Source organism: Rutidosis leptorrhynchoides, chromosome 4 (genome assembly GCF_046630445.1).
Source record: "Rutidosis leptorrhynchoides isolate AG116_Rl617_1_P2 chromosome 4, CSIRO_AGI_Rlap_v1, whole genome shotgun sequence".
Classification (NCBI taxonomy): Eukaryota; Viridiplantae; Streptophyta; class Magnoliopsida; order Asterales; family Asteraceae; genus Rutidosis; species Rutidosis leptorrhynchoides.
Window position 1 is genome coordinate 564,339,228 of NC_092336.1, and position 576,716 is coordinate 564,915,943.

The 576,716-nt window shown below is 33.4% G+C and overlaps 2 protein-coding genes and 1 non-coding gene across 3 annotated transcripts; all 3 read right to left on the reverse strand.

Moving 5' to 3' along the window:
* Positions 1-174,330: 174,330 nt before the first annotated feature.
* LOC139842747 (uncharacterized) lies at positions 174,331-175,256 on the reverse strand. Its single transcript, XM_071832855.1, has 2 exons — positions 174,818-175,256; positions 174,331-174,728 (listed from the first exon to the last, which is right to left on the reverse strand). Exons 1-2 carry the CDS (start codon positions 175,254-175,256, stop codon positions 174,331-174,333), a joined length of 837 nt encoding a protein of 278 aa, XP_071688956.1.
* A 106,189-nt stretch (positions 175,257-281,445) lies between these two features.
* LOC139842748 (uncharacterized) lies at positions 281,446-282,216 on the reverse strand. Its single transcript, XM_071832856.1, has 2 exons — positions 281,753-282,216; positions 281,446-281,659 (listed from the first exon to the last, which is right to left on the reverse strand). Exons 1-2 carry the CDS (start codon positions 282,214-282,216, stop codon positions 281,446-281,448), a joined length of 678 nt encoding a protein of 225 aa, XP_071688957.1.
* Positions 282,217-308,006: 25,790 nt separating this feature from the next.
* LOC139845738 (small nucleolar RNA R71) lies at positions 308,007-308,113 on the reverse strand. Its single transcript, XR_011758498.1, has one exon. It is a non-coding gene; the product is annotated as a small nucleolar RNA R71 (small nucleolar RNA).
* Positions 308,114-576,716: the final 268,603 nt, after the last annotated feature.

Genomic DNA, 576,716 nt, shown 5'->3' on the forward strand with positions numbered 1-576,716 from the left:
TATTATCATGATATTATCATGTATGAATATCTCTTAATATGATACATATACATTAAATGTCTTTACAACGATAATCGTTACATATATGTCTCGTTTAAAAATCATTAAGTTAGTAGTCTTGTTTTTACATATGTAGTTCATTGTTAATATACTTAATGATATGTTTACTTATCATAGTATCATGTTAACTATATATATATATATCCATATATATGTCATCATATAGTTTTTACAAGTTTTAACGTTCGTGAATCACCGGTCAACTTGAGTGGTCAATTGTCTATATGAAACATATTTCAATTAATCAAGTCTTAACAAGTTTGATTGCTTAACATGTTGGAAACATTTAATCATGTAAATATCAATCTCAATTAATATATATAAACATGGAAAAGTTCGGGTCACTACACTTTATGTTTAGATAATTTTTGTAGATGCGTGTTTCATTTGTTTGCTAGACAGTACTTGAGAAAACCAACTGTAACGACCCGACTTTTTCGACTTGCTTTTATGCCTTGTATTTTAGCGAAACTGCGTATTTGTGCGTACTGTGTTACTTTATTACTCCGGAACCTTGGCACACGTGTTTTATATTCATATTTACTTTAAAACGTGCCTTGGTGTATGTAGAATGCTTAACTTGTCCATTGGATGCTTTATAACCGTTAGTGTTATTTACCGTTACGATTAAAACGCGGACTGCGCGCACGTTTGAATTTGTCGGAACCGGAACTTTTGGACTGCGAAATATTAATTATTATTTTCTAATAATAATTACCTGGGCCTTTGGATGCTTAATTTTATTTATTTAATTGCTAAAGCCCAATAGTTAGCCTTTTTGGACTTTTTACCTTGTTGGGCTCAAGCCCACCCTACTCTAGCTAGTGACCCAATTAATTAGCCCAAGTATTATTACTAGTGGCCCATAATAATAAATAAATAATAAATAAATTAATTAATGAGTCATACTAGCATAATGGATAAGGATTATCAACTTTGTTACATAAGATTCTAGCAAAAGGACATACTTTAGACACCATTAGCCAAAAAGCAAGATTTTGTCCCCCTTCCCCCTCTAAAATTCGTCCACCCCATCACCACCACCACCCTTGCCATGTCATCAATCTATGTGCTCACTCTTTGCCTATAAATACTAGCCTTAAGTCCCTCGTTACAACACTTGATCATTTTAGCATTTCACACACTTCTCCTTTCTTTCTTTCTTCTACTTGTAAGTTTTCTTTTCCCTTTCCTTTTCCTTTCAAAATCGTGGTCATCATCATCATTTATGGAGATCAAGTTTCCTTTTAGCTTTGATCTTACTTATATCTTGTTGATTCAAGCATGAATCTTTCAAGAACATGGAAGATTCAAGCTTTCTAGCTTGAATCTTCATATCTTTTGTAGATCTACTTCTTTTATACTTTAATCTTTCTATTTTATGATAAAGATTCAAACTTTTGTTTGTAATCTTCATGCATCTTCAAGATCCAAGCTTTATGCTTCAAGATCTTCAAGAACAATCAAGATGCAAGCTTTCTAGCTTGAATCTTCATATATTGTTGTTAGATTCAAGTTCTTTTTACTTTGATCTTGTTATTTTGTTAAAAAGATTCAAACTTTTGTTTGTAATCTTCATGTATCTTCAAGATCCAAGCTTTATGCTTCAAGATTTTCAAGAACACTTAAAGGTTCAAGCTTTCTAGCTTTGTAACCTTGTGACTTGTGTGAAATGGATCCAAGCTCTCTAGCTTAGGGTTCCATCACCTCTTTTGACTTAGATTGTGTTCATACTTGTTAAATTGATGTAAAGTTTGCAACTTTAGTTGTTATTGTGACTTGTATTAGTGTTAAGACTATGGATATGATGTAACCTTGGTTCATCATCCATCTAAGACTCATGAATGAGTTGTATTCTTACTTGGTCTTAACATATTGTGTATTGATGGTGAATCTTGGTCAAAAGTGATGCTAAACCATCAACGAGTTGTACACTTGAAGCTACAAGCATCAAGGATGAGAACCGTGATGAGCATCGAGCACCAAGAACCCCACTGGAGCACATGTCCACTGATTTTCGTATCTGATCCGACCACCTGGACTACTGGAAAGATTATTTTCAGTTAGTTCGGTTCGAGTAGATGATTTTCCGTTTAGGCCTCGCCTTAATCCGAGTTACGGTTTAGGATTTATGGCCCTCCGAGAGTCACTACACCCTATTAACGTTGTGCTGAAATTTCTGACCTACTCGCACTTAAACCGTCGCCACGGTCAAACGAAGACGAGTTAGGTTCTGAAAATTGGTCAGCTGTTAGGGGACTCATGTACGAAGCCATAGCCACTGACCATGCATCTTTTCGATTTACGTAGAGGTCGTAGCTGCTGACCGAAATCAGCCTATTGTTTCGATCTCTATTCTTGTCAAACTCACTTAGCTTTTACGATGATGAATGATGATGAATGATGATGACACTTAAACTTATTTTATGCACTATTAGAACTTATTAAGACAACCTACTGACCTAGTAACCTTTGATTTAGGTTGACGACCTTTCGGACCGACTTACTACTTGCGTACTTTCATTACCGACTTTACCGCTTTTATCACTGTGAGTTATAGCATCCCTTTTTACTACTTTTACTATTTTTGGGACTGAGAATACATGCGCTTTTTACGTTTTACATACTAGGCACGAGTACTTAAACTTTGTATGTATGTGGGTTATATAACGGCATAAACATTCCCTTTAGCACGGTAACGTTTAGTCATTGGTTTTTGAACCGGTGAACGCGAATCTTAGATATGGATCCATAGGGTTTGACATCCCCACTCGGGCTAGTCGCGCTAGCATTTAACGGGTGTTTAATACTTCGTGAACATACGCACTCGCCAAGTGTACTTTCAGGGGGTTATAAACGTTAAGTTTAGTTACCGGGTGCCCACGGTTATGCATATACTTTTCATACTGTTTTGATACGCTGTTGCAGCACTGAAATCTCGTGGCCTATCTTACGTTACTATTACAACTTAAACTATAGCTCACAAACATTCGTGTTGACTTTTTAAACGTGTATTTCTCAGGTGCCTAGAGGTTTATTGCTTCCGCTGTTACACTTGCTGTCATGCTATTATTGAATTGCTGTTAAGGACCTGCTGTGTTAGATATCCGCTGCATAACTTAGAGATGTCTCAATCATGAAACTTATGTTTTGCATTCGTAAACTTATGTTATTTTGGAACAATGGTTTGTAATAAGTCTTATGACATGTTATCCTTGTAAAACGTTATCTTTTTAATGAATGCAAATCAGTTTTCAAACAGCATATAGTGTTTGACCTTGTGATGATCCTGTTGTTGATGATCCGTACACGATGGTTTTGTACGGGGCGTTACACCAACAGCCGAAGATATTGCTCGGCTTTATAGTTTTCATGCCCACAAACATGGTTTACCGGGTATGCTTGGTAGTATTGATTGTATGCATTGGGAGTGGAAGAATTGTCCAATTGCGTGGCAAGGTCAATATACTAGAGGTGATAAATGTGATGACCCGGGAATTTTCGACCAAAATTAAACTTAATCTTTATATGATTTTGATACGATAAGCAAAAGTCTATAAGGTTGAGTCTTAAAACTTTAGAACTGGTACATGAATCCATTTGACCTTTGACTGCATCCAACGATTCACGAATAATTGTTGTTAAATAAATATGTATATATATAATACTTTGAAATTATAAAATATAATTTAAAATATTAAAAATTAAATATATAAAATAAGATATAAAATAAATACCTATATTTATATATAAATATATATGTGATTCTATACAAATTAAGATTTGTATATATATATACTATAAAAATGTATAAACATTAAATGGCATATGAAATATTAATAAATTAAATAGAAATTACAAAGTTTAGGTATTATGATATATGAATACATACATGATTTCTATTTAATACATATATAAATACTAACTATTCTGTAAATGTCAACAGACAATATAACATTACATAAATGAATGGTGTTATATTAAGTTACAAATTTGAATCTAACTGATATATCAATATTATTTTTCATTACTATTATTATTATTATTATTGTTGTTGTTGTTAATATTTGAATTAGTAATATTACTACTTTCTATGTATATATTTATAAAATTGATATGTTTAAATTATTACTATTATTAATGTTATTATTAATGTTAACAATATTAATATAATTAGTATTATTATTAATATTATGAATAATATTATTATTACTATATATATATATATATATATATATATATATATATATATATATATATATATATATATATTTAATCATTATCTATTACTATTATTATAATTATTATCAATATAATAATTATTAGTATTATTATTATTAATATATTTGATATTTCTATACTTGTAGTTATTAATATTAATATTAATTAGATAAGTTATAAAAGTCAAGAGATTTGTACGAGTGAGTTGGTATATGTAACAATCATACTGTTTTAGCTTTTGGACTCTGCCTCCAATCTGATTTACATCACAGGAACTGATTCACAATCAAACAATTTCGATTATAATCAATATCAGTTATATTTTCTTATTTTATTTATTTATTTACTTCTCTCTGTTCTCTGTTCCAGATCGAACGAATCAATTATTCATAATATTATACTAAAACCATTCCAATGTTCAACTTCATTATCAATTATCACATACAACCAATTCTGTTAAAAGATTAAACAGAAATACCATTAAAATGGCTCGTCATCTCTGTAAGTGCACTTTTTACTCATAATTCGATTTCAAACGATTTTTCAAATTGTAATAATGCATTCTTGTTTATTTCCCTTTACTAAAAGTAACTGCAAATTTATAAATTCCAATTCTTCTTATTCATCACAAATTTCGGAAGTCAAAGTTCGGTTCTTGAAAGTCAAACGAGACGTTCATAGTGAAATTCAAAAGTATTTTAATGTTTTGAATTAAATTAATTACTCAGATAGTTTATAAAGAGGAATTGCAACCTTTTTCATTCAGAAACCTCGATCTAAAACGTTCTAAATTTTAAGTTCAATTATTGAGTTCATCGTGTGACAATTGAACTGCAGTCACATTTTTTTTAAAATTAAAACACCGTATGTGAATGAATTAAACACATAACCAAGTATTTTGATTCGTATAATCGTTTTAACACAAACAAGATTTGGTATGGTAATTATATTGATCGATTTGATTTCAAGTTGAAGATGAAGAAGAAGAAACAGAAGCTAATACGGGTTATCTATTTTTTATTTCATTATATATTAGAATGAAAACAGATAGTCGAGTGGTTCATGTGTGTTGGTGATGTTCAAGAGGTCTCGGGTTCGAGTCCCGTACACGGCAGTTTTATTTTTTTAAGGCGTCTTTTTGAGGTAGTTATCTTATTTTTTTAGTATTAATATTTCCTTATTATTATTATTATTATTATTATTATTATTATTATTATTATTATTATTATTATTATTATTATTATTATTATTATTATTATTATTATTATTATTATTATTATTATTATTTTTAGTATTATTATTTTTATTATTATTATATTATCATTAGTTATGGTTATCATGTTGATTATTATTATGGATATTATGATTTATATTAATATAGTTTACATTATTATCAATTATATAGGTAGTATAATTATTATTATTATTATCATTAATCTGATTAATAATATTATCATTAGTGTGGTTACTAATATTATCATTAAGTATTGTGGTTATTATTATTTTTACTATAAAAGGTATTAGTTATCAATTATTATCATTATCATGTGTACAATTACAGTTATGATTATTATTTTTAATATTGTTATTACTAATATTATTATCAAAACTACACCAGCAATAAAATTATTATTTTGGTTATTATTATTATCAGTAGTATTATTATTAGTGTTATCATTAAAGTTAATATTTGTAGCACCAATATGAATAAAACCATTGTTTAAGTATTATTGTTATTATCAAAGTTAGCATTTTTTTTCTAAAAACTATTGTTATTATTATCATTGTTAATAATAATACAAATAAATATTTTTACATGAAAATACATTACAAAAATATTAATATTACATATCATCATATTGTTAATGTTAAAATGAGATTAACTAAGCTATATATCAAATATAACAACTAATATAAAGATATATCTTATCATATATAAACTTTAATATAAATTATTATTATTAATGTGTATAATGAATGATAAATATTAGTTATATAAATATATATAAATTAAGATATATTAAATTTATCTATATATATATATATATATATATATATATATATATATATATATATATATATATATATATATATATATATATATATATATATATATATATATATATATATATAACATATAAAATAACAAGCATACTACTAATAATAATATATATAAACTTGTTCAATTACAACTATACGTTTTAATATATATACAAATGATATAGGTTCGTGAATCCGAGGCCAACCCTGCATTTGTTCAAATGTCGTCATATGTATTTTTACTACAAAATATAGTACAGTGAGTTTCATTATTCCCTTTTTATATATATTTTTGGGCTGAGAATACATGTAATGTTTTAATAACTATTTTACAATATTTATAAGAGTGAGTTTCATTTACCTTTTTACCCTTTATATTTTTGGGCTGAGAATACATGCGCAATTTTTATAAATGTTTTGAGAAAATAGACACAAGTAATCAAAACTACATTATATGGTTGAATGATCGAAATCGAATATGCCCCTTTTTATTAAGTCTGGTAATCTAAGAATTAGGGAACAGACACCCTAATTGACGCGAACTCTAAAGATAGATCTATCGGGCCCAACAAGCCCCATCCAAAGTACCGGATGCTTTAGTACTTCGAAATTTATATCATGTCCGAAGGAGGATCCCGGAATGATGGGGATATTCTTATATGCATATTGTGAATGTCGGTTACCAGGTGTTCAATCCATATGAATGATATTTTTGTCTCTATGCATGGGACGTATGTTTATGAGAAATGGAAATATGAAATCTTGTGGTCTATTAAAATTATGAAATGATTATTTATGTTAAACTAATGAACTCACCAACCTTTTGGTTGACACTTGAAAGCATGTTTATTCTCAGGTACGAAAGAAATCTTTCGCTGTGCATTTGTTCATATTAGAGACATTACTTGGAGTCATTCATGACATATTTCAAAAGACGTTGCATTCGAGTCGTCGAGTTCATCAAGATTATTATTAAGTCAATTATAGTTGGATATATTATGAAATGGTATGCATGTCGTCAACATTCGATGTAAATGAATGGTTGTCATTTAAAAACGAATGCAATGTTTGTAAAATGTATCATATAGAGGTCAAGTACCTCGCAATGTAACCAACTATTGTGAATCATTTGTAATCGATATGGACATTGTCCGGATGGATTAGGACGGGTCATGAAAGTTGGTATCTGAGCGGTGGTCTTAGCGAACCAGGTCTTGCATTAGTGAGTCTAACTGATAGTCGTTAGGATGCATTAGTGAGTCTGGACTTTGACCGTGTCTGCATGACAAAAGTTTTGCTTATCGTTTTTGTCAGAAATCATCTACTTATCATCCTTAGGAAATTACCTGCTCATTATTCTTAGTCTTGACACGTTTTACTGCATTGACTGCATGAATAGTGTATAGATAAAACTCATATCTAAGAGTATCTGTTACTGTAGACTTTATCTGACACGTTTCCTTAATTTCCTCCGTAATCTACGGGATCTTCTGTACTATATTAAATATTCTATATAATTAGAATATTATCTGATAACCGAAAATCATTTCATATCAAAACCCTTTAACTGATCGTGAGAGATGGATCCTACACCTAGCTTGGATTCCATTAGTTCCGGAAGCGATTTTGAGATGTATATTGAAGGAGACTCCGAAGTCAATGAACCAGAAGTGCCTCAACCATTTAGTTATTTTTCTTTCTGGAGGAGATGGGGGTGGGTCCGAGACTTACTCACTCGATGGAGAAATGAAGAAGGCGAGCCCTACCGCGAACCAAACTTACCTCCTAACATCGGAGAAAATGATGTACTCACTGGTGAACCCATGCGCAACACTGTATTCACCCTTCTTGCTAAAGTTTTCCACCGCGAAGGTCGCGTTACTGCAATCTCAGAAAATATTCAACCTCTACTTCCGAATACCAATCGAAGGGAAATATTAGAAGAAGTTAGGGAACTTCGAATTGATAATCAAGATCTATCGAATCAGATGAGTGGATGGATAGAAATGATAGAGAGTAGGATAGAAACCCTGACAAGAATGGTGCGTGAATTACAAGCTATACTTACTACACCAACATCATCATCAACCTCAGCACCAACAACACTTGTAGCACTGACAGCAACAGTACACCCATCAGCAGCACCAGCAACATAACCAGTACCAACAACAACAACATCATCACACGTCTCAATCTCGCAATCTATACCTCAAGCATCATCATCGTTCTACGAATCGTTCTATATAAACTATCTTCGTCCTTCATGGCAATTATGTAATCTCTAATGTTTTAGAGATTATGTACTCTAGTTCTAACCGTAAATCTGATGAGTTTAATATAACATTGACTCATTAAATCCATGATTACGTCTGAAGAAAATATATATGTATATATGTTTTCATAAAGATTGTAATTAAACTTTTTATTGTACAAACTGTTAATGGTGAAAATATTTTAACGGGTAGGTAATACCCGAGGAATATTTAGATTTCGCATTAATAAGTTACACTGTACATTCTTCAAATCTGATTCAACAGTCATTTACTATCCTACTTATATCCACAGATATAAGTAACCGTTCACCACAGAATAATCATTTTTCATTCAATTTCATATTTGGATTTTGATTTATCAGAATTCAACAAGTGGCATAATGAAGAAAACATATGACAAAATAAAATTTGTTAGAAACAGACAAATTAACTATGAGAAATTTTGTTAAGAATCCACGCTAACTGTTCCTAGCTAATTGGTCCTAGTTAACTGATTACATTTTATTTATCACAATTTAATTATCGCAATTTTAATTCTCACAATTTTATTTATCGTCATTTAATTTCTGTTATTTATTTTACGCACTTTAAATATCGGGACACGTATACAAGGTTTTGACATATCATATCGACGCATCTATATATATTATTTGGAATAACCATAGACACTCTATATGCAGTAATGATCGAGTTCTCTATACAGGGTTGAGGTTTATTCTATAATAATATATATACTTTGAGTTGTGATCGAGTCTGAGACATGTACACGGGTCACGATACGTATTAATTAATTCGAATATTATATATTAAACTATATATGAATTATTGGACTGTTACTGTGGACTATCGACTGTGGACTAATAGCATTGGACAATTAAAATGAATTAAAACATTGATTATAACATATGAAACTAAACATTTCTTCAAGTTTGCCACTTGATTTCATCTTAAACCTCATTTGTATTTTGACGATTACAATCTGCGTTTAAACATTTCATAATTCTTGAAAACACTTCAATCGAGAGGATGAACCAACTGCCTCTCATCTATGAAAGAAAAGATTGATGCATATAGTTATGCACCTGAAAAACACTCGGAACCTGAGTAAAACGTTTAACCCGTATTTGTGTTAGCTCCTTTAGCATTATTATTACCCAAAATAACTTGATAATCCCTTTCAAAGTAGCAAATTTTATCACAGCTCCAGCAAGTCAACTTCGACTTTTCGTTCAAAACAACCTTATTATAACTTTGATATATATATGTACTCTTTTATTGTTACCGAGGAACCTTTTATATTCCACGACATTATCAGAAGATGTACCAACTACTCCGTTGATCTTTGATTTTCCGAAAATCATTATATTAATTGAAACTCTATCATATACTCATACGCATCTTGTAACAAGAATTTCCATACCAATTACCGAAAATCAACAAATCTGTATTGTGAGTCTCGCAACGTTTCCAAAACAACAGTTATATGTATCTTTATAATATTTATCTTTTAGAATTATGGCCTTTCATTCTGAAACTCTGAACAGCACTCAGTCTACAAATTAATACTCTGAATGTTGAAAAAGCTGAATGAAGCAGCAGAAACTGTAGACAACCGTAAACGACCTTAATCGTCGAAAGTTTAATGATAAAAAATAGTAGGTTGGAAAAGCTCAGAAAAAAAAAAATTTGAAACTGGAAAACGGATTGAGCTAACCACGAAGGAGACCAAGGACAAATACAAGGATCATACTCTATATTCAAAGAATCCAGTTAATTCTGGATCCGTTGAAATCTTTAAAGAATATCTTGATCCGAAGTCATGTTAAAATCTTGCGAAAAATCTTTCTCCATCAACCATCGAACTTAGAAATTCTAAAATATCATCATCAATATCTTCGATATTTCTGAGGATATTTTCATAAATATTCTCCTCCGAAAATTATATACCTCCTCGTGCTTCCTGTGTATCATTATATTGGAAACATTCAATAGAAAATTTAGTACCGAAAAGCAGATTATGCGAAACTAGGAAGAAAGTCGTGGACAAATCATAAAGAGTAAGTTTGACTTCAAAGAATCCAAATGATTCAATGTCTGCCAAAGTCTATAGTTAATATCTTGCTCCTTACTCTAAACCCTTGCAGACAATAGTTTCTATCATCCTCTGATCTTAGATATTCCGAGATATTATCATATCTTTCATTATAAATATCCTCCATATTTCTGGAGATATTTTTATAACTATTCTTATATGAAATCATTAATCTCTTCAAGCTATCAGTATCACATCATATAGAAACTGTTAGTTTCTATATTCTGTAAACTTTCGAGCTTAAAATATGAATGTTATTGAAGTAATGTTGAGAACTGATGCATGAGTTAGTATAATATAATGACACTTGATCAACGTGATTATATTACAGTAAGTCATGCTGAGTTCCTAATGGGACATGATGATTCACAGATCCTAACGTCATCACGTGCCATGTTACATAACTCTTGCATTCTGATGAACTTCTAAATATATCAAGAAAATATATTCTTGATAGTTCTATTCTCAGTGATTCTGGTAATTTGACAAATCAAATCGTGCTAATACGTTCTTTCTTATTTAGAACTTTAAGCTCATTCGAAACTCCACACCAATGAATTCTGGATCGCTACTTGTGAAAAGAAAACCAAAGCATGAAGCTCAGAAATAGAAAATTGGAATATAAATCGCAGCAAAATAGGAGAGAGCATTAACTGTGGATGACAATGATTATAGAAAACGGAAGCAAGGATTTCGAAGTAAAAGGGAAGATATAAAGCCCGATAACAACACGGAAATTACAAACTGTGTATATCAATGTTTATCGCAACATAAAGACACGGGAGAATTAAAAACATTATAATCCCAAGGGTGAAGTAGAAGAAAGCAGATTCCTCTGGTGAAAGTTGGAAAAGGAGAATGATTGTTGCGATAGTAAGGATGAGGACAAGGATCAGAACTGGATTAAGCATTTTCAGAATATTTTGGATGTATGAAACAAGAATGAAAGTATAGGAATGATGAGAATAATGGAACAAAAGAGTTTAATTTATAATGGAAATATCAGACAGAGTAATCGAAGCTGATCACCTTATTAATTGTAGAGATCCTCATTTCCTTATTTGCTGAAGAAATCAAATCATTTAGATTTCGAAGATTTTCTTTATATCCCTTGAATTCCAGAATTCAACCAAAGCAACGTCAAAAGTTAAAACGAAACTTCATTTATTCATTTCACTCTTTTGTGATAGCTTCATTCGTGCTCTTCGAATAATCGAAGTATTTTATCTGTATTATTCAATAATGATAAAGCTCTATTTATCAGCTCATGTTCGTCAGGAAAACATATTTATTGTTAGCCATGACGACCTCACTCAAATTTCGGGACGAAATTTCTTTAACGGGTAGGTACTGTGATGACCCGGGAATTTCTGACCAAAATTAAACTTAATCTTTATATGATTTCGATACGATAAGCAAAAGTCTATAAGGTTGAGTCTTAAAACTTTAGAACTGGTACATGAAACCATTTGACCTTTGACTGCATCCTACGATTCACGAATAATTGTTGTTAAATAAATATGTATATATATAATACTTTGAAATTATAAAATATAATTTAAAATATTAAAAATTAAATATATAAAATAAGATATAAAAATAAATACCTATATTTATATATAAATATATATGTGATTCTATACAAATTAAGATTTGTATATATATATATATATACTATAAAAATGTATAAACATTAAATGGCATATGAAATATTAATAAATTAAATAGAAATTACAAAGTTTAGGTATTATGATATATGAATACATACATGATTTCTATTTAATACATATATAAATACTAACTATTCTGTAAATGTCAACAGACAATATAACATTACATAAATGAATGGTGTTATATTAAGTTACAAATTTGAATCTAACTGATATATCAATATTATTTTTCATTACTATTATTATTATTATTATTATTATTGTTGTTAATATTTGAATTAGTAATATTACTACTTTCTATGTATATATTTATAAAATTGATATGTTTAAATTATTACTATTATTAATGTTATTATTAATGTTAACAATATTAATATAATTAGTATTATTATTAATATTATGAATAATATTATTATTACTATATAAATATATATATATATATATATATATATATATATATATATATATATATATATATATATATATATATATATATATTTATCATTATCTATTACTATTATTATAATTATTATCAATATCAATATAATAATTATTAGTATTATTATTATTAATATATTTGATATTTCTATACTTGTAGTTATTAATATTAATTAGATAAGTTATAAAAGTCAAGAGATTTGTACGAGTGAGTTGGTATATGTAACAATCATACTGTTTTAGCTTTTGGACTCTGCCTCCAATCTGATTTACATCACAGGAACTGATTCACAATCAAACTATTTCGATTATAATCAATATCAGTTATATTTTCTTATTTTTTATTTATTTATTTACTTCTCTCTGTTCTCTATTCCAGATCGAACGAATCAATTACTCATAATATTATACTAAAACCATTCCAATGTTCAACTTCATTATCAATTATCACATACAACCAATTCTGTTAAAAGATTAAACAGAAATACCATTAAAATGGCTCGACATCTTTGTAAGTGCACTTTTTACACATAATTCGATTTCAAACGATTTTTCAAATTATAATAATGCAATCTTGTTTATTTCCCTTTACTAAAAGTAACTACAAATTTACAAATTCCAATTCTTCTTATTCATCACAAATTTCGGAAGTCAAAGTTCGGTTCTTGAAAGTCAAACGAGACGTTCATAGTGAAATTCAAAAGTATTTTAATGTTTTGAATTAAATTAATTACTCAGATAGTTTATAAAGAGGAATTGCAACCTTTTTCATTCAGAAACCTCGATCTAAAACGTTCTAAATTTTAAGTTCAATTATTGAGTTCATCGTGTGACAATTGAACTGCAGTCACATTTTTTTTAAAAAAATTAAAACACCGTATGTGAATGAATTAAACACATAACCAAGTATTTTGATTCGTATAATCATTTTAACACAAACAAGATTTGGTATGGTAATTATATTGATCGATTTGATTTCAAGTTGAAGATGAAGAAGAAGAAACAGAAGCTAATACGGGTTATCTATTTTTTATTTCATTATATATCAGAATGAAAACAGATAGTCGAGTGGTTCATGTGTGTTGGTGATGTTTAAGAGGTCTCAGGTTCGAGTCCCGTACACGGCAGTTTTATTTTTTTAAGGCGTCTTTTTGAGGTAGTTATCTTATTTTTTTAGTATTAATATTTCCTTATTATTATTATTATTATTATTATTATTATTATTATTATTATTATTATTATTATTATTATTATTATTATTATTATTATTATTTTTAGTATTATTATTTTTATTATTATTATATTATCATTAGTTATGGTTATCATGTTGATTATTATTATGGATATTATGATTTATATTAATATAGTTTACATTATTATCAATTATATAGGTAGTATAATTATTATTATTATTATCATTAATCTGATTAATAATATTATCATTAGTGTGGTTACTAATATTATCATTAAGTATTGTGGTTATTATTATTTTTACTATAAAAGGTATTAGTTATCAATTATTATCATTATCATGTGTACAATTACAGTTATGATTAGTATTTTTAATATTTTTATTACTAATATTATTATCAAAACTACACCAGCAATAAAATTATTATTTTGGTTATTATTATTATCAGTAGTATTATTATTAGTGTTATCATTAAAGTTAATATTTGTAGCACCAATATGAATAAAACCATTGTTTAAGTATTATTGTTATTATCAAAGTTAGCATTTTTTTCTAAAAACTATTGTTATTATTATCATTGTTAATAATAATACAAAAAAATATTTTTACATGAAAATACATTACAAAAATATTAATATTACATATCATCATATTGTTAATGTTAAAATGAGATTAACTAAGCTATATATCAAATATAACAACTAATATAAAGATATATCTTATCATATATAAACTTTAATATAAATTATTATTATTAATGTGTATAATGAATGATAAATATTAGTTATATAAATATATATAAATTAAGATATATTAAATTTATCTATATATATATATATATATATATATATATATATATATATATATATATAACATATAAAATAACAAGCATACTACTAATAATAATATATATAAACTTGTTCAATTACAACTATACGTTTTAATATATATACAAATGATATAGGTTCGTGAATCCGAGGCCAACCCTGCATTTGTTCAAATGTCATCATATGTATTTTTACTACAAAATACAGTACAGTGAGTTTCATTATTCCCTTTTTATATATATTTTTGGGCTGAGAATACATGCAATGTTTTAATAACTATTTTACAATATTTATAAGCGTGAGTTTCATTTACCTTTTTACCCTTTATATTTTTGGGCTGAGAATACATGCGCAATTTTTATAAATGTTTTTACAAAATAGATACAAGTAATCAAAACTACATTATATGGTTGAATGATCGAAATCGAATATGCCCCTTTTTATTAAGTCTGGTAATCTAAGAATTAGGGAACAGGCACCCTAATTGACGCGAACTCTAAAGATAGATCTATCGGGCCCAACAACCCCATCCAAAGTACCGGATGCTTTAGTACTTCGAAATTTATATCATGTCCGAAGGAGGATCCCGGAATGATGGGGATATTCTTATATGCATATTGTGAATGTCGGTTACCAGGTGTTCAATCCATATGAAAGATATTTTTGTCTCTATGCATGGGACGTATGTTTATGAGAAATGGAAATATGAAATCTTGTGGTCTATTAAAATTATGAAATGATTATTTATGTTAAACTAATGAACTCACCAACCTTTTGGTTGACACTTGAAAGCATGTTTATTCTCAGGTACGAAAGAAATCTTCCGCTGTGCATTTGTTCATATTAGAGACATTACTTGGAGTCATTCATGACATATTTCAAAAGACGTTGCACTCGAGTCGTCGAGTTCATCAAGATTATTATTAAGTCAATTATAGTTGGATATATTATGAAATGGTATGCATGTCGTCAACATTCGATGTAAATGAAAGGTTGTCATTTAAAAACGAATGCAATGTTTGTAAAATGTATCATATAGAGGTCAAGTACCTCGCGATGTAACCAACTATTGTGAATCATTTGTAATCGATATGGACATTGTCCGGATGGATTAGGACGGGTCATGAAAGTAAAAAAGGCCCGTCCATTATGCTAGAAGCAGTCGCCTCGCAAGATTTGTGGATATGGAATGCATTCTTTGGTATGGCAGGTGCGAACAACGACATTAACGTTTTAAATTATTCACCATTGTTCAACACTATTAAAAAAGGAACTGCTCCACCTTCACCATTCGATGTTAACGGGCATCACTACGAAAGAGGTTATTACCTAGGTGATGGTATATACCCCGATTGGGCAATGTTGGTCAAAGCTCCCCATTCTCCAACTGATGAACCGCGGAAAAATTTTAAAAGGTTTCAAGAAAGTGCAAGAAAAGATATTGAGCGTGCATTTAGAGTATTACAGGGTTGATTTCAAATGTTAAAAACTCCGGCGAGATCTTTGGACTTCAACAAAATAAGAAGACATATGTATGCGTGTATCGTATTACATAACATGATTCAAGAAAATAACGGGTTTGTTATTGCGAAGAAAGAAGAAAGAATGATACAACGGAACCCACCACGACGGTTACACAGGGATTTGAGGGATCGAGATGCAATGGTGAAGGAAATAAGAGATAAGCAAGTTCACAAACAGTTAGAGGCAGATTTAACCGAGCACGTTTGAAACTTATCACCTTACTTTCGTACCGCTAATATTATTGAGTAATTTGTTATGTATTTCTAGTTTCGGTTAAGATTTTTAAATTATGTAATTTTTAATTTCGGTAATTTAAATTAATGTTCTTCGTGTTTACTTATTGAGTAATGTAATATTATTTTTAAACATCACTTTTATTCAACACACAAACAGTTACATTTTTTAAACAAGAACTACATTAAACTGAAATACAACATAAGATCTTAAAACACAACACAAACATCGATGAATTCAGTAGAGTTCATCAAAAAAATGACCATCTGTGTCGTACTCTGGAGCCACCGGTTCTTCTTTTTCTTCTTCGGCCGCTTCATCGATGTAACGCCAACCCAACGTTTCTTCATCTTCAAGAACCACATACAGAGTAATGCGCTTACCACGATCTTCAATGGTATCTTTTATCCCGTACCATTGATCATAGGTACGGAGATAGCTTGCCTCCATCTCATCATCATAATCGTCTTCAAAAAACAACACATCCGTGTATTCACACGGTACATTTGCCTTCAGAAAGGCTAGCAGATCGTCTAAACCAATGTCACGGATATCGATTCCTTCGAATGAATTTTTTTTGCCAGACTTGTAGACCTTCATATGATTACGGAAATCACCCCCGTAATTAACATCGTATGCAACAATCATTGGGGGAATTGTTTTCATTTTCACTGATTGAAAGTGTTTTGATTTTGAGTTGAGAAGTGAAGTGTGTGAAATGAATTGGGTTAGTGGGTGTATTTATAGGTGAAAAAGTATCCGTTTTTGAAAAAAAAGAAAAAAGTATCCGTTTATTTTTGAATTTTAAAAATTAAATTTGAAAATATTAATAATAAATTCAATAAAGCAATAAATAAAACAGAAAAATTAAAAATAAAATGCCACATCAGCTTTCCACTAACCCACACCACTAACCCACACCACCACTACTTCACTCAAACCACCCACACGTCCTAGTCATCAAAAAGCAACCCACGCCCCCAACTCACGCCCCCTACCGTTACGAATGGTCTTAAGGATATCGTTTCCTAATATATATATTCATATCACTAAGATAAATCTTTGTAGGATATATCTCTTAACATATACCTGGCTAGTTTATTTATAAATCGTAATTGATAATGTAGCCCTACTCCCAACTTGGTGACATCCCAAGTTTAAGAAAGATGGCATTTGAATACAATAAGCAAGAATACGGTGATTACATATCCTTATAAACAAAAGATCATTGGTAAAATCATCGGGAATAGGATCCATAAATTCATGAGGCACTATTGCCCTTTCCTTATCACAAACATAAGGAATTTTAAAGGATGAAAGAAAGATTTTTTTCATGAAAACAAAGGTGGATTTTCAATTACGAACATCTGAGTTGTAGGGCGAAAAGCAAACAGGAGGATTTTGAGAAACCTCATTTCTTTTCTTGCGCTTAGCCACAGTAACCCACTCAACGGCATCACTGGTTTGAAAGAAACAACAGAACAAGTCGACAGAAGGTTCACCACCATAGGCCTGACACATCACCTCAAAAGACACAATCTTTTATCTGGCCAAATGATGTAACAGAGTAACATGAACGGAGAAGTAATCTAAAACGCTCTAATTTGATAAATAGGAACCCTAACATTACACTCAGAGAAAATCTAAGTATAAACGTCGACACGGTCGTCGGGAAATTGCAAAATAGTTTGGTCTTTAAAAGGAATTATCGTATCCCCCTCAGATAAACTTAGGGTTTTAGAAAGTTCGGACAATAGTGGGGATAACGCTACTAGTACAGACGTTAATGCCATATTTTAGACCCATAATTACAAGAAAAATTAAGAGAGGAAAGGAAGTGAGAATACCTTGAAACAACAATGGTGGAAGACGGTAATCGGAATAAAAGGAAGAAATGGTGATAAATCGAGAATAAAAACCACTTATTACCCAGCCGAACTGCCGTCAAATCAACACAGAAACTCCTCAGTAACCGCAAAAGCAAAACAAAAGGATGATCGTACCCCTGAAAAATAAGAAGGAAACGAGACAACTAAAAGGGGCAAATACGGTAACTCAAAAGAAAAGAAAGTTGTTTCAGATGTCAAATCATCACCTAGTATTACCAGAATTAAATTTCACGAAGCTTCAAGTGATGCTTCGTAAACTTAAACTGGGGGGCTTGATAGTGTACCCCATCTCTCATAAAGTAAAGATATATACAAAGAAAGGAACGAAGAGAACATGCGAAGCCAATTCATGACGAAGCGGTGGCATCGAGTACCACGCACCGAACCTTGGTTGGATAAAAGTCAACTACAATACCCTCATAGTAGCCTGGCAGGTCAACTAAGCAAAGATAGAAAGAAGACAACGTGACTTTCCCTTTGTAAGAAGCCAAAAGGGAAAATTCAACTAATCCTTCCAAATTGTATGGGGAATTAGCAACCTGAAAGGAATAGAAAACTCTCCTACAAATAAGAGAATTAAATGAGACATACTTACACAATCAATAACCCGGATGTCATATCCATATACTCTCAACTCTCTTTCGGTGGCGTAAAGCAGTTACTACACTTGCAACCTTCGAGGAATAGCCAACGAAGGGAAATTCACCCACATTTTATCTTCTTCGTGACCAGGTGTTGGCATACTTATCTCTTCGATAAAATCTGCCAAAAATTGTACAAACAGTAATCTTATCTTAATAATGAGTGAGATTAAAGTTCATCAATTAACCTTTTCATGGGATTTGATCTAAGTTTCTAAACTCTACAATCGTCGCTACCTAATAAAAAGATTTTGGTTGCACATCACCATCATATATCACCTTCATCATGTCATCTCATACTATACTGAAAGGACCCGTTCATATACATTATAAACGATTCACAATAGTTGATTACATCGCGAGGTATTTGACCTCTATATGATACATTTTACAAACATTGCATTCGTTTTTAAAAGACAAACTTTCTTTACAACGAAAGTTGACGGCATGCACACCATTTCATAATACATCCAACTATAATTGACATAATAATAATCTTGATGAACTCAATGACTCGAATGCAACATCTTTCAAAATATGCCATGAATGACTCCAAGTAATATCCTTAAAATGAGCTAATGCACAGCGGAAGATTTCTTTAATACCTGAGAATAAACATGCTTTAAAGTGTCAACCAAAATGTTGGTGAGTTCATAAGTTTATCATAACAATCATTTCAATATATTAATAGACCACAAGATTTTCGTTTATAAATATATGTACACTCGCAAGTGTATAAAAGTATTCTATAAGTTGTAGGTACCCGGTAACAAGCCTTAACGTTCATGTTTTACCCTCTGAAGTACACCAGATCAGGTGTGTTTAAAATAACCTCGAAGTAATAAAGCATCCCATAGTCAGGATGAGGTTTGTCAGGCCCAATAGATCTATCTTTAGGATTCGCGCCTACCGTACATAGACAAGTAGTTTAATGTTACCAAGCTAAGGGTATATTTCTGGTTTAAACCCACGTAGAATTAGTTTTAGTACTTGTGCCTATTCCGTAAAACATTTATAAAAACAGCGCATGTATTCTCAGTCCCAAAAATATATATAAAAGGGAGCAAATGAAACTCACCATAATGTATTTCGTAGTAAAAATACATATAACGTCATTTAACAAGTGCAAGGTTGGCCTCGGATTCACGAACCTATATTAATTATATATATATTTATATGTTGGTCAATATTTGTCTAACAATTTTTGGTCAAGTCATAGTGTACCACAATCCTAATGCTCGAGACTAATATGCAAAAGTCAACAAAAGTCAACTTGACCCAAAATGACTTCTAAAATTTATACGTGTTTATTATATAACTTAACTATAGTCGTTTTATATATTTAAATGTATTTATTAGATTTTATAATAATAAAAGTCATTTATTAATAAAAATTTATATTAACGTTTATATATGATAAAATATACTTTTATATATCTTAAGTAGTAAAATTTATAAAGTTCACTTAATATCGTAAAACAATAGTGGTAAGTATTATTAATGTAATTATATTACGCGTGGTGAAAAATATCTTTGTATCCCCTATTTATTTGATAAAATAATATTGATCATAATAATAATAAGTAAAAGTTGTATTATTTTGTAATAATAATTATTATTATTCTATAAAAAAATAACAATATTTATATTTACTAAAAATGGTATTATGATAAAATGATAATACTAACATAATAGTAATAATGATATTTTATAATAACAATGATATTTCTATTAAAATAATAACGACGATAGTAATAATAATCATTTTAACAATAATACTAAAATTCAGTTGACTATAACTTCTAATCCGTTCATCGAAACCATTCGATATCTAAATGAAAAGTTCTTAATTTTTCGCTAGCTTTCCAATGACATGCATATCATATACCCTATCTCAGTAGCATATGTATCTAATTCAGGATTCAACAAACCTATCTACGGACAATATCGAATGTACAAGCATGCATAATCCTATATACTCGAGCACTAGTCAGGGATACACTATTGATATATAAAAGTTAAGTTATGAGTGCTCACGTATCAATATTGAGATTCAATATTGCAGGAAAGTACGTAAACGCAACGGAGATGATAAACACTAGATTGACCTCATGAGCATACCCATGAACCATACCCATCACCTCCATAGCTATAACCCATAATTTCCTTAGTTTCGACTTATTCAAAAAAACTATTTTGAAATCACTCGGACATCACTCCGTCGTAATATTTTATGTATACTAATAATATCTTGAAATAATACAGAGCAAAAAAAAAAAATATATATATATATATATATATATATATATATATATATATATATATATATATATATATATATATATATATATATATATATATATATATATATATATATATATATATATGTAAATCGATTGAGAGAGTTTAGAGAAATATATTTTCAAGTTTCTATGAAATAATGAAACCTATTGAATTCTATTTATAATAGATTTTTAAATTATTAAAGTGAATTATTAAAGTATGAATTATTAAAGTGAATTATTAAAGTATGAATTATTAAAGTGAATTATTAAAGTATGAATTATTAAAGTGAATTATTAAAGTATGAATTATTAAAGTTAAAGTAAAGTAAAAGTAAAGTAAAGGTAAAGTTAAAGTATAGTAAAAGTATAAAAACTATGTATGTATAATACGCGTATAAATATATATAATATTAATTTAAATCATTATATATATTTAGTGAAATAAAATATAAATATCGTTATATTTATTATACTGGTTAAGTAATGAGTTGTCAAAAGTGATTCTAGATATTTATAAAAGTTATATACGTTTTAATAATAAAGTTCTTTTTAAACTGAAAATGTTTTTGTACGTTTGAAAATAGATTAATAGAATATTATGGAAACCAATTCTCCACTAGCTTTTGTCTAACTTTCGTAAATGACACTTTTTATTTTTATTTATAAATAGTTTTACAAATTATTCCGAATATCGTTAAGAGGAATAGATTTTCTCAAATCATAGTGGACCTCTCAACAGAGACTTGTAATCATAATTCAATGTTTCTGATAATTCAATCATTTAATATATATATTTTTTAATTTCGTCGATAATCATATTGAAACAAATACGTTCATATAAAGCATTATACGTTTAAATACTTTGTTGACATTTTCAATTTATAACATATACACATATACATACATATTCATATATGTTCATTTAATGGTTCGTGAATCATTGGAATTTGGTCGAGGTTTAAATGAATGTATAAACATAGTTTAAAATCCTTGAGATTTAACTTAACAAACATTGCTTATCGTGTCAGAATAATATAAAGATAAAGTTTAAATTTAGTCATAAATTTCCGGGTCGTCACATATACCGAAGGATGTTTATCTCAAAAACCCTACCATCATCGTTAACATTCCAAACATCATCAAACTCACAGCGGTTAACTATACCTCGTGGAAACTTCAGTCCAAGCAACTCTTGATGGCTATGGATGGATCCCTTTCTGGACGCCACCAACAACCACCATCACCGACAACATGTCATCACCGAATCCTCTTTATCTCACTTGGGTTAGACAGGATCACTTACTATTTAGTTCTCTCACATGCACCCTTTATCAACAAATATTACCATTGGTTTCTCTTATGTAACGACTCGACAAAATTGTCATTGATGGCGCCGTTAACTTAGGTCCCGTTACGTGGTCATAGTCCCTAAATGAGACGCGTTTGACCAAAATTATTTCGCATTCATTTGAAACGTATAAGACTTACAAAGTTTTAAGTTACCAAATGGTTCGACCATAAGTTTAAGTTTACAAAAGTTATAAAGTATAATTGAAATGACTTGCGACATAATATAAGTTGAAAATCACGGTTGCTATAAATAGCGTAAGTAGGTATGCTTAAAGTTTAAATCCAAATGTGCTATCCCTACCGTATGCATGCATGGTTGACTCCAAGCAAGTAATCAAAGTGTGCGGAAGCATGTATCTAGTAGCCATGTATGAACCTGAGAAACATATAGAAAACTGTCAACGAAAAATGTTTTAGGAAATCATAGGTGTATTTGTAAACGTTGTCTTTGAACTACAAGATTTATAACGTTGAAGTAATAGTAAAATCATTCTAAAAATTGTTATCACGAGCACCCAATTATCAAGGCTTAACAAACGTTACCCCATCACATAGTGTTAGAACATACACTTATTCTCGAAAATATATTTCATCCGCATAACGGTAGCGAACCGTCCGAATGAGGGTTTGTCAAACCCATATGGCCATACAACATAAGTTCTCGCTTACACCCGGCAAGTGTAACTAATGATAATCGAATTGAGAATTTGTGTTCTAACTCGTACGTGGAATGTTTGTTTTCGTACTTGTGTTCAAAGTATAAAAGTATAAACCGTATATGTTTCTCATCCCATGATTTAAAGTATAAAAGTTGTTGAAAAGATGGAACTATGATCTCACCGTAGTTGCATGCCAAAGTACTTGAAATTAAATGTTGTGCAAATGAAAGTTGCTTAGTCTTGACCTAAACAAATAAGTTGTATCAATTAACGGTTACGACGCAAGGTCGGGCGAAATGTGTTCAATCAGTCCTATGGCTCGTTACGACTCGATTAATATAGTATGTGAATCACGTTGTCAAGTTTCATGCAAGAATCAAGTATAAAAGAAGATTAGAATGATTGCATAAGTATTTGGTTATGATTGACTAAAATTCAAACTTGGTCAAAGTCAAAGTCAAAGTCAACGGGGTCGGGTCGGGTATCCGACAATTTTTCTATGAAAGATAAGCATATATAAGTATGTTGGCCAAGTTTCATGTTAATCGGACATGTATAGCATAGCGGGAATTAAACGAAAATGTAAATTTTTAGACAGCCGAGGCCCGGAGCGCCGCTCAAGGCCCCCCGAGCGCCGCTCAGTGTATCTGTTTAGCAAATCTGGGCAGTTTTGATTTATGCACGAATCCAACTTCAAACAACCATAACTAATGAACCGTAAACATTCAAAACACGTATCTTATATTGTTGGAAAGGTATTTTGATGAGGAATTCAACTAAACACATTTCATTTACCAAAAACACTATTTACAAAAATCAAAATGCTCGTCGAATGATAGTTAAAAGTCCATTATCAAAGTTTCAAGTTCGTAAAACGCATTCCATGATTCGGGAGCTTACTACACACATATAATATTCCGCTTCGTAGGTAATTACGCATACAATACAACTAAACACTTACCAACCACATTGAAAAACATTTGATGCATCAAAAGTTCGTTTTAAAATCTATCAAACCCTAACCAAGAATCATGAAATCAACAATCCTGTTAATGAGGTCTTACCAAGCCAACCAACATATCAAATTGAAGCTAATGATGCTAGTAACACATTTAACACAATAGATTTAACATCTAACAACATTTAATCAATCAAAATCAAAGATTAAACTAATCCATTTCAAGTGTTCATGCTAGTTACACCAAATAACAATATCGAGCATACAAATTACATATACGACATCACAATGAGCCATAGACACTAATTAACACAATTTCAAGTTTAAAGGTCTAATTTATGAAAATTAGAGATTTTGAAAAGCTTACCCCAAGCTATGAAATTGGTACCAAATTGAAGAGGATGATGCAAGGATCACAAATATGTAGTCGGATTTGTTGTGAGCTTCCTAGATGTGAAATGGATGATGAATCTTTGTTTGGAGAAATGAGAGAAAAAGTGGAAGTAAGAAAGAAGAGATAAGAGTGAAATGAGAGGTGGTAGGTGAGTGGTGGTTGACTAGTCAACCACTAGTTACATTTTTGGTCAATTGGCAAAGTTAGTCCCTCGAGTTTAAAAGCGGGTGCGTGAATTAACCGAACGAATTATTTTAAAAACGCTAGAGTAAACGAGAGGTGTTATAATTAAATAACGAAGTTATTGAAACGCTAGTTAATGGAAGGTACGAATCTAGATAACGAAAGATATTATCAAAAAAAAAAAAAGACGGTGTTAACATAAATTTAACGAAAAAAGGCGGGATGTTATATCTTACAACCATGATGGGAACAGCTTTGAGACACCCTAACTAACACCTATTATAATTCAACTCGTGTCTATATTAAACAACTAAAGCTATAACTCGAAAACATCGTTAAAGGTCATCAATTGATTAGTGAATACATGCATGCTAAAAAAACATGTATCGATCACCTATCTCTTCTTAGTGCTACTGTTACTAAAGAAGACATCACAGACTATGTGTTATAAGGGTTTGATGATTCCTACCAAGGACTCATAGATGCGTTTAATGCAAGGGACACGTCGATATCCTCCATAGAACTTCATGAGAAGTTAATTGATTGTCAACTAACAATCTAAATCCACCTTATATTAAGCACTTTACCTACTACTGTACTTTCCACTGTTACTTGGTAATATCAATCATCATCAAACCGCAACACGCAAACATTCTATTAAACATGGCTCGTTTACAACACTCACTAAAATAGGCTGCCAACCCCAACTTTACAGGTTCTAGACCTTTTCTTAGGAAATGTCGGCGGTGTAACACTAAAGGATGTTCACTTTAGAAGTGCCCAGTGTTTGCTGAAAGTCACCCTCACATTACTCTACCATCCTATCGAGCTACAAGTCTTCAATCTAATGTTGCTATTGCCGTTGCCTCTTCTCAACCCAATGAGTGGTTACTTGACTCGGGTACTTCTCACCATGTTACTCAAGATTTTGCAAATCTTCACTGCATAACCCTTATGATGGACCATATGAAATCGTGATTGGGAATGGTAAGGGGCTTCCAATTGTCCGCATTGGATCTACCTTGCTTCCTTCTACTTCCAAACGCTTATCAATTTCTAAAGTTCTTTAGTACCTAATATGCATTGTGATATTCTTTTTCTGGTGAATCAATTATGCAATGATAATTATTTACTAATTAGTTTTACTTCAGATTTTTGTGTTGTGAATGATCGACTCACTTGAACCACACTAGTCATAAGACTCCCTAAGTGTGGGACCTGTCCAATCTCCTCGGTTGCCACCTTCATATGTGCATACTCTTCTATTAAAGCTACCACGAAAGAATGACATGATCGTTTACAGTCATCCATCAACTGATGTTTTCAAGTTCATAGTTGTGTCACTGAATATTAGTCTTTCAAATAATTTTTCTTTCAATTATATTTCGTGTCAATGCAAATATGCAACAGAAGTCATAAGCTACCATTCTCTACTAATACTTTGTATGCGCATTTACCTCTTGATATTATGCATTCTTATTTGTGGACTTCACATATTTATTCCTTTGATGGCTATAAATATCGTGACGACCCAGAAATTTTTGACCAAATTTAAATTTAATCTTTATATGATTCTGACACGATAAGCAAAGTATGTAATGTTGAGTCTCGAAAATTTTGGAACTATGTTCATATATTCAATTACCCTTTTTACTATGCTCGACGATTCACGAACATTTATGTGTATATAGATATGTATATACAATATATAGTTATAGTAATTGAAAAAATTAACAAAGTATTAGATGTATAATACTTTACATGAACGTTTTTGTTTCAATATATGTTTAACATATTTATCGAAAGAATTAAAAGATAATATCAAATGATTGAATTATCAGATACATTATGATATTGTTACGGGTCTCTATGACGAGGTTCAAATTGATTTGAGAAATCGTTCCTTTTTAACGGTATTCGGAATAATTGGTAAAGTAATCTACCATTGAGAACAAAGTGTCAAATAACGAAAATTAGACAAAAGTTAGTGGAGAATTGAATTTCATAATATTCAATTAATCTATTTTCAAACGTGCGAAAACGTTTTTCGATTCAATTGAATTTGATTATTAAAACAATTTTGTTTAAATAACATAATTTGAATATATACAAAATGATATTTAATATTATAATTAAATATATAAATAACTCACAACGTGTATTTAAAATGTGTCTATGAATATTGAATATATACGTATTAATAACGAGATGATGATTTAATGAAGCAAATGATCAAAACACTCAAATTTATAAATTACATTCCTTGTAATATAAATTATTAGCGAATAAGTTTAATTATTAATAAAGGTACCTGTCGTGAGACGTAAAGGACAAGTTTTCTTAGCATGCGAAAGGATGTTCGAAAAACCGGAACCGGGACATAAGTCGAGCGTCAACGTACAAGTTATCGAACCTAAAATTACAAGTCAACTATGCACATGAATATAGTATCATATATATATAATTAATATAAATTATATATATATATATATATTATATATATAATAATATGTCGACAAGCAAGAAAACAAATGAAAGTGAGCTGTCCAGGCAGGTCATGCGATCGCATGACATTTGCACTGGAAGCCCATACGATCGCATGGGCATCAGATTCAGGAAAGTTGTATAAATGCAAATCGAATTCTGGTTCTCTGGCTCACTTATTTCTCTCGATCTCAATCTCTATCAAGGTATATTATTATTATTATTATTATTATTATTATTATTATTATTATTATTATTATTATTATTATTATTATTATTATTATTATTATTATTATTATTATTATTATTATTAAGATTAATATTATTATTATTTTTATAGTTAGGAGTATTATTATTAGTATTATTATACATAAAATATTACGATGAGGTTATGCCCAAACGATTTCAAAAAAAACTTTTCGAGCGGGATAGAGCTAAGGAAACTATGGGTTATAGCTATGGAGGTTATGGGTAATGTTCATGGGTATTGTTCGCAAGTCAAACCTAGCGTTTATCATCTCCGTTGTGTCTACGTACTTTCCTACAATATTGAATCACAATATTGATACGTGAGCATTCATATCTTATCTTTTATATATTAATAGTGTATCCATGTCTAGTCCTCGAGTATATATGTTTATGCATGCTTGCATGCTTTAATTTTGTCGTTAGATAGTTTATGATGAATCACGAATTGGATACAAATGTTATTGATAAAAGGTATATGATATGCATGTCGTTGGAAAGCTGTCGAAAAATTAATAACTTTTCATTTAGAAATCGTGTGTTTTCGAGGAACGGATTAAAAATTATGGTCAACTGAATTATAATTAACATTAATTGAAATTGCTTTTGAATCTGCAATTGATATTTAAACAACTTGTTTATAAGATTGATAAATTGGATTTTCAAATATTACTAATCGAGTAAATGAATTTCTATATAAGGCACGTCTCGTCTTGTTGAGCAATTGTCAAAGTTGACTGTCTTATCATGTTTTAAAGCTTTATAAACACTATGTGAAATAATAAAACATGTTCGATTGCCATGATAACTCAAATATAATATAGCTCCTGAAATAAATAATATTTTGAGTTTGATAAACTATAAATTCGTTCAATTATCAAGACTTATATTATGTTAATATAATAAACATGTATAGATTTAAAGATCATATTGGGTCAGGTTAACTTTTGAGATAACTTTTGTTAACTTCTGCATGTCGGTCTCAAGCATTAGGATTGTGATACACTATGACCCGACCTAGCTTGTTAGACATGTATTAACCAACATATGTTCTCTAGGTTGAGATCTACGGTTATTTTGCATTCTGAGTTTCGGTCACATTTCGGTGAATGACCTTATGTGCTGCTAAGGTGAGTTTCATTTGATCCCTTTTTAATGGCTTTTGCAATCTATATTTTTGGGCTGAGAATACATGCACTTTATTTTAAAAATAATGGACACAAGTACATACTTAATTCTACACTGAGTTTGAATCGAAAATTCCTTAGCTTTGGTAACTAGTAACTGCCGGTTATAAGAACTGGTGGGCGCGAGTAGTTGTATATGGGTCCATAGGGATTGACATCCCCGTTCGTTCCAGGTATAGAGACCCTAGCCTGAACTGTAAAGCGGACGTATGCTATTTGAGTTTAGTACATTTTGGTTTGCGTGTATTGTACATGTTGGTTGCATGTATGTTAAAACTGGGGTACTTATTATATATACGTTAAAGTTTAATTACCAGGGTGCTCAATTTCGTAGAATATTTTGATAAACGTTTCTGGATGAAACAACTGAAATCTTGTGATCCACCTTTATATACAGATTATGCGCAACATTAAAACTATGAACTCACCAACCTTTGTGTTGACACTTTTAAGCATGTTTATTCTCAGGTTCCTAGAAGTCTTCTGCTGTTTGCTTATACGTTATACAAGCTATGTGCATGGAGTCATACATGCTTTATTCGAAAAAACTTTGCATTCACAAAATCATCACCATGTATCTTATTTTGACTGCATTGTCAAAGGATGTATTATGGTAAACTATTATTTACGGTGATTGTCTTTATGTAGAAATCATCAGATGTCGAAAATTTATGTAGAAATCATCAGATGTCGAAAACCTTGGAATTTGATATTCATTAATGGTGTGCCTTTTCAAAAGAATGCAATGTTTACAAAACGTATCATGTAGAGGTCAGTACCTCACTATGAAATCAATGAATGATGTATTCGTCTAAGTGGATTTGGACGGGTCATCACAGTTGGTATCAGAGCTTGAGGTCATAGGGAACTAGAATTTGCATTAGTGTGTTTAACTGGTAATTGTTAGAATGCATTAGTGAGTCTGGACTATAACCGTATCTGTTTTTACCAAGTTTTGCATATCATTTCTTGTCAGAAATTACTTACTTATCGTTCCTAAGTCTAGACGCGTTTTCTTACATTTATTACATAGATAGTGTACAGACAAATTCATATCTTGGCATATCTGTTACTGTAAACTTTACCTGACATCTTCCGAAGATTCCTCCGTAATTTATGGGATCTTGGTATTATATATACATATGTAAATTATGTATTGAAGAATACCAATCTAAAACCCATAATCTATCTCATATCAAAAATCATCTCCCTAATTGTAACGATCGCTCCAAATCCACTTGGATGAACACGTCATTCATCGATTTCATTGCGAGGTATTTGACCTCTATATGATACGTTTTGTAAACATTGCATTCTTTTGAAAAGGCACGCCATAAATGAATATTTAAATCAAAGGTTTTCGACATCTGATGATTTCTACATATAGACAATCACCATAATATAATAGTTTACAATAATACTTCTGTTGACAATGCAGTCAAAATAAGATAGATGGTGATGATTTGTGAATGAAACGTTTTCTCGAATAAAGCATGTATGACTCCATGCACATATCTTGTATAACATATAAGCAAACAGCGTAAGACTTCTAGGGAACCTGAGAATAAACATGCTAACAAGTGTCAACACAAAGGTTGGTGAGTTCATAGTTTTAATGTTTCGTATAATCTGTATATAAAGGTGGATCACAAGATTTCAGTTGTTTCATCCAGAAACGTTTATCAAAATATTCTACAAGATTGAGCACCCTGGTAACTAAACTTTAACGTCTATATAATAAGTACCCCTGTTTTAACATACTTGCAATCAACATGTACAATACACGCAAACCAACGTGTACTAAACTCAAATAGCATGCGTCTGTTTTATAGTTCAGACTAGGGTTTCTATACTTGGAACAGACGGGGATGTCAAGCCCTATGGATCCATATACAACTACTCGCGCCCACCAGTTCTTATAACTGACAGTTACTAGTTACCAAAGCTAAGGGATTTTCGGTTCAAACTCGGTGTAGAATTTAGTATGTACTTGAGTCCATTGCGTTTAAAATAAAGTGCATGTATTCTCAGCCCAAAAATATAGATTGCAAAAGCAATTAAAAAGGGAGCAAATGAAACTCACCTTAGCAGCACATAAATTCGTTCACCAAAATGTGACCGAAACTCGGAATACCAAATAACCGTAGATCTCAACCTAGAGAACATATATTGGTCAATAAATGTCTATCAAGCTAGGTCAGGTCATAGTGTATCATAATCCTAATGCTCGAGACTGACATACAAAAGTTATCAAAAGTCGTTTCAAAAAGTCAATCTGACTCGATACTATAGTTGAATGATCATGGCAATCGAAACATTCTAACATTTCACATAGTTTCCCAATTCTTGTAAAATTAAACTATAGTTTTTATAAGGCTTTAAAATATGATAAACAATCAATTTTGACAATTGCTCAACAAGACGAGACGTGCCTTATATAGAAATTCATTTACTCGATTAGTAATATTTGAAAATCTAATTTTTCAATCTTATAAACAAGTTATTTAAATATCAATTGTAGATTCAAAAGCAATTCAATTAATGTCAATCATAATTTAGTTGACCATATCTTTAAATTCGTTCATCGAAATTACGCGATTTCTAAATGAAAAGTTATTGATTTTTCGCCAGCTTTCCAAAAACATGCATATCATATACCTTTTATCAGTAATTTATGTATTTAATTCGTGATTCATCATAAACCGTTTAACGACGAAATTTAGCATACAAGCATGCATAAACATATATACTCGAGCACTAGACATGGATACACTTTTAATATATAAAAGATAAGATATGAATGCTCACGTATCAATATTGTGATTCAATATTGCCGGAAAGTACGTAGACACAACGAAAATGATAAACACTAGGTTTGACTTGCGAACAATACCCACGAACATTACCCATAACCTCCATAGTTATAACCCATAGTTTCTTTAGCTCTATCTTGCTCGAAAACCATTTTGAAATCATTTGGACATAACCTCGTCGTAGTATTTTATGTATAATACTAATAATTATTATACTACTAAAAATAATAATAAGATTAATAATAATATTAATCTTAATAATAATAATAATAATAATAATAATAATAATAATAATAATAATAATAATAAAATAAATAAATATACGGAGTAATATTAGAGAAAGAGGGATAGATAGATTCAGCTGGAATCAGATCGAGCTTTTATAGTACCTGACTTGAAACAGTACCCCATGCGATCGCATGGGGTTTAGCCTCCTTGGCCATGCGATCGCATGGCTATGGGATCCAGCTCACAATCGTTTTGTACACTAGCTTGTCGATATATTATTATAATATAAATATAATATATTTAATTTATATAATTAATTATATATTATATTATATTCACGTGCATAGTTGACTTTTAAATTTTGGTCCGTTGACTCGTACGTTGTTACTCTACTTATGTCCCGGTTTCGGTTTCTCGAATGCATTTTCGTACGCTTAGAAAACTAGTACTTTTCGTTACGCGACGTGTACCTTTATCAAAAATTAAACTTAATCATTGATAAACTATGTCACTCGAAGTGTAGCTTTACTCAATTAAGTGTTTTGGTTATTTGCTTCTATAAATCATCGTCTTGTAGTATATACATATACATATATACATTTTCATTTTCAAATAGTGGTTACTGTAGCAAATAGTGATTTTCGAAAACACTGTAGCTTTTCGGGTACTGTAGCAATTCGAAGATACTATAGCAAATTAGTGTTTTACTAGTTCATCTTAAACGTTTTAGTTAACTTATATAAATATCAATCGAATCAATAATCGAATGTTACTATTGTTTACTAAATAACTTGAAATCATATATATATATATATATATATATATATATATATATATATATATATATATATATATATATATATATATATATATATATATATATATATATATATATATATATATATTGTTCGTGAATCTTCGAGAACAGTCAAAGAATAAATGATTACATGAATATAGTTCCAAAAATTTCGTGACTCAACATTACAGACTTTGCTTATCGTGTCGAAAACATTAAATCATTTAAAGATAAAGTTTAAATTTGGTCAAAAATTTTTGGGTTGTCACAGTACCTACCCGTTAAAGAAATTTCGTCCCGAAATTTGGTTGGGATGGTCATGGATGACAATAAGTATGTTTTCATGACTCATACGAGTTGAAAATTAGAGTTTTATCATCATTGAGTAATATGGATAAAACAATTTGTTTATATGAAGTGTACGAGTGAAGTTATCATAAAAGAGTGAAATGAGAAAAAGTAAGTTTCGTCATATCTTTTGACGTAGATGGGTTGATTTCCGGAGTTCAAGAGATTTGGAGAAAATCTTCGTAATAAGATTTGATCCTTCAGTAATTAAGTAAATTATGATTCTTTTCGATTTAATGCGATGATCTGTCTCGATTTTCCTGTCTGATATTATACTATAAATCTACCCCCTTCGTTTCCTTATTTTCCACAGCTCATACCTTTTATTATTTCTCCCTCAATTCTTATTTTAAAGCATTCGTCAATATGCTCCATCCAGTTCTGATTCTTGATATACTTCTAACCTTCATATCCGTCATTCTTCTTTTCCATCTGCCGCCAGAAGAATCTATTCACTTCTACTATACTCTTGGTTTTATAGTGTTTTTAGTCCTCCCTTGTCTTTATATTGCTATATTCATCGATATATACGGTTTATAATTTCTAGGTGGTTGTTGAGTTTTATTTCTTCCCTTATATTTCGATGTCTCTGCTTCTGTCTTTCCATAATCATTGACATCCATAGTTAATACTCTCTCTAATTTACTGTGATTTATATATACTCCCATTGATATTTTGAAGCTTCATGCTTTTGTTTTATCTTCCCGACTTTAAATCAAGCGAATATTGGTCCAGAATTCGTAGGTATGAATTTCGGAATGAACATAATTAATGTTCTAAGAAAGAAACGATAATAGCACAATCTGACTTGTCAAATTACCAGAATACCTCGAAAAAAGACCGAATCATTAAGAAAATATTTTCTTGATAGTTTAGAGGTTAAATAGATTGAAAGAGTTATGTAACATGGTTCATGATGAGGGTATGATCTATGAACCTTTATCACGTTCCATTAGAAACTCAGCATGACTTACTGTAATATAATCACGTTGATCAAGTGTCATTATATTATACTAACTCATGCTTCAGTTCTCAACACTACTTCAAAAACATCCATTTTTCAAGATTTTCAGAATTTTGAAACTAAAATAGTTTCTTTTATGATGTAACACAGATAGCACGAAGAGATAAATAATTTCGGATAATAATAGTTATGAAGATATCTTCAGAAATATCGAAGATATTTATAATGAAAGATATAATGATATCTTAGAATTTCTAATATCGAAGGAGGATGAAGAAGATTTGTTAGTAACGGTTTTGAGTCAGGAGCATGGTATTCGTTAATGACTTCAGCAGATACTGAATCATTTGTATTCTTTGAAGGCATGTTTAGTCTTTGTGATTTGTCCACAGCCTCCTTCATGATTTGTTTAATTCGTTTTTCAGTACCAAACTTTCTCTTTTTCTGTGCTTTTCCAACACACTACTCTTTATCATCAAACTTTCGACTGTTAAAGTCGTTTACAGTTTTTGCTGCTTCATCAGCATTTTTCCAAAATTCGGAGAACTAGTTTCGCAGTTTGGGTGTTTTTCGGAAACTTCACATTCGAAGTAAATAAGTCTAGGAGATAGACATTATATGTATATATATAACTGTTGGCATAGAATTGCTACGAAATTCGAAATACTGATTGCTAATTCCCGGTAGTTGGTATGGTAATTACCGTTACAAGATGTGGATGAGTACATGATAGGGTTTCAATGAACAATTATAATGGTTTTTCGGAGAGACTTTAAGTCACAGATTAATGAATTTGCTGGTACATTTACTGTTAATGTGGTGGAACATGAAAGGTTCCCCAGTAACAAAAACGTATATGCCAAAGTTACAAGTCTGAAAGGTCGTCGTTGACTGGTTGAACGGTTGATAATACTGGATACTTTGAAAAGGAATTGCAAGGTTATTTTTGGTAAAAACAATGCTAAAGGATCTTGCACAGATTTAAAGTCAAAGTATAGCTTTGAAAGATGTAGAGATCTAAGAATGATGTCACCGGTTCAGAGTTATGACTTGGATTCTGATCCGTCAATATCAGAATATGTAATTGAATTTGTATGAAAACGATTGTATATCGTTGTGAGCATTATTAATAATTTTTGAATCAAAGTTGAAGAATGTACAGTGTAACATATTAATTGCGAACTTATATATTTCCCGGGTATTACCTACCCGTTAAAGATTTCACAATTAATACTTTGTACAAAAGAATTTTTATTACCGTCTTTATGAAAATATATGTATGTATATTTTCTTCAAATGTAACACAGATTTAATGAGTTAATATCATATTAAGCTCATTTGATTTTCGGCTTGACTTAGAAATGATTAATCTCTAAAAGATTAAAGATTACATAATCTTTGTGAAGTATTTCGCTAATGTAATCGATACTTCATTATTTATTCTTATTCCTCGGTGAAGGATGTTGATGCTCGTGGAATTTTTGTGAACCTTACAAGGCACAGATGATGTTTTCTGGAAAGTTTCGAGTACATCGAAAATGAAAATGTAAAATCAATTATGTAATTGAATAATACACTTGGTTTATTATGAAATGGAATTCATTAAGTTGAAACAGAGATTGTAGTTAACAATGGTTAAGTTGTTAAGGAAGGATGTACATCATTGCATATTAGTAATATGAACTAACCGAGTAGTACCTACCAGTTAAGATTCACACGTAATAGCTTAGTACGAAAAGATTTATTTTGATTTCAAAATTCATATATATTAAATATACATAAAATTTCTTCAGGGGAAATGAGTTAATACTTCATCGGTTATTGTTGCTGGTATTTTTTGGTAACTATGGTGCGTATGACGTTGATGCTCGTGGAACAGATTGTGAAGTTGAGGTTTGCGATGCGGTTGTTGTTGGTGGTGGAAATGGTACTGTGATAATGCTAAAAGCGAACATATATTTCATAGCATTATTCCTCAAGAAAGACAAGCTTTTAGTTGCAATTGTTCTATTTACAAGTGATATTCGTTTAAATAATAAAAGGTAAAGACAAAAGACAGATTCGATGAATTGAAGACGCAAAGGTCCAAAAAGCTCAAAAGTACAAAATACAATCAAAGAGGTTCCAATTATTGATAAGAAACGTCTCGAAATCACAAGAGTACAAGATTCAAAACGCAAAGTACAAGATATTAAATTGTACGCAAGGACGTTCGAAAATCCGGAACTGGGACCAGAGTCAACTCTCAACGCTCGACGCAACGGACTAAAAATTACAAGTCAACTATGCATATGAATATAATATAATATATAATTAATTCTTAAAATTAATATATATATTATATTATATTTATAAAACGTCGGCACAAGGAAACAAGCAACATGTGAGCTCTCCCAGCTGGCCATGCGATCGCATGGCCAGGAAGAAGAAAGTCCATGCGATCGCATGGCATGAAAAGTCAGGCCACATCCCCTATAAATTCGCAGTTTGGTGAACGCAAAAAAATATATCTTTTCTCTTCTCCATTCATACGTAATATTTATATTTATAATTATATTTTAATTTTAATTTTAATTATAATTCTAATAATAAGGGTATGTTAGCGAATGTTGTAAGGGTGTAAGTCCCAATTCTGTCCGTGTAACGCTACGCTATTTTTAATCATTGTAAGTTATGTTCAACCTTTTTACATTAATGTCTCGTAGCTAAGTTATTATTATGCTTATTTAATCCGAAGTAATCATGATGTTGGGCTAAAAATATTAAAATTGGGTAATTAGGTTTTGTACCAAAATTGGAGTTTGGACAAAAGAACGACACTTGTGGAAATTAGACTATGGGCTATTAATGGGCTTATTATTTGTTTAACTAAATGATAGTTTGTTAATGTTAATATAAAGATTTACAATTGGGCGTCCCTATAAATTATCATATACACTCGATCGGACACGATGGGCGGGGTATTTATATGTACGAATAATCGTTCATTTAACCGGACACGGGAATGGATTAACAGTCACTAGAATTATTAAAACAGGGGTGAAATTATGTACAAGGACACTTGACATAATTGTTAACAAAGTATTAAAACCTTGGGTTACACTCAGTCGACATCCTGGTGTAATTATTAAATAAAGTATTAAAATCTTGTTACAGTTTAAGTCCCCAATTAGTTGGAATATTTAACTTCAGGTATAAGAATAATTTGACGAGGACACTCGCACTTTATATTTATGACTGATGGACTGTTATGGACAAAAACCAGACGGACATATTAAATAATCCAGGACAAAGGACAATTAACCCATGGGCATAAAACTAAAATCATAACATCAAACATTATGATTACGGAAGTTTAAATAAGCATAATTATTTTATTTCCTATTTTATTTCCTTTATTTTATATTTAATTGCACTTCTAATTATCGCATTCTATTTATTGTTATTGTATTTAATTACACTTTAATTTTTGTACTTTTTAATTATCGCAAGTTTATTTTATCGCACTTTTATTTATCGAAATTTCATTATCGTTATTTACTTTACGCTTTAATTTAAGTCTTGTATTTATTTTTAATATTTTACATTTGGTTTTAACTGCGACTAAAGTTTTAAGATCGACAAACCGGTCATTAAACGGTAAAAACCCCCATTTATAATAATAATATTACTTATATATATATTTGTATTTTTATAAAAGTAAACTAATATAGCGTTAAGCTTTGTTTAAAGATTTTCCCTGTGGAACGAACCGGACTTACTAAAAACTACACTACTGTACGATTAGGTACACTGCCTATAAGTATTGTAGCAAGGTTTAAGTATATCCATTCTATAAATAAATAAATATCTTGTGTAAAATTGTATCGTATTTAATAGTATTTCCTTGTAAAATTTAATAGTATTTTATACCCCTTAGCTTTAACATCATACTGTTGGTGTTGTTGTCGGTGGTACTGTTGATGCCGGTGATGCTGCTGGTGCTTGTAACCTTTGCATCATATTCTCCAAAGCCACAACCCGAGCGCGAAGCTCGTTGACTTCTTCTATTACACCGGGATGATTGTTGGTTCGGATGAGCGGATGAATAAGATTCAGAATTTGAGATAGTATATTATCATGACGAGATACTCTGGAAATGAGAGAGAAAATGGTGTCTCGAACAGGTTCACCGGTAAGTGCTTCAGGTTCTTCGCCAAGAGGGAAATGCGGTGGATGGAAGAGATCACCTTCTTCTTGTCTCCAATGACTAAGCAGGCTACGAACCCATCCCCAATTCATCCAGAATAGGTGATGGCTGATTGGTTGATCCATTCCGGTTACACTATCTTCGGAGTTCAGGTGAATATCCATATCGGAATAGCTGTCGGAGTTTAAGGAATTTAAACTAGATACGGGATCCATATTGTATAATTAGAGAGATGATTTTTGATATGAAATAGATTTAGATTTTTGATATAAATAAAGTATAGTAAAAATAAATATTAAATGATTGTAATACTCGTTTGATGTTCCAATTGATATTAAGCAAACTAAATTCAAACTTATATGATTTTAAAATAAACGGTGATTCGAAAACGAGTTCTATAAATTATAGACTTATTAAAAATGTATTTAGGAGCTGTTTGTTAAATTTTAGAATTTTTTATATTTTACCCATAAATGAGAGGGACAGTTGATGTAATTTTCATTTATTAAATTAATGACTGAATTTTATACCATATTGACCAAAATAAATAAATATAGTTAATTTAAAAATGTGGAATTTTTCCGAATACTTTTTGTCCGACACTGATTATCAATGGAGCACGATTTCCAGTCCGTATTATAATGAATCCAAAAGTGTCGGCAACCTTAAGATATTATATTTTTGCATTCCTTTTCTTGAATTAAGTTATTGTTCTCTTCTTTCATTTTCTTCTATAATACCCCACTCCTTGTACCATAAATCCACCCAACGTAGTGTTTTATTCCTTTCAATCAATATGTAACTACAATTAGATATAAGAGATACCAGTGTTTTATTCCTTTCAATCAATATGTAACTACATTTAGATATAAGAGATACCAACCACACCATCAACAAAAAAAAAAACAACCAACTTGATAAATTTTACTACCCATCGATCCCCTTCCTTGATTTTTGTTTTGAACTACTACACACCATCACCATTACAACTACAACAATCATGGAAGACACCTTGAACCACCATCACTTTTATCGGCCATCTTAACCCACCACAATCACCATGCATCCTTTCTTTAAACTGCAAATTATTTATGCTATTACTGCAGCTAGTCTTCTCCTAAATCGAATATTTTACAGTTTGAACTCCATCTTAAAACATCATCAAACCATTAACAATTACTAGCTTCTCATGCTCGATAACCACCGCTGTAACCGTCTTTCAATCAACCACCACTTCCACCGTTACTACTTTAACACCATGACACCATAAACAAACACGATAACCGCCAACCACCATAACCCATTTTATTTTTTTTCTATTGTGAACAAGTCACCACTAAACTCACCACCAATTGCCACTACACATTCAATTTCTGTTTATTTTCCCTGCTTAACACACCAAGCAAAACACTACAAGCCACCTCCATCGTCTCCCTCTCTCTCTATCATTTATCTCCCTCTCTCACTATTTCTCTCTCTCTACCTCTCAACTGCATGAAACCCAGAATCATGGCTGCTGATGATTCTTGTTTCTCTCCTTTTCTGTTCGTGGGTGCACAGACCCAAACAACTTCGAAGATTATTGCCGTCGTTGTGTATTAAAATACCTCAAACTGCGATTAAAATTTCTGTTTTCTGTCAACTTCGAAAAACAATCACCCATATTTATCATCGTGGTTATATATATATATATATATATATATATATATATATATATATATATATATATATATATATATATCACAGACTCAGACGCAACTAACAACTATTACGCGTGTTAAAATATTTTTCTTGTGGCAGACAAGGTATTAAACAAATGACCTACTTGACTTATTATATTCGAGTATGGTCAATGGCTGTTTACTTTATGTAATTTTTTTTCAAAAACCATAACTAGACCCTCATCGTGTAATTTATAACGGGTTAGATAGTTGGACCGATATCTCCTCCTCTAGTGGGACGTTAAGTTGTTGGGCCATAAAAACTTAATGAACTTGGGCTGATTATTTTCGTTCTTTTGTAAGTGAGATGAGTAAAACGAACAACGATAATACTCCGTATGATTATGAAGATAATAAGCTTATGATGATGGTGATACGATATAGATAAGGATGATATGTGATGTTCATGAATGAGGGTATTGAAGATGACAGAAAAATCGAGTTAAATACAATCGGGATATAAATATAAACAGAAAGACAGATTTGAGGTAATGGTTAGAGTGTGGTTGTGTGAGCGGGAGGTCGCGGGTTCGAGTCCGAGTGCAATGGCATTTTTTTTAAAAAAAGCTTTGAGGTAGCCATTATTATTATTATTATTATTATTATTATTATTATTATTATTATTATTATTATTATTATTATTATTATTGTTACTAGTATTGTTATTATTATTAACATTATCATTATTATTTTAATTATCATTTTTTATTATTATTTTTATAACAAATAAATATTATACTTATATTGCACATAATTATATACTAAACATATTAACATTATTTTTATAAATATTACAAATAACAAATTATTGATAAAATACTAATATACATATTAAGATATCTACATGTATAAATATTAATCATTTTAAATATATACAAATTAAATACATATAACATATAAACTAAGATATAATATATATAAATTTGTTCGATTACAAATATATGTGTTAATATACATTAATGATATAGGTTCGTGAATCCGTGGTCAACCCTACACTTGTTAAATGTCGTCATATGTATTTTTACTACAAAATACATTAGGTGAGATTCATTTGCTCCCTTTTTAATTGCTTTTGCAATATATATTTTTGGGCTAAGAATACATGCGCTACTTTTATAAATGCTTTACGAAATAGAGACAAGTGATTAAAAATGATATTCTGCGGATTGATGTGCTAGGTAATTTAGTTACATGTTATAAGAGCATGTAAGCGCGAATCCTAAAGATAGATCTATCGGGCTTAACACCCCCATCCTGTAGGCTGCACTAGACATAAGAGCTAGTGGGCGGATGTTTAGTACTTCGAGGATTATTTATACACTTGCGAGTGTACATATCCATCTTTGCGAAGATGACTTGTTATATTGTAACGACCCGTCAAAATCGCTATTGACGCGGCACGTTAATCATTGATTCCACAGTGAGGTTTTGACCTCTATATGATACGTTTTGATAAAATATTGCATTCATTAAAATAAGTGACTTTCTAAACATAGAAAGTTATAAACATGTGGGCGAGTACTTAGGTATAAGCAAAACCCCGAAATACATAAGTCTTTAATTTACAGGTTGACATCATAGTCCAATTATTTATTACACAACGCAATTTTATTTTGAATGCAATAAACTTTGTACAAAGCATGAGAGACTCCATGCAGGCAACAAGCACATCACAGCGGAAGCATTCTAAGGACCTGAGAATAAAACATTCTAAAAAGTCAACACGAATGTTGGTGAGTTATAGGTTTAATTGCTCGAGTCATAAACATGTATAAAGATAGACCACAAGTTTTCATCAAAAGTTTATCAATAGATTCTACGTAACAGAGCACCTTGGTAACTAAACTTAACGCTATAGTGATAATTACCCCATTCGTTTTAATACACGCAAACCAACGTGTCTTAAACTCAAATAACATACGTCCGTTAAAAGGCTAGCGCTCTAGCTCGGACGGGGATGTCAAGCCCTATGGATCCATATACAATTATTCGTGCCAACCAGTCCATATCCTATGTACTGGCAGCTACTAGTTACCAAAGCTAAGGAATTTCAGGTTTAACTCAGTGTAGAATTTAGTATGTACTTGTGTCTTATCGCGTTTAAAATAAATTGCATGTATTCTCAGCCCAAAAATATTTAAAGTATTTAAAAAGGGATCTATAACTCACAGTTCAATATTGAGACTCAATATTGTTGGCAAATTGCGTAGACGTAATGATGGTAGACGACTGTATGGTTGGCCTTGGATTCAAGAACAATACCCAATATTTCCTTAGCTTAAAGCGGTTTGAAACCCGAATTAAAACACCCTCGAATACACTTTATTATTATTAAACTTAAATTATAATTATAATTATAAATTAAAATTTAAGTTACAGAAATAATTATGAAAAATTTCGTCGAGCAAAACTGACCTTTTATAGTACTTTTCGATTTACTGTAGCTCATGCGATCGCATGAGTTTTCAGTGTTTTTGCCATGCGATCGCATGGCCGCCCTTTCTGTTTTTGTTTGCTAGTTCGTCGACATCAAATAGTGTTACTGTAGCAAATAGTGTTTACTGTAGCAAATAGTGTTTACTGTAGTAAAGTAATTTTTACTGTAGCAAATAGTGTTTACTGTAGCAAATAGTGTTTTTACTGTAGCAAATCAATGTAGCAATAGTGTTTTCACTGTAGCACTGTAGCAAAATACGGTTTCACTGTAGCAAATAGTGTTTACTGTAGCAAATTGTGTTTTACTGTAGCAAAGTATTTTTTACTGTAGCAAATAGTGTTTTACTGTAGCAAATAGTGTTTTACTGTAGCAAATCACTGTAGCACGGTAGCAAAATACGGTTTCACTGTAGCAAATAGTGTTTTACTGTAGCAAATTGTGTTTTACTGTAGCAAAGTAATTTTTACTGTAGCAAATAGGGTTTTACTGTAGGAAAGTCGTTTTACTTGTACATATATATATATACATACATATAATTGTTCATGAATCGTCGAGAGTAATCAAAGGTAATTATATATATATGAAACAGTTCTAAAATTTTGAGACTCAATCTAACAGACTTTGTTTAGCGTGTTAAAATAATAAATCGTATAGAGAATTGGTTTAAATAAGTCAAAAATATTCGGGTCATCACAGTACCTCCCCCTTAAAGAAAATTTCGTCCCGAAATTTTGAGTAGTACCTGTTTCATGAGCGATATCAGTGAACAAATTTTTATCCTTTTGCTTCATCTGATCTTCACGTTCCCAAGTAAACTCGGGTCCTCGTCTTGCGTTCCAACGAACCCTAACTATCGGTATTTTGCTTTGTTTTAATTGTTTGACCTCACGGTCCATGATTTCAACAGGTTCTTCGATAAAATGGAGTTTATCATTGATTCGTATTTCGTTAAGAGGAATTACGACATCCTCTTCAGCTAAACATTTCTTCAAATTTGACACGTGAAATGTGTTGTGAACACTACTAAGTTCTTGCGGTAGCTTTAATCGATAAGCAACTGTTCCAATTCTTTCGGTGATTTCAAAGGGTCCTACGTACCTAGGACTTAGCTTTCCTCATTTACCGAATCGTACAACGCCTTTCCAGGGTGACACTTTCAACATGACTTTGTCGCCCACTTGAAATTCTAGCGGTTTTCTTCTTACATCAGCATAACTCTTTTGGCGACTCATGGCCATTTTCAATCGCTGTTGTATTTGAATGATCTTTTCGGTGGTTTCGTGAATAATTTCTGGTCCAGTAAGTTGTCTTTCTCCTACTTCACTCCAACATATAGGAGATCTGCACTTTCTACCGTAAAGTGCTTCAAATGGCGCTGCGTTGATGCTCGTATGATAGCTGTTATTGTATGAAAATTCTGCCAACGGTAAGTGTCGATCCCAACTAGTTCCAAAGTCAATCATGCATGCCCGTAACATGTCTTCCAATGTTTGTATTGTTCTTTCACTTTGACCATCTGTCTGTGGGTGATAAGCGGTGCTCATATCTAATCGAGTTCCCAATGCTTTTTGTAATGACTGCCAGAAACGTGATGTGAATTGGGTGTCGCGATCAGATATGATAGAGATGGGTACACCATGCTTGGAAACTACTTCCTTCAAATATAGGCGTGCTAATTTCTCCATACTGTCTGTCTCCTTTATTGGTAGAAAGTGAGCTGATTTAGTTAGACGATCAACTATCACCCAAATAGTATCATGACTACTTGCAGTCCTTGGCAATTTCGTAATGAAATCCATAGTTATTCTTTCCCATTTCCACTGCGGAATTTCTGGTTGTTGCAGTAATCCTGATGGCTTTTGGTGCTCAGCTTTGACCTTTGCACACGTCAAACATTTGCTTACATAAGTAGCAATTTCTGTCTTCATATTAGGCCACCAATAAAACTTCTTGAGATCGTGATACATTTTCCCGTTTCCTGGGTGAATTGAGTACCTCGTTTTGTGTACTTCATCTAGTACTAGTTGCCTTAGATTACCATGTTTTGGTACCCATATCCTATCAGCAAAATACAGGGTTCCATCGGCTTTTACTTCAAGCTGTTTTTCTAACCCTCTGCTCATTTCGCCTTTTTCATTTTCTTCTTTTAAAGCCTCTAACTGTGCTGCTTGAATTTGCTTTGTGAGATCAGTACGAATTGTAATATTCAAAGCTCGGACCCTAAGAGGTTTTACTCTTTCTTTTCGACTTAGGGCATCAGCTACAACATTAGCCTTTTCGGGGTGGTAACGGATTTCACAATCGTAATCGTTTAACAACTCTACCCAGCCACGTTGCCTCATATTGAGTTGTTTTTGATCAAAAATATGCTGAAGACTCTTATGGTCGGTGTACACTGTACACTTGGTGCCATATAGATAGTGTCTCCATATTTTGAGTGCAAAAACTACTGCTCCAAGTTCCAAATCGTGCGTCGTATAGTTCTTTTCATGAATTTTTAGTTGTCGTGAGGCGTATGCGATGACTTTTGTGTGTTGCATTAATACACATCCTAAACCTTGGCTTGAAGCATCACAATAGATCACGAAATCATCATTTCCTTCCGGTAATGACAAAATGGGTGCAGACGTTAACTTCTTCTTTAATAACTGGAATGAGGATTCCTGTTCTGTGGACCAATCATACTTCTTTCCCTTTTGAGTCAATGCAGTTAAGGGTTTGGCGATTCTAGAGAAATCTTGAATGAATCTTCGATAGTAACCAGCAAGACCTAAGAATTGGCGGATTTGTGTTGGAGTCTTCGGTGTTTCCCATTTACTAATGGCTTCGATCTTGGCGGGGTCAACTTTAATTCCATGTTTACTGACAACATGGCCCAAAAATTGTACTTCTTGTAACCAGAAATTACACTTCGAAAATTTTGCGTACAATTCTTCTTTCTTGAGTATCTCCAGTACCAGTCTTAAGTGTTGCTCATGTTCTTCCTTGTTCTTCGAGTAAATCAATATGTCGTCGATAAAAACAATGACAAATTTGTCTAAATACGGTCTACAGATGCGATTCATTAGATCCATGAATACTGCTGGAGCATTAGTTAATCCAAAAGGCATGACTAGAAACTCATAGTGACCGTAACGGGTTCTGAACGCGGTTTTAGGAACATCTTCTTCCTTCACTCTCAGTTGATGATATCCGGAGCGTTGATCAATCTTAGAATAAACACTTGATCCTTGCAATTGATCAAACAAATCATCAATCCTCGGTAATGGGTACCGATTCTTGATCGTTAATTTGTTTAATTCTCGGTAATCTATGCACATTCTCATAGATCCATCCTTCTTCTTGACGAACAGAATAGGAGCACCCCTGAAATGTCCCGTTCTTATTAATTAAAAATGTTCCATATTAATTGATTTCGTTGCGAGGTTTTGACCTCTATATGAGACGTTTTTCAAAGACTGCATTCATTTTAAAACAAACCATAACCTTTATTTCATCAATAAAGGTTTAAAAAGCTTTACGTAGATTATCAAATAATGATAATCTAAAATATCCTGTTTACACACGACCATTACATAATGGTTTACAATACAAATATGTTACAACAAAATAAGTTTCTTGAATGCAGTTTTTACACAATATCATATAAGCATGGACTCCAAATCTCGTCCTTATTTAAGTATGCGACAGCGAAAGCTCTTAATAATCACCTGAGAATAAACATGCTTAAAACGTCAACAAAAATGTTGGTGAGTTATAGGTTTAACCTATATATATCAAATCATAATAATAGACCACAAGATTTCATATTTCAATACACATCCCATACATAGAGATAAAAATCATTCATATGGTGAACACCTGGTAACCGACATTAACAAGATGCATATATAAGAATATCCCCATCATTCCGGGACACCCTTCGGATATGATATAAATTTCGAAGTACTAAAGTATCCGGTACTTTGGATGGGGTTTGTTAGGCCCAATAGATCTATCTTTAGGATTCGCGTCAATTAGGGTGTCTGTTCCCTAATTCTTAGATTACCAGACTTAATAAAAAGGGGCATATTCGATTTCGATAATTCAACCATAGAATGTAGTTTCACGTACTTGTGTCTATTTTGTAAATCATTTATAAAACCTGCATGTATTCTCATCCCAAAAATATTAGATTTTAAAAGTGGGACTATAACTCACTTTCACATATTTTTACTTCGCCGAGAAGTAAGACTTGGCCACTGGTTGATTCACGAACCTATAACAATATACACATATATATCAAAGTATGTTCAAAATATATTTACAACACTTTTAATATATTTTGATGTTTTAAGTTTATTAAGTCAGCTGTCCTCGTTAGTAACCTACAACTAGTTGTCCACAGTTAGATGTACAGAAATAAATCGATAAATATTATCTTGAATCAATCCATGACCCAGTGTATACGTATCTCAGTATTGATCACAACTCAAACTATATATATTTTGGAATCAACCTCAACCCTGTATAGCTAACTCCAACATTCACATATAGAGTGTCTATGGTTGTTCCGAAATATATATAGATGTGTCGACATGATAGGTCGAAACATTGTATACGTGTCTATGGTATCTCAAGATTACATAATATACAATACAAGTTGATTAAGTTATGGTTGGAATAGATTTGTTACCAATTTTCACGTAGCTAAAATGAGAAAAATTATCCAATCTTGTTTTACCCATAACTTCTTCATTTTAAATCCGTTTTGAGTGAATCAAATTGCTATGGTTTCATATTGAACTCTATTTTGGAATTTAAACAGAAAAATTATAGGTTTATTATCGAAAAAATAAGTTACAAGTCGTTTTTGTAAAGGTAGTCATTTCAGTCGAAAGAACGACGTCTAGATGACCATTTTAGAAAACATACTTCCACTTTGATTTTAACCATAATTTTTGGATATAGTTTCATGTTCATAATAAAAATCATTTTCTCAGAATAACAACTTTTAAATCAAAGTTTATCATAGTTTTTAATTAACTAACCCAAAACAGCTCGCGGTGTTACTACGACGGCGTAAATCCGGTTTTACGGTGTTTTTCGTGTTTCCAGGTTTTAAATCATTAAGTTAGCATATCATATAGATATATAACATGTGTTTAGTTGATTTTAAAAGTCAAGTTAGAAGGATTAACTTTTGTTTGCGAACAAGTTTAGAATTAACTAAACTATGTTCTAGTGATTACAAGTTTAAACCTTCGAATAAGATAGTTTTATATGTATGAATCGAATGATGTTATGAACATCATTACTACCTTAAGTTCCTTGGATAAACCTACTGGAAAAGAGAAAAATGGATCTAGCTTCAACGGATCCTTGGATGGCTCGAAGTTCTTGAAGCAGAATCATGACACGAAAACAAGTTCAAGTAAGATCATCACTTGAAATAAGATTGTTATAGTTATAGAAATTGAACCAAAGTTTGAATATGATTATTACCTTGTATTAGAATGATAACCTACTGTAAGAAACAAATATTTCTTGAGGTTGGATGATCACCTTACAAGATGGGAAGTGAGCTAGCAAACTTGAAAGTATTCTTGATTTTATGTAACTAGAACTTGTAGAATATATGAAGAACACTTAGAACTTGAAGATAGAACTTGAGAGAGATCAATTAGATGAAGAAAATTGAAGAATGAAAGTGTTTGTAGGTGTTTTTGGTCGTTGGTGTATGGATTAGATATAAAGGATATGTAATTTTGTTTTCATGTAAATAAGTCATGAATGATTACTCATATTTTTGTAATTTTATGAGATATTTCATGCTAGTTGCCAAATGATAGTTCCCACATGTGTTATATGACTCACATGGGCTGCTAAGAGCTGATCATTGGAGTGTATATACCAATAGTACATACATCTAAAAGCTGTGTATTGTACGAGTACGAATACGGGTGCATACGAGTAGAATTGTTGATGAAACTGAACGAGGATGTAATTGTAAGCATTTTTGTTAAGTAGAAGTATTTTGATAATTGTATTGAAGTCTTTCAAAAGTGTATAAATACATATTAAAACACTACATGTATATACATTTTAACTGAGTCGTTAAGTCATCGTTAGTCGTTACATGTAAGTGTTGTTTTGAAACCTTTAGGTTAACGATCTTGTTAAATGTTGTTAACCCAATGTTTATAATATCAAATGAGATTTTAAATTATTATATTATCATGATATTATCATGTATGAATATCTCTTAATATGATATATATACATTAAATGTCTTTACAACGATAATCGTTACATATATGTCTCGTTTAAAAATCATTAAGTTAGTAGTCTTGTTTTTACATATGTAGTTCATTGTTAATATACTTAATGATATGTTTACTTATCATAGTATCATGTTAACTATATATATATATATCCATATATATGTCATCATATAGTTTTTACAAGTTTTAACGTTCGTGAATCACCGGTCAACTTGGGTGGTCAATTGTCTATATGAAACATATTTCAATTAATCAAGTCTTAACAAGTTTGATTGCTTAACATGTTGGAAACATTTAATCATGTAAACATCAAACTCAATTAATATATATATACATGGAAAAGTTCGGGTCACTACAGTACCTACCCGTTAAATAAATTTCGTCCCGAAATTTTAAGCTGTTGAAGGTGTTGACGAATCTTCTGGAAATAGATGCGGGTATTTCTTCTTCATCTGATCTTCACTCTCCCAGGTGAACTCGGGTCCTCTACGAGCATTCCATCGAACCTTAACAATTGGTATCTTGGTTTGCTTAAGTCTTTTAACCTCACGATCCATTATTTCGACGGGTTCTTTGATGAATTGAAGTTTTTCGTTGATTTGGATTTCATCTAACAGAATAGTGAGATCTTCTTTAGCAAAACATTTCTTCAAATTCGAGACGTGGAAAGTGTTATGTACAGCCGCGAGTTGTTGAGGTAACTCAAGTCGGTAAGCTACTGGTCCGACACGATCAATAATCTTGAATGGTCCAATATACCTTGGATTTAATTTCCCTCGTTTACCAAATCGAACAACGCCTTTCCAAGGTGCAACTTTAAGCATGACCATCTCTCCAATTTCAAATTCTATATCTTTTCTTTTAATGTCAGCGTAGCTCTTTTGTCGACTTTGGGCGGTTTTCAACCGTTGTTGAATTTGGATGATCTTCTTGGTAGTTTCTTGTATAATCTCCGGACCCGTAATCTGTCTATCCCCCACTTCATTCCAACAAATCGGAGACCTGCACTTTCTACCATAAAGTGCTTCAAATGGCGCCATCTCAATGCTTGAATGGTAGCTGTTGTTGTAGAAAAATTCTGCTAACGGTAGATGTCGATCCCAACTGTTTCCGAAATCAATAACACATGCTCGTAGCATGTCTTCAAGTGTTTGCATCGTCCTTTCGCTCTGCCCATCAGTTTGTGGATGATAGGCAGTACTCATGTCTAGACGAGTTCCTAATGCTTGCTGTAATGTCTGCCAGAATCTTGAAATAAATCTGCCATCCCTATCAGAGATAATAGAGATTGGTATTCCATGTCTGGAGACGACTTCCTTCAAATACAGTCGTGCTAACTTCTCCATCTTGTCATCTTCTCTTATTGGCAGGAAGTGTGCTGATTTGGTGAGACGATCAACTATTACCCAAATAGTATCAAAACCACTTGCAGTCCTTGGCAATTTAGTGATGAAATCCATGGTAATGTTTTCCCATTTCCATTTCGGGATTTCGGGTTGTTGAAGTAGACCTGATAGTTTCTGATGCTCAGCTATGACCTTAGAACACGTCAAACATTCTCCTACATATTTAGCAACATCGGCTTTCATACCCGGCCACCAAAAATGTTTCTTGAGATCCTTGTACATCTTCCCCGTTCCAGGATGTATTGAGTATCTGGTTTTATGAGCTTCTCTAAGTACCATTTCTCTCATATCTCCAAATTTTGGTACCCAAATTCTTTCAGCCCTATACCGGGTTCCGTCTTCCCGAATATTAAGATGCTTCTCCGATCCTTTGGGTATTTCATCCTTTAAATTTCCCTCTTTTAAAACTCCTTGTTGCGCCTCCTTTATTTGAGTAGTAAGGTTATTATGAATCATTATATTCATAGATTTTACTCGAATGGGTTCTCTATCCTTCCTGCTCAAGGCATCGGCTACCACATTTGCCTTCCCCGGGTGGTAACGAATCTCAAAGTCGTAATCATTCAACAATTCAATCCACCTACGCTGCCTCATATTCAGTTGTTTCTGATTAAATATGTGTTGAAGACTTTTGTGGTCGGTATATATAATACTTTTGACCCCATATAAGTAGTGCCTCCAAGTCTTTAATGCAAAAACAACCGCGCCTAATTCCAAATCATGCGTCGTATAATTTTGTTCGTGAATCTTCAATTGTCTAGACGCATAAGCAATCACCTTCGTTCGTTGCATTAATACACAACCGAGACCTTGCTTTGATGCGTCACAATAAATCACAAAATCATCATTCCCTTCAGGCAATGACAATATAGGTGCCGTAGTTAGCTTTTTCTTCAATAACTGAAAAGCTTTCTCTTGTTCATCATTCCATTCAAATTTCTTCCCTTTATGCGTTAATGCAGTCAAGGGTTTTGCTATTCTGGAAAAGTCTTGGATGAACCTTCTGTAGTAACCAGCTAGTTCTAAAAACTGGCGTATGTGTTTAAGAGTTTTCGGGGTTTCCCACTTTTCAACAGTTTCTATCTTTGCCGGATCCACCTTAATACCTTCTTTGTTCACTATGTGACCGAGGAATTGAACTTCTTCCAACCAAAATGCACACTTTGAAAACTTAGCGTACAATTCTTCCTTCCTTAATACTTCTAACACCTTTCTCAAATGTTCACCGTGTTCTTGGTCATTCTTTGAGTAAATAAGTATGTCATCAATGAAAACAATGACAAACTTGTCAAGGTATAATCCACACACTCGGTTCATAAGGTCCATGAACACAGCTGGTGCATTAGTTAAACCAAACGGCATGACCATAAACTCGTAATGACCGTAACGTGTTCTGAAAGCAGTCTTTGGAATATCATCTTCTTTCACCCGCATTTGATGATACCCGGAACGTAAGTCAATCTTTGAATAAACAGACGAGCCTTGTAGTTGATCAAATAAGTCGTCGATTCTCGGTAGTGGGTAGCGGTTCTTGATGGTAAGTTTGTTCAACTCTCGGTAGTCGATACACAACCTGAATGTACCATCTTTCTTCTTGACAAACAAAACAGGAGCTCCCCACGGTGATGTGCTTGGTCGAATGAAACCACGCTCTAAAAGTTCTTGTAATTGGCTTTGCAGTTCTTTCATCTCGCTGGGTGCGAGTCTGTAAGGAGCACGAGCTATTGGTGCAGCTCCTGGTACAAGATCTATTTGAAATTCAACGGATCGATGTGGGGGTAATCCCGGTAATTCTTTCGGAAATACATCGGGAAATTCTTTTGCAATGGGAACATCATTGATGCTCTTTTCTTCAGTTTGTACTTTCTCGATGTGTGCTAGAACAGCATAGCAACCTTTTCTTATTAGTTTTTGTGCCTTTAAATTACTAATAAGATGTAGCTTCGTGTTGCCCTTTTCTCCGTACACCATTAAGGGTTTTCCTTTTTCTCGTATAATACGAATTGCATTTTTGTAACAAACGATCTCTGCTTTCACTTCTTTCAACCAGTCCATACCGATTATCACATCAAAACTCCCTAACTCTACTGGTATCAAATCAATCTTAAATGTTTCGCTAACCAGTTTAATTTCTCGATTCCGACATATATTATCTGCTGAAATTAATTTACCATTTGCTAATTCGAGTAAAAATTTACTATCCAAAGGCGTCAATGGACAACTTAATTTAGCATAAAAATCTCTACTCATATAGCTTCTATCCGCACCCGAATCAAATAAAACGTAAGCAGATTTATTGTCAATAAGAAACGTACCCGTAACAAGCTCCGGGTCTTCCTGTGCCTCTGCTGCATTAATATTGAAAACTCTTCCGCGGCCTTGTCCATTCGTGTTCTCCTGGTTCGGGCAATTTCTAATAATGTGGCCCAGTTTTCCACATTTATAACAAACTACATTGGCATAACTTGCTCCGACACTACTTGCTCCGCCATTACTCGTTCCGACACCATTTGTTCCTTTCGTTCTATTAACCCCTGGTCCGTAGACCTCACACTTCACCGCGCTATGACCATTTCTTTTACACTTGTTGCAAAATTTGGTGCAGAACCCCGAGTGATACTTTTCACACCTTTGGCATAGCTGCTTCTGATTGTTGTTGTTGTTGTTGTTATGGTTATTATTGTTGTTGGGATGATTGTTGTAGTTGCTGTTGTTGTTGTTGTTGTTGTTGTTGTTGTTGTTGTTGTTGGGCCGTTTGTTGTAGTTGCGATTGATGTTGCGATTGTTGGGATAATTGTTGCGATTATTGTTGTAATTGCCGTTGTTGTATTGGTGATTCTTATCACCGTTTTCCTCCCACTTTCTTTTGACTTGCTTCACATTGGCCTCTTCAGCAGTCTGTTCTTTAATTCTTTCTTCAATCTGGTTCACTAGTTTGTGAGCCATTCTACATGCCTGTTGTATGGAGGCGGGCTCGTGTGAACTTATATCTTTTTGGATTCTTTCCGGTAATCCTTTCACAAACGCGTCGATCTTCTCTTCCTCATCTTCGAATGCTCCCGGACACAATAGGCACAATTCTGTGAATCGTCTTTCGTACGTGGTAATATCAAATCCTTGGGTTCGTAACCCTCTAAGTTCTGTCTTGAGCTTATTGACCTCGGTTCTGGGACGGTACTTCTCGTTCATCAAGTGCTTGAATGCTGACCACGGTAGTGCGTATGTATCGTCTTGTCCCAGTTGCTCTAGATAGGTATTCCACCATGTTAACGCAGAACCTGTGAAGGTATGCGTAGCGTACTTCACTTTGTCCTCTTCAGTACACTTACTTATGGCAAACACCGATTCGACCTTCTCGGTCCACCGTTTCAATCCGATCGATCCTTCGGTTCCATCAAATTCCAAAGGTTTGCAGGCAGTGAATTCTTTGTAGGTGCATCCTACACGATTTCCTGTACTGCTAGATCCAAGGTTATTGTTGGTATGTAGCGCAGCCTGTACTGCGGCTATGTTTGAAGCTAGAAAAGTACGGAATTCCTCTTCATTCATATTCACGGTGTGTCGAGTAGTCGGTGCCATTTCCTTCAAAATAGTCAAATGAAACGAGTTAATCATATAGAATATCAAGAGTAGTCAATAGTATTTCGTAGCGTAATATGAACTTATTTATAAAAGCTCTTTCTTCATATTAGCGTTTTATACTCTTTAATTCGGGTAGTACCTACCCGTTAAGTTCATACTTAGTAGCTAATATACCATTTCAACTACTACAATTCTATATGAAAAACTAATCACAAAAAAAAATATATATCATATTCAAACCTTTATACAATAACTTGCAAACTTACAATACCGCTATTTTACATATAGCATGAAATATAGCACATAAAACTTTGATACAAAGTAGTTGCGAAGATAATTCTAGTTAATAAATAAGGCGTTCAGCAAAGGCAACAAAGACACGTAATTCATACGTCCAGAAACAAGTCATGCATTCTGGTTTTACTAGGATTACTTCCCATCCTTGGTCTTGTGGAACATAACCGTTATGGCCGTTGATAAGACATCGTGTTGTAACGTCGTCAAAGGGACGAGGGTTACGTAATGTCCAACAGTCCCGTAACAATCTAAAAACCTCATTTCTTACCCCAATTACCGACTCCGTCACTTGTGGGAACGTTTTGTTTAATAGTTGTAGCCCGATGTTCTTGTTCTTACTTTGGTGAGAAGCGAACATTACTAATCCGTAAGCATAACATGCTTCTTTATGTTGCATGTTAGCCGCTTTTTCTAAATCACGAAGTCCAATATTCAGATATATTGAGTCAAAATAATTTCTTAACCCATTGCGTAAAATAGCATTTGGGTTCCCCGCAATATATGCGTCAAAGTAAACACATCGTAACTTATGGATTTCCCAATGTGATATCCCCCATCTTTCGAACGAAAGCCTTTTATAAACCAAGGCATTCTTGGAACGTTCTTTGAATGTCTTACAAACTGATCTCGCCTTAAATAGTTGTGCTGAAGAATTCTGACCGACTCTAGACAAGATTTCATCAATCATGTCTCCGGGTAGGTCTCTTAAAATATTGGGTTGTCTATCCATTTTGTGTTTTTATACTGTAAAATAGACAAGAGTTAGATTCATAAAAAAAAATACTTATTGATACAAGCAATTTTTACATATATCATAAAGCATAAGCACACTATATTACTACACCACACGAATACAACTATCTTATTCCGACTCGCTCGTTTCTTCTTCTTCGGTTTTGGTTCGTTTTGCTAAGTTTTTAGGGATATATGATGTTCCCCTAATACGAGCCGTTGTTTTCCACATTGGTCTAGAAAACCCTGGTGGTTTAGAGGTTCCTGGGTCATTGTTACAACTTAAGGAATACGGGTGTTGACGATACATATAAAGTTCATCGGGGTTGGAATCAGATTTCTCTATTTTTATGCCCTTTCCCTTATTGTTCTCTTTTGCCTTTTTAAATTCAGTTGGGGTAATTTCTATAACATCATCGGAATCCTCGTTTGGGATCCGATTCATCGGAGAATTGGTAATCCTCCCAATATTTTGCTTCCTTGGCGGAAACACCGTTGACCATAATTAACCTTGGTCGGTTGGTTGAGGATTTTTTTTTTCTTAACCGTTTTATTATTTCCCCCACCGGTTCTATTTCTTCTTCCGGTTCCTCCTCCTCCGGTTCCAATTCTTCTTCCGGTTCCGATTCTTCTTCCGGTTCCTCTTCGGGAACTTGTGAATCAGTCCACGAATCATTCCAATTTACATTTGACTCTTCATTATTATTAGGTGAGTCAATGGGACTTGTTCTAGAGGTAGACATCTATCACATAATATCAAACGCGTTAAGAGATTAATATATCACATAATATTCACATGTTAAAAATATATAGTTTCCAACAAAATTTGTTAAGCAATCATTTTTCAAATAAACACGGTCGAAGTCCAGACTCACTAATGCATCCTAACAAACTCGATAAGACACACTAATGCAAAATTCTGGTTCTCTAAGACCAACGCTCGGATACCAACTGAAATGTCCCGTTCTTATTAATTAAAAACGTTCCATATTAATTGATTTCGTTGCGAGGTTTTGACCTCTATATGAGACGTTTTTCAAAGACTGCATTCATTTTAAAACAAACCATAACCTTTATTTCATCAATAAAGGTTTAAAAAGCTTTACGTAGATTATCAAATAATGATAATCTAAAATATCCTGTTTACACACGACCATTACATAATGGTTTACAATACAAATATGTTACAACAAAATAAGTTTCTTGAATGCAGTTTTTACACAATATCATATAAGCATGGACTCCAAATCTCGTCCTTATTTAAGTATGCGACAGCGAAAGCTCTTAATAATCACCTGAGAATAAACATGCTTAAAACGTCAACAAAAATGTTGGTGAGTTATAGGTTTAACCTATATATATCAAATCATAATAATAGACCACAAGATTTCATATTTCAATACACATCCCATACATAGAGATAAAAATCATTCATATGGTGAACACCTGGTAACCGACATTAACAAGATGCATATATAAGAATATCCCCATCATTCCGGGACACCCTTCGGATATGATATAAATTTCGAAGTACTAAAGCATCCGGTACTTTGGATGGGGTTTGTTAGGCTCAATAGATCTATCTTTAGGATTCACGTCAATTAGGGTGTCTGTTCCCTAATTCTTAGATTACCAGACTTAATAAAAAGGGGCATATTCGATTTCGATAATTCAACCATAGAATGTAGTTTCACGTACTTGTGTCTATTTTGTAAATCATTTATAAAACCTGCATGTATTCTCATCCCAAAAATATTAGATTTTAAAAGTGGGACTATAACTCACTTTCACATATTTTTACTTCGTTGAGAAGTAAGACTTGGCCACTGGTTGATTCACGAACCTATAACAATATATACATATATATCAAAGTATGTTCAAAATATATTTACAAAACTTTTAATATATTTTGATGTTTTAAGTTTATTAAGTCAGCTGTCCTCGTTAGTAACCTACAACTAGTTGTCCACAGTTAGATGTACAGAAATAAATCGATAAATATTATCTTAAATCAATCCACGACCCAGTGTATACGTATCTCAGAATAACCATAATTTTTGGATATAGTTTCATGTTCATAATAAAAATCATTTTCTCAGAATAACAACTTTTAAATCAAAGTTTATCATAGTTTTTAATTAACTAACCCAAAACAGCCCGCGGTGTTACTACGACGGCGTAAATCCGGTTTTACGGTGTTTTTCGTGTTTCCAGGTTTTAAATCATTAAGTTAGCATATCATATAGATATATAACATGTGTTTAGTTTATTTTAAAAGTCAAGTTAGAAGGATTAACTTTTGTTTGCGAACAAGTTTAGAATTAACTAAACTATGTTCTAGTGATTACAAGTTTAAACCTTCGAATAAGATAGTTTTATATGTATGAATCGAATGATGTTATGAACATCATTACTACCTTAAGTTCCTTGGATAAACCTACTAGAAAAGTGAAAAATGGATCTAGCTTCAACGGATCCTTGGATGGCTCGAAGTTCTTGAAGCAGAATCATGACACGAAAACAAGTTCAAGTAAGATCATCACTTGAAATAAGATTGTTATAGTTATAGAAATTGAACCAAAGTTTGAATATCATTATTACCTTGTATTAGAATGATAACCTACTGTAAGAAACAAATATTTCTTGAGGTTGGATGATCACCTTACAAGATGGGAAGTGAGCTAGCAAACTTGAAAGTATTCTTGATTTTATGTAACTAGAACTTGTAGAATATATGAAGAACACTTAGAACTTGAAGATAGAACTTGAGAGAGATCAATTAGATGAATAAAATTGAAGAATGAAAGTGTTTGTAGGTGTTTTTGGTCGTTGGTGTATGGATTAGATATAAAGGATATGTAATTTTGTTTTCATGTAAATAAGTCATGAATGATTACTCATATTTTTGTAATTTTATGAGATATTTCATGCTAGTTGCCAAATGATGGTTCCCATATGTGTTAGATGACTCACATGGGCTGCTAAGAGCTGATCATTGGAGTGTATATACCAATAGTACATATATATAAAAGCTGTGTATTGTACGAGTACGAATACGGGTGCATACGAGTAGAATTGTTGATGAAACTGAACGAGGATGTAATTGTAAGCATTTTTGTTAAGTAGAAGTATTTTGATAATTGTATTGAAGTCTTTCAAAAGTATATAAATACATATTAAAACACTACATGTATATACATTTTAACTGAGTCGTTAAGTCATCGTTAGTCGTTACATGTAAGTGTTGTTTTGAAAATTTTAGGTTAACGATCTTGTTAAATGTTGTTAACCCAATGTTTATAATATCAAATGAGATTTTAAATTATTATATTATCATGATATTATCATGTATGAATATCTCTTAATATGATATATATACATTAAATGTCTTTACAACGATAATCGTTACATATATGTCTCTTTTAAAAATCATTAAGTTAGTAGTCTTGTTTTTACATATGTAGTTCATTGTTAATATACTTAATGATATGTTTACTTATCATAGTATCATGTTAACTATATATATATCCATATATATGTCATCATATAGTTTTTACAAGTTTTAACGTTCGTGAATCACCGGTCAACTTGGGTGGTCAATTGTCTATATGAAACATATTTCAATTAATCAAGTCTTAACAAGTTTGATTGCTTAACATGTTGGAAACATTTAATCATGTAAACATCAATCTCAATTAATATATATATACATGGAAAAGTTCGGGTCACTACAACCCCAAGGTGAAAAACTAGGACGAATAAATTCACGGTCCGATAATTCTTGCAACTGGTCTTGTAATTCTTGCATTTCTGAAGGTGCAAGTCTATATGGAGATCGGGCTACAGGTGCAGCTCCTGGTATGAGATCAATCTGGAATTCTACACATCTGTGTGGAGGTAGCCCCGGTAATTCTTCTGGAAATACTCCGAGATATTCTCTTACAACCAGCATGTCATTAATGCTTCTTTCTTCAGTATCGATCTTCTTTACATGTGCCAGAATAGCATAACAACCTTTTCTTATAAGTTTCTGGGCCTTCATACAGCTGATAAAGTTCAGCTTTGAGTTGCTCTTCTCCCCATAAATCATTAATGACGTTTCATCCTTACGAGGGATGCGAATTGCTTTCTCAGCGCAAACAACTTCCGCTCTTGTTTTGGACATCCAGTCCATGCCAACGATTACGTCAAAACTTCCTAATTCTACGGGTATCAAATCGATTTTGAAGGTTTCACCAGCGAGATTCATTTCGCAACCATGGCAAATTTTATCGGCTTTTATCAGTTTACCATTAGCTAATTCAATAGTATATTTATAGTCTAGAGGTAATGATGCACATTTTAGTTTAAAACTAAAGTCTTTACACATATAACTTCTATCAGCACCCGTATCAAACATAATAGAAGCTAGTTGATTATTAACGGTAAACGTACCCGTGACAAGATTAGGATCCTCACGTGCTTTACTGGCACTAACATTAAATGCCCTCCCACGTGCGGGTTCTTTGTTCTTCTCCTTATTAGGGCATTGATTTATAAAGTGACCAGACTTTCCGCATCCAAAACATTTCTTGACATCGGTCAGTTTTGTCTTTACTTCAGAAATGGTGGCATAACAATCTTTCGCCACATGTCCTTTCTTGTTGCACTTATCACAGACCACTTGAAAATAACCTGCATGATGTGTGTAACATCTTTTGCAGAACGGATGGGGTCCCTTATAGTTTGGACTTGCAGTTGCCCCATCTTGTTTACCTTTAAAAGTTTCTTGTTTCTTCAGGTGAGTACTTTTGCCCTTATAGTCTTCCCATTTCCTCTTTTCTTCAGTTGTCTTGACTTCGGTAATTGGTGCCTTAATCAAACTCTCTGTGATCTGGTCCATGAGTTGGTGTGCCATTGTCATGACTTCCTGCATCGTATTCGGTTTGGACGATGTAACATTTCCTTTGATATTGATCGATAAACCGTCAATATACATTTCTATCTTTCGTTTCTCGTTTGGCACCAATTCGGGACACAACAAGGCTAGTTCCATGAAACGCTTTTCATAGTTATTGAGATTCGCGCCGATAAACTTCAGATTACGTAACTCAGATTCCATTTTTCTGATCTCGATTCGAGGACAGTACTCCTCGATTAGCATCTTTTTCAGTTCTTCCCAAGAGATATCATATGCCGTATCTATTCCTTCTGCTTTAGCATAATTGTTCCACCAAGTAAGTGCACCATCTTGCAATATGCACGAAGCATACTTTGACTTGTCTCCGTTCGCACAATTACTGATTTTGAAAACGGACTCCATCTTTTCAAACCATCGGGTTAGACCGACTGGTCCCTCGGTTCCACTAAACGTCTGTGGTTTGCATCCTTGAAAAGTTTTGTATGAGCATCCGTTTCGTGAGTTTGTGTTTACGGTTGCTGCTTTGGCTGCTGCTTCGGCTGTTGCTTTTGCTACTTCGGTTGCAGCAATTCTTTCATTCACACGTTTCTCGACTAGTTGCTCAAACTCAGCATCCGACATTTGAGACATGTTTCTTCAATAAACACAACAGATATAATTTAATCATATAGAATATTATAGGTAAAATGAGTTGTCAATAGTTAATCGTAGCATATTAATAATATGAACCAATTATTATAAAAGCCTTTTCTTCTTATTAGCATTTTATAATTATTTCTAGGGTATTACCTACCCGTTAAGTTCATACATAATAGCTAGTACAAGGAATTAACTACTAAAATCCTAATAATATTCCACTATGAAAAATTATAGCGAGTTACTACATTATTATGTAATAATAATAATAAGAAGTAGTAATAATACAAATAATCATTCCATGCATTTATTATTAATAAACTAAAATAATACAATACCATACAATACTGATATTTTACATATTTATTTTACATAACAAGATAGAGTAGCACACATTAGCAATAAAATAGCGCATGGAAGATTTATGGTTGCGAGGTCATTTATTCAGAACTATCAGAAACTTCTTCCCATTTGGTTCTCTCTGCCAATTGTTTATGTGCACATGGTCCGACAGACATTCTGGCAGTGTATTTTATTTTTAGTTGGGGTTTTGAGGTACCCGTTGCCTCAGTGGGTTTAATACAATAAGGGTGGTTACGGATCGAATGGTCCTGTTCTTTTTTAATAATTAAGGACATTTTATTATTGTGGTTGTTTTTATTATCTATAGCAAGTTGGAATTTCTCCTTAGTGATCTCTTTTATTTCATTAGCGAAATCCTCCTCCTTACTGATCTCGTCTGATGACGAACTGTCTGAGTCATGTGTAGGAGAATATGATGACGAACTGCAAGAATATGTACCGGTGGTCATGAACCGAAATCTGCCAGGCGTAATCGGCACAACCCGCCCGTCGGCGGTATATCTGGACCAATGTCCATATTTGTTTAGAAATGGACGATCCTCGTTTACTCCAGGGATCATGGGTCCATGCCAACGATACTGTGGCTCCGGAAAACTAAAGCTGGGTGGAGCTGGAACCTCCTCTGGGTTTACCGGGAGTTGAGATTCCCCGGCTAACACAATTTCTTCTTTAATAGGTTTTGGAACGCCCTTTTCAGTTGTGGATAGAATAGATTCAGTGTCCGATTTCGAGTCGTACAAAATGATAGGATTAGAGGAAGTCATCTATCACATAATTGAAACAACAATTACGTTAGCATATAAATATATCACATATAATGTTTTTGACCAAATAATAAGCAAAAATCAGTAAAAACAGATATGGTCATAGTCCAGACTCACTAATGCATCATAACAATTACCAGTTAAACACACTAATGTAATTTCGGGTTCCCTATGACCTCAAGCTCGGATACCAACTGTAACGACCCGTCAAAATCGCTATTGACGCGGCACGTTAATCATTGATTCGACAGTGAGGTTTTGACCTCTATATGATACGTTTTGATAAAATATTGCATTCATTAAAATAAGTGACTTTCTAAACATAGAAAGTTATAAACATGTGGGCGAGTGCTTAGGTATAAGCAAAACCCCGAAATACATAAGTCTTTAATTTACAGGTTGACATCACAGTCCAATTATTTATTACACAACGCAGTTTTATTTTGAATGCAATAAACTTTGTACAAAGCATGAGAGACTCCATGCAGGCAACAAGCACATCATAGCGGAAGCATTCTAAGGACCTGAGAATAAAACATGCTAAAAAGTCAACACGAATGTTGGTGAGTTATAGGTTTAATTGCTCGAGTCATAAACATGTATAAAGATAGACCGCAAGTTTTCATCAGAAGTTTATCAATAGATTCTACGTAACAGAGCACCCTGGTAACTAAACTTAACGCTATAGTGATAATTACCCCATTCGTTTTAATACACGCAAACCAACGTGTCTTAAACTCAAATAACATACGTCCGTTAAAAGGCTAGCGCTCTAGCTCGGACGGGGATGTCAAGCCCTATGGATCCATATACAATTATTCGCGCCCACCTGTGCATATCCTATGTACTGGCAGCTACTAGTTACCAAAGCTAAGGGATTTCCGGTTTAACTCAGTGTAGAATTTAGTATGTACTTGTGTCTTATCGCGTTTAAAATAAATTGCATGTATTCTCAGTCCAAAAATATTTAAAGTATTTAAAAAGGGATCTATAACTCACAGTTCAATATTGAGACTCAATATTGTTGGCAAATTGCGTAGACGTAATGATGGTAGACGACTGTATGGTTGGCCTTGGATTCAAGAACAATACCCCGAACAATACCCAATATTTCCTTAGCTTAGAGCGGTTTGAAACCCGAATTAAAACACCCTCGAATATACTTTATTATTATTAAACTTAAATTATAACTATAAATTAAAATTTAAGTTACAGAAATAATTATGAAAAATTTCGTCGAGCAAAACTGACCTTTTATAGTACTTTTCGATTTACTGTAGCTCATGCGATCGCATGAGTTTTCAGTGTTTTTGCCATGCGATCGCATGGCCGCCTTTTCTGTTTTTGTTTGCTAGTTCGTCGACATCAAATAGTATTTACTGTAGCAAATAGTGTTCACTGTAGTAAATAGTGTTTTACCGTAGCAAATAGCGTTTTACTGCAGCAAATCACTGTAGTACTGTAGCAAAATACGGTTTCACTGTAGCAAAATAGTGTTTACTGTAGCAAATAGTGTTTACTGTAGCACTGTAGCAAAATACGGTTCCATTGTAGCAAATAGTGTTTTACTGTAGCAAATTGTGTTTTACTGTAGCAAAGTAATTTTTACTGTAGCAAATCACTGTAGCGCTGTAGCAAAATACGGTTTCACTGTAGCAAATAGTGTTTTACTGTAGCAAATTGTGTTTTACTGTAGCAAAGTAATTTTACTGTAGCAAATAGGGTTTTACTGTAGGAAAGTCGTTTTACTTGTACATATATATATATACATACATATAATTGTTCATGAATCGTCGAGAGTAATCAAATGTAATTATATATATGAAACAGTTCTAAAATTTTGAGACTCAATCTAACAGACTTTGTTTAGCGTGTTAAAATAATAAATCGTATAGAGAAGTGGTTTAAATAAGTCAAAAATTTTCGGGTCATCACAGTACCTCCCCCTTAAAGAAAATTTCGTCCCGAAATTTTGAGTAGTACCTGTTTCATGAGCGATATCAGTGAACAAATTTTTATCTGTATTATCTAATGATGATAAAACTCTAAATTCTAGCTCGTATGCGTCATAAAAACATATTTATTGTCAACCATGACGACCTTACTCAAATTTCGGGACGAAATTTCTTTAACGGGTAGGTACTGTGATGACCCGAAAATTTCCGACCAAATTTAAACTTAATCTTTATATGGTTTTGACACGATAAGCAAAATCTGTAAAATTGAGTCTAAAAATTTTGAACTGTTTATATGGAATTAGTTGACCACTGATTATTCCCGACGATTCACGAACCACTATTTGTAAATAGTTATGAGTGAATATATATATATATATATATATATATATATATATATATATATATATATATATATATATATATATATATATATATATATATATAAATTGGAAATATAATTCGAAACATTATATGTGGTTGATATTAAAACGAATTATGTAAAATAAAATTTAAAAAAAAATAGAATATTATAATAATAATTATTTACAACATATATATATATATATATATATATATATATATATATATATAAAGTATAGTAAAAATAAATATTAAATGATTGTAATACTCGTTTGATGTTCCAATTGATATTAAGCAAACTAAATTCAAACTTATATGATTTTAAAATAAACGGTGATTCGAAAACGAGTTCTATAAATTATAGACTTATTAAAAATGTATTTAGGAGCTGTTTGTTAAATTTTAGAATTTTTTATATTTTACCCATAAATGAGAGGGACAGTTGATGTAATTTTCATTTATTAAATTAATGACTGAATTTTATACCATAATGACAAAATAAATAAATATAGTTAATTTAAAAATGTGGGATTTTTCCGAATAATTTTTGTCCGACACTGATTATCAACGGGGCACGAGATCCAGTCCGTATTATAATGAATCCAAAAGTGTCGGCAACCTTAAGATATTATATTTTTGCATTCCTTTTCTTGAATTAAGTTATTGTTCTCTTCTTTCATTTTCTTCTATAATACCCCACTCCTTGTACCATAAATCTACCCAACGTAGTGTTTTATTCCTTTCAATCAATATGTAACTACATTTAGATATATGAGATACCAACCACACCATCTCACAAAAAAAAAACAACCAACTTGATAAATTTTACTACCCATCGATCCCCTTCCTTGATTTCTGTTTTGAACTACTACACACCATCACCATTACAACTACAACAATCATGGAAGACACCTTGAACCACCATCACTTTAATCGGCCATCTTAACCCACCACAATCACCATGCATCCTTTCTCTAAACTGCAAATTATTTATGCTATTACTGCAGCTAGTCTTCTCCTAAATCGAATATTTTACAGTTTGAACTCCATCTTAAAACATCATCAAACCATTAATAATTACTAGCTTCTCATGCTCGATAACCACCGCTGTAACCGTCTTTCAATCAACCACCACTTCCACCATTACTACTTTAACACCATGACACCATAAACAAACACGATAACCGTAAACCACCCTAACCCGTTTTATTTTTTTCTGTTTTTCTATTGTGAACAAGTCACCACTAAACTCACCACCAATCGCCACTACACATTCGATTTCTGTTTATTTTCCCTGCCTAACACACCAAGCAAAACACCACAAGCCACCTCCATCGTCTCCCCCTCTCTCTATCATTTATCTCTCTCACTATTTTCTCTCTCTCTCTACCTCTCAACTGCGTGAAACCCAGAATCATGGCTGCTGATGATTCTTGTTTCTCTCCTTTTCTGTTCGTGGGTGCACAGACCCAAACAACTTCGAAGATTATTGCCGTTGTGTATTAAAATACCTCAAACTGCGTTTAAAATTTCTGTTTTCTGTCAACTTCGAAAAACAATCACCCATCTTTATCATCGTGGTTATATATATATATATATATATATATATATATATATATATATATATATATATATATATATATATATATATATATATTTTGAAAAACAATCACCCATCTTTATCATCGTGGTTATATATATATATATATATATATATATATATATATATATATATATATATATATATATATATATATATATATATATATATATATATATATATATATATATATATATATATATCACAGACTCAGACGCAACTAACAACTATTACGCGTGTTAAAATCTTTTTCTTGTGGCAGACAAGGTATTAAACAAATGACCTACTTGACTTATTATATTCGAGTATGGTCAATGGCTGTTTACTTTATGTAATTTGTTTTCAAAAACCACAACTGGACCCTCATCGTGTAATTTATAACGGGTTAGATAGTTGGGCCGATATCTCCTCCTCTAGTGGGACGTTAAGTTGTTGGGCCATAAAAACTTAATGAACTTGGGCTGATTATTTTGGTTCTTTTGTAAGTGAGATGAGTAAAACGAACAATGATAATACTCCGTATGATTATGAAGAGCTGGTTTTTGGCTCACAAAGCGCCAAGCTCACAAGGAGCAGTTGCTAGATCTCACAGAGCTAGTCTTTGGCTCACATAGTGTCGTGCTCACATAGAGCAATTTTGAGCTCATTGAGAATAGTCTCTCTCTTTTTCGAACGAATATACCCACAAGATCACGAAGATAACAAGTAGACCTGGCAAACAAGATCCAAAGCCTCAAAAGTGGGTCCATTGTGTTTACTTGAAGACCCAAATGGTTCTAAGCTTATAATAGAGAAAATAAAAGAATGGGTCCATTGTAAAAACTCATCAATGCCCAAGTTCATTTAAAAGATTAATGGGTCGCGCTTTTTGTACGCGTTTTCGGGGAGCGATTTAAAGATGAATGTCGTAAGGAACATAGAATGTGTTGAAGGTGTACTTTTTGAACCTAAGGAACCTGAGAAGAAGCGTTTTAAAGTTGTTGAGCCACCTACAAACGCGTTAATTTCTGTTGGTAAACATGACAATCGTCCTTCAGATCAGGAGCCATAACATGTGCAACTGAAAGGAGATCCACAGAGATTTGGATGAGGCTAACATCAGATGTTCATATCTTTATCACAAAAGGAATTATTTTTCAGGTAATCGTCGATCACATGTGTCTGAGGACTCGAACATGTTCTGGCCAAATTTGTAACATCAGCATGGTGGAGCTAATATGAATTTTGTATTGTACTAACCAATTGTTATAGGTGCAATGAGCGATATATTTCAGATCGTAAGGGTAACTGTACTAGTCATAGCTGGAATTGTATGGAAGGAAAAGAAGCAAGCAATGTGAAGAGAATGCACGAACACCAAAACTATGTGGAACAAAGCCTTACCAAGTGTTGCTAATCGCCATTCTTTTCAAAGAGATTCTTAAGGACAAGAATCATTTCAAGAAAAGTGGTTTGTAATGGGTATCAAACGGAACATGTGTGTAGCACATGACTCTAACTGAAATAACATAATGGTCCAGTAGTATTAATAGTAGTTCTTACCATTTGTAATAGGAAGTTTATGAATTTAGTGTGTGTGTGTGTGCGCAAACACTCATCTCCTTCCTTTTTCTGTAAATCTCAGATTGTAATAGCAATTTCATATTAATTGTAATTTCAATCTTGTAAATAAATTTTGAAGCCGATTCTTCCTTCGAAGCTTCCAGGTTGTTTACTAGATCTTCTTCGATTCCTTCGAATTCTAGAAGATCATATCAGTCCAAGATTAGATTTTTACCGCCGTTCAGAGCATTAAGGATATTTTTCCTAATGTATAGGATTGTGACATTTCCTATTACTAAGAAATCATTGTTATAGATATCTCCTAACATATAGCTAGTTAGTTATTCTGTGTTCTATATAAATTATGATCTTATTCAATGGATGATATTAGTAAGGTTTATCTATTAACCTCTTCAAACTATTCTACTAGCTAGAGTTCTGGCAGCATCTTGAAGTCGGGCCGAAAATCGTAAGTAAATAAAGCTTCTATAATCGTTCAAATTAAATAACCTAGCTACCGATTTTGGCAACTCCAATCTTATGCCAAAATGAGGTTTTTGATTGATCTTCGGTTATAATGGAGGTAAATAAGTAGATGATAACAACGTCTAGATAATTAGATGTGCAGATTAGAGTGCTCACAATCATGGCAGCACTTCCTCCTTAGGACTAGGCGCCACATCAACGCCACATCAGCACTTCCTTCTCAGGACTAACCCATGACTAAACACTATCAACAATGACATACTTCCTCATAAATATTGGGATCCACTATATTGATTAATTAATTAAATGTACAAGTTTAAAAGCAAAAAATACCACAAAAAACAACACTCCTTCCGTCCACAAACATTTCACAAAGAGACGAGCCAAGAGACGAGGAAGAGGGCGGCTAGTTGGGTGGCCGCATGGGCGCACCGCTGCCATCGGCACCCTCCTAGACGATGGGGTGGACGGGAGTGGAGACAATACCGTTGGGAGCAGCTAACTTGCCTAACATTTTATCTACTTAGTTTTGTCAACTAGATATTAATTGCTGGCTGTTACATTAATTTAAAGATTTGCTCAAACAGAGCTGTCTATATATGCCATTTGGAATTGCTTTAGATTGATCAAACGAACTTCAACGGTGTACGAAAACCAAATTACTCGTATAGTCGTATTTATTTAGAAGTAATTTAATGCATTAATTATAAATAATACAATATATAACTTAAAAGATAAATTACTCGGTGAATTTTAAAAAGTTTGCAAACACTTAACGCAGATCTAGTTTAGTATGTGTGTGGAAGATTCACGTGGAGAGTTCCATGATACTTCATTTAATTTGTAGAAACAATTGACTCCCCTTCAAGGAAAACTGTAGCCCTAATGTATTTTTAATTAGTTATATTATATTTTCCTTTTAAAGTATTGAAAAAATAATAAATTTAAATATGATTTATAATTACTAGTAATTATTATATTATATTATTTATATTTATACTAGGTATTAAAACAACGATAATAAAATCAAATATTTTAATATAACAGAAAATCAACACAAAATAATCCGCTGATGCAAATTCGCCGTTAAAAAAAAACTGTCTAAAGTCAGATAAACTACAAAAATAACATATATTTTAAGAATTACAATAAGCTCAAAATTTAATTAATTTAGTTAAAGACAGAAAACCAACAAAATAATGTGAACTAATACTCAAGATTTATAATCATGTGCTTTGGGAATGGTATAGCAATATGTATCTATAGTTTCTATTAAAATTCTATAATAATAATGTCATTTTTTTTTTTTTTTTTGAAAGACAAACCTACAAACTACACATGAAACCACAAATATTTATATCTCACTACCTCAAGTGAGGCTTGAACCCACAACCTCTTGGTTGAAGAGTTCATCTCATACCGCCAGGCCAATGGCCCTTTGGTATGATGATGTCATTATTAGACTAATTCATTTGTTAAAAAAAATCAAAAAGAAAAAAGAAAAAATCTTGATCACTTAAATGATGTCATTAATCTTAAATATTTTATTATTAAAAAAATTGTACTTATAGTAACTAATTATTTGATGGGAGGTGATACTCACACACTAGTTTTTGATCCATACACACCTAATTTATTAATATGTCCTTAATTACAATAATAGTGGTTCAACTCCCTAGATAAATTTAAGGATATAATTGTAAGTTTTATTGTAAAAGTGTGTAAGGATCAAATACTAGTGTGTGAGTATCACTTCCCTTATTTGATAACTTAAATAATGATGTCATTGTTATTTTATATATTAATTGCTTAAATAAACATTAGAAAAAAATAACATAAAAAGAAATAATATTTTAAAACATGATCTTTCTGTTGAAGTATTTTTGATCGAGATATTAAGGTTATGTTTTTATTCTAATTCATCTTTAATTCTTTCCTAATTAAAGATATGTAATATATTATACGGAGTGTATATATATTAGATATAAATAATAAATAATTAAACCCCAAGAATTTTCTTGGTGTGTGAGGTGTAAAAGATGAGTAGAAACAAAAGGTCAAATTTTAGTATTTTTTTCATTCGATAAAGATAAGATATACGGAGTATTTGTTTTTGTACAAAAAAAGGTAATGTAGTAATTTTTACTACATTTTCAAAGTTACAAACAATATTGGATATTGTTTTCGGCTTATATACGGGTTAGCATTCGATTGGTGTTGTAGTTCATTTATTCTGACCAAGTTAAGTAAAACAATATGTTTGTAAAAACAACGACAAGTTTCTTAGTTGTAATCCGTGGTTCTACGGGTCATTAAACTAAATGACTTTAACATTTACATTACATTGAACAGTTTCGTTTAAAAAGTCCATGATACCATGAGTCATTTCCACTAGTTTTGAATTAAATATGTTGAAGTCTTGATACTTATTTGTTCTGTCAATAAAATTAGGAGATTAGGAAATTAGGAAATTATGATAACTATATTAATTAACTTGTGTAAGCATAGATATAAGAGTCCATTAAAATAAAAATGGAGTATAAATTAAGCCAACAAACTCTCAAGTGTCGGTAAATGTAGTTACGAATTATCAAAAGTAGAGGAATAGTTAGTTTCTTTACTATAATATTTTTAACTGAAATTCGGGCATAACAAGCCAGATTGGTCCAAAACTAACAGCTAGCTGTCACGGACTTATCTCGATAAGCTCACGTGCGGCACTTAGTCTCTACTAAGTCAGCCTTACTCGGACCTTATAACGATTCAAGTAACCAAAAGAGAAAATATTATAGAACAAGTGGAATTGAAGAAAATACTTATATTGCTTGAGAATGCTTTACAAGAGAGAATGTTTGAGATTTGAGGTGTGGTGTGCCAAATGAGGCCACCCCTATTTATACTACTCATATCACAAAATGGATGGCTAGGATTAAATACAATGGATGGCTAAGATCTAAGAACTAGAAGCTTCATGTATCTAGATATTTCCATGGACATTCTATACCATTCCATGGAAGAACTCATGGGAAAGTTCTAGTGAACTTCCATGAGGTTCTTGGGCCTTCTTTGATTTTCACATATTGGGCCATAAACTTAGTGGGTTGGGCCATAAAATTGTTGGATTGTGACATTCTCCCCCACCTAAGCTCACGACGTCCTCGTCGTGTGATCCTCGTGATACTTCTTGATTTTGTCTGTGAACTGCCACAATAGGTCTTCGGCCTCCCAGCTTGCTTCACTATCGGGTAAGTTACGCCACTTAACTAGGTATTCTCTATAGCTCGGCACACCTCGTCTTCGTACCGTTCGATGTAACAAGATATCTTCCACCTCACGATCAAACGAAGTCGCAACTGCCATTGGTGCTCGTTTGGAAACTCCTCGTTCTGGTTCTTCCTCGTCCCCATGATAAGGTTTTAGAAAACTTACGTGGAAGACTGGATGAATCTTTAACTTGGGCGGTAGTTGGACTCGATAGGATACGTTCCCAACACGTCCAATTACTGGGAATGGGCCTTCATATCTCCGGATCAATCCTTTGTGCACCTTCCTAAATGTTTTGAATTGTTGAGGTAAAAGCTTCACCATCACTTGGTCCCCAACTTTGAACTCAACATGTCGCCTTTTCTCATCTGCCCATTTCTTCATTTTTTTGGCCGCCTTATCTAGTGATGCTCGGGCCAAGTCGGCTTGTTCGTGCCACTCCTTCATCGTTCTATAAGCGGCTGGGCTGCTTCCATCATATGAAGCGGCCAAAGCATTTGGGGTCAAAGGTTGGCGTCCTGTCACCAACTCAAAAGGACTCTTCCCCGTGGACTCACTCCTTTGCATGTTATAAGAGAACTGAGCAATATCAAGGAGCTTAGCCCAATCATGTTGATTTGCACTTACATAGTGTCGAAGATAGAGCTCCAATAGTGCATTCACCCTTTCTGTTTGTCCGTCCGTTTGGGGATGAAAACTCGTGGAGAAATTCAAGTCCGTCCCCATGATCTTGAACAACTCTGTCCAAAAACGCCCTGTGAACCTCGGATCTCGATCACTTACTATCACATGTGGTATCCCCCAATACTTCACCACATTCTTGAAAAATAGTTTTGCGGTTTCATCCGCGGTAACTTCGGATGATGCGGCTATGAAGGTACCATACTTAGAAAACCGGTCTACCACGACTATAATACTCCCACACCCTTCCGACTTGGGTAAGCAAGTAATGAAGTCCATGGAAACACTCTCCCATGGTCCTTTCGGTGTAGGTAGCGGCTGTAATAGTCCTCCTGGTTGGCGTTGCTCTATCTTGTCTTGTTGGCATATTAGGCATGTCCGCACGTACGTCTCTACGTCGTCTTCCATCCCTGGCCAATAATAAGTGCCTTCTACTAATGCCAGTGTCCTCTTGATACCTGGATGACCAGCCCACTTTGAATCATGACACTCCTTCAAGATTGTCCGTCTAAGATCACCCCACCTAGGCACATATAACCGGTCTCCTTTGGTGAATAATAGATCACCCTTGAGCCAAAACCTTCGCGTTTTCCCATCTCGAGCCAATCCAACAAGGTTTTTGGCTATAGAATCATGCTCTAATCCCTCCTTTATACGATCTTGAAGGAAGAATTGTGGTTTTGTGATCGCTGCAAACTCCGCCTTACGACTTAGGGCATCAGCTACCACATTGGCTTTCCCAGGCTTATACTCCAACACATAGTCAAATTCGGCTAGGAAGTCTTGCCAACGAGCTTGTTTAGGACTCAACTTCTTTTGGGTTTGAAAATAACTCGTTGCCACATTATCCGTCTTAATCACGAACCTTGATCCCAAAAGATAATGCCTCCATGTCCTCAAACAATGAACCACTGCCGTCATCTCCTTCTCCTGCACAGTGTACTTCCTTTCCGCCTCGTTAAGTTTTCGGCTTTCGAACGAGATTGGGTGACCCTCTTGCATTAGAACTCCTCCAATAGCAAAGTCCGATGCGTCTGTGTGTAACTCGAACGGAATGGTCACATCCGGAAGTCTCAACACCGGTTCTTCCATGACCGCTCCTTTCAACTCTTCGAATGCTGCTTGACATTTCTCATCCCACAACCAAGCTTTGTTCTTCTTTAACAATTCTGCCAATGGAGCCGCTTTCGCCGAGTATCCCTTGATAAAACGACGATAGTAGTTTACTAAACCAAGAAAAAAATCGTAAATCAGTCACCTTCATTGGTGCCTCCCACTCTTGAATTGCCTTGACCTTAGCCCCATCCATGAGTAACTTCCCATTTTTAATTCTATGTCCAAGAAAATCCACCTCCTCTAATCCGAATGAACATTTCTCTAGCTTCACATACAACTCGTTGTCCCTTAGTACTTGAAATACTTTCTTCAAGTGCCTCACATGATCTTCCATGGTGTCGCTATACACGACTATGTCATCCAAGTACACCACGACAAACTTGTCGAGGAACGGGTGGAATAATTTGTTCATCAAAGTACAAAATGTGGCAGGGGCATTGGTTAAACCAAAGGGCATGACTAGAAATTCATAAGCGCCATACCTCGTCACGCATGTGGTCTTAGCCTCATCTCCTTCGGCAATTCGGACTTGATAATATCCCGATCTCAAGTCTAACTTGGAGAAGTATCTCGCCTTCCCAAGTTGATCGAACAAATCAGCAATAAGTGGGATTGGGTATTTGTTCTTGATAGTTACCTTGTTGAGTGCCCGGTAATCTATACACATCCGCAAGGACCCATCCTTCTTTCTTTGAAATAGCACCGGAGCACCATACGGGGATTTTGACGGTCGGATGTATCCCGCATCCAGCAACTCCTTGAGTTGTCTTCGCAACTCCTCTAACTCGGGTGGTGGCATTCGGTATGGGGCTTTGGAAGGTGGTTTTGATCCCGGCTCCAACTCAATCGCATGGTCAACCTCCCTTCTAGGTGGTAACTTCTTTGGTAACTCCTTGGGCATGACATCCTTGAACTCATCAAGGACCTTCTCAATTTCCTTGGGTACCTCTAGTTTTCCCTTATCTTCAACCGTCTCTTGCTTTGCTACCGCTAAATAGCATGTCTCATTCTTGTTGTACCCCTTCTTGAATTGCATGGCCGAAAGTGACTTGGATGCACTCTTGCTTCCACGTTCGGTTGACACCATACAAGTCTTCTCACCATCCAAGATACACAGTGAATTAGCAAACGGCATAGGAAAACCGCGTACCTTATCTAGGAACTCCATCCCAAGTACCAACTTGAAGTCGTCCATAGGCACGACTGAGAGATCAATCATTCCTTCCCATTCTCCAATCTTCACATATACGTCTTTAGCCACCCCACTAATCGGCCTGGCACTCGTGTTCACCGTCTTCATCATGCCACTCTCTTTTGTTTCCTTAAGTCCTAGCCTTTTGGCTTCATCGGTGGAGATAAAGTTATGAGTTGCTCCCGTATCCACCAAAGCTCGTACCCGATCTCCACAAATGTTAATATCTACGAATTGGAGTCCTTTAGCCACTACCTTGGGTATCTTCGTCTTGGCCTTGATTGCGTTGAGGATATGCATTGATCCTATGCACCGCTCCTCATCCTGACAACCCGCCTTTTGAGCTTCCATAGCATGAAGGCTAGCTTTCTTCGGACAATCTCGGGCTCTATGCGGTCCATCACATATGAAACATCCATCATTCTTGTAAGAAGTTTTTATGCTCTTGTTATTCCCGGTTGGTGACTTACGTGTATTATCATTCCTTGATTGGGCGGGCTTATCTCCCCCACCTTTCTCATGGCTCACCTTCTTATCTTTTGACTTGAACGAATATTTCCTATTAGCATGGTCGACTAGTGCCTCCGCTTGAGCAATTGCGGTGGCAAGGTCTTGGACTCCTCGTCTCTCCAACTCCGTTTTAGCCCAAGGTTGCAAACCATCGAGAAAATAGAAGAGAAGAATATCATCGGGAATATCTGGGACCTCCAGGCTAAGGTTCGTGAATTCTTTAATATACTCCCGAATCGTCCTGGAATGATGTAATTTACGTAGACGACTCATCGCATCCTTTTGAGCATTCTTGGGGTAGAATTGATTCTTAAGTTCAGTAAGGAAATCATCCCAAGTATCAATAGTAACCGTACCTTTCTCGATATCTCCATATCGACGACGCCACCATAATGCTGCGGTATCCTTCAGGTAACGAGTTGCCGTCTTGATCTTCATTGCATCATCCACTATGTTGACTCCCTCCAAGTATTGTTCCATCTCCCATATAAAATCATCAACCGCTCGGGCTTCCCGCTTCCCCACGAACGGTGACGGCTTGGGAATGTCCACCTTCAGAGCATTGCATCCAGTGTTGCCACCCCCACTAGCCATGAATCTCAAACAAGAGTTCATGTTGGTTTGTAAATCCACGAGGCGTTGGTGAATAGTGGAAACCTCCCCCTCCATTTCTCCTCGCAACTTCGTAATCTCATCCATGAGCATACCCCTTAAGTCATGGATCTCACGTCGCATGTCAACGTCTAGCACGTTGATTGCACTCTTGCAATCATCTTTCAATTCGTCAAAGTCCCCGTCCAAACCATCCAAACGTTGGTGGACGTCTTCGACCTTTGCTTTCACGTCGTCCATGGATGTCTCTACATCCATGACCCTCTTGTCCAAGTTTGCTACAAAGTCTTTAGACGTACCTCGGTTCTTCTTGGCTCCTTGGCGAGTCTCTACCCGACCACGAGTCTCATCACCCATCACACCACTTGTTGCGCTCACATTCTTCTCGGTCTCGGTTGCCATCTCCTTGAATCGACCTTGCTCTTGATACCAAATGTCACGGACTTATCTCGATAAGCTCACGTGCGGCACTTAGTCTCTACTAAGTCAGCCTTACTCGGACCTTATAACGATTCAAGTAACCAAAAGAGAAAATATTATAGAACAAGTGGAATTGAAGAAAATACTTATATTGCTTGAGAATGCTTTACAAGAGAGAATGTTTGAGATTTGAGGTGTGGTGTGCCAAATGAGGCCACCCCTATTTATACTACTCATATCACAAAATGGATGGCTAGGATTAAATACAATGGATGGCTAAGATCTAAGAACTAGAAGCTTCATGTATCTAGATATTTCCATGGACATTCTATACCATTCCATGGAAGAACTCATGGGAAAGTTCTAGTGAACTTCCATGAGGTTCTTGGGCCTTCTTTGATTTTCACATATTGGGCCATAAACTTAGTGGGTTGGGCCATAAAATTGTTGGATTGTGACATAGCGCAGCCTTGTCAAACTTCAGAAATACAAAATACATAAAGAGAGCTACCTTAGATTCTAACTAACAACTGCTTTAGAAAAAACTTAAAATTAAAATAATAAACTACTTTAAAAACTAAGGAGTATATTTGATACCCGTCAAAGTCTACAATTTTTTTAACGTCAGTATCGACATCACTCAGAGGAACTTAACCACCTTCGCGATTATATGTCACCCACACACACGTTAGGAGGAAACTTCTCACACACACACACCATCGCGCAATGCGTAACCGGTGTGCTTTGGAATAAACCGAGTGGCTTACAGCATGCACCTTGTCACCACAACAGAATCCCGGAGAAAACCTCTTCCCTGGGATTCAAACCCGCACCAATTATATCTCGGACATGAACCTGTCTCAACACAAGGCTTCCATACCATTCGAGAAATGCCTAATGGATGTAAACTAACAGAGTATATATTTATATACTACTTTTTTTTAGGTAAAGGGTGATTCACGCGATAAATATATATTTATATATTACTTACGTAGCGTGCGCGCACACACATATATTATGTTGATGGTCCTTGTTGTTATATAGGTTTAGTCTTCAATACTTTTTATTTATGTTGGTAGTCATTTATTTTAAAAGTGTAATCTTGATTAGTCATTCAATTAATAATCGCTCACTTTCAATTTCATTATATATTGTTTATTACTTTGTTAGTCTTTCAATATATAATTTTAGTTAATTGTTAGTGTTGTTACTACTTTAGTTCAATTAGAGTAATATATATGGCTAAAGATCTTATTCCTATATACGTAATATATTTACTTTATTATCATATACGTGTGTATTATTTTATCTAATATTATGCATTTTTTTTTTGAAAGGCAACCAAAAACTTTATAGAACCATGAAAAAAAGAAGAGTACACAGACCTAATTGCTAGATGAAAGCTGCAGTCGAAGGAAGGACTTACCATTACACGACTAATGCCTATATACAAGCTATGCTCTTGTGACTACTTATTAAACACAATTCAAAGTATGCTGAGATAGCACAGAAAGAAAACAAACTCGACAGTAGACTGTCTTGGAGACACGATAGTTCACGATAGCGTCAAGTAGACCTGTGGATTCAATAGCCAAACGTGCCAATCGAGCTGCTTCCCTTTTACTCGTCTAGAAATCCATTCGAAGCTGATTACTTGTATCTCACTTAGGGCGAACGGTCCACACCAGCTTTTATTTTTGAATACCTTATTGTTGCGATTTTTTCATATCATGTATCCGATTGTCCATTCAACCGCCTGCCAAATTTTTGACCCGAGCTCAGAAGTTGATGCGTTTGTAGAACCTAGGAAAGTCTCGGATGTACTGAGATTCGAATAATTACCCAATCCCCACCATTTATAAACCCGGGACCAAACCTCTAAAGCATGTTTGCAAAAAACCAAAGAGTGATCAATCGTTTCTATGTCTTCGTCACAAGTAGGACATCGAACCGAGTGGAGATCGACACCTCGTTTATCTAGTTCGGTAAGGACCGGGATCCTTTTATGAAGAACCCGCCAAATGAAAATTTCCACTTTTTTAGGAACCAAGTAATTACGCAAAGTTTCTCGATTTCCTCTTCCACCCGTAAGCCATTTTTCCTCGATCAGACCTTGAAGTTTCTTTGATGTGAATTTGTCGTTCGATGATAGCACGCATTTCCAGGAATCTGTTTCCCCACCCGTATGATTAGAGGATGAGATCAAATTGATGAGTACCTGAAGATCACCGTTTGCACATCCCATAATGTTTCTGCACCAATTCCATGTGAAAACACAGCTTCCATTACCCCAACAAACACGATCCGAAACTTTTGCCTCTTTATTTGACTCCAATCGATATACTCTGCTGAATTTATGCTCCAGTTTTTCTTCACCAATCCATAAATCCTTCCAATATGCTGTTGATGACCCGTTTCCAATTGTCCGCTGAAAAGAACTAGAGAAAGGAACACAAAAATTTGAAGTGATTTTTCCTGCATTTAAAATGTTAGTCCAAGTGCCCACAAGCCGAGAACTAGCGATTGGGCTGCGAAAATCAGGCCCACCCGAAGGCCCATATATGCTCTTAATAATTTTGGTCCATAACGAGGAAGCTCGGTATGAAACCGCCACCACCATTTGCATAATAGGGCCAAATTTTTACACTTTAGAGAGCCTATATTTAGGCCCCCGTCCGCATAAGGTAAAAGAATTTTTTCCCACTTTATCCAAGAATTTTTTTTCCCCGACCCGGTAACCCCCCAAAAAAACTCTCTTCTTACTCTCTCAAGCTCATGTATCACACTAGGCGGGGCAAGGAAGATCGAAAAGAAATACAAAGGAAGACTCGAAAGAACCGACTTGATAAGAGTAACACGACTCCCGAAAGAAATCGAACGTGCTTTCCAATCCGATAATTTACTTTTCACTTTGTCAATCACCGTTTTCCAATCACCTAGTTTCCTTATCTTTGTGCCTATAGGTATACCAAGATATGAAAAAGGTAGACTACTATCTTTACATCCAAATTCGTTTGCTACACAAGTAACCTCTAATGTATCCACCCTGATTCCATATACACAACTCTTACCCATATTTACCTTTAATCCCGAGGTGAGTTCGAAACATTTGAGTAGGTTCATGAGGTTCCTCAAATTTTCCCGACTCCAATCGCCAAAGAAGATAGTGTCGTCCGCGTATTGAAGGTGAGAGACGATTATTTTGTCATTACCCACTTCAACCCCTTTAAAGAGATTTCTTTCTACCACCGCTTTCCACGTATGTTAAGTCCTTCAACGGCTAGAATGAAAAGAAAAAGGGAGAGCGGGTCTCCTTGGCGAACTCCCCTCCCCATTGAGAATTCTTTTGTGGGTGAGCCGTTGACTAGTATTGAAATCGATACCGAATTGAGACACGCTAGGATCCATTTACACCATCTATCACCAAACCCCATGCTTCTCATTACTTCCATCAGAAAGTCCCAATCAAGAGAGTCAAAAGCCTTTTCAAAGTCGACCTTAAATATTAGACCTTTTTTCGAGATCTTTTTATGAAATCTACGGTTTCGTTTGCGATAAGGACGCCATTGAGGATAATTCTATCTTTTAAGCATGCACTTTGCTCAACCCCGATCACATTTGGAATAACCTTACGAAGTCTAAGTGATAGAGCTTTCGATAGAATTTTGTAGAAGCTTCCAATCAAACTAATCTGTCGGTAATCATTTAACCCAAGTGGATCTTTTATTTTTGGGACTAAGGTTATGAATGACGCGTTACATCCTTTCGAGAGCTCACCTTTTTCCCAGAACCAGTGGATCGCATTTAATAGATCGGCCTTAATGGTATCCCAGAAACTCTTAAAAAACGAATGTTAAAACCATCCGGGCTCGGAGCCTTGTCGTTCGCGCAATCACTCAAAGCATCCCATATTTCTTTTTCGGTGAAAGGGCATTCCAGGTTTGCGGCCTGATTTGATGTGATGGATGGATAGTGCAAATTACTCATCGATGGACGGTTTCTTGGTCTGACGTTGTAGAGGTAACTAAAATGGCTGTGAATTGCATCTTTTATGTCCTCTACACTTTCGTTCCATAAACCATTTATCACGAGTCCACGAATGTTATTCTTGTTGTACCTATGCCGAATAATTGAGTGGAAATATCTAGAGTTTTCATCCCCCTCAAGTATCCACTATATACGCATTTTTTGCTTAAGCATATTTGCCTTTGCCCTTTCTTTGTCTAACCAGCTTTTTCTCGACTCCATCCATGATAACCTTTCTTCTTCATTCAGGGGTCTTCTTTCGGCTAAAATTTCCCATTCATCCACCTTTGATTTTAGCTTTTCAATGTCTCGATTAAGGTTGTTCGTTGACTTGTTCCACGATTTAAGTTCCGACTTGACTGTTTTGAGTTTATTCCGAAAAACGCAATCCTTTCGATACCCATTTACCTCCATATTCCATGCATCCTTAATTAGAGAAATTGATTCTTCCATGTGTAACCATTCGTCGAAAAATCTGAAAGGTTTCAGCCCGAAATCAACAACCTTGTCCTTAAGAACGATAGGACAGTGGTCCGAAAATTTTCTATCTAGCACAATAGCCGATAGATCATCCCATTGATTGAGAAAATTTTCAGACGCCAAAAATCGATCTAGCTTGCTCAATTTCAAACCGTTGTCGCATACCCGGGTAAATCTTCTGCCACCTAAGGGGATTTCAACCAGGCCATTATTTTTTATGAAGAAATTAAATCTATTCGCACGACTAGGGATGAAAACACTGTTGAATCTCTCGTTTTCGTCTCTCACCTCGTTAAAATCTCCACATAAAAGTCACCTAGTATCTATGTTGCTCATCATACTGTCTAGTGTTTCCCACATTCTAGTTTTTTCGACATCTTCGTGAGGGCCATACACATTTACGATTATCGAATCACTTTGAAGATGATTCCATTTTCCTTTTATGGCAACAAAAAATTCACTAATCATTAAACTCTCAGTTGTGAAGGAGTTCCTATCCCAGACTAACATTATTCCCCCTGCAGACCCAATCGCTTCTTTTTGCTCATACCCAAAATCACTCGACCACCAAAGATTTGACACCTAAAAATCGCTTACCTCTCTACACTTAGTCTCCTGTAATGCTAGGATAACCAGTTTTTCGATTCTACAAAGATTTTTAACCCATCCAAAAGCACCTTTTTTCGCGAAACCCCTAATGTTTAAAGATATTACCTTCATTGAAAACAGATAACATCGATATAAGAAGGGAGAATACATACAATTGTGATCCGCCAGACTGTTTTTCCTCCAGCCACTTTAGGCCCAACATCTTCCCATATTCATAAACCTCCTTACTGCTTCTGGATCATGCCTTACCCATTCACCTGCTTCGATTGTTGTGTCTGGAGGTGTTTTCCGAGCACGGCTTGTTGGGTCTTGATTGGGCATAATTGCAATCAGGTTTGTTCATCCTGTGTGTTGGATCATGGCCATTGGTAGGTTGCTTATTGACTCACTTGACGTATTCTTTCTTTGACACTTATGACAACCAACCTTCTTCTTCTTATTACTACCTAGTCTGGCCAAAGACTTCATCCTTAAGAATCTTGAAGAGGTTTTCCAGTCACCCGGAGTTTGTCTAGCACATGAACATCTGATACAGGTAGTGGAAGTGGAACGTATGCCTTGTGAGACGGTATCCTGCACAATTTTTTCTTATTGTCTTTTGGTTTTGATTTTACACGTCTCGGGGACTTTCGAATTGATCGAATTGGGGGTATCTGCAATTGGAGCTTCATCAATTAGATTCAGTCTTGAGATTGGACTAAAGTTTTGCATCTCGTCAGGTGTAGCGATCGGTTTAGGGTTAGAAATTGAGGGATTTCTTTGTTTGCAATTTGAGGGGGTTAAGGTGGAGGGTGTATTAATCGCATTTCGGGATTTCTTTGTTTGCAATTTGAGGGGGTTAAGGTGGAGGGTGTATTAATCGCGTTTTCTGCTGGAGAAGCGAGGTTGTTTTCAGGCATGTTAGTGGGTTTCTCAAGAATGGGAGTTGGGTTTGGGTTTGAAGATACGTTGCTTGGTGTCTCATGAGGTGGAGTGGGCTTGTTATGGTGAGGTTGCATTTTTGGGCACACTGAATTGGGCTTGTCGGATAGAGGGTAGAGGATAGTTTATTTGTTGGGGCTTGATTGGAAGTGGGCTTGTCAGGTTGGGGTTGTTGTTTTGGGCTTAGTGAGATGGGCTTGACTGAGGTGGTGGGGATTCTTGGGCTAGAAGAGTTTGATTTAAGGACATTGTTGGGCTTAAGAGTTGGGCTGGCTAACAGTGTTTTAGGGTTAGAATTACGTTTACTTTTCATTTGAGTTTCCAAGACAAACTCTACATCTTCTACGTCATCTACAGCTGTCACTTCACGTTTTTTTTGCGCCGACTTTTGGGGGGTTTCATCGACAGATTCATTGTCCTCGGGCCCCACACCATAATTATGGTTGCAGTTGATTTTGTTTTCAATTCCCATGCACGACTCCTGATCTTCTACTTTGCCTTCATCGTATTTTTTGGTACTGCCGGATTTTTTGCCGGAAAGTGTATCATCCTCAAAACGTTCATTCATATCTTTTAAGGGGCATTAATCGTCTGTGCTAAAAGTATCATCATCCTCATCTGAATCATAGTCTACACCTTCGTTTGTAGGTTTTAAACCTTCTTTTGTCTTGAGGCCATCGTTAAAATTCAAAGGTGCAGGACTGTCTGACTCCCCCATCTCCCAAGCAGATCTGGAATCTGTAACACCCCGTTTTCCCCGTATATGATTTACAGGTGTATCGCGTATGTACGATAGTTGTATGAAGGAATTAAGACATGTTCGTGCGCTAAAGTTCTTGTATGCGAAAAGTGATCAGACCAAGTTAAAGGTCGCGACGCGAAGGAGTGGGTCGCGGCGCGACATTACAAACAAATCAGAATCAGAAGGCATGGTAAGGAAGGCACCAGACCACGCCTTGGGTCGCGGCGCGACTGAAAGGGCCGCGGCGCGGCATTTAGCTGATTTCAATTCCAGGAGGCATGTTAAGGCAACCACCAGAATACGTTATTGGTCGCGGCGCGACGATTAAGGCTGCGGCGCGGCATTCTGGGCGAGCTGGTACCAGATTTGCAATTTTAAAGGATGTTCGAGGGCATTTTGGTCATTTCACGTATGTGCCAGATTTGGGATCTTAAATCCCATCCACTCATCTCATTTTCTTTTATCTTTTTCCTTTTCTTCTTCATTTTCTCTCAAAAACTCAAACACCCCAATTGATTCAAAGGGATTTTTGGAAAGGAAGAAGCGGGTTTTGATCGAAAGCGTAAGAGACAAGTTTTTTCTCCTCGTTCTTAGCTACAAGTTGATACTAGCGGTAAGCTCTAACTCCGAATTTCATTTTCGTGTTCATCATTCAAATTGGGGCTTTTGGCTTGTATGTTCATAGATGGAACCCATTTAGTTGTTAATTGAAGATTAACACCAAGGTTCGGGTTTATTGTTGTTATTGGCGGGTTTTGGGTTTGGTGAACAAGTGTAAGTTGGTAAGACTTGCAAATGGGTGTAATCACTAGTATTTAGTGATTATTGAGGTGTTGGAAGCCTTTAGGGTTCATGTGGTTGACTAATTTTGATTAGAGTCAAAATTAGGGTTTGGTGATGATTATGACTCAATTGTCGATTTAATAAGGTTTATAAACTTAAAATGGATTAAGTTGAAGTATAAACCAGAGTTAAATATGTTTTGGTGTCAAAACTTGTTCGTGGCGAAATGTTGACTTCTTATGGGTCAAATTAGGGTTTATGGGCGATTTTGAGAATGATAAGTGTTTAACACTTATGTTTGGGTTTAATTGGCGTATTAGGACCATTGTCACTAGTGTTAGTGATTATTGGTTAGTTTGGGCGCGGTTTGTACTCGGAGGTGCATTGGGTCAAAATTGCGCTAGTTGTCGATTTGGGTTGGTTTGTAAATCCGCCCTAATTGTGTTATTTGTCATGTGATAATGGAATAGGTACGTTCCATTAGCATTTGTGGATTTTGGTTGGCATCCATCAAGACTTCAAGGTGAGTGTAAATTTACTATACACATGTGTATGTGTAAAATGGGTGCGTGTGTGTAGGGTGACCCTTGTTCAGCTTTACTCTATGTTCGTGTGGGAGGATGGACCTTGTGCTTCGGGTCCATGTGATACGCTTACGCGTTGTGGGTTTTTACCCTTGGTTTTGTGAATTGGATAGCGTTTTGGATAACCCTTTTGGCGATGGGTTGCTAGCATTTGTTGTTGAGGAAATGAATCTCGGTTAGTGCGGATTCATGATGACTCGGGTTGTTTCGGTCATCTTGGTGATGAGGTGGTGAATTTCGGGTTGTGCGAATTCACTAGGGCTCGGGTAGTTCGGCCAACTTCTGTTGTAGAAGTGGTGAAGGAAGTGAATCTCAGGTAGTGCGAATTCACTAAGGCTCGGGTAGTTCGGCCGACCTTCATGTGGTTTGGAGGGGTTAACCTTATCGTTATCGCTGATTATAGTTGTTATATACGCGTATATACTTATTGTTGTGTTGTAGCTAATCTTATGACGTTAGCTTGGCGTTTACGTAGCGTGTAGCTACTTTGTGTATTGTGCTCTTTTGTAGTTTGTTTACCATGCGGAGACGTGAAACAACCCAACCCGTATTCCATACTATAATTTTTTTTTTATACAATACACATTTACGCGCCAATTAAATATGTAAACCATTCCACAAGTTCCATTTAAACGTACAACCATTTAAATGTTTACAAAGGCTCGAAGGCCATTAATTAAGTTTAATACAAGTTTGACCCACTACAATGATAGTTTATAATCCAAACGACACTCGAGCATAGTTTGGGGCTAAACTACCCAAAACGTTAGGCCACTTCAAAAGCTATCCCAAAAGCACCCCCTGTCAACATAACCGGGAGACAACTAATCCAACCGTATGCCCTTACCCTTGTCCAAGCCGGAACCTATAAAAATGGTAAACAATGAGAGGGCAAGCAATGCTTAGTGAATGCAATAGTTATATATACATATATATAACCCATCTATTTGCAATCACAAATACCAAATACCTCGCACGAACATGTAACTCACATAGCAAGTCAATCATACCCGAAATACCAACAAGTCGTACATTGACACAAAATCTCATTAGCATATACTCAACACCATATATATATATATATATATATATATATATATATATATATATATATATATATATATATATATATATATATATATATATATATATATATATATATATATATAATGCTAAACGATCACAACACAATATGGTTAACCATAACGCTATGGTGCTACCGGCACGTGGTTCACACCATACGCATTTGAGTCTCACTCTTTTATAGTGCTACCGGCACATGGTTTACACTTTGACGCTACTGGTACGTGGTTCACGCCTCATTTTATAGTGCTACCGGCACGTGGTTCACACTCGATGCTACCGGCACGTGGTTCACATCCTATACCGTCACATACATGTTATGGCACTACCGGCACATGGTTCATACCATAACATTCACAAATAAACACGCCATATACATGAACGTATAATTATTCCACTCACCTTATCACAAGGATGATGATTTAGCACTTCCGAGCTTCAACGCAATGTACCTAAATCATTAAGTGCACATTCAATTTCACAACTAGTGGGATTAACCACAATACTCCCACTTGAGCATTTAATGACCCAATTTGCATTAAATGACTCAACTACTCACAACCGCCCATAAATGGCCAAGACTCGACTTTAATCACTAAGACTAGTGAATTAAAGTCTATTAACTTCAATTAACACAAAACTTAGGGCAATCTATACCCATTTCATCTAATTAGGTCAACTAGTACATTTTGACCCATTTTATATTTCTTAGATTCACAATCAAGTCAAACTTACCCATTTACACTTCTTTCATTAAACTTAAAGTGCATTAGTGACTAACAACACCATTTGGCACTTACAACTCCAAATCACAAGGCCAAAACCCTAGATTGTGGCTATTAGGGTTTCATTACAACAACATAACCCAAACTCACCCATTTTACCCTCAAATGGGTCATACAAATCTCTAGTAACCCAAACCCTAGCCTTTAACCAATTAAAACTTAAAACATAAAGTTAGAACTTACCAAGACTATCTTCTCGTAGCTAGTAACAAGGAGAACAACTTTAAATCTCGCTCCTAGGTTTGATTCACAAATCTCCAACTCCAAATCTCAAGATTAAACTAAGTGGGTTTTGTGTTTTGGGAGAGAAATTGGAAAGAAAATGGAAAAGAAAATGAAATAAATGAATATGTGGTGGAGAGTTAATGCTCCCATCAGATCCACATGTCAATTTACCATTTTGCCCCTTAAAACCCCTTAAAATGAGCTAAGTCCGACACCAGTCCAGCAGAACTATCGCGGCGTGGACTCAATCGTCGCGGCGTGACACATAAAGGGAAAATAGACCCTTCTTAATCCATTCCCTGATCCAGGTTTGCTTTATATGCCGCGGCGCGGACCCATTTGCCGCGGCGCGGCTTAAGGATGCATCTGAACTGCTTGACCATCTTAAACAATTTTTGATGTTATTTAATTTGTACAATCCAAACCCGCTTCCTATATTCACCTAGCCTTCCACAATAGTCTCACAAGACTTAATGCTAACAAAACCCATGTTTAAACTTATATATATATATATGCACACATTATCAAGTATATATATATATATATATATATATATATATATATATATATATATATATATATTCATACATTTACGCATAAGCTAACGAGTTATGGACGTACAATTGATTAAGTAAGTACCTTTCGATACGTACGGGTAAACGGGGTGTTACAAGACGGTATGTGTTATTTTGATGCTTGGTGATGCGTAGCCATTTTATGCATATGTATGTGTATAATATCTTTACATTCACTAAGCATTAGCTTACCCGCTCGTTGTTCACATTTTTATAGATTTGCATGGAGGCGGTGGCACGGGTAAGCGTGTGAACTAGTGGACTCGCGTAGGTTACTTTAGAAGACGTGCTTTTGTATTGATTAGGATTGGGTAGTGTATCCCCAATCACCATGCTTGGTTTTGTTGGAATTTAAAATAGTCGGGTCGTGTTTGCCTGTTCGGATATTTAAACTATGTATTAAATGTTTTAAAGCTTATTGAACTTATTATTGTGTTAAAGATGTTTTTGGAAACATAAATGAGACCTAAGTATTAATGTATTAAAGAAAAAAATTTATGGACCGGTTTAAATACTGGTTGGGCTGTTTCAGAATCCTTTTGAAAACTTACCTCCACTATATCTTCTGGATTTTTAGTGACATTGACATGTACCACGCTTTTCTTATGCTTAAGCATGACTACTTCATTAATGGCTTTTGGTTCTCTAGATTCTCACAATTTTTCATATCCATGACACTACCCCACCAATGCGCGATTGATTTAAACGTGTATGGATTCCAACATGATACCGGGACTCCCCTGATAGTTAACCACACCAGCCTTCCCGGGTTCCAGCAATTTTCTTCCCAAAACCTGATATTTTTAAACCAATTTTGAATTGGATGACTTGGGTTTGAGAGGATATTCCTGGCCATCACTGGAGAGTCGAGGATGACCATAAGCTGTAAACCACCAAGATATTTTAGATTGAAATTGGTTAGTCCCTCTAGTTTGCACAGCTTTTCTGCCTTTTCTAGTAACTCATATTGTGCAACATCCCCTATAATGGCAGCTTGCAGAAGCGAATCATTTGACTTTTCATCTTCAATTTCTACAAGCATTGGACCTCCCCAAGCTTTCTGGTTGTTTTTTGGAATATGGCTGCTCGTATCTTGTTCTCTCATTCGATTTAAATGACTTCTTAGATCTCCCTCGTTATTCTTCTTCCTGAATAATTTCTGTCTTAAGTCGTCCACCATTGCATCCTTAAAACTCCGCCCATCTCTTTCGTTTCCAGCATTGTTGGGATTGAAATTGAAATTGAATTTTTTTTTTGCCTGCCTTCAAAAAACTTCTCTTGCTTCTCGTATTTTGCTTCATGTGTTGGTTCGATGCTTCTTTCATATGCTTTAAAAATTTTGATCAGCCTATCATCAAAAAACTTGATATTTTCGAGTGATTTCAGCAGCCTAGTGTCGTCATCCACATCTCCGAAACGCACGAAGGCGAACTTCAAGCCATTTTAAGCCTGTTTCTGGCCAAATACACATCTCGAACGGATCCATATTTCTTGAATAGCTTCCAGAAGTCAGTGACAACCCAATTATCCGGAAAGTTGAAAAACATGTACGAAGTTAGTCGAGTGCCGTAGAATCTCCTATAGTCGTTCCTAGAGTCGCCGTTGTAGTTCCATCGAGTTCTTCCTATGCCCGCCGCTCTTTCTCTCAAATTCTCTCTCTCTTAGAATTTTCTCTCTCCTGTTCTCTCTCTCATCTCTCCTCTATCTAATATTCTGCATGTATTGTATATTTTTGTCAAAATCTTTTTTCATTATATATCTTATCTAATTATATATATTATTTATTATTTTATCGTTATCATTATTATTAATTACAACTTGTATACATTTTTAATTAATCAATCAGAATTTATTACTTTATAATTTTTAATTAAATATATATTTGTAACATTAAATTTATATCAATATATTTTTAACTTAAATAATGCTATTAGATACTCCATATATGTTTAAGGAATGATGGACTACTTTTATTAAATTTTAAGTTGTATAGAAATTGAATTTGACAGGAACTAATAAGTTTGAATTGAAATAAATTTATATTATATATAAATAAAAGTTGTTAATTAACATTAACATTATGCTCAAAATAAAACTTGTAGGTTAATTCTGAAAGTTCATAAAATACACCATTATATCTTAATCACTTTTAAAGTTATTTATATTGATTTCTTTGGTAATTGTTTGAATTACTTATATTAAAAAAATTAAAAATACTAGTTTTTAATTAAAGATTTCTGGGTATATGCGAGTTCAAAGTTAAGAATAATTTATGATTCAACTAATTATTAACTATGACAATATATCACATATGACTTTATTTATAATGCCCATGTGTTTACACAGATATAAAACTAGTATATATATATATATATATATATATATATATATATATATATATATATATATATATATATATATATATATGTATGTAACTAATATAAGCATTTAAATAAGAATGTTCTCATTTTAAATTTAGTGAAAAGAGTTATGAACCATTTATGTCATGAGAGCACATATTAGCATCTTTCATAACTAAATGTCAATATCTTATAATTTATTTAATCAAAACCCATTGGGTAACCATAGTTATTATAATGTCTTTTTTTTTACATTAAATTTCATTAAACTCAAACCTCCCTAACGAACAGCCAAATAACGATTACAAAGAATTCAAGAGCATTCGTTCCATTTTACATTAATTTGTACTTGATGTCACAAATTTATCAAAATTTTTATTTAATACACGTATAAACATAGTAATCATTAGATTGAATTAATAAGTAACGAATGAAAATCTAATTTTAAAAAAAAATTCGAGATTATTAATTGCGCCTTAATGTTTTATCTCAAAGTCATACGTCACTAAAATTCAATTTATTCTATAATTAATATTAAAATACTATAATGATGATATCATAAATAGTCATTTTTCTTCGTTGAAAAAAATTAAAAAAAAAATAAAAAAAATCTAACCCACTTGGATGACATCATAAATCAATTTTATTTACAATTAAAATTTAATCTTTACAATTAATTATGATTAAGATATAAATTAACAAAAGATGTGTCCTTTATTCCATTTGTAATTTACGGAGTATTTGTTTTTTATATGGTAAATAAAATTATCCCCGTGCTCCGCAATATACTCGCTAAATCAAAAAACATATACGGATACAAATCGCAGTTCAAAATATCTCCCTTTTCCCAAATCAAATTAAAACCCTAGAAAACTCAAACGAATTGCACGCCTTTACTTCATATTTACAATATTTTAAGCATTATGTACAACCCATGATAAAACACCCACATGATCATATGTACAAACTTTAAAATAAATTGTACAATCTTCTACAAAACGCTCAATCAACAAATGTACAAATTTTACAGCATATTGTACAATCTTCATATAATAATTGTATTTTAATTTTAAAAAAATTTAAAATGCATTTGTTATTAGTAATAATTATTATTAAAAATATAAATACTTAATTTTTAAGCAAACTTTATTATTATTATTATTATTATTATTATTATTATTATTATTATTATTATTATTATTATTATTATTATTATTATTATTATTATTATTATTATTATTATTATTATTATTATCATCATTATTATCATTATTATAGTATTAATATTCAAATATGGATTCTCTTTACGGATTAATTACATTAGATATGTATGTGAAAATACATGTCTCTATATGTTTGTAAAAATACCGACAAGTTTCTTAGTCAGAATCTGTGGTTTTACATCATATGTACAAACTTTAAAACAAATTGTACAATCTTCTACAAAACGCTCAATGAACAAATGTATAAATTTTAAAACATATTGTAAAACCTTCATATAATAATTGTATTTTAATTTAAAAAAAAAATTCAAAAGTCATTTGTTATTAGTAATAATTATTATTAAAAATATAAATACTAAATTTTAAAGCAAACTTTATTATTATTATTATTATTATTATTATTATTATTATTAATTATTATTATTATTATAATTATAATTATAATAATAATTATTATTATAATATTAATATTCAAATATAGATTCTCTTTACGGGATTAATTACGTTACATATGTATGTGAAAGGACATGTCTCTATATGTTCGTAAAAACAACGACAAGTTTCTTAGTCAGAATCCGTGATTTTACGGGTCATTAAACTAAACGACTTTAGCATTTACATTCACTTAATTCCTAAAACATATCATTAAACTGTTTCATTTAACCAAACCCGTAGTTCCACGAGTCATTTCACTAGTAGTTCTATTAAATCTCTAAAATGATGATTTAATCATTTCACAATGTAACTCTTTATTTTGCTTAAACTTGTCATTTATACAAATATTGATGATGTCATTAATTAATCTTAGTTAATTTAGAATTAAAATATAATTATTTACTAATAATCTATCTATATCTAATAAATCTCTATAATAATGATGTCATAAATAAAGATTATTCAAGCTTAAACAAAATTAAAAATAAAGAGAAAATTTCTAAGACTCACATGATGATATCATTAAAATAATTAATTGTATTTAACAAAAATATTAACATGTCAATTCTATAATATATGAATTATTATGTACAACCTTATGATAAAACACATTCATAACCATATTTACAATATTTGAAACATTATGTACACTCTTATGGTAAAACACATCATGACCATATTTACATTATTTGAAGCATTATGTACAACTTATGATCATATGTACAAACTTTAAAAGAAATTGTACAATCTTTTACAAAACACCTTATGAACATATGTACAAACTTTGAAGCATATTGTACAACCTTTATATAATAATTGTATTTTAATTTTTTAAATAAATTTCAAGAGGTATTTGTTATTATTATTAATTATTATTAAAAATATAAATACTTCATTTTTAAGCAACCTTTATTATTATAGTTATAACTATAATTATTATATTATTATTATTATTCAAATACATGTTCTCTTTATGGGATTAATTATGTTACATATTTATGCGAAATACATGTCTCAATAAAATGTTGTAATGTAAGCTTTTATGACAAGAAAAATAATAATTGTAATGAAAATTGGAAGAGAGTGATGTGAGAATAAATGTAAATAACTTTAACATCTACATTCACTTAATACCTAAAACATATCATTAAACCGTTTCGTTTAAATAACTCCGTGATTTCACGGGTCATTTTACTAGATAGAAATTATAAATTAATTGAGTTTTAAATTAATTAAATCTCAAAGTGTGTATTGGAATAACAAGACAAAATTTCATTCATCGTCCATGAACTTTACATCAAATTTGGCTCCTCGTCCTTTTTTTTTTGTGTGCATCCCTCGTCCATAATGTATCACAATTCTACATCCCTCGTCCTTTTTAGGGACGGGGGATGTAGAATTGACAGAAAGAAAAAGGACGAGGAGTTAAGAAAAAGGACGAGGGATGTAGAATTGTGATACATTAGGGACGAGGGATGCACAAAAAAGAAAAAGAATGAGGAGTTAAATTTGATGTAAAATTCAAGGACGAGGAATGAAGTTTTTTCTTATAACAATGCATGATAAGTTAGTTTGTACTTGTCTAATTGATGTTAGAAGTGGAAATATGTTATGTTGATTCCAAATTTGACAACTTCAGTCCAGCTTAGATTTATGTAATGTTCACAAAATCCAAAATTCTGTGGTTTAATTGTTAAATTCTTAAATTGAGCTTAACCTCAACATTACCGAGTTTTTAATCGGTAGCACCCCACCTATTCAGCCTATTAATGATATAAATTCCTTACTTCTACTATACTCGTATAAATTATAAAGATCATAGACTTTCTTCTTTTTTTTTTTTTTTTTTTTTTTTTTTTTTTTTTTTTAAATCATGAAGTATTTTAATAGCAATTCAACATTAATATGTTTTTTTGCCACTTGCATGTTTGATTTATGATCACTTGACTGCAAAACCTATTAGTAGTTACTAAATTTGTTTGAGATAGAGGTCGACTATAATTGAGTTAGAATACCCTATGAAGGGAGTTAGGCTACAATTAGGTGACTCGATCAAGACCGTGACTGAAACGACCATGAACCATTTCCTGAAAAACGACATATATATATATATATATATATATATATATATATATATATATATATATATATATATATATATATATATACACACACACAATTTTTTACTGTACTGCGCGGCGCGTCAAAAGGTTGTAATTATTCTTAATCCAACACAAACAAATTTAAACACTTCCAAACCTGTAAATATTTCCAGAATTCATTTACAAGCATCCTTACACATAAAAGATCGGTTCTAAAAACATTTGGTACACTTGACCCATATTCACAACAAAATAGTTATTTCGATCCATTGTATACAAAAAAACTACTACATTGACTAGTATAAGAGCGAGAGTTCCGGAATCATCTACCCATATACAATCACAACCCAAAAAGGCAAGCAAAAAAGTGTTCACATAACGTCATAGCAAAGCCAAATGTACAACAAGCATCTAGTCAAGTCCTTAAGCATTTCAAACATCCACACTCAATCTATCGTCTCCACTTGCTTACCCTTAGCGTGACTTGATCCTACAAAATGTTAAATCACAACGGAGTTAGCGAAACGCTTAATGAATACAATATACGTATATAAAGGATAAACTTCAAGTACAATCATCTTCCAACATAAAGTACATCTCCCCGATGTAAAAGTAAACATCTCCCCGATATCAAGTACATCTCCCCGATGTCATGTAGGGTTTCAGCCCCCAACAACAATATTGCATAATCGACATACAACAATCAAATTTGCCAAATTATATATGCATATTATACTCACCTTAATTCGAAGCAAAATGGTTAACACACTTCCAAGCAAGACAAGTCACAAGCTTCTAGTACAATCACCTAAACAATAATTTCATACACATACATCACAATCTATTCATACTTGGTCATTAAGACCCAAATCACTAGAGTTTTCCTCATAGACCCATAATGCCCATTTTGACACCATTTAAACCAAAAACACAAGACTTACTACTTGTAAGTCTTTTTACTTCACTATCAACTTCATTATATATATAATTTACTCACTAATTACTTAAGTCAACCCGAGTCAAAGTCAGTTTTGACTCACACCATCAAGTCACAATTACTAGTTTTCATTTGATTACTTCACCATTTATAAAATTCCCAAATTCATAAACCATAACCCTAATTTTTGAATTAGGGTTTCAATGAAACTAAAAGTTTAATTTCTAACAATAATAGAGTCATCTATCAACAAAAATTCCGATTTAAGGATATAAAAAGCTCATACCTCAAATTAGGTTATAAAACCCCCAATTTCTATGGAGATGATGAGAAGTTAAGAAAATCACAAGCTTCAATGGTGTTAGTAATTGATAACAATGTTGATTACACCCTTTAATTTAGTTGCATGAAGAAAATCTAGGGTTCTTGTTCTTGATCCCCAAAATCGTCACTCACAAGTACTGCCTCACTTATTCTTTATTTTTTTTAAATTTATGGAACAATGAAGTGTTTTTCCGATTTTTAAGAGGTAAATTTTAGGGAGATGATACTCACACACCAAAAATTGATCCATATACACTAACTTACTATTATACCCTTAATTTTCAGTTATGAAGGTCCAACTCCCTAGATATATTTAGGGTTATAACTGTCAATTTTGTACTAAAAAGTGTGGATGGATCAATTTTGGGTGTGTGAGTATCACCTCCCTAAATTTTAACATATTTATAATTTTGACCCTCCTTCACTTAATGTCTTACAAGGTTGGTCGTTTTTTTAACCAAAACTAAATTAACTAACACTATTAATTAATATTAATAAAATATACATTTAACAATTGGGTCTTACAGTGACGCTTAATTAACTTTAATTCTTACGAGCCATTCACTAATTCATTAATTAATGGCCTGACAATTCATTATTCTTTATGGTAATAGAACATTTAAATAATTTATTACAACAACAACTAACAAGTGAATTTTTTTCGTTATTTTTTTAATTATTTTTTCGGACATTAAGATCACATAAAAATATGTATATTTAAAAAAAAAACACTTTGTGATGAATGTACATTATTATTTTAGCGGAACAACGCTCGAAGAAATAAATGATAACATTTATTGCAATGAATGTTTTGCTTTTGATTTTTTTTTTTTGTTTAAAAATTAAGATTTAGAAATTACGGTTTAGAAATTAGGGGTTAGAAATTAGGGGTTAGAAATAAGAGTTTAGATTGAATTTTAACACGAACGGTTTAGAGTTTAGGGTTTAGTGCTTAGGGTTTTGGGACTAAACCTAAAATCCAAAACCCTAAGCCTAAACCATAAACTCTAAATCGGGCTAAATCTTAAAAAAAACTTCACATATGATGAAAAAAAAGCTCGAAAAATAACATTACGCATGGTGCATGTTATCAGTGCTTCATGTTGATTGTGACTATATACATACATGTAATATAAAATAATGAGTAATAAATATTTGAAAAATAGTTTTACGTGAAACATGCAATTAGCACAAGTAAGATTCTCCTTTCTAGTCTAGTCTAATTAATAAATTATTTAAGATTCTGATTGAATTTGTTAATCAACCGCCACAATAATGTAGCCGGCGAGAAATTTATATTTAATTAACTGCATGCCCTTAATTTTATAGTACTCCTAACATTTATTATTCTAATGGAATTTTCTAGTTGTATTTGTGACATGTAAACTATATTCATAAATTAGTCGAGATAAGAAGTTACGGCTGTTACGTGGATCATGCATGCATGTGTACTTAAATTTCTTTGTTACTGGTTAAACCATTCTAATAAAGTAACCGTCATGTCCATACTATTAGTCTACTGTATTACACTTTATTTTCAAAGTTTTATTTTGGACATAAAAATTAAATGACAAAAAAGTTAAAATAAATAAGTATTCTTAAAACATTTTTAAGTATTCTTAAAACCTTGGAGCCGAGATTGCGCAGGTGAGTCGCTATACGATCCAGTTTTCGAAGGTACTCCTCGATTGATTGACTGCCGATATCAAGGTTACGTAATTCGGCATTTAACTCCATTGTTTTTGCAAGCTTGTTATCTATGAACAAGTTTTCCAAAAAAGTCCACGCAGCATGGGATGAGGCAGGCTCCGAGTTGAGTAAACGTTCGAGAAGCGGTTCAGAGATTGTATTGTATATCCACGTGGAAACAACTGCATCGGCCTTGAGCCATTCGGATGTTGCTTGTTCCTCAGCAGTTGAAGTGCCAAGGATAAATTTTGAGACTTCAAAGCCAGCACAATGTGTAGTAAACAGGCGTTTCCAGTGAGAATAATTAAGCTTCGATAGATCTAGTTTGACAGGTATGATATGAGAGATCGATGTAACTGTGTATATTTTGTCATATGTATTGGTCATGATGATGATGAGAATCGAGTGATCTGAAGGTGTAGAAGAAGATTAGGGATTTACAAAGTGACGATGGGAATTAGGGTTGAGAAAAAGAAGGCTCGTGATACCATGTTATTTAATGAATATCGTCTATTATTCTGTTGTGTCTACTGCATACATCCAATCTCAATATAAAGGCTAATAAACCCTAGAAAGGCTAGAGGGCCAAGCCCATACAATGCAAGTAATATAGACTAAGTATAAAGATGGGCTAACAAAAGACAAATTGTGGAAAACTAATTTTATGTAGGTAAAATATATACGAAACTGAAAAATTATACATATTATCATAAACATAACAATGAGAAAGAAATATGTATAATAAATAATCATTAATAAGAACAAAAGGATAGAATGATCTAACCGAAAATAGGAGGTTGAACCGAGCTTGTGTTTGACACAATTCCATTAAACAGATTCTTCGTCTGTTTCCAGGGTACACCGGTCCGAAGCAGCGTACTTCCGGACTTGAACACTTGCCTGAAAGGTAACCGGAACCGGGTGACCTTGTTGTGGCTGAGAGGAAAAACTAATTGTGTTTGTGCTCTCTAGTATTTGGTGTGTCTTTCAACAAAACCTAAAGGCTTTATTTATAGTGGAGATCAAGGCCTTAAGATTGTTCGCACTTTCGATGTGGGACAACTTCCACTTTACTTATTCTTCAAGTCAATTTGGCACCAAAGAAACTTTGAGACTCGATATCTCATTCACCTTTAATCCGTTTTGGACACATTTTAGGTCGTTGTAACGCCCTCGCCAGGGACTACAAAACCCTCTAAATAGTTACAAATATATGTTACTCAAACATATAACTATTTGTGAACAAAGTTTGGTGAAAGCGCACTTTTCAACACAATTTTTGTAGCATCCTCTACTGGGCCTAGCTGTAAGATTACTAAATTGCCCGTAAGTTTGTGTTGTGTTATTATATGCTTTTATATTTATTTAATATTTACTATTAAATAATATTGTAGTTAGGACCAGTTGGTGACAAGGGTCACAGAACATGTTTGTTTATTTAATTTGGACTTCGTTTGGGTTACCAAATGATATACGAAAGATATCAGATAACTGATAAATACCTGTGTGTTGCATAGTGTGGGAATTAAACCCAATTAAATGACTAAAGTGCTGCTTCTCTCCTCATTTTCCAAACTCTTCCACACACTAACACACCTCGTACCTTCATCCTCACCCATAACAAAAACCCTAAGTCTTAATCCTTGTTCTAGAGGTCAAATTGTTCATATCTTTGTGTTCTTTGCGATTTACTGATTCTTTTAAGGTAAGATTTGTAACATTTCGTGCTTTAATATTCAAGAAAATTGGGTTTTTGTGTTAGTTTTTACAAAGTGTGTATTTTGGGTGAAAATGGTTAAATTGGATGTTGTTTGAGTCCAAATCTTGTGGGTTTATGTTTCTACATGCTTAGTGTCTTCGATTTGGTCAGTTTTGAGGTCATAATCGAGCTCTAGAGCAAGAATTGGTGAGTTTGGTGTGAAACCCGTCACTTGGTAGATGTTGCTGCAGAAGAACTACCCTCGGCCGATGGTCCATGACCATCGACCGATGGTGTATGGCGATTGGCCGATGGACTAGATCGTCGACCGATGGTGTGAATCCTTCGACCAATGGTTGTAATTTTACCGATCGACCGATAGTGAAGTCCATCGACCGATGGTGTAGTGACGATCGGCCGACCGTCTCTGTCGATCGACCGATGGTCTTTGGCAGTAAAATATTTTACTAAGTGTTGATTTTTAGCCGTTATGCTGCCCGTTTGTATTTTGATGATCATGATGTAAATTTTGAAAATGCACAAGTGTTAAGCAAAAAATTTTAGCGGACGCTTTTTGATACAAAAATTTACGTACTGTGTTATTTGGTGTTAACGGACAGTAACTAACTTGATTTGCCTTATGTTAAGGTGATAAGGAAAAGGAAGCCGCTTAGTAGTAGATTATCTGAGCTGGTTGCTGGTAATTGATGAGTGGGACTAACTGGAGAATATAGTATAGAGTAGCATGTTATATTATGATTGTCATGATTGTTAGATATACTTACTGTTGTGGTTAGTTAGTACGTTGTGATGACTGCATGTTAGTTGATGCTTGTCTGCTGGAGCCCAGTGCGTCCCTATTGTGTGGTAGCCTCGGTAGGAGAGATCAACCTGTGGGTTGGGTTCCTCATGTGGTAGCCTAGACAATCGAGGTGTATATATATGTGAATGATGCGTTCGTCACGTGTGGATTATATATATACATACGATGGTGGAGGAACTTCTGGTAAGCCCCAGTCCGATCAGCTGGTGGTTAATGGTTTGGCCGAGCCGTCAGAGACTCTGTAGACGGCACTTGGGTGATGTTTGTGTGTTAGACTTTGTGACATGATTAGTATAACGGTTCCTATATACTATTGCCTATAGTTAGTTGTAATCACTTAGCTTCGTGCTAAATCCCCTCCATCCTCTCCCTGCAGGTTGTTAGCTTTTGTAAGTGATGCTTTTTGGGGAGAAGACGAGCATGGTGATGTTATGTTTGACTACGAAGAAACTCTGATGTGTCTTTTTCTTTAAAACTGATTTTGGTTGTAATATCACGTGACACTAGAATCATTGTTTAATGTTAGCCATCAAATGATTTGGATTTGTAATTAAATATGTTTATGTTATTGTAATGGTTAATTAATACTAATGCTTCCGCCACGTCAAAAAAAAAAAAATTTAGCAGTGTCACAATTTTTCTAACAATCCCCCACATGAATGGAGATCGATCTCAGAAACAACAATATTCCAATTAAGTTTCAGCGGTTGAATCTTGCATATGATAAGTAGGTGCTACCCTTTGAAACTTCCGCTTGTGAAAACTCACTTAGTCTACTGGCTCTGAGTAGACGACGATGTCTTTAAACTCATCTGCCGTTTGTGTAGGCGACAATACGCTTCACACAAGACTCTCCCTTGCAACGTCAAGTCCTCATAGTTATGTTTGTTATGGTCATGAACATTAGCCTGGTTCCACGAGAGCTTATCAAGTATTGTGTCCCAACAATACCCTTCGAAGCGACACCACTTCTCTCTCACATAGGTGATTCACCACCGAATGTGTGACACCCCGTACAAAACCATCATGTACGAATCGTCAACAACGGGTCCATTACACGGTATATAATACTACATGTTGTTTTAAAACAAGTTTTGCATTCATGAAAAAATAACGTTTTACAAAAGATAACGTGACACAAAGGTCATTACAAAGCCATTATTCAAAATAACATAAGTTGCGAATGTAAAATAAAAGTTCCATGATTGAGATATCTCTAAGTAATGCAGCGGAAGTCTAACACATCGAGTCTGTAATAGCAAGTCTATAACACCAAGACAGCAAGTCTAACATCGGAAGCAACAACGTCTAAGCACCTGAGAAATACACGCTTAAAAGGTCAACACGAATGTTGGTGAGCTATAATTTGTTTGTAATCAGTAATGTAATGTAGACCACGGGATTTCGTATTCAAAACAGTATGAAAAGTATATGCTTAACCGTGGGCACCCGGTAACTAACTTAACGTAATATTACCCCCTAAAAGTACACTTGGTGAGTGCGTCTGTTTACGAAGTATTAAACACCCGTTGAATGCTTGCGCGACTACCCCGAGTGGGGATAAACACAATAAAGCTTCAACCTTTGTCCTTTTGACAAAAGTTTATGCATCTTCATCATATGAGATGATGAAGAATTGATTTTTATCACCATGAAAATTATAAAAAGGTTCCCAGTAAGTGAGATCTACAATAATAACTTAGATCTCAAGTATTAAGAAACCCTAAGCTAGAAAGCTTAGATCTTTACATGATTAATGAGACCATAAGCTAGAAAGCTAAGATCTAGTAAGAGTAATGAGACCATAAGCTAAAAAGCTAAGATCTTTAACAAAATAATAAAACCCTAAGCTAGAAAGCTTGGATCTTTAATGTTCTTGAAGATCCTTAAAGCAAAAGGCTAGATCTACAAGTTACATGAAGATCATAAACACAAGTTTTGATCTTTTAACAAAAATAAAGTGATCTTAAGCTATAGAGCTTAGATCCATCAAAATAATGAAGATTCAAAGCTAGAAAGCTTGAATATTTCATGTTCATGAAGGATTTAAATCAAAGTTTGAATCTTCAAGATATAACAAGATCAAGAAGCTAAAAAGCTTGATCCTTTAGTGATGATGATGATGTCAAAAATAAGAAGAAAAGAAGAAGAAGAAAATTTGAAACTTACACTTTTTAGAGTGAGAAAGATTAGAGAGAAAATAAGAGAGCAAGTGTGTGTAAAATGAGAATGAGATCAAGTGTAAAATGGAAGGAAATAGCTTGGTATTTATAGTGAAAATGGTGGTGGTTGGCCGTGGGGTTTTGAAACGACACGTCCATATTACTATAAACGCAGTACGTTATTCATTGGTCCCATAGCGAGGTATTTGACCTCTATATGATACGTTTTAGAAAAATATTGCATTCGTTTCATAAAAAGCACACCATTATTATACATAATGCATGTTTTAAACAAGTGGGCGATTATTTAAGAAATAATCCCCATGATACATCGGTTTCCAAATACTACACACGTGACATAACAGTCGAATATAATACATGACAAAGGTTTTATTGAATGCAACACTTCATTTAAACAAAAGCATGAGACTCCATGCACAGCTTGCTCAGATAATGCAACAGCAGAAGACTTTCTTAAGGACATGAGAATAAACATGCTTAAACAGTCAACACAAAGGTTGGTGAGATATATAGGTTTAAAGCTAGCATCGATAGAAATATAGACCACAAGATTTCATAGTTACAAACATTTCAATAAAAATATTCTATAAGTTGTTGAGCGCTTCGGTAACCATACTTAACCATTAATGTGTGATAATGCTAAAAACGAACATATATTTCATAGCATTATTCCTCAAGAAAGACAAGCTTTTAGTTGCAATTGTTCTATTTACAAGAGATATTCGTTTAAATAATAAAAGGTGAAGACAAAAGACAGATTCGACGAATTGAAGACGCAAACGACCAAAAAGCTCAAAAGTACAAAAGACAATCAAAAAGGTTCCAATTATTGATAAGAAACGTCTCGAAATTACAAGAGTACAAGATTCAAAACGCAAAGTACAAAATATAAAATTGTACGCAAGGACGTTCGAAAATCCGGAATCGGGACTAGAGTCAACTCTTAACGCTCGATGCAACGGACTAAAAATTACAAGTCTACTATGCACAAGAATATAATATAATATATAAATAATTATATTAATTATTTATATTTTATATTTATATATAAAATCCGTCGGCAGAGAAAGACTCCAAGATATGAGCTGGAATTTCAAACTCCGCGACTTGCGGAGTTTGAAGGCAAAATTCACCGCGAGTCGCGGAGCATCAAAAATCAAAAATCCCTATAAAGCAAACCGAATTCTGATCAAAAATCATAATCTAAATCTCTCTTCTCTCATATATACGTAAAATATATATATATAATTTATATTTTAATTTTAATTTTAATTATAATTCTAATAATAAGGGTATGTTAGCGAATGTTGTAAGGGTGTAAGTCGAAATTCTGTCCGTGTAACGCTACGCTATTTTTAATCATTGTAAGTTATGTTCAACCTTTTTATATTAATGTCTCGTAGCTAAGTTATTATTATGCTTATTTAAAACGAAGTAATCATGATGTTGGGCTAATTACTAAAATTGAGTAATTGGGCTTTGTACCATAATTGGGGTTTGGACAAAAGAACGACACTTGTGGAAATTAGACTATGGGCTATTAATGGGCTTTATATTTGTTTAACTAAATGAAAGTTTGTTAATGTTAATATAAATATTTACAATTGGGCGTCCCTATAAATTACCATATACACTCGATCGGACACGATGGGCGGGGTATTTATATGTACGAATAATCGTTCATTTAACCGGACACGGGAATGGATTAATAGCCACTAGAATAATTAAAACAGGGGTGAAATTACATTCAAGGGTAATTGGTGTAATTGTTAACAAAGTAGTAAAACCTTGGTTTACACGCAGTTGATAACCTGGTGTATTCATTAAACAAAGTATTAAAACCTTGTTACAATTCGAATCCCCAATTAGTTGGAATATTTAACTTCGGGTATAATAATAATTTGACAAGGACACTTGCACTTTATATTTATGACTGATGGACTGTTATGGACAAAAACCAGACGGACATATTAAATAATCCAGGACAAAGGACAATTAACCCATGAGCATAAAACTAAAATCAACACGTCAAACATCATGATTACGGAAGTTTAAATAAGCATAATTCTTTTATTTCATATTTAATTTCATTTATTTTATATTTAATTGCACTTCTAATTATCGCACTTTTATTTATTGTTATTTAATCGCACTTTTAATTATCGTACTTTTTAATTATCGCAATTTTATTTTATCGCACTTTTATTATTCGCAATTTCATTATCGTTATTTACTTTACGCTTTAATTTAAGTCTTGTATTTATTTTATATTTTACATTAGGTTTTAACTGCGACTAAAGTCTTAAAATCGACAAACCGGTCATTAAACGGTAAAAACCCCCCTTTATAATAATAATATTACTTATATATATATTTGTATTTTTATAAAAGTAAACTAATATAGCGTTGAGCTTTGTTTAAAGATTTCCCTGTGGAACTAACCGGACTTACTAAAAACTACACTACTGTACGATTAGGTACACTGCCTATAAGTGTTGTAGCAAGGTTTAAGTATATCCATTCTAATAATAAATAAATATCTTGTGTAAAATTGTATCGTATTTAATAGTGTTTTCTGCAAAAAAAATTAATAGTATTTTATACCCCTCTGCTTTGACATCAATGTGGCATATTCCCTTTATTATGAAATCTCCCTACACTGTACCAAGTGTAGTAAAAACGAAGTACTATGCAACCGTTTACGATACTAGAGCGACTAGCCCGGTTGGGGTTGTCAAACCCGATAGATCTATCAATAGAATTCGCGCTTACATGTTCTTACAACATGTAAATATTAGTTACCAAGCTATTAGGGAAGATATGCAATGTGGTACAACTCAACGTAGAATATATTTTAAGTACTTGTGTCTATTGCGTAAAACATAAAATGCATGTATTCTCATCCCAAAATATTTGTAGAGTTTAAAAATGGGACTATATACTCACGGTAGTAAAAGTATATTAATAATAAGTTTTCAACTTATTAAAAATATGGTCGTCGTCCTTGGATTCACGAACCTATAATAATAATAATGATTCAGATAATAATACGACATGTGAATAAAATAAAACAAGTTCATAGAATTAATTTTTAACATTTTTATGTTAGTAGTCCTTTGTTAAGTCCAAAATAGTCCGAAATGTCCAACAGTCCAATAATCGGTATATATATAATCTTAGAATTACCCCACGACGTATTGTATACGTATTGTCTTTGCATCAACTAGAGACGTATTGTATACGTATTGTCTTAGAATTAACTAAGACATATTGTGTATGTATTGTCTTAGGATTTATCAAAACGTATTGTATACTTATTGTCATGGAATGTACCAAGATTATTATATATATATACAATCTCGAAATTAATTAAGATTATAATATTTTGTTATACTAATGATAACATGTCCAAATATATATAGAAAAAGTTAGCAAGGATATGGTTAATATAGTTTTTACAATATAAATTTCGTCCATACAACGTTAATTTTAGCAGATTTTGTTTTGCTTGCCAAATATTCATTACAACTCCGTTTAAAGTGAATAAAATTGCTATGGTTTCATAATGAACTGTAGTATTTAGAACTAAACTTAAAAAGTAGTGGTTTATAGTTGGAGTTGCAGGTTACAAGTCATATTTGAAAGAGGTAGTCATTTCCGTCGAAAAACGACATCTTGATGACCATTTTGAAAAACATACTTCCACTTTGAGTTTAACCATGATTTTTGGATATAGTTTCATGTTTATAAGAAATATCATTTTCTCAGAAGAACAACTTTTAAATCAAAGTTTATCATAGTTTTTAATTATCCAACCCAAAACAGCCCCCGATTTTACTACGACGGCGTATGTCCGATTTTACGGTTTTCTTCGTGTTTACAGGTTTTAAATCATTTAGTTAGCATATCATATAGATATAGAATATGTGTTTTGTTGATTTTAAAAGTTAAGTTAGAAGGATTAACTTTGTTTGCGAAAAAGTTTAGAATTAACTAAACTATGTTCTAGTGATTACAAGTTTAAATCTTCGAATAAGATAGTTATATATATATGAATCGAATGATGTTATGAAAATTATTACTACCTCAAGTATAGTAGGTAAACCTACTGGAAATTATGAGAAAATAACATGAGCTTCAAAGGATCTTTGATGGCTTGGAAGTTCTTGAAGCAGAATCATGACACCAAAACAAGTTCAAGTAAGATCACTACTTGATTTAAGATAGTTATGTTTATAGGAATTAAACTAAAGCTTGGATATGATTATTACCTTGATTAAGAATGAAAAGTTACTGAGATTAGATGGAAGTTCTTGATCTTTGATGAGTTGTTGGATTGGATTAAAAAGATTGGAAGTAATCTTGCAACATCTTGATTCTAGGTTGTTTTTATGATGATTAAAGCTTGTAATTGAAGCTAAATGATGGGAAAAATGCTTGGAGATGATCAAGTATGAAGTTAGGAGTATTTTTAGAGAGAATTGGGAGTGTAAGTATGGGAAAATGGAATGAAGAAATGGTGTGCATGCATAAAAACGTTTTTAGTTTATAAAGAAAGAAAAGATTCCTAATTTTGTTTTCTTGCTAAATAATTCATGTTAATTGACAAATGGTTGGTTCTACATGTTCCTTAATCATTTAAGGCTGCTAAGGAGCAGATTTTTATTGGTATATACCAATAGTAAATACATCTAGAAGCTGGGTATAATACGAGTGCAAATACCGAGCGAATACGAGTAGAATTGTTGATGAAAATGAATGAGAATGGAATTGTAACCATTTTTGTTAACTATGAGTGTTTTGATATATGTCTTGAACTCCTTCAAATGTGTATTAATATATCTTAATACACTATATATATATATATATATATATATATATATATATATATATATATATATATATATATATATATATATATATACACACATACACACACACACACATATTTTAACTGAGTCATTAAATCATCGTTAGTTGTTACATCTAAGTGTTGTTTCGAAACCTTTAAGTTAACGACTGATAATGCTAAAAACGAACATATATTTCATAGCATTATTCCTCAAGAAAGACAAGCTTTTAGTTGCAATTGTTCTATTTACAAGTGATATTCGTTTAAATAAAAAAAGGTGAAGACAAAAGACAGATTCGACTAATTGAAGACGCAAACGACTAAAAAGCTCAAAAGTACAAAATTCAATCCAAGAGGTTCTAATTATTGATAAGAAACGTCTCGAAATTACAAGAGTACAAGATTCAAAACGCAAAGTACAAGATATTAAATTGAACGCAAGGACGTTCGAAAATCCAGAACCGGGACCAGAGTCAACTCTCAACGCTCGACGCAACGGACTAAAAATTACAAGTCAACTATGCACATAAATATAATATAATATTTAAATAATTCTTATAATTATTTAATATATTATATTATTTATAAAACCGTCGGCATAAGAAAACAACCAAATATGAGCCTCCCCAGCTGGCCATGCGATCGCATGGCCTGGAAGGCATAAATCCATGCGATCACATGAGCCCCAGTTCCAGCCCATATGCCTATAAAAATCGAGCTTTGGTTCACCAAAAATATCAATCTATCTTTCTTTTTTCTCCATTCATACGATATATTTATATTTATAATTTATATTTTAATTTTAATTTTAATTATAATTCTAATAATAAGGGTATGTTAGCGAATATTGTAAGGGTGTAAGTCGAAATTCTGTCCGTGTAACGCTACGCTATTTTTAATCATTGTAAGTTATGTTCAACCTTTTTACATTAATGTCTCGTAGCTAAGTTATTATTATGCTTATTTAATCCGAAGTAATCATGATGTTGGGCTAATTACTAAAATTGGGTAATTGGGCGTTGTACCATAATTGGGGTTTGGACAAAAGAACGACACTTGTAGAAATTAGACTATGGGCTATTAATGGGCTTTATATTTGTTTAACTAAATGATAGTTTATTAATGTTAATATAAAGATTTACAATTGGGCGTCCCTATAAATTACCATATAATCGTTCATTTAACCGGACACGGGAATGGATTAATAGCCACTAGAATAATTAAAACAGGGGTGAAATTATGTAAAAGGACACTTGGCATAATTGATTACAAAATATTAAAACCTTGGATTACACTCAGTCGACATCCTGGTGTAATTATTAAACAAAATATTAAAATCTTGTTACAATTTAAGTCCCCAATTAGTTGGAATATTTAACTTCGGGTATAAGAATAATTTGACGAGGACACTCGCACTTTATATTTATGACTGATGGACTGTTATGGACAAAAACTAGACGGACATATTAAATAATCCAGGACAAAGGACAATTAACCCATGGGCATAAAACTAAAATCAACACGTCAAACATCATGATTACGGAAGTTTAAATAAGCATAATTCTTTTATTTCATATTTAATTTCCTTTATTTTATATTTAATTGCACTTCTAATTATCGCATTTTTATTTATTGTTATTTTATTTAATTGCACTTTTAATTATCGTACTTTTTAATTATCGCAAGTTTATTTTATCGCACTTTTATTATTCGCAATTTCATTATAGTTATTTACTTTACGCTTTAATTTAAGTCTTGTATTTATTTTTAATATTTTACATTTGGTTTTAACTGCGACTAAAGTTTTAAAATCGACAAACCGGTCATTAAACGGTAAAAACCCCCTTTATAATAATAATATTACTTATATATATATATTTGTATTCTTATAAAAGTAAACTAATATAGCGTTAAGCTTTGTTTAAAAAGATTCCCTGTGGAACGATTAGGTACACTGCTTATAAGTGTTGTAGCAAGGTTTAAGTATATCCATTCTCTAAATAAATAAATATCTTGTGTAAAATTGTATCGTATTTAATAGTATTTCCTGCTAAAATTTAATAGTATTTTATATACACCTCGCGAAACATCAAGTATATTTTTGGCGCCGCTGCCGGGGAGTCAATCTAGCTTAAAAGCCGGAAGCGCAACGCTAATATAAAAAAAAAGATTTTTATTTTTAGTACGCTTTTGTAAAAATACGTTTTAAATATTCAAAAATATTAAAAGAAAAACAAAAATATAAATATTTTTTTTAAGAGTTTGGTAAATATTTAAGTTTTATAAAGTTTCTTTATTTCTATTTTTTTTAGTTTGTAAAAATTTAAGTTTTATTTAATTTATAAATATATTTTATATTTTACAGCAAAAACAGAAAAAAAAAAAATTTATTAATTCGGCCTGTACTGTAGCAGCCCACTCTGTGGCCCGAAACTCTAGCCCATACGATCGCATGGCTGGGCAACTGAGGACTCATGCGATCGCATGAGCCCATCTGACACGCCAGACTGCAGCCAGCAATCATTACGGAGTATAATAATTAATTATAATTATTATTAATTAACCCTAATTAGGGTATTGTTATTTTATTATTTATTTTATTTTGTATTTTTTTTTAGTTTTAATTAGTTTTATTTTGTTTTAATAAATTATAAAATTGATACCTTTAAAAATAAATAATATAAAAGTAATATTTTTATAAAATTGTACTTTTTACAAGTTTTTGTATATTTTTATATTTTGTCCATTTTTAATCGTTTTAGCGTAATATTTGTATTTTTAGCTCATATTTAGTTTTAAACTTAGTTTTTGCCATAGTTATTTTTATTTCTAGATTTTTAGGCTTTGCCGTAAAATCCCTTAAGTGCTTTTTCTTTAGACAAAGATTTAGGTACTCTAGAATTTTGCGCCGCCTTTTTAAGTTTTAGTTTCTTTTTAAGTTATTTCCATTTGGGATTTAGTTTTTCCTGTAAGCTTTAATATTTTTAGACACCTTTTACCTATGTATCAATTATCATTCCAATTAGTAATCTCAATTTTCGATTATAATTTTAAGTTAGTTGTAGTAATAAGGTTAGGTTAGTCAAGTGTTTTTAAGTTTTATAAGTTTCTTTTATTTTTCCGTCACTTTTTATTTTTCAACCATTTTTCTTTTTCGATCTTTTTCGACGAACTCTTTTTCTTTCTTATTTCTCGCTATTCTAGTTTTAGGACATAGATTTTTATTCTACTTCTTATCTAAATTTCTTAAAATTACGAAAATTTATTTTAAGTGGTTAAATTGATAGACATCAAAATTTTCTGGTTCGTAGTAATAGTTGGATTTGTACGTGGACCGGGTTATTGGAGCCAAACAGTCCTCAATTATATTGAGACCAAACGAATCCTGCCCCTCTGCTGCATCTTTTGGCTATTCGAAACGTGGGCAAAATCAGAAAAGTCTATTGATTGGATAACTTATTATAATTTTTCTTTCCTTTTAAAAACTAATAGGATATTCAGTGAATGCACCGATCAAGACGATCACCACCTTTTGTACGTTCACCACCTGTAACTAGATCAAGACATTTAGCAAATATAACCTCCGTTGATTTTTCTTTAGAATTGTCATCCAGTCGACCAAGTACTTCAGTTCAAATTTCCGATAATCCATTTTTTGAACCCGACCTCACAATTGAGAATCCGGAGAATATTCAGGAACGGTTCGTAGATCCTGAACCATTAAACTTTCCTCCGGAACCACTAATCATTCAAACAGAGATTGTTGAGGAACGAACCATTAAATCAGAATCCTCTAGTGATTCCGATTCAACAAATTCAATTATGGAGAATCTGGAACCTTTAAGTATGGAAGACCGAATGAGAGCTAAACGCACTGGCCAAGGTCACGCAATTACTCATCTAGACATTAATGCGCCAGATTATGAAATCAAAGGACAAATTCTACACATGGTGACTAATCAATGCCAATTTAGCGGTGCGCCGAAGGAAGATCCAAATGAACATCTACGTACCTTTAATAGGATCTGCACACTATTTAAAATCCGAGAAGTGGAGGATGAACAGATATATCTCATGTTATTTCCCTGGACTTTAAAGGGAGAAGCCAAAGATTGGTTGGAATCGTTACCTGATGGGGCGATCGATACATGGGACATTTTAGTTGAAAAATTTCTTAAACAATTCTTTCCTGCATCTAAAGCCGTAAGACTTCAAGCAGAAATTGTTACGTTTACACAGAAACCGAATGAAACTCTATATGAGGCATGGACTAGATATGGAAAGTTGTTAAGAGGATGTCCACAACATGGTTTAGACACCTGTCAAATAGTACAAATATTCTACCAAGAATGCGACATCACTACAAGGAAAGACATAGATATAGCAGCTGGTGGTTCTATTATGAAGAAAACCGAAACTGATGCTTACAAAATTATTGATAACACTGCTTCCCACTCACATGAGTGGCACCAAGAAAAAGATATCGTTAGATCATCTAAAGCAGCTAGAGCCGATTCTAGCCATGACTTAGATTCCATTTCCGCAAAGATAGATGCTGTGGAGAGACGAATGGAAAAGATGACTAAAGATATTCACTCAATACGAATTAGTTGTGAGCAGTGTGGAGGACCACATTTGACAAAAGATTGTCTCAGTATTGAATTAACAATGGAAAAAAGAGAGAATATTTCATACATAAACCAAAGGCCTGGAAATAATTATCAGAATAATTATCAACCGCCATGACCAATTTACAATCAAAACCAGAATTATAACAGAAATATTCCATACAACAACCAACAAGGTCCTAGCAATCAACAAGTATCCAATAATACTTACAATCAGCAAAGACCTAATTTTCAAAATAAACCACCACAACAAACCGATGATAAAAAGCCGAATTTAGAAGATATGATGACGAAGCTAGTTGAAACTCAAACGCAGTTTTTCACATCTCAAAAACAAACCAATGAACAAAATGCTCAAGCATTTAGAAATCAACAAGCTTCTATTCAAAATCTGGAACAAGAATTAAGTAACCTAGCAAGGTTAATAGGTGAAAGAAAACCGGGAAGTCTACCTAGTGATACAAATGCTAACCCCCGGAATGAAACAGCTAAAGCCATTACCACAAGAAGTGGTACAACACTTAAACCACCTAAAATACCTGTAATTTCTGATGAAGCTATTTGATGATGTAGCGGGGGTGTACGAAATAGTATTAATTTTTACTACAAAATGCGACGAAATATTACACAAGTTTTATTTATTTATTTATCGAGTGGATATACCTAAACCTTGCTACAACACTTATAGGCAGTGTACCTAATCGTAGAGTAGTGTAGTTTTTAGTAAGTCCGGTTCGTTCCACATGGAGCTGGTGAAGTTAACGCTATATTATTAAGTTTATTTGTAAAAATATATATATAAATAAGTAGTAGTATTATTATAAAATGGGGGTTTTACCGTTTAATGACCGGTTTGTCGATTTTAAGCGTAAAAATAAATGACAAAAATTAAAGTGCGTAAAATAAATTGCGATAAATAAAATGACAGAAAATAAAATGACAGAAAATAAAAGTGCGATGAAAAATACAATAAAACAATTATGCTTATTTAAACTTCCGTAACCATGATGTTTGACTTTTTGATTTTAATTTATTACCATGGGTTAATTGTCCTTTGTCCTGGTTTATTTGATACGTCTATCTGGTTTTTGTCCATAATAGTCCATCGGTCATAAATATAAAGTGCGAGTATCCTCGTCAAATTACCCTTATACCCGAAGTCAAATATTCCAACTGATTAAGGATTTAAACTGTGACGCAGTTATCACTTCTGTCAACAATTACACCAGTTATCACTGTATGTAATCCACCCCTGTTTTAATTAGTTTATGAATATTAATTCATCCACTTGATCAGAATGAATAATCAATTACCCAACCCAATTGATTAATTAAATGATTATAACAGATTCCATATGAACGTCACTAAATAGGACAACCATAATCATTATTAATTATTAGGTTAATTAATTTGAAGATAGGTTCGACAGACTCCAATGAGTTGTCACTCAATTAGACAATACCCCCCATCTATTAATAGTCAATAGTTCAATTTCCACAAGTGTCGGTCTTTTGCCCAAACCCCAATTATGGTACAAAGCCCAATAACCCCTTCTTAATATTTTAGCCAAACATCACGATTACTTCGGCTCAAATAAGCATAATAATAACTTAGTTACGAGACATTAATGTAAAAAAGGTTGAACATAACTTACAATGATTAAAAATAGCGTAGCGTTACACGGACAGAATTTCGACTTACACACTCAAACGATCTCTATCATAAATCTTATTATTATCATAATTTAAAATTAAAATTAAGATTATTGTTATATCTTATTACATTAACATTATGATAGAGAATTATAAATATAGATATTGATATTTGATATAGAAAAGTAAGAAAAAGATAGAAAAATTGATCGAAAAAAGAAGTCTCACATTTTGATCGTAAATCATCGCTTTTATAGCGAAATTAGAATTGAAATTTTCATTTACGACCCCTGAACTATGCTCAATTAACAACTTTTTATTATTTAATATTATTCTTATTATGAATTATTTAAATATTATATTTTATTCTTGTGCATAGTTGACTCGTAATTTTTACACCGTTGCGTCGAGCGCTGAAAGTTGGTTCATGCCTCGGTTCCGGATTTTCGAACGCCCTTTCGTACAATTTTATATCGTGTACTTTGCGTTTTGTAACTTGTACTCTTGTCATTTTTAGACGTTCTTCATCAATAATTTGAACCTTTTTGATTGTATCTTGTACTTTTGAGCTTTTTGGACCTTTGCGTCTTCAAATCTTCGTTTTCGCCTTTTGTCTTCGCACTTATTTAAAATAAACGAATATTACTCGAAAATGGAACAATTGTAACTAAAATCTTGTCTTTCTTGGGGGATTTTGCTATGAAATATATGTTCCTTTTTAGCCTTATCAATATCCCCACACTTGAGCGTTGCTTGTCCTCAAGCAATACAGTCTTGAAATAATATAATACATCACACGAATCACTTCTTTATTCTTCACACTTTGTACATCAGTGATTTTGATAGAGCGGTATAAACAATGATAGTAACGATATGGTTAAAGGTGGGTGTGTCATCCACAGTTGCCTTGGGTTTAGGACAACGACACTTGCAATCAAATAGCCGATTTACTTTCGGTTTCCAAAGCAAAGTGCACATTTGAAAGGTGGTTTACAGTCCCACATGACTATAAAAATTTAGATCCTTTAGGAAATAGGATCTTTATGAAAACATTTGATCTTTTGAAAATTCAATCTAGCTTTTACCCTAGATAAGTTTTCTGATTTGATCCACCATTGGTGTTGCAAAATATATTTGTGGATCAATATTTTGGCTAAAAACATTTAGGTTCGTGTAATCCACTGCTATCCCGGTATCGGAAAGCACACATCCAGTTTACTTGTTCCGTATATTACCTTTCGGCAAACTACCGTCCGGTTGTAAAGGAAAGCGATGAACAAGAAACTGTTAAGGCAATGTCCCGTGACATGCATTTGATTATGGTCTTTTAACGTGTCGGATGCTAGTACTATCCTTGGTAGGAGCAATAGTAAAGATCATCCTATGATTTTTCGGTCTGGCATAAGGTCCTGTCTCCGACCATGCTATGCAACCACCGTTCTTACGGTTGACACCCGATTTGGTTCAGGTGACCTAATGAATTCTGATGAATTCTCAGGATTTTACGTTCAATGGTAATGAACGCATTGAAAATGGGTTTTCAGAAAACAAATCGGTTTTAATTTTGATCAAAATATTTTCTCGTTCAAGCTCGAGTTTAGATATCATTGAATTCCATGAGTTTGAATTCTCAATCTTTAAGGTCAATCTCTAGGATTGAGTAATATCAGTCTTAAAAGCTGATTTTTAATCTTTAAGGACATTATCCTTTTCTGGGGATCTGATTCATTAGTCTTATCAAGCTAATTTGCACGGTGCCCCCCATTGTACGAGATAAATCCTTCTCATGGTTAGGATAAATCTGACCACTTGGCGACCCTGTTTGATGCTGAGGTCCGTGGATTTCCTGCTGATTTTAGAGATGACTTTTCTAGATTTTTCGTCAACCTACAGCTGGTCTGGACGACAACTTCTTGACCTAAATCAAGAAGCGCGTGTCTTTTTCGGAAGACTTTACTTCCTTTTAATGATGGAATTGATTCATCGTGTAGATCCATCTTTCTTTCAAATATATTACAGTAAACCGGGTAAAACTGATTAGTATCATCCAAAACAAAAGTACCTGCAATAATCTTGTACAAAGATATGTGATAGATAGTTTTTAATTAAATAACTTGGTACATTCTCCCCACACTTAGTTTCTTTCTTTGCCTTTTTATTCTCCTTTATTCCATTTTAAATGAATTCAAGCATTTTAGGTTGTTTCACAATTTATGTCCTTTCCGATGTAACGATAATTTCGGTATTATCATCTAGTTTTCACCGTTCATAAATATGTATAAACATGATTTTGACTTCATTTAATTGAAAATTTTTCAAATTTTCACAAAATTTGGCAAATAAACCAAGTATAAACCTGAGAGAATTTATAACCCTTCCCCACACTTAAGATCATGCAATGCCCTCATTTGCATGAAATCAGACTATAATTTAAATTCATGAGGGTGATTAGCGTAGAAAAGTGATTAAAAATACCGAGTTTGTAATTACAAAGCTCGTCGAATGATAGATGGCGCCTCATCGTTCATTCCTTCATTTGTTATATCATATTTGTTGTTTTGCGTCTTGTCGTCAAAATTAGTACCTTTTGCTGAACTTTAATGACAGTCTTTGAAAGTGCGTTGTTTTACCCTGTTTTGTACATAAGATAAAATACAAACATATATATATATATATATTTTTGAAGTTTGGTTTATAACCCCACTTTTCAAAAATTTATAAAGTATAATATTTTTGGCATACTTTAAATCAATAAAATTAAAAATAATGATAACAAAATTTGTCGCCCCGCCCTCGGGTAAAGTAATTTCGGCTTAATGACCTAGTCTTCAACTCACGACGAATTTTAGAAATCATTTTTTCAACTTAATGAATTAAAGTAAATTTTGTTTTTAAAAACTTAAATTAAAATGCATATTAATTTCATAAAAAACCTACAAAACAAAAATTCAGAATGGAGGGAGAAAACTAGTTCTTTAGTGTCTGCTAGTGGAAAAGACCACTCGGATTCCATTCTCAGAACTACACGAGAACAGAACAACTAACTCTAGATAGCATTTTCTTTTTAGAACACTTGAATCTCCCCACACTTAGGTAGCTGTGGTGTCAAAATTGTGATTAACTTCATCGTCAATTTCTCTTGGTCCATAATCAACTTGCATATCCGTGACTTTTTCTTTAAGCCAGTGCCCGGCTTCTTCCGTAATATCCCATAATTCAACTAGCTTCGCCCTTTCTTTAGGCGACAGATTGGATACTAACCGGTTACATAACTTAAAGTTCCCCTTACTTCTAGCATCAATAGCCCGTTTAAAAAGTTTCTTCATTGAACTGTTAATAATGGGGTCATTTAATTTCGTATCAATAACGGGGTTCTTTGTTATCATGTCATCATTAGGTGTTACTTCATTTTCCCCACACTTAGGCGTTTTATTATTATTAAGCACTACCGTTGGAGTTGGTAAAACAACATGGTTCTTACCAATTATTTTTTCTGGTTCAACGGTTTTGGTTGGTGGAGATTTATACTTTCGAATCATAGAGGTGATCGATTAGTCACCACTACTAAGTGTCATTCTACCGTTTCTTACATCAAAGAACGCCCCGGTGGACGCTAAGAATGGTCGACCTAAAATTAGAGGAATGTTTGGGTCCTCTTCTATGTCAATGACAATGAATTCGACTAGAAAGGTTAAATTACCTACTTGAATGGGTAGGTTGTCAGCAATTCCAACTGGGTGCTTAATGGTTTGATCAAAGAGTCGAACACTCATATCCGTTGGACTTAACTCACCTACTCCTAATCTCTTATATAATGAAAGAGACATAACACTCACACTTGCACCTAAATCTGCTAGTGCATTATACATGACACAATCACTAAGTAGACAAGGAACAATAAATTCACCCGGATCACCTACCCTAGGTGGAGGTTTTGGTGGAACTGTATTCACCGGGTTTACTTCTACGGCTTTTGTTTCTTGTACTTTCTTATTCTTTTTCTTCTTCTTCTTTCCAGAAGTATCACAATCTTTATTACTTATTACTTGCTCATACTCAACTCCTTTTCTTGGAAACGGGATGGGTGGTTTGTATGGTGCCACCATTGGCTTTACATACTCGGGTGGTGGTGGTGTAACTTCTTCATTGTTACTCACATCTAAAATCTTCCCATCTTCTGGTGCTGGTTTTTCAGAATTTGTTGACACCATATTAACATTCTCATTCCGAGGATTTACTTCAGTATTACTCGGTAGCTTTCCTTGTTCCCTCTCACTCATCATGCTAGCAAGAGTACCTACGTATTTTTCTAGATTCAAAATGGAAGCTTTTTGAGTTCTTAATGACTGATCAAACCTCTCATTCGTTTGAGTTTGAGATGTAATAAATTGTGTTTGAGATTCAACTAGCTTTGCCATCATTTCTTCTAGATTTGGCTTTTTCTCTTCGGTTTGTTGTGGTGGTTTATACAAGCTAGGTCTTTGTTGATTGAAAGTGTTGTTTTGAGTTGGTTGGTTATTCGGACCTTGTTGGTTGTACCAGTTATTTTCGGGTCCTTTTGGATTGTAAAGAATGTTTTGATTTCGATTGAAGTTTAGCTTTGGCGGTTGATAATTATTTTGATAATTATTTCCAGGCCTTTGGTTCATATAGGAAACATTCTCTCGTTGTTCCAATGTTGGTTCAATGTGACAATCTTTCAATAAGTGTAGTCCACCGCATAGCTCACAACTGATTCGTATTGCGTGAATATCTTTATTCATCTTTTCCATTCGTCTTTCGAAAGCATCTATTTTTGCAGAAACGGAATCAAAGTCATAGCTAGAATCGGCTCTAGCCACTTTAGATGAACGATAAATATCTTTTTCTTGGTGCCACTCATGTGAGTGGGATGCTGTGTTATCAATAATTTTGTAAGCTTCAGTTGCGGTTTTCTTCATAATGGAATCACCAGCTGTTATGTCGATGTCTTTTCTTGTAGCGATGTCTACGCCTTTATAGAAGATTTGCACTATTTGAAAAGTATCTAATCCGTGTTGAGGACATCCTCTCAACATCCTTCCGAATCTTGTCCACGCCTCATATAATGTTTCATTTGGCTTTTGCGCGAACGTAACAATTTCTCCTTGAAGTCTCACGGCTTTAGATGCCGGAAAGAATTGTTTAAGAAATTTTTCAACTAAAACATCCCATGTATCAATCGCCCCTTCAGGTAACGATTCTAACCAATCTTTGGCTTCTCCCTTTAAAGTCCAGGGAAATAACATGAGATAAATTTGTTCGTCTTCCACTTCTCGGATTTTGAATAGTGTACAGATCCTATTAAACGTACGAAGATGTTCGTTTGGGTCTTCATTCGGCGTACCACTATATTGGCACTGATTAGTTACCATGTGTAGAATTTGTCCTTTAATTTCATAATCTGGAGCATTAACTTCTGGTTTAATAATGGCATGACCTTGGCCCGTGCGTGTAGCTCTCATTCGGTCTTCCATACTTAGAGGTTCTAGATTTTCCATGATTGAAAGTGTTGTATCTGAATCACTAGAGGTTTCTGATTTAATGGTTTCTTCCTCAACAATCTCTGTTTGAATGATTGGTGGTTCCGGAGGAATAATTAATGGATCAGGGTCCCGGAATTGTCCCTGAGTATTCTCCGGATTCTCAATTGTGATATTGGTTTCAAAAACTGGATTATCGGAAATTTGAGTTGAAGTACTCGGTCGACTTGATGACGAGTCTAAAGAAAAATCAACGGCAGCTATATTTGTTAAACGATGTCTTGATCGAGTTACAGGTGGTGAACGTATGACCGACGGCGAACGTCTTGCTCGGTGCATTCACAGAATTATCCTATTAGTTATAAAAAAGAAAGAAAAATTATAATAAGTTATCCAATTAATAGACTTTTCTGATTTTGCCCACGTTTCGAATAGCCAAAAGATGCAGCAGAGGGGCAGGATTCGTTTGGTCTCAATATAATTGAGGACTGTTTGGCTCCAATAACCCGGTCCACGTACAAATCCAACTATTACTACGAACCAGAAAATTTTGATGTCTATCAATTTAACCACTTAAAATAAATTTTCGTAATTTTAAGAAATTTAGAGAAGAAGTAGAAAAAATTCTAAGTCCTAAAAACTAGAATGGCGAGAAATAAGAGAGAAAAAGATTGCGCGTCGAAAAGTGTCGAAAAATGAAAAAGACGAAGAGTGGTTTGTAAACACGCGGTTAATCCAACCTTATAACTATCACTATCTTAAAATTAAAGCTACAAATGGAGATCACTAATTGGAATTGTAATTGATACATAGGTAAACGGCGTCGAAAGATAAATAAAAATAAGAAAGTAGCACGAAAAATAGCGTCGCAAAATTTTAAGGCACCTAAATCTTAGTCTAAAGAAAAAGCACTTAAGGGATTTTATGGCAAAACTAAAAATTCTAGAAGTAAAAATAACTATGGCAAACTAAACTTAATACTAAAAGTTGCGAATATAGTCTAAAAATCTAAAGGTAATAAAACTAAAAAAACATTTTTTTTTTATAGACAAAATCTTAAAAAAAATATATTTTTTTTAATAATTTTTTTTTTTACGTTTTTTTTTTTTACGTTTTTGTTTTTTTTTTTACGTTTTTGTTTTTGTTTTTTTTTACGTTTTTTTTTTTTTTTTTTTACGTTTTTTTTTATTTTTTTTTATTTTTGCAAATATAAATTAAAAATATAGCGTTTTAGTGCTCCCCGGCAGCGGCGCCAAAAACTTGATGATGTAGCGGGGGTGTACGAAATAGTATTAATTTTTACTACAAAATGCGACGAAATATTACACAAGTTTTATTTATTTATTTATCGAGTGGATATACCTAAACCTTGCTACAACACTTATAGGCAGTGTACCTAATCGTAGAGTAGTGTAGTTTTTAGTAAGTCCGGTTCGTTCCACAGGGAGCTGGTGAAGTTAACGCTATATTATTAAGTTTATTTGTAAAAATATATATATAAATAAGTAGTAGTATTATTATAAAATGGGGGTTTTACCGTTTAATGACCGGTTTGTCGATTTTAAGCGTAAAAATAAATGACAAAAATTAAAGTGCGTAAAATAAATTGCGATAAATAAAATGACAGAAAATAAAATGACAGAAAATAAAAGTGCGATGAAAAATACAATAAAACAATTATGCTTATTTAAACTTCCGTAACCATGATGTTTGACTTTTTGATTTTAATTTATTACCATGGGTTAATTGTCCTTTGTCCTGGTTTATTTGATACGTCTATCTGGTTTTTGTCCATAATAGTCCATCGGTCATAAATATAAAGTGCGAGTATCCTCGTCAAATTACCCTTATACCCGAAGTCAAATATTCCAACTGATTAAGGATTTAAACTGTGACGCAGTTATCACTTCTGTCAACAATTACACCAGTTATCACTGTATGTAATCCACCCCCGTTTTAATTAGTTTATGAATATTAATTCATCCACTTGATCAGAATGAATAATCAATTACCCAACCCAATTGATTAATTAAATGATTATAACAGATTCCATATGAACGTCACTAAATAGGACAACCATAATCATTATTAATTATTAGGTTAATTAATTTGAAGATAGGTTCGACAGACTCCAATGAGTTGTCACTCAATTAGACAATACCCCCCATCTATTAATAGTCAATAGTTCAATTTCCACAAGTGTCGGTCTTTTGCCCAAACCCCAATTATGGTACAAAGCCCAATAACCCCTTCTTAATATTTTAGCCAAACATCACGATTACTTCGGCTCAAATAAGCATAATAATAACTTAGTTACGAGACATTAATGTAAAAAAGGTTGAACATAACTTACAATGATTAAAAATAGCGTAGCGTTACACGGACAGAATTTCGACTTACACACTCAAACGATCTCTATCATAAATCTTATTATTATCATAATTTAAAATTAAAATTAAGATTATTGTTATATCTTATTACATTAACATTATGATAGAGAATTATAAATATAGATATTGATATTTGATATAGAAAAGTAAGAAAAAGATAGAAAAATTGATCGAAAAAAGAAGTCTCCCATTTTGATAGTAAATCATCGCTTTTATAGCGAAATTAGAATTGAAATTTTCATTTACGACCCCTGAACTATGCTCAATTAACAACTTTTTATTATTTAATATTATTCTTATTATGAATTATTTAAATATTATATTTTATTCTTGTGCATAGTTGACTCGTAATTTTTACACCGTTGCGTCGAGCGCTGAAAGTTGGTTCATGCCTCGGTTCCGGATTTTCGAACGCCCTTTCGTACAATTTTATATCGTGTACTTTGCGTTTTGTAACTTGTACTCTTGTCATTTTTAGACGTTCTTCATCAATAATTTGAACCTTTTTGATTGTATCTTGTACTTTTGAGCTTTTTGGACCTTTGCGTCTTCAAATCTTCGTTTTCGCCTTTTGTCTTCGCACTTATTTAAAATAAACGAATATTACTCGAAAATGGAACAATTGCAACTAAAATCTTGTCTTTCTTGGGGGATTTTGCTATGAAATATATGTTCCTTTTTAGCCTTATCACTATTCCTACTCCACAAGAACCACAACCTGATCAAGATAAGGAAAAAGAACCGGTAGTTGAAAAGGTTAATGAAGATAACACAGTTAAGGCTAAACCTTATGTTAAACCATACCAACCACCACTTCCTTACCCGAGTAAAATGAAGAAAGAGAAACTTGAAGCCGAGCAATCCAAATTTTTGGATATGTTTAAACAGATAAATGTAAATCTTCCTTTCATTGATGTGATTTCAGGAATGCCTAGATATGCTAAATTCTTGAAAGATCTAATCTCAAATAGAAAGAAAATGAAAGAACTCTCGGCTGTTACTATGAATGCTAATTGTTCAGCAGTGCTGTTGAATAAGATACCAGAAAAATTATCTGATCCAGGAAGTTTCACAATTCCATATTTTCTGGGTAGTCTTAGTTCAATAGAAGCATTGGCAGACTTAGGTGCTAGTATAAATCTAATGCCGTATTCACTATACGCTAAACTAGACCTTGGAAAATTGAAACCAACCAGAATAAGCATACAACTAGCCGATAGATCAATAAAATATCCTAGAGGGATAATGGAGAACATGCTAGTTAAAGTTGGTACTTTAGTATTTCCAGTAGATTTTGTTGTTTTGGACATGGAAGAAGATTCTCAAGTTCCTCTCATATTAGGAAGACCATTCTTAAACACGGCTAAAGCAATGATAGACGTGTTCGGTAAGAAACTGACCCTAAGTATAGAGGACGAGAGTGTTACCTTTTCAGTTGATAGAGCAATGCAACAACCACAATCTGCAGATGATACATGTTATTATATTCAAACTATAGATGCACATGCAGAATTATTAGAAGAATTTCCAGAATTACAAGGAACAGGAGAATGTTCTTTAGGAGAAGGTAATGAACCAATTGATGAAGCTGAAATGTTAGCTACACTTATAGCTAATGGATATGAACCAACAACAGAAGAAATTCGAATGCTAAAAGAAGAAGACAGATATCGATACAAATCATCGATAGAAGAACCTCCGAAATTAGAATTAAAGCCACTTCCAAACCATTTGGAATACGCTTATTTACATGGTGAATCTGAATTACCTGTAATAATATCGTCTTCTCTTACTGAAAATGAGAAATCACAACTCATTTCTGTGTTGAAAGCTCATAAACCAGCCATTGCATGGAAGATTCATGATATTAAAGGAATAAGTCCTTCATATTGCACACATAAAATCCTTATGGAAGAAGGTCATAAAACGTATGTGCAACGCCAACGAAGACTAAATCCTAATATGCAAGATGTAGTTAAGAAAGAGATTATTAAACTGCTAGATGCAGGTTTAATTTATCCAATCTCTGATAGTCCATGGGTAAGCCCAGTTCAATGCGTGCCTAAGAAAGGTGGCATGACTGTCATTACAAATGAGAAAAATGAGCTTATTCCTACTAGGACTGTAACAGGATGGCGTGTGTGTATTGATTATAGAAAATTAAATGACGCCACCAGAAAAGATCACTTTCCCTTACCTTTCATAGATCAAATGTTGGAAAGATTAGCCGGAAATAGTTACTATTGTTTTCTAGATGGATTTTCCGGATATTTTCAAATTCCAATAGCACCCGAGGACCAAGAGAAAACCACATTCACGTGCCCTTATGGTACTTTTGCTTACAAACGCATGCCATTTGGACTTTGCAACGCCCCTGCAACCTTTCAAAGGTGTATGATGGCGATTTTTCACGACATGATAGAAGAATGCATGGAAGTTTTCATGGATGACTTTTTAGTCTTCGGTGATACATTTGAATCATGTCTAGTTAATCTGGAACGAATGCTTATTAGATGCGAACAATCAAATCTAGTACTTAATTGGGAGAAATGCCATTTCAAGGTTAAAGAAGGCATCATTCTTGGACATAAAATTACAAAAGAAGGAATTGAAGTGGATAGAGCTAAAGTAGATGTAATTGCTAAACTTCCACATCCCACCAATGTTAGAGGAGTTAGGAGTTTTCTAGGGCATGTCGGTTTTTACCGACGTTTCATAAAAGATTTTTCTAAAATTGCCACTCCTATGAATAAACTCCTAGAAAAGGATACTCCATTCATCTTTTCAGATGAGTGTATCAAATCTTTTAATATTCTTAAAGAGAAACTCACTAATGCGCCGATCATGATAACACCAAATTGGAATCTACCATTTGAACTAATGTGCGATGCAAGTGATTTTGCAATGGGAGCCGTTTTAGGACAAAGGATTGAAAAACGATTTCAACCTATATATTATGCTAGTAAGACGTTACAAGGAGCACAAACGAACTATACAACTACTGAAAAAGAACTCCTTGCTATTGTCTATGCTTTTGACAAATTTCGATCATATCTCGTTCTAGCAAAAACGGTGGTCTATACCGACCATTCTGCTCTTAGATACCTATTTTCAAAACAAGATGCTAAACCAAGATTAATCCGTTGGATCTTACTCTTACAAGAGTTTGATATTGAAATCCGAGATAAAAGAGGAGCAGAAAATCTCGCCGCTGATCATCTTTCTCGTCTTGAAAATCCCGAATTAGAAGTTCTAAATGAATCGGCCATACAAGACAACTTTCCTGATGAATATCTATTGAAGATAGATTATAAAGAAATTCCATGGTTTGCAGACTATGCAAACTACTTAGTTTGTGGATTCCTTGAAAAAGAATTATCGTACCAAAAACGAAAGAAATTCTTCAGTGATATAAAACACTATTTTTGGGAAGATCCACATTTGTTTAAAAGTTGTCTCGATGGAATAATACGCCGATGTGTATTTGGAGATGAAGCTAGTAAAATTTTAAACCATTGTCACACAGGACCAACAGGAGGGCATTATGGGCCTCAACTAACAGCAAGAAAAGTTTATGATGCTGGATTCTATTGGCCTACAATTTACAAAGACGCACACCTTCTTTGCAAATCCTGTGATGCTTGTCAAAGGACCGGAAAAATAAGTCAACGTGATGAAATGCCACAAAATGTCATCCAAGTATGTGAAGTATTTGACATTTGGGGTATTGACTTTATGGGTCCATTTCCAAAATCTCATAATAATCTATATATACTCGTAGCCATTGATTATGTATCTAAATGGGCGGAAGCACAAGCTCTCCCAACTAACGATGCACGAGTTGTAGTCAACTTTTTAAAATATCTTTTTGCAAGGTTTGGAACACCGAAAGCTTTAATAAGTGATCGGGGTACTCATTTCTGTAATAATCAACTTGAGAAAGTTCTTAAAAGATATGGAGTAACTCATAAAATCTCCACCGCATATCATCCACAAACAAGTGGACAAGTTGAAAATACCAACCGAGCTTTAAAACGTATTCTAGAGAAAACCGTAGGATCAAATCCGAAGGAATGGTCCATTAAATTGGAGGATGCACTCTGGGCTTTTAGAACAGCCTACAAAACTCCAATTGGAACCACACCTTTTAGACTTGTTTATGGAAAAGCATGTCATCTTCCAGTAGAAATTGAACACAAAGCATTTTGGGCTTTGAAGACATGTAATCTTGATTTACATGAAGCTGGACGTCTACGGTTAAGTCAACTAAACGAATTAGAAGAATTAAGACATGAAGCATAAGATAATTCGTTAATCTATAAAGAAAGAACGAAGAAATGACATGATAAAAGAATCAGAAGTTCAAAAGAATTTAAAGAAGGAGACAGAGTTCTTCTTTTCAATTCACGACTCAAGCTATTTCCTGGAAAATTGAAATCAAGATGGTCTGGACCATTCATAGTCAAAAGAGTTTTCCCATACGAAACGATAGAATTGATAAATTCAAATGGGATTGAATTTAAAGTTAATGGTCACAGAGTTAAACATTACATACATGGTCCGATAGAAGTCGACAACGAAGTTAATCACAATTTCGACACCACAGCTAACTAAGTGTGGGGAGAATCAAGTCTTTAAAGGATAATATGTAATTCTGTTAGAGTTAGATTGTCTGTTTTCGTGTAGTTCTCGAAAATGGAACCCTAATGGTCTTTCCCTAGCAGACCCTAAAGAACTAGTCTTCTCCCCCCATTCTGAATTTTTATTTTTTTTAGGTTTTTACAAAATGAAGACTGCCTGTGAACTAAACCATGGTCTAATGCTACACGCTTTGATCACTAAACGTCATAATGACATACTACCGAGTGAAATAGTATCAGTAATCAGAGAAAGAATGGACGGAGTTAGAAAAGAATCCAGATGCGAAGATAATAAGTTACAATTTGGTAAAGGAAAATCAAAATCCGCAGCGAAAAGAAGAGCACAACACCTAGAACGATGTCACAAATGCGGAAAATGGTCGCATGGAGGTAAATGTTCAAATAATCAAACCAATTCAAATACCGAATTTGTTACTTTATGCAGAGACGGACCGTTCATATGTTTAGAAGAAAAGACACTGAATGCTAGAGGTTACGCCTATGTAGCTATGGAAAACCAATTAAACCGACTATCTTATGAATGGGATAGATAATATAACTAAGAAATCTATTTCACAGGTATGTTTGTACAGTTTTTATTTTTTTTATTTTTAACCTTTTGATAATAAACGCTAATTTGTTCGCTATAAAGTATTAAATTGGTATTGAATAAAATTAGGTTTGGCGACCGAAATTATTGATATCATTCAAAAATTTATTACATCACTGCGAAATTTAACGTTTATTCTTAAGGTATAAATATCTTTAATCAATCAACCCAAAATATTTCAAAAATTCGTCATGAGTTAAATTAGGTCTTGGAACAGAAATTACTTTACCGAAAAGAGGGGCGCATATTTTTGATAATATTTGATTGATTAAAGTGGGATAAAAAGCCAAAAAGATTTTTAATTTTATTTTTACCATGTTTTTAAAATTAATATTTAAATCTTAAATTAATATTGTAAACTTTTTAAAAACAATATATTTAAAATTGTAAATATTTGAAAAATTAATATAAGTTTGGTGTGAATTTATAATATGAATTTTTAAATTAAGTTTGGTGTGAATTTTTAATTTTTAAAATATGAATTTTTAATTTTATGCATTTCAAATTTTAAGTTTGGTGTGAATTTTTAATATTAATTTTGAATTTTATATTTAAGTTGTGTGAATTTAAAAACAAAAATTTACTTTATCTCATTAAGTTAAAAATATGATTTTTAAAATTCGTCGTAAGTTGAAGACTAGGTCTTTGAACCGAAATTGCTTTACCCGAGGGAGGGACGAGAACTTTTATTATCATTATTTTTAATCTTATTGAATTAAAGTATGCCAAAAACATTAAAAAACCCAAAAATCTTTACTTTTAAAAAACCGCGCTTTGATTTGACAAATTTTAAAATTTTGTCGAGGGACAGACTAGGACAACGATCCGAAACGCCCTCGCTCCTAAAGGAAAACAAAATTGTTAAAATTTAATTAATTATAAGTTTTATAAAGTATAAGGTTTTATATAAAAAAAAAAAGTCAGAAATCAGTGTAGCCGGCACCCCATGCGATCGCATGGGGTTTGCACTTGGAACCCATGCGATCGCATGGGGAACAAATGCAGGTCAGAAACAAATACAGCAGCGGGTCTGTTCTTCACACAAAACACACACATACACCCGAAAAAACTCTCAAATCTTCACCAAATTTCGCCAAAATTCACCGTAATTCGTCATTTTTCTTGCTCTAATCATGCCTAGATTCTCATTCTTCAGCAAATTGGTAAATATTATACCCCTAAACTCTATAAATTCCTAGTTTTTGTGATAATTACCAATTTTTTACCTAATGCAATTTTGTTAATTTCTAGTGTAGTTAGTGTTAAATTGTTAGTATTTTATGCATGTATAACCTAGATTGATGCTATTTAACATGATTTGAAGCCAAAAACTTCAAAATTTTTAGAAATCTAGTGTTTGTGTTCTTGAGCAATTTGGAGCTTTTTGATATAAACAGGTTATGGCCGATTTTTGTCATGAATTATTGCTAAATTGAGTAGTGTAACATGTTTAGATAGTTAAATGATCCTAAACATGATTTTTGGAGATTAAAGTGGACTTTTTAAGTCCAAAATTCTTGAACTTGATTAATTTGATATATTTGCCATTTGAGACTTGTTTAATTATTAGTAATGAATATTTTGACATGTTATTTGAGTTAAATGCTTATGAATTTTGTATACATTTTCATATGTGCTTATTTGAAAAGTGTAGAATTGTGAAAAATTGTGAAAATGTGTATAAGTTTAATTTTGATTTAACATGTTATAGTGATTGTTTTAAGTTGTTATTTTGCTAACACTAATGCATATTTGGATGCACAATTTTTGTGTTTAATGTGTTTTACAGAGAGCCGATACTGGAGGTTCAGGAGCATCATCATCTAGACGACCAGCACCAGCACCAGAACCAGAACCAGAAATGCAACACGAACAAGAACCACAACAGGAACAACAACAGCCTGATCAGCACATACCTTATTATGATCCGGTACAGTTTATTGATGAATTCATAGTATTCCCAATGAGGCCGCCAGTAGAATTTCCTACGATTCCTGAGCACACTCTACATCCTAATCTGAGATTTGATAGAAGATGGAGAGATTACGAGACATATCAAAGGAACAAATTCAAATTGGTAACAAAAAATGTAGAGGTGCCAAGGGTAATTGATTGGGCCCCTTTGGAAATGGTCCATCTAGCTGACCGTGTTAGACAGCTTTTAGTTCAAAGGTATGGCAGTTCTTCTTTTACAGATTGGGAATGTCTTTTCACCATTCGTAGACCTGTATATAAGGAATGGTGCGTTGAGTTGATGAGTACTGTATCACTTGATACAAATATAGTTAGGATAGATGATAGAAGATTTCTTAGGTTTATCCTTGGCGGTAGGATGTACAGAATGTCCATGCTGGACATGGCCAGGGCCTTACAGATATATACTCCTGGTGAGTTGCTATTACCCGATTGTACAAACTTGATTCATTATGGTGAACGGGTAGATAGTAACTTTGATGCTGACGCCATTTGGAGGCGTATGTCACATTTTGATGTTTTTACACGAGCAGGAGGACACTCCTATACACATATTGACAGAGCCTAGCTTCGTATTATTCATAGATTTTTGGCTAACTCGATTACACAAAGAGGTCATAATAAAGAAAAAATTACCTTATATGATTTATTCTACCTAAAGTGTATTCGGGATCCTAGAAGCTTTGTCAATATCCCTTACTGTGTTGCTTTTTATTTATCTAAAATGGTAGAGGGAATGCAGGACAGGAGTATAATAGGAGGAGGTATTTTTGTTACTCTCATTGGAGAGTATTTAGGTATTGATAGGAACCAAGGGGGTCCATTACAGATTTGTAGAGAACAGGTTGAGCCCTTAGGATTGAAAGTTTATGTGGGTGCTAAGGTATTGAAAAGTAGACGTAACCAGGCGGTACCCTATGAGGGATCTCATCCTCAGGTAGAGAGAGGCTCAGACGAGGAAATGGAGGAGGCGGAAGACATTAGGGATGTCTTTCGAGATGCTATTCTTGACGTCCACGTTCGTATAGATGAGGAAGCAATGACGAACGCGGCCAGACATAGTATGTATGAGCAGTGGAACTCCGAGCGAGTATACGAGGATTATAGGCGACGCCAACACGATAGCTGGTTAGTTCATCAGCACCAAATCATGAGCCAGCTATCATATCAGGTACCAAATAATTATGTACCTACTCGACCTGCTCATTTTCCGCCACATAGCCCCGATATCCGACCACCCTTTAACCGGTATGACTATAACCAAGCCTATCAGAACACCTATAACCAACAATGGAACTCACCCGATGAGATGAACTGGAACCCCTATCCAGACTGATTTAGTTCCATTTGGTTATTTTTATGATTATTATGTTTTTATCTTTTGACTTTTTCATGTTTAAACTTATGTTATTGGATATATTTGTGTAATTTTTATTATTTTATTATTATTGTGTACTAATATTTCATATTTAGAATTTGAAAGTGGGATATTAAGTCCCATTTCAAATTGCCATGCATGATTATACTTGTATGTATGTATATTGTCGATTGTTCAAAACAGGGTAAAACAGCGCATTTTCAAAGACTGGCATTAAGTTCAGCAAAAGCTACTAATTTTGACGACAAGATGACAAATAAATGTGATGTAACAACAGACGAAATGAACAAATGCTATGCACCATTTATCATTCAGCAAACAAACGCCAATATATTTGGAAACTTTGGTAAAATTTAATCATTTCTACGCTAATCACCCTCAATAATTTAAATTGTACTAATTTCTTGCAAATGAGGGCATTGCAAGATCTTAAGTGTGGGAAGGGGTTAAATTCTTGCGGATTTTTAAAATTTTTATCTTTATACACTTGATTACCATTAAAAATACTAGTAAAGCAGTAGTTGTATTAGAATCTAGTGCTCTCTGATAATAAAGAACAGCCCTAGTCTTATATACTGACTACCCAATTCTAGTAAAAAATTTCAAAATTTTCAATTAAATGAACTTAAAATCATGTTTATACATATTTATGAACGATAAAACTAGGTTTTAACACCAAAATTATTGTTACCTCGGAAAGGACATAAATTGAGAAACAAACCAAAATGTTAAAATTCATTTAAAATGGAATAGAGGACGATAAAAAGGAAAATAAAAGCCAAGTGTGGGAAAATTCTCCAAGTTATTCAAAACATATATCACATATTTTTGTACAAATAACTGAAAATACTTTTGCTTTGGACTAAACTAAACTGTTTTACCTGATGAAAGAAAAGAAGAGATGGATCTACACGATGAATCAATTCCATCATTAAAAAGAAGTAAAGTCTTCCGAAAAAGACACGCGCTTCTTGATTTAGGTCAAGAAGTTGTCGTCCAGACCAACTGTAGGTTGACGAAAAATCTAGAAAAGTCATCACTAAAATCAGCAGGAAATCCACGGACCTCAGCATTAAACAGGGTCGCCAAGTGGTCAGATTTATCCTAACCATGAGAAGGATTTATCTCGTACAATGGGGGGGCACCATGCAAATTAGCTGGATAAGACTAATGAATCAGATCCCCAGAAAGGATAATCTCCTTAAAGATTAAAAATCAGCTTTTAAGACTGATATTACTCAATCCTAGAGATTGACCTTAAAGATTGAGAATTACAAACTCATGGAATTCGATGATATCTAAACTCGAGCTTGAACGAGAAAATATTTTGATCAAATTAAAACCGATTTGTTTTTCTGAAAACCCATTTTCGATGCGTTCATTACCATTGAACGTAAAATCCTAGGAATTCACCTGGAATTCATTAGGTCACCTGAACCAAATCGGGTGTCAACCGTAAGAACGGTGGTTGCATAGTGGTCAAAGACAGGACCTTGTGCCAGACCGAAAAATCATAAGGGTGAGCTTTACTATTGCTCCTACCAAGGATAGTAATTGCGTCCGACACGTTATAGACCATAATTAAAAGCATGTCAGGGGACATTGCCTTAACAGTTGCTTGTTCAACGCTTTCCTTTACAACCGGACGGTAGTTTATCGAAAGGTAATATACGGGACAAGTAAACTGGACGTGTTGCTTTCCAAATACAAGGTTAGCAAGTGGGTGACACAAAACCGCAAGTTTTGAGCTAAAATTTTTAAATCTGAAACCCACCAAACCCACAAAAATATTTTGCAAACACCGGTGAAGGGTTATTCCGGAAAACTTATCTAGGGTAAAAGCTAGATTGAATTTTCAAAAGATCAAATATTTTCATAAAGATCCAATTTCCTTAAGGATCTACATTTTCATAGTCATGTGGGACTGTAAACCGCCTTTCAAATGTGCACTTTGCTTTGGAAACCGAAAGTAAATTGGCTATTTGATTGCAAGTGTCGTTGACCTAAACCCGAGGCAACTGTGGATGACACACCCACCTTTAACCATGGTTCTATCATTACTATCATTGTTTATACCGCCGTATAGAAATCACTGATGTACAAAGTGTGAAGAATAAAGAAGTGATTCTAGTATTTCAAGACGATATTACTTGAGGACAAGCAACGCTCAAGTGTGGGAATATTTGATAATGCTAAAAACGAACATATATTTCATAGCATTATTCCTCAAGAAAGACAAGCTTTTAGTTGCAATTGTTCTATTTACAAGTGATATTCGTTTAAATAAAAAAAGGTGAAGACAAAAGACAGATTCGACGAATTGAAGACGCAAACGACCAAAAAGCTCAAAAGTACAAAATTCAATCCAAGAGGTTCTAATTATTGATAAGAAACGTCTCGAAATTACAAGAGTACAAGATTCAAAACGCAAAGTACAAGATATTAAATTGTACGCAAGGACGTTCGAAAATCCGGAACCGGGACCAGAGTCAACTCTCAACGCTCGACGCAACGGACTAAAAATTACAAGTCAACTATGCACATAAATATAATATAATATTTAAATAATTCTTATAATTATTTAATATATTATATTATTTATAAAACCTTCGGCAGAAGAAAACAACCAAATATGAGCCTCTCCAGCTGGCCATGCGATCGCATGGCCTGGAAGGCATAAATCCATGCGATCGCATGAGCCCCAGTTCCAGCCCACATGCCTATAAAAATCGAGCTTTGGTGCACCAAAAATATCAATCTATCTTTCTCTTTTCTCCATTCATACGATATATTTATATTTATAATTTATATTTTAATTTTAATTTTAATTATAATTCTAATATTAAGGGTATGTTAGCGAATATTGTAAGGGTGTAAGTCGAAATTATGTCCGTGTAACGCTACGCTATTTTTAATCATTGTAAGTTATGTTCAACCTTTTTACATTAATGTCTCGTAGCTAAGTTATTATTATGCTTATTTAATCCGAAGTAATCATGATGTTGGGCTAATTACTAAAATTGGGTAATTGGGCGTTGTACCATAATTGGGGTTTGGACAAAAGAACGACACTTGTAGAAATTAGACTATGGGCTATTAATGGGCTTTATATTTGTTTAACTAAATGATAGTTTGTTAATGTTAATATAAAGATTTACAATTGGGCGTCCCTATAAATTACCATATACACTCGATCGGACACGATGGGCGGGGTATTTATATGTACGAATAATCGTTCATTTAATCGGACACGGGAATGGATTAATAGCCACTAGAATAATTAAAACAGGGGTGAAATTATGTAAAAGGACACTTGGCATAATTGATTACAAAATATTAAAACCTTGGGTTACACTCAGTCGACATCCTGGTGTAATTATTAAACAAAGTATTAAAATCTTGTTACAGTTTAAGTCCCCAATTAGTTGGAATATTTAACTTCGGGTATAAGAATAATTTGACGAGGACACTCGCACTTTATATTTATGACTGATGGACTGTTATGGACAAAAACCAGACGGACATATTAAATAATCCAGGACAAAGGACAATTAACCTATGGGCATAAAACTAAAATCAACACGTCAAACATCATGATTACGGAAGTTTAAATAAGCATAATTCTTTTATTTCATATTTAATTTCCTTTATTTTATATTTAATTGCACTTCTAATTATCGCATTTTTATTTATTGTTATTTTATTTAATTGCACTTTTAATTATCGTACTTTTTAATTATCGCAAGTTTATTTTATCGCACTTTTATTATTCGCAATTTCATTATCGTTATTTACTTTACGCTTTAATTTAAGTCTTGTATTTATTTTTAATATTTTACATTTGGTTTTAACTGCGACTAAAGTTTTAAAATCGACAAACCGGTCATTAAACGGTAAAAACCCCCCTTTATAATAATAATATTACTTATATATATATATTTGTATTTTTATAAAAGTAAACTAATATAGCGTTAAGCTTTGTTTAAAAAGATTCCCTGTGGAACGAACCGGACTTACTAAAAACTACACTACTGTACGATTAGGTACACTGCCTATAAGTGTTGTAGCAAGGTTTAAGTATATCCATTCTCTAAATAAATAAATATCTTGTGTAAAATTGTATCGTATTTAATAGTATTTCCTGCTAAAATTTAATAGTATTTTATATACACCTCGCGAAACATCAACGACCTTGTTAAATGTAATTAATCCCATTGTTATTGTATCTAATGAGATGTTAAATTGTTATAATATCATGATAACATAGTGTGTTAATATATCTTAATACGATATATAAATATTAAGACGTTATTACAACGATAATCGTTACGTATATATATCGTTTCAAAATCATTAAGTTAGTAGTCTCATTTTATGTATATAGTTCATGGTTAATATACTTAATGAGATACTTAATTATCATTTCATCATGTTAAATATATATATAAGTTCATATATATATTGTCATGTCATTTACAAGTTATAACGTTCGTGAATCATCGGACAAATTGGGTTGTCACACGTCTACATAAAATTCGTTCCAATTAATCAAGTCTTAACAAGTTTGATTTCTTAACATGTTGAAAACATTTAATCATATAAATATTAATATCTTTGAATATATAACCATGGAAAAATCCGGGTCATGACAGGTTTGGGGGGGGGACAAGAGGGACACCTTTTTGCTTTTTGGTTAGTGGTGGTCTAAAGGTGGTGCTTATTGTTAGGATCCCATGAAACATTTGTGATAATGGTGAACAAAAATGCTAGTACGTTGGCTCTTATAAATGGGTGTGTGTCTTACATTTATATGGGTCATAAACCATTTAATATTGGGCTAATTAAATAGTCCATTAGCTAGAGTAGGGTGGGCTTGAGTCCAACAAGGTAGAAAGTCCAACAAGACTAACTAGTGAGCATAAGTAAATTATTAAGCGTAATTAAGCAACCAATAACCCAATTAATTGTTATTAGGAAATAACAATTAGTATTACGTAGTCGTAACATTCCAATTACGACCAAAGTTAAACATGTACCAAAACATATAGCTCGTTCTAAACGTAAAGTGACACTAACGGTCATAAAAGCATTCGGGGATCAAGTTAAGTAACTAAGTACTTAATGGCACGTTGTATGGTATTAACGAAAGTAATTAATCATGAAATGAGATCCCAGAATATAAACCAACATAGTACGCACAAATATGCAGTTTTGCAGAAAGTAAAAAGCACAAAAGTAAGTCGAAAAAGTCGGGTCATTACATTACCCACCCGTTAATGAAAATTTCGTCCCAAAATTTTAAGCTGAGGTAGATGGTAGAGTTGTGAAGAGGTGAGGATACTTCTGCATCATCTGATTCTCTCGTTCCCAAATACACTCGGGTCCTCGTTTAGCATTCCAACAGACTCGGACAATTGGAATGTTGTTGCGTTTCAAGGTTTTGACCTCATGGTCCATAATTTCAACAGGTTCTTCCACGAAGTGGAGTTTGTCATCAATCGTAAGTTATTCAAGAGGTATGAAAAGTTCTGGTTCAGCAAGACATTTCTTCAGATTCGACACGTGGAAAGTGGGATGAACTGCACTCAACTGAGTCAGAAGATCCAAACGGTAAGCAACGGGTCCAACACGCTCCAAGACTTCAAAAGGACCAATATATGGCAGATTTAGCTTTCCACGCTTTCCGAAATGGATTACACCTTTCCAAGGTGCGACTTTCAACATCACTCGGTCACCTACTTGGAATTCGCGATCTTTACGTTTAAGATCGGCATAGCTCCTTTGACGATCACGAGCTGTCTTGAGCCTCGCTTGAATTTGGACAATCTTCTCGGTTGTTTCATGGACGAGTTCGGGTCCGGTGATTTTATTTTCACCTACTTCAGCTCAACAAATAGGAGAACGACATATGTGGCCATACAAGGCTTCGAAAGGTGCAGCCTTAATGCTTGCATGATACCTATTGTTGTAAGAGAATTCGGCCAGCGGCAAATGCTTTTCCCAAGCCTTTCCGAAATCAATTACACAAGCACGCAACATGTCCTCCAGAGTTTGAATCGTGCGTTCGCTCTGTCCGTCGGTTTGCGGGTGATACGCAGTACTCATATCTAAACGTGTTTCCAAAGCTTCTTGTAAAGAACTCCAAAATCTAGAAGCAAAACGGGCTTCTCAGTCTAAAATAATCGATAAGCGTACGCCGTGACAAGATACAATCTCCTTTATGTATAGTTGCGCGAGTTTCTCCATCGTATCAGTTTCCTTCATGGCTAGGAAGTGTGCAGATTTGGTAAGACGGTCAATGATAACCCAGATGGTATCATAACCGCCTACCGTCTTCGGTAGCTTTGTGATGAAGTCCATCATTATTCCTTCCCACTTCCATTGCGGGATCTCGGGTTGCTGAAGTAACCCGGATGGCCTTTGATGTTCGGCCTTGATCTTAGAACAAGTCAAACACTTTCCAACATACGTAGCAACATCCCTTTTGAGGTTTGGCCACCAATATTGAACCTAGAGGTCGTGGTACATCTTACCAGCTCCTGGATGAATCGAATACCTTGACTTGTGAGCTTCATATAGAATAAGGCTTCGTAAATCTCCATAACTGGGCACCCAGATTCTTCCGACAAAATATTGGATTCCAGTTTCCTTAACCTCGAATCGAGAGACGAGAATGTTCAAGTGCTCTTGAGCAATATTCTCCTCCTTGAGAGCTTCCTCTTGGGCTACACGGATTTGGCTATTGAGATTCGTGTGAATGGTGACGTTCAAGGCGCGGACACGAAGGGGTACCATTCTTTCCTTTTGGCTCAAGGCATTGGCTACAACATTTGCCTTGCCAGGATGGTAACGAAGTTCACAATCATAGTCGTTCAATGTCTCGATCCATCGACGCTGTCTCATATTCAGTTGCTTCGGATCAAAGATGTGTTGGAGGCTTTTGTGATAGGTGAAGATGGTACTCTTGGTGCCATAAAGATAGTGTCTCCACAGTTTGAGCGCAAAGACGACGGTTCCAAGCTCGAGATCGTGAGTAGTGTAGTTTCGCTCGTGAATCTTCAGTTGTCAGGAGGCGTAAGCAATAACCTTCTTCCGTTGCATCAATACGCACCCAAAACCTTGTCGGGAGGCATTGCAATACACAACGAAGTCATCACTACCTTCGAGAAGGGACATAATAGGAGCGGTGGTTAACTTCTGCTTCAGGGTTTGGAATGCCGACTCTTGCTCGGTTTCCCAAACAAACTTCTTCCCTTTATGAGTTAACCCGTCAAAGGACGCGCAATCAAAGAGAAACCTTCGATGAATCTACGATAGTAACCGGCGAGGCCTAAAAATTGACGGATATGAGCAGGAGTAGTGGGGGTTTTCCTCTTGCTGATGGCTTCGATCTTTGCGGGATCGACTTTGATACCCTGATCGCTCACAATATGACCAAGAAATTGGACTTCCTTCAACCAAAATTCACACTTGGAGAATTTGGCATAGAGTTTCTCTTGTCTCAAGAGTTCTAGCATGAGTCGAAGATGTTGCTCATGTTCTTCTTCGCTTTTGGAATAGATTAGGATATCGTCTATGAATACGGTAACGAATTTGTCCTGGTACGGCTTGCATACGCAATTCATAAGATCCATAAACATGGCTGGTGCGTTGGTTAAACCGAATGGCATCACCAGAAACTCATAATGACCATAACGAGTTCGGAACGCAATCTTCAGTACATCACTCTCCTTCACCCTCAACTGGTGATAACCTGATTGTAAATCGATCTTGGAGTAAACGCTGGATCCTTGCAGCTGATCGAAAAGATCGTCAATCCTGGGAAAGGGATACCGATTCTTGATCGTCAACTTGTTCAGTTCACGATAATCGATACACATGCGGAAAGATCTGTCCTTCTTCTTCACGAACAAAACAGGTGCGCCCCAAGGCGATGAACTCGGTCGGATAAATCCACGATCTAGCAGTTCCTACAGTTGACTCTGCAACTCTTACAGTTCGGAAGGTGCAAGTCGATAAGGTGCGCGAGCTACAGGTGCAGCTCCTGGCACTAGATCAATATGAAACTCCACTGATCTCGGCAGCGGTAATCTTGGTAATTCTTCTGAAAAGATGTCAGAATATTCGTTCACGATTCGTACATCATCCACGCTTTTCTCCTCAGTTTCTAACTTCTTCACGTGCGCCAAAAAAGCAAAACGCCCCTTATTCATAACCTTTTATGCCTTCATGCGACTAATAAGGTTCAACTTCGGGCTACATCTCTCTCCGTAAATAATTAGTGGCTCACCATCTTCGCAAGGTATGCGAAGAATCTTCTCTCCACAAATAACTTCTGCTTTCACCTTAGACAACCAGTCCATACCGACTATCACATCAAAGCTCCTCAACTTAATGGGTATCAAATCAATCTCAAAATCCACACCAGCTAAGTTTATAATACCTCCTCGGCCAATTTGGTCAACCTTCTCTTGTTTCCTATTGGCTACCTCAACAAGTATACTCTCATCCAAAGGCACTAACAACCAATCTATCTTAGAGCAAAAGTGTCTACATATATAACTCCTATCGGCACCGGTATCAAACAGGTCAGAAGCTAATAGTTGATTAATAGTGAATGTACCTTTAACCAATTCAGGATACTCGCGGGCATCTCTGGCATTCATGTTGAAGACTCTTCCATGTGCTGGCCTGCCATCCTTCTTCTTGTTGGGACATTCATTCCTGAAGTGGCCCTGCTGACCGCACTTATAGTACTTCCTTGGTCCACTTGGGTTTGTCCTCACAGCTGGGGTGGTGTTCTTACAATCTCAGCCGACGTGTCCAATCCTTTTACACTTCTCACACACTACGTTGCAGTGTCCAATGTAATGCTTGTAGCATCTCTTACACTGAGGAAGGGTACCTTTGTAGTTACGGTTAGAGCTAGGGTTCGGGTTAGGGTTCCTCCAGTTGTTGTTTCCCATAAAATTGTCATACCTTTTAGCTGGGTTTTTATCAAAACCTTTTCCCTTGTTTCCGTCCTACTTACGTTTGCCATTACTAGCACCCGATTCTGATTTCGCCTTCTCTGGCTCTTGGCGGGTAATTTGATTCATCAGGGTGTGCACCATTCGCATAGCTTCCGGGACATTTGCTGGTTTCGAAGAAGTGACATTTCCCTGAATATCCTTAGGGAGTCCCCACAGATACCTCTCCATCCGTTTGTACTCCGGAGTAATCATTGTGGGGCACATCAATGCCAACTCCAAGTACCTTCGGTTGTAGCCATCAAGGTCAGTTCCTACAACTTTCAGTTCCCAAAATTCCGCTTCCATTTTTTGAATTTCGGTTCTGGGGCAGTATTCCTCAATCATAGCCCTCTTAAACTCCTCCCATGGTGTAGCATAAGCTTCGCCAATTCCCTGAGCCTGGGCTAACGTATTCCACCAAGTCAAAGTACCATCTGACAGCGTGCACGACGTGAACTTGGTATTATTCACTTCGGAGCAGTTACTCACACAAAATACAGATTCCAACTTCTCAAACCATCTCGTCAGCCCAACTGGCCCTTCTGTTCCACAGAAATTGTGGGGCTTACAACTCTGAAATTCCTTGAAAGTGCACCCATTCTGGATGTTCTGGTTAGCCGGTAGAGCTTGGGGGTTGGCATTAGCCATAGCTATGGCTACTCGAGCGGCTATCATCTCCTCAATCTGTGCTGCTGTGGGCATTTCCCTTGGACCTCTTCCGTTAGCCATCGATCTTCCAAACAAAGATTTCGACTTAAGTCAAAATCCATTAACCAATAACGTCACAGCATAAGGTAAACAACATGGAAGCAACACAATACACGTTAACTAAGCATGGAAGCAACACAATACACGTTAACTAAGCATGGCAAACAAGCAGTAGATAGCACAAAAGCCAACATGTAATAAAACGCCGTAAAATAAATCAACAACAGTAATTCCATTCATAGTAAGAAAATTGCATACAATAGCATGAGGTTCGTACAATACATAAATGAAAAATAGGAAACTACTAACGGGATACATAAAGAAATCTAATACAACAGTCCTAGGGTGAGGGTGGGTAAATGATTTCCATCAGGTGGGTCATCTGGTCCTCGAGCTTAGTTACCCAAGAACGGTGGGCATGCACTTCCCTCGTCAGTTCCTCCACGGTGGGAGATGCTGGTGATGCAGGTGGTGCCGGTGGTGCAGATGGTCCAGATACAGCACTAGAAGTAGACGGCACTAAGCGGGCGACCTTACGCATAAATGGATCGGCAGGATACGGTACAAACCGCTTACGGGTTGTGACCCTAACCAACTGTCCATGTGCGTTCACGAACGGCTTACCTCCATTAACCCCTGGAATAACAGTACCATCGAAGCGGTACTGCTTCTTCGGCGGGGTAGAGGGTGGCTGCACGGGCTCCTCCTCGGGGTCCTCCTCAGAATCCTCCTCGGGATCCTCCTCGCTGGTGTCGTAGGATGATGAACCGTCTGAATCATCTGAAGGTAGTGCAGGTACATCACGGGCGAGAGAAAGCATCTGGCCGGTGGTCATAAGTCGATATCTGCCAGGTGTAATCGGTACAACACGTCAGTCAGTGGTGCGTCTAACCCAATGTCCACGCTCGTTACGGAAGGGACCGTCCTCGTCTCCCCCAAGAATCACAGTACCACCAGAATGGTGATGTGGCCCCAGGAGTCTAGGGCTGAGTGGAGCTGGAATCTCTTCGGGATCCTTGTCTCTGTCTGAGATGTCCATCAGGTTAAGCGCGTGTATACTATCTCCAGAAGATGAATCGCCAGAGTCGCCGGAGGGTAGCGGTGACTCAGCAACAATAGTAGGCGAGATAGCAGACGTATCTGAGTCACTCTCGAAGTCAAAGGTCGTGGGCTGCATGTTTGACATCTGAACAAGGAAAAATAACTTTTTCCATGTCAGTAAGACATATAGCAAGCATGTAATCAGGCACTACAGCATCCTAGGAGTACATAGCATGGCAATCGTAACAGTATCAAATAAAAGTAACATGCAATCAAAGGCAGATAGTAGCATGAAGTAGCGAGAAAATAGCAATAGCATACAACAAGTTCGCATAGCAGTAAAGGTAAGCAGTAGCATGCACTAGTATAATACAGTAGCATGCAGCAGTTCGGCAGAAACAAGTAAACGAGCAAGTTGTAGATTAGTCCTATTAGCAAATCCTACTCGGCTCGGTCAAGACTCACTAATGCAACCTAATTCCCTACCACCAATGCTCTGATACCAAATGTGATGCTCCGTATAAAACCATCATGTACGAATCGTCAACAACAGGTCCATTACACGGTATAATACTACATGCTGTTTTAAAACAAGTTTTGCATTCATGAAAAGATAACATTTTACAAAAGATAACGTGACACAAAGGTCGTTACAAAGCCATTATTCAAAATAACATAAGTTGCGAATGCAAAATAAAAGTTCCATGATTGAGACATCTCTAAGTAATGCAGCGGAAGTCTAACACGGCGAGTCTGTAACAGCAAGTCTATAACACCAAGACAGTAAGTCTAACAGCGAAAGCAACAACATCTAAGCACCTGAGAAATACACGCTTAAAAGGTCAACATGAATGTTGGTGAGCTATAGTTTGTTTGTAATCAGTAATGTAATGTAGACCACGAGATTTCGTATTCAAAACAGTATGAAAAGTATATGCTTAACCGTGGGCACCGGTAACTAACTTAACGTAATATTACCCCCTAAAAGTACACTTAGTGAGTGCATCTATTTACGAAGTATTAAACACCCGTTGAATGCTAGCGCGACTAGCCCGAGTGGGGATGTCTGTAACAACCCTGCTTTTTTCGTTACTTCAGTTAACCTTTCGTTAGTTTGTTTAACGACGATTACTTGACGTTTATGTGTTTATATGTAATAAATGCATACCTGATCCTTGGTGGATTACAATAATTAATATGGGTTGATATTAATTCAAATATATATTTCAGATAAAGAAATACGATAAAAACGATACGGTTTTGATAACGGATTTTTGAGCAACGAAACGCTCGGGTTTATTTTAATAATTAAATTAATAATTATTAACTTCTTAAAAATATTTAATTTATTGGGTTTTTAATAAGTTAACGTTTGGTTGCGTTTAACGATCGGTTTAGCGTTCCGGGCCTTCAGTACGACTAAACGACACTTGAAACGAACCACGAATACGCGCTTTTGCAAAATGAGAGCCCAGAATACCCATAGTGGGCCTTATTTGGCCGAATGGCCCACCCTCCCCCTTTAATTATCTTGTTTGGGCTTGTAATTGTCACTAGTGTGTAGTATTAAGCCCTAATCTAATTACTAGAGAAATAAAACACTGCAACTAAAACCCCTAGACCTAATTAGTCGACTTTTTTCCCTCCTCCTGCCTCCCTTCTTCGTCGATCATCATCTCCCACACAACACCCATCAAAATTAATTTTTAGCTTAAGCCTTGAACACGAAAAGTGCAATTCCCATCGTCCTCTACGTATTGGTGTAATCTATTTGGTGACCTAAGGTATAAACACATGAACCCTAATCTTAAAAATCTGATTTTTATCGAAGTTTAATAGTTATGTTGTCAATTGCTCAAGTCTATACGCGTACATGTTAATTGTTATCGTTAATTTGATTGTTTGATGCGTTAGGGTTTAAAACCGAATTTTTTTATGCATGATCAGTAAATTTAAGTTTTTCAAAGGTTAATTATTATATTATATTCATATTCCTTGCGAAAAACTATTGAGTTTAGGCTTTGGATTCACTTGATTTCGTGTCCGGATGATCAAGTTATGACTAATTGAAATTAACGTTGTGTTTTTGTGTATAATCATAATCTGGGTTTGATAGACCACGAATTGGCATGTGAAACTTATACCACTGGAAATATAATTTAAAAACACACAAATTAGACTAGGATATCATGTCGTTTGCTTATGTATAACCCGAGATATGCTTGATTTAGTGTAAAAGTGGATTTATACAGTACTTGCATGAAAACAGCCTTGTATGATAAAATGTGTTAACTTCTGTGATTAAAGCTTTGCATATTTGAAAAGTACACAAAAAAGTACTTCACCTTTCATTAGATATCATAGGCTGATTGCATCTAGATCTTTGGATAATCGCGTGCGAATGTGACTAGCCAAACTAGAATCGAATCTGTAAATTGCTCTCTGTTTTATACTCTGTGGATTGTGTTTATTGAATGAGAATATAAGCTTATAGAATATGAATTTTGACATGATATGTGACTTATGGTTAGTTTATTGTAAACTCCAAAACTTTATGCATTGGGCACACTAGTGTCATACTTTGTGTGACTTCTGAATTGAGCTGAAAAACTGAACATTCAACTTGCATGAATAAACTGTACAAATTGGCTAAATAAAAATTGCTAGATTTTTGATATGTGTTAGTTTACTTGTCCTTGAACTATGGCCACTGGTATTGTATCAATTTCATATTCCTAGCTCCGGTTATAGCCAAAACAAAATCAGTGCGCGGTCAGAAACTGACTTGGCAAACCCCAAATGTACCCCTTCTGATTTCTGAATTTTAATTATCGTAAGAGACCCTGGATGGACTTTTTGGAATCTATTTTTAGTATACTTATGATCTGGAGGTTTCCATGTTTGCATGAATTTTGTACTATGAGATAATATGCTAAGTATGCTACGTGTTCATGAACTTTGTGCACAACGATAAACTGAAATTGTGAAAATGACCATTCATGATCTAAAACGTGTTGTTTGACTTAGGATTGACATGTTGACCAAGATTTGACATGAACCTACTGATATTGAATTTATTTGACCACATTGACCAAGTTTGACTTTCAGTTTGACTTTGGTTGACTTTGTTTGACTTACATGATATAGTTAACTTTTACTTTGAAACGCGTCGAGTCGAGCAATACCAAAACTTATACTATGAAACCACCCTTATTTAAGATACATATGTTGACCAACCTAAATAAGTATACTTAGGTTGCATTATTCAGCTGTAAACCGTACAAGTTTTGTCTTTCAATCCGAGCTTTATCCAAAGGTGAGTCTACAGTCCCGCTTTTTACATGTTTTCAGGGATGAGAATATACGCTGTTATACTTACATTATCAAATTCTTTTGTATTGACATGAGTACTATATATATGCGTACTGAGTTTGTTCACAAAGCCTCTAGCTTGAATACTTTTAAAACCATCGGTGTAAGCACAATTTAGATGGACGGATCCGTTAGGTTGACAACCTAACCCTACATTATTAGCTGTGGTGCATTTACTTTGAATATTAGATACACTCGAACAAGTGTATAACATTTTACGAGGTAAGGGCGGGTATAGTAGTTTCTATACTCGGGTCATTGCTAGTATTCAGGTGCTCAGATTATGCAACGTTTTTGCAACTTGGTGTTGTATTTGTAAAATCTCGTGGTCAAGGAAATTTAAACTATTTTTCTGATAACTGTTTTTCAGATACTGTTATATAACTTTAAACCTGTAGATTCACCAACATTATTGTTGATCCATTTTGCGTGTTTTATTCTCAGGTATTAATTGCTTCCGCTGTAGAATATTGCTGTTACGTAGAAGTCAAGCCAAGCACTGGGACCAGAGTTAACATTCTGTTAAAAGGATTTTTGACGGGGTGTTAAAGATGGTATCAGAGCTGTGGCTATAGGGAACTAGGATACATTAGTGTGTCTAACCATAGGGCGCATTAGTGAAGTCTAGTCTATAGCCATGTGTCTTGGATGACTTTTATACACCATACCTGCACTATTTGCTTCACAATGCTACATGTAGGGCTACACATTACACGACATACATATACGCCTTATACCATACAATATGGACTTGGACTAAATATACTATATCACGAAACACATACGTACACACGAAGCCAGATTTAACTAAATTAAGTTGACTACGCCATCTTGAACTTATGGAGTGATGTCGAATGGAAATGTGAGATAGCGTAATGTAATGACCGGGATTACATTACGGTAACTCATATAGAAGTTCCGACATCGCAAAATAAGGAATTGGGGCCGAGTCAAGTAGGTTACTTGGGTAAACAACGTTTAGAAAACAAACCGTGTAATCTTAAATGTGAGTAGAAACTTACACTGTGCAACTTAATTGTATTATAAATTGTAATCTTGACACAACTCATCACTGCTCGACACTGCCTGCCGCCACCGATCACTACTTGTCACTACAAGGACAATACTTGAGCACACTCGTCATTTCATACCACTATTCAGTACTGTTTATCGCTGTTAACTACTACTCAACATCGCCTCTCACTGCTAGTCACGACTGAACACTACTTCTCACTACTTGTCATTACTAAATACTACTTACTACTAACCCTTGGTACTTGCTACTACCCAATACTACTCATTACTGCTTACCACTACTAAGTAATACTTGATACTACCAACTCCTCCGCGTTTTACTACTTGCTAATGTGCATCACAACTTATTTCTGATACGTCTTTAAAGGAGGAATTCCTGATAACCGCCCGCACAATACGTAGTAGATATTGTCTACCCGACTTCCAACTTACCAATCATTCAGCTACCCACCGTTCATGATTTTGTTTCCCAATACGAGTCTACCGACTGATAACTATTATGCCTTATTGGGTACAATTGGTATACATGTGTATATATACTTATGATGCGAGCATGCGATCTAACAACTTATACGTCACTACTATCATCACTGCTTGTCACAACCCATCGCTACTTATCGCTAACGTCATCACTCATTTCTACTAGTAATACTACTTTTTACCGTATCCCTTCTCATTCTTTTCCAACGTACTTTTCTTAAGCGGCAATGATTTTAATTATACCCACAAACATTACCAACCAACTTTGAACACATCGACGCGAACAACACTTCATCTATTTTCCGCGAGGCACATACATCTGGAAGTTTGTACAAACCCTTTTCGATTAAATACCAAATTTTGTTTGAGTCACCATTACACCTTGTTCATTTTTGTTTTCCATGAAATTCGTCACGTTCTCACTCATCAACCATAGTGTTTATATATGCTGTCAACACCGGTGCTGAGAGAAGCATTACGCTAGAGAAGTTTGGTCGCAACGTTTATAACCACGTACCTTCCTTAGACAACATGTACTCTATAGAACTATTAAACTGGGAAGTTTTAACCATGTGGTAGAAACAAACTGGTCATCTGACGATACAATCGAGGCAGCTACGACCTGAAGGCTATTCGAATTCCTTTCACCGACGGTAATGGTGTACGGAGAAGAGATAAGTACACCGTCTTGTTACACTAATTTCTTGAAGGTCCAGAAATACATGAGATGAGAATGTCTCACAATTCTGGCACATGTGAGTGAAGATGGATCGACGTTTAAGAGACCCGAATATGTCCCGACTATTAGAGATTGTTTCGGGTTTACACGTCCACCCCACCGTGAAGTCAAATTTCGAATTGATTTGGTGCCAGCAGCTGGACCCGTTACGCGTACAATATACGCATTTGCACCTTTAGAACTACAAGAGCTTCCCATAGTGAAGAACATTAGGGTTGTAATGCCCTAATTTGTGACATGTACTAGAAGGTGTGTCACATAACCATGAATTCCCGAGTTGGAACTCCAGTCTTGTTTGTTAAGAAGAAGGATGGGTCGATGAGATTGTGTATCGACTACAGAGAATTGAACAAGTTGACAATCAAGAATCAGTATCCGCTACCGAGGATTGATGACTTATTTGATCAACTACAGGGATCTAGTTGTTATTCGAAGATTGATTTGAGATCCGGGTATCACCAATTGAGAGTCAAAGAAGCTGATGTCCCGAAGACGGCGTTTAGAATATGTTATGGATATTATGAGTTTACAGTGATGCCGTTTGGTTTAATGAACGCACCAGCAGTGTTCATGGACCTCATGAACCGTGTGTGTAAGCCATACCTAGATAAATTTATCATTTTGTTTATTGATGATATATTGGTGTACTCTAAGAACAAGGAAGAGCACGAACAACATCTACGTTCGATATTGACTATGCTTAGAAAAGAGCAGTTGCATGCAAAATTCTCTAAGTGTGACTTTTGATTACCAGAGGTAAAATTTCTTGGCCATGTTGTAGGGGCCAATGGAATACAGGTCGATCCAGCAAAGATTGAGTCGGTTAAGAATTGGGAAACTTCAAAGACGCAAACTCAGATTCGGCAATTTTTGGGTCTAGCTGGTTACTACAGGAGATTCATTAAGGGATTCTCTAAGATTGCCCGACCATTAACTGCGTTGACTCATAAGGGCAAGAAGTATGAGTGGTCAGAACTACAAGAAACTGCATTTCAGTTATTGAAAGAGAAGTTAACAACCGCACCAGTATTGTCTCTATCTAAGGGAAGTGAAGATTTTGTTGTTTATTGTGATGCCTCACGACAAGGAATGGGTTGCGTGCTTATGCAATGAAATAAAGTTATTGCTTATGGATCGCGTCAGTTAAAGATTCACGAGCAGAACTACACTACGCACGACCTTGAACTAGGAGCTGTTGTCTTTGCACTTAAAATGTGGAGACACTACCTGTATGGGACCAAGTTTGCTATCTTCACTGACCATAAGAGTTTACAGCACATATTCGATCATAAACAGCTCAACATGAGACAACGACGTTGGATGGAATTACTTAACGATTATAACTGCGAACTTCAATACCATCCGGGCAAGGCGAATGTTGTGGAGGATATTCTGAGCAGAAAAGAGCGAGAGAACCCCCTTAGGGTTAAAGCGCTTAACATACTTATCCGTATGAATCTCACATCACATATCCGTGAAGCACAGCAAGAAGCAGTGAAGCAAGAAAATGTCGATGTTGAATTTCTCAGAGGAATGGATAAGAAATTTGTCATCAAGGAGGACGGAACACGGTACTTTGCTAATCAAATTTGGGTACCAAAGTTTGGTGGATTGAGAGAACTAGTGTTGGAGGAAGCATACAAGTCAAGGTACTCAATTCATCCGGAATCAGATAAAATGTACCAAGATTTGAAGGCGTTTCATTGGTGGCCAAATTTGAAAGATGATATTGCTACCTATGTCGGGAAGTGTTTGACTTGTGCTAAAGTCAAGGCTGAGCATCAGAAGCCATCAGGGTTATTGACTCAACCAGAGATTCCCCAGTGGAAGTGGGAAGGTATTACAATGGACTTCATCACGAAACTGCCGAGAACAGTGGGAGGTTACGATACTATTTGGGCTATCGTGGATCATCTCACTAAGTCTGTACACTTCTTACCGATAAAAGAAACTGATAAAATAAAGAAATTGGCTCAGATCTACATTAAGGAAGTAGTTTCTAGGCATGGAGTGCCTATATCTATTATATCCGATCGCGACAGTAGATTCACTTCCAGGTTTTGGCAGTCGTTACAGAAAGCAATGGGGACCCGTTTAGATATGAGTACAACATATCATCCCCAGACAGATGGCCAGAGCGAACGAACTATTCAGACTTTTGAGGACATGTTGCGAGCATGTGTCATTGATTTCGGAAATAGATGGGATAAGTACTTACCACTGGCTGAGTTCTCATACAATAATAGCTACCATGCGAGCATTAAAGCTGCACCTTTCGAGGCGTTGTACAGAAGGAAGTATAGATCTCCCGTTTTTTGGAGCGAATTGGGAGATAGTCAGTTGACAGGCCCTGAGATTTTTCAGGAGACAACTGAGAAAATCCTACAGATTCAGGAACGATTGAGAACGGCTCAGAGTCGTCAAAAAAGTTACGTTGAGGTTAGACGGAAGGACATAGAATTCCAAGTTGGTGACAAAGTTATGCTTAAAGTATCACCTTGGAAGGGTGTTGTACGATTTGGGAAAAGAGGTAAATTGAGTCCTAGATATGTTGGACCGTTCGAGATAACTGAAAGGGTTGGATCGGTAGCTTACAGGTTAGAGTTGCCACAAGCACACAGTGGTATACACGAAGTTTTTCATGTATCCAACCTAAAGAAGTGCCTAGCCAATGAGAATTTGATTATTCCATTAGAGGAACTGCGTATCAGTGACAAACTTCATTTCATTGAGGAACCTGTTGAAATCTTGGGCCGTGAGGTCAAACAGTTGAAACAAAGCAGAATTCCTATCGTTAAATTTGGTGGAACGCGAGAAGAGGACCAGAGTTCACGTGGGAGCATGAAGACCAGATGAGACTGAAATACCCGCAACTGTTTCCCGAGGAAACTACTTCAACGGACGATCACTAAAATTTCGGGACGAAATTTTTAATAACAGGTGGGTAATGTAACAACCCTGCTTTTTCCGTTACTTCCGTTAACCTTCCGTTAGTTTGTTTAATGACGATTACTTGACGTTTATGTGTTTATATGTAATAAATGTGTACCTGATCCTTGGTGGGTTACAATAATTAATATGGGTTGATATTAATTCAAATATATATTTCAGATAAAGAAATACGATAAAAACGATACGGTTTTGATAACGGCTTTTTGAGCAACGAAACGTTCGGGTTTATTTTAATAATTAAATTATTAATTATTAACTTCTTAAAAATATTTAATTTATTGGGTTTTAATAAATTAACGTTTGGTTGCGTTTAACGATCGGTTTAGCGTTTCGGGCCTTCGGTACGACTAAACGACACTTGAAACGGACCACAAATACGCACTTTTGAAAAACAAGAGCCCGGGATACCCATAGTGGCCCCCATTCGGCCGAATGGCCCACCTCCCCCTTTAATTATCTTTTTTGGGCTTGTAATTGTCACTAGTGTGTAGTATTAAGCCCTAATCTAATTACTAGAGAAATAAAACACTGCAACTAAAACCCCTAGACCTAATTAGTCGACTTTGTTTCTCTCCTCCTGCCTCCCTTCTTCATCGATCATCATCTCCCACACAACACCCATCAAAATTAATTTTTAGCTTAAGCCTTGAACACGAAAAGTGCAATTCCCATCGTCCTCTACGTATTGGTGTAATCTATTTGGTGATCTAAGGTATAAACACATGAACCCTAATCTTAAAAATCTGATTTTTATCAAATTTTCATAGTTATGTTGTCAATTGCTCAAGTCTATACGTGTACATGTTAATTGTTATCGTTAATTTGATTGTTTGATGCGTTAGGGTTTAAAACCGAATTTTTTTATGCATGATCAGTAAATTTAAGTTTTTCAAAGGTTAATTATTATGTTATATTCAGATTCCTTGCGAAAAACTATTGAGTTTAGGCTTTGGATTCAATTGATTTCGTGTCCGGATGATCAAGTTATGACTAATTGAAATTAACGTTGTGTTTTTGTGTGTAATCAGAAATCTGGGTTTGATAGACCACGAATTGGCATGTGAAACTTATACCACTGGAAATATAATTTAAAAGCACACAAATTAGACTAGGATATCATGTCGTTTGCTTATGTATAACCCGAGATATGCTTGATTTAGCGTAAAAGTGGATTTATACAGCACTTGCATGAAAACAGCCTTGTATGATAAAAATGTGTTAACTTCTGTGATTAAAGCTTTACATATTTGAAAAGTACACAGAAAATTACTTCACCTTTCATGTAGATATCATAGGCTGATTGTATCTAGATCTTCGGATAATCGCGTGCGAATGTGACTAGCCAAACTAGAATCGAATCTGTAAATTGCTCTCTGTTTTATACTCTGTGGTTTGTGTTTATTGAATGAGCATGTAAGTTTCTGGATTATGAATTTTGACATGATATGTGACTTATGGTTAGTTTATTGCAAACTCCAAAACTTTATGCATTGGGCACACTAGTGTCATACTTTGTGTGACTTCTGAATTGAGCTGAAAAACTGAACATTCAACTTGCATGAATAAACTGTACAAATTGGCTAAACAAAAATTGCTAGATTTTTGATATGTGTTAGTTTGACTTGTCCTTGAACTATGGCCACTAGTATTGTATCAATTTCATATTCCTAGCTCCAGTTATAGCCAAAACGATATCAGTGCGCGGTCAGAAACTGACTTGGCAAACCCCAAATGTACCCCTTCTGATTTCTGACTTTTAATTATTTTATGAGACCCTGGCCAGACTTTTTGTGAATTTATTTTTAGTATACTTATGATCTGGAGGTTTCCATGTTTGCATGAATTTTGTATTATGAGATAATATGCTAAGTATGCTACGTGTTCATGAACTTTGTGCACAACGATAAACTGAAATTGTGAAAATGACCATTCATGATCTAAAACATGTTGTTTGACTTAGGATTGACATGTTGACCAAAATTTGACATGAACCTTCTGATATTGACTTTAGTTGACCACATTGACCAAGTTTGACTTTCGGTTTGACTTCGGTTGACTTTGTTTGACTTGCATGATATAGTTGACTTTTACTTTGAAACGCGTCGAGTCGAGCAATAAGAGAACTTATACTATGAAACCACCCTTATTTAAGATACATATATTGACCAACCTAAATACGTATACTTAGGTTGCATTATTCAGCTGTAAACCGTACAAGTTTTGTCTTTCAATCCGAGCTTTATCCAAATGTGAGTCTACAGTCCCGCTTTTTACATGTTTTCAGGGATGAGAATACACGCTGTTATACTTACATTATCAAATGCTTTTGTATTGACACGAGTATTATATATATGCGTACTGAGTTTGTTCACAAAGCCTCTAGCTTGAATACTTTTAATACCATCGGTGTAAGCACAATTTAGATGAACGGATCCGTTAGGTTGACAACCTCACCCTACATTATTAGCTGTGGTACATTTACTTTGAACATTAGATACACTCGAACAAGTGTATAACTTTTTACGAGGTAAGGGCAGGTATAGTGGTTTCTATACTCGGGTCATTGCTAGTATTCAGGTGCTCAGATTATGCAACGTTTTTGCAACTTGGTGTTGTACTTGTAAAATCTCGTGGTCAAGGAAATTTAAACTATTTTTCTGATAACTATTTTTCAGATACTATTATATAACTTTAAACCTGTAGATTCACCAACATTATTGTTGATCCGTTTTGCGTGTTTAATTCTCAGGTATTAATTGCTTCCGCTGTAGAATATTGCTGTTACGTAGAAGTCAAGCCAAGCACTGGGACCAGAGTTAACATTCCGTTAAAAGGATTTTTGACGGGGTGTTAAAATGTCAAACCCTATGGATCCATATCTAAGATTCGCGTCTACCGGTTCATAAACCAATAGTTAAACGTTACCGAGCTAAGGGGAATCTTTGTGCCGTTATGTCACCCACACATATGTAAAGTTTAAGTACACATGTCTAGTATGTAAAACATAAAAAGCGCTTGTATTCTCAGTCCCAAAATAGCTAAAGTAAAAAGGGAAGCTATAACTCACAGTGAATAAGCAGTAAAAGTCGATATGAAAAGTATTCAGGTAGTAAGTTGGTCCGAAAGGTCATCAACCTAAGTCAAAGGTCACTAAGTCAGTATATTGTCCCCAAAAGTTTAAAAGTGAATAAATTAAATCTTAAGTATCATCATCATCATTCGTAAAAGATAAAGTAAGTTTTCAACAAGAATAGAGATCAAAACAAAAGGCTGACTTCGGACAGCTGCTACGACCTCTATACAAAACGAAAAGATGTGTGGTCAGTGTCTAAGGCTCCGTATGTGAGTCCTCTAACCGCTATCCAAATTTCAGATCCTAACTACATGTCGTTTGACCCTGGTGACGGTTCAAGCGTGAGTAGGTCAGAATTTTCAGCACGTCGTTACAAGGGCGTAGTGATTTTCGGAAGGCTATAAATCCTAAATCGTATATCGGATTTAGGCGAGTCCTAAATGAAAAGTCATCTACTCGAAACGAACTATCTGAAAATAAATTTTACAGAAGTCCTAGGAGTCTTATCAGACCCCGAAAAACAGCAAACATGTGCTCTGGTGGGTTTCTTGGTGCTTGATGCTCATCACGGTTCTAATCCTTGATGCGTGTAAGCTTCAAGTGTACAACTCTTTGATATTTTAGCATCACTTTGACCAATTTTCAACCATAAACACACAACTAAGAGTAAAAGCTAACATTCTACAAGTTTTGAACATCAAGGTTGTCTCTTTATTACATAAACACAATAAAGCTTTAACCTTTGTCCTTTTGACACTAGTTTATGCATCTTCATCATATGAGATGATGAAGACTTGATTTTTATCACCATAAAAATCATAAAAAGGTTCCAAGTAAGTGAGATCTACAATAATAACTTAGATCTCAAGTATTAAGAAACCCTAAGCTAGAAAGCTTGGATCTTTACAAGATTAATGAGACCATAAACTAGAAAGCTAAGATCTAGTAAAAGTAATGAGACCATAAGCTAAAAAGCTAAGATCTTTAAAAAATAATGAAACCCTAAACTAGAAAGCTTGGATCTTTAATGTTCTTGAACATCCTTAAAGCAAAAGGCTAGATCTACAAGTTACATGAAGAACATAAACATAAGTTTTGATATTTTAACAAAAATAAAGTGATCTTAAGCTATAGAGCTTAGATCCATCAAAATAATGAAGATTCAAAGCTAGAAAGCTTGATTCATTCATGTTCTTGAAGGATTCAAATCAAAGTTTGAATCTTCAAGATATAACAAGATCAAGAAGCTAAAAAGCTTGATCCTTTAGTGATGATGATGATGTCGAAAATAAGAAGAAAAAAATTTGAAACTTACACTTTTTAGAGTGAGAAAGACTAGAGAGAAAATAAGAGAGTAAGTGTGCGTAAAATGAGAATGAGATCAAGTGTAAAATGGAAGGAAATAGCTTGGTATTTATAGTGAAAATGGTCGTGGTTGGCCGTGGGGTTTGGGGGGGGACAAGGGGGACACCTTTTTACTTTTTGGTTAGTGGTGGTCTAAAGGTGGTGCTTATTGTTAGGATCCCATGCAACATTTGTGATAATGGTGAACAAAAATGCTAGTATGTTGGCTCTTATAAATGGGTTTTTGTCTTACATTTATATGGGTCATAAACCATTTAATATTGGGCTAATTAAATAGTCTATTAGCTAGAGTATGGTGGGCTTGAGTCCAACAAGGTAGAAAGTCCAACAAGACTAACTAGTGAGCATAAGTAAATTACTAAGCGTAATTAAGCAACCAATAACCCAAGTAATTGTTATTAGGAAATAAAAATTAGTATTACGTAATCGTAATATTCCAATTACAACCAAAGTTAAACGTGTACCAAAACATATAGCTCGTTCTAAACGTAAAGTGACACTAACGGTCATAAAAGCATTCAAGGATCAGGTTAAGTAACTAAGTACTTAATGGCACGTTGTATGGTATTAACGAAAGTAATTAATCATGAAATGAGATCCCAGAATATAAACCAACATAGTACGCACAAATACACAGTTTCGCAGAAAGTAACAAGCACAAAAGTAAGTCGAAAAAGTCGGGTCGTTACAGAATGGCTACTGATTAACCAAGCATGGTTATTTCAGTTGAATCATTAAAAGCCATAGGCTTATCCTATTACTTATCACTTTTAGGAATGAACTAGGAAGTCTACTCTCAATTAGTAAACTCCCTTCAAAAGGTGTAGGGGTTGCTAGTTTAGTAATTAACTCCCCCACAGTGACTTCGCCAGTTCATACAAGTAGGTTATCCTATTGAACTCAGATTTTGGGATCTCCAGTCAACTGAGTTAGGTTTTCCTTCATATAAACTTAGCTTTTCAAGGGCTCTAGTCCTATTCCCATGCACGACTCATACACTAACTCTCTACTTAAGCCTTTTGTTAGCGGATCTGCAACATTATCCTTTGACTTCACATAGTCAATAGTGATATTCCTCTAGAGATTAGTTGTCGTACTTTATTATATCTACGTATCATATTTTATTCATAACATTACACATTGTAATATGAGCTCTACCAATCGCCAATTGACTATCACAATGTATACGTATAGCCGACACCGGCTTAGGCCATCTGGTATACCTTTAACGAATTGACATAGCCATTCTACCTCTTCACCAGCTTTATCTAAAGCGACGAATTCTGATTCCATCGTGGATCTAGTAATAACCACTTGTTTAAACGATTTCCAAGATATAGTTGCACCTCCAAGTGTGAATACATACCCACTTGTTGCTTCTGGAATCATTCGTATCAGATATCTAGTTTCCAGCACAATGTCCCTTGATCACTGCAGGATATCTGTTACTGACTTAACTCTAATGCGATGTACTTGGATTACTCTTGTATCTACTTGGCTTGCTTACAGCATGCTAAGTCGGATCTAGTACAACTCATTAGATACATTAGAACGTGTTATCATGTATCTTGTTCTTAATATCAAATACAAGACACCCCCACATTTTAAAGTTATTGTGTTCATTTTACACAACTAACAAGGGTTACTGCTCATCCTTTTAGAACTTCCCCCCACATGTCTTGCAACTTGATATCATAATCATATATATCTAATATGATTCCAATCAATGAAGCGTTCAAATGACCACACATAAGATTTACATCTTTTGTGATCTATATTTTAACACACTTGAGCAATTATTAGTCGTATTCTAGGTTTGACCTAGAGACGTCCAATTTAGAAAACTTAACAAAGTTCTCGCACTCAAATTATATTTCCACATCTGAATTCTGATTAGGTAATTCAAATCTTAAAATAATAATATAATAAAGGTTGTCATCTTTATATTTATAATTATCTTCAATATCATATTCCAAATAAAATGGAATAATTCACATCATCAATGATGTTTACAAATCTGCTTTCACAATATATCAAATGCTTCTATTAGTGAATGAAAGTGATTTTTCCTTTAAATTAATTCAACACGGTGAAATATTAGTTGTTAATTGATCTCTGCAGATGATCATTATTAACAAGTCTAAGTCTAGTATTTTATAGACTTCAAGTCCAAAACATGAGAATAGAAAATGCATCATTCATATTCTTCATAGCTTTTCTCACAAGGAATGTTATACGATATCACTTATATCGAGACAAAATCGACTTCAAATATTTAAACACTGCCTTAAATATACCATTTAAGATGGTTTTAAGTATCACGTATATCTTTGTATACATTCAGTATTAGTTCCTCTATAAGCATAACACTTATTTAAACATTGCCTTATGTTTGTTCCCACTTCCAATGTGGGACAACTTCCACTTCACTTATTCTTCAAGTCAATTTGGCACCAAACTAGCAACTTTGAGGCTCGATATCTCAATCACCTTTAATCCTTTTTGAACACATTTTAGGTCGTTGTAAAGCCCTCTAATAATGCTAAAAACGAACATATATTTCATAGCATTATTCTTCAAGAAAGACAAGCTTTTAGTTGCAATTGTTCTATTTACAAGTAATATTCGTTTAAATAATAAAAGGTGAAGACAAAAGACATATTCGACGAATTGAAGACGCAAATGACCAAAACGCTAAAAAGTACAAAGTACAATCCAAGAGGTTTAAATTATTGATGAGAACCGTCTAAAAGTTACAAGAGTACGAGCCACGAAATGCAAAGTACAAGATATTAAATCGTACGAAAGGACATTCGAAAATCCAGAACCGGGACATGAACCAACTATCAACGCGCAACTCAATGGAACTAAAATTACAAGTCAACGATGCACAAGAATATAATATAATATATAATTAATTATATAAAATTATATATATTATATTATATATTAAATAAATACGAGCAGCCCACGTTTAAAATGCAATGTGAGCTGGTACAACTGGCCATGCGATCGCATGGCCAGGTAGTGTTAAAGTCATGCGATCGCATGAGATGCTGTAGCTGGCCAAGTCCTATAAATTGCAATGTTTTCGGCCGAATTAATTACACGATATAATTCAATCTCTCTTACTCTCTTAAATATATATTATATTTATATTTTAATTATAATTTTAATATTAAAGTTTAATAATAATAAGGTTATGGTAGCGAATGTTGTAAGTTTGTAAGTCGAAATTCTGTCCGTGTAACACTACGCGATTAATACTTATTGTAAGTTATGTTCAACCTTTTTAAATTAATGTCTCGTAGCTAAATTATTATTATACTTTTTTAAGACAAAGTAATCGTGATGTTGGGCTAAATATTAAAACAAGATTATTGGGCTTTGTACCATAATTGGGGTTTGGACAAAAGATCGACACTTGTGAAAATTAGACTATGGGCTATTAATGGGCTTTATATTAACTAAACGATACCTTGTTAATTTAATATAAAGGTTACAATTTGACGTATCTATATATAACCACATACGCTTAATCGGGTACGGTGGGCGGGATATCTATAAATACAAATAATTGTTCATTTTACCGAACAAGGGGATGGATTAATAGTTAATGGACTCATTAAAACAGGGGTGGATTACATTCAAGGTTAATTGGTGTAATTGTTAATAAAGTATTAAAACCTTGGACTACACGCAGTCGATAACTTGGTGTATTCATTAAACAAAGTATTAAGACCTTGTTACAGTTCGAATCCCCAATTAGTTGGAATATTTGACTTCGGGTATAAGGATAATTTGAAGAAGACTCTCGCACTTTATAATTATGACTGATGGACTATTATGGACAAAACCGTATGGACATATCGAATAATCCAGGACAAAGGACAATTAACCCATGGTAATAAATTAAAATCAACACGTCGAACATCATGATTACGGAAGTTTAAATAAGCATAATTCCTTTATTTTATATCTCATCGCACTTTTATTTACTGTCATTTTATTTATCGCACTTTTAATTATCGTACTTTTTAATTATCGTAATTTTATTTATCGTCATTTTATTTATCGCACTTTTAATTATCGCAATTTTATTATCGTCATTTACTTTACGCTTTAAATTAAGTCATTTGTATATTTAATATTTTACATTAGGTTTTAATTGCGACTTAAGACATAAATTAAGTCGTTTAATACAAATATAGTTTTTAAAAATATAGCGTTAAACTTGACTAGCTCCCTGCGGAACTAACCGGACTTACTAAAAACTACACTACTTTACGATTAGGCACACTGCCTATAAGTGTTGTAGCAAGGTTTAGGTATATCCACTCTATAAATAAATAAATAACTTGTGTAAAATTGTATCGTATTTAATAGTATTTCGCAATAAAAATATAACTATTTCGTATACACCTCGCATAACATCAATTAGTTTTGGCGCCACTGTCGGGGAACATCTTAAACGCCGAAGCGAAACGCTATAAAAAAATCTTATTATGTTTTAATTTATTTTTGTAAAAATACGTTTTAAATTTAAAAAATAAATTCAAAAAAAAAAAATATATATATATATATATATATATATATATATATATATATATATATATATATATATATATATGTATATATATATATATATATATTTTAAGAGTTGTTCAAAATATATAAAATTATAAAGTATTTCTATTTCTATTTTTAAAATATAAGTTTTTATTCATTTTATATACATACTTTATATAATATAAATCAGAAAAAAAATATATAAAACTATAAACGGGCCGTACTGTAGCAGCCCAAGATCTGAGCTGGATCCAGAAGCCATGCGATCGCATGGCCCGTATGCATAAAACTCATGCGACCGCATGAGGGTTGCTGACAGGACTGATACCTGGTACGTACGGATTAGGGTTAATTATTATTATTATTAATTAATTACCTAATTAGGGTTTTATATTATAATAATTACTTTTAGTTTTATTTAATTTGTTTTATTAAGTTTAATTATTATTATTAAATATATAAATTAATACTTTTATTAAATAAGTAATATATAAATTGTATTTTTATAACTTTAAGTTTTATTTTTATATATTTATATCTTTTTATTAGTAATTTGTATTTTTATCATTCGTAATTAGTTTTAAGATTAGTGTTTGCCGTAGTTTATTTTATATTTCTAGATTTTTAAACTTTGCCGTAAAATCCCTTAAGTGCTTTTTATTTAGATTAAGATTTAGATGCTTTAGAATTTTGCGACGCCATTTTAAGATTTTAGTACTTTTTAAGTTATTGCCGTTTTGGATATAGAATTCCTTTAAGTTTTAATTCCTTTAATTCTTAGTTTTTAGGCTTTTAAGTTTCGACGCTTTACTTTCTTATTTTTATTTTTCGACCTTTTATTTTTCGACGTTTTTCGACGCACTCTTTTTCTTTCTTATTTCTCGACGCTCTAGTTTTTAGGACATAGAGTTTTCTTTAATTTCTTTAAATTTCAACGAAAAAATTATTTTAAGTGGTTAATTTGATAGACATCCAAAATTTTCTGGTTCGTAGTAATAGTTGGATTTGTTAGTGGCGAGTTGTGGGCTTCCGATTTAAAGGGTCCTGGCTACCTGCTGCATCTATTGGCTATTCGAAACGTGGGCAAAATCAGAAAAGTCTATTAATTTGATAACTTATATAATTTTTATCTTTTATAACTAATAGGATATTCTGTGAATGCACCGAGCAAAACGTTCCCCACCTTTCATACGTTCACCACCTGTAACTCGATCAAGACATCTAGCAAATATTATCACCGTTGATTTTTCTTTAGCATCTTCATTTAGTCGACCAAGTACTCCAATTCAAATTTTTGATAATCCATTTTTTGAACCCGACCTCACAATTGAGAATCCGGAGGATATTCGGGGACAATTCAGAGATCCTGAACAACTAATTATTCCTCCTGAACCACAAATCACTCTTCCAGAGATTGTCGAGGAAGAAACCATTAATTCAGAATCCTCTAGTGATTCAGATTCAACAAATTCAATCATGGAAAATCTGGAACCTCTAAGTATGGAAGACCGAATGATAGCTAAACGCATTGGCCAAGGTCATGCAATTACTCAACCAGACATTAATGCGCCAGATTATGAAATTAAAGGACAAATCCTACACATGGTAACTAATCAATGCCAATATAGTGGTGCGCCGAAGGAAGATCCAAACGAACATCTTCGAACATTTAATAGGATTTGTACTTTATTCAAGATCAGAGAAGTTGAGGATGAACAGATCTATCTCATGTTATTTCCCTGGACTTTAAAGAGAGAAGCCAAAGATTGGTTAGAATCGTTACCTGAAGGGGCGATTGATACATGGGATGTTTTAGTTGAAAAATTTCTTAAACAATTCTTTCCGGCATCTAAAGCCGTGAGACTTCAAGGAAAAATTGTTACGTTTACTCAAAAGCCAAATGAAACTCTATATGAGGCGTGGACAAGATTTGGAAGGTTGTTAAGAGGATGTCCGCAACATGGTTTAGACACTTATCAAATAGTACAAATATTCTACCAAGGATGCGACATTACTACACGAAAAGACATCGACATAGCAGCTGGTGGTTCCATTATGAAGAAAATCGCAACTGAAGCTTACAAAATTATTGATAACACTGCTTCCCACTCACATGAGTGGCACAAAGAAAAAGATATCGTTAGATCATCTAAAGCGGCTAGAGCCGATTCTAGCCATGACTTTGATTCCATGTCCGCAAAGATAGATGCTTTCGAGAGACGAATGGAAAAAATGACTAAAGAAATTCACGCAATACGAATTAGTTGTGAGCAGTGTGGAGGACCATATTTGACAAAAGATTGTCTCAGTATTGAACAAACAATGGAACAAAGAGAGAATGTTTCATACATGAACCAAAGGCCTGGAAATAATTACCAAGGTAATTATCAACCGCCAAGACCAATCTACAATCAAAATCAGAATTATAACCGAAATGTTCCATACAACAACCAACAAGGTCCTAGCAATCAACAAGTATCTAATAATACTTACAATCAGTAAAGACCTATTTTTCCAACTAAACCACCACAAACCGATGATAAAAAGCCAAATTTAGAAGATATGATGTCGAAGCTAGTTGAATCTCAAACGCAGTTTTTCACATCTCAGAAACAAATGAATGAACAAAATGCTCAAGCATTTAGAAATCAACAAGCTTCAATCCAAAATTTGGAACAAGAAGTAAGCAACCTAGCAAGGTTGATAGGTGAAAGAAAACCGAGAAGTCTACCTAGCGATACAAATGCTAACCCCCGGAATGAAACAGCTAAAGCCATTACCACGAGAAGTGGTATTACTTAAACCACCTGAAATGCCAGTAATTTCTGATGACTCTATTCCTACTAGACAAGAACCACAATCTGAGAAAGATAAGGAAACAGAACCGGTAGTTGAAAAGGTTAATGAAGATAACACAGTTAAGGCTAAACCTTATGTTAAACCATACCAACCACCACTTCCTTACCCAAGTAAAATGAGAAAAGAAAGACTTGAAGCCGAGAAATCCAAATTCTTGGATATGTTTAAACAAATAAATGTCAATCTTCCTTTCATTGATGTGATTTCAGGAATGCCTAGATATGCCAAATTCCTGAAAGATCTAATCACAAATAGAAAGAAAATGGAAGAACTCTCAGCTGTTACTATGAATACTAATTGTTCTGCAGCACTGTTGAATAAGATACCAGAAAAACTCTCTGATCCAGGAAGTTTCACAATTTCATGTTTTCTGGGAAGTCTTAGTTCAATAGAAGCATTGGCAGACTTAGGTACTAGTATAAATTTAATGCCGTATTCACTATACGCTAAACTAGACCTTGGAGAATTGAAACCAACACGAATAAGCATACAACTAGCCGATCGATCAGTAAAATATCCTAGAGGGATAATGGAAAACATGATAGTTAAAGTTGGTACTTTAGTATTTCCAGTATATTTTGTTATTCTGGACATGGAAGAAGATTCTCGAGTTCCTCTCATATTAGGAAGACCATTCTTAAACACGGCTAAAGCAATAATAGACATGTTCGGTAAGAAACTGACCCTAAGTATAGAGGACGAGAGTGTTACCTTTTCTGTTGATAGAGCCATGCAACAACCGCAATCTGTAAATGATACATGTTATTATATTCAAACTATAGATTCACATGCAGAATTGTTAGAAGAATTTTCAGAATTACAAGGAACAGGAGAATGTTCTTTAGGAAAAGGAACTGAACCAATTGATGAAGCTGAAATGTTAGCCGCACTCATGGCTAATGAATACGAACCAAAAATAGAAGAACTTCAAATGCTAAAAGAGGAAGACAGATATCGATACAAATCATCGATAGAAGAACCACCGACATTAGAGTTAAAGCCACTTCCAAACCATTTGGAATACGCTTATTTACATGGTGAATCTGAATTACCTGTAATAATATCGTCTTCTCTTACTGAAAATAAAAAATCTCAACTCATTTCTGTGCTAAAAGCTCATAAACCAGCTATTGCTTGGAAGATTCATGACATTAAAGGTATAATTCCTTCGTATTGCACACATAAAATCCTTATGGAAGAAGGTCATAAAACCTATGTGCAACGCCAACGAAGACTAAATCTTAATATGCAAGATGTTATTAAGAAAGAAATTTTTAAACTACTAGATGCAGGTTTAATTTATCCAATCTCTGATAGTCCATGGGTAAGCACAGTTCAATGCGTACCTAAGAAGGGTGGCATGGTTGTCATCACAAATGAAAAAAATGAGCTTATTCCTACTAGGACTGTAACAGGATGGCGTGTTTGTATTGATTATAGAAAATTAAATGACGCCACCAGAAAAGATCACTTTCCCTTACCTTTCATTGATCAAATGTTAGAAAGATTAGCCGAAAACAGTTACTATTGTTTTCTTGACGGTTTCTCCAGATACTTTCAAATTCCAATAGCACCCGAGGACCAAGAGAAAACCACCTTCACGTGCCCTTATGGTACTTTTGCTTACAAACGCATGCCATTTGGACTTTGCAACGCCCCTGCAACCTTTCAAAGGTGCATGATGGCGATTTTTCACGACATGATAGAAGAATGCATGGAAGTTTTCATGGATGACTTTTCAGTCTTCGGTGATACTTTTGAAACATGTCTAGTTAATCTTGAACGAATGCTTATTAGGTGCGAACAATCAAACCTAGTTCTTAATTGGGAGAAATGCCATTTCATGGTTAAAGAAGGCATCGTTCTTGGTCATAAGATTTCAAAAGAAGGAATTGAAGTAGATAGAGCTAAAGTAGACGTAATTGCTAAACTTCCACATCCCACCAATGTTAGAGGAGTTAGGAGTTTTCTAGGGCATGCCGTTTTTTACCGACATTTCATAAAAGATTTTTCTAAAATTGCCACTCCTATGAATAAACTCCTAGAAAAGGATGCTCCATTCATCTTTTCAGATGAATGCATCAAATCTTTTAATATTCTTAAAGAAAAACTCACTAATGCACCGATCATGATAACTCCAAATTGGAATCTACCATTTGAACTTATGTGCAATGCAAGTGATTTTGCAATGGGAGCCGTTTTAGGACAAAGGATTGAAAAATGATTTCAACCTATTTATTACGCTAGTAAGACGTTACAAGGAGCACAAACGAATTACACAACTACTGAAAAAGAACTCCTTGCTATTTTTTTTGCTTTTGACAAATTTCGTTCATATCTCGTTCTAGCAAAAACGGTGGTCTATACCGACTATTCTGCTCTTAGATACCTATTTTCAAAACAAGATGCTAAACCACGATTAATCCGTTGGATCTTACTCTTATAAGAATTCGATATTGAAATCCGAGACAAAAAGGCAGCAGAAAATCTCGCAGCCGATCATCTTTCTCGTCTTGAAAATCCTGAATTAGAAGTTCTAAATGAATCGGCCATACAAGACAACTTTCTTGATGAATATCTTTTGAAGATAGATTATAATGAAATTCCATGGTTTGCAGATTATGCAAACTACTTAGTATGTGGATTCCTTGAAAAAGGGTTGTCGTACCAAAAATGAAAGAAATTCTTTAGTGATATAAAACACTATTTTTGGGAAGATCCACATTTGTTTAAAAGTTGTCCCGATGGAATAATACGCCGATGCGTATTCAGGGATGAAGCTAGTCAAATCTTAAACCATTGTCACACAGGACCAACAGGAGGACATTATGGGCCTCAACTCACAGCAAGAAAAGTTTACGACGCTGGATTCTATTGGCCTACAATTTTCAAAGACGCACACCTTCTTTGTAAATCCTGTGATGCTTGTCAAAGGGCCTGAAAAATAAGTCAACGCGGTAAAATGCCACAAAATGTCATTCAAGTATGTGAAGTATTTGACATTTGGGGTATTGACTTTATGGGTCCATTTCCAAAATCTCATTGTAATCTCTACATTCTCGTTGCCATTGATTATGTATCTAAATGGGCAGAAGCACAAGCTCTCCCAACTAACGATGCACGAGTTGTAGTCAATTTTTTAAAACGTCTTTTTGCTAGGTTCGGAACACCGAAAGCTTTAATAAGTGATCGGGGTACTCATTTTTGTAATAATCAACTTGAGAAAGTTCTCAAAAGATATGGAGTAACTCATAAAATCTCAACCGCTTATCATCCACAAACAAGTGGACAAGTTGAAAATACCAACCGAGCTTTAAAACATATTCTAGAGAAAATCGTAGGATCAAATCCGAAGGAATGGTCCATAAAATTGGAGGATCACTCTGGGCTTTTAGAATAGCCTACAAAACTCCAATTGGAACCATACCTTTTAAACTCGTTTACGAAAAAGCATGTCACCTTCCAGTAGAAATTGAGCACAAAGCATTTTGGGCTTTGAAGACAAGTAATCTTGATTTACATGAAGCCGGACGTCTACGGTTAAGTCAATTAAACGAATTAGAAGAATTGAGACATGAAGCATACGAAAATTCGTTAGTCTATAAGGAAAGAACGAAGAAATGGCATGATAAAAGAATCAGAAGTTCAAAAGAATTTAAGGAAGGAGACAGAGTTCTTCTTTTCAATTCATGGTTCAAGCTATTTCCTGGAAAATTGAAATCAAGATGGTCTGGACCATTCATAGTCAAAAGAGTTTTCCCATATGGAATAATAGAGTTGATAAATTCAAATGAGATTGAATTTAAAGTTAATGGTCACAGAGTTAAACATTACATACATGGTCCAATGGAAATTGAAAACGAAGTTAATCACAATTTCAACGCCACAGCTAACTAAGTGTGGGGAGAATCAAGTCTTTTTAAGGATAATATATATTTCTGTTAGAGTTAGATTTTCTATTTTCGTGTAGTTTTCGAAAATAGAATCCGCATGGTCTTTCCCTAGCAGACCCTAAAGAACTAGTCTTCTCCCTCCATTCTGAATTTTTATTTCTTTTAAGTTTTACGAGATGAAGAATTCCTTTGATCTGAACCATGGTCTACTACTACACGCTTTGATTACTAAACGTAATAATAACATCTTCCCGAGTGAACTGGTATCATTCATAAGAGGCAAAATGGACGAAGTGAGGAAAGAACTCAGGAAAAATCATCATAAGATTTTGGTAAAGGAAAATCAAAATCCGCAACAAAAAGAAGAGCACGACGCCTTAAAAGATGTCATAAATGCGGAAAATGGTCACACGAAGGTAAATGTTCGAACAATCAAACATATTCAAATACCGAATTTGTTACTCTATGTAGAGAAGGACCGTTCATATGTTTAGAAGAAAAGTTATTGAAGAATCGAGGTTACGCTTATGTAGCTATGGAAAACCAAATCACACGACTCTCCTATGAGTCGGCTAAAGCAGGTCTCTGAGAATTCTATCTCACAGGTAAGTATATACAGTTTTTATTCTATTTTATTGCTTTTAACCTTTTGATAATAAACGCTGAATCGTTTACTATAAAGTATTAAAATGATATTCAATAAAATTAGGTATGCGAAACCGAAATTATTAATATCATACAAAAATTTATTACATCACTGCGAAATTTACCGTTTATTCTTAAGGTATAAATATCTTTAATCAATCAATCCAAAATATTTCAGAAATTCGTCAGGAGTAAAACTAGGTAAAATAGCCGAAATTACTTTACCCAAAAGAGGGGCGTATATTTTTGATAATATTTGATTGATTAAAGTGGGATAAAAGACCAAAAAGATTTTTAATTTTAATTTTTACCTTGTTTTTAAATTAATATTAAATTATTATTGTAAATTTCTAAAACCAATATATTTAAGTTTTTAAATATTTTAACAATTAATATTTTCAATATAAGTTTATAAAATTAATGTATAAAAATATTAATGATAATAATATGAATTTTTAATTTTATGCATATTAAATTTAAGTTTGGTGTGAATTTAAAAATAAAAATGTACTTTATTTCATTAAGTTAAAAATGTGATTTCTAAAAATTCGTCATGAGTTGAAGACTAGGTCGTTGAAAAGAAATTGCTTTACCCGAGGGCGGGACGAGAAATTTTGTTATCATTATTTTTAATCTTATTAAATTAAAGTATGCCAAAAACATTAAAAAAAACCCAAAAATCTTTGCTTTTAAAATAACGCTTTAAAATGACAAATTTTAAAATTTTGTCGAGAGACGAACTAGGACGACATACCGAAACGCCCTCATTCTTAAAAGAAACAAAATTTTAATTAATTTAATTTTTGTTTTATTAGTCAAAGGTTTTATTAAAAAAAAAAAACATTAGACCCTATGCGATCGCATGTGGTTTGTGCTGAAAAGCCATGTGGTCGCATGGCACTAAAATGCTGGACAGGATCAAAAGCCATCTAGCTGTTCTGTCTTCACAATAACACACACACAAAAACACACGAAAACTCTCCCAAAAATTCACCTAAAATCACCAATTTTCAACCAAAATTCACGAAATTCGTCACAATAATCCGCTATAATCATATCTTTTCTCAGATGGGGAAGCAGGAAGGTAAAGATTTCACCCCTAAAACTCTTTAAATTCGAATTTTAGTGTTCTTGAGCTAATTTTTACCTAATTTAATTTTGTTAATTTCTAGTGTAATTAGAGTTAAATTGTTAGTATATTATGCATGTATAACCTAGATTAATGCTATTTGTCATGATTTGAAGCCTTAAACGTCAAAATTTTTAGAAATCTAGGGTTTGTGTTCTTGAGCAATTTGAGACTTTTTGATATAAACAGGTTATGGCCGATTTTTGTCATGAATTATTGCTAAATTAAGTAGTGTCACATGTTTAGGTAGCTAAATGATCCAAACTTTGATCCTAAACATGATTTTTGAGAATTAAAGTGGACTTTATAAGTCTAAAATTCATGAACTTGATTAATTTGATATAAATGCCATTTGAAACTTGTTTAATTGTTAGTAGTGATTATTTTGACATGTTATTTGAGTTGAATGCTTATGAACTTTGTAAACATTTTCAAATATGCTTATTTGAAAAAGTATAGAATTGATAAAAATATGAAAATGAGTATAAGTTTAATATGGATTAAACATGTTATTGTAATTGTTTTAATTTGTTATTTTGCTAACACTAATGCATATTTGGATGCACAAATTTTGTGTTTAATGTGTTTTGTAGAGAAATACAGATACGAACGGTGCATCATCGTCTAGGCAACCTGATCCGGAACTACATCCAGAGATGCAATATCACGAGCCGGAGCAACAACATGAACAACAACAACATTATGATCAACACGTACCATACTATGAACCAGACCCACAATTTTTTATTGCCTACGCTGTATTTCATGTTCACCATATAATAGAACACCCAACAATTCATGAAGAACAGTTGCATCCCAATTTAAGGATTGATAGAAGTTGGAGAGATTACCCGACGTACGAAAGTAACAAATTTAAGCTTTGGACCAAAAATGTAGAAGTATCAAGGGTAATAGATTGGGAGCCTTTGGAAAGGGTCCACCTAGCTAACCCAGTTAGGAAGCATCTAATCCAAAGGTATGGCAGCTCTTCTTTTACTGATGGGAACGTTTATTTACCACTCGTAGGCCTGTATATAAAGAGTGGTGTATTGAGCTAATGAGTACTATAGCTTTGAATAAAGATGTAGATAGGTTAGATGATAAGAGTTTTCTTAGATTTTTACTTGGCCGTAGGATGTACAGGATGTCCATGCTGGACATGGCCATGGCTTTACAGATTTACACTCCCGCTGAATTACTATCACCTGATTGTACAAATTTGATTTATCATGGTGAGAGTGTAGATAGAAATTTTGACGCCAACGCCATCTGGAGGCGTATGTCAAATTTTAATGTGTTTATGCGGGGAGGAAGACACTCCTATTTAGATATTAATAAAGCCGAGCTTCGTATAATACATAGATTATTAGCAAACTCGATTACACAAAGAGGTAACAATAAGGAGAAAATGACCTTACACGATTTATTTTACCTTAAGTGCATTCGAAACACTAGAAGCTTTGTTAATATCCCCTACTGTGTTGGTTTTTATCTGTCCAAAATGGTGGAAGGAATACAGGAAGAGGGAATAATAGGAAGAGGTATTTTTGTTACTCTCATTGGAGAGTATTTAGGTGTAGATAGGGATCAAGGGGGTCCGATGATGGTATGTAGGGAACAGGACGAGACTTCAGGTTTGCAAGTCTATCAAGGTGCAAAGGTATTGACTAGGAGACGCAATCAGGCAGTACAATATGAGGGCCGCCATCCACAGGTAGAGAGGGGTTCGGATGATGAGATGGAGGAAGCGGATGACATTAGGGATGTCATTAGGGATAGTGCTACTGACATTTTCTAGCGTATAGATGAGGTAGAAATGACTAACGAGGATAGGCATCGTCGATATGAGCAGTGGCAAGCCGCGAATGAGTATGAGACTTTCAGGCAACGCCAACACGATAGCTGGCAAGTTCATCAGCACCAAATCATGAGCCAGCTATCATATCAGGTACCAAATAACTACATCCCGACTCGACCTGCTTACTATCCACCTCATCAGCCCGACATGCGACTACCCTATGACTTGTACGACCCCAATCAAGCATACCAGAACACATATCACCAACCATGGAACCCAAACGATGATATGAACTGGAACCCCTATCTAAATCAATAGTGTTCCATTGGTGATGTCTTCTCTTTTATTAATTTTATTTATGCTAAACATTTAACATTTTGATACTTTAATGTAATGTTTAATATTTTTATTATTTTGTATTAATATTTTATTTTTGTAATTTGAAAGTGGGATATTAAGTCCTATTTCAAATTACCATGCATGTTTATATTTATATTGTATGTATTTTATCTCATGTACACAACAGGGTAAAACAGCGCATTTTCAAAGACTGGCACTAAGTTCAGCAAAAGCTATTAATTTTGACGACAAAACGAAAAACAAGTGTGATGTAACAACAGACGGAATGAACAAATGATGTGCACCATTTATCATTCAACACAAACAACAATATGTTTGGAAACTTTGGTAAAATTTAATCATTTTTTACGCTAATCACCCTCAATAATTTAAATTGCTACTGATTTCTTGCAAATGAGGGCATTGCAAGATCTTAAGTGTGGGAAGGGGTTAAATTCTTTCGGATTTTTAAAATTTTAATTTAAACACTTGTTTACCATTAAAAATACTAGTAACGCAGTAGTTGTATTAGAATCTAGTGCCCTCTGATAATAAAGAACAGCCCTAGTCTTATGTACTGACTACCCAATTCTAGTAAAATTTTTAAAAATTTTCAAATAAATGAATTCAAAATCATGTTTATACATATTTATAAACGATAAAACTAGGTGTTAACACCGAAATTATTGTTACCTCGGAAAGGACATAAAATAAGAAACAACCCAAAATGTTTGAATTCATTTAAAATGGAATAGAGGAGAATAAAAAGGCAAAGAAAGAAAAATAAAAGCCAAGTGTGGGAAAAATTTACCAAGTTATTTAGAACATATATCACATATTTTTGTACAAATAATTGAAGATACTTTTGTTTTGGACGATATTAATCAGTTTTACCCAGTTTATTGTAATATAAATGGAATTTAAAAGGAAGTAAAGTCTTCCGAGAAAAAGACACGCACTTCTTGATTTAGGTCAGGAAGTTGTCGTCCAGACCAGTTGTAGAGTCTACGAAAAACCTTGAAAAGTTTTCTCGAAAATCAGCTGAAAATCCACGGACCTCAGCATCAAACAGGGTCGCCAAGTGGTCAGACTTATCCTAACTATGAGAGGATCTGTCTCGTACAATGGGGGCACCATGCAAATTAGCTTATAAGACTAATGAATCAGATCCCCAGAAAGGATAATCTCCTTAAAGATCAAAAATCAATTTTTAAGACTGATATTACTCAATCCTTGGGATTGACCTTAAAGATTGAGAATTACAAACTCATGGAATTTGATGATATCTAAACTCGAGCTTGAACGAGAAAATATTTTGATCAAATTACAAACCGATTTATTTTCTGAAAACCCTATTTTCAATGCGTTCATTACCATTGAACGTAAAATCCTAAGAATTCACCGGAATTCATTAGGTCACCTGAACCAAATCGGGTGTCCACCGTAAGAACGGTGGTTGCATAGCATGGTCAAAGACAGGACCTTGTGCCAGACCGAAAAACTATAGGGTGATCTTTACTATTGCTCCTACAAAGGATAGTAATTGCATCCGACACGATATAGACCATAATTAAAAGCATGTCACGGGACATTGCCATAACAGTTGCTTGTTCAACGCTTTCCTTTACAACCGGACGGTAGTTTACCAGAAGGTAATATACGGAGCAAGTATACTGGACGTGTTGCTTTCCCAATACAAGGATAGCAAGTGGGTGACACAAAACCATAAGTTTTGAGCTAAAATTTTCAAATCTGAAACCCACAAAAACAATTTGCAAACACCGGTGAAGGGTTATTCCGGAAAACTTATCTAGGGTAAAAGCTAGATGGAATTTTCAAAAGATCAAATGTTTTCATAAAGATCCAATTTTCTAAAGGATCTAAATTTTTATAGTCATGTGGGACTGTAAACCACATCGTTACTATCATTGTTCATACCGCCGTATAGAAATCACTGATGTACAAAGTGTGAAGAATAAAGAAGTGATTCAAGTATGTTTATATTCAAGTTCTATATTGCTTGAGGAGAAGCAACGCTTAAGTGTGGGAATATTTGATAATGCTAAAAACGAACATATATTTCATAGCATTATCCTTCAAGAAAGACAAGCTTTTAGTTGCAATTGTTCTATTTACAAGTGATATTCGTTTAAATAATAAAAGGTGAAGACAAAAGACAGATTCGACGAATTGAAGACGCAAATGATCAAAATGCTAAAAAGTATAAAGTACAATCTAAGAGGTTCAAATTATTGATGAGAAACGTCTAAAAGTTACAAGAGTACGAGCCGCGAAACGCAAAGTACAAGATATTAAATCGTACGAAAGGACGTTCGAAAATCCAGAACCAGGACATGAACCAACTATCAACGGGCAACTCAACGGAGCTAAAATTACAAGTCAACGATGCACAAAAATATAATATAATATATAATTAATTATATAAAATTATATATATTATATTATATATTAAATAAATACGAGCAGCCCACGTTTAAAATGCAATGTGAGCTGGTACAGCTGGCCATGCGATCGCATGGCCAGGTAGTGTTAAAGTCATGCGATCGCATGAGATGCTGTAGCTGGCCAAGTCCTATAAATTGCAACGTTTTCGGCCGAATTAATTACACAATATAATTCAATCTCTCTTACTCTCTTAATCGGGTACAGTGAGCGGGATATCTATAAATACAAATAATTGTTCATTTTACCGGACACGGGGATGGATTAATAGTTAATGGACTCATTAAAACAGGGGTGGATTACATTCAAGGGTAATTGGTGTAATTATTAACAAAGTATTAAAACCTTGGACTACACACAGTCGATAACCTAGTGTATTCATTAAACAAAGTATTAAGACCTTGTTACAGTTCGAATCCCCAATTAGTTGGAATAGTTGACTTCGGGTATAAGGATAATTTGACGAAGACTCTCGCACTTTATAATTATGACCGATGGACTATTATGGACAAAACCGTATGGACATATCGAATAATCCAGGATAAAGGACAATTAACCCATGGTAATAAATTAAAATCAACACGTCGAACATCATGATTACGGAAGTTTAAATAAGCATAATTCCTTTATTTTATATCTCATCGCACTTTTATTTACTGTCATTTTATTTATCGAACTTTTAATTATCGTACTTTTTAATTATCGCAATTTTATTTATCGTCATTTTATTTATCGCACTTTTAATTATCGCAATTTTATTATCGTTATTTACTTTACGCTTTAAATTAAGTCATTTGTATATTTAATATTTTACATTAGGTTTTAATTGCGACTTAAGACATAAAATCGACAAACCGGTCATTAAACGGTAAAAACCCCCTTTTTATAATAATACTACTATATATATATATATATATATATATATATATATATATATATATATATATATATATATATAGTTTTTAAAAAATATAGCGTTAAACTTGGCTAGCTCCCTGCAGAACGAACCGGACTTACTAAAAACTACACTACTTTACGATTAGGTACACTGCCTATAAGTGTTGTAGCAAGGTTTAGGTATATCCACTCTATAAATAAATAAATAACTTGTGTAAAATTGTATCGTATTTAATAGTATTTCGCAATAAAAATATAACTATTTCGTATACACCTCGCATAACATCACCCTCATCAGGGACTACAAAACCCTCTAAAAAGTTACAAATGTATGTTACTCGAACATATAACTATTTGTGTCCAAACTCCAAAGTTTGATGAAAACAAACTTTTCAACAATATTTTTCTAAGATTTTCATGGATTAATTACTCAAAGGCGTTATCAAAAATCTGTTCGCCGTCTAATGTTGGAGGGGGTTTGGATCACTGATCCACTTATCATCAAACAAGCATTCTTTTATTTCTATAAGACAAAGTTTAAAAAGGATTCTACTTGTTGCTTTTATTAATGATATCGAGTCTCGGGCGGAATTGAATGAATCAGATAGAATGTGAGATCACGGAAGTGGAGATTTGAAATGTCGTGTGAGCTTATGGTAGTGGTAAGGAACCTGAACCGGACGGTTTTACATTTTTGTTTTTATAAAGGTTTTGGGACAATTTTAAAGATGATGATATTCATTTGACTTAGAGAACTTTTAACTTTGGCCTCTTGCCTAACAATTCTAGTATGCTTGTATCACCTTGATTCTAAAGGTAAACAATCCTACATTGATCAAGGCTTATTTTTTTATTTGGCTTATTTTGTTATTTTTTTAAGGGCGATTTTTTTTCCATAAGTAGATCATTTATTTCAACGACCCTCATCATTTGCACGTATCACACACGTTCGGGCGGAAAACCGAACCCGATCGACGGTACTAGGGAACACATCCATTCTAACAATGTTCCTGGGTAGAGGTCCGTGAACGAAACCGGTAAAACCTCCCTATAGGGTCAATATATACCATTGTTATTGGTGTTCAATTGTTTTAGATAAAATCATGTCATCCCTAAGGATCGAACCCATGACCTCTCCCTATCCCATGACATAAAGTACATGGGGGGAACCTTTGGGCTATGCCCGCAAGTTCAGGCATATTTCGTTAATTGGTGTCTTGTATAAAATCATTGCAAAAATTCTTACTCTTCGGTTGGCATCGGTTATTGACAAGGTTATTAGTTTTGAACAAATTGCGTTCATATCACATCGTCAAATATTAGACGGGCTTTTAATTTTGAGGGAGGTGATGGATTGGTACAAAGCAAAATCAAAAAAGTTGATGATGTTGAAAGTTGATTTGAAAAAGCTTATGATTCGATTAGTTGAAAATATCTCGATCATATTCTTTCAAAATTAGGCTTTGGTGATAAATAGAGATCATGGATGGATGAATATGTGCTTAAACTACTTGAACATCTATTTTAGTCAATGGTAGTCCTACTAAAGAATTTGGCATTGAAAGTGGCCTTCTTTGGGGTGACCCTTTAGGTGCGTACATTTTTTACTATTATGGAAGAACTCCATCTCGATTTAAAAGCAGCTGGAGATACGTGTGTTATAAAAGGAGCAAGCATTGGATTTTTAAGCAAAAAACTTTCTCATTTATTCTATGTAGATGATACTATGATAATTACGGAATGGAATCATGAATAAAATAGTGTAAGTTGTATTCTCAACCTTTTTTTTTATATAAGATGCGGTCTTAAAATAAATGTTGAGAAATCAAATATGTTCGGTTTAGGTGTTTTGAATTAAGAGATGGAAGATATGGTTAATTATTCGGGATGTGCGCAAGGTCAATATCCTTTTACATATTTTTGTCTTCCTACGGAATCCAAAATGAATTAGATTCGAGTTGAAAACTTATAGTTGAACAGCTTAAGAATAAGTTATCTTCATGCAAAGTTCGCTTGTTTTATATAGGAGATCGTTTCGCTCTCCTTAGATTGGTTCTAGAAAGTTCAGGTATTTTTTTATTTTCAATATTTAAATGTCCTAAAAAATTTCTACATGATTTGAAAATGTTGAGATGTAAGTTTTTTTTTTTTTTTGCGGTGATCAAGAATATAAAAAATGGTTTTGGGTTAAATGAGAGTTGATTTTATCTTTTTTTAAAAAGGGTGATTTAAATTTTTTTTTTTTTTTTTTTTTTAAAGCAACTGAATATTATATTAAAAGAAGATGTTACAAAGGCTGCTAGATACAAGCATATAGCAGCATAACAAAACCAGAACTAACAAGTTCAAAACTTAAAAAACCATACTATATGCTGAGATAGCAAATAAACATACACAAACTACGTGATCGCTAAGTAATCTTGCGGATTCGATAGCCACCTACACCAATTTAACTTTGGACATTTTAATCTTCTAGAAATCCAATCAAAGCTCATGATTTGTATCTCATTAACTAGTGAAGGGACGCACACACTTTTGTTTTTGAAGATTTTTAAGTTCCGAGTTTTCCACAATATATATCCACACGACCACTCCACCGCTTGCCAAATTTTTGCTCCAAGTTCCGAAGAGTGTCTATTCAAGGATCCCGCAAAAGTCTCAATAATACTTAATCTCGAGTACGTACCTAATCCCCACCAATTATAAATTCTTGTCCACACGTCATAAGCAAATTTACAAAAGATTAAAGCATATTCTATTGATTCGACATCATCATTACACATGGAACATCTTACCGAGTGAAGATCCACGCCTCTCTTATCAAGCTTGATTAATGTTGGCAATCGCTTTTTAAAAGATCTCCATATAAAAACTTCGACTTTCTTAGGTACCAAGGTATTCTTCATTGTTTCCGGTTGACTCCTCTCATTTGCTAACACTTTCTCCATGACCAAATAATTCAGTTTTTTCGTAGTGAAAACCCCATTCGACGCCATCAACCATCTGCATACACCTGCTGTACCTGTGACTGTCGGTCCTGTATTGAGATTATAGGACCGGATTTGCATAATTAACTCTTCCAACATGTCTTTTGTTCTCCCGCTTAAATCACGACTCCATTGCCAACTGAAGTTGCATCCACTGTCTTGCCACCTAACTCGATCCGCCACTTTTTCCTCTTTGTTTTGATCTAACTGATATAACCTGTTGAACTTGGATCAAAGAACTTCTCCCCCTAGCCAATTGTCTGACCAGAAGGCTGTGGAAGAACCATCACCAATTAGATGCTGAAAAGAAGTGGTGAAAGGTAACCGAAGTGAGGATTCTTTCCACCATTTGGCCCATAAATGCTCGCGATGACTTTGGCCCATAAAGAGTTTGAATCGGTATGGAACCGCCACCACCACTTGCATAATAAGGCTAAATTTTTGCACAACAACGAGCCCACATTAAGCCCGCCATCCGAATATGGAAGCATTATTTTCTCCCATTTTACCCACGCAATTTTTTTCCCCTCCCCGGAATTTCCCCAAAAGAAATCTCTCCTCACTCTCTCAAGTTCTTTTAACACACAAGGCGGGGCACGATATAACAAAAAGTAATACAACGGAAGACTCGAAAGAACCGATTTAACAAGTGTAACCCTACCACCAAAAGAAATCGAACGTGTTCTCCAATCCTAAAGTTTACTCTTGAATTTCTCGACTACTACTTTCCAATCACTTAGTTTTTTCATTCTTGCTCCAATCAGAAACCCTAGATAGGTGAACGGAAAGTTCCCGAATTTACAACCAAAAAGATTTGCAATAGATGAAGATTCATTATCATCCACCCCAACCCCATAAATACAACTATTGCCAAAGTTTATCTTGAGACCCGATGTGAGTTCGAAACATTTAAGTAGATTCATAAGGCTCCTCAAATTATCATAATTCCATTCTCCGAAAAATATAGTATCATCTGCGTATTGGAGATGTGAAACTATAATTTTATTCCTACCTATGCCACACCCTTATAAAGTTTTCGGTCAACCGCTGATTTCGCAAGAATATTTAGACCTTCAACCGCCACTATAAAAAGAAAAGGAGAGAGTGGGTCTCCTTGCCTCACTCCCTGACCCATAGAGAACTCGTTAGTGGGAGAACCATTAACTAATATGGAAATGGAAGCCGAATATAAACATGACATAATCCATTTGCACCACCTATCCCCAAAACCCATGCTTACCATTACTTGCTTTAAATAATCCCAATCAAGGCTATCAAACGCCTTCTCGAAATCCACCTTAAATATCAATCCCTTATTATGGGTTCTTCTAATGTAATAGATGGTCTCGTTTGCGATTAGAACCCCATCTAGGATAAATCTTCCCTTCAAGAAAGCACTTTGTTCAATACCAATCACACTTGGGATAACTTGCCGGATTCTATTAGACAGTATCTTTGACACTATCTTATAGAAACTACCAATGAAGCTTATGGGTCGATAATCGTTTAAGCCTAATGGATCCTTTATCTTCGGGATTAATGAGATGAACGAAGCATTGCAACCTTTTGAAATTTCCCCCTTCTCCCAAAACCACTGAATTGTGTTCATTAAATCGATTTTTATAACATCCCAATACTTTTTGAAAAATCCCATATTGAAACTGTCGGGTCCCGAGGCCTTGTTACTATCACAATCCTTTAAAGCTTGCAACACTTCTTCTTCTGTGAAAGGTAGCTATAAGCTTACGGCCTGCTCTTCACTCAAAACCGGGTATCTTAAATCGGACATGGTGGGCCTGTTGTTACACTTTTTCTTAAATTGAAGTTCAAAATGTGAGTGAATGGCATTCATGATATCACACGCATTTTCATTCCAATTGCCATTAATGACCAAACCCTGAATGTTATTGCTATTGTACTTCCTTCGAATAATTCCATGAAAGTAGCTCGAATTTTCGTCACCTTCTAGTATCCACTTGATTCTTGATTTTTGTCTAAGCATATTTACCTTTGATCTTTCTTTGCTCAACCACTGCTTTCGACACTCCATTCTTTCATGCTCCAAAAGGATTTCGTTTTCTGCTAACAATTCCCACTTATCCACCCTTTTTTTGGTCTCTTTGATCTCTTGATCTAAATTAGAAAAGTTTGAGGTCTTCCACGTTTTTAAGGCATTTTTACATTCTTCAATTTATTTCGAAAGATACAATCCATTCTATTACCCTTTACCTCAATGTTCCATGCCTCTTTGATCACCTTGTCTACTCCATCAACATTTAACCATTCATTAAAAAACTTAAATGGTTTAGGCCCGAAATCAACAATCTTATCTCTTAATAAAATCGGACAATAGTCCGAGAATTTCCTATCCATAACAATAGCTGATAAATCCTCCCATAAATTAATGAATTTTTCACATACAAGGAACCTATCAAGCTTACTCATCTTAATACCATTATCACAAACCCGTGTGAATTTTCTACCGCCAAGAGGGGCTTCAATTAGCTCATTATTTGAGATGAAATTGTTAAATATCATTGCACGACTTGGGATGTATACACTATTAAACCTTTCATCCTCATTCCTCACTTCATTGAAGTCCCCGCACAATAACCAACTCGTGTCAACTTTTTTCAGTAAAGATTCCAAGGATTCGCACATTCTTTTTTTCCCCGCATCATCGTGTGGCCCATAGACATTCACAACAATAGACTATTTCTTCGATATAGCCCATCTTCCTTTGATTGCCACAAAGAATTCACCCTTCACAATAACTTCTACACTAAAAGAATTGCTATCGCACAGTAGCATCAAACCTCCAGAGCTACCTACTGCATTTTTTTGAGCTAACCCTACACTATTGTTCCACCACAAATTAGAGGCCCGAACATCACTAACACCACTACTCTTTGTTTCTTGAATAGCCAAAATATCCGGTTTTTCATCTCTACATAAATTCTTAACCCAACCAAATGCTCCTTCTTTCGCAAAACCTCTAATATTTATTGAAATAACCTTCATTTTGAACTATAAACTGTGAGACATAAACAACTACATATCTACCGCTTACGAGAATTTACCTCTGGCCATTTAAGGCCCAATCTTTTCCCGTATTCCATCACTTCATCACTGCTCCCTGACTATGACACCCCACTAGGGCTAACTCTGTTCACACTTACATTTGAGGAAGTTTTTCGAACATTCCTACTGGCCTCACTCTTTCTACTCTGATGATTTAATCTATCCCTGTGTGAGGTACTTGTTTCTTTTGCGCTAGGTTTACACTTGGAGCAATACTCTTGTTTCTTCATGTTACTACCCAATCTCGCCACTGATTTCATACGCATAAGACGTGATGATGACTTCTAGTTCCCAGGGGTGCAACGAACACAATTAATGCAAAGAGTTGAGTTAGATCGGTTACCGTTTGAGGTTGATTTGGGATGTTGAGAGCTGGTTGCTAAAATAGACTTGGTTTTGGTTCTATGTTTTGGTGCTTTAGGAATATCACGGTCGGCATCGAGGGCGAATTTGGAAATAGGGCTGGTGTTTGGTGTAGGAGAAGTTTCCTGGTTGGGTTGTCGATCATCAGCATGGGTAAATTTGATAGGATTGGAAGAGGATCGTAGGGATGGGGATGGGCTAAAGCATTGGTTGTGGGATATCTGGTGCTCGATTGAGTTAGTTGGGTTTGAGGTGTTGGTGTCATGATTAATGGGCTCACGCTCGATATTGGGCTTATCAGATTTATTCCAATCCTTGGGCTCGTTTGGAGATATATGGATGGGTTGTGATTGGGTATCCGAAATCGTGTTGGCTTGGTATGAAAAAGGCAACTTTGAGTTATTTGGTTTAATGGGCTCGCTATTGGTTTCTTTTTGGGTTAAGGGGGCATTGGGCTTAGATCTGTAAATGGGCTCACTTTTGGGGTAATTTTGGGAATAATATGGCGTGTGGATAGGGCTGGTGATATGGTTGAATTGTTTTAGGTGTTGGGATATTAAAGTTACAAGGCTTGGTTTGTTTTGGGGAAGAGAAAGGAGGCGGTACTTGTGTATCCAAGACAAAATCTTCATCATTATTACCTATAGGACTCACGCTGGCAGTCTTCTCAAAACCTACATCATGATCATAATTGCAGTTTAATGTTTCACCAAACTCCATGCAAGACCCTTGGGCTTCCATCTTTGCTTCTCCACCATTGTTTCCGACCCCTTCACCGGCTTCCTTAGCATCTTCGTCACCGGAATAATAACCTTTAAACTCACCCTGCCTTTCATATGTATCTTCAATTTGAAAATCATCCTCATCTTCTGTTTTGAAAGATTCGTTATCCTCATTAGAATTATCTTCATCGTTTTCTTCATTATTGCCATTCTTTGTATCATCACCATTATTAGGATTTTGAACAGCATCCACATCATCCACGCTTGGATTAAATAGAATCTCAATCTCCTTATGAGTTTCTTCAAAAACATTAATATGAACTACCTTAGACTTATGTTTAAGCATCATGCGCTCATTGATTCCCCTGGATGTGTGACACTTGACTAAGACTTTACCCACCACTAAATTTTGATGTTCTTTATCGACTATCTCACAGTTCTCCATCTCAAGGACTGTTCCCCACCAAATTGCAGTGGCCTTAAATGTGTTTTTATTCCAACATGACACTGGTACACCCCTTATGGATAACCATGCTAACCTTCCTGTATAGGATACATCGTCCCAGCAACGAATATTTTTTAAGCCATTCGCAGATTGAGTGATTTGGATTTGATAAAATGTTGTTAGCAGTAGTAGGAGAATCCAAGATTATCATTAGTTATAATCCCCCACGATATTTGATCGCGTAGTCAACTAATCCCTCCATCCTGCACAACTTGTCTACACCCCCAAGAACTTCAATGGATGAAACATTGCCAATGATAGCCGATTGCAGTTTTGAATCATTACAATCCTCTTCTCCAATCTCTACGATTTTGGATGCGTTAAATTGTTTTTGAGGGGTATTTGGACCGGTAGGGTTACCTTGTCCTCCTTTTTTGTTTTGATTGATTCTATCCCTAAGATCCCCCTTACGATACATAGACTCCAGATTTGGGAAATCCTCTACCCTTCTTCTATTATTAATATTATCAAGCATCTCCCTAAGATTACCTTTTCTGTAAGCATCATTTTTTAAAGACCATATGTTCCTAACCTGGCCTCCATTATTCATCGATCTGTAACCGCCTTTATCCCTGGTGTCGGAACAAGGTTCAAAACCAGTCTGCCATGTTGGATCTTTCTTCTTATATGTTGCTTTAAAAACCCTAATCTTCTTATCTCCAAAAAATATTTCTTCCAATGATCTGAGTAATCTATCTTCGTTCACCAAATCTCCAAATCGAACAAAAGAAAACTTGCAACCATTCCTTAATCGATTCCTGGCCATGTATACGTCTCTAACTGATCCGTACTTTTTGAAAACCCTCCAAAGATCTGTGACTGTCCATCCATCCGGGAAATTGTAGAACATGAACGATGTCAATTTCGTGCCGAAGATCCACCTGTAATCGTTCCTAGAGTCACCATTGTATTTCCATTGATTATCACTCGTGCCCGCCAATTTGAATCTGAATCTCTCCCTTACCTCTTGTGTTTGGAAGCACTCCCTCTCTCTCTCTCTCTCTCTCTCTCTCTCTCTCATCTCTCTCATTTTTGGAAGCTTGGAAACTTTTAACATGGTATTGTTATTCAAATTGATATGGCAACTTCATGATTGATCAAGTAGTTTATGGATAGAGATCGTTATTTCGATGTATGGATCACAATCAGGTTTGAAAGTTAATAGTAATCGCAACACTAACATATGGTTCAAAATCTTGAGATTCTTTTTAAAAGCACAATACTCTAATATAATTCCATGTAATCTTATTAAGCACATGGTGAGAAATGGAATTAACTTCAATTTTGGTTGGATAATTAGTTAGGTAGTGGATGTAATCGATTTAACTGGATTTTCATTTGGCTTCCGATCAAGATGCGAGTATCGAATATAAGTTTTTAAATGCAATTTGGATTTGGAGATGGTGTAGAGATAATATTGGTGGTAGAAATGAACAAGTTTTTGGGAGCTATGTAATATTATACAGAATGTTTCGTTATTTAAATGCAGTTTAGAAATAATGGAGATATGTTGTCCGATTTATTCCTTCGGTATAGAATCAACATACCACATAATGTTCTTTTGTCACATTGCTTTAGATTTGTGGCACAAAGTCAGATTATGAGTGGGTGTGAAATTTCAGTGATTTAGTTTTTGGGCCGATTGGAATAATTGGTTTGATTCTTAGACTGCTTAGACTTATACAAAACCTCGCGTTTACACCCTATGTTGAAGACTTTTTTTTGGATAATTTAGCGACATCGGAATGGAGTTATTTTTTTTTCAGATTCAAGGTTGAAAAGAGGAGATTTATATGATATTATTCGTTCCACTTCGTATTCATGGACGTATCATAGCGATAGAGATAATATTGTTGGAAAATTACGGTCTCACTAATTCCCACCACCCAGTCCAACAATAATAGTAAAGAAATAAGAACAATACACAACACAAGATTTAACGTGAAAAATTCAAAACAAGAGAAAAACCACCGGCCCCCAAAGAAAGAAAATACACTATATCATAAATTGTTACAATGATATAGACGACTCTCTTAAGCCAAATACACTCTCCAAAATATTTAACTAATACAACTCTCAAACAAGGGTAAGAAAGAAAGAAATAATCAAATACTTAAAGTGTATTGATTAGTGCAATTTGGAAATGAGGCTTAACACTCCTTTTATAACTAAGTCACCCCCCTTCCACTTCTTCCTCCCACCTATGTGGGATAACATCCATTCACAAATACAAAGCAACCATATCCAATTCTTCTAACCAAAACTATATCCAACAAATCTCCACCTTTTGGATAGAAGAAGATAACCATGCTTCCATATTGCAAGGATAACCAATGTAGATGCTTCCTCGACGACAACTTCAAGATCCTCATCTTCATGCCGTTGACATTATCTCCCAAGAGACAAAACTTGCATCTTCATCGAACATTGTCAAGACCTGACAATCATTGTCATAATAGACAATCATAACTCTAAACAGAATTATCATACCCCACCATAAAGAGTATCACACATAGAACATCACATTTCAAGCATTTCACCTCGGCACATGTTGTATAACTAGCTGAACAGTTATGGTGCAACTTCCTATTTAGCTTTCCCTGGCAGTTTCATCAGCTACAACATCAGTTTCCACCACACAACCTGCACCAATGTCAAACCAGTGCCCATGTGCAATTGTGGAATCGCTAACGAACATTCCTTTCCATGGTGGCACGAACTGTCAATCCCCGTCCTAATCCATCTGGACGAAGTCACCAACATCTGGTCCCATTATGATGGTCGACTCCAAATAATGTCTCTAAAATGAGCAAATGCACAGCGGAAGATTTTTTTCATACCTGATAATAAACATGCTTTCAAGTGTCAACCAAAAGGTTGGTGAGTTCATAGGTTTATCTTAAAACAATAAAATTCATCATTTTGATAGACCACAAGATTTAAATACAGTACACCTGTGATGACCCAGAAATTTCCGATCAAATTTAAACTTTAATCTTTATATGTTTCCGACACGATAAGCAAAGTTTGTTAAGTTAAATCTCAAAAAGTTTAAAACTGTGTTCATACCTTCAATTGACCTTCGACCATTCCCGACGATTCACGAACAACTATTTATAAATAGATATATGTGTATATATATACATGGTAATTGGAATTATAATTTGAAATATAATATGTTGTTGTTACTAAAATTAATTATATAAAATAAAAATAGTATATTATAATAATTATTATTTAAAATATACCTCTATATATAAATAATGTATATTAAAAATAAATACTAAATGATTGTAATACTCGTTTAATGTTCCAATTGATATTAAGCAAGATAAATTCAAACTTATGTAATTTTAAAATAAAAGGTGATCTGAAAATGGTTCTATAAATTCTAGGCTTATTAAAAATATATTTAGAAGCTAATTATTTAATTTTTAACACTTTTTTATAATTTACCCATAAATGAGAGGGAGAGTTGATGTAATTTTTATTTAATATTTAATGACCGAATTTTATATCATAATGACTAAAATAATTAAAGAAATTTAAAATAAAAAATTTGGAATTTTTCTGAAGACTTTTTTATTCGCCACTGAGTGAACAATGGGGCACGATTTAATAGTCCGTATAAGTGTCGGTAGAATAATTAGGCGGCTTACTATTCCCTCACGTTTCTTTTTCTAGTGCATATTGATTGATAATATTTTATTATTTTTAGATGTCATTGTAATTATATGTATATGTATTTATGTGATATGCATAAGAGAAATATATAGATATATATCCCTGCACCATATTGCTCTATCATTCAACCTTCACCCTTACGAGCCACCATCCCGGCAATCACCACGAGCCACCATACGCCATCCAACACCTACAACCACCACTAATCATCACCTTCATCAAACTTTTTATCGCCATCGAACCCCATCATCTTCGAGTGTGTTTCTACTTACAGTTTTCATGATCAACATCCTCACCATGTTCAAACCAAAACCCGTTTAACATCACCATGATTATCACCTCCACCATTTCAAACCACCGTAACTCTCTCTATTTCTCTACCTCTCATCTCTCTCCTCTCTCTCACAAATTTTTGGTTTCATTTAGCTACACTACAATCTCACCATCAAGAACCATCTGTAAACCGATGTTCATGCTTCTATTTTTTTTTTCTGCTACAATGACGTGCTAAACGATTAAGACATTAAACGAGTTAATTGACAACGATGATGAAGGACAGCACGCTGTTTACTGTTTTCTGCTTCAATCGATCTCCTACTTTAACGAGTCGAGATGATCACCCTAGTTTCTATCTCGGTTGTTAACCCGAGACAAGACCCGTCACTTATCTGTTTACTCTTTACTTGAGCCAAACCCGAAACCCACAATGTTTTTAATTCTGTACAAACACCCTAAACCCATTAAAACATAATTCATTATTTGCTATTACCTCCTACAATCATCATGAACCTACAACCCAAATAAGTGAAACCCTCCATCCTTTCTACTTCTGTCGATTCACGATTATCACACCCATCAAACTGCTATACGTGTTCATCTTTATGGAGGTTAAACGAAGAAAATAATGGATAATGATGATGGGTAATATGAACGAGATCGATGTTACTGAGGACATAACGATGATGTTATAAACGCAGGAAAAAGAAGATGATGATATTATTATTTATCTGTCTAATCGGCTGGGATTTTTGAAAACAAGATAAAGAACCGAATTCATTTATTTTTTTTTCTTTGCTATTGGATCGTTTATACTTTGGGCCGAGCCTTATACTTTGTTGGGCCGTGATTGATGATTGGACTTGGCTAACGGGTTATATAAACTGGTGTCGGAACTAATTCAGAAAAACTGGAGCGGTTCGATGGTTAAAGAGTGTTCGGGTGACTGAGAGGTTGTGGGTTCGAGTCTCGTATGGAACAATTCTTTTTAGGATTACCTCTTAAAGGGTATACACTTTAATTTTTTTCATTCCATTATTATTATTATTGTTGTTGTGGTTGTTATTATTATTATTATTATTACTATTACTATTATTATTATTATTGTGATATTGTTTATGATATAAAAGATGCTTAATTTATGGAAGAATAAAATGAATATGATTATGGTTACGATAATGGATATAGTTAACCGAGAAATACAATTATATGTATGACTAGGGTTACGACAATATAAGATATGGCTATAAATATAAATATAATAAAGTCATGATTAAATGAAATATCATTTTTATTCATTATTATTAATATAAGAATCATTCTTAATAATATTATTACAATTATTAATGAGATTATTATTATTATTATTATTATTATTATTATTATTATTATTATTATTATTATTATTATTATTATTATTATTATTATTATTATTATACAAGTAGTATTATCATTACTACTATTATTAGTATTATCATTATCATTATCATTAAAAATATCATCATTATTAAAATCACCAATTTTATTTAAAGATATTATTTTATGAAAACTGTCATTTTATTTTATTTCAATTATATGTGTTAACATATATATATATAAATGATATAGGTTCGTGAATCTGAGGCCAACCCTACATTGTTTAGTTGTTCAATATCGTCATATGTATTTTTACTACAAAATACAATACAGTGAGTTTCATTTGCTCCCTTTTTAATTGCTTTTGCAATATATATTTTTGGGCTGAGAATACATGCGCTGCTTTTATAAATGCTTTACGAAATAGAGACAAGTGATTAAAAATGATATTCTGCGGATTGATGTGCTAGGTAATTTAGTTACATGTTATAAGAGCATGTAAGCGCGAATCCTAAAGATAGATCTATCGGGCTTAACACCCCCATCCTGTAGGCTGCACTAGACATAAGAGCTAGTGGGCGGATGTTTAGTACTTCGAGGATTATTTATACACTTGCGAGTGTACATATCCATCTTTGCGAAGATGACTTATTATATTATTGTTAAGGCTGGTTACTGAGGCCTCAACATAAGCAGAACGGTTTTATACACTTGCGAGTGTACATATATTTATAAACGGAAATCTTGTGGTCTATTAAAATATTGAAATGATTGTTATGATAAACCTATGAACTCACCAACCTTTTGGTTGACACTTTAAAGCATGTTTATTCTCAGGTATGAAAGAAATCTTCCGCTGTGCTTTTGCTCATATTACATGGAGTCATTCATGGCATATAGAGGTCAGAACCTCGCAATGGGACCAACTGTTGAAGACTTCGTCCAGATGGATTAGGACGGGTCACTACAGGTGGTATCAGAGCGGTGGTCTTAGTGAACCAGGTCTGCATTAGTGTGTCTAACTGATAAGTCGTTAGGATGCATTAGTGAGTCTGGACTTCGACCGTGTCTGCATGTCATAAGTTTTGCTTATCATTTATAGTCGGAAATCATTTGCTTATCATCCTTAGTAAATTACCTGCCCATTATTTATAGTCTAGACACATCTTATTGCATTGACTGCATAAAAAGTGTATAGACAAAATTCATATCTTAGCGTATCTGTTATTGTTACCTTTGCCTGACAGCTTCCGTAGATTCCTCCGTAGCTTATGGGATTTTAGTATTATATATGCATATGTAAATTATGTATTGCAGGGTACTAATCTACATCCTATAATCTATTTCTTATCGAAAATCCTTCATCTGATCGTACGAGATGAATCCCTCAACCAGTTCGAGTCCATCAGATTTCGATAGCTATTTCGATAGTTATTCCGACAGCTATTTCGATATGGATTTCCACTCGAGCTCCGAAAGCAGAGTAACCGGAATGAATCGATCAATTAGCCATCATCTATTCTGAATGAATTGGAGATGGGTTCGTAGTCGACTTAATCAATGGAAACGCGAAGAAGGCGATCATTTCCACTAACCAAATTCACCTCTTGACAATGAACCTAAAACGTTTACCGGCGAACCTGTTCGAGACACCATTTTCTCTCTCATTTCCGAAGTATCTCATCACGATCATATACTATCTCAGATTCTAAACCTCATTCATCCGCTCGTCCGAACCGACAATCATCCCGGTGTAATAGAAGAAGTTAACGAACTTCACGCATAAGTTGTAGTCTTGGAAAATATGGTGCAAAACGTACCAGCTTCATCCAAATCACCGGCACCAACAGTACCACCAACAACCCAAATTTCAATATCACATGCCTCAACATTTCAATCTATACCTCGAGTATAATCATCATTCTACATGACATTCTACATCAGTTATCTTCGTTCGACATGGTGATTATGTAATCTCTAATGTTTTAGAGATTATTTATTCTAGTTCCAACTGAAAACTAAATGAGTTTAATATCATGTTAACTCATTAAATTCATGATTACATCTGAAGAAAATATATATGTATATATGTTTTCATAAAGATTGTAATTAAAAATTCTTTTGTACAAACTGTTAATAATAAAAATATTTTAACGGGTAGGTAATACCCGAGGAATATTTAAATTTCACATTAATAAGTTACACTGTATATTCTTCGAATCTGATTCAACAGTTATTCACTATCCTATTTAAAACCACCGGGATACTTATCCGTTCACCAAAGAATAACTATTTTCATTCAAATTCAATTTCATATTTGAATTTTGACCTATCAGAATCCAACAAGTGGCATAATGAAGAAATAATGAACACAATAAAAATTGATTAGAAACAGACTAATTAACAATATTAAATTTTATTAAGAAACCACGCTAACAAAATTCTAGCTAACTGTTCCTAGCTAACTGTTAATTCCGTATTACATTTTATTTATCGCGATTTATTTATCGCAATTTATATTCTCGCAATTTTATTTATTGTCATTTAATTTCTGTTATTTACTTTACGCACTTTATTTATCGTCATTTAATTTCTGTTATTTATTTTACGCACTTTAAATATCGGGACACGTATACAAGGTTTTGACATATCATATCGACACATCTATATATATTATTTGGAATCACCATAGACACTCTATATGCAGTAATGATCAAGTTCTCTATACAGGGTTGAGGTTGATTCTATAATAATATATATACTTTGAGTTGTGATCGAGTCTGAGACATGTACACGGGTCACGATACGTATTAATTAATTCAAATATTATATATTAAACTATATATGAATGATTGCACTGTCAACTGTGGACTATCGACTGTGGACTAATAACATTGGACAATTAAAATGAATTAAAATATTGAATATAACATATGAAACTAAACAATTCTTCAAGTTTGCCACTTGATTTCGTCTTAAACCTCATTTGTATCTTCACGATTACATTCTGCGTTCAAACCTTTCATGATTCTTGAAAACACCTCAATCGATAGGATGAATCAACCGCACTTCATCTACGGAAGGAAAGATTTATGCATATAGTTATGCACCTGAGAAACTCTCGGAAATTGAGTAAAAGTTTAACACGTAGCCGCGTCAGATCCTTTGGCATTTATTAACAAAAACAACTTTGCGATCCCTTTTCAAAATTAGCCAATTTTGTCACAGCTCCAACAAGTCAACTTCGACTTTTCGTACGAAACAACCTTATTATAACGTTTATATATACGCGTGCTCTTTTATTGTTACCAGGTAACCTTTCATATTCCATCATATTACCATCAGCGTTTAATCATCTAAAAACACAATTCTCCTGAAACCACCTCGGATTAATAACCGATGATTCAGATATCATAGCATTAAATGCAGAGGAAACAGAAAAATGGTAGATGGTCTAAACGGACAAAAGTTTGATGATAAAGAAAGGAGTGTTAGGAACGCTCGATAGAAAATTGGGTATTGAAAAACAGATTGAGTTACCCATGAAGGAGACCAAGGACAAATACAAGGACCAAATCCTATATTCAAAGGATTCAGGTAATTCTGGATCCGTTGAAATCTTTAGAGAATATCTTGCTCCGAAGTCATGTTAAAATCTTGCGGAAAATCTTTCTCCATCAACCGTCGAACTTAGAAATTCCAAAATATCATCATCAATATCTTTGATATTTCTGAGGATATTTTCATAAATATTCTCGTCCGAAATTATATACCTCTTCGTGCTTCCTGTGTATCAATATATTGGAAACATTCAATAGAAAATATAGTACCGAAAAGCAGATTATGCGAAACTATGAAGAAAGCCGTGGATAAATCACAAAGAATAAGTTTGACTTCAAAGAATCCAAATAATTCAATGTCTGCTAAAGTCTATAGTGAATAACTTGCTCCTTACTCTAAACCCTTGCAGACAATAGTTTCTATCATCCTCTGATCTTAGATATTCTGAGATATTATCGTACCTTTCATTATAAATATCCTCCATATTTCTGGAGATATTTTTATAACTATTCTTATCTGAAATCATTAATCTTTTCGTGCTATCAGTATTAAATCATATAGAAACTGTTAGTTTCTATATTCTGTAAATTTTCAAGCTTAAAATATGAATGTTATTGTAGTAATGATGGGAACTGATGCATGAGTTAGTATAATATAATGACACTTGATCAACGTGATTATATTACAGTAAGTCATGCTGAGTTTCTAAATGAAACGTGATGATTCACAGATCATAACGTCATCATGTGCCATGTTACATAACTCTTTCATCCTACTTAACTCCGTAACAAATCAAGAAAATGTATTCTTGATGGTTCTATCTTCCGTGATGTTGATAAATTTGAAAATCAAATCGTGCTATCACATTCCTTCATGCTTAGAACATTATAATCATTCGAAACTCTATATCTATAAATTCTGGACCATTATTCGCTTGACTTGAAGTCGGGAAGAGAAAACAAAAGCATAGAGCTTTGAAATATAAGGGAGAATATGAAGTCCGATAACAACACATAAATTACAAACCGTGTATATCAATGTTTATCGCAACATAAAGACACGGGAGAATTAAAAACATTATAATCCTGAGGGCGAAGTAGAAGAAAGCAGATTCCTCTGGTGGAAGTTGGAAAAGGAGAATGATTGTTGCGATAGTAAGGATGAGGACAAGGATCAGAACTGGATTAATCATTTTCAGAATCTTTTGGATGTATGAACTAAGAAAGAAAGTATAAGAATGGTGAGAATAATGGAAAGGAAGAGCTTAATTTATACTGGAAATATCAGACGTAGTAATCGGGGCAGATCACTGTATTTAATTAAAGAGATCTTAATTTCCATAAATCCCGAAGAATCAGATTTTATAGATCTTCAAGATTTTCTTTAAATCCCTTAAATTCCGGAATTCAACCAAGGCAATGTCAAAAGTTAAGACGCGCCTTATTTTCTAAATTCAAACCTGACTACGTCAAAAGTTAAAAACAAATCTTTGTTTCTCATTTCATCCTTTTGTGAATAGCTTCATTCGCACTCTTCGAATAATCGAATTATTTTTATCCATATTACTCAATGATGATAAAACTCAAGTTATCAACTCATATTCGTCAGGAAAACATATTTATTGTTAGCTATGACGACCTCACTCAAATTTCGGGACGAAATTTCTTTAACGGGTAGGTACTGTGATGACCCGGAAATTTCCGATCAAATTTAAACTTTAATCTTTATATGTTTCCGACACGATAAGCAAAGTTTGTTAAGTTAAATCTCAAAAAGTTTAAAACTGTGTTCATACCTTCAATTGACCTTCGACCATTCCCGACGATTCACGAACAACTATTTATAAATAGATATATGTGTATATATATACATGGTAATTGGAATTATAATTTGAAATATAATATGTTGTTGTTACTAAAATTAATTATATAAAATAAAAATAGTATATTATAATAATTATTATTTAAAATATACCTCTATATATAAATAATGTATATTAAAAATAAATACTAAATGATTGTAATACTCGTTTAATGTTCCAATTGATATTAAGCAAGATAAATTCAAACTTATGTAATTTTAAAATAAAAGGTGATCTGAAAATGGTTCTATAAATTTTAGGCTTATTAAAAATATATTTAGAAGCTAATTATTTAATTTTTAACACTTTTTTATAATTTACCCATAAATGAGAGGGAGAGTTGATGTAATTTTTATTTAATATTTAATGACCGAATTTTATATCATAATGACTAAAATAATTAAAGAAATTTAAAATAAAAAATTTGGAATTTTTCTGAAGACTTTTTTATTCGCCACTGAGTGAACAATGGGGCACGATTTAATAGTCCGTATAAGTGTCGGTAGAATAATTAGGCGGCTTACTATTCCCTCACGTTTCTTTTTCTAGTGCATATTGATTGATAATATTTTATTATTTTTAGATGTCATTGTAATTATATGTATATGTATTTATGTGATATGCATAAGAGAAATATATAGATATATATCCCTGCACCATATTGCTCTATCATTCAACCTTCACCCTTACGAGCCACCATCCCGGCAATCACCACGAGCCACCATACGCCATCCAACACCTACAACCACCACTAATCATCACCTTCATCAAACTTTTTATCGCCATCGAACCCCATCATCTTCGAGTGTGTTTCTACTTACAGTTTTCATGATCAACATCCTCACCATGTTCAAACCAAAACCCGTTTAACATCACCATGATTATCACCTCCACCATTTCAAACCACCGTAACTCTCTCTATTTCTCTACCTCTCATCTCTCTCCTCTCTCTCATAAATTTTTGGTTTCATTTAGCTACACTACAATCTCACCATCAAGAACCATCTGTAAACCGCTGTTCATGCTTCTATTTTTTTTTTCTGCTACAATGACGTGCTAAACGATTAAGACATTAAACGAGTTAATTGACAACGATGATGAAGGACAGCACGCTGTTTACTGTTTTCTGCTTCAATCGATCTCCTACTTTAACGAGTCGAGATGATCACCCTAGTTTCTATCTCGGTTGTTAACCCGAGACAAGACCCGTCACTTATCTGTTTACTCTTTACTTGAGCCAAACCCGAAACCCACAATGTTTTTAATTCTGTACAAACACCCTAAACCCATTAAAACATAATTCATTATTTGCTATTACCTCCTACAATCATCATGAACCTACAACCCAAATAAGTGAAACCCTCCATCCTTTCTACTTCTGTCGATTCACGAATATCACACCCATCAAACTGCTATACGTGTTCATCTTTATGGAGGTTAAACGAAGAAAATAATGGATAATGATGATGGGTAATATGAACGAGATCGATGTTACTGAGGAGATAACGATGATGTTATAAACGCAGGAAAAAGAAGATGATGATATTATTATTTATCTGTCTAATCGGCTGGGATTTTTGAAAACAAGATAAAGAACCGAATTCCTTTATTTTTTTTTCTTTGCTATTGGATCGTTTATACTTTGGGCCGAGCCTTATACTTTGTTGGGCCGTGATTGATGATTGGACTTGGCTAACGGGTTATATAAACTGGTGTCGGAACTAATTCAGAAAAACTGGAGCGGTTCGATGGTTAAAGAGTGTTCGGGTGACTGAGAGGTTGTGGGTTCGAGTCTCGTATGGAACAATTCTTTTTAGGATTACCTCTTAAAGGGTATACACTTTAATTTTTTTCATTCCATTATTATTATTATTGTTGTTGTGGTTGTTATTATTATTATTATTACTATTACTATTATTATTATTATTGTGATATTGTTTATGATATAAAAGATGCTTAATTTATGGAAGAATAAAATGAATATGATTATGGTTACGATAATGGATATAGTTAACCGAGAAATACAATTATATGTATGACTAGGGTTACGACAATATAAGCTATGGCTATAAATATAAATATAATAAAGTCATGATTAAATGAAATATCATTTTTATTCATTATTATTAATATAAGAATCATTCTTAATAATATTATTACAATTATTAATGAGATTATTATTATTATTATTATTATTATTATTATTATTATTATTATTATTATTATTATTATTATTATTATTATTATTATTATTATTATTATTATTATTATTATTATTATACAAGTAGTATTATCATTACTACTATTATTAGTATTATCATTATCATTATCATTAAAAATATCATCATTATTAAAATCACCAATTTTATTTAAAGATATTATTTTATGAAAACTGTCATTTTATTTTATTTCAATTATATGTGTTAACATATATATATAAATAATATAGGTTCGTGAATCCGAGGCCAACCCTACATTGTTTAGTTGTTCAATGTCGTCATATGTATTTTTACTACAAAATACAATACAGTGAGTTTCATTTGCTCCCTTTTTAATTGCTTTTGCAATATATATTTTTGGGCTGAGAATACATGCGCTGCTTTTATAAATGCTTTACGAAATAGAGACAAGTGATTAAAAATGATATTCTGCGGATTGATGTGCTAGGTAATTTAGTTACATGTTATAAGAGCATGTAAGCGCGAATCCTAAAGATAGATCTATCGGGCTTAACACCCCCATCCTGTAGGCTGCACTAGACATAAGAGCTAGTGGGCGGATGTTTAGTACTTCGAGGATTATTTATACACTTGCGAGTGTACATATCCATCTTTGCGAAGATGACTTATTATATTATTGTTAAGGCTGGTTACTGAGGCCTCAACATAAGCAGAACGGTTTTATACACTTGCGAGTGTAAATATATTTATAAACGGAAATCTTGTGGTCTATTAAAATATTGAAATGATTGTTATGATAAACCTATGAACTCACCAACCTTTTGGTTGACACTTTAAAGCATGTTTATTCTCAGGTATGAAAGAAATCTTCCGCTGTGCTTTTGCTCATATTACATGGAGTCATTCATGGCATATAGAGGTCAGAACCTCGCAATGGGACCAACTGTTGAAGACTTCGTCCAGATGGATTAGGACGGGTCACTACAACACCTATCTCGTGTACGAAACCATTTTCATAAATCTTAGTAACCGTACACATATCTCGTGTACAAAAATATCATACACATAACCTGTGTATAAAATCATTCTCTCGATACATAACATTCACTTTTCATTCATTGCTTGGCTTGGTAACCGACCTTAACATATAATGCGCATAAATAATATCCCCAAAAATAGAACATCTCGTCTGTATAATATATAAACTTCGAAGTACTAAACACCACGCCCACTAGCCCTTCCCTCTAGTGAACATTCTGTGTGGGGGTGTTAAACCCGGTAGCTACCTTTAGGATTCGCGTGAATTAGGGCCATACCCGATTCTAATTCTTAGGTTACCAAGCAATAATAATCAGGGGAAAAATATTCACAACAATTAGTGGCAATTATCACGTCCAACTAATTCAATAATAATCCACAGAACTTCTGTATGCATAATAATTCATTCGAGTAATGTTTTACTTGTGTCTATCTCGTCAAACATTTATAAAAGCATTTCATGTATTCTCAGTTCAAAATATATTTCAAAAGCATTTAATAAAGCAGTTATAAAAACAGCGCATGTATTCTCAGTCCCAGAAATATAAAGAGTAAAAGGGAGCAAATGAACTCACTCTACAATATTTTGTAGTAAAAATATTCATACGACGAAACTGAACAATGCAGGGTTGGCCTTGGATTCACGAACCTATATCATTTGTATATTTATTAATACATATAATCGTAGTCGAACAAATATATATATTAGTATTGGTGATTCACTGTTATTTTAATAAGTTATGAGCTCCATTAGTAACTTAAATATCTTTATTTTATATATCTTGATCAATTAATTAATATAGTAATAGAGTTAGGTTATATGTATTAGATATGGTTTTATATAGCTAATTTTTATTGTAATAATAATAATAATAATGATATTAATAATAATAATAATAATAATAATAATAATAATATTAATAATAATATTAATAATAATAATAATAATAATAATAATAATAATAAAATAATACTAATTTTGATAAACTCATGATATTTCTTAATAATGATAGTAATAACAATTTCAATCGTAAATTGGTAATTTTGATAAAAATGTTAATTTCAACGGTAATACTAATTTTGATAAAAATTGTAACTTTAAAAATAATGATACATTTAGTAATAATGATAATAATAATAAAAATAATATCTATAATACTAATACTTTTAATAATAATAATAATAATAATAATAATAATAATAATAATAATAATAATAATAATAATAATAATAATAATAATAATAATAATAATACTAGTGGTAAAAGTAATGATAATAATAATTTGCATTATGATAGTAACACTACTACTAATAATACTTAGTGATAGCGATAATGATAAAAATTATTAATTATACTAATAATCATGTTACTAAGGTTAGCAGTAGTAATAATAATAATAATAATAATAATAATAATAATAATAATAATAATAATAATAATAATAATAATAATAATAATAATAATAATAATAATAATAAAACTACCTTTAAAAGAAAAAGCTTCAAAAAAGAAAATAAACTGCCTCTGCCCTGTCTCGAACCCACGACCTCTCGCTAACCCAAACAACCCCTTAACCATTACACTATTTCAGCGTTTTCTGATTTAATTCGACGGTTAAAAATATATAACCACTATTTATTTCTGTTTCATCTCCTTCCCATAACATTCGGCCTAATCATTTAATTCATCTAAGCTCAACTGAATCTCGGCCCAAAATTACAAAAAGGATTTCGGCCCAAATGCAACTCAAACGAAAAGGGATCCAGTAAATAACTTTTTGGGACGTTTGCAAAAAGGGAAAAAAATATAGTTTATATATTCGTAGGATTAGGATTCCAGCCCTCAATACACTTCCCGACACCTCCACTTAAAATTATGTCGGTGCTTAATCTCATAAACTACCTTTTGTTTTATTCTTATATATTAATACATTGGGTTGTTTAAATGAATTAGGAATAGGAGCAGTAGCCGTAGAGTTGCAGCTGTACAACAGGATCAGTAAACAGATGATGGTTACAGTAGTTTGCAGGTTTTATTTTATTGATGGTTTTCGAATGAAAATAAGAAGAAAAGCAGGAAGGAGTAGCGATAACATGAGTTATCGAGCTAAAAGGCTGTTGGGTTTGATTGAGAATCGAAATAGACATTCATATAGCAGCGGTTGTTTCAGTTTTAAAGATGATTTAATGGTGTCTGTTGATCGACTAGGCATAAAGAAAATAACAGGAAAGCCACAAGGGTTGCGGTGGTGTTTGATGGGTTTTGAGGGTGGTTTAAATAGATACAGAAATAGAAAAAATATAATATAACATCGAAACAAGAAACATAAATACAGCAGCCTGTTTACTTGGAGATCGATCAGAAGAAAAAGATATGAAAATAAAGGAAAGTTGTAGGTGATGGTTGTCGAGGGTTTGCAGATGAAACAAAAAGGGATTGAAACAAGTGGGTTGTGGTTTTCGTTCTAAAATAGCTGCAACAATCGAATAACTAGTAGTAGTCCATGAGGTTGGTTTGGTGAAGAACAATGATGTTTTTCGATGATGGTTTGTAGTGATGAGATGAAGGTGATAGTGGTGATTGTTTTGATGATTTCTAATACTAACAACAATGAATACGAAAATGGGTCAATGGGTGGTAATGGTTATGGTGATGTTCGGTTTTCGTTGATTAACAGAACAGAGATGACAGTTTTGGGATGTTCTTGGGTGGTGATCGTTCATGTAATAACCGATGGTGGTGGTCATGGGTTGTGCATGATGAGGTGGTGGAATGGTGTGGAGTTGATGAGTGAAGATGATGATCATAATAGAAAAAGAAGGTACCAGTTAGTGAAGAGGTGGGTTTCGATGGTTTGGAGGTGTTTGTGGTTGTGGTGTTGAACATAGAGCATAAGTCAGGGAGTAATAGTAATTCATGAAGAGAGTAGCAAGAGAAAGAGTATATATAATATAGGAGCTAGAATGAAGATAGTGTTGATGCAGTATCAAACGAGTGTACAATTAATCAGCAGTAGGTTGCAGTAATCTGGAAACAAGAATGAATAATAGACTAACATATAGAAAGAGATATTAGTTCCTAAATAATATAAACGTGTATATTGAAATTATTAATAAATTCAGCAGCCCTCTAATTTGTTTTCTTCCTACCGACGGTTTTTTTTTAATATGGATATATTTCGTAGTCCATTGCTAAATAGTGACGTTTCAAAGTACTTAGAAAAATCCCAAACTTTTACATAAAATATAAATATTCGTTCTGTTCAGTACCGTGGGAAAACCAGTTGTAAAAAGATTATTTGACAGATATTGTCTGTAACAAATAATATGTACGGAGTACAAAAACTTAGTCTGAAAAGGTAAAAAAAAAATATTTATCAAAATTAATCTCTTTTTAATCAAATTGTGGACCAACTTTTATTTTAAAACTTCATATATATATATATATATATTAGACCTATTTTAAAATCGACGAAACGTTAACCGAAATTTACAGACATTTACCAATTAGGCTCAAAATCATATATATTTAATATACACTTTATATATATATAAAAATATTTTTAAATAACAAATTTTATTACGTAAATAAATATATTAATTATATATTTTAAACAATTAAATTTAATATAACAATATATATATACAAGTAATATTCATATATATATATATATATATATATATATATATATATATATATATATATATATATATATATATATATATATATATATATATAATAGTTTTCATTACAACGTATTTTATTTTACTTATTTATTTATAACAACAATTCGTATAATAGTTATTAACATTTCAAGTTATTATACCTATATATACATATATTTATATATACACATTTTTTACAAACAATGGTTCGTGATTCATCGGGATTAGTCAAAGGGTAAATGAATATGCATAATAAATAAATAAAAATTTTGAGACTCATCCTAATAGGTTTTACTTATCGTGTCAGAAATATTAATTCATATATAGAATTTGGTTTAAAATAAGTCAAAATTTTCCGGGTCGTCACAGTACCTACCCGTTAAAGAAATTTCGTCCCGAAATTTGATTGAGGTGGTCATGGCTAACAATAAAAATATTTTAATGACGAATATGAATTGATAAGATAGAATTTTATCATCATTGAGTAATACCGATAAAATAATTTGATTATTCGAAGCATACGAGCGAAGCTGTCACAAAAGATTGAGATAGAGATTTAACTTTTAACGTAGTCACGGTGGATTTTCGGAATTCAAGGACATTAAGGAAAATCTTCGTAATCTATATAAGATTTGATTCTTCGGTGAATAAGGAAATTAAGATCCTCTTTAATTAAATGCGATCATCTACCTTGATTGCTATGTCTGATATTTCATTATAAATTCATATCTTCCGTTCCATTATTTTCATCACTCCTATACTTTCTTTCTTAATTCTTACTTCTAAAAGATTGTGAAAATGCTTCATCCAGTTCTAATCCTTCATATTTTCCTAATTATCATTTCTGTCATCCTTCTTTTTAATCTTCCACCAGAAAAATCTGTTTACTTTTACTATTACCTTGGGATGATACTATTCTTAATTCTACCGTGTCTTTATATTGCTATTCGTATTGATATCCACGGTTTGTAACCTCCGTGTTGCTATTGGGCTTTATAAATATATATTTTTTGTTATATTTTGGAGCTCTTTGCCTTTTTATTCTCCTCTCAACTTCTAGTAAAGCGAGTAATGGTCCGGAATTCCTAAGTATGAAGTTTCGAATGAACTTTGCTAGTGTTCTAAGAGAGAAATTGTATTAGCACGATCTGATTTGTCAAATTACCATAATTCAAGAGAAAAATAGGACTATCAAGAAAACATGTTATTGATATGTTTGGAGATGAGGTAGAATGTAAGAGTCGTGTAACATGGCACATGATGATGTTATGGTCTGTGAATCATCACGTTCCATTAGAAACTCAGCATGACTTACTGTAATATAATCACGTTGGCCGGGCGTCATTATATTATACTAACCCATGCTTCAATTCCCAACACTTCTCCATAATTCATTCATAATTTATACTTAGATTTTATAGAAGTTTCCAATATAATGGAATACAGAAAGCACGAAGAGGTAGATAATTTCAGACAAGAAGAGTTATGAAAATATCCTCAGAAATATCGAAGATATTTATGATGATATTTTGGAATTTCTAAGTTCGAAGGTTGATGAAGAAAAATTTCCGGAAGATTTTAACATGACTTCGGAGCAAGATATTCTTTAAAGATTTCATCGGATCCAGAATTACCTGGATTCTTTGAATATAGGGTTTGGTCCTTGTATTTGTCCTTTTTCTCCTTCATGGTTATCTCGATCTGTTTTTCAGTTCAACTGGGTGGCAGACCCAACACGACTGACCAATTTTCTATCGAGCGTTCCCAACTTTCCATTCTTTATTATCAAACTTTTGGCCGTTTAGACCATCTACAGTTTTACTGTTTCCTCTGCATTTAATGCTATCTGAATCACCGGTTATCAATCCGAAGTAGTTTCAAGAGAATTGTGTTTTTAGATGATTAAACGCTGATGGTAATATGATGAAATATAAAAGGTTCCCCGGTAACAATAAAAGAGTACACATATATATATCAAGGTTATAATAAGGTTGTTTCGAACGAAAAGTCGAAGTTGACTTGTTGAAGCTGTGACAAAATTTACTACTTTGAAAGGGATTGTAAAGTTATTTTGGGTAATAATAATGCTAAAGGATCTAGCACAGATACATGTTAAACGTTTACTCATGTTCTGAGTGTTTTCAGGTGCATAACTATATGCATTAATCTTTTCTTCCGTAGATGAAGTGCGGTTGGTTCATCCTCTCCATTGAGGTGTTTTCAAGAATCATGAAAGGTTTGAACGCAGATTATAATCGTCAAGATACAAATGAGGGTTAAGATGAAATCAAGTGGCAAACTTGAAGAAATGTTTAGTTTCTTATGTTATAATCAATATTTTAATTCATTTTAATTGTCCAATGTTATTAGTCCACAGTCGATAGTCCACAGTTAACAGTCCAATAATTCATATATAGTTTAATATATAATATTCGAATTAATTAATACGTATCGTGACCCGTGTACATGTCTCAGACTCGATCACAACTCAAAGTATATATATTATTATAGAATCAACCTCAACCCAGTATAGCTAACTCGATCATTACTGCATATAAAGTGCTATGGTTATTCCAAATAATATATATAGATGCGTCGATATGATATGTCAAAACCTTGTATACGTGTCCCGGTATTTAAAATGCGTAAAATAAATAACAGAATTTAAATGACGATAAATAAAATTGCGAGAACATAAATTGCGATAATTAAATTGTGATAAATAAAATGAAATCAGTTAGCTAGGAACAGTTAGCTAAAAATAGTTAGCGTGGATTCTTAACAAAATTCTTCTCATAGTTAATTTGTTTGTTTCTAACAAATTTTATTTTGTCAAATGTTTTCTTCATTATGCCACTTGTTGGATTCTGAGAAGTCAAAATTTAAATATGAAATTGAATGAAAATGGTTATTTTGTGGTGAATGGATCCGTATATCTTGGATGTAAGTAGGATAGTAATTGACTGTTGAATCAGATTCGAAGAATGTACAGTGTAATTTACTAATGTGAAATCTAAATATTCCTTGGGTATTACCTACCCGTTAAAATATTTTCACCATTAACAGTTTGTACAGAAGAATTTTTAATTACAATCTTTATGAAAACATATATATATATATATATATATATATATATTTTCTTCAGATGTAATCATGGATTTAATGAGTTAACATGATATTAATCTCATTTGCTTTTTGGTTAGAACTAGAGTACATAATCTCTAAAACATTAGAGATTACATAATCATCATGTCGAACGAAGATAAATGATGTAGAACGTCATGTAGAACGATGATTATACTCGAGGTACAGAATGAGATGTTGAGACATGTGATGTTGAGACTTGGTTTGTTGGTGGTACTGGTGTTGATGTTGATGGTACTGTTAGCACTAGTGATGTTGCTGAAGCTGGTAGATTTTAAACCACGTTTTCCAATTTGATTACTCGAGAATGAAGCTCGTTGACTTCTTCCATTACACCGGAATGATTGTCGGTTCGGATGAGCGGATGAATAAGGTTCAGAATTTGAGATAGTATATAATCATGACGAGATACTCTGGAAATGAGAGAGAAAATGGTGTTTCGGATAGATTCGCCGGTAAGTGCTTCAGGTTCTTCGCTAAGAGGGCAATTTGGTTGGTGGAAAGGATCGCCTTCTTCGCATCTCCATTGATTAAGTCTTCTATGAGCCCATCAGATGAATTGGGGATGGCTGATTGGTTGATTCATTCTGGTGACGCTGCTTTCGGAGCTTAGGTGAACATTCGTGTCGGAATAGCTGTCGGAATAACTATCGGAATAGCTATCGGAATCTGAGGGACTCGAACTAGTTGAGGGATTCATCTTGTACGATCAGATGAAGAATTTTCGATAAGAAATAGATTATAGGATGTAGATTAGTACCCTGCAATATATAATTTACATATGCATATATAATACTAAAATCCCATAAGTTATGGAGAAATCTACGGAAGCTATCAGGCAAAGGTAACAATAACAGATACACTAAGATATGAATTTATCTATACACTGTCTATGCAATAGAGGCAGTAAGACGTGTCTAGACTAAGAATGATAAGCAGGTAATTTGCTACGAATGATAAGTAGATGAATTCCGACTAGAAATGATAAGCAAAACTTTTGACATGCAGACACGGTCGAAGTCTAGACCCACTAATGCATCTAAACAACTATCAGCTAGACACACTAATGCAAGACCTGGTTCGCTAAGACCACCGCTCTGATACCACATGTCAATCCCCGTCCTAATCCATCTGGACGAAGTCACCAACATCTGGTCCCATTACGATGGTCGACTCCAAATAATGTCTCTAAAATGAGGAAATGCACAGCGGAAGATTTCTTTCATACCTGAGAATAAACATGCTTTCAAGTGTCAACCAAAAAGGTTGGTGAGTTCATAGGTTTATCTTAAAACAATAAAATTCATCATTTTGATAGACCACAAGATTCAAATACAGTACACCTATCTCGTGTACGAATCCATTTTCATAAATCTTAGTAACCGTACACATATCTCGTGTACAAAAATATCATACACATAACCTGTGTATAAAATCATTCTCTCGATACATAACATTCACTTTTCATTCATTGCTTGGCTTGGTAACCGACCTTAACATATAATGCGCATAAATAATATCCCCAAAAATAGAACATCTCGTCTGTATAATATATAAACTTCGAAGTACTAAACACCACGCCCACTAGCCCTTCCGTCTAGTGAACATTCTGGGTGGGGGTGTTAAACCCGGTAGCTACCTTTAGGATTCGCGTGAATTAGGGCCATACCCGATTATAATTCTTAGGTTACCAAGCAATAATAATCAGGGGAAAATATTCACAACAATTAGTGGCAATTATCACGTCCAACTAATTCAATAATAATCTACAGAACTTCTGTCTGCATAATTATTCATTCGAGGAATGTTTTGCTTGTGTCTATCTCGTCAAACATTTATAAAAGCATTTCATGTATTCTCAGTTCAAAATATATATTAAAAGTATTTAATAAAGCAGTTATAAAAACAGCGCATGTATTCTCAGTCCCAAAAATATAAAGAGTAAAAGGGAGCAAATGAACTCACTCTACAATATTTTGTAGTAAAAATATTCATATGACGAAACTGAACAATGCACGGTTGGCCTTGGATTCACGAACCTATATCATTTGTATATTTATTAATACATATAATCGTAGTCGAACAAATATATATATTATTATTGGTGATTCACTGTTAATTTAATAAGTTATGAGCTCCATTAGTAACTTAAATATCTTTATTTTATATATCTTGATTAATTAATTAATATAGTAATAGAGTTAGGTTATATGTATTAGATATGGTTTTATATAGCTAATTTTTATTGAAATAATAATAATAATAATGATAATAATAATAATAATGATAATAATAATAATAATAATAATAATAATAATAATAATAATAATAATAATAATAATAATAATAATAATAATAATAATAATAATAATAATAATAATACTAATACTAATTTTGATAAACTCATGATATTTCTTAATAATGATAGTAATAACAATTTCAATCGTAAATTGGTAATTTTGATAAAAATGTTAATTTCGACGGTAATACTAATTTTGATAAAAAAAATTGTAACTTTAAAAATAATGATACATTTAGTAATTATGATAATAATAATAATAATATCTATAATACTAATACTTTTAATAATAATAATAATAATAATAATAATAATAATAATAATAATAATAATAATAATAATAATACTAGTGGTAAAAGTAATGATAATAATAATTTGCATTATGATAGTAACACTACTACTAATAATACTTAGTGATAGTGATAATGATAAAAAATATTAATTATACTAATAATCATGTTACTAAGGTTAGCAATAATAATAATAATAACAATAATAATAATAATAATAATAATAATAATAATAATAATAATAATAATAATAATAATAATAATAATAATAATAATAATAATAATAATAATAATAATAATAATAAAACTACCTTTAAAAGAAAAAGCTTCAAAAAAGAAAATAAACTGCCTCTGCCCTGTCTCGAACCCACGACCTCTCGCTAACCCAAACAACCCCGTAACCATTACACTATTTCAGCGTTTTCTGATTTAATTCGATGGTTAAAAATATATAACCAGTATTTATTTCTGTTTCATCTCCTTCCCATAACATTCGGCCTAATCATTTAATTCATCTAAGCCCAACTGAATCTCGGCCCAAAAAGGGGGAAAAATATAGTTTATATATTCGTGGGATTAGGATTCCAGCCCTTAATACACTTGCCGACACCTCCACTTAAAATTCTGTCGGTGCTTAATCTCATAAACTACCTTTTGTTTTATTCTTATATATTAATACACTGGGTTGTTTAAACGAATTAGGAATAGGAGTAGTAGCCGTAGAGTTGCAGCTGTACAACAGGATCAGTAAATAGACGATGGTTACAGTAGTTTGCAGGTTTTATTTTATTGATGGTTTTCGAATGAAAATAAGAAGAAAAGCAGGAAGGAGTAGTGATAACATGAGTTATCGAGCTAAAAGGCTGTTGGGTTTGATTGAGAATCGAAATAGACAGTCATATAGCAGCGGTTGTTTCAGTTTTAAAGATGATTTAATGGTGTCTGTTGATCGACTAGGCAGAAAGAAAATAACAGGAAACCCACAAGGGTTGCGGTGGTGTTTGATGGGTTTTGAGGGTTGTTTGAATAGATACAGAAACAGAAAAATATAATATAACATCGAAAAAAGAAACATAAATACAGCAGCCTGTTGGCTGGGAGATCGAGGGTTTGCAGCTGAAACAGAAAGGGATTGAAACAAGTGGGTTGTGGTTTTCGTTCTAAAATAGCTGCAACAATCGAATAACTAGTAGTAGTCCATGAGGTTGGTTTGGTGAAGAACGATGATGTTGTTCGATGATGGTTTGTAGTGATGAGATGAAGGTGATAGTGGTGATTGTTTTGATGATTTCTAATACTAACAACAATGAAAACGAAAATGGGTCGATGGGTGGTAATGGTTATGGTGATGTTCGGTTTTCGTTGATCAACAGAACAGAGATGACAGTTTTGGGATGTTCTTGGGTGGTGATCGTTCATGTAATAACCGATGGTGGTGGCCGCGGGTTGTTCATGATGAGGTGGTGGAATGGTGTGGAGTTGATGAGTGAAGATGATGATCATAATAGAAAACAGAAGGTACCCGTTAGTGAAGAGGTGGGTTTCGATGGTTTGGAGGTGTTTGTGGTTGTGGTGTTGAACATAGAGCATAAGTCAGGGAGTAGTAGTAATTCACGAAGAGAGTAGCAAGAGAAAGAGTATATATAATATAGGAGCTAGAATGAAGATAGTGTTGATGCAGTATCAAACGAGTGTACAATTAATCAGTAGTAGGTTGCAGTAATCTGGAAACAAGAATGAAGAATAGACTAATATATAGAAAGAGATATTAGGTCCTAAATAATATAAACGTGTATATTAAAATTATTAATAAATTCAGCAGCCCTCTAATTTGTTTTCTTCCTACCGACGGTTTTTTTAATATGGATATATTTCGTAGTCCGTTTCAAAGTACTTAGAAAAATCCCAAACTTTTACATAAAATATAAATATTCGTTCTGTTCAGTACCGTGGGAAAACCAGTTGTAAAAAGATTATTTGACAGATATTGTCTGTAACAAATAATATGTACGGAGTACAAAAACTTAGTCTGAAAAGGTAAAAAAAAATATTTATCAAAACTAATATCTTTTTAATCAAATTATGGACCAACTTTTATTTTAAAACTTCATATATATATATATATATATATATATATATATTAGACCTATTTTAAAATCGACGAAACGTTAACCGAAAGTTACAGACATTTACCAATTAGGATCAAAATCATATATATTTAATATACACTTTATATATATATAAAAATATTTTTAAATAGCAAATTTTATTACGTAAATAAATATATTAATTTTATATTTTAAACAATTAAATTTAATATAACAATATATATATCCAAGTAATATTCATATATATATATATATATATATATATATATATATATATATAATAATAGTTTTCATTACAACGTATTTTATTTTACTTATTTATTTATAACAACAATTTGTATAATAGTTATTAACGTTTCAAGTTATTATACCTATATATACATATATTTATATATACACATTTTTTACAAACAATGGTTCGTGATTCATCGAGATTAGTCAAAGGGTAAATGAATATGCATAATAAATAAATAAAAATTTTGAGACTCATCTTAATAGGTTTTGCTTATCGTGTCAGAAATATTAATTCATATATAGAATTTGGTTTAAAATAAGTCGAAATTTTCCGGGTCGTCACATTGACACACCATGAGGATGACATGACTTCAGAAGAATTTGTCACTCTCCGTAACGACGGAGACAATGTTAGCATTTTTGGAGCCATTTGCCGGATTAGCTCCACCTGAACAATTAACCCTTACATGCCCAGTCTTCCCGCACTTCCAGCATGTCAGATTCTTTCTAGAGTTTCTCTTCTACCTATCCGAACACAACAGTACCGTAGCTTCTGATGACGAGACCCCGTTACCTTCCAATCTTTTCTCCTCGGATAAGAGCTTGCTAGTAACATCTTCAAACTTCAACGTTTCTTTCCCGTACACTAGAATAGGTTTTATATGCTCATAGGACGATGATAAAGATAATATCAACCTCAAAGCTTTATCTTCATCATCCGTTTTAACTCCAATAGCCTCCAGTTCCGAAACAATACCGTTAAGAATACTTAGATGATCTGAAATCTTTGAACCCCCATCCATACGCAGAGTATGAAATTGTTCTTTAAGGCACAACCGATTTGAGATGTCCTTGCCCTGGTACAACTGCTATAGTTTAACCCAAAGCTTCTTTGCCGTTGATAACCCGTGCACATTTGCAAGCACGTTCTTTGCAAGACACAAACGAATCGCACTTGCTGCTCTCAAATCCATGTCATCCCATTCTTCTTCATCGAACTTACTGCTAGAATCACTGCCAGGAACAAGGGTAGATTTACCCTTCAAAGCCTTGTGTAAACCAGACTGAATCAACACATCCTTGACTTGAACCTGCCATAAGCCAAAATTGATCCTCCCATCAAATTTCTCAACATCAAACCTCATTGGACTGAACTTCGACATCGTATCCGTATCCTATAAACAACAATTTCTCTGATTTTGCTCACGTTTCGACTGGCCGACAAATGTAGTGGAGTGGCGCACAGGATCCGTTAAATTGGAAAATCCAACACCCGGTCCACTACAAATTCTAGACACCACTTACTCCGAATCAGAAAAAATATTGTGTAACCAGATACCCTATACGATCAATAGAACTCGTTTCTGATGTGGACGATCCACTCCCGTGGCAACCACAGAGCATACTCCGACTCCTATAACCGAGACCCCCGTCAAACCTGACGCTCTGATACCAGTTGTTGAGAAATTACGGTCTCACTAATTCCTACCACCCAGCCCAACAATAATAGTAAAGAAATAAGAACAATACACAACACAAGATTTAACGTGAAAACTCCAAAACAGGAGAAAAACCACCGGCCCCCAAAGAGAGAAAATACACTATATCACAAATTGTTACAATGATATAGACGACTCTCTTAAGCCAACTACACTCTCCAAAATATTTAACTAATACAACTCTCAAACAAGGGTAAGAAAGAAAGAAATAATCAAATACTTAAAGTGTATTGATTGGTGCAATTTGAAAGTGAGACTTAACACTCCTTTTATAACTAAGTCATCCCCCTCCCAGTTCTTCCTCCCACCTATGTGGGATAACATCCATTCACAAATACAAAGCAACCGTATCCAATTCTTCTAACCAAAACTATATCCAACAAATATTGATTGGAAGAGTTGGCTATTGAATCCGTTGTAAACTATGAAACAAAGTATAATTGTTTTACTCGAAACTTTCATGAATGACGGATATAATGTGCTAGTTGACATGTACGTGATTATTCATAACTAGATAAAGAGTTGATGTCATCACATGATCGTTAATTTTTGGTTTTTGTTAGATCATTAATTTGTTATATAATACTCCGTATAATATGTTAGTGGTTTTCGAGTTGCCCAATGAAACACAACATACGAGTTTGATTCGTGCCTATGCTAAATCGTTCAAAAATGGAGTGTGACTAGAGGACGCACATAATACGCAATTCATCCGGTATCAGGTCTCACGCTCGGAGACCTTGATTACTCGAGATTTGTTCTCTATGAGGGAGTCAATGTGCTCGTTCATAGAGTGGTTTCCTCGCTAATTCAAAATAAAGAATCCCTATCTTATTTTTTAAGACACGTTATGATTGCTATATACTCGTATAGTATGTACTCGAATTGTTTGTTAAATTTTTTAATCCTCGTTTAAAACACAATGTGTGCGTAGAGAGAAGGTGTGCACATTAACTTCTTCAACCTTAGGTTTAAAAGACACCTTTAGACAATATTATCGAATTGAACAGCAAATTTCTTTTACTTTTGAACCTTTTAGTATTTTCAAAAATAATGATCGAATAACTACAATAAATGCCAACCATGATGGTGATAGTATGCACCCATGTCACCTTCCTTAGTTTGTTAATTGAGACAAGAAACATCATAATATCGGGTTGAATCATCATCATCTTTTTGTTTGATCTTTTTATATCATCATACATTGTTTAAAAGGTAAATTGGGATTTCAAACAAATTACATGTGATTTATTGGTTCGTTTTAATTTAGAAAAAGTGGTTCAATGACTACGACGTATGAACGAACCTATCACAAAAGTAAAACATTAGTGGGGCATATTTGGTAAACGGGGTGGCAATCTAGAGACAAGGTTTGCAACTTGATCACATTAAGTTTAGCTTGGGTCATTGTCTTAGTAGGTTTATCTAACCATTTGTTTTTCCAAATATATATATATTTTTTTTTTTACTTTGTGTCATTGACTCATTGTGATAATCTTACTTTATTGGAATTATGAGTTTGCAAGTCCGGAAATGCAGACAAGGTTATTTGTTTAATTATATGATATATGATGGTATAGGCATATTGACTATTGGCAAGTAAATTAACTAAGTGATAAACTTATATATATTTTATATATATCCTGGCTAGCTTGGTTGTATATACCTATACCATCATATAATTAAACAAATAACCTTGTCTGCATTTCCGGACTTGCAAACTTATATATATATATATATATATATATATATATATATATATATATATATATATATATATATATATATATATATATATATATATGTATATATATATATTCTAGGTTTTTGAGCTCGTGCGTTGCACGGGTGTATAAATAACCGTGTAAAAAATCTAATTTGCAGTTCATATTGGTATGTAAATAGCGATATTAAAAAATAGGAAAATTATAAAATTATTTAAGAGCCCGTGTTGTTGAAAACTTTTAAAAATTATTTTGAGTTTAAGAGCCCGTGGTGTTGACAAGTTTTAAAAATTCCTTTTGAGTTTAAGAGTCCGTGGTGTTGACGAATTTTAAAAGTTCTTTTGAGTTTAAGAGCCCGTGGTGTTGATAAATTTTAAAAGTGATTTTGGGTGGTGTTAGTAACTTAATATCTACAATTTTTTCTCATCATTAATATCTTTTTAATATATAAATTATATATTACGTAATATTTATAGTACATTGAAAATTTGTCATGAAAAGTAACATTACTAAGTATAAGTTATATTATTTTACAATTATTATATACAATTATGTTTTGAATAAAAGTGTAACCACCGAGTTTAATTTTAGAAAAGTTGTTAGTAATTTTAGCAAAATAGTGGTACTCGGGGGAGTCGTCATGTATAATTAATATTATAATAGTTATATTTGCGTGTTCATAAATATTTTAAGGACTTAAACTGTAAATTTAAATAACTTTCATATTTATTGCTAAAAAGAAATGCTCCGTTGGTAGTGCATCGAAGCTCCGTTTCGAATACAATTTATTGCGTTTTGTTCGTAAAATTATTTCGAGTTGAACGGTGATGGCGGTGGAACCTAACTCACGACGAACAGAAAGATTAATCCGTTGTAAACATTTGGTGGGTTTTAATATATATTCATAATATAATAATATATAATATATACTACCAAAACAACTATGGGCCTAACATAAATATAAGGGGCTAAGAGCAATAATAGTAATTAATTAATTAATAATTAATAATAATAATAATAATAATAATAATAATAATAATAATAATAATAATTATTATTATTATTATTATTATTATTATTATTAATAATTAATAACAATAATAGTAGTCCGCTAACAATACATATATGTTCATAATTTTTGGCTTTTCTTGACCGAAGATAAGCTATTAACTTATATTTGGAACTAATATTAGTTTAATATTAAAAAAATGTAATTAGTTTAATAATATATATAATATAGATATATAGATATAATATATAGATACAAACATCCTAAAATAACTTTCAACCACAATCAAGAATAACTTTTTCGTTTATATATATTTATAGATATATATATATATATATATATATATATATATATATATATATATATATATATATATATATATATATATATATATATATATATATAGTGGTAAGATCAAGAGGGAAGTAACCAATCGGGGGGAAGCGGGGGGAAGCAAAATCTTTTTTTTTTTTCGTTTTTTGAAAAAACTTTGTTCACGAACATTATAGATTGGATGAAAATATGAACATTTAATAAAGACATTTTGTGATAAATGTTTTTATTTTGGCGGGAAACGCTCGAAGAACTAATAAATAACAATTATCGTGTTTTTCGAGCGTATATTGAGGTTTTAGATATTAAGGTTTAGATATTAGGGTTTATAGGGTTTAAATATTAGGGTTTAGAAATTCAGGGTTTAGATTTAGGATTTAGATTGAGTTTTTAACACGAACGGTTTAGAGTTTCCATAAACCCAAAACACCAAACCTTAAACCCTAAACTCTAAATCGGACTAAATTTTACTTCACAAAACATGGAAAAAAAATGGTAACATTCTTCACGAACAATATTATCTTGAATGTTATTTTTGTCGATCGTTTTCCCGCATAAATAATAACATTCATCACGAAGTGTCTTTTCAAAATGTTCATATTTTCGTGTGATCTTGAGGCCTGAAAAAAATTCCAAAAAAACAAAAAAAAAAAATTATTCCCCCCGATTTGTTACTTCCCCATTGATCATGCCCCTATATATATATATATATATATATATATATATATATATATATATATATATATATAATCAAGAGGGAAGCACTTTTTTGGGGGAAGTGGGGGGAATTAATTTTTTTTCATTTTTTTCAAAAAAAATTTTCAGGCATCAAGATCACATGAAAATATGAACATTTAAAAAAGACACTTTGTGTTGAATATTATTATTTTGGCGGTAAAACGCTCGAAGAAAAAAATAAAAACATTCAATGCATTGAATGTTTTGATTCTGAGTTTTTTTTAAGGGGTTAGAAATTAGGGTTTAGAAATTAGGGGGTTAAAAATTAGAGTTTGGCTATTAGGGTTTAGAAATTAGGGTTTTGGGTTTAGAAATTAGGGTTTAGGGTATAGAATTTAGGGTTTAGATTGAATATTTTAACACGAACGGTTTAGAGTTTAATGTTTAGGGTTGAAGGTTGAGGGTTTACGTAGTAAACCCGAAAACCCTAATGTAGTGACCCGAACATTTCCATGTTTATATATATTAAATGAAATTGATATTTATATGATTAAGTATTTCCAACATGTTAAACAATCAAACTTGTTAAGACTTGATTAATTGAAATAGGTTTCATATAGACAATTGACCACCCAAGTTGACCGGTGATTCACGAACGTTAATATTTGTAAAAACTATATGATGATATATATATGGATATATATATATAGTTAATATGATATTATGATAAGTAAATATATCATTAATTATATTAACAATGAACTACATATGTAAAAACAAGACTACTAACTTAAGGATTTCGAAACGAGACATACAGGTAACGATTATCGTTGTAACAACATTTAAATGTATATATATCATATTAAGATATATTAATACATCATTATATCATGAAAATGTAATGATTTAATATCTCATTAGTTATAATAAACAATAGGTTAACAACATTTAACAAGATCGTTAACTTAAAGGTTTCAAAACAACACTTACATGTAACGACGAACGATGACTTAACGACTCAGTTAAAATGTATATACATGTAGTATTTTAATATGTATTCATACACTTTTGAAAGACTTCAAGACACTTATCAAAGTACTTCTACTTAACAAAAATGCTTACAATTACATCCTCGTTCATTTTCATCAACAATTCCACTCGTATGCACTCGTATTTGTACTCGTACAATACACAGCTTCTAAATGTATTTACTATTGGTATATACACTCCAATGATCAGCTCTTAGCAGCCCATGTGAGTCACCTAACCATGTGGGAACCATAATTTAACATCTAGCATGAAATATCTCACAAAATTACAAACTAATGGAGCCTATATTGCTACTCCATATTCACGTGAATGTTAGGTACCACAAACACATTCACTTTGCAATTTTCTTGAATCAAATTACTCTCTCTCAAGTGTTCTTCCTTTGTTCTAAGTGTTCTTCATCATCTTCAATAAAATCTGGCTCAATCTAGTTCATAAATCCATACATAAACCAAGTTATAAAACAACTACTCAAGAACACACCAACAACACTTCCAAGTTTGCTAGCTTACTTCCAATCTTGCAAATCCACTTTGAGTGATCATCTAACCTCAAGAAATCTTTCTTATTTACAGTAAGATATCTTTCTAATACAAGGTAATATTCATATTCAAACTTTGATTCAATTTCTATAACTTTAACAATCTTATTTCGAGTGGAAATATTACTTGAACTTGTTTTCTTGTCATGATTCTACTTCAAGAACTTTCAAGCCATCCAAGGATCCTTTGAAGCTAGATCTATTTTTCTTATTTCCAGTAGGTTTATCCACAAAACCTGAGGTAGTAATGATGTTCATAACATCATTCGATTCATTTTGATAAAGCTACCATATTCGAAGGTTTAAACTTGTAATCACTAGAACATAGTTTAGTTAATTCTAAACTTGTTCGCAAACAAAAGTTAATCCTTCTAACTTGACTTTTAAAATCAACTAAACACATGTTCTATATCTATATGATATGCTAACTTAATGATTTAAAACCTGAACACACGAAAATCATCGTAAAACCGGATATACGCCGTAGTAGTAACACCGCGGGCTGTTTTGGGTTAGTTAATTAAAAACTATGATAAACTTTGATTTAAAAGGTGTTCTTCTGGGAAAATGATTTTTCTTATGAATATGAAACTATATCCGAAAATCATGTTTAAACTCAAGGTGGAAGTATGTTTTCCAAAATGGTCATCTAGACGTCGTTCTTTCGACTGAAATGACTACCTTTACAAAAACGACTTGTAACCTGTATTTCCGACTAAAAACTTATACTTTTTCTATTTAGATTCATAAAATTAAGTTCAATATGAAACCATAGAAACTTGTATCACTCAAAACGGATTTAAAACGAAGAATTTATGGGTACACTACTACAAAAACGGACAATCCAAATCGGTTTTATGGACCTTGCAAACCGGTTTTAAAATCGGTTTGCAAAGGTAGGGGTTTGGAAAACTCAGACCGATTTTAAAATCGGTGTAGAAAGTGGGGAATTCAAACCGGTTTTCCAGAAATAAGGGGTTTGAAAAGTCCACATTACAAACCGGGTATCTGAACAAAGGGGTTTGGAAAGTCCACTTTACAAACCGGTTAACTGAGAAAAGGGGTTTGGAAAGTCCACTTTACAAACCTGTTTTTGGTTGAAACCGGTTTGTAGATTCCGTTTTTTTTTAAATCTGCTATAAACCAGTTTTTAATCTGCTATAAAAATGGAATGAATGAAAATTTGGTTTCTGCTGTAAACCAGTTTTTTGTCTATATTCTGGACAAAATTGAACCTGATGTACAAAATTGAACCTGATATACAAAATTGAACCTGTATTCCGTTTCTGCTGTAAAAGCACTAGCCATACAATACCAGCAGGTTTTGAACCAATTTTTTTTACAATTTTTTCAGTATAAAAACCTAAAATCTACCACAAACTATATAAAAACCTACAAAAAAGACAATCTACCACTAGATCTATCATCATGATGTATTTGCGTTTCATGCATAACCATGGTGGGAGATTATATATACATAAAAGAATCGGCCAAGTGCTACGACGACTGCTCATGTTTCTGAAAGGATTAATACCATCGGAACTAAGTCCACATCTAATATTTCTAACCTCATTTCCAAACTCCGGATATATATTATCAATATTCATCCATTGAGAAGAATCTGCCACATGTCTTAGCTTTCCATCCTTTTTAAGCTCTTCGGCGTGCCAACGCAACAACTTTGCATCTTTCGGGCTCGCAAATAATCGTTTTAGTCTTGGAATGATGGGAAAATACCACAATAGTTTCGCGGGAGGGCCATTCTTTGTCACGTCATTGTTAACTTCCATTTATTTTTTTTGCTTGTACCTTGACGCACTACATACAAAACATGCATGCAAATCTTTATTCTCGTTTCTATATAGTATACAATCATTTGGACATGCATGTATTCTTTCAACTTCCAATCCCATTGGACACATCATTTTTTTTGCTCGATAGTATGAAACAGGTAGGTCGTTATCTTCGGGTAGCATTTCGTGCAATAACTCTAAAAGGTTCGTGAAACTTTTATCGCTCCAATTGTTGTTCGCTTTTAAGTTCACCAACTTTAAGACGGCCGATAATTTGGTAAATTTTGTACAACCGTCATATAATGGTTTTTCCGTGTCAATGAAAACTTGTTGAAACTTATCGTAATTGATTTCATCAATATTACCTTCCAAATCATGAAACATACCGTCTAAATTATCATCATAACCATCATCGTATGAATCAAAATTTTCATCATTGCACGAATCGATATTTTCATCATTAACATCAACATTTCGTTCATAAGTAACATTATTGTTATCTACTAATTTTTCTCCATGCCATGACCAACAATCATACTCATCCACAAAGCCGTCTACTATTAGATGTTGGCTAATTATATTAAGATCTGCATAGCTATTGAAATTTTGACATTTTTTACATGGACATGGGGCTTTCTCTTTTTGTTTTTTCACTCGATCCGCGTCGGCAACTTTTATAAATTCGGACAACTTTGAAAGATACTCATGACTATGACGCTGTATCTCGTACATCCATTTTACGTTCCATCTATACATATAAAAAAAGTTAATTAACAAGATGCACGTATGCCATTTTATAGCTTGTTCTTAAATTATAGCCGTAACCAATATGTAATCATTAATTAATTTAGCAAATAATATAAAATTACCAACACAATTCAAAGAAATACAAATCATACATATGAATGATTTTAAGATACTATATAAACTTAATGCTAGAAACAAATCATACATGAACGAGTTAAGTTTTAAAGAGATACATACCTTATGTTTGTTTTAGATTCAAGGCGACTAAGCAACGAGAACTTTAAACTTCAACATGATGATAAATAATCTTCAAATACCTATATATATCCAAATTAAAATATTAATATTTAAACTACAAGCACATTCTAAATACATACTACTTAAATAAATAAATATAAAACTTGCAATATGTTTGATTGAATATATACACAATAAAAGAACAATGAAATACACCTTAAATTTAAATAACTTGAAATGGAATTTATTGTTGTTAAAGTTATGGAATTTAATGAAATAAGTTGATTGGGGATGAAGTAAGTTGATTGGGGATGAAGTAAATTAAATGTATGTGTAAAATGATTGGAGTTTGAAATTGAATGAAGATGGTATTTGAAATTGAATGAAGAGTAAATGTGTGTGTGATTGTGGATGAAGACACCAGCTGATACAGTGCTTGTTCAGATATAGCCGTTGGGAATTCCAGATCGGTTTTAAAAAAAAAAAACAGGTTTGAAAAGTCCAAACCGGTTTAGAAAAAAACAGGTTTGGAAAGTAGACTTTGCAAACCGGTTTTCTTAAAAAACCGGTTTGCAAAGTCGAAACCTGTTTTTTTAAAAAAACAGGTTTGCAAAGTCTACTTTCCAAACCTGTTTTTTGTAAAAATCGGTTCCCCATTTTCGAATTTTTTAAAACCGGTCTCGTTTCACTTTGCAAACCTGTTTTTAGGAGTTAAGGTAAAAACCGGTTTGTATTGGGGGTTTGCATTCTCATTTGTGTAGTAGTGGTAAAACAAGATTGGATAATTTTGCTTGTTGTAGCTACGTGAAAATTGGTAACAAATCTATATTAATCATATTCTAGCGAACTCATATTGTATTATACATGTATTCTAATATATTATAATCTTGGGATACCATAGACACGAATACAATGTTTTGACATATCATATCGACCCATATATATATATATATATATATATATATATATATATATATATATATATATATATATATATATATATATATATATATATATATATATATATATATATTTTGGAACAACCATAGACACTCTATATGCAGTAATGTTGGAGTTAGCTATACAGGGTTGAGGTTGATTCCAAGATATTATATATACTTTCAGTTGTGATCTAGCCTGAGGCTTGTATACACGAGGTCGTGGATTGATTCGAGATAATATATATTGCTTTATTTTCTGTACATCTAACTGTGGACAACTAGTTATAGTTTACTAACGAGGACAGCTGACTTAATAAACTTAAAACAGTAAAACGTATTAAAAATGTTGTAAATATATTTTGAACATACCTTAATATATATGTACATATTTGTTATAGGTTCGTGAATCGACCAGTGGCCAAGTCTTACTTCCCGACGAAGTAAAAATCTGTGAAAGTGAGTTATAGTCCCACTTTCAAAATCTAATATTTTTGGGATGAGAATACATGCAATTTTATAAATGTTTTACGAAATAGACACAAGTAAATGAAACTACATTATATGGGTGAATGATCGAAGCCGAATATGCCCCTTTTTAGCTTGGTAGCCTAAGAATTTGGGAACTGACCCCCAAATTGACGTGAATCCCAAAGATAGATCTATCGGGCCCAACAAGCCCCATTCTGGAATTTGGAATGCTTTAGTACTTCGAAATTATCATGTCCGATGGGTATCCCGGAATGATGGGGCTATTCTATATGCATCTTGTTAATGTCGGTTACCAGGTGTTCACCATATGAATGATTTTTATCTCTATGTATGGGATGTATATTGAAAAATGAAAATCTTATGGCCTATTATTACGATTTGATAAATATATAGGTTAAACCTATAACTCACCAACATTTTTGTTGACGTTTAAAGCATGTTTATTCTCAGGTGATTATTAAGAGCTTCCGCTGTTGCATGCTAATATATGGATAAGATTTGGTGTCAGCATGTTTGTATAATATTGTTTTAAAACTGCATTCGAGATTTACTTTGTTGTAACATATTAATATTGTAAACCAATATGTATTGGTAGTGTGTGTGATGACCTGAAAATTTCCGATCAAATTTAAACTTTAATCTTTATATGTTTCCGACACGATAAGCAAAATCTGTAATGTTGAGTCTCGAAAGTTTTAAAATCTATATTCATGTCATCAATTACCCTTCGACTATGCTCAACGATTCACGAACATTTATGTGTATACTGATATGTATTTATAATATATACTTATTAATTGAAAATGTTAGCAAAGTATTAGATATATAAAAGTATTTGTTTCAATATGTTTATCGATGGAATTAGAAGATAATATCAAATGATTGATTTATCAGATACATTGAATTATGATTATGAGTCTCTATTACGAGGCCCACATTGATTTGAGAAATCATTTCTTTTTAACGGTATTCGGAATTAATGGTAAAGTGATTTACAAATGAGAACAAAGTGTCACTCATCGAGAGTTAGACAAAAGTTAGTGGAGAATTGAATTTCACAATACTTGATTGATCTATTTTCAAACGTGCAAAAACGTTTTTTGATATAATAGAACTTGTTATTAAAATGTCTTTGTTCATATAATGTAATGTGGAACTTTGGTTGATAGATATATAAATAATTTGCAACGTGTATTTAAAACATGTTTTTGTATATTAGATATATTTGATTTCAAATTAAATAAGTAAACGATTGTAACACTCGCTTATTGATTCGATTGATATTTAGATATGTCAATTAGTATGCTAAGAAGTTAAAATAAACGCTAACACATAAATGAACTATACTTAGTTAAGTTTTAAAATGAAAACATTGTATGATATAATAATTCCTATTATATTAACAATCTAAAATATTACTTTGAAATATAATATGTATTTTAAAAACTAAATATTATATTATTCAATAAATATTTATAATATATATAAATTTATATTTCTAAATTTATATTTATAATATATATAAACTTATAATTGTAAATGAATATGTGTATATATATATATTTTACAAAATGATAAAATAAAATATTAACCTTGATATATAACGTTTTGATTTAAAAACATATTTTGATAAATAACGAGAATATGATTTATAGAAGTAAATGACCAAAACACTCAAAAGATTAAGTTACACTTTGGGTGGGTTAGTTTTTCATTAATTTAAGTCTAATTATTAATAAAGGTACACGTCGTGTAACGTAAAGTGTTAGTTTTCTTAGCGTACGAAACCTCGTTTGAAAAACCGGAACCGGTACTTAAGTCGAGGGTCAACGTACAACACATCGGTGTAAAAATTACAAATCAACTATGCATGAGAATATAATATAATATTTAATTAATTTTAAAGATTAAATATATTATTTATTAAATAATATAAATATATGTATCATATGTGTGATATGAGTGTCAGCAAGAGTAAAAACAAATCATGCAAGTTGTAAAGCAATTTCATGCGAACAAGGGGACATCAAACCTTTATAAATTCGATCGCGTTCTGATTCTGAATTCATTCACCTCTAATTCGCATAAGCATATGAATATATTATTATTATTATTATTATTATTATTATTATTATTATTATTATTATTATTATTATTATTATTATTATTATTATTATTATTATTATTATTATTATTATTATTATTATTACTACTATTATTAAGATTATTAATATTATGTATCAAGTGCGTATTATTATTAGTAGTACTAGTATTATTTGTAGTACACATAAAATACTATGACGAGGTCTTGAGCGAGTTATCTCAAATGAGTTTTTCGAGCGGGATAGAGCTAAGGAAATTATGGGTTATAGCTAAGGAGATTATGGGTTATAGCTAAGGAGGTTATGGGTATGATTCGGGGGCATGCTCGTGAGGTCAAACTAGTGTTTATCATCTCCGTTGTGTCTACGTACTTTCCTGCAATATTGAATCTCAATATTGATACGTGAACACGCATAACTTCAATTTTATATATTAATAGTGTATCCCTAACTAGTGCTCGAGTATATAGGATTATGCATGCTTGTAGATTTAATATTGTCGTTATATAGTTTATGATAAAATATGAATTTGTTACATTTGCGATTGAGATAACGTATATGATATACATGTTGTTGGAAAGCTGGCGAAAAACTATAAACTTTTCATTTAGATATCGTATGGTTTTGATGAACGGATTAAAAGATATCGTCAATTGAATTATCTATAATTTTAAAGTATTATTGTTAAAATGATTATCGTTATCGTTATCGTTATCGTTATCGTCGTTATTATCGTTATTATTATTATTATTATTATTATTTAAAAATCAATATTATTATTATTATTATTATTATTATTATTATTATTATTATTATTATTATTATTATTATTATTATTATTATTATTATTATTATTATTATTATTATTATTATTATGATTATTATTATTATTATTATTAATATTATTAAAATAATTAATATTTTTATCAAAACTATCGAGTTATTATTTTTATCGTTATTATTATTAAAAGCATCATTAAAAATTAAAACTATCATTTTTATTAAAAATTATCATTTTGATAAAATATCATTGTTGTTATAAAATATCATTATTTTTATCATTTTAGTATTATTATTATTATTAAAAATTATCATTTTAAATAGAATTATTATTTTATAAAATATTATTATTATTACAGTTAATATTAAAAAGTATCGTTATCATGATTAGAATTATCATTTTATTATAAATATTATAAATATAAATATTGTTATTATTAGTAGAATAATAAAAATTATTATTATTACAAAATAATACAACTTTTACTTATTATTATTATTATCAATATTATTTTATCAAATAAATATGTGATACAAAGATATTTTTACTACACGTAATATAATTACATTCATAATGCATATTATTATATTTTATGATACTAAGTGAACTTTATAAGTTTTATTACTTTAGATATATAAAAGTATATTTTTATCATATATAAATTTTTAATATAATTTTTATTTATTTATTAATAAATGACTTGTATGTTTTACTTTAAATCTGAGAAAAATATTTAATTATATAAAACGACTATATTTATGTTATATAATAAAAATGAATAGATTTTGAAAGTCATTTTTGAATTAGGCGACTTTTGTTAAACTTTTGCATATTAATCTCGAGCATTAGGATTGTGATACACTACGAATTGACCTAAATTGTTTGATAGATATTGACCAACATATAAATATATATACTTAATATAGGTTCGTGAATCCGAGGCCAACCTTACACTTGGTCAATGATGTTATATGTATTTTTACTACGAAATACAGTATGGTGAGTTTAATTACTCCCTTTTTAAATGCTTTTGCAATATATATTTTTAGGACTGAGAATACATGCGCTTTTATAAATGTTTGACGAAATAGACACAATTAATTGAAACTACATTCTATGGTTGAATGATCGAAGCCGAATATGGCCCTTTTTGCTTGGTAGCCTAAGAATTAGTAAACCGATCTACTAATTGACGCGAATCTTAAAGATAGATCTATTGGGCCTAACAAACCCCATCCATGGTTGCGGATGCTTTAGTACTTCGATGTTATTTTATCATGTTCGATGGATGTCCCGGAATGATAGGGGATATTCTTATATGCATCTTGTTAATGTCGGTTACCAGGTGTTCAATCCATATGAATGATTTTTGTCTGTATGCATGGGACGTATATTTATGAGAAATGGAAATGAAAATCTTGTGGTCTATTAAAATTATGGAAATGATTGATTACGATAAACTAATGAACTCACCAACCTTTTGGTTGACACTTGAAAGCATGTTTATTCTCAGGTTTGAAAGAAATATTCTGCTGTGCATTTGCCCATTTTAGAGATATTACTTGGAGTCATTCATGGCATATTTCAAAAGACGTTGCATTCAAGTCATTGAGTTCAATAAAGATTATTACTAAAGTAAATGACAGATTAGGTCATTTATAATTTGGATGTTATGGAATGGTATGCATGCCTGTCAACTTTCGATAAAATGAAAGTCTGTCTTTTAAAAATGAATGCAATGTTTGTAAAATTTATCATATAGAGGTCAAATACCTCGCGATGTAATCATATGTTATTGTATTCGTTCTTATGGATTTGGACGGGTCGTCTCATGTGGTATCAGAGCGGTGGCCTTAGCGAACCAGGTCTTGCATTAGTGTGTCTAACAGATAGTCGTTAAGATGCATTAGTGAGTCTGGACTTCAACCGTGTCTGCATGTCAAAAGTTTTGCTTATCATTTCTAGTCGAAAATCATCTACTTATCATCCTTAGGAAATTACCTAAGTCTAGATGCGTTTTCCTGCATTTATTGCATAATAGTGTATAGACGAATTCTTATCTTAGCATATCTGTTACTGTGAACTTTGACTGACATCTTTCAAAGATTCCTCTGTAATTTATGGGATTGTGGTATTATATATATATATATATATATATATATATATATATATATATATATATATATATATATATATATATATATATATATGTAAATTATGTATTGAAGAATACCAAATCTAACTCCTATAATCTATTTCATACCAAAAATTCTTTCCCCGATTATACAAGATGGATTCCGCATCTAGTTCGAATTCCTCAGATTCCGACAGCAATTCCGATATGGATATCTACCTGAGCTCCGAAAGCAGCGTCAGTGGAATGGATCAACCAATTTCCCATCATCTATTCTAGATGAATTGGGGATCTGTTCGTAGTCTACTCAATCATTGGAGACAAGAAGAAGGCGATCCCTTCCATCCACCACATTGCCCTCTTGGCGATGAACCTGAAGCACTTATCGGCGAACCTATTCAAGACACCATTTTCTCACTCATTTCTAGAGTATCTCATCATGATTATATACTATCCCATATTCTAAATCTTATTCATCCGCTCGTTCCAACCACCAATCATCCCGGTGTACTAGCAGAAGTTAACGAACTTCGCGCTCGCATGACGGCTTTGGAGAGTATGGTGCAAGGATTACAAACACCATCAGCAGCACCAGCAGCATAACCAGTACCACCAGTAACATCAACATCGCAAGCCTCAATACCCTAAGCACCAGCAGCATCACCAGCATCAACGGTACCACCATCATCAACACCAACAGTATCATTACCACCACCAACAATCACATCCGCATCACACGCCTCAACATCACAACCTGTACCTTGGATATCAACATCGCACGCCCCATAGATACCAAGGAATACCAACAACAATAAACGATGAAGTATTGATTCATAACTTCATCGAAGAAACATTCTGCGGTGATTATGTAATCTCTAAAGTCTTAGAGATTATCTATTTTAGCCTTAACCATAAATCAGATGAGTAGAATGAATAGAGATGATATGAAAAAGAATCGAAACCCTGACAAGAATGGTGCGCAATTTACAAGCTAGACTTGTTATACAAGCATCACCAGCAGTCACTGGTAGTATCATCAGCATCAATAATATCGTCAGCACCACCAGCACCGTCAGTACTGTCAGCATCATCTGCACTAGCAGCACCTCTAACATCACAAGTTCCGCCAGTTCAAGAATCGCCGTGGACATCATCACTGATCAACAACGAGTATTTTGTATCAACGAGTTATGAAGTATTAACTCATTCTTCTGAAGAAATTATATATATATATATATATATATATATATATATATATATATATATATATATATATATATATATATTATATATATATTAATTTTGTAACTATAATAAATCTTTTCGTACTAAGCTATTAAGTATGAATTGAAAAAGGGTAGATACTACTCGTTTAAATTCATATTACTAATATACTATGATGTACATCCTTCATTAACAACCTAACCATCGTTAACTACAATCTGTGTTTCAACTCAATGAATTCCATTCCATAACAAACCAGGTGTATTATTCAATCACATGTTTGATTTTACACCTTCGATATACCCAGAACTTTCTAGAAAACATGTTCGCAAGAATTCCACGAGCATCAACATCCTTCACCGAGGAACATCAATAAAAATAAATATTGAAGTATTAATTACATTAGTGAAATACTCTGCGAAGATTATGTAATCTCTAATGTTTTAGAGATTATTCATTCTAATTCAAGCCGAAAAATCAAATGAGCTTAATATGATATTAACTCATTAAATCTGTATTACATCTGAAGAAAATATACATACACATATTTTCATAAAGACTGTAATAAAATTCTATTGTACAAAAATATTAATTGTGAATTTTTTTTTAACGAGAAGGTAATACCTGAGAAATATTGGAGATCACAATTAATATGTTATACGGTACATCATTCAATTAATCAATAATCATTAAACTATAATCACTACTTTCACAACAATATACATTCATCTATAGAAATCAAAACAACCATACTCATTCGAATCTAATTACATATTCTGATTTTGAAATCTCAGAATTCAATTCGAGATATAACCGAAATCATCACTCTTAGATTCCTACATCTTTCAAAACTATACTTTGATTTCAAAATTGTACTAGAACATCATTTCTATTCATGGAACCCAGAAGAATAATTGTATCATTCAAAATCCTAGAACATCATATGTATATTAATAATTAAAATAGGAGTTCAAATCCTTCGAAATTCCTGAAGACACGCGAGATGATGATCCAACCACATATTACCCACCATCATGCACATGAAAAGCTCTCGAAGCCAAAGTTATAGTTTAACACGTATCCGTGTCAGATCCTTTGACATTTATTACTAAATATAATTTTTCAATCTCTTTCCAAAATAGACAGTTTTGTCACAACTTCAGCAAATCACCTTCATTTGTTTATACGAATAAACCTTATTATAACAATTACCCCTTCATCATTGTTACCGAGAAACCTTTCATATCTCGCCACATTAGCAGTAAAGTTATAAACAACTTCATTAACCTTCGACTTAAGCCTCTCCGAAAAGTCACTATACTTATTCATTGAAACCCCATCATGTACTCACCTACATCCTGTAACAAAATTGTCATACCAATTACTGAGAATCAGTAATCAGTATTTTGAATTTCGCAGCAATTTTACACCAACAGTTATATATATACATATAACGTCTACCTCCAAGACTTACATACTTCGAATTTGAAGTTTCTGAAAAACATCCCAAACTATGAACTAGTTCTTCGAAATTGGAAAAATTGCTGATGAAGCAGCAAAAACTGTAAATGACTTTAACAGTAAAAAGTTTGATGATAAAGAATAGTATGGTGGTAAAGCTGAGAAAAAGAGAAGGTTTGGAACTGAAAAACGGATTGAGCAGACCATGAAGGAGACTGTGGAAAAATCACAAAGACTAAACCTGCTTCAAAGGATCCAAATGATTCAGTGTTTGCTGAAATCGTTAGCAAACACCTTACTTCTTATTCTAAACCTTCACAGACAAATCTTCTTCATCATTCATCGATGTTAGAAATTCTAAGATATTATCGTATCTTTTATTATAAATATCTTCGATATTCCTGAAGATATTTTCACAATTATTCTTATCTGAAATCATTTATCTCTTCGCAATATCTGCGATACAATATAAAAGAAACTGTGTTAGTTTCTAAATTCTGAAAAATTCAAATTAAAAATTTGAATGAAGTAATGTTGGGAACTGAAGCATGAGTTAGTATAATATAATGACACTTGATCAACGTGATTATATTACAGTAAGTCATGCTGAGTTTCTAATGGAACGTGATGATTCACAGATCACACCCTCATCATGAACCATGTTACATAACTCTTTCATTCTATTTAACTACTACTATTAAACTATCAAGAAAATATTTTTCTTGATGATTCGGTCTTTTTCAATGTATTATGGTAATTTAACAAATCAAGATCGTGCCATTACGATTTTCTTCTTAGAAAATTAACTATGTTCATCCAAAACTTCATACCTACGAATTCTGGACCATTACATGCGGTGCTTAATGACAAGAAGAGGAAACGAAAGAATGAAGTTTCGAAGTGTAAATGGGGGTATAAACCGCAGCAAATAGGAGAGGGAATTAACTATGGATGACAATGATTATAGGAAACAGAAGCATGGACTTCAAAGAATAAGGAAAGATATAAAACCCGACAGCAACACATAATTTACAAATCGTGTATATCAATACGTATTACAACGTAAAGACACGGGAAAATTAATAACACTATAACCCCAAGATAATAGTAGAAGTAAATAAAATCCTCTGGTGGTAGATGAAAAAGAAGAATGACAGATATGACGGTTAGAAGTATATCAAGGTGATGTCGTGCGAGGTATATAGAAAATAGCTATTAATTTTTACAAGGAAATACTATTAAATACGATACATTTTTACACAAGATATTTATTTATTTAGAGAATGGATATACTTAAACCTTGCTACAACACTTATAGGCAGTGTACCTAATCGTACAGTAGTGTAGTTTTTAGTAAGTCCGGTTCGTTCCACAGGGAATCTTTTTAAACAAAGCTTAACGCTATATTAGTTTACTTTTATAAAAATACAAATATATATATAAGTAATATTATTATTATAAAAGGGGGGGTTTTTACCGTTTAATGACCGGTTTGTCGATTTTAAAACTTTAGTCGCAGTTAAAACCAAATGTAAAATAATAAATAAATACAAGACTTAATTTAAAGCGTAAAGCAAATAACGATAATGAAATTGCGTAAAATGAAAGTGCGATAAAATAAACTTGCGATAATTAAAAAGTACAATAATTAAAAGTGCAATTAAATACAATAACAATAAATAAAATGCGATAATTAGAAGTGCAATTAAATATAAAATAAAGAAAATTAAATATGAAATAAAAGAATTATGCTTATTTAAACTTCCGTAATCATGATGTTTGACGTGTTGATTTTAGTTTAATGCCATGGGTTAATTGTCCTTTGTCCTGGATTATTTAATATGTCCGTCTGGTTTTTGTCCATAACAGTCCATCAGTCATAAATATAAAGTGCGAGTGTCCTCGTCAAATTATCCTTATACCCGAAGTTAAATATTCCAACTAATTGGGGACTTAAACTGTAACAAGATTTTAATACTTTGTTTAATAATTACACCAGGATGTCGACTGAGTGTAACCCAAGGTTTTAATATTTTGTTATCAATTATACCAAGTGTCCTTGTACATAATTTCACCCCTGTTTTAATTATTCTAGTGGCTATTAATACATTCCCGTGTCCGGTTAAATGAACGATTATTCATACATATAAATACCCCGCCCATCGTGTCCGATCGAGTGTATATGGTAATTTATAGGGACGCCCAATTGTAAATCTTTATATTAACATTAACAAACTATCATTTAGTTAAACAAATATAAAGCCCATTAATAGCCCATAGTCTAATTTCCACAAGTGTCGTTCTTTTGTCCAAACCTCAATTATGGTACAAAGCCCAATTACCCAATTTTAGTAATTAGCCCAACATCATGATTACTTCATTTTAAATAAGCATAATAATAACTTAGCTACGAGACATTAATGTAAAAAGGTTGAACATAACTTACAATGATTAAAAATAGCGTAGCGTTACACGGACAGAATTTCGACTTACACCCTTACAATATTCGCTAACATACCCTTATTATTAGAATTATAATTAAAATTAAAATTAAAATATAAATTATAAATATAAATATTACGTATGAATGGAGAGAAGAGAAAGATAGATGGATTTGTGGTGCACCAAAGCTCGATTTTTATAGGCATGTGGGCTGGAACTGGGGCTCATGCGATCGCATGGATTTATGCCTTCCAGGCCATGCGATCGCATGGCCAGCTGGGGAGGCTCATATTTGGTTGTTTTCTTCTGCCGACGGTTTTATAAATAATATAATATATTAAGTAATTATAAGAATTATTTAAATATTATATTATATTTATGTGCATAGTTGACTTGTAATTTTTAGTCCGTTGCGTCGAGCGTTGAGAGTTGACTCTGGTCCCGGTTACGGATTTTCGAACGTCCTTGCGTACAATTTTATATTTTGTACTTTGCGTTTTGATTCTTGTACTCTTGTAATTTCGAGACGTTTCTTATCAATAATTGGAACCTCTTTGATTATCTTTTGTACTTTTGAGCTTTTTGGTCGTTTGCGTCTTCAATTCGTCGAATCTGTCTTTTGTCTTCACCTTTTATTATTTAAACGAATATCACTTGTAAATAGAACAATTGCAACTAAAAGCTTGTCTTTCTTGAGGAATAATGCTATGAAATATATGTTCGTTTTTAGCATTATCAAATATTCCCACACTTGAGCGTTGCTTGTCCTCAAGCAATATCGTCTTGAAATACTAGAATCACTTCTTTATTCTTCACACTTTGTACATCAGTGATTTCTATACGGCGGTATAAACAATGGTAGTAACGATATGGTTTACAGTCCCACATGACTATAAAAATTTAGATCCATTAAGGAAATTGGATCTTTATGAAAACATTTGATCTTTTGAAAATTAAATCTAGTTTTTACCCTAGATAAGTTTTCCGGAATAACCCTTTACCGGTGTTTGCAAAATATTTTTGTGGGTTTGGTGGGTTTCAGATTTGAAAAGTTTAGCTCAAAACTTATGGTTTTGTGTCACCCACTTGCTAACCTTGTATTTGGAAAGCAACACGTCCAGTTTACTTGTCCCGTATATTACCTTTCGGTAAACTACCGTCCAGTTGTAAAGGAAAGCGTTGAACAAGCAACTGTTAAGGCAATGTCTAATGACATGCATTTGATTATGGTCTATAACGTGTCGGACGCAATTACTATCCTTGGTAGGAGCAATAGTAAAGCTCACCCTTACGATTTTTTGGTCTGGCACAAGGTCCTGTCTTTGACCATGCTATGCAACCACCGTTCTTACGGTTGACACCGGATTTGGTTCAGGTGACCTAATGAATTCCAGGTGAATTCCTAGGATTTTTCGTTCAATGTTAATGAACGCATTGAAAATAGGGTTTTCAGAAAACAAATCGGTCTGTAATTTTGATCAAAATATTTTCTCGTTCAAGCTCGAGTTTAGATATCATTGAATTTCATGAGTTTGTAATTCTCAATCTTTAAGGTCAATCTCTAGGATTGAGTAATATCAGTCTTAAAAGCTGATTTTTAATCTTTAAGGAGATTATCCTTTCTGGGGATCTGATTCATTAGTCTTATCCATCTAATTTGCATGGTGCCCCCCCATTGTACGAGATAAATCTTTCTCATGGTTAGGATAAATCTGACCACTTGGCGACCCTGTTTGATGCTGAGGTCCGTGGATTTCCTGCTGATTTTAGAGATGACTTTTCTAGATTTTTCGTCAACTTACAGCTGGTCTAGATGACAACTTCTTGATCTAAATCAAGAAGCGCGTGTCTTTTTCGGAAGACTTTACTTCCTTTTAATGATGAAATTGATTCATCGTGTAGATCCATCTCTTCTTTTCTTTCATCGGGTAAAATGGTTTAGTTTAGTCCAAAGCAAAAGTATTTTCAGTTATTTGTTACAGATATATGTGACATATGTTTAAGATAACTTGGTAAATTTTCCCACACTTGGCTTTTATTTTCCTTTTTATCGTCCTCTATTCCATTTTAAATGAATTTCAACATTTTGGTTTGTTTCTCAATTTATGCCCTTTCCGAGGTTACAATAATTTCGGTGTTAACACCTAGTTTTATCGTTCATAAATATGTATAAACATGATTTTGAGTTCATTTAATTGAAAATTTTACTAGAATTGGGTAGTCAGTATATAAGACTAGGGCTGTTCTTTATTATCAGAGAGCACTAAATTCTAATACAACTACTACGTTACTAGTATTTTTAATGGTAACCAAATGTATAAAGATAAAAATTTTAAAAATCCGAAAGAATTTAACCCCTTCCCACACTTAAGATCTTGCAATGCCCTCATTTGCAAGAAATCAGTACAATTTAAATTATTGAGGGTGATTAGCGTAGAAATGATTAAATTTTACCAAAGTTTCCAAACATATTGGCGTTTGTTTGCTGAATGATAAATGGTGCATATCATTTGTTCATTTTGTCTGTTGTTACATCACATTTATTTGTCATCTTGTCGTCAAAATTAGTAGCTTTTGCTGAACTTAATGCCAGTCTTTGAAAATGCGCTGTTTTACCCTGTTTTGTACAATCGACAATATACATACATACAAATATAATTATGCATGGCAATTTGAAATGGGACTTAATATCCCACTTTCAAATTCTAAATATGAAATATTAGTACACAATAATAATAAAATAATAAAAATTACACAAATATATCCAATAACATAAGTTTAAACATGAAAAAGTTAAAAGATAAAAACATAAAAATCAAAAAAATAACCAAATGGAACTAAATCAGTCTGGATAGGGGTTCCAGTTCATCTCATCGGGTGGGTTCCATTGTTGGTTATAGGTGTTCTGATAGGCTTGGTTATAGTCATACCGGTTAAAGGGTGGTCGGATATCGGGGCTATGTGGCGGAAAATGAGCAGGTCGAGTAGGTACATAGTTATTTGGTACCTGATATGATAGCTGGCTCATGATTTGGTGCTGATGAACTAACCAGCTATCGTGTTGGCATCGCCTATAATCCTCGTATACTCGCTCGGAGTTCCACTGCTCATACATACTATGTCTTGCCGCGTTCGTCATTGCTTCCTCATCTATACGAACGTGGACGTCAAGAATAGCATCTCGAAAGACATCCCTAATGTCTTCCGCCTCCTCTATTTCCTCGTCTGAGCCTCTCTCTACCTGAGGATGAGATCCCTCATAGGGTACTGCCTGGTTACGTCTACTTTTCAATACCTTAGCACCCACATAAACTTTCAATCCTAAGGGCTCAACCTGTTCTCTACAAATCTGTAATGGACCCCCTTGGTTCCTATCAACACCTAAATACTCTCCAATGAGAGTAACAAAAATACCTCCTCCTATTATACTCCCATCCTGCATTCCCTCTACCATTTTAGATAAATAAAAAGCAACACAGTAAGGGATATTGACAAAGCTTCTAGGATCCCGAATACACTTTAGGTAGAATAAATCATATAAGGTAATTTTTTCTTTATTATGACCTCTTTGTGTAATCGAGTTAGCCAAAAATCTATGAATAATACGAAGCTCGGCTCTGTCAATATGTGTATAGGAGTGTCCTCCTGCTCGTGTAAAAACATCAAAATGTGACATACGCCTCCAAATGGCGTCAGCGTCAAAGTTACTATCTACCCGTTTACCATAATGAATCAAGTTTGTACAATCGGGTAATAGCAACTCACCAGGAGTATATATCTGTAAAGCCCTGGCCATGTCCAACATGGACATTCTGTACATCCTACCGCCAAGGATAAACCTAAGAAATCTTCTATCATTTATTCTAACAATATTTGTATCAAGTGATACAGTACTTATCAACTCAACACACCATTCCTTATATACAGGTCTACGAATGGTGAAAAGATGTTCCCAATCTATAAAAGAAGAACTGCCATACCTTTGAACTAAAAGCTGTCTAACACGGTCAGCTAGATGGACCGTTTCCAAAGGGGCCCAATCGATTACCCTTGGCACCTCTACATTTTTTGTTACCAATTTGAATTTGTTCCTTTGATATGTCTCGTAATCTCTCCATCTTCTATCAAATCTCAGATTAGGATGTAGAGTGTGCTCAGGAATCGTTGGGAATTCTACTGGCGGCCTCATTGGGAATACTATGAATTCATCAATAAACTGTACCGGATCATAATAAGGTATGTGCTGATCAGGCTGTTGTTGTTCCTGTTGTGGTTCTTGTTCGTATTGCATTTCTGGTTCTGGTTCTGGTGCTGGTGCTGGTCGTCTAGATGATGATGCTCCTGAACCTCCAGTATCGGCTCTCTGTAAAACACATTAAACACAAAATTTGTGCAACCAAATATGCATTAGTGTTAGCAAAATAACAACTTAAAACAATCACTATAACATGTTAAATCAAAATTAAACTTATACACATTTTCACAATTTTTCACAATTCTACAATTTTCAAATAAGCACATATGAAAATGTATACAAAATTGATAAGCATTTAACTCAAATAACATGTCAAAATATTCATTACTAATAATTAAACAAGTCTCAAAGGGCAAATATATCAAATTAATCAAGTTCATGAATTTTGGACTTAAAAAGTCCACTTTAATCTCCAAAAATCATGTTTAGGATCAATGTTTGGATCATTTAACTATCTAAACATGTTACACTACTCAATTTAGCAATAATTCATGACAAAAATCGGCCATAACCTGTTTATATCAAAAAGCCCCAAATTTTCTCAAGAACATAAACCCTAGATTTCTAAAAATTTTGAAGTTTTTGGCTTCAAATCATGTTAAATAGCATCAATCTAGGTTATACATGCATAAAATACTAACAATTTAACACTAATTACACTAGAAATTAACAAAATTGCATTAGGTAAAAAATTGGTAATTATCACAAAAACTAGGAATTTATAGAGTTTAGGGGTGTAATTTTTACCAATTTGCTGAAGAATGAGAATCTAGGCATGATTAGAGCAAGAAAAATGACGAATTACGGTGAATTTTGGAGAAATTTGGTGAAGATTTGAGAGTTTTTTCGGTTGTATGTGTGTGTTTTGTGTGAAGAACAGACCCGCTGATGTATTTGTTTCTGACCTGCATTTGGTCCCCATGCGATCGCATGGGTTCCAAGTGCAAACCCCATGCGATCGCATGGGGTGCCGGCTACAGTGATTTCTGACTTTTTTTTTTATATATAAAACCTTATACTTTATAAAACTTATAATTAATTAAATTTTAAAAATTTGGTTTCCTTTAGGAGCGAGGGCGTTTCGGATCGTTGTCCTAGTCTGTCCCTCGACAAAATTTTAAAATTTGTCAAATCAAAGCGCGGTTTTTAAAAGTAAAGATTTTTGGGTTTTTTAAATGTTTTTGGCATACTTTAATTCAATAAGATTAAAAATAATGATAATAAAAGTTCTCGTCCCTCCTTCGGGTAAAGCAATTTCGGTTTAAAGACCTAGTCTTCAACTTACGACGAATTTTAAAAATCATATTTTTAACTTAATGAGATAAAGTAAATTTTTGTTTTTAAATTCACACAACTTAAATATAAAATTCAAAATTAATATTAAAAATTCACACCAAACTTAAAATTTGAAATGCATAAAATTAAAAATTCATATTTTAAAAATTAAAAATTCACACCAAACTTAATTTAAAAATTCATATTATAAATTCACATCAAACTTATATTAATTTTTCAAGTATTTACAATTTTAAATATATTGTTTTTACAAAGTTTACAATATTAATTTAAGATTTAAATATTAATTTTAAAAATATGGTAAAAATAAAATTAAAAATCTTTTTGGCTTTTTATCCCACTTTAATCAATCAAATATTATCAAAAATATACGCCCCTCTTTTCGGTAAAGTAATTTCGGTTCCAAGACCTAATTTAACTCATGACGAATTTTTGAAATATTTTGGGTTGATTGATTAAAGATATTTATACCTTAAGAATAAACGTTAAATTTCGCAGTGATGTAATAAATTTTTGAATGATATCAATAATTTCGGTCGCCAAACCTAATTTTATTCAATACCAATTTAATACTTTATAGCGAACAAATTAGCGTTTATTATCAAAAGGTTAAAAAAAATAAAAATAAAAAATGTACAGACATACCTGTGAAATAGATTTCTTAGTTATATGATCTATCCCATTCATAAGATAGTCGGTTTAATTGGTTTTCCATGGCTACATAGGCATAACCTCGAGCATTCAGTGTCTTTTCTTCTAAACATATGAACGGTCCGTCTCTGCATAAAGTAACAAATTCGGTATTTGAATAGGTTTGATTATTTGAACATTTACCTCCATGTGACCATTTTCCGCATTTGTGACATCTTTCTAGGTGTCGTGCTCTTCTTTTCGCTGCGAATTTTGATTTTCCTTTACCAAATTGTAACTTATTATCTTCACATCTGGATTCTTTTCTAACTCCGTCCATTCTTTCTCTGATTACTGATACTATTTCACTCGGAAGTGTGTCATTATTACGTTTAGTGATCAAAGCGTGTAGCATTAGACCATGGTTTAGTTCACAGGCAGTCTTCATTTTGTAAAAACCTAAAAAAAAATAAAAATTCAGAATGGGGGTAGAAGACTAGTTCTTTAGGGTCTGCTAGGGAAAGACCATTCGGGTTCCATTTTCGAGAACTACACGAAAACAGACAATCTAACTCTAACAGAAATACATATTATCCTTTAAAGACTTGATTCTCCCCACACTTAGTTAGCTGTGGTGTCGAAATTGTGATTAACTTCGTTGTCGACTTCCATCGGACTATCTATATAATGTTTAACTCTGTGACCATTAACTTTAAATTCAATCCCATTTGAATTTATTAATTCTATCGTTCCGTATGGGAAAACTCTTTTGACTATGAATGGTCCAGACCATCTTGATTTCAATTTTCCAGGAAATAGCTTGAATCGTGAATTGAAAAGAAGAACTCTGTCTCCTTCTTTAAATTCTTTTGAACTTCTGATTCTTTTATCATGCCATTTCTTCATTCTTTCTTTATAGATTAACAAATTTTCGTATGTTCATGTCTTAATTCTTCTAATTCATTTAGTTGACTTAATCGTAGACGTCCGGCTTCATGTAAATCAAGATTACATGTCTTCAAAGCCCAAAATGCTTTGTGTTCAATTTCTACTGGAAGATGACATGCTTTTCCATAGACAAGTCTAAAAGGTGTGGTTTCAATTGGAGTTTTGTAGGCTGTTCTAAAAGCCCAGAGTGCATCCTCCAATTTAATGGACCATTCCTTCGGATTTGATCCTACGGTTTTCTCTAGAATACGTTTTAAAGCTCGGTTGGTATTTTCAACTTGTCCACTTGTTTGTGGATGATATGCGGTGGAGATTTTATGAGTTACTCCATATCTTTTAAGAACTTTCTCAAGCTGATTATTACAGAAATGAGTACCCCGATCACTTATTAAAGCTTTCGGTGTTCCAAACCTTGCAAAAAGACGTTTTAAAAAGTTGACTACAACTCGTGCATTGTTAGTTGGGAGAGCTTGTGCTTCCGCCCATTTAGATACATAATCAATGGCTACGAGAATATAGAGATTATTAAGAGATTTTTGGAAATGGACCCATAAAGTCAATACCCCAAATGTCAAATACTTCACATACTTGGATGACATTTTGTGGCATTTCATCACGTTGACTTATTTTTCCGGCCCTTTGACAAGCATCACTAGATTGGCAAAGAAGGTGTGCGTCTTTGTAAATTGTAGGCCAATAGAATCCAGCATCATAAACTTTTCTTGCTGTTAGTTGAGGCCCATAATGCCCTCCTGTTGGTCCTGTGTGACAATGGTTTAAAATTTTACTAGCTTCATCTCCAAATACACATCGGCGTATTATTCCATCGGGACAACTTTTAAACAGATGCGGATCTTCCCAAAAATAGTGTTTTATATCACTGAAGAATTTCTTTCGTCTTTGGTACGATAATCCTTTTTCAAGGAATCCACAAACTAAGTAGTTTGCATAGACTGCAAACCATGGAATTTCTTTATAATCTATCTTCAATAGATATTCATCAGGAAAGTTGTCTTGTATGGCCGATTCATTTAGAACTTCTAATTCGGGATTTTCAAGACGAGAAAGATGATCAGCGGCGAGATTTTCTGCTCCTCTTTTATCTCGGATTTCAATATCAAACTCTTGTAAGAGTAAGATCCATAGGATTAATCTTGGTTTAGCATCTTGTTTTGAAAATAGGTATCTAAGAGCAGAATGGTCGGTATAGACCACCGTTTTTGCTAGAACGAGATATGATCGAAATTTGTCAAAAGCAAAGACAATAGCAAGGAGTTCTTTTTCAGTAGTTTTATAGTTCGTTTGTGCTCCTTGTAACGTCTTACTAGCATAATATATAGGTTGAAATTTTTCAATCCTTTGTCCTAAAACGGCTCCCATTGCAAAATCACTTGCATCGCACATTAGTTCAAATGGTAGATTCCAATTTGGTGTTATCATGATCGGTGCATTAGTGAGTTTCTCTTTAAGAATATTAAAAGATTTGATACACTCATCTGAAAAGATGAATGGAGCATCCTTTTCTAGGAGTTTATTCATAGGAGTGGCAATTTTAGAAAAATCTTTTATGAAACGTCGGTAAAAACCGTCATGGCCTAGAAAACTCCTAACTCCTCTAACATTGGTGGGATGTGGAAGTTTAGCAATTACATCTACTTTAGCTCTATCCACTTCAATTCCTTCTTTTGAAATTTTATGTCCAAGAACGATGCCTTCTTTAACCATGAAATGGCATTTCTCCCAATTAAGTACTAGATTTGATTGTTCGCATCTAATAAGCATTCGTTCCAGATTAACTAGACATGATTCAAATGTATCACCGAAGACTGAAAAGTCATCCATGAAAACTTCCATGCATTCTTCTATCATGTCATGAAAAATCGCCATCATACACCTTTGAAAGGTTGCAGGGGCGTTGCAAAGTCCAAATGGCATGCGTTTGTAAGCAAAAGTACCATAAGGGCACGTGAATGTAGTTTTCTCTTGATCTTCGGGTGCTATTGGAATTTTAAAATATCCGGAAAATCCATCTAGAAAACAATAGTAACTATTTTCGGCTAATCTTTCCAACATTTGATCAATGAAAGGTAAGGGAAAGTGATCTTTTCTGGTGGCGTCATTTAATTTTCTATAATCAATACATACACGCCATCCTGTTACAGTCCTAGTAGGAATAAGCTCATTTTTCTCATTTGTAATGACAGTCATGCCACCCTTCTTAGGCACGCATTGAACTGGGCTTACCCATGGACTATCAGAGATTGGATAAATTAAACCTGCATCTAGCAGTTTAATAATCTCTTTCTTAACTACATCTTGCATATTAGGATTTAGTCTTCGTTGGCGTTGCACATACGTTTTATGACCTTCTTCCATAATGATTTTATGTGTGCAATACGAAGGACTTATTCCTTTAATATCATGAATCTTCCATGCAATGGCTGGTTTATGAGCTTTCAACACAGAAATGAGTTGTGATTTCTCATTTTCAGTAAGAGAAGACGATATTATTACAGGTAACTCAGATTCACCATGTAAATAAGCGTATTCCAAATGGTTTGGAAGTAGCTTTAACTCTAATTTCGGAGGTTCTTCTATCGATGATTTATATCGATATCTGTCTTCTTCTTTTAGCATTTGAATTTCTTCTGTTGTTGGTTCATATCCATTAGCTATAAGTGTAGCTAACATTTCAGCTTCATCAATTGGCTCATTACCTTCTCCTAAAGAACATTCTCCTGTTCCTTGTAATTCTGGAAATTCTTCTAATAATTCTGCAGGTGCATCTATAGTTTGAATATAATAACATGTATCATCTGCAGATTGCGGTTGTTGCATTGCTTTATCAACTGAAAAGGTAACACTCTCATCCTCTATACTTAGGGTCAATTTCTTACCGAACACGTCTATCATTGCTTTAGCCGTGTTTAAGAATGGTCTTCCTAATATGAGAGGAACTTGAGAATCTTCTTCCATGTCCAGAACAACAAAATCTACTGGAAATACTAAAGTACCAACTTTAACTAGCATGTTCTCCATTATCCCTCTAGGATATTTTATTGATCTATCGGCTAGTTGTATGCTTATTCTGGTTGGTTTCAATTCTCCAAGGTCTAGTTTAGCGTATAGTGAATACGGCATTAGATTTATACTAGCACCTAAGTCTGCCAATGCTTCTATTGAACTAAGACTACCCAGAAAACATGGAATTGTGAAACTTCCTGGATCAGATAGTTTTTCTGGTATCTTATTCAACAGCACTACTGAACAATTAGCATTCATAGTAACAGCCGAGAGTTCTTCCATTTTCTTTCTATTTGAGATTAGATCTTTCATGAATTTAGCATATCTAGGCATTCCTGAAATCACATCAATGAAAGGAAGATTTACATTTATCTGTTTAAACATATCCAAGAATTTGGATTGCTCGGCTTCAAGTTTCTCTTTCTTCATTTTACTAGGGTAAGGAAGTGGTGGTTGGTATGGTTTAACATAAGGTTTAGCCTTAACTGTGTTATCTTCATTAACCTTTTCAACTACCGGTTCTTTTTCCTTATCTTGATCAGGTTGTGGTTCTTGTGGAGTAGGAATAGCTTTATCCGAAGTTACAGGTATTTCAGGTGGTTTAAGTGTTGTACCACTTCTTGTGGTAATGGCTTTAGCTGTTTCATTCCAGGGGTTAGCATTTGTATCACTAGGTAGACTTCCCGGTTTTCTTTCACCTATTAACCTTGCTAGGTTACTTACTTCTTGTTCCAAGTTTTAAATAGAAGCTTGTTGATTTCTAAATGCTTGAGCATTTTGTTCATTAGTTTGTTTCTGAGATGTGAAAAACTGCGTTTGAGTTTCAACTAGCTTCGTCATCATATCTTCTAAATTCGGCTTTTTATCATCGGTTTGTTGTGGTGGTTTGTTTTGAAAATTAGGTCTTTGCTGATTATAAGTATTATTGGATAGTTGTTGATTGCTAGGACCTTGTTGGTTGTTGTATGGAATATTTCTGTTATAATTTTGGTTTTGATTGTAAATCGGTCTTGGCGGTTGATAATTATTCTGATAATTATTTCCAGGCCTTTGGTTTATGTATGAAATATTCTCTCTTTGTTCCATTGTTAATTCAATACTGAGACAATCTTTTGTCAAATGTGGTCCTCCACACTGCTCACAACTAATTCGTATTGAGTGAATATCCTTAGTCATCTTTTCCATTCGTCTCTCGACAGCATCTATCTTTGCGGAAATAGAATCTAAGTCATGGCTAGAATCGGCTCTAGCTGCTTTAGATGATCTAACGATATCTTTTTCTTGGTGCCACTCATGTGAGTGGGAAGCAGTGTTATCAATAATTTTGTAAGCATCAGTTTCGGTTTTCTTCATAATAGAACCACCAGCTGCTATATCTATGTCTTTCCTTGTAGTGATGTCGCATCCTTGGTAGAATATTTGTACTATTTGACAGGTGTCTAAACCATGTTGCGGACATCCTCTTAACAACTTTCCATATCTAGTCCATGCCTCATATAGGGTTTCATTTGGCTTCTGTGTGAACGTAACAATTTCTGCTTGAAGTCTTACGGCTTTAGATGCAGGAAAGAATTGTTTTAGAAAATTTTCAACTAAAACGTCCCATGTATCGATCGCCCCTTCAGGTAACGATTCCAACCAATCTTTGGCTTCTCCCTTTAAAGTCCAGGGAAATAACATGAGATATATCTGTTCATCCTCCACTTCTCGGATTTTAAATAGTGTGCAGATCCTATTAAAGGTACGTAAATGTTCATTTGGATCTTCCTTCGGCGCACCACTAAATTGGCATTGATTAGTCACCATGTGTAGAATTTGTCCTTTGATTTCATAATCTGGCGCATTAATGTCTGGATGAGTAATTGCGTGACCTTGGCCAGTGCGTTTAGCTCTCATTCGGTCTTCCATACTTAAAGGTTCCAGATTCTCCATAATTGAATTTGTTGAATCGGAATCACTAGAGGATTCTGATTTAATGGTTCGTTCCTCAACAATCTCTGTTTGAATGATTGGTGGTTCCGGAGGAAAGTTTAGTGGTTCAGGATCTACGAACCGTTCCTGAATATTCTCCGGATTCTCAATTGTGAGGTCGGGTTCAAAAAATGGATTATCGGAAATTTGAACTGAAGTACTTGGTCGACTGGATGACGATTCTAAAGAAAAATCAACGGCAGTAATATTTGCTAAATGTCTTGATCTAGTTACAGGTGGTGAACGTACAAAAGGTGGTGAACGTCTTGCTCGGTGCATTCACTGAATATCCTATTAGTTTTTAAAAGGAAAGAAAAATTATAATAAGTTATCCAATCAATAGACTTTTCTGATTTTGCCCACGTTTCGAATAGCCAAAAGATGCAGCAGAGGGGCAGGATTCATTTGGTCTCAATATAATTGAGGACTGTTTGGCTCCAATAACCCGGTCCACGTACAAATCCAACTATTACTACGAACCAGAAAATTTTGATGTCTATCAATTTAACCACTTAAAATAAATTTTCGTAATTTTAAGAAATTTAGATAAGAAGTAGAATAAAAATCTATGTCCTAAAAACTAGAATAGCGAGAAATAAGAAAGAAAAAGAGCGCGTCGGAAAAAAATCGAAAAAGAAAAATGGTTGAAAAAATAAAAGGTGACGGAAAAAATAAAAGAAACTTATAAAACTTAAAAATACTTGACTAACCTAACCTTATTACTACAACTAACTTAAAATTATAATCGCAAATTGAGATTACTAATTGGAATGATAATTGATACATAGGTAAAAGTCGTCTAAAAATATTAAAGCTTACAGGAAAAACTAAATCCCAAATGAAAATAACTTAAAAAGAAACTAAAACTTAAAAAGGCGTCGCAAAATTCTAAAGCACCTAAATCTTAGTCTAAAGAAAAAGCACTTAAGAAATTCTACGGCAAAGCCTAAAAATCTAGAAGTAAAAATAACTATGGCAAAAACTAAGTTTAAAACTAAATATGAGCGAAAAATACAATTATTACGCTAAAACGATTAAAAAGGGACAAAATATAAAAATATACAAAAAGTTGTAAAAATTACAATTTTTATAAAAATATTATTTTTATATTATTTATTTTATAAAACTATTAATTTTACAATTTAATAAACTAATTAAACTAAAAATACAAATTAATTAATATCTAAAATTAATTAATATAATAACTAAACCTAATTAGGGTTTAATATTAATAATAATTAATAATAATCCGTAATTAATGCTGTCGGCAGGTTCAGTAGGGCGTGTCAGATGAGCTCATGCGATCGCATGAGTCCTCAGTTGCCCAGCCATGCGATCGCATGGGCTAGGGTTTCGGGCCACAGAGTGGGCTGCTACAGTACAGGCCGAATTAATTTTTTTTTCCTGTTTTTGCTGTAAAATATAAAATATATTTATAAATTAAATAAACTTATATTTTTACAAAATAAAAAAAATAAAAATAAAGAAACTTTATAAAACTTAAATATTTACCAAACTCTAAAAAAATATATATATTTATATTTATATTTTTCTTTTTTTTATATTTTTGAATATTTAAAATGTATTTTTATAAAAACGAATTTTAATAAAAGTAAACTAAAAATCTTTTTTTTTATATTAGCGTTGCGCTTTCGGCGTTTAAGAGTTCCCCGGCAGCGGCGCCAAAAATATACTTGGTGTCGTGCGAGGTATATAGAAAATAGCTATTAATTTTTACAAGGAAATACTATTAAATACGATACATTTTTACACAAGATATTTATTTATTTAGAGAATGGATATACTTAAACCTTGCTACAACACTTATAGGTAGTGTAGTTTTTAGTAAGTCTGGTTCGTTCCACAGGGAATCTTTTTAAACAAAGCTTAACGCTATATTAGTTTACTTTTATAAAAATACAAATATATATATAAGTAATATTATTATTATAAAAGGGGGGTTTTTACCGTTTAATGACCGGTTTGTCGATTTTAAAACTTTAGTCGCAGTTAAAACCAAATGTAAAATAATAAATAAATACAAGACTTAATTTAAAGCGTAAAGTAAATAACGATAATGAAATTGCATAAAATGAAAGTGCGATAAAATAAACTTGCGATAATTAAAAAGTACAATAATTAAAAGTGCAATTAAATACAATAACAATAAATAAAATGCGATAATTAGAAGTGCAATTAAATATAAAATAAAGAAAATTAAATATGAAATAAAAGAATTATGCTTATTTAAACTTCCGTAATCATGATGTTTGACGTGTTGATTTTAGTTTTATGCCCATGGGTTAATTGTCCTTTGTCCTGGATTATTTTATATGTCCGTCTGGTTTTTGTCCATAACCGTCCATCAGTCATAAATATAAAGTGCGAGTGTCCTCGTCAAATTATCCTTATACCCGAAGTTAAATATTCCAACTAATTGGGGACTTAAACTGTAACAAGATTTTAATACTTTGTTTAATAATTACACCAGGATGTCGACTGAGTGTAACCCAAGGTTTTAATATTTTGTTATCAATTATACCAAGTGTCCTTATACATAATTTCACCCCTGTTTTAATTATTCTAGTGGCTATTAATCCATTCCCGTGTCCGGTTAAATGAACGATTATTCATACATATAAATACCCCGCCCATCGTGTCCGATCGAGTGTATATGGTAATTTATAGGGACGCCCAATTGTAAATCTTTATATTAACATTAACAAACTATCATTTAGTTAAACAAATATAAAGCCCATTAATAGCCCATAGTCTAATTTCCACAAGTGTCGTTCTTTTGTCCAAACCCCAATTATGGTACGAAGCTCAATTACCCAATTTTAGTAATTAGCCCAACATCATGATTACTTCGTTTTAAATAAGCAAAATAATAACTTAGCTACGAGACATTAATGTAAAAAGGTTGAACATAACTTACAATGATTAAAAATAGCGTAGCGTTACACGGACAGAATTTCGACTTACACCCTTACAATATTCGCTAACATACCCTTATTATTAGAATTATAATTAAAATTAAAATTAAAATATAAATTATAAATATAAATATTACGTTTGAATGGAGAGAAGAGAAAGATAGATGGATTTGTGGTGCACCAAAGCTCGATTTTTATAGGCATGTGGGCTGGAACTGGGGCTCATGCGATCGCATGGATTTATGCCTTCCAGGCCATGCGATCGCATGGCCAGCTGGGGAGGCTCATATTTGGTTGTTTTCTTCTGCCGACGGTTTTATAAATAATATAATATATTAAATAATTATAAGAATTATTTAAATATTATATTATATTTATGTGCATAGTTGACTTGTAATTTTTAGTCCGTTGCGTCGAGCGTTGAGAGTTGACTCTGGTCCCGGTTCCGGATTTTCGAACGTCCTTGCGTACAATTTTATATTTTGTACTTTGCGTTTTGATTCTTGTACTCTTGTAATTTCAAGACGTTTGTTATCAATAATTGGAACCTCTTTGATTGTCTTTTGTACTTTTGAGCTTTTTGGTCGTTTGCGTCTTCAATTCGTCGAATCTGTCTTTTGTCTTCACCTTTTATTATTTAAACGAATATCACTTGTAAATAGAACAATTGCAACTAAAAGCTTGTCTTTCTTGAGGAATAATGCTATGAAATATATGTTCGTTTTTAGCATTATCACAAGGATCAAAACGGGATGGAGCATATTGATGAATACTTTAAAGTATGAATTGAGGAGAAAGAATAGAAGATGTGAGATATGGAAATAAGGAAGCAAAGGGGGTAGATTTATAGTGAAATATCCGACAGAGCAATCGGAACAGATTATTGCATTTAATCAAATAAGATTCTGATTTCCTAAATCGCCGAAGAACCAAATCTTATTACAAAGATTTTCTTTAAATCCCATGAATTCCGGAAATCAATCATAACTACGTCATCGGTTAAAACAAATATACATTTACTCATTTCACTCTTTTGCGATAGCTTCACTTATACTCTTCGCGTAATCAAATTGTTTTATCTATATTACTCAATGATGATAAAACTCTATTCATCAACTCATATTCGTCATTAAAACATTTTTGTAGTTAGCCATGACGACCTCGATCAAATTTCGGGACGAAATTTCTTTAACGGGTAGGTACTGTGATGACCCAGAAATTTCCGATCAAATTTAAACTTTAATCTTTATATGTTTCCGACACGATAAGCAAAATCTGTAATGTTGAGTCTCGAAAGTTTTAAAATCTATATTAATGTCATTAATTACCCTTCGACTATGCTCAACGATTCACGAACATTTATGTGTATACTGATATGTATTTATAATATATACTTATTAATTGAAAACGTTAGCAAAGTATTTGATATATAAAAGTATTTGTTTCAATATGTTTATCGATGGAATTAGAAGATAATATCAAATGATTGATTTATCAGATACATTGAATTATGATTATGAGTCACTTTTACGAGGCCCACATTGATTTGAGAAATCGTTTCTTTTTAACGGTATTCGGAATTAATGGTAAAGTGATTTACAAATGAGAACAAAGTGTCACTCATCGAGAGTTAGACAAAAGTTAGTGGAGAATTGAATTTCACAATACTTGATTGATCTATTTTCAAACGTACAAAAACGTTTTTCGATATAATAGAACTTGTTATTAAAATGTCTTTGTTCATATAATGTAATGTGGAACTTTGGTTGATAGATATATAAATAACTTGCAACGTGTATTTAAAACGTGTTTTTGTATATTAGATATATTTGATTTCAAATTAAATAAGTAAACGATTGTAACACTCGCTTATTGATTCGATTGATATTTAGATATGTCAATTAGTATGTTAAGAAGTTAAAATAAACGCTAACACATAAATGAACTATACTTAGTTAAGTTTTAAAATGAAAACATTGTATGATATAATAATTCCTATTATATTAACGATCTAAAATATTACTTTGAAATATAATTTGTATTTGAAAAACTAAATATTATATTATTCAATAAATATTTATAATATATATAAATTTATATTTCTAAATGAATATTTATAATATATATAAACTTATAATTGTAAATGAATATGTGTATATATATATTTTGCAAAATGATAAAATAAAATATTAACCTTGATATATAACGTTTTGATTTAAAAACATACTTTGATAAATAACGAGAATATGATTTATAGAAGTAAATGACCAAAACACTCAAAAGATTAAGTTACACTTTGGGTGGGTTAGTTTTCCATTAATTTAACTCTAATTATTAATAAAGGTACACGTCGTGTAACGTAAAGTGTTAGTTTTCTTAGCGTACGAAACCTCGTTTGAAAAACCGGAACCGGTACTTAAGTCGAGGGTCAACGTACAACACATCGGTGTAAAAATTACAAATCAACTATGCACGAGAATATAATATAATATTTAATTAATTCTAAAGATTAAATATATTATTTATTAAATAATATAAATATGTGTATCATATGTGTAATATGAGTGTCGGCAAGAGTAAAAACAAATCATGCAAGTTGTAAAGCAATTTCATGCGAACAAGGGGACATCAAACCTTTATAAATTCGACCGTGTTCTGATTCTGAATTCATTCACCTCTAATTCGCATAAGCATATGAATATATATTATTATTATTACTATTATTAAGATTATTAATATTATGTATCAAGTGCGTATTATTATTAGTAGTATTAGTATTATTAGTAGTACACATAAAATACAACGACGAGGTCTTGAGCGAGTTATCTCAAACGAGTTTTTCGACCAGGATAGAGCTAAGGAAATTATGGGTTATAGCTAAGGAGATTATGGGTTATAGCTAAAGAGGTAATGGGTATGATTTGGGGGTATGCTCGTGAGGTGAAACTAGTGTTTATCATCTCCGTTGCGTCTACGTACTTTCCTGCAATATTGAATCTCAATATTGATACGTGAGCATGCATAACTTAACTTTTATATATTAATAGTGTATCCCTGACTAGTGCTCGAGTATATAGGATTATGCATGCTTGTAGATTTAATATTGTCGTTATATAGTTTATGATAAAATATGAATTTGTTACATTTGCGATTCAGATAAGGTATATGATATACATGTTGTTTCAAAGCTGGCGAAAAACTATAAACTTTTCATTTAGATATCGTATGGTTTTGATGAACGGATTAAAAGATATCGTCAATTGAATTATCTATAATTTTAAAGTATTATTGTTAAAATGATTATCGTTATCGTTATCGTTATCGTTATCGTTATCGTTATTATCGTTATCGTCGTTATAATCGTTATTATTATTATTATTATTATTTAATAATCAATATTATTATTATTATTATTATTATAATTATAATTATAATTATTATTATTATTATTATTATTATTATTATTAAAATAATTAATATTTTTATCAAAACTATCGAGTTATTATTTTTATCGTTATTATTAAAAGAATCATTAAAAATTAAAACTATCATTTTTATTAAAAATTATCATTTTGATAAAATATCATTGTTGTTATAAAATATCATTATTTTTATCATTTTAGTATTATTATTATTAAAAATTATCATTTTAAATAGAATTATTATTTTATAAAATATTATTATTATTACAGTTAATATTAAAAAGTATCGTTATCATGATTAGAATTATCATTTTATTATAAACATTATAAATATAAATATTGTTATTATTAGTAGAATAATAAAAATTATTATTATTACAAAATAATATAACTTTTACTTATTATTATTATTATTATTATTAATAATATTATTTTATCAAATAAATATGTGATACAAAGATATTTTTACTACACGTAATATAATTACATTCATAATGCATATCATTATACTTTATGATACTAAGTGAACTTTATAAGTTTTATTACTTTAGATATATAAAAGTATATTTTTATCATATATAAATTTTTAATATAATTTTTATTTATTTATTAATAAATGACTTGTATGTTTTACTTTAAATCTGAGAAAAATATTTAATTATATAAAACGACTATATTTATGTTATATAATAAAAATGAATAGATTTTGAAAGTCATTTTTGAATTAGGCGACTTTTGTTAAACTTTTGCATATTAATCTCGATCATTAGGATTGTGATACACTACGACTTGACCTAAATTGTTTGATAGATATTGACCAACATATAAATATATATACTTAATATAGGTTCGTGAATCCGAGGCCAACCTTACACTTGTTCAATGATGTTATATGTATTTTTACTTCGAAATACAGTATGGTGAGTTTGATTACTCCCTTTTTAAATGCTTTTGCAATATATATTTTTGGGACTAAGAATACATGAGCTTTTATAAATGTTTGATGAAATAGACACAAGTAATTGAAACTACATTCTATGGTTGAATGATCGAAGTCGAATATGCCCCTTTTTGCTTGGTAGCCTAAGAATTAGTAAACCGATCTACTAATTGACGCGAATTCTAAAGATAGATTTATTGTGCCTAACAAACCCCATCCATGGTTGCGGATGCTTTAGTACTTCGATGTTGTTTTATCATGTCCGATGGATGTCCCGGAATGATAGGGGATATTCTTATATGCATCTTGTTAATGTCGGTTACCAGGTGTTCAATCCATATGAATGATTTTTGTCTCTATGCATGGGATGTATATTTATGAGAAATGGAAATGAAAATCTTGTGGTCTCTTAAAATTATGGAAATGATTGATTACGATAAACTAATGAACTCACCAACTTTTTGGTTGACACTTGAAAGCATGTTTATTTTCAGGTTTGAAAGAAATCTTCCGCTGTGCATTTGCCCACTTTAGAGATATTACTTGGAGTCATTCATGCCATATTTCAAAAGACGTTGCATTCAAGTCATTGAGTTCAATAAAGATTATTACTAAAGTAAATGACAGATTAGGTCATTTATAGTTTGGATGTTATGGAATGGTATGCATGCCTGTCAACTTTCAATAAAATGAAAGTCTGTCTTTTAAAAATGAATGCAATGTTTGTAAAATTTTATCATATAGAGGTCAAATACCTCGCGATGTAGCCATATGTTATTGTATTCATTCTTATCGATTTGGACGGGTCGTCTCAGTGTGTAAGTGTGATATTTTTAGATTATTATTTCTGGATAATCTAGGTGGTGTCCTTTTAACCTTGTCGATAAAAATAAAGGTTATGGTTTGTTTTAAAAACGAATGCAGTCTTTGAAAAATGTCTCATATAGAGGTCCAAACCTCGCAACGAAATCAATTAATATGGAACGTTTATAATCAATATGAACGGGACATTCCAGTTGGTATCCGAGCATTGGTCTTAGAGAACCAGAAATTTGCATTAGTATGTCTTATCGAGTTTGTTAGGATACATTAGTGAGTCTAGACTACGACCGTGTTTTCTTTAAAAACGATTGTTTAACACTTTTGTTGGAAACTATATATTATTAACATGTAAATATTATGTGATATATTAACCTCTTAATGTGTTTGATATTGTGTGATAGATGTCTACCACTAGTTCAAATCCCATCGACTCACCTAATAATAATGAAGAGTAGAATATATTTTGGGAAGATTCACAAATTCCCGAAGAAGAACCGGAAGAGGAGGAACCGGAAGAGGAGGAATCGGAAGAGGAGGAACCTGAAGAAGAGGAACCGGAAGAGGAGGAACCGGAAGAGGAAGAACCAGAAGAAGAAGAGGTTCTGGAGGAGGAAATATTCACCTCGGTTTCTACCGTTTTTACATGTGCTAGGACAGCAAGACGTCCCTTCTTCATGATCTTTTGCGCTTTCACGCAACTAATGAGGTTCAGCTTCGAGGTACATCTCTCTCCGTAAATGATCAGTGGCTCACCGTCTCCTTGTGGTATACGCAGAGCTTTATCTCCACAGATAATGTCGGCCCTTATCTTGGCTAACCAATCCATACCGACGATCACGTCAAACCTTCCCAATTTGATGGGTATCAAATCAATTTTAAAATCTGCACCAGCTATGTTGATAATAGCTCCTCGACTAATATGGTCAACTTTCTCAAGTTTTCCATTGGCTACCTCGACAAGCATACTTTCTTTTAACGGGACTAACGACCAATTAATATTATCGCAAAAGTGTCTACATACATAACTTCTATCGGCACCAGTATCAAATAGGACAGAAGCTAAAAGATTGTTGATAGTGAATATACCTGTCACCAAGTCGGGATTCTCGCGTGCATCCCTTGCATTAACGTTGAAAGCTCTACCACGGGGTGGTCCGCTGTCTTTTCTTTTGTTGGGGCACGTATTTCTGAAATAGCCCGTCTGTCCGCATTCGTAGCACTTTTTCGGTCCATTGGGGTTCGGCTTCCCATTCAAAGTGGTGACCTTGCAGTCTTTACCGATATGTCCAGTCCGTTGGCACTTTTCACAAACAACGTTACAATACCCAGTATGGTGCTTGTAGCACCGCTTGCATTGTGGTAAGGTTCCCTTGTAGTTGGGGTTTGAGTTGGTGTTCGGATTGGGGTTTCCACCGTTGTTGTTTCCTCTGAAACCCTCATGTCGTTTCGCCGGGTTTTGATCATAGGTCCTTCCCATGTTGTTATCCCATTTGCGCTTCTCACTACTACCCGCTTCAGACTTAGCCTTCTCCGGTTCATCGATGATAATTTGATTCATTAAAGTATGCGCCATGCGCATCGCTTCCGGGACATTGGGTGGCTTGGACGAGGTGACGTTTCCCTTAATGCACTTAGGAAGTCCCCAGAAGTACCTTTCCATTAGTTTAAACTCCGGGGTAACCATTGTCAGACACATCAGGGCTAATTCCAAAAACCTCCGGTTGTAACTATCAAGGTCGTTCCCAACGGCCTTTAACTGCATAAATTCAATCTCCATCTTCTGGATGTCGGTCCTAGGGCAATATTCCTCAATTAGGGCCCCTTTGAATTCCTCCCATGGGGCAGCAAATGCCTCATCAATACCTTTTGCTTGAGCCAACGTGTTCCACCACGTTAGTGCGCCGTCAGACAGAGTGCATGAAGCAAGCTTGGTTTTATTCGCTTTCGAGCAGTTACTAACTCGAAACACAGATTCTAATTTCTCGAACCATCTAGTGAGACCAACTGGCCCCTCCGTTCCACTGAAGTTGTGGGGTTTGCAGCTTTGGAACTCTTTGTATGTGCACCCATTACGAATGGGTTGAATAACCGGTGGCGGTGGCGGTGGAGCTTGGGGTTGCATTTCCGCAATGGCTGCGGCTACCCTTTCGGCAATCATCTCCTCGATTTGGGCTATGGTAGGTGTTGATCGTCCGTTGGCCATGGTGTTCTAAACAAAAATTTTGACTCAAGTAAAAATCCAGTATTCAATATATAATAATACAGTATATAACAACCAACATGTAAACAACACAACACATGTTAATTAAGTAGAGAAACTAGATACTGATATCACAAAACCATGGTACAGTAACGTAAACAGAACACTTGTGCAAAAAGTAAACAACACAAAGTCCATTCATTAATAATAATAAGTTGCATACATTCGCATAATTTCGTACAATACATAAGTGAAACATAAAACTACAACTAGATTACATAATGAAATCTACTACAAAAGTCCTACGGTGACGGTGGGTGTAGGATGTCCAATACGTGGGACATCTGGTCCTCGAGCTCAGTTACCCGAGCGCGGAGGATCTCCACCTCCCTCATCAGTTCCTCGACAGAGGGGGATGGTGGGGCAGGCAGTGCAATCGGCACGAGTGGTGCTGGTGGAGCTGGTGGTGCAGACAGTTCGGCTCCAGAAGTAGAGGCTGCGAAACGGTAAGGCTTACGGATGAAGGGATCAGCAGGGTACGGCACAAGCCGCTTACGGGCGGTAACCCTACGACGCCGACCAAATGCGTCAGTGAATGCTATACCTCCGTTGATCCCCGGAATAATGGTACCGTCGAAATGGTACCGCTTCTTCAGCGGGGTGGAGGGTGGCTAAACAGGTGCATCATCGGGGTCCTCCTCGTCGGAGTCATCGGTGGAATCCTCGCCACTAGAGTCGTCTGAGGATGTGTCGTCGGATGATGGGTCGTCTGAATCATATGAAAGTGGCTGCACGGGTGGCTGTACTGGCTCTCCTCGGGTGGCCATCATATGTCGATATCTAAAAGGCGGGATCGGCACGAGTCGTCCATCAGGAGCGCGTCGGCACCAATGACGATACTGATTACGGAATGGACCTTTCCCAAATTCCGCAGGAATCACAACACCACTGGGATGATGCTGTGGCTCCTGAGGTAAAGGGGCAAGTGGAGCTGGAATCTCCGGGAGGTCCTGGGCTCCGTCTGTAGTACCCACTGGGGCAGGCGCATGACTACTAGCTCCGGAGGACGAAGCGCCTGGGTCACTAGAGTGTGTCGCCGACGGGATCGGGGGAGCGGCAACAGTGGCAGGTGAAGTGGCTGAAGTGTCTGAATCGCTGCCCAAAATGATAGAAGGTGAAATATCCAACATCTGAACAAGGAAAAATAAATTTTCCATGTCAGTAAGTCATAAAGCAAGCACGTATTAGGCCAAGTAACTACAACAGTCTAGATCATGTATAACAGTAAATAGCATGACAATAACGACAAGTATCATGCAATCGAAAGCAGATAATAGCATGCAGTAGTGAAATCATATAGTAGCATATGGCATATAGCAGTAAAAGTAAGCAGCAGCATGCAGTAAGTTCAGCGGAAACAAGTAAACTAGCAAGTTGTAGATTAGTCCTATTAGTGAACCCTACCCGGGTCGATCTTAGACTCACTAATGCAACCTAATTCCCTACTACCAATGCTCTGATACCAAATGTGATGCCCCGTACAAAACCATCGTGTACGAATCATCAACAACAGGATCATTATAAGGTCAAACACTATATGCTATTTCAAAATACGTTTACATTCATGATAAAAAGTGATGTCTTAACCAACATCAAAGTTTAACAACCAAAGTATGCTTCAATGAATATAAGCAAGGATAATAGTATGTGACCCATAGGTCATTAAAAATCATAGTTTCAAAAGTAATAATGTTTATGAATGCAAGATAAACGTTCATGCAGTGACATCTCTAAAGCAGCGGGTGTCTACAGCAAGACTAGTACAACAGCGGAAGCTAGCAACTTTAAGCACCTGAGAAAAACATGCTTAAAAATGTCAACACAAAGGTTGGTGAGCTATAGTTTAAGTATAACAGTATGTAAGGTAGGCCACGAGATTTCAGTGCTACAGAGAGCGTTTCAAAACAGTATGATAAAGTATATGTTGAACCGTGGGCACTTGGTAACTAACTTAACGTTTATACCCCCTGAAAGTACACTTGGCAAGTGCGTATGTTTACAAAGTATTAAATACTCGTTAAATGCTAGCGCAACTAGCCCGAGTGGGGATATCAAACCCTATGGATCCATATCTAAGATTCGCGTTCACCGGTTCAAAAACCAATGACTAAACGTTACCGAGCTAAAGGGAATGTTTATGCTGTTATATAACCCACACATATATAAGTTTAGGTACTCGTGCCTAGTATGTAAAACGTAAAATGCACATGTATTCTCAGTTCCCAAAATAGTTAAAGTAAAAAGGATGCTATAACTCACAGTGGTAAAGTAGTGGTAAAGTCGAGTCGGGAAGTAAGTAAGTACGTAGGTCCGGAAGGTCCTCAACCTAAGTCAAATAGTACTAAGTCAGTAAATCGTTCCAATAGGTTTAAATGTATGTAAATTAGGTCTTAAGGGTCATCATCATTCATCATCAAACAAAAGGTGTAAAGTAAGATTCGTTCATGAAAGAAGTTTAAAACAAAGGCTGACTTGGATCAGTCACCACGTCCTCAATACCTATTGAAATAAGGTGAGACCAGTGTCCATGGCTCCGTATATGAGTCCTTTAGTTGTGGTAAAAATTTTAGAAGCAAACTCGTCTTCGTTTGACCGTGGCGACGGTCTAAGTGCGAGTAGGTCAGAATTTTCAGCACAACGTTAAAAGGACATAGTGACGATCGGAGGGCCATAAATCCTAAACCGTAACTCGGATTTAGACGAGTCCTAAATGAAAAGTTATCTAATCGAACAGAGATAACTGAATATCAACATTACAGTAGCCCAGGTCATACTAATCAGACACAGAAATAGTAAAACTGTAGGTTCCGGTGGGTTCTTGGTGCTTGATGTTCATCACGGTTCTCATCCTTGATGCATATAGCTTCAAGTGTACAACTCATTGATGGGTTTACATCATCTTTACCAAGTTTTAACCATCATAACACAAGTGCAATTCTAAGATATGTAGCACAACTCACTTAAGTGTTGCAAGTGTTTTGATGAACCAAAGTTACATCAAAGTCTTAGATTTAACACATACATGAAATATAAAACTAATATTGAACTACAAACTAGAGAGTAAACTAACTAATCAAGATCTTAAGTTGTCGAACATAGTTCTTAGTTAGATCTTGAAGATCCAAGACTCAAAAGTCTAGATCTAAAGTTATTAAGTTAAACCTTAAGTAATAATACTTGAATCTTTACTTTAATGAAACCATAAGTTATGAAACTTAGATTATCATCTTGTAAGGTGTATGTAAGCTCTTAAGCTCTTGCTTATGACAAAATTAGAAGACCATAAGCTATATAAACTTAGATCTTACATAAGTATATGAAGTTATAACTAAAGAGTTACACTTCCATGTTCTTGAACTTTCAAGTTAACTTTTGTTCAAGAAAAATGAGATCAAAGTTAACTAGTAACACTTGACCAACTACAACCAAACTCACAATTTTAAAAGATGCAAGAAATAAAGTAATCAAGTAACTAGTCCATGGTTGTTCATACTTTAAACATTCAAACCAAGGCTTGATCTTTAAGAATGTAAACTTTATGTTTACAAACATGAATTACAAGTAATGATTTTCAACACATGAACTTACAATCTTTCAAGATATTAAATGTAGAACATAAACTAGAGAGTTTAGTTCTTGTGTGTTCTTGTAAATACAAGATAAATGAAGAACAAACTAAAGAGTTTGATTCTTAGTAACATGTAAGTAAATAACAACAACTACATGTAATCAAACAACAATCAAAGACAAGTAATTAAACAAGCAAAAGAATGATGATGATGAAGGTGTTGCTTCGGTTTTCAAACAAAGAAAGAAGAGAAAAGTTTGCTCAAGTTACTTACAATATTTAGAGAGAATGAGAGAAAGAAATGAGAGAAAATTTCAAGTAACTTGTGTGTGTGTGAGAAAGTGAGAGAGTAATACTAGTAATAAGTCACAAAAAAAATTTAATCCTCCCTTTGGCCTGGCCTGCACAAAAGAAAGGGGGAGGGAGATACTCACTAGTCACTAGCATGTTAAAGTCTTAAAAGTTGGTTACAAGGAGTATGTTCATGGGGATAAGGTGCAACTAAGCAAGTAACTAGTCTTCCATGCACTTAACCATCCAGTTCCATCTTAAGAGTAAAACTTGCATTTATAAAATGGGCTTATTAATCCATTTAATGTGTAGGGTGGGCTCTTAAGTCCATTAACACTAATAAAAGCCCAAGTTCCATTAGTTAAAAAATAAATCCAATAAGAGCCCAAGTAATTAACTAGTAGTCTTAGATAATTAAAATGATTAATAAAACTTAATCATGAATGTAAATAATACTTGAAAATATTATTCGTGTAATGTACGCGTGTCACAAAGACGTTTCGGGCATTTAAAGTCAAGTATGGTAACATGTAAACGTATATAAACAATACATTCATTAAATCACAAGTATTAATAATAATTATTAATAAATAAACGTTGGAAAATCCAGGGTCGTTACAGAATGCATGACTTGTTTCTGGACTTATGAATTACGTGTCTTTATTTCTTTTGCTGAACAGCTTGCGTATTAACTAGAATTGCCTTTATAGCCGCCGAGTAGCAAAGTTATTATGTGTTATATTTCATCCTATATGTATAATAGTGGTATTGTAAGTTTGTAATTTTGTATAAAATTTGAACGCGAAATGTTATTATAATCAGTTTTTTCATATAGAATTGTAGTAGTTGAATTGTATATTAGCTACTAAGTATGAACTTAATGGGTAGGTACTACCCGAATTAAAACTATAAAATGCTAATATGAAGAAAAAGCTTTTATAAATGAGTTCATACTATGCTACGAAATACTATTGACTACTCTTAAAATTCTATATGATTAACTTAATTCTTTTGGGCTATTTTTGAAGGAAATGGCACCGGCAACTCGTCAGAATTTGAACATGAGTGAGAAAGACTTCCGTGTTTTCCTTGCAGCAAACATAGCCGCAGTACAGGCTGCGATGCAAAATAACAATAACTCTGGATCTAGCAGTGGAACTAATTTCACAAGAAGTCGTGTAGGATGCTCCTATAAAGAGTTCACTGCCTGCAAACCTTTGGAATTTGATGGAACCGAAGGACTAATTGGATTGAAACGGCGGACCGAGAAAGTCGAATCGGTGTTTACCATAAGTAAGTGTACTGAAGAGGACAAAGTTAAGTACGCTACGCATACCTTCACAGGTACTGTGTTAACATGGTGGAACATCTATCTTGAACAGGTAGGACAAAATGCTGCTTAGGCACTACCGTGGTTGGCATTCAAGCAATTAATGAACGAGCAGTACCGTCCTAGAAACGAAGTCAATAAGCTCAAGGTAGAGCTTAGAGAGTTACGAACACAAGGGTTCGACATTTCCACATATGAACGACGATTCACAGAGTTGTGCCTATTGTGTCCGGGAATGTTCGAAGATGAAGAAGAGAAGATCGACGCGTTTATAAAAGGGTTACTAGTAAGGATTCAAGAAGATGTGAGTTCACATGAGCCTGCTTCCATACAAAAGGCAAGTCGAATGGCTCATAAACTCATAAATCAGATTTAGAGAAGAATTAAAGAGCAGGCAGCCGAAGAAGCCAACACGAAACAACTCAAGAGAAAGTGGGAGGAAAATAGTGACAAGAATCACCAGTACAACAACAATAACAATTACAACCACAATCGCAACAACTATCCCAACAACCACAACAACAATCGCAACAATAACCGCAATCCTAACAATAACAACAAAAAACATCCCAACAACAACAACAACTACAACAACCGTTCCAACAACAATAACAATCCCAACAACAACCTCAATAACAACAACGGCAACAAAAACCAAAAATGTCAAAGGTGTGAAGAGTACCACCAGAATGAGTTTTGTACGACATTTTGCACCAAGTGTAAAAGAACTGGCCATGGTGCGAAAAAGTGTGAGGTCTACGGACCAAAGTTTAACAGAACTAAAGGGACAAATAGTGCCGAAACAAGTAATGCCGCTTTTGTTTGTTATGGATGTGGAAAACCGTACCACATTAGAAGTAATTGCCCGAATCAGGGGAATACTAATGGGCAGGGCCGCGGAAGAGTTTTTAATATTAATACGGCAGAAGCGCAGGAACACTCGGAGCTTGTTACGGGTACGTTTCTTATTGACAATAAATCTGCTTATGTTTTATTTGATTCGGGTGCGGATAGAAGCTATATGAGTAGAGATTTTTGTGCTAAATTAAGTTGCCCATTGACGCCTTTGGATAGTAAATTTGTACTCGAATTAGCAAACGGTAAATTAATTTCAGCAGATAATATATGTCGGGATAGAGAAATTAAATTGGGGGATGAAACGTTTAAAATTTATTTAATACGAGTCGAGTTAGGGAGTTTTGATGTAATAATTGGCATGGACTGGTTGAAAAAGGCGAGAGCAGAGGTCGTTTGTTACAAAAATGCGATTCGCATTATACGTGAAAAAGGAAAACCTTTAATGGTGTACGGAGAAAAGAACAACGCGAAATTAAATCTTATTAGTAGTTTGAAGGCACAAAAACTAATAAGAAAAGGTTGTTACGTCATTCTAGCACACATCAAGGAAGTTAAACCTGAAGAAAAGAACATCAGTGATGTTCCCATCGCAAAAGAATTTCCCGATGTATTTCTGAAAGAATTACCGGGAATACCCCCACATCGATCCATTAAATTTCAAATAGACCTTGTACCAGGAGCTGCACCAATAGCTCGTGCTCCATACAGACTCGCACCCAGCGAAATGAAAGAATTAAAAAGTCAGTTACAGGAACTTTTAGAGCGTGGTTTCATTCGACCAAGCACATCACCGCGGGGAGCTCCTGTTTTGTTTGTCAAGAAGAAGGATGGTACATTTAGGTTGTGTATCGACTACCGAGAGTTGAACAAACTTACCATCAAGAACCGCTACCCACTACCGAGAATCGATGACTTATTTGATCAACTACAAGGCTCGTCGGTTTAATCAAAGATTGATTTACGTTCTGGGTATCATCAAATGCGGGTGAAGGTGGATGATATTCCAAAGACTGCTTTTAGGATGCGTTACGGTTATTACGAGTTTATGGTTATGCCGTTTGGGTTGACTAACGCACCAGCTGTGTTCATGGACCTCATGAACCGAGTGTGTGGACCATACCTTGATAAGTTTATCATTGTTTTCATCGATGACATACTTATTTACTCAAAGAATGACCAAGAGCACGAAGAACATTTAAGAAAAGTGCTAGAGTTGTTAAGGAAAGAAAAACTGTACGCTAAGTTTTCAAAGTGTGCATTTTGGTTAGAAGAAGTTCAATTTCTCGGTCATATAGTGAACAAAGAAGGTATTCAGGTGGATCTAGCAAAGATTGAAACCGTTAAAAAGTGGGAAACCCCGAAAACTCCGAAGCATATACGCCAATTTCTAGGACTGGCTGGTTACTACAGAAGGTTCATCCAAGATTTTTCCAAAATAGCAAAACCTTTGACTGCATTAACGCATAAAGGGAAGAAATTTGAATTGAAGGATGAGCAGGAGAAAGCGTTTCAATTGTTGAAGAAAAAGTTAACTACGGCACCTATATTGTCATTGCGTGAAGGGAATGATGATTTTGTGATATATTGTGACGCCTCAAAGCAAGGTCTCGGTTGTGTATTAATGCAACGAATGAAAGTAATTGCTTATGCGTCTAGACAATTGAAGATTCACGAGCAGAATTATACGACGCATAATTTGGAATTAGGCGCGGTTGTTTTTGCATTAAAGACTTGGAGGCACTACTTATATGGGGTCAAAAGTATTATATATACCGACCACAAAAGTCTTCAACACATATTTAATTAAAAACAACTGAACATGAGGCAGCGCATGTGACGACCCGGAAATTTCTGACCAAATTTAAACCTAACCTTTATATGTTTCCGACACGATAAGCAGAATTGGTAATGTTGAATCTCAAAAAGTTTGGAACTATATTCATGTAATCAATTACCCTTTGACCGTGTTCGACGATTCACGAACAATTATATGTATATAGATATGTATATATAATATATAATATTAACTGAAAACATTAACAAAGTATTAGATATATGATACTTTACATGAACGTATTTGTTTCGATATATTTATCGACAGAATTAAGAGATAATATCAAATGATTGAATTATAAGATATATTATGATATGATTACGGGCCAATGTTATGAGGTCCACTGTGATTTAAGAAATCTATTGTTTTTGACAATATTCGAAAAATGGTAAAGTGATCTATAAGTAAGAACGTGGAGTGTAAATAACTTAGATGTTGGATATCGACAAGTTAAGTAACTCGATATTTTTTATTAAGATGATTTCATACGTTTATTAAACCTTTAGACTTTATCACATGCTTCACCAACAGACTGTAATTTAAAAACTTGAAACCTATTATGAATATATATAATTCTACTTTTCTAAAATGTTTTATGATATAACGATTTAAATTAATATTAAATATATTTATACGCGTATTATACGTACATAGTTTTATACTTTTACTATACTTTAACTTTACCTTTACTTTACTTTTACTTTACTTTTACTTTACTTTAACTTTAATAATTCACTTTAATAATTCACTTTAATAATTCATACTTTAATAATTCACTTTAATAATTCATACTTTAATAATTCACTTTAATAATTCATACTTTAATAATTCACTTTAATAATTTATACTTTAATAATTCACTTTAATAATTCAAAAATCTATTATAAATAGAATTCAATAGGTTTCATTATTTCATAGAAACTTAAAAATATATTTCTCTAAACTCTCTCAATCGAATTACATATATATATTTACTTAGTATTATTTCAAGATATTATTAGTATACATAAAATACTACGACAGAGTTATATTCAGACGATTTCAAAATAAGTTTTCAAACGGGATAGAGCTAAGGAAATTATGGGTTATAGCTATGGAGGTTATGGGTATTGTTCGAGGGTATTGCTCGTGAGTTCAACCTAACGTTTATCATTTTCGTTGCGTCTAAGTACTTTCCTGCAATATTGAATCACAATATTCATACGTGAGCATTCATATCTTATCTTTTATATATTAATAGTGTATCCCTGACTAGTGCTCGAGTATATATGATTATGCATGTTTGTATGCTAAGTTTCGTCGTTAAATAGTTTATGATAAATCACGAATTTGATACATATGCTACTGAGATAAGGTATATGATATGCATGTCATTGAAAAGCTAAAGAAAAATTAATAACTTTTCATTTAGAAATCGTGTGGGTTCGATGAATGGATTAAAAGATATGGTCAACTGAATTATTATTAATTTTAATATTATTATTAAAATGATTATTATAATTGTTATCAGTTGATGTTATTACTAAAATTATCTTTATTACTAAAAATTAATATTTTTATTGAAACTATCATTTTATTATTTTTATCATTATTATTATTATCAATATTATTTTATCAAATAAATATACGTACAAAGATATTTTTACCACACGTAATATAATTACATTAATAATACATACCACTATATTTTTATGATATTAAGTGAATTTTATAAATTTTATTACTTAAGATATATAAAAGTATATTTTTATCATATATGAATTTAAATATAAATTTTTATTTATTAATAAATGACTTGTATTATTTAGTATAATAAAATCTGATAAATATATTTAAATATATAAAACGACTATATATAAGTTATATAATAAACATGTATAGATTTTAAAAGTCATTTTGGGTCAAGTTGACTTTTGTTAACTTTTGCATGTCGGTCTCGAGCATTAAGATTGTGATACACTACGACTTGACCTAAATTGTTAGACAGATATTGACCAACATATAAATATATATACTTAATATAGGTTCGTGAATCCAAGACAAACCCTGAACTTGTTCAGTGCCATCATATACATAATTGCTACGAAATACAGTATTGTGAGTTTCATTACTCCCTTTTTATATATATATTTGGGCTGAGAATACATGCACTATTTTATAATTGTTTTACGAAATGGACACAAGTACTAAAAACATATTCTACGTTGAGTTGTACCAATTTGCATATTTTTCCCTAATAACTTGGTAACTACCATTTACATGCGGTATTGTAAACGCGAATCCTGTTGATCGATCTATCGGGCCTGACAACCCCAACCGAATTGGACGACCAGTATTCAACGGTTGCACAGTACTTCGTTTTAGTGACTACACTTGGTACAGTGTAGTGAGATTTCATAATAAAGGGAATATGCGACGTTGATTAAATGTTAAGTATGGTTACCAAGTGCTCAACCACTTAGAATATTTTTATTAAAACGTTTATGTATATGAAATCTTGTGGTCTATTACTATTACGGAAATGATTGATTATGATAAACTAATGAACTCACCAACCTTTTGGTTGACACTTTAAAGCATGTTTATTCTCAGGTATTAAAGAAATCTTCCGCTGTGCATTAGCTCATTTTAAGGATATTACTTGGAGTCATTCATGACATACTTTGAAAGACGTTGCATTCGAGTCATTGAGTTCATCAAGATTAATATTAAGTCAATTATAGTTGGATGTAATATGAAATGGTATGCATGCCTTCAATTTTAGATGTAAAGAAAGTTTGTCTTTTAAAAACGAATGCAATGTTTGTAAAACGTATCATATAGAGGTCAAATACCTCGCGATGTAATCAACTATTGTGAATCGTTTATAATGTATATGAACGGGTCCTTTCAGCGCAGATGGATTGAATTGTTGAATGATTACGACTTTGAGATTCGTTATCACCCGGGGAAGGCAAATGTGGTAGCCGACGCCTTGAGCAGAAAGGACAGAGAACCCATTCGAGTAAAAGCTATGAATTTAATGATTTGCACTAACCTTACTACTCAAATAAAGGAGGCGAAACAAGGAGTTTTAAAAAAGGAAAATTTAAAGGATGAAATACCCAAAGGATCGGAGAAGCATCTTAATATTCGGGAAGACGGAACCCGGTATGGGGCTGAAAGGATTTGGGTACCAAAATTTGGAGATATGAGAGAAATGGTACTTAAAGAAGCTCATAAAACCAGATACTCAATACATCTTGGAACGGGAAAGATGTACAAGGATCTCAAGAAACATTTTTGGTGGCCGGGTATGAAAGCCGATGTTGCTAAATACGTAGGAGAATGTTTGACGTATTCTAAGGTCAAACCTGAGCATCAGAAACCATCAGGTCTACTTCAACAACCCGAAATCCCGGAATGGAAATGGGAAAACATTACCATGGATTTCATCACTAAATTGCCAAGGAGTGAAAGTGGTTTTGATACTATTTGGGTAATAGTTGATCGTCTCACTAAATCAGCACACTTCCTGCCAATAAGAGAAGATGACAAGATGGAGAAGTTAGCACGACTGTATTTGAAGGAAGTCGTCTCCAGACATGGAATACCAATCTCTAATATCTCTGATAGGGATGGCAGATTTATTTCAAGATTCTGGCAGACATTACAGCAAGCATTAGGAACTCTTCTAGACATGAGTACTGCCTATCATCCACAAACTGATGGGCAGAGCGAAAGGACGATACAAACACTTGAAGACATGCAACGAGCATGTGTTATTGATTTCGAAAATAGTTGGGATCGATACCTACCGTTAGCAGAATTTTCCTACAACAACAGTTACCATTCAAGCATTGAGATGGCGCCATTTGAAGCACTTTATGGTAGAAAGTGCAGGTCTCTGATTTGTTGGAGTGAAGTGGGGGTTAGACAGATTACGCGTCCGGAGATAATACAAGAAACTACCGAGAAGCTCATCCAAATTCAACAACGGTTGAAAATCGCCCAAAGTCGACAAAAGAGCTACGCTGACATTAAAAGAAAAGATATAGAATTTGAAATTAGAGATATGGTCAGGCTAAAAGTTGCACCTTGGAAAGACGTTGTTCGATTTGGTAAACGAGGGAAATTAAATCCAAGGTATATTGGACCATTCAAGATTATTGATCGTGTCGAACCAGTAGCTTACCGACTTGAATTACCTCAACAACTCGCGGCTGTACATAACACTTTCCACGTCTCAAATTTGAAGAAATGTTTTGCTAAAGAAGATCTCACTATTCCGTTAGACGAAATCCAAATCAACGAAAAACTTCAATTCATCGAAGAACCCGTCAAAATAATGGATCGTGAGGTTAAAAGACTTAAGCAAAACAAGATACCAATTGTTAAGGTTCGATGGAATGCTCGTAGAGGACCCGAGTTCACCTGGGAATGAGAAGATCAGATGAAGAAGAAATACCCGCACTTATTTCCAGAAGATACGTCAACACCTCCAACTGCTTGAAATTTCGGGACGAAATTTATTTAACGGGTAGGTACTGTAGTGACCCGAACTTTTCCATGTTTATAAATATTAAATGAAATAGATATTTATATGATTAAGTATTTCCAACATGTTAAGCAATCAAACTTGTTAAGACTTGATTAATTGAAATAGGTTTCATATAGACAATTGACCACCCAAGTTGACCGGTGATTCACGAAAGTTAATATTTGTAAAAACTATATGATGAAATATATATGGATATATATATATATATATATATATATATATATATATATATATATATATATATATATATATATGTATATATATATATGTGTATATATATATATATATATATATATATATATATATATAGTTAACATGTATTATAATAATTAAATATATCATTAAGTATATTAACAATGAACTACATATGTAAAAACAAGACTACTAACTTAAGGATTTCGAAACGAGACATACAGGTAACGGTTATCGTTGTAACAACATTTAAATGTATATATATCATATTAAGATATATTAATACATCATTATATCATGATAATGTAATGATTTAATATCTCATTATTTATAATAAATAATGGGTTAACAACATTTAACAAGATCGTTAACTTAAGGGTTTCAAAACAACACTTACATGTAACGACTAACGATGACTTAACGACTCAGTTAAAATGTATATACATGTAGTATTTTACTATGTATTCATACACTTTTGAAAGACTTCAAGACACTTATCAAGGTACTTCTACTTAACAAAAATACTTACAATTACATCCTCGTTCATTTTCATCAACAATTCCACTCGTATGCACTAGTATTTGTACTCGTACAATACACAGCTTCTAAATGTATTTACTATTGGTATATACACTCCAATGATCAGATCTTAGCAGCCCATGTGAGTCACCTAAGCATGTGGGAACCATAATTTAACATCTAGCATGAAATATCTCACAAAATTACAAACTAATGGAGCCTATATTGCTACTACATATTCACGTGAATGTTAGGTACCACAAACACATTAACTTTGCAATTTTCTTGAATCAAATTACTCTCTCTCAAGTGTTCTTCCTTTGTTCTAAGTGTTCTTCATCATCTTCAACAAAATCTAGCTCAATCTAGTTCATAAATCCATACATAAACCAAGTTATAAAACAACTACTCAAGAACACACCAACAACACTTTCAAGTTTGCTAGCTTACTTTCAATCTTGCAAATCCACTTTGAGTGATCATCCAACCTCAAGAAATCTTTCTTATTTACAGTAAGATATCTTTCTAATACAAGGTAATACTCATATTCAAACTTTGATTCAATTTCTATAACTTTAACAATCTTATTTCGAGTGGAAATCTTACTTGAACTTGTTTTCGTGTCATGATTCTACTTCAAGAACTTTCAAGCCATCCAAGGATCCTTTGAAGCTAGATCTATTTTTCTCATTTTCAGTAGGTTTAACCACAAAATCTGAGGTAGTAATGATGTTCATAACATCATTCGATTCATTTTGATAAAGCTACCATATTCGAAGGTTTAAACTTGTAATCACTAGAACATAGTTTAGTTAATTCTAAACTTGTTCGCAAACAAAAGTTAATCCTTCTAACTTGACTTTTAAAATCAACTAAACACATGTTCTATATCTATATGATATGCTAACTTAATAATTTAAAACCTGAACACACGAAAATCATCGTAAAACCGGATATACGCCGTAGTAGTAACACCGCGGGCTGTTTTGGGTTAGTTAATTAAAAACTATGATAAACTTTGATTTAAAATTTGTTCTTCTCGAAAAATGATTTTTCTTATGAACATAAAACTATATCCAAAAATCATGTTTAAACTCAAAGTGGAAGTATGTTTTCCAAAATGGTCATCTAGACGTCGTTCTTTCGACTTAAATGACTACCTTTACAAAAATGACTTGTAACCTGTATTTCTGACTATAAACTTATACTTTTTCTGTTTAGATTCATAAACTTAAGTTCAATATGAAACCATAGCAACTTGAATCACTCAAAACGGATTTAAAACGAAGAAGTTATGAGTAAAACAAGATTGGATAATTTTGCTTGTTGTAGCTACGTGAAAATTGGTAACAAATCTATATTAATCATATCCTAGCTAACTCATATTGTATTATACATGTATTCTAATATATTATGTAATCTTGGGATACCATAGACACGAATACAATGTTTTGACATATCATATCGACCCATATATATATATATATATATATATATATATATATATATATATATATATATATATATATATATATATTTCGGAACAACCATAGACACTCTATATGCAGTAATGTTGGAGTTAGCTATACATGGTTGAGGTTGATTCTAAAATATTATATATACTTTGAGTTGTGATCTAGCCTGAGGCTTGTATACACGAGGTCATGGATTGATTCGAGATAATATATATTGCTTTATTTTCTGTACATCTAACTGTAGACAACTAGTTGTAGGTTATTAACGAGGACAGCTGACTTAATAAACTTAAAACAGTAAAACGTATTAAAAATGTTGTAAATATATTTTGAACATACCTTGATATATATGTACATATTTGTTATAGGTTCGTGAATCGACCAGTGGCCAAGTCTTACTTCCCGACGAAGTAAAAATCTGTGAAAGTTAGTTATAGTCCCACTTTTAAAATCTAATATTTTTGGGATGAGAATACATGCAATTTTATAAATGTTTTACGAAATAGACACAAGTAAATGAAACTACATTATATAGGTGAATGATCGAAGCCGAATATGCCCCTTTTTAGCTTGGTAGCCTAAGAATTTGGGAACAGACCCCCAAATTGACGCGAATCCTAAAGATAGATCTATCGGGCCCAACAAGCCCCATTCTGGAATTTGGAATGCTTTAGTACTTCGAAATTATCATGTCCGATGGGTGTTCCGGAATGATGGGGATATTCTATATGCATCTTGTTAATGTCGGTTACCAGGTGTTCACCATATGAATGATTTTTATCTCTATGTATGGGATGTATATTGAAAAATGAAAATCTTGTGGTCTATTATTACGATTTGATAAATATATAGGTTAAACCTATAACTCACCAACATTTTTGTTGACGTTTAAAGCATATTTATTCTCAGGTGATTATTAAGAGCTTCCACTGTTGCATGCTAATATATGGACAAGATTTGGTGTCAGCATGTTTGTATAATATTGTTTTAAAACTGCATTCGAGATTTACTTTGTTGTAACATATTAATATTGTAAACCAATATGTATTGGTAGTGTGTAAGTGTGATATTTTTAGATTATCATTTCTGGATAATCTAGGTGGTGTCCTTTTAACCTTGTCGATAAAAATAAAGGTTATGGTTTGTTTTAAAAAAGAATGCAGTCTTTGAAAAACGTCTCATATAGAGGTCAAAACCTCGCAACGAAATCAATTAATATCTAACGTTTATAATCAATATGAACGGGACATTTCACCTAAACCCTAAACCTAAACCCTAAATCGGGCTAAATTCGAAAAAAAAAACACTTCATACAAGATGAAAACAAAACGATGCAAATAAACTCAGCGGCAAAACATTCAATGCATTGAATGTTTTTATTTTTTTTCTTCGAACGTTTTCCCGCCAAAATAATGACAATCATCACAAAGTGTCTTTTTTAAATGTTCATATTTTCTTCTAATCTATAATGTTCGTGAACAAAGTTTTTTTCAAGAAACGAAAAAAAAAATTTCTTCCTCTTTTCCTCAGAAAAGGTGTTTCCCTCTTGATTATATATATATATATATATATATATATATATATATATATATATATATATATATATATATAGGGGCAGGATCAATGGGGAAGTAACCAATCGGGGGGAAGCGGGGGGAAGCAAAAATATTTTTTTCGTTTTTTTTTTTGAATTTTTTTTCCGGCATCAAGATCACACGAAAATATGAGCATTTAGAAGAGACACTTCGTGATGAATGTTATTATTTAGGCGGGAAAACGATCGACAAAAATAACATTCAAGATAATATTGTTCGTGAAGAATATGAACGTTTTTTATCATGTTTTGTGAAGTAAAATTTAGCCCGATTTAGAGTTTAGGGTTTAGGGTTTGGTGTTTTATGTGTATTCCATAAACCCAAAACACAAAACCCTAAACCCTAAACCCTAAACTCTAAACCGTTCATGTTAAAAACTCAATCTAAATCCTAAATCTAAACCCTAAACCCTAAATTTCTAAACCCTAATATCTAAACCCTATAAACCCTAATATCTAAACCCTAATATCTAAACCTCAATAGCTAAAACCTCAAAATACGCTCGAAAAATACGATAATTGTTATATATTACTTCTTCGAGCGTTTTTCCGCCAAAGTAAAAACATTTATCACAAAGTGTCTCTACTAAATGTTCACATTTTCATCTCATCTATAATGTTCGTGAACAAAGTTTTTTCAAAAAATGAAAAAAAAAGTTTTTGCTTCCCCCCGCTTCCCCCCGATTGGTTACTTCCCTCTTGATCCTACCACTATATATATATATATATATATATATATATATATATATATATATATATATATATATATATATATATATATATATATATATATATATATATATATATATATATATAATTCATAAAATCATGATTATTACGTATAACAAAGAGGAACACAACCTTCATTGAAAAAAAATTATACTCTGTAGATTATAATATGTAGTAGTTGATAAGTAGAAAATAACAGTAGCAACAAAATAGAAAAAATGAATAGAATACGTATCATTTATGCGGCAAGATGAAACTTACGAGGATACATAAAAAGCCGAAATTTCGAAAATGTAATAGGGTTTGTAATCTAATAACCCATTTAGTTTTACAATTTAATAACCTAGGATTGATAAAACGTATGCTAGAAATCTAAATATTAATTTGTTGGGGCCAAAATTTGAATTTAACATAATTAGTCCATAAAACTATAAAAATTGCTAGTAATGACAAAATTTGTTGTGGTGACCATGGCACCCTCATGTCCTTTAAATCCTCCATCACTGTTTTTAGCAGTATGTTGTACATTAATTGAAGGACCCTTAACATTACGGGCTAGCTGAATGAAAACGTTTTAAATAATATATTAAAGTTCACAATTGGTTTTTGAGTTTAAATGTTTACTCGGCATATAAACGTAAAATGTATTTGCTTATATATAATCCGTAATTTTTTTTTTTTTTTTGAAAGGCAAGCTTGCATCAGTCCGGACCGAAGCGGCGAAGCCTAGTCATCATTTGCACACACACGCGCGCTTTCGGGCAGGAAACCCGAACCACACTCTGAGGATCCAACCCTTTAACCATCCCGAGGGGCAGGCGGGCCGGATCTTAGTCCCGGAGCGGGTCGGTAAAACCTTCCCTTTGGGCCACCTTCAAGGAATATATTTCAATTCCTAGAGCGGGTGACGAGGCTCGAACCCGAGACCTCTAGCACTGCGAGTACACAAGTGTAACCGCGGTACCATTGAAGCAATGCTTCGTTTGAATATATAATCCGTAATTTGAATCTAAGTATATAACTTTTATATTAAAAGTTTATTTGAACTTACACAAGACTTAATATGAGTGAAACTTGAAAAACGCAGTGTACTAACACCGACTAGATATGTAGAGACATATTCTCATGCTTGATTGTGTCATGGATCTTATCATACTGCATTTGTAACAGTTAAATTTGAAATAGATAATCAGTGTATTAAAATAAGAAGTCTTAGATTAAATAGCATTTTAAGTGAAAATGTAGATAAAAATACTTTCTCATCCATAATGATCGTCTTCAAATTATAGTGTCTTCCATAAGCTTAGTACTTTTATCTTTAACTTCCAAAAGTCCTTGATAGCATCCAAATATATGAAATGTCACTTTTCATTTTCATTTCTCAGTTGAATTGTCTAAGTTATTTTATTTTTTATGTATCTAATAACGCACAAAGGAATTTATTTATATATACAGTGCAAAGATTAAGTTGTTGAGATTTCATATGATTCCAGTGCTGAATTCAGAGATAACTAGAAATAATTCGGACCGCGCGTTGCTGCGATTGTATTTGAATATATGTTGTTTGCTATCTAGTATACCTAATGGTTCGTACGTTGCGATAGAACATTTTAACGTCTTTTATAAAACTAATGTTGAGCAAGAACAGAGAAAAAAATAAGCGAACAAAATGGATTAAAGTACTCGAACTCATGTGATATAATTGGTTTAGTTTGTTTATGATATATGTATATATAATTAATTCAAAATGTTTCACTTTTTTATATATAAAAAACTCCGTTTCGAATATAATTAGTTACGTTTTGTTCGTAAAATTATTTCGAGTTGAATGGTGATAACGTAGAAATCTACTTCGCGGCAAGAAAAATGTGACTACCCGAAAATTTCCGATCAAATTTAAACTCAATCTTTATATATTTCGACACGATAAGCAAAGTCTGTAATGATGAGTCTCAAAAAGTTTGAACTATTTTCATATATTCATGTGACCTTCGACTGTCCCCGATGATTCACGAACCATTGCTTGTAAATATGTGTATATATATAAATATGTGTATATATAAATATATGTAATATTATGTAATATATATATATATAATAACATGAACATTAATAAACTATTATATAACATTTATTGTTATAAATAAATATGTACAATAAAATACATTGTAATAAAAAATTATTATTTTATATGTATATTTCTTGTATATATATGTTGTTACATTTAATTTAATTATTTAATATATATTTATTTGCGTAGTAAATTTTGTTATTTACAACTGTTTATATATATACATAGTGTATATTAAATATAATTAATTTTGAGCTTAAATGGTAAATGTCTGTAACTTTCGGTTGAAGTTTAATTATTTTTAAAATAGGTCTAATATATATGAAGTTTTAAAATAAAAGTTGTTCCAAAAATTTAATAAAAAGATAATAGTTATGATAAATATTTTTTTTTTTTTACCTTTTCAATCTAAGTTTTTGTACTCCGTACATATAAATTGGAACAGAAAATAAATAATTATCGAACCTCTTTGATTAAGTTTCAAACAGGTAATGACCAGAATAAATAAAGGGATTTAAATTGAAAATTTGGGATTTTTTTAGGAACACTTTTAGATATTAAACTGTTTAGCAATGGACACGATATATATTCGAGTTAAAACTGTCGGTACAAGAGTTTAAAAACCTCGATGGCTTCACTGTAGGAACTTTGATATTTTCGTTTATTACTGTGTTGTGTTTGTTAACTGTTCCCCTCAATCTCAATCTCTCAACATTATGATTAATTAATATTATTATTATTAATATATTTATTAATTATTAAAATTAATTATAAAATAAAAACAAAGAATGGCGAATAATCTATCATGTATCAGTTACACGTTTTCTACTGTTTGTGATTGAATGCCTGTTTGTGATTGAATGCTGTCGACCAATTGATTACTCACAAGAATATAAATATAAACCAAGCTGCTCTTTCTGCTTCAATCTATCTATCTGTTTCTCCTTTACTGCAAAAACCCGACACCACCATAGTGAATCACCACCTCCACAGCTGCCACCATCACCGGGAAACACCACCCTCGTCATCATCTGCTTCATGTTAAACCGTCCTTGAAATCGTTCGACATATTTTATTCGTTGTTTCGTTTGCAGCACCACCTTCACGACAATCATATCATCACCACCCTAACACCCATTATCGCCAAAACATCGATCACCATCATCTAAATTAGATACTGTTGCTGCAGCCTTGCTATTCGACCACACCACCATCTTTAAACCATGAACAACCACCAACACTCGCGTTTATGTTTGAAATCACCACCCTCTTCCATCTAATCGACACCACCATTTTTCTCTCTCCGCTTCTCATCCGAGAACTATCACAATCTCACCACCTTCACCTTCATTCGATCACCACCAAGTTGAACAACCATCATTGAACACTCTTTAAAGCAAACTGATGTTGCTTCTTCGTTACTGTTTTCTGTCACCAACAAACACCACACAACTTCGGTTCTGCTCGACTTCTTCTGTTTCCTGGATCAGCTCATGCAAACAAACCCGCCACCAGATTGTTTCTGTGTTCCTGTTGTCAAACGAAATTAATACTATGATCCTGCTTTGTTTCGTGCTCAAATACAAAACCAATCAATTATCAAGATGGTTGGTTATTATGGCCGCTATATTCTGTTTTAAATACACCTAAAAGTCGAAGAAAGGATAATATTATATGATAAAGGTTACTTCACTTTTCTTTATGCTTCCTTTTTCTGACCAAACCCCACGAACTTTAGGTTGGATAAAGGAACGGTTTAAATAATTGAAACCACATGTACAGCCGTTACTACTCAGCTCCAAGTATTTTATTTTTCTTCTTTTCGAACCATTACAAAAACCCTTTATGGTAGTGGAGAGGGTAACGAAATTATGTGGGATAATTCAAACCTTAATGGTCGACATATTTTAAAAACATAAACCTAATTACAGCTACTATCGCGTGTCTAATTTTTTTTACCTTCACCATAGATGACTGCTGCGTATGGGGTATGTAAACATATACCGTGATATTCTTATTTGTCACTTGGGCCATATGGAGTTTAAAAGGAAATAGGCTAAAGGGTTTACTAATTGGGTTTAGTTAATTAAATGGTATTGGGCCGAGTATTCGCAATTGGGCCGAAGTGATGTTAGGCCACGTTATGAAATTTAAGAAGAAGAGGAAACAGGGAATTACGGTTATATAGAATTTGGTTGTGAAGTATAACAGATAAAAGCAGACAGAGTAGATGGTTTGGTGGTGTGGGTGATCAACGGGAGGTTGCGGGTTCGAGCCTGGGCAGGAGCGTTTAATTTTTTTAGCTTGTTTCATAAGGTAGCACTTCTATTATTGTTATTATTATTATTATTATTATTATTATTATTATTATTATTATTATTATTATTATCATTAATTATTGTTGTTAAGTAAGTTGTTATTATCATTACTAAAACTAATATAATTTATATCATTATTAGTATTATCATTACTATTAATATTATTATCATTAATCTAGTCTAAATTATTATCAGTATTAATATTATTAGCATAAACATTATTCATTTTATTATTATTAGTATTATTATTTTGGTATTACTATTGTTATTATTAATTATTATGGTTACGAACATATTAATAACAACTATATTATGAGATTAGCAATGAAAGCTGTTAAGGTAAAACATGGAAACTGGTTATACATTATATGAATACCTGTACAATTATGAATATGATTATGAAATTAAGATATAGAAACTGTAGTTAAAAGGTTAGAAGTTCAACTGGAAGTTTATGATAAAACTTATTAGTATTAACAATATTATTATTATTATTATTATTATCATTTTATGGTTAAAATAAAGTATCATCTTAATTAAAAACTATCAAAGTTATTATATTTTTAGTAAAACTATCATTTTTATCAAAATTAGTAAAGTTATTATCTTTATTATTATTAAAATTAACACTATTATTGTTATTATAATTATTATCATTAGTATTATCATTCTTATCATTAATTAATAATACATATCCTTATATCTTTATTATTAAAATGATAATAAATAAGTCATATGTAAAATATATAAACTAATATATAAAATATATATTTTTATCATACATAAATCTTGATAAAAATGTTTGTTATGATGAATGATAAATAATAGATATATAAGATATATAAATTAAATATAATAAATTTACCTAGAACATATATAATATAACAAGTGAATTACTAATAATATATATAAACATGTTCGATTATAGTTAAGTATATTAATAAGTACACAAATGATATAGGTTCGTGAATCGGAGACCAACCCTAGACTTGTTCAAAGACGTTATATGTATTTTTACTACAAAATACAGTATGGTGAGTTTCATTACTTTCTTTTTAAATGCTTTTGCAATATATATTTTTGGGTCCGAGAATACATGCGCTTTTATAAATGTTTTACGAAATAGACACAAGTAATCGAAACTACATTATATGGTTGAATGATCGAAGCCGAATATGCCCCTTTTTAGCTTGGTAGCCTAAGAATTTGGGAACAGACCCCCAAATTGACGCGAATCCTAAAGATAGATCTATCGAGCCCAACAAGCCCCATTCTTAAATTTGGAATGCTTTAGTACTTCGAGTTTATCATGTCCGATGGGTGTCCCGGAATAATGGGGATATTCTATATGCATCTTGTTAAGGTCGGTTACCAGGTGTTCAATCCATATGAATGATTTTTGTCTCTATGCATGGGACGTATATTTATGAGAACTGAAAATGAAATTCTTGTGGTCTATTAAAATGATGAAAATGATTGATTATGATAAACTAATGAACTCACCAACCTTTTGGTTGACACTTTAAAGCATGTTTATTCTCAGGTATGAAAGAAATCTTCCACTGTGCATTTGCTCACTTTAGATATATTACTTGGAGTCATTCATGACATATTTCAAAAGATGTTGCATTCGATTCGTTGAGTTCATCAAGATTATTATTAAGTCAATTATAGATGGATATAGTACGAAAGGGAATGCATGTCATCAACTTTCAATGTAAATGAAAGTTTGTCTTTTAAAAACGAATGCAATGTTTGTAAAATGTATCATATAGAGGTCAAGTACCTCGCAATGTAACCAAGTGTAATGTATTCGTCCAGATGGATTAGGACGGGTCATGAAAGTTGGTATCAGAGCGGTGGTCTTAGTGAACCAGGTCTTGTATTAGTGTGTCTAACTGATAGTTTCTTAGATGCATTAGTGAGTCTGGACTTCGACCGTGTCTGCATGTCAAAAGTTTTGCTTATCATTTTTGTCGAAAAATTACGTGCTTATCATTTTTAGTCTAGACACATCATACTGCAATAATTACATGAATAGTGTATAGATAAAATTTATATCTTAGCGTATCTGCTAATTCATATCTTAGCGTATATGTTATTGTTACCTTTGCCTGACAGATTTCGTAGATTCCTCCGTAACTTATGAGATTTTAGTATTATATATGCATATGTAAATTATATATTGCAGGGTACTAATCTACATCCTATAATCTATTTCTTATCGAAAATACTTCATCTGATCGTACGAGATGAATCTCTCAACCAGTTCGAGTCCCTCAGAATTTGATAGTTATTCCGACAGCTATTCCGATATGGATTTTCACTCGAGCTCCGAAAGCAGTGAGACCGGAATGGATCAACCAATCAGCCATCCGCAATTCATCTGATGGGTTCATAGTCTACTGAATCATTGGAGACAAGAAGAAGGCGATCCTTTCCGTCAACCGAATTCACCTCTTGACGAAGAACCCGAAGAACTTACCGGTGAACTAGTCTGAAACACCATTTTCACCCTCATTTCCTGAATATCTCGCTACGATTATATTCTATCAAAAATTCTAAACCTTATTCATCCGCTCGTTTCGACCAACAATCATCCCGGAATAATAGAAGAAGTCAACGAATTTCACGCTCGGGTAGTGACTTTGGATAATAGGATGCAAAATTTACCAGCTTCAGCAACATCAATACCAGTACCACCAACAACCCAAGTTCAACATCACACACCTCAACATCTCATTATGTACCTCGAGTATAATCATCATTCTACATATCGTTCTACATCATTTATCTTCGTTCGACATGACGATTATGTAATCTCTAATGTTTTAGAGATTATATATTCTTGTTCTAACGGTAAATCAGATGAGTTAATATCATATTAACTCATTAAATCCATGATTTCATCTGAGGAAAATATATATGTAAGTATATTTTCATAAAGATTGTAACTAAAAATTCTTTTGTACAAACTGTTAATGGTGAAAATATTTTAACGGGTAGGTAATACCCTAGAAATATTTAGATTTCACATTAATAAGTGACACTGTATATTCTTCGAATCTGATTCAATAGTCATTTACTATCATAGGTACAACCACGGAAGTACGAATCCGTTCATCACAGAATAACCATTTTCATTCAATTTCATATTTGGATTTTGACCTATCAGAATCCAACAAGTGGCATAATGAAGAAAACATTGGACAAAAATAAAATTTGTTAGAAACAAACAAATTAACCATGAGAAAATTTTGTTAAGAGTCCACGTTAACAAAATCCTAGCTAACTGTTCCTAGCTAACTGTTAATTCCTTATTACATTTTATTATCGCAATTTATTTATCGCAGTTTATTTATCGCAATTTATATTCTCGCAATTTTATTTATCGGCATTTAATTTCTGTTATTTATTTTACGCGCTTTATTTATCGTCATTTAAATACTGTTAATTACGCATTTTAAATATCGGGACACGTATACAAGATTTTGACATATCATATCGACGCATCTATATATATTATTTGGAATAATCATAGACACTCTATATGTTGTAATGATCGAGTTCGCTATACAGGGTTGAGGTTGATTCTATAATAATATATATAATTTGAGTTGTGATCGAGTCTGAGACATGTACACAGGTCACGATGACATATTTATTAATTCGAATATTATATATTAAACTATATATGAATTATTGAATTGCTAACTGTGGACTATCAACTGTGGACTAATAATATTGGACAATTAAAATGAATTAAAATATTGATTATAACATATGAAACTAAAAAATTCTTCAAGTTTGCCACTTGATATCATCTTAAACCTCATTTGTATCTTAACGATTACAATCCGCGTTCAAACCTTTCATGATTCTTGAAAACACCTCAATCAAGAGGATGATCCAACCACACGTTATCTACGAAAGGGAGAACCTATGCATATGGGCATGCACCTGGAAAACTCTCGGAACCTGAGTAAACATTTAACACGAATCTGTGCTCGCTTCTGTGGCATTGTTATTACCGAAAATAACATTGCATTTTTTTCTTTCAAATTAGAAAATTTTGTCACAGCTCCAGCAAGTCAACTTCGACTTTTCGTTCAAAACAACCTTATTATAACCTTGGTATATATATGTGTGCTCTTTTATTGTTACCAGGGAACCTTTTATATTCCATCATATTACCATCAGCGTTTAATCATCTAAAAACACAATTCTCTTGAAACCACCTCGAATTGATAACCGATGATTCAGATATCGTAGCATTAAATGCAGAGAAAACAGAAAAATTGTAGATGGTCTAAACAGCCAAAAGTTTGATGATAAAGAAGGGAGTGTTAGGAACGCTCGATAGAAAATTTGGTACTAAAAAACAGATTGAGCAAACCATGAAGGAGACCAAGGCCAAATACAAGAACCATACCATATATTCAAAGAATTCAGGTAATTTTGGATCCGATGAAACCTTCAACCAATATCTTGCTCCGTACTCATGTTAAAATCTTGCAGAAAAATCTTTCTTCATCAACCATCGAACTTAGAAATTCTAAAATATCATCATAAATATCTTCGATATTTCTGAAGATATTTTCATAAATATTCTCGTCCGAAATTATTTATCTCTTCATGCTATCTATATTACATCATAAAGGAAACTATTTTAGTTTCTATATTCTGTAAATCTTTGAATTTAAATTATGAATGTTTTTGAAGTAGTGTTGGGAACTGAAGCATGAGTTAGTATAATATAATGACACTTGATCAACGTGATTATATTACAGTAAGTTATGCTGAGTTTCTAATGGGACTTGATGATTCACGGGTCATAACGTCATCATGTGTTATGTTACATAACTCTTTCATTCTGATTAACTTCTGAACAAATCAAGAAAATATATTCTTGATAGTTCTATTCTGAGTGATTCTGGTAATTTGACAAATTAAATCGTGCTATTACGTTCTTTCTCGTTTAGAACATTAAGTTCATTCGAAACTCCATACTTACGAATTCTGGACCATTACTAGCTTTACTAGAGGTCGAGAAGAGAATAAAAAAGCAAAAGAGCTCCAACATATAAGAGAAAATATAAAGCCCAATAACAACACGGAGGTTACAAACCATGGATATTAATACGAATAGCAATATAAAGACACGGGAGAATTAAAAACACTATAACCCCAAGGGCAAAGTAGAAGAAAAAAGATTCCTCCAGTGAAAGTTGGAAAAGGAGAATGATTGTTGCGATAGTAAGGATAAGGACAAGAATCAGAACTGGATAAAGCATTTTAAAAATCTTTTGAAGTTGGGAATTAAATATAGAAATGGTGAAAATTAATAGAACGGAAAAGGTAAATTTATAATGGAAATATCAGACGTAGTAATCGGGGCAGATCTTTGCATTTAATTAAAGAAATCCTAATTTCCTTAAATTTCGAAGAATCAGATCTTATAGATTTCCAAGATTTTCTTTTGAATCCCTTAAATTCCGGAAATCAACCGTGACTACGTCACCGGTTAAGACAAACTTGCATTTACTCATTTCATTCTTTTATGATAGCTTCACTCGTACTCTTTGAATAAAAGAATTATTTTATCCATATTACTCAATAATGATAAAACCCTATTTATCAACTCATATTCGTCATGAAAATATTTTTTGGTTAGCCATGACGACCTCACTCAAATTTCGGGACGAAATTTCTTTAACGGGTAGGTACTGTGACGACCCGAAAATTTCTGATCAAATTTAAACTCAATCTTTATATATTTTGACACGATAAACAAAGTCTGTAATGATGAGTCTCAAAAAGTTTGAACTATTTACATATATTCACGTGACCTTCAACTGTCCCCGATGATTCACGAACCATTGCTTGTAAATATGTAGATATATATAAATATGTGTATATATAAATATAAATATATGTAATATATATATATATAATAACATGAACATTAATAAACTATTATATAACATTTATTGTTATAAATAAATATGTACAATAAAATACATTGTAATAAAAAATTATTATTTTATATGTATATTTCTTGTATATATATGTTGTTATATTTAATTTAATTATTTAATATATATTTATTTGCGTAGTAAATTTTGTTATTTACAACTGTTTATATATATATACATAGTGTATATTAAATATAATTAATTTTGAGCTTAAATGGTAAATGTCTGTAACTTTCGGTTGACGTTTAATTATTTTTAAAATAGGTCTAATATATATGAAGTTTTAAAATAAAAGTTATTCCAAAAATTGATTAAAAAGAAAATAGTTTTGATAAATTTTTTTTTTTACCTTTTCAATCTAAGTTTTTGTACTCCGTACATATAAATTGGAACAGAAAATAAATAATTATCGAACCTCTTTGATCAAGTTTCAAACAGGTAATGACCAGAATAAATAAAGGGATTTAAATTGAAAATTTGGGATTTTTTTTAGGAACACTTTTAGATATTAAACTGTTTAGCAATGGACACGATATATATTCGAGTTAAAACTGTCGGTACAAGAGTTTAAAAACCTCGATGGCTTCACTGTAGGAACTTTGATATTTTCATTTATTGATGTGTTGTGTTTGTTAACCGTTCCCTTCAATCTCAGTCTCTCAACACTATGATTAATTAATATTACTATTATTAATATATTTATTAATTATTAAAATCAATTATAAAATAAAAACAAAGAATGGCGAATAATCTATCATGTATCAGTTACACGTTTTCTACTGTTTGTGATTGAATGCCTGTTTGTGATTGAATGCTGTCGACCAATTGATTACTCACAAGAATATAAATATAAACCAAACTTCTCTTTCTGCTTCAATCTATCTATCTGTTTCTCCTTTACTGCAAAAACCCGACACCACCATAGTGAATCACCACCTCCACAGCTGCCACCATCACCGGGAAACACCACCCTCGTTATCATCTGCTTCATGTTAAACCGTCCTTGAAATCGTTCGACATATTTTATTCGTTGTTTATTTTGTAGCACCACCTTCACGACAATCATATCATCACCACCCTAACACCCATTATCGCCAAAACATCGATCACCATCATCTAAATTAGATACTGTTGCTGCAGCCTTGCTATTCGATCACACCACCATCTTTAAACCATGAACAACCACCAACACTTGCGTTTATGTTTGAAATCACCACCCTCTTCCATCTAATCGACACCACCATTTTTCTCTCTTCGCTTCTCATCCGAGAACCATCACAATCTCACCACCTTTACCTTCATTCGATCACCACCAAGTTGAACAACCATCATTGAACACTCTTTAAAGCAAACTGAGATGTTGCTTCTTCGTTACTGTTTTCTGTCACCAGCAAACACCACACAACTTCGGTTCTGCTCGACTTCTTCTGTTTCCTGGATCAGCTCACGCAAACAAACCCGCCACCAGATTGTTTCTGTGTTCCTGCTGTCAAACAAAATTAATACTATGATCCTGCTTTGTTTCATGCTCAAATACAAAACCAATCAATTATCAAGATGGTTGGTTATTATGGCCGCTATATTCCGTTTTAAATACACCTAAAAGTCGAAGAAAGGATAATATTATATGATAAAGGTTACTTCACATTTCTTTATGCTTCCTTTTTCTGACCAAACCCCACGAACTTTAGGTTGGATAAAGGAATGGTTTAAATAATTGAAACCACATGTACAGCCGTTACTACTCAGCTCCAAGTATTTTATTTTTCTTCTTTTTGAACGATTACAAAAACCCTTTATGGTAGTGGAGAGGATAACGAAATTATGTGGGACAATTCAAACCTTAATGGCCGACATATTTTAAAAACATAAACCTAATTACAGCTACCATTGCGTGTCTAATTTTTTTACCTTCACCATAGATGACTGCTGCGTATGGGGTATGTAAACATATATCGTGATATTCTTATTTGTCACTTGGGCCATATGGAGTTTAAAAGGAAATAGGCTAAAGGGTTTATTAATTGGGTTTAGTTAATTAAATGGTATTGGGCCGAGTATTCGCAATTGGGCCGAAGTGATGTTAGGCCACGTTATGAAATTTAGAAGAAGAGGAAATGGGGAAATACGGTTATATAGAATTTGGTTGTGAAGTATAACAGATAAAAGCAAACAGAGCAGATGGTTTGGTGGTGTGGGTGATGAACGGGAGGTTGCGGGTTCGAGCCTGGGCAGGAGCGTTTAATTTTTTTAGCTTGTTTCATTAAGGTAGCACTTCTATTATTATTATTATTATTATTATTATTATTATTATTATTATTATTATTATTATTATTATTATTATTATTATTATTATTATTATTATTATTATTATTATTATTATTATTATTATTATTATCATTATTATTATTATTATCATTAATTATTGTTGTTAAGTAAATTGTTATTATCATTACTAAAACTAATATAATTTATATCATTATTAGTATTATTATTACTATTAATATTATTATCATTAATCTAGTCTAAATTATTAGCAGTATTAATATTATTAGCATAAACATTATTAATTTTATTATTATTAGTATTATTATTTTGGTATTACTATTGTTATTATTAATTATTATGGTTACGAACATATTAATAACAACTATATTATGAGATTAGCAATGAAAGCTGTTAAGGTAAAACATAGAAACTGGTTATACATTATATGAATACCTGTACAATTATGAATATGATTATGAAATTAAGATATAGAAACTGTAGTTAAAAGGTTAGAAGTTCAACTGGAAGTTTATGATAAAACTTATTAGTATTAATAATAATAATAATAATAATATTATTATTATTATTTTATGGTTAAAATAAAGTATCATCTTAATTAAAAACTATCAAAGTTATTATATTTTTAGTAAAAATATCATTTTTATCAAAATTAGTAAAGTTATTATCTTTATTATTATTAAAATTAACACTATTATTGTTATTATAATTATTATCATTAGTATTATCATTCTTATCATTAATTAATAATACATATTCTTATATCTTTATTATTAAAATGATAATAAATAAGTCATATGTAAAATATATAAACTAATATATAAAATATATATTTTTATCATACATAAATCTTGATATAAATGTTTGTTATGATGAATGATAAATAATAGATATATAAGATATATAAATTAAATATAATAAATTTACCTAGAACATATATAATATAACAAGTGAATTACTAATAATATATATAAACATGTTCGATTATAGTTAAGTATATTAATAAGTACACAAATGATATAGGTTCGTGAATCCGAGACCAACCCTACACTTGTTCAAAGACGTTATATGTATTTTTACTACAAAATACAGTATGGTGAGTTTCATTACTCTCTTTTTAAATGCTTTTGCAATATATATTTTTGGGTCTGAGAATACATGCGCTTTTATAAATGTTTTACGAAATAGACACAAGTAATCGAAACTACATTATATGGTTGAATGATCGAAGCCGAATATGCCCCTTTTTAGCTTGGTAGCCTAAGAATTTGGGAACAGACCCCCCAAATTGACGCGAATCCTAAAGATAGATCTATCGGGCCCAACAAGCCTCATTCTAGAATTTGGAATGCTTTAGTATTTCGAGTTTATCATGTCCGATGGGTGTCCCGGAATGATGGGGATATTCTATATGCATTTTGTTAAGGTCGGTTACCAGGTGTTCAATCCATATGAATGATTTTTGTCTCTATGCATGGGACGTATATTTATGAGAACTGAAAATGAAAATCTTGTGGTCTATTAAAATTATGGAAATGATTGATTATGATAAACTAATGAACTCACCAACCTTTTGGTTGACACTTTAAAGCATGTTTATTCTCAGGTATGAAAGAAATCTTCCGCTGTGCATTTGCTCACTTTAGAGATATTACTTGAAGTCATTCATGACATATTTCAAAAGACGTTGCATTCAAGTCGTTGAGTTCATCAAGATTATTATTAAGTCAATTATAGATGGATATAGTTTGAAAGAGAATGCATGCCGTCAACTTTCGATGTAAATGAAAGTTTGTCTTTTAAAAACGAATGCAATGTTTGTAAAATGTATCATATAGAGGTCAAGTACCTCGCAATGTAACCAAATGTAATGTATTCGTCCAGATGGATTAGGACGGGTCATGAAAAAAAAATCCCGTTAAAAAATTGGGTGAGTTTTATATAATATTTATTATATTAAATTAAAGAGTTACATTTAAATCTCAAAAGTTATCTTTTATACCTCACTTTTACCCCTAAATATATACAAATATTACCCCTTAACTATATCTCCTTTGACTCTTTTCTTCATTGGCCAAAACTACAATGCACTCCACACACAAATTGGCCCTAAACGACCAATTTTTCGATGAGGTTTAGTAGATTTAAATCTCAAAAGTTATCTTTTATACCCCACTTTTACCCCTAAATATATACACATATTACCCCTTAACTATATCTCCTTTGACTCTTTTCTTCCTTGGCCAAAACTACAATGCACTCCACACACAAATTGGCCCTAAACGACCAATTTTTTTATGAGGTTTAGTAGAAATGGAAATTAGCTACTCTTTTGTTTTCGAAAAGCAAAAATTTTTTACGCTCGAAGGGCTAAAGGGAGCCCAGCCCATTACACCCAACACGAAACAAATACATATGAACACGACAGAAACACTATGCACGACACTGTCGGCCGCGACTAACACACAAGTTGCAAAGGCTGCAACTATAGACATTACTCGAATGCAAGTATGGCAACTAAAACATTCTATCAAACGACATACAAACTCGGATTATGCAACCAAGTAAACCAATCGATCTTCACTTTTTTGATGTGGGAGGAAATCCAATCAAATGTTTTAAGCTGAATTTCCATCAACACCGTCGGCCCATTCCAACTTTTTTCGCGAAAAATTTTTAGTTACGATTATTCCATACAAGATATGCGCACGCCCATTCCGTAGCTTGCCAAGTTTTAGAACCTAACGTCGTCATTGCTCTATTATTTTTCCCTCGAAAAGCCTTGTAGATGCTCAAGTTAGTGACCGGTCCCAATCCCCACCACCTATAGATCCTTTCCCAAACATCAAGAGAATGTCGACAAAGGATAAAGGAGTGTTCGATTGTTTCCAAACCATCATCGCATACGGGGCATCTAATAGAGTCTAAATCGATTCCCCTTTTATCTAGTTCAACTCGAGTTAGGATGCGTTTTTTCAGGAGCCTCCATAGAAAAACTTCCACTTTACCCGGAACTAAATTGTTTTTTAACGTTTCTTGCCTCGTTCTATTATCCCGGACTGTTTTTCTTCAATTAGTGTCGCCAATTTTTTCTTTGTAAACTCACCATTAGTCGCGAGCTTCCAATGCCATACATCCTTGTTCCTGTCAATTTTCACATATGCATCAATAGTATTAATAAGCTGTTGTAGATCATCATTTGCTCGACCCGTGATGTCTCGGTGCCAGTCCCAAGTGCCTTCCCATAAATTTCCAGTCCATTTCACTCGATCTTTAACTGTTACATTAGGATCACGATCAAGATGATGAAGTCTCTTGAATTTCTCTTTCAGGGGTATTTCCGAACACCATGTTTCTTCCCAGAATTGAGTTGTGCTTCCATCACCAATTTGCTTGATAAAAGAATCTCTTAAATTCACGCCAATGTCCTCGATATCACAACCTGCACGTACAATGTTTAACCACGTACTACCCTTCCCTCTTGGCCTAATGGTTAGCTACTCTTTATTGAATCAAATTTTAATCGATTGATTATGCATTTAAATTAAGAATAATTAATTCAATTTTGTAAGATTTTAATGAAATTATAACTGTCGTTTAATTATACTTATATTAATAAAGTCCATACTTTTACTGTTTACAGTATTGTATTATTGCTTAAATCACGATTTTTGTAAGTTGATAAATAGCAAATTTAGACCTCCATTTTTGATAAGTTTCCCAGCGTGGATGGTTGGCACCGTTGTTTGTTATCCGATTCATCACAAGTTCGAGTCTGTCTTTAGTTATTTTTGTTTTATCAATTTTTAATTTATGTGGATAGTGGGAACCACCTCATACCTAGAAACACATTTTGGGTTTGCCACGATTCGTTTTTTCTCCTTTTTATATTTTTAGTTGAATTTAGCCAAGCAAGTATATCCAGCATGACCCACTAAGTATTGGTTTGATTTTTAAGTTAATTTATCTTTTTGAAATATAGATGAAATAAGACCATTTGTAATGGTGTTGTATGTTGTGGGGGTGTTGTTGTGGGTTTTTTGATGATTAGGATGTGTTGTGGGAGAGAGTGGAGTAGTGGTGGTGTTGAAAGTTGGTGTTATGGGTTGGTGTTGTGGTAGTGGAATGCTGATGTGGCATTTATTTTTGTATTTTCCTGTTTTATTTTATTCTTTTAACTTATTTTTATTATTTAATGTAATAAAATTAAATTTTAAAAAAAAATTTGAATTGCAACGGCTAGAAACTAGCCGTTTATTTTTAAATATTTTTTTTTTTCAATTTTCCTCTATATAAACACCCATTTACCTCAAATTAAAACACACACTTATCATATTAACTCTCTCAAATTCATCTCAATTTCCTCTCAAATTTCAAAATGAGTCCATTGAATGTTGACATCAAAGTTCATCACGGAGGTCAGTTTTCCAACGACATGAAAAATTACACACCCTGCGACACACTTAGTTATTGGGTCGATACGCGTGAGTATCATTATTGGTATTATTTCCTTCCAATTATCCAGCGAGACGTACCATACCAACCGAGAGAAGTTTGGTATTTCAAAAACCCAAACGTCCGCCCAACCAAAATTGAAGATGACTTTCATTACTATGGTTTGATTGGAAAAGCTTTGGTTCGTGAAGAAGCAATTAATCTATATACCGAATTTTTGGATGAAAGTTACGCCATTTCAAGCAGTGGAGAGGATGTACCAGAAAGCTCGGACAATGAAGATCCGGAGATGCGAGCTTCACTTTATGCAACAAGTGACGATGAAGTTGCACCAAATGAAGATGGTGTTGCACCAAGTGACGATGACGAGTAGTCAGTTGTTCAAGATAGCCGTTAGGACATAATGTAATATCGTTTTAGGAACTAAGTTGGTTTTTTATTTTAATGTAATCGTTTTATGAAACAATGCAATAAACGGCTATTTTAAGTAAACAACAGTTGCATTAATATTACATAACATATTAGCGGAACTAGAAAAACATAAATTATTAAACTGATAAAAAAGTACATCAAACTGAAACACATAAAAATAAACTAGAATAATACATCACATACTACTCGACATTATTAGCGGAACGAAAAAACGGTGACAAGTTCCAAACATGTTCGGTTAGATCGGCCTCCAACATATTGTGTACTTGACGATCTTGTATTTCCTTAACAATAGCATTTCGATCCCTCAAATTCCTGATTAACTGTCATAGCGGATTCCTTGCAATCATTCTTTCCTCTCGATGAGTTATCACAAAACCATTGTTTTCTTGAATCATGTTATGTAAGACAATACAAGCGTACATATGTCTTCTAATTTTGTTGAAGTCTAAAGTTCTCGCCGGAGTTTTTAACATTGCAAATCTACCTTGAAGTACCTCAAATGCACGCTCAATATCTTTCCTTGCACTTTCTTGAAACCTGTTAAATTTTTTGCGTGGTTCGTCAATTGGGTTGTGGGGAGCTTTTACCAACATAGCTCAATCCGGGTATATACCATCACCAAAGTAATACCTTCTCTCATAGTGATGCCCGTTTACTTCAAATGGTGAAGTTGGAGCAGTGCCATCTTTTATGGTGTTGAATAATGGCGACATATTTAAAACATTAATGTCGTTGTTTGAACCCGCCATACCAAAAAATGCATGCCATATCCACAAATCTTGAGAGGCTACTGCCTCGAGCATAACAGACGGGCCTTTTTGATCACCTCGAGTATATTGCCCTTGCCACGCAACAGGGCAATTTTTCCACTCCCAATGCATACAATCAATACTACCAAGCATACCCGGTAAACCATGTTTTTGTGAATGAAAATTATAAAGCCGTGCAATATCATCGGCGGTTGGTTTATACAAATACTCTCTTGCAAACAAATGAAATACGCATTGACAAAAGTTTTCTAGACATTGGGCAGCAGTTTTCTCACCAATTTTTATATATTCGTCAAACATATCAGGTGTGGTTCCATACGCCATTTGGCGTATGGTCGCCGTACACTTTTGGTATATTGTCAAACTTTGACGTCCAGTACAATCGGGACGCTCCCTAAAGTACAAATAATAATCGGGTATATTATGACTATTATAGTTAGATATACCTTCGATGATACGGAGCAACAATTGACGACTCATTCGAAACCGTCGCTTGAACTTTTTTTCAGGATAATTCGGTGATTCCGCAAAATAATCATTGTATAACCTCTCGGTAGCAGCTTCACGATCCCGTGCAATATAAGTGCGGGGACGAGGGACTCGTGAACTACTCGCCTCTCCTTCTACTTCTTCTTCCTCTTCTTCCTATAAACTGTTAACGAACATAACAATTTTTTCATCATCCGAATCATCGATTAAAAAGTTAAACATTTTGAAGGCCTTATCCATTTGTGACGATCGCTCCAAATCCATATGGACGAACACGTCATTAATCGATTTCATTGCGAGGTATTTGACCTCTATATGATACGTTTTATAAACATTGCATTCTTTTGAAAAGGCAAACCATATATGAATATTTAAATCAAAGCTTTTCGACATCTGATGATTTCTACGTATAGACAATCACCGTAAATAATAGTTTACAACAGTACTTCCGTTGACAATGCAGTCAAAATAAGATACATGGTGATGATTTGGTGAATGCAACGTTTTCTTGAAAAATATGCCATGTAAGACTCCATGCACATAGCTTGTCTATCATATAAGCAAACAACGGAAGACTTCTAGGAAACCTGAGAATAAACATGCTAACAAGTGTCAACAGAAAGGTTGGTGAGTTCATAGTTTTAGTGTTTCGTATAATCTGTATATAAAAGTGGGTCACAAGATTTCAGTTGTTTCATCCAGAAACATTTATCAATAGATTCTACATAACAGAGCACCCTGGTAACTAAGCTTTAACGTTATAATGATAAATACCCCATTCGTTTTAATACATGCAAACCAACGTGTCCTAAACTCAAATAACACACGTCCGTTAAAAGGCTAGCGCTCTAGCTCGGACGGGGATGTCAAGCCCTATGGATCCATATACTGTTATTCGCGCCCACCAGTCCATATCCTATGTACTGGCAGCTACTAGTTACCAAGGCTAAGGGATTTTCGGTTCAAATTCAGTGTAGAATTTAGTATGTACTTGTATCCATTGCGTTTAAAATAAATAGCATGTATTCTCAGCCCAAAAATATAGATTGCAAAAGCAATTAAAAAGGGAGCAATGAAACTCACCTTAGCAGCATATAAAGTCATTCATCGTAATGTGACCGAAACTCGGAATATCAAATAATCGTAGATCTCAACCTAGAGAACATATGTTGGTCAATAAATATCTATCAAGCTAGGTCAGGTCATAGTGTATCACAATCCTAATGCTCGAGATCGACATACAAAAGTTATCCAAAGTTGTTTCAAAAAGTCAATTTTGACAATAGTTCAACAAAACGAGATGTGTCTTATATAAGAATTCGTTTTCTCGACTGGTAATATTTAAAAATCCATTTTATCAATCTCGTAGACAAGTTTTTTAAATCTTAATTGCAGATTCAAAAGCAATTTCAATTAACGTCAATCATAATTCAGTTGATCATATCTTTTAATCCGTTCATCGAAATTATTCGATATCTAAATGAAAAGTTATTGATTTTTCGTCAGCTTTCCAAAAACATGTATATCATATACCTTTTACCAGTAATATATGTATTTAATTCGTGATTCATTATAAACTGTTTAACGACGAAATTTAGCATACAATCATGTATAAATATATATACTCGAGCACTAGACATGGATACACAATTAATATATAAAAGATAAGATATGAATGCTCACGTATCAATATTGTGATTCAATATTGCAGGAATGTACGTAGACGTAACAGAGATGATAAACACTAGTTTTGACTTGCGAATATTACCCACGAATATTACCCATAACCTCCATAGCTATGACCCATAATTTCTTTAGCTCTATCCCGCTCGAAAACCCATTTTGAAGGTGACACGCTCATAACCTCGTCGTAGTATTTTATGTACTAATACTACTAAAAATAATAGGATTAATAATAATATTAATCTTAATATTAATAATAATATTAATAATAATAATAATAATAATAATAATAATAATAATAATAATAATAATAATAATAATAATAATAATAATAATAACATAAATGATACGGAGTAAAAATGAGTGAGGAAAAGAAACTGGAACCAAATAGAGTTTTTATAGTATGTGGCCTGCTACAGTACCTCATGCGATCGCATGGGTTTTCATTGCTTTTGCCATGCGATCGCATGGCCGCCTGATCCGCTTTTGTTTGGTAGTTCATCGATATAAAAATACTGTAGCAAATAGTGTTTACTGTATCAATTAGTGTTTATCGTAGCAATAGTGTTTACTGTAGCACTAGTGTTTACTGTAGCACTGTAGCAAAGTCGTTTTTACTGTAGCAAATAGTGCTTTACTGTAGCAAAGTCGTTTTCACTGTAGCAATGTCGAAATTCGTTTTTTACTGTAGCAAATAGTGTTTTACTGTAGCAAATAGTGTTTTTCGAAAACACACTAGCTTTTCAGGTACTGTAGCAATTCGAAAATACTGTAGTAAATTAGTGTTTTACTTGTTCATCTTAAACATTTTAGTTAACTTATCTAAATATCAATTGAATGTTACTACCGTTTAATAAATAACTTGAAATCAAATATATCTAATTCTAACAGTTAATATTCCTTATTATTGTATGTGTCCAAATTACGTTATTGAAACAAACACTTTACCATTTATTCCGAATACTATTAAAAATGAATGATTTCCCAAATCAACGTGGACCTCACAACAGAGACCCGTAATAATATCATAATCCTTAAGGGACTCAATAAATATCCTTTCATTCAATCGTTTGGCATAATCTTTTAATTCCGTAGTTAAATATATAAATCAGATAATCAAATCAATAAGTTTAATGCACAGTATCATATACTCCACACTTTGTTAAGTTTTCAAATTATAGTATATGTATCTATTTACATATAATTGTTCGCGAATCATTGAGAACAATCGAAGGGTAATTGAATAGTTCAAAATTTTGAGATTCAACTTTATAGACTTTGCTTATCGTGTCGGAAACGTTAAAGATTAAGTTTAAATTTGGTCAGAAATTTCCGGGTCATCACACCATTTTTTGTGATTTTTAATAAGAAGAGAGTTAAAGAATGAAAGAAAGATAATTGTTGTGTGTAAAATTATAAGGTAATTATGTATATATATAGATAAAATAAATATATTAGTTTTTTTTTTAAACCGTTAAAGACCAACGGCTAGTTTCCTAGCCCAACCACAAACAGCCACCTATCCACCACTCCCGTTTCTTGCTCCGTTGAATCATCGCCAACGCCGCCGCAACGCCACCAACCACAGCGCCGTTACGGCATTTTGCAGGCGTTTTCGGCCCTCCAGCTCGGCTACAATGGCGTTGGGTCCCCCTGTTACGAGTGGTCTAAGTGTATCCTTTTTCCAACTCTCTTTAAAAGAACAACACACGAATGAATAACATATGTTTAGTGGTTTGAACAAACTGACGTAAACAACATTTTGCAGGCACAACGCTAGAAGCAAGAAGCTTATCAGCAAGTACTACCACTACTGTAAAACGAGCACTACCATTTCAACAACGTAAAAACTAAAACAATAAGTTATTGCAATCAAAACAACAAATATATACTTATGGCTAACTACTTCATTTTAACTGCAGATCGACACACCTCCTAAGAAATTGAAGAAAAAGAAAGACTAAGCAAACACAAGATCCATTGAAGAGCATATAATTTTGGCTGTCGAAGAAGAATTATCCTACAATATGTAAATGATAAACGAAGACGTAGAAATATTAACCTGGTCCGACATCGCATCGCGCGGCTGACCACATGCTTGTTAGGGACAATTTTCGTGTGGTTCCTTTTTAATTGGATAATGATGTATTATATTTATTTATATTTTATGAAAACTCGAAATGGAAAATATCATATTAGAAAGTCAATTGATTTAATTACTACTCCATTTCCTATAGTTTTGTACTTACAATTATTTGATACAATTGATATATTATATATACATTTGAATTTATTATTATCAATATGAAATATGTTTTTGTAATCGATATTCCCGATAAAAATCATCACAAATTTAGAACGGATAATTGATATACTTAATTACTCTATATATCATTAGAGAAAAGAGTTTTACTATTTATCACAATATTGTATTACTTTGTAGAGCAAAGGAATTTACTATTCAACATATTAAAATATGCTCAAAGGTATTTTTGTCTTTTTCCTATGCCCACTTACAACTCTATTTACCTAGTTACTATATTACTATAGTTTAGGAAATAATTACTATAATTAAGTTATGAATTTAAATTTAATATAACAGTTAATGAGTTGTTACTGAATATAATTTTCACTATATATCATTATAGCAAAGAGTTTTACTATTTACCACAATAATATATTACTTTGTAGCACAAACGGATTTACTATTCAACACAATAAAATATTCTCAAAGGTATTTTTGTCTTTTTCTCATCTCTACTTACAACCTTATTTACCTAGTTGCTATATTTATGAAACAATTACTATATTTAAGTTATTCATTTAAATCAAATATAATCATTATTGAGTTGTTACTGAATATAGACAGTTATATTGAATTGAAACTAATCGTAAATTATGAAATTTATGTTGGTAAAATCATATTTAAATATTAAATTTCAATTTATGCACTTTACAAAATGAAAGTAGTTTTTGATGTAAATTCAATACTAGATTACACCTTCATCAAATTTTTAACTATAACACTGGTAATTTATGAAATGGTTAAAGCTATAAATACTCTATATACTTTCACTTTTTTCCAATGTATGCTATATACCCAATAAAATATCAGTGTAGGCTATTTTTTGTTTCAAAAAATATGCTAATATGAACGCATTGAACTTGTTAACCGGATAAAACAAAAATGAGCGAACAAAAGTGAATGTATATAGCCTATATCGGAACAAATTTTTTTTGTATATAGCCTACATCAGAACGCAAATTAATGTATATAACCTTTTTGTAGCTATATAAAATTAAAAAAAAAAATCTTAAAAAATTTGATTTTACAGGTTCAGCAGATAACCGGTCACCAATAGCCTACATTAGAACACTTTTTAAAAGTATATGACCTACACTGGTAATTTATTTGGTATATAGCCTACATTGAAATAAAAGTGAAAGTATATAGCGTATTTATAGCCTTAACCCTTTATGAAATTGATTTCCTAGTAATTACGGATATATATTCTAAAATCAATTAAAAATAAATATAGAATTTTTTACAACCAACTCAAAATTTATGGAATCCGTATTTAAATTGTAACCGCATATATTATTATAAAATTTATGGAATTCGTATTTAAATTCGTTTTCACTATAGCAAATAGTGTTTTACTGTAGTAAAGTGATTTTTATAATTATCACAGGTTATGACGTTCGTGAATCGTCGAAAAAAAATCGAAAGGTACATGAATGTGTAAACTAGTTCAAAAAGTTTTAAGACTCAACATAATAGGTTCGCTTATCGTGTCGGATACATTTATCCTGTAATTAATTTATTAATATGAAATTTTCTGGGTCATCACAGTACCTCCCCGTTAAAGAAAATTTCGTCCCGAAATTTTGAGTAGTACTTCTTTTATGAGCGATATCAGTGAACAAATGTGGATACTTTTACTTCATTTAATCTTCACATTCCCAAGTAAACTCGGGTCCTCATCTAGCATTCCAACAAACTCTAACTATCGGTATTTTGCTTTGTTTTAATTGTTTGACTTCACGGTCCATGATTTCAACAGGTTCTTCGATAAAATGGAGTTTATCATTGATTCGTATTTCGTCAAGAGGAATTACGACATCCTCTTCAGCTAAACATTTCTTTAAATTTGACACGTGAAATGTGTCGTGAACACTACTAAGTTCTTGCGGTAGCTTTAATCAATAAGCAACTGCTCCAATTCTTTCTGTGATTTCAAAGGGTCCTACGTACCTAGGACTTAGCTTTCCTCGTTTACCGAATCGTACAACGCCTTTCCAGGGTGACACTTTCAACATGACTTTGTAGCCCACTTAAAATTCTAGCAGTTTTCTTCTTACATCAGCATAACTCTTTTGGCGACTCATGGCCGTTTTCAATCGCTGTTGTATTTGAATGATCTTTTCGGTGGTTTCATGAATAATTTCTGGTCCAGTAAGTTGTCTTTCTCCTACTTCACTCCAACAGATAGGAGATCTGCACTTTCTACCGTAAAATGCTTCAAATGGCGCTGTGTTGATGCTCGTATGATAGCTGTTATTGTATGAAAATTCTGCCAACGGTAAGTATCGATCCCAACTGGTTCCAAAGTCAATCACGCATGCCCGTAACATGTCTTCCAATTTTTGTATTATTCTTTCACTTTGACCATCTGTCTGTGAGTGATAAGCGGTGCTCATATCTAATCGATTTCCCAATTCTTTTTGTAATGACTGCCAAAAAAGTGATGTAATCGGGTGTCGCGATCAGATATGATGGAGATGGGTACACCATGCCTGGAAACTACTTTCTTCAAATATAGGCGTGCTAATTTCTCCATATTGTCTGTCTCCTTTATTGGTAGGAAGTGAGCTGATTTAGTTAGACGATCAACTATCACCCAAATAGTATCATGACTACTTGCAGTTGAAAGGACCCGTCCTAATCCATCCGGACAAAGTCCATATCGATTACAAATGATTCACAATAGTTGGTTACATCGCGAGGTACTTGACCTCTATATGATACATTTTACAAACATTGCATTCGTTTTTAAAAGACAAACTTGCTTTATATCGAAAATTGATGACATGCAAATCATTTCATAATATATTCAACTATAATTGACTAAATAATAATCTTGATGAACTCGACGACTCGAATGCAACGTCTTTTGAAATATGTCATGAATGACTCCAAGTAATATCTTTTAAATGAGCAATTGCACAGCGAAAGACTTCTTTCATACCTGAGAATAAACATGCTTTCAAGTGTCAACCAAAAGGTTGGTGAGTTCATTAGTTTAGCATAAATAATCATTTCATATTTTTTTAATAGACCACAAGATTTCATATATCCATTTCTCAATAACATACGTCCCATGCATAGAGACAAAAATATCATTCATATGGATTGAACACCTGGTAACCGACATTCACAATATATATATAAGAATATCCCCATCATTCCGGGATCCTCCTTCGGACATGATATAAATTTCGAAGTACTAAAGCATCCGGTACTTTGGATGGGGCTTGTTGGGCCCGATAGATCTATCTTTAGGATTCGTGTCAATTAGGGTGTCTGTTCCCTAATTCTTAGATTACCATACTTAATAAAAAGGGGCATATTCGATTTCCATAATTCAACCATATAATGTAGTTTCGATTACTTGTGTCTATTTCGTAAAACATTTATAAAAATTGCGCATGTATTCTCAGTCCCAAAAATGTAAAGAGTAAAAGGGAATCAAATGAACTCACGCATATAAATATTGTAAAACAGTTAATAAAGCATTTACATGTATTCTCAGCCCAAAAATGTAATGAGTAAAAAGGGAGCAAATGAAACTCACTATACTGTATTTTGTAGTAAAAATACATTTGACGATATGGAACAATGCAGGGTTGGCCTTGGATTCACGAATCTATATCATTTATATATATATTAACACATATGATTAACAGGTAATAAGAATCAATCCCGTTTGTATATATTAATTATATATTACTTATTTAAAATAGTAATGTAATATTTATATAGTTATTATATGTGTATTTGATATATTTTTATATAAATAACTTTTGGTTTGTTAAAATAATGACCTTAATAATACTAAAATAGTGTTAATAATAATAATAATTAGATTTAATAATGACAATATCAATTTTGATAATAATACTAGTCATTTTATTTGTAGTAATAATAATAATGATAATAATAATAATAATATTAGTAATAATGATATTAGTAATAATTTACTTACTATAATCATATTAATAATATTAAGTGTTAATTAGTCACACTAATAATTATAATACTAATAATAATAATCAAATCAAATTAATAATAATACTAATGATAATAATCATAATAATAATAACAATAATAATAATAATAATTACAATAATAATAATAATAATAATAATAATAATAAATGGGACTACCTTTGAAGAAGCAAAAAAAAAAATGTCCAAGCCTAGAATCGAACCCGAGACCACTCCTTAACCCAACATACCCTTAACCATTTGCTTTGACCTGCTTATTCTGTTTTAATTTCCTTCCTAAACTATGTAACCCGAAAACTGTTTTAATCTCTCAAATGCTCTTGTTTCAGCCCAAGTTTGCAAATCCATATAAAACTTAAGTGGCCTAAAAATTAAACCGATCCATTTATCAGTTTATGTTGACCCATGATAAATTTTCAAGGGTTCGGTTCTTTATCCTAGTCATAATTTAATATCATCGATTCATTATCATTGATCGATCATCATCATCATCTTTATCGTTAATCATTAGTACATCACCATCGTCATTATCATAATCACACTGTATCATCTTCTTCTTCGTTCACCATCACTATTCATCATCTTCTCAAATGGGTTGCAAAGTTTTTGGGTTTATAAACTGTAAAAATAAACAGAAACAGAAAACAACTACTCGTAGCAGCTGTAGTTTGCAGTTTAAAGGGGTGAAGATGTCGGCTGTTTGGGTTGGCTCACGACTAAATAGAAACAGAAACAGAATATAAATAGCAGCTGAGTTTGGTTTTTTTTTGTGATGTTATTCGACAGAAAACAGAAACAGTTCAATAGCAGCTAGTAGCAAGTGTTGATGATATTTTTGGGGTCCGTTCGAACTAGAATACAGAAACAAAAGTAGCAGTAGCAGCTCACATAAAAATGGTGTTCAAACCATTTGGTGTGAAGAAGATGAGTGAGTGTACCGGTTTCATATTGATGTTGATGGTTGGTGTTTTAATGGGTCTGATCAGACAGAAGACAGGAAGCAGCAGTCTTCGAATAGCAGGCGATTTGAGTTGAACTGATTTGGACAGAAACAGTAGCGAGCAGGTAGTATAAATAGAAAGTGAGCAAGAATGGTTCGATGGTATGATGAAGTGGTGATCTAAGATGATGGTTTTGTGGGTGATGGGTTTGGTCAAGCTGATTCAAAAAAATAGAAATAGATATAGCAGTTTCTCGATGATGGTAGTGGTTCATGATGATTTGTGGGTTGTGTAGTATCTTGTAGAAAACAAGCACGAATGGGGTGGTGGTGTGGTCTATAATATTTGAGGAGACGGTTGTGTGTAGGTGGAGTTGAGAGTTGGTTCACGAAAAATGCAGGAAGAAGATGGTTCGTTTTCGTTGATATGTGAATTCTCTATGGATATACATATATGTTATGTATATATAGATTAAGAGATCTTTTAGATATAGATATTGATAATTGGCAGACAAAAGAAAAACATACTTTAATAATTAATATTAATATATTATAATAAATCATAAATCAACTATCATAAAAATTGGAACGTGATCAAATAGTACAGCATTCTGAATTCTTGTTTTATCCTACCGACACTTTTCACGGACTGTGTTATATCGTGATCATTGTTAAACAGTTAGAATATAAAAGTGTTCCTAAAAATCCTAAACTTTTAGATTAAATATAATTAATTATTTCACTCATTAACTGTTTGAAACCTGATCAAAAAGGTTCAATAATTATTTATTTTCTGTTCCAATTTATATGTACGGAGTGCTAATATTTAATAATAAAAAGGTAAAAATATTTTTGACAAATCTAAAATCTTCGTAATCAATTTACAGTCCAACTTTTATTTCAATCCTTCATAAACATGTACAATATCTATATTAAAACTAACAAAACATCAATCGAATGTTACTGACGTTTACTAATTAAGCTCGAAATCATTCATTTTCCATTTACTCTCACTCTAAATATAATCAGTTTAAATAACAAGTTTTATCACATAAATATATATTATATATTTTTAAACAAATAGATTTAATATTATTTTATATATTTACAAGTAGTATTTATATACATATTTATATATATCTATATATTCTTAAATATAGTTTCCATTAATTGCATTTTATTTTATTTATTTTACAATATAAATCCTAATAATCATATTATATAATATTCTAAATTATATTTCAAATTATAAATACCTATTTAAATATATATGTTATCTATTTACAAATAGTTGTTCATGACTCGTCGAGAACAGTCGAAGGGTAATTGATTACATGACACAGTTCAAAGTTTTTTTTTTTTTTTTTTGAGATTTCAACATTACAGACTTTGCTTATCCTATCGAAATCATATAAATATTAAGTTTAAATTTAGTCGGAAATTGTCGGGTCATCACAGTAGTCCTTGGCAATTTCGTAATGAAATCCATGGTTATTCTTTCCCGTTTCCACTGCGGAATTTCTGGTTATTGCAGTAATCCTGACGGCTTTTGGTGCTCAGCTTTGACCTTTGCACACGTCAAACATTTGCTTACATAAGTAGCAATTTCTGTCTTCATATTAGGCCACCAATAGAACTTCTTGAGATCGTGGTACATTTTCTCGTTTCCTGGATGAATTGAGTACCTCGTTTTGTGTGCTTCATCCAGTACTAGTTGCCTTAGGTTACCATGTTTTGGTACCCATATCCTACCAGCAAAATACAGGGTTCCATCGGCTTTTACTTCAAGTTATTTTTCTAATCCTGTGCTCATTTCACCTTTTTCGTTTTCTTCTTTTAAAGCTTCTAACTGTGCTGCTTGAATTTGCTTTGTGAGATCAGTACGAATTGTAATGTTCAAAGCTCGGACCCTAAGAGGTTTTACTCTTTCTTTCCGACTTAGGGCATCAGCTACAACATTAGCCTTTCCGGGGTGGTAACAGATTTCACAATCGTAATCGTTTAACAACTCTACCCAGCGACGTTGCCTCATATTGAGTTATTTTTGATCAAAAATATGCTGAAGACTCTTATGGTCGGTGTACACTGTACACTTGGTGCCATAAAGATAGTGTCTCCATATTTTGAGTGCAAAAACTACTGCTCCAAGTTCCAAATCGTGCGTCGTATAGTTCTTTTCATGAATTTTTAGTTGTCGTGAGGCATATGCGATAACTTTTGTGCGTTGCATTAATACACATCCTAAACCTTGGCGTGAAGCGTCAAAATAGATCACAAAATCATCATTTCCTTTCGGTAATGACAAAATGGGTGCAGACGTTAACTTCTTCTTTAATAACTAGAATGAGGATTCCTGCTCCGTGGACCAATCATACTTCTTTTCCTTTTGAGTCAATGCAGTTAAGGGTTTGGCAATTTTAGAGAAATCTTGAATGAATCTTCGGTAATAACCAGCAAGACCTAAGAATTGGCGGATTTGTGTTGGAGTCTTCGGTGTTTCCCATTTACTAATGGCTTCGATCTTGGCAGGGTCAACTTTAATTCCATGTTTACTGACAACATGGCCCAAAAATTGTACTTCTTATAACCAGAAATCACACTTCGAAAATTTTGCGTACAGTTCTTCTTTCTTGAGTACCTCCAGTACCAGTCTTAAGTGTTGCTCATGTTCTTCCTTGTTCTTTGAGTAAATCAATATGTTGTCGATAAAAACAATGACAAATTTGTCTAAATACGGTCTACAGATGCGATTCATTAGATCCATGAATATTGCTGGAGCATTAGTCAATCCAAAAGGCATGACTAAAAATTCATAGTGACCGTAACGGGTTCTGAACGCGGTTTTAGGAACATCTTCTTCCTTCACTCTCAGCTGATGATATCCGGGGCATAGATCAATCTTAGAATAAACACTTGATCCTTGCAATTGATCAAACAAATCATCAATCCTCAGTAATGGGTACAGTTTCTTGATCGTTAATTTGTTTAATTCTCGATAATCTATGCACATTCTCATAGATCCATCCTTCTTCTTGATGAACAGAATAGGAGCACCCCAAGGTGAAAAACTGGGACGAATAAATCCACGGTCCGATAATTCTTGCAACTGGTTTTGTAATTCTTGCATTTCTGAAGGTGCAAGTTGATATCGGCTAAAAAGTCACGTTTTTACCCCGGTATTAAGGCCCAAAAACAAGAAAGATTCGAACTTTGTCGGAAAAAAACCCACTTCATCGATTAGAATTGAAGAACAAGTAATTACGAAGGCGGTGCAAAAAGAATCAAGAGAATCAGAGCTAAAACGAAGATTCTAGAGCAAAAACGGTGAAAGACAAGAAATCAAGTTACGATCCAGGGAATCAAGGCTGACCAGCATCAAATCCTGCCTGCCACAGGGCCTGCCATATGGCCTGCCTGTATGGATACGGCCTGCCAAATACGCCTCAACACATAGCCCACCATGCAGTCTGCCAGCAATACGGCCTGCCAAATACGCCCCACCATACGGCCTGCCATGCGGCCTGCCAGGCGTATTCTGGCAAATTCCAAGTCTATTTAAAGGGTCTTTGTCATTCATTCCAACACACACTTCAATTCACTTCTTTCTCTCTCTTGTACAATATTAGTCATACTCTCAAGGCCTTTGACTCCGTGCGGGAAACCTAGAACCCGGAGAAGAACGCTGAAGATTGTATTAGGAGCGGTCTGGAGTCTTGAAGTTGTCACTTTTGTATTCGGAACTCATTTAATCTACTGGTACTTCTATCCTTTATCTTATATAATGTTTTATGATATTGTTGCCATGATTAGCGAGTAGTTATCTTTAGTGTATGCTATGATGTAAGCAGTTATAATGCCGAAATAATAGTATGGTTTGTGTATGCTGTCGAAATGCTTTCTGATTATGCTTTAAACTCAATCGCTTTTCCAACTAATAGAACGTAGTTATAGGCTCTGTTATTGGGAAGTCGCGAACCCCGATTCAGAGTACACTATCTGTGTCACCCCTTGGTAAGAGAAGTCTATCGGATACAACATAAGATCGATCGAGGCACACCGGTTGTAGTAAGTCTATCGAGCTTTGGATTCCAACTGAGGACTCTTTTGTAGTGAAACATCTGACTAGACCCTTAGTACATTTTCGGTCCTAGACCATGCTAGTATAGTCACCAAGCATATAAACTTCGTACGTGCATGTGATGACCCGGAAATTTCTGACCAAATTTAAACTTAATCTTTGTATGATTAACATTTTCGACACGATAAGCAAAGTCTGTAAAACTGAATCTCAAAATTTTTTGAACTATTCAAATACCTTTCGGTTGTTCTCGACGATTCGCGAACAACTATATGTATATATAGATACATATATATATATATATATATATATATATATATATATATATATATATATACACTATAACTTGAAAACATAACAATGTATTAATTGTTTAATACCGTACATTAAACTTATTGGTTTAAATATTTATTTGAATATATATGATAAGTTGGAATATTAATTGTATGAATAACTTGCGACGTATATTTAAAACGTGTTTGTAAATATTGAGAATAGATATTAACTTGGTTATGAAACGCTTGATAAATACTATTATATTAATAAATAACGAGACAATGATTTATAGAAGTAAATGACCAAAATACTCGAAAGTTTAAGATATACTTTGGGTGGTATAATTTAGGGATAATTTAAGGCTATATTTTGACAAAGGTACGTGTCCCAGAATGAAAATTACAAGTTTTCTCAGCGTACGAAGGGACACTCAAAAAAAGGAACTGGGACATAAGTCGCGTAACAACGTACGACTTATCGGAACAAAAATTACAATTTAACTATGCATGTGAATTTAATATAATATATAATTAATTATATAAATTAAATATATTCTATATATTATTAATTATTATGTCGACAAACAAAAATACAAAAAAAATGTGAGCTGGATTTTGGGGCCATGCGATCGCATGGAAAATAGGCATAAAACCCATGCGATCGCATGGGGTCAGATTTCAGGAAAGGCCTATAAATTGAATTCATTTTTGCTCAGTTTACACACACTTATTACTCCGTATTTATTTTATTTAAATTATTATTATTATTATTATTATTATATTATATTATATTATTAAATTATTATTAATCTTAATATTTTTAGTAATATTATACATAAAATATTACGACGAGGTTATGAGCATGTCACTTTTAAAAATGAGTTTTACGAGCGAGATAGAGCTAAGGAAATTATGGGTTATTGCCAAGGAGGTTATGGGTAATGTTCGGGGATATATTTATGAATCAAACCTAGTGTTTATCATCTCCGTTACGTCTACGTACTTTCCCACAATATTGAATCTCAATATTAATACGTAAGTACTTATATTTTATCTATTATATATTAACAGTGTATCCATGTCTAGTACTCGAGTATATATATTTATACATGCTTGTATGCTAAATTTCGTCGTTAAACAGTTTATAATGAATCACGAATTAAATACATATATTACTGGTAAAAGGTATATGATATACATGTTTTTGGAAAGCTGGCGAAAAATCGATAACTTTTCATTTAGACACCGAATAGTTTCGATGAACGGGTTAAAAGATATGATCAACTGAATTATGATTTTGAATCTACAATTAAGATTTAAACAACTTGTTTACGAGATTGATAAAGTGAATTTTTAAATATTACCAACCGAGTAAATGAATCTTTATATAAGGCACGTCTCATTTTGTTAAACTATTATCAAAATTGACTTTTTGAAACGACTTTGGATAACTTTTGTATGTCGATCTCGAGCATTAGGATTGTGATACACTATGACCTGACCTAGCTTGATAGACATTTATTGACCAACATATATTCTCTAGGTTGAGATCTATGATTCTTTGATATACCGAGTTTCGGTCACATTTTGGTGAACGACTTTATATGCTGCTAAGGTGAGCTTCATTTGCTCCCTTTTTAATTGCTTTTGCAATATATATTTTTGGGCTGAGAATACATGCACTTTATTTTAAACGCAATGGATACAAGTACATACTAAATTTTACACTGAGTTTGAACCGAAAATCCCTTAGCTTTGGTAACTAGTAACTGCCAGTTATAAGAACTGGTGGGCGCGAGTAGTGGTATATGGATCCATAGGGCTTGATATCCCCGTCCGAGCTAGAGCAATAGCCTTTTAACGGATGTATGCTATTTGAGAAGCGTACACGTTGGTTTGCATGTATTATTAAGATGATTATACAAAGGGTACAAATTATATATACATTAAGTTTAGTTACCAGGGTGCTCAATTTCGTAGAATATTTTGATAAACGTTTCTGGATTGAACAACTGAAATCTTGTGATCCACCTTTATATACAGATTATGCGCAACATTAAAACTATGAACTCACCAATCTTTGTGTTGACACTTGTTAGCATGTTTATTCTCAGGTTCCCTAGAAGTCTTCCGCTGTTTGCTTATATGTTAGACAAGCTATGTGCATGGAGTCATACATGGCATATTTTTCAAGGAAACGTTGCATTCACCAAATCATCACCATGTATCTTATTTTGACTGCATTGTCAATGGAAGTATTATTGTAAATTATTATATTACGGTGATTATCTATATGTAGAAATCATCAGATGTCGAAAACCTTTGATTTAAATATTCATTTATGGTGTGCCTTTTCAAAAGAATGCAATGTTTACAAAACGTATCATATAGAGGTCAAATACCTCGCAATGAAATCGATGAATGACGTGTTCGTCCATATGGATTTGGAGCGATCGTCACAGTTGGTATCAGAGCATTGGTCCTAGTGAACCAGGTCTTGCATAAGTGTGTCTAACTGATAGTTGTTAGGATGCATTAGTAAGTCTGGACTTCGACTGTTTCTGCATGTCAAAAGTTTTGCTTATCATTTCTTGTCAGAAATTACCTGTCTATCATCTTAAGTCTAAACGCGTCTTATTGCATTGATTGCATAGATAGTGTATAGACAAAATTCATATCTTGGCATATCTATTACAGTAAACTTTGACTGCCATCTTCCGAAAATTTCTCCATAATTTACGAGATTTTGGTATTATATATACATATGTAAATTATGTATTGAAGAGTACCAATCAAATTCTATAATCTATTTCATATCAAAAATCATCTCTCTAGTTATACAAGATGGATCCCGTATCTAGTTCAAATTCCTTAAATTCCGACAGCTATTCCGATATGGATATTCACCTGAACTCTGAAGAAAGTATAACCGGAATGGATCAACCAATCAGCCATCACCTATTCTGGATGAATTAGGGATGGGTTCGTAGCCTACTTAATCATTGGAGACAAGAAGAAGGTGATCCCTTCCATCCACCACATTCACCTCTTGGCGAAGAACCTGAAGCACTTACCGGCGAACCTATTCGTAATACTATTTTCTCTCTCATTTCCAGAGTATCTCATCATGATTATATACTATCCCATATTATAAATCTTATTTATCTGATCGTCCGAACCACCGATCATCCCGGTATAATAGAAGAAGTCAACGAGCTTCGTGCTCGGGTAGTGGCTTTGGAGAATATGGTGCAAGGGTTACGAACACCAGCAGCAGCACCCGCAGCATAACCGGTACCACCGACAACAACACCAACAGTACCATTACCACCACCAACAACATCCGCATCGCAAACCTCAACTTCACAATCTGTTCCACGAGCATCAACGTCATACACACCGTAGTTACCAAGAAATACCAGCAACAATAACCGATGAAGTATTAACTCATTTCCCCTGAAGAAATTTTATGTATATTTAATATATATGAATTTTTAAATCAAAATAAATCTTTTCGTACTAAGCTATTACGTGTGAATCTTAACTGGTAGGTACTACTCGGTTAGTTCATATTACTAATATGCAATGATGTACATCCTTCGTTAACAACTTAACCATCGTTAACTACAAATATCTGTTTCAACTCAATGAATTCCATTTCATAATGAACTTAGTGTATTAATCAATTACATGTTTGATTTTACACTTTTATCTTCGATGTACTCGAAACTTTCTAGAAAACATCATTTATATCTTATGAAGTTCATAAGAATTCCACGAGCATCAACATCCTTCACCGAGAAATAAGAATAAATAATGTATATTAGCGAAATACTCCGCAAAGATTATGTAATCTTTAATGTTTTAGAGATTAATCATTTCTAAGTCAAGTCGAAAATCAAATGAGCTTATTATGATATTAACTCATTAAATCTGTAATAGATTTGAAAAAAAATATACATACATATATTTTCATAAAGACGGTAATAAAAATTCTTTTGTACAAATTATTAATTGTGAAATCTTTAACGGGTAGGTACTACTCGAGAAATATTTAAGTTCACAATTAATATGTTACACTGTACATTCTTCAATTTTGATTCAAAAATCATTAACTATACTCACTATCTTCACAATGATACACAATCATTTCATACAAAATCAATCACATATTCTGATATCGACGGATCAGAATCCAAGCCATAACTCTGAACCGGTGACATCATTCTTAGATCTCTACATCTTTCAAAGCTATACTTTGACTTTAAAACTATGCAAGATCCTTTAGCATTATTTATTACCGAAAATAACCTTGCAATTCCTTTTCAAAGTATCCAGTATTATCAACCATTCAACTAATCAACGACGACCTTTCAGACTTGTAATTTTGGCATATACGTTTTTGTTACTGGGGAACCTTTCATGTTCCACCACATTAGCAGTAAATTTACCAACAACTCCATTGATCTTTGACCTTCCGAAAAATCCTTATACTCATTGAAACTGTATCATGTACTCATCCACATCTTGTAACGGCAATTGCCATACCAACTATCGGGAATTAGCAATCAGTATCTTGAAATCTTGTAGCACGTCTACGCCAACAGTTATAGGTGTACATATAACGTCTACCTCATGGACTTACATACTTCGAATGTGAAGTTTTCGAAAAACACCCCAAACTACAAAACTAGTTCTCCGAATTTTGGAAAAATGTTGATGAAGCAGCAAAAACTGTAAACGACCTTAACAGTCAAAAGTTTGATGATAAAGAATAGTATGGTGGTAAAGCAGAGAAAAAGAGAAGGTTTGGAATTGAAAAACGGATTGAGCAGACCATGAAGGAGGCTGTGGACAAATCACAAAGACTAAATCTACCTTCAAAGAATCCAAATGATTCAGAGTCTGCTGAAATCATTAGCGAATACCTTGCTCCTTACTCTAAAACCTTTGCGGACAATATTCTTCATCATCATCTTATCTTAAATATTCTAAGATATCATCGTATCTCCCATTATAAATATTCTCCATATTTCTGAAGATATTTTTCGAAACCATTCTTTTATGAAATCATTACCTCTTCGCGCTATCTGTGTTACATCATAAAAGAAACTATTTTAGTTTCTAAAATCTGAAAAATTCGAAAAAAATGGATGTTTTGAAGTAATGTTGGGAACTGAAACATGAGTTAGTATAATATAATGACACTTGATCAACGTGATTATATTACAGTAAGTCATGTTGAGTTTCTAATGGAACGTGATAAAGGTTCACAGATCACACCCTCATCATAAACCATGTTACATAACTCTTTCATTCTATATAATCTCTAAATATATCAAGAAAATGTATTTCTTGATGATTCGGTCTTTTCTGGATATTCTGGTAATTTGACAAGTCAGATTGTGCCATTACCATTTCTTTCTTAGAACATTAATTATGTTTATTCTGAAATTCATACCTACGAATTCTAGACCATTATTCGCTTGACTTAAGGTCGGGAAGAGAAAACGAAAGCATGAAGCTCCGAAATATAATGGAGAACATAAAGCCCGATAACAACCCCGAAATTACAAACCGTGTATATCAATGCGTATAGCAATATAAAGACACGGGAGAATGAAAAACACTATAACCCCAAGGTAATAGTAGAAGAAAATGACTTCCTCTGGTGGCAGATGAAAAAGAAAAATGAAGGATACGATAGCCAGGAAAATATCAAGAATCAGAACTGGATTAAGCATTTTCACAATCTATTGGGATGTATGAAATAAGAAAGAAGATTATAGGAGTGGTGAAAATAAATGAAACGGAAGAGGTCAATTTATAGCAATCGAGGCAGATTACGCATTTAATCAAAGAAAATCCTAATTTCCGCAAATTCCGAAGAATCAAATCTTATTTAGATTATGAAGATTTTCTATTCCTTAAATTCCGGAAATCAATCGTAACTACGTCAAAAGCTAAGACGAATCTCTATTCTTCATTTCACTCTTTTACGATAACTTCTCTCATACGCTTCGAAAAATCGGATTGTTTTATCCATATTATTTAACGGAAATAAAACTCTATTTATCAACACATATACGGCATGAAAACATTTTTATTGTTAGTCATGACGACCTCACTCAAATTTCGGGACGAAATTTCTTTAACGGGTAGGTACTGTGATGACCCGGAAATTTCTGACCAAATTTAAACTTAATCTTTGTATGATTAACATTTCCGACACGATAAGCAAAGTCTGTAAAACTGAATCTCAAAATTTTTTGAACTATTCAAATACCTTTCGGTTGTTCTCGACGATTCGCGAACAACTATATGTGTATATATATATATATATATATATATATACTATAACTTGAAAACATAACAATGTATTAATTGTTTAACACTACATTAAACTTATTGGTTTAAATATTTATTTGAATATATATGATAAGTTGGAATATTAATTGTATGAATAACTTGCGACGTATATTTAAAACGTGTTTATAAATATTGAGAATAGATATTAACTTGGTTATGAAACGTTTGATAAATACTATTATATTAATAAATAACGAGACAATGATTTATAGAAGTAAATGACCAAAATACTAGAAAGTTTAAGATATACTTTGGGTGGTATAATTTAGGGATAATTTAAGGCTATATTTCGACAAAGGTACGTGTCCCAGAATGAAAATTACAATTTTTCTCAGCGTACGAAGGGACACTCAAAAAAACCGGAACCGAGACATAAGTCGCGTAACAACGTACGACTTATCGGAACAAAAATTACAATTTAACTATGCATGTGAATTTAATATAATATATAATAAATTATATAAATTAAATATATTCTATATATTATTAATTATTATGTCGACAAACAAAAATACAAAAAAATGTGAGCTGGATTTTGGGGCCATGCGATCGCATGGAAAATAGGCATAAAACCCATGCGATCGCATGGGGTCAGATTTCAGGAAAGGCCTATAAATTGAATTCATTTTTGCTCAGTTTACACACACTTATTACTCCGTATTTATTTTATTTAAATTATTATTATTATTATTATTATTATTATTATTATTATTATTATTATTATTATTATTATTATTATTATTATTATTATTATTATTATTATTATTATTATTATTATTATTATTATTATTATATTATATTATTAATTTATTATTAATCTTAATATTTTTAGTAATATTATACATAAAATATTACGACGAGGTTATGAGCATGTCTCTTTTAAAAATGAGTTTTACGAGCGGGATAGAGCTAAGGAATTATGGGTTATTGCCAAGGAGGTTATGGGTAATGTTCGGGGATATATTTATGAATCAAACCTAGTGTTTATCATCTCCGTTACGTCTACGTACTTTCCTACAATATTGAATCTCAATATTAATACGTAAGTACTTATATTTTATCTATTATATATTAACAGTGTATCCATGTCTGGTACTCGAGTATATATATTTATACATGCTTGTATGCTAAATTTCGTCGTTAAACAGTTTATAATGCTTGTATTCGGAACTCATTTAATCTACTGGTACTTCTATCCTTTATCTTATATAATGTTTTATGATATTGTTGCCATGATTAGCGAGTAGTTATCTTTAGTGTATGCTATGATGTAAGCAGTTATAATGCCGAAATAATAGTATGGTTTGTGTATGCTGTCGAAATGCTTTCCGATTATGCTTTAAACTCAATCGCTTTTCCAACTAATAGAACGTAGTTATAGGCTCTGTTATTGGGAAGTCGCGAACCCCGATTCAGAGTACACTATCTGTGTCACCCCTTGGTAAGAGAAGTCTATCGGATACAACATAAGATCGATCGAGGCACACCGGTTGTAGTAAGTCTATCGAGCTTTGGATTCCAACTGAGGACTCTTTTGTAGTGAAACATCTGACTAGACCCTTAGTACATTTTCGGTCCTAGACCATGCTAGTATAGTCACCAAGCATATAAACTTCGTACGTGCATGTGATGACCCGGAAATTTCTGACCAAATTTAAACTTAATCTTTGTATGATTAACATTTTCGACACGATAAGCAAAGTCTGTAAAACTGAATCTCAAAATTTTTTGAACTATTCAAATACCTTTCGGTTGTTCTCGACGATTCGCGAACAACTATATGTATATATAGATACATATATATATATATATACACTATAACTTGAAAACATAACAATGTATTAATTGTTTAATACCGTACATTAAACTTATTGGTTTATATATTTATTTGAATATATATGATAAGTTGGAATATTAATTGTATGAATAACTTGCGACGTATATTTAAAACGTGTTTGTAAATATTGAGAATAGATATTAACTTGGTTATGAAACGCTTGATAAATACTATTATATTAATAAATAACGAGACAATGATTTATAGAAGTAAATGACCAAAATACTCGAAAGTTTAAGATATACTTTGGGTGGTATAATTTAGGGATAATTTAAGGCTATATTTTGACAAAGGTACGTGTCCCAGAATGAAAATTACAAGTTTTCTCAGCGTACGAAGGGACACTCAAAAAAAGGAACTGGGACATAAGTCGCGTAACAACGTACGACTTATCGGAACAAAAATTACAATTTAACTATGCATGTGAATTTAATATAATATATAATTAATTATATAAATTAAATATATTCTATATATTATTAATTATTATGTCGACAAACAAAAATACAAAAAAATGTGAGCTGGATTTTGGGGCCATGCGATCGCATGGAAAATAGGCATAAAACCCATGCGATCGCATGGGGTCAGATTTCAGGAAAGGCCTATAAATTGAATTCATTTTTGCTCAGTTTACACACACTTATTACTCCGTATTTATTTTATTTAAATTATTATTATTATTATTATTATTATTATTATTATTATTATTATTATTATATTATATTATATTATTAAATTATTATTAATCTTAATATTTTTAGTAATATTATACATAAAATATTACGACGAGGTTATGAGCATGTCACTTTTAAAAATGAGTTTTACGAGCGAGATAGAGCTAAGGAAATTATGGGTTATTGCCAAGGAGGTTATGGGTAATGTTCGGGGATATATTTATGAATCAAACCTAGTGTTTATCATCTCCGTTACGTCTACGTACTTTCCCACAATATTGAATCTCAATATTAATACGTAAGTACTTATATTTTATCTATTATATATTAACAGTGTATCCATGTCTAGTACTCTAGTATATATATTTATACATGCTTGTATGCTAAATTTCGTCGTTAAACAGTTTATAATGAATCACGAATTAAATACATATATTACTGGTAAAAGGTATATGATATACATGTTTTTGGAAAGCTGGCGAAAAATCGATAACTTTTCATTTAGACACCGAATAGTTTCGATGAACGGGTTAAAAGATATGATCAACTGAATTATGATTTTGAATCTACAATTAAGATTTAAACAACTTGTTTACGAGATTGATAAAGTGAATTTTTAAATATTACCAACCGAGTAAATGAATCTTTATATAAGGCACGTCTCATTTTGTTAAACTATTGTCAAAATTGACTTTTTGAAACGACTTTGGATAACTTTTGTATGTCGATCTCGAGCATTAGGATTGTGATACACTATGACCTGACCTAGCTTGATAGACATTTATTGACCAACATATGTTCTCTAGGTTGAGATCTATGATTCTTTGATATACCGAGTTTCGGTCACATTTTGGTGAACGACTTTATATGCTGCTAAGGTGAGTTTCATTTGCTCCCTTTTTAATTGCTTTTGCAATATATATTTTTGGGCTGAGAATAATGCACTTTATTTTAAACGCAATGGATACAAGTTCATACTAAATTCTACACTGAGTTTGAACCGAAAATCCCTTAGCTTTGGTAACTAATAACTGCCAGTTATAAGAACTGGTGGGCGCGAGTAGTGGTATATGGATCCATAGGGCTTGATATCCCCGTCCGAGCTAGAGCAATAGCCTTTTAACGGATGTATGCTATTTGAGAAGCGTACACGTTGGTTTGCGTGTATTATTAAGATGATTATACAAAGGGTACAAATTATATATACGTTAAGTTTAGTTACCAGGGTGCTCAATTTCGTAGAATATTTTGATAAATGTTTCTGGATTGAACAACTGAAATCTTGTGATCCGCCTTTATATACAGATTATGCGCAACATTAAAACTATGAACTCACCAACCTTTGTGTTGACACTTGTTAGCACGTTTATTCTCAGGTTCCCTAGAAGTCTTCCGCTGTTTGCTTATATGTTAGACAAGCTATGTGCATGGAGTCATACATGGCATATTTTTCAAGGAAACGTTGCATTCACCAAATCATCACCATGTATCTTATTTTGACTGCATTGTCAATGGAAGTATTATTGTAAATTATTATATTACGGTGATTGTCTATATGTAGAAATCATCAGATGTCGAAAACCTTTGATTTAAATATTCATTTATGGTGTACCTTTTCAAAAGAATGCAATGTTTACAAAACGTATCATATAGAGGTCAAATACCTCGTAATGAAATCGATGAATGACGTGTTCGTCCATATGGATTTGGAGCGATCGTCACAGTGCACGCTGAAGCACAGCGGTTGTTGTAAGTTGTACCTCTGCTAAGTAAGGCCATAGAACACGGTTAGTGTTGACCAGTACACTGCACCATAATGCGGTCTCAAGCATTGCACCCCGCTTGAGGGATTCTTAGTTAATTAAGGAAATGTTTGTCTAGACACATAAAGGATTGGACCGTTAGGATAACCGAACGTGTTCATGGAAGTCAACTTGACTTGGCCATGGTGTTCTTTATGGTTGAACTCTTTTTAAGGGCCTAACTATCTTTACCAATCATTAACGAAAGCATTGAAGCACATCGCGTCTCTCGGATATGGTAAACCATGTGTTCTATTATGCTTAAGAAAGTTTATACCATTTTAGAATGTTAATACGTCACCCAACCGATTCGCTCAATTGGATGAGCCGTCTGAATGTGTATGCCTGCATTCCATAATCTCGGCAACATAACTGACGAAATCATAGTATGCACTTACTTTAACCTTATCTGAATTACAAATTTTATCGCATTTACTTTACCTGTCTTAGAAACTAGAAAATCCCAAAATAAACATTCACTACTCCCTGACTATCTTAGGCTAAAATATAGGTTCGATGTTACTGATATCTCAAAAATACGACTCTAGGTCATACTTCCCTTACTTATAAGGAGTAGTAAGATTTAGACCCCGCTAAATATAAATTTAAAACAGTACCCTCTCCCACGAGTGGCTGATCCTGACGAGCCGCGACCTGACGACACCGCGCAATTAAAAACTGTCCGTTTCGGCCATATCAGGAGAGTGACTAGTTTTTAGCGCTGCTGCCGGGGAACTGGTATCAGGCAATACTGCTCTCTATCAAACTTATTCACAAGCATTTAGTGGTGTCTAAGAAAGACAATTATACACGGACTTGGTTATTGGATTTTCCGAACAGTCGCCAATTATATTGGGGCCAAAAGGATCCTGCCTCTCTGTAGTCGACCTGGCCACTTGGTTTGTTGAATAGTTTGTGCAGAGCTCTGTCACCGAAATACCAGGGAATCAGTAGCCAGAACCAAAAACATATTCCACCGTAGGATAGTTAGTTAATTAGCTAAAGAACTTTAGATTACTCTAGATTACCTTAGATTAGATTACCTTAGATTACCTTAGACTACCTTAGATTAGATTACCTTAGATTAACTTAGGTTACAATTAGATCAAATTAGATTACCGTAGAATTAAATTAGTTTAGTTTAGCTTATTATAATTTAGCTTATCTGCAAAAAATTAAAAACAAAAAGGCATACCCAGTGTATGACCCAAACCCGATCTAGACCAGGGCCATTGTTATTCGTACCTGATGCAGACGCAATAATCTCTAAAGCACGCAAGGAAGCACGAATCAGAAACCAAATGGTGTTACGCGTTACTTTAGCAGAAAATACCAAACCCTCGATTGAAGGTTGAGGAAGACCAATCAGATTTCCCAAGATTCAAGGATACTCGTTCAAGTTAAAACATCACATCATCCAGCTCATTCAGAATAGCTGTTAGTTTCATGGATTACCGAATGACGATCCTAATTCTCACCTTGATAAATTCATATCTCTTTCGAACTCCTACAAACAGCCAGGGATAGGACAAGATATAGTCTGGCTATACCTGTTCCCCTATTCTCTCACTCATCATGCTCAAACTTGGTTCGAAGGACTGGAAAAAGATTCCATCACGTCATGGACGGAGATGGCTACTAAATTCCTAAACAAATATTTCCTCCCTTCTAAACAAACCAAGCTGAAGAATGACATCATTAACTTCAAACAAAGTTATGATGAATCTCTTTACACTGCATGGGAGCGTTTCAAAACCTTGCTGAAGAAATGCCCTAATCACCAGCTAGAACGGTCAGCCCAAATCTGCACCTTCTACAATGGTCTTACGGTAAATCATAGGATGACGATCGATGCAGCAGCTCAAGGGAATCTGGTGAACCAAACCGCAGACGAAGAATGGGAATTGCTCGAAAACATGACGATGCATCATCATGACTGGAACAGTGGTGAAACAACTTCATCATCTGCCCCACTCTCTGCACTTAACAATCAAACAGAGGCCATCAAATCCCTCACGGACAAGATGTAATCTCTTGCTAAACAACTCAGAGAATTGAAGATGCAGCCGCAGCAGGTTAACCAAGCTTAGGCTTGTGTTAATTGTACCAACCCGCAACCTACTGAAGAATATCAAGTTGAGTACGAAAACCCCGACGGTTCAGTCTGTTACGTCCAATACCCAGCTAGTCCACCAAATCTTGAATTCAATCATCCACCTAGGGTTAATCAATTTTAGCGAACCAATCAACCTTTCCGCTATCGCTATCCACCTTACCCAGCCCAACAATCTCAATTGACCTATGATCAACCACTTCCACTCACTGGTCCCCCAGCTGAGGAAAATTCCCCTACCACCCAGATTACAAAAGCAGCTAACCCCACTCTCGGAGCTGATGATCAGTTAACTCAATTCATCCAAGGACAACAACAGCTAAATCAGAGAACTGCAGCCAGACAAGATCAGACGGAGATACTAATGAGAAATCAATTGGCTCTGCTCAAAAGTTTGGAAACGCATCTCGGACAGTTATCACAACGCCTTGAAATCCGACCGCAGGGAAGATTGCCAAGTAATACTATCCAAAATCCCCACATAGAAGAGGCAAAGCAAATGAATTCCGTAATCCCAGAGGAAGAACCACGGAGAAGGTCAACTAGGCTCAAGAACAAATTGACATATACTCAGATGCTGACCCCTGAAATTCCAGTTCGCGTACCTTATCCTGGAAGGCTACAAGGAGAACCATCCAAGCTTGATTCCTTCAAACTGGATGGCAGATCCCTGGACACCATTTCCAAAGTTCCCAACCAGAAGAGATACATCCGAAGGCTTCTTTTTACAAAGGAGAGGATACCAGACTCTAACAAAATTCCACTGAGTGAAGAATGCTCTGCATTACTCAGAAACTCTCTACCACCTAAGCTAGGAGATACGGGCCGATTCATTTTCCCGTGTTCAATCTACCAATCTGGAACCATTCATGCGCTAGCAGATTTAAGAGAAAGTATCAACCTAATCCCCTACTCTCTCTGCAAGAGATTAGAGTTAGGAGACTTGTCACCAACCAAAATGACAATCCAACTTGCCGATCTTACAATTCGGTATCCTAAGGGCATAGTTGAGAACGTCTTGGTGAAAGTCGACAAGTTCTTGTACCCTACGGATTTTGTAGTAATGGATATCAAGGAAGTCCTACACACCCCAGTAGTGTTAGGAAGGCCTTTTATGAATACGGCTAGGACTGTCATTGATGTGTACAATCAAACCTTTATCTTACGATCACATGGGGAGAGCGTTACCTTCAAAATTGACCGACCAACTGATCTTTCTGGACAGGCAGAGATGTTTTCTATTTCCACCAGACAGATCACTTCCGAAGAGGAGTCTTTACCACCAGGCGACGATGTCAAGATGGGTGTCGAATCACAGTCTGTAAACGACCCAGAAAAGGAAGAAGAGGATCCCAGTGAAGAAATAGAGGAAGAGGAGGAATCTGAGGAGGAAGAGGAAATGGAAGACGTAAAAGAAACTGCGACAATACCCGTTCCAATCACTGAGTGTCATGAAGAAATAATGAGGCTTGAGACGGAAGATTACAATTTAATCATTCGCTTCAAAAAAAAGACCGACAAGGCTGAGGTTAAGGATATAGAAATTGATCATGTAAGTATCAAAGTGGAGAATCAGAATACTGAAGAAACCCGTTCATCAGACGTATCCTCAGAGGAACCAGATACCGATGATGAAGAGGAAGAGCAACATGAAAACATTCCGAATAACTCACACTCTCCAACCGAACCAGATCGAGGGGAGCTGGACTCTTTTTCAGATCGAATTCCGGTTATATCAACACATGCAGACATGATCACCTTCATCAATGTTACCAATTGTAGTGACCCGAACTTTTCCATGTTTATATATATTAATTGAGATTGATATTTACATGATTAAATGTTTCCAACATGTTAAGCAATCAAACTTGTTAAGACTTGATTAATTGAAATAGGTTTCATATAGACAATTGACCACCCAAGTTGACCGGTGATTCACGAACGTTAAAACTTGTAAAAACTATATGATGACATATATATGGTTATATATATAGTTAACATGATATTATGATAAGTAAACTTATCATTAAGTATATTAACAATGAACTACATATGTAAAAACAAGACTACTAACTTAATGATTTTGAAACGAGACATATATGTAACGATTATCGTTGTAACGACATTTAATGTATATATATCATATTAAGAGATATTCGTACATCATAATATCATGATAATATAATAATTTAAAATCTCTTTTGATATTATAAACATTGGGTTAACAACATTTAACAAGATCGTTAACCTAAAGGTTTCAAAACAACATTTACATGTAACGACTAACGATGACTTAACGACTCAGTTAAAATGTATATACATGTAGTATTTTAATATGTATTCATACACTTTTGAAAGACTTCAAGACACTTATCAAAATACTTCTACTTAACAAAAATGCTTACAATTACATCCTCGTTCAGTTTCATCAACAATTCTACTCGTATGCACCCGTATTCGTACACGTACAATACACAGCTTTTAGATGTATGTACTATTGGTATATACACTCCAATGATCAGCTCTTAGCAGCCCATGTGAGTCACCTAACACATGTGGGAACCATCATTTGGCAACTAGCATGAAATATCTCATAAAATTACAAAAATATGAGTAATCATTCATGACTTATTTACATGAAAACAAAATTACATATCCTTTATATCTAATCCATACACCAACGACCAAAAACACCTACAAACACTTTCATTCTTCAATTTTATTCATCTAATTGATCTCTCTCAAGTTCTATCTTCAAGTTCTAAGTGTTCTTCATAAATTCCAAAAGTTCTAGTTTCATAAAATCAAGAATACTTTCAAGTTTGCTAGCTCACTTTCAATCTTGTAAGGTGATCATCCAACCTCAAGAAATCTTTGTTTCTTACAGTAGGTTATCATTCTAATACAAGGTAATAATCATATTCAAACTTTGGTTCAATTTCTATAACTGTAACAATCTTATTTCAAGTGATGATCTTACTTGAACTTGTTTTCGTGTCATGATTCTGCTTCAAGAACTTCGAGCCATCCAAGGATCCGTTGAAGCTAGATCCATTTTTCTATTTTCCAGTAGGTTTATCCAAGGAACTTAAGGTAGTAATGATGTTCATAACATCATTCGATTCATACATATAAAGCTATCTTATGTTTAAACTTGTAATCACTAGAACATAGTTTAGTTAATTCTAAACTTGTTCGCAAACAAAAGTTAATCCTTCTAACTTGACTTTTAAAATCAACTAAACACATGTTCTATATCTATATGATATGCTAACTTAATGATTTAAAACCTGGAAACACGAAAAACACCGTAAAACCGGACTTACGCCGTCGTAGTAACACCGCGGGCTGTTTTGGGTTAGTTACTTAAAAACTATGATAAACTTTGATTTAAAAGTTGTTATTCTGAGAAAATGATTTTTATTATGAACATGAAACTATTTCCAAAAATTATGGTTAAACTCAAAGTGGAAGTATGTTTTCTAAAATGGTCATCTAGACGTCGTTCTTTCGACTGAAATGACTACCTTTACAAAAATGACTTGTAACTTATTTTTCCGACTATAAACCTATACTTTTTCTATTTAGATTCATAAAATAGAGTTCAATATGAAACCATAGCAATTTGATTCACTCAAAACGGATTTAAAATGAAGAAGTTATGGGTAAAACAAGATTGGATAATTTTTCTCATTTTAGCTACGTGAAAATTGGTAACAAATCTATTCCAACTATAACTTAATCAACTTGTATTGTATATTATGTAATCTTGAGATACCATAGACACGTATACAATGTTTCGACCTATCATGTCGACACATCTATATATATTTCGGAACAACCATAGACACTCTATATGTGAATGTTGGAGTTAGCTATACAGGGTTGAGGTTGATTCCAAAATATATATAGTTTGAGTTGTGATCAATACTGAGATACGTATACACTGGGTCGTGGATTGATTCAAGATAATATTTATCGATTTATTTCTGTACATCTAACTGTGGACAACTAGTTGTAGGTTACTAACGAGGACAGCTGACTTAATAAACTTAAAACATCAAAATATATTAAAAGTGTTGTAAATATATTTTGAACATACTTTGATATATATGTATATATTGTTATAGGTTCGTGAATCAACCAGTGGCCAAGTCTTACTTCCCGACGAAGTAAAAATCTGTGAAAGTGAGTTATAGTCCCACTTTTAAAATCTAATATTTTTGGGATGAGAATACATGCAGGTTTTATAAATGATTTACAAAATAGACACAAGTACGTGAAACTACATTCTATGGTTGAATTATCGAAATCGAATATGCCCCTTTTTATTAAGTCTGGTAATCTAAGAATTAGGGAACAGACACCCTAATTGACGCGAATCCTAAAGATAGATCTATCGGGCCCAACAAGCCTCATCCAAAGTACCGGATGCTTTAGTACTTCGAAATTTATATCATATCCGAAGGGTGTCCCGGAATGATGGGGATATTCTTATATATGCATCTTGTTAATGTCGGTTACCAGGTGTTCACCATATGAATGATTTTTATCTCTATGTATGGGATGTGTATTGAAATATGAAATCTTGTGGTCTATTATTATGATTTGATATATATAGGTTAAACCTGTAACTCACCAACATTTTTGTTGACGTTTTTAAGCATGTTTATTCTCAGGTGATTATTAAGAGCTTCCGCTGTCGCATAGTTAAATAAGGACGAGATTTGGAGTCCATGCTTGTATGATATTGTGTAAAAACTGCATTCAAGAAACTTATTTTATTGTAACATATTTGTATTGTAAACCATTATGTAATGGTCGTGTGTAAACAGGATATTTTAGATTATCATTATTTGATAATCTATGTAAAGCTTTTTAAAACCTTTATCTATGAAATAAAGATTATGGTTTGTTTTAAAAATGAATGCAGTCTTTGAAAAACGTCTCATATAGAGGTCAAAACCTCGCAACGAAATCAATTAATATGGAACGTTTTTAATCAATAAGAACGGGACATTTCAGTTGGTATCAGAGCGTTGGTCTTAGAGAACCAGAAAATTTGCATTAGTGTGTCTTATCGAGTTTCTTAGGATGCATTAGTGAGTCTGGACTTCGACCGTGTTTAGTTGAAAAATGATTGCTTAACAAATTTTGTTGGAAACTATATATTTTTAACATGTGAATATTATGTGATATATTAATCTCTTAACGCGTTTGATATTATGTGATAGATGTCTACCTCTAGAACAAGTCCCATTGACTCACCTAATAATAATGAAGAGTCAAATGTAAATTGGAATGATTCGTGGACTGATTCACAAGTTCCCGAAGAGGAATCGGAAGAAGAGTCGGAACCGGAAGAAGAATCGGAACCGGAAGAAGAATCGGAACCGGATGAAGAAATTGAACCGGTGGGGGAAATAATAAAACGGTTAAGTAAAAGAAAATCCTCAACCAACCGACCAAGGTTAATTATGGTCAATGGTGTTTCCGCCAAGGAAGCAAAATATTGGGAGGATTACCAATTCTCTGATGAATCGGATTCCAACGAGAATTCCGATGATGTTATAGAAATTACCCCAACTGAATTTAAAAAGGCAAAAGAAAATAATAAGGGAAAGGGCATAAAAATAGAGAAATCTAATTCCAACCCCGATGAACTTTATATGTATCGTCAACCCCCGAAGTCCTTAAGTTGTAACAATGACCCGAGAACCTCTAAACCACCAGGTTTTTCTAAACCAATGTGGAAAACGACGGCTCGTATTAGGGGAACATCATATATCCCTAGAAACTTGGCAAAACGAACCAAAACCGAAGAAGAAGAAGAAACAAGCGAGTCGGAATAAGATAGTTGTATTCGTGTGGTGTAATATATGTAATATAGTGTGCTTATGCTTTATGATATATGTAAAAATTGCTTGTATTAATAAGTATTTTTTTTATGAATCTAACTCTTGTCTATTTTACAGTATAAAAACACAAAATGGATAGACAACCCAATATTTTAAGAGACCTACCCGGAGACATGATTGATGAAATCTTGTCTAGAGTCGGTCAGAATTCTTCGGCACAACTATTAAAGGCGAGATCAGTTTGTAAGACATTTGAAGAACGTTCCAAGAATGCCTTGGTTTATAAAAGGCTTTCGTTCGAAAGATGGGGGATATCACATTGGGAAATCCATAAGTTACGATGTGTTTACTTTGACGCATATATTGCGGGGAACCCAAATGCTATTTTACGCAATGGGTTAAGAAATTATTTTGACTCAATATATCCGAATATTGGACTTTGTGATTTAGAAAAAGCGGCTAACATGCAACATAAAGAAGCATGTTATGCTTACGGATTAGTAATGTTCGCTTCTCACCAAAGTGAGAACAAGAACATCGGGCTACAACTATTAAATAAAACGTTTCCACAAGTGACGGAGTCGGTAATTGGGGTAAGAAATGAGGTTTTTAGATTGTTACGGGACTGTTGGACATTACGTAACCCTCGTCCCTTTGACGACGTTACAACACGATGTCTTATCAACGGCCATAACAGTTATGTTCCACAAGACCAAGGATGGCAAGTAATCCTAGTAAAACCAGAATGCATGACTTGTTTCTGGACGTATGAATTACGTGTCTTTATTGCCTTTGCTGAACGACTTGTGTACTAGCTAGAATTATCTTCACAACCATCTTGTATCAAATTTATTGTGTGCTATATTTCATGCTATATGTAAAATAAGCGGTATTGTAAGTTTGTAAAATATTGTGTAAAAGTTTGAACACGAAATATTATTATAATCAGTTTTTCATATAGAATTGTAGTAGTTGAATTGTATGTTAGCTACTAAGTATGAACTTAACGGGTAGGTACTACCCGAATTTAAACTTATAAAACGCTAATATGAAGAAAAAGCTTTTATAAATGAGTTCATATTATGCTACGAAATACTATTAACTACTCTTAATATTCTGTATGATTAACTTGTTCCATTTGACTATTTTGAAGGAAATGGCACCGACTACTCGACACACCGTGAATATGAATGAAGAGGAATTCCGTACTTTTCTAGCTTCAAACATAGCCGCAGTACAGGCTGCGCTACATACCAACAATAACCTTGGATCTAGCAGTACAGGAAATCGTGTAGGATGCACCTACAAAGAATTCACTGCCTGCAAACCTTTGGAATTTGATGGAACCGAAGGACCGATCGGATTGAAACGGTGGACCGAGAAGGTCGAATCGGTGTTTGCCATAAGTAAGTGTACTAAAGAGGACAAAGTGAAGTACGCTACGCATACCTTCACAGGTTCTGTGTTAACATGGTGGAATACCTATCTAGAGCAAGTGGGACAAGACGATGCATACGCACTACCGTGGTCAGCATTCAAGCACTTGATGAACGAGAAGTACCGTCCCAGAACCGAGGTCAATAAGCTCAAGACAGAACTTAGAGGGTTACGAACCCAAGGATTTGATATTACCACGTACGAAAGACGATTCACAGAATTGTGCCTATTGTGTCCAGGAGCGTTCGAAGATAAGGAAGAGAAGATCGACGCGTTTGTGAAAGGATTACCGGAAAGAATCCAAGAAGATATAAGTTCACACGAGCCCGCCTCCATACAACAGGCATGTAGAATGGCTCACAAACTAGTGAACCAGATTGAAGAAAGAATTAAAGAACAGACTGCTGAAGAGGCCAATGTGAAGCAAGTCAAAAGAAAGTGGGAGGAAAACGGTGATAAGAATCACCAATACAACAACAACAGCAATTACAACAATAATCGCAACAATTATCCCAACAATCGCAACATCAATCGCAACTACAACAAACGGCCCAACAACAATAATAACAACAACAGCAACAACAATCAGAAGCAGCTATGCCAAAGGTGTGAAAAGTATCACTCGGGGTTCTGCACCAAATTTTGCAACAAGTGTAAAAGAAATGGTCATAGCGCGGTGAAGTGTGAGGTCTACGGACCAGGGGTTAATAGAACGAAAGGAACAAATGGTGTCGGAACGAGTAATGGCGGAGCAAGTAGTGTCAGAGCAAGCTATGCCAATGTAGTTTGTTATAAATGTGGAAAACCGGGCCACATTATTAGAAATTGCCCGAACCAGGAGAACACGAATGGACAAGGCCGCTGAAGAGTTTTCAATATTAATGCGGCAGAGGCACAGGAAGACCCGGAGCTTGTTACGGGTACGTTTCTTATTGACAATAAATCTGCTTACGTTTTATTTGATTCGGGTGCGGATAGAAGCTATATGAGTAGAGATTTTTGTGCTAAATTAAGTTGTCCATTGACGCCTTTGGATAGTAAATTTTTACTCGAATTAGCAAATGGTAAATTAATTTCAGCAGATAATATATGTCGGAATCGAGAAATTAAACTGGTTAGCGAAACATTTAAGATTGATTTGATACCAGTAGAGTTAGGGAGTTTTGATGTGATAATCGGTATGGACTGGTTGAAAGAAGTGAAAGCAGAGATCGTTTGTTACAAAAATGCAATTCGCATTATACGAGAAAAAGGAAAACCCTTAATGGTGTACGGAGAAAAGGGCAACACGAAGCTACATCTTATTAGTAATTTGAAGGCACAAAAACTAATAAGAAAAGGTTGCTATGCTGTTCTAGCACACGTCGAGAAAGTACAAACTGAAGAAAAGAGCATCAATGATGTTCCCATTGCAAAAGAATTTCCCGATGTATTTCCGAAAGAATTACCGGGATTACCCCCACATCGATCCGTTGAATTTCAAATAGATCTTGTACCAGGAGCTGCACCAATAGCTCGTGCTCCTTACAGACTCGCACCCAGCGAGATGAAAGAACTGCAAAGCCAATTACAAGAACTTTTAGAGCGTGGTTTCATTCGACCAAGCACATCACCGTGGGGAGCTCCTGTTTTGTTTGTCAAGAAGAAAGATGGTACATTCAGGTTGTGTATCGACTACCGAGAGTTGAACAAACTTACCATCAAGAACCGCTACCCACTACCGAGAATCGACGACTTATTTGATCAACTACAAGGCTCGTCTGTTTATTCAAAGATTGACTTACGTTCCGGGTATCATCAAATGCGGGTGAAAGAAGATGATATTCCAAAGACTGCTTTCTGAACACGTTACGGTCATTACGAGTTTATGGTCATGCCGTTTGGTTTAACTAATGCACCAGCTGTGTTCATGGACCTTATGAACCGAGTGTGTGGACCATACCTTGACAAGTTTGTCATTGTTTTCATTGATGACATACTTATTTACTCAAAGAATGACCAAGAACATGGTGAACATTTGAGAAAGGTGTTAGAAGTATTGAGGAAGGAAGAATTGTACGCTAAGTTTTCAAAGTGTGCATTTTGGTTGGAAGAAGTTCAATTCCTCGGTCATATAGTGAACAAAGAAGGTATTAAGGTGGATCCGGCAAAGATAGAAACTGTTGAAAAGTGGGAAACCCCGAAAACTCCGAAACACATACGCCAGTTTTTAGGACTAGCTGGTTACTACAGAAGGTTCATCCAAGACTTTTCCAGAATAGCAAAACCCTTGACTGCATTAACGCATAAAGGGAAGAAATTTGAATGGAATGATGAACAAGAGAAAGCATTTCAGTTATTGAAGAAAAAGCTAACTACGGCACCTATATTGTCATTGCCTGAAGGGAATGATGATTTTGTGATTTATTGTGATGCATCAAAGCAAGGTCTCGGATGTGTATTAATGCAACGAACGAAGGTGATTGCTTATGCGTCTAGACAATTGAAGATTCACGAACAAAATTATACGACGCATGATTTGGAATTAGGCGCGGTTGTTTTTGCATTAAAGACTTGGAGGCACTACTTATATGGGGTCAAAAGTATTATATATACCGACCACAAAAGTCTTCAACACATATTTAACCAGAAACAACTGAATATGAGGCAGCGTAGGTGGATTGAATTATTGAATGATTACGACTTTGAGATTCGTTACCACCCGGGGAAGGCAAATGTGGTAGCCGATGCCTTGAGCAGGAAGGACAGAGAACCCATTTGAGTAAAATCTATGAATATAATGATTCATAATAACCTTACTACTCAAATAAAGGAGGCGCAACAAGGAGTTTTAAAAGAGGGAAATTTAAAGGATGAAATACCCAAAGGATCGGAGAAGCATCTTAATATTTGGGAAGACGGAACCCGGTATAGGGCTGAAAGGATTTGGGTACCAAAATTTGGAGATATGAGAGAAATGGTACTTAGAGAAGCTCATAAAACCAGATACTCAATACATCCTGGAACGGGGAAGATGTACAAGGATCTCAAGAAACATTTTTGGTGGCCGGGTATGAAAGCCGATGTTGCTAAATACGTAGGAGAATGTTTGACGTGTTCTAAGGTCAAAGCTGAGCATCAGAAACCATCAGGTCTACTTCAACAACCCGAAATCCCGGAATGGAAATGGGAAAACATTACCATGGATTTCATCACTAAATTGCCAAGGACTGCAAGTGGTTTTGATACTATTTGGGTAATAGTTGATCGTCTCACCAAATCAGCACACTTCCTGCCAATAAGAGAAGATGACAAGATGGAGAAGTTAGCACGACTGTATTTGAAGGAAGTCATCTCCAGACATGGAATACCAATCTCTATTATCTCTGATAGGGATGGCAGATTTATTTCAAGATTCTGGCAGACATTACAGCAAGCATTAGGAACTCGTCTAGACATGAGTACTGCCTATCATCCACAAACTGATGGGAAGAGCGAAAGGACGATACAAACTCTTGAAGACATGCTACGAGCATGTGTTATTGATTTCGGAAACAGTTGGGATCGACATCTACCGTTAGCAGAATTTTCCTACAACAACAGTTACCATTCAAGCATTGAGATGGCGCCGTTTGAAGCACTTTATGGTAGAAAGTGCAGGTCTCCGATTTGTTGGAGTGAAGTGGGGGATAGACAGATTACGGGTCCGGAGATTATACAAGAAACTACCGAGAAGATCATCCAAATTCAACAACGGTTGAAAACCGCCCAAAGTCGACAAAGAGCTACGCTGACATTAAAAGAAAAGATATAGAATTTGAAATTGGAGAGATGGTCATGCTTAAAGTTGCACCTTGGAAAGGCGTTGTTCGATTTGGTAAACGAGGGAAATTAAATCCAAGGTATATTGGACCATTCAAGATTATTGATCGTGTCGGACCAGTAGCTTACCGACTTGAGTTACCTCAACAACTTGCGGCTGTACATAACACTTTCCACGTCTCGAATTTGAAGAAATGTTTTGCTAAAGAAGATCTCACTATTCCGTTAGATGAAATCCAAATCAACGAAAAACTTCAATTCATCGAAGAACCCGTCGAAATAATGGATCGTGAGGTTAAAAGACTTAAGCAAAACAAGATACCAATTGTCAAGGTTCGATGGAATGCTCGTAGAGGACCCGAGTTCACCTGGGAGCGTGAAGATCAGATGAAGAAGAAATACCCGCATCTATTTCCAGAAGATTCGTCAACACCTTCAACAGCTTAAAATTTCGGGACGAAATTTATTTAACGGGTAGGTACTGTAGTGACCCGAACTTTTCCATGTTTATATATATTAATTGAGATTGATATTTACATGATTAAATGTTTCCAACATGTTAAGCAATCAAACTTGTTAAGACTTGATTAATTGAAATAGGTTTCATATAGACAATTGACCACCCAAGTTGACCGGTGATTCACGAACGTTAAAACTTGTAAAAACTATATGATGACATATATATGGTTATATATATAGTTAACATGATATTATGATAAGTAAACATATCATTAAGTATATTAACAATGAACTACATATATAAAAACAAGACTACTAACTTAATGATTTTGAAACGAGACATATATGTAACGATTATCGTTGTAACGACATTTAATGTATATATATCATATTAAGAGATATTCGTACATCATAATATCATGATAATATAATAATTTAAAATCTATTTTGATATTATAAACATTGGGTTAACAACATTTAACAAGATCGTTAACCTAAAGGTTTCAAAACAACATTTACATGTAACGACTAACGATGACTTAACGACTTAGTTAAAATGTATATACATGTAGTATTTTAATATGTATTCATACACTTTTGAAAGACTTCAAGACACTTATCAAAATACTTCTACTTAACAAAAATGCTTACAATTACATCCTCGTTCAGTTTCATCAACAATTCTACTCGTATGCACCCGTATTCGTACACGTACAATACACAGCTTTTAGATGTATGTACTATTGGTATATACACTCCAATGATCAGCTCTTAGCAGCCCATGTGAGTCACCTAACACATGTGGGAACCATCATTTGGCAACTAGCATGAAATATCTCATAAAATTACAAAAATATGAGTAATCATTCATGACTTATTTACATGAAAACAAAATTACATATCCTTTATATCTAATCCATACACCAACGACCAAAAACACCTACAAACACTTTCATTCTTCAATTTTATTCATCTAATTGATCTCTCTCAAGTTCTATCTTCAAGTTCTAAGTGTTCTTCATAAATTCCAAAAGTTCTAGTTTCATAAAATCAAGAATACTTTCAAGTTTGCTAGCTCACTTCCAATCTTGTAAGGTGATCATCCAACCTCAAGAAATCTTTGTTTCTTACAGTAGGTTATCATTCTAATACAAGGTAATAATCATATTCAAACTTTGGTTCAATTTCTATAACTATAACAATCTTATTTCAAGTGATGATCTTACTTGAACTTGTTTTCGTGTCATGATTATGCTTCAAGAACTTCGAGCCATCCAAGGATCCGTTGAAGCTAGATCCATTTTTCTCTTTTCCAGTAGGTTTATCCAAGGAACTTAAGGTAGTAATGATGTTCATAACATCATTCGATTCATACATATAAAGCTATCTTATTCGAAGGTTTAAACTTGTAATCACTAGAACATAGTTTAGTTAATTCTAAACTTGTTCGCAAACAAAAGTTAATCCTTATAACTTGACTTTTAAAATCAACTAAACACATGTTCTATATCTATATGATATGCTAACTTAATGATTTAAAACCTGGAAACACGAAAAACACCGTAAAACCGGACTTACGCCGTCGTAGTAACACCGCTGGCTGTTTTGGGTTAGTTACTTAAAAACTATGATAAACTTTGATTTAAAAGTTGTTATTCTGAGAAAATGATTTTTATTATGAACATGAAACTATATCCAAAAATTATGGTTAAACTCAAAGTGGAAGTATGTTTTCTAAAATGGTCATCTAGACGTCGTTCTTTCGACTGATATGACTACCTTTACAAAAACGACTTGTAACTTATTTTTCTGACTATAAACCTATACTTTTTCTATTTAGATTCATAAAACAGAGTTCAATATGAAACCATAGCAATTTGATTCACTCAAAACGGATTTAAAATGAAGAAGTTATGGATAAAACAAGATTGGATAATTTTTCTCATTTTAGCTACGTGAAAATTGGTAACAAATCTATTCCAACCATAACTTAATCAACTTGTATTGTATATTATGTAATCTTGAGATACCATAGACACGTATACAATGTTTCGACCTATCATGTCGACACATCTATATATATTTCGGAATAACCATAGACACTCTATATGTGAATGTTGGAGTTAGCTATACAGGGTTGAGGTTGATTCCAAAATATATATAGTTTGAGTTGTGATCAATACTGAGATACGTATACACTGGGTCGTGGATTGATTCAAGATATTATTTATCGATTTATTTCTGTACATCTAACTGTGGACAACTAGTTGTAGGTTACTAACGAGGACAGCTGACTTAATAAACTTAAAACATCAAAATATATTAAAAGTGTTGTAAATATATTTTGAACATACTTTGATATATATGTATATATTGTTATAGGTTTGTGAATCAACCAGTGGCCAAGTCTTACTTCCCGACGAAGTAAAAATCTGTGAAAGTGAGTTATAGTCCCACTTTTAAAATCTAATATTTTTGGGATGAGAATACATGCAGGTTTTATAAATGATTTACAAAATAGACACAAGTACGTGAAACTACATTCTATGGTTGAATTATCGAAATCGAATATGCCCCTTTTTATTAAGTCTGGTAATCTAAGAATTAGGGAACAGACACCCTAATTGACGCGAATCCTAAAGATAGATCTATCGGGCCCAACAAGCCCCATCCAAAGTACCGGATGCTTTAGTACTTCGAAATTTATATCATATCCGAAGGGTGTCCCGGAATGATGGGGATATTCTTATATATGCATCTTGTTAATGTCGGTTACCAGGTGTTCACCATATGAATGATTTTTATCTCTATGTATGGGATGTGTATTGAAATATGAAATCTTGTGGTCTATTATTATGATTTGATATATATAGGTTAAACCTGTAACTCACCAACATTTTTGTTGACGTTTTTAAGCATGTTTATTCTCAGGTGATTATTAAGAGCTTCCGCTGTCGCATAGTTAAATAAGGACGAGATTTGGAGTCCATGCTTGTATGATATTGTGTAAAAACTGCATTCAAGAAACTTATTTTGTTGTAACATATTTGTATTGTAAACCATTATGTAATGGTCGTGTGTAAACAGGATATTTTAGATTATCATTATTTGATAATCTATGTAAAGCTTTTTAAAACCTTTATCTATGAAATAAAGGTTATGGTTTGTTTTAAAAATGAATGCAGTCTTTGAAAAACGTCTCATATAGAGGTCAAAACCTTGCAACGAAATCAATTAATATGGAACGTTTTTAATCAATAAGAACGGGACATTTCACCAATGAATTTGAAGACATTCTCGAAGCCATCTGAAAGTCAACCATTGATTTTTCGCTACGCTTAACAGAACGAATTATGGCTATCAGAGAAGAACACCACCTCTATCTCCAAAGAGAAGACAATGATGTTGAAATCCTAGAAGAACGCATTCAAGACTTTATCAATTCTCTTCACGATCATATCTATCACGAAGAAAGGCAACGAGAGCATAATTCAGTGGTTCGCACTATTCTCGAAACAAGATTATGTCGAGATCAGGAGATCATTTACTCTAGGGTTTATAACGCCTTAGCCGGATCTGCACTTCCGTTCTCACGAAACAAACGAGCACTACTGACTCTCATCTGGAAGCATATGGATCTTTCCACTGGACGCCCGACTTATCACTCTGATTTGCACATGGTCGAGGATATTCACAGTCTTTTCGCTCTTCTGGATAGAGATAATTTCAAAAGCACACCAGACAGACTAGTGATTTACGTAACAATTGATCACCACGCTGATCTGATTATCAAAGAGTTACAAGACGCTATCATGGAGGAAGCAAGGCGAAACAATCCTTTCTCTCATCTTGAACCAGATCGAGTCAACATTGCCACCTATGTTACGAAGTAGCTATCATGTATCTTCCACGAGTCCACAGATCCTAGTTTCACATTTAAAGCTGGATGTCGGGAGATATACTCAAAGACGGTGAAATTAATACTCGGATCAGGATTGCTGTTCACTTCTTTCCAGCTTTGTCTCTTAACTAATCTGTGCAAAGCAACTCCTACTGTGGAGATCACCGTTCTGAAGACTTCGAAATTCTAAAGATACAGTTTCTTACATTGTTTGAAGACCTCCGAAATGAGCATCCCATCAGAGAAATCATCAACACCAGCACTGCTTCTATGATTGACATTCATGGGTCAACCAGCTGGGCTGTAGATCATATTCTCATTGAACTTCAAGACTTATCAAGAGCCAAAACTGCGCACTACTTATCTTTCAGAAGATCTTCAAGAGAAGTACCGGACCTGTTACCACTATTGGTCCGACACTTTCTCAGGATTTATCCACCAAGACTCACATTCCCTTGAGAAGACCAAGATCACAACCATCGGCGAGGAATGTTTGCTTTTTGAAGCTTCACTATGGTCGAGCCAACGACCTTAAACAAAAGCGCTTCTCGGGAGGCAACCAGTGCAATAAAGTAGAGTATAAGAATAAAGGATGACAAATGAGCCGATAAAGAAGCAAGGAAGCCAGCCGCATCTACTAGGGGTATTTCTTTCTTTTCGCTACTAGCTCAAGATTCAAACTATGCCACATCCTAGCTTTTCACTAAGTGTGGGATAACACCCAACTAAAACACTAGAAAAATACTCCTAAATCTTCAAATTAAACTCCTAAGTGTGGGATACACTAGGAACATTGAGGATAATGTTCGTCTAAGTGTGGGATGTTGGTATCTTTTTATGCTGTATTATAATAAACCATTACGAAGATTCCAAGTCCTTAAGCCAAATTTCAAATTTTTTTGCAAAAAGAAACCCTTTTCGAAAGAGTATTTTTGAAAACCTAAAACGTTTGTCAATAAAAATAAGGCTTAAGTAAGGTAGAATTCTTGTTAGATTGAAATCTCTAATAGAGCATTGCATGACTAAGGCATTATCGACCTAAATTGATTATGGTGAGGCACCCCAAATAAGACCAGCATTCATCTTTAATGCTTCACTATTTTCCGTTGAGAGTGCCGATGTCTGTTCTCAGAATCAGAACTTGCTTTAGATCTACATCTCCAAGCAGCGAAACGCGATTCGGTTATACTCAAAATAGCTAGCCATTTGTTAAACATAAACCTTCCGCACCTCCACTACTTCTACTCCGCCACCACATCCATATCACCTTTACCATCTCTCGAAAAATCTAGAAAATGAGATTCTGATATTTGCGAGGTGTACTAGGAAATACTCTTATTTTTATTACGAATACGAAGAAATATTACACAAGTTTTATTTATTTATTGAATGGGATATACCAAAACCTTGCTACAACACTTATAGGCAGTGTACCTAATCGTAGAGTAGTATAGTTTTTAGTAAGTCCGGTTCGTTTCACAGGGAGCTGGCTTATTTTACATTATATTTTAAATAACTATATTTGTACAAAATATATATAATTATATATAATAATATATAAAAGGGAGTTTACCGTTTAATGACCGGTTTGTCGATTTTAAAACTTAAGCGTAAATATAAATGACAATAATTAAAGTGCGTAAAATAAATAACAATATAATAATTATGCTTATTTAAACTTCCGTAACCATGATGTTTGACGTTTTGATTATTTATTACCCTGGGTTAATTGTCCTTTGTCCTGGATGTATTTGAAACCTATCTGGTTTTTGTCCATAATAGTTCATCGATCATAATTATAAAATGCTCGGCAATTTTAACTTTATACCCGAAGTTAAATATTCCAACTAAATGGGAATTCGAACTGTAACAAGGTCTTAATACTTTGTTTAATGAATACACCAGGTTATCGACTGTGTGTAAACCAAGGTTTTAATACTTTGTTAACAATTACACCAATTACCCTTGAATGTAATCCACCCCTGTTTTAATGAGTCCATTGACTATTAATCCATCCCCGTGTCCGGTCAAATGAACAATAATTTGTATTTATAAATATCCCGCCCATCGTATCCGATTAAGCGTATGTAGTTATATATTGATATGTCAAATTGTAACCTTTGTATCAAATTAACGAGGTATCGTTAATTTAATATAAAGCCCATTAATAGCCCATAGTCTAATTTCCACAAGTGTCGTTCTTTTGTCCAAACCCCAATTATGGTCCAAAGCCCAATTACCCCATCTTAATATTTATCCCAACATCACGATTACTTCGATTTAAATAAGCATAGTAATAACTTAGTTACGAGACATTAATTTAAAAAGGAGAACATAACTTACATTGAGTATTTATCGTGTAGCTTTACACATACAGAACTTTGACTTTAAAACCCATAACATAACCTTTACATAACACAAACTAACTAATATAAAACTACCCTATACTATATATATATATATATATATATATATATATATATATATATATATATATATATATATATATATATATATATATATATATATATATATTTATAAATTAAACAGAGGGAGTAATATATATTATGGTGTGTGTTTAACTCGTCGAATAAACTGGCTATTTATAGGACCTGGCCTGATTTTTCAGGCCATGCGATCGCATGAGTTATAGGCATCCAGGCCATGCGATCGCATGGCCACTGGATCCAGCTCACATTTGTTTGGCCACTTGCTTGTCGACATAATTAATAAATATATATAATATATATATAATTTATATAATTATATATATATATATTATATTATATTCTTGTGCATAGTATACTTGTAATTTTTGGTCCGTTGAGTCGGGCGTTGATAGTTGGCTCAGGTCCCGGTTCCGGATTTTCGAACGTCCTTTCGTATAATTTAATATCTTGTACTTTGCGTTTCGCAACTTGTACTTTTGTCATTTTTAGACGTTTCTCATCAATAAATTGAACCACTTGGATTGTATCTTGTACATTTGAGCTTTTTGGTCATTTACGTCTTCAAATCATCATTTTTGCCTTTTGTCTTCGCACTTATTTAATATAAACGATTACAACTTAAAATAGGACAATTACAACTAAATAATTTACATATTGGGAGGATATTGCTACTAAATATATGTTCATTTGGAGCACTATCAAATATCCCCACACTTGAACATTGATTGTCCTCAAGCAATACATAACTTGAAATAAAATCACACTTCACTCGAATCACTTTTTTATTCTCACACTTTATACATCAGTGATTTTGATACAGTGGTATAAAAATGATAGTAACGATGTGGTTTACAGTCCCACATGACTATGAAAATTTAGATCCTTTAAGGAAATTGGATCTTTATGAAAACATTTGATCTTTTGAAAATTCAATCTAGCTTTTACCCTCGATAAGTTTTCCGGAATAACCCTTCACCGGTATTTGCAAAATATTTTTGTGGGTTTTGTAGGTTTCAGATTTTAAAATTTTAGCTCAAAACTTGCGATTTTGTGTCACCCACTTGCTAACCTTGTATTAGGAAAGCACACGTCCAGTATACTTGCTCCGTATATTACCTTATGATAAACTACCGTCCGGTTGTAAAGGAAAGCGTTGAACAAGCAACTGTTAAGGTGATGTCTAATGACATGCAGATGTTCATGGTTTACAAAGTGTCGGATGCAATTACTATCCTTTGTAGGAGCAATAGTAAAGATCACCCTATAATTTTTCGGTCTGGCACAAGGTCCTGTCTTCGAACATGCTATGCAAGCACCGTTCTTACGGTTGACACCCGATTTGGTTCCGGTGACCTAATGAATTCCCGGTGAATTCCTAGGATTTTACGTTCAATGGTAATGAACGCATTGAAAATAGGTTTTCAGAAAACAAATCGGTTTGTAATTTTGATCAAAATATTTTCTCGTTCAAGCTCGAGTTTAGATATCATTGAATTCCATGAGTTTGTAATTTCCAATCTTTAAAATCAATCTCAAGGATTGAGTAATATCAGTCTTAAAAGCTGATTTTTAATCTTTAAGGAGATTATCCTTTCTGGGGGTCTGATTCATTAGTCTTATCAAGCTAATTTGTATGGCGCCCTCCCCATTTTACGAGATAGATCCTCTCATGGTTAGGATAAGTCTGACCACTTGGCGACCCTGTTCGATGCTGAGGTCCATGGATTTCCTGCTGATTTTAGAGATGACTTTTCTAGATTTTTCGTCAACCTACAGCTGGTCTGGACGACAACTTCTTGACCTAAATCAAGAAGCGCGTGTCTTTTTCGGAAGACTTTACTTCCTTTTAATGATGGAATTGATTCATCATGTAGATCCATCTTTCATTACAGTAAATCGGGTAAACCAGTTAATTTAGTCCAAAATAAAAGCACCTGCAATAACTTAACAAAAACATGTTATAGATAGTTTTTAATTGAATAACTTGGTACATTCTCCCCACACTTGGCTTTTTTCATGCGTCTTTTTATATCTTAATAAATAAATTCAAGCGTTTTAGTTGTTTTTCAATTTATGTCCTTTCCGAAGTAACAATAATTTCGGCATTAACACCTAGTTTTATCGTTCATAAATATGTTTAAACATGACTTTGAATTCATTTAGTTGAAATTTTTTAAAATTTTCACAAAATTTAGAAAATATGCCAAGTATAAACCTGAGAGAATTTATAACCCTTCCCCACACTTGAGATCATGCAATGCCCTCATTTACATGAAATCAGACTCTAATTATAAATTCATGAGGGTGATTAGTGTAGAAAATGATTAAAAATACCTAGTTTTTATTTTCAAAGCTCGTCGAATGATAGATGGTGCACCTCATCGTTCATCCCTTCTTGTTTTATCACACATGTTTTTGTTTTTTTTTTTCAAAAACGGCTGCTTTTCTAAGCTGTTTGTTAATATTTGAAAATGCGTCTTTTACCCTTACTTATTATCCATGTTTATTAATGAGTTATGCACTGACCCGAACCCCTAATTTAACGTTAAGTGGGGTTAGACTTCCCCATACTTAGCTGACGATATGTGAAGTCTGTAGAATAAGTTCCACGAATTAGAATAGTGAGCCAGTTATTTACATCTCGGGTGGTGTATAATATATCAATGGGTTTAAAGTTTAGAACCACCCGATCGTCACTACTTAATTCTTTTTTAAGTGTAGCTTTTAGTAAATGGATACATCTCTTTTCTGGTTCTTGGTCAAATGGATCGATATACACCGACATACATATTTCTATAGGGTGGACAACTCCTAACATTTCCTTCCGTTTATTCTCGGGATCAAAGTTTTCACCTCTATTACCCAATTGGGTGAAATCTGAGGTGTCATTATCTATTATAGCTCGTAGTTCATCTTCAGTAGATGACTTGTCTATTGAGAATATTGGGTTAGAAGGTTGTGGAATGGTGAATTTCGGGATCGAAGCAGATTCTTTTTCATTAACGGTACTTATCGATCCCACCACTTTGGTCTCGAGGGTAAAGTTTTCAATGTTATCGTTTTCCCAAGAGTACCAATTTGTCACCCTTACTTCTTCTTCATCCATTAATGGATCGATGATTTTGTCGGTAGAGGCTAATGTGTCGATATGTTGTGAAATTGGTAAAGCTGAATAAAAAGTATCATCGGGATAGTTGGTGATTTCGGAGCTCTCGAATTCAACAAAATTCGATGATATGAGATTTTCTTGTACATGACTCCTCAGATCAACAGGTGTGTAGTCTGATAGAGTTTCAGCTTGCCTATTTACAAACTCTCTCATTTGTTCATTTTGAGCATCGAGTTCTTCGAGTTTGATTTTCATATTGTCTAAAAGATTTTCAGACACATAATTCTCCTCGTCTTCTGGTTGTTGAGTTTGGATATTGTGACGACCCGAAAATTTCCGACCAAATTTAAACTTTATTCTTTATTTAATTCCGACACGATAAGCAAAGTTTGTTAAGTTAAATCTCAAGAATTTTAAACTGTGTTCATACATTCATTATAACCTCGACCAAATTCTGACGATTCACGAACCGTTATATATAAATAGATATGTTATGTATATATATATTATAACTTGAGAATATTAATAAAGTATTAAACGTATAATACTTTACACGAACGTATTTGTTTCAATATGATTTTCCACGAAATTAAAAAAAATATATATTAAATGATTGAATTATCAGAAACATTGAATTATGATTACAAGTCTCTGTTGAGAGGTCCACTATGATTTGAGAAAATCTATTCCTCTTAACGATATTCAGAATAATTTGTAAAGCTATTTATAAATAAAAACAAAAAGTGTCATTTACGAAAGTTAGACAAAAGTTAGTGGAGAATTGGTTTCCATAATATTCTATTAATCTATTTTCAAACGTACAAAGACGTTTTCAGTTTAAAAAGAACTTTATTTTTAAAACGTATATAACTTTTATAAATATCCAGAATCACTTTTGACAACTCATTACTTAACCAGTATAATAAATATAACGATATTTATATTTTATTTCATTAAATATATATAACAATTTAAATTAATATTATATATATTTATACGCGTATTATACATACATAGTTTTTATACTTTTACTATACTTTAACTATACCTTTACTTTACTTTTACATTTACTTTACTTTAACTTTAATAATTAACTTTAATAATTCATACTTTAATAATTCACTTTAATAATTCACTTTAATAATTCATACTTTAATAATTCACTTTAATAATTCATACTTTAATAATTCATACTTTAATAATTCACTTTAATAATTCATACTTTAATAATTCACTTTAATAATTCATACTTTAATAATTCACTTTAATAATTCATACTTTAATAATTCACTTTAATAATTAAAAAATCTATTATAAATAGAATTCAATAGGTTTCATTATTTCATAGAAATTTGAAAATATATTTCTCTAAACTCTATCAATCGATTTATGTATATATATATATATATATATATATATATATATATATATATATATATATATATATATATATATATATGTATATATATATATATTTACTCTGTATTATTTCAAGATATTATTAGTATACATAAAATATTACGACGGAGTGCTGTCCGAGTGATTTCAAAATAGTTTTTTGAATGAGTCGAAGCTAAGGAAATTATGGGTTATAGCTATGGAGGTGATGAGTATGGTTCATAGGTATGCTCGTGAAGTCAATATAGTGTTTATCATCTCCGTTGCGTCTACGTACTTTCCTGCAATATTGAATCTCAATATTGATACGTTCGTGAATCCGAGGCCAACCTTGCACTTGTTAAATGACGTTATATGTATTTTTACTACGAAATACAGTATTGTGAGTTTCATTTGCTCCATTTTTAATTGCTTTTGCAATATATATTTTTGGGCTGAGAATACATGCGCTGATTTATAAATGTTTTACGAAATAGGCACAAGTACTAAAACTAATTCTATGTGGGTTTAAACCAAAAATATACCCTTAGCTTGGTAACATTAAACTACTTGTCTATGTACGGTAGGCGCGAATCCTAAAGATAGATCTATTGGGCCTGACAAACCCCATCCTGACTATGGGATGCTTTAGTACTTCGAGGTTATTTTAAACACACCTGATCTGGTGTACTTCAGAGGGTAAAACATGAACGTTAAGGCTTGTTTCTGGGTGCCTACAGCTTATAGAATACTTTTATACACTTGTGAGTGTACATATATTTATAAACGGAAATCTTGTGGTCTATTAATATATTGAAATGATTGTTATGATAAACCTATGAACTCACCAACCTTTTGGTTGACACTTTAAAGCATGTTTATTCTCAGGTATTAAAGAAATCTTCCGCTGTGCATTAGCTCATTTTAAGGATATTACTTGGAGTCATTCATGGCATATTTTGAAAGACGTTGCATTCGAGTCATTGAGTTCATCAAGATTATTATTAAGCCAATTATAGTTGGATGTATTATGAAATGGTGTGCATGCCGTCAACTTTCGTTGTAAAGAAAGTTTGTCTTTTAAAAACGAATGCAATGTTTGTAAAATGTATCATATAGAGGTCAAATACCTCGCGATGTAATCAACTATTGTGAATCGTTTATAATGTATATGAACGGATCCTTTCAGATATATTCTTGGGAATAATCCCAATTTGAATTGTATTCTTCATAATCGTTCCATTCAGGTTCCGTGGGTGCGTAATTTTCCATAGGAACGTAATTATAACATTCCCATGTTGAGTGATAATCTCCACAGATTTCACAACCAGTTATTGTTTCGTCATTCGTGATCCAAGATTGACCGAATGAATTGTCATCAACACCTGTTTGAGAGTATTGATGAAATTGATTTCGGATGTCATAAAGAGTTTCCAAGATATTTTCAAGATTTTTCATAATGCGCTTATTACCAAATTTTAGCTACAATGTGGTGGATTTACTAACAAAAAATTATATAAGTTATCAAATTAATAGACTTTTTCTGCTTTTGCCCATGTTTTGAATAGCCAAAAGATGTAGCAGGGAGCCAGAACCCTTTAAATCGGAAGCTCACAACTCAGCCACTAACAAATCCAACTATTACTACGAACCAGAAAATTTGGATGTCTATCAATTTAACCGCTTAAAATAATTTTTCGTTTTTGAAATTTTAGAAAAGAAATAGAAAATTCTATGTCCTAAAAACTAGATCATCGAGAAATAAGAAAGAAAAAGAAGCGCGTCGAAAAACGTCGAAAAATAAAAATAAGAAAGAAAAACGTCGAAACTTAAAAGTCTAAAAATTATATCTAAAAAGTTGCGCCTAAAGGTCTAAAGGTAAATGCAATTTTATTCAGAAAACGGCAATTAATTAAAGGCACAAAAATCTATTTAAAACTAAAGCGAAAAACGGCGTCGTAAAATTCCAAAGCGCCTAAATCTTAATCTAAAGAAAAAGCTCTTAAGGGATTTTACGGCAAAGCCTAAGAATCTATAAATATAAAATAACTACGGAAAAATTAATTTTAAAACTAATTGCGAACGAAAAATATACAAATGATTAAAATATACAAATTATAAAAAGAGACAAAAAATGATAAAATTACCTATTTTTATAAAAATATTATTTTTATATAATTATTTATAAAAGTATTAATTTTATATATTAATAAAACTAATTAAAACTTAATATTACTAATTTTAAATAAAACTAAAACTAAATATTAAAATAAATAACCCTAATTAATAATAATTATTATTTATAAACCCTAAACGTATTTAATGCTCGAGTCAGACCTATTAGGGCAGGCCATGCGATCGCATGGTGTTGAGGCTTCTGGCTCATGCGATCGCATGGGCCTGTAAGTCCAGTTTTTTTTATAACTTTATATTGTTTTTCTAAAAATATATATAAATATATTTATACAAAAATAAATTAAAAATATTGCGTTTCGACGACTCCCTGGCAGCGGCACCAAAAATACTTGATGTTAAAGCAGAGGGGTACGAAATACTATTGTTTTTACTACGAAATACGTTACGAATTACACAAGTTTTATTTATTTATTGAATGGAATATACCTAAACCTTGCTACAACACTTATAGCCAGTGTACCTAATCATAGAGTAGTATAGTTTTTAGTAAGTCCGGTTCATTTCACAGGGAGCTGGCTTATTTTACACTACATTTTATATAACTATATTTGTACAAAATATATATAAATATATATAATAATATATAAAAGGGGGTTTACCGTTTAATGACCGGTTTGTCGATTTTAAAACTTAAGCGTAAATATAAATGACAATAATTAAAGTGCGTAAAATAAATAACAATATAATAATTATGCTTATTTAAAATTCCGTAACCATGATGTTTGACGTTTTGATTATTTATTACCCTGGGTTAATTGTCCTTTGTCCTTGATGTATTTGAAACCTATCTGGTTTTTGTCCATAATAGTTCATCGGCCATAATTATAAAATGCTCGGCAATTTTAACTTTATACCCGAAGTCAAATATTCCAACTAACTGGGGATTCGAACTGTAACAAGGTCTTAATACTTTGTTTAATGAATACACCAGGTTATCGACTGTGTGTAAACCAAGGTTTTAATACTTTGTTAACAATTACACCAATTACCCTTGAATGTAATCCACCCCTGTTTTAATGAGTCCATTGACTATTAATCCATCCCCGTGTCCGGTCAAATGAACAATAATTTGTATTTATAAATATCCCGCCCATCGTATCCGATTTAGCGTATGTGGTTATATATTGAAACGTCAAATTATTGATACATCAAATTGTAACCTTTATATTAAATTAACGAGGTATCGTTAATTTAATATAAAGCTCATTAATAGCCCATAGTCTAATTTCCACAAGTGTCGTTCTTTTGTCCAAACTCTAATTATAGTCCAAAGCCCAATTACCCCATCTTAATATTTAGTCCAACATCACGATTACTTCGATTTAAATAAGCATAATAATAACTTAGTTACGAGACATTAATTTAAAAAGGAGAACATAACTTACATTGAGTATTTATCGCGTAGCTTTACACAGACAGAACTTTGACTTTAAAACCCGTAACATAACCTTTACATAACCCAAACTAACTAATATAAAACTACCCTATACTATATATATATATATATATATATATATATATATATATATATATATATATATATATATATATATATATATATATATATATATATATATATATATATATATATATATATATATATATATTATATATATATTTATAAATTAAACAGAGGGAGTAATATATATTGTGGTGTGTGTTTAATTTGTCGAATAAACTGGCTATTTATAGGACCTGGCCTGATTTTTCAGGCCATGCGATCGCATAAGTTATAGGCATCCAGGCCATGCGATCGCATGGCCACTGGATCCAGCTCACATTTGTTTGGCCACTTGCTTGTCGACATAATTAATAAATATATATAATTTATATAATTATATATATTATATTATATTCTTGTGCATAGTAGACTTGTAATTTTTGGTCAGTTGAGTCGGGCGTTGATAGTTGGCTCAGGTCCCGCTTCCGGATTTTCGAACGTCCTTTCGTATAATTTAATATCTTGTACTTTGCGTTCCGCAACTTGTACTTTTGTCATTTTTACACGTTTCTCATTAATAAATTGAAGCATTTGGATTGTATCTTGTACGTTTGAGCTTTTTGGTCATTTGCGTCTTCAAATCGTCGTTTTTGCCTTTTGCCTTCGCACTTATTTAATATAAACGATTACAACTTAAAATAGGACAATTACAACTAAATAATTTACATATTGGGAGGATATTGCTACTAAATATATGTTCATTTGGAGCACTATCAGATTCCTTCTGAAAACCCGATGTTATAAACCTCTCAAGTATCATGGCAAAGGTCTTGAAAAAGTTTACCGGCAAAAAGTTTCTCGAGATGAAGTCTCAAAAAAAAATGATGATATTTTCAAGTTCTGAAAAAAGGAGCAGAACTAAATAAGAGAAATGCCAAAGAGAACTCGACCGAAAATGATTATCAAATGAAGAAAAAGTTCAAAAGTGCATCTCAAAATACTTTAGCACTCTTATCTATCCGAATAAAAGTCTGTGTAAAGACTACATTACCCTTTTATCTCACCCTTCAAAAACGACTTCACTACCACTCCAAAATTCCCTTCCCATCATTGACAAATGACCTATTAAGCTGAGATTACTACCGTTCTTGCATTAGCAGCAAGGATTTGAGTCTTTATCAAGCCTATGACGATGGGTGCAGCATGACTGGCTATGAGCGTACTTCATTTCTTAGATCTATAGGGAACCCTAAACACTTGAGTGATTTGAGTGACCCGTGAAAGCTAGCCTATGTGTAAGACCCAAATATTTATTGTACATAATGTATTTATGGTGTACGATGCATGTATGAAGTGTACGTGTTGCTTGCTCGAACGCCGAAGAAAACTGGACGTTGTCTGAAGTGACAAGGTGTGTACGTATCTTTTCAACCCTAAATAAAGTTTGTGTTGATTTTTCAAAGCCTTACCATTGGAAAGGAAATCTTATTACGTTTCCAACGATATTTGATTCATCGAAAACGGAGCTACGGTCAAAAAGTTATGGCCAAAACAAGTTTCTGAAAACTGATCTGTAGGTTGGAGCGGCGCTCCACCTTTCGGCGCGGCGCGCCGAACCCGTCTGATGCAATTTTCAGCCTTTTTAAAATGTCTAAATTAGGGGTACTTTGGTCTTTTCATTTAGGGTCGGTTTAGGGTCATCAAGACTGATCAAGAACTCCATTGGAGCTCATTTCTCACCCACACAAACACTCTCATCCACATATAGAGAGAGAGGAAGAGTTCTAGAGTGAGAGAGCTTGATTTGGAGAAGAAGGAGCTTGAATTGATCAAAGTCTCGGGTTTTAAAGTTGTTCACCTCGTTCCTAGCTACGTTTTGGTTGTTGTGGTAAGTTATAACTCCGAATTTCATTATTTGATTTGATATTCAGAGTTAGGGTTTGAACTTAAATTATTAAGAAACCCATTTAAACTCATGAAGTGAGTTTAGTGATGCTAGTAATCGGGTTTATTGTTAGTGTTGGTGGATTTCGGGTTGGTGAACAAATTGGCCTTGATTAAGACTTGTAATTGGGTTTAATCACTAGGTTTAGTGATTATGGAAGTGTTGGAACACTTTTAGGTGTGTTTGGTTGACTAATTTTGACTAGAGTCAAAATTAGGGTTTGGTGATGATACTGACCCAATTGTCGATTTAATAAGGTTTATAAACTTAAAATGGATTAAGTTGAAGTATAAAACCGGGTTAAATATGTTTTGGTGTCAAAACTTGTAATTGGTGAGATTTTGACTTTATGGGTCAAAATTAGGGTTTATGGGCGATTTTGAGAACGATAGGTGTTTAACACTTGTGTTCGGGTTTAATTGGCGTATTAGGACCATTCTCACTTGTGTTAGTGATAATTGGTTAGTTTGGGCATGGTTGTGCTTGGAAGTGCATTTGGGTCGAAATTGCACAAAGTGTTGTTTTGGGTTGGTTTGTAAATCCACTCTAAGTGTGTTGATGTATTTGTGAAAATGGAATAGGTACTTTCCATTGACGAGTTGCGGATTATTTGGTGGCATTCTTCAAGGCGACAAAGTGAGTGTTAATATCCTATATGCATATGTATGTGTAGGATGGGTGCGGGTCGGGTGAAGTGGTTCTCGGTTATAGAGCTCACTTCACATATAGGTGGATTTGATGGACTTGTGTATAGGTCTAATTGGCACGGTTGTGCATTTTGGTTGACCACCTTTGGCGAGGTGCACACTTTGTGTGTACGTTATCACATGGGCTTGTGATGTGGATTATATAACCCCAATGGCGAAGGGTTAATATTGTGAGTGGAGTAATTATACATGTATGTATATGGTATATTTATTTGTAAGCTATGGTGTGACCCACGGAGCCGGGAATGCCATAGTGTGTGTGTGAATGTGCTATGATGTGAACCACGGTGCCGGTAGCATCATAGTGCATGTTTGAGATGTGAACCATGGAGCCGGTAGCATCGAAGTGTGAACCACGGAGCCGGTAGCACTATAAAATGAGCTGTGAACCACGGAGCCAGTAGCACCAAAGTGTGAACCACGGAGCCGGTAGCACTATAAAAGAGTATGACTCAAATGCGTAGCGGCGTGAACCACGGAGCTGGTAGCGTCATAGCATTGCGTACGGTGTGAACCACGGAGCTGGTAGCACCATGACGCGTTTATGGTTAACCATATAGTTGTTTATGTATATGTTGTGATGTATCGTATTATGTTGTTGGATATTGTTAGCATGTTAAATATTGAATACGTATAATGTTGTATTGTCGTGATGTAGCTAACCCTCTGGGTGTAGCTTATTGGCATTGTTCACATCGTTGCTGGTGAACTTATATTTTGTTGATATATCTTTAGTTCGTTGCTTAGTGATCTTACGGTATGCTTAGATTAGCTTGCCTTTATGCTTGGATGCTCCGGTATGCGGTATTTGGTTTTGTGTGGCGTGTCCATTTTATGCATATATATGTATGTAGTATATTCTCACTCACTAAGCGTTAGCTTACCCTCTCGTTGTTTACCTTTTTATAGATTTGCATGGATTCGGTGGCTCGGGTAAGCGTGGGACTAGTGGACTCGCGTAGTTGCTTTAGAAGGCTTGCTTTTGGATTGATTAGGATTGGGTAGCGTATCCCCAATCGTCATGCTCGGCTTTATTTTGTGTTAAAAGTCGTGTGGTCGAAAACTTGAAATTGCTACTTAAAGGGTAATTTGGGCATATGTGGGCCCGGTGTCGTAAAACCCTTTTTATTAATGGAACGTGTTAGTTTTATCTATTACAATATGTTGTGAAAACTGTTTAGTCTAAATGTGTCGGGATGTGGTCAAACATTTTCGCATTTGGGACTTTTTGGGACAGCAGCCTGTCCAGGCCCTTTTGCGCGCCGCGCGGGGTCATGGCGCGCCGCGCCATGTGCTGCACAAAGAATTTTTTTTTTAATTCCGCGTAATTGGTTGGTTAACGGGTTGGGTTGTTACAAGTGGTATAAGAGCATGGTCTAAGGGATTTAGGTGACTTGAGATAGGTACCTAGACTTAGACTTTTGTGTGTGCTAAATTTGTTGCGGGACTTGTAGGATTACGGATCGAAATAGGTTATAGTTAGTGCCTTGTTTGTAGGTGGACTAACCTTTATATTAGTAATGTGGATATTATTAATATACTTTTGTGTTGTGATAATAATTCTCGCGTGTGTTTATATCGCGTAGAATTTTGTTTGTGTTTGTTTATATCATCAAGCGAGGCGGTCGTTGTACTAACAAGTTGATACGGTGTGTATGCGTAATAAGGACTTGCAAACCTTATTACGGGTGCAAATCATGTCTAACAAGTGATGTACGACGAGTGTTTAGCAAGATGGGACGGTGTTGTGCGTGTGGTCTATACGTTCGTGATCTAATCGTTTGCATCCCTTAGAATGAAAACAGAAAATGGATGCGGAATGAGTGAGCCTATTCACGAAGGGAAGGATGATTTAACGTTAAAGATTGAGGCCGTGTTTGAGCAATATGTCTCGGTTTTCACCGGCAAAGTTAGGGAAGTAAATAAGGAGTTGGTCGAAGGACAAATGACGGAAATGGTCCGAGACCAAGCGACTAAAGTTGTAAAGGAAGAGTTTGAAAAGAGGTTTCCCAAACCTCAAGGTAGTGATGATAAAGATGTACATGCAAGGTTAGGATTACATGGTGCTCATGGTAAGAGGGCACGAAGTACGCCTGAAGGCGTCGGGAATGTGAAGAAGAAGAGTAAGAAGGGTTACAAGCTCACGTGCTTTAAGTGTGGGGAACGGGGTCATTTGGCACAAGATTGTATGGTAGTACCTTTAGGCTCAATCGGGTGTTTCATTTGTCGGATGGAGGGACACCGGAAGTCAGAGTGTTCCGAATCGCATGACGATCGGGTTAGGAGGTTAGAGCGCGAATACATGATGGGTAGTGGAGCACGGAAGCCCAACAGCGCTACATCAGGTACCTTTAGTACAAAATTATATGTTGTTCGTTTGTAATAACATGCGGTATGTGCGTAAGTCTTAGCTAAACTTTATTCTCCGTTGGAGATAATTCGTAGCAAGCGGGCGGTTTACGTTTATGGTTCCGGTTTGCTCTCAGTAGAGCGTATAAGTGGTGTGTTGTGCCTTGACTCTATGGTGCGAATCCTTGGGCGCTTAGGCATTTTGGTTGGTATCCGGTCATTAAGCTCGTTCGAGTGAGACCCTTAAGGTCTCAATTGTGTTGTGCATATTATTGATATGGGTGACGTTCCTAATGGAAGTACCCTATGGTGACGTTTGATTGTCGGGCGAAGGGCGTAAGACTTGGTGCAACCAAGCATTCCTTAGTATTTGGGAAATGTTTCTACCAAATCATGGAAATGGGTTTTGGTGTTCGGTCGTTAAGCGCGTGTTCGCTTTCGCGTTGAAGTTGATGAACCATGAGGTTCATCGGGTGGATTGAAATTCTTGAAATCGAGTGTTGATCTCGATGTATGTTGGTAAATGAAATGTCCCGTTCTTATTGATTAAAAACGTTCCATATTAATTGATTTCGTTGCGAGGTTTTGACCTCTATATGAGACGTTTTTCAAAGACTGCATTCATTTTAAAACAAACCATAACCTTTATTTCACAATAAAGGTTTAAAAAGCTTTACGTAGATTATCAAATAATGATAATCTAAAATATCCTGTTTACACACGACCATTACATAATGGTTTACATTACAAATATGTTACAACAAAATAAGTTTCTTGAATGCAGTTTTTACACAATATCATACAAGCATGGACTCCAAATCTCGTCCTTATTTAAGTATGCGACAGCGGAAGCTCTTAATAATCACCTGAGAATAAACATGCTTAAAACGTCAACAAAAATGTTGGTGAGTTATAGGTTTAACCTATATATATCAAATCATAATAATAGACCACAAGATTTCATATTTCAATACACATCCCATACATAGAGATAAAAATCATTCATATGGTGAACACCTGGTAATCGACATTAACAAGATGCATATATAAGAATATCCCCATCATTCCGGGACACCCTTCGGATATGATATAAATTTCGAAGTACTAAAGCATCCGGTACTTTGGATGTGGTTTGTTAGGCCCAATAGATCTATCTTTAGGATTCGCATCAATTAGGGTGTCTGTTCCCTAATTCTTAGATTACCAGACTTAATAAAAAGGGGCATATTCGATTTCGATAATTCAACCATAGAATGTAGTTTTACGTACTTGTGTCTATTTTGTAAATCATTTATAAAACCTGCATGTATTCTCATCCCAAAAATATTAGATTTTAAAAGTGGGACTATAACTCACTTTCACAGATTTTTACTTCGTCGGGAAGTAAGACTTGACCACTGGTTGATTCACGAACCTATAACAATATATACATATATATCAAAGTATGTTCAAAATATATTTACAACACTTTTAATATATTTTGATGTTTTAAGTTTATTAAGTCAACTGTCCTCGTTAGTAACCTACAACTAGTTGTCCACAGTTAGATGTACAGAAATAAATCGATAAATATTATCTTGAATCAATCCACGACCCAGTGTATACGTATCTCAGTATTGATCACAACTCAAACTATATATATTTTGGAATCAACCTCAACCCTGTATAGCTAACTCCAACATTCACATATAGAGTGTCTATGGTTATTCCGAAATATATATAGATGTGTCGACATGATAGGTCGAAACATTGTATACGTGTCTATGGTATCTCAAGATTACATAATATACAATAAAAGTTGATTAAGTTATGGTTGGAATAGATTTGTTACCAATTTTCACGTAGCTAAAATGAGAAAAATTATCCAATCTTGTTTTACCCATAACTTCTTCATTTTAAATCCGTTTTGAGTGAATCAAATTGCTATGGTTTCATATTGAACTCTATTTTATGAATCTAAACAGAAAAAGTATAGGTTTATAGTCGGAAAAATAAGTTACAAGTCGTTTTTGTAAAGGTAGTCATTTCAGTCGAAAGAACGACGTCTAGATGACCATTTTAGAAAACATACTTCCACTTTGAGTTTAACCATAATTTTTGGATATAGTTTCATGTTCATAATAAAAATCATTTTCTCATAATAACAACTTTTAAATCAAATTTTATCATAGTTTTTAATTAACTAACCCAAAACAGCCCGCGGTGTTACTACGACGGCGTAAATCCGGTTTTACTGTGTTTTTCGTATTTCCAGGTTTTAAATCATTAAGTTAGCATATCATATAGATATAGAACATGTGTTTAGTTGATTTTAAAAGTAAAGTTAGAAGGATTAACTTTTGTTTGCGAACAAGTTTAGAATTAACTAAACTATGTTCTAGTGATTACAAGTTTAAACCTTCGAATACGATAGCTTTATATGTATGAATTGAATGATGTTATGAATATCATTACAACCTTAAGTTCCTTGGATAAACCTACTGGAAAAGAGAAAAATGGATCTAGCTTCAACGGATCCTTGGATGGCTCGAAGTTCTTGAAGCAGAATCATGACACGAAAACAAGTTCAAGTAAGATCATCACTTGAAATAAGATTGTTATAGTTATAGAAATTGAACCAAAGTTTGAATATGATTATTACCTTGTATTAGAATGATAACCTACTGTAAGAAACAAATATTTCTTGAGGTTGGATGATCACCTTACAAGATTGGAAGTGAGCTAGCAAACTTGAAAGTATTCTTGATTTTATGTAACTAGAACTTGTAGAATTTATGAAGAACACTTAGAACTTGAAGATAGAACTTGAGAGAGATCAATTAGATGAAGAAAATTGAAGAATGAAAGTTTTTGTAGGTGTTTTTGGTCGTTGGTGTATGGATTAGATATAAAGGATATGTAATTTTGTTTTCATGTAAATAAGTCATGAATGATTACTCATATTTTTGTAATTTTATGAGATATTTCATGCTAGTTGCCAAATGATGGTTCCCACATGTGTTAGGTGACTCACATGGGTTGCTAAGAGCTGATCATTGGAGTGTATATACCAATAGTACATACATCTAAAAGCTGTGTATTGTACGAGTACGAATACGGGTGCATACGAGTAGAATTGTTGATGAAACTGAACGAGGATGTAATTGTAAGCATTTTTGTTAAGTAGAAGTATTTTGATAAGTGTATTGAAGTCTTTCAAAAGTGTATAAATACATATTAAAACACTACATGTATATACATTTTAACTGAGTCGTTAAGTCATCGTTAGTCGTTACATGTAAGTGTTGTTTTGAAACCTTTAGGTTAACGATCTTGTTAAATGTTGTTAACCCAATGTTTATAATATCAAATGAGATTTTAAATTATTATATTATCATGATATTATCATGTATGAATATCTCTTAATATGATATATATACATTAAATGTCTTTACAACGATAATCGTTACATATATGTCTCGTTTAAAAATCATTAAGTTATTAGTCTTGTTTTTACATATGTAGTTCATTGTTAATATACTTAATGATATGTTTACTTATCATAGTATCATGTTAACTATATATATATCCATATATATGTCATCATATAGTTTTTACAAGTTTTAACGTTCGTGAATCACCGGTCAACTTGGGTGGTCAATTGTCTATATGAAACATATTTCAATTAATCAAGTCTTAACAAGTTTGATTGCTTAACATGTTGGAAACATTTAATCATGTAAATATCAATCTCAATTAATATATATAAACATGGAAAAGTTCGGGTCACTACAGTACCTACCCGTTAAATAAATTTCGTCCCGAAATTTTAAGCTGTTGAAGGTGTTGACGAATCTTCTGGAAATAGATGCGGGTATTTCTTCTTCATCTGATCTTCATGCTCCCAGGTGAACTCGGGTCCTCTACGAGCATTCCATCGAACCTTAACAATTGGTATCTTGTTTTGCTTAAGTCTTTTAACTTCACGATCCATTATTTCGACGGGTTCTTCGATGAATTGAAGTTTTTCGTTGATTTGGATTTCATCTAACGGAATAGTGAGATCTTCTTTAGCAAAACATTTCTTCAAATTCGAGACATGGAAAGTGTTATGTACAGCCGCGAGTTATTGAGGTAACTCAAGTCGGTAAGCTACTGGTCCGACACGATCAATAATCTTGAATGGTCCAATATACCTTGGATTTAATTTCCCTCATTTACCAAATCGAACAACGCCTTTCCAAGGTGCAAATTTAAGCATGACCATCTCTCTAATTTCAAATTCTATATCTTTTCTTTTAATGTCAGCGTAGCTCTTTTGTCGACTTTGGGCGGTTTTCAACCGTTGTTGAATTTGGATGATCTTCTCGGTAGTTTTTGTATTATCTCCGGACCCGTAATCTGTCTACCCCCCACTTCACTCCAAAAAATTGGAGACCTGCACTTTCTACCATAAAGTGCTTCAAACGGCGCCATCTCAATAACACATGCTCGTGAATGGTAGCTGTTGTTGTAGGAAAATTCTGCTAACGGTAGATGTCGATCCCAACTGTTTTCGAAATCAATAACACATGCTCGTAGCATGTCTTCAAGCGTTTGTATCGTCCTTTCGCTCTGCCCATCAGTTTGTGGATGATAGGCAGTACTCATGTCTAGACGAGTTCCTAATGTTTGCTGTAATGTCTGCCAGAATCTTGAAATAAATCTGCCATCCCTATCAGAGATAATAGAGATTGGTATTCCATGTCTGGAGATGACTTCCTTCAAATACAGTCGTGCTAACTTCTCCATCTTGTCATCTTCTCTTATTGGCAAGAAGTGTGCTGATTTGGTGAGACGATCAACTATTACCAAAATAGTATCAAAACCACTTCCAGTCCTTGGCAATTTAGTGATGAAATCCATGGTAATATTTTCCCATTTCCATTCCGGGATTTCGGGTTGTTGCAGTAGACCTGATGGTTTCTGATGCTCTGCTTTGACCTTCAAACACGTCAAACATTCCCCTACGTATTTAGCAACATCGGATTTCATACCCGGCCACCAAAAATGTTTCTTGAGATCCTTGTACATCTTCCCCGTTCCAGGATGTATTGAGTATCTGGTTTTATGAGCTTCTCTAAGTACCATTTCTCTCATATCTCCAAATTTTGGTACCCAAATCCTTTCAGCCCTATACCGGGTTCCGTCTTCCCGAATATTAAGATGCTTCTCCGATCCTTTGGGTATTTCATCCTTTAAATTTCCCTCTTTTAAAACTCCTTGTTGCGCCTCCTTTATTTGAGTAGTAAGGTTATTATGAATCATTATATTCATAGATTTTACTCGAATGGGTTCTCTGTCCTTCCTGTTCAAGGCATCGGCTACCACATTTGACTTCCCCGGGTGGTAACGAATCTCAAAGTCGTAATCATTCAATAATTCAATCCACCTACGCTGCCTCATATTCAGTTGTTTCTGATTAAATATGTGTTGAAGACTTTTGTGGTCGGTATATATAATACTTTTGACCCCATATAAGTAGTGCCTCCAAGTCTTTAATGCAAAAACAACCGCGCCTAATTCCAAATCATGCGTCGTATAATTTTGCTCGTGAATCTTCAATTGTCTAGACGCATAAGCAATCACCTTCGTCCGTTGCATTAATACACAACCGAGACCTTGCTTTGATGCGTCACAATAAATCACAAAATCATCATTCCCTTCAGGCAATGACAATATAGGTGTCGTAGTTAGCTTTTTCTTCAATAATTGAAACGCCTTCTCTTGTTCATCCTTCCATTCAAATTTCTTCCCTTTATGCGTTAATGCAGTTAAGGGTTTTGCTATTTTGGAGAAATCTTGGATGAATCTTCTGTAGTAACCAGCCAATCCTAAAAATTGACGTATATGCTTCGGAGTTTTTGGGGTTTCCCACTTTTCAACGGTTTCGATCTTTGTCAGGTCCACCTGGATACCTTCTTTGTTCACTATGTGACCGACGAATTGAACTTCTTCCAACCAAAATGCACACTTTGAAAACTTAGCGTACAGTTTTTCTTTCCTCAATACTTCTAGCACTTTTCTCAAATGTTCTTCGTGCTCTTGATCATTCTTTGAGTAAATAAGTATGTCATCGATGAAAACAATGAAAAACTTGTCAAGATATGACCCACACACTCGGTTCATAAGGTCCATGAACACAGCTGGTGCGTTAGTCAATCCAAACGGCATAACCATAAACTCGTAATGACCATAACGCGTCCTAAAAGCAGTTTTTGGAATATCATCTTCTTTCACCCGCATTTGATGATACCCGGAACGTAAGTCAATCTTTGAATAAACAGACGAGCCTTGTAGTTGATCAAATAAGTCGTCGATTCTCGGTAGTGGGTAGCGGTTCTTGATGGTAAGTTTGTTCAACTCTCGGTAGTCGATACACAACCTGAATGTACCATCTTTCTTCTTGACAAACAAAACAGGAGCTCCCCACGGTGATGTGCTTGGTCGAATGAAACCACGCTCTAAAAGTTCTTGTAATTGGCTTTGCAGTTCTTTCATCTCGCTGGGTGCGATTCTGTAAGGAGCACGAGCTATTGGTGCAGCTCCTGGTACAAGATCTATTTGAAATTCAACGGATCGATGTGGGGGTAATCCCGGTAATTCTTTCGGAAATACATCGGGAAATTCTTTTGCAATGGGAACATCATTGATGCTCTTTTCTTCAGTTTATACTTTCTCGACGTGTGCTAGAACAGCATAGCAACCTTTTCTTATTAGTTTTTGTGCCTTCAAATTACTAATAAGATGTAGCTTCGTGTTGCCCTTTTCTCCGTACACCATTAAGGGTTTTCCTTTTACTCGTATAATGCGAATTGCATTTTTGTAACAAACGATCTCTGCTTTCACTTCTTTCAACCAGTCCATACCGATTATCACATCAAAACTCCCTAACTCTACTGGTATCAAATCAATCTTAAATGTTCCGCTAACCAGTTTAATTTCTCGATTCCGACATATATTATCTGCTGAAATTAATTTACCATTTGCTAATTCGAGTAAAAATTTACTATCCAAAGGCGTCAATGGACAACTTAATTTAGCACAAAAATCTCTACTCATATAGCTTCTATCTGCACCCGAGTCAAATAAAACGTAAGCAGATTTATTGTCAATAAGAAACGTACCCGTAACAAGCTCCGGGTCTTCCTGTGCCTCTGCCTCATTAATATTGAAAACTCTTCCGCGGCCTTGTCCATTCGTGTTCTCCTGGTTCGGGCAATTTCTAATAATGTGGCCCGGTTTTCCACATTTATAACAAACTACATTGGCATAACTTGCTCCGACACTACTTGCTCCACCATTACTCGTTCTGACACCATTTGTTCCTTTCGTTCTATTAACCCCTGGTCCGTAGACCTCACACTTTACCGCGCTATGACCATTTCTTTTACACTTGTTGCAAAATTTGGTGCAGAACCCCGAGTGATACTTATCACACCTTTGGCATAGCTGCTTCTGATTGTTGTTGTTGTTGCGGTTATTATTATTGTTAGGATAATTGTTGTAGTTGCTGTTGTTGTTGTTGTTGTTGTTGTTGGGCCGTTTGTTGTAGTTGCGATTGATGTTGCGATTGTTGGGATAATTATTGCGATTATTGTTGTAATTGCTGTTGTTGTTGTATTGGTGATTATTATCACCGTTTTCCTCCCACTTTCTTTTGACTTGCTTCACATTGGCCTCTTCAGCAGTCTGTTCTTTAATTCTTTCTTCAATCTGGTTCACTAGTTTGTGAGTCATTCTACATGCCTGTTGTATGGAGGCGGGCTCGTGTAAACTTATATCTTCTTGGATTCTTTCCGGTAATCCTTTCACAAACGCGTCGATCTTCTCTTCCTCATCTTCGAATGCTCCAGGACACAATAGGCATAATTCTGTGAATCGTCTTTCGTACGTGGTAATATCAAATCCTTGGGTTCGTAACCCTCTAAGTTCTGTCTTGAGCTTATTGACCTCGGTTCTGGGACGGTACTTCTCGTTCATCAAGTGCTTGAATGCTGACCACGGTAGTGCGTACGCATCGCCTTGTCCCACTTGCTCTAGATAGGTATTCCACCATGTAAACGCAGAACCTGTGAAGGTATGCGTAGCGTACTTCACTTTGTCCTCTTCAGTACACTTACTTATGGCAAACACCGATTCGACCTTCTCGGTCTACCGTTTCAATCCGATCGGTCCTTCGGTTCCATCAAATTCCAAAGGTTTGCAGGCAGTGAATTCTTTGTAGGTGCATCCTACACGATTTCCTGTACTGCTAGATCCAAGGTTATTGTTGGTATGTAGCGCAGCCTGTACTGTGGCTATGTTTGAAGCTAGAAAAGTACGGAATTCCTCTTCATTCATATTCACGGTGTGTCGAGTAGTCGGTGCCATTTCCTTCAAAATAGTCAAATGGAACAAGTTAATCATACAGAATATTAAGAGTAGTTAATAGTATTTTGTAGCATAATATGAACTCATTTATAAAAGCTTTTTCTTCATATTAGCATTTTATAAGTTTAAATTCGGGTAGTACCTACCCGTTAAGTTCATACTTAGTAGCTAATATACAATTCAACTACTACAATTCTATATGAAAAACTAATTATAATAATATTTCGCGTTCAAACTTTTACACAATATTTTACAAACTTACAATACCGCTTATTTTACATATAGCATGAAATATAGCACACAATAAATTTGATACAAGATGGTTGTGAAGATAATTCTAGCTAGTACACAAGTCATTCAGCAAAGGCAATAAAGACACGTAATTCATACGTCCAGAAACAAGTCATGCATTCTGGTTTTACTAGGATTACTTCCCATCCTTGGTCTTGTGGAACATAACCGTTATGGTCGTTGATAAGACAGCGTGTTGTAACGTCGTCAAAGGGACGAGGGTTACGTAATGTCCAACAGTCCCGTAACAATCTAAAAACCTCATTTCTTACCCCAATTACCGACTCCGTCACTTGTGGGAACGTTTTGTTTAATAGTTGTAGCCCGATGTTCTTGTTCTCACTTTGGTGAGAAGCGAACATTACTAATCCGTAAGCATAACATGCTTCTTTATGTTGCATGTTAGCCGCTTTTTCTAAATCACGAAGTCCAATATTCGGATATATTGAGTCAAAATAATTTCTTAACCCATTGCGTAAAATAGCATTTGGGTTCCCCGCAATATATGCGTCAAAGTAAACACATCGTAACTTATGGATTTCCCAATGTGATATCCCCCATCTTTCGAATGAAAGCCTTTTATAAACCAAGGCATTCTTGGAACGTTCTTCGAATGTCTTACAAACTGATCTCGCCTTAAATAGTTGTGCCGAAGAATTCTGACCGACTCTAGACAAGATTTCATCAATCATGTCTCCGGGTAGGTCTCTTAAAATATTGGGTTGTCTATCCATTTTGTGTTTTTGTACTGTAAAATAGACAAGAGTTAGATTCATAAAAAAATACTTATTAATACAAGCAATTTTTACATATATCATAAAGCATAAGCACACTATATTACATATATTACACCACACGAATACAACTATCTTATTCCGACTTGCTTGTTTCTTCTTCTTCAGTTTTGGTTCGTTTTGCCAAGTTTCTAGGGATATATGATGTTCCCCTAATACGAGCCGTCATTTTCCACATTGGTTTAGAAAAACCTGGTGGTTTAGAGGTTCCCGGGTCATTGTTACAACTTAAGGACTTCGGGGGTTGACGATACATATAAAGTTCATCGGGGTTGGAATTAGATTTCTCTATTTTTATGCCCTTTCCCTTATTATTTTCTTTTTCCTTTTTAAATTCAGTTGGGGTAATTTCTATAACATCATCGGAATTCTCGTCGGAATCCGATTCATCGGAGAATTGGTAATCCTCCCAATATTTTGCTTCCTTGGCGGAAACACCATTGACCATAATTAACCTTGGTCGGTTGGTTGAGGATTTTCTTTTACTTAACCGTTTTATTATTTCCCCCACCAGTTCTATTTCTTCATCCGGTTCCGATTCTTCTTCCGGTTCCGATTCTTCTTCCGGTTCCGACTCTTCTTCCGGTTCCTCTTCGGGAACTTGTGAATCAGTCCACGAATCATTCCAATTTACATTTGACCCTTCATTATTATTAGGTGAGTCAATGGGACTTGTTCTAGAGGTAGACATCTATCACATAATATCAAATGCGTTAAGAGATTAATATATCACATAATATTCACATGTTAAAAATATATAGTTTCCAACAAAATTTGTTAAGCAATCATTTTTCAAGTAACCACGGTCGAAGTCCAGACTCACTAATGCATCCTAACAAACTCAATAAGACACACTAATGCAAAATTCTGGTTCTCTAAGACCAACGCTCGGATACCAACTGAAATGTCCCGTTCTTATTGATTAAAAACGTTCCATATTAATTGATTTCGTTGCGAGGTTTTGACCTCTATATGAGACGTTTTTCAAAGACTGCATTCATTTTAAAACAAACCATAACCTTTATTTCATCAATAAAGGTTTAAAAAGCTTTACTTAGATTATCAAATAATGATAATCTAAAATATCATGTTTACACACGACCATTACATAATGGTTTACATTACAAATATGTTACAACAAAATAAGTTTCTTGAATGCAGTTTTTACACAATATCATACAAGCATGGACTCCAAATCTCGTCCTTATTTAAGTATGCGATAGCGGAAGCTCTTAATAATCACCTGAGAATAAACATGCTTAAAACGTCAACAAAAATATTGGTGAGTTATAGGTTTAATCTATATATATCAAATCATAATAATAGACCACAAGATTTTATATTTCAATACACATCCCATACATAGAGATAAAAATCATTCATATGGTGAAAACCTGGTAACCGACATTAACAAGATGTATATATAAGAATATCCCCATCATTCCGGGACACCCTTCGGATATGATATAAATTTCGAAGTACTAAAGCATCCGGTACTTTGGATGGGGTTTGTTAGGCCCAATAGATCTATCTTTAGGATTCACGTCAATTAGGGTGTCTGTTCCCTAATTCTTATATTACCAGACTTAATAAAAAGGGGCATATTCGATTTCGATAATTCAACCATAGAATGTAGTTTCACGTACTTGTGTCTATTTTGTAAATCATTTATAAAACCTGCATGTATTCTCATCCCAAAAATATTAGATTTTAAAAGTGGGACTATAACTCACTTTCACAGATTTTTACTTCGTCGGAAAGTAAGACTTGGCCACTGGTTGATTCACGAACCTATAACAATATATACATATATATCAAAGTATGTTCAAAATATATTTACAACACTTTTAATATATTTTGATGTTTTAAGTTTATTAAGTCAGCTGTCCTCGTTAGTAACCTACAACTAGTTGTTCACAGTTAGATGTACAGAAATAAATCGATAAATATTATCTTGAATCAATCCACGACCCAGTGTATACGTATCTCAGTATTGATCACAACTCAAACTATATATATTTTGGAATCAACCTCAACCCTGTATAGCTAACTCCAACATTCACATATAGAGTGTCTATGGTTGTTCCGAAATATATATAGATGTGTCGACATGATAGGTCGAAACATTGTATACGTGTCTATGGTATCTCAAGATTACATAATATACAATACAAGTTGATTAAGTTATGGTTGGAATAGATTTGTTACCAATTTTCACGTAGCTAAAATGAGAAAAATTATCCAATCTTGTTTTACCCATAACTTCTTCATTTTAAATCCGTTTTGAGTGAATCAAATTGCTATGGTTTCATATTGAACTCTATTTTATGAATCTAAACAGAAAAAGTATAGGTTTATAGTCAGAAAAGTAAGTTACAAGTCATTTTTGTAAAGGTAGTCATTTCAGTCGAAAGAACGACGTCTAGATGACCATTTTAGAAAACATACTTCCACTTTGAGTTTAACCATAATTTTTGGATATAGTTTCATGTTCATAATAAAAATCATTTTCTCAGAATAACAACTTTTAAATCAAAGTTTATCATAGTTTTTAATTAACTAACCCAAAACAGCCGCGGTGTTACTACGACGACGTAAATCCGGTTTTACGGTGTTTTTCGTGTTTCCTGGTTTTAAATCATTAAGTTAGCATATAATATAGATATAGAACATGTGTTTAGTTGATTTTAAAATTCAAGTTAGAAGGATTAACTTTTTTTTGCGAACAAGTTTAGAATTAACTAAACTATGTTCTAGTGATTACAAGTTTAAACCTTCGAATAAGATAGCTTTATATGTATGAATCGAATGATGTTATGAACATCATTAATACCTTAAGTTCCTTGGATAAACCTACTGGAAAAGAGAAAAATGGATCTAGCTTCAACGGATCCTTGGATGGCTCGAAGTTCTTGAAGCAGAATCATGACACGAAAACAAGTTCAAGTAAGATCATCACTTGAAATAAGATTGTTATAGTTATAGAAATTGAACCAAAGTTTGAATATGATTATTACCTTGTATTAAAATGATAACCTACTGTAAGAAACAAAGATTTCTTGAGGTTGGATGATCACCTTACAAGATTGGAAGTGAGCTAGCAAACTTGAAAGTATTCTTGATTTTATGTAACTAGAACTTGTAGAATTTATGAAGAACACTTAGAACTTGAAGATAGAACTTGAGAGAGATCAATTAGATGAAGAAAATTGAAGAATGAAAGTGTTTGTAGGTGTTTTTGGTCGTTGGTGTATGGATTAGATATAAAGGATATGTAATTTTGTTTTCATGTAAATAAGTCATGAATGATTACTCATATTTTTGTAATTTTATGAGATATTTCATGCTAGTTGCCAAATGATGGTTCCCACATGTGTTAGGTGACTCACATGGGCTGCTAAGAGCTGATCATTGGAGTGTATATACCAATAGTACATACATCTAAAAGCTGTGTATTGTACGAGTACGAATACGGGTGCATACGAGTAGAATTGTTGATGAAACTGAACGAGGATGTAATTGTAAGAATTTTTGTTAAGTAGAAGTATTTTAATAAGTGTATTTAAGTCTTTCAAAAGTGTATAAATACATATTAAAACACTACATGTATATACATTTTAACTGAGTCGTTAAGTCATCGTTAGTCGTTACATGTAAGTGTTGTTTTGAAACCTTTAGGTTAACGATCTTGTTAAATGTTGTTAACCCAATGTTTATAATATCAAATGAGATTTTAAATTATTATATTATCATGATATTATCATGTATGAATATCTCTTAATATGATATATATACATTAAATGTCTTTACAACGATAATCGTTACATATATGTCTCGTTTAAAAATCATTAAGTTAGTAGTCTTGTTTTTACATATGTAGTTCATTGTTAATATACTTAATGATATGTTTACTTATCATAGTATCATGTTAACTATATATATATCCATATATATTTCATCATATAGTTTTTACAAGTTTTAACGTTCGTGAATCACCGGTCAACTTGGGTGGTCAATTGTCTATATGAAACATATTTCAATTAATCAAGTCTTAACAAGTTTGATTGCTTAACATGTTGGAAACATTTAATCATGTAAATATCAATCTCAATTAATATATATAAACATGGAAAAGTTCGGGTCACTACAGTAAAGGAGTCTACGTGATGCGACATTAGGTGCCTTTTTATACCTACTAGCGTGGTGTTCGACTCCGATTGTGTTGCGGTTATATTGTACTTAGGGTATCGAAGTGAAACCCTTAGGTACATGAGCGATCAGGTGAATTTCGATAAACTAAAGCAATTGGATGATTGCGAGTGTATAGTTCGTGTAAATTGTGGTACACTTTTTGTTCGAAGTGTTTAAGGATAGGTTAGGATCCTTGGTATGCTCAAAATTGAAGCAAGACGTGGTGATGGGCCGTGTGAACCCAATTATTGGTAAATTCTGCCTTTGGTAGCATTGTGCGGGTGTACGAGATGCGGTTATGGAACGTAGTTCCAAGTGGGGGAGTTACACTCCCGCACGCGGAGGTTTTAGTGTGAGATTTTGGACAATGCTTTTGGTAGATCCAAAATTTGTCTCGGGACCTAGATTTGGTCGATTTGTGGTAGAGTACAATTTCGGATAAATTGTACTTATGATTTTGGATTTGAAATATCACCAAGGTAGTAATGTTGTAAATCTCGTTGAGAGATAATGGACGGGTATGGTGAGCAAGGTGAAATCCCTCGGTTAAGGGATGTGCGTATCGGATCCTCTTTTAGAGAATTTTTGTTTTGTGCCTATGTTTGATATAGGCGGTTCTTGCTCGATTGTGTGAATGGTTAGTGGTATCCGTTAGGATTCACTATGGCGTAGAAGAGCGCAATGTTACGCTACTCGTTGTTCGAGGCCAAAAGGGATCGTGGATTGGTGGAGCATGACCTTCGGGGTCCTTTGAATTCATCATGAGATCATTGATTGGTGAAGCATGACCTTCAGGGTCCGCTGACTTCATCATGGGATCGTTGATTGGTGGAGCATGACCTTCGGGGTCCGCTGACTTCATCATGAGATCGTTGATTGGTGAAGCATGACCTTCGGGGTCCGCTGACTTCATCATGGGTGTAGTGTTATATCGGTGAAGCATGACCGTTGACGGGGTCCGCTGACTTCATCCGGTGTTGAGTGATCTATCGGTTATTTTATACACCGATGGTGGGGTCGTAAGGACCGTGTGGTGTGATTTATCAGTTGTTTTATTCACCGATGGTGGGATCGTGAGGACCATGTTGTGTGATTAGTATGGCGATAGCCGTGTTTTGCTCACATGTTGTTACGGGTGTGACAATAGTCGATTTTGTGCACTTTAGGTTTAGCGTTGCCATAGTCATTTTGGGCGCTTTTGGTTTTAGCCGTTGCTTATGATGTTAGAATAGTGGCGAATTGGTTGTATTGCGCACTACAAAGGATGTTTAGTGGTAAGTGTAATCTGTAAGGATTCATGTGGTTCGATCTTCAACGTTCGGATCGTTGACTTTAGGTTGAGGCTTGGTCACTTATAGCGTTGTCCTTGGTAAAGGTACGCTAAGGAATTGATATCTCGGTACGAGATTGGTTGAGTTTTTCCCGATATGGGGAAAAGAGCAGGTTTTAGTGCTCGGATAGTGGTTTTGATAAATCGCGGGTGACGATTTTAGTTGTTAAAGGTGATTCATTGGGAAGAATTGTCTAGGAAAGTTCGGATTGGAACTTAGGATTGAGGGCCGTTGAGTAGTTCCGGATTGGTTAAGTGGAGAGTTTAAGTGGGGGAGAGTTGTAAGACCCAAATATTTATTGTACATAATGTATTTAAGGTGTACGATGCGTGTATGAAGTGTACGTGTTGCTTGCTCGAAGCCGAAGGAAACTGGACGTTGTCTGAAGTGACAAGGTGTGTACGTATCTTTTCAACCCCAAATAAAGTTTGTGTTGATGTTTCAAAGCCTTACCATTGGAAAGGAAATCTTATTACGTTTCCAACGATATTTGATTCATCGAAAACGGAGCTACGGTCAAAAAGTTATGGCCAAAACAAGTTTCTGAAAACTGACCTGTATGTTGGAGCGGCGCTCCACCTTTCGGCGCGGCGCGCCGAACCCGTCTGATGCAATTTTCAGCCTTTTTAAAAGGTCTAAATGAGGGGTACTTTGGTCTTTTCATTTAGGGTCGATTTAGGGTCATCAAGACTGATCTAGAACTCCATTGGAGCTCATTTCTCACCCACACAAACACTCTCATCCACATATAGAGAGAGGAAGAGTTCTAGAGTGAGAGAGCTTGATTTGGAGAAGAAGGAGCTTGAATTGATCAAAGTCTCGGGTTTTAAAGTTGTTCACCTCGTTCCTAGCTACGTTTTGGTTATTGTGGTGAATTCTAACTCCGAATTTCATTGTTTGATTTGATATTCAAAGTTAGGGTTTGAACTTAAATTGTTAAGAAACCCATTTAAACTCATGAAGTGAGTTTAGTGATGCTAGTAATCGGGTTTATTGTTAGTGTTGGTGGATTTCGGGTTGGTGAACAAATTGACCTTGATTAGGACTTGTAATTGGGTTTAATCACTAGGTTTAGTGATTATGGAAGTGTTGGAACACTTTTAGGTGTGTTTGGTTGACTAATTTTGACTATAATCAAAATTAGGGTTTGGTGAAGATTATGACCCAATTGTCGATTTAATAAGATTTATAAACTTAAAATGGATTAAGTTGAAGTATAAAACCGGGTTAAATAGGTTTTGGTGTCAAAACTTGTAATTGGTGAGTTTTTGACTTTATGGGTCAAAATTAGGGTTTATGGGCGATTTTGAGAACGATAGGTGTTTAACACTTGTGTTCGGGTTTAATTGGCATATTAGGACCATTCTCACTTGTGTTAGTGATAATTGGTTAGTTTGGGCACGGTTGTGCTTGGAAGTGCATTTGGGTCGAAATTGCACTAAGTGTTGTTTTGGGTTGGTTTGTAAATCCACTCTAAGTGTGTTGATGTATTTGTGACAATGGAATAGGTACTTTCCATTGACGAGTTGCGGATTATTCGGTGGCATTCTTCAAGGAGACAAAGTGAGTGTTAATATCCTATATGCATATGTATGTGTAGGATGGGTGCGGGTCGGGTGAAGTGGTTCTCGGTTATAGAGCTCACTTCACATATAGGTGGATTTGATGGACTTATTTATAGGTCCAATTGGCACGGTTGTGCGTTTTGGTTGACCACCTTTGGCGAGGTGCACACTTTGTGTGTACGTTATCACATGGGCTTGTGATGTGGATTATATAACCCCAATGGTGAAGGGTTATTATTGTGAGTGGAGTAATTATACATGTATGTATATGGTATATTTATTTGTAAGCTATGGTTTGACCCACGGAGCCGGGAATGCCATAGTGTGTGTGTGAATGTGCTATGATGTGAACCACGGTGCCGGTAGCATCATAGTGCATGTTTGAGATGTGAACCATGGAGCCGGTAGCATCGGAGTGTGAACCACGGAGCCGGTAGCACTATAAAATGAGGTATGAACCACGGAGCCGGTAGCACCAAAGTGCGAACCACGGAGCTGGTAGCACTATAAAAGAGTATGACTCAAATTCATAGTGGCGTGAACCACGGAGCCGGTAGCGTCATAGCATTGCGTACGGTGTGAACCACGGAGCCGGTAGCACCATGACGCGTTTATGGTTAACCATATAGTCTTTTATGTATATGTTGTGATGTATCGTATTATGTTGTTGGATATTGTTAGCCTGTTATATATTGAATACGTATAATGTTGTATTGTCGTGATGTAGCTAACTCTCCGGGTGTAGCTTATTGGCATTGTTCACATCGTTGCTGGTGAACTTATATTTTGTTGATATTTTTTAGCTCGTTGCTTAGTGATCTTACGGTATGCTTAGATTAGCTTGCCTTTATGCTTGGATGCTCCGGTATGCGGTATTTGGTTTTGTGTGGCGTGTCCATTTTATGCATATATATGTATGTAGTATATTCTCACTCACTAAGCGTTAGCTTACCCTCTCGTTGTTTACCTTTTTATAGATTTGCATGGATTCGGTGGCTCGGGTAAGCGTGGGACTAGTGGACTCGCGTAGTTTCTTTAGAAGGTTGCTTTTGGATTGATTAGGATTGGGTAGCGTATCCCCAATCGCCATGCTCGGCTTTATTTTGTGTTAAAAGTCGTGTGGTCGAAAACTTGAAATTGGTACTTAAAGGGTAATTTGGGCATATGTGGGCCCGGTGTCGTAAAACTCTTTTTATTAATGGAACGTGTTAGTTTTATCTATTACAATATGTTGTGAAAACTGTTTAGTCTAAATGTGTCGGGATGTGGTCAAACATTTTCGCATTTGGGACTTTTTGGGACAGCAGCCTGTCCAGGCCCTTTTGCGTGCCGCGCGAGGTCCTGGCGCGCCGCGCCATGTGCTGCACAAAGAAATTTTTTTTTTATTCCGCGTAATTGGTTGGTTAACGGGTTGGGTTGTTACAAGTGGTATCAGAGCATGGTCTAAGGGATTTAGGTGACTTGAGATAGGTACCTAGACTTAGACTTTTGTGTGTGCTAAATTTGTTGCGGGACTTGTAGGATTACGGATCGAAATAGGTTATAGTTAGTGCCTTGTTTGTAGGTGGACTAACCTTTATATTAGTAATGTGGATATTATTAATATACTTTTGTGTTGTGATAATAATTCTCGCGTGTGTTTATATCGCGTAGAATTTTGTTTGTGTTTGTTTATATCATCAAGCGAGGCGGTCGTTGTACTAACAAGTTGATACGGTGTGTATGCGTAATAAGGACTTGCAAACCTTATTACGGGTGCAAATCATGTCTAACAAGTGATGTACGACGAGTGTTTAGCAAGATGGGACAGTGTTGTGCGTGTGGTCTATACGTTCGTGATCTAATCGTTTGCATCCCTTAGAATGAAAATAGAAAATGGATGCGGAACGAGTGAGCCTATTCATGAAGGGAAGGATGATTTAACGTTAAAGATTGAGGCCGTGTTTGAGCAATATGTCTCGGTTTTCACCAACAAAGTTAGGGAAGTAACTAAGGAGTTGGTCGAAGAACAAATGACGGAAATGGTCCGAGACCAAGCGACTAAAGTTGTAAAGGAAGAGTTTGAAAAGAGGTTTCCCAAACCTCGAGGTAGTGATGATAAAGATGTACAAGCAAGGTTAGGATTACATGGTGCTCATGGTAAGAGGGCACGAAGTACGCCTGAAGGCGTCGGGAATGTGAAGAAAAAGAGTAAGAAGGGTTACAAGCTCACGTGCTTTAAGTGTGGGGAACGAGGTCATTTGGCACAAGATTGTACGGTAGTGCCTTTAGTCTCAATCAGGTGTTTCATTTGTCGGATGGAGGGACACCGAAAGTCAGAGTGTTCCGAATCGCATGACGATCGGGTTAGGAGGTTAGAGCGCGAATACATGATGGGTAGTGGAGCACGGAAGCCCAACAGCGCTACATCAGGTACCTTTAGTACAAAATTATATGTTGTTCGTTTGTAATAACATGCGGTATGTGCGTAAGTCTTAGCTAAACTTTATTCTCCATTGGAGTTAATTCGTAGCAAGCGGGCGGTTTACGTTTATGGTTCCGGTTTGCTCTCAGTAGAGCGTATAAGTGGTGTGTTGTGCCTTGACTCTATGGTGCGAATCCTTGGGCGCTTAGGCATTTTGGTTGGTATCCGGTCATTAAGCTCGTTCGAGTGAGACCCTTAAGGTCTCAATTGTGTTGTGCATATTATTGATATGGGTGACGTTCCTAATGGAAGTACCCTATGGTGGCGTTTGATTGTCGGGCGAAGGGCGTAAGACTTGGTGCAACCAAGCATTCCTTAGTATTTGGGAAATGTTTCTACCAAACCATGGAAATGGGTTTTGGTGTTCGGTCGTTAAGCGCGTGTTCGCTTTCGCGTTGAAGTTGATGAACCATGAGGTTCGTCGGGTGGATTGAAATTCTTGAAATCGAGTGTTGATCTCGATGTATGTTGGTAAAGGAGTCTACGTGATGCGACATTAGGTGCCTTTTTATACCTACTAGCGTGGTGTTCGACTCCGATTGTGTTGCGGTTACATTGTACTTAGGGTACCGAAGTGAAACCCTTAGGTACATGAACGATCAGGTGAAATTCGAAAAACTTAAGCAATTGGATGATTGCGAGTGTATAGTTCGTGTAAATTGTGGTACACTTTTTGTTCGAAGTTTTTAAGGATAGGTTAGGATCCTTGGTATGCTCAAAATTGAAGCAAGACGTGGTGATGGGCCGTGTGAACCCAATTATTGGTAAAGTCTGCCTTTGGTAGCATTGTGCGGGTCTACGAGATGTGGTTATGGAACGTAGTTCCAAGTGGGGGAGTTACACTCCCGCACGCGAAGGTTTTAGTGTGAGATTTTGGAGAATGCTTTTGGTAGATCCGAAATTTGTGTCGGGACCTAGATTTGGTCGATTTGTGGTTGAGTACAATTTCGGATAAATTGTACTTATGATTTTGGATTTGAAATATCACCAAGGCAGTAATGTTGTAAATCTCGTTGAGAGATAATGGACGGGTATGGTGAGCAAGGTGAAATCCCTCGGTTAAGGGATGTGCGTATCAGATCCTCTTTTAGAGAATTTTTGTTTTGTGCCTATGTTTGATATAGGCGGTTCTTGCTCGATTGTGTGAATGGTTAGTGGTATCCGTTAGGTTTCACTATGGCGTAGCAGAGCGCAATGTTACGCTACTCGTTGTTCGAGGCCAAAAGGGATCGTGGATTGGTGGAGCATGACCTTCGGGGTCCTCTGACTTCATCATGAGATCGATGATTGGTGAAGCATGACCTTCGGGGTCCGCTGACTTCATCATGGGATCGTTGATTGGTGGAGCATGACCTTCGGGGTCCGCTGACTTCATCATGAGATCGTTGATTGGTGAAGCATGACCTTCGGGTTCCGCTGACTTCATCACGGGTGTAGTGTTATATCGGTGAAGCATGACCGTTGATGGGGTCCGCTGACTTCATCCGGTTTTGAGTGATCTATCGGTTGTTTTATACACCGATGGTGGGGTCGTAAGGACCGTGTGGTATGATCTATCGGTTGTTTTATTCACCGATGGTGGGATCGTGAGGACCATGTTGTGTGATTAGTAGGGCGATAGCCGTGTTTCGCTCACATGTTGTTACGGGTGTGACAATAGTCGATTTTGTGCACCTTAGGTTTAGCGTTGCCATAGTCGTTTTGGGCGCTTTTGGTTTTATCCGTTGCTTATGATGTTAGGATAGTGGCGTATTGGTTGTATTGCGCACTACAAAGGATGTTTAGTGGTAAGTGTAATCCGTAAGGATTCATGTGGTTCGATCTTCAACGTTCGGATCGTTGACTTTAGGTTGAGGCTTGGTCACTTACAGCGTTGTCCTTGGTAAAGGTACGCTAAGGAATTGATATCTCGGTACGAGATTGGTTGAGTTTTTCCCGATATGGGGAAAAAAGCAGGTTTTAGTGCTCGGATAGTGGTTTTGATAAATCGCGGGTGACGATTTTAGTTGTTAAAGGTGATTCATTGGGAAGAATTGTCTAGGAAAGTTCGGATTGGAACTTAGGATTGAGGGCTGTTGAGTAGTTCCGGATTGGTTAAGTGAAAAAGATCACGAGGACGTGATCGAGTTTAAGTGAGGGAGAGTTGTAAGACCCAAATATTTATTGTACATAATGTATTTATGGTGTACGATGCGTGTATGAAGTGTACGTGTTGCTTGCTCGAACGTCGAAGGAAACTGGACGTTGTCTGAAGTGACAAGGTGTGTACGTATCTTTTCAACCCCAAATAAAGTTTGTGTTGATGTTTCAAAGCCTTACCATTTGAAAGGAAATCTTATTACGTTTCCAACGATATTTGATTCATCGAAAACGGAGCTACGGTCAAAAAGTTATGGCCAAAACAAGTTTCTGAAAACTGACCTGTAGGTTGGAGAGGCGCTCCACCTTTCGGCGCGGCGCGCCGAACCCGTCTGATGCAATTTTCAGCCTTTTTAAAAGGTCTAAATGAGGGGTACTTTGGTCTTTTCATTTAGGGTCGGTTTAGGGTCATCAAGACTGATCTAGAACTCCATTGGAGCTCATTTCTCACCCACACAAACACTCTCATCCACATATAGAGAGAGAGGAAGAGTTCTAGAGTGAGAGAGCTTGATTTGGAGAAGAAGGAGCTTGAATTGATCAAAGTCTCGGGTGTTAAAGTTGTTCACCTCGTTCCGAGCTACGTTTTGGTTGTTGTGGTAAGTTCTAACTCCGAATTTCATTGTTTGATTTGATATTCAAAGTTAGTGTTTGAACTTAAATTGTTAAGAAACCCATTTAAACTCATGAAGTGAGTTTAGTGATGCTAGTAATCGGGTTTATTGTTAGTGTTGGTGGATTTCGGGTTGGTGAACAAATTGGCCTTGATTAGGACTTGTAATTGGGTTTAATCACTAGGTTTAGTGATTATGGAAGTGTTGGAACACTTTTAGGTGTGTTTTGTTGACTAATTTTGACTAGAGTCAAAATTAGGGTTTGGTGATGATGATGACCCAATTGTCGATTTAATAAGGTTTATAAACTTAAAATGGATTAAGTTGAAGTATAAAACCGGGTTAAATATGTTTTGGTGTCAAAACTTGTAATTGGTGAGATTTTGACTTTATGGGTCAAAATTAGGGTTTATGGGCGATTTTGAGAACGATAGGTGTTTAACACTTGTGTTCGGGTATAATTGGCATATTAGGACCATTCTCACTTGTGTTAGTGATAATTGGTTAGTTTGGGCACGGTTGTGCTTGGAAGTGCATTTGGGTCGAAATTGCACTAAGTGTTGTTTTGGGTTGGTTTGTAAATCCACTCTAAGTGTGTTGATGTATTTGTGAAAATGGAATAGGTACTTTCCGTTGATGAGTTGCGGATTATTCGGTGGCATTCTTCAAGGCGACAAAGTGAGTGTTAATATCCTATATGCATATGTATGTGTAGGATGGGTGCAGGTCGGGTGAAGTGGTTCTCGGTTATAGAGCTCACTTCACATATAGGTGGATTTGATGGACTTGTGTATAGGTCCAATTGGCACGGTTGTGCGTTTTGGTTGACCACCTTTGGCGAGGTGCACACGTTGTGTGTACGTTATCACAAGAGCTTGTGATGTGGATTATATAACCCCAATGGCGAAGGGTTAATATTGTGAGTGGAGTAATTATACATGTATGTATATGGTATATTTATTTGTAAGCTATGGTGTGACCCACGGAGCCGGGAATGCCATAGTGTGTGTGTGAATGTGCTATGATGTGAACCACGGTGCCGGTAGGATCATAGTGCATGTTTGAGATGTGAACCATGGAGCCGGTAGCATCGGAGTGTGAACCACGGAGCCGGTAGCACTATAAAATGAGGTGTGAACCACGGAGCCGGTAGCACCAAAGTGTGAACCACGGAGCCGGTAGCACTATAAAAGAGTATGACTCAAATGCGTAGTGACGTGAAACACGGAGCCGGTAGCGTCATAGCATTGCGTACGGTGTGAACCACGGAGCCGGTAGCACCATGACGCGTTTATGGTTAACCATATAGTTGTTTATGTATATGTTGTGATGTATCGTATTATGTTGTTGGATATTGTTAGCATGTTAAATATTGAATACGTATAATGTTGTATTGTCATGATGTAGCTAACCCTCCGGGTGTAGCTTATTGGCATTGTTCACATCGTTGCTGGTGAACTTATATTTTGTTGATATATCTTTAGCTCGTTGCTTAGTGATCTTACGGTATGCTTAGATTAGCTTGCCTTTATGCTTGGATGCTCCGGTATGCGGTATTTGGTTTTGTGTGGCGTGTCCATTTTATGAATATATATATGTATGTAGTATATTCTCACTCACTAAGCGTTAGCTTACCCTCTCGTTGTTTACCTTTTTACAGATTTGCATGGATTCGGTGGCTCGGGTAAGCGTGGGACTAGTGGACTCGCGTAGTTGCTTTAGAAGGCTTGCTTTTGGATTGATTAGGATTGAGTAGCGTATCCCCAATCGCCATGCTCGGCTTTATTTTGTGTTAAAAGTCGTGTGGTCGAAAACTTGAAATTGGTACTTAAAGGGTAATTTGGGCATATGTGGGCCCGATGTCGTAAAACCCTTTTTATTAATGGAACGTGTTAGTTTTATCTATTACAATATGTTGTGAAAACTGTTTAGTCTAAATGTGTCGGGATGTGGTCGAACATTTTCGCATTTGGGACTTTTTGGGACAGCAGCCTGTCCAGGCCCTTTTGCGCGCAGCGCGGGGTCATGTCGCACCGCGCCATGTGCTGCACAAAGAATTTTTTTTTTATTCCGCGTAATTGGTTGGTTAACGGGTTGGGTTGTTACACTATGTCATGTAACCTCCTCGCATGCTTGCAGAGATAATTTCAATCCTAACATAGATGACTCACCTTATCTTTTTGCTCTTATAATAAAAGCAAACCGCTTAGGCTATTAGAAAAGAAACACCGAAAAGATTCTTAAAAAATGAGAGTTTGTTTGAGGACAAGCAAAGTCTAAGTGTGAGATATTTGATATCGGCTAAAAAGTCACGTTTTCACCCCGGTATTAAGGCCCAAAAACAAGAAAGATTTGAACTTTGTCGGCAAAATACCCACTTCGTCGGTTAGAATTGAAGAACAAGTAATTACGAAGGTGGTGCAAAAAGAATCAAGAGAATCGGAGCTAAAACGAAGATTCTAGAGCAAAAACGGTGAAAGACAAGAAATCAAGTTATGATCCAGGGAATCAAGGCTGACCAGCATCAAATCCGGCCTGCCATACGGCCTGCCATATGGCCTGCCTATATGGATACGGCCTGCCAAATACACCCCAACACACGGCCCACCATGCGGTCTGCCAGCAATACGGCCTGCCAAATACGCCCCACCATATGGCCTGCCATGCGGCCTTCCAGGCGTATTCTGGCAAATTCCAAGTCTATTTAAAGGGTCTTTGTCATTCATTCCAACACACACTTCAATTCACTTCTTTCTCTCTCTCTTGTACAATATTAGTCATACTCTCAAGGCCTTTGACTCCGTAAGGGAAACCTAGTACCCAGAGAAGAACGCTGAAGATTGTATTAGGAGCGGTCTGGAGTCTTGAAGTTGTCACTTTTGTATTCGAAACTCGTTTAATCTACTGTTACTTCTATCCTTTATCTTATATAATGTTTTATGATATTGTTGCCATGATTAGCGAGTAGTTATCTTTAGTGTATGCTATGATGCTAGCAGTTATAATGCCGAAATAATATTATGGTTTGTGTATGCTGTCAAAATGCTTTCCGATTATGCTTTAAACTCAATCGCTTTTCCAACTAGTAGAACGTAGTTGTAGGCTCTGTTATTGGGAAGTCGCGAACCCCGATTCAGAGTACACTATCTATGTCACCCCTTGGTAAGAGAAGTCTATCGGATACAACGTAAGATCGACCGAGGCACACCGGTTGTAGTAAGTCTATCGAGCTTTGGATTCCGACTGAGGACTCTTTCGTAGTGAAACATCTGACTAGACCCTTAGTACATTGTCGGTCCTAGACCATGCTAGTGTAGTCACCAAGCATATAAACTTCGTACGTGCACGCTGAAGCACAGCGGTTGTTGTAAGCTGTACCTCTGCTAAGTAAGGCCATGGAACACGGTTAGTGTTGACCAGTACACTGCACCATAATGCGGTCTCAAGCATTGCACCCCGCTTGAGGGATTCTTAGTTAATTAAGGAAATGTTTGTTTAGACACATAAAGGATTGGACCGTTAGGATAACCGAACGTGTTCATGGAAGTCAACTTGACTTGGCCATGGTTTTTTTTATGGTTGAACTCTTTTTAAGGGCCTAACTATCTTTACCAATCATTAACGAAAGCATTGAAGCACATCGCATCTCTCGGATATGGTAAACCATGTGTTCTATTATGCTTAAGAAAGTTTAGACCATTTTGGAATGTTAATACGTCACCCAACCGAGTCGCTCAATTGGATGAGCTGTCTGAACGTGTATGCCTGTAGTCAGACTGCACGGCATCGGGGGTAAGGGACGTTGCTGTCTATTCAGAATCTTCAAGCCTAACGCAGTACCCAGTGACAGGTCTTATGATAGGGGCGTTTAGGACTAGTGTAATGAATACAAGGCCTCTGCCTATTCATGAGCCAGCATTCCATAATATCGGCAACATAACTGATGAAATCATAGTATGCACTTACTTTAACCTTATCTGAATTACAAATTTTATCGCATTTACTTTACCTGTCTTATAAACTAGAAAATCCCAAAATAAACATTCACTACTCCCTAACTATCTTAGGCTAAAATATAGGTTCGATGTTACTGATATCTCAAAAATACGACTCTAGGTCATACTTCTCTTACTTATAAGGAGTGGTAAGATTTAGGCCCCGCTAAATATAAATTTAAAACAGTACCCTCTCCCACGAGTGGCTGATCCTGGTGAGCCGCGGCCTGACGACACCGCGCAATTAAAAACCGTCCGTTTCGGCCATATCACAAGTCTATATGGAGATCGGGCTACAGGTGCAGCTCCTGGTACGAGATCAATCTAAAATTCTACACATCTGTGTGGAGGTAGCCCCGATAATTCTTCTGGAAATACTCCGGGATATTCTCTTACAACCGGCATGTCATCAATGCTTCTTTCTTCAGTATCGATCTTCTTTACGTGTGCCAGAATAGCATAACAACCTTTACTTATAAGTTTCTGGGCCTTCATACAGCTGATAAGGTTCAGCTTCGAGTTGCTTTTCTCCCCATAAATCATTAATGACGTTTCATCCTTACGAGGGATGCGGATTGCTTTCTCAGCGCAAAAAACTTCCACTCTTTTTTTGGACATCCAGTCCATGCCAACGATTACGTCAAAACTTCCTAATTCTATGGGTATTAAATCGATTTTGAAGGTTTCACCAGCGAGATTTATTTCGCAACCATGGCAAATTTTATCGGCTTTTATTAGTTTACCATTAGCTAATTCAATAGTATATTTATCGTCTAGAGGCAACGATACACATTTTAGTTTAGAACTAAAGTCTATACACATATAACTTCTATCAGCACCCGGATCAAACATAATAGAAGCTAGTTGATTATTACCGGTAAACGTACCAGTGACAAGATCAGGATCCTCACGTGCTTCACTGGCACTAACATTAAATGCCCTCCCACGTGCGGGTTCTTTATTCTTCTCCTTATCAGGGCATTGATTTATAAAGTGACTAGAGTTCTCGCATCCAAAATATTTCTTGACATCGGTCGGTTTTGTCTTTACTTCAGAAACGGTGGCATAACAATCTTTCGCCACATGTCCTTTCTTGTTGCACTTATCACAGACCACTTGGCAATAACCTGCATGATGTGTGTAACATCTTTTGCAGAACGGATGGGGTCCCTTATAGTTTGGACTAGCAGTTGCCCCATCTTGTTTACCTTTAAAAGTTTCTTGTTTCTTCAAGTGAGTACTTTTGCCTTTATAGTCTTCCTATTTCCTCTTTCCTTCAGTTGTCTTGACTTCGGTAATTGGTGCCTTAATCGAACTCTCTGTGATCTGGTCCATGAGTTGGTGTGCCATTGTCATGGCTTCCTGCATCGTATTCGGTTTGGACGATGTAACATTTCCTTTTATATTGATCGATAAACCGTCAGTATACATTTCGATCTTTCGTTTCTCGTTTGGCACCAATTCGGGACACAACAAGGCTAGTTCCATGAAACGCTTTTCATACTTATTGAGATTTGCGCGGAAAACCTTCAGATTACGTAACTCAGATTCTATTTTTCTGATCTCGTTTTGAGGACAGTACTCCTCGATTAGCATCTTTTTCAGTTCTTCCCAAGAGATATCATATGCCGTATCTACTCCTTCTGCTTTAATAAACCAAAATAATACAAATAATCATTCCATGCATGTATGGTATTGTATTATTTTAGTTTATTAATAATAAATAATCATTCCATGCATTTATTATTAATAAACCAAAATAATACAATACCATACAATATCGATATTTTACATATGCTTATTCTACACAACAAGATAGAGTAGCACACATAAGCAATAGAATAGCGCATGGAAGATTTATGGTTACGAGGTTGTTTATTCAGAACTATCATAAACTTCTTCCCATTTGGTTCTCTCTGCCAATTGTTTGTGTGTGCATGGTCCGACAGACATTGTAGAAGTGTATTTAATTTTTGATCGAGGTTTTGAGGTACTTGTTGCCTCAGTGGGTTTAATACAATAAGGGTAGTTACGGATCGAATGGTCCCGTTCCTTTTTAATAATTAAGGACTTTTTATTTTTGTGGTTCTTTATAGCAAGTTTGAATTCCTTCCTTGTGATTTCTTTTATTTCATTAGCGAAATCCTCCCCTGGGTTTATGGGGAGTTGAGATTCCCCGACTAACACAATTTCTTCTTTAATATGTATTGGAACGCCCTTTTTAGTTGTGGAAAGAATAGACTCAGTGTCCGATTCAGAATCGTACAAAATGATGGGATTAGAAGAAGTCATCTATCACATAATTGAAACAACAATTATGTTAGCATATAAATATATCACATATAATGTTTTTGACAAAATAATAAGCAAAATTTGGTAAAAACATATATGGTCAGAGTCCAGACTCACTAATGCATCCTAACAATTACCAGTTAAACACATTAATGCAAATTCTGGTTCCCTATAACCTCAAGCTCTGATACCAACTGTAACGGCCTGTCAAAATCGCTATTGACGCTGCACGTTTGAAACGACCCGACCCAATCCATAGGGATGAATACAATAACATATGATTACATCGCGAGGCATTTGACCTCTATATGATACGTTTTATAAACATTGATTCTTTTGAAAAGATATACCATAAATGAATATTTAAAATTTGAATGTTTTCGACATCTGATGATTTCTACATATAGACAATCACCGTAAATAACAGTTTACAAGAATACTTCCGTTGACAATGCAATCAAAATAAATACACGGTAATGATTTTGTGAATGCAATGCTTCCTCGAATAAAACATGTATGACTCCATGCACATGGTTTCTCTAACATATATTCAAACAGCGAAAGACTTCTAGGAACCTGAGAATAAACATGCTTTAAACGTCAACATAAAGTTGGTGAGATATAGGTTTAATGCTAGCAGCGTTATAAATATAGACCGCAATATTTCATATACATAAACGTTTTAATAAAAATATTCTAAGTGGTTGAGCACTCGGTAACCATACTTAACATTTAATCAACGTCGCATATTCCCTTTATTATGAAATCTCACTATACCGTACCAAGTGTAGTCACCGAAACGAAGTACTGTGCAACCGTTGAATACTGTTCGTCTGACAGATCTATCAACAGGATTCGCGTTTACAATAACACATGTAAATAGTAGTTACCAAGCTACAGGGAAGTATTCCAGTGGTACAACTCAACGTAGAATATATTTTTAGTCACTTGTGTCTATAACATAAATCATAAAATGCATATATTCTCATCCCGAAATATTTAGAGTTTAAAAGTGGGACTATATACTCACTTTTGCTTTGAAGATATTTAACACGACTTGGTCTCCGATAGATATCACGAACCTATCCATATATATAATATATTAACATATTTTCTTTTCAAATAATCGTTACATATATACTTATAATACTTTTAATATCTATTAGTCCGTAGTTAGCAGTCCGATGTTAGTGGTCCACAACTAGTTGTTCAATAAAATAAATAAAGACCCCATCGTATTCTTATTGATCGGAATTAATCTCGACCCATGGTACCGTGTTGTCAAATGACGTGTTGCGTACATAAAGTACCGTATTGTCAAATGACGTGTTGCGTACAATCATGAGGTCTTATAATTAATCCTCTCGTGTTGTTTACGGGTGGTCCTGAAATATATAAAATCAAATCATAAGTAAAAATATATAAAATATCATATTAATTAGCAAAGATTTGATTAGTTTAGTTTTACTCCAATTAATTTCGTAGCTAAGCTAGCTTCTGATAACCAATTTTGTTTTAACCGTAGTTTCTTCAATACAACTCCGTTTTTGTTGGTTCAACTTGCCACTTCCTTGGATCGAGCCATTATTTATGAATATGAATAGTAAATACCTTAGTTTGTACTCGAAATCACAGGTTATAGGTCAAACTTTGGTGAATCTTATGAAAGTGATCATTTCCTGTCGTAAAAACAACATCTAGATGATCATTTTTACAAAAATACTTACACTTTGAGTTACACCATGAGATTTTTATATATTAACATATTCATAAGAAATATCATTTTTCCAGAATATAAACTTCCAATTCAAAGTTTAAGATGGTTTTTAATTATCCAACCCAAAACAGCCCCCGGTTGCACTCCGACGACATAAATTCAGTTTTAAGGTGTTCTTTGTAAAATCAAGTTGTATCTTGTTAAGTTAGCATATCATTATGATATATTACAGGTCTTGAAGTGTTTTAAAATTCAAGTTAGAAGGATCTATTTAGTTTACGAACAAGTTTGAAATCATTCAAACTATGTTCTTGTTGTTATAATTTATAACTCAAAATAAGATAGCTTTGTGAATATGAATCGAATAAGATTATGAATAAGGTTAATACCTCAAGTTACTTGGATAAAGCTACTGGAAAGGAAGTATAATTCTTGATCTTCAAAGAGTTTTTAAAATGGGTTCAAAAGATTGAAAGTATAAACTTGAAATGGATGATCTTCATGAAGTGTTCTTGTTTGGTTTTTCTTATGATAATTTTAGGTTGTTTTAAGGCTTATAATTGAAGTGTTTTTGCTGAATTGAAGTAGTATAACAAAGGCTTTCAAGTGTGTGTTTTTAGAGAGTAAAATCTTAGAATAAAAATTGAAATGGAAATGATATAGATATAGATATATAAAATGTCATATGTATATAGATATAAAGAGATTCCAAGTTGAAATTTTAGCTAGAAGTTTAATACTAGATGTTAAGAGTTGTTAAACATGTCTCCCCCATGATTAAAAAGGTTGAAAATGATGTTTTACTATTGGTATATATGAATAGTAAATACATCCAAAAGTTGTGTATAATACGGGTATAAATACAAAATTATTTTGTTTATGTGTTTAAAGATGTCTCATGAGTCATATGTAATAACAAGGATGTCATTTTCCATGATAAAAGGTTAAAAATGATGTTTTCCTATTAGTATATTCCAATAGTAAATACATCTAGAAACTGTGTATTAATACATCTTAATACAATACATATATATTTATTTTAACTTAGAAGTTATAACGTCGTTAAGCATTATATATATATATATATATACACATATATATACACATATATATATATACACATATATATATATATACATATATATATATATATATATATATATATATATATATATATATATATATATATATATATATATATACACACACACACATATATATCATTTCGAAGTCCTTAAGTTAGTAGTCTCATTTTATGTATATAATCCATTGTTAATATATTTAATGAGATACTTAATTATCATATATTCAAGTTAGATATAATCCATATATATACACAAGTATATAATTAATACAAGTTATGACGTTCGTGAATCGTCGGACAAATGGATGGTCAATTGTTTGTATAAAACTCATTTCAAAAGTTTTAAAACTTGTCAAAATTCATTGCTTATCATGACGAAATTATTAAATCATATAGAGAATTGGTTTAAAATAAGTTGAAATTTTCCGGGTCGTCATAGTACCTACCCGTTAAAGAAATTTCGTCCCGAAATTTGAATGGGATGGTCATGGCTGACAATAAGTATGTTTTCATGACGTATACGAGTTGGAAATTAGAGTTTTATTATCATCAAGTAATATTGATAAAGCAATTTGATTTTTGTGAAGAGTACGAGTGAGGCTATCACCAAAGGGTGAAATGAGTAGGTATAGATTCGTCATATCTTTTGACGTAGATAGGATTGATTTCCAAGTTCAAGAGATTTGGAGTAAAATCTTCATAATGAGATTTGATTCTTCGATAATCAAGGAAATTAGAATCCGCTTTAAATGCGATCATCTATTTTGATTGCTCTGTCGGATCTTTTACTATAAATCCACCTCCCTTCATTTCCTTACAACTCATACCTTCTATTCTTCCTCCCTCAATTCATACTTTAAAACATTTATCAGTATGCTTCATCCAGTACTGATCCTGGATATACTCTTAACTTTCATCTCTGTCATTCTTCTTTTTCATCTACCACCGGAGGATTTTATTTATTTCTACTATTACCTTGGGGTTATAGTATTGTTAATTCTCTCGTGCCTTTATGTTGCAATACGTATTGATATACACGATTTGTAATTTATTTGTTGTTGTCGAGCTTTATATTTTCTTTTATATTCAACAGTTCCATACTTCTGTTTCCTCTTCCCGACTTCGAGTCAAGCGAATAATGGTCCGGAATTCGTAGGTATGGATTTTGAAATAAACATAGTTAATGTTCTAAGAAGGAAATAGTAATTGCACGATCTTGATTTGGTAAGTTACCAGAATGTCCGAAAAGATAGAATTATCAAGGAGATATGTTCTTAATATGTTTGGAGATTGGGTAGAATGTAAAAGTTGTGTAACATGGAACATGATGACGTCATGATCTGTGAATCATCATGTTCCATTTAGAAACTCAACACAAATTACTGTAATATAATCACGTTGATCAAGTGTCATTATATTATACTAATTCATGCTTCAGTTTCCAACACTACTTCAAAACATTCATATTTTAAACTCGAATTTTTCAGAATTTAGAAACTAACACAGTTTCTTTTATGTTGTAATGCAGATATTGTGAAGAGATAAATGATTTTTGATGAAGATAGTTGGGAATATATCTTCAGGAATATCAGATATATTTATAATGAAATATACGATGATATCTTAGAATATCTAAGATCAGGGAATGACGCGGAAAATCTGTCTGTGAAGGTTTAGAATAAGGAGTAAGGTTCTTACTAACGATTTCAGCAGACACTGAATCATTTGAATCCTTTGAAGGTAGATTTCGTCCTTGTGATTTGTCCACGACCTCCTTTATACTTTGCCCAATCCATTTTCCAGTACCAAATTTTTCGTTCGAGCTTTTCCAATCTATTATTTTTTATTGTCAAATTTCTGACCGTAATTGTTGTCTACTGTCTTTACCACTTTATCAGTCTTTTCCAAAACTTCATAGCACTATTTCGTATACTGGAGCATTTTTCAGAAACTTCACATTTAAAATATGTAATTCTTGGGGATAGACGTTGTATATATAAATATATAACTGCTGAAATAGAAACGCTGCGAGATTTCAAAATACCAATTGTTGATTCTGCCAAAGGGGTAACAAGTTGCTGGTACATCTGCTGATAATGTCGTGGAATATAAAAGGTTCCCTGGTAACAAAAGGGTAATCGCATGTATTACAGGTTATAATAAGGCTACTTTGAATGGAAAGTCGAGGTTGACTTGCTGAAACTGTGACAAAATTTGCTATTTTGAAAAGGAATCGCAAAGTTATTTTTGCTAATAAATGCTAAAAGATTTAACGTGGATACGTGTTAAATTATGTCCTTGGTTTCGAGAGCTTTTCAGGTGCAAGACTGCGGGTAATGTGTGGTTGGATCATCATCTCGATTGTCCATTATTTGAAGTGTCTTCAGGAATTTCGAAGGGTTTGATCATAGATTGTAATTGTTAATATACATATGATGTTTTAGGACTTTGAATGATACAAATATTTTTCTGGGTTCCAAGAATCTTATGATGTTCTAGCATAGTTTTGAAGTCAAAGTACAGTTTTGAAAGATGTAAGAGTCCTAAGAGTGATGTCTTCTGTTAAGTCTTGACTTGGATTTCGTTTTGTCGTAATCAAATTTGGATGAGAATGGTTGTTTTGATTTCTATAAAAGAATGTATATTATTGTGAAGGTAGTGAGTATAGTTGATGATTGTTGAATCAGAGTCGAAGAATATAATCATATTAATTGTGAATTTATATATCTCTCGGGTATTACCTACCTGTTAAAAAAATTTCACAAGTAATGTTTTGTACCAGAGAATTTTATTACAATCTTTATGAAAATATATGTACATATATATATTCTTCAGATGTAATCATGAATTTAATAAGTCAATATAATATTAGACTCATTTGATTTTCGGTTTGAGCTAGAATAAGTAATCTCTAAAACGTTTAGGAACCACATATTCTTCACAGAATATTAATGAAGTTATGGATCAATACTTCATTATTTATTCTTATATATATTTCCTTAGTGAATCATGCTGATACTCATTGAACTCTTGCTAACTTCGCAAGATATGAATGTTGTTTCCCAGTAAGCTTCGAGTACATTGAAAATGAAAGTGTAAAATCAAACATATTATTGAATAATACACTTGGTTTATTATAAAACGGAATTCATTGAATTGAAACAGGGATTGTAGTTAACGATGATTAAGTTGCTGACGAAGGACGTACATCATTGCATATTTGTAGTATGAATTCAAACGAGTAGTATCTACCCTTTTTCAAATCATAATTAATAGCTTAGTACGAAAAGATTTATTTTGGTTTCCGAATTCATATATATATAATATTTATATAAATTCTTCAGAAGAATGAGTTAATACTTCATAACTCATTGATGCAATATACGCGTTATTGATGATGTCCACGGTGATTCTTGAACTGGTGGAGCTTGTGATGTTAAAGGTGCTTACGATTCTAACGATGTTGACAGCACTGACTGTGTTGGTGAGGCTATGGGTACTGCTGATGCTGTTGGTAAAACAAGTCTAGCTTGTACCTTACGCATCATTCTTGTCGGGGTTTCTACTCTTCCTTTTATCATTTCTGTCCCCTCATCTGATTTATGGTTAAGGCAGAAATAGGTAATCTCTATGTCTTTAGAGATTACATAATCACCATAGAATGTTTCTCCGATGAAGTTATGAATCAATACTTCATCGTTTGTTGTTGTTGGTACTTCTTGGTATATATGGTGCATGTGACGTTGATATCTGAGGTACGGATGGTGATATTGAGGCGTGTGATTCGGATGTGATTATTGGTGGTGGTAATGATCCTATTGATGTTGATGATGGTGATAACGTTGATGCTGGTGATGCTGCTGGTGCTTAGGGTATTGAGGCTTGCGATGTTGATGTTATTGACGGTACTGGTTATGCTGTTGATGCTGCTGATGGTGTTTGTAACCTTCGTACCGTATTCTCCAAAGCCACTACCCGAGCGCGAAGCTCGTTGACTTCTTCTATTACACCGGCGTGATTGTCGGTTCGGACGAGCGGATAAATAAAATCTAGAATTTGATGTAGTATATAATCGTGACGAAATACTCTGGAAATGAGAGAGAAAATGGTTTCTCGAACAGGTTCGCCGGTAAGTGCTTCAGGTTCATCGTCAAGAGGGCAATTTGGTGGATGGAAGGGATCACCTTCTTCTTGTCTCCAATGATTGAGGAGGCTACGAACCCATCCCCAATCCATCCAAAATAGATGATGACTGATTGGTTGATCCATTTCGGTCACACTGCTTTTGGAGCTTGAGTGGTATTCCATATCTGAATCCGAGGGACTTGAACTAGTGACGAGTTCCATTTCGTATGATTGAATAAAGGATTTTTCGATATGAAATGATTTTCCGGCTATCGGGTGGTATTCTAATTATATAGAATATCTACATATATAGAACAAAAGATCTCGTAGATTACGGAGGGATTTACGGAATATGTCAGACAAAGTTTACAGTAACAGATACGCGTAGATATGAATTAGCAAATACGCTAAGATATGAATTTTGTCTATACACCATTCATGCAATGAATGCAGTAAGACGCGTTTAGACTTAAGATGATAAGAAGGTAATTTCCTACGGATGATAAGTAGATGATTTTTGACACAAAATGATAAGCAAAATTTTGACATGCAGACACGGTCGAAGTCCAGACTCACTAATGCAACCTAATGACTTATCAGTTAGATACACTAATGCAGACCTGGTTCGATAAGACGACCGCTCTGATACCACATGAAATGACCCGACCCAATCCATAGGGACGAATACAATAACATATGATTACATCGCGAGGCATTTGACCTCTATATGATACGTTTTATAAACATTGCATTCTTTTGAAAAGATATACCATAAATGAATATTTAAAATTCAATGTTTTCGACATCTGATGATTTCTACATATAGACAATCACCGTAAATAACAGTTTACAAGAATACTTCCGTTGACAATGCAATCAAAATAAATACACGGTGATGATTTTGTGAATGCAATGCTTCCTCGAATAAAACATGTATGACTCCATGCACATGGTTTCTCTAACATATATTCAAACAGCGGAAGACTTCTAGGAACCTGAGAATAAACATGCTTTAAATGTCAACATAAAGTTAGTGAGATATAGGTTTAATGCTAGCAGCGTTATAAATATAGACTGCAATATTTCATATACATAAACGTTTTAATAAAAATATTCTAAGTGGTTGAGCACTCGGTAACCATACTTAACATTTAATCAACGTCGCATATTCCCTTTATTATGAAATCTCACTACACCGTACCAAGTGTAGTTACCGAAACGAAGTACTGTGCAACCGTTGAATACTGGTCGTCCAGCCCGGTTGGGGTTGTCAGGCCCGATAGATCTATCAACAGGATTCGCGTTTACAATACCACATGTAAATAGTAGTTACCAAGCTACAGAGAAGTATGCCAATGGTACAACTCAACGTAGAATATATTTTTAGTCACTTGTGTCTATAACGTAAATCATAAAATGCATGTATTCTCATCCCGAAATATTTAGAGTTTAAAAGTGGGACTAAATACTCACTTTTACTTTGAAGATATTTAACACGACTTGGTCTCCGATAGATATCACGAACCTATCCATATATATAATATATTAACATATTTTCTTTTCAAATAATCGTTACATATATACTTATAATACTTTTAATATCTATTAGTCCGTAGTTAGCAGTCCGATGTTAGTGGTCCACAACTAGTTGTTCAATAAAATAAATAAAGACCCCATCGTATTCTTATTGATCGGAATTAATCTCGACCCATGGTACCGTGTTGTCAAATGACGTGTTGCGTACATAAAGTACCGTGTTGTCAAATGACGTGTTGCGTACAATCATGAGGTCTTATAATTAATCCTCTCGTGTTGTTTACGGGTGGTCCTGAAATATATAAAATCAAATCATAAGTAAAAATATATAAAATATCATATTAATTAGCAAAGATTTGATTAGTTTAGTTTTACTCCAATTAATTTCGTAGCTAAACTAGCTTCTGATACCCAATTTTGTTTTAGCCGTAGTTTCTTCAATACAACTCCGTTTTTGTTGGTTCAACTTGCCACTTCCTTGGATCGAGCCATTATTTATGAATATGAATAGTAAATACCTTAGTTTGTATTCGAAATCACAGGTTATAGGTCAAACTTTGGTGAATCTTATGAAAGTGATCATTTCCTGTCGTAAAAACAACATCTAGATGATCATTTTTACAAAAATACTTACACTTTGAGTTACACCATGAGATTTTTATATATTAACATATTCATAAGAAATATCATTTTTCCAGAATATAAACTTCTAATTCAAAGTTTAAGATGGTTTTTAATTATCCAACCCAAAACAGCCCCCGGTTGCACTCCGACGACATAAATTCAGTTTTAAGGTGTTCTTTGTAAAATCAAGTTGTATCTTGTTAAGTTAGCATATCATTATCATATATTACAGGTCTTGAAGTGTTTTAAAATTCAAGTTAGAAGGATCTATTTAGTTTGCGAACAAGTTTGAAATCATTCAAACTATGTTCTTGTTGTTATAATTTATAACTCAAAATAAGATAGCTTTATGAATATGAATTGAATAAGATTATGAATAAGGTTACTACCTCAAGTTACTTGGATAAAGCTACTGGAAAGGAAGTATAATTCTTGATCTTCAAAGAGTTTTTGAAATGGGTTCAAAAGATTGAAAGTATAAACTTGAAATGGATGATCTTCATGAAGTGTTCTTGTTTGGTTTTTCTTATGATAATTTTAGGTTGTTTTAAGGCTTATAATTGAAGTGTTTTTGCTGAATTGAAGTAGTAGAACAAAGGCTTTCAAGTGTGTGTTTTTAGGGAGTAAAATCTTAGAATAAAAATTGAAATGGAAATGATATAGATATAGATATATAAAATGTCATATGTATATAGATATAAAGAGATTCTAAGTTGAAATTTTAGCTACAAGTTTAATACTAGATGTTAAGAGTTGTTAAACATGTCTCCCCCATGATTAAAAAGGTTGAAAATGATGTTTTGCTATTGGTATATACGAATAGTAAATACATCCAGAAGTTGTGTATAATACGGGTATAAATACAAAATTATTTTGTTTATGTGTTTAAAGATGTCTCATGAGTCATATGTAATAACAAGAATGTCATTTTCCATGATAAAAGGTTGAAAATGATGTTTTCCTATTAGTATATTCCAATAGTAAATACATCTAGAAACTGTGTATTAATACATCTTAATACAATACATATATATTTATTTTAACTTAGAAGTTATAACGTCATTAAGCGTTATATATATATATATATATATATATATATATATATATATATATATATATATACACACACACACACACACATATATATATCATTTCGAAGTCCTTAAGTTAGTAGTCTCATTTTATGTATATAATCCATTGTTAATATATTTAATGAGATACTTAATTATCATATATTCAAGTTATATATAATCCATATATATACATAAGTGTATAATTAATACAAGTTATGACGTTCATGAATCGTCGGACAAATGGATGGTCAATTGTTTGTATAAAACTCATTTCAAAAGTTTTAAAACTTGTCAAAATTCATTGCTTATCATGACGAAATTATTAAATCATATAGAGAATTGGTTTAAAATAAGTTGAAATTTTTCGGGTCGTCACAACGTTAATCATTGATTCCACAGTGAGGTTTTGACCTCTATATGATACGTTTTGATAAAATATTGCATTCATCAAAATAAGTGATTTTCTAAACATTGAAAGTTATAAACATGTTGGTGAGTGCTTAGGTATAAGCAAATCCCCGAAATACATAAGTTTTTATCATACAGTTTGACATCACAGTCAAATTATTTATTACACAACGCAGTTTTATTTCGAATGCAATAAACTTTATACAAAGCATGAGAGACTCCATGCAGGCAACAAGCACATCACAGCGGAAGCAGTCTAAGGACCTGAGAATAAAACATGCTAAAAAGTCAACACGAATGTTGGTGAGTTATAGGTTTAATTGCTCGAGTCATAAATATATATAAAGATAGACCACAAGATTTCATCAAAAGTTTATCAATAGATTCTACGTAACAGAGCACCCTGGTAACTAAACTTAACGTTATAATGATAATTACCCTATTCTTTTTAATACACGCAAACCAACGTGTCATAAACTCAAATAACATACGTCCGTTAAAAGGCTAGCGCTCTAGCTCGGACGGGGATGTCAAGCCCTATGGATCCATATACAATTATTCGCGCCCACCAGTCCATATCCTATGTACTGGCAGCTACTAGTTATCAAAGCTAAAGGATTTTTGGTTTAACTCAGTGTAGAATTTAAGATGTACTTGTGTCTTTTTGCGTTTAAAATAAATTGCATGTATTCTCAGCCCAAAAATATTTAAAGTATTTAAAAAGGGATCTATAAACTCACGGTTCAATATTGAGGTTTAATATTGTAGGCAAATTATGTAGACGTAAAGATAGTGGATGACTGTATTGTTGGTCTTGGATTCACGAACAATACCCCGAACAATACCCAATATTTCTTTAGCTTAAAACGGTTTGAAACCCGAATTAAAACACCCTCGAATATACTTTATTATTATTAAACTTAAAATTAAAATTAAAATTATAAATATAAATATAGATTACAGAATAAGAAGAGTGTGATGAGTCGAGCAGAAAACTGGCGTATTTATAGTACTTTTACATTTCCTGTAGCCCATGCGATTGCACGGGTTTGTAGTGTATTTGCCATGCGATCGCATGGCCGCCTGATCCGCTTTTGTTTGCTAGCTCGTCGACATAAAAAAACTGTAGCGAATAGTGTTTACTGTAGCAAAATAGTGTGTACTGTAGCAAATAGTGTGTTACTATAGCAAAGTCGGTTTACTGTAGCAAATAGTGTTTACTGTAGCAAGTCGTTTTCACTGTAGCAAATAATGTTTTACTGTAGCAAAGTCGTTTTCACTGTAGCAAATAGTGTTTTACTGTAGCAAAGTGAATTTTATAATTATCACAGGTTATGACGTTCGTGAATCGTCGGAAAAAAAGAAAGGTACATGAATGTGTAAACTAGTTCAAAAAGTTTTAAGACTCAACATAATAGGTTCGCTTATCGTGTCGGACACATTTATCCTGTAATTAATTTATTAATATGAAATTTTCTAGGTCATCACAATTAACCACCAGTTGATCGGACTGGGCTTACCAAAAGTTCCTCCACCACCATGTTGTATATATATAATCCACACGCGACAGACGCGTCATTCACACATATATACACCACGACTATCTAGGCTACCACATGAGGAACCCAACCAGCAGGTTGATCTCTCCTACCGAGGCTACCACACAATAGGGACGCATTGGGCTCCAACAGACAAGCATCAACTAACATGCAGTCATCACAACGTACTAACTAACCACAACAATAAGTATATATAACAAGTATGGCAATCATTATATAACATGCTACTCTATACAATATTCTCCAGTTAGTCCCACTCACCGATACCGGCATCACTTGGTTGTGACAACCCGGAAATTTCTGACCAAATTTAAACTTTATCTTTAAATGATTTAATGTTTCCGACATGATAAGCAAAGTCTGTAATATTGATTCTCAAAATTTTTGAACTAATGTTATATATTCAGTTAACCTTTGACTATTGACCGACGATTCACGAACATTTATCTGTAGATATATATATATATATATATATATATATATATATATATATATATATATATATATATATATATATATATATATATATATATATATATATATATATATATACATATATATATACATATATACATATACATATACATATATATATATATATATATATATACAATAAGTTGAAATATTAATTATTAAAATTAATTATAAATAACTTGCAATGTGTATTTAAAAACTGATTTATGTACATATACATATACATATATATATATATATATATATATATATATATATATATATATATATATATATATATATATATATATACATATATACATATACATATACATATATATATATATATATATACAATAAGTTGAAATATTAATTATTAAAATTAATTATAAATAACTTGCAATGTGTATTTAAAAACTGATTTATGTATATTAAATAAAGATATATACATATATATAATTTCAAGTTATTTAGTAAACGATAGTAACATTCGTTTGTTGATTCGATTGATATTTAGATAAGTGAACTAAAATGTTTAAGATGAACAAGTAAAACACTAATTTGCTACAGTATTTTCGAATTGCTACAGTACCCAAAATGCTACAGTGCTTTCGAAAATCATTATTTGCTACAGTAAAAAAATGTATATGTATATGTATATACTACGAGACGATGATTTATAAAAGCAAATAATCAAAACACTTAATTGATTAAAGCTACACTTCGAGTGACATAGTTTATCAATAATTAAGTTTAATTTTTGATAAAGGTACACGTCGCGTAACGAAAAGTGCTAGTTTTCTAAGCGTACGAAAATGCGTTCGAGAAACCAGAACCGGGACATAAGTCGAATGACAACGTACGAGTCATCGGAATGAAAATTACAAATCAACTATGCACGTGAATTTAATATAATATATAATTAATTATATAAATTAAATATATTATATATATTATATAATATTATGTCGACAAGCAAAACTTTAAACGAATGTTAGCTGGATCAGAGGGCCATGCGATCGCATGGCCATGATGCCCAAAAACCATGCGATCGCATGGAGGGCTGGAACATGTCAGGTACTATAAAATGATATCTTTTTGCTCAACTCTTCATCCCTCTGTATCTCTCTCTCTATATTTATATTTATATTTAAATTATTATTATTATTATTATTATTATTATTATTATTATTATTATTATTATTATTATTATTATTATTATTAATAATTATATTATTATTATTATTAAGAGTATTAATATTATTATTAGTAGTATTATTATACATAAAATACTACGACGAAGTCATAAGCGAATTATTTCAAAACAAGCTTTTCGAGCGGGATAGAGCTAAGAAAATTATGGGTTATAGCTATGGAGGTTATGGGTATAATTCGGGAGTATTGCTCGTAAGTCAAACTAGTGTTTATCATCTCTGTTGCATCTGCGTACTTTCCTGCAATATTGAATCACAATATTGATACGTGAGCATTCATATCTTATCTTTTATATATTAATAGTGTATACATGTCTGGTGCTCGAGTATATATGTTTATGCATGCTTGTATGCTAAATTTCGTCGTTAGACAGTTTATGATGAATCACGAATTAAATACATATATTACTGAAAAAAGGTATATGATATGCATGTTTTTGGAAAGCTGACGAAAAATCAATAACTTTTCATTTAGAAATCGCGAAATTTCGATGAACGAATTAAAAGATATGGGCAACTGAATTATGATCAACGTCAATTGGAATTGCTTTTGAATCTGAAATTAATATTTAAACAACTTGTCTATGAGATTGATAAATTGGAATTTTAGATATTACTAATCGAGTAAATGAATTTCTATATAAGGCACGTCTCGTTTTGTTGAACAATTGTCAAAATTGATTGATTTATCATATTTTAAAGCCTTATAAAAACTATAGTTTAATTTTACAAGAATTGGGAAACTATGTGAAATGTTAAAATGTTTCGATTGCCCTGATCATTCAACTATACTATTGAGTCAGATTGACTTTTTGAAACGACTTTTGATAACTTTTGTATGTCGATCTCGAGCATTAGGATTGTGATACACTATGACCAGACCTAGCTTGATAGACATTTATTGACCAATATATGTTCTCTAGGTTGAGATCTACGGTTATTTGGTATTCCGAGTTTTGGTCACATTTCAGTGAACGACTTTATGTGCTGCTAAGCTGAGTTTCATTTGCTCCCTTTTTAAATGCTTTTGCAATCTATATTTTTGAGTTGAGAATACATGCACTTTATTTTAAAAACAATGGACATAAGTACATACTAAATTCTATACTGAGTTTGAACCGAAAATCCCTTAGCTTTGGTAACTAGTAACTGCCGGTTATAAGAACTGGTGGGCGCGAGTAGTAGTATATAGATCCATAGGGCTTGATATCCCCGTCCGAGCTAGAGCACTATCCTTTTAACGGAAGTATGCTATTTGAGAAGCGTACACGTTGGTTTGCGTGTATTATTAAGATGATTATACAAAGGGTACAAATTATATATACGTTAAGTTTAGTTACCAGGGTGCTCAATCTTGTAGAATATTTTGATAAACGTTTCTGGATGAAACAATTGAAATCATGTGATCCACCTTTATATACAGATTATACGATACATTAAAACTATGAACTCACCAACCTTTGTGTTGAGACTTGTTAGCATGTTTATTCTCAGGTTCCCTAGAAGTCTTTCGCTGTTTACTTATATGTTAGACAAGCTTTGTGCATGGAGTCATACATGCTTTATTCAAGAAAACGTTGCATTCACAAAACCATCATCATGTATCTATTTTGACTGCATTGTCAACGAAAGTATTATTGTAAACTATTATTTACGGTGATTGTCTATATGTAGAAATCATCAGATGTCGAAAACCTTGGATTTAAATATTCATTATGGTATACCTTTTCCAAAGAATGCAATGTTTATAAAATGTATCATATAGAGGTCAAATACCTCGCAATGAAATCGATGAATGACGTATTCGTCCATATGGATTTGGAGCGATCGTCACAGTTGGTATCAGAGCGTTGGTCCTACCGAACCAGGTCTTGCATGAGTGTGTCTAACTGATAGTTGTTAGGATGCATTAGTAAGTCTGGACTTTGACCGTGTCTGCATGTTAAAAGTTTTGCTTATCATTTCTTGTCGAAAATTACATGCTTATCATTCTTAAGTCTAGACACGTTTTCCTGCATTTATTGCATAAATAGTGTATAGACAAAAATCCATATCTTAGCGTATATGTTACTGTAAACTTTTCCTGACATCTTCTGAAAATTTCTCCGTGATTTATGGAATTTGGTATTATATATACATATGTAAATTATGTGTTGAAGAATACCAAACTAAATTCTATAATCTAATTCATATCAAAAATCTCTCCCTAATTATACAAGATGGATCCCGTATCTAGTTCAAATTCCTTAAACTCCGACAGCTATTCCGATATGGATATTCACCTGAATTCCGAAGACAGTGTAACCGGAATGGATCAACCAATCAGCCATCACCTATTCTGGATGAATTGGGGATGAGTTCATAGCCTGCTTAGTCATTGGAGACAAGAAGAAAGTTATCCCTTCCATCCACCACATTTCCCTCTTGGCGAAGAACCTGAAGCAGTCACCGGCGAACCTGTTCGAGACACCATTTTCTCTCTCATTTCCAGAGTATCTTGTCACGATAATATACTATCTCAAATTCTGAATCTCATTCACCCGCTCGTCTAAACCGACAATCATCCCGGTATAATAGAAGAAGTCAACGAGCTTCACGCTCGGGTAGTGGCTTTGGAGAACATGGTGCAAAGGTTACAAGCACCAGCAGCAGCACCGACAGCAACAATACCACCATCAGCAACACCAACAGTAACATTACCACCACCAATAATAACATCCGCATCCCACACCTCAACATCACAATCTGTACCTCGAACATCAACGTCATACGCCCCATAGATACCAAGGAATACCAAAAACAACAAACGATGAAGTATTAATTCATAACTTCATCGAAGAAATATTATGCAGAGAACATGTAGTGTCAAAAAGTTTTAGAGATTACTTATTCTAGTTCTATTTGTAAACCAGATGAATGAGCGAACAGAAATGATGAAATAAAACCCTGATCGGAATGGTGCACGATTTACAAGCTAGATCTGTTAGCAGCAGCACCGTCAGTACCATCAGCATCGTCAGCATCAGTAGCATCTACAACAACCACAAGCTCCGCCAGATCCATAATCACCGCAAACATCATCACTAATCAACAAACGCATATATCGTATCAATGAGTTATGAAGTATTAACTCATTCCCTCTAAAGAAATTATATGTATATTTTATATATATGAATTTTGAGATCAAAATGAATCTTTTCGTACTAAGCTATTACGTGTGAATCTTAACTACTCGGTTAGTTCATGTTATTAATATGCTATGATGTACATCATTCGTTAATGACTTAACAATCGTTAACTATAATCTCTGTTTCGACTTAATAGATTCCAAATCAAGTGTATTATTCAAATACATGTTTGATTTTACACTTTCATTTTTGATGTACTTGAAACTTTCCAGAAAACATCATTCGTACCTTGCGAAGTTAGCAAGAGTTCCATAAGCACCAACATAATTTACTGAGGAAATATCAATAAAACTGAATAACGAAGTATTGATTATATTAGTGAAATACTCCGCGAAAATTATGTAATCTCTGATGGTTTAGAGATTATTCATTTCTAATTCCAGCCAAAAATCAAATAAACCTAATATGATATTTGTATTACATCTGAAGAAAATATACATAAATATATTTTCATAAAGACTGTAATGAAAATTTTTTTATACAAAATGTTACTTGTGAAACTTTTAACAGGTAGGTAATACCCGGGAGATATATAAAGTCACAATTAATATGTTTGATTTTGATTCAGTAAATCATCAACTATACCCACTACTTTCACAACGAGATACATTCTTTCATAGAAATCAAAATAACCATTCTACCCAAATTTGATTACATATTCTGATTTTGACAAATCAGAATCCAAGTTAAGATTTAACAGAAAACATCACTCTTAGATTCTTACATCTTTCAAAGCTATACTTTAACTTTAAAACTGTGCTAGAACATCACTTTTATTCATAAAACCCAGAAAAATATTTGTATCATTCAAAATTCTAGAACATCATATGTATCTTGACAGTTACAATCTTCATGCAAACCCTTCAAACTTTTGAAAACACCTCGGATTGATAACCGAAGATTCGGTTATGATAACTTTGAATGCTGATGAAGCAGCAAAAACTGTAAATGATCTTAACAGCCAAAAGTTTGATGATAAAGAATAGTTTGTTGGCAAAGCTCAGAAAAGAGAAGGTTTGGAACTGGAAAACGGATTGAGCAAACCATGAAGGAGGCTATAGACAAATCACAATGACTAAACCTGCCTTCAAAGAATCCAAATGATTCAGTATCTGCTAAAGTCATTAACGAATACCTTGCTCCTGACTCTAAACTTTTACGGACAAATCTTCTTCATCATCCTTTGATATTAGAAATTCTAAGATATCATCGTATCTTTCATTATAAATATCCTCGATATTTCTGAAGATATTTTCATAACTATCCTTATCTGAAATCATTTACCTCTTCGCGCTATCTGTATTACATCATAAAAGAAACTATTTTAGTTTCTAAATTCTAAAACCTTCGAGTTTAAAATAAGAATGTTTTTGAAGTAGTGAGCTGAAGCATGAGTTAGTATAATATAATGACACTTGATCAACGTGATTATATTACAGTAAGTCATGCTGAGTTTCTAATGGAACATGATGATTCACAGACTATAACGTCATCATGTGCCATGTTACACGACTCTTACATTTTACCTAATCTCCAAACAAATCAAGAATATATATTCTTGATAGTTCTATCTTTTCCGTAACTTCTGGTAATTTAACCAATCAAGATCGTATTATTACAATTTCTTAAAGCATTAGTTATGATCATTCGAAACTTCATACCTACAAATTCTGGACCATTACTCGTTTGACTTAAATTCGGGAAGAGAAAACAAAAGTATGGAATTCCGAAATATAAGGGAGAATATAAAGCCCAATAACAACACAAAAATTACAAACCGTGTATATCAATATTTATTGCAACATAAAGACACGGGAGAATTAAAAACACTACAACCCCAAGAGCGAAGTAGAAGAAAACATATTCCTCCAGTGGAAGTTGGAAAAGGATAATGATTGTTGTGATAGTAAGGATAAGGACAAGGATCAGAACTGGTTTAAGCATTTTCACAATCTTTTGAATTTGAGAATTAAGTATAGGAGTGGTGAAAGTAATGGAACGGAAGAAGTTAATTTATAGTGAAATATCAGACAGAGCAATTGAGACAGATCATCGCATTTAACCAAAGAGGATTCTAATTTCCTTAATTACCGAAGAATCAAATCTTATTACGAAGATTTTCTCTAAATCCCTTGAACTCCGGAAATCAATCCTACATACGTCAAAAGATATGACGAATCTACATTTATTCATTTCACTCTTTTGGTGATAACTTCACTCGTACTCTTCACAAAATCGAATTGTTTTATCTATATTACTCAATGATGATAAAACTCTAATTTTCAGCTCGTATGTGTCATGAAAACATACTTATTGTCATCCATGACCATCCCAACCAAATTTCGGGACAAAATTTCTTTAACGGGTAGGTACTGTGACAACCCAGAAATTTCTGACCAAATTTAAACTTTATCTTTAAATGATTTAATGTTTCCGACATGATAAGCAAAGTCTGTAATATTGATTCTCAAAATTTTTGAACTAATGTTATATATTCAGTTAACCTTTGACTATTGACCGACGATTCACGAACATTTATCTGTAAATAGATATATATATATATATATATATATATATATATATATATATATATATATATATATATATATACAATAAGTTGAAATATTAATTGTAAGAACCCGTCCTAATCCATCTGGACGAAGTCACCAACATCTGATTCCATTGCGATGATCGACTCCAAATAATGTATTTAAAATGAGCAAATGCATAGCGGAAGGTTTCTTTCATACCTGAGAATAAACATGCTTTCAAGTGTCAACCAAACGGTTGGTGAGTTCATAGGTTTATCTTAAAACAATAAAATTCATCATTTTGATAGACCACAATATTTAAATCCTGCATGGTACAAATGGGCCCGAATCATATACCCACCTGTAATGTACATGCGATATCTTTTAAAATACAGTACACCTTTCTCTTGTACGAAATCATCTTTCATAAATCTTAGTACCCGTACACATATCTCGTGCACAAAAATAACATACACATAACCTGTGTATAAAATCATTCTCTCGATACATAACATTCACTTTTCATTGCTTTCATAACTTGGCTTGGTAACCGACCTTAACATATAATGCGCATAATAATATCCCCAAAACAGAACATCTCGTCTGTATAATAATCATATAAACTTCGAAGTACTAAATACCACGCCCACTAGCCCTTCTGTCTAGTGAACATTCTGGGTGGGGGTGTTAAACCCGGTAGCTACCTTTAGGATTCGCGTCAATTTGGCGTGCACTAATTCTCAAAATTAGTGATGTTCCCTAATTCTTATGTTACCAAGCAATAATAATCAGGGGAAAAATATTCATATCAATTGTGGCAATTATCACGTCCACATAATTCAATGGTGGCAATTATCACGTCCACATAATTCACTCGAGGAATGTTTTGCTTGTGTCTATCTCGTTAAACATTTATAAAAGCATTTCATGTATTCGCAGTTCAAAATGTATTTCAAAAGCATTTAATAAAGCGGTTATAAAAACAGCGCATGTATTCTCAGTCCCAAAAACGTAAAGAGTAAAAGGGAATCAAATGAACTCACCTAATGTATTTTGTAGTAAAAATACATATGACTATATTGAACAATGCAGGGTTGGCCTCGGATTCACGAACCTCTATGAATTGATTTCTGTAAAAAAAAAAAAAAATGTCCCTGTGTAGGCTTGAACCCCCTACCCTTCACTCACCAACACAATACCATAACCAATCGAGCTGATTCTACTTATCTGTTTTTAATCCCATATTAATTTATTTAACTCAACCTTCTGTTCATCTTCTTCTCACAATCCAGTCGAGCACTTACTCAATTCCATTCAATTTACAGTCTATTCTTAACATTTTTAAGACTTTAATATATATCAGAAAAATAATCTTTGTGTGAAGGATTTAAATATATAACAGGATAAATAAAGAATCTGAGCTGAAATAGAAAAATATATAAACGATGAACATGATTTTGATTTTTGAAATTAAGAAGGTTTTAGGTAAAACTTCCTACATGAAAATGTTTTCAAATCAAACGTACAAACCTTCTGTAACCTCAATTAGATCCAAAACTTTGAATTAAACTCAAATTTCTTGATGAACAATTCTTTTGACTTTTAAAGTTTAAACTTTGACTTCAAAATTTGCATTCAATACGAAAAATTGAGGATTGAAACTTTACAGAAAGGTTATGTGATAGATTTCTAACATTTATACATTTAAGGATTTTAAATTTTGATTCGTAATCGTGATTTGACCCAAAAGTTGAAGAACAGAGGTAGACGACTGGGTTCTTATTTTTTTCTGTTTGAATTTCCCAATTTGCAGTGAGATAGTGTATAAAGAATGTTTGGTTGTTAGTTTCTAAATGAATTGTGATAGGAATGCAGTGTCAATCGATTGTTTATAAAACATAATAGGTCGACAGTTTTTATCTAGCAGAAAGAAATAAAAAAAATAACTCAGACAAAGACTTGAAACAAATTAGTACGATTTATTCGATATTGGAAACTAACAACTCAGAAAATAACAAAATTTAACTATAGTTGATTGATATGGAAACAGAATTGGGTTCCAGATTAAGCGTATGAAGATATATAATTATTATTATTAATTAATAATTATAATTCTTATCCATAATAATTCAAATACAAATAATATCATTAATAATAAAAGTAATAATAATAATAATAATTCGTAACTAAAAATTTTAATGAAATTTATAGTAATAATTATTAATAATAATATTCATAATAATATTAAATAATAATAATAAGAATACTAATACTAATAATAATAATAATAAAATTGTTAATAATAATAATATCGAAATAATATTAGTGATAACAATAATATCAAAATAATAAAGAGAAATAATGATATTGATATGTTAATATTAATAAAAAGATAAGCTTCATAATAATTAATAATAATAATATTAATATTAACATTATTATTAATGATAATAATAATTTATCTTACTTTATATTAATAATAAGGATAACTATAATAATAATAATTAGTAATGATAATGTAACAATAATATCTAATAATAATACAATTTATAATACTAGTAATAATGGAGATATAACATGTTACATATTTCCATTTTCATATTAAAATACTAATATTAATGATACTAATAATAATATTGATAATGCTATGAAGATACTAATAAATAATAATAGTGTTAATAATAATAACATCAAATGATACATAATGATAAAAGTAATAATAATAATAAACCATAAAAATAATTTTAGTAAAATTGTCAATGATAAAGTTGTTAATGATATTTATAACAATGATACTAGTTATAGATAATAATATAATATTAGGAATAATAATAATGCTATAATAACTTATACATATAGAATTTATATATTTTGATAATATTAATAACACTAGTATTTATTTTAATATTGAAAGTAATAATAACATTATTATATTAACTATATCTATAATAAGATCTTATATTTTAATATTACATATTATTGTTTTGGTAATACATCTATATAATTTACATTATATAATAAGTTATCGTAAGTATTAAGTTTTACAAATTTCAACGTATATTAGAATATATATATATATATATATATATAATAATTATATATAGAAATCATATATTTCTATACATAGATTCATTTTTAATTACTACTTAATTATTTATATCCTATTTTACTTATTAAATTCTAGTGTTCAAAATTATATTTTTTATTATTTTCAATTACCATATATACTTACATCTATATGTATATACATATTTAATTACAAACAATTGTTCGTGAATCGTCGGGATTGGTCAAAGGGCAATTGCATTCATGTAATTTATTTCAAAATTTTGAGACTCAGCTTTACAGGCTTTGCTTATCGTATCAAAATCAAATAAGATTCAAGTTTAAATTTGATCGGAAATTCCCGGGTCATCACATTAATTATTAAAATTAATTATAAATAACTTGCAATGTGTATTTAAAAACTGATTTATGTATATTAAATAAAGATATATACATATATATAATTTCAAGTTATTTAGTAAACGATAGTAACATTCGTTTGTTGATTCGATTGATATTTAGATAAGTGAACTAAAATGTTTAAGATGAACAAGTAAAACACTAATTTGCTACAGTATTTTCGAATTGTTACAGTACCCAAAATGCTACAGTGTTTTTGAAAATCACTATTTGCTAAAGTAAAAAAATGTATATGTATATGTATATACTACGAGACGATGATTTATAGAAGCAAATAATCAAAAAACTTAATTGATTAAAGCTACACTTCGAGTGACATAGTTTATCAATAATTAAGTTTAATTTTTGATAAAGGTACACGTCGCGTAACGAAAAGTGCTAGTTTTCTAAGCGTACGAAAATGCGTTCGAGAAACCGGAATCAGGACATAAGTCGAGTGACAACGTACGAGTCATCGGAACGAAAATTACAAGTCAACTATGCACGTGAATTTAATATAATATATAATAAATTATATAAATTAAATATATTATATAATATTATTTCGACAAGCAAAACGTTAAACGAATGTTAGCTGGATCAGAGGGCCATGCGATCGCATGGCCATGATGCCCAAAAACCATGCGATCGCATGGAGGGCTAGAACATGTCAGGTACTATAAAACGTGATCTTTTTGCTCAACTCTTCATCCCTCTGTATCTCTCTCTCTATATTTATATTTAAATTATTATTATTATTATTATTATTATTATTATTATTATTATTATTATTATTATTAATTATATTATTATTATTAAGAGTATTAATATTATTATTAGTAGTATTATTATACATAAAATACTACGACGAAGTCATAAGCGAATTATTTCAAAACAAGCTTTTCAAACGGGATAGAGCTAAGGAAATTATGGGTTATAGCTATGGAGGTTATGGGTATAATTGGGGAGTATTGCTCGTAAGTCAAACTAGTGTTTATCATCTCTGTTGCGTCTGCGTACTTTCCTGCAATATTGAATCACAATATTGATACGTGAGCATTCATATCTTATCTTTTATATATTAATAGTGTATACATGTCTGGTGCTCGAGTATATATGTTTATGCATGCTTGTATGCTAAATTTCGTCGTTAGACAGTTTATGATGAAACACGAATTAAATACATATATTACTGATAAAAGGTATATGATATGCATGTTTTTGGAAAGCTGGCGAAAAATCAATAATTTTTCATTTAGAAATCGCGAAATTTCGATGAACGAATTAAAAGATATGGGCAACTGAATTATGATCAACGTCAATTGGAATTACTTTTGAATCTGAAATTAATATTTAAACAACTTGTCGATGAGATTGATAAATTGGAATTTTAGATATTACTAATCGAGTAAATGAATTTCTATATAAGGCACGTCTCGTTTTGTTGAACAATTGTCAAAATTGATTGTTTTATCATATTTTAATGCCTTATAAAAACTATAGTTTAATTTTACAAGAATTGGGAAACTATGTGAAATGTTAAAATGTTTCGATTGCCCAGATCATTCAACTATAGTATTGAGTCAGATTGACTTTTTGAAACGACTTTTGATAACTTTTGTATGTCGATCTCGAGCATTAGGATTGTGATACACTATGACCAGACCTAGCTTGATAGACATTTATTAACCAACATATGTTCTCTAGGTTGAGATCTACGGTTATTTGGTATTCCGAGTTTCGGTCACATTTCGGTGAACGACTTTATGTGCTGCTAAGGTGAGTTTCATTTGCTCCCTTTTTAAATGCTTTTGCAATCTATATTTTTGGGCTGAGAATACATGCAATTACTTTAAAAACAATGGACACAAGTACATACTAAATTCTATACTGAGTTTGAACCAAAAATCCCTTAGCTTTGGTAACTAGTAACTGCCGGTTATAAGAACTGGTGGGCGCGAGTAGTAGTATATGGATCCATAGAGCTTGATATCCCCGTCCGAGCTAGAGCACTAGCCTTTTAACGGACGTATGCTATTTGAGAAGCGTACACGTTGGTTTGCGTGTATTATTATGAAGCGTCCCTTTCATATCGAATATAAACGTCACGTATTCATTGGTGTCATTGCGAGGTATTGACCTCTATATGTGACATTTTTAAAAATCTGCATACGTTTTTATGATACAAACCATAATCTTTATTATAACCAAAGGCTTAAACAACATAATAATGATTATCGTTTAGTGATAATCTTAGTCTTACAAACTTTACATTTGATAATAACAATACGATTTCCAACATATTTCGCATTACAAATCTTCTGATATGCAGTTTTATTTTTGACACAAATATGCATACTCCAAATCTTGCTTAAATTCGGCATAATGCAGCGGAAGCTTTTAATTATCACCTGAGAATAAACATGCTTAAAATGTCAACATAACGTTGGTGAGATATAGGTTTAATGCTAGCGGCGTTATAAATATAGACCACAAGATTTAATATACATAAACGTTTTAATAAAAATATTCTAGGTGGTTAAGCACTTGATAACCATACTTAACATTTAATCAACGTCGCATATTCCCTTTATTATGAAATCTCACTACACCGTACCAAGTGTAGTCACCGAAACGAAGTACTGTGCAACCGTTGAATACTGGTCGTCCAGTCCAGTTGGGGTTGTCAGGCCCGATAGATCTATCAACAGGATTCACGTTTACAATACCGCATGTAAATAGTAGTTACCAAGTTACAGGGAAGTATGCCAAGGGTACAACTCAACGTAGAATATATATTTTTAATCACTTGTATCTATAACGTAAATCATAAAATGCATGTATTCTCATCCCGAAATATTTAGAGTTTAAAAGTGGGACTATATACTCACTTTTGCCTTGAAGATATTTAACAAGACTTGGTCTCCGATAGATATCACGAACCTAACCATATATATAATATATCAACATATTTTCTTTTCAATTAATCGTTACGTATATACTTATAATACTTTTAATATCTATTAGTCCGTAGTTAGCATTCCGATGTTAGTGGTCCACAATTAGTTGCTCAATAAAATAAATAAAGACCCCATCATATTCGTATTGATTGGAATTAATCTCGACCCATGGTACCGTGTTGTCAAATGACGTGTTGCGTACAATCATGAGGTCTTATAATTAATCCTCTCGTGTTGTTTACGGGTGGTCCTGAAATATATAAAATCAAATCATAAGTAAATATATATAAAATATCATATTAATTAGCAAAGATATGATTAGTTTAGTTTTACTCCGATTAATTTCGTAGCTAAACTAGCTTTGGATACCCAATTTTGTTTTAGCCGTAGTTTCTTCAATACAACTCCGTTTTTGTTGGTTCAACTTGCCACTTCCTTGGATCGAGTCATTATTTATGAATATGAACTGTAAATACCTTAGTTTGCATTCGAAATCACAGGTTATAGGTCAAACTTTGGTGAATCTTATGAAAGTGATCATTTCCGTTGTAAAAACAACATCTAGATGATCATTTTTACAAAAATACTTACACTTTGAGTTACACCATGAGATTTTTATATATTTACATATTCATAAGAAATATCATTTTTCCAGAATATAAACTTCCAATTCAAAGTTTAAGATGGGTTTTAATTATCCAACCCAAAACAGCCCCCGGTTGCACTCCAACGATGTAGATTCAGTTTTAAGGTGTTCTTTGTAAAATCAAGTTGTATCTTGTTAAGTTAGCATATCATTATGATATATTACAGGTCTTGAAGTGTTTTAAAAGTCAAGTTAGAAGGATCTATTTAGTTCGCGAACAAGTTTGAAATCATTCAAACTATGTTCTTGTTGTTATGATTTGTATATTCTTAATAAGATAGTTATAATTGAACAAGATGATGAACAAAGGTTATACCTCAAGTATGATGAAGAAAGTTACTGAATAAACAAGATATGAACTTGTTCTTGATGACTTGAAAGATTAAGAAGTGAAATCATGAAAGAAACAAAGGTTGTAAGTAAGTTTATATCTTGATTTAAGATAATTAACTTACATGAATTGAATCAAAGTTTAAACATAGTTTTACCTTGATTATGAAGCTAGAAACTTATGAAGATCTTGAGGAACACATGAAGGTTGAAGATGAGAGAGTTTAGAAGATAATCTAGCTTGAAGAAAAATGATATGAAAGTGTATGTATGTGTATATATGGCGTGATATATACATGTATATATATAGATTTTATGTTTTGATTTTTAGTTCATAAGTCTTGATTAATGACAAAGGATGGTTCCCACAAGTTGCTATCATGTCTTTTAATCATTCATGGCTGATCATTGGTATTTTCTATTGGTATATATCAATAGTAAATATATCTAGAAGCTGCATATAATACGGGTACATATACCCTAAGTATACGTGTAGAAATCTTGAGGAAACGGAACGAGAATTCAAATATAACTATCTTTTGTGAATATACTTATATTGTTTTATGTATTTAAGCACTTTAGAAGTGATTAAATACGTATTTATACTATACTTGTATAAGCATTATAGATTATAGGTATATATGTCAAAGAACGTTACGTATAGTTACTGTTTTGGAAACTTAAGTTAGTAATCTCAAAGTATACTTATAACTCATTGTTATTAGTACACAATGATATGTTAAACCATCCTTAGATCATTTTAAATATGTATAAATACGTATATGTACACAATTGTATAATTAGTGTATGTTATATAGTTCGTGATATCATCGGTCAAATTGGACGGTCAAAGGTTGTGTAAAACTCTTTTCAAAAACACAAGACTCAATAATTTGGATTGCTTATCATGTTGGTAATGTTTAACTTATGTAAATATTTTCTCATATGTATAAAACGATCGGAAAAATCAGGGTCGTTACAGTACCTACCCGTTAAATAAATTTTGTCCCGAAATTTTAAAGTTGTACCTATTTTGCGTTCTCGGGAAACAAATGTGGGTACTTTTGTTTCATCTGATCCTCTCGTTCCCAAGTAAACTCGGGACCCCTTCGAGCATTCCAACAAACCTTAACGATTGGTATGTTGCTCTGCTTGAGCTGTTTAACTTCACGGTCCATGATTTCGACTGGTTCTTCTATGAATTATAGTTTCTCGTCGACTTGGATTTCTTCAAGAGGAATGGTGAGGTCTTCCTTTGCAAGACACTTCGTAAGGTTTGAAACGTGAAACGTATTATGTACTACGGCGAGTTGTGGTGGTAACTCGAGTCGATAAGCTACCGGTCCAATGCGTTCGATGATCTTGAACGGGCCTACATACCTTGGGTTCAGTTTACCCCTTTTGTCGAAACGTATTACACCTTTCCAAGGTGACACCTTTAGCATAACCATGTCACAGATCTGAAACTCTAATGGTTTCCTTCGGACATCGGTGTAGCTCTTTTGGCGACTACGGGCTGTTTTCAATCTCTCCTTGATTTGTACTATCTTCTCAGTAGTTTTGTGTATGATCTCGGGACAAGTTAATCATCGATCTCCTACTTCATTCCAATAGATAGGGGATCTACACTTCCTTCCATATAGTGCTTCAAATGGTACAGCTTTAATGCTCGCATGATAACTATTATTATACGAGAATTCTGCTAATGGTAGATATTTATCCCATCCGTTTCCAAAATTGATCACACATGCCCTGAGCATGTCTTCAAGAGTCTGAATTATTCTTTCACTCTGCCCGTCAGTTTGCGGATGATATGCGGTGCTCATATCCAAACGAGTTCCTAGGGCCTCCTGTAGTGATTACCAAAACTTTGATGTAAATCTACTATCACGATCGGATATAATGGAAATAGGTATTCCATGCCTTGAAATAATTTCCTTTATGTATAATCGTAATAGTTTATCCATTTTATCCATTTCCTTTATAGGCAAGAAATGTGCAGATTTGGTGAGACGATCAACTATTACCCAAATGGTGTCATAACCCCATGCAGTCTTGGGTAACTTCATGATAAAATCCATGGTAATACCATCCCACTTCCATTCTGGGATTTCTGGTTGTTGAAAGTAACCCTGACGGCTTTTGGTGTTCTGCTTTGACTTTGGAACAAGTTAAACATTCCCCGACATATGTTGCAACGTCTGTCTTTAAATTAGGCCACCAATAATGTGTCTTAAGATCTTGATACATCTTTCCAACTCCAGGATGTATCGAGTATCTTGTCTTATGTGCCTCGTTCAATATCAACTTCCTTAATCCACCCAACTTTGGTACCCAAATACGTTTTGCAAAATATCGAATTTCGTCTTTCCGTATAACGAGTTGCTTCTCATACTTCTTCATTATTTCCTTTCCTATGTTTTCTTTAGTAAGAGCTTCTCGTTGAGCCTCTTTGATTTGTGAGTTGAGATTCATGCGAATTTTTATGTTCATTGCTCGTACTCGAATTGGCTCTCGTTCCTTTCTGCTTAGAGCGTCGGCCACCACATTCGCTTTCACGGGATGATAGCGAATCTCACAATCATAGTCATTTATCAGCTCGACCCACCTACGTTGCCTCATGTTCAGCTGTTTCTGATCGAAAATATGTTGAAGGTTTTTATGATTGGTAAACACAGTGCATTTAACCCCATATAAGTAGTGTCTCCATATCTTCAATGCAAACACTACTGATCCCAGTTCTAGATCATGCGTCGTATAATTTCGCTCGTGAATCTTCAATTGTCGGGATACGTACGTAATAACTTTCTTTCGTTGCATAAGGACGCAACCAAAACCTTGTCGCGAAGCGTCACAATATATCTCAAAATCATCGTTCCCTTCAGGTAACAATAAAATAGACGTCGTAGTCAACTTCTTCTTTAGTAATTGAAATGCACTCTCCTGCTCAGAAGTCCATTCGTACTTCTTCCCTTTTTGCGTTAACGCTGTTAATGGTTTAGCTATTCGGGAAAAATCTTGAATAAACCTTCTATAATAACCGGCTAAGCCCAAAAATTGACGTATCTGCACTGGTGTCTTAGGAGTCTCTCATTTTTTAATGGCCTCAATTTTAGCTGGATCAACCTGAATTCCTTTGCTACTAACAACATGGCCAATAAATTGCACTTCTTTCAACCAAAATGCACACTTAAAAAATATGGCGTATAACTGTTCTTTTCTTAACAATTCTAATACCAACCTTAAATGCTGCTCATGCTCTTGCTCATTTTTGGAATAGATGAGAATATCCTCAATGAAAATGATAACAAACTTATTTAAATACGGACTACAAACTCGATTCATGAGGTCCATGAATACAGCTGGCGCATTCGTTAATCCAAACGGCATGACCAAAAATTCGTAATGACCGTAGCGTGTCCGGAAAGCAGTTTTCGGAATATCTTCTTCTTTGACGCGTAGTTGATGATAGCCCGATCTTAGGTCGATTTTCGAATAAACACATGATCCTTGTAGTTGATCAAATAAGTCGTCAATTCTCGGTAGTGGATACCGATTCTTGATAGTTAACTTATTTAATTCTCGGTAATCTATACACATCCTAAAAGATCCATCTTTCTTTTTAACAAACAAAATTGGAGCTCCCCATGGTGAAGTGCTCGGTCGAATGAATCCACGGTCTAGTAATTCTTGTAACTGGCTTTGTAACTCTTTCATTTCAGACGGTGCAAGTCTGTATGGAGCACGAGCCACTGGTGCAGCTCCTGGTACTAGATCTATTTGAAATTCTACAGATCTAAATGGAGGTAATCCTGGCAACTCTTCCGGAAAGACTTCAGGAAAATCTCTTACCACAGGCACGTCGTTGATGCACTTCTCTTTTTCTTTCATTTCAACTTTATTAATATGTGCTAGGATAGCATGGCACCCTTTCTTCTAGCACTTTTGAGCTTTCAAACAGCTAATGAGTTTTAAATTTGAGTTACTCTTCTCTCCATAAATCATTACTGGCATTTTATCCTTACGAGGAATGCGAATTGCCTTCTTGGCACACACAACTTCAGCTCCTATTTTGGACATCCAGTCCATGCCGACTATTATGTTAAAACTTCCTAATTCTACGGGTATCAAATCAATTTTAAACGTTTCTCCGGCTAAATTTATTTTACAATCACGGCAAATTTTATCGGCTTTAATTAATTTACAATTAGCTAACTCAATCATGTACTTAGCATCTAGAGGTAATGATGAACAATTCAATTTAGCATAAAAGTCTCTACACACGTAACTTCTATCGGCACCAGTATCAAATATAATAGATGCTGATAAGTTATTAATGGTAAACGTACCCGTAACAAGCTCCGGGTCTTCACACGCCTCTCTAGCATTAATAATAAATGCTCTTCCACGTGTAGATCGGTTATTCTTCTCTAGATTTGGGCACTGGCTCCTATAATGACCCTGTTTCCCACACCCATAACAAGTAACAGTGGTCAAGGCAGTTCTATTTGCATTGGTGGTAGGAGTCTTGGTGCCATTTGTATTTGTAACAGGAATCCTACAATCTTCAGCAAGATGACCCCTTCGATTACAATTATCGCACACCACATTACAATAACCAAAGTGATGTTTGTGGCATCTGTTACATAAAGGATTTCGTCCTTTGTAACCTGAGCTTGAACCACTACCCGCACCTTGCGTGGTTTCTTGTTTCTTGTTAGATTGTTGATGATTACCTTCCCACTTTCTTTTGTTTTCTGATGTCTTGACATCGGTGTTCTTATCCAGAATAATCTGGTCCATCAACTCGTTTGCCATAGTGATGGCTTCATGAATAGTCTTGGGTTTTGATGCTGTAACATTTGCCTTGACATTTTTAGGCAAACCATCTTTGTACAGTTCTATCTTTCGTTCTTCGGTTGGTACCAATTCGGGACATAGCAAAGCTAATTCCATGAATCGCTGATTGTAGTTGGTGAGTTCACTACCAACAACTTTCAGGCTTCGTAGTTCAGCTTCCAACTTCCTAACCTCGTTCCTTGGATAATACTCGTTGATTAGCATTGTTTTGAATTCTTCCCATAGAGTATCATAAGCTACATCTCCTCCAACGGCCTTCACATAGTTTTTCCACCACGTGAGTGCACTATCTTGTAAGGTGCACGATGCATACTTGGTCATATCAGACTCAATCTTTTCGATCCACCGGGTTAAACTGACTGGTCCTTCTGTTCCACTAAATGATGAGGGCTTGCAACCTTGAAAAGTTTTGTAGGTGCATCCCACACGAGGATTTGGGTTAACTGCAGCACCTCTTGCAGCTTCGACCCATAACATTCTGTCGTTCACTCGCTGATTGATGAGTTTCTCGATTTCTTGTTCCATCATTCGGTTCAATCGCGCCATATTCTTCAATAAGAATGAAAAAAAAAAATTATTCACATGGAATATTATAGATGTAGTGTGTATTTTCAGTACATCGTAGCTTATTAGTAATATGAACCAGTTATTATTATAAAAGCCTTTTCTTCTTATTAGCTTTTTATAATTTTATCTAGGGTAGTACCTACCCGTTAAAGTTCATACTTAATAGCTTAGTACGGAAATCAATTACTACCACCCAAATAATACTCAACCATGAAAAATTATTGCATTTCACACTTCACTATTTTACATATGCTTATCTTACATCAAACATTAAGCAAACTACACTAGTAATATTATACAAAACGTTATATGATCCCATGGTTTAAAATAACAGTGCATCATTTAACCCAAAACGTTTTTTTTTTAAAAAAACGCTTAACGCTTATCCTGGCTGTCTCCCTGCGTTTTGGCTGAGGGACCGAAGAACTGGATGTCGGGATAGAACTAATAGGAATAGCGGGAATAGGGGTGGAAGTGTCTGGTGGAGTTGGTGCCACAACATCCTCACTAAACTCGGGATTTGGATTTTCCAATTCAGTAGCCTTTCATTTCTTTCCTCGTTCGAACTTGTCTTTCGTAATTTCCTGTATTTCTTCTTCCTCAGAATCACTTTCCGGTTCCTCTTTAATTGATTCATCCGGAAATTGTGAGTCTTCTCCAAAGGTGTCGTTTTCATCATCGGATAGGTTAATGACTGGAACACTATCTGAGGATTCTGGTTCGGAGTCGCTGGATGTGATAACAAGTTCTAAGCCAGACATCTATCACATAATGTGACGTTCGCTCCAAATCCATATGGACGAACACGTCATTCATCGATTTCATTGCGAGTTATTTGACCTCTATATGATACGTTTTGTAAATATTGCATTCTTTTGAAAAGGCACACCATAAATGAATATTTAAATCAAAGGTTTTCGACATCTGATGATTTCTACATATAGACAATCACCGTAATATAATAGTTTACAATAGTACTTCCGTTGACAATGCAGTCAAAAATAAGATACATGGTGATGATTTGGTGAATGCAACATTTTCTTGAATAAAGCATGTATGACTCCATGCACATAGCTTGTCTAACATATAAGCAAACAGCGAAAGACTTCTAGGGAACCTGAGAATAAACATGCTAACAAGTGTCAACACAAAGGTTGGTGAGTTCATAGTTTTAATGTTTTGCATAATCTGTACATAAAGGTGGATCACAAGATTTCAGTTGTTTCATCCAGAAACGTTTATCAAAATATTCTACGAAATTGAGCACCCTGGTAACTAAACTTAACGTATATATAATTTGTACCCTTTGTATAATCATCTTAATAATACACGCAAACCAACGTGTACGCTTCTCAAATAACATACGTCCGTTAAAAGGCTAGTGCTCTAGCTCGGACGGGGATATCAAGCCCTATGGATCCATATACTACTACTCGCACCCACCAGTTCTTATAACTGGCAGTTACTAGTTACCAAAGCTAAGGGATTTTCGGTTCACACTCAGTGTAGAATTTAGTATGTACTTGTGTCCATTGTTTTTAAAATAAAGTGCATGCATTCTCAGCTCAAAAATATATATTGCAAAATCATTTAAAAAGGGAGCAAATGAAACTCACCTTAGCAGCATATAAAGTCGTTCACCAAAATGTGACTGAAACTCGGATTACCAAATAACCGTAGATCTCAACCTAGAGAACATATGTTGGTCAATAAATGTCTATCAAGCTAGGTCAGGTCATAGTGTATCATAATTCTAATGCTCGAGATCGACATATAATAGTTATTCAAAGTCGTTTCAAAAAGTCAATTTTGACAATAGTTCAACAAAACGAGACATACCTTATATAAGGAGTCATTTACTCGGTTGGTAATAATCAAAAATCCATTTTATCAATCTCGTAAACAAGTTGTTTAAATCTTAATTGTAGATTCAAAAGCAATTTCAATTAATGTCAAACATAATTCAGTTGATCATATCTTTTAATCCGTTCATCGAAACTAATTGATATCTAAATGAAAAGTTATTGATTTTTCCCCAGCTTTCCAAAAACATGTATATCGTATACCTTTTACCAGTAATATATGTATTTAATTAGTGATTCATTATAAACTGTTTAACAATGAAATTTAGCATACAAGCATATATAAATATATATACTCGAGCACTAGACATGGATACATAATTAATATATAAAAGATAACATATGAGTGCTTACGTATCAGTATTGAGATTCAATATTGTAGAAAAGTACGTAGACGTAACGGAGATGATAAACACTAGGTTTGATTCACAAATATACCCCCGAATATTACCCATAACATCCTTGGCAATAACCCATAATTTTCTTAGCTCTATCCCGCTTGAAAACCATTTTGAAAGTGACACGCTCATAACCTCATCGTAGTATTTTATGTATAATACTAATTAATAATATTAATAATAATAAGATTAATAATAATATTAATCTTAATAATAATAATAATAATAATAATAATAATAATAATAATAATAATAATAATAATAATAATAATAAATAAAATAAATACCGAGTAATATATAATTAGAGAAAGAAGTGTGAAAACTGAGTAATTTATAGAACCTTTTCTGAAAAAGTACCCCATGCGATCGCATGAGATTTGTGCTTCAAGGCCATGCGATCACATTGCCCTCTGATCCAGCTCACAAACTTTTAGCTTTTTGTTTGTCGACATAATTTTATATAATATATATAATATATTTAATTTATATAATTAATTATATATTATATTAAATTCACATGCATAGTTGACTTGTAATTTTCATTCCGATGACTCGTACGTTGTCACTCGACTTATGTCCCGGTTCCGGTTTCTCGAACGCATTTTCGTACGCTTAGAAAACTCGCAATTTACGTTTTGTGACTCGTACCTTTGTCAAAATATAGTCTTAAATTATCAATAAACTATATCATTCAAAGTGTATCTTAAACTTTCGAGTGTTTTGGTCATTTACTTCTATAAATCATTGTCTCGCTATTTGATGATATATAATAACAAATCGTTTTATGACCAAGTTAATATATATTTTCAACATTCAAAAACACGTTTTAAATATACGTCGCAATTTATTCATACAATTATATATTCAAATAAATATTTAAACCAATAAGTTTAATGTACGGTATAAAACAATTAAAACGTTGTTACGTTTTCAAGTTATAGTATATATATGTATCTATTTACATATAATGGTTTGCGAATCATTGAGAACCATCGAATGGTAATTGAATAGTTCAAAATTTTGAGATTCAACTTCATAGACTTTGCTTATCGTGTCGAAAACATTAAAGATTAAATTTAAATTTGGTCAGAAATTTCCGGGTCATCACAGTACCTCCCCGTTAAAGAAATTTCGTCCCGAAATTTGAGTGAGGTCGTCATGGCTAACAATAAAAATGTTTTCATGACGAATATGTGTTGATAAATAGAATATTTATCACCGTTGAATAATATGGATAAAACAATCCAATTACTCGAAGTGTATGAGAGAAGTTATCGTAATATAGTGAAATGAAAGAATAGAGATTCGTCTTAACTTTTGACGTAGTTACGATTGATTTCCGGAATTTAAGGAATAGAAAATCTTCATAATCTAAATAAGATTTGATTCTTCGGAATTTGCGGAAATTAGGATTTTCTTTGATTAAATGCGTAATCTGCCTCGATTGCTATGTCTGATATTTCGCTATAAATTGACCTCTTACGTTTCATTTATTTTCAACACTCCTATAATCTTCTTTCTTATTTCATACATCCCAATAGATTGTGAAAATGCTTAATCCAGTTCTGATTCTTGATATTTTCCTGGCTATCGTATCCTTCATTCTTCTTTTTCATCTGCCACCAGAGGAAGTTATTTTCTTCTACTATTACCTTGGGGTTATAGTGTTTTTCATTCTCCCGTGTCTTTATATTGTTATACGCATTGATATACACGGTTTGTAATTTCGGGGTTGTTATCGGGCTTTATATTCTCCATTATATTTCGGAGCTTCATGCTTTCGTTTTCTCTTCCCGACCTTAAGTCAAGCGGATAATGGTCCAGAATTCGTAGGTATGAATTTCGGAATGAACATAATTAATATTCTAAGAAAGAAACGGTAATGGTACAATCTGACTTGTCAAATTACCAGAATACCTCGAAAAAGACCGAATCATCAAGAAAAATATTTTCTTGATATGTTTAGAGGTTAAATAGAATGAAAGAGTTATGTAACATGGTTCGTGATGAGGGTGGGATCTGTGAACCTTTATCACGTTCCATTAGAAACTCAGCATGACTTACTGTAATATAATCACGTTGATCAAGTGTCATTATATTCTACTAACTCATGCTTCAATTCCTAACATTACTTCAAAACATTTATATTTTAAACTTGAAAGTTTCAGAATTTAGAAACTAAAATAGTTTTTTTTATGGTGTAACACAGATATCGTAAGGAGAAAATTGATTTCTGATAAGAATGATTATGGAATTATCTCCAGAAATATGGAGGATATTTATAATGAAAGATACGATGATATCTTAGAATTTCTAATATCAGAGGATGATGAAGAATATTTTCCGCAAGGGTTTAGATTCGGAAGCAAGGTATTCGTTAATGGCTTCAGCAGATACTGAATCATTTAGATTCTTTGAAGACAAGTTTCGTCCTTGGGATTTATCCACAGCCTCTTTCATACTTTGCTCAATCCGTTTTCCAGTTCCAAACTTTCTCTTTTTCTGAGCTTTGCCAGCACACTATCCTTTATCATCAAACTTTTTACTGTTAAGGTCGTTTACAGTTTTTGCTGCTTCATCAGCATTTTTCAAGATTTCGAGAACTAGTTCGTAGTTTAAGGTGTTTTTCAGAAACTTCACATTCGGAGTAAATAAGTCTAGGAGATAGACATTATATGTTTATATATAACTGTTGGCGTAGAATTGCTGCGAAATTCGAAATATTGATTGCTAATTCCCGGTAGTTGGTATGGTAATTATCGTTACAAGATGTAGATGAGTACATGTTAGGGTTTCAATGAGTATAAGGATTTTTCGGAAGGCCAAGGATCAATGAAGTTGTTGGTAAATTTACTGCTAATGTGGTGGAACATAAAAGGTTCCCCAGTAACAAGAACGTATATATCAAGATTACAATAAGGCTTAATCTGAAAAGTTGAAGTTTACTGGTTGGAAGTGTGGTAAAACTGGATACTTTGAAAAGGAATTGCAAGGTTATTTTTGGTAAAAACAATACCAAAGGATCTTTCACAGTTTTGAAGTCAAAGTATAGCTTTGAAAAATATAGAGATCTAAGAATGATTTCACCGGTTCAGAGTTATGACTTGGATTCTGATCCGTTATTATTAGAATATGTAATTGAATTTGTATGAAAACGATTGTATATCGTTGCGAGAATTGTTAATAATTTTTTTTTTTTTTGAATCAAGGTTGAAGAATGTACAGTGTAACATATTAATTGTAAACTTATATATTTCCCGAGTATTACCTACCCGTTAAAGATTTCACAAGTAATATTTTGTACAAAAGAATTTTTCATTACAGTCTTTATGAAAATATCTGTATGTATATTTTCTTCGAATGTAATTCGGATCATAGTAAGCTCATTTGATTTTTGGCTTGAATGAGAAATGAATAATCTCTAAAACATTAAAGATTTCATAATCTTCGTGGAGTATTTTACTAATGTAATCAATACTTCGTTATTCAGTTTTATTGATATTTCCTCAGTGAATCATGTTGGTGCTTATGGAACTCTTGCTAACTTCGCAAGGTAAAAATGATGTTTTCTGGAAAGTTTCGAGTATATCGAAAATGAAAATGTAAAATCAATTATGTAACTGAATAATACACTTGGTTTAGTATGAAATCGAATTCATTAAGTTGAAACAGAGATTGTTGTTAACAATGGTTAAGTTGTTAAGAAAGGATGTACATCATTGCATATTAGTAATATGAACTAACCGAGTAGTACCTACTAGTTAAAATTCACACGTAATAGCTTAGTACGAAAATATTTATTTTGATTTCAAAATTCATATATATTAAATATACATAAAATTTCTTCAGGGGAAATGAGTTAATACTTCATCGGTTATTGTTGCTGGTATTTCTTGGTAACTACGGTGCGTATGACGTTGATGCTCGTGGAACAGATTGTGAAGTTGAGGTTTGCGATGCGAATATTGTTGGTGGTGGTAATGGTACTGTTGGTGTTGTTGTCGGTGGTACTGTTGATGTCGGTGATGCTGCTGGTGCTTGTAACCTTTGCACCATATTCTCCAAAGCCACTACCCGAGCGCGAAGCTCGTTGACTTCTTCTATTACACCGGGATGATTGTCAGTTCGGACGAGCGGATGAATAAGATTTAGAATGTGAGATAGTATATAATCATGACTAGATACTCTGGAAATGAGAGAGAAAATGGTATTACGAACTGGTTCGCCGGTAAGTGCTTCAGGTTCTTCGCCAAGAGGGCAATGTGGTGGATGGAAGGGATCGCCTTCTTCTTGTCTCCAATGACTAAGTAGATTACGAACCCATCCCCAATTCATCCAGAATAGATGATGGCTAATTGGTTGATCCATTCCGGTTACACTGTCTTCGGAATTCAGGTGAATATCCATATCGGAATAGCTGTCAGAGTTTAAGGAATTTGAACTAGATACGGGATCCATCTTGTATAATTAGGGAGATGATTTTTGATATGAATTAAATTATAGAATTTAGTTTGGTATTCTTCAATACATAATTTACATATGTATATATAATACCAGATTCCATAAATCACGGAGAAATTTTCGGAAGATGTCAGGAAAAGTTTACAGTAACAGATACGCTAAGATATGAATTTTGTCTATACACTATTCATGCAATCAATACAGTAAAATGTGTCTAGACTTAAGAATGATAAACATGTAATTTCCGACAAGAAATGATAAGCAAAACTTTTAACATGCAGACACGGTCGAAGTCCAGATTTACTAATGCATCTTAACAACTATCAGCTAGACACACTCATGCAAGACCTGGTTCGCTAGGACCAACGCTCTGATACCAACTGTGACGATCGCTCCAAATCCATATGGACGAACACGTCATTCATCGATTTCATTGCGAGGTATTTGACCTCTATATGATACGTTTTGTAAATATTGCATTCTTTTAAAAAGGCATACCATAAATGAATATTTAAATCAAAGGTTTTCGACATCTGATGATTTCTACATATAGACAATCACCGTAATATAATAGTTTACAATTGTACTTCCGTTGACAATGCAGTCAAAAATAAGATACATGGTGATGATTTGGTGAATGCAACATTTTCTTGAATAAAGCATGTATGACTCCATGCACATAGCTTGTCTAACATATAAGCAAACAGCGAAAGACTTCTAGGGAACCTGAGAATAAACATGCTAACAAGTGTCAACACAAAGGTTGGTGAGTTCATAGTTTTAATGTTTTGCATAATCTGTACATAAAGGTGGATCACAAGATTTCAGTTGTTTCATCCAGAAACGTTTATCAAAATATTCTACGAAATTGAGCACCCTGGTAACTAAACTTAACGTATATATAATTTGTACCCTTTGTATAATCATCTTAATAATACACGCAAACCAACGTGTACGCTTCTCAAATAACATACGTCCGTTAAAAGGCTAGTGCTCTAGCTCGGACGGGGATATCAAGCCCTATGGATCCATATACTACTACTCGCGCCCACCAGTTCTTATAACTGGCAGTTACTAGTTACCAAAGCTAAGGGATTTTCGGTTCACACTCAGTGTAGAATTTAGTATGTACTTGTGTCCATTGTTTTTAGAATAAAGTGCACGCATTCTCAGCCCAAAAATATATATTGCAAAATCATTTAAAAAGGGAGCAAATGAAACTCACCTTAGCAGCATATAAAGTCGTTCACCAAAATGTGACTGAAACTCGGATTACCAAATAACCGTAGATCTCAACCTAGAGAACATATGTTGGTCAATAAATGTCTATCAAGCTAGGTCAGGTCATAGTGTATCATAATTCTAATGCTCGAGATCGACATATAATAGTTATCCAAAGTCGTTTCAAAAAGTCAATTTTGACAATAGTTCAACAAAACGAAACATACCTTATATAAGGAGTCATTTACTCGGTTGGTAATATTCAAAAATCCATTTTATCAATCTCGTAAACAAGTTGTTTAAATCTTAATTGTAGATTCAAAAGCAATTTCAATTAACGTCAAACATAATTCAGTTGATCATATCTTTTAATCTGTTCATCAAAACTATTTGATATCTAAATGAAAAGTTATTGATTTTTCACCAGCTTTCCAAAAACATGTATATCATATACCTTTTACCAGTAATATTTGTATTTAATTAGTGATTCATTATAAACTGTTTAACGACGAAATTTAGCATACAAGCATATATAAATATATATACTCGAGCACTAGACATGAATACATAATTAATATATAAAAGATAAGATATGAGTGCTTACGTATCAGTATTGAGATTCAATATTGTAGGAAAGTACGTAGACGTAACAGAGATGATAAACACTAGGTTTGATTCACAAATATACCCCCGAACATTACCCATAACATCCTTGGCAATAACCCATAATTTCCTTAGCTCTATCCCGCTTGAAAACCATTTTGAAAGTGACACGCTCATAACCTCATCGTAGTATTTTATGTATAATACTAATTAATAATATTAATAATAATAAGATTAATAATAATATTAATCTTAATAATAATAATAATAATAATAATAATAATAATAATAATAATAATAATAATAATAATAATAATAATAATAATAATAATAATAATAATAATAATAATAAAAAATAAAATAAATACCGAGTAATATATAATTAGAGAAAGAAGTGTGAAAACTGAGCAATTTATAGAACCTTTTCTGAAAAAGTACCCCATGCGATCGCATGGGATTTGTGCTTCAAGGCCATGCGATCGCATTGCCCTCTGATCCAGCTCACAAACTTTTAACTTTTTGTTTGTCGACATAATTTTATATAATATATATAATATATTTAATTTATATAATTAATTATATATTATATTAAATTCACATGCATAGTTGACTTGTAATTTTCATTCCGATGACTCGTACGTTGTCACTCGACTTATGTCCCGGTTCCGATTTCTCGAACGCATTTTCATACGCTTAGAAAACTCGCAATTTACGTTTTGTGACTCGTACCTTTGTCAAAATATAGTCTTAAATTATCAATAAACTATATCATTCAAAGTGTATCTTAAACTTTCGAGTGTTTTGGTCATTTACTTCTATAAATCATTGTCTCGCTATTTGTTGATATATAATAACAAATCGTTTTATGACCAAGTTAATATAAATTTTCAACATTCATAAACACGTTTTAAATATACGTCGCAATTTATTCATACAATTAATATTCCAACTTATCATATATATTCAAATAAATATTTAAACCAATAAGTTTAATGTACGGTATTAAACAATTAAAACGTTGTTACGTTTTCAAGTTATAGTATATATATGTATCTATTTACATATAATGGTTTGCGAATCATTGAGAACAATCGAAGGATAATTGAATAGTTCAAAATTTTGATATTCAACTTCATAGACTTTGCTTATCGTGTCGAAAACATTAAAGATTAAGTTTAAATTTGGTCAGAAATTTTCGGGTCATCACAGTACCTCCCCGTTAAAGAAATATCGTCCCGAAATTTGAGTGAGGTCGTCATGGCTAACAATAAAAATGTTTTCATGACGAATATGTGTTGATAAATACAATTTTTATCACCGTTGAATAATATGGATAAAACAATCCAATTACTCAAAGTGTATGAGAGAAGTTATCGTAATATAGTGAAATGAAAGAATAGAGATTCGTCTTAACTTTTGACGTAGTTACGATTGATTTCCGGAATTTACGGAATAGAAAATCTTCATAATCTAAATAAGATTTGATTCTTCGGAATTTGCGGAAATTAGGATTTTCTTTGATTAAATGCGTAATCTGCCTCGATTGCTATGTCTGATATTTCGCTATAAATTGACCTCTTACGTTTCATTTATTTTCAACACTCCTATAATCTTCTTTCTTATTTCATACATCCCAATAGATTGTGAAAATGCTTAATCCAGTTCTGATTCTTGATATTTTCCTGGCTATCGTATCCTTCATTCTTCTTTTTCATCTGCCACCAGAGGAAGTTATTTTCTTCTACTATTACCTTGAGGTTATAGTGTTTTTCATTCTCCCGTGTCTTTATATTGCTATACGCATTGATATACACGGTTTGTAATTTCGGGGTTGTTATCGGGCTTTATATTCTCCATTATATTTCGGAGCTTCATGCTTTCGTTTTCTCTTCCCGACCTTAAGTCAAGCGGATAATGGTCCAGAATTCGTAGGTATGAATTTCGGAATGAACATAATTAATATTCTAAGAAAGAAACGGTAATGGTACAATCTGACTTGTCAAATTACCAAAATACCTCGAAAAAGACCGAATCATCAAGAAAAATATTTTCTTGATATGTTTAGAGGTTAAATAGAATGAAAGAGTTATGTAACATGGTTCATGATGAGGGTGGGATCTGTGAACCTTTATCACGTTCCATTAGAAACTCAGCATGACTTACTGTAATATAATCACGTTGATCAAGTGTCATTATATTCTACTAACTCATGCTTCAATTCCTAACATTACTTCAAAACATTTATATTTTAAACTTGAAAGTTTCAAAATTTAGAAACTAAAATAGTTTTTTTTATGGTGTAACACAGATATCGTAAGGAGAAAATTGATTTCCGATAAGAATGATTATGGAATTATCTCCAGAAATATGGAGGATATTTATAATGAAAGATACGATGATATCTTAGAATTTCTAATATCAGAGGATGATGAAGAATATTTTCCGCAAGGGTTTAGATTCGGAAGCAAGGTATTCGTTAATGGCTTCAGCAGATACTGAATCATTTGGATTCTTTGAAGACAAGTTTCGTCCTTGGGATTTATCCACAGCCTCTTTCATACTTTGCTCAATCCGTTTTCTAGTTCCAAACTTTCTCTTTTTCTGAGCTTTGCCAGCACACTATCCTTTATCATCGAACTTTTTACTGTTAAGGTCATTTACAGTTTTTGCTGCTTCATCAGCATTTTTCAAGATTTCGAGAACTAGTTCGTAGTTTAAGGTGTTTTTCAGAAACTTCACATTCGGAGTAAATAAGTCTAGGAGATAGACATTATATGTTTATATATAACTGTTGGCGTAGAATTGCTGCGAAATTCAAAATACTGATTGCTAATTCCCGGTAGTTGGTATGGTAATTATCGTTACAAGATGTAGATGAGTACATGATAGGGTTTCAATGAGTATAAGGATTTTTCGGAAGGTTAAGGATCAATGAAGTTGTTGGTAAATTTACTGCTAATGTGGTGGAACATAAAAGGTTCCCCAGTAACAAGAACGTATATATCAAGATTACAATAAGGCTTAATCTGAAAAGTTGAAGTTGACTGGTTGGAAGTGTGGTAAAACTGGATACTTTGAAAAGGAATTGCAAGGTTATTTTTGGTAAAAACAATACCAAATGATCTTTCACAGTTTTGAAGTTAAAGTATAGCTTTGAAAAATGTAGAGATCTAAGAATGATTTCACCGGTTCAGAGTTATGACTTGGATTCTGATCCGTTAATATTAGAATATGTAATTGAATTTGTATAAAAACGATTGTATATCGTTGCGAGCATTGTTAATAATTTTTTTTTTTTTTTTTGAATCAAGGTTGAAGAATGTACAGTGTAACATATTAATTATAAACTTATATATTTTCCGAGTATTACCTACCCGTTAAAGATTTCCCAAGTAATATTTTGTACAAAAGAATTTTTCATTACAGTCTTTATGAAAATATATGTATGTATATTTTCTTGGAATGTAATTCGGATCATAGTAAGCTCATTTGATTTTTGGCTTGAATGAGAAATGAATAATCTCTAAAACATTAAAGATTTCATAATCTTCGTGGAGTATTTTACTAATGTAATCAATACTTCGTTATTTAGTTTTATTGATATTTCCTCAGTGAATCATGTTGGTGCTTATGGAACTCTTGCTAACTTCGCAAGGTAAAAATGATGTTTTCTGGAAAGTTTCGAGTATATCGAAAATGAAAATGTAAAATCAATTATGTAACTGAATAATACACTTGGTTTAGTATGAAATCGAATTCATTAAGTTGAAACAGAGATTGTTGTTAACAATGGTTAAGTTGTTAAGGAAGGATGTACATCATTGCATATTAGTAATATGAACTAACCGAGTAGTACCTACCAGTTAAAATTCACACGTAATAGCTTAGTACGAAAAGATTTATTTTGATTTCAAAATTCATATATATTAAATATACATAAAATTTCTTCAGGGGAAATGAGTTAATACTTCATCGGTTATTGTTGCTGGTATTTCTTGGTAACTACGGTGCGCATGACTTTGATGCTCGTGGAACAGATTGTGAAGTTGAGGTTTGCGATGCGAATATTGTTGGTGGTGGTAATGGTACTGTTGGTGTTGTTGTCGGTGGTACTGTTGATGCCGGTGATGCTGCTGGTGCTTGTAACCTTTGCACCATATTCTCCAAAGCCACTACCCGAGTGCGAAGCTCGTTGACTTCTTCTATTACACCGGGATGATTGTCAGTTCGGACGAGCGGACGAATAAGATTTAGAATATGAGATAGTATATAATCATGACTAGATACTCTGAAAATGAGAGAGAAAATGGTATTACGAACAGGTTCGCCGGTAAGTGCTTCAGGTTCTTCGCCAAAAGGGCAATGTGGTGGATGGAAGGGATCGCCTTCTTCTTGTCTCCAATGACTAAGTAGATTACGAACCCATCCCCAATTCATCCAGAATAGATGATGGCTAATTGGTTGATCCATTCCGGTTACACTGTCTTCAGAATTCAGGTGAATATCCATATCGGAATAGCTGTCAGAGTTTAAGGAATTTGAACTAGATACGGGATCCATCTTGTATAATTAGGGAGATGATTTTTGATATGAATTAAATTATAGAATTTAGTTTGGTATTCTTCAATACATAATTTACATATGTATATATAATACCAAATTCCATAAATCACGGAGAAATTTTTGGAAGATGTCAGGAAAAGTTTACAGTAACAGATACGCTAAGATATAAATTTTGTCTATACACTATTCATGCAATCAATGCAGTAAAACGTGTCTAGACTTAAGAATGATAAGCATGTAATTTCCGACAAGAAATGATAAGCAAAACTTTTAACATGCAGACACGGTCGAAGTCCAGACTTACTAATGCATCTTAACAACTATCAGTTAGACACACTCATGCAAGACCTGGTTCGCTAGGACCAACGCTCTGATACCAACTGTGACGATCGCTCCAAATCCATATGGACGAACACGTCATTCATCGATTTCATTGCGAGGTATTTGACCTCTATATGATACGTTTTGTAAATATTGCATTCTTTTGAAAAGGCACACCATAAATGAATATTTAAATCAAAGGTTTTCGACATCTGATGATTTCTACATATAGACAATCACCGTAATATAATAGTTTACAATAGTACTTCCGTTGACAATGCAGTCAAAAATAAGATACATGGTGATGATTTGGAGAATGCAACATTTTCTTGAATAAAGCATGTATGACTCCATGCACATAGCTTGTCTAACATATAAGCAAACAACGAAAGACTTCTAGGGAACCTGAGAATAAACATGCTAACAAGTGTCAACACAAAGGTTGGTGAGTTCTTAGTTTTAATGTTTTGCATAACCTGTACATAAAGGTGGATAACAAGATTTCAGTTGTTTCATCCAGAAACGTTTATCAAAATATTCTACGAAATTGAGCATCCTGGTAACTAAACTTAACGTATATATAATTTGTACCCTTTGTATAATCATCTTAATAATACACGCAAACCAACGTGTAAGCTTCTCAAATAGCATACGTCCGTTAAAAGGCTAGTGCTCTAGCTCGGACGGGGATATCAAGCCCTATGGATCCATATACTACTACTCGCGCCCACCAGTTCTTATAACTGGCAGTTACTAGTTACCAAAGCTAAGGGATTTTCGGTTCACACTCAGTGTAGAATTTAGTATGTACTTGTGTCCATTGTTTTTAAAATAAAGTGCATGCATTCTCAGCCCAAAAATATATATTGCAAAATCATTTAAAAAGGGAGCAAATGAAACTCACCTTAGCAGCATATAAAGTCGTTCACTAAAATGTGACTGAAACTCGGATTACCAAATAACCGTAGATCTCAACCTAGAAAACATATGTTGGTCAATAAATGTCTATCAAGCTAGGTCAGGTCATAGTGTATCATAATCCTAATGCTTGAGATCGACATATAATAGTTATCCAAAGTCGTTTCAAAAAGTCAATTTTGACAATAGTTCAACAAAACGAGACATACCTTATATAAGGAGTCATTTACTCGGTTGGTAATATTCAAAAATCCATTTTATCAATCTCGTAAACAAGTTGTTTAAATGTTAATTGTAGATTCAAAAGCAATTTCAATTAACGTCAAACATAATTCAGTTGATCATATCTTTTAATCCGTTCATCGAAACTATTTGATATCTAAATGAAAAGTTATTGATTTTTCGCCAGCTTTCCAAAAACATGTATATCATATACCTTTTACCAGTAATATATGTATTTAATTAGTGATTCATTATAAACTGTTTAACGACAAAATTTAGCATACAAGCATATATAAATATATATACTCGAGCACTAGACATGAATACATAATTAATATATAAAAGATAAGATATGAGTGCTTACGTATCAGTATTGAGATTCAATATTGTAGGAAAGTACGTAGACGTAACGGAGATGATAAACACTAGGTTTGATTCACAAATATACCCCCGAACATTACCCATAACATCCTTGGCAATAACCCATAATTTTCTTAGCTCTATCCCGCTTGAAAACCATTTTGAAAGTGACACGCTCATAACCTCGTCGTAGTATTTTATGTATAATACTAATTAATAATATTAATAATAATAAGATTAATAATAATATTAATCGTAATAATAATAATAATAATAATAATAATAATAATAATAATAATAATAATAATAATAATAATAATAATAATAAATAAATAAAATAAATACCGAGTAATATATAATTAGAGAAAGAAGTGTGAAAACTGAGCAATTTATAGAACCTTTTCTGAAAAAGTACCCCATGTGATCGCATGGGATTTGTGCTTCAAGGCCATGCGATCGCATTGCCCTCTGATCCAGCTCACAAACTTTTAACTTTTTATTTGTCGACATAATTTTATATAATATATATAATATATTTAATTTATATAATTAATTATATATTATATTAAATTCACATGCATAGTTGACTTGTAATTTTCGTTCCGATGACTCGTACGTTGTCACTCGACTTATGTCCCGGTTCCGGTTTCTCAAACGCATTTTCGTACGCTTAGAAAACTCGCAATTTACGTTTTGTGACTCGTACCTTTGTCAAAATATAGTCTTAAATTATCAATAAACTATATCGTTCAAAGTGTATCTTAAACTTTCGAGTGTTTTGGTCATTTACTTCTATAAATCATTGTCTCGCTATTTGTTGATATATAATAACAAATCATTTTATGACCAAGTTAATATATATTTTCAACATTCATAAACACGTTTTAAATATACGTCGCAATTTATTCATACAATTAATATTTCAACTTATCATATATATTCAAATAAATATTTAAACCAATAAATTTAATGTACGGTATTAAACAATTAAAACGTTGTTACGCTTTCAAGTTATAGTATATATATGTATCTATTTACATATAATGGTTTGCGAATCATTGAGAACAATCGAAGGGTAATTGAATAGTTCAAAATTTTGAGATTCAACTTCATAGACTTTGCTTATCGTGTCGAAAACATTAAAGATTAAGTTTAAATTTGATCAGAAATTTTCGGGTCATCACACATAACAACTAGCACGTTAGTACCACATAATATTTACATATTAATTTTTAACCAACAAGGATAAGCAATAGTTTTCGAATTCAGATACGGTCAAAGTCCAATGCATCCTAACAAACTCGATAAGACACACTAATGCAAATTTTCTGGTTCTCTAAGACCAACGCTCTGATACCACCTGAAGCGTCCCGTTCATATCGAATATAAACGTCACGTATTCATTGGTGTCATTGCGAGGTATTGACATCTATATGTGACATTTTTAAAAATCTGCATACGTTTTTATGATACAAACCATAATCTTTATTATAACCAAAGGCTTAAACAACATAATAATGATTATCGTTTAGTAATAATCTTAGTCTTACAAACTTTACATTTGATAATAACAATACGATTTCCAACATATTTCCCATTACAAATCTTCCGATATGCAGTTTTATTTTTGACACAAATATGCATACTCCAAATCTTGCTTAAATTCGGCATAATGCAGCGGAAGCTTTTAATTATCACCTGAGAAAAAAATGCGTAAAATGTCAACATAACGTTGGTGAGATATAGGTTTAATGCTAGCGGCGTTATAAATATAGACCACAAGATTTAATATACATAAACGTTTTAATAAAAATATTCTAGCTGGTTGAGCACTTGATAACCATACTTAACATTTAATCAACGTCGCATATTCCCTTTATTATGAAATCTCACTACACCGTACCAAGTGTAGTCACCGAAATGAAGTACTGTGCAACCGTTGAATACTGGTCGTCCAGTCCGGTTGGGGTTGTCAGGCCCGATAGATCTATCAACAGGATTCGCGTTTACAATACCGCATGTAAATAGTAATTACCAAGTTACAGGGAAGTATGTCAGTGGTACAACTCAACGTAGAATATATATTTTTAATCACTTGTGTCTATAACGTAAATCATAAAATGCATGTATTCTCATCCCGAAATATTTAGAGTTTAAAAGTGGGACTATATACTCACTTTTGCCTTGAAGATATTTAACACGACTTGGTCTCCGATAGATATCACGAACCTAACCATATATATAATATATCAACATATTTTCTTTTCAATTAATCGTTACGTATATACTTATAATACTTTTAATATCTATTAGTCCGTAGTTAGCAGTCCGATGTTAGTGGTCCACAATTAGTTGCTAAATAAAATAAATAAAGACCCCATCATATTCGTATTGATCGGAATTAATCTCGACCCATGGTACCGTGTTGTCAAATGACGTGTTGCGTACATAAAGTACCGTGTTGTCAAATGGCGTGTTGCGTACAATCATGAGGTCTTATAATTAATCCTCTCGTGTTGTTTACGGGTGATCCTGAAATATATAAAATCAAATCATAAGTAAATATATATAAAATATCATATTAATTAGCAAAGATATGATTAGTTTAGTTTTACTCCGATTAATTTCGTAGCTAAACTAGCTTTGGATACCCAATTTTGTTTTAGCCGTAGTTTCTTCAATACAACTCCGTTTTTGTTGGTTCAACTTGCCACTTCCTTGGATCGAGTCATTATTTATGAATATGAACTGTAAATACCTTAGTTTGCATTCGAAATCACAGGTTATAGGTCAAACTTTGGTGAATCTTATGAAAGTGATCATTTCCGTTGTAAAAACATCTAGATGATCATTTTTACAAAAATACTTACACTTTGAGTTACACCATGAGATTTTTATATATTAACATATTCATAAGAAATATCATTTTTCCAGAATATAAACTTCCAATTCAAAGTTTAAGATGGTTTTTAATTATCCAACCCAAAACAGCCCCCGGTTGCACTCCAACGATGTAGATTCAGTTTTAAGGTGTTCTTTGTAAAATCAAGTTGTATCTTGTTAAGTTAGCATATCATTATGATATATTACAGGTCTTGAAGTGTTTTAAAAGTCAAGTTAGAAGGATCTATTTAGTTCGCGAACAAATTTGAAATCATTCAAACTATGTTCTTGTTGTTATGATTTGTATATTCTTAATAAGATAGTTATAATTGAACAAGATGATGAACAAAGGTTATACCTCAAGTATGATGAAGAAAGTTACTGAATAAACAAGATATGAACTTGTTCTTGATGACTTGAAAGATTAAGAAGTGAAATCATGAAAGAAACAAAGGTTGTAAGTAAGTTTATATCTTGATTTAAGATAATTAACTTACATGAATTGAATCAAAGTTTAAACATAGTTTTACCTTGATTATGAAGCTAGAAACTTATGAAGATCTTGAGGAACACATGAAGGTTGAAGATGAGAGAGTTTAGAATATAATCTAGCTTGAAGAAAAATGATATGAAAGTGTATGTATGTGTATATATGGCGTGATATATGCATGTATATATATAGATTTTATGTTTTGATTTTTAGTTCATAAGTCTTGATTAATGACAAAGGATGGTTCCCACAAGTTGCTATCATGTCTTTTAATCATTCATGGCTGATCATTGGTATTTTATATTGGTATATATCAATAGTAAATACATCTAGAAGCTGCGTATAATACGGGTACATATACCCTAAGTATACGTGTAGAAATCTTGAGGAAACGGAACGAGAATTCAAATATAACTATCTTTTGTGAATATACTTATATTGTTTTATGTATTTAAGCACTTTAGAAGTGATTAAATACGTATTTATACTATACTTGTATAAGCATTATAGATTATAGGTATATATGTCAAAGAACGTTACGTATAGTTACTGTTTTGGAAACTTAAGTTAGTAATCTCAAAGTATACTTATAACTCATTGTTATTAGTACACAATGATATGTTAAACCATCCTTAGATCATTTTAAATATGTATAAATACGTATATGTACACAATCGTATAATTATTGTATGTTATATAGTTCGTGATATCATCGGTCAAATTGGACGGTCAAAGGTTGTGTAAAACTCTTTTCAAAAACACAAGACTCAACAATTTGGATTGCTTATCATGTTGGTAATGTTTAATTTATGTAAATATTAATCTCATATGTATAAAACGATCGGAAAAATTCGGGTCGTTACATATTAAGATGATTATACAAAAGGTACAAATTATATATACGTTAAGTTTAGTTACCAGGGTGCTCAATCTTGTAGAATATTTTGATAAACGTTTCTGGATGAAACAACTGAAATCATGTGATCCACCTTTATATACAGATTATACGATACATTAAAACTATGAACTCACCAACCTTTGTGTTGACACTTGTTAGCATGTTTATTCTCAGGTTCCCTAGAAGTCTTTCGTTGTTTGCTTATATGTTAGACAAGCTTTGTACATGGAGTCATACATGCTTTATTCAAGAAAACGTTGCATTCACAAAACCATCATCATGTATCTATTTTGACTGCATTGTCAACGGAAGTATTATTGTAAACTATTATTTACGGTGATTGTCTATATGTAGAAATCATCAGATGTCGAAAACCTTGGATTTAAATATTCATTATGGTATACCTTTTTCAAAGAATGCAATGTTTATAAAAATGTATCATATAGAGGTCAAATACCTCGCAATGAAATCGATGAATGACGTATTCGTCCATATGAATTTGGAGCGATCGTCACACTCGGTAGTCTAATGTGACCGAGTCTTCTCCTCGTCAGTATCACCTGAAAACAATACTCACAAGTTAGCAAATCATATTCCAAATACTCACAATATCACAATCACAATGTATATATATATATATATATATATATATATATATATATATATATATATATATATATATATATATATATACATACATATATATATATATACTTCATCACTATACAAACGGGCAACATAATAGCTAGAAACCAACACTTAAACAACAAAACAGGTTCTGATATATACCCGTACGGTTGCAGGTGCATCCGTACGGTTACAGCCTCCATCCGTACGGTTACAGCCTCCATTCGTACGGTTGCAAGCTTCTGGCCCAGTTGCACAACACTGCTGCACCCATACGGTTGCACTTGCATCCGTACGGTTACACCATACACCCGTACGGTTACAATATGCAACCGTGCGGTTGCATTCATCAGCAGCAGCAACAGCAAAACATACGGGTTTCAAGCACAAATCACCAATTCTTGCTCTAGAGCTCGATTTTGACCTTAAAATTAACCAAATCAAGTATACTAAACATGTAGGAGTATAAACCCACAAGATTTTGACACAAACTACACCAAATTAAAGATTTTTGACCAAAATTCATACTTTCAACAAACTCACACAAAAACCCATTTTTTTCAAAGATTAGAGCATGAAATTTTATGATTCTTACCTTGATAGGATTAGTAAGTCACAGAGAACACAAAGATACAAACAATTTGAGCTCTAAAGCAAGGATTAAGGATTAGGGTTTTGGTGTAGGTAAAAGTGAAGGTACGGAGTGTGAAATGAGATTTCAAGAAACTTCAAGAAAATGGCTGATGCCATCCTTATATATTTATGTTAAACGTCATACCCCGTCACACACGGGTATTTACCAGTTATCTGATATCTTTCGTACTTAATTTGACTGCCCTAACAGAGTCCAAATTAAACAAACGAACCTGTTCTGTGACCCTTGTCACAAACTGGTCTCAATTAAACAACCAAATAATTATAAACATATATTTATTATAATAACATACCAACACACCTAAGGTCAAAAGGGTCTTTTCAGCTAGGCCCGATTACAGGATGTTACAATAATCATCAATCCTATGTTCGAGTTTGACAAAATTGTCTTCGACAAAGTTCCAAAATCAACAATGTTTGAGAAAACAACAGTGTAGTGTGCATTGCGCCTAACATTTAGTGAAATCCTTTCACTCAACATGAGTTTATCAAGATTTACAAGAAATCAACCTACTGAATTAATAAACACGTTTAATGTTCGAGAGTTAACTCATAAAATACATTTTAGAAAGTTAAAATGATCAGTAGTGTCACTACTTGACCTACTACTGAACGACACTTACATAATGCTACTCCAAGTACATATTAATTCTTATCCTTTTGACCTGAGACTCTAAAGATCAGGTACATTGTTTCCACAAATTTATTTGACTCAAAATTGTCACCAATTGGCGTAATAAATTCAAGTTTCAAAGACTTTGCAATTTGACTTGGTTTCAAAACACAGTTTTTACGAAAAATATAATTAAATAACTACAACTCCAAAAAGTAATAATTCAATTGGAGTAGTTTAGTTTCTAAGTGACATGTGAGTAAAAAAATATTCAGACCTTGATCATTTATCAATATTATTAAAACACAATTTGTTTACAAGTGAGTCTTATTTAAATTCAGCCAGTAATAACTTTCACATTTTTTAGAAAAATCACCGGCAATTCTAAATCAGTCAAGACCAATTGAAGAAGCTTCGTATCTAAGTCAAGAATCTACAGAAAAAAAAATTCAAGATATGATTCGTCCAAGAAAAGTTGCAGCAAAAACAAACGCACCCGACAGTCAAATCAGTTTTTAACAGCACACGCCTAAAACTTGTTTTAATTATAACTTGCAAACAATTAACAAAAATCGCGAAATCTTATATCAAAAATTATCTACTCATCACAAGAAATTCAATGAACTTATTATAATTTAATAAAATTATCTAATGGTCGAAATAAGCATATATACATTCGAATTTTCAAAAACGACACAACTTTTATCTAATTAACAAATTCGCACTTGTATAAACAAAAACTCGAGAACTAGACATGATTATGATATCAATAAAGATAAAAATCAGAGATTTACAATTAGGGTTTATACCTTTCTTACCAATCTAAGCAAAGAATCCTAATAGAAATTAAAGGGATTATCACTAGCACTCAAATACTTGCAAGACTTGATCAGAACTTGAAGGAATTGTTGATGGATGATGAAGATCGTTAAGTATGATGGTGATGGTGCAGGTTACAGCTAAGAGAAAAGAGCAGGAGGAAAATAAACAGTTTATAGTCTTAACTAAATCAAATACTAGCTAAATAAAAAGTTACAAAATACACCCCCATAGGCATGGGCCGATTTTTGGGAGAAGAATGGGTTTCTCGAAACTTCTATTTTTCCTAAATTGGCTACTAAAAATTTACATGCAAAACATGTGAGTCTCGACTATTACTACGGCACACGATAATGATTAAATTCTTAAACAATGTACTATGGATAGCACAAAGACAATTAAATTATTACGAATAATAATTATGAATGAGGATGACATAAGAATTTCCTTAAAAATATTTGGAATCGTTATAAGTCGGAAATGACGTGTCCGGGTTCACAAAGTAATTTCTAAACCAAAGCATGTAAGCACATTATATAACACACACTTAATATGTATTATGAGACGCCCTTAAATCGAAATTATTCATTTATTTTTTATTTTTTACCGGTCTGACCCTCAGGTATACTGCGCGCCACGCCAAAGATCCGTGTGGCGTGCAGTATTAAAGAAAGTTGACAATTTTATGGAGACTGGCTACTGACCCTGAAAAATCTTATACTGCACGACACACATATAATTTGTGCGGCGTGCAGTAACGCATGACAAACCTACACTTGGAATTTTCAACATAACCCATTTTGACTCTTGACTCAATATACCAAAACATGCCATAAGAAATCCTTTTACATTCAAGAGCAACATATAACTTCCATACCTGAAAATTAGCTTAAGACCAAGCGTTTTCATTCATTAAACATTCTCACATACACTTAATGCATTGTTTAACACAACAACATTTCTTAAGTGGTCGATTAAGACTCAAAACAACATAAGTATTAAAACGTAGTATATGACCCCAACAACACATGACCACTTTTAATTTTACAAATCATGTACATCACATGGCGTCATCCGAGCGGTTACATGAGCTAGATCAAAAGAGACTTGCATACCACTTACTAATTGACAAAACGCTCCACTAGTCATAAGTTGGTCCCTTACCCTCGCGATGCTGATGAGAACCAACAAAACATGTCAACATAACATAGGTAAGCGAAATTCTTAGTGAATGTATAGCAAGTAATTAGGCCAAAATACATAATGTAATTTATCTAACACATAGGGTATCATACACTTACTCGGATCCGAATCATCAACCTTACATGGGTTTGACCACAGTCTCACATCCCGCATCATCATACTTACAAGAGTTCGACCGAAGTCTCGCCACTTACACCATCATACTTACAAGGGTTTGACCGAAGTCTCGCCACTTGCATCATTATACTTACAAGGGTTTGACCGAAGTCTCGTCACTTGCATCATTAAACGTACCCTATGCCCACTCATAACATCGTAAACATAATTCATTTCCTTCCCATATGATTATAGATAACCTCATGCACGGATTCAATCCAGAACACCTATAATCACATCATTCCCGCCCAAATTACCCACATACAACTCACTTTGTACTTGAACTAAACCTTGTGTGCTTCGAATTTCATTCCTTTGATCAGCACCTAAAATATGCTAATCACATTAACACTTTCACTTCTAAATTAATCAAGATAATTTTCTTAAAGTAACAACTTTCTTAACTTATCTCTTTCATTAAATGTGTCATAGCTAGTTCATAAATCCTTTACATGCAAACTTAGTTCAACAACATGTTTATATTTTTATTGTGACATTTTTACAAACACCTTATATGCATTATCTTAATTTTAAGCACAACATAACAAAATCACTATCTTCTTTCATTCCATAATTCCTCTTAACCAATTTCATGAACAACAAAACCCTAAAATCATTTAAATTCATTTTTGAACTAGCCAAGTTTATAACATCACTAATTAGACTCAAGAACACTTAATACTACCAAAATCTTAGCATAAACACAATTAATTAAACTTATTAAAGTTAGAGTTTCTTACAATGAATAAAGCTTAAGATGAGGAAGATGATAGTTGCAGGAACTTGACTTCTTCAAGCTAGATAACACCTCAATTTAACTTGCTCAATATTTTACATTCAGTTTCAAAACCCTAGTTCTTGAATTCCAAAACTCATTCTTATTTTTATTATTATTATTTTTTTTGTCTAGAGTGAGAATGAAAATGAGTTCTGTAATCTTCAAGGCATTCCAACCTTTTGTTCTCGAAATTACAAAATGGACCTTCATCTTTTAAAAAAACAAAACTGTCCCAGACTTCCAGACATTTTGCGCGGCGCGCCAAAAAGGTGGCTTGACGCGCCACTATGCTGAAAAAGATGGGTTGTTACATATTATTAATGAAGTCGAGAATATATATATATATATATATATATATATATATATATATATATATATATATATATATATATATATATATATATATATATATATATATATATATATTAAAATCGACTGAATCACAAAATTTAAGTAACGGTCGTTAAATATTTAACGAAAAAGTTAACAGAAAAAGTATGGTTATTACAAACACCACCGGGAGCCTCTAAGCCTTAAGTAAATCAGAGTAGCTTGTTGACAAGAAGCATTATGAGCAGTAACTTTCTTATCCGAAAGTAGGGTAACGTATGGAGCAGTAGAGGGTTTCACCGAAAATGGGTTGCAGTTTTCATGGTTCGGTTAGAATAAAAAAAATCGAGAACCGGGGAGGAAATGACCCAAAAATAAAATACCCAAGGTTATTCGGTCAGGTTCCTAGCCCATATATTTTCATTTTTTCGATATCGGTTCGTCTTGTCTAATTTCGAAAATACAAGAATTTGGACCGAAACGAAGATGATGTATGAATAGGGATGGCAAAAAGACCAGTACCCGATGGGTAAACCCGAAACCGACACTTTTGGGCCGGCTTCGGGTTCGGGTATTCTGGTCTTGGGCCAGGTATGGGGATGGTTTTAATTTTTTTCGGGTTCGGTTATGGGGATGAGTTTAGATACAAACGTGCATACCCGACCCGTATACCCGGCTATATACACGTATACCCGACCCGAAGGGGATTTCATTTTCATTAATAGCAATAATAAAATTTAATAATAATAATAATATAAGCTACAATGTGGTATTGTACTATTATTCGATATTTAAATATATTTATTTAGATTTAGTACTCAATTTAATAGCGTTATTGAAACATAAATTGAAATAAGTGAATGGTGAATGATAGTGGCTAACAGCGGGGATATTCGATACCCACAAGAAAATCGATAATCCAAGAGTTAATAAGTAAATGGGATCCCTGTTTACCCGTGGGGAAACTTGATAACCCGACGATTAGTAAGTAAATGAGGACACGACGGGTGTGGGACAGGGTTTCCTAATTGGGTTCGGGTCTGGATTACCTAAACCCGGCTCAAAAGTTTCGGGTATGATCTAAATCCGAATATATAAGAATTTGTACTGAACCGAAGATAATGTATGAATAACATTTTTTTATGTATTACTAGTGGACATACATTTGCGAACTGTTTCTTTTCACCTTTTAAAATTTTAAGTTGGATTAGTCTTTTTGTATAGACCTATTATAATGTATTATTGGACTAAAAACGTAATTTACACACTAAATTGGATACTTGTTGAAATCATTTTGTATTGTAGTTTATTTAATTGTTGGATTATTTACTATGATTATGTAATACAGTAGAAACTCTATAAATTAATAATGTTGGGACTGACATATTTTATTAATTTATCGAGATATTATTATACCGATAAATTAATAAATTATTAATTTAAAAAAATTGGTTTATATTTGTGAGGAAGTCTCAAATTAATGTATCGACATTCGAAATTATCATGTCCGTTCACTTTACCTATTTGAATAAAACATAAACAAGTACTTTCAAAATTTCCATTATGTACGTTTACACATTAATGAACCTGTCAAGTTCTATATACGTGATTTCAAAAACACAAATAGTAATTATTAATTTATATTTCATTGGGACCAATATATTTACATGGTGATTTCAAAAAAAATATTTTATTATTTATTCGATTGGAGTCCAATTTTGTACTGATCTCAAGTTGAGACCTGATAAATTATTAATTTTACCGAGGTTATTAATTTATCGAGTATTAAATTACAGTTACAGAGGTTCTACTGTACTACGTATTGTTTTACATAGATTAAAGAATACATTAAAATTATATCTGGTAGTGAATCAAATGAAGAAGAAAAAGAGAATGTGCATGTTGAACTAACAAAAAAAAGGATGTGAAATTTGAATTAGTTTTATTTATATAACTTAAGTTTTTTCATTTATATACATAAATGTACATATGTAAATATATATTATATTGATAATCATATGACCTATATTTGTGAATATGGTAATATGAAAGAATATATAAATTAATTTTTAAAGATATTTATGGATCGGGTATTTATTCGATCCATTACCCGATTCATATGTATCTATCGGGTCAAAATATGGTAATATGAAGGAATATATATGTTAGTTTTTAGTGATATATATATATATATATATATATATATATATATATATATATATATATATATATATGTATGTATGTATGTATGTATGTATGTGTGTGTGTGTGTGTGTGTGTGTGTAGAGATAGAGAGAAGGAGAGAGATAGAGGCAGGTTCAAACGATAACTATAAAAAAGGCGAGAAATGTGAGAACTCTTGAATTACATGGTTTATATGCATTTATATTCAACAAACTACATATAACTGTTATATAATGCTTATATCATTGGCAAAAAATATTCACAATCACAAATTATATGTACAATTATAAATTATATGAAATGTTCGCATGTTACACAAACAAATCTGCACATGTGAACGAAAATATATTTAATTTTATAGTTAAATTATAGGGTTTTTAAACTATTTTTTGTTCAATCTTACTCTACATCAACATTTATATGTGATTCAACCTACTCACATGTGAAAATCTTTGTAATTTAATGCTTCTCGCAGTTCTCGACCTTGTTTTTGTTCTCGTTTGAACTTTTGAAGATATATATATATATATATATATATATATATATATATATATATATATATATATATATATATATATATATATATATATATATATATATATATATATATATATATATATATATATATCTTCAAAAGTTCAAACGAGAACCACAAAAAGAGCGAGAACTGCGAGAACTTTTAATTTATAAAGTTTTTCACATGTGAGTAGATTGAATCACTCATAAATAGTGATAAAGAGTAAGAATGAACATAACATAGTTTGAAAAAACTTATATTTTACCAATATAATTGAGTATATAGTTTCTCGTTCACTTGTGCATATTTCTTTGTGATACATGTAAACATTTCATATAATTAACAATTTAACATGTAATTTGTGGTAATGAACATATGTTTGTTAATGATATGCGCATTATTTAACATTTGCATGTAATTTGTTGTATTTAAATACATAAAAACGATAAAATTTGCACAGTTCTCGCTTTTTGTGGTTCTCGTTTGAACATGTCGATATATATATATATATATATATATATATATATATATATATATATATATATATATATATATATATATATATATATATATATATATATATATATGTTAGTTTTTGAAAAATAAATGGGTTAAGTATTTACCAGAAGTGCTTGAATAGAAGCTAGAATCGGACGGAACCGAACCATATATGTATGGTTCAGTCCTCGATTTTTTTCATAAAAATTTGGTTTTCAGTTTGTTCTGTTATTGTCTGGTCTGGTCCGGGTATGAACCATATACAACCCTAGTCAGAGATCATGTTGGTATTAGAATATATAAATATATTAGGATTGGTCTAGCCCGATTGTATAGTAAATTCAGTTCATTAGAATTCATTAGGTTTTATATTGTATCTTTGTAATCTATAATATTTGATTATTGTATTTATATATTTATAAATTCTGATATATTTATAAATTCTAATATATTTATACGACCTATATTCCAAATTAATAGTTATGTTTTGACTTTTTAAAGTTTTGTTTCTTAACTTCGACTTTAAATAATTTGTTGTGTTTAATCATGCGCATATTCGCATACGCAGATTTCACGTATGTAAATGCGCTATTACGCATTAACTCCTATAAAATCAATGCGCAGTCAATGCGAATTTCACTTCGCGTATCATTAAGTCTGCGACATGTGAATGGCATGTGCAATTATCCACATGTCGGTCATTAATTTCTTGTTGACCAAGTACATCATCATTTTCATAATTATATCCGGAATTCTGGGAAGTTAGTTATGGAAAGGATTATGACAATTTTGGATGAATAAGGTTTATCTATAAATACGAAATCCTAAAAACCTCATTAACACACAAAACATTACGTAAACACAACTTGATTGGTTCCTACGGGGCCATGTTTACGTAAAACATCATTGTCATCATCGTTCAACACAAAGGTTAACATGTTAGTCCACTACGACACTTACCTACGACCTTATTCGGGCCATTGATCGACGACCGTCATAAATGGTGGACTTAACCGTTTAGCCACCTCGCCGATATTATCATATCAGCTAGGGTTATGCACGGTAGTCGGATTGGAAAGCTAAATACTAATATCCTTAAACCCCACTTTACGTATAGATTGTGCATGATGTTCCTTTTGAAAAATCTATGCATGATCAATGTTATATAATATTTGTTGAAATTTATATGAATAAATTAAGTTTTATATGTACGTTCATTTGATATAACTTTTATCAAATATTATATAACACAAGAAGTTATTTAAATCCTGACCAGAGGGTGCGCATAATGTCCAATTCACCCGGTACAAGGTCTGGTGTTCGGGGGGGACTCGATTATCCGAGGGTTTACCCTCTACTGGGAGTCAATGTGTTTGTTCATAAGGGAATTTCTTTGCTTCAAAATTTTTTTAATTAAATTCAAAGTTAATAAATAAAGAACTCGAAAAATTAAAAGATGATTATTAAATTGGAACGGAAGGAGTATATATTCTAATAGTTGGGAGGGGGAAAATGAGGGGTTAGAAATTTGAATTGTAAGGTATGAGGTATATTGGAGGAGAGCATTTTTTATTTTTTATTTTTTATTTTTTATTTTTTATTTTTTATTTTTTATTTTTTTTAGCGTTGGTAGGAGTGGTATGCTAGCTACGAGTATCATTAAACAATTTTAAAAATATATATACACTAACTTGTAATTTTAGCATGAGATTTGAATTTAAGGCCGTACATGGAATTGTAAGGATAATCGTTGACATTCTTGTACCGACCACGTCGTATTTCAAGTTTACCACAAATGCATGTACGTACTTCTTGTCTTTATTGCCACCCGACAACCAATCAACATTTTTCTTTCCTAAAGTTAAAATCGTACAGTATATCTTTATTTTTGCAATATGCATTTTTGCAGACCAAATTTTATTGTATTTGCATCCATTATTTTTTTACTAATTGCTTAACTAGTTATATAATATGTATGTGGTCCAACGGTTGGTGGTCTATCTCTTTTAGGGAAGGTCAGGAGTTCTACCCTCATTGTTGCATATTAAAACACAATTTCATCTTTGCCATGAAGTATCCACCTATGGTACATTTTTCATATCGTTTGGAGGGTAAATGGGAGGGGGATTTTACTTGGCCGTGCCCTTGGATCGGTTTCAAGGTTTCCTCCCGGGCAGCGATGGGGGCGGGGTTATTATCGCTGCATCGGCATAGTTGAAATGAGAGATGATTGCAACAGGTGGTTTAGTTCCACTCGGGTAATTCCAATCGCTGTCTATATATATATATATATATATATATATATATATATATATATATATATATATATATATATATATATATATATATATATATATATATATATATATATATATATAATGGCATTTGTCGGGATTGTGGCAAAATCCAAATTATAATCTAAGGTGATACGTGGATAACCGATTCAATGATCATCGTTAAACCATTCGCATTTGAAACATTATTTATGATTATAAATTTAAACATAATAATGCTCATAAAAAATGTTTAATATATAAAAGTTAATGCGGAGTAGTAGTATATAAGCTTAGCTAGATATTATATATAATATTAGTGTGTTTGAATGAAATTGGCTGAAACTTGTAACCGGAAGATATGACTGAAACTGAGGTTAAAGCATATTTTGAAGTTGGAAACTCGAGTTTATGTTTTTTTATAAGTGTTTGATAAGTAGTGATGAAAATAGTCACTTGGTTTAGTGGATATCTACTCGATTCATGATGGATATGAATGAACTTAAATGAATATGAATACGGATGGTTAAACTTATATGGATATTGATACGGATTTAGATGAAAAGTTTCATCCATGGATATATCCATTAATACACGAAACACATATGCAAATACATTAATATAGATAGAGGCATACACATTAACTATTATAAATACATTTAACGTTACACGTACATTTTGCTTGAAATCGTGTAATAAGTTAACTATTCAACTATGATATATTATAATAAAAACACGTATATTTAATAAAATAAACATATAAATTACACATTTAATTTGTCATAGTCTATGTTTGATAGAAATTCAATAAACCGTGTTCTATTTTCGGAAAAAAGTACACGTCTTTGTGGATAGATTTCAAGTATGTCATTTATATTTATTTTTGATATATTATGCTTTAGTTTTCATCGCATATTCGAGTATATTACTGTATAACATTTTTTGATTATCTAGTAGATATCCATTAACCCGCTTAATCAAGTGGATATGGATATGGATGGATGAATCAAAATTAAATGAATATGAATATGGATGAACAAAACTAAATAAATACATCACCCGATCAATATCCGTTATCCATTGACATCCCTAAGTAAAGTAGCTGGAGCTAAAGCTTATATTTGTAATATTTTTGTACAACTCATATATTAAATGTAAACTAATATAATAAAGCTTTTTTGTAAAGCTTCTTTATTTATAAACTAAGTGCATTTCTCGTGCGTTGCACGACGATGGTTATGGTTCGTGTTTTTAGTAATATATGAAACAAATAGTTCTATACATTAGGTGGATATAGTAATACTTGTTATACATGATTGTTGATGCAGGTTCATATATCCATACAAATTATAAGAGATAAGCAATAACTTTCAGATACGCAAAAAGAAGCACTAAGCTCCAACTTCGACAAAAAGAGTCTTCTTCTTCCCGTCATGACTCTCACAAAAGTGAAGAAACATCTACTCCTTCTGATGAAACTAAACATAATGAGAATAATATCATTGTTGATGTAAAAATTTGATAAGATGATAATTTTACCTTTTAAGTGTATAGATTTTCGATCACCTCTTTTTAATTGGTCCCAACAATTGAACCGGTAAGCACTTAAAGTTCAGTTATATCTTACGTCCATAGGTTAAACATTTAAGGAAGGGTCAACATGATACCATCAACTATAATTGGTAGAACATTCTATCAACATTCACCGGGATATAACATTGAGCAAGTGAATATATTAGGAGAATGTTAGTTAGGAAAATAAGAGTTCAAATTCTATCACTCTTGGAAACAGTTCAAATTGTCATTATGAAAAATTCTAATTCTCCTTAAAATATTTCCCGCAACTATAGCATCAAGAATACCTTTGTAGCCCTTTTTCCACTCCAATTTATTCAGTGAAAATCTTGATCAGGATGAAGTGGTCTAACAATTCAAGTAAACATCTCACATGAAAGATAGATGATGTATAAATACTTTGGGATACTGAAAGGCTTAAGGTACACTTATATTCTATTAACTTCATATGCTAGAGTTATATAAGCAAGTAAACTAAGTAAATAATGTAAAGTAAATAAGTAAACTAAGTAAATAATGTAAAGTAAATAATGAAAAACGACAAACATTTTTAGAAACAAAATTAATCAAGGCTCTCATTTATAAAGCTTAACAAATATATGAAACACATTCACTTTCACCTCGTTATTTGCCTAATAGAGATAAAAAGACGTCAACCAACTTACCATACATACTTACCATAGATTATATAGGAATGAACATACATGTGTAAGTTGATAAGTGATAATCATAAAGCTTCAGGTTCACCGGATTGCAAAATATATAAAAACACATAAAAATATATAAACATATAGATTATTGGACAAAGATAAACAACAAATAAATAAAATGTTATCATCAAAACTAACACGCTTAATAACCACTCCTCAAATCATGACAAAAGCAATCTACTTCCAGTTTGGTTGCCACATTACAATATAAAAACAAAACTGATCACCCTTGACTAAGCGGTTATAGAAAGCACAAATCATATGTACATACATACCTTGAAACAGCTTAAGATACTAACGTGATTTAATTGTTAATGAACCAATATTAAGTAAGGCTCAAAATATTTACCTTGAATGTGTGGAAATGGGTATGTACTATTTATATATACATAACAAATACTTTGAAATTAATTAACTATCAATAAGATAATAAGTTTGTGTGACTTTTGAGTAGGTTTAAACCGCAATTCATAAGTTAAGGGAATTTTTACAATCAATGAAATTAATTTACAGTTATTTATCGTACAAAGAATATGAAAGGTCATATATTTATGAGTGTTAAAAAAATTTATTTTATGTTTTTAATTTATTTATATTATATTATATTATATATTCACTCCCTTATATTATATTATAAATTTGCTCTCTTATTGCAAAGCCCGTGCATTGCACAGCTTGTCCCAAATTTCAATATTTTAAAATTCATGTTTAATTTAATGTTGGTCTTATTCTCCATGTGCCTAAGTAGAATTTTTTTGGATGCGTGTTTGCGAAAAAATTGTACATTTGAGTCTCGTGTTATAGCATATGTTTGTTCCATATGTATAATTTGTTATAATAATATTCCTATTCGAAATAAATGTTTCAAATAACTACATAGAGCAGATGAAACTAAAAACAATCACTGAGCTGAAGAGAGTAGTAACTTTTTAGTTTAATGTAAAAGCGTGACAATAAATTTGTGGGAAAGTGAATAGTTTGATTAGTTATAGAATTAAGTTTAAAATATCTAGATTTAAAATGAACAATTTAAACATGGTCACATTATTACATAAATGCTTTTATCTTTTACGTTTGTTAGGTATACTTACATCACAATATAATAACATTCAATCAATAATGATATACCGATTCTTGTAATTGAGATGAACATAATAAAATAACTTGATGAGTTTATTAACTTGATGAATATAAAGAAATTAAGTACGTACTATTTTTTTTTTATTATTGAGAAATCATACGACAAAAAATAAATTCTTTTTTATTAGTAAGCAAAAAAAACAAAAAAAAAAGAATTTATTTTTTGTCGTATGATTTAAAAAAATAAAATAAATTCTTTCATTAAAACTATCTAAATTCAATTATACATTAGTGTTGATTAAGATTGATCCTACTCGTTAAGTCTATATAGCTTACCGTTTCAATATATCTTTCAACCATACCAGCCGGATTAGGCTATTTTCAGTAGTCACGCTCAACGTCTCTGTATTTTGTTGTCTTGTGTGGTATGAAATAGATAAATGGTGTACTTTCCTAATTACTCCATATAAGTGAATGTTTGAAATATGTAGACTTGTTTTACCAAATTATTATTATAAGTAGACATCTCTACCTTTAATAATTGTGGTGAAATGAAGTTGTTAGCCCATTGCCCCACTCCATTCCTCATTTTCTATATCCATTCTTAAGGTAAATTCGTGATCTCCTACTTGACACATGCTAAGTACAAACCATATGTGTAGAAAATTAAAAAATATTTGTACATGAAAAAATAATGTCACAATAAAATTAAGTAACATTAATCAACATGATCAAAATAAAGAGATTTATCTATCAGTAAGTTTGTATAGATTAATTTTTATATATAAAATGATAATACCTCGATTTGACCATGAAAGCACTTTAAACAATCTTAACATAACATGTACCCCGACATGATTACATATATTTCGATGCCATACTACACCATACAATCACACATATTAAACATTTAAACCACGTCTCGTGCAATTTTTCTACATGTCAATATCATCAAAAAGTTGCTCAATTGCATCAACAACAAAACCAAATTATGCCACTCAAAATTTAATCTTACCAAATCAGCTGCAACATGTAATATCATTCACCTACGTTAATTCACATCCATGTAAATTAGAACCAAATAGTAAATGGTAACTCGAAAAAAATTACAAACCAAATTGGCAAAAAATAATATTTAACATACTTGGCAATGTTCTTTCAACAATTACCATAATTCATGGGACATATCTCTCATATATCTCCGGAAGCATTTCAAGCATTGGGAAAATTGTGATGACCCGGAAATTTCTTGCTAAATTTAAACTTGATCTTTATATGTTTCCAACACGTTAAACAAAGTCTGTAATGTTGAAGTCTCAAAAATTTTGGAACTGCGTTCACATATTCAATTACCCTTTGACTATTCCCAACGATTCACGAACATTTGTTATAAATAGATATGTATATACATATATAAATGTAGGTATATATAATAATTTGATATTATAAAATATAATTTAAACATTAGAATTAAATGAGTAAAATAAGATATAAAATAAATAAGTGTAAATTAAAGATAAAGTTACATATAAATATATATATGATTATTATAATATTATATTATATATAAAAATGTATAAATAATAAATATTCAACAAAATTTATTATATTATATATTATACGATTATTAAATATTACATAAGTAATAATAGATATATAAAACAAATTAAATTATAGTTGTTATAATAATTATTGAAACAAAAATTATTATTAGTAATAGTTGACTAGATATAAAAAATTGATATATGTATAAATTGTTATGTTATTATTATTAGAAAATAATGCATTTTATTACTATTAACATTAATAACATAATACTACCAATTGTATGGTCTAGTTGTATTATTAATTATTTTTATTATTAATATTATTATTATATATAATCATTAAATATTAATATTAATTATATACATCATAAAGTGGAAATAAATCGTACGAGTTGTTTCACCTAACTATCAGATTTAATTTTTTCTTTGTCTTCTATCTCTGATCATGTAATATGTCAGGAACAAATTAATACAGTTAATAACAAAATCTGTTTCCCATCCCTTTCTACTTTATATTTTATATTTCCTTGATATTTTCCTGTGTGATTCGGTCGACAACCTCCAGACTATAAATCACATGATTTAGGTATGTTATTAAACATAAATCCATACAATTACTTCCCTATTATTAGCAATTATCAATTACATTTATTTTCATATAATGATTTAAAACAGAAAATAATAGAAGCTGGAACTCGTCGTTCTGTTCTTGATTCAATTTATCAAAAGTTCGAGTCAATATCAATTTTCAAAATCTAAAAGTGAAGAAGTGTTAGGAATGTTTTACTTAAACTATCTGCAAAAGATTATCCTCCAATTCTTCCTGTCGAACCCGAATTTTGAAGTCAAACTTTAGAAACAAAAAGTCAAACAATTTGTTCATCGCGAAATTTGAAATCGTTTTGATGTTTTTGTTGAAATTGAGGATTCAGAAAGTTTTTAGAGATAATTTGAAATGGATCTTGTGTTGAAATATTTTGCTAAAATGTCCTAAATCTCAAGATCATATATATTTTTTTTCAAAACCGTAAGCAGGCAACAACACTCGTTTTAAATTTTTTTTTTCTTTTGTTGTTGATTTCAATTAATATAAACTTTGGGTATTGATTTGTCATTAATAATTTGAAGTAATCTGAGTTATTGTAACGAGTTGTATCGATTTGATTTTTTTTTTAATGAAGAAGATGAAGTTGAACATAGTTATAAACGGGTTATATAATTTCGGGTGCAAGGTAATTCAGAAAAACAGAATGGGCAGAATGGTTTGAGTCTTTGGTCGGTGAGCGAGAGGTCGCGGGTTCGAGCCCTAGCGTGGGCATTTTTTTTAGAACATTTTCTTTGTGAGGTAGTTTTCTCAATTTTATTTATTATTATTATTATTATTATTATTATTATTATTATTATTATTATTATTATTATTGTTATTATTATTATTATGGTAACATAAATACTATAGTTAATATTATTATCCCTTTTGTTAATTAAGTAACATTAGTAGGTATTGTTAATGACATTAATAGTATTGGTATAAGTATTAAAATTATGATTAGGATTATTATTATTATTAACATTATTGTATAACTAATATTATTACACTTACTAGTAATATCACTATGTAATATTATTATTAATACTTTCATTAGTAATAAGATTGTTATTATTACTATTATCATTGGTATTAATAAAAGTTATCATTTATTATTAACACAATTAAAAATCACAATTATGACTAATAATATTATTATCGTTATTACTAACATCATATTCATTACTAGTATTATTAGTAAGTAATATTATTATTAATATTATCATTAGTACTATTATAAGTATTACTAAAATTATTAAACTTACCATTTTAGTAGTATTATCAATATTATGATTATGATTAGAATTATTATTATTATTATCAAGTAAATCATTATTATCAAAACTGTCATTAACAATAAAAATTAATATTTTTACACATATTATCATTAATAGAATTATTAACATTATTATCTTATTAATAATACTAAGTATCATAATTATTATCTTTTTACCACTATTAAGATTATTCTGGTATTAATATAACTATTATTATTGATATACAAATGATATGTTTAATGTATATGACATAACAACAATTAATATATTTATATACAAAATGAATATATAAAACATATAAATATTATTAATATAAAAAAGATATAACTAATAAATTTATTTATATATTTGTTCAAGTACAACTATGTATATTAATAATTATACAAATGATATAGGTTCGTGAATCCGAGGCCAACCCTGCATTGTTCAATTTAATCATATGTATTTTTACTACAAAATACATTAAGTGAGTTTCATTTACTCCCTTTTTAAATGCTTTTGCAATATATATTTTTGAGACTGAGAATACATGCGCTGCTTTTATAAATGTTTTACAAAATAGACACAAGTACTTAAAATTACATTCTATGGTTGGATTATTAACCGAATATCACCCTTCAAGTCTGGTAACCTAAGAATTTAGAGAAATGGCCCCTGATTGACGCGAATCCTAAAGATAGATCTATGGACCTTGACAAGTCCCATTCGGGGTACGAATGCTTTAGTACTTCGAGATTATTATATAGACGAGAGGTTCTATTTTGGGGATATTCTATGCATTAAGTTAACGTCGGTTACCAGGTGTTCAATCCATATGAATGATTTTTATCTCTATGCAGTTTGCGAAATGCCTGATATGAGAATGATGTTTATGAAAATATGAAATCTTGTGGTCTATTAAATTGATGAAAATGAATGTTTATGATAAACTAATGGACTCACCAAAATTTTGGTTAACACTTGAAAGCATGTTTATTCTCAGGTATGAAAGAAATCTTCTGCTGTGCATTTGCTCATTATAGAGATATTACTTGGAGTCATTCATGACATATTTCAAAAGACGTTGCATTCGAGTCATTGAGTTCATCAAGATTATTATTAATTCAATTATAGTTGGATATATTATGAAATGGTATACATATCATCAACTTACAATGTAAAGCAAGTTTGTCTTTTAAAAACGAATGCAATGTTTGTAAAATGTATCATATAGAGGTCAAGTACCTCGCGATGTAATCAACTATTATGAATCGTTTATAATCGAGATGGACTTCGTCCGGATAGATTAGGACGGGTCTCTATAGTTGGTATCAGAGCGATGGTCTTAACGAACCAGGTCTGCATTAGTGTGTCTAACTTATAAGTCGTTAGGATGCATTAGTGAGTTTGGACTTCGACGTGTCTGCATGTCAAAAGTTTTGCTTATCATTTTTGTCGAAAATCTTCTGCTTATCATCCTTAGGAAATTACCAGCTCATTATTCTTAGCCTAGACATGTCTTACTGCCTCTATTACATAGACAGTGTATAGATAAATTCATATCTTAACGTATATGTTATTGTTATCTTTGCCTGACAGCTTCCGTAGATTCCTCCGTAACTTATGGGATTTTAGTAATATATATATATGTTTATGTAAATTATGTATTGTAGGGTAATAATCTACATCCTATAATCTATTTCTTATTGAAAATCCTTCATCTGATCGTACGAGATGAATCCCTCAACCAGTTCGAGTCCCTCAGATTTCAATAGCTATTCTGATAGTTATTCCGACAGCTATTCCTACATGGATATTCACCTAAGCTCCGAAAGCGGTGTCACTAGAATGAATCAATCAATCAGTCATCCCCAATTCATCTGATGGGTTCGTAGTCGACTTAATCATTGGAGGCAAGAAGAAGGTGATCCCTTCCATCCACCAAATTGCCCTCTTAGCGAAGAACCTGAAACACTTACCGGCAAATCTATCCGAAACACCATTTTCAGCCTCAGTTCCAGAGTAGCTCGACACGATTATATTCTATCCACAATTCTAAACCTCATTCATCCGCTCGTTCCGACCGACAATCATCCTAGAATAATGGAAGAAGTCAACGAGCTTCATGCTCGAGTAATCAATTTGTAAAATATGGTGCAAAACTTACCAGCTTTAACAACATCACCAGCACCAACAGTACCACCAATAAACCCAGTTTCAACATCATATACCTCAATAGCACATTCTGTACCTCGAATATAATCTTCGTTCTACGTATCGTTCTATATCAATTATCTTCGTTCTTCATGGCGATTATGTAATCTCTAATGTTTTATAGATTATGTACTCTGATTCTAGCCGTAAATCAGATGAGTTTAACATCATATTAACTCATTAAATCCACGACTTACATCTGAAGAAAATATATATGTATATATGTTTTCATAAAGATTGTAATTAGAAATTCTTTTGTACAAACTGTTAAAGGTGAAAATATTTTAACGGGTAGGTAATACCCGAGGAAATATTTAACTTTCATATTAACATGTTATACTGTACATTCTTCAAATCCGATTCAACAGTCATTTACTATCCTATTTACATCCACCGATGCACGTATCCGTTCACCACAAAATAACCATTTCCATTCAATTTCATATTTGGATTTTGACCTATCAGAATCTGACAAGTGGCATAATGAAGAAAACATTGGACAAAATAAAATTTGTTAGAAACAAACAAATTAACTATGAGAAATTTTGTTAAGAATCCACGCTAACAAAATCCTAGCTAACTGTTCCTAGCTAACTGTTAATTCCTTATTGTACGTTTAATTATCGCAATTTTATTTATCATCATTTAATTTCTGTTATTTACTTTACGCACTTTATTTATCGTCATTTAATTCCTGTTATTTATTTACGCATTTAAATATCGGGACACGTATACAAGGTTTTGACATATCATATCGAGGCATCTATATATATTATTTGGAATAACCATAGACACTCTATATGCAGTAATGTTGGAGTTAGCTATACAGGGTTGAGGTTGATTCTACAATAATATATATACTTTGAGTTGTGATTGAGTCTGAGATATGTACACGGGTCACGACACGTATTAATTAATTCGAATATTGTATATTAAACTATATATGAATTATTGGACGGTCAACTGTGGACTATCGACTGTGGACTAATAACATTAGACAACTAAAATGAATTAAAATATAGATTATAATATATGAAACTAAACAATTCTTCAAGTTTGCCACTTGATTTCATCTTAAATCTCATTTGTATCTTGACGATTACAATCCGCGTTCAAACCTTTCATGATTCTTGAAAACATCTCAAACGAGAGGATGAACCAACCGCACTTCATCTACGGAAGGAAAGATTGATGCATACAGTTATGCACCTGAAAACCCTCAGAAACTGAGTAAATGTTTAATACGTAGCTGTGCTAATTCCTTTAGCGTTATTATTACCGAAAATAACTTTGCAATTCTTGTTCGAGATAGCCAGTTTTGTCACAGCTCCAGCAAGTCAACTTCGACTTTCATTTGAATAAGTCTTATTATAACTTTGATAGATATGTTTGCCTCTTCATCATCGTTACCGGAGAACCATTTATATTCCACCGCGTTAGCAGTAAACTTACCAACAACTTTATTGATTTTGACTTCCCGAAAAATCATCATATTTATTCATTGAAATCCTCTCATATACTCATCCGCATATTGAAACGAGAACTGACATACCAATTACCGAGAATCAGCAATCAATACTTTGAAAACTCACCGCATATCTACATCAACAGTTATATGTATAACATTTATCTCTTAGAATTATGATCTTTCATTCTGAAATTCTGAAAAGCACCCAGTCTGTAAATCAATACCACAAACTCTGAAAAAGCTGAATACAGCGGCAAAAAAACTGTACACGACCTTAACCGTCGAAAGTTTGATGATAAAGAATGGAGTATTGGAAACATTCAATAGAAAATTTAGTACCGAAAAGCGGATTATACGAAACTATGAAGGAAGCCGTGGACAAATCATAAAGAATAAGTTTGACTTCAAAGAATCTAAGTGATTCAATGCCTGCTAAAGTCTTTAGCTAATATCTTGCTCCTTACTCTAAACCCTTACGGACAATAGTTTCTATCATCCTCTGATCTTAGATATTCCGAGATATTATCGTATCTTTCATTATAAATATCCTCGATATTTCTGAATATATTTTCATAACTAATCTTATCTGAAATCATTAATCTCTTCGTGCTACCAGTGTTACATCATATAGAAACTATTAGTTTCTATATTCTGTAAACTTTCAAGCTTAAAATATGAATGTTATTGAAGTAATGTTGGGAACTGAAGCTTGAGTTAGTATAATATAATGACACTTGATCAACGTGATTATATTACAGTAAGTCATATTGAGTTTCTAAATGGAACATAATGATTCACAGATTATAACGTCATTATGTGTCATGTTACATAACACTTTCATTCTAATTAACTTCTGAACACATCAAGAAAATATATTCTTGATAGTTCTATTCTCAGTGATTCTGGTAATTTGACAAATTAAATCGTGCTATTACGTTCTTTCTCGTTTAGAGCATTAAGTTCATTCGAAACTCCATACTTACGAATTCTGGACCATTACTCGCTATACTAGAGATCGAGAGGATAATAAAAAGGCAAAGAGCTCCAAAATATAAGAGAAAAATATAAAGCCCAATAACAACACGGAGGTAACAAACTGTGGATATTAATACGAATAGCAATATAAAGACACGGTAGAATTAAGAATAGTATCATCCCAAGGTAATAGTATAAGAAAACAGATTCTTCCGGTGGAAGTTGGAAAAGGAGAATGATTATTGCGATAGTCAGAATAAGAACAAGGATTAGAACTGGATTAAGCACTTTCGGAATCTTTTGGATGTATGAAACAAGAAGGAAAGTATAGGAATGGTGAGAATAATGGAATGGAAGAGTTTAATTTATAATGGAAATATCAGACAGAGTAATCGAGGCAGATCACCGTATTAATTATAGAGATCTTAATTTCTTTATTCGCCGAAGAATCAAATATTTTAGATTTAGAAGATTTTCTTTAAATCCCTGGAATTCCACCAAGACAACGTCAAAAGGAAAGAAGCACCTTATTTTCAAAATTCAATTGTGACCACGTCAAAAGTTAAATCTCTATCTCAATCTTTTGTAATAGCTTCATTCATACTCTTCGAACAATCGAATTATTTTATCCATATTACTCGGTAATGATAAAACTCTATTCATCAACTCATATTTGTCATGAAAACATTTCTATTGTTATCCATGACTACCTCACTCAAATTTCGGGACGAAATTTCTTTAACGGGTAGGTACTGTGACGACCCGGAAATTTTTGACCAAATTTAAACTTGATCTTTATATGTTTTCAACACGTTAAGCAAAGTCTGTAATGTTGAAGTCTCAAAAATTTTGGAACTGCGTTCACATATTCAATTACCCTTTGACTATTCCCAACGATTCACGAACATTTGTTATAAATAGATATGTATATACATATATAAATGTAGGTATATATAATAATTTGATATTATAAAATATAATTTAAACATTAGAATTAAATGAGTAAAATAAGATATAAAATAAATAAGTGTAAATTAAAGATAAAGTTACATATAAATATATATGATTATTATAATATTGTATTATATATAAAAATGTATAAATAATAAATAAATAAAAAAAGTTATTATATTATATATTATACGATTATTAAATATTACATAAGTAATAATAGATATATAAAACAAATTAAATTATAGTTGTTATAATAATTATTGAAACAAAAATTATTATTAGTAATAGTTGACTAGATATAAAAAATTGATATATGTATAAATTGTTATGTTATTATTATTAGAAAATAATGCATTTTATTACTATTAACATTAATAACATAATACTACCAATTGTATGGTCATTAGTTGTATTATTAATTATTAATATTATTAATATTATTAATATTATTAATATTATTATTATATATAATCATTAAATATTAATATTAATTATTAATTATATACATCATAAAGCGGAAATAAATCGTACGAGTTGATTCACCTAACTATCAGATTTAATTTTTTCTTTGTCTTCTATTTCTGATCGTATAGTATGTCAGGAACAATTTAATACAGTTAATTACAAAATCTGTTTCCCATCCCTTTCTACTTTATATTTTATATTTCCTTGATATTTTCCTGTGTGATTCGGTCAACTACCTCCAGACTATAAATCACATGATTTAGGTATGTTATTAAACATGAATCCATACAATTACTTCCCTATTATTAGCAATTATCAATTACATTTATTTTCATATAATGATTTAAAACAGAAAATAATAGGAGCTGGAACTCGTCGTTCTGTTCTTGATTCAATTTATCAAAAGTTCGAGTCAATATCAATTTTCAAAATCTAAAAGTGAAGAAGTGTTAGGAATGTTTTACTTAAACTATCTGCAAAAGATTATCCTCCAGTTCTTCCTATCGAACCCGAATTTTGAAGTCAAACTTTAGAAACAAAAAGTCAAACAATTTGTTCATCGCGAAATTTGAAATCGTTTTGATGTTTTTGTTGAAATTGAGGATTCAGAAAGTTTTTAGAGATAATTTGAAATGGATCTTGTGTTGAAATCTTTTGCTAAAATGTACTAAATCTCAAGATCATATATTTTTTTTTTCAAAACCGTAAGCAGGCAACAGCACTCGTTTTAATTTTTTTTTCTTTTGTTGTTGATTTCAATTAATATAAACTTTGGGTATTGATTTGTCATTAATAATTTGAAGTAATCTGAGTTATTGTAATGAGTTGTATCGATTTGATTTTTTTTTAATGAAGAAGATGAAGTTGAACATAGTTATAAACGGGTTATATAATTTCGGGTGCAAGGTAATTCAGAAAAACAGAATGGGCAGAATGGTTTGAGTCTTTGGTCGGTGAGCGAGAAGTCGCGGGTTCGAGCCCGAGCGTGGGCATTTTTTTTGGAACATTTTCTTTGTGAGGTAGTTTTCTCAATTTTATTTATTATTATTGTTATTATTATTATTATGGTAACATAAATACTATAATTAATATTATTATCCCTTTTGTTAATTAAGTAACATTAGTAGGTATTGTTAATGACATTAATAGTATTGGTATAAGTATTAAAATTACGATTAGAATTATTATTATTATTAATATTATCGTATAACCAATATCGTATAACCAATATTATTACACTTACTAGTAATATCACTATGTAATATTATTATTAATACTTTCATTAGTAATAAGATTGTTATTATTACTATTATCATTGGTATTAATAAAAGTTATCATTTATTATTAACACAATTAAAAATCACAATTATGACTAATAATATTATTATCGTTATTACTAACATCATATTCATTACTAGTATTATTAGTAAGTAATATTATTATTAATATTATCATTATTACTATTATAAGTATTACTAAAATTATTAAACTTACCATTTTAGTAGTATTATCAATATTATGATTATGATTAGAATTATTATTATTATTATCAAGTAAATCATTATTATCAAAACTGTCATTAACAATAAAAATTAATATTTTTACACGTATTATTATTAATAGAATTATTAACATTATTATCTTATTAATAATACTAAGTATCATAATTATTATCTTTTTACCACTATTAAGATTATTCTGGTATTAATATAACTACTATTATTGATATACAAATGATATGTTTAATATATATGACATAACAACAATTAATATATTTATATACAAAATGAATATATAAAACATATAAATATTATTAATATAAACAAGATATAACTAATAAATTTATTTATATATTTGTTCAAGTACAACTATGTATATTAATAATTATACAAATGATATAGGTTCGTGAATCCGAGGCCAACCCTGCATTGTTCAATTTAATCATATGTATTTTTACTACAAAATACATTAAGTGAGTTTCATTTGCTCCCTTTTTAAATGTTTTTGCAATATATATTTTTGGGACTGAGAATACATGCGCTGCTTTTATAAATGTTTTACGAAATAGTCACAAGTACTTAAAATTACATTCTATGGTTGGATTATTAACCGAATATCGCCCTTCAAGTCTGGTAACCTAAGAATTTAGGGAAATGGCCCCTGATTGACGCGAATCCTAAAGATAGATCTATGAACCTTGACAAGTCCCATTCGGGGTACGAATGCTTTAGTACTTCGAGATTATTATACAGACGAGAGGTTCTGTTTTGAGGATATTCTATGCATTAAGTTAACGTCGGTTACCAGGTGTTCAATCCATATGAATGATTTTTATCTCTATGCAGTTTGCGAAATGCCTAATATGAGAATGATGTTTATGAAAATATGAAATCTTGTGGTCTATTAAATTGATGAAAATGAATGTTTATGATAAACTAATGGACTCACCAACCTTTTGGTTGACACTGGAAAGCATGTTTATTCTCAGGTATGAAAGAAATCTTCCGCTGTGCATTTGCTCATTATAGAGATATTACTTGGAGTCATTCATGACATATTTTAAAAGACGTTGCATTCGAGTCATTGAGTTCATCAAGATTATTATTAAGTCAATTATAGTTGGATATATTATGAAATGGTATGCATGTCGTCAACTTACAATGTAAAGCAAGTTTGTCTTTTAAAAACGAATGCAATGTTTGTAAAATGTATCATATAGAGGTCAAGTACCTCGCGATGTAATCAACTATTATGAATCGTTTATAATCGAGATGGACTTCGTCCGGATGGATTAGGACGGGTCTCTACAAAAATGAATCAATATTAAGGAAGGTGTTTAAAATGTGGATTATATGATGGATGATGTACCCTTTTTATACTACTCCGTATTATTCAATAAAAAGGTTCTATTATTGAATGATGAGAAAACATATAGACGTACGTTTGCAATTAATAAATAGGTGATCTTTCAATAAATATAGATTCTTATAATCTATAATTAATTCAAGAAAATTGAAGGACAAATGAATGAAGTAAACTTATATTAATCAATAGAGTATATCATTAAGTGAAATCAAAAGGTTTTGTCATTAAATTGTGTAATAATATAAATATAAATATAAACGTACGTGTATATATATATATATATATATATATATATATATATATATATATATATATATATATATATATATATATATATATATATATATATATATATATATATATATATATATATATATATATATATATATATATGTCAGACTTACATGTAAAATATACTAATTATTAGGTTTGACTTATGCACCTTAGGGTTAACTTAGTTAATCTTTTAACCATTATTTACTTTTTACTATCATTTGTTGTTTATTGAAAAAAAGTTGGAAGTACAAAAGACATTATTATTTTGGATTTCTTATTAGGAAATTAATTTTTATCATTTTTGTTAAGTGGTTAAATGGTTATAAATTATAAGTTGGGTTAAAAAGGAAGGGTAAATGCAATGGAGTTAATGATGAATTTTTTTTACTGGCGGTAAATAATATAAATGAAGGGTAATTCTGATGGAGTTAACGATATTTATTAAGGCCTATTTAATTTTTCAGGACTATATATATATATATATATATATAGATAGATAGATAGATATAGATTATTTACTTTTTACTATCATTTGTTGTTTTTTGTAAAAAAGTTGGAAGTACAAAAGACATTATTATTTTGGATTTATTATTTGGAAATTAATTTTTATCATTTTTGTTAAGTGGTTAAATGGTTATAAATTATAAGTTGGGTTAAAAAGGAAGGGTAAATGCAATGGAGTTAATGATGAATTTATTTACTGGCGGTAAATAATATAAATGAAGGGTAATTTTGATGGAGTTAACGATATTTATTAAGGCCTATTTAATTTTTCAGGACTCAATTTTTATATATTTATTATTATTATTATTATTATTATTATTATTATATATATATATATATATATATATATATATATATATATATATATATATATATATATATATATATATATATATATATATATATATATATATATATATATATAGATAGATAGATTCTGCTATTAATGTAGGTAAAATAAAGTTTATGATTTATAGCTTATTAAAATTATAAGTTAAGCTCAGCTTTCTTAAACTCTAATAAATTTGTCGGCCTAACACATCATATACTTAAAAAGTAAATATTACCGTAATGAATTATAAATGTATCAATAGCTTTGTATGACCGTAATGAATTATGTGTCAAAAGTATAAGGGGAGTCAAAGTCACCTCCCGACAACCGACTTTACAATTAATTTTAAGTCAATATGTACAGCATAATGTGACTATAAGTGTGTGTAACAAATTTTATTGATCGACACATCAATATCATAGATGTTTAAATGAGAGATAAATGAGAAATACGTTATCAAAGTGTATTTTACTGAGCGATGTTGAAGTGTATATATATATATATATATATATATATATATATATATATATATATATATATATATATATATATATATATATATATATATATATATATATATATATATATATATATATATATATATATATATATATATATATATATATATGGGCAGGATAAATGAGGAAGTAACCAATCGGGGGAAGCACAATTGTTTTTTTCGTTTTTTTGGAATTTTTTTTTCCAGCATCAAGATCACATGAAAATATGAACATTTAGAAAAGACACTTCGTGATGAATGTTATTATTTAGGCGGGAAAACGATCGATAAAAATAACATTCAAGATAATATTGTTCGTGAAGAATGTGAACGTTTTTTTTTTCATGTTTTGTGAAGTAAAAATTTAGCCCGATTTAGAGTTTAGGGTTTTGGGTTTTGGGTTTATTCCATAAACCCAAAACATCAAACCCTAAACCCTAAACCTTAAACCCTAAACCCTAAACTGTTCGTGTTAAAAACTCAATCTAAATTCTAAATCTAAACCCTAAACCCTAAATTTCTAAACCCTAATATCTAAACCCTATAAACACTAATATCTAAACCCTAATATCTAAAACCTCAACATACGCTCGAAAAACACAATAATTGTTATATAGTAATTCTTCGAGCGTTTTCCCACCAAAATAAAAACATTTATCACAAAGTGTCTTTATTAAATGTTCATATTTTCATCCAATATATAATGTTCGTGAACAAAGTTTTTTCAAAAAACGAAAAAAAAAAATTTTGCTTCCCCCGCTTCCTCCCGATTGATTACTTCCCCCTTGATCCTACCACTATATATATATATATATATATATATATATATATATATATATATATATATATATATATATATATATATATATATTGAAAGCGATTGGGATCATTCGAGGGGGACTTAAACCACCCGTTGCGATCTCCCGTTTCAACTATGCCGATGCAGCGATAATAACCCCGCTCACATCACAACTTCCGATATTGAAGTAATTAACTTATTAAATAATAAGAAAAATGTGTATACAATAATAATTAAAAGTGTTTATCTACTAGAATGTGATCCTCACACATCACTTTTTGATTCACGTATACTTTTGTCTCATACAATTACAATTATACCTTTGGAGAATTAAACTTATATTATTATTCTAACTACAATTAAGGGTATAATAGGTAATTAGGTGTACATCAGTACATGGATTAAAAAGTGGTATATGAGGATCACCTCTCTTATCTAAAATGAACTACTATTGGTCCGATTAAGGATCATTACCAACCATATTCGAGCAAAATCAAAGACGGAAGAGATAAACACGATGAATCAAACATAAATCAATATTATTAATATAAACGTTACACTTACAATTGATTTAAACGGAGAAACATCAGTTGGCCAGGGGAGATCGAGCATGATCTCCCCTATGCATAGGAATCGCCAAAACGGCTCTTCCAAATTAGGGTTCTAGCCTGACCCCGTTAGGGTTATACTCTCTTAACCCTAAAACACATGTAACACTGATATATATAGACGACCTAGACTTAGGTAACCCTAATGGGCCTATCGACATGAACGGCCCAACAGTCAGTCCAACAGTCACATATGCTCCTGTAGCTGATTAGTATCACGCGTGTAATAAAACTAGGTTTATAATGTAATAATAAACGTTATTCGTCCAGCGACGACCATACAAAATATGCATCAACAATTTCCCCCTTGGACGTTGCTAGCGAATTATTGTAAACACCTCTTGCAATCTTCAGTCAATCTCTGTAATAGTACCATAATCTTAAAATCACAAGCTCTATCAAAAGTCTTCCAGAATACGTGAAAATCCAAACTTAGAACATCAAAGTCTTCCAGCATTGAAGTCAAAATGCTAATAGTCATCCTGTAGTTTCTTCAAACTTCACTTGTACGTGTTACCCATAGTACCAATGCAACAAGATTCCCCCTAAGACTGAACTGAGATCCTATCGACATCTCTGATAAAATCTTCAAACAAACCAACTCTCTCAGAATCATAAATCGTAGAATCTTCCCCCTCACTGTTAGCTATATCCTATTAAACATCGTAGCACTAACGTTCATCCTGACTTGCATCTTGTAAAGGCAAAATATATAGAGGAGTCCAATCCATAATTAATAACTCAAATAAGTCTTTATTGCTATCAAACTCACCAAAGAAAGTCAAATAGGTACCTCATGATCGCGAAACATCAACCTCAGTTCCTTCTTCAAGAGGAACTGGAACAAACATATTCCCTCTATAAAGCGGAATATCAACAAAAAGATTCCCTCCATAAAGCGGAATCTCGAGAAGTGCGGAATAATAAACGTTGTTGGCCCATATATAGTCGTATGCTCCCGATTACCCCACTAATACTTCTCAAAACAAGTGTTTCCGTACTCACCTACTAAATAAATCTGACGGACATGGAGGTTGTCCATTAAATATGTACATTATTTCTTCAGTGAATAATACGATAGAAAGGTTTAGGAAAGGTTTGGTGTGAAAATCACTAGATGAATAATAAACATTAAGGAATAAATGAAAATTGGGTTAAAAGAAAATATCGAAGTTGGGCTTGGATAAAAGAATAAGAATTAAAGAAATAGTATTAAGTGATTCACCTAAATATTTGTATGTAGAAGAGTCAGCGGACAAAAAATTGCATCCATGTGACAAGGACACCAATTCAAAGAGCACGTGGGGGCCAGCTCTAAGAAAGTTCATTCTAATTACCTCTTTGCCATCGTCACTTTTGGAACTTGCTTGCACCTCTGTTTCAATTCAATTTTTTTTCTTCATACCCGTACGCTTCAACCAAAAAAAAAAAAAAACTTCAAATACGACCAAAATCTCCCACTCTTGTATACACACGCTAATTCGCATTTCTTCTTCCCTAAATTTTCTGAAAACAGTCGGTGGTGGTTGACATGGTGGTTTGTGGTGGTGAAACTCGAAAACGACTCAAAATTTCATGAAAATTAATGAAAGTTTGCAGGCAGCATCATTAGGACCTGGTAAACATTAACCCATTCTCAGATTTTGCAAACAAACACCTAAAATTGCGGAATCAATCGATTTAGATCTAAAAAATTCGAAACAAAAAATCTTCATAACATGGTCAAAACTTCGAATTAGATTCTGAAACTTTGAAGATAAAATCACTAAATTATTACCAACCTTTCTATTTAAACACTTTTCCTTAATTCGATTTAGATCTCAAAAACCCATAAAAGTCAATAAAAGTCAACTGTGAGATCTAAAAACGATTTTGCAGCAAAATTAACGTCTTTTTTCTTCGATCCAATCACGAGCTCGGTTGTACCAGCTCTGATACCAATTTGTTGGTTCGATTAAGGATCATTAACAACTATATTCGAGCAAAATCAAAGACGGAAGAGATAAACACGATGAATCAAACATAAATCAACATTATTAATATAAACGTTACACTTACAATTGATTTAAACGGAGAAACATCGGTTGGCCAGGGGAGATCGAGCATGATCTCCCCTATGCACAGGAATCGCCAAAACGGCTCTTCCAAATTAGGGTTCTAGCCTGACCCCAATTAGGGTTATACTCTCTTAACCCTAAAACACATGTAACACTGATATATATAGACGACCTAGACTTAGGTAACCCTAATGGGCCTATCGATATGAACGGCCCAACAGTCAGTCCGACAGTCACATATGCTCCTGTAACTGATCAGTATCACACGTGTAATAAAACTAGGTGTATAATGTAATAATAAACGTTATTCGCCCAGCGACGACCACACAAAATATGCATCAACAACTACAATTAATTTATAAGTGAGAGAATCACAAATAAATTTATGGGTGTGTATATGCCATAATAACACACATATACACGCACGCAAGCACACCCACACACACAAATTAATAAATATGTTTTAAAATACTCAGTATTATAATGCTCATAAATGCTACAAGCAATAATATGTAAAAATGATCAAAGTTGTTGGTTGAATGTTGGTTAATGAACTAAACGACAAACTTAAGTACGATTAACCAAAGAATATGTTTTGATGATGACACATACATATGCATAAGTAATGACTGACATCTTAACATAAAACACGCAAGGTCACTAATCCATACTTTATCTTGCAAACGATCAAGTCAAACATAGGTTAAAGAATGAAATTAAAAGTTCAGCTAAACACACGGTCGAGGTACGGTCGACCGCATAGTCAACCGTGAAACCCCAAACTGAATTGCAACACAGTTTTGGGAAAACAAGTTGCACGGTCACCACCACGGTCAATCGCAGTGCGACCGTAGTTTTCTCTGTTACCATTTTCGACCAAATAAAGTTTGACTAGTTCCCGACATCTATAATTCATGAAACCTTTCTCAACATGCTTAGAATAGATGCCTTCTCCATACTCAATTGAGTTTTGATCATAAAAATACTAATTGTGATGAATTACGCCTAATGACATTTTAATAACAAATTAACCAAGATTAGGCATAACACATAAATGTTAATCAACAACTTGTGATCTTAATTCTTATCTAGATATTCTTAGTATGATCATCAAGTACCAACACACTTAAGCCAATATCACTAGAACAATAATTGCTATTAGAAATGACTTAGTGATTAATTAAGGCTAAATGAGGAACAATGCTCTCAAGGTTAACTAGTAATGACTTGTAATCCTAAAACACACTTAGATACATTTAGGATGGTCACCAAGTCCCAACTAGAGATTGCTCTTCTCTTGTGTATGTGTTGGACATTAATGTGTGCTTACACATTAATCAAGCAATATGTTATATTGCACTGAAACTTGTTAAAGCTTGAATTATAAGTTGTGCAAGTATCTATATGATTGATTCTAGAATAACTATCTCTTGCTATGTGAGTATTACTTGCTACTTCCCAATATGATTAATCCTCATAAACTTGTCAACTTGATTAATATGTTTGCTATGTGCTCACTAGTTAGGATTCAAGTAACTAACCTACTCCAATAGATTAAGTGTAAAATGGTTCACAATGAAAGTATAGTCAATTATCTATGTGGTCTAGTCTAAGTAACTAAGGGTGACTACTTAAGACTTAACTTTGATGTCTCTACATATTTCATGATTATATATAGAGACATTATTCAATTAATCTCTAACCAAACTCAAAAAGAACATGACTTGTAATTAATTGAAACTAGGAAGTTACTGACATAGTGACTAGTCTTTAGAATTGGACCAAATGCATTAATGTGACTAACTAAGTCTTGACCAAACTGAGATTTCCCTAAATATCAATCAAGACACTTCTCCAAGAATGTTGGGTTTGCCACTTTTGGAATGATTAGTCACTTTCATACATTAAGACCAAATCTCACACACTTAATGCATATAGTACTTGTATAGGATGTTTGGTTTCTTTTGCAGGTGCTAGAAGGAGTAAAGGTGCCAAAATATGGTGTTCAAATTTGAGTCAAACGGCTATACAACGGATACCAATTTTGGACTAGAGCACGCACGGTCGCACCATGGTCGACCGTTCAGGCAACCGTGTGTCAACGGCTACTTTTTGAATCCCACTATAAAAGGCAAACATTTAAGAGCATTTGAAGCTGACCCTTGAAATGTCCCGTTCTTATTGATTAAAAACGTTCCATATTAATTGATTTCGTTGCGAGGTTTTGACCTCTATATGAGACGTTTTTCAAAGTATGCATTCATTTTTATAACAAACCATAACCTTTATTTCATAAATAAAGGTTTAAAAAGCTTTACGTAGATTATCAAATAATGATAATCTAAAATATCCTGTTTACACACGACCATTACATAATGGTTTACAATACAAATATGTTACATCGAAATTAGTTTCTTGAATGCAGTTTTTACACAATATCATACAAAAATGGACTCCAAATCTCGTCCTTATTTTAGTATGCAACAGCGGAATCTCTTAGTATTCACCTGAGAATAAACATGCTTTAAACGTCAACAAAAATGTTGGTGAGTTATAGGTTTAACCTATATATATCAAATCGTAACAATAGACCACAAGATTTCATATTTCAATACACATCCCATACATAGAGATAAAAATCATTCATATGGTGAACACCTGGTAACCGACATTAACAAGATGCATATATATAAGAATATCTCCATCATTCCGGGACACCCTTCGGATATGATATAAATTTCAAAGTACTAAAGCATCCGGTACTTTGGATGGGGTTTGTTATGAAAGGACCCGTTCATATACATTATAAACAATTCATAATAGTTGATTACATCGCGAGGTATTTGACCTCTATATGATACATTTTACAAACATTGCATTTGTTTTTAAAAGACAAACTTTCTTTACATCGAAAATTGACAGGCATGCATACCATTTCATAATATCCACTATCCAACTATAAATTGACTTAATAATAATAAACTTTAATGAACTCAATGACTTGAATGCAATGTTCTTCCCGCCATGAAAGACTCCAATTAATATCTTTTAAATGAGCAAATGCACAGCGGAAGATTTCTTTAATACCTGAGAATAAACATGCTTTAAAGTGTCAACCAAAAGGTTGGTGAGTTCATTAGTTTATCATAATCATTCATTTTCATCATTTTAATAGACCACAAAAATTTCATTTCCAGTTCTCATAAATATACGTCCCATGTATAGAGACAAAAATCATTCATATGGATTGAACACCTGGTAACCGACATTCACAATATGCATATAAGAATATCTCCATCATTCCGGGATCCTCCTTCGGACATGATATAAATTTCGAAGTACTAAAGCATCCGGTACTTTGAATGGGGCTTGTTGGGCCCAATAGATCTATCTTTAGGATTCGCGTCAATTAGGGTGTCTGTTCCCTAATTCTTAGATTACCAGACTTAATAAAAAGGGGCATATTCGATTACTTGTGTCTATTTTGTAAAACATTTATAAAAATTGCGCATGTATTCTCAGCCCAAAAAATATAAAGGGTAAAAAGGCAAATGAAACTCACCATACTGTATTTCGTAGTGAAAATACATATAACGTCATTGAACTAGTGCAAGGTTGGCCTCGGATTCACGAACCTAAATTAATTATATAAAATTATATGTTGGTCAATATTTGTCTAACAATTAGGTCAGGTCATAGTGTACCACAATCCTAATGCTCAAGACTAATATGCAAAAGTCAACAAAAGTCAATTTGACTCAAAATGATTTCCAAAATTTATACATGATTATAATATATTTTAAATATCGTCGTTTTAAATTTTTAAATATTTTTAAAAGATTTATTAGAGTAAATAATATAATTCATTTATTAATAAATAAAATTTTATATTAAAATTTATATAATAAAATATACTTTTATATATATTAAGTAATAAAATTTATAGGGTTCATTTAATATCATAAAGATAATATGATAGGTATTATTAAAGTAATTTATTACACGTAGTAAAATATGTTTGTATTACATATTTATTTGATAAAATAATATCTATAATATTAGTAAGTAAAAGTTGTATTATTTTGTAATAATAATTATTATTATAAAAATATCAATATTTATAATTACTAAGATGATATTATGATAAAACGATAATTCTAATTATGATAACTTTAATATTTACGATAATTTTTAATATTATCTTTAAAATAATAATTCTATTTAAAATGATAATAAAAATGATATTTTATAGTAACAATGACATTTCTATTAAAATGATAATTTTTGTTAAAATGATAGTTTTGATACTAACGATACTTTTAATAATAATAGTAATGATAAAAATAATAAGAATGATAATTTTATCTAAATCAATATCTTATAATATTTTAATTTCATCATGATACTCTTACTCATTATTTCCTAATCGTTTCGTTTAATAACTTTTAATCGTCTTTTATATCGTGTTCATAATAATGATAATAATAGTAATCAAAATAATTAGGTATTACTAATATTAGTTTTAATTACAATAATACTAATAATGATAATTACTATGACATTATTAACGATAATGATAATATAATAATAATAATAATAACAATAACCATTTTTAAATAATGATATATATATTAATAATGATAATAATAATAATAATGATAATAATAATAATAATGATAATAATAATAATAGTAATAATAATTAGATAATAATAATAATAATTAGATAATAATAATGATAATACTAATTATAACTTTAATGATAATAACGATAGTAATAATAATAAAAATAACAATTTTTAATGATAAATCCTTTTATTGATAAAGATAATAATAATAATATAATAATAATAATAATAAGATAAAACTAGAACGACGATAATAACGACGATAATAATAATCATTTTTAATAATGATATAAAAATTCGATGGACTATAACTTCAAATCCGTTAATCGAAATCATTCGATATCTAAATGAAAAGTTCTTAATTTTTCGCTAGCTTTCCAACGACATGCATATCTTATACCTTATCTCAGTCGCATATATAACTAATTCAGGATTCAACATAACCTAACTAAAGGCAATATCAAAAGTACAAAAATGCATAATCCTGTATACTCGAGCACTAGTCAGGGATACACTATTAGTATGTAAAAGTTAAATTATGAGTACTCACGTATCAATATTGAGATTCAATATTGCAAGAAAAGGTACGTAGATGCAACGGAGATGATAAACACTATATTGACCTCACGAGCATACCCATGAACCATACCCAATCACCTCCATAGCTATAACCCATAATTTCCTTAATCCAATCCCACTCGAAAAACAATTTCGAAATCACTCGAACAGCACTCCGACGTAATATTTTATGTATACTAATAATATCTTGAAATAATACGGAGTAAATATATATATATATGTAAATCGATTGAGAGAGTTTAGAGAAAAATATTTTCAAGTTTCTATGAAATAATGAAACCTATTGAATTCTATTTATAATAGATTTTTGAATTATTAAAGTGAATTATTAAAGTATGAATTATTAAAGTGAATTATTAAAGTATGAATTATTAAAGTGAATTATTAAAGTATGAATTATTAAAGTATGAATTATTAAAGTGAACTATTAAAGTATGAATTATTAAAGTGAATTATTAAAGTATGAATTATTAAAGTGAATTATTAAAGTTAAAGTAAAGTAAAAATAAAGTAAAGGTAAAGTTTAAGTATAGTAAAAGTATAAAACTATGTACGTATAATACGCGTATAAATATATATAATATTAATTTAAATCGTTGTATATATTTAATAAAATAAAATATAAATATCGTTATCTTTATCATACAGGTTAAGTAATGAGTTGTCAAAAGTGGTTCTAGATATTTATAAAAGTTATATACGTTTTAATAATAAAGTTCTTTTTAAACTGAAAACGTTTTTGTATGTTTGAAACTAAATCAAATAAATATAATAATTTTGTTTTCCAAAACCAAATATATTTTTAAAAATCATTTTGTTTAAAGGTTAAAATAATGGAAATCGTTATATCATAAAACGTTTTAGAAAAGTAGAATCATATATATTCATACAGTCTGTTGGTGAAGCATGGGATAAAGTTCAAAGGTTAAATAAACGTATGAAATCATCTTAATGAAAAATGTCGAGTTACTTAACTTGTCGATATCCAACATCTAAGTTAGTTACACTTCACGTTCTTACTTATAAATCGCTTTACCATTTTCTGAATGTTGTCAAAAAGAATAGATTTCTTAAATCACAGTGGACCTCATAACATAGACCCGTAATCATATCACAATGTATCTGATAAATCAATCATTTGATATTATCTTCTAATTCCATCGATAAACATATTGAAACAAATACGTTCATGTAAAGTATTATACGTTTAATACTTTATTAATATTCTCAAGTTATAGTATATATACATATTTATTTATATATAACGGTTCTTGAATAGTCGGAATTTGGTCGAGGTTATAATGAATGTATGAACACAATTTAAAATTCTTGAGATTTAAATTAACAAACTTTGCTTATCGTGTCGGAATAATATAAAGATAAAGTTTAAATTTGGTTGGAAATTTCCGGGTTGTCACAGTACCTACCCGTTAAAGAAATTTTGTCCCGAAATTTGAGTGGTAAGGTCGTGAATGATAATAAGTATGTTTTCATGATGCATACAGGCAGAAAATTAGAGTTTTATCATCAGCGAATAATTTGGATAAACAATCCATTTATATGAAGAGTACGAATGAAACTAACATAGAAGAGTGAAATGAGTAAGTGTAGATTCATCTTATCATTTGACGTAGATATGATTGATTTCCAGATTTTAAGGGATTTGAAGAAAATCTTTGTAATAAGATTTGATTCTCCGGTAACAAAGGGAATTAGGATCCACTTTAAATGCGATCGTCCATTTTAATTGTTCTGTCAGAGATTTTCTTATAAATTCACCTCCTTCATTTTCTTACAACTCACACCTTCTGTTGATGCATTTTATGCAAGTCCCTAGACATCTACCCACGTCCATTGCAGGTACAACAGTTTACATGCCACCATGATCGTTCGTTATTATCCTATCCGTGTTTGTATGTGGTTACAGGAACTGCATGAACGAGATTTGGATGTTTGACTATGTTAGACTTAGTCAGACGTCCGAGTGAAGCCTCACTCGTACGGCTGACAGGCTCATACGCACAGTTGATGCTGAGCTAAGTCACAATTACAACCTAAATAAGAAGACACGAGTGAGTGATCACCCGTACGGCTGATGAAGCCAACTCATATGTGTGATGGATGAATCGTACGGGTGAGTCAACAGCAGGGGTATATAAAGTCTTATGTTCTTCATTTTAGGTTAAGCCTCTCATTTGTTACACACACTCAGATCTGGTGAGCTCCTCCGATTCTCTCTCAACCCAAATCACCCAGGTGGTGAATAATAGCTCTAGGTGTTGATCTAATCACACTTGATTTAGTTGTGGTATGACTAAATTAATCCCAAAAAGCTTAACCTATTCACTAGAGGGTTTGATTTACTTATTCCGTTATTGTGTGAGTTAAATCTGTTGATTTCTAAGTTCCTAGTCATGTTTCATCACCTTCTATTCTTTCCCCCTCAACTCATATTTTAAAGTATTCATCAACATGCTCCATCCAGTTCTGATTCTCGATATACTTCTAACTTTCATATCGGTCATTCTTCTTTTTCATCTACCGCTGGAAGAATCTATTTACTTCTACTATACTCTTGGGTTTATAGTGTTTCTAGTTGTCCCGTGTCTTTATATTGCTATATGCATTGATATATATGGTTTATAACTTTTGGTTTGTCGTTGAGCTTTATATCTTCCCTTATATTTCAAAGTCTCTGTTTCTATCTTCTATAATCATTATCATCCACAGTTAATGCTCTCTTTTATTTGCTGCAATTAATACCCCAATTTCTATTTCGGAGTTTTGTCCTTTCGTTTCTTCTTCTTGCGATTAAGCACCGCTTGTAATGGTCCAGAATTTGCAGATATGAATTTTGGAATGAACATTGTTAATGTTCTAGGAAGAAAATTGTAATGGCACGATCTTGACTTGTCAAATTACCAGAATACCTCAGAAAAAGCCGAATCATCAAGAAATATTTTCTTGATATTTTAGAGGTTAAATAGAATACAAGAGTCGTATAACATGGCACATGATGATGTTATGATCTGTGAATTATCACGTTCCATTTAGAAACTCAGCATGAATTACTGTAATATAATCACGTTGATCAAGTGTCATTATATTATACTAACTCATGCTTCAGTTTCCAACACTACTTCAAAAACATTCATATTTTAAACTCAAAGGTTTACAGACTATAGGAACTAAACAGTTTCCTTTTTGATGTAATACAGATAGCGCAAAGAGATAAATGATTCCAGATAAGAATAGTTATGGAAATATCTTCAGAAATATGGAGGATATTTATAATGAAAGATACGATGATATCTTAGAATTTCTAATATCAGAGGATGATGAAGTATATTATCTGTAAGGGTTTAGTGTCAGGAACAAGGTATTCGTTAATGACTTCAGCAGACACTGAATCATTTGGATTCTTTGAAGGCAGGTTCAGTCTTTGTGATTTGTCCACAGCCTCCTTCATACTTTGCTCAATCCGTTTTCCAGTTCCAAAACTTCTCTATTTCTGAGCTTTGCTAATACACTAATCTTTATCATCAAACTTTTTACTGCTAAGGTCGTTTACAGTTTTTATTGCTTCATCAGCATTTCGAGAACTAGTTCGCGGTTCAGAGTGTTTTTTTAGAAACTTCACATTCGAAGTATGTAAGCCTTGGAAATAGACGTTATGTATAACTGTTGGCGTCAACATGCTGTGAGATTTCAAAATACTGATTGCTAATTCCCAATGATTCGTATGGCAATTCTCGTTACAAGAGACAGATGAGTAAATGATGAGGTTTCGATAAATATAATGATTCTTCGGAATGCCCAAGATCAGTGAACTTGTTGGTAAGTTTATTGCTAATGTGGTGGAATATGAAAGGTTCTCCGGTAACAAAAGGGTAATTACATATATCAAAATTATGATAAGGCTACTCCGAATGAAAAAATCGAAGTTGTCTTGCTGGAGCTGTGATATAATTTGCTACTTTGCAAAGGAATTGCAAGGTTATTTTTGCTAATAAATGCCAAAAGATCTGACACAGATATGTGTTGAATTATGACTTTGGTTTCGAGAGCTTTTTAAGTACATAACTGTGGGTAATATGTGGTTGGATCATCATCTCGATTGCTCATTATTTGAAGTGTCTTCAGAGATTTTCGAAGGTTTTGAACACAGATTGTAATCATTTGTATACATTTGATGTTCTAACACACTTTTGAAGTCAAAGTATAGCTTTGAAAGATGTAGGAATCTAAAAGTGATGGTACCGGTTATATCTCAAATTGAATTCTGAGATTTTAAAATCAGAATATGTAATTGGGTTTGAATGAGTATGGTTGTTTTGATTTCTATGAAAGAATATATATTATTGTGAAAGTAGGAAGTATAATTGATAATTTGCTTAATCTGATTCGAAGAATGTAACATATTAATTGTGAATTTATATATCTCTCTCGGGTATTACCTACCCGTTAAAAAAAATTTCACAATTAATATTTTGTACATAAGAATTTTATTACAGTCTTTATGAAAATATATATGTATATATTCTCCTCAGATGTAACATAGATTTTAATGAGTTAATACTAAATTAAACTCATTCGATTTACGGTTGGAACTAGAATTGAATAATTTCTTGAAGGCTTTAGAGGTTACATAAGTATTTCTTCAATAATATTGAAATTATGAATCAATACTTCGTTATTTGTTGAGATGTGATGTTGGTTTTCGTTAAATTCTTGTGAACTTCGCAAAGTACGAATGATGTTATCTGAAAAGTTTCGGTTACATCAATGATGAAGTGTAAAATCAAATATATACTTGATTTATTAGGAATTGGAATTTGTTGAATTGAGACAGAGATTGTAGTTAACGATGGTTAAGACGCGGGCGAGGGACGTACATTATTGCATATTTGTAATATGAATTAACCGAGTAGTTAAGATTCACACACAATAGCTTAGCACGGAAAGATTTATTTTTTATTTCAAAATATATATATATATATATATATATATATATATATATATATATATATATATATATATATATATATATATATATATATATATAAAATATATATAATTTCTTCAGAGGGAATGAGTTAATTCTTCATAACTTGTTGATACATTATACACGTTATTGATTCGTAATGATGTCCACAGTGATTCTTGAACTGGCGGAGTTTGTGATGTTATAGGTGTTGTTGATTCTGATGTTGACTGTACTGACGATGCTGGTGACATTGACGGTACTGTTGATGCTGTTGGTAAAACAAGTTTAACTTGTTAACCACACACCATTTTTGTCAGGGTTTCTACTCTTCCTTCTATCATTTTGGTTCGCTTAACTGATTTATGGTTAGGGCTAGATTAGATAATCTCTAAGACTTTAGAGATTATATAATCGCCGCGGAATGTTTCTCCAATGAAGTTATGAATTAATACTTCGTCAGTTATTGTTGTTGGTACTCCTTGGTATCTATGGTGCGTATAACGTTGATGCTCGTGGGACAGATTGTGAAGTTGAGGTTTACAACGCGGTTGTGGTTGGAGGTGGTAATGGTACTGTTGGCGTTGATGATGGTGGTACTGGTTATGCTACTGGTGCTGCTGCTGGTGTTTGTAATCTCTGCACCATATTCTCCAAAGCCACTACCCGAGCGCGAAGTTCGTTGACTTCTTCTATTATTCCAGGATGATTATCGGTCGCAACGAGCGGATAAATAAAATCTAGAATTTGATTTAGTATATAATCGTGACGAGATACCCTAGAAATGAGAGAGAAAATGGTGTCTCGAACAGGTTCGCCGGTAAGTGCTTCAGGTTCTTCGCCAAGAGGGCAATGTGGTGGATGGAAAGGATCGCCTTCTTTTTGTTTCCAATGATTGAAGAGGCTACGAACCCATCCCCAATTCATCCAGAATAGGTGATGACTGATTGATTGATCCATTCCGATCACACTGCTTTCGGAGCTTGAGTGAGATTCCATTTCGGAATCCGAGTGACTTGAACTGATGACAAATTCCATTTCGTACGATTGGATAAAGGATTTTTCGATATAAAATGATTTTTTGGCTATCGGGTGGTATTCTATTTACATAGGATATCTATATATAGAGATCAAAAGATTTCATAGATTACGGAGGAATTTGCGGGATATGTCAGGCAAAGTTTAAAGTAACAGATACGATAAGATATGATTTAGCAGATACGCTAAGATATGAATTTTGTCTATACACTACTCATGAAATTAATGTTGCATGACGTGTCTAGACTAATAATGATAAGCAGGTAATTTCCTATAGATGATAAGCAGATGATTTCCGACTAGAAATGATAAGCAAAACTTTTGACATGCAGACACGGTCGAAGTCCAGACTCACTAATGCATCCTAACGACTTATTAGTTAGACACGCTAATGCAGACCTGGTTCACTAAGACCACCGCTCTGATACCAACTGAAAGGACTCGTTCATATACATTATAAACGATTCACAATAGTTGATTACATCGCGAGGTATTTGACCTCTATATGATACATTTTACAAACATTGCATTTGTTTTTAAAAGACAAACTTTCTTTACATCGAAAGTTGACAGGCATGCATACCATTTCATAATATCCACTATCCAACTATAAATTGACTTAATAATAATAATCTTTAATGAACTCAATGACTTGAATGCAACGTTCTTCGCAATATGCCATGAAAGACTCCAATTAATATCTTTAAAATGAGCAAATGCACAGCGGAAGATTTCTTTAATACCTGAGAATAAACATGCTTTAAAGTGTCAACCAAAAGGTTGGTGAGTTTATTAGTTTATCATAATCATTCATTTTCATCATTTTAATAGACCACAAGAATTTCATTTCCAGTTCTCATAAATATACGTCCCATGCATAGAGACAAAAATCATTCATATGGATTGAACACCTGGTAACCGACATTCACAATATGCATATAAGAATATCCCCATCATTCCGGGATCCTCCTTCGGACATGATATAAATTTCGAAGTACTAAAGCATCCGGTACTTTGGATGGGGCTTGTTGGGCCCAATAGATCTATCTTTAGGATTCGCGTCAATTAGGGTGTCTGTTCCCTAATTCTTAGATTACCAGACTTAATAAAAATGGGCATATTCGATTTCGATAATTCAACCATATAATGTAGTTTCGATTACTTGTGTCTATTTCGTAAAACATTTATAAAAATTGCGCATGTATTCTCAGCCCAAAAAATATAAAGGGTAAAAAGGCAAATGAAACTCACCATACTGTATTTCGTAGTGAAAATACATATAACGTCATTGAACTAGTGCAAGGTTGGCCTCGGATTCACGAACCTAAATTAATTATATAAAATTATATGTTGGTCAATATTTGTCTAACAATTAGGTCAGGTCATAGTGTACCACAATCCTAATGCTCGAGACTAATATGCAAAAGTCAACAAAAGTCAATTTGACTCAAAATGATTTCCAAAATTTATACATGATTATAATATATTTTAAATATCGTCGTTTTATATTTTTAAATATTTTTAAAAGATTTATTAGAGTAAATAATATAATTCATTTATTAATAAAGAAAATTTTATATTAAAATTTATATAATAAAATATACTTTTATATATATTAAGTAATAAAATTTATAGGGTTCATTTAATATCATAAAGATAATATGATAGGTATTATTAAAGTAATTTATTACACGTAGTAAAATATGTTTGTATTACATATTTATTTGATAAAATAATATCTATAATGTTAGTAAGTAAAAGTTGTATTATTTTGTAATAATAATTATTATTATAAAAATATCAATATTTATAATTACTAAGATGATATTATGATAAAACGATAATTCTAATTATGATAACTTTAATATTTACGATAATTTTTAATATTATCTTTAAAATAATAATTCTATTTAAAATGATAATAAAAATGATATTTTATAGTAACAATGACATTTCTATTAAAATGATAATTTTTGTTAAAATGATAGTTTTGATACTAACAATACTTTTAATAATAATAGTAATGATAAAAATAATAAGAATGATAATTTTATCTAAATCAATATCTTATAATATTTTAATTTCATCATGATACTCTTACTCATTATTTCCTAATCGTTTCATTTAATAGCTTTTAATCGTCTTTTATATCTTGTTCATAATAATGATAATAATAGTAATCAAAATAATTAGGTGTTACTAATATTAGTTTTAATTACAATAATACTAATAATGATAATTACTATGACATTATTAACGATAATGATAATATAATAATAATAATAATAATAACAATAACCATTTTTAAATAATGATATATATATTAATAATGATAATAATAATAATAATAATAATAATAATAATAATAATAATTAGATAATAATAATAATAATTAGATAATAATAATAATAATAATACTAATTATAACTTTAATGATAATAACGATAGTAATAATAATAAAATAACAATTTTTAATGATAAATCCTTTTATTGATAAAGATAATAATAATAATATAATAATAATAATAATAATAATAAGTTAAAACTAGAACGACGATAATAACGACGATAATAATAATCATTTTTAATAATGATATAAAAATTCGATGGACTATAACTTCAAATCCGTTAATCGAAATCATTCGATATCTAAATGAAAAGTTCTTAATTTTTCACTAGCTTTCCAACGACATGCATATCTTATACCTTATCTCAGTCGCATATATAACTAATTCAGGATTCAACATAACCTAACTAAAGGCAATATTAAAAGTACAAACATGCATAATCCTATATACTCGAGCACTAGTCAGGGATACACTATTATTATGTAAAAGTTAAATTATGAGTACTCACGTATCAATATTGAGATTCAATATTGCAGGAAAAGGTACGTAGACGCAACGGAGATGATAAACACTATATTGGCCTCACAAGCATACCCATGAACCATACCCAATCACCTCCATAGCTATAACCCATAATTTCCTTAATCCAATCCCACTCGAAAAACAATTTCGAAATCACTCGGACACCACTCCGACATAATATTTTATGTATACTAATAATATCTTGAAATAATACGGAGTATATATATATATATATATATATATATATATATATATATATATATATATATATATATATATATATAAATCGATTGAGAGAGTTTAGAGAAAAATATTTTCAAGTTTCTATGAAATAATGAAACCTATTGAATTCTATTTATAATAGATTTTTAAATTATTAAAGTGAATTATTAAAGTATGAATTATTAAAGTGAATTATTAAAGTATGAATTATTAAAGTGAATTATTAAAGTATGAATTATTAAAGTATGAATTATTAAAGTGAATTATTAAAGTGAATTATTAAAGTATGAATTATTAAAGTAAATTATTAAAGTATGAATTATTAAAGTGAATTATTAAAGTTAAAGTAAAGTAAAAATAAAGTAAAGGTAAAGTTTAAGTATAGTAAAAGTATAAAACTATGTACGTATAATACGCATATAAATATATATATAATATTAATTTAAATCGTTGTATATATTTAATAAAATAAAATATAAATATCGTTATCTTTATCATACAGGTTAAGTAATGAGTTGTCAAAAGTGGTTCTAGATATTTATAAAAGTTATATACGTTTTAATAATAAAGTTCTTTTTAAACTGAAAACGTTTTTGTATGTTTGAAACTAAATCAAATAAATGTAATAATTTTGTTTTCCAAAACCAAAGATATTTTTAAGAATCATTTTGTTTAAAGGTTAAAATAATGGAAATCGTTATATCATAAAACGTTTTAGAAAAGTAGAATCATATATATTCATACAGTCTGTTGGTGAAGCATGGGATAAAGTTCAAAGGTTAAATAAACGTATGAAATCATCTTAATGAAAAATGTCGAGTTACTTAACTTGTCGATATCCAACATCTAAGTTAGTTACACTTCACGTTCTTACTTATAAATCGCTTTACCATTTTCCGAATGTTGTCAAAAAGAATAGATTTCTTAAATCACAGTGGACCTCATAACATAGACCCGTAATCATATCACAATGTATCTGATAAATCAATCATTTGATATTATCTTCTAATTTCATCGATAAACATATTGAAACAAATACGTTCATGTAAAGTATTATACGTTAAATACTTTATTAATATTCTCAAGTTATAGTATATATACATATATATACATATTTATTTATATATAACGGTTCTTGAATCGTCGGAATTTGGTCGAGGTTATAATGAATGTATGAACACAATTTAAAATTCTTGAGATTTAACTTAACAAACTTTGCTTATCGTGTCGGAATAATATAAAGATAAAGTTTAAATTTGGTTGGAAATTTCCGGGTTGTCACATGTTAGGCCCAATAGATCTATCTTTAGGATTCGCGTCAATTAGGGTGTCTGTTCCCTAATTCTTAGATTATCAGACTTAATAAAAATGGGCATATTCGATTTCGATAATTCAACCATAGAATGTAGTTTCACGTACTTGTGTCTATTTTGTAAATCATTTATAAAACCTGCATGTATTCTCATCCCAAAAATATTAGATTTTAAAAGTGGGACTATAACTCACTTTCACAGATTTTTACTTCGTCGGGAAGTAAGACTTGGCCACTGGTTGATTCACGAACCTATAACAATATATACATATATATCAAAATATGTTCAAAATATATTTACAACACTTTTAATATATTTTGATGTTTTAAGTTTATTAAGTCAGCTGTCCTCGTTAGTAACCTACAACTAGTTGTCCACAGTTAGATGTACATAAATAAATCGATAAATATTATCTTGAATCAATCCATGACCCAGTGTATACGTATCTCAGTATTAATCACAACTCAAACTATATATATTTTGGAATCAACCTCAACCCTGTATAGCTAACTCCAACATTCACATATAGAGTGTCTATGTGAAAGGATCCGAAACTAATCATCCGGACGTTGTCCATATTGATTACAAACGAATTACAATAGTTGATAACATTGCGAGGTACTTGCCCTCTATATGATACATCTTACAAACGTTGCATTTATTCTTAAAAGACAATCTATAGTTACATCCATAATTGACATATTCGCCTGACATTTCATAATATTCAAATGACCTAAACCGCCATTTACTTAATAATAGTCTCTATTAACTTCAATGACTCGAATGCAACGCCTTATGATATAAGTCCTTAATGGCCTCAAGTAGTATCCTTAGTACGAGATAATGCACAGCGGAAGACTTAATTCACACCTGAGAATAACATGCTTTAAAATGTCAACATAAAGTTGGTGAGATATAGGTTTAATGTCGACAGCGATATAAATATAGACCACAAGATTTCATATATAAACATTTTAATAAAAATATTCTAAGTGGTTGAGCACTTGGTAACCATACTTAACAATTAATCACGTCGCATATTCCCTTTAATATGAAATCTTACTACACTGTACCAAGTGTAGTCACGAAACGAAGTACTGTGCAACCGTTGAATACTGGTCGTCCAGTCCGGTTGGGGTTGTCAGGCCCGATAGATCTATCAACAGGATTCGCGTTTACAATACCGCTGTAAATATTAGTTACCAAGCTACAGGGAAGTATGCCAGTGGTACAACTCAACGTAGAATATATTTTTCAGTTACTTGTGTCCATAACGTAAAACATAAAATACATGTATTCTCATCCCGAAATATTTAGAGTTTAAAAGTGGGACTATATACTCACTTTCGTCTTGAAGATATATATAATTTGACTTGGTCTCCGGTTGATATCACGAACCTATCCATATATAATATATCAATACCTTTTCTTTTTAAACAAACATCACATATATATACTTGTTATACTTTTAATACTTTGAATAATTCCTTAGTCCGTAGTTAGCAGCTCGTTGTTAGTAATTCAATTTTAATGGTTCATTTTTAGATGTTTAATATACCCGCAATGAAATAAATAAAACCCCCAACGAAATAAATAAAACCCCATCGTATATGTATTGGTCGAGATTAATCTTGACCCATGGTACCGGTGTTGTCAAATGACGTGTTGCGTACATAAAGTACCGGTGTTGTCAAATGACGTGTTGCGTACAAACATGGGATCTTATGATTAATCTTCTCGTGTTGTTTACGGGTGATCCTGAACCATATAAAATTGAATTATAAGTACATATATATAAAATATCATGTTATCTTAGAAATATGTGATTTATATCATTTTTTTCCAATTGATCCCGTAGTTGAAATGATCTAGGATAACCAATTTTGTTTCGGTCATAGTTTCTTCGTTACAAATCCGTTTTCGTTGATTCAAATTGCCATCTTCTTGGATCGAGTTCTTCTTTAAGACTATGAACTGTAAATACCTTGGTTTGTATTCAAAATCATACGGCATAAGTGAAACATTAGTGAAACATATGAAGTTAAACATTTTTGTTACAACAAAATCATTTAATGACCATTTTTCTAAAAATACTTATACTTTGAAAAACCAAGTTTTACCTTGTTAAATTAGTATATACATAAGTTATATTATAGGTCTTGAAGTATTTTAAAAGTTAAGTTAGAAGGATCTATTTAGTTTGCAAACAAGTTTGAAAACATTCAAACTATGTTCTTGTTGTTAAACTTTTGTACCACAAAATAAGATAGCTATATATATATGAATCGAATAAGGTTATGAACATAGATTCTACCTCAAGTTCCTTGGATAAGTTTGCTGTAAAAGAGAAGTAAGAAGCTAGAATCAAAAGGGTGATGGAAGTGGATGAAAGATTGGAAGTAAGTTGGTGTTCTTGGAAGGTTTTCTTGAAGTGTTTTTGTATGGTTTTCTTATGGTGTTTTAGTATGGTTTTTGAAGCTAGATCTTTATGGAACTTTGCTGGATTGTTATGGAGTTTAGAGAGTAAGAAAGAGTGTGTGTTTTTAGTTAAGAGATTGAAGTAAAAATGAATCAAAAATGATGATACATATATACTCCTAAAAATGTGATCTTTAAGGATAACATGACAAAATTCTAGTTTGTATTTTTGTAATTAGTCTTGCAATGATTCAAAAGTAATTACCTAGCTCTAAGGGCATGAATAATGGCTGGTTAGGTGGTGATTTTGATGTGTATTTACTATTAGTAAATACGTATAGGAGCTAGGTATGATACGAGTACAAATACTCTAAATATACGTATAGAAATTTTGTGAAAAATGGAATGAGGATTCAAATATAGCTATCTTTTGTGAATACACTTATATGATTTTATGTATTTAAGTTCTTAAAAGTGATTAAATACATTACTTATACAATATATGTATAAACATTATAGTCTTAAGTATTTAAGTCAAATAACGTTACGTATTGTTATCGTTTTGAAAACTTAAGTTAGTAGTTTCAAAATACACATATAACTTGTTGTTATTAATACAAAATGAGATATTAAAACATTCTTAGATCATGTTAAATATGTATATATACATATATATACACAAACGTATAATTATCATATATTGTATAGTTCGTGATATCATCGGTCAAACTAGACGGTCAAACGTTGTGTAAAACTCTTTTCGAAAACATAAGTCTCAACAATTTGGATTGCTTATCATGTTGGTAAGGTTTAATTTATGTAAATATTAATCTTATAAGTATAGAACGATCGAAAAAGTGCGGGTCAACTTTAGGGTTTTTGCTTATCGTGTCGGAACCATATAGAGATTAGAGTTTAAATTTGGTCGGAAATTTCCGGGTCGTTACAGTACCCACCCGTTAAAGAAATTTCGTCCTCGAAATTTGGTAGAGGTTGTCATAAATAACAATAGGAATGTTTTCATGACGAATATGAGGTAATAATGAAATTTTATCATTATTGAAAGATTTAGATAAAACTATTCGGTTATGTGAGACGCACGAGCGAAGCTATCACAAAAGAGTGAAATGAGTAAATATAGAATTGTTGTAACCGATGACGTGATTATGATCGATTTCCGGGATTTAAGGGTTTTAAAGAAAATCTTATGTAATAAGATTTAGTTTTGCGGCGATCAGGATCTTCTTTGATTTAACGCGGCAATCTGTTTTGATTTCTTTGTCGAATATTTCACTATAAATTTACCTCCTTCCCTTTCTTTCTTCCCACATCTTCTATTCTTTCTCTTTAGTTCCTACTTTAAGACATTCGCTAATATGCTCCATCCCATTCTAATCCTTGTTATATTTCTAACTTTCATATCTTTCATTCTTCTTTTTCATCTATCACCAGAAGAATCTATTCTCTTTTATCCTTTCCTTGGAATTATAATGTTTTTAATTCTCCCGTGCCTTTACGTTGCAATACGTATTGATATGCACGGTTTGTAGTTTCGGGGTTGTTGTTAGGTTTTATACCTTCCCTTATATTTCGATGTTCCTACTCCCATCCCTTAAAATCATTGTCATCCACAGTTAATGCTCTCTCTTATTTGCTGTGGTTTATGTTCCTATTTCTATTCTGAGGTTTTGTCCCTTCGTTTCTTCTTCCTGTCCTCGAGCCAAGCGAACAATGGTTCGAAATTCGTAGGTAGGAAATTTGGAATGAACCTAGCTATTGGTTTTAGAATGAAATTGTAATGGCACGATCTTGATTCGTTAAATTACTCGAATATTCCGGAAAAATAGAACTAACAAGGTGATACGTTCTAATATGTTTGGAGACTTGATAGAATGTAAGAGCCGTGTAACATGGCACATGATGACGGTACTGTGAATCATCACATTCCATTAGAAACTTAACATGACTTACTGTAATATAATGAAGTTGATCAAGTTTCATTATATTATACTAATTCATGCATCAGTTCCCAACACTACTTCAAATCATTTATATTTTAATCTCGGAGGTTTCAGAATTTAGAAATTAACACAGTTTCTTTTATATTGTAACGCAGATGTTACGGAGAGATAAATGATCGCAGATAGGAATAGTTGTAAAAATATCTCCTGAAATATGGCGAATATGTATAACAGAAAATATGAAGATATCTTATAATATCTAGGATAAGGTAATGTTGAAGAATATTATCCGGAAAGGTTTAGAATATCGAGTATGGTTCTTACTTAACGGTTTCAGCAGGCACTGGATCGTTTGAATTCTTTGAAGTCAAACTTATTCCTCATGATTTGTCCACAACCTCCTTCATACTTTACTTAATTCGTTTTCCAATTCTCAACCTTCTCTTTTTCTTAGGGATAGACGTTATAGGTTTGACGGAAAAAAAAATTCTGCGAGATTTTCAAAATACCAATTGTGAATTTCACCAAAAAGATGACGAGCTGCTGGTACATCTGCTGATGATGTCGAGAAATATGGAAGATTCTCCGATAACGACGGCGAAAGGATGATGTACATATATCGCGATTATAATAAGGCTAGTCTTTCTGAGAAGTCGAAATGGAGCTGTAACAAAATTTGGTTACTTTGGAAAGAAATTGTAAGATTGTTTTTGCTAATAAATGGTAAAGGATTCAATACGGATACTACGAATTTGGGTTCGAGAGTTTTTCAGGTGCATAAATCTCTTCTTCTGTGGATGGAGTGCGGCTAGTTCAATTTTCTCGATTGAAATATTTTCAAGAAACATGAAAAGTTTGAACGCGGATTGTAATCGTCAAGATACAATTGAGGTTTAGGATGAAATCAAGTGGCAAGCTTGAAGAATTATTTAGTTTCATATGTTATAATCAATATTTTAATTTAATTCATTTTAATTGTCCAAAGTTAGCAGTCCAATGGTTCAATGATTCATATATAATTTAATATATAATATTCGAATTAAATAATACGTATCGTGACCCGTGTACCGGTCTCGGTGTCGATCACAACTCAAAGTATATATATATTTTGGAATCAACTCCGACCCTGTATAGCCAACTCCCACCTTCACATATAGAGTGTCTACGGTTGTTCCGAAATATATATATAGATGGGTCGATATGATAAGTCGAAACCTTGCATACGTGTCCCGTTATTTAAAGTGCGTAAAAGTAAATAACAGAAATTAAATGACGATAAATAAAATTGCGAGAATGTAAATTGCGATAAATTAAATGTTAATCAGTTAGCTGGGAACAGTTAGCCGGAACAGTTAGCGTGAATTCCTATCACAATTTCAATTAATTAATTCGTTTGTTTCTAACACTTTCTATTTTTGTCCAATATTTTCTTCATTATGCCACTTATTGAATTCTGATAGGTCAAAATCCAAATATGAAATTTGATTGAAAATGGTTATTCTGGGGTGAGCGGATACGAATATCGGTGGTTGTAAGTAAGATAATAGATAACCGTTGAATCAGATTCAAGAATGTACAATATAACTTATTAATGTGAATTCTAAATATTCCTCGGGTACTACCCACCCGTTAAAATATTTTCATCATTAATAGTTTGTACGAAGGAATTTTTAATTACTATCTTTATGAAAATATACTTGCATATATATTTTCTTCAGAGATAATCATAGATTTAATGAGTCAATAAGATATTAAACTCATTTGATTTATCGTTAATTCTAGGTTACATAATCTCTAAGACTTTAGAAATTACATAATCGTCATACGATACGTAAAGCGAAGATAATCGATGTAGAACGATATATAGAACGAAGATCATACTCGAAGTACAGATATTGAGTCGTGTGATGTTGATATTCGAGATACAGATTGTGATGTTGAGATTTAAGGCGCGGTTGTGATTGGGGTGATAAAGGTACTGTCGGCGTTGACGATGGTAGTACAGATTATGCTGCTGGTGCTGCTGTTGGTGTTTGTAACCTTCGCACCATATTCTCCAAAACCACTACCCGAGCACGGAGTTCGTTGACTTCTTCTATTATACCGGGATGATTGACGGTTGGAACGAGCGAATGAACAAGATTTGAAATATGGGATAGTATGTAATCATGACGAGATACTCTAGAAATGAGCGAGAAAATGGTGTTTCGAATAGGTTCGCCGGTAAGTGCTTCAGGTTCATCGTTAAGAGGACAATTTGGTGGATGGAAGGGATCTTCGATGTGAAATGATTTTCAGATATCGGATGATATTCTAACTATATAGAATATCTATATATATAATCCTAAAGATTTCGTAGACTACGAAGGAATTTATGGCATGTGTCAGGCAATTCTATAGTAACAGATATGCTAAGATATGAATTTTGTCTATACACTATCAATGCAGTAAATGCAGTAAGACGTGTCTAGACTTATGAATGATAAACAGACAATTCCCTAAGGATGATAAGCAGATGGTTTCCGACTAGAAATGATAAGCAAAACTTTTTGACATGTAGACAAGGTCAAAGTCCAGACTCACTAACGTATCCTAACAACTATCAGTTAGACACATTAATGGGAGACCTGGTTCGCTAAGACCAACGCTCTGATACCAACTGAAAGGATCCGAAACTAATCATCCGGACGTTGTCCATATTGATTACAAACGAATTACAATAGTTGATAACATTGCGAGGTACTTGCCCTCTATATGATACATCTTACAAACGTTGCATTTATTCTTAAAAGACAATCTATAGTTACATCCATAATTGACATATTCGCCTGACATTTCATAATATTCAAATGACCTAAACCGCCATTTACTTAATAATAGTCTCTATGAACTTCAATGACTCGAATGCAACGCCTTATGATATAAGTCCTTAATGGCCTCAAGTAGTATCCTTAGTACGAGATAATGCACAGCGGAAGACTTAATTCACACCTGAGAATAACATGCTTTAAAATGTCAACTTAAAGTTGGTGAGATATAGGTTTAATGTCGACAGCGATATAAATATAGACCACAAGATTTCATATATAAACATTTTAATAAAAATATTCTAAGTGGTTGAGCACTTGGTAACCATACTTAACAATTAATCACGTCGCATATTCCCTTTAATATGAAATCTTACTACACTGTACCAAGTGTAGTCACGAAACGAAGTACTGTGCAACCGTTGAATACTGGTCGTCCAGTCCGGTTGGGGTTGTCAGGCCCGATAGATCTATCAACAGGATTCGCGTTTACAATACCGCTGTAAATATTAGTTACCAAGCTACAGGGAAGTATGCCAGTGGTACAACTCAACGTAGAATATATTTTTCAGTTACTTGTGTCCATAACGTAAAACATAAAATACATGTATTCTCATCCCGAAATATTTAGAGTTTAAAAGTGGGACTATATACTCACTTTCGTCTTGAAGATATATATAATTTGACTTGGTCTCCGGTTGATATCACGAACCTATCCATATATAATATATCAATACCTTTTCTTTTTAAACAAACGTCACATATATATACTTGTTATACTTTTAATACTTTGAATAATTCCTTAGTCCGTAGTTAGCAGCTCGTTGTTAGTAATTCAATTTTAATGGTTCATTTTTAGATGTTTAATATACCCGCAATGAAATAAATAAAACCCCCAACGAAATAAATAAAACCCCATCGTATATGTATTGGTCGAGATTAATCTTGACCCATGGTACCGGTGTTGTCAAATGACGTGTTGCGTACATAAAGTACCGGTGTTGTCAAATGACGTGTTGCGTACAAACATGGGATCTTATGATTAATCTTCTCGTGTTGTTTACGGGTGATCCTGAACCATATAAAATTGAATTATAAGTACATATATATAAAATATCATGTTATCTTAGAAATATGTGATTTATATCATTTTTTTCCAATTGATCCCGTAGTTGAAATGATCTAGGATAACCAATTTTGTTTCGGTCATAGTTTCTTCGTTACAAATCCGTTTTCGTTGATTCAAATTGCCATCTTCTTGGATCGAGTTCTTCTTTAAGACTATGAACTGTAAATACCTTGGTTTGTATTCAAAATCATACGGCATAAGTGAAACATTAGTGAAACATATGAAGTTAAACATTTTTGTTACAACAAAATCATTTAATGACCATTTTTCTAAAAATACTTATACTTTGAAAAACCAAGTTTTACCTTGTTAAATTAGTATATACATAAGTTATATTATAGGTCTTGAAGTATTTTAAAAGTTAAGTTAGAAGGATCTATTTAGTTTGCAAACAAGTTTGAAAACATTCAAACTATGTTCTTGTTGTTAAACTTTTGTACCACAAAATAAGATAGCTATATATATATGAATCGAATAAGGTTATGAACATAGATTCTACCTCAAGTTCCTTGGATAAGTTTGCTGTAAAAGAGAAGTAAGAAGCTAGAATCAAAAGGGTGATGGAAGTGGATGAAAGATTGGAAGTAAGTTGGTGTTCTTGGAAGGTTTTCTTGAAGTGTTTTTGTATGGTTTTCTTATGGTGTTTTAGTATGGTTATTGAAGCTAGATCTTTATGGAACTTTGCTGGATTGTTATGGAGTTTAGAGAGTAAGAAAGAGTGTGTGTTTTTAGTTAAGAGATTGAAGTAAAAATGAATCAAAAATGATGATACATATATACTCCTAAAAATGTGATCTTTAAGGATAACATGACAAAATTCTAGTTTGTATTTTTGTAATTAGTCTTGCAATGATTCAAAAGTAATTACCTAGCTCTAAGGGCATGAATAATGGCTGGTTAGGTGGTGATTTTGATGTGTATTTACTATTAGTAAATACGTATAGGAGCTAGGTATGATACGAGTACAAATACTCTAAATATACGTATAGAAATTTTGTGAAAAATGGAATGAGGATTCAAATATAGCTATCTTTTGTGAATACACTTATATGATTTTATGTATTTAAGTTCTTAAAAGTGATTAAATACATTACTTATACAATATATGTATAAACATTATAGTCTTAAGTATTTAAGTCAAATAACGTTACGTATTGTTATCGTTTTGAAAACTTAAGTTAGTAGTTTCAAAATACACATATAACTTGTTGTTATTAATACAAAATGAGATATTAAAACATTCTTAGATCATGTTAAATATGTATATATACATATATATACACAAACGTATAATTATCATATATTGTATAGTTCGTGATATCATCGGTCAAACTAGACGGTCAAACGTTGTGTAAAACTCTTTTCGAAAACATAAGTCTCAACAATTTGGATTGCTTATCATGTTGGTAAGGTTTAATTTATGTAAATATTAATCTTATAAGTATAGAACGATCGAAAAAGTGCGGGTCAACTTTAGGGTTTTTGCTTATCGTGTCGGAACCATATAGAGATTAGAGTTTAAATTTGGTCGGAAATTTCCGGGTCGTTACACTATGGTTGTTCCGAAATATATATAGATGTGTCGACATGATAGGTCGAAACATTGTATACGTGTCTATGGTATCTCAAGATTACATAATATACAATACAAGTTGATTACGTTATGGTTGGAATAGATTTGTTACCAATTTTCACGTAGCTAAAATGAGAAAAATTATCCAATCTTGTTTTACCCATAACTTCTTCATTTTAAATCCGTTTTGAGTGAATCAAATTGCTATGGTTTCATATTGAACTCTATTTTATGAATCTAAACAGAAAAAGTATAGGTTTATAGTCAGAAAAATAAGTTACAAGTCGTTTTTGTAAAGGTAGTCATTTCAGTCGAAAGAACGACGTCTAGATGACCATTTTAGAAAACATACTTCCACTTTGAGTTTAACCATAATTTTTGGATATAGTTTCATGTTCATAATAAAAATCATTTTCCCAGAATAACAACTTTTAAATCAAAGTTTATCATAGTTTTTAATTAACTAACCCAAAACAGCCCGCGGTGTTACTACGACGGCGTAAATCCGGTTTTACTGTGTTTTTCGTGTTTCCAGGTTTTAAATCATTAAGTTAGCATATCATATAGATATAGAACATGTGTTTAGTTGATTTTAAAAGTCAAGTTAGAAGGATTAACTTTTATTTGCGAACAAGTTTAGAATTAACTAAACTATGTTCTAGTGATTACAAGTTTAAACCTTCGAATAAGATAGCTTTATATGTATGAATCGAATGATGTTATGAACATAATTACTACCTAAAGTTCCTTGGATAAACCTACTGGAAATGAGAAAAATAGATCTAGCTTCAAAGGATCCTTGGATGGCTTGAAAGTTCTTGAAGCAGAATCATGACACGAAAACAATTTCAAGTAAGATTTCCACTCGAAATAAGATTGTTATAGTTATAGAAATTTAATTAAAGTTTGAATATGATTATTACCTTGTATTAGAAATATAACCTACTGTAAGTAATAAAGGTTTCTTGATCTTGGATGATTACTTGGAATGGATTTAGAAAACTTGGAAGTAAACTTGCAATCTTGGAAGTATTCTTGATTTTATGAAACAAGAACTTTTGGAATTTATGAAGAACACTTAGAACTTGAAGATAGAACTTGAGAGAGATCAATTAGATGAAGAAAATTGAAGAATGAAAGTGTTTGTAGGTGTTTTTGGTCGTTGGTGTATGGATTAGATATAAAGGATATGTAATTTTGTTTTCATGTAAATAAGTCATGAATGATTACTCACATTTTTGTAATTTTATGAGATATTTCATGCTAGTTTCCAAATGATGGTTCCCACATGTGTTAGGTGACTCACATGGGCTGCTAAGAGCTGATCATTGGAGTGTATATACCAATAGTACATACATCTAAAAGCTGTGTATTGTACGAGTACGAATACGGGTGCATACGAGTAGAATTGTTGATGAAACTGAACGAGGATGTAATAGTAAGCATTTTTGTTAAGTAGAAGTATTTTGACTTGAAGTCTTTCAAAACTGTATGAATACATATTAAAACACTACATGTATATACATTTTAACTGAGTCGTTAAGTCATCGTTAGTCGTTACATGTAAATGTTGTTTTGAAACCTTTAGGTTAACGATCTTGTTGAATGTTGTTAACCCATTGTTTATTATAACAAATGAGATGTTAAATTGTTATACTATCATGATATTATGATATATAATATATCTTAGTATGATATATATACAGTTAAATGCCGTTACAACGATAATCGTTACATATATGTCTCGTTTCGAAATCATTAAGTTAGTAGTCTTATTTTTACATATGTATTTCATTGTTAATACACATAATAATATATTTACTTATCATTTAACATAATTAACCAAGTGTATCAATATCTTAATATGATTCATATGTACCTAGTAAGACGTTGTTGTAACGATAATCGTTATATATATCGTTTTCGAGTTTCTTAAATTAATAGTCTCATTTTTATGTATATAACTCATTGTTAAAATACCTAATGAGATACATACTTATAATAAAATCATGTTAACTATATATATAACCATATATATGTCATCGTATAGTTTTTACAAGTTTTAACGTTCGTGAATCACCGGTCAACTTGGGTGGTCAATTGTCTATATGAAATCTATTTCAATTAATCAAGTCTTAACAAGTTTGATTGCTTAACATGTTGGAAACACTTAATCATGTAAATAACAATTTCATTTAATATATATATATAAACATGGAAAAGTTCGGGTCACTACAGTACCTACCCGTTAAATAAATTTCGTCCCGAAATTTTAAGCAGTTGGAGGTGTTGACGTATCATCTGGAAATAAATGAGGGTATTTCTTCTTCATCTGATCTTCACGCTCCTAGGTGAACTCGGGTCCTCTACGAGCATTCCATCGAACCTTAACAATCGGTATCTTGTTTTGTTTAAGTCTCTTAACCTCACGATCCATTATTTCGACGGGTTCTTCAATGAATTGAAGTTTTTCATTGATTTGGATTTCGTCTAACGGAATAGTGAGATCTTCTTTAGCAAAACATTTCTTCAAATTTGAGACGTGGAAATTGTTATGTACAGCCGCGAGTTGTTGAGGTAGCTCCAGTTGGTAAGCTACTGGTCCGACACGATCTATAATCTTGAATGGTCCAATGTACCTTGGATTTAGTTTCCCCTGTTTACCAAATCGAACAACGCATTTCCAAGGTGAAACCTTAAGCATGACCATTTCTCCAATTTCAAACTCTATATCTTTTCTTTTACTATCCGCGTAGCTCTTTTGTCAACTCTAGGCGGTTTTCAATCTTTGTTGAATTTGGATGATTTTCTCGGTAGTTTCTTGTATTATCTCCGGACCCGTAATCTGTCTATCCCCCACTTCACTCCAACAAATCGGAGACCTGCACTTTCTACCATAAAGTGCTTCAAACGGCGCCATCTCAATGCTTGAATGGTAGCTGTTGTTGTAGGAAAATTCTGCTAACGGTAGATGTCGATCCCAACTGTTTTCGAAATCAATAACACATGCTCGTAGTATGTCTTCAAGCGTTTGTATCGTCCTTTCGCTCTGTCCATCAGTTTGTGGATGATAGGCAGTACTCATGTCTAGACGAGTTCCTAATGCTTGCTGTAATGTCTGCCAGAATCTTGAAATAAATCTGCCATCCCTATCAGAGATAATAGAGATTGGTATTCCATGTCTGGAGACGACTTCCTTCAAATACAGTCGTGCTAACTTCTCCATCTTGTCATCTTCTCTTATTGGCAGGAAGTGTGCTGACTTGGTGAGACGATCAACTATTACCCAAATAGTATCATAACCACTTGCAGTCCTTGGCAATTTAGTAATGAAATCCATGGTAATGTTTTCCCATTTCCATTTCGGGATTTCAGGTTGTTGTAGTAGACCTGATGGTTTCTGATGTTCAGCTTTGACCTTAGAACACGTCAAACATTCTCCTACATATTTAGCAATATCGGCTTTCATACCTGGCCACCAAAAATGTTTCTTAAGATCCTTGTACATCTTCCCCGTTCCAGGATGTATTGAGTATCTGGTTTTATGAGCTTCTCTAAGTACCATTTCTCTCATATCTCCAAATTTTGGTACCCAAATTCTTTCAGCCCTATACCGGGTTCCGTCTTCCCGAATATTAAGATTCTTCTCCGATCCTTTGGGTATTTCATCCTTTAAATTTCCCTCTTTTAAAACTCCTTGTTGCGCCTCCTTTATTTGAGTAGTAAGGTTAGTGTGAATCATTATATTCATAGATTTTACTCGAATGGGTTCTCTGTCCTTTCTGCTCAAGGCGTCGGCTACCACATTTGCCTTCCCCGGGTGGTAACGAATCTCAAAGTCGTTATCATTCAACAATTCAATCCACCTACACTGCCTCATATTCAGTTGTTTCTGATTAAATATGTGCTGAAGACTTTTGTGGTCGGTATATATAATACTTTTGACCCCATATAAGTAGTGCCTCCAAGTCTTTAATGCAAAAACAACCGCGCCTAATTCCAAATCATGCGTCGTATAATTTTGCTCGTGAATCTTCAATTGTCTAGACGCATAAGCAATCACCTTCGTCCGTTGCATTAATACACAACCGAGACCTTGCTTTGATGCGTCACAATAAATCACAAAATCATCATTCCCTTCAGGCAATGACAATATAGGTGCCGTAGTTAGCTTTTTCTTCAATAATTGAAACGCCTTCTCTTGTTCATCCTTCCATTCAAATTTCTTCCCTTTATGCGTTAATGCAGTCAAGGGTTTTGCTATTTTGGAGAAATCTTGGATGAATCTTCTGTAATAACCAGCCAATCCTAAAAATTGATGTATATGCTTCGGAGTTTTTGGGGTTTCCCACTTTTCAACGGTTTCGATCTTTGCCGGGTCCACCTGGATACCTTCTTTGTTCACTATGTGACCGAGGAATTGAACTTCTTCCAACCAAAATGCACACTTTGAAAACTTAGCGTACAGTTTTTCTTTCCTCAATACTTCTAGCACTTTTCTCAAATGTTCTTCGTGCTCTTGATCATTCTTTGAGTAAATAAGTATGTCATCGATGAAAACAATGACAAAATTGTCAAGATATGGCCCACACACTCGGTTCATAAGGTCCATGAACACAGCTGGTGCGTTAGTCAATCCAAACGGCATAACCATAAACTCGTAATGACCATAACGCGTCCTAAAAGCAGTTTTTGGAATATCATCCTCCTTTACTCGCATTTGATGATATCCAGAACGTAAATCGATCTTCGAATAAACTGACGAGCCTTGTAATTGATCAAATAAGTCGTCAAATCTCGGCAGTGGATAACGGTTTTTGATGGTAAGTTTGTTCAACTCTCTGTAGTCAATACACAACCTAAATGTACCATCCTTCTTCTTGACAAACAAAACAGGAGCTCCCCATGGTGATGTGCTTTGTCGAATGAAACCACGTTCTAATAGTTCTTGCAGTTGGCTTTGCAGTTCTTTCATCTCGCTGGGTGCGAGTCTATAAGGAGCACGAGCTATTGGTGCAGCTCCTGGTACAAGATCTATTTGAAATTTAACAGATCGATGTGGAGGTAGTCCCGGTAATTCTTTCGGAAATACATCGGGAAATTCTTTTGCGACGGGAACATCATTGATGCTCTTTTCTTCAGTTTGTACTTTCTCGACGTGTGCTAGAACAGCATAGCAACCTTTTCTTATTAGTTTTTGTGCCTTCAAATTACTAATAAGATGTAGCTTCATGTTGCCCTTTTCTCCGTACACCATTAAGGGTTCTCCTTCTTCTCGTACAATGCGAATTGCATTTTTATAACATACGATCTCTGCTTTCACCTTCTTCAGCCAGTCCATGCCAACTATTACATCAAAACTCCCTAACTCTACTGGTATCAAATCAATCTTAAATATTTCGCTACCCAGTTTCATTTCTCGATTCCGGCATATATTATCTGCTGAAATTAATTTACCGTTTGCTAATTCGAGTAAAAATTTACTATCCAACAGCGCCAATGGACAACTTAATTTAGCACAAAAATCTCTACTCATATAGCTTATATCCGCACCCGAATCAAATAAAACGTAAGCAGATTTATTGTCAATAAGAAACGTACCCGTAACAAGCTCTGGGTCTTCCTGTGCCTCTGCCGCATTAATATTGAAAACTCTTCTGCGGCCTTATCCATTCGTGTTCTCCTAGTTCGGGCAATTTCTAATAATGTGGCCCGGTTTTCCACATTTATAACAAACTACATTGGCATAACTTGCTCCGACACTACTTGCTCCGCCATTACTCATTCCGACACCATTTGTTCCTTTCGTTCTGTTAACTTCTGGTCCGTAGACCTCACACTTCACCGCGCTATGACCATTCCTTTTACACTTGTTGCAAAATTTGGTGCAGAACCCTGAGTGATACTTTTCACACCTTTGGCATAGCTGCTTCTGATTGTTGTTGTTGTTGCGGTTGTTATTGTTGTTGGGATGATTGTTGTAGTTGCTGTTGTTGTTGTTGTTATTGTTGGGCCGTTTGTTGTAGTTGCGATTGATGTTGCGATTGTTGGGATAATTGTTGCGATTATTATTGTAATTGCTGTTGTTGTTGTATTGGTGATTCTTATCACCGTTTTCCTCCCACTTTCTTTTGACTTGCTTCACATTGGCCTCTTCAGCCGTCTGTTCTTTAATTCTTTCCTCAATCTGGTTCACTAGTTTGTGAGCCATTCTACATGCCTGTTGTATGGAGGCGGGCTCGTGTGAACTTATATCTTCTTGGATTCTTTCCGGTAATCCTTTCACAAACGCGTCGATCTTCTCTTCCTCATCTTCGAACGCTCCCGGACACAATAGGCACAATTCTGTGAATCGTCTTTCGTACGTGGTAATATCAAATCCTTGGGTTCGTAACCCTCTAAGTTCTGTCTTGAGCTTATTAACCTCGGTTCTGGGACGGTACTTCTCGTTCATCAAGTGCTTGAATGCTGACCACGGTAGTGCGTACGCATCATCTTGTGCCACTTGCTCTAGATAGGTATTCCACCATATTAACGAAGAACCTGTGAAGGTATGCGTAGCGTACTTCACTTTGTCCTCTTCAGTACACTTACTTATGGCAAACACTGATTCGACCTTCTCGGTCCACCGTTTCAATCCGATCGGTCCTTCGGTTCCATCAAATTCCAAAGGTTTGCAGGCAGTGAATTCTTTGGAGGTGCATCCTACACGATTTCCTGTACTGCTAGATCCAAGGTTATTGTTGGTATGTAGCGCAGCCTGTACTGCGGCTATGTTTGAAGCTAGAAAAGTACGGAATTCCTCTTCATTCATATTCGCGGTGTGTCGAGTATTCGGTGCCATTTCCTTCAAAATAGTCAAATGGAACAAGTTAATCATACATAATATTAAGAGTAGTTAATAGTATTTCGTAGCATAATATGAACTCATTTATAAAAGCTTTTTCTTCATATTAGCGTTTTATAAGTTTAAATTCGGGTAGTACCTACCCGTTAAGTTCATACTTAGTAGCTAATATACAATTCAACTACTACAATTCTATATGAAAAACTGATTATAATAATATTTCGCGTTCAAACTTTTATACAATATTTTACAAACTTACAATACCGCTTATTTTACATAAAGCATGAAATATAGCACACAATAACTTTGATACAAGATAGTTCTGAAGATAATTCTAGCTAGTACACAAGTCGTTTAGCAAAGGCAATAAAGACACGTAATTCATACGTCCAAAAACAAGTCATGCATTCTGGTTTTACTAGGACTACTTCCCATCCTTGGTCTTGTGGAACATAACCGTTATGGCCATTGATAAGACAGCGTGTTGTAACGTCGTCAAAGGGACGAGGGTTACGTAATGACCAACAGTCTCGTAATAACCTAAAAACCTCATTTCTTACCCCAATTACCGACTCCGTCACTTGTGGGAACGTTTTGTTTAATAGTTGTAGCTCGGTGTTCTTTTTCTCACTTTGGTGAGAAGCGAACATTACTAACCCGTAAGCATAGCATGCTTCTTTATGTTGCATGTTAGCCGCTTTTTCTAAATCATGAAGTCCTATATTCGGATACATTGAGTCAAAATAATTTCTTAACCCGTTGCGTAAAATAGCATTTGGGTTCCCCGCAATATATGCGTCAAAGTAAACACATCGTAACTTATGGGTTTCCCAATGTGATATCCCCCATCTTTCAAACAAAAGTCTCTTATAAACCAAGACATTCTTGGAACGTTCTTCGAATGTCTTACAAACTGATTTCGCCGTAAATAGTTGTGCCGAAGAATTCTGACCGACTCTAGACAAGATTTCATCAATCATGTCTCCGGGTAGGTCTCTTAAAATATTGGATTGTCTATCCATTTTGTGTTTTTATACTGTAAAATAGACAAGAGTTAGATTCATAAAAAAAAAATACTTATTAATACAAGCAATTTTTACATATATCATAAAGCATAAGCACACTATATTACATATATTACACCACATGAATACAACTATCTTATTCCGACTCGCTTGTTTCTTCTTCTTCGGTTTTGGTTTGTTTTGCCAAGTTTCTAGGGTTATATGATGTTCCCCTAATACGAGCTGTCGTTTTCCACAACGGTTTAGAAAAACCTGGTGGTTTAGAGGTTCCCGGGTCATTGTTACAACTTAAGGGCTTCGGGGGTTGACGATACATATAAAGTTCATCGGGGTTGGAATTAGATTTTCTCTATTTTTATGCCCTTTCCCTTATTATTTTCTTTTGCCTTTTTAAATTCAGTTGGGGTAATTTCTATAACATCATCGGAATTCTCGTCGGTATCCGATTCATCGGAGAATTGGTAATCCTCCCAATATTTTGCTTCCTTGGCGGAAACACCATTGACCATAATTAACCTTGGTCGGTTGGTTGAGGATTTTCTTTTACTTAACTGTTTTATTATTTCCCCCACCAGTTCTATTTCCTCCTCCGGTTCCTCCTCTTCCGGTTCTGATTCTTCTTCCGGTTCTTCTTCGGGAACTTGTGAATCAGTCCAATATATATTCGACTCTTCATTATTATTAGGTGTGTAGTGACCCGAACTTTTCCATGTTTATATATATTAATTGAGATTGACATTTACATGATTAAATGTTTCCAACATGTTAAGCAATCAAACTTGTTAAGACTTGATTAATTGAAATAGGTTTCATATAGACAATTGACCACCCAAGTTGACCGGTGATTCACGAACGTTAAAACTTGTAAAAACTATATGATGACATATATATGGTTATATATATAGTTAACATGATATTATGATAAGTAAACATATCATTAAGTATATTAACAATGAACTACATATGTAAAAACAAGACTACTAACTTAATGATTTTGAAACGAGACAAATATGTAACGATTATCGTTGTAACGACATTTAATGTATATATATCATATTAAGAGATATTCGTACATCATAATATCATGATAATATAATAATTTAAAATCTCTTTTGATATTATAAACATTGGGTTAACAACATTTAACAAGATCGTTAACCTAAAGGTTTCAAAACAACATTTACATGTAATGACTAACGATGACTTAACGACTCAGTTAAAATGTATATACATGTAGTATTTTAATATGTATTCATACACTTTTGAAAGACTTCAAGACACTTATCAAAATACTTCTACTTAACAAAAATGCTTACAATTACATCCTCGTTCAGTTTCATCAACAATTCTACTCGTATGCACCCGTATTCGTACACGTACAATACACAGCTTTTAGATGTATGTACTATTGGTATATACACTCCAATGATCAGCTCTTAGCAGCCCATGTGAGTCACCTAACACATGTGGGAACCATCATTTGGCAACTAGCATGAAATATCTCATAAAATTACAAAAATATGAGTAATCATTCATGACTTATTTACATGAAAACAAAATTACATATCCTTTATATCTAATCCATACACCAACGACCAAAAACACCTACAAACACTTTCATTCTTCAATTTTATTCATCTAATTGATCTCTCTCAAGTTCTATCTTCAAGTTCTAAGTGTTCTTCATAAATTCTAAAAGTTCTAGTTTCATAAAATCAAGAATACTTTCAAGTTTGCTAGCTCACTTCCAATCTTGTAAGGTGATCATCCAACCTCAAGAAATCTTTGTTTCTTACAGTAGGTTATCATTCTAATACAAGGTAATAATCATATTCAAACTTTGGTTCAATTTCTATAACTATAACAATCTTATTTCAAGTGATGATCTTACTTGAACTTGTTTTCGTGTCATGATTCTGCTTCAAGAACTTCGAGCCATCCAAGGATCCGTTGAAGCTAGATCCATTTTTCTCTTTTCCAGTAGGTTTATCCAAGGAACTTAAGGTAGTAATGATGTTCATAACATCATTCGATTCATACATATAAAGCTATCTTATTCGAAGGTTTAAACTTGTAATCACTAGAACATAGTTTAGTTAATTCTAAACTTGTTCGCAAACAAAAGTTAATCCTTCTAACTTGACTTTTAAAATCAACTAAACACATGTTCTATATCTATATGATATGCTAACTTAATGATTTAAAACCTGGAAACACGAAAAACACCGTAAAACCGGACTTACGCCGTCGTAGTAACACCGCGGGCTGTTTTGGGTTAGTTACTTAAAAACTATGATAAACTTTGATTTAAAAGTTGTTATTCTGAGAAAATGATTTTTATTATGAACATGAAACTATATCCAAAAATTATGGTTAAACTCATAGTGGAAGTATGTTTTCTAAAATGGTCATCTAGACGTCGTTCTTTCGACTGAAATGACTACCTTTACAAAAACGACTTGTAACTTATTTTTCCGACTATAAACCTATACTTTTCCTATTTAGATTCATAAAATAGAGTTCAATATGAAACCATAGCAATTTGATTCACTCAAAACGGATTTAAAATGAAGAAGTTATGGGTAAAACAAGATTAGATAATTTTTCTCATTTTAGCTACGTGAAAATTGGTAACAAATCTATTCCAACCATAACTTAATCAACTTGTATTGTATATTATGTAATCTTGAGATACCATAGACACGTATACAATGTTTCGACCTATCATTTCGACACATCTATATATATTTCGGAACAACCATAGACACTCTATATGTGAATGTTGGAGTTAGCTATACAGGGTTGAGGTTGATTCCAAAATATATATAGTTTGAGTTGTGATCAATACTGAGATACGTATACACTGGGTCGTGGATTGATTCAAGATAATATTTATCGATTTATTTCTGTACATCTAACTGTGGACAACTAGTTGTAGGTTACTAACGAGGACAGCTGACTTAATAAACTTAAAACATCAAAATATATTAAAAGTGTTGTAAATATATTTTGAACATACTTTGATATATATGTATATATTGTTATAGGTTCGTGAATCAACCAGTGGCCAAGTCTTACTTCCCGACGAAGTAAAAATCTGTGAAAGTGAGTTATAGTCCCACTTTTAAAATCTAATATTTGTGGGATGAGAATACATGCAGGTTTTATAAATGATTTACAAAATAGACACAAGTACGTGAAACTACATTCTATGGTTGAATTATCGAAATCGAATATGCCCCTTTTTATTAAGTCTGGTAATCTAAGAATTAGGGAACAGACACCCTAATTGACGCGAATCCTAAAGATAGATCTATCGGGCCCAACAAGCCCCATCCAAAGTACCGGATGCTTTAGTACTTCGAAATTTATATCATATCCGAAGGGTGTCCCGGAATGATGGGGATATTCTTATATATGCATCTTGTTAATGTCGGTTACCAGGTGTTCACCATATGAATGATTTTTATCTCTATGTATGGGATGTGTATTGAAATATGAAATCTTGTGGTCTATTATTATGATTTGATATATATAGGTTAAACCTGTAACTCACCAACATTTTTGTTGACGTTTTTAAGCATGTTTATTCTCAGGTGATTATTAAGAGCTTCCGCTGTCGCATAGTTAAATAAGGACGAGATTTGGAGTCCATGCTTGTATGATATTGTGTAAAAACTGCATTCAAGAAACTTATTTTGTTGTAACATATTTGTATTGTAAACCATTATGTAATGGTCGTGTGTAAACAGGATATTTTAGATTATCATTATTTGATAATCTATGTAAAGCTTTTTAATACCTTTATGTATGAAATAAAGGTTATGGTTTGTTTTAAAAATGAATGCAGTCTTTGAAAAACGTCTCATATAGAGGTCAAAACCTCGCAACGAAATCAATTAATATGGAACGTTTTTAATCAATAAGAACGGGACATTTCAGTTGGTATCAGAGCGTTGGTCTTAGAGAACCAGAAAATTTGCATTAGTGTGTCTTATCGAGTTTGTTAGGATGCATTAGTGAGTCTGGACTTCGACCGTGTTTAGTTGAAAAATGATTGCTTAACAAATTTTGTTGGAAACTATATATTTTTAACATGTGAATATTATGTGATATATTAATCTCTTAACGCGTTTGATATTATGTGATAGATGTCTACCTCTAGAACAAGTCCCATTGACTCACCTAATAATAATGAAGAGTCAAATGTAAATTGGAATGATTCGTGGACTGATTCACAAGTTCCCGAAGAGGAATCGGAAGAAGAGTCGGAACCGGAAGAAGAATCGGAACCGGAAGAAGAATCGGAACCGGATGAAGAAATTGAACCGGTGGGGGAAATAATAAAACGGTTAAGTAAAAGAAAATCCTCAACCAATCGACCAAGGTTAATTATGGTCAATGGTGTTTTCACCAAGGAAGCAAAATATTGGGAGGATTACCAATTCTCCGATGAATCGGATTCCGACGAGAATTCCGATGATGTTATAGAAATTACCCCAACTGAATTTAAAAAGGCAAAAGAAAATAATAAGGGAAAGGGCATAAAAATAGAGAAATCTAATTCCAACCCCGATGAACTTTATATGTATCGTCAACCCCCGAAGTCCTTAAGTTGTAACAATGACCCGGGAACCTCTAAACCACCAGGTTTTTCTAAACCAATGTGGAAAACGACGGCTCGTATTAGGGGAACATCATATATCCCTAGAAACTTGGTAAAACGAACCAAAACCGAAGAAGAAGAAGAAGAAACAAGCGAGTCGGAATAAGATAGTTGTATTCGTGTGGTGTAATATATGTAATATAGTGTGCTTATGCTTTATGATATATGTAAAAATTGCTTGTATTAATAAGTATTTTTTTTATGAATCTAACTCTTGTCTATTTTACAGTATAAAAACACAAAATGGATAGACAACCCAATATTTTAAGAGACCTACCCGGAGACATGATTGATGAAATCTTGTCTAGAGTCGGTCAGAATTCTTCGGCACAACTATTAAAGGCGAGATCAGTTTGTAAGACATTTGAAGAACGTTCCAAGAATGCCTTGGTTTATAAAAGGCTTTCGTTCGAAAGATGGGGGATATCACATTGGGAAATCCATAAGTTACGATGTGTTTACTTTGACGCATATATTGCGGGGAACCCAAATGCTATTTTACGCAATGGGTTAAGAAATTATTTTGACTCAATATATCCGAATATTGGACTTTGTGATTTAGAAAAAGCGGCTAACATGCAACATAAAGAAGCATGTTATGCTTACGGATTAGTAATGTTCGCTTCTCACCAAAGTGAGAACAAGAACATCGGGCTACAACTATTAAATAAAACATTTCCACAAGTGACGGAGTCGGTAATTGGGGTAAGAAATGAGGTTTTTAGATTGTTACGGGACTGTTGGACATTACGTAACCCTCGTCCCTTTGACGACGTTACAACACGATGTCTTATCAACGGCCATAACGGTTATGTTCCACAAGACCAAGGATGGCAAGTAATCCTAGTAAAACCAGAATGCATGACTTGTTTCTGGACGTATGAATTACGTGTCTTTATTGCCTTTGCTGAACGACTTGTGTACTAGCTAGAATTATCTTCACAACCATCTTGTATCAAATTTATTGTGTGCTATATTTCATGCTATATGTAAAATAAGCGGTATTGTAAGTTTGTAAAATATTGTGTAAAAGTTTGAACACGAAATATTATTATAATCAGTTTTTCATATAGAATTGTAGTAGTTGAATTGTATGTTAGCTACTAAGTATGAACTTAACGGGTAGGTACTACCCGAATTTAAACTTATAAAACACTAATATGAAGAAAAAGCTTTTATAAATGAGTTCATATTATGCTACGAAATACTATTAACTACTCTTAATATTCTGTATGATTAACTTGTTCCATTTGACTATTTTGAAGGAAATGGCACCGACTACTCGACACACCGTGAATATGAATGAAGAGGAATTCCGTACTTTTCTAGCTTCAAACATAGCCGCAGTACAGGCTGCGCTACATACCAACAATAACCTTGGATCTAGCAGTACAGGAAATCGTGTAGGATGCACCTACAAAGAATTCACTGCCTGCAAACCTTTGGAATTTGATGGAACCGAAGGACCGATCGGATTGAAACGGTGGACCGAGAAAGTCGAATCGGTGTTTGCCATAAGTAAGTGTACTGAAGAGGACAAAGTGAAGTACGCTACGCATACCTTCACAGGTTCTGCATTAACATGGTGGAATACCTATCTAGAGCAAGTGGGACAAGACGATGCATACGCACTACCGTGGTCAGCATTCAAGCACTTGATGAACGAGAAGTACCGTCCCAGAACCGAGGTCAATAAGCTCAAGACAGAACTTAGAGGGTTACGAACCCAAGGATTTGATATTACCACGTACGAAAGACGATTCACAGAATTGTGCCTATTGTGTCCAGGAGCGTTCGAAGATGAGGAAGAGAAGATCGACGCGTTTGTGAAAGGATTACCGGAAAGAATCCAAGAAGATATAAGTTCACACGAGCCCGCCTCCATACAACAGGCATGTAGAATGGCTCACAAACTAGTGAACCAGATTGAAGAAAGAATTAAAGAACAGACTGCTGAAGAGGCCAATGTGAAGCAAGTCAAAAGAAAGTGGGAGGAAAACGGTGATAAGAATCACCAATACAACAACAACAGCAATTACAACAATAATCGCAACAATTATCCCAACAATCGCAACATCAATCGCAACTACAACAAACGGCCCAACAACAACAACAACAATAACAACAACAGCAACTACAACAATCATCCCAACAACAATAATAACCGCAACAACAACAACAATCAGAAGCAGCTATGCCAAAGGTGTGAAAAGTATCACTCGGGGTTCTGCACCAAATTTTTCAACAAGTGTAAAAGAAATGGTCATAGCGCGGTGAAGTGTGAGGTCTACGGACCAGGGGTTAATAGAACGAAAGGAACAAATGGTGTCGGAACGAGTAATGGCGGAGCAAGTAGTGTCGGAGCAAGCTATGCCAATGTAGTTTGTTATAAATGTGGAAAACTGGGCCACATTATTAGAAATTGCCCGAACCAGGAGAACACGAATGGACAAGGCCGCGGAAGAGTTTTCAATATTAATGCGGCAGAGGCACAGGAAGACCCGGAGCTTGTTACGGGTACGTTTCTTATTGACAATAAATCTGCTTACGTTTTATTTGATTCGGGTGCGAATAGAAGCTATATGAGTAGAGATTTTTGTGCTAAATTAAGTTGTCCATTGACGCCTTTGGATAGTAAATTTTTACTCGAATTAGCAAATGGTAAATTAATTTCAGCAGATAATATATGTCGGAATCGAGAAATTAAACTGGTTAGCGAAACATTTAAGATTGATTTGATACCAGTAGAGTTAGGGAGTTTTGATGTGATAATCGGTATGGACTGGTTGAAAGAAGTGAAAGCAGAGATCGTTTGTTACAAAAATGCAATTCGCATTATACGAGAAAAAGGAAAACCCTTAATGGTGTACGGAGAAAAGGGCAACACGAAGCTACATCTTATTAGTAATTTGAAGGCACAAAAACTAATAAGAAAAGGTTGCTATGCTGTTCTAGCACACGTCGAGAAAGTACAAACTGAAGAAAAGAGCATCAATGATGTTCCCATTGCAAAAGAATTTCCCGATGTATTTCCGAAAGAATTACCGGGATTACCCCCACATCGATCCGTTGAATTTCAAATAGATCTTGTACCAGGAGCTGCACCAATAGCTCGTGCTCCTTACAGACTCGCACCCAGCGAGATGAAAGAACTGCAAAGCCAATTACAAGAACTTTCATTCGACCAAGCACATCACCGTGGGGAGCTCCTGTTTTGTTTGTCAAGAAGAAAGATGGTACATTCAGGTTGTGTATCGACTACCGAGAGTTGAACAAACTTACCATCAAGAACCGCTACCCACTACCGAGAATCGACAACTTATTTGATCAACTACAAGGCTCGTCTGTTTATTCAAAGATTGACTTACGTTCCGGGTATCATCAAATGCGGGTGAAAGAAGATGATATTCCAAAGACTGCTTTCCGAACACGTTACGGTCATTACGAGTTTATGGTCATGCCGTTTGGTTTAACTAATGCACCAGCTGTGTTCATGGACCTTATGAACCGAGTGTGTGGACCATACCTTGACAAGTTTGTCATTGTTTTCATTGATGACATACTTATTTACTCAAAGAATGACCAAGAACATGGTGAACATTTGAGAAAGGTGTTAGAAGTATTGAGGAAGGAAGAATTGTACGCTAAGTTTTCAAAGTGTGCATTTTGGTTGGAAGAAGTTCAATTCCTCGGTCACATAGTGAACATAGAAGGTATTAAGGTGGATCCGGCAAAGATAGAAACTGTTGAAAAGTGGGAAACCCCGAAAACTCCGAAACACATACGCCAGTTTTTAGGACTAGCTGGTTACTACAGAAGGTTCATCCAAGACTTTTCCAGAATAGCAAAACCCTTGACTGCATTAACGCATAAAGGGAAAAATTTGAATGGAATGATGAACAAGAGAAAGCATTTCAGTTATTGAAGAAAAAGCTAACTACGGCACCTATATTGTCATTGCCTGAAGGGAATGATGATTTTGTGATTTATTGTGATGCATCAAAGCAAGGTCTCGGATGTGTATTAATGCAACGAACGAAGGTGATTGCTTATGTGTCTAGACAATTGAAGATTCACGAACAAAATTATACGACGCATAATTTGGAATTAGGCGCGGTTGTTTTTGCATTAAAGACTTGGAGGCACTACTTATATGGGGTCAAAAGTATTATATATACCGACCACAAAAGTCTTCAACACATATTTAACCAGAAACAACTGAATATGAGGCAGCGTAGGTGGATTGAATTATTGAATGATTACGACTTTGAGATTCGTTACCACCCGGGGAAGGCAAATGTGGTAGCTGATGCCTTGAGCAGGAAGGACAGAGAACCCATTCGAGTAAAATCTATGAATATAATTATTCATAATAACCTTACTACTCAAATAAAGGAGGCGCAACAAGGAGTTTTAAAAGAGGGAAATTTAAAGGATGAAATACCCAAAGGATCGGAGAAGCATCTTAATATTCGGGAAGACGGAACCCGGTATAGGGCTGAAAGGATTTGGGTACCAAAATTTGGAGATATGAGAGAAATGGTACTTAGAGAAGCTCAAAAAACCAGATACTCAATACATCCTGGAACGGGGAAGATGTACAAGGATCTCAAGAAACATTTTTGGTGGCCGGGTATGAAAGCCGATGTTGCTAAATACGTAGGAGAATGTTTGACGTGTTCTAAGGTCAAAGCTGAGCATCAGAAACCATCAGGTCTACTTCAACAACCCGAAATCCCGGAATGGAAATGGGAAAACATTACCATGGATTTCATCACTAAATTGCCAAGGACTGCAAGTGGTTTTGATACTATTTGGGTAATAGTTGATCGTCTCACCAAATCAGCACACTTCCTGCCAATAAGAGAAGATGACAAGATGGAGAAGTTAGCACGACTGTATTTGAAGGAAGTCATCTCCAGACATGGAATACCAATCTCTATTATCTCTGATAGGGATGGCAGATTTATTTCAAGATTCTGGCAGACATTACAGCAAGCATTAGGAACTCGTCTAGACATGAGTACTGCCTATCATCCACAAACTGATGGGCAGAGCGAAAGGACGATACAAACGCTTGAAGACATGCTACGAGCATGTGTTATTGATTTCGGAAACAGTTGGGATCGACATCTACCGTTAGCAGAATTTTCCTACAACAACAGTTACCATTCAAGCATTGAGATGGCGCCGTTTGAAGCACTTTATGGTAGAAAGTGCAGGTCTCCGATTTGTTGGAGTGAAGTGGGGGATAGACAGATTACGGGTCCGGAGATTATACAAGAAACTACCGAGAAGATCATCCAAATTCAACAACGGTTGAAAACCGCCCAAAGTCGACAAAAGAGCTACGCTGACATTAAAAGAAAAGATATAGAATTTGAAATTGGAGAGATGGTCATACTTAAAGTTGCACCTTGGAAAGGCGTTGTTCGATTTGGTAAACGAGGGAAAGTAAATCCAAGGTATATTGGACCATTCAAGATTATTGATCGTGTCGGACCAGTAGCTTACCGACTTGAGTTACCTCAACAACTCGCGGCTGTACATAACACTTTCCACGTCTCGAATTTGAAGAAATGTTTTGCTAAAGAAGATCTCACTATTCCGTTAGATGAAATCCAAATCAACGAAAAACTTCAATTCATCGAAGAACCCGTCGAAATAATGGATCGTGAGGTTAAAAGACTTAAGCAAAACAAGATACCAATTTTCAAGGTTCGATGGAATGCTCGTAGAGGACCCGAGTTCACCTGGGAGCATGAAGATCATATGAAGAAGAAATACCCGCATCTATTTCCAGAAGATTCGTCAACACCTTCAACAGCTTAAAATTTCGGGACGAAATTTATTTAACGGGTAGGTACTGTAGTGACCCGAACTTTTCCATGTTTATATATATTAATTGAGATTGATATTTACATGATTAAATGTTTCCAACATGTTAAGCAATCAAACTTGTTAAGACTTGATTAATTGAAATAGGTTTCATATAGACAATTGACCACCCAAGTTGACCGGTGATTCACGAACGTTAAAACTTGTAAAAACTATATGATGACATATATATGGTTATATATATAGTTAACATGATATTATGATAAGTAAACATATCATTAAGTATATTAACAATGAACTACATATGTAAAAACAAGACTACTAACTTAATGATTTTGAAACGAGACAAATATGTAACGATTATCGTTGTAACGACATTTAATGTATATATATTATATTAAGAGATATTCGTACATCATAATATCATGATAATATAATAATTTAAAATCTCTTTTGATATTATAAACATTAGGTTAACAACATTTAACAAGATCGTTAACCTAAAGGTTTCAAAACAACATTTACATGTAACGACTAACGATGGCTTAACGACTCAGTTAAAATGTATATACATGTAGTATTTTAATATGTATTCATACACTTTTGAAAGACTTCAAGACACTTATCAAAATACTTCTACTTAACAAAAATGCTTACAATTACATCCTCGTTCAGTTTCATCAACAATTCTACTCGTATGCACCCGTATTCGTACACGTACAATACACAGCTTTTAGATGTATGTACTATTGGTATATACACTCCAATGATCAGCTCTTAGCAGCCCATGTGAGTCACCTAACATATGTGGGAACCATCTTTTGGCAACTAGCATGAAATATCTCATAAAATTACAAAAATATGAGTAATCATTCATGACTTATTTACATGAAAACAAAATTACATATCCTTTATATCTAATCCATACACCAACGACCAAAAACACCTACAAACACTTTCATTCTTCAATTTTATTCATCTAATTGATCTCTCTCAAGTTCTATCTTCAAGTTCTAAGTGTTCTTCATAAATTCCAAAAGTTCTAGTTTCATAAAATCAAGAATACTTTCAAGTTTGCTAGCTCACTTCCAATCTTGTAAGGTGATCATCCAACCTCAAGAAATCTTTGTTTCTTATAGTAGGTTATCATTCTAATACAAGGTAATAATCATATTCAAACTTTGGTTCAATTTCTATAACTATAACAATCTTATTTCAAGTGATGATCTTACTTGAACTTGTTTTCGTGTCATGATTCTGCTTCAAGAACTTCGAGCCATCCAAGGATCCGTTGAAGCTAGATCCATTTTTCTCTTTTACAGTAGGTTTATCCAAGGAACTTAAGGTAGTAATGATGTTCATAACATCATTCGATTCATACATATAAAGCTATCTTATTCGAAGGTTTAAACTTGTAATCACTAGAACATAGTTTAGTTAATTCTAAACTTGTTCGCAAACAAAAGTTAATCCTTCTAACTTGACTTTTAAAATCAACTAAACACATGTTATATATCTATATGATATGCTAACTTAATGATTTAAAACCTGGAAACACGAAAAACACCGTAAAACCGGACTTACGCCGTCGTAGTAACACCGCGGACTGTTTTGGGTTAGTTATTTAAAAACTATGATAAACTTTGATTTAAAAGTTGTTATTCTAAGAAAATGATTTTTATTATGAACATGAAACTATATCCAAAAATTATGGTTAAACTCAAAGTGGAAGTATGTTTTCTAAAATGGTCATCTAGACGTCGTTCTTTCGACTGAAATGACTACCTTTACAAAAACGACTTGTAACTTATTTTTCCGACTATAAACCTATACTTTTTCTATTTAGATTCATAAAATAGAGTTCAATATGAAACCATAGCAATTTGATTCACTCAAAATGGATTTAAAATGAAGAAGTTATGGGTAAAACAAGATTGGATAATTTTTCTCATTTTAGCTACGTGAAAATTGGTAACAAATCTATTCCAACCATAACTTAATCAACTTGTATTGTATATTATGTAATCTTGAGATACTATAGACACGTATACAATGTTTCGACCTATCATGTTGACACATCTATATATATTTCGGAACAACCATAGACACTCTATATGTGAATGTTGGAGTTAGCTATACAGGGTTGAGGTTGATTCCAAAATATATATAGTTTGAGTTGTGATCAATACTGAGATACGTATACACTGGGTCGTGGATTGATTCAAGATAATATTTATCGATTTATTTCTGTACATCTAACTGTGGACAACTAGTTGTAGGTTACTAACGAGGACAGCTGACTTAATAAACTTAAAACATCAAAATATATTAAAAGTGTTGTAAATATATTTTGAACATACTTTGATATATATGTATATATTGTTATAGGTTCGTGAATCAACCAGTGGCCAAGTCTTACTTCCCGACGAAGTAAAAATCTGTGAAAGTGAGTTATAGTCCCACTTTTAAAATCTAATATTTTTGGGATGAGAATACATGCAGGTTTTATAAATGATTTACAAAATAGACACAAGTACGTGAAACTACATTCTATGGTTGAATTATCGAAATCGAATATGCCCCTTTTTATTAAGTCTGGTAATCTAAGAATTAGGGAACAGACACCCTAATTGACGCGAATCCTAAAGATAGATCTATCGGGCCCAACAAGCCCCATCCAAAGTACCGGATGCTTTAGTACTTCGAAATTTATATCATATCCGAAGGGTGTCCCGGAATGATGGGGATATTCTTATATATGCATCTTGTTAATGTCGGTTACCAGGTGTTCACCATATGAATGATTTTTATCTCTATGTATGGGATGTGTATTGAAATATGAAATCTTGTGGTCTATTATTATGATTTGATATATATAGGTTAAACCTGTAACTCACCAACATTTTTGTTGACGTTTTTAAGCATGTTTATTCTCAGGTGATTATTAAGAGCTTCCGCTGTCGCATAGTTAAATAAGGACGAGATTTGGAGTCCATGCTTGTATGATATTGTGTAAAAACTGCATTCAAGAAACTTATTTTGTTGTAACATATTTGTATTGTAAACCATTATGTAATGGTCGTGTGTAAACAGGATATTTTAGATTATCATTATTTGATAATCTATGTAAAGCTTTTTAATACCTTTATCTATGAAATAAAGGTTATGGTTTGTTTTAAAAATGAATGCAGTCTTTGAAAAACGTCTCATATAGAGGTCAAAACCTCGCAACGAAATCAATTAATATGGAACGTTTTTAATCAATAAGAACGGGACATTTCAGTTGGTATCAGAGCGTTGGTCTTAGAGAACCAGAAAATTTGCATTAGTGTGTCTTATCGAGTTTGTTAGGATGCATTAGTGAGTCTGGACTTCGACCGTGTTTAGTTGAAAAATGATTGCTTAACAAATTTTGTTGGAAACTATATATTTTTAACATGTGAATATTATGTGATATATTAATCTCTTAACGCGTTTGATATTATGTGATAGATGTCTACCTCTAGAACAAGTCCCATTGACTCACCTAATAATAATGAAGAGTCAAATGTAAATTGGAATGATTCGTGGACTGATTCACAAGTTCCCGAAGAGGAATCGGAAGAAGAGTCGGAACCGGAAGAAGAATCGAAACCGGAAGAAGAATCGGAACCGGATGAAGAAATTGAACCGGTGGGGGAAATAATAAAACGGTTAAGTAAAAGAAAATCCTCAACCAACCGACCAAGGTTAATTATGGTCAATGGTGTTTCCGCCAAGGAAGCAAAATATTGGGAGGATTACCAATTCTCCGATGAATCGTAACAATAGACCACAAGATTTCATATTTCAATACACATCCCATACATAGAGATAAAAATCATTCATATGGTGAACACCTGGTAACCGACATTAACAAGATGCATATATATAAGAATATCCCCATCATTCCGGGACACCCTTCGGATATGATATAAATTTCGAAGTACTAAAGCATCCGGTACTTTGGATGGGGTTTGTTAGGCCCAATAGATCTATCTTTAGGATTCGCGTCAATTAGGGTGTCTGTTCCCTAATTCTTAGATTACCAGACTTAATAAAAAGGGGCATATTCGATTTCGATAATTCAACCATAGAATGTAGTTTCACGTACTTGTGTCTATTTTGTAAATCATTTATAAAACCTGCATGTATTCTCATCCCAAAAATATTAGATTTTAAAAGTGGGACTATAACTCACTTTCACAGATTTTTACTTCGTCGGGAAGTAAGACTTGGCCACTGGTTAATTCACGAACCTATAACAATATATACATATATATCAAAGTATGTTCAAAATATATTTACAACACTTTTAATATATTTTGATGTTTTAAGTTTATTAAGTCAGCTGTCCTCGTTAGTAACCTACAACTAGTTGTCCACAGTTAGATGTACAGAAATAAATCGATAAATATTATCTTGAATCAATCCACGACCCAGTGTATACGTATCTCAGTATTGATCACAACTCAAACTATATATATTTTGGAATCAACCTCAACCCTGTATAGCTAACTCCAACATTCACATATAGAGTGTCTATGGTTGTTCCGAAATATATATAGATGTGTCGACATGATAGGTCGAAACATTGTATACGTGTCTATGGTATCTCAAGATTACATAATATACAATACAAGTTGATTAAGTTATGGTTGGAATAGATTTGTTACCAATTTTCACGTAGCTAAAATGAGAAAAATTATCCAATCTTGTTTTACCCATAACTTCTTCATTTTAAATCCGTTTTGAGTGAATCAAATTGCTATGGTTTCATATTGAACTCTATTTTATGAATCTAAACATAAAAATTATAGGTTTATAGTCAGAAAAATAAGTTACAAGTCGTTTTTGTAAAGGTAGTCATTTCAGTCGAAAGAACGACGTCTAGATGACCATTTTAGAAAACATACTTCCACTTTGAGTTTAACCATAATTTTTGGATATAGTTTCATGTTCATAATAAAAATTATTTTCCCAGAATAACAACTTTTAAAACAAAGTTTATCATAGTTTTTAATTAACTAACCCAAAACAGCCCGCGGTGTTACTACGACGGCGTAAATCCGGTTTTACGGTGTTTTTCGTGTTTCCAGGTTTTAAATCATTAAGTTAGCATATCATATAGATATAGAACATGTGTTTAGTTGATTTTAAAAGTCAAGTTAGAAGGATTAACTTTTATTTGCGAACAAGTTTAGAATTAACTAAACTATGTTCTAGTGATTACAAGTTTAAACCTTCGAATAAGATAGCTTTATATGTATGAATCGAATGATGTTATGAACATCATTACTACCTCAAGTTCCTTGGATAAACCTACTATAAATGAGAAAAATAGATCTAGCTTCAAAGGATCCTTGGATGGCTTGAAAGTTCTTGAAGCAGAATCATGACACGAAAACAATTTCAAGTAAGATTTCCACTCGAAATAAGATTGTTATAGTTATAGAAATTGAATTAAAGTTTGAATATGATTATTACCTTGTATTAGAAAGATAACCTACTGTAAGTAACAAAGGTTTCTTGATCTTGGATGATTACTTGGAATGGATTTAGAAAACTTGGAAGTAAACTTGCAATCTTGGAAGTATTCTTGATTTTATGAAACTAGAACTTTTGGAATTTATGAAGAACACTTAGAACTTGAAGATAGAACTTGAGAGAGATCAATTAGATGAAGAAAATTGAAGAATGAAAGTGTTTGTCGGTGTTTTTGGTCGTTGGTGTATGGATTAGATATAAAGGATATGTAATTTTGTTTTCATGTAAATAAGTCATGAATGATTACTCATATTTTTGTAATTTTATGAGATATTTCATGCTAGTTGCCAAATGATGGTTCCCACATGTGTTAGGTGACTCACATGGGCTGCTAAGAGCTAATCATTGGAGTGTATATACCAATAGTACATACATCTAAAAGCTGTGTATTGTACGAGTACGAATACGGGTGCATACGAGTAGAATTGTTGATGAAACTGAACGAGGATGTAATTGTAAGCATTTTTGTTAAGTAGAAGTATTTTGACTTGAAGTCTTTCAAAAGTGTATGAATACATATTAAAACACTACATGTATATACATTTTAACTGAGTCGTTAAGTCATCGTTAGTCGTTACATGTAAATCTTGTTTTGAAACCTTTAGGTTAACGATCTTGTTGAATGTTGTTAACCCATTGTTTATTATAACAAATGAGATGTTAAATTGTTATATTATCATGATATTATGATATATAATATATCTTAGTATGATATATATACAGTTAAATGCCGTTACAACGATAATCGTTACATATATGTCTCGCTTCGAAATCATTAAGTTAGTAGTCTTATTTTTACATATGTATTTCATTGTTAATACACATAATAATATATTTACTTATCATTTAACATAATTAACCAAGTGTATCAATATCTTAATATGATTCATATGTACCTAGTAAGACGTTGTTATAACGATAATCGTTATATATATCGTTTTCGAGTTTCTTAAATTAATAGTCTCATTTTTATGTATATAACTCATTGTTAAAATACCTAATGAGATACATACTGTAGCGACCCGACAAAATCGTCATTGACGGCGCCGTCTACTTAGGTCCCGTTACGTGGTCATAAGTCTTTAAAACAATGTTTGACCAAAAGATATGTCGCATTCATTTCAAATGTAAAGATTGTTCAAAGTTTACGAGAATAGTTCCACCACAAGTTACGTTACAAAGTTATAAGTACAAATGAAACTTATGCGACACAATTTAAAAGTAGCCAAAAGACGCTCCATGTATGCATATATACTCGACATCCAATGCAAGTATCAAAATAATGAGCGGAAGCATGTATCATGTATCGTTCAAGGACCTGAGAAAAACATAGAAATCTGTCAACGAAAACGTTGGTGAAATCATAGGTTTAAGTAAGTAAGTACAAGTGAACCACAAGATTTACAACAATGAGATAATAGTAATACATTCCAAAAGTTTGTTTCACGAGCACCCAATTATCAATGCTTAACATTCCTTCCATAGAACCCCATCACCATAGTGTTAGAACATACACTGTTTCTCGAAAATACATTTCATTCGTAAACGGTAGCGAACCGTTTGAATGAGGGTTTGTCAAACCCATATGGCCATATAACATAAGTTCTCGCTTACACCCGGCAAGTGTAACTAATGATAATCGAATTGAGGATTTTTGTTCAAACTCGTATGTAGAATGTTTGTTTTCCTGTACTTGTGTTCACTTAGTTAAAAAGGAACGTTTATGTTTTCTCATCCCAAATGTAAGTTTCAAAAGAGTAAAAGTGGGACTATGATCTCACCTTGAGTGCACGAGTAGTAAAGTACTTCAACAAGTAAACGTGTGCATAGAACAATGCTAGTCTTGACCTAAACAAATAGGTTGTATCAATAACGATAGTCACGATTGGTCAAAGATGTTCAATTAGTCCTATGGCTCGTTAAGACTCGATCATAATAGCATGTGAATCAAATTGTCATGTTTCATGCAAGGTACAAGTATAAAAGCATGTTAGAACGATTGCACAAACATTTGGTGAAGTTTGATTAAAAGTCAACTTGGTCGGGTCAAAGTCAACGAAAAGTCAACACGTTCGGGTCGGGTCCCGAACTATTTTTCTGAGGTTTTTAATCATATATGAGCATGTTAGAACAAGTTACATGTGAATCGGAGGTCCATAGCATAGCAAACATTTTTCGTAAAATGACCAACGAAGACAGAATCTGTCAGTGTATCTGGACGGCGTCCAGATTGTCTGGACGGCGTCCAGCTTTGAAGGCTGGGACGGTGTCCAAATATCTGGACGGCGTCCAGCTTTGAAATCTGGGACGGCGTCCCAGGGTCTGGACGGCGTCCAGATTGGTATTCCAGTCTGATGCAGTAAGCTTCTAAGTACACGAACCAAATACCAAATAAACAGAATTTATGATCTGCAAACAATCAAGTCAAGTATTTTATACCGTTGGGATGGTAATTTGACGAGGAAGACAACTAAACACATTTCACCAATCAATCAACCTATTATAACAACCAAAACCGCATCTAATGCTCAACATTAATCGCATACAAGTTCATAAATGCAATTCAATGATTCGGGCAACCAATTTACATGAATGATATGCCGTTCCGAAGGTAATCAAGCATACAATCCAACTAAACACTTACCAACATTAATTCATGGCATTCAATGCATCAAAAGTCCATTTCAAGTTCATCAAACCCTAACCCAAATTCACCAAAATCATAAATCAAGTTCATGAACTTTTCTAAAGCAACCTACACATCAAATTGAAGCTAGTGATACTAGGAACACAATTAGAACATGAACTTTTAACATCTAACAACATATGATCATCCAAAATTCAAGAACAACACACCAAAATTCAAGTTCATGCTAGTTGCACTAAAACAACGAGATCGAGCATATAAATCATATAATCATGTTAGACTTGAGCCATAGACACTAATTAACACTTTTATAAGTTAAAAATATAAAGAACACAAAATCTAGTGATTTTAGGAAGTTACCCAAATGTAATGAAATCGGTATGGAATCGAAGAGGAAGATGCAAGGATCACGAATTTGTAATTTGTTTTGTTGCTAGCTTCCTAATCCGAATTTAGATGATGAATTCTTGTTGGTGTTCTTGAGAGGAAAAGGGAGTAGAAGAAAGATGGAGATGTTGAAATGAGAGGAGGAGGTTGAAGGTTTGACTAGTTGACCTAGTCAAATCTTTGGCCTCTTGGCAAGTTTAGTCCCTCTAATTTGAATCGGGTGCGTGAATTACCTAAACGAGATAATTTAAAACGCGTATCAACGGGAGATGTTATAAACATATAACGGAGTTTAAATTAGTATAACGGAAAAGTAAATGGAAAAAGGCGGGATGTTACATTACCTACTCCTTAAAAGAAATTTCGTCCCGAAATTTAAGTAGGCGTAGTAGTCGTTGTTTCTTCCTCGAGATCTTGCGTTTCCGAATTCACGAATAGATGAGGATACTTCCTTTGCATTTGATCTTGTCTTTCCCAAGTAAACTCAGGTCCCATTTTGGTGTTCCAACGGACTTTAACAATCGGGATTCGGCTTTGTTTCAATGTCTTGACGGAGGTGTCCACAATTTCAACCGGTTCCTCCACAAAATGAAGTTTGTCATCAATAGTAAGTTCCTCGAGAGGGATGACGATATCGGGTTCGGCAAGACACTTTTTCAAGTTAGATACATGGAAGGTAGGATGAACGGAACTCAGTTGAGGCGGAAGATCTAAATGATAAGCAACGGTTCCAACACGCTCCAAAATTTCGAAAGGACCAATATACCGCGGATTTAGCTTCCCGCGTTTCCCAAAACGGATTACACCTTTCCAAGGTGCGACTTTTAATATTACCCGGTCACCGATTTGAAATTCGAGGTCGTTGCATCATTTGTCGGTATAACTCTTTTGACGACTCCGGGCCGTCCTAAGCCTATCTCGGATTTGAACGATCTTCTCGGTTGTTTCATGAATAAGTTCGGGACCGGTGATTTGTTTGTCGCCTACTTCGGCCCAACAAAGAGGAGAACGACATTTTCGGCCATATAATGCTTCGAATGGTGCGGCGTAATACTCGCGTGATAACTATTGTTGTAGGAGAATTCGGCGAGAGGCAAGCGCTTATCCCAAGCTTTTCCAAAGTCGACAATGCAAGCTCGTAGCATGTCTTCCAAGGTTTGAATTGTGCGTTCGCTTTGTCCGTCTGTTTGTGGATGATATGCGGTGCTCATGTCTAAATGCGTTCCCAATGCTTCTTGCAAAGTACGCCAAAATCTAGAAACAAAACGGCCATCTCGGTCGGAGATAATCGATAAAGGTACACCGTGTCGGGCTACGATCTCCTTAATGTAAAGTTGTGCAAGTTTCTCCATTTTGTCCGTTTCTTTCATGGCAAGGAAGTGTGCGGATTTGGTGAGACGGTCAACAATAACCCAAATGGTATCATAACCGCCCGTCGTTTTTGATAGCTTGGTGATAAAATCCATCGTTATCCTTTCCCACTTCCATTGCGGGATCTCGGGTTGTTGAAGTAGTTCAGACGGTCTTTGGTGTTCGGCTTTGACTTTGGAACATGTCAAACACTTGGAAACATAAGTAGCTACGTCCCTTTTGATGTTCGGCTACCATTATAGTTGTTTAAGGTCATGGTACATCTTATTGGCACCAGGGTGAATCGAGTATCGTGACTTATGGGCTTCATCTAAAATAAGGCTTCGTAGGTCCCCATAACTAGGCACCCAAATCCTTCCGGCGTAATATCGGAGTCCGGTCTCCCTAATTTTGAATCGAGAGACGAGAATGTTCAAGAGCTCGCGTGAAAGGTTTTCATCCTTGAGAGCCTCATCTTGGGCTACCCGAATTTGGCTATTAAGGTTTGTGTGGATGGTGATGTTTAAGGCTCGGACACGAAGAGGCACCGCTCTTTCTTTTCGACTTAAGGCATCGGCTACTACATTTGCCTTCCCGGGATGGTAACGAAGCTCGCAATCGTAATCGTTTAAGGTTTCAATCCACCTTCGTTGTCTCATGTTTAGTTGCTTTTGATCGAAAATGTGTTGGAGACTTTTGTGGTCGGTAAAGATAGTACTCTTGGTTCCATAAAGATAGTGTCTCCACATTTTAAGTGCAAAGAAAACGGCTCCGAGTTCGAGATCATGCGTCGTGTAGTTTCGTTCATGAATTTTGAGTTGTCGAGAGGCATAAGCAATGACTTTCTTCCGTTGCATCAATACACACCCAAAACCATGTTTCGAGGCATCGCAATATACAACAAAATCATCATTGCCTTCGGGAAGTGACAAGATAGGAGCGGTGGTTAGCTTTGTCTTCAAGATTTGAAACGCGGATTCTTGCTCGGTCGCCCAAATGAATTTCTTTCCCTTGTGAGTTAATGCGGTTAGAGGACGTGCAACCAAAGAGAAGTTTTCGATGAATCTACGATAGTACCCGGCGAGACCCAAGAATTGACGAATATGAGTAGGAGTAGTAGGAGTCTCCCATTTACTAATGGCTTCGATTTTCGTGGGATCGACTTTAATACCTTGATCACTTACAACATGACCAAGAAATTGAACTTCCTTCAACCAAAATTCACACTTGGAGAATTTGGCATAAAGTCGTTCTTGTCTCAAGAGTTCAAGCACAAGTCGGATATGTTGTTCGTGCTCTTCTTCATTTTTAGAATAGATCAATATGTCATCGATGAACACAATAACGAATTTATCGAGATACAGTTTGCACACGCGGTTCATAAGATCCATGAACACCGCCGGTGCGTTAGTGAGACCAAATGGCATGACAAGGAATTCATAACTACCATAATAGTTTGGAAAGCGGTTTTGGAGATATCTTCCCCCTTAACCCTCAATTGATGATAACCCGAGCGGAGATCGATTTTCGAATATACACAAGACCCTTGTAGTTGATCAAAGAGGTCATCGATGCGAGGAAGAGGATATCTGTTCTTTACCGTCAATTTGTTTAGTTCACGATAGTCAATGCACATTCGTAGGGATCCGTCTTTCTTTTTAACAAACAAAATCGGAGCGCCCCAAGGTGAATGGCTAGGTTGGATAAAACCACGATCAAGTAGTTCTTGGATTTGACTTTGCAATTCTTGCATTTCGGATGGAGCGAGTCTATATGGTGCACGTGCTACGGGTGCGGCTCCCGGAATAAGATCGATTTGGAATTCAACCGGTCGTTGAGGTGGAAGACCCGGCAATTCATCGGGAAATACATCGGAATAGTCACTAACAATTGGCACATCATCGATGTGCTTCTCATCGGACTCGACTTTCTTAACGTGAGCAAGGATCGCAAAACAACCCTTACGGAGTAGTTTTCTAACTTTAATACACGAAACGAGGTTGAGTCCGGTGCAAATCTTATCGCCATAGACGATCAAAGGTTCACCATTCTCGATAGGGATTCGGATTGCGTTAAGATCATAAAGGATGTGAGATTTCATTTTGGCTAGCCAATTCATACCGATTATTACATCGAAGCTCCCTAGTTCCATGGGTATCAAGTCAATTTCAAACTCATTACCTAAAATGTTTAACGTACACCCCCGGTAATATGTGTCGGCACTCAATAGTTTTCCGTTGGCCACTTCAATGGTATAAGTGGTATCTAGTGGACGTGGTGGAGTATTAAAAGAATGAGTCAAAGTCTTGGATACAAAACTCTTATCGGCACCCGAATCGAATAAACAAGTAACATAAGTGTTGTTGAGAAGAAACGTACCCGTGACCAATTCATTATCATCTCGGGCTTCCTCGGTGTTGATGTTGAAAGCTCGGCCGCGCGTATTGGGGTTATCTTTCCTCTTCGGGCATGCATTTCTATAATGGCCCGTTTGGCCACATTCGTAACAAGTGACTGTTTTTGGAGGATTGGGCCCCTTTCGAGCGATGGGGGCGGCGCTTGTGCAATTGTTGGCCTTATGACCAACTCCTTGGCACCGGTGGCAAATTAGCTTGCCGCATTCACCCGAGTGGTGCTTGTGACATTTGTTGCAAAAAGGTTGAGTTCCGGCATAACCTTTCTTGCCGTCGTTGTTGAAAGGCTTTTTGGTGAAGGTATTGTTGTTGTAGTTGCTTGATGGAGTGGCTTCCCATTTTCTTTTATTGTTACCCGACTTGTCCTCGGCTTTAGGTGCCGGTACTACGATTTCGTCCACCGTCTCTATCAATTTGCGGGCCATGTTCAAAGCTTCTTGATGATTAGGGGGTTTGAATGACATTACTCCGTGTTTGATGCTCTTTGGAAGACCATCCATGTAAAGTTCAACCCTTAAAGACTCGGGGTTCACAAGGTTTGGGCACATCAAGGCTAGTTCAGAAAATCGTTGATTATAGGCCTTGAGATCGTTTCCGACCGCTTTTAGAGTTCTTAGCTCTTGTTCAAGCTTTCGGGTTTCCTCGCGCGGAAAGTATTCGGTGATCATCTTTCCTTTCAAATCGGACCAAGAGAGAGCGTGGGCTTCATCGGTATCCACCGATTGTACATAGGTGTTCCACCAAGTGAGAGTGACGCCGGAGAAAGTGTGAGTGGAGTACTTGACCTTGTATTGGTCCTGACAACCGCTTATGCTGAAAACGGCTTCCGTTTGCTCAAACCATCGAGTGAGAGCAACCGGTCCTCCGGTTCCATCGAAAGTGTGAGGTTTGCACCCCATGAAAGCTTTATAGGAGCATCCCTCGTTTGAGTTACCGGCTCCATTGTTGTTGTTGTTGTTGTTGTGGTTGTTATTATTATTGTTGTTGGATGAGTGACCGGCCATGGCCGCATCTACGGCGGTGGCTATCATGCGTTGTAGAGCTTGTTCGGGAGTTTCACGGCGTGACGCACGGCGAAGAGGCATTGTTCCTTCAAAACAAAAGAATACCGTTGGTTAGTATTCTAAATAATACCAACCGTGATATGGAATAAAGATAGAGTGAAAATTTTTCCTTGACTCGCCTTAAATTCTTTATGCCACAATGTCGGAACGTTCATATGAGTCACCGTAATATAATCCCGAAAATTATATTACCCTGATTCATATGTGCATTCGACATCATTTCATATAGTCAAGGTGGCGTGTCAATCAAATTAAACAACGTGAGATTAAGATGAACTAAGAGTAGATATGAGTAGAAGCGTTCGAGTATAAATGCATAAGTAGTCAAGTAATTCCTACTTCAAGTCTATATACCGGTTGTAGTCTAGACTCACCAATGTACCCTATGACTCGAGGTTGACACCAATGAACTCTAAATCCCTACAACCAACGCTCTGATACCATCTGTAGCGACCCGACAAAATCGTCATTGACGGCGCCGTCTACTTAGGTCCCGTTACGTGGTCATAAGTCTTTAAAACAACGTTTGACCAAAAGATATGTCGCATTCATTTCAAATGTAAAGATTGTTCAAAGTTTACGAGAATAGTTCCACCACAAGTTACGTTACAAAGTTATAAGTACAAATGAAACTTATGCGACACAATTTAAAAGTAGCCAAAAGACGCTCCATGTATGCATATATACTCGACATCCAATGCAAGTATCAAAATAATGAGCGGAAGCATGTATCATGTATCGTTCAAGGACCTGAGAAAAACATAGAAATCTGTCAACGAAAACGTTGGTGAAATCATAGGTTTAAGTAAGTAAGTACAAGTGAACCACAAGATTTGCAACAATGAGATAATAGTAATACATTCCAAAAGTTTGTTTCACGAGCACCCAATTATCAATGCTTAACATTCCTTCCATAGAACCCCATCACCATAGTGTTAGAACATACACTGTTTCTCGAAAATACATTTCATTCGTAAACGGTAGCGAACCGTTTGAATGAGGGTTTGTCAAACCCATATGGCCATATAACATAAGTTCTCGCTTACACCCGGCAAGTGTAACTAATGATAATCGAATTGAGGATTTTTGTTCAAACTCGTATGTAGAATGTTTGTTTTCCTGTACTTGTGTTCACTTAGTTAAAAAGGAACGTTTATGTTTTCTCATCCCAAATGTAAGTTTCAAAAGAGTAAAAGTGGGACTATGATCTCACCTTGAGTGCACGAGTAGTAAAGTACTTCAACAAGTAAACGTGTGCATAGAACAATGCTAGTCTTGACCTAAACAAATAGGTTGTATCAATAACGATAGTCACGATTGGTCAAAGATGTTCAATTAGTCCTATGGCTCGTTAAGACTCGATCATAATAGCATGTGAATCAAATTGTCATGTTTCATGCAAGGTACAAGTATAAAAGCATGTTAGAACGATTGCACAAACATTTGGTGAAGTTTGATTAAAAGTCAACTTGGTCGGGTCAAAGTCAACGAAAAGTCAACACGTTCGGGTCGGGTCCCGAACTATTTTTCTGATGTTTTTAATCATATATGAGCATGTTAGAACAAGTTACATGTGAATCGGAGGTCCATAGCATAGCAAACATTTTTCGTAAAATGACCAACGAAGACAGAGTCTGTCAATGTATCTGGACGGCGTCCAGATTGTCTGGACAGCGTCCAGCTTTGAAGGCTGGGACGGCGTCCAAATATCTGGACGGCGTCCAGCTTTGAAATCTGGGACGGTGTCCAAGGGTCTGGACGGCGTCCAGATTGGTATTCCAGTCTGATGCAGTAAGCTTCTAAGTACACGAACCAAATACCAAATAAACAGAATTTATGATCTGCAAACAATCAAGTCAAGTATTTTATACCGTTGGGATGGTAATTTGACGAGGAAGACAACTAAACACATTTCACCAATCAATCTACCTATTATAACAACCAAAACCGCATCTAATGCTCAACATTAATCGCATACAAGTTCATAAATGCAATTCAATGATTCGGGCAACCAATTTACATGAATGATATGCCGTTTCGAAGGTAATCAAGCATACAATCCAACTAAACACTTACCAACATTAATTCATGGCATTCAATGCATCAAAAGTTCATTTCAAGTTCATCAAACCCTAACCCAAATTCACCAAAATCATAAATCAAGTTCATGAACTTTTCTAAAGCAACCTACACATCAAATTGAAGCTAGTGATACTAGGAACACAATTAGAACATGAACTTTTAACATCTAACAACATATGATCATCCAAAATTCAAGAACAACACACCAAAATTCAAGTTCATGCTAGTTGCACTAAAACAACGAGATCGAGCATATAAATCATATAATCATGTTAGACTTGAGCCATAGACACTAATTAACACTTTTATAAGTTAAAAACATAAAGAACACAAAATCTAGTGATTTTAGGAAGTTACCCAAATGTAATGAAATCGGTATGGAATCGAAGAGGAAGATGCAAGGATCACGAATTTGTAATTTGTTTTGTTGCTAGCTTCCTAATCCGAATTTAGATGATGAATTCTTGTTGGTGTTCTTGAGAGAAAAAGGGAGTAGAAGAAAGATGGAGATGTTGAAATGAGAGGAGGAGGTTGAAGGTTTGACTAGTTGACCTAGTCAAATCTTTGGCCTCTTGGCAAGTTTAGTCCCTCTAATTTGAATCGGGTGCGTAAATTACCTAAACGAGATAATTTAAAACGCGTATCAACGGGAGATGTTATAAACATATAACGGAGTTTAAATTAGTATAACGGAAAAGTAAATGGAAAAAGGCGGGATGTTACACATACTTATAAGAAAATCATGTTAACTATATATATAACCATATATATATGTCATCGTATAGTTTTTACAAGTTTTAACGTTCGTGAATCACCGGTCAACTTGGGTGGTCAATTGTCTATATGAAATCTATTTCAATTAATCAAGTCTTAACAAGTTTGATTGCTTAACATGTTGGAAACACTTAATCATGTAAATAACAATTTCATTTAATATATATATATATAAACATGGAAAAGTTCGGGTCACTACAACCCTCTTGCATATATCAAAGGCTTATTTCCAGTGATCACAAGTGCATCAATTACTACTCAAATATGATCAAGCAAGAGAAGATTCTATGATCTTATAGATATAGAATTGGGTTGTTGTAAACTTACTAATCAAAATCATTTATCTTGTGAGTTTACTTAATGTAATGTATGTCCTAGTATTGTCTTAGAATCATCATTGCAAAGTGTATAAGTCTTGTAACTTCAATTAGTAGAAGCATAGGCTAGCTTAGTGATCTACTTCCTTAAAGGGACTTAGGAAGTTGATTAATCTTGTTTGGAGATTAATACTTATCCAAGGTGAAGACAAGTTGATCTAGGTTGGAGTTTATCTTTCAAAGGGATAGAAAGATTAGGTTTGTTGTCTACCAAAGAAGTTGAAGACTTGTAAATCGGATCTCCACCGGGTTTGGAGAAAAGTGCTTAGTGAAGCAACAAATCCCGATTAGTGTAATCGGGGAGTGGATTAAGGTGGATTAGTTAACATCCACCCGAACCACTATAAATCCTTGTGTCTATGTTCTTTACATTACTTCATTTATCATTTTGAACATATACACTACACACATCAAGTTTGAGTTGAGTTGAGTTGGTTGATTAAAGTTAAATCGAATTTGGTGATCAATCGAAAAAGTGTTAAAAACGTATCAAGTAACTATTTAACACCCCCCCCCCTCTAGTTACTTACAAAAGTATATATTCACTTATTTCAACACTCACGGATATTTACAAGCAACGGTAACACATACAAAACAATTGATCGTGTCACTTCTGTAGGTTTTATGAATAGCTCTTTGCTCCCAACTTTTAGATTTCTCAAATGCAGTTGAGGTAACTCCTTATTCAAATTAGTTTAGTGTTTGCGGTGGGTGGTGTTGTTTGAATGCAATCAATTTTCGGTCACTTTCAAGCTTTTAAAAACTTATCAACACCGTTTTTAGTATCGGTCTTGGGTAGTTTAATCATTTATCCATGGGTTTGCGGTCAATGTTGCATTTGTGTACTCTTAGGGTCTGTAATCAGGTTTAGTTCAATAGTTATGACCAATGTTGTAAATCTCCCGAGATCTCGTATTTAGAAGGCAACTGAGACGAGATGTTCATCTCCCGAGATTTCTCGATCAAAGGGGTCAAACTTAGTAAAAGCCACGATTTCTCGGATTTTCTAGCTAATTTATAAGATTTTCTTGTAAAATTCGTAATTTCTAAGATTTTCTCGCTCATTTCTCGGATATTTTTGTAAAATCTCGTAAAAACGTATATAAATATAAATATATTTATGTTTTTATGTATATTTTTATTAAAAACACTATAAATTCAACGTAAGTCAACGTCCGAGATCTCCCCGGGATTATTCCGAGATGCCGAGATCTCCCTAAAAAAAGTTCAAACGAGATCTCCCCGAGATCCGAATTCTTCAACCTTGGTTATGACAAGTAGATCGTAGGATATATCATTAAAGCATTTTAAGGTCTGATTCAATTTGTATCACATTTTGATCTTTGAAATCATACTTTAATTTCATTTTTGTTTTTCAAAAAAGAAAGTATAAAAGAAATATCAATTGATCTTGAAATTGACTCATTTATATATATATATTAGATTTTGATTCATTTCGGTCCATCCTTCCTTTCAAATCTATATACGTTGGATTACTGGATGTAACGGGTAGATGAGAATATCAACGATTATTAAAACGTGTTTGTCTCAAAAACTACTCCGTATAATAAAATAAATCCACTAATCACACATTTAATATTTTAATTCGTTAATACGGAGTATCTTTCACAAGTTGTCTTTATACTTTTTTTTTTTTTTTTGAAAGGCAATTATATTAAAAAAAAAAACCTCGAAGAATGTACAAGCGGGAGCCCAAGAGGGCCGGCCCAAGACCTAACTCGACCTACACGACTTAAAAACAAGCAAAAAATGCTACGTACAAGACTATATACATGATGAAAATACACAACTGAAACTGCAAACATGAGAGACTCGAAGTATAGATATCACCAAAACTAGCGACTACTCAGCCTGGATCAATAGGAAAAGTACACGAAATTGGATTAGTTAGCCAACGAAGCCACTCATGAAGAATTTTACCCGATCGATTGCTAATCCAATCAAACGTTTTAACTTGAATCTCACATATAATCTTAGAAGAAGCCCACGAATCATTACGAAAGATTTTTTGGTTCCTGTTTTTCCAGATCGAAATTGTCTTTATACTTTTTTTTCTTTGGATAAGCAAGTTGTCTTTATACTCATCAATTCACTAGAATCCACATGTTCAGTTCACTTATATTCACCGATAGTAGATCTAAATCAGATCCCATGAAAATTAACAATTGTCATCCGACCCCTAATCATACACAATGAAACCTACAACTTGAATTCCTATCTTTAATTCTTGGAATGAATGGTACTGGAATTGGTTTGATGACTTGAATTGGTTTGACGACTTGAATGTGTCTCAGATCAAAAAACAGAAGATTTACTCTATATGTTCGACTACACTTTGGTTCATTTGGAAGTTCTGTAATGATTTGGTGTTTAATTCGGGTCAATTAAAGCGAAGTTCGATTTATGACTTAGTTCGTTTCTTTTCTTTTAATTGACTAAAGTATAGAGGTCATCATTGTATTTCTTGGAATAATTGGCATGTAAAACCTATATCATTTTCTGTTTTCTCTCCTAGCTTTTTGCTAGAGATTATATATTGTATAAATTGCCGTTAAAAAAAAAATGAAACCTACAACTTAACAATGGTTAGAAATTAAGTTGAATAAAATAACATACTGTGATTGTCATGTCCCTATATCCAACTTTTGAAAGAGACAAAAAGCTAATTCACTTTCTTTTAAATCACTTTAGACGTAAAGTGATAAAAACAAAGGACCACTTCCCTTATCATTTTGTTTCCTTATTACAGTATAATCGGTCTGCGCGATGCGACGGGGCCATTCGAGTTGCATATTCATATTTAACGTAGCATTATGTATTTATAGAACCGAAAACGCGTTGATGCGGCTGTGTTTGAATACACTGGTTAGTACCTACCATATCTAATAGTCTGCACGTTTTTAGCGCCGAAAAAATTGCGTAAAAAAGGGGATGGAAATATCGATATGATGCAATTATTTTGAGTTGTTTATTATGCGTGTGTATGTATGTATGAAATATAGTCCGAAATGTTCGGTTTTTTAAAAAGCGTCTGTTTCGCGCATAGTTAGTTGCGTTGTGTTCGTAAAATTATTTCGAGTTGTACGGTAAAGTCGGGAAAATTTAACTCGCGGCGAGGGTAAAGATACTGCCCGCTAAAAATATAGGTGGAGTTTGTTTAAGTTTTTTTAATTAAAATAATAATTTTATAATCCATAAAAAAATTGTCATTCTAACATTTTTTGGGGTGTGTTCTGTAAATTTTTTGAATTGTCATTTGATAAACGTACAGGGTGTAAACGGGGTGCAAAACGACCAAATGCGAGTCTCTTTTTAGTATGTAGGTGTAAAATTACGGAGTATTGCCCTTCGTAAACACATGATATTTTCATCGCATCACAAAAAAATAAATAAATAAATAAATAAGAGAGAAAAGAAAAGAAACAATTTCTATGATCGAAAATTTGTGTTCCCAAACAAAAAATATTGTTTAAAAACATGCGAATAAATTTTTTAATTTATTTGTAACTATTTCTGTTTTAGCAATACAAATTAATTTTACTAAGTCGTAATATATATATTTTTTTATTTATTAAATTATTTATCATAATAAATTCCACATTAATTGTTCGAATATCGTTAAGAAAAACATTAGTTGTTAATAAAAACAAATGTGCCTTGATTAACAAAAAAATAGTTTTTTATCGGCTAAAAAATTAATATATATATATATTCTATTATAATGTTAAAATGATGACATCATAAAAAACAATTTCCTTCATTAAAAAAATCAAAAAGAAAATAGAAAAAATCTAACCTACTTGGATGACATTATAAATCAATTAAAATATCTTTAATAAAAATAATTATTTATTAATTAACTTGATCTAATTAATGGAGATAAAAATGGCCATGTATATTAGTTAATAGAATTATAAAAATTGGATTTATTCAAGAAATCTATTAAACTTAAAAATTCAAGAAATAATCTCTATTATGCTAACTTGGAAAAAAAAACCACGTACTCCATACAAATAGGAGGACTATTTTATTTTATTTAACAACAAAAAAAAAAGGTATGTCACATTATTATGTTTTTTCAAAATTGTTGGATAAAATACGTTTTTATAATTATCATTATTAGGAAATCATATTTTTATAACTTTCGTTTAACGGACGGGCTCATAAAAAAAACTCAGTGTATTTATCTGTGTATTTATCTGTAACGAACTTCACCAGTTGCAAAATCATATTTGCGAAAATATATTAAACGGCTGCCAAATCATATTTTTACAATTTTCGTCTAACGAACGGACTCATAAAACTATATATCTATACACCTATACACCTATACATATATATAATATTGGATGATGTAACGACCCGGAATTTTCCGATCGTTCTATACTTATGAAATTAATATTTACATAAATTAAACCTTACCAACATGATAAGCAATCCAAACTGTTGAGACTTATATTTTTGAAAAGAGTTTTACACAACGTTTGACCGTCCAATTTGACCGATGATATCACGAACTATATAACACACGATAATTATATGATTATGTATATGTACAAATCTATACATATTTAACATGATTTAAGGATGGTTTAACATTTCATTGTGAACTAACAACAATGAGTTATAAGTATACTTTGAGACCACTAACTTAAGTTTTCAAAACGATAACTATATGTAACGTTCTTTGACATATATACTTACGATTATGTGGAGTGCACACTTGTTTGAACTTATCTTGATTATGACGGGGGTTCGGGGGCAGCGCCCCCGATAAGCGGGGTCCAAGGGGTGGCAACCCCTGGCTGGGTTGGACCCAAAATAAAAGCCCAATTTTGAGCTTCTTTTACCGTATCATACCCATCATCCATACGTATTTACTATTGGTAAATACACATCAAATCAATATCCTTATCAGCTTTAGATCTGCCCTAGATAAGAGGGAATCTTATTTGTAAGCTAGCATACATTATTACTCAAAAATTTAACACAATAATTTGTCCTTGTTCCCTCAACAACCAGACTGTCCTATAAGTATCACCATCACCTTGGTTTTTCATTTCATTCTTACAACCATCTTTCTCTAACAAAAAAAAAAACACACTCTTAGGAACTCTAAGTGTTCTTCACAATCTCAGCAAATACTCATGAAGAACTAGCTTCATGAACAACCTATAATCATCATAAGAAAGTTTGATCAAGATTATTTTCTATCTTTTCCAGTAGCTTTATCCAAGTAACTTGAGGTAGTAACCTTATTCATAATCTTATTCGATTCATATTTATATAGCTATCTTATTTTGTGTTATAAAATTTTTAACAACAAGAACATAGTTTGAATGATTTCAAACCTGTTCGCAAACTAAATAGATCCTTCTAATTTGATTTTTAAAACACTTCAAAACCTGTAATATATCATATTATGACAAAACCGGATTAATCATATCTTGGCTAATTAACATAATATTTAATATATATTTACTTATGATTTGATTTGATATATTCCAGGACCACCCGTAAACAACACGAGAAGATTAATCATAAGACCTCATGATTGTACGCAACACGTCATCTGACAACACGGTACTTTATGTACGCAACACGTCATTTGACAACATGGTACCATGGGTCGAGATTAATTCTGATCAATACGAATACGATGGGGTCTTTATTTATTTTATTGAGCAACTAATTGTGGACCATTAACAACAGACTGCTAACTACGGTCTAAGAAAATATTAAAAGTATTATAAGTATATATATATATATATATATATATATATATATATATATATATATATATATATGTAACGATTACTTGAAAAGAAAATATGTTGATATATTATATATATGGTTAGGTTCGTGATATCTATCGGAGACCAAGTCGAGTTAAATACCTTCAAGGAAAAGGTGAGTATATAGTCCCACTTTTAAACTCTAAATATTTCAGGATGAGAATACATGCATTTTATGATTTACGTTATGGACACAAGTGATTAAAAATATATATTCTACGTTGAGTTGTACCACTGGCATACTTCCCTGTAACTTGGTAACTATTATTTACATGAGGTATTGTAAACGCGAATCCTGTTGATAGATCTATCGGGCCTGACAACCCCAACCGGACTGGACGACCAGTATTCAACGGTTGCACAGTACTTCGTTTCGGTAACTACACTTGGTACGGTGTAGTAAGATTTCATAATAAAGGGAATATGCGACGTTGATTAAATGTTAAGTATGATTATCAAGTGCTCAACAACTTAGAATATTTTTATTAAAACGTTTATATATGAAATCTTGTGGTCTATATTTATAACGCTGCCGGCATTAAACCTATATCTCACCAACTTTATGTTGACGTTTTAAGCATGTTTATTCTCAGGTGATAACTAAAAGCTTCCGCTGCAACATGTTGAATTTAAGCAAGATCTTGAGTATGCATATTTGTGTCAAAAATAAAACTGCATATCGGAGGATTTGTAATGTAAAATATGTTGGAGGTCGTATTGTTATTATCACATGTAAAGTTTGCAAGTCTAAGATTATCGCTAAACGATAATCATTATTAAGTTGTTTAGACCTTGTATTTGTAATAAAAGCTATGGTTTGTATTGTAAAAATGAATGTAGTTTTTGAAAAATGTCGCATATAGAGGTCAATACCTCGCGATGAAATCATATGTTATTGTATTCGTCCTTATGGTTAAGGCCGGGTTATGACATGTGGTATCAGAGCGTTGGTCTTAGAGAACCAGAAAATTTGCATTAGTGTGTCTTATCGAGTTTGTTAGGATGCATTAGTGAGTCTGGACTTTGACCGTGTTTGATTTCGAAAACTATTGCTTATCCTTGTTGGTTAAAAATTAATATGTAAATATTATGTGGTATTAACGTGCTAGTTGTTATGTGATAGATGTCTGGCTTAGAACTTATTATCACATTCAGCGACTCCGAACCAGGATCTTCAGATGGTGTTCCAGTCATTAACCTATCCGATGATGAAAACGACACCTTTGGGGAAGACTCACAAGTTCCGGATGAATCAATTGAAGAGGAACCAGAAAGTGATCCTGAGGAGGAAGAAATACAGGAAATTACGAAAGACAAGTTCGAACGAGGAAAGAAACGAAAGGCTACTGAAATGGAAAATCCAAATCCCGAGTCTAGAGAGAATGTTGTCGCACCAACTCCACCAGATACTTCCACACCTATTCCCGCTATTCCTATTAGTTCTATCCCGACATCCAGTTCTTCTGTTCCTCAGCCAAAACGTAGGGAGACAACCAGGATAACCTTTAAACGATTTCTTTGAACACAAATGCTTTGGGTTAAATGATGCGCTGTTGTTTTAAACCATGGGATCATATAATGTTTTGTATAATATTACTAGTGTGGTTTGCTTAATGTTTGATGTAAGATAAACATATGTAAAATAGTGAAGTGTGAAATGCAATAATTTTCCATGGTTAAGTATTATTTGGGTGGTAGTAATTGATTTTCGTACTAAGCTATTAAGTATGAACTTTAACGGGTAGGTACTACCCTAGATATAATTATAAAACGCTAATAAGAAGAAAAGGCTTTTATAATAATAACTGGTTCATATTATTAATAAGCTACGATGTACTGTAAATACATACTACATCTATAATATTCCATGTGAATAATTATTTTTTTTCATTCTTGTTGAAGATTATGGCGCGATTGAACCGAATGACGGAACAAGAAATCCAGGAACTCATCAATCAGCGAGTGAACGACAGAATGTTATGGGATAGGCTGCAAGAGGTGCTGCAGTTAACCCAAATCCTCGTGTGGGGTGCACTTACAAAACTTTTCAAGGTTGCAAGCCCTCATCATTCAGTAGAACAGAAGGACCGGTTGGTTTAACCCGGTGGATCGAAAAGATTGAGTCTGTGTTTAAAATCAGTGGTTGTATTGAGAAGGACATGACCAAGTATGCATCGTGCACCCTACAAGATAGTGCACTCACATGTTGGAAAAACTATGTGAAGGCCGTAGGAGGAGATGTAGCTTATGATACTCCTTGGGAAGAATTCAAAACAATGCTAATCAACGAATATTGTCCAAGGAACGAGGTTAGGAAGTTGGAAGCTGAATTACGAAGCCTGAAAGTTGTTGGTACTGAACTCACCAACTACAATCAGCGATTCATGGAATTAGCTTTGCTATGTCCCGAATTGGCACCAACCGAAGAACGAAAGATTGAACTGTACAAAGACGGGTTGCCTAAAAAGGTCAAGGCAAATGTTACAGCATCCAAACCCAAGACTATTCATGAAGCTATCACCATGGCGAATGAGTTGATGGACCAGATTATTATGGATAAGAACACCGATGTCAAGACATCAGGAAACAAAAGAAAGTGGAAAGGTAATCATCAACAATCCAACAAGAAACAAGAAACCACGCAAGGTGCGGGTAGCGATTCGAACTCAGGTTACAAGGGACGAAATCCTTTATGTAACAGATGCCACAAACATCACTCTGGTTATTGTAATGTGGTATGCAACAATTGTAATCGAAAAGGTCATCTTGCTGAAGATTGTAGGGTTCTCGCTACAAATATAAACGGTACCAAGACTCCTGCCACCAATGCAAATAGAACTGCCTTGGCCACTGTTACTTGTTATGGGTGTGGGAAACGGGGTCATTATAAGAGTCAGTGCCCGAATCCAGAGAAGAATAACGGATCTACACGTGGAAGAGCATTTGTTATTAATGCTAGAGAGGCGTACGAAGACCCGGAGCTTGTTACGGGTACGTTTACCATTAATAACTTATCCGCATCTATTATATTTGATACTAGTGCCGATAGAAGTTACGTATGTAGAGACTTTCACGCTAAATTGAATTGTTCATTATTACCTCTAGATGCTAAGTACATGATTGAGTTAGCTAATGGTAAACTAATTAAAGCCGATAAAATTTGCCGTGATTGTAAAATAAATTTAGCCGGAGAAACATTTAAGATTGATTTGATACCCGTAGAATTAGGAAGTTTTGATGTAATAGTCGGCATGGACTGGATGTCCAAAATAGGAGCTGAAGTTGTGTGCGCCAAGAAGGCAATTCGCATTCCTCGTAAGGATAGAACGTCATTAATGATTTATGGAGAGAAGGGTAACTCAAAGCTAAAACTCATTAGTTGTTTGAAAGCTCAAAAGTTCTTGAACAAAAGGGTGCTATGCTATCCTAGCACACGTTAATAAAGTCAAAACGAAGGAAAAAGTGAAGAGCATCAACGACGTGCCTGTGGCAAGAGATTTTCCTGAAGTATTTCCGGAAGAGTTGCCGGGATTACCTCCATTTAGATCTGTAGAATTTCAAATAGATCTAGTACCAGGAGCTGCACCAGTGGCTCGTGCTCCATATTGACTTGCACCATCTGAGATGAAAGAGTTACAAAGCCAGTTACAAGAATTACTGGACCGTGGTTTCATTCGACCGAGCACTTCACCGTGGGGAGCTCCGATTTTATTCGTCAAGAAGAAAGATGGATCTTTCCGAATGTTTATAGATTATCGTGAATTAAATAAGTTAACTATCAAGAATCGGTATCCACTACCGAGAATTGATGACTTATTTGATCAATTGCAAGGATCATGTGTTTACTCGAAAATCGACCTAAGGTCGGGCTATCATCAACTACGCGTCAAAGAAGAAGATATTCCGAAAACTGCTTTTCGGACACGCTACGGTCATTATGAATTTTTGGTCATGCCCTTTGGATTAACGAATGCGCTAGCTGTATTCATGGACCTCATGAATCGAGTTTGTAGTCCGTATTTAGATAAGTTTGTTATCGTTTTCATTGACGATATTCTTATCTATTTCAAGAGTGAGCAAGAGCATGAGCAGCATTTAAGATTGGTATTAGAATTGTTAAGAAAAGAACAATTATACGCCAAATTTTCTAAGTGTGCGTTTTGGTTGAAAGAAGTGCAATTTCTTGGCCATGTTGTTAGTAGCAAAGGAATTCAGGTTGACCCAGCTAAAATTGAGGCCATTGAAAAATGGGAGACTCCTAAGACACCAACGCAGATACGCCAATTTTTGGGTTTAGCTGGTTATTATAGAAGGTTTATTCAAGTTTTTCCCGAATAGCTAAACCATTAACAGCGTTAACACAAAAAGGGAAGAAGTACGAATGGACTTCTGAGCAGGAGAGTGCATTTCAATTACTGAAGAAGAAGTTGACTACAGCACCTATTTTATCGTTACCTGAAGGGAACAATGATTTTGAGATATATTGTGACGCTTCGCGACAAGGTTTTGGTTGCGTCCTTATGCAACGGAAGAAAGTTATAGCATACGCATCCCAACAATTGAAGATTCATGAGCGGAATTATACGACGCATGATTTAGAACTGGGAGCAGTAGTGTTTGCATTGAAGATATGGAGACACTACTTATATGGGATTAAATGCACTGTGTTTACCGATCATAAAAGCCTTCAACATATCTTCGATCAGAAACAGCTGAACATGAGGCAACGTAGGTGGGTCGAGCTGATAAACGACTATGATTATGAGATTCGCTATCATCCTGGGAAAGCAAATGTAGTGGCCGACACTCTAAGCAGAAAGGAACGGGAACCAATTCGAGTACGAGCAATGAACATAAAAATTCGCATGAATCTCAACTCACAAATCAAAGAGGCTCAACGAGAAGCTCTTACTAAAGAAAACATAGGAAATGAAATAATGAAGAAGTATGGGAAACAACTCGTTATACGGGAAGATGGAATTCGATATTTTGCAAACCGTATTTGGGTACCAAAGTTGGGTGGATTAAGGAAGTTGATATTGAATGAGGCACATAAGACAAGATACTCGATACATCCTGGAGTTGGAAAGATGTATCAAGATCTTAAGACGCATTATTGGTGGCCTAATTTGAAGACAGACGTTGCAACATATGTTGGGGAATGTTTAACTTGTTCCAAAGTCAAAGCAGAACACCAGAAGCCGTCAGGATTACTTCAACAACCAGAAATCCCAGAATAGAAATGGGACGGTATTAACATGGATTTCATCACAAAGTTACCTAAGACTGCCTGGGGTTATGACACCATTTGGGTAATAGTTGATCGTCTCACCAAATCTGCACATTTCTTGCCTATAAAGGAAATGGATAGAATGGAGAAACTATTACGATTATACATAAAGGAAATTGTTTCAAGGCATGGAATACCTATTTCCATTATATCCGATCGTGATAGTAGATTTACATCAAAGTTTTGGCAATCACTACAGGAGGCCCTGGGAACTCGTTTGGATATGAGCACCGCATATCATCCACAAACTGACGGGCAGAGTGAAAGAACAATTCAGACTCTTGAAGACATGCTCAGGGCATGTGTGATCGATTTTGGAAACGGATGGGATAAATATCTACCATTAGCAGAATTCTCGTATAATAACAGTTATCATGCGAACATTAAAGCTGCACCATTCGAAGCACTGTATGGAAGGAAGTGTAGATCCCCTATCTGTTGGAATGAATTAGGAGATCGACAATTAACTGGTCCCGAGATCATACACGAAACGACTGAGAAGATAGTACAAATCAAGGAGAGATTGAAAATAGCCCGTAGTCGCCAAAAGAGCTACACCGATGTCTGAAGGAAACCATTAGAGTTTCAGATCAGTGACATGGTTATGTTAAAGGTGTCACCTTGGAAAGGTGTAATACTTTTTGGAAAAAGAGGTAAACTGAACCCAAGGTATGTAGGCCCGTTCAAGATCATTGATAATGCTAAAAACGAACATATATTTCATAGCATTATTCCTCAAGAAAGACAAGCTTTTAGTTGCAATTGTTCTATTTACAAGTGATATTCGTTTAAATAATAAAAGGTGAAGACAAAAGACAGATTCGACGAATTGAAGACGCAAACGACCAAAAAGCTCAAAAGAACAAAAGACAATCAAAGAGGTTCCAATTATTGATAAGAAACGTCTCGAAATCACAAGAGTACAAGATTCAAAACGCAAAGTACAATATATAAAATTGTACGCAAGGACGTTCGAAAATCCGGAACCGAGACCAGAGTCAACTCTTAACGCTCGACGCAACGGACTAAAAATTACAAGTTAACTATGCATATAAATATAATATAATATATAATTAATTATATTAATTATATATATATTATAAACTGTCGGTAAACAAAGAGCCAAACTCCTCTGAGCTGTAAAAGTAACCTCCGCTACTCGCGGAGTTTGAAGAGGATTTCACCGCGAGTCGCGGAGCCCCAAAATGAATTTCTGCCTATAAAGCCAACCGAATTTTGATCGCATTTTCATCATCTTTTTCTTCCTCATTCATACGTAAAATTTATATTTATATTTATAATTTATATTTTAATTTTAATTATAATTCTAATAATAAGGGTATGTTAGCGAATGTTGTAAGGGTGTAAGTCGAAATTCTGTCCGTGTAACGCTACGCTATTTTTAATCATTGTAAGTTATGTTCAACCTTTTTATATTAATGTCTCGTAGCTAAGTTATTATTATGCTTTTTTAAAACGAAGTAATCATGATGTTGGGCTAATTACTAAAATTGGGTAATTGGGCTTTGTACCATAATTGGGGTTTGGACAAAAGAACGACACTTGTGGAAATTAGACTATGGGCTATTAATGGGCGTTATATTTGTTTAACTAAATGATAGTTTGTTAATGTTAATATAAAGATTTACAATTGGGCGTCCCTATAAATTACCATATACACTCGATCGGACACGATGGGCGGGGTATTTATATGTACGAATAATCGTTCATTTAACCGGACACGAGAATGGATTAATAGCCACTAGAATAATTAAAACAGGGGTGAAATTACATTCAAGGGTAATTGGTGTAATTGTTAACAAAGTAGTAAAACCTTGGTTTACACGCAGTCGATAACCTGGTGTATTCATTAAACAAAGTATTAAAACCTTGTTACAATTCGAATCCCCAATTAGTTGGAATATTTAACTTCGGGTATAATAATAATTTGACGAGGACACTCGCACTTTATATTTATGACTGATGGACTGTTATGGACAAAAACCAGACGGACAGATTAAATAATCCAGGACAAAGGACAATTAACCCATGGGCATAAAACTAAAATCAACACGTCAAACATCATGATTACGGAAGTTTAAATAAGCATAATTCTTTTATTTCATATTTAATTTCCTTTATTTTATATTTAATTGCACTTCTAATTATCGCACTTTTATTTATTGTTATTTAATCGCACTTTTAATTATCGTACTTTTTAATTATCGTAAGTTTATTTTATCGGACTTTTATTATTCGCAATTTCATTATCGTTGTTTACTTTACGATTTAATTTAAGTCTTGTATTTATTTTATATTTTACATTAGGTTTTAACTGCGACTAAAGTTTTAAAATCGACAAACCGGTCATTAAACGGTAAAAACCCCCCTTTATAATAATAATATTACTTATATATATGTTTGTATTTTTATAAAAGTAAACTAATATAGCGTTAAGCTTTGTTTAAAGATTTCCCTGTGGAACGAACCGGACTTACTAAAAACTACACTACTTTACGATTAGGTACACTGCCTATAAGTGTTGTAGCAAGGTTTAAGTATATCCATTCTATAAATAAATAAATATCTTGTGTAAAATTGTATCGTATTTAATAGTTTTTCCTAGTAAAATATAAACTATTTCGTATACACCTCGCATAACATCAATCATCGAACGCATTGGACCAGTAGCTTATCGACTCGAATTACCACAACAACTCGCCAGAGTACATAATACATTTCACGTTTCAAACCTTAAGAAGTGTCTTGCAAAGGAAGACCTCACCATTCCTCTTGAAGAAATCCAAGTCGACGAGAAACTACAATTCATAGAAGAACCAGTCGAAATCATGGACCGTGAAGTTAAACAGCTCAAGCAGAGCAACATACCAATCGTTAAGGTTCGTTGGAATGCTCGAAGGGGTCCCGAGTTTACTTGGGAACGAGAGGATCAGATGAAACAAAAGTACCCACATTTGTTTCCCGAGAACGCAAAATAGGTACAATTTTAAAATTTCGGGACGAAATTTATTTAACGGGTAGGTACTGTAACGACCCGGAATTTTCCGATCATTCTATACTTATGAGATTAATATTTACATAAATTAAACCTTACCAACATGATAAGCAATCCAAACTGTTGAGACTTATATTTTTGAAAAGAGTTTTACACAACGTTTGACCGTCCAATTTGACCGATGATATCACGAACTATATAACACACGATAATTATATGATTATGTATATGTACATATCTATACATATTTAACATGATTTAAGGATGGTTTAACATTTCATTGTGAACTAACAACAATGAGTTATAAGTATACTTTGAGACCACTAACTTAAGTTTTCAAAACGATAACTATATGTAACGTTCTTTGACATATATACTTACGATTATGTAGAGTGCACACTTGTTTGAACTTATCTTGATTATGACGGGGGTTCGGGGGCAGCGCCCCCGATAAGCGGGGTCCAAGGGGTGGCAACCCCTGGCGGGGTCCAAGGGGCAGAGCCCCTGGCTGGGTTGGACCCAAAATAAAAGCCCGATTTTGAGCTTCTTTTACCGTATCATACCCATCATCCATACGTATTTACTATTGGTAAATACACATCAAATCAATATCCTTATCAGCTTTAGATCTGCCCTAGATAAGAGGAAATCTTATTTGTAAGCTAGCATACATTATTACTCAAAAATTCAACACAATAATTTGTCCTTGTTCCCTCAACAACCAGACTGTCCTATAAGTATCACCATCACCTTGGTTTTTCATTTCATTCTTACAACCATCTTTCTCTAACAAAAAAAAAACACACTCTTAGGAACTCTAAGTGTTCTTCACAATCTCAGCAAATACTCATGAAGAACTAGCTTCATGAACAACCTATAATCATCATAAGAAAGTTTGATCAAGATTATTTTCTATCTTTTCCAGTAGCTTTATCCAAGTAACTTGAGGTAGTAACCTTATTCATAATCTTATTCGATTCATATTTATATAGCTATCTTATTTTGTGTTATAAAATTTTTAATAACAAGAACATAGTTTGAATGATTTCAAACCTATTCACAAACTAAATAGATCCTTCTAATTTGATTTTTAAAACACTTCAAAACCTGTAATATATCATATTATGACAAAATTGGATTAATCATATCTTGGCTAATTAACATAATATTTAATATATATTTACTTATGATTTGATTTTATATATTCCAGGACCACCCGTAAACAACACGAGAAGATTAATCATAAGACCTCATGATTGTACGCAACACGTCATCTGACAACACGGTACTTTATGTACGCAACACGTCATTTGACAACATGGTACCATGGGTCGAGATTAATTCTGATCAATACGAATACGATGGGTTCTTTATTTATTTTATTGAGCAACTAATTGTGGACCATTAACAACAGACTGCTAACTACGGACTAAAAAAATATTAAAAGTATTATAAGTATATATATATATATATATATATGTAACGATTACTTGAAAAGAAAATATGTTGATATATTATATATATGGTTAGGTTCGTGATATCTATCGGAGACCAAGTCGAGTTAAATACCTTCAAGGAAAAGGTGAGTATATAGTCCCACTTTTAAACTCTAAATATTTCGGGATGAGAATACATGCATTTTATGATTTACGTTATGGACACAAGTGATTAAAAATATATATTCTACGTTGAGTTGTACCACTGGCATACTTCCCTGTAACTTGGTAACTATTATTTACATGAGGTATTGTAAACGCGAATCCTGTTGATAGATCTATCGGGCCTGACAACCCCAACCGGACTGGACGACCAGTATTCAACGGTTGCACAGTACTTCGTTTCGGTAACTACACTTGGTACGGTGTAGTAAGATTTCATAATAAAGGGAATATGTGACGTTGATTAAATGTTAAGTATGGTTATCAAGTGCTCAACAACTTAGAATATTTTTATTAAAACGTTTATATATGAAATCTTGTGGTGTATATTTATAACGCTGCCGGCATTAAACCTATATCTCACCAACTTTATATTGACGTTTTAAGCATGTTTATTCTCAAGTGATAACTAAAAGCTTCCGCTACAACATGTTGAATTTAAGCAAGATCTTGAGTATGCATATTTGTGTCAAAAATAAAACTGCATATCGGAGGATTTGTAATGTAAAATATGTTGGAGGTCGTATTGTTATTATCACATGTAAAGTTTGTAATTCTAAGATTATCGCTAAACGATAATCATTATTAAGTTGTTTAGACCTTGTATTTGTAATAAAAGCTATGGTTTGTATTGTAAAAACGAATACAGTTTTTGAAAAATGTCACATATAGAGGTCAATACCTCGCGATGAAATCATATGTTATTGTATTCGTCCTTATGGTTAAGGTCGGGTTATGACAGATGATAATATTAATGTTTTTGAAATGCAGTCAATAATTTTTAAATACCCTAACCATTTGATACCATTACATGTATAATAATTTTCGCTCATTAATAGTCATGCAACGCACATGCTGAAAGCGCGATATTTATATTTGCGAAAATACCAAATTACAACTTTTCGTGCAACGCACGGATGCATAACATGTGGAGCCGTTATACACAAATATGTGATGTCATTAAGTATCATTTTTCTAATTAGAAAAAAAAACGTCGCAAAGATTGGTCGCAAATATCATTAAACTACACCTACTAGTATAGAAATAATATTAACATCCAATAATCCATCCACCCTTAAATACCCAACCCTAACAAACTCTCTTCATTCATCGAATCTTTTTCTCTTTCAAAATTTTCTTCTAAAATGATTGCGTAATAAATACGTTAATTGTGTAATATATGAAGCATTATGTATAACATTAAGATAAAACACCTCCGACCATATGTATAATATTGAAGCATTATGTACAACTTTATAGTAAAACACCCTCATGATCATATGTACAATATTTGAAGCATTATGTACACCCTTATGATAAAACACCCACGTGATCATATGTACAATATTTGAAGCATTATGTACACCCTTATGGTACTGTTGCTACCGGTGCTGCTGCTGGTGCTTGTAATCTTTGCACCATATTCTCCAAAGTCACTACCCGAGTGCGAAGCTCGTTGACTTCTTCTATTACACCGGGGTGATTGTCGGTTCGGACGAGCGGATGAATAAGATCTAGAATTTGAGATAGTATATAATCATGACGGAATACTCTGGAAATAAGAGAGAAAATGGTATAACGGACAGGTTCGCCGGTAAGTGCTTCAGGTTCATCGCCAAGAGGGCAATGTGGTGGATGGAAGGGATCGCCTTCTTCTTGTCTCCAATGGTTAAGTAGACTACGAACCCATCCCCAATTCATCCAAAATAGATGATGGCCAATTAGTTAATCTATTCCGGTCACACTGCCTTCGGAGCTCGAGTAAAACTCCATATCCGAATCCGAGGAACTTGAACTAGTGGCGAATTCCATTTCGTATAATTGGATAAAGGATTTTTCGATATGAACTGATTTCCAGTTATCGAATGGTATTCTAATTACATAGAATATATATATATATATATATATATATATATATATATATATATATATATATATATATATATATATATATATATATATATATATATATATATATATAACAAAAGATTTCGTAGATTACGGAGGAATTTACAAAATATGCTAGGTAAAGTTTACAGTAACAGATACGCTAAGATATGAATTAGCAGATACGCTAAGATATGAATTTTGTCTATACACTATTCATGCAATCAATGCAGTAAGATGTGTCTAGACTAAGAATGATAACCAGGTAATTTCCTACGGATGATAAGTAGATGATTTCCGACTAGAAATGATAAGCAAAACTTTTGACATGCAGACACGATCGAAGTCCAGACTCACTAATGCATCTAAACAACTATCAGTTAGACACACTAATGCAAGACCTGGTTCGCTAAGACCACCGCTCTGATACCACATGAGACGACCCGTCCCAATCCATAAGGACGAATACAATAACATATGGTTACATTGCGAGGTTTTGACCTCTATATGATACATTTTACAAACATTGCGTTCGTTTTCAAAAGACAACCTTTCATTACTTCGAAAGTTGACAGGTATGCATACCATTTCATAATATCCGAACTATAAATGACCTAATCTGTCATTTACTTAATAATAATCTTTATTGAACTCAACGACTTGAATGCAACGTCTTTTGAAATATGCCATGAATGACTCCAAGTAATATCTCTAAAATGAGCAAATGCACAGCGGAAGATTTCTTTTATACCTGAGAATAAACATGCTTTCAAGTGTCAACCAAAAGGTTGGTGAGTTCATTAGTTTATCGTAATCAATCATTTTCATTATTTAAATAGACCACAAGATTTTCATTTCATTTCTCATAAACATCATGCATCTGCATAAAAATCATTCATATGAATTGAACACCTGGTAACCGACCTTAACAGGATGCATATAGAATATCCCCATCATTCCAGGACTCTCATCGGACATGATAAATCGAAGTACTAAAGCATCCGTAACTCGGATGAGGCTTGTTGGGCTAAATAGATCTATCTTTAGGATTCGTATCAATTGGTGGCAATTATCATAAGCACCAATTCTTAGGCTACCAAGCTAAAAAGGGGCATATTCGGTTCGATAATCCAACCATAGAATGTAGTTTTGAACACTTGTGTCTATTTCATAAAGCATTTATAAAAGCAGCGCATGTATTCTCAGTCCCAAAAATATATATTGCAAAAGCATTTAAAAAGGGAGCAAATGAAACTCACTATACTGTATTTCGTAGTAAATATGCATATGATGGCATTGAACAAGTGCAAGGTTGGCCTCAAATTCACGAACCTATATTAATATATATATATATATATATATATATATATATATATATATATATGTTGGTCAATAACTGTCTAACAATTTAGGTAAGGTCATAGTGTATCACAATCCTAATGATCGAGATTATCATACAAAAGTTAACAAAAGTCAATCTGACTAAAAAAATGATTTCCAAAATTTATACATGATTATTATATAACTTAAATATAGTCGTTTTTATATATTTAATATATTTAACAGTTTTTATTAGAGTAAATAATATAATTCATTTATTAATAAATAAAATTTTATATTAAAATTTATATAATAAAAATATACTTTTATATATCTTAAGTAATAAAATTTATAAAGTTCATTTAATATCATAAAAATATAACGATAAGTATTATTAATGTAATTATATTACATGTAGTATAATATCTTTGTGCCACATTTTTATTTGATAAAATAATATCGATAATAACAATAATAAGTAAAAGTTGTATTATTTTGTAATAATAATTATTATTCTACTAATAGAAAGAACAATATTTATATTTACTAAAAATGATAATAATTATGATAAAATGATAATTTATAATAACAAAGATATTTTTATTAAAAATAATAATTTTAGTAAGAATGATAGTTTTAATATTAATAATACTTTTAATAATAATGATAAAAAATAATGAATATGATATTTTTATCTAAATCAATAACTTACAATATTTTTATTTCATCATAATACTTATACTCATTATTTTCTAATCGATTCATCTAATAGCTTTTAGTACTCTTTTATATCGCATTCATAATAATGATAATAATAGCAATTATAATAATTAGATGATACTAATATTAGTTTTAATGATAATGATACTAATAAGTATTATAATAATATTAATGATAATACTAGTAATTATGATAATAATAATGATAATATTAATAATAATATTCAATTATAATAATAATAATGACAATAAATTTTTTTAATAATAATACTTATATTAATAAGATAATAATAATAATAATAATAATAATAATAATAATAATAATAATAATAATAATAATAATAATAATAATAATAATAATAATAATAATAATTAGATAATAATAATAATAACGACGATAATAACGACGATAGTAATAATAATCATTTTAACAATAATACTAAAATTCAGTTGACTATAACTTCTAATCCGTTCATCGAAACCTTCGATATCTAAATGAAAAGTTATTAATTTTTCGCCAGCTTTCCAATGACGTACATATCATATACCTTATCCCAATCGCATATGTACCAAATTCATAATTTATCATAAGCTATCTAACGATAATGTAACAACCCAAACCAAATCGCAATCGAACCCGCCTAAAATATCAAAAAAAAAAAATTTCATTGATCAGCCTGTTGCGCGGTGCGCCAGGCATTCGCGCGGCGCGCAGAATGACCTGGACAGCCCGCTGTCCCCAAAAGTCAAAAACACGAAAAAGATTGGCCACTTCCCGACATAATTAGACAAAACGCTTTTAACAACATATTCAAATATGTAAAACTAACACGATCAAAACATAAAATAAGTTTTACAAAGCGGGGCCCACATCGACCCGAATTACGAGTTTAATACAAAATGAGAGTTTCGACCACAAAAAGTTTAAATACCAAACGACCCTACGAGCATGGTGTTTGGGGTTAAACTACCCAAGTCTCAGTCAAACTCCAAACGCTAATATCTCCAAAAGCGTCCCCTAACACAACGGGATCTCTACTCCAAACAAACGCCCTTACCTTTGTCCATACCTGAGCCTATAAAAAGGTAAACAACGAGAGGGTAAGTAAAGCTTAGTGAATGCAATAATTATACACATACATATATAATATATCTACTTGCAAACACTTACACGCATACCGTATACATGCTAACAAACACAATTAGCTTATCGCCATAAATACAAGCTATAACCTCCAAATACCAAGCTAGCATAACAATAGCATATTTAACTTGAACAAATATAATATGCTTACACTACAACGCAATAACCATGGTTAACCAATCGAACGAGGGAATGGTGTTTAAAGACCGTCGGAGTTCACAACAACCATTAGTGCACTTAACACTTCGTACACTAACCCCACGGGTGGCATCTTAACACTTCGATACTTCACCCCGGGTGGTGCCTTAACACTTCGACACTTCACCCCGAGTGGTGTCTTAGCACGTCGACACTTCACTCGTTACATCTCACGAAGTGGCATCTTAACACATCGATGCTTCACTCCCGAGTGGTGTCTTAACACATCGACACTTCACTCGTTACGTGAACGTGGTGTCTTAGCACATCGACACTTCACATCTCACGCTACACAAATAAATACATTATATATCTACGCATATAATTATTCCACTCACCTTACGCCTTCGGTGAATCAATAAACCAAGCTTGAAACTTCAAGGTAACGCACCTATTACAATGTACATATAATCAATCATTCATTCAAGTTGGTCAAACTCACAACACTTCACCATTACTAGGTCATTTTGACCCATTTGGACACTTAACCCTAAAATTGGGTCAACTCGCACCAAAACTCTAACATTAGCCAAGATAGGTTTAAAACACATTTCAACACAAGGTTTATGCATTAATCACAAACATTAACTAACCTAGGTTCATTTTGACCCGTTTGACCAATTTAAGGTCAACACACCCATTTCAGGTCATCCACTAACCCTCACAATGCCCACTTACATATATATAGGTGTGCTAGTAATTAACTAACTAATTTAAGCTCATAAACATCAATTAATACTTGAAAAACCCTAGTTAGTCATCTTTGAGTCTACATGACCCAAATTCACCCAAAACACCCAATTCACTAACAAATGGGTTTTAAGTTCATCACTTACCCCAAACCCTAACTCTTAATCAAATTAAACAAGGAAAACAAAGTTAGAACATACCACCACACTCAAAACGTAGCTAGGAAGTAGATGAACAACTTTAGAACTTGAGCTTAAGCAAGATTCCTTCTCCTTCTTCCCAAAATGAGTTTTCCCTCACTAGAATATCACTCTCTCTCTAGAAATTAAATGGAGGTGATAAGGGTTGTTGAAGATGGAGTAAATGAAGCTCCAAAACTGATCTAGGGCCTTTAATTCGGGCCCCCATGTGTAATTACCAAAAACCCCTCAAAATATCTAATTTAAAAGAAAGGAATCTGTCACAGACCAATGGCGCGGCGCGCAGATTGCCCAGGTCAGATTCTTCTTTATTTTAAAATGTACAACGAAACCCCCACTTCAAGCATCTTATTTACACTTATGTACACAACAAATATTTGGGTCCTACAACTCTCCCCCACTTGAATCGGAGCGCGTCCTCGCGATCCAAGCCGCATGATAAGAAGGAAGATAAACCAACACGAATTCTTCGGGCTCCCACGTAAACTCAAAACCTTTACTCCGACGCCATTGAACTTTAAAAGTCCCCACTTCTTTATTTCTCAACCTTTTGACCTTCTCATCGAATATGGCAATCGGCTCCTCAATATATTCTAACTTGTTGTTTAGCTCAATTTCGTCTAATGGTACCCAAGATGAATCATCCGCAAGACACTTGCAGAGATAGGAAACATGGAACGTATTATGGATCCCCGCAAGCTCTTCGGGTAATTCCAAATGATACGCGACTTCACCAACACGAGCTAAAACCTTAAATGGCCCAATAAAACGAGGAGCTAACTTTCCCCATTTTCTAAACCGAATAATGCCTTTCCATGGCGAAACCTTAAGCATCACCATGTCACCTTCTTGAAATTCGATCATTCGCTTACGTTTGTCGGCATACGACTTTTGTCTATCTTGAGCCTTTTTCAAATGATCCCGAATCATATCAATCTTGCTATTCGTCTCTAAAACTAAATCGGTACTCCCGATTTCTCTTTGACCAATTTCACCCCAACAAATCGGAGTTCGACACCTCTGCCCATAAAGCATCTCATAAGGTGGCATCCCGATACTAGTATGATAACTATTATTGTACGAGAATTCCACCAAAGGTAAGTGCTCGTCCCAACTACCACCAAAATCAATAATACACTCCCGTAACATATCCTCCAAGGTTTGGTTCGTACGTTCGGTTTGATTGTCCGTTTGAGGATGATACGCCGTGCTCAATTTCAATTGTGTACCCATATCTTCGTGAAACCTTTCCCAAAACCGAGATGTAAAACGGGTATCTTGATCCGAAATAATAGATATAGGAACACCGTGTCGAGAGATGACTTCCTTGATGAATAACTTAGCCAGGGTCTCCGACAATATCGCTTCCTGAATGGGAAAAAACAAAGCACTTTTTGTCAATCGGTCAACTATCACCCAAATTGAATCAAATTGGGTTCTCGCCGTCTTTGGTAACTTTGTGATAAAATCCATGGTAATGTGCTCCCATTTCCACTTCGGGATTTCTAACGGTTGTAACTTACCATACGGATTTTGGTGTTCGGCTTTAACTTGCAAACACGTGACGCATTACTCAACATACTTAACAACATCATGTTTCATGCCCGGCCACCAATAATCCTTCCTCAAATCATGATACATTTTCGTCGCGCCCGGATGAATGGAATACTTTGACTTATGTGCTTCATCAAGTAGCACCCGCCGGTAATCACCCATCTTAGGCACCCACACCCTTCCTTGAAAAGACAACAAACCACGCGAACCCATAGTAATGAATTCTGATTGCCCCACAATCCGTTCCGCATGCTTGTTGTGAACGTAAGCCTCTATTTAAGTCACACCAAGTCTTTCAAGAAAATCGTTAGTAATAATCATACGTAACAATCCCAATCGTAACGCCGGGTGATGGCTCTTTCGACTTAACGCATCTGCGACCACCTTCGCCTTGCCCGGATGATAAAGTATTTCAGAATCATAGTCTTTTACCACATCCATCCACCTACGTTGACGATAATTCAAATCTCGTTGGTTAAAGAGATGTTTCAAACTCTTATGATCCGAATAAATCGTACTCTTGACACCATACAAGTAGTGGCGCCAAATTTTCAACGCATGTACCACCGCCACCAACTCAAGATCATGAGTCGGATATCTCGTTTCGTGTTCATTTAATTGTCGAGAGGCGTAAGCAATGACTTTACCTCTTTGCATTAGAACACACCCGAGCCCATTTAACGAAGCATCACAATAAACCGTCATGTCTTCCACTCCTTCCGGCAACACTAACACCGGAGCTTGACACAACTTCTCTTTTAACAATTGAAAAGCAATTTCTTGTTCGTTCTCCCAATTAAATCTCGCGTTCTTCCTCGTCAATTTCGTCAATGAAGAAGCGATCTTAAAAAAGTCTTGGATAAACCGACGATAATAACCGGCCAATCCGAGAAAACTTCGGACCTCCGTAGGCGTAGTCGGTTGTCTCCAACTCTTCACCGTCTCTATCTTCCCCGGATCTACTTGAATACCGTCTTTGTTCACAATGTGGCAAAGGAATTGAACCTCCCTTAGCCAAAATTCACATTTGGAGAACTTAGCATACAACTTCTCCTTTCGTAACGTCTTCAATACTTCACACAAATGACGTTCATGTTCGTTCATACTTTTCGAGTAGACTAATATGTCGTCAATGAACACAATCACTGACTTGTCCAACATAGGTTGGCACACTCGGTTCATAAGATCCATGAATGCCGCCGGTGCATTCGTAAGACCAAAAGGCATAACTACGAATTCAAAATGCCCATAACGCGTTCGAAAAGCCGTTTTCTCAATATCTTCCTCACGGACCCGCATTTGGTGATAGCCGGACCGTAGGTCGATTTTAGAGAAATACGTTGCACCTTGAAGTTGGTCAAACAAATCGTCAATCCGAGGTAATGGATAACGATTCTTGATCGTCACTTTATTTAACTCCCGATAATTGATGCACATCCGCATACTTCCATCCTTCTTTTTCACGAATAAAACCGGAGCGCCCCATGGCGAAGCACTCGGTCGTATAAAACCCTTTTTCAAGCAACTCTTGGGTTTGATTTAACAACTCTTGCATTTCTGTCGGCGCTAAACGATAAGGAGTTTTAGCAATGGGGGTAGCCCCCGGAACCAACTCAATGCGAAATTCAACTTGTCTTTCCGCCGGAACACCCGGTAACTCGTCCGAAAAAACGTCTTCGAATTCACTAACCACAGGAATTTCACGAATGGGTGGTGGCTCATCACGAGTATCAACAACATGGGTAAGAAAAGCCATGCCACCACTATCAAGGAAACGACGTGCCCGTGCAAAAGTGCATATCGGCACAAGTCTTCTACGCTTATCACCGTGAATAATTAACTCTCCCCCACTTGGGGCTTTCACACGAATAAATTTTTCATGGCATGCAATATCGGCTCTATTATGATCGAGCCAATCCATACCAACAACGATATCGAAATCACCCAAAGTCATCGGGATAAGATCAATCTTAAAGTTTTCGGCACCAAAAACGACATCACAATTTTTACACACATCAACCACTAGCACCGTTTTGCCGTCCGCTATTTCGACTTCTACCGGACGACTTAACTTAGTTAACGGTCTATTAAGTCTAGGCACAAATTTTGGAGATACAAATGACAGATTTGCACCGCTATCAAATAGAATCCTTGCCGGATTTGAGTTAACCATAAAAGTACATGAGACAACTTCGTTTGATTGCTTGGCTTCATCATTGGTCATCAAATAATTTCGACCCCTTGCCGTACCCGCCGCCTTCTCTAACTTCTTAACATTATCATTACGCAAGTCGGGACATTCCTGCCTTTTGTGCCCTTCTTTACCACAATTAAAACAAGTGATTTTCTTTGCGGAGGATAGACTCGGACATTCACGAGCCATGTGGCCCTTTTATCCACAATTATAGCACGAATAAGAAAAATCCCCGAAAGCACCCTTCTTCCCACCACCAGCATTACCGGAACCTTTTTTGTTCTTTTTGTTCAAAAAGTTCGAATGGTTCGAACCTTCACTCTATCTCTTGCCAAAAGTAAAGCCGCTCTTCCTCAACACGAGCGCCTCAAAACCCTTGGCCATATCAAATAACTCATCAAAAGTTTTCACTACCGTTACACTAATCTTATCTTGATAACAATCATTCAACGTTTGGTAAAAGTCTTCCTTCAAAATCTTATCATTCCCGACATACTCCGGGCAAAATTGGGTCTTGGACAAAAACACGGATTTGAGGGTGTTCAAATCCATTGACCCTTGCCTCAAGGAACGCAACTCGTCCTTAAGCCTTGTAAGATCGGCTGAAGTTTGGTATTCATTGAAAAACTCCACTTTGAATTCATCCCACGTGAATTCTATACATTGTTCTTCGCCATAAATTCGGATTTTCGCGTCCCACCATAACTTAGCATCGCCCCTTAACATGCTAGACCCGTACCTTGTATTCTTATCGAGAGGGCACTCTCAAGTACGAAAAGCCCCCTCCATATCGGAGATCCATCGGGCACTTTTAAGAGGGTCTCATTCACCTTCAAAGGTAGGAGGTTGTGCATCCTTGAAATTTTTAAAGAAAAAGTCACGTCTTCCCACATTATCCTCGTGAAGAACGGCCTTAACTTGTTCTTTTACTACATTGACTAGTTGTTCGTAAATCGTATCTAGAAACATTTTCTTAACATCCTAGAGGAACTCCGCCTTTTGACGTTTAAAGATGGCCTCAACTTTGGCCGTGAACTCAACGTCCTCACTAGTACTTCCATCATTGGTGTCGTGTCCATTTCTCATCTTCATTCTATAAAACGGAAAAGGTTAAACAACGAAACGAAAGGACGTAACACATATGTATATACATATACACCACACTACCCCATCTTGCTCAACAATCGTCGTACATCGCTTGTTTGACACGATTTGAACCCGTAACAATGGTAGCTAATCATTGTCACGCGAGCACGTCGCATTAACTTGCTAGTACAACGTCTATCTCGCTTGATGATTGCTAACACAACACAAAAAAATTAGCGCAAGGTTAATTCACATAAACACTAGCGCTAGCAATTCCCGTTCCGACCCAAAGTCCTACAAGTCCCGCATAAAGCGCACACACAATAAAGTCTAAGTCTAGGCACCTATCTCAAGTCGCCTAAATCCCTTAGACCATGCTCTGATACCACTTGTAACAACCCAAACCAAATCGCAATCGAACCCGCTTAAAATATCAAAAAAAAAAAAAATTCATTGATCAGCTTATTGCGCGGCGCGCAGAATGACCTGGACAGCCCGCTGTCCCCAAAAGTCAAAAACACGAAAAAGATTGGCCACTTCCCGACATAATTAGACAAAACGCTTTTAACAACATATTCAAATATGTAAAACTAACACGATCCAAACATAAAATAAGTTTTACAAAGCGGGGCCCACATCGACCCGAAATTATGAGTTTAATACAAAACGAGAGTTTCGACCACAAAAAGTTTAAATACCAAACGACCCTACGAGCATGGTGTTTGGGGTTAAACTACCCAAGTCTCAGTCAAACTCCAAAAGCTAATATCTCCAAAAGCGTCCCCTAACACAACGGGATCTCTACTCCAAACAAACGCCCTTACCTTTGTCCATACCTGAGCCTATAAAAAGGTAAACAACGAGAGGGTAAGCAAAGCTTAGTGAATGCAATAATTATACATATACATATATAATATATCTACTTGCAAACACTTACACGCATACCGTATACATGCTAACAAACACAATTAGCTTATCGCCATAAATACAAGCTATAACCTCCAAATACCAAGCTAGCATAACAATAGCATATTTAACTTGAACAAATATAATATGCTTACACTACAATGCAATAATCATGGTTAACCAATCGAACGAGAGAACGGTGTTTAAAGACCGTTGGAGTTTACAACAACCATTAGTGCACTTAACACTTCGTACACTAACCCCACGGGTGGCATCTTAACACTTCGATACTTCACCCTGGGTGGTGCCTTAACACTTCAACACTTCACCCCGAGTGGTGTCTTAGCACGTCGACACTTCACTCGTTACATCTCACGAAGTGGCATCTTAACACATCAATGCTTCACTCCCGAGTGGTGTCTTAACACATCGACACTTCACTCGTTACGTGAACGTGGTGTCTTAGCACATCGACACTTCACATCTCACGCTACACAAATAAATACATTATATATCTACGCATATAATTATTCCACTCACCTTACACCTTCGGTGAATCAATAAACCAAGTTTGAAACTTCAAGGTAATGCACCTATTACAATGTACATATAATCAATCATTCATTCAAGTTGGTCAAACTCACGACACTTCACCATTACTAGGTCATTTTGACCCATTTGGACACTTAACCCTAAAATTGGGTCAACTCGCACCAAAACCCTAACATTAGCCAAGATAGGTTTAAAACACATTTCAACACAAGGTTTATGCATTAATCACAAACATTAACTAACCTAGGTTCATTTTGACCCGTTTGACCAATTTAAGGTCAACACACCCGTTTCGGGTCATCCACTAACCCTCACAACACCCACTTACATATATATAGGTGTGCTAGTAATTAACTAACTAATTTAAGCTCATAAACATCAATTAATACTTGAAAAACCCTAATTAGTCATCTTTGAGTCTACATGACCCAAATTCACCCAAAACACCGAATTCACTAACAAATGGGTTTTAAGTTCATCACTTACCCCAAACCGTAACCCTTAATCAAATTAAACAAGGAAAACAAAGTTAGAACATACCACCACACTCAAAACGTAGCTAGGAAGTAGATGAACAACTTTAGAACTTGTGTCCCCAAAATGAGTTTTCCCTCACTAGAATATCACTCTCTCTCTAGAAATTAAATGGAGGTGATAAGGGTTGTTGAAGATGGAGTAAATGAAGCTCCAAAACTGATCTAGGGCCTTTAATTCGGGCCCTCATGTGTAATTACCAAAAAGCCCTCAAAATATCTAATTTAAAAGAAAGGAATCTGTCACAGACCAATGGCGTGGCGCGCCAAAGGCTTGCGCGACGCACAGATTGCCCATGTCAGATTCTTCTTTATTTTAAAATGTACAACGAAACCCCCACTTCAAGCATCTTATTTACACTTATGTACACAACAAATATTTGGGTCTTACAGATAAAATTAAACATACAAGCATGCATAAACATATATACTCGAGCACTAGTCAGGGATACACTATTAATATATAAAAGTTAAGTTTTGAGTGCTCACGTATCAATATTGTGATTCAATATTGCAGGAATTGTACGTAGACGCAACGAAGATGATAAACTCTATATTGACCTCACGAACAAACCCATAAACCATACCCATAACCTCCATAGCTATATCCCATAGTTTCCTCATCTCTATCCCGCTCAAAAATCCATTTTTAAATTACTCGATCAACACTCCGTCGTAGTATTTTATGTATAAATACTAATAATAACAATACCTAATACTCATAATAATAATAATAATAATAATAATAATAATAATAATAATAATAATAATAATAATAATAATAATAATAATAATAATAATAATAATAATAATAATAATAATAATAATAATAATAATAATAATAATATAAATATAAATATAAATATAAATATATACGGAGTAATATAAATGGATATGTGATATGTGTGTGTTTGAGTCCAGAACGATCGAGTTTTATAGAATCATTTTTGAAACAGCACCCCATGCGATCGCATGGGGCTAGAACTACATGGCCATGCGATCGCATGGCTTTGATATCCAGCCCACATCGTATTATTTTGGCTGCCGACACTTATATTATTTTTATATATAATTAATTATTTAATTTATATAATTATTTATATATTATATTATATTCACGAGCATAATTGACTTGTAAAATTTGTTCCGATGACACGTACGTTGTCTCTCGATTTATGTTCTGGTTTCGGTTTCTCGAACGCTAACTCGTACGCTGAGAAAACTTGTACTAAACAATACGGACGTGTACATTTATGAATAATTCGACTTAGTTAACCATTAACTATATTATTCAAAGTGTAACTTAATCATTTGGTCATTTGCTTCTATAAATCAACACCTCGTTATTTATCAAAGCATATTAATTTAAATCAAAATGTTTTATGACTAAGTTAAAATATATATATATATATATATATATATATATATATATATATATATATATATACATATATACATATATACATATATACATATATACATATATAAATATATACATATATACATATATACATATATATATATATACATATATATATATATACATATATATATATACATATATATATATATACATATATATATATATATATTCATTTAGAATTATAAATTTATACATAATATATATGTCTGAAATATTTATCTAATAATATAATATTTGGTTTTTCAAAACTAATTATATTTCAAAGATTATTATGTATAACTGTTTAAATAATAGAATTTAATATGTCATATCACGTTTACGTTTTTGAAACACTATATATATAAATTTATAATATAAAGCTTTAATTGAATTCTTCTAATTCTATATAATCCTTTATAAATAACAGATTACAATACACAGTTTTTGAAATCATTTTCATACGTTTAAAAATAGATCAGTCAAATATTATGAAATCCAGTTCTCCACTAAGTTTTGTCTAACCCACGTAAATTGACACATTTGTTCTTACTTGTAAATGACTTTACCATTTATTTCGAATACTGTTAAAAAGGAAAGGTTTCCTAAATCAAAGTGGACTTCTCAACAGAGACTCGTAATCATACAATGTATTTGATAAATCAATCATTTGATATTATCTTCTAATTCCACCGATAAACATATTGAAACAAGTACGTTCATGTAAAGTATTATACGTTTAATACATTGTTAATATTCTCAAGTCATATAATAGACTTCATAACTTATTTTCATAACAATCAAACCGTTTAATGTTTTCCCAATTTAATATTCACATACACACACACACACAGATATATATATATATATATATATATATATATATATATATATATATATATATATATATATATATATATATATATATATATATATATATATATATATATATTCATGCATATTTATTTACACATAAAAGTTCGTGAATCGTCGGGAATAGTCGAAGGGTAAATGAATACATAAACACAGTTCAAAGTTTTTGAGATTTCAACATTACAGACTTTGCTTATCGTGTCGGAAACATATAAAGATCAAGTTTAAATTTGGTCGGAAATTTCCAGGATGTCACATTCCTGTTGGGATCCACGGCCAATTCCAAATGAACCTCACCTCATTTATTCTGTTACCGAGACTCTATCCTTCACCGAAGCTTTACTCTTTGACTCGAGCCTATGCAGCTAGTTGAACATTTCTATTAAGCAACCGTACCACACCAGCAGTCGTTCCAAAATTATGTTGAACTATCTTCCCCAAGTGATTTCTTGAACGAAGCTTTGAAAGGAATTTGTACCTCTTCAATTTTATTTCCTGCAAAAATTATGTTATTCCAAACGCCCACGGTTGGAAGATGAGCAAGCCCACCCTCCGCCCAAAGATCACTGTCAATTCCATAAATACTTTGTAAGACCCAAATATTTATTGTACATAATGTATTTATGGTGTACGATGCGTGTATGAAGTTTACGTGTTGCTTGCTCGGACGCCGAAGGAAACTGGACGTTGTCTGAAGTGACAAGGTGTGTACGTATCCTTTCAACCCCAAATAAATTTGTGTTGATGTTCCAAAGCCTTACCATTGGAAAGGAAATCTTATCACGTTTCCAACGATATTTGATTCATCGAAAACGGAGCTACGGTCAAAAAGTTATGGCCAAAACAAGAAACTGAAAACTGACCTGAAGGTTGGAGCGGCGCGCCGAACCCGTCTGATGCAATTTTTAGCCTTTTTAAAAGGTCTAAATGAAGGGTACTTTGGTCTTTTTACTTGGGGTCGGTTTGGGGTCATCAAAACTGATCCTTTGATCAGTTTGGATCACATTTTCACTCATCAAACACTCCCAACCTTATCTAGTGAGAGAGTAAGAGTTTTAGAGAGAGAGGTGGATTTAGAGAAGAAGGAGGCGGATTCTCATCAAAGCTCGAGTTCTAAAGTTGTTCCTCTCGTTCTTGGCTATACGGTGATAGTATTGGTAAGCTCAAACTCTGAATTTCATGTATTTGATTTGATATTCAAGTTAGGGTTTGAGTTAGTTTGATGAAAAACCCTTTTAGATGATAAAATGGGTTAGTGATGTTAGTAATTGGGTTTATTGTTAATTGTTGGTGGATTTTAGGTTGGTGAACTAATTGGCCATGTTTAGGACTTGAAATTGAGTTTAATCACTTAAGTTAGTGATTATAGAAGTATTGAAACCCATTTAAGGTTATTTGGTTGACTAATTGTGACTTTGGGTCAAATTAGGGTTTGGTGATGATTATGACCCATTTGGCGATTTAATGAGGTTTATAAACTTAAAATGGATTAAGTTGAAGTATTAAACCGAGTTAAATGTGTTTTGGTGTTAAAACTTGTAAATGGTGAGATTTTGACTTAATGGGTCAAAACTAGAGTTTTAGTGTCAAAATGGGTATGACGCGTGTTTAACACTTGATTTTGGGTTTAATTGGCGTATTAGGACCATTCTTACTTGTGTTAGTGATTATTGGTTAGTTTTGGGCACGGTTTGTGCTTGGAAGTGCATTTGGGTCGAAATTGCACTAAGTGACGAATTGGGTTGATTTGTAAATCCACTCTAAGTGTATTGTTGTAATTGTGATAATGGAATAGGTACTTTCCATTGGCGAGTTGCGGATTACTTGGAAGCATTCTTCAAGACTTCAAGGTGAGTGATAATATCCTATGTGCATATGTATGTGTAGGATGGGTGCGGGTCGGGTGAAGTGATTCTCGGCTATAGAGCTCACTTCACATATAGATGGATTTGATGGACTTTTGTATGAGTCCAATTGGCACGGTTGTGCGTTTTGGTTGACCATCTTTGGCGAAGTACGCGTTCGCGTGTACATTATCACACGTGGTTGTGATGTGGTTGATATAACCCCAATGGCGAAGGGTATAATATTGAGAAGTGAATCGCGTGTGTATTCAGATTCACGATGACGCGTGTGGTTTCGGTCATCTTATTGTATTGTGGAAATGAATCTCGTGTAGTTCGGATTCATGGTGACTCGTGTAGTTCGGTCATCTTATTGAGGTAGTAATCTCGTGTGGTTTCGGATTACTAAGGCTCGTGTAGTTCGGCCAACCTCGATGTTGTGAAGATAGTAATCTCGTGTGGTTTCGGATTACTAAGGCTCGTGTAGTTCGGCCAATCGTCATTGTGGTATTTGGTTCTCGATATCGGGTTAAGGTGTTAACCTTGTTCGTTTATATTGTTATATATTAATGTATTGTTGTGTTGTAGCTAACCCTCCGGGTGTAGCTATTTGGCGTTGTTCACATCGTCGTTGGTGAACTTATATTGTTGTTGTATCTTTAGCTCGTTGCTTAGAGATCGTACGGTATGCTTAGTGTAGTGCCTTATATATGGATGCCTCGGTATGCGGTATTTGTTATTTTGTGGCGTGTCTATTTTATACATATATATGTATGTAGTATATTATCATTCACTAAGCGTTAGCTTACCCTCTCGTTGTTGACTCTTTTTATAGATTGCATGCGGATGGTGGCTCGGGTAAGCACGAGGATGAGAGGACTTGCATAGTTTGCGTAGAAGGCTTGCTTTTGGATTTATTAGGATTGGGTAGCGTATCCCCAATCGCCATGCTCGGCTTTGTTTTGTATTAAAAGTCTTATGGTCGAAAATTGTATTTTGATACTTAAAGGGTAATTTGGGTCGATGTGGGCCTCGCTTCATAAACATAATTTTATTAATAGAACGTGCTAGTTTTTATATATAGAACATGGGGTTAAAAGCGTTACGCCTAAATATGTCGGGAACTAGTCAAACATTTTCGCGTTTAAAGACTTTCTGGACAGACAGGTTTGGCGCGCCGCGCACCCCTGGTGGCGCGCCGCGCCAGGTGGCAGTTCAGCAAATTTTTTTTTTTTTTTGTTTTGTAATTTTACACGGTTTAATCGCGGGTTGGTTTGGGTTGTTACATACTTCTAATGATATTTGACCATAAGCAATTGCTTTAGGTTTTAAACCACCACCACCATTTCCCCAAAAGTGCGAGATTTTTGTTTTTAAGGGCCCGATATTTAAACCCCCCCTCCTGATTAGGTTAAATAGTGGTATAAAATTTTTTTAACCCGATAAATCCCCACCCCAAAAGAACGAACGTCTCACTCTCTCAATCAATTTGAGCACACAAGGCGGAGCACGAAATAACAAAAAGTAATACATAAGGAGACTATTGAGGACCAATTTAACGAGGACCAGTCTTCCACTAAAGGACATTGTTTTCATCATCCAATCCGAAAGTCTACTTTTTATTTTATCAATAACCTGGGCCCAATCACTTAATTTCTTCATATTTGACCCGACAGAAAGACCGAGATAAATAAAAGGAAACTTCTCGCCTTGACAAGCCATATGACGTGCAAGTTCCTCAATTTTACTTGAACTAACACCAACCCCGTAAAGACAACTTTTCTGGTAATTGACCTTTAACCCGGATTCCAATTCGAAACATTTGAGGAAATTTATGAGATTACGTGCATTTTTTCTAGACCATTCTTCAAAACCATAGTGTCGCCCGCATATTACAAATGAGATAACAACACTTTATTTCTCCCGATTTCAACACCCTTATAAAGACCCTTATCTATTGCGGCTTTTGTGAGAATATTGAGCCCTTCCGCTGAAAGAATAAAAAGGAAAGGAGACAAGGGATCGCCTGAATCACTCTAAGTTTATAATCCACTAAGTAAACTCACAACTAAGTTTAAAATCACTCTTGCTTGAATCACTCAAAGTTTACCCCCCCCCCCCTCTTCCTCCCGATGGAGAATTCTCGGGTAGGTGTAAGATCCTGTTTTCACAGATGCTTTGGGCGTCGTCCAAATTGGTGGGACGCCGTCCCGTTGTAAATGGCTGGACGCCGTCCAGAAATCTGGACACCGTCCAGATTAGCTGGCAGGCCAGCTGCCTTGTTTTTAGATATTTAAAGTGGGTATTTTGGTAATTTCACTTGGGGGCCAGACTCACTAATGCATCCTAACAAACTCGTAAACACGGTCGAAGTCCAGACTCACTAATGCATCCTAACAAACTCGATAAGACACACTAATGCAAAATTCTGGTTCTCTAAGACCAACGCTCGGATACCAACTGAAATGTCCCGTTCTTATTGATTAAAAACGTTCCATATTAATTGATTTCGTTGCGAGGTTTTGACCTCTATATGAGACGTTTTTCAAAGACTGCATTCATTTTTAAAACAAACCATAACCTTTATTTCATAAATAAAGGTTTAAAAAGCTTTACGTAGATTATCAAATAATGATAATCTAAAATATCCTGTTTACACACGACCATTACATAATGGTTTACAATACAAATATGTTACATTGAAATCAGTTTCTTGAATGCAGTTTTTACACAATATCATACAAACATGGACTCCAAATCTTGTCCTTATTTTAGTATGCAACAGCGGAAGCTCTTAATATTCACCTGAGAATAAACATGCTTTAAACGTCAACAAAAATGTTGGTGAGTTATAGGTTTAACCTATATATATCAAATCGTAACAATAGACCACAAGATTTCATATTTCAATACACATCCCATACATAGAGATAAAAATTATTTATATGGTGAACACCTGGTAACCGACATTAACAAGATGCATATATAAGAATATCCCCATCATTCCGGGACACCCTTCGAATATGATATAAATTTCGAAGTACTAAAGCATCCGGTACTTTGGATGGGGTTTGTTAGGCTCAATAGATCTATCTTTAGGATTCGCGTCAATTAGGGTGTCTGTTCCCAAATTCTTAGATTACCAGACTTAATAAAAAGGGGCATATTTGATTTCGATAATTCAACCATAGAATGTAGTTTCACGTACTTGTGTCTATTTTGTAAATCATTTATAAAACCTGCATGTATTCTCATCCCAAAAATATTAGATTTTAAAAGTGGGACTATAACTCACTTTCACAGATTTTTACTTCGTCGGGAAGTAAGACTTGGCCACTGGTTGATTCACGAACCTATAACAATATATACATATATATCAAAGTATGTTCAAAATATATTTACAACACTTTTAATATATTTTGATGTTTTAAGTTTATTAAGTCAGCTGTCCTCGTTAGTAACCTACAACTAGTTGTCCACAGTTAGATGTACAGAAATAAATCGATAAATATTATCTTGAATCAATCCACGACCCAGTGTATACGTATCTCAGTATTGATCACAACTCAAACTATATATATTTTGGAATCAACCTCAACCCTGTATAGCTAACTCCAACATTCACATATAGAGTGTCTATGGTTGTTCCGAAATATATATAGATGTGTCGACATGATAGGTCGAAACATTGTATACGTGTCTATGGTATCTCAAGATTACATAATATACAATACAAGTTGATTAAGTTATGGTTGGAATAGATTTGTTACCAATTTTCACGTAGCTAAAATGAGAAAAATTATCCAATCTTGTTTTACCCATAACTTCTTCATTTTAAATCCGTTTTGAGTGAATAAAATTGCTATGGTTTCATATTGAACTCTATTTTATGAATCTAAACAGAAAATGTATAGGTTTAAAGTCGAAAAAATAAGTTACAAGTCGTTTTTGTAAAGGTAGTCATTTCAGTCGAAAGAACGACGTCTAGATGACCATTTTAGAAAACATACTTCCACTTTGAGTTTAACCATAATTTTTGGATATAGTTTCATGTTCATAATAAAAATCATTTTCTCAGAATAACAACTTTTAAATCAAAGTTTATCATAGTTTTTAATTAACTAACCCAAAACAGCCCGCGGTGTTACTACGACGGCGTAAATCCGGTTTTACGGTGTTTTTCGTGTTTCCAGGTTTTAAATCATTAAGTTAGCATATCATATAGATATAGAACATGTGTTTAGTTGATTTTAAAAGTCAAGTTAGAAGGATTAACTTTTATTTGCGAACAAGTTTAGAATTAACTAAACTATGTTCTAGTGATTACAAGTTTAAACCTTCGAATAAGATAGCTTTATATGTATGAATCGAATGATGTTATGAACATCATTACTACCTTAAGTTCCTTGGATAAACCTAGTGGAAAAGAGAAAAATGGATCTAGCTTCAACGGATCCTTGGATGGCTCGAAGTTCTTGAAGCAGAATCATGACACGAAAACAAGTTCAAGTAAGATCATCACTTGAAATAAGATTGTTGTAGTTATAGAAATTGAACCAAAGTTTGAATATGATTATTACCTTGTATTAGAATGATAACCTACTGTAAGCAACAAAGATTTCTTGAGGTTGGGTGGTCACCTTACAAGATTGGAAGTGAGCTAGCAAACTTGAAAGTATTCTTGATTTTATGTAACTAGAACTCGTAGAATATATGAAGAACACTTATAACTTGAAGATAGAACTTGAGAGAGATCAATTAGATGAAGAAAATTGAAGAATGAAAGTGTTTGTAGGTGTTTTTGGTCGTTGGTGTATGGATTAGATATAAAGGATATGTAATTTTGTTTTCATGTAAATAAGTCATGAATGATTACTCATATTTTTGTAATTTTATGAGATATTTCATGCTAGTTGCCAAATGATGGTTCCCACATGTGTTAGGTGACTCACATGGGCTTCTAAGAGCTAATCATTGGAGTGTATATACCAATAGTACATACATCTAAAAGCTGTGTATTGTATGAGTACGAATACGGGTGCATACGAGTAGAATTGTAGATGAAACTGAACGAGGATGTAATTGTAAGCAGTTTTGTTAAGTAGAAGTATTTTGATAAGTGTATTGAAGTCTTTCAAAATTGTATAAATACATATTAAAACACTACATGTATATACTTTTTAACTGAGTCGTTAAGTCATCGTTAGTCGTTACATGTAAGTGTTGTTTTGAAACCTTTAGGTTAACGATCTTGTTAAATGTTGTTAACCCAATGTTTATAATATCAAATGAGATTTTAAATTATTATATTATCATGATATTATCATGTATAAATATCTCTTAATATGATATATATATATACATTAAATGTCTTTACAACGATAATCGTTACATATATGTCTCGTTTAAAAATCATTAAGTTAGTAGTCTTGTTTTTACATATGTAGTTCATTGTTAATATACTTAATGATATGTTTACTTATCATAGTATCATGTTAACTATATATATATATATATATATATATATATATATATATCCATATATATGTCATCATATAGTTTTTACAAGTTTTAACGTTCGTGAATCACCGGTCAACTTGGGTGGTCAATTGTCTATATGAAACATATTTCAATTAATCAAGTCTTAACAAGTTTGATTGCTTAACATGTTGGAAACATTTAATCATGTAAATATCAATCTCAATTAATATATATAAACATGGAAAAGTTCGGGTCACTACATCGAATGGGTAAAACTGGTCTTTGATTACCTAAGTTGTCTTGTTAATGTGAAAATGATATAACATTGTGATTATATGTGCATTAAGACCATAAATGGCTAGGGTTAGGGTTTTTGGTGAAGTTGACCCAATATTAGGGTTAAGTGTGCAAATGGGTCGGAATTGCACCATAGGTCAAAATGACCTAAGGATGGTGAGTGAGTTGGTTGGCCAACTTGAATGAATGATTGATATATGTGCATAATGTAATAGGTACGTTACCTTGAAGTCGCGAGCTTGGTTTATTGATTCACCAAAGGCGTAAGGTGAGTGGAATAATTATGCGTGTCCGTATATAATGTATTTATTTGTGTTGTATGAATGTGGCATTGTTGCGTTGTTCAAGACACCACATTCTAAGTAACGAGTAGTATTGTCGCGGTGTTTAAGACACTACTCATTGGTTGATTGACATGTGGATGCCGCGATGTTCAAGGCACCACATTGTCATGGGAGTGGATGCCGCGGTGTTCAAGGCACCACTCATTGTTTTGATTGACATGTGGATTCGTCACGTTGTTCAAGATGCCACATTGTCATGGAGGTGAGTGAGTCGCGTTGTTCAAGACATCACCCGGGGGATTAGTGATTACGCGGTGTTTAAGTAACACTAATGGATGTTATGAACTCCGACGGTCTTTTAAGTACCGTTCCCTTGTTGGATTGGTTAACCATGGTTGTACGAATTTTGTGTTAGCATATTTAATTATGAACTTTATGCTATTGGTATTGATAGCTCATTGTGAATTGCGGTTATTGGTATATGCATAATGTTTTTGCATGGTTGTAGAATTGCTAGCTCGTGTATGGTATTGTGTAAGTGATGCAAGTAAGTAAGTTATATATGTATATGTATAATTATTGCATTCACTAAGCTTTAGCTTACCCTCTCGTTGTTTACCTTTTTAGGCTCTGGCGCAGACAAAGGAAAAGGTATTCGGTTAGATTAGTGGTCTCTCGCTTATTTTGATAGGGGATGCTTTTGGGTAGCTTTTGGAAGTTCGGCCGAGATTTGGGTGATTTAACCCAAAACACCATGCTCTAGTGTCGTTTGGAAATTAAACTAGTATGGTCGAAACTTGTATTTTTGAACGAAATGCGTAATTTGGGCCGATGTGGGCCCGGTGATGTAAAACTTGTTTTAATGATGAAAACCTATTAGTTTATTATATTGTGATATGTTGTGAAAAGGTTTTCGTTTTAAAGTTTCGGGAAGCGGGATTTCCGCTCGTGTAAGTTGGACCCGGGGATAATAGCTGGAAGGCCATTTGGACGCCGTCCAGATCTGTTGGACCCCGTCCCACCCTTCATTGCTGGACGCCGTCCAGAAATCTGGACGCCGTCCAGAAGTGCTGCACCAGAATTTTTTTTTTTGGTACACGTTTTGGTGAATTGTAGTCGAGATGTTACAAGTGGTATTAGAGCATGGTCTAAGGGATTTAGGCGACTTGAGATAGGTGCCTAGACTTAGACTTTAATGTGTATGCATTTAAATGCGGGACTTGTAGGAGACGGGTCGGACCGGGTGTTGATTAGTGTTTAGGTTTATGTGAACTAACCTTGCACTAATTGTTTTGTGTTGTGTTAACAATCATCAAGCGAGATAGGCGTTGTACTAGCAAGTTAATGCGACGTGCTCGCGTAGCAATGATTAGCTACCATGGTTACGGGTTTAAATCGTGTCAAACAAGCAATGTACGACGATTGTTAAGCAAGATATGGTATTGTGGTGTATATGTATATACATATGTGTTAAGTCCTTTCGTTTCATTGTTTAAACTTTTTCATTTTAAAGAATGAATATGAGAAATGGACACGACACCAATGACGGAAGTACTAGTGAGGACGTTGACTTCACGGCCAAAGTTGAGGCCATCTTTAAACGTCAAAAGGCGGAGTTCCTCGAGGATGTTAAGAAAATGTTTCTTGATATGATTGACGAGCAACTAGTCAATGTAGTAAAGGAACAAGTTAAGGCCATTCTTCACGAAGATAATGTGGGAATACGGGACTTTCTCTATAAGAACTTCAAGGATTCTCAACCTCCCACCTTTGAAGGTGAACGAGACCCTCTTAAGAGTGCCCGTTGGATCTCCGATATGGAGGGGGCTTTCCGTACTTGTGAATGTCCTCTCGATAAGAAGACAAGGTACGGGTGTAGTATGTTGAGGGGTGATGCTAAGTTGTGGTGGGACGCGAAAATCTAAGTTTATGGCGAAGAACAATGTATGGAGTTCACATGGGATGAATTCAAGGTGGAGTTTTTCGATGAATACCGAACTTCGGCCGATCTTACTAGGCTTAAGGACGAGTTACGTTCCTTGAGGCAAGGGTTGATGGATTTGAACACTCTCAAATCCGTGTTTTTGTCCAAGACCCAATTTTGCCCGGAGTATGTCGGGAATGAAAAAATGTTGAAAGAAGATTTCTATCGAATCTTGAATGATAGTTATCAAGAAAAGATTAGTGTAAACGTGGTGAAGAGCTTTGATGAGTTGTTTAATATGGCCAAAGGGTTTGAGGTGCTTGTGTTGAGAAAAAGTGGCTTTACTTTTGGTAAGAGGAAGTTCGAAGCTACAAGTCATTCGAACAAAAAGAGTAAGGGTTCCGAAAGTGCTAATAGTGTGAAGAAGAGTGTTCCCGGAGAATTCCGTTATTCTTGTCACAATTGTGGACGAAAGGGGCATATGGCCCGTGATTGCACCAACCCATCTTCTACAACCAAAGTCACTTGTTATAATTGTGGTAAAGAAGGGCACAAGAGGCCGGAGTGTCCCAACTTGCGCAACGATAATTTTAAGAAGTTGGAGAAGGCGGCGGGTACGGCTAGGGGTCGCAATTATTTGATGACCAATGATGAAGCCAAACAATCCAACTAAGTTGTCTCAGGTACTTTCATGGTTAATTCTAATCCGGCAAGGATTCTATTTGATAGCGGCGCAAATTTGTCATTTGTGTCTCCAAAATTTGTGCCTAGACTTAATAGACCGTTAGCTAAGTTAAGTCGTCCGATAGAAGTCGAAATAGCGGACGGCAAGACGGTGCTAGTGGTTGATGTGTGTAAAAATTGTGATGTCATTTTTGGTTTCGAAAACTTTAAGATTGATCTTATCCCGATGACTTTAGGTATTTTTGATATCGTTGTTGGTATGGATTGGCTCGATCATAATAGAGCCGATATTGCATGCCATGAAAAATTTATTCGTGTGAAGACCCCAAGTGGGGGAGAGTTAATTATTCACGGTGATAAGCATAGAAGACTTGTGCCGATATGCACTTTTGCACGGGCACATCGTTTCCTTGTTAGTGGTGGCATGGCTTTTCTTGCCCATGTTGTTGATACTCGTGATGAGCCACCACCCATTCGTGAAATTTCGGTGGTTAATGAATTTGAAGACGTTTTTCCGGATGAGTTACCGGGTGTTCCAGCGGAACGACAAGTTGAATTGCGCATTGAGGTGGTTCCGGGGGCTACCCCCATTGCTAAGACTCCTTATCGCCGACGGAAATGCAAGAGTTGTTAAATCAAACCATTAGAGTTGCTTGAGAAGGGTTTCATTCGACCGAGTGCTTCACCATGGGGTGCTCCGGTTTTATTTGTGAAGAAGAAGGATGGTAGTATGCGGATGTGCATCGATTATCGGGAGTTGAATAAAGTGACGATCAAGAATCGTTATCCATTGCCTCGGATTGACGATTTGTTTGACCAACTACAAGGTGCAATATATTTCTCCAAAATCGACCTACAGTCTGGCTATCACCAAATGCGGGTCCGTGAGGAAGATATCGAGAAAACGGCTTTTCGAACTCGTTTTGGGCATTTTTGAATTTGTGGTAATGCCTTTTGGTCTTACGAATGCACCGGCGGCATTCATGGATCTTATGAACCGAGTGTGCCAACCTATGTTGGACAAGTCGGTAATTGTGTTCATTGATGACATACTTGTCTATTCGAACAGTATGAAGGAACATGAACATCATTTGCGGAGTGTGTTAAAGACGTTACAGAAGGAGAAGTTGTATGCTAAATACTCCAAATGTGAATTTTTGCTAAGGGAAGTTCAATTCCTTGGCCACATTGTGAACAAAGACGGTATTCAAGTAGATTCGGGAAAGATAGAGACGGTGAAGAGTTGGAGACGACCGACTACGCCTACGGAAATCCGAAGTTTTCTCGGATTGGCCGGTTATTATCGTCGGTTTACCCAAGACTTTTCTAAGATTGTTTCTCCATTGACGAAGTTAACAAGAAAGAATGCGAGATTTAATTGGGAGAACGAGCAAGAAATTACTTTTCAATTGTTAAAAGAGAAGTTATGTCAAGCTCTGATGTTAGTGTTGCCGGAAGGGGTAAAAGACATGACGGTTTATTGTGACGCGTCTTTAAATGGACTCGGGTGTGTTCTAATGCAAAGAGGTAAAGTCATCGCGTATGCCTCCCGACAATTAAAGGAACACGAAACGAGATATCCGACTCATGATCTTAAGTTGGCGGCGGTTGTTCATGCGTTGAAAATTTGGCGCCATTACTTGTATGGTGTCAAGTGTACGATTTATTCGGATCACAAGAGTTTGAAACACCTTTTTGATCAAAGAGATTTGAATTATCGTCAACGTAGATGGATGGATGTGGTGAAATACTATGATTGTGAAATACTTTATAATCCAGGCAAGGCCAATGTGGTCGCGGATGCGTTAAGTCGAAAGAGTCATCACCCAACGTTACGATTGGGATTGTTAAGTACGATTATTACTAACGATTTTCTTGAAAAACTTGGTGTGATTCAAATAGAGGCTTACGTTCACAACAAGCATGTGGAACGAATTGTGGGGCAATCGGAGTTCATTACTATGGGCTCGCGTGGTTTGTTGTCTTTTCAAGGAAGAGTGTGTATGCCTAAGATGGGGGATTTTTGACGAGTGCTTCTTGATGAAGCACATAAGTCAAAGTATTCCATTCATCCGAGCGCAACAAAAATGTATCTGGATTTAAGGAAGGAGTATTGGTGGCCGGGCATGAAACGTGATGTTGTTAAGTATGTTGAGCAATGCGTCACGTGTTTACAAGTTAAAGCCGAACACCAAAAGCCGTATGGTAAGTTACAACCGTTAGAAATCTCAAAGTGGAAATGGGAGCACATTACCATGGATTTTATCACAAAGTTACCAAAGACGGCGAGAACCCAATTTGATTCAATTTGGGTGATAGTTGACAGATTGACAAAAAGTGCTTTGTTTCTTCCCATTCGGGAAGCGATATCATCGGAGGCCTTGGCTAAATTGTTTATCAAGGAAGTAGTAGCTCAACATGGGGTTCCTATATCTATTATTTCGGATCGAGATACCCGTTTTACATCTCGGTTTTGGGAAAAGTTTCATGACGATATAGGTACACAATTAAAATTGAGCACGGCGTATCATCCTCAAACGGACGGTCAAACCGAACGTACGAATCAAACATTAGAGGATATGTTACGGGCATGTATTATTGATTTCAGTGGTAGTTGGGACGAGCACTTGCCTTTGGTGGAATTCTCGTACAATAATAGTTATCATACTAGTATCGGGATGCCACCGTATGAGATGCTTTATGGGCGAAGATGTCGAACTCCAATTTGTTGGGGTGATGTGGGACAAAAGGAAATCGGGAGTACGGATTTGGTTTTAGAAACGAATATCAAAATCGATATGATTTGGGCTCATTTGAAAAAGGCGCAAGATAGATAAAAGTCGTGTACCGACAAATAGGCGAATGATCGAATTCCAAGAAGGTGACATGGTGATGCTTAAGGTTTCGCCATGGAAAGTTAGCTCCTTGATTTATTGGCCCATTTAAAGTTTTAGCTCTGGTTGGCGAAGTTAAGTATCGTTTTGAATTACCCGAAGAACTTGCGGGGATCCATAATACATTCCATATTTCTCATCTCCGTAAGTGTCTTGCGGATGATTCATCATGGGTACCATTAGACGAGATTGAGCTAAATAATAAGTTGGAGTATGTTGAGGAGCCGATTGCTATACTCGACGAGAAGGTTAAAAGATTGAGAAATAAAGTGGTTAGGACTTTTAAAGTTCAATGGCGTCGTAGTAAAGGTTCCGAGTTTACTTGGGAGCCCGAAGAGTTTGTATTGGTATATCTTCCTACTTGTCATGCGGCTTGGATCGCGAGGTCGCAATCCAGTTCAAGTGGGGGAGAGTTGTAAGATCCTGTTTTCACAGATGCTTTGGACGCCATCCAAATTGGTGGGACACCGTCCCGTTGTAAATGGCTGGACGCCGTCCAGAAATCTGGACGCCGTCCAGATTAGCTGGCAGGCCAGCTGCCTTGTTTTTAGATATTTAAAGTGGGTATTTTGGTAATTTCACTTGGAGGCCGAATTTAAAGCCCTAGATCAATTTTTGGAGCTTCATTTACTCCATTTACAACCACCAAACTTCATTTACTTCAATTCTAGAGAGAGAGTGTGATTCAAGTGTGAGAAAGCTCAAATAGAAGAGGAAGAAGCTTGTTTCGGGTTAGAGCTCGAGCATTAAGGTTGTTCATCTCCTCATTTGTACGTTTTGATTGTGGTGGTAAGTCCTAAACTTGATTTCCTTAATTTAATGTGTTTAAGGGTTAGGGTTTGGGCTAGTGATGAACATAAAACCCATTTGTTAATGATTTGTGGGTTTTTGGGTGAGTTTGAGTCATGAGGGCTCAAGGATGACTAACCTAGGGTTTTGAAATGTTAAATGTGTTTATGAGTCTTAAATTGGTTAGTTAACCATTAGCACACCTAGATGTTATGTAAATAGGTGCTATTTGTGTATGTGGTGACCCGAATGGGTGTGGAAACCTCGAATGGGTAAAACGGGTCTTTGATTACCTAAGTTGTCTTGTTAATGTGAAAATGAGATAACATTGTGATTATATGTGCATTAAGACCATAAATGGCTAGGGTTAGGGTTTTTGGTGAAGTTGACCCAATATTAGGGTTAAGTGTCCAAATGGGTCGGAATTGCACCATGGGTCAAAATGACCTAAGGATGGTGAGTGAGTTGGTTGGCCAACTTGAATGAATGATTGATATATGTGCAAAATGTAATAGGTACGTTACCTTGAAGTCGCGATCTTGGTTTATTGATTCACCAAAGGCGTAAGGTGAGTGGAATAATTATGCGTGTCCGTATATAATGTATTTATTTGTGTTGTATGAATGTGGCATTGTCGCGTTGTTCAAGACACCACACTCTAAGTAACGAGTAGTATTGTCGCGGTGTTTAAGACACTACTCATTGGTTGATTGACATGTGGATGTCGCGGTGTTCAAGGCACCACATTGTCATGGGAGTGGATGCCGCGGTGTTCAAGGCACCACTCATTGTTTTGATTGACATGTGGATTCGTCGCGTTGTTCAAGACGCCACATTGTCATAGGGGTGAGTGAGTCGCGTTGTTCAAGACATCACCCGGGAGATTAGTGATTACGCGGTGTTTAAGTAACACTAATGGATGTTATGAACTTCGACGGTCTTTTAAGTACCGTTCCCTTATTCGATTGGTTAACCATGGTTGTATGAATTTTGTGTTAGCATATTTAATTATGAACTTTATGCTATTGGTATTGCTAGCTCATTGTAAATTGCGGTTATTAGTATATGCATAATGTTTTTGCATGGTTGTAGAATTGCTAGCTCGTGTATGGTATTGTGTAAGTGATGCAAGTAAGTAAGTTATATATGTATATGTATAATTATTGCATTCACTAAGCATTAGCTTACCCTCTCGTTGTTTACCTTTTTAGGCTCTGGCGCGGACAAAGGAAAAGGTCTTCGGTTGGATTAGTGGTCTCCCGCTTATTTTGATAGGGGATGCTTTTGGGTAGCTTTTGGAAGTTCGGCCGAGATTTGGGTAGTTTAACCCCAAACACCATGCTCTAGTGTCATTTGGAAATTAAACTAGTATGGTCGAAACTTGTATTTTTGAACGAAACGCGTAATTCGGGCCGATGTGGGCCCGGTGATGTAAAACTTGTTTTGATGATGAAAACCTATTAGTTTATTATATTGTGATATGTTGTGAAAAGGTTTTCGTTTTAAAGTGTCGGGAAGCGGGATTTCCGCTCGTGTAAGTTGGACCCGGGGACAGCAGCTGGAAGGCCATTTGGACGCCGTCCAGATCTGCTAGACGCCGTCCCACCCTTCATTGCTGGACGCCATCAAGAAGTGCTGCACCAGAAAAAAAAATTTGGTACACGTTTTGGTGAATTGTAGTCGGGATGTTACAGTAGGTGAGCCATTAATTAGAATCGAAATCGAAGCCGACTTTAGACATGATAGAATCCATTTTCTCCATTTTTCACCAAACCCCATACTAGCCATAACTTCCATGAGGAAATCAAAATTTAAGCTATCAAACGCTTTTTCGAAATCGGCCTTGAAAATATTACACTTTACGGTTAGACTTCAAATACTCAAGAGATTCATTTTTCATTAAAACACCATCTACAATGAACCTTTCTTTTAAGAAGGCGCTTTTTTCCGGATCAATTAGTCTAGGAATGACCTTTCGAAGTCTATTTGAGAGGATCTTCTCGACAATCTTGTAAAAACTTCCTTTTAAACCTATGGGTCGATAATAACTAAGACTAATGGGATCACACTTTTTTAGAATAAGTGTGACAAAGGATGCGTTACACCCTGTCATGGCCCTATTTTTTTTCGTTATCTTTTTCTGTTAAGTATTTAACTTTCGTTAACTGGTATCCTTGTCATGTCATTTTTATTTGACTTGATTATATCTATATAAATTAAATAATATTCTTATATTATTTATTAAATGAAAATGTGTGATTATGTGTTAGCGCATTCTTATGTATAACGTTCTATTTGATGAATCGTTTCGGTTTCCAAACCAACGATTAAATTTTCGTGATTTCTAAATCCGAATTCTTTTATACGACATTCCCATGTAATTTGAAATTAATAACATATTCCTATGTTTTATTTCTTGAATTATTATTCTTCTCGTGTATTTAATTCACACAATGTTTGATATCGGCCAAAAAGTCACGTTTTTACCCCCAATATTAAGCTCTAAATCCATAAAGTTCCAAACTTTATCGCCAAAATTATCGTTTTTTAGTTGATTTTATAAATTAAGTGATTACAAAGGTGATGCAAAAAGAATCAAGTAAAACGGAGCTAAAACGAAGAATCTAGAGTGAAAACGGTGAAAGTCAAGTTACGACCAAGAAAATCAAGTTACGATCTAGGAAACAAGCTGACCATGGCAGCCAAACGGGCTGCCAAACAGCCTGCCACAATGGGAAACAACCTGCCATATGGTCCATGCAAACGGGCATAAAAAATGGGCCACCAAGCTAAACGGCCCCTGCAAACGGCTTGCCAAACTACCTGCCAGCCATTTGCAGGCAAAAATCAAATCTATTTAAAGGGCCTCTTCCATTCATTTTTATACACACTCAATTTTTATTTCACTTTATATCTTCAAGCTTTTTAGTTAGTTTTTAGTAGTAGCTAGCTTAGCTTTTATTTTCCGGAGGATATCCCAGCGAGTCCCTGCAATCTCGGGCAGATTTCTTCGGCCTTTTCAGGTTTTTATCTGAAACGCTTGTCTTTTGTATTAAACATGTATTGTTACCATTTATGTTTAATAACCATGTTGGCTTAATTAATCTGTATGTTGCCATGATAGAAGTTTGGGTTAGCGTAGTTATGTTAAATTAGTACGGTTACTATTGTTATACTGACTTGTGAGTCTGATAGATTTGTATGCTAGCATCTTAAGGATTGACCAATGTGATGACCCGGAAATTTCTGACCAAATTTAAACTTAATCTATAACGTTTCCGACACGATAAGCAAAGTCTGTAATGTTGAGTCACGAAAGTTTTGGAACTATATTCATGTAATCAATTATTCTTTGACTGTTCTTGAAGATTCACGAACAATATATATATATATATATATATATATATATATATATATATATATATTTATATATATATATATATATATAACTTAATGTGCATATATATATATATATATATATATATATATATATATATATATATATGATTTCAAGTTATTTAGTAAACGATAGTAACATTCGAGTATTGATTCGATTGATATTTAGATAATTTAACTAAAACGTTTAAGATATACCAGTAAAACACTAATTTGCTACAGTATTTTTGAATTGCTACAGTACCCGAAAAGCTACAGTGTTTTCGCAAATCACTATTTGCTACAGTACTTTGCTACAGTAAACACTATTTCAAAATGAAAATGTATATATGTATATGTATATACTACGAGACGATGATTTATAGAAGCAAATAACCAAAACACTTAATTGATTAAAGCTACACTTCGAGTGACATAGTTTATCAATGATTAAGTCTAATTATTGACAAAGGTACGAGTCACGAAACGTAAAGTGCTAATTTTCTAAGCGTACGAAAATGCGTTTGAGAAATCGGAACCGAGACATGAGTCGGGTGATAACGTACGAGCCATCGGAACAAAAATTACAAATCAACTGTACACGTGAATATAATATAATATATAATTAATTATATAAATTAAATATATTATATATATTATATTAATATAAAAATATGTCGACAAGCGTAGGACAAAAAGGTTTGTGAGCTGGAACTGAAGGCCATGCGATCGCATGGCCATAAGCCTTCAGACCCATACGATCGCATGGGCATGTTAGGTGAGCCAGGTCCTTTAAATATCAAACGTTTCAATTTTTCTGATTCAATTATCCATCTATCTCGATCTCTTTCTCTATTATATTTATATTTATATTTATTATTATTATTATTATTATTATTATTATTATTATTATTATTATTATTATTATTATTATTATTATTATTATTAACATTAATATTATTATTAATCTTAATATTATTAGTAGTAATATTATTAATTAGTATTATACATAAAATACTACGACGAGGTCATGAGCATGTCACTTTCAAAAATGGGTTTTCAAGCGGGATAGAGCTAAGAAAATTATGGGTTATAGCTATGGAAGTTATGGGTAATGTACGTGGGTATTATTGGCAAATCAAACCTAGTGTTTATCATCTCTGTTGCGTCTACGTACTTTCCTGCAATATTGAATCTCAATATTGATACGTTGAGATCTACGGTTATTTGGTAATCCGAGTTACGGTCACATTTTGGTGAACAACTTTATATGCTGCTAAGGTGAGTTTCATTTGCTCCCTTTTTAATTGCTTTTGTAATATATATTTTTGGGCTGAGAATACATGCACTTTATTTTAAAAACAATGGATACAAGTACATACTAAATTCTACACTGAGTTTAAATCGAAAATCCCTTAGCTTTGGTAACTAGTAACTGCCAGTTATAAGAACTGGTGGGCGCGAGTAGTAGTATATGGATCCATAGGGCTTGACATCCCCGTCTGTTCCGGGTATAGAAACCCTAGCCTGAACTATAAAACAGACGTATGCTATTTGAGTTTAGTACACGTTGGTTTGCGTGTATTGTACATGTTGGTTGCATGTATGTTAAAACAGGGGTACTTATTATAACGTTAAAGCTTAGTTACCAGGGTGCTCTGTTATGTAAAATCTATTGATAAACGTTTCCTGGATGAAACAACTGAAATCTTGTGATCCACTTTTATATAGAGATTATGCGAAACACTAAAACTATGAACTCACCAACCTTTGTGTTGACACTTGTTAGCATATTTATTCTCAAGTTCCCTAGAAGTCTTCCGCTGTTTGCTTATATGTTAGACAAGCTATGTGCATGGAGTCTTACATGGCATATTTTTCAAGGAAACGTTGCTTTCACCAAATCATCACCATGTATCTTATTTTGACTGCATTGTCAACGGAAGTACTATTGTAAACTATTATTTACGGTGATTGTCTATATGTATAAATCATCAAATGTCGAAAACCTTTGATTTAAATATTCATTTATGGTGTGCCTTTTCAAAAGAATGCAATGTTTACAAAACGTATCATATAGAGGTCAAATACCTCGCAATGAAATCGATGAATGACGTGTTCGTCCATATGGATTTGGAGCGATCGTCACAACCAACCTAGGTTGTGATCAGGACTTGTCCACCTATATGAACTTAGCTACTTCATAGGATTAAGACCCCTGGTTATACTGTATCTGAAGATTCTATGAACTCGGTATGGCCGGAGTTCCCGAGAGGCATCTAATGCGCTTTTAGGACACGGAACTTAGGAATTGAGACATGAATGACCAAGTATGCCTATTAACTGTTCCAAAGAGACCTCTTAGGAGCTGTTAAGATCTAGCTAGTGCCTTGACCGTATGATCCAAACCTATTGCATGTTCTTGTTTGATTGTTGCTGTGACACCGCTATTTTTTTTTATACGTGGCGGAAGCATTAGTATTAATTAACCATTACCATAACATAAACATATTTAATTACATATCCAAATCATTTGATGGCTAATATTAAACAATAATTCTAGTGTCACGTTACATTATAACCAGAATTCAGTTTTAACGGAAAAGACACATCAGAGTTTCTTCATAGTCAAACATAACATCACCATGCCGGTCATCTCCCAAAAATGCATCACTTACAAAAGCTAACAACCTGCAGGGAGAGGATGGAGGGGAATTAGCACAAAGCTAAGTGAGTACGACTAACTACAGGCGATAGTATACAGGAACTGCCATACTAATCATGTCACAAAGTCTAACACATAAACATCACCCAAGTGCCGTCTACAGAGACTTTGGCGGCTCGGCCAAACCATTAACCACCAGTTGATCAGACCGGGGCTTACCAGAACTTCCTCCACCACCGTGTGTATATATATATAATCCACATGCGACGAACGCGTCATTCACATATATATACATCTCGATTGTCTAGGCTACCACATGAGGAACCTAACCCGCAGGTTGATCTCTCCTACCGAGGCTACCACACAATAGGGACGCACTGGGCTCCAGCAGACAAACATCAACTAACATGCAGTCATCACAACGCACTAACTAACCATAACAATAAGTATATCTAACAAGCATGGCAATCATAATATAACATGCTACTCTATACTATATTCTCCAGTTAGTCCCACTCACTAAATACCAGTAACCAGCTCAGATAATCGACTACTGAGCGGCTTCCTTATCCTTATCACCTGAACATAAGGCAAATCAAGTTAGTTACTGTCCGTTAACACCAATAACACTGTATATAAATTTTTGTATCAAAAAGCTTCCGCTAAAAATTTCTACTTAACACTTATGCACTTTTAAAATTTACATCCTGATCATCAATATACAAACGGGCAGCATAACGGCTAAAAATCAACACTTAATAAAATATTTCACTACCAAAGACACTCGGTCAACTGTCAGAGATAGTTGGCCGACTTTCTTCACTCACTTGACTGAGTGTTTAGTCACTCGGTCGATGGTCTCTCACAGACACGCTCGGTCGTGGGTCAAACACACTCGGTCGATGGTCGAGTCGGTCGGTCAAGTGTCAGGAGACACTCGGCCGACTGTGTTTATCTGCAGAAGAAGAAGAACAAAGCTACGGGTTCAAGCCAATTTTGACCAAATCTTGTTCCTGAACCTGTTTGTGACCATCAAATCGACTATACTTTATACACAAACCATTTGGGGACTCAACGCAACTCATTTGACACTCAAACAACAACATATCAAGTGATTTTGAACCAAAATCACCATTTTTACAAAACTAAACAAAAACTCCAATTTTGACACTAATTGAACATAAAAACACTTGATTCATACCTTGATAGATTGAGTGAAACACAAGGAACACGATTTTAACACTCAATCAGATTTAAGAACAAGAATGGAAGATTTAGGGTTTGGTTAGTTGGTGAAGAGGAAGAACAAGTAGGGGTGTGTGTGTGTGTGGTGAATTCTGGAAAGTGCCAAAAAGTGACAGCCACAAATCACTTAATTTAGATTTAATTCCTACACTGTGCAACACACGGGTATTTATCAGTTATCTGATATCTTTCGTACATCATTTGGCAACCCAAACGAAGTCCAAATTAAATAAACAAACCTATTCTGTGACCTTTGTTACAAAGTGGTCCTAACCACATCATTAAATAATAATAAACATTAAATAAAAATAAAAGCATATAATAACACAACACCAACTTAAGGGCAATTTAGTAATCTTCTAGCTAGGCCCGATTGAGGATGTTACAGTTGCCCTAGGATTAAGTCATATCAACTGTTTAGGTATCTGCTAGGTTTCTATCTGCTTTACTTTCAGTATATCAACTGTAATGCTGTATAATGTTTGATTTGGTATGATCTCATTAGTATGATGAAATGGTTGTTAGTTTTCATTTAAGGTTTTGTCAACTTAACCCGACGGACTCCTTCCATTCGTGATCAGTGTTCAATCAACACGACACGTTGTTATTCAGTTAACTAAACTGATAACGAGGGTTAGGATTAGAGCTCAACTCACTAATAAACCTAGTACTTTACTGAGGATAACCTCCGAGGTATAGTTACCTTTCAATTATACAACCATGTGACACACTTTTCACTACTCAACGAGAACTCTGAGAGTCTAGAGATAAGTAGGTCTGTGTAATTGGCTCATCCAACCAGATCTACACCATTCCAATCATAGCTTTAACATAAACATAATTATCTTTCCCTAGCCCAAACTAATATCTTGGTCAACATTTCCATGATCTGCATACTCCGGATATCCTTCCAACTTTTTTACTTTTCAGCATTTAGGACTATTAGCTTAAAACAAACTACTATCCTTTACTCAGGTAATTTAAACAAAGACAATTATCCACTTGATCTTCAATTCGTTAAACCATTCAAAAGTATGACCCTAGGTTAACTTACACCTTCTACCATTAGAAAGTCAAGAGTAAATTTAGGCCCCGCAAAATATAAATAATAATTCACTGTTTGCTACCCCGATAAGCTGATTCTGACGCCTTACGGCCTAACGACGCTGCACAAATAAAACTGTTCGTTTCGATCATATCAATGTTCTATTTATCGGATCGAGTTCATTTTATCGTAAAAGCCCAGGTAAAAAATCCAAGTTAATGAATTGGACCACTCTTAGCCCAATTAGGCCGAACCATTTGGTAGCCTAATGGGTTATCCATTTTATTTCCTTTTAATTGATTTAGTCCATGTTCAAACTTTAAGTAAATTAGATAAATATCTATATAGGATATAGTTTTGAATATATATATATATATATATATATATATATATATATATATATATATATATATATATATATATATATATATATTTGGTCGAGCAAAAAAATTAAAGGAGTTTTTTTAGTTTGCCTTTTCTCCATATTTATCTACATTTAAATTTCTTAAATTTGAGATAATATCAAACTAATTATGAATATTATCTTATTTTTGGTAAATTATATTTATTTGTATTTATTCCATTTATCCTAAACCTAAACAAAAAAAGTATCGATCCTCTCTCTGCATTTTCTAGTCAGCCGAAAAACCCCCAAACCCTCACAAAAAGTCGACTTCTCCTATCTCCCTCATCTCTAACCCTCTTTCAAAACAAATTGGATATTTGGATTCCTCTCGCGATTCTCTACGTTTCTCCTATTCTCCTTTCTTGATTTGAAGTAGTTAATTTAACCCTAACTTTTTTAATTATTTGTTATTTATGTGTTATTTTGATTGTATTATTAGTTATAGTGCTTGCATAAATATATTGGTGAAAGTTGGATATGAAAAATTGTTAAAAACATGATTTTTTGGTTATTTAAAATTTGGACAGAATTTAAATCAGTAATTTCGGGATCCGTGTCATGTTTTCTTGATCAAAATTTGTAGCTCATTGTGTTCCTCTCGATGAGTAGTGCGGCTGTCGTTTAATTCATGTTAAACGGATTAACAGAAGGAAAGTTATGATATATATATATATATATATATATATATATATATATATATATATATATATATATATATATATATATATATATATATATATATATATATATATATATATATATATATATATATATATATATATATATATATATAATATGTATAGCTGTTATGACCTCGAAATTCATGAATGATCTGAGCTGATTTCACAAGTTCATTGTGTCAGGATCGATGATGCGAATCAAAAATATATAAAAAATGTTAAAATCTGATAAACGGTTTGAAAGATACAATTAAAACAAGATTTGGAATAAAAATATACATAAATACGAACTGGCCATATCCGACATCGGGATGCATGCCAGTTCTGGAAAAATAAACATAGCCAAGTTGCCGGGATTATCGTGTTATTGAAAAAGCATATAAAGATCGTTAAAAACCGACGTGCGGTTTGCAAGATACGAATTAATAAAAACCGCGTAATTAAACTTATTTAAAAAAATTAAAAAACTTATTGTAAGTAACTAGAAGGGGGTGAATAGTTACTTAGTGCGATTTTAAAAACTTTTTTTCGATTTAGAACTTGAGATTACTATAGTGTGATTTGATTAGTTTGTTCATAAGTATAATAAATATAAGGATAAGGGATAAGAGAACAAACACGGAGATTTATAGTGGTTCGGCAATATGTTAACTACTTTTCCTTAATCCACTCCTCAATTCTAACGAATTGAGAGTTAGTTTCACTATGATGCTCCAAACTCGGTGGAGTGTCCGGATACAACACTAGCTCATCGATAAGCCGTAACTTGTGAACCCATACGTCCCTTTGAAGAATTCACAATCATCAAATGCTCTTACCACAAGATCCTAATGCTTCCACTAAGTGAAACTTCACCTATCTTTTAGATCCCTTTAAGAAGATAGTTTACAAGTAAACTCACAACTAAATTTACAATCACTCTTGCTTCAATCATTCTAAATAGATTACAATAATATTTAAATGATATCAGTAAATGTATGGAAATGTAATTGCAAGAGGTGAGTCTTCAAGTGCTCCAAGGTTTGGCTTTTATAGGCAAGAGAAATTCAAACCCGTATGACTGCGGCTCACCTCACTTCCAACCGTGGGTCGACCGTGCAGGTCTCTGACCTTTGAATTTGTAGCCGTTTGAGATCTTTAACTTTGTCATTTTCTTTTATTGGATGTAGGGTTGTGCATGGTCCATACCCGGACCGAACCAAGCAATACCCGAACTGGACCGAAACCCAATTTTTTGTGAAAATAGGAACCGAGGACCGGACCATAAATATATGGTTCGGTCCGGTCCGGTTTTTGCATTGGTCCAAACGGTTCTAGTAAAACCCGACCAGTTTTATCATTTTGAAAAAATAATATATATATATATATATATATATATATATATATATATATATATATATATATATATATATATATATATATATATATATATATATATATATATATATATATATATATATATATATATATATATATATTTTATTCTCATATTTAAAATGCACTTCATATAATTATCAATATACGACATACATAAATGGCAAAACTTAACATATAGATAAAACTAATCCAAGTTTAAAATTAAAATAATAACCAGAACTTCAAAGAACTATATCACGATAATATCTAATAGAATAGTTTTTGTTTACAATAGGTACCCAATCACAATAACTACTAAGATATTTTTTTACAGTTGTTATCACGTACAAGTTTTGATTATTCAAAACCTACTAAGAACATAATGTGTATCGAATGAGGAAGAAAACAAGAAACACAAGAATACAAGATACATGCCTAAACGTAATATAGTATTAAGAAATCATAGATTGTAATTCGCAATTGTCTTGAAAAACGAGAAGATATATAGTAACCTTAGAGTTTTTAATCGAGTATTAAAGCAAAGAAAATTAATAATACATATAATGTTAATTTATGAAGAAAATAATTCTATGAAGAAAACATGTATATATATAAGACCAGTTACTATAGATACTAAGGAATCTGTATTTAGTACAAATTTTACAATATTCATACTTGTTATATATCTAGAGAAGAAGATTATGCACATATATATCGGTTCGGTCCAAAACCATGGTTTTTTCGGGTATGACCCGGACCGGACCGAAACACGAAATAATCAAAATATATGGATCAAGGACTGGACCAAATATTCTCGGGTATTTCGGTTTCGGTTCGGTTCCTCTTCGGTCCTCGGTTTTTTTCGGTTCTACCCGAACCATGAACACCCCTAATTGGATGGCTGAAATTAGATGCCAAAAATATCTGAAAAGACCTGCATTACCCCCTTTATCTTGGATGTATTCTTTGAAGTTGACATTGGCTTAAAAGATGAAAGTCACATTGTACTAAAGGTGTGTCATTGATTTTTCTTGAAGTCAAATGCAGAATTTTGATCCCATGACAACCATAAGCTTCCAAACTTCAAATCACAAGTCTTCAAGCCTTTTGTCAACATTAGTTTTGCAAGTATATGCATTCATTGGCTACTTGCAACCTTTCAAATTAGACCAACTTGTTTTTACATGAAGGCTTTTGGGAGTTTACACTAAACTCTTATTAAGCATGTAATTAATGCTTAATGGATAATCAAGTGGAAAACATCTCTTTAATTGGGACTTTAATGATCATCTAAAGTATTACTTTTAATTTAGATTTAAAAATATAACTTTTGAAAAAGAACTTTTAGCCATAATTGTGTGTTTAACATTATTCGCAAGCTAAAAGTGTCATTAAGACGTCATTAAGTGTGATTAACCAAGATTAGTATTTTAGTGACTAAAACTCATTTGGATATGAAGGAGGCAACTATTCTAAGTATGTTTAAATAAGTTTTGTAAATTATATATGCCCCGAAGTAGTCAAACATTTTTTGATCAAAAATCCGGACAAGAGAAACTGCGCTCGACTCACGGCTGACCGTGGAGTCGACCGTGTACCTTGTTTCATAGAACCAAGGTACAGGCCATCCCACGGTCTGACCTGTGGTCGACCGTGGTCTCAGTCGTGCTCTTCCAGTATTTTTCAAATGACTCTTTTGACTTAACGATTTTTGTGTATTGGTCGTTTTCTAGAGATTGTGTAGGCTTGTGAACTTGCATTGTTCTATACGTTATTTAAGCGCACAACACTTGGTGTCATCATCAAAACAAAATGGTTTAACATTTGAATATTATCATTGTATCACTAACCAACACTTAAGATAAATAAATAATTTTTATTATTATTTAAAAATACTTTAGATAATATAATTATTTAATACTTAGAATATTACTTATTTTATTGATTATTTATATTACGAATTAATTATTAATATAATTAAATTTATTACGTTTGATTAAATTACTATTAAACTAATAAATTCTTATGTTATAAATTAATTATTACTTAATTAATAATACAAATGATAAAAGATTAGTTAAGTAATTAATTAATTAAAACTTATGATATGGATTGATTATGAATTATTTGTGACATGATTTAATTAGTAGATACTTATGATAAATTAAACAATTATTATTAATAAAGACTTATGTTAATAATAAAGTACTTATGAAATAAATTAAATAACAATTTTTAAATGGATACTTATGATATAATAATTTAATTCAAAAACTTATGTTATAATTAATATTCAAATATTAATTAAATAATTTATAATATAGTTAGTAGTTCATTATTAATTAAAACACTTATAATATAACTAATACGTAATTATTAATTAAATACTTATGATATATCATTTATATCGATTAAACTTATGATAACTTATTAAAAATTAATTTAATTTAATTTAATTAAACGTATGTTATATCAAATGAAATACAATTATTATATAAAATAATATTATAACATATGATATTAGGATTATACTAAACATCATAGTTGACTTAGGTTGACTTAAGTTGACTTTTGTTTGACTTTCTCGTTTGACTTTCGTTTGACTTATGTTGACTTTCAAAGTAAGAAAACCTTCTAAATATGAGAACTTTCTAAAAATATAAATTTACTAAAAATATAAACTTCCTAAAAATAAAAACTTTCTAAAAATGGAAAGTTACCAAAATTAGAAAGTAGGCGTAATACTTTAACTTAATCAAACCTTTTGATACCGAATTCTAAATTCCCTTCAAGCACTAGAACTATCATGCTATGACCTTATCTAAGTTAGACTTGATCGATCATTTGAAAATCGTCCAGTTAGTGGCATTGAATGATGAAAACCTAAAGAATGAGCAAATAACCAAAATAAAATTTGACCTATGCAATGATTCTAGAGGATTAAAGACCTATAAAGACCGAATTGGGTGCCTATGATTGGAGATTTGAGGGATTTAATCCTTACAGAAGCGCATAAATCTAAATTGACAGTGCATTCGGGTAGTACTAAGATGTATAGAGATTTGAAAACATTGTATTGGTCGCTGACAATGAAGACAGATGTTGCAGGTTTCGTTGAAAAATGTCATATTTGTGCGCAAGTTAAAGCGAAACATCAGAAGCCGTATGGTTCTTTATGACAGTTAGAAATTCCTCAGTGGAAGTGGGATCATATAACGATGGATTTTGTAACCAAGTTACCCCGAACCCAGAAGGGACATGACATGATCTGGGTGATAGTGGATCATTTAACAAAGAGTGCTCACTTCTTAGCTACTCGTGAAACAGCTTCGTTGAGCGAGTTGGCGGAGTTGTACTTAAAAGAGATAGTTAGTCGACATGGTGTACCGATGTTAATAGTTTCCGACAGGGATACTAGGTTTATATCTAACTTCTGGAACAGTTTACAACAAAGTTTGGTTACACGTGTGAATCTAAGTACAGCTTATCACCCAAAGACAGACGGTCAGAGTGAACGAATGATTCAGACGTTAGAAGACATGTTGACAGCGTGTATCTTAGAATATGGTGGTTCTTGGGATTTGCATCTTCCATTGATAGAATTTGCTTACAACAATTCGTATCATTCAACTGGGCCTAGCTGTAAGATTACTAGTTTGCCCTTAAGTTGTGTTGTGTTAATATATGCTTTTATTTTATTTATTATTTATTTAATTAATGATGTGGTTAGGACCATTTTGTGACAAGGGTCACAGAACATGTTTTTTTATTTAATTTGGACTTCGTTTGGATCGCTAAACAATGGACAAAAGATATCAGATAACTGATAAATACCCGTGTATTACACAGTGTGGGATTTAACCCACTTTAGATGGCTAGTGCTGCCCATTTCTTGCATTTTCCATAATATTTACAAACACACACCTCGTTCTTCATCTCTTCACCTAACAAAAACCTAATCTTAAATCCTTGTTCTTGAGCTTGAATTCTTTACACTATCTTGTCCCTTGTGATTTACTGATTCTATTAAGGTAAGAATCATAGCATTTCATGCTTTAATCTTTGAGAAATTTGAGTTTTTGTGTAAGTTTTACAAGGTGTGTAATTTGGGTCAAAATGGTTAGATTTGATGTTGTTTGAGTCAAAATCTTGTGGGTTTATATTTCTACATGCTTAGTGTCTTTGATTTGGTCAGTTTTGAGGTCATAATCTAGCTCTAGAGCAAGAATTGGTTGAATTTGAGTGAAACCCGTAGCTTTGTTCTTCAACACCTGCAGATATAGATAGTCGGCTGAGTGTCTCCTGACACTCGACCGACCGACTCAACCATCGATCGAGTGTGTAAGACACACGGCCGAGGGTGTCTATGAGAAACACTCGACCGAGTGAGTGTAGACAGTCGGCCGACTGTCTCTGACAGTCGACCGAGTGTCTTTGGCAGTGGAAAGTTTTACTAAGTGTTGATTTCTTAACCGTTATGCTGTGTGTTTGTATATTGGTGATCATGATACTATAACTAACTTGTGTTTATGTCTTTCTCGGGAGAAAATGAGAAAGAGAAGGTTCAGTGACTAGATAGATGAACGCCTTCTCGTTTGCTAGTAATCGGTGAATGAGACAAACTAAAGATTAATAGTGTAGAGTAGCTTGTTATTCTATGATTGCCATGCTTGTTAGAATTAACATGCTACTACTGTAGTTATTTTTGTGATGATTCTGTGTTAGTTGTTGCTTGTTGATGGAGCCAAGTGCATCCCTATCCTGTGGTAGCCTAATTTGATAGGAGAGATCAACCTGCGGGTTGGGTTCCTCAAGTGGTAGCCTATTTGCATCCGTGTGGTATATGTTTGAATGACGCGTTCATCGCGTGTGGATGATTTATGCAATACGATATGTAGGAGGAACTTCCGGTAAACCCCAGCTCGATCAACTGGTGCTTAATGGTTTGGCCAAACCGTCGGAGTCTCTGTAGACTGCACTACTGGGTGATGTTTATGTGTTAGCCTCTGTGACATGATTAGTTTGACAGTTTCTGTATGCTATTACCTGTAGTTAGTTGTACTCACTTAGCTTCGTGCTAATTCCCCTCCATCTCATCCCTACAGGTTGTTAGCTTTGTAGATTTTGCTTTTGAGAGAAGACGGGCATGATGATGTTATGTTTGACAGGATTTAACTCTGATGTGTTTTACTTTGTTTAAACTGTGTTCTTTTGTAACCATAATGTAATTACGCCTTTTCCGGTTAAAACTGTATTTGGTTAGAATGACCCGTGACATCGGTTTGAACCGTATTAATGTTAATTACAAGTTATTTTGTATTAATTTTAGTTATCAATCGTATCGTATTTAATTAGTATAACGCTTTCGCCACGTATAAATTTTTTTTTAGCGGTGTCACAAATAATATTCAATTCATTATACTAAACCTTATAACTCATCAACATTTTTGTTAACTTTTACTCGCATGTTTTATTCTGTGGTGATGATTGATTATATGCTTTCGTTGGTGTTAGAGAGTCTGCATTGTGTAGCAGATTTTATTAAAACATTATTTCTCATTCTGTTTAGTTTTCTATTTTTGATAATCTTTCTTTAATACAATGAATTATTTATTTCAAATGATCATATAAAGGTAATAATCAATGTTGTGGGACCTAGTAAACAGTGGTTTTCAAGTGAAATTTTGATGTTTGCAAAGGTGTATACGAAATAGTTATATATTTACTACGAAATATGATACAATTTTACACAAGTTATTTATTTATTTATAGAGTGGATATACCTAAACTTTGCTACAAGACTATAGGCAGTGTACCTAATCGTACAGTAGTGTAGTTTTTAGTAAGTCCGGTTCGTCCACAGGGAACTAGCCAAGTTTAACGCTATATTTTTAAAAACTATATTTGTATAAATATATATATATATATATATATATATATATATATATATATATATATATATATATATATATATATATATATATATATATATATATATATATATATATAAGTAGTCTGATTATTATAAAAGGGGGTTTTTACCGTTTAATGACCGGTTTGTCGATTTTATGCCTTAAGTCGCAGTTAAAACCTAATGTAAAATATTAAAAATAAAAATAACTTAATTTAAAGCGTAAAGTAAATAACGATAATTAAAGTGCGATAAATTAAAGTGCTATAAATAAAATGACGATAAATAAAATTGCGATAATTAAAAGTGCGATAAATAAAATGATAGTAAATAAAAATGCGATGAAATATGAAATAAAGTAATTATGCTTATTTAAACTTCCGTAATCATTATGTTTGACGTGTTGATTTTAGTTTATTACCATGGGTTAATTGTCCTTTGTCCTGGATTATTCGATATGTCCATCTGGTTTTTGTCCATAACAGTCCATCAGTCATAAATATAAAGTGCGAGTGTCCTCGTCAAATTATCCTTATACCCGAAGTCAAATATTCCAACTAACTGGGGACTTAAACTGTAATAAGGTTTTAATACTTTATTATCAATTACACCAAGTGTCCTTGCATGTAATCCACCCCTGTTTTAATGAGTACATTGACTATTAATCCATTCCTGTGACCGGTCAAATGAACGATTATTAGTACTTATAAATATCCCGTCCATCGTGTCTGATCGAGTGTATGTGGTTATTTATAGGTACGTCCAATTGTAAATATTTATATTAAATTAACGAACTATCATTCAATTAACCAAATATAAAGCCCATTAATAGCCCATAGTCCAATTTCTACAAGTGTCATTCTTTTGTCCAAACCCCAATTATGGTACAAAGCCCAATAACCTCGTCTTTAATATTTAGTCTAACATCATGATTACTTCGATTTAAATAAGCATAATAATAACTTAGCTATGAGACATTAATTTAAAAAGGTTGAACAAAACTTACAATGAGTATTAATAGCGTAGCGTTACACGGATAGAATTTCGACTTATACACTTACAACATTCGCCACTATAACCTTATTATTATTAAACTTAAATTAAAATTATAATTATAAAATATAAATATAAATATATCGTAGATAGAAAGATAGAAAAAGGATGATGAAATCGATCAGAATGCGCGGCCTTTTATAGGCCCACGTTTCACTGTAGAGCTCCGCGAGTGCGGATGTTTTCTTCATAAAAGTTCCGCGAGTGCGGAGGTCAGGAATCCAGCTCACCAAATGAATTCAACGTGGGCTGCTTTGATTAAAATAATATATAATATATATATATATATATAATTAATTATATATATATTATATTCTTGTGCATAGTTGACTTGTAATTTTTGATCCGTTGCGTCGCACGCTGAAAGTTGATTCATGTCTCGGTTTCGGATTTTCGAACGCCTTTTCGTACAATTTAATATCTTGTACTTTGTGTTTCACGGCTTGTACTCTTGTAATTTTTAGACGTTTCTCATCAATAATTTGAACCACTTTGATTGTACATTGTACTTTTTAGCTTTTTGGTCGTTTGCGTCTTCAATTCGTCGAATCTGTCTTTTGTCTTCACCTTTTATTATTTAAACGAATATCACTTGTAAATAGAACAATTGTAACTAAAAGCTTGTCTTTCTTGAGGGAAAATGCTATGAAATATTTGTTCGTTTTTAGCATTATCAAATATTCCCACACTTGAGCGTTGCTTGTCCTCAAGCAATATAGTCTTGAAATAAAAATACTAGAATCACTTCTTTATTCTTCACACTTAGTACATCAGTGATTTCTATATGGCGGTATGAACAACGGTAGTAACATTGTGGTTTACAGTCCCACATGACTATGAAAATTTAAAGAAATTGGATCTTTATGAAAACATTTGATTTTTTTGAAAATTCAATCTAGTTTTTACCCTAGATAAGTTTTCTGGAATAACCCTTCACCAGTGTTTGCAAAACTTGCGGTTTTGTGTCACCCACTTGCTAACCTTGTATTGGGAAAGCAACACTTCCAGTTTACTTGCTCCGTATATTACCTTTCGGTAAACTACCGTCCGGTTGTAAAGAAAAGCGTTGAACAAGCAACTATTAAGGCAATGTCCCGTGACATGCTTTTGATTATGGTCTATAACGTGTCGGATGTAATTACTATCCTTTGTAGGAGCAATAGTAAAGATCACCCTATAGTTTTTCGGTCTGGCACAAGGTCCTGTCTTCGACCATGCTATGCAACCACCATTCTTACGGTTGACACTCGATTTGGTTCAGGTGACCTAATGAATTCTAGGTGGATTTCTAGGATTTTACGTTCAATGGTAATGAACGCATTGAAAATGGGTTTTCAGAAAACAAATCGGTTTGTAATTTTGATCAAAATATTTTCTCGTTCAAGCTCGAGTTTAGATATCATCGAATTCTATGAGTTTGAATTCTCAATCTTTAAGGTCAATATCAAGGATTGAGTAATATCAGTCTTAAAAGCTGATTTTTGATCTTTAAGGAGATTATCCTTTCTGGGGATCTGATTCATTAGTCTTATAAGCTAATTTGCACGGTGCCCCCTATTGTATGAGATAGATCCTCTAATGGTTAGGATAAGTCTGACTACTTGGCGACCCTGTTTGATGCTGAGGTCCGTGGATTTCCAGCTGATTTTCGAGAAAACTTTTTAAGGTTTTTCTTAGACTCTACAACTGGTCTGGATGACAACTTCCTGACCTAAATCAAGAAGCGCGTGTCATTTTCTCAGAAGACTTTACTTCCTTTTAAATTAAGTGGCACATTTCTTTCAAATATATTATAAGAAATTGGATAAAACTGATAAAATTGTCCAAAACAAAAGTATCTTCAATTATTTGTACAAAAATATGTGATATATATTCTAAATAACTTGGTAAATTTTTCCCACACTTAGCTTTTATTTTCCTTTCTTTGCCTTTTTATTTTTCTCTATTCCATTTTAAATGAATTCTGACATTTTGGGTTGTTTCTCAATTTATGTCCTTTCCGAGGTAACAATAATTTCGGTGTTAACACCTAGTTTTATCGTTCATAAATATGTATAAACATGATTTTGAGTTCATTTAGTTGAAAATTTTGAAAATTTTTACTAGAATTGGGTAGTCAGTATATAAGACTAGGCCTGTTCTTTATTATCATAGAGCACTAGATTCTAATACAACTACTGCGTTACTATTATTTTTAATGGTAACCAAGTGTTTAAATTTAAAATTTCAAAAATCCGAAAAAATTTAACCCCTTCCCACACTTAAGATCTTGCAATGCCCTCATTTGCAAGAAATCAGTAATAATTTAAATTATTGAGGGTGATTAGCGTAGAAAAATGATTAAATTTTACCAAAGTTTCCAAATATATTGTTGTTTATGTTGAATGATAAATGGTGCACATCATTTGTTCATTCCGTCTGTTGTTACATCACACTTGTTTTTTCATTTTGTCGTCAAAATTAATAGCTTTTGCTGAACTTAATGCCAGTCTTTGAAAGTGCGCTGTTTTACCCTGTTTTATACATTAGATAAACTACAAACATACATAATAATTTTATTATATATATATATTTTTATAAAACCTTTATTTATTAAAACAATTTAAATGAATAATTTTTTAAAATTTTGTTTCCTTTTACTTTAGGTAGTTTCGGTATGTTTACCTAGTCCGTTCCTCGACAAAATTTAAAAATTGTCGTTTTTAAAGCGATTG

Bases quoted from the DNA above. Each gene is read 5' to 3' on its own strand.
- LOC139842748 (XM_071832856.1), bottom strand. From the start codon at position 282,216: ATGGCGTATGGAACCACACCTGATATGTTTGACGAATATATAAAAATT. The intron at 281,660-281,752 runs GTATTACTTTGG...AAAATTTAACAG, and splicing joins GGGCATCACTATGAGAGAAG to GTTTCAAGAAAGTGCAAGGA.
- LOC139842747 (XM_071832855.1), bottom strand. From the start codon at position 175,256: ATGTGCGAATCCTTGGAATCTTTACTGAAAAAAGTTGACACGAGTTGG. The intron at 174,729-174,817 runs GTAATAGAATGG...TTTCTAATTTAG, and splicing joins ATGGAACATTGAGGTAAAGG to ATCAAGAGATCAAAGAGACC.